General features: G+C 36.7%; 5 protein-coding genes, 1 non-coding gene and 7 pseudogenes across 19 annotated transcripts; 2 read left to right on the top strand and 11 right to left on the bottom strand.

Moving 5' to 3' along the window:
- Positions 1 to 24,141: 24,141 nt before the first annotated feature.
- Positions 24,142 to 37,146, bottom strand: SLC7A13 (solute carrier family 7 member 13). The gene is given in 4 exon segments (XM_032591948.1): positions 24,142 to 24,971; positions 27,265 to 27,641; positions 31,975 to 32,106; positions 36,432 to 37,146. Coding segments are annotated over 4 exon segments (1,449 nt in total). The 5' UTR covers positions 37,114 to 37,146; the 3' UTR covers positions 24,142 to 24,713.
- Positions 37,147 to 96,501: 59,355 nt separating this feature from the next.
- Positions 96,502 to 98,004, bottom strand: LOC115506036 (annotated as a pseudogene).
- A 19,639-nt stretch (positions 98,005 to 117,643) lies between these two features.
- Positions 117,644 to 252,597, top strand: WWP1 (WW domain containing E3 ubiquitin protein ligase 1). Of its 7 annotated transcripts, XM_030303829.1 has the most exons (26): positions 117,644 to 117,843; positions 141,059 to 141,154; positions 142,683 to 142,785; positions 150,879 to 150,969; positions 162,226 to 162,364; positions 162,987 to 163,111; positions 177,341 to 177,478; positions 177,570 to 177,636; positions 183,036 to 183,220; positions 203,634 to 203,970; positions 213,508 to 213,603; positions 215,185 to 215,359; positions 217,607 to 217,661; positions 217,746 to 217,830; positions 217,960 to 218,088; positions 220,943 to 221,018; positions 221,126 to 221,197; positions 223,098 to 223,186; positions 226,648 to 226,807; positions 230,584 to 230,717; positions 230,806 to 230,946; positions 235,543 to 235,663; positions 241,996 to 242,100; positions 244,938 to 245,034; positions 245,468 to 245,540; positions 251,029 to 252,597. In XM_030303829.1, exons 4-26 carry the CDS (start codon positions 150,900 to 150,902, stop codon positions 251,126 to 251,128), a joined length of 2,769 nt encoding a protein of 922 aa, XP_030159689.1. In that variant the 5' UTR covers positions 117,644 to 117,843; positions 141,059 to 141,154; positions 142,683 to 142,785; positions 150,879 to 150,899; the 3' UTR covers positions 251,129 to 252,597. The 7 variants fall into 7 exon arrangements, with proteins under 7 accessions (XP_030159689.1, XP_032447781.1, XP_030159686.1 ...); XM_032591890.1 differs by lacking the exon at positions 142,683 to 142,785 and having other exon boundaries at positions 177,573 to 177,636; XM_030303826.1 differs by lacking the exon at positions 142,683 to 142,785.
- On the bottom strand, positions 145,410 to 147,107 carry LOC115506498 (annotated as a pseudogene).
- Positions 197,913 to 202,075, bottom strand: LOC115506497 (annotated as a pseudogene).
- Positions 211,976 to 212,490, bottom strand: LOC115505989 (annotated as a pseudogene).
- Positions 249,796 to 249,899, bottom strand: LOC115506569. Its single transcript, XR_003966425.1, has one exon. It is a non-coding gene; the product is annotated as a U6 spliceosomal RNA (small nuclear RNA).
- A 4,829-nt stretch (positions 252,598 to 257,426) lies between the features above and the next one.
- On the bottom strand, positions 257,427 to 313,450 carry RMDN1 (regulator of microtubule dynamics 1). Of its 5 annotated transcripts, none has more exons than XM_030304003.1 (10): positions 313,173 to 313,450; positions 294,551 to 294,668; positions 286,807 to 286,903; positions 284,353 to 284,512; positions 266,972 to 267,061; positions 262,585 to 262,640; positions 260,998 to 261,085; positions 259,733 to 259,763; positions 257,973 to 258,106; positions 257,427 to 257,573 (listed from the first exon to the last, which is right to left on the bottom strand). In XM_030304003.1, exons 1-10 carry the CDS (start codon positions 313,299 to 313,301, stop codon positions 257,523 to 257,525), a joined length of 954 nt encoding a protein of 317 aa, XP_030159863.1. In that variant the 5' UTR covers positions 313,302 to 313,450; the 3' UTR covers positions 257,427 to 257,522. The 5 variants fall into 5 exon arrangements, 3 of the variants coding, with proteins under 3 accessions (XP_030159863.1, XP_030159865.1, XP_030159864.1); XM_030304005.1 differs by lacking the exon at positions 313,173 to 313,450 and adding an exon at positions 299,444 to 299,463; XM_030304004.1 differs by lacking the exon at positions 266,972 to 267,061.
- On the bottom strand, positions 291,011 to 292,495 carry LOC115506134 (annotated as a pseudogene).
- On the bottom strand, positions 303,617 to 304,737 carry LOC115506136 (annotated as a pseudogene).
- A 9,739-nt stretch (positions 313,451 to 323,189) lies between the features above and the next one.
- Positions 323,190 to 372,473, top strand: CPNE3 (copine 3). Of its 4 annotated transcripts, none has more exons than XM_030303950.2 (16): positions 323,190 to 323,298; positions 337,731 to 337,870; positions 338,149 to 338,328; positions 340,048 to 340,122; positions 341,420 to 341,491; positions 346,948 to 347,031; positions 349,586 to 349,675; positions 354,302 to 354,400; positions 356,503 to 356,589; positions 357,357 to 357,416; positions 357,902 to 358,035; positions 362,252 to 362,306; positions 362,633 to 362,684; positions 365,849 to 365,982; positions 367,091 to 367,327; positions 369,364 to 372,473. In XM_030303950.2, exons 2-16 carry the CDS (start codon positions 337,739 to 337,741, stop codon positions 369,472 to 369,474), a joined length of 1,602 nt encoding a protein of 533 aa, XP_030159810.1. In that variant the 5' UTR covers positions 323,190 to 323,298; positions 337,731 to 337,738; the 3' UTR covers positions 369,475 to 372,473. The 4 variants fall into 4 exon arrangements, with proteins under 4 accessions (XP_030159810.1, XP_030159813.1, XP_030159812.1 ...); XM_030303952.1 differs by lacking the exon at positions 323,190 to 323,298 and adding an exon at positions 323,826 to 323,844; XM_030303951.1 differs by lacking the exon at positions 323,190 to 323,298 and adding an exon at positions 324,828 to 324,954.
- A 28,081-nt stretch (positions 372,474 to 400,554) lies between these two features.
- CNGB3 (cyclic nucleotide gated channel subunit beta 3) lies at positions 400,555 to 548,771 on the bottom strand. The gene is made up of 18 exons (XM_030304334.1): positions 548,661 to 548,771; positions 545,054 to 545,135; positions 535,912 to 536,038; positions 491,252 to 491,397; positions 489,075 to 489,227; positions 487,867 to 488,075; positions 481,585 to 481,635; positions 478,262 to 478,348; positions 474,721 to 474,785; positions 473,626 to 473,748; positions 460,196 to 460,337; positions 455,567 to 455,726; positions 454,224 to 454,321; positions 439,311 to 439,394; positions 427,646 to 427,764; positions 403,957 to 404,103; positions 403,349 to 403,523; positions 400,555 to 400,815 (listed from the first exon to the last, which is right to left on the bottom strand). The coding sequence occupies exons 1-18, from the start codon at positions 548,769 to 548,771 to the stop codon at positions 400,555 to 400,557; spliced, it is 2,340 nt and encodes a 779-aa protein (XP_030160194.1).
- A 6,580-nt stretch (positions 548,772 to 555,351) lies between these two features.
- LOC115506590 lies at positions 555,352 to 555,526 on the bottom strand (annotated as a pseudogene).
- Positions 555,527 to 570,333: the final 14,807 nt, after the last annotated feature.

The raw sequence follows: 570,333 nt of genomic DNA, 5'->3' as shown, positions 1-570,333 counted from the left end.
CAATATCCTCCCCCTCTGCCCATCCTGAAGCACTATTGCTCTTGGCTTCTGTGATTCTACTCTACTGGCTTTCCTCCTACTCCTCTGGCCATGACTTCTCCCTTGCTGGCTCAGTCTCTTCTGCCTGCCCTTTAAATGCTATAAATCCTCAAGGTTTATTCCTAGGTGTCCTCATTTTTTTCACTCTGTATTTTCTTCCTAGGCAATAATATAAGTGCATGGTGTCAATGATCATTTTATTGAACGCTTAAGTCCCAAAAGGTTATCTTTAGCCTGGACCTCTTCTAATCTCCAAATCTACATATCTCACTACCCACTCAGCATTTTACTTGGAGATCTGAAAGGCAACTCACAATCTACATGTCCAAAACCAATCTCATAATCTTTTTCCTCCAAACCTGCTTTCACCCCAGTGTTTTCTATCTTGACCCACCCACCCATTCAGTTCTGCAAGCCAGAAACCTGTAAGTTACGTTCTCTTCCTTGTGCCCTGGTTCATCACTACGTCCTGTTGATTTTACCATCAAAATATTTCTTGAGTTTTTCTACTTCTCTTACTCCTTGCCATCACCCTTGTCCAAATCATCATCTTTCACAGGACCCTGCAACAGAAGCTATTTCATTACATCCTATCATATTTTTCTCCAATCTTTTCTTCATATTATAGCCAAATATGTATTTTTTTTTCAACGTTTATTTATTTTTGGGACAGAGAGAGACAGAGCATGAATGGGGGAGGGGCAGAGAGAGAGGGAGACACAGAATCGGAAACAGGCTCCAGGCTCTGAGCCATCAGCCCAGAGCCCGAAGCGGGGCTGGAACTCACGGACCGCGAGATCGTGACCTGGCTGAAGTCGGACGCTTAACCGACTGCGCCACCCAGGTGCCCCAAATATGTATTTTTAAGAATACAATCCCTTCAATGACTTTCTGTTGTTCCTTAATATAATAAGCTCCTTATCATGGCATATAAAGCTCTGGATGATCTGGCCCTTGTGTGAGAAAAGGGGTGTGTCTTAGCAGGCTCATGCTGGGTGGCAATGGCATACAGATGGTTAAGTTTTGCGGAATTTTGTAAATTGATTTTTGAATGGTTGGTAGTTTAAAGTTGGATACGGTAGGAGAAATTGGCAAATGTTACAAAACACAGCGTCCCCCCCACCCCCCCGAGAACCAGTTTACCAGCACACCACTGCTTATCTCTCCCCTGCAGCCTCAGACTCCCTTTAGCATTCTGTGCTTTCACCACACCAACTAACTTTAAGTTCCTCTAATATGTCAGACTTCCTCCTATTTAAGAACTATCAAATATACTGGCCTTTCTTCCCCAGGAAACTATAAATTCTAAGAGGTTAGTGACTCTACCTGTTGGCCCAACATTGTATTCTCAGTGCCTACCAGTGCCTGCCACGTGGTGAGATGCTCAATTAATACCCGTTGAATAAATACCTGTTCTCATGTGGATTTTATAAACCTTAAAACAATGTGGTACCAGTGATAATGAGTTGAAAATGATATAATAATATTTAAATATCATTCTGGATGTTTCATTTCTTGAACAAATGTATTCCTATTTTCACTAGCTTTTTTTATTTTCCACTTGATAGTATCACAATTCATCTGTTAAATGATGAATTTTTATTTCTATAAAATAGTCATCGTTGAACCAGGATATTAATGTTTATTTAACTTGAATTAGGATTTTTATTATCATAACAAAATTACATCAGAATAGAGGAGTGTGATATTTTACAATGAATTCTTTGAAATTTCTTCTTTCCTATTTCAAAAGTCAGCTTTCCAGAAACACATATTCTTCCTCTTTATACAATGAGGTAGTTAAAACATAAATGTTAAACTATTTCCTCTCAAAAGAGATTGTTTAAATTATCAGAACTCTCTTGGAAAACATTTCCAGTAACTTCTAATGAAGTGAAAATTGCATCATCATCGTAATTACTAAGATTATATCTACGGGTAGAATTTTCCATTTATATGGAAAAGAAGTATGTTCAGGACTATTTCCCTATCAATACTTTTAACCACTCATGTATTTTCCATGCTACTCTCTTCCTTACAATGAATATTTTTCTTTTGTCCTTAAGGCACTGTATGCAAATCAAAGTTGGAGCACCTTGGTGTCTCAGTTCGCTTAGGTCATGGTCCCAGGGTCATGGGATTGAGCCACACCCTGCATTGGGCTCTGCAACTGAACATAGAGCCTGTTTAAGGTTTTCTCTTTCTCTCTCTGTTCTTCTCCCCAACTCGCATGCTCTCTTTCTAAAATAAAATTAAAAAATGAAAATGAAAAATTTAAATGTAAATTGGATTGATTTTACCATATGAGCTAATTAGCCAAGGCAATACTTTTTTATAAACATCATAGTTTTTTTGGATATATTATTTCTTCCACATAATTGCAACTTAACTTGGGAAGACCATTGATCCATCATAGAATAATATGGGATAACATTGTAAAATGTAAAGTAATATGGAGTAAGTAGCTATTCTTTACCATAATCACTGGTTTTTGTTGTGTTTGGTGTTGGTACCAGATGTGATAAAGTAATTATCTTCTAGATTAATATTGGGGATCTGGTCAATCTTCTCTGGTTCCAAGCTCAAATTATCCCCATGTTAAGCATAACAGAAATAAAGATTCTATATGGAATAATCATCTCAAGTTCACATGGAACATTGAGCAAGATAGAACACATTCTGGGCCATAAAATATATCTTAACAAATTTAAAAGAATAGAAATCATACAGTATCTGCTCTCAAACCACAATGGAATTAAACCAGAATAATCAGATATACTCAACTCGTAATCCATGTGTTGGCCTCTCCCCACTGGTTTTCTTATTCTTGTATCTGGATGTGATCCAACAATGCAGTCTCCCTTGGTTGTAAAATTTCATCTTTGTACGTCACCTTATTAAAGTTGCTTATGTGTATATCATTCAAAAAGTGTCTCCTGTTCTTCATGAAGCATTTTTTAAATTTTATGTTGCCTTTCCTTGTCAGCATACACTATTAGTTGTAATTAGTCTCTAGTTCCAAGTATATGTGAAGTGAACGGATACTTGCAGTCTTTCAGTTATATCTGATCATTGTGGACAACAAGCCAACAATTTAGACCAAAAATAACTTCAATCTTTTCCTTAATAAGAGATATAGTTTGTAGTTTTTGTTTGGATTTTTTAAATATTTCAGCTGTCTTCATATATTTATTTATGTTGAGTTACCTTATAGAAACATTTTCTCTGCTTTTTCATTTTGAGCTGAGTATTATAATTTAAATACTAACAATGTTGTTTTGGTAAGAATTTAAGATGCTTTCCTTTTTATAAGATTCATAGCTTATATAGTTTACTAGACACTACTGTTTGGTACTTCATCCTAATTCAGTGTCTTATGCTAAATATTTTTCAGTTTATTGTATTGCTTCAGTTGATTATTCTATATATACCAACATTTGTAACCGCTCCCTCAATCCCAAGGACCACATCAGGCAGAAAGATTTATACAAAAAAGTATTTAGGTTATGGTCTTCAAAAACCGGCTCATTGTAAAATCAGTTTTGTAAGTTGTCAAATACTGTATCCAACACATCTCTGACGCTCACTCCATTCTTACCCTTTCTAAAATCTTCTCTGACCCCCCAGGACTAAGTCAAATATCCTCATGGTATGCTCTTATAACACCACATTCTTTTCTTACATAACTTTTATCTCAGTTTGTAATTATATATTTATTTTGAGATTAGTTGATTAACATCTAAGTTTCTTTGTAGATTGTAAAATCCATGAAGGCAGGGATTGCATTAATAAAGGCACAGAGCAAAATGCTTTAACAAAGAGAACCTCAAATAATAAAACTTATACCAGTTGCAAGCCTATTTCTCATTCATATAACATTCCGCATTAGGGCAATATGGAGCTTGTGGGATGGCTCAGCTTTCCTCAACACATGGTTTCCATCCCTAAGTCAAAGGAGCTGACAATTTCTTACTATCTCCCTGTCAATTACAAGAGAAAAGGACCAGAGCAGTAGCACAAATTCAATACTTTAAAGGATGAGACTGACCCCTAAAGGAGCATACATTGCTTCTACTAACAACTCACCAACTATAACCTAGTCATATGACCACAACTAATTGCAAAAGAATCTGGGAAATGTAATCTTTAGCGGATAATCACCTATTCCAGGGAAGAAGGAGGGATTAAATCTAGGAGGACAGCTAGCAGTTTGTCACAATGTCTCTGTTATTACTACACATTATATCTCCAGAACTTACTCCAGTGCCTGTTCTATAGCAAGCACTCAGTGAATATTAAAGGATGAATGAATGAATGAATGAATGGATTACACATTTTCATACCATCACTGACCTTTCCCCCAACCTGAGACAGCTGTGGACCCAGAAGAGCAGGAGGCCCAGGGGAGTAACAGTTATGGGAAAGTGACTGTACAAACAGCCCAGGAAGCTAAGGGTGAAGCTGGTGAGATAAACTGAGACCCATGCTGAGATTCACTTAGTGTGAATCACTAATCCCTAAGATAAAATGAAGATATTTCAGAACCTACCCAGGTGGGGGCATCTTCCATTGCAGCATCACCCATCACTCTTATGTTGAAGGTGTGCCAATTTCTTCTTTCAATTGAACACAGAGGATTGTTGAAAGGGACACACACACCTCCAAAAACTAAATATTAATTCTGAGAGATGGCACAGTACAAATACATATGGAAAAGAAACATCTTTCTCCTTCACAACTGAATTTTTACTTCCCGTTATCAATGGAAATAAGTGAGAAATAAGACCATGACTCTCCAAGGAAAATTTAATTGCAACTTTCTCCATGCCCGCCTAGCACCTTCTATAGCACTTTTCACATGCTATTATTGTTAATTACATTGTGAGATATTTGTGGACTGAAAGCATATCTTGTTTATATTTATATATCCCCCAAGTACCAAGCAGCACATAGTAGTACTCAACAAATGTCTTTTAAATGAATCAGTGAATGAATGAGGAATTAATGAATGCATAATAAAGCTCCTGAGCTATTATACTATTGGAATATAAGGTAACTTGAAGAATAAAATCTCCTCTCTCTCCTCAAAAGAAGTTGAAGGAATCTCAGAGCTTTGGTAAGGCCTTTGTGAAGAAAAAGTGTTGGCCATTAAAAAAATATTGGAAACAAGGGAAGAAGGAAAATACTATATTTTTTGCTTAGCTTAAAAAATGTGAACTATTAATTTAATTATGGATGAGAAAAATGTTTCTCTATTATAGAATTGGAATTCACTATCAGAATTATGTGCTTTGGGAGGTCGTGTGTGTGTGTGTCTTTGCATGTTTTAAGTATTTTTCCATGCACAATTGGGTGGAGAAACTGCCATTTTGTAAACTTACATTGCTCTCATGGAAGCTTGTTACCAAGCTACTTAGGGAGTGTCAGCACAGATCATTGACTCCCCACCTCCCACCCACCCACCCACCTGGAATGTTACTTTGAAATGAATGACTCAGATTTGGGAAAATGTACTTTTGTGAAAAGAAGAATGGATTGTGGGAGGAGATCAACCTCTGTAGTTAAGAGGCATGATTTCCCATAAGGAAAGCAAAGATTTGCAGGGCAGAAGTCAGAAAAATAAAGCATGATATTTTAGGAATCAGATTAGAAACATGGATGCGTCCATGAGGGGTTCCCCATGAGTATTTTAGCCTCTTGAGTGCTGTGTCTCTCTGGACTTTGGGAAAAGCCATATTTGGTGCACACTTGGTAACAGCCTTGACTTACACCGAGCTGTGTAATAAAGTTCGAGAAAGCTATTGTGTGTATTATAGTGGTGGTGTCAGTAAAGAAGAGTGGGCCTACACTCAGTTAAGCTTGCCCACCTTGGGCTCATGGACAGAGGGCTACTGCCTTTCCCCAGGCCTGGGGTAGAGCCAGAGGAGGGCAAGGACGATACCGGGGACCACTCCCACACAGAGGGAGGCAAGATTTCACATTACAGAAAGAAGCTCTTCCTTCCCCAAAAAGGCAGATTTTTTTTTCTCTAAAATGCTCCTTGTTTGAATCTCATTTGGGTTAACTTGTCAAAAAGTTTAAACATTTCAGAATTCTGAAAAGACCGTAACTGTAGTTCACTTTGTCTTTAATATTTTCATTTCCAAAGAGTTTGCTTATAGGTAAGAAGCCAGAGAGCCTACAGCTATTAAGCAACTTATGTTTGTCATTGTTTTTGAGTGGTCCCAGAGATTCCTAAGATCATTGGTGGGAGGCAGGGTATCATGATAATGCTCTGCATTTAAAGAACATAGTACTCTAAGGACCTAAAACAGTTTCATGGTGGATTTTTATTAAATGTCATTGATTTCATAAGCTTAATGTCACAGTAATTTGCTCAGGAACTATTTTAAAAGATTATAAAATGCTTTTTAAAAATCACGTTGCTTTCTTTTTTTAATGTTTATTTATTTTGAGAGTGAGAGAGAGAGAGCATGTGGGAGCACAAGAGCAGGGGAGGAATCTGGGAGGAGAGGGGCAGGAACATAGGGAAACAAAGAATCCCAAGCAGGCTCTGCACTGTCAGCACAGAGTCCGATACAGGACTTAATCTCACAAACCGAACCGTGAGATCATGACTTGAGCCAAGGTCAGGAGTCCAACGCTTAACCAACTGAGCCACCCAGAAGCCCCTATATTGCTTTCAGTAAAAACTGATTATCACCTATTCTCAATTTGAATGTATCATCTCCAGTCCAGACACTAATTCAAAGCTGCAATAGCCACTTGGCTATCACTATGCATTCATTTTACATGGCTGTGTATATTTACATACAATTTTTATGTTTAATATGCAACTACTCATTTCTCTGTCAAATCTCCTAGAAAGTCTCCATTGTTTTTCTGTGGTTTATAAAAGCTGCATATTCTCTAGCTAAAGAGCAGAAAACCAGCAGACACTCAATAATTACACATTGATGATCACCATGTTAATGGTAATTTAGGATGTGAGATGAGTTAAATTCAATAATTTCTTCTCATCCAGCAGAGACAGATTTTCTCCTCATGGAAGAATTCCAGTGGCAATGATGAAATCTTAAGGTTTCCGCAGCAGAATTTGCCCTTCATTTGTCTGTACTTCTCTTCCTTTTGCCCCAAGCCTTCTTCCAGGACTTCTTTCAATCAGCTGTGCCTATGGTCCTGCCACAGTTCCTCAACTGCTGTTTGGAAGTGGATTAGCTAGCCATCTGGCCAGAGCCCGCCCCCACCCCCCACCCACCCCCGAACCCTTACTGTCAACATCAACTAGAAACAACTCCCAAGACTATTTGTGAAGGTGACACAAGGTCCCAGCTCCTTGGAAAGTTCCCTGGCTCCCAAAATGCTTAGGTAGATGGATAGATCAGTGCAGTGCCATCACTGATAACATTCAGGGAAATGCAAACCAAGTTGTACAGAGGACTCACCACTTTTGTGTCTGACCAGGTCTACATATCCACCAACAATTTGTCAGGAAGTCAGTTGTGAGAAGTTTCCTGAGTTAATTTTCCTCTTAAGCTTTAAGCCAGTAACCTTACATTCTCTTCTTACAACTTAAGTAATTTTTAGTTGAACTAATTATAGAAGTAAGTTTGGTTCTACAATAAGGCATAAAGCTGACCTGGTGTCTTTGGGAACTCTGTCTTTAATCTCAACTAAAACTGTAACATATACATTCTATGCTGACTTGTGGCATTTTTCCCAGGTACCAGGAAAGCAGCACTGCATAGAGAGGATTCAGTATGTTGGATGGGCCATGATATTGTAGCTTCCTATTTATCAGATTATTTCCCATCTCCACCCCCAGAATACACTTGAAGTCTTAAAAAGGTTTTGCCTGGCAATAGTAGAGCATATAAATATTTCTTAAATGAAAGAATCATCTTTTTTTATATTTTATAGGATAAAATTTTTTTCATTTATTATTTTATACATAGGTTTTCCAAATTGTGTACTATTTTGCTTTAATAAGTAGGACAACTAAAGGGCTTCAAGAAGCTTCAAGTAGGGTAATGTTAGAAAAGTTTATTTATTGAATCATTTGGGAGAACTGGGTTGTTTAATGTTATAATAATCAAAATAAGGTATTTTGCAAATGTCCACGATATGATTTATTTTATTCCCAAAAATTTAGTGTTAATTTTTCATTGACCATCATAATTCAATATGTCCTGGCTAAGCTAATTAAAACCAGATAATCTGGGTTTCCAACTACTAGGTTTCAAACCAAGAGTTTTCAAATATGACTAAAAATCATTCTAAAGTTAAAGACCTGATAAGTTAAACTTTAAATCATTCTAAAATTAAAGGACTGATGAGTTAAAGTAGCCTAGATTTATTAGAAAATATAATAAATGTACCTCTAGGAGTTATCTAATTGTGGGTTTCCTTTTTCCAGATTTCTAATTTGTTTTATATTTTCTACACAGCAGTAATCATATTTATTCAATGATATATTGTTTTCTAGTATGATATTTGCAAGGCGCTGGTTCTTGGTATTTTATAAGAAATGAAGATGGCTAATATGAAGAGAATTTATCAAAGACCTGGAGATGGCCAGGAGGTAGTACTGGTGTCTTTTGAGTGGAGACATTGGTATTAACAGGAAGACTCTCTAGGGATTATCTGATTGTATAGAGGTGTGACCTTTGACTCTGTTTGGTTGACTAATGTTTTGCAACTCTGTGAAGACAGAGTGGAGATGTAGAAAACTGATTACAATGTAAATAATTTATGTTCTTGCCAATGCAAATTAGTTTTGTCCTGTAAAAACGTAAATCTCTGCAAACCAAATTCTTATTTGAAACAGTTTTAACATCTTACTGGTTCATTAATGATTTAAGTAATTTTTGATACATGTTCAGTTTTCATTGGTATAAGGGTCAGTGATTTCACTATTTTAAAAATTATACCTTAACAATTAAATACATCCCTGCCCTTTAGAAGTTTATAATCTGAAGTGAGGAAATATATATATGTATCATATCTATAACATACATGTCAAATATTGGTAAATTCCCTGTAAGAATTGTGTGTTCAGTAGAGAGATTATTTTTACTTGGAGAACAGAGATTTCAAGCAAAGATTCAGGCTGGTGTATTCTGATGACAAAGATAGAAATAGAGGAAAACATTTCAGGTAACAATACTATAAACAAATACACAAAGATAGAGAAAATGAATGTAATGTTGAAGTAACAGTAACCAGGTCAGTTTAATTAGAGCATGACTGTATATAAGGAAGTTGTAAAATTAAAGGCAGTAAAGGGGAGATGGCTACTTATCGGAAGAAGAGGCAGGAGGGAAAGAGCAACTGTTTTGGGGGGACATTCCTCTACAATCATACTATTTTACAGTGTTTAAGGTAACAGGTTCACATGATGACTTTTAAGATTGAGATAAAAATACATTAGAGGGAGAAATGTGAAAGCAGTAGCCGTATGGGACACTTAAAAGTCCAAAGTGTTGCCATTTTTATATACAACCCATCCGCTTACTTGTGCCCTTGACCTGCCCCCCACTGGCAGTGCAGCCTCTTTCTCCTGGCCCAGGCTCTCCCTCTCTGATGTTAGAATGTGGCCATTTCAAGGTAAAAGTAACACTGTGATAGCAAATTCTTGGCGCCCAGGAAAACACAAGCGACAAGCGACAAGCACTCGGGGAATCAGAAAAGACTGTTTATTTCGCACTGGTGCCTGCCCAGTGGAGTCCCCTCCAAAGACTGAGCATCTGACTCAGGCTTTACTGGTCTTTTATACATTTGTGCTTCTGCGATGGGCGGGGCTAGTACAGTCAAGCTTCTGGTTCCTGGCTACAGGCTGATAAAAGAGGCAAGCAAGATTTGAAGAAGCCAAAAGCATGCAAGGGGACTATCTGGCATCGGACATCTGGCTGCCCCTTTTTATCTGCTTTTTTACCAGCTTTCCTTCTCAACACCATGATGGAAATATTATGAGTGTTGACACAGATAGATTTAGGTTCAACTCTTGACTCTGCCACTTAGTAACTCTGGTGTTGAGAGCTTCAGGATCTTCTGTAAAATAGTTGCATTTGAGTCTTAAGGTCAATACCTCTGGCTTTAGGGTGGGAAGTCTGAGGGATAGGGGGGTTAGGGAATGAGAAGATGTAAAGACATTTGGCATTATTTTTCTCCTAGCTCAGCTTTCTCACACAAAAACTGAAAGAGTCTCAGTAACCTGCTATTGAATTGGCCCATAGGTGAGGAGTTTTGTTACCCTACACAGAAAATTCCAAGCCAAGTTCCAGAAGCCCTATCTATGCTCAAGGTTCTAAAGATAAAATCCAAATGATACAGACTTAGGGAGAGGGGTGGCATTTCACACTCTATTCTAGTTATCTAAAGAAATAAGGAGTTGACCAAATGTCCATCCATAAATGAATGGATAAACAAAGCATGGCATATACATACAAGAGAATATTATTCAGTCCTAAAAAGAAAAGAAATTCTAGGGGACCCTGGATGGCTCAGTCAGTTAAGCATCTGATTTGATTTTAGCTCAGGTCGTGATCTCTCGGTTCATGAGATCGAGCCCCATGTTGGGCTCTCTGCTGACAGCATGGAGCCTGCTTGGAATTCTCTCTCTCCCTCTCTCTCTCTCTGCCCCTCCCCTGCTCTACTCTCTCTTTTTCAAAATAAATACATAAGCTTAAAAAAAAAAGAAAAGAAAAAAGAAAGAAATTCTAACATAGGCTACAACATGGATGAACCTTGAAGACGTTATGCTAAGTGAAATAAGCCAGTCACAAAAGGACAAATATTATGTGATTCCACTTACATGAGGTAACTAGAAAAATCTAGAGGTGGATGGTGGTAATAATGGTTGCACAACAATGTGAAATGTACTTAATGCCTCAGAACTATACATTTTTAAAATTGTTAAAATGGTAAATTTTATGTTATGTAGATTTTACCACAGTAAATAGAAAACAGTATAGAGTTGAGCTGCCCAGTTCTTCAGGGTGCCCTCAAATGCATACTTCCTAAGTTAGAGATCATTCTATAGTAACCCTCTCTCTGTTTCTAATGCTCCTGTCATCTCTCCACCAAAGTCTCCAGTTTCTTCATCATGTTGCTCTTCCCCCCTCCCCACTTCCTGGGTACTGCAATTTCCCCAGCAGCTAGCTGTTCATAAGCTTTCTTTAGCACCTGGGAAATTTTGTTTTCTTCCAGCATTAGTTGTGAATCATAGTCATTTCCTTCCTTCCCCCGGTTTTCACTGCCGGGTACTGAAGAAGAGGAAGCTTCAAGCTTCAGGATGGGGGAGGAAAGGAAAATAATCCTCCAGTGTGAACCAGAGTTTGGGTCTTTGGTTTGTTTTTCTTTGGTTGTCCTAAAGAACATGAAACAAGTTAGATAGCCTCCCTGCAGCTACATAAGAGATTCATATCTCTCCTACTAGCACAACTTCAAACCCTTGTGTTAAAAGAAGAGCTTCATCTTTCCTTGGTTGCATTTCAAAAGTCTCTTCCATTGATTCAGCATGGGAGGACTCCATGACCAACTGTACCTTCCCAATAACTATAAAACACTCACCCACCCCACCCAAGTCAAGGGATAGGGGATTTTTGGTAGTGTCTTACCATACTGACCTAAGAATCAGAATAAAAGATAACACAGGTGAAGTCTCCACCTGTTCTTAACATGGAAGCTCAATAAATGATACACATTTTAAAGACCAGAACCATATGTAAGTATCATGGAAGAACTTTAAACATTACCTGAATCTTTTTAGGATCAATGAAGTTGGATGAACAAGGGAATGACATGTTCGTAGCTGTCCTTCAGGAAGATGAAAGTAGCACCAGTGAGGAAGATGGGTTGGAAAAGAATGCAACTAGATGCTGAAAAAGTAATTGGAAGGTAAGGGGTTTTTCATGTAACACTTCTGACACTAATGCTAGAATGTTTTCCAAAACGTGAAGCAGCCAATTCTCAGATTCTCTGGACACCAACTGGATGTTCAACAATTCAATTCAATACTGATGTGTAACCAAAGTTCATGCAGCCTCCACAGGTTAAGGGTTCAGTACCATAAGGCTGTCCCCTACTTCAGATGCTAATCACAAATCCTGAGCCTCCCCCCATACTTGTGACCAACAGGCTACGAAACCATGGTTGCCACTACACCTCTCCAGGTTTGATAATTTGCTAGAACAGCTCACAGAACTCAGGAACACACCTTACTTATATTTACTGGTATATTACAAAGGACGTTTTAAAAGATACAAATGAATAACCAGATAAAGAGGCACATAGGGCAAGATCTGGAAGGGTCCTGCCCAGGAGTTTCTGTCAGCCCTAGAGATGGAGCGTTCCATTCTCCTGGCATGTGGATGTGTTTGGCAACCTAGAAATTCTCTGAACTCCATCATGCAGGGGTTTTTAAGGAGGTTTTATTACATAGATACAGTTTAGTAAATCATTGGCCATTAGTGATTAATTCAATCTCCAGCCCCCCTCCCCTTACCAGATTGGAAAGGTGAGGCTGAAAAGTATAAGCTTCCAAGTAAGGCTTGATGTTTCCAGTGACCAGCCCCCCTCCTAAAGCTACCTAGGGTCTCACCAAGAGTCACCTTGTTAGAACAAAAGAAGCTCCTATCACCTTATCACTCAGGAAATTCCAAGGGTTTAGGAAGAATGCCAAGAATGGGGGAAAAAGACCAAATATCTTTCTATGATACCAAAGGACAGTATTGCAGAAGCTGCTAGGAAAAAAAAAAAGAACTTTGGTTGTTGGTGTTGGAAAATACCCCAGCACTGATGGTTAGAAGTTAAGGACTTGTCCTAAAAAAGTAGATGCAGTAATGGAAAGGAGAAAAGCAATGTGAGAAACACTGTCAAGGTAGCATTAATAGAATGAGATTGCCCATTAAATATGAGGAAGTGGGGGACTCAAAGATGACCCTTAAGTATGAGTCTACATTGCTAGGAAGATATTAATGCTGCCTACTGAGAGATAAAAGTAGAGTAGACTACTCTAAAGATATTCAATTTTATACATGCTGAGTTTGAAATATCAGTAAAAGATTCTAGTGCAACAGCTCAAGTTGGGAAATGAAAATATTAGGGTACAGTTAAGTAACAATTTTATACTGTATTGAAAGAACTGCTTCTTTGAGATTGGATCAACCCACATAAAACTTTGGGACATGTTGATATTTTTTCCTCTCCATGTGATATCCTCTCCATCTTCAACTTTTGAAAGAAACGCACACATTTGGAAATAATTTCCACTACTAAGTTGAGAAACAGGCATACCCCAAATAAGAAGAAAATATAAAATATAAATGAATCCTTAAAACACTTACCTTTAGACACTTTCCAGAGAAATGTCTATCACTGACCTAGGGGCTGGAGAATGCTTTTGTCTGTGCGGTATGCTAATTATAGTCATGTTTCTGAAGATGGGTTCATATTTTCCTTTGCCCTTTCATTTAGTTTTGAGAGGTTTTCTTTTCTTTCTGATTTTCTGTATTCTGAAATGTACCCCTTCAAAACTTGAAAAGAACACGTAGCTTGGCCATGTTCTTTAGTATACTTAACTTTTTGAGTTGTCAACCATTTCTAATAGAAATAGAAAGTTGGCAGTAGAGAGTTGGCAAGATGTAGTGGGAAGGGGGAGAGAGGAGAGGAGAGGTTTTGAGGCACACGAGGCTGGTGGGTAACTTCTGCACAATCTCAGACATACTATTTGGCAACAAGCTCTGGTTCTAGTAATTAGCATTAATGTTTTCAACTTTGCTGAACATTATCTAAGGCTGTTTAAGAAGCCTTGACACTTGTGGAATGAAAGGTAATTCTCTCCTAACATGTCAGAAATTCTTTCATCCATTCTATCTTGTTATAAAAATAAGAATCAGTAGAGCATGGATCCCTGAGATTGAATGGCTGACTTGCTCATTTCATAGTTGCCTGATTTAGAGTAGTGTCCAAAAATAATCTAAATAATTTGCCTCTGTAGAACAGCTATTTTTACTGCACATATATAACAATTGCTGGGTACTTATTCTAGGCTCCACAACTTACATGCACAATTTTGTGTAGGCCTCACAACAATCCTATGAGAATGGAATATTGTCATGCACACCTCCATCGTCAGTATTAACCTGAAAACGAAATCTCCAGAGACTGATAATTGTCACTCTCAAACTTTCTCTATACCCTAATTTAGAAACTCTGGCTGGATATTCTCTCACACTTGAGCTTGAGCCCTCATTTTACTAGTTTTACCACAGTTAAAATCTCCTTGATGTAGTCAGTCCCTAAATCTGCCATTCTGTCCCTCTGTCATTACTGATGCACAAGTTTGTGAATGAACATTTCCCTCATCAGACCAGAGGCTAAGTCTTCCACTGACTGGGGTTTGAAGACTACTAATCCCATGAGACTCAACAAAGGCCATTTTTCAACTCATATATAAGATGAAGAAAGCATATGGCACTGCCCCATTAGTGGCTTTTTTCCCTCAACCACAGATACATGCCCATAATCTTTCAGTGGCTTTCCAGAAGAGCAACCAAAGAAACTACAGCATTGATTCTTCGATGACTTTGGCTTTTCAAAACCGTATGTCTCAGATTCAGCCTTTAGGCTCATAAAATATTTAGACATAAATCATTTACTTGTTTCCAGTGGACTTTACACAAATTTAATCATTGGTTTAAGTCATTTCCTTTATATTGACCTAAAGTAACTTGGATTCTGTTGAACCAGCATCAAAACATCACAAAGTTTTGAGTTCTTATGATTTCTGCAGAACTTGCAATCAGGCTTTTAAAAAATTCCAAAACAAGAATGAGTTTTGAGTTCAGTTGTGACATCAAGAATTATGTGAGCCAGAATTTTTCAGTGAAAAACACAATTCGTGTTTCCTGTAAGCAAAAGAAAATAATATTATCTTTCAATTTTATGTATGTCTTTTAAAAGTACAAACTGCTATGGTAAGATTGAGACCAACAGATGATGAAATTCAAGTAGAAACTCTGGTTGCTGCCCAGAATGAACCCATCAATTCAGAAAGGGAAGAGAATTACAGAGGCCACAGGCTTTTATAAGGAACACCTTGTTCTGTAGAAACCTCTCTGCTGCACTCAATTTGTTTTAATTAGTTCTGTTTATGGCAAAACGCTAAATGCATATTATATAAATTGAAATTTGATACTTCAGGAGCCTGTAAGATTTTCAGATAAAATCCCAGATAGAATGAGAGACAAGGTCTGTCCTTAACACAGTTCAAAGAGATTTCTCATGAGGAACTCCAGGATAATTTCCCATGATGAGATGGGCTACTTTATTAGCGGTAAGTAGCACAACACAATGTTCTATGGAGACTTCATATTTTTCCATGTAACATGTTGTCATAAGTTCTCTAGAGGAACTATATCTACTAAGTTTTTTTTCTACTGAGATTTTTACAGAATTTGTTTAGATACTATTTTACCATTTCTAGCAATTTAGAGTCAACAACAGTCACTAGAAACTCATTTGTACACTTATTTATTCCTCTAATAAAAATTTATTACATACCTACTATGTTTAGTTGTTTTATAAATTTTATGGATTATTTACCATGTGTCACATGTTGAACATAAAATATATATATATGTGTGTGTGTGTGTGTATATATATATATATATATATATATGGCTATATATAAGGCTGTGCCTGCCTCCAATTTACATAGTCTCATTAGGCCAAATCATGAGTGTTATTAAGACAGTTTTTAAAATAAAAGAAGGTAGGAGTGCCTGGGTGGCTCAGTCGGTTAACTGTCTGACTTCGGCTCAGGTCATGATCTCACAGTTTGTGGGTTCAAGCCCTTATCAGGCTCTGTGCTGGCAGCTTAGAGTCTGGACCCTGCTTCGAATTCTGTGTCTCCCTCTCCTTCTGTTCCTCCCCTGCTCATTCTCTGTCTCTCTCTCCTTCAAAAATAAATAAAAACATTAATAAAAAAAATTTTTAATAAAAGAAGGTAGAGGTCTTAATCAATTTAAAATAATGTTAACTACTATTTACTTAGATTTTGTCATATGCCAGTCACTGAGAAAAATATCTTGTTTTTTTTAAAATACAATTTATTGTCAAGTTGGCTAATATATAGCGTATACAAGTGTGCTCTTGGTTTTGGGGGTAAATTCCCATGGTTCATCGCTTATGTACAACACCCAGTGCTCATCCCAACAAGTGCCCTCCTCAGTGCGTTACCCATTTTCCCCTCTTCCCCCACCCCCACCCCTCAGTTTGTTCTCTGTATTTAAGAGCTTATGGTTTGCCTCCCTTCCTCCCTGTTTGTAACTATTTTTCCCCTTCCCCTCCCCCAAGGTCTTCTGTTAATTCTCTCATGTTCCACATATGAGCAAAGCATATGATATCTGTCTTTCTCTCACTGACTTATTTCACTTAGCATAATACCCTCCAGTTCCATCCACATGGCTGCAGATGGCAGGATTTCATTCTTTCTCATTGCCAAGTAGTATTTCATTTTATATATAAACCACAGTATTCATCAGTTGATGGACATTTAGGCTCTTTCCATAATTTGGCTATTGTTGAAAGGGCTGCGATAAACATTGGGGTACATGTGCCCCTATGAATCAGCACTCCTATATCCTTTGTATATAAATTCCTAGTAGTGCTATTGTTGGGTCATAGGATAGTTTTTATTTTTAATTTTTTAAGGAACCTCCTCACTGTTTTCCAGAGCATCTGCACCATTTTAATATGACTTCCATACAAACTTAAGTGGTAAGTTTAACTCTAGTTTATAAATGATAAAACAGATTTAAAGAGATTTATTACCATCTCTCTTCACTTAGTGACCACCACCAAGCACCCTGCATTTTACCACTTTTGCCAGTTAAAATATTTTTAGCTTAAAGTAGAATAACTGGTAAAAGTGTCTTAAATCATAAGCATGTTCAATTAAAGTCTGGAGACAAGCAGTTCCAGGGGAGGTTAAATTTTCAGCCTAACAACATGAGGGTTCTGTCTGTTTCTCCATGGTTCTCCTACCTTTCACCTCAAGCCCACAAGATGGCTGGAACAGCTTCAAGTATCACATCTTTACAGGACAAAATCCATGAAAGGAAAGGATAGAAAACTTTTTCTGGTTTCTGGTTTCGCTTTTTTTTTTTTTTTTTTAATGTTTATTTTTTAGTGTGGGGGAGGGCCAGAGAGAAGGAGTCACAGAATCCCAAGCAGGTTTCGTGCTGTCAGTACAGAGCCAATCTCCAGGTGAGATCATGTGAGATCATGACCTGAGCTGAAATCAAGAGCTCAAACTTATGAACTGTGAGATCATGACCAGAACCCAAATCAAAAGTTGGTCACTTAACCAACTGAGCCACCCCGGCACCCTTGGTTTCTGTCTTTTAACTGGGGAGAACAATCTTTCTTAGAAACTCTACACCAGATTTTCCCTTACATTTTATTGGCAAAAACTGGATCACATGCCCACCCCTAAGTTAATCACAGCCAAGAAGCATGGGATTACAGTGATTAGCTAAGATCAATTATGATTCATCCCCTGAAGTTGGAAATGATTTTGCTTTTTACTTAAAATTGGTTTTTGCTTAGCAAGGGAGAAGGGAACAAGCAATAGGATCTCCCTTGTGCTGAAGTGCCCACAGATTCTATGTAATGAAGACTTTTCTAGCTTGCCACAACACATATCTTCCTCCATAGGACTAACACAGACAGGAATTTTGAATGACCAATTAACCTAAAAATGTAGGACTGGAGAGTAATAAAGATATAGGACATCTTTGTAGATTTTAAGCTGTGAATGAGGTCAGCCATTGAAAAAGAAGATTTTGCATTATACCATGAAACAAAATGAAATATCACATTTTTGTTTTAAAACGATTTGTGTCATTGAGACAAAGATTTATAAGTCAATCTCTTTCCACACCTTTCCTTTAAATTTTTTAAAAGTAAATAGTCTTATGAATTCAGATTTTTTTTCCTTGCCTGCCACCGGCTCCAATTCAGATTTCTTGACTGACATAGTATTTATTTTTAAAAATCTTTGCAACATATATTTTAAAATTCTTAAATGTATTGGGGTGCCTGGGTGGCTCAGTCGATTAAGTATCCAACTTTGGCTCAGGTCATGATTCATGAGTTCGAGCCCCATATCGGGCTCTGTTCTGACAGCTCAGCCTGCTTCAGATTCTGTATCTCCCTCTCTCTCTGCTCCTCCCCTGTTCGTACTCTGTGTCTCTCTCAGAAATAAAAATAAACATTAAAAAATAAAAATAAGTAAAAATAAATTCTTAAATGTATTGAAACTTAAGCTTCTAAGATAAGATGGCAGACTGAACGAAGCCCCTCTATTTAAGCCCCTCTTCTGGAATCCAACTAAAACTATCGCAGAGGAAATTTTTACATAAATAACTCCATAAGGAAGGAGGGAAAGAGGAAAGCAATAAAATATTAGAAACTGGAAAGTGAATTCATGAAAGGTAACTGATTAGCAGACTTAAGAGAGTGGGTCCCTAAACTGAAAGTGGAAAAGCTGAGAAGCAATCTGGCTTCTAACGCAGACTGCTCAGAGCATCACATAAAGTCATGGAATTACACAGGCCTGGAGAAGGGGGCGGAAGTTGCAGCACTTTAATAGGGAGGTTAAGTGAAAATAATGTCTAGCTTCCCCATTCTACTCTTCACCATAGTAACTGCTCCTATCCTACCCTACTACTGATTTCTGGGAGACATCAGCACAGTTGGGATTCTACACACCATGTGAAAATAAGAGATTTAAATGTAATTATATATACCTATTACTAAGTGCTGAGACCGTGCTTTCTAGTCCTTTTCCAGCTCAGCTCCCAGTAACCAGCAGACAGAGCCTTGCCCTGAGAAGGTTAGATTTCCTTGGGGAACCTGACCAGCCCAAGATGACAGATATACAGATTTTAACTTTGGGAAGTCCTCAACAAGTAGCCCACCCATATCACCATATACAGTAATCCCCCCTAATCCATAAGGTATTCATTCCAAGACCCCCACTGGCTGCCTGAAACCACAGATAGTACTAAACCTTACATATACTATTTTTTTCCTATATGTACACACCGATGATAAAGTTTAATTTATAAATAAGACACCTTAAGGTATTAACAACAATATCTAAGAAAATGGAATAATTTTAACAACATACTATAATAAAAGCAATGTGAATGTGGTCTCCCTTTCTCTCTTAAAATCTCTTATTGTACTGTACCCACCCTTCTTCTTGTGATGTGAGATGATAAAATGCCTATGTGATGAGATGAAACTAGGTGAGTGACATAGGCATTGTGACTTAGTGTTAGGCTACTACTGACCTTCTGTCAACATGCAGGAGGTTGCTTCCAGACCGTGGTTGACTGCAGGTAACTGAAAACATAGAAATTGAAACTATAGATAAGAGGGACTACTCTAGTCAGTTTTCAATTTCATAAACCTCATGCACACATTCAGAATTCCGATCAACTTTTTGATTCATTAATTATAAGCAGACAGTGAAGGCTTACAAAACATCTGAGAAAAGCCCTACTTCAACATGGACAACAGAAATACAAGAATAGATATTGAATCTATGAGGCAAAGAATATGTTACTAAAAAGTAATGCAAATAAGACCTATAATAATTAAAATGAAGGAAGAGGGAGGCATGAGGAAATCTCCAGAGTGTAGATTAAAAATAGGGAAGAAAGAAGAGACTCAGAAGACCAGTCCAGGAGGTCCAACACCAAAATAATAAAAACTCTAGAAAAAGAAAACAACAGAGAGTAAGAACTTACCAATGTAATGATCCAGAAAAATTTCCCCAAACCAAAAAAAAATATTTTCTATAGTGAAAAGGCTCATTGAAGGTCCAACACCATAAGTGAAAATAAAGGGAAGCTTAATTTTTTCCCTCATCTTAACGTTTCAGAAGTGCCTTACTTAGAAATATAATGCTGAAGCTTTATTCTCTACAAACTTATTGTGTGACTTTTCTACATTCAAGTAGTTTGTTTCTCATGCTTCTAAATGAGCCCTTAACTATAAGCTGGGAAACATCCCAACATGCCTAAGGCATTGGCATAGAGCTGACACTTAAGCAAAATGACTTTTCTTACCTTCCTACTAACTTCACATACAAGAAATTGAACAAAGCAACTGAGAGGGATATCATCTCCAAAAACCCTGTCTTTTAAGCCTAATGGAAAGACACAAACAGAGCCACTGCAGCACAATTATTTCCTTCACAACCACATCATTAGCCTAGACAACAAAACATGGCATAAATAGCAACATCAAGGCTCTTGCTTGTCCGGACGCCTGGGTGGCTCTCAGGTCATGATCTCACAGTTCGTGAATTTGAGCCCCACATTGGGCTCGCTGCTGTCAGCCTGTCAGCACAGAGCCCACTTTGGATCTTCTGTCCCCCTCTCCCTACCCTTCCTCCTCACGTGCTCTCCCCAAAATAAATAAATATTTAAGGAAAAAAAAAAGATTCTTGCTTGTCAAGAATTCCCAGGGCTTTCTTTGTCTGCTAGGGTCTCTGACATCAGGATCATAATAATCCATCTCTGGAGATTACCTGGCTATGATCCTTACATCTAGTTTATGGTCTCTTGTGAAATACTGATCCTGTCCTTTCAGGACAAGTTGCTAATATGGAGGCTCACAGTATGACATCCTGGGATAGAGTTTGAGATCCTTCCAGATTGCATATTTTAGCTCCAATTCTAGCATGGAGATGAGTTGATACCCACAGAAAGAAGTAAAAAAGGGTGGCCTTCATGAATGAGCCTGCATGGCTTTAAGAGATTACCACACAAACCGGGAATTGAATTTAATAACTAGGAAGACCTAGCTTCGTGGGTTGAATATTAGCTCCCCTAAAGAATATCTACTTGGAACACTAGAATGAGATCTTATTTGGAATAAGGGTCTTTGTGATGTAATTAAGGATCTCAAGATGAAATTGTCCTGGATTTAGGGTGAGTTTCCTTTTAAAAGAGAGGAGGAGATTTGACATACAGAGAGATAAGGGGAAGAAGACAGAGGCCAATACCAGAGTGATGCAGCTACAAGCCAAGCAAAGTCAAGGATTTCAGCCATCACTAGATCACATCCTCCCCAGAAAGAACCAATCTTGCCCATACCTTGATTTCAGACTTCTATCCCCAAAGCTGTGAGAGAATAAATTTCTATTTTTCTTAAGCTACCAAATTTGTGATAATTTGTTATGGCAACCAACCCTAGGAAGCTAATACACCCTCTCAGAGATATTCTGAACCTGCTCTGGCTAGAGAGAAAGTGAAAGTTCCTCAGGTGTCATCTGCTGGGCCGATTTCATGAAACAAGAGTTAATATCTCTAAGGCCCTATTTATACAATAGAGATGGATTACTTTTAAACTTCAAAGTACAGTCATACACAACTAATTAATTTCCATAATTCACTTGGGTCAAATAGGCAGGTGTCATTAACTGCACTTCAGAGTATAGCAAATAAGCCCCTTGCATAACATCATCAAAGGAATTCTTGACAGATGACTTCAAAACAGACACTACTTAAAGTAAATATTATAGGAAAGTAAAGCACTCATGGTCAGGAGTGGTACAAAAAGAATTGAAAAGCAGAAGATTTGCTATACACACATTCTAGAAGGCCTTATTTCCATATAGGTATATGTACATATATACATATATGTGTATGTATATGTAATGTTAATACATATATTATAATAGGAAAAAATATATATCATAGAAAAATATATATATATATATTACAGAAAATTCATGCTGCAATTTTCCCTTGAAAGACAAATGTTAAAATCCTGGCTTTTGCTACCATCAGCCTGTTGTGGAACAAATGTCAAAAGTTTCCCTGAGAAGTTTTATTGACCTGACAGACTTGTAGAGCGGGTATCTATCCCACATTGTCTTAGACATGTCTCAAGCCATAATTTATAGGAAATACTTAGGAGGTTGAATTGTGCTATGGTTCCAAAACAACAAACAAACCTATAATATTTAGAATAAGGGACATGATAGCTGGGTTCTACTCTGCCACAATCAGACCATATCTGGAAAGTCCACATTGCAGCATAAAAATCGGGGGTTTCTTAACATAAAAAAATCCTAGTGAGGGGTTAAGGAATCAAGGTTTTCAAAAGTAGCAACTCCTGAATACTGGGCAGGGCAGCACATGGGGGGTGAGGGCAGCAGTGTGTAAATCTGGAAAAGTGAAGACTCAGAACCATGAGATGGCTATCACCAAAAATCTGAAAGGATGTAATGTGAAGAGAAGTTTACTTGATAGGTAGAAATCACATTTCATCTTCTTGTTAAGAAATGTTTTCGAAAGGCAAAACTCTCCAAAGATAAGACCAATGTCTTTAACGAATAGTGACCCCCTACCCTTGGGACTATACAAGCATAGGCAGGTGAGTTACTTTGTGGGAGTGTTGTAGACATTTAAGCTTTTCTCTAATTCTAATATTAATCAATTCTCTAAATCTAATATTAATCTAAATCTAATATTAATATTAATTCATCTAATATTAATCTAATCTCTAATTCTAATTATTAATCAAATCTGTGGTCTTCTCATCTACAATTTAAATATCTACTAGGTCCCCAGAATCTGAAGTTCTGATGCTGAATCTGAAAAATGTAAATGACTTCTATGGAAATAAATCCAGGAATTACTTTGCCACATACTGTGTTGCTGTACCTATCCTGCTAAGTTGAATATGTTATTGTGTAAGTGTGAATAATGTTTAACAATATGCCAAAATGAGATGGAACATGAAGACCTGGAAGGGGTGGTCCTTAGTTGGCAAGAATAGGGTATATGAGTTGGCTGAGAAAAATCAAGAGTTCTACAGAGAAACAGAACCAATAGGATATATATATATATATATATATATATATATATATACACACACACACATATATATATACACATATATATATATCATATAGGAAGACGAATAGAGGAGAGAGAGATGGGGGCAGGAGAGAGAGAGAGAGAGAGAGAGAGAGAGAGAGAGAGAGAGAGAGAGATTGATTTACTTTAAGGAATTGGCTCACATGATTATGGGGGCTGGTGAGTCCAAATTCTTCCTGTGGACTGGCAGGCTGGAGAGTCACTGTTGCAGTTCAAGTCCAAAGGCCATCTGCTGACAGAATTCCTTCTTGCTCAGAAGAAGTCAGTGTTTCTATTAAAGTCTTCAACTAATTGGATGAGGTCTAAACACATTATGGAAGGGTACGTGCTTTATTCAAAGTCCACTGATTTAAATGTTAATCTCATCCAAGGAACACTTTCACAGAAACTTCCAGAATAATGTTTGGCCAAATATCTGGGCATCATGACCCAGCTAAATTGACACATAAAATTAGTCATCACATCAGGGGATGGATCCTCACAAGTGGGAAGTCCTTTGACGTATATGGGTATCAACTTGGAAGGATGAGGAGAGATGGGGAGAAGAGTTGGCTAACAAATGTCACTAAACACCTTCCCACATTGCCCCTATGCTTTCTGAAAGGACATCTCCAAACCCAGGTCCTTTAAAAGTCTAAGTTAAATAGACATATTTTATATGTTGATTGATAGTGGGTGGGCGCCATAACTGGGATACACTCCACTCTGCCACCTGTTACCCACACTTTATACACATAATTACGTAGTTACAGATAAGTCACATTTTTTAAAGTTTATTTAATTATTTTGAGAGACAGAGAGAGACAGCAGGGAAGGGGCAGAGAGAGAGAGAGGGAGAGAGAGAATACCAAGCAGGCTCCTCGCTGATAGCACAGGGCTCGATCCCACCAACCATGAGATCATGACTCTGTGAGACCATGACCTCAGCTGAAACCAAGATTCAGACGCCTAACCCACTGAGCCACCCAGGTGCCTTGGTAAGTCACATTAAAAAAAAATTTTTTTTAACATTTATTTATTTATTTTTGAGATATATAGCACGAGTTGGGGAAGGGGTGGGGGGGTGGGGCTCTGTCAGTACAAAGCCCGATGTGGGGCTTGAACTCACGAACAGTGTGATCATGACCTGAACCAAAGTTGGATGCTCAACTGACTAAGCCACTCAGGCGTTCCTTGATAAGTCACATTTTAATCAAATGAAAACATAGTAAACTTGTTCTTCTAAAGCATCTCAGAATTTAGAAGAAGGAGTACAAAAGAAAATAACCTAAAAACTCATGCTTCAAATAGCTTTTAGGTTGAAAAAATACAAACAGGGAAAAGCTAATCAGACAAATGGGGTTATTCTTTTATCTTCAGCACCAATGTAAGGACTCAGGAATGAAGAAGAGAATGCTTTTTTATTTTAATTGTTAACTTTTATCACAAAATCACCACAAATTCAGCAGTAAAGGGTGGGTGCAGAAAAAAATAGAAGAAAGGGGGAAATATCATCAATGTATCAAACCATGCAAACCAAAACAAAGCTTTGGCTTTACATAACAATTTTTGTGTGATTTTTAAAACTAGGTACTATCATGGGCACTTCTTTATACACTATCTCATTCAAGAAAGAAAGTTACCATGGGCATTTCATCATTAATGTTCCATAATGTGCTTGATTTTTTTTTTTTTTTTAATTTGGGAGTGCTTTTAAAAGGCTACTTTTTAAAAAGTTTGTACTTCTGACATCTGTTCTTCAGCCACATCAGGGATGCAAATATTAAACAGCAATTGTAAATGACATGTCATTTTCTCAAACCAAACCAACCTCAATTTGAGATATATTAAAGGTATGTAAAATAGAAGTCCACTGAGAACAAAGAGGCACACATAAATATAATGCATATGTGGAGACTTCACCAAAGGGACCAAAACCAAGCATAGGCTGATGGCCATTGTTACCAAAGGTAATGGAAAAAACACCTGAAAAAAAAAATTCAAAAAATAAAATTAGATGTGAAAACCTATATAAAGTACTGCATATTTATATAAACAAAAGTAAGATATAAGTTAATGAAAGAAAATGGGTTAAATTATCTGAGTTTAGAATGTTGAAGACTCTCAATGTCAAGGCAATGGTTGAAGGGAATGAACATCTAGTGTTTGCCTGTTCATGAGTGGAAATAATCATGATCATTGGCTAGTAAGATAACCATCTTCTGATCTAGGCAGCATGAATTCATTAAAAGGGAGTTCCTAAAGCTCAGAAAGTCACAATTTTCCCAAGAAAATATCTCAAGGCAATAAGAAAGTCATATCAAAAACACAGAATATCCCTAGACACTCTGTTATTCAGGCAGATATTAACAGGTAAATATTATGACTTTATAGGCTCAGTACATTAAAAAAAATTCAAAACAAAAACTTTGGCCAAGACAATTCTACTTTTGGTGGGTTTTTGCTTTTGTTTTTGTTTTAGCCAAAAAACTTGAAGCCCTATTCCTGGTACCTGCTTTGCATTAGGATTGTTAAGGGTCCTGCACCAAATATTACCCAACCTAGGGAGAAAATTCAATAGGCAGTCACTTTTGATATATATCTTTAATAAATAGATATGAATCTATATCCCCAAAATATAACATAGCTATATTCATATTTATGAATCCCTTTAATTAAAAGATCATTCCCTTAGGGACTTAATTAAAAATTTCTTCTTGGGGCACCTGGCTGCCTCCGTCAGTAGAGCATGCAACCCTTGATCTCATGGTGGTAAGTTCAAGCCCCAAGTTGGGCATAGAGCTTACATTAAAAAAAAAATAATAAAAAAAAAAGAATCTCCTCCTAATTTGTAAATCACCCCTAGGAAAGATGAAAGATAATTTGTCATCTCACAACTCAGTATCAATTATCAAATAACTGAGGGAAAAGAGCATTCATGTGGCATTCAAGACAAATGTTAATTACTTATACTTGTGGTTGCCCTTGCCTTCTTTTTAATGCAAACATGTATCAAATAATGATATAAACCATAATAACTATCAATGTCAGACTCTGGATTGTTTGCATGTATTAGCTCATTTAATATATTCCACATTCCTAGGAGGTAGGCATTATTTTTTCCCATTTGAGACCTGAAGACACTGAGGATCAGAGATTAAAGAACAAAATGATCCCTCCTTCCCCATGTATTTTTTTTTTGAACACCTTCTGGAGGCCACCATATGGCAATAATCATACTATGAATTTTGGTTCACCTGACTGTTCAGATAGATTATACCCTGCCTAAGGGCAGAAGCCAAGTCTTACTTCTTTTTGCACCCAGAATACTTAGTAAGGTGCTTAAAATATAGTTGCTTTCAATAACTGATACTCAAATACACAACAGTTAGGGGATGGCTGGATGGAAGAAGTAGAAGGGAGGATGGAAAAGGAAGGTTGGTTGTAAGTCATTGGAACATTGCTTTCTTTCTCCCTGTGTTCTTTATTAAATTGTTTATAGTATATATTTCTTATATTTATTTGTACGTTCTAAAAGGCAAACACTCCAAAGGGACTGCCTAGATTTCAATCTTGACTCTACCACGCAGTGTGAGGTTGGGCAAGTAACAACTTTTCTAAACCTGTTTCCTCATCTGTAAAATGGGGATAAGAGTAGTATCTGCCTTTGGTATTACTGAGAGGATTAAATGTGATAATCCAAGAAAAGCTTTTAACATGAAGCCTGGCTCACCAAGACTATTCTGATAATCAGAGCATCAAGGTCACTTTTCTCCAATAGTATTCCTACACTGCCAAGTTTTTGTTTATTTTCTTTCCTACCATTAAAGGGCTCTCCTGTAAAACTCCTCCTCATCCCAAATGAAAGTAAGTTTAAAAGAAGTAAAGTGGAACAGATGGAATTTGTTGGTGATCAAATTAAGTTAGGTCCATGTTTCAGGACAGGAGATGTTATCACTTGCCTCTTCTATTTCCCACCTGCTAAATCTGACCCTGACTGTACAAGATTCCAGTGTGCATAGGTAGCTACATTAGTAAACTAAATAGTCTCTGGTCAAAAGACTCATAATGATCTGCCTCACCACCCAGAGGTTTATCTTTCTCTCTAGTAAACCTAATGGAACCCAAGAGATTTTAAACTGAGTAAAATCTACCCGATAAAAACTAAGACCAGATTACCTTTATGGGCTTCACAATTTGTTACTAATAAAAAGACCTACCCATATATGTTCTGAATATAGTCTTGAAACATGGTTACACCCAGTATATTTTATTTCACATGGAAAAAAATTCCTTTGTAAGGTCTAGGTAGATTTGGCTCCTGGTATCTCAGTTTTAGTATTCCTATCATTGATAATACAGATCAAATAAAAACTACAAAATAAAGATAGTTTATCAGGTCAGTGAGGTTTGTTGAGACAATGGCAATTGATGCCATGGTGACAAGTACTAGCACAGATATAAATGGAGAGGAGTGAATATTAAGCATATTAAATAGCAAAGGCAGTTGGCCCTCTTGGCCAGCCATATATGTTACTCTTGATGATTCAAGTACATTAACCAGAAGGTTGCTAAATATTGAGGCAGAAATACCAAAAGGAATAACCCTTGTTAATGAGGGGATTACTCTATCAGTCCACGTGATAGCCACAGCATCTGCAGAAAAATAAGAACACACAAAAGACAATGTATTAAAAATAAGAAATTAATGATAAACCTTTAAAGATTATCTCTAAATGAAAGCAGGAAATTCAAAAGGGAGTTAAGAAAGTTAAATTTTGTTTAATTTCATTATTTACTTTACATGTACCTAACACCATTTGCATATGTCCATTTTAGCCCTATCACACTGTATCATAAATGGTTACCATCTCATGCATCATCCCCAACAGACCAGAAACTTCACTTCTTGAGGTCAAGTATCATTCATTTCTTTACTATAAAGGCTTGTACTTCAATAAGTCTCAGAAATGTTGTTTAAGTTTTCAATAATAATTGTGAAATGAAAGGTTGAATTGATGATTGCATGTTTATTTTCTAAAACTACAGAGTGCTAAGAGTTGCAATCAGAGTAAAAAGAAAAGCAACATTGCTGACACAGGAAAGAGCCTTACAAAGGCCCCATGTTGTGGTGCAATTTTAAATACTTAATAGGAATTTAAAAATCAACCCTGTAGACAGAGAAAACAAATTACACACAGATTAAAACACTCAAGACATTTGGGTGCTTGTCTAAACTGTAGACCAGTGGTTCTCAATGGGAAGTGATTTTGCTCCTCAGGGATCTTTTGGCAATATCTGGAGGCATATTTTGGTTGTCACAACTGAAGAGGTTGTGAAGAGATCTTCTATTATAAACACTAACTCGTTACAAGTCAATAGATTAAAAACGGTGCCAGTGAAGAAATGCACCCACTGCTTATGAGAAACTGAGTCCAATTCATATTATGTAGACATAAGGTCAGACAGATCATTTAGACACAGAGAACTAAGGTCTCAGTCTTTCAGTGGAATGAGCACACGAAGACCTAGTGTCCTTGGCAGTCATGCTCTGGGGCGTTGCTCTGGGGCAGACGTTGCCTCTATGGCATCAACATAATGGCTTATAACAAATAGTAAAACTTGTTCAATATGACAAAATTAAATTATCATCAATGGTCCTTGTTCTTAAAAATATTTATTTTTGCTTTATTTTTGAACCCATTTTTTTTTTTGAACCCATTTTAAACAGCCTTAAGTGCGTGCCTACTTCGGCAGCACATATATTAAACAGCCTTAAATGCTATTGTCACTTCTCTCTTTAGTGCTATTCTACAATGCTGGGTCTTGTTTTAAAGTATTTCCTGTCTCACGTATTGTTCATTTCAAATAAAGTATTATTAGTTGTTCCTCCTGGACACCCACACCTCCACACATTTTCCATTTTCTTTTTTTTTTTTTTTTTTTTAAATTTTTTTTTTTCAACGTTTATTTATTTTTGGGACAGAGAGAGACAGAGCATGAACGGGGGAGGGGCAGAGAGAGAGGGAGACACAGAATCGGAAGCAGGCTCCAGGCTCTGAGCCATCAGCCCAGAGCCCGATGCGGGGCTCGAACTCACGGACCGCGAGATCGTGACCTGGCTGAAGTCGGACGCTTAACCGACTGCGCCACCCAGGCGCCCCCACATTTTCCATTTTCAAACACATATCAGAAATACTTATTTCTGGTAGTAAAGTCCTCATTTCCTGGTCTTTATTTCCTATCATGCATTCTACAAACCCGGTTATAATTAGAGGAGGTTCTAGTCCATCTCTGCTATATAATCTTAATCTTTATTCCACAACTAATTTTTTTCTTTTTTTATTCTCTTCCTCATGTCATTTATTTTCTTTTATAATTGTATTATATATGCTTTTGGTAAGAAGTAAAATAAATAGCACTGAAGCACATAAAGTAAAAAGTAAATGTCCCTCTCCTCACCAATCCTTCATTCATGCACCCCAGATGTAACTACTGTTAGTATCTTTTTGGATATGCCTTCAGAAATTTTCTATGCCTATATAAGCATTCATGCAAGGTGTGTATGTATGTGTGTGTGTGTGTGTGTGTGTGTGTGTGTGTGTGTATGCAGGCACACTTAGGCTTGATTTTTTTACTTTCCAATATATCTCGATCATATTAGTACATATGCATCCATCTAGTTATTTTAAAGAATGCTCAATATTCTATTATATAACTGTAAGTTAAATTAGTTACCAATTGGTGGATTTTTTAAATTTATTTAACATTTATTTATTTTTGAGAGATAGACAGAGCATGAGTGGGGGATGGGCAGAGATCGAGGGAGACACAGAATCTGAAACAGTCTTCAGGCTCTGAGCTGTCAGCACAGAGCCGGATGCAGGGCTTGAACCCACAAACCACGAGATCATGACCTGAGCCAAAGTCGAACGCGTAACTGACTGAGCCACCCAGGTGCCCCTGCACACACCTCATTCTAGAAACATCCTTCCCACTGTGTTGTAAAACTTATTTAAAATTATGCCCATTTTTTTTCTAAGAGAACAATCAGCAAAGAAGCAGGTCAGAGCTCTAACACTGATCAAACAAAAACAATACATGATAAATAGCACTGGTTCTTTCTCCATATAAACCACAGAATCTAATATGTATCACAGCTTGGTATAATTTTTTTCAGTGTTCATCAAAGAAAATGTAGCATCCAATTCACACCACATCTTAGATACTCTATATTCCTCTGGAACTTTTCATGTCTTTTAAATACACTCATTTGATTGAAAACACTCCTTAATCCTTACATTTCCTTAATTTAGAAATCTATTTCTTTCACTTATAATTTATTTATTTCACTATATAAATTATACAGTTCATTAAAGAAAATTTGGGAAATCCAGGAAAGAACCAAGCAAAAATCACCCACAATATCATTCCAACAGATCTCCACCATTGACTATATACTTTCCGTTTTGTATCATAATATAGATCCTGCTTTTCCATCACTGTTACATTATAAACATTGTCCCTTTACTTTAAGTATTTACAACAATATGGTCTTTGAAAAAACTCAGAATGGGACTATTATTTGGATTTCACTAAATTTTTTATTTATTTCAAATTTATTGGATACTTTGGTGATCTTTAATTTTTTGCCCTCATATGTAATGCTATGATGGTTATTCCTATACATACGTTTTTAATGTATAGCTCTAATTATTTTCTTAACTTAAATTCCTAATACAATAGAAGATAGATATTTGAATTCCAGAAAATTATTACAGGATCTAAACAAGGTCTGAGGATTATACGCCTAGAAGAGTAAGCATTAAAAACCAAATTACAAGCAACTATAGTCAAAACACTTCATGGGTCTTCCTTCATGGGACTTCCACACGTGTGGAACAATTGTGCCACCCATAAAATTGTTGCAACTATTAGGACACCCCAGAGAAGATAATCATAATTTTTTAACAATGAGTGTGACCAGAGAAATGATAGTCATAACCAATGCCAGATTCAATGAACCATAATATCTGGGTCACCTGGGCAACAGCCCTGACCACACCCTAATTAATTTTATAAATTTATTCTCTGCATAATCAAAGTAGTTAATAAATTACTAATTGTTCTTATCTAACTTAGCCTTTGGTTTGTTCCCACAAATACTCAAAATCTTGATCATATCTAGTTTACATGTCCCTAAGACAACTAGAGCATTGTGAATCAATACTGATACCATTCAGGCAGATTCCTGAATGGCAGTAACACAAGAATCAAGGCAAAGTGTGTTAAGACTTTTATATTAAACCTCTCTTAGATTTACCTCCAGTGCCTCAAAGATTTATCAAACAGTAATAGCTACTCAAAAGAGATTATTCCTAAAGGTACTGGATGATAGTTTATATCGGAAGTTTATGTCGTATTTCCAATATGTTCAGGACCCCTTTGCCACCATAAACTTTAGAGTAATTTATAATAAACATTATTATATTACATATTAATACTATTAATTATATCCAGTAATTGACCCTAACTTCTACCCTTTTAACTGCTAATGTCCCACATTTCAAGTTTATCATTCTTTATGTCACCTAGAAGAATATTTAGAAAATAATTGTTGTAAAAGTTACAGGTTTTTTTGTAAAAGTTTTAACAGACCTAAGCACTGATTATATGGTGTCACTCTGGTGAAGAAAGATCATGAAAGGGATACAAATATTTTGAACCTAGTCTGCATCATATGTCAGCATTATGGATATTTTTCCATATCATCAGAAACATGGTTTTCCATAGTATCATGCTTAAATCTAAAACTCTTTCCTAAGCCAAATCATACTCTGGCCCCTTCAATATTTTGAAAATTACAAGGTGACTCTATATAAAATACTGAAAAGCAAACAGTAGTCTGACTGGTAAAGTGATACTTACTTATACTAAATGGACTAGAACTGTCATTATTATTTATTGCCTTAGTCACTTGCATACAAACCTGAAGAAAGAATTTCCCTGGGTGTCAGAACAGTCAGGTAGGAAATGTTAACCAGCAGATAAATGATAGTTACCAGAGGTAACGCAGTAAATATGCATCTTGGGATTGTCTTTCTGGGTTTCTTCAGCTCCCCTATAACATATAAAAGAGAAAAATAACAAGTGGTAAAAAATTATGTCTTAAATTTATCTTTAAAACGGCTTCCTGCATTACCAATGGGGCTGAATTCTTCCTATCCACTCTGGCCACTGTCACACTTATTCATACACATAGGCACAAACACATTGATGAACTGCTACACACCTATCTCCTTTCTTGGATAATCTTGGTGTTAAGTGTAAAAAGGGGGACATTTTCTTCCGTTTCCTTATAGATGATAACATTTCTGAAGAAAGTCACAAGAATGAAAATCAAAGATGAGTCCATAAGACCCTGTATGGTTTGGAGACTACCTGTGTCTTCAGCCTCATCTGTTAGGTACAAGGCACTTAATCTGGGTATTGGAATACGATAGTGAGCAAAAACAAACATAAAGTCTAACCTCAAGAAGAGCTATATACAAATTAAATAATCACATAAATAAAAGTTATAATAGTGACTGTGGTAACTATCCATATGAAAAGAAATACAGGGCTATGAAAATATATAACATGATAATTTGATGGTGCCCTGTGCTATCTGTGTCATAGGCCTACAGGTTTCAGTTTTTCAAAAATGTCATGCCCCCTATACCCATACTCTCATGTGGAATGTTCTTTCCTTTCCTAGTTGCCTGGTTTACCCTTACTCTTATTTTAGATTTCAGCAAAATTATAACTTGGGAGCATAGGAGAGGAAGCTCTCCTCGGCTGGCAAAATTGTCCTATTATACATTCTCGCAGCAGGGCGCCTGGGTGACTCAGTCAGTTAAGCGTCCAACTGTGGCTCAGGTCATGATCTCATGGCTCTTGTGAGTTTGAGCCCTGCATTGGGGTCTCTGCTGTCACCACAGGAGCCTACTTTGGATCCTCTGTCCCCCTCTCTCTCTGTCCCTCCCCTGCTTGCTCTCTCTCTCTCTCAAAAAATAAACATTAAAAAAAAAAGAAAATGAACATTCTCATAGCATATATGTAAAAAGTAAAAGAGTCAATCATAAATTCTCTTTCCCTGTAGGACCTTTGCCTTCCCTTTATGTCAGTATTAAGTGCAAAAAAGAAAAGAGGTCATGATTTAGCATCATAGATAATGGATTTTCTAAGACAATCTTATTCTCAAATATTGTTCCATTTGTCACACTGTTTTCCCAAATTTTGCCATTCTCTGAGAATTATCCCTGACATAAATAATTGAGCATTATAGTTCTGTGTATATAATGTGGCCCTGTGTCCTGGCTGCTGGTGAGAGAACCAAGTAAGACCTCTGACTCACTGGAAGCCAATCGTTGTCACTACACAAGAAGATTTCTCTCAAGAATTTGAGCCAAATGTCGACAAAACTGAGAGAATCAGGAAAAAAAGCATCATAATGGTGGCAAAAAAAGAAAGGTGACTGATAGATCTAGTTTTTAAGTCCTAGAGCTTCCCTATCTCCTGTTGCTCCTGAAGATTGATTACTCAGGTCTTCTTTGAAATACAGCATTATTCTTCCAGCAGGTTCCTCTTCTATTGTTTAAGCCAATGTGTGTGGGTTTCTGTTACTCAAAGCCAAATCCCTCTGGTTAATAACTATCTATCCTTCGATATATGTCAAATCTGTTTCATCTGTATCTGCCCAGGGGTGGAATATAATGCCCATGATATATAATAATATGAACTGCTTAAGCACTTAGAGTAAAGAATTAGAAAGTTCTCATTTAAATGCTGCCTGAACCATTTACTAGGTGCGGCCTTCTGGACAATTTATTGACTGCTAAGTTTTCAATTTCCTGACCGGTATTTTGGGGAGAATGGAAAATATAGAGACAATAAAATTCCAATCAAATGCCTAGCACTCAATAAGTTATTAATGACTATGGTTATTAGTCAAAGATTTTGAACAAGCAAAAAGGCAACTTTTAGGATTAACTATACTTTCCTCTGGGCCTTTTACTCTTTCTTATTGTGTATCAGATTTATAGAGAGAAGGTAAGGAATATAACATAGCATAACATAACATAACATAACATAACATAACATAATTCAAAGTTATTATGGCCAGACAGTGAATATCCTTGGTCTTGAACTTAGAAGGTAGATGTTCCTACAGTGTGCTAAGTCAGCTGTCTACATATCATCTTTTTACAGGTAAAAGAGTTACTTAGAGCTTAGCTGTATTTAAAGTTTATTAAGTGAATTAACATCCCAGCATACACTGAAATTCCTTCACCTTTGTTTACTGCCAGCTGCTTGTGAAGAATTCTATAATAGTTTATAGGTAAGTAAATTTTGTGAATCATTTTCAGCAGAGAAAAATTATCCAGCAGTGAAACATCTCTGGCAATGGAACAAGATGAATAAAATCAAAACCAGAGATATCTCTTCTATCCTTATAAGAGAGAGAAAGATGAAGTGAGACACAAAAAGGGAAAGTTGAGCTAATTATCCTAGTTTTTTCAATTGCAGTGGCACATTTAATCACAAACTGCTTAAGACAGTAATCTCATCCCATAGCTTCCTTTTCTCAATACTTCACATTTTAACTCAATGCAGACTGACTTTCCTCTTGTATCCAAAGTTCACCAATGATTTCTTAGTGAAATGGCTTCTGCTCAATCCTCATACTCCTCAACTTTTGGAAGCACTTCACCATGTTGATTACACCCTCTTCTTGGAACATGTAGTGATTTTCTTTTATAATTCTCTAAACCTCCTCTGACTTCTTCATTGCATCTTCTTTCTCCACCTACCCTCTAAATTTGGACTTCTCCAGTCATCTGTCTCCACTCCTATGCCATTTTGTTCTACTTCTCTTTATATGCTTCCCTTAGTAATCATATCTATTATATCTATCATATCTATATTCCATCAGATGGAAACCATTTTTAAGTCACCCAAAGTTACATGCTGTGTCTTATACGCACCTTCATACTTCTGGTCTCCACAGCCTCACTCATATATTTTTACTGGTGGACTTTCTTGAGTTCAGTGAAAGTTGCCACCTTTTTGATGACACAGCTAAAGGTGATTTCACCATCTACTGAATTCTCATACTAGTCATACTGTTCCCCCTTAAAACCACTTATTAAATACTATCATGCTGTTACTTATAAGCACAAAATCATAGTGATTTTAAGTCATAATGACCATTTTTCAGATGGAGAAAAAAAAAAAGTAAGTCCAGACAGGTAAAGATACCTGCCACAGTTCATAAGTGCTACAGGTCAGACCAAAATCTAGATTTTACCTCTTCCATTAGACTTTAGCCTCTTTAGGATAAAGCGTCCATATTACTCATCTTAAGGCACTACTACAGGGCTTCAAAAATAGTCAGTGTTTAATAAGATATTTGCTGACCAAATTATTTAATGAGTAATGGACACATCAGTGACTCGGGGTCCTAAGATTAAAGGAAATATCACATGTGTTTTAAGAGTAGAACCCACTTCACATTGAAAGGTTAAGGAAAAGAACTGGTAAAAAGGTTGAAGTTGAAAAAAATTAATAAATGGGGAAGATCCCTTAGGAGGTGAGAGGGAAAGGATAGAATTCAAGGGAAGAGACTGATTTTATTTTATTTATTTTTTATTTTACTTATTTTTTATTTTTTAATGTTTATTTATTTTTGAGAGAGAGAGAAACAGTGCAAATACAGAGGGGCAGAGAGAGAGGGAGACACAGATTCTGAAGCAGGCTCCAGGCTCCAAGCGGTCAGCACAGAGCCCAATGCAGGGCTCAAACTCTGAACTGAACTGCGAGATCGTGACCTGAGCCTAAGTCAGACACTCAAACAACCGAGCGACCCAGTCACCCTGAGACTGCATTTTAAAAATGCAGAGAGAAATCTTCTGTCTTCACACTGAAGGAAAGAGCATTAAATCCAGCCTCAGAGTAATTTAGTCCATCTATGATTCTCTTCTCTTTAAAAGTACTTCAGAGCATAAGTATGTCACACCCACTCACAACACAAACACAGTCTGGCATTGGATCATTTCTGGATTCACAGTTTCATGGGAGGGGACTATTTCCACAATCCCAGAATTCATCCATTAACAGAAAGGAAACTAGATTGACATGGAGATCCCATATTTATGGCCCCAGAAAAGAAATTGGAAAAAAAAGAAGTCATTCAATAAAATAAGCACCTTTGAATGAAGGGGGGAAAACATTAAGACTGGGTGATAAGTGCAAGACTGCCATATTCTGATTCAATTTAGTAAGAATAAACATTGAATCATCATGTATTTAAAGTAAAACTCAAAATATACAAAAAGAAAGTACATTTCACATTGCATGCAGTAAGTCATGACTTGAGATTTTCTTTCTCAATGAATTGTTAATTACCTGCTATATATGTAAAACATCCCCCGCCTGAAAACGCAAAATATCCTTGGAAAATGGCTTCTATAAACTCAGAAGCTTCTGGAAAATCAGTATCAAAAGAGTTCTGGAATCTTTCTACATTCTCCTTCCTTCCTCTCACCAGCAGCACGACTCCACTCAGGGAAATAAGGCCGAGTATAGCCATTTTCAGCACTAGGCTCGCTGTCTGAAGCCAAGTCACCTCTTTCACACCATGAGAATTCAGAATTCCCACGGTCCACAATACGGCTAGCGCCAGACATTTCTTTGGCAGCTTTGGAGCAGAGCAGCTGGGATAAAAAGGCTCGATGCTGTACTCGGCGAGGAGTAGGGCTTGGCTGGCAGCTAACCCTGGCCCCAGAAACAAGCTTGTCCAGAAATTCAGGAAAGAGATTAAGTTGCTGAAACATCTTTTGAGAAAATAGTAGTGAGCTCCACTGCGTGGAAAGGTTATACCTATCTCTGCTGAGCAGAGAGTGGTCATCATGGACAACAGGGCACAGACAGTCCAAATACACAGGGAGAGCCCCACATTCATGCAAGAGTATTTCAGTACCCCTTTGGGGGCCACAAAAATTCCTGCCCCAATTACATTAGTGATTAAAAAACTTGTGCCCCAGCAATATCCAAATATTCTCTTGAGTTGTATCTTCTCTTTATCCATTGTAATTGAGGTATTTTTTAATATAAAAATGTATATAAATTATAATTTCTGAATTTTCCTGCCCATCGTGCTGAAAAGGATATTCATGGATTCTCTGAAATAAAACAGTCCTGTCCTTTTTGTTCCACCTTGTTAAATAGAGCCTATTTTCAATCATTAACAAAATATATGCAATGCATCCAAGTAAAATAGTGTGAAGTTACTTGGAAGTGTTTACTTTGACTTCTTTCTTAATTATTATCAAAATAATACATTCAGATGGAAAAAAAGAATTTCAAAAAACAGGGTATTACAAAAACAAAAACAAAAAAAAACAAAACAGGGTTTCTTGCTCTACTTCACTCTTTCCCAAATACATTTCCAGTTCTTCCCTCTGGAAACAATAATTCATGTATGGTTTTAGTTCTTTTTGGTAGTTACATCCATAACTCTAACTAATATGAGAAGACTTTTATTCTTAAATAACTCAACTTTAGAAAGCATCTAATGATTTCCTCTCAGAAACATGGAGGAATTAGCTCACTTACTTTCCTATTACTTAATCTATTTCCTCTTCCTCCCATTTTTAATCATCAGGCTCTCAAGATACAAAGTATTTACCTTTCATCAGGCACATGGAAGCCAATTAACAAGGTGGGAAAGTGAAATACCCTGCAAGACAAGACTGTCCTTTAAACAGCCGTCATTCTGGTAGCCTGGGTCACATTCAGAACAATGTGAACAGGAAATACAGGAGAAAGCCTGACCCCACAAACAGAAGGATGGAAATTTCTGAATATCTGAGCAAGGCCTGGGCCTTAGTAGCTCTTACATATATTGACAATGCAAAGCATTGTTCTGAGTATCTCCAAAGTCTTATGAGCTTGGGGCACACCCCCAGCCTTGGAAGTAAATTATTTCCCAATTATCCTTTAAGAGTAAATGAAAATGAAATTGTTTATGTTTTTGCATTGGTTGTAGCTATTTTCTGGCAGATTGCATCCAAGAAAATCCACTGATAACACTGTATAGATCTCAATAAATATGACCAGGTCCCCTCCCAAATGAAACCATGCCTCTAATCCCATATAAGAGAGCAAAGACCTGGGAGTGAGGGAAGGAGACCAGAAAGCTCACCCTAAGAGAGAAGCAAAGAATGAGAAGTAAACCAGACACAGAGAGACAAGTACTACTACATGATTTCACTTATATAAGCTATCTAAAATAGCCAAATTTGTAAAACCAAAGACTGGAATGTGGTTACCAGAGGCTGACGGAGAAATGCAGAGTTATTAAGCAATAGTCAATGTTTAAGCTAAATAAAATGAATAAACTCTAAAGATCTGCTGTACCACTATGGTCAACAATAATGTACACTGAAAATTTGTTAAGGGGATAGATCCCATATTAATTGCTCTTATCATAATAAAATATTTTTTTAAGTAAAATATAATTTAACTCATGGGGGGAAAAACACAAAGTAGAAATAGGAGGCAGAGTTAGCCAATGTCCTGCCCATCAATATCCCACCTACCTATTGTTTTAAGAAGAGGCAGTGAGGGAATCCATTACCCATGACCTGAATCTCACAGCAGGAAAATAAGATCCGAGGAAGAACCATGGCCTCCAAATAGGAGTGTGGTAGCTCTGCAATGTCACTTTGGCTAACCTGAACTACATTTCCCAAATTTCTCGGTTAGAATAGACCATCAGGACAATTCTTCTATGATATTTGAAGTACACAAGTGTAATAGCAGTTATTTTGAAAGTTCATATTGACAAGGAACCCCTCCTTGACCAAACTTTAATCAGGCTCTGTTGAGCCCTCTTCTCAACTAAGCTGCCTCCCTGGCCTGTTCAGCATAGTTTAGAAGAATGCCCACACCCTTGCTATCTAATCAAGTTCCTCTTAGTTATCTTCCATCCACTGACTCCCTCATTCTGCCCATAGGCAGAATCCTCAGCTGTCTTTGCTATATTTGGAGTTAGGCTCAGTTCTAAACTGAAGTCTCTCTTTTCCCTATATAATCTTGAATATAATCTGTCCTGCCATTTTTTTTTAAATTTTATTTTTAAGTAATCTCTACACTCAGTGTGGGTCTCAAACTCACAACCCTGAGGTCAAGAGTTGCATGTTCCATGGACTGACCCAGCCAGGTGGCCCTGTCCTGCCATTTTTAATAAGCATTTTGTGCAATTTTTCTGTTACCACTTACATTGTCTTCTATACAATGGCCTACCCCTTTACTGTAATTATAATGTAACTGCTGGCTTACTTCATTGGTGAGATGATGACCAAGCCTTCAAGTGCTCCACCTTCACATCTTCTTTCAGCTTCACCACCTTCAGGTGTGTGTTTAGCTCCGTGATGAAGGGCCCCAACTTCTGCAGAATAGCCACACCATCAAGGTTAGTGGTAATGAGAACTGACACAGATTTCAGTTTGTTCTCGTGGGCTCCAACTCATGCCTGTACATTCCCGCCTGTCCTTGTTTTCCTCTACTTTTACACTCATTATTCCTTTTGGATTACTTGAACTTTAACTTTCCCAGCAGCTCCCACAACTGCATAAATTCAGATCTCTATAACAAATAAATCCTTGTAATTGTATGGATATGTGATTAGATAGAGATAGGGATTCAGATATAGGCACAGCTAAAGATATAGAGATAAATAGATACAGATGTACATGTAGATAAACAAAGATATAGATACAGGTGTTCTAGTGATTCTGTTGCTTTGATTGATACAAAGAGCAAAAGCTATGCTATCTCATGCATTCCTGGAGTCCTACAGTATTTGGGTATGTTTGTGATTCTAAAAATGAGGAATGTAAAACAAGAGACTTGGTCTGGGTCTCTTTTGGCTTTCTCAGGACTATCAGAGATTCTCCAAACTCAAGAGAAGCACTCTTTAAACAGTACCCCTGGTCTGGGGGGGTTGGGGGGGGTGGATGCACTTGAAAATTCTATGTGGAGCTACTACATCAAAAGGGAAAATGTGCACATCATCCAATATTAGGCTCACTGACATCACTCTTGCAGTGCCCAAAGGAGTGTCTTACACACACACACACATACACACACACACACACACACACACACATACACACACACACTATATATATATATATATATATATATATATATATATATATATAGGTGAGCTCAGCCATTGAATAGAAACTCTAGAAGGCTAATGAGAAACTGCCATGCTTGTGCCTTCTTACACATAACTTAAGAAACAGGAGACTGAGAACAGCAGAGGAGACATTTTGAAGAACATTCAATTTTACAGTGACATGCCACCCTGAAGAACTTACAGCTTGTCTTTATTGCTCTTTCTCTATAATTGATCCACTAAGAGAAGATCTGTCATATGACAGATCAAAAGGTGTCAGTCTTATTGAGTGTATATCATTAACTCAATTGTACAGATATGCAAAAAAAGACTTATAGAAGTTAAGGAATATGCCCAATTCATGTGCTTCCAGTCCTATCTTATTCCACAGTTCATGATAGTAATGTCTAAAGTATACTTTTTGTAGCCCTGACTTAAATATAAATATGATATTGGGGTGCCTGCATGGCTCAGTCAGTTAAGCTTCCAACTTCGGCTCACATCATAATCTCATGGCTCACGAGTTTGAGTCCCGTGTCTGGCTCCATGCTGACAGGCACACAGCCTGCTTTGGATCTTCTGTCTCCCTCTCACTTCCCTTCCCCACTCATTCTCAATCTCTCTCTCTCTCAAATAAATAAATATGATATAACATATATTTTATATATATAATAAAAAAATATATATATGTATATGTATTTGTCAAAATCAACCGTTTCTTTAGTTTAGAAACTAATCCAAGATTTGTAACAATCTGAGGAGAATTTATTCAGGAAAAACATCTGAACTTTGTGGATTTTTTAACTTGGCCTACTCCCATCCTATGGAGGCCAGAAGCAATGGGATGACATATTTGAAGTACCGGGGGTTTGAGGGGAAGACCATCAACCGAGAATTCTACATCCAGCAAAATATTCTGCAAAATTGTGGGAAAAATTAAGATACTCCACTGTAAACAAAAGCTAAAGGAATTCACAACCATCACTTCTGTACTAATGGGAGTCTTTTCAGTCTAAAATGAAAAAACACTAGAGGGTAACTGAAATCCACATAAAGAAATAGAGTATCAGTAAGGTAACTACATAGATAAATATAAAAAAAAAATACAAATGAAATTTTTGTAGCTTTTTTCTTCTCCTGTCTGATTTAGAAGACACCTGTATAAAGCAATTAATATAAACCTGTGTTGATGGTCCTATAATGTATAAAGATATAATTTGTATAATGATAATATCACATAGAAGGGAGGGAATGGAGCTGTATTAAAGCAAATTTCTGTATACTATTGAAATTAAGTTAATATTAATCTAAGCTAGATTACTTTAAATTGGGAGGCTAGCTATAATGCCCCAGGCAACCACTAAGAAAATAACTTTAAGAAAAGAGTAAAAGAGGCACGGTGTGACCTTGGTATCTGAGCAAGGGTGGAGTAGGGTGAACTGACCTCACAGTTTCCTTCTCTCCTCTTCCTGTGGGGCCAGCTTGAGCTTCATCACTTTCAAAGGTCCAGTGAATGGAGCCTAAATCATGGAGCCCAGGAGAGCAACAATGGAGCAAAGACCATGGGAGAGGTTGTAGGGTAGCAAGTGTTCAGTATCCCCATGTTCAAGCCCACCACAGGTCTTCCAAGCATATAGCTCTGGCTCTTTCCCAGTGCCAGGGACCTTTGCAGGGCACTGACCCAGAGGATGGTTGTGACTCGCCTGATGTGCTACACCCACAGATACCTGGTCAAATATTTTTTTAAAAGGTGGGGGGAGGGAATTTAAATGGTACACTTGAAAATAGCTATTTAACACAACAGAAGGCAGTAATGGAGGAACATAGGGATAAAAAAGACATACAGAAAACAAAACAAGGGGGGCCTGGGTGGCTCAGTCGGTTAAGCATCTGACTTTGGCTCAGGTCATGATCTTACAGTTTGTTAGTTTGAGCCCCGCGTGGGGCTCTGTGTTGACAGCTCAGAGCCTGGAGCCTTCTTCGGATTCTGTGTCTCCTTCTCTCTCTGCCCCTCCACAACTTGTACTCTGTCTCTCTATGTCTCTCAATAAATAAATAAATGTAAGAAAAAAATTTTAAAAAATACAAAACAAAATAGTGAAATAGAAGGCATAGATCCTACATTATGGGTAGTACATTAAATGTAAAGAATTAAATGCCCTGATCCAAAATGCAGAAACAAGTAGAATGGATTAATAATCATGAAAAAAATCCCATGATCCAATTATATATAAAAAACACCTTATATTAAAAAAAAATAGGTTAAAAGTAAAAAGATAGAAAAAAACCATGTAATAGTAACAGTACCCAAAATAAGAGGTGAAGAGCTATAAACAGACGTTAAGAAAAAGTTGTTACTAGACAGAAAAGACATTTTACAATGATAGATGAATCCACTTAGTAGGAACAAATAATAAACTATATACACCTAACAACTAAGTCACAAATATATGAAACTAAAATTGACAGAATTAGAGGTAGAAACAGAAAATTCACTGATAGTTGTAGTGTTCAATACTCTGCTTTCAAAAATTGTTAGAAAAACTAGGAAGAAAATCAGCAAGAATATATACAGCTTAAAAAATATCAACCCACTTGACTTAACACCATTAACAACAGATACAAATTCTTTTCAACCACACTTGGAGCATTCTCTAGAATAAATCATATGTTAAGCAATGAAATAAGTATTAATAAATTTAAAAGGATTTAAGTCATACAAATGGAGTTAAATTAGAAATCAAAAACAGAAGGAAGCTACAGTAATCAAGACTGTGTGGTATTGGCAAAAGAATAGACAAATAGATCAAAGGAGCAGAATAGAGAGTCCAAAAATAGACCCACACAAATATAATCAGCTGATATTTGACAAAGAAACAAAAGCAATTCAATGAAGAAAATAGAATTTTCAACAAATAGTGCTGGAACAACTAGACATCCAAATGCAATAAAATAAAATAAAATAAGCCAAAATATCCAGACAGAGACTATACATCTTTCACAAAAATTGACCTCAGGAGAAAATATTTGTAAATCACATATCTGATAAGGAACTTCTATCTAAAATACACGAAGAACTCTTTAAACTCATCAATAAGAAAACAAACAACCCAATTAAAAAGTGAGAAAAGAAGGGTGCCTGGCTCTCTCCTTTGAGGAGCATGTAAATCTTGATCTCAGGGTTGTGAACTCCAGCCCCATAATGGATGTAGAGATTACTTAAAAATATAAATCTTAAAAGGAAAAAAGTGAAAAAAGAACTGATCAGATACCTTATCAAATAAGATTTACAGGGGCGCCTGGGTGGCGCAGTCGGTTAAGCGTCCGACTTCAGCCAGGTCACGATCTCGCGGTCCGGGAGTTCGAGCCCCGCGTCGGGCTCTGGGCTGATGGCTCAGAGCCTGGAGCCTGTTTCCGATTCTGTGTCTCCCTCTCTCTCTGCCCCTCCCCCGTTCATGCTCTGTCTCTCTCTGTCCCAAAAATAAATAAACGTTGAAAAAAATTAAAAAAAAAAAAAAAAAAAAAAAAATAAGATTTACAGATGGCAAATAAGCATATGAAAAGATGTCCACATCATAAATCATTTGGGAATTGCAAATTAAGGTAATACTACACACTTATTGGAATGGCAAAAATCCAGAGCACTGACAACACCAAATGCTGGTAAGGATATGGTGCAACAGGAACTCTCATTCATTACTGGTGGAAATTAAAAAACTGGTATAGCCACACTGGAGACTGATAGCTTGACAGTTTCTTAAAAAACTAAATATTGGCTTACCATATGATCCAGGAATTGCACTCCTTGATATTTACCCAAATGAGTTGGAATCTTACCTCCACGCAAAAACCTATACATGAAGCTTTATTCATAACTTATATAACTTGGAAGCAACCAAAATACCCTTCAATAGGTGAAAGAATAAACAAACTGTATATATTAATACAATGGAATATTATCCAGTGGTTAAAAGAAATAAGACATGGAGAAACCTTACACGCATAATACTAAGTGAAAGGAGCCAATCTAAAAAGACTGCATACTGCATGATTCCAACCATATGACTGTTGAGAATTTAACTAAGTTATTCCATGGTATTGTGGCTCAGCATCCATTTTGTTTGTCAAGTGACCTTCAGGGGATTTAAACTGACATTAGACCCTCATGCAAGCTCATGCCCCATATAACAATCTGCAAAGTCACAAGTAAATTTAAGTTCCTGATACGATTCCCCAACAGCTCTTGTCATAAAGTCTCCCCTACACCTTGTGCACCCTTTAGATAAGACACTGTGTATCTTATCAAAACCCTGTTGTTTTAGTGTGAATGACCAATCTGGCCATAGCCTAGGAACCCCAAAGTACTCCACCTTTGGACCTTAATAAAGGCATGTGCACCAGATCCTGCCACTCTCTTTCTACACTCTGCCTTGACTACTCCAGGTAGTCCCTCAAGGTATGCTGTGTACTTCCTCCATAGCCTATGAGTAATAAACTTTTCTATTTGTCTTTTTCTTCACACCCAGTGTGGAGCCCAGTGTGGGGCCTGAACTCACGACCTTGAGATCAAGGCCTGAGCTGAGATCATGAGTTGGATACTTAACTGACTGAGTGACCCAGATATCCCTAAACTTCTCAATTTGAATTCTCTCGTGGTCTTTTGTTGAACCAGGTCTCACCATTCAACACCACAAGACTCTATGTAACAAATGCTCATTTTACAAAGCTACAACAAACGTTCCAGAAAAGGCAAAATTACTGAGACAGGAAAAAAGAAAAGTGTCTCAGGACTTTGGAAGGAGAAAGCTGTAGCAGGGGGGATTTTAGAACAGTGAAACTATTTGTATGATACTATAATGGTAACTGTATTTGTAAAAACCCCAAAGATACCTGAAACTAATGTAATATTGTATGTCAATGAAATTAATAAATTAAATTAAAAAAAGGAAGGGGCACCTGGGTGGCTCAGTCGGTTGAGTGACCAACTCTTGATATCAGCTCAGGTCATGATCTTACAGTCATGAGACCAAGCCCTGCATCTAGCTCTGCACTGAGCTTGGAGTCTGCTTGGGATTCTCCCCCTCCCTCTCTCTCTCTGCCCCCCCCCCCGCCCCCTTCTTAGTCCTCAAACTGTCTCTGAAAATAAATAAATAAACTTAAAAAAAAAAACATAGGATGTACAACACAAAGTGAACCCTAATATAAACTATGGACCTTAGTCAATAATAACGCACCGATATTGGCTTATCATATATAACAAATGTATCACACTAATACAAGTTGTTAATAATAGGGAAAACTGTAGGAAGGGTGGGGAGGTGATAGGTAGAGGAGGTACATGGGAACTGTGCTTTCTGCTCAATTTCCTGTAAACCTAAAACTGCTCTAAAAAATAAACTCTATTAATTAAAAATAAAGTACAGCATCAGGCACCTGGGTGGCTCAGTCGGTTAAGCATCTGACTTCAGCTTAGGTCATGATATCACAGTTCATGAGTTCAAGTCCCACATTGGGCTCTGTGTTGACAGCCCAAAGCCTAGAGCCTGCTTCAGATTGTCTCTCTCTCTCTCTCTCTCTCTCTCTCTCTCTCTCCCTCCCTCCCTCCCTCCCTCCTCTGCTCACGCTCTGTCTCAATCTCTCAAAAATAAAAGTAAACTTAAAAAAAATTTTTTTAAAAGTACAGCAAAGTTGCTAGACAGAAGATCAAAATACAAAAATCAATTGTATTCCTAAATATGAACAAAATTAAGAATATAATTTCATTCACAACAGCACTAAAAAGAATAAAATATTTAAGAATAAATTTTACAAAAGAAATTCAAAACATACACTGAAAATTATGAAACTTTGCTAAAGTAAATTTAAGAAGACCTAAATCAATAGAGAGAGGCATTTTGTGTTTATGAATTAGAAGAGTCAATATTGTTAAGATGACAATTCTCTCCCAAATTTATCTATATATTCAACACAATCCCTATCAAAATTCAATAATGTGATAGAGATGCTAATTATGACTACAATTGCAGTCCTATTAAAATATATAAATGAATCAAATTAACATGTGGAACACCTTAAATTTACACAATATTATATGTCAAATATATATCAATAAGAAAAACTTCTGGCAGCCTTTTTTTTTTTTTTTAGAAATTGACAAGCAAATCCTAAAATTTCTATGAAAATGCAAAACACCTAAAATAGACAAAGTAATTTTGAAAAATAAGAACAAATGGGGCGCCTGGGTGGCTGAGTTGATTGAGCATTCATCTCTTGATTTTGGCTCAGGTCATGATCTCATGGTTCGAGAGATTGAGCCCTGCATCAGGCTTCATACTGACACCATGATGCCTGCTTGGGATTCTCTCTCTCCTTCCCTCTCTGCCCCTCCCCTGCTCATGTGCTCATGTGCTCTGCCTCTCTCTCTCTCTCTCTCTCTCTCTCTCCCTCTCTCAAAATAAATTAACTTTTTAACAAAAGGACAAAGTTAAAAACAACAACAAAGTTTGAAGACTTCTACTTTCTAAGTTCAAAACTTATTATAAAAGATAGAATAGGGGTGCCTGGGTGGCTCAATCAGTTAAGTGTCCAACTCTTGATTTCAGCTCAGATCATGATCTCATTGTTCTGTGAGTTCAAGCCCTGCGTAGAGCTCTGCACTAACAGCACAGAGCCTGCTTTGGATTCCCTCTCTCTCTCTCTCTGCCCCCAGGCTGCTTGTGCTTTCTCTCTCTCTCTTTCTCTCTCTCTCTCAAAATAAATAAACTTGAAACAAATAAAAAGATAGTGTAATCAAGACAGTCTGATACTGGTATACAGACATGTAATTATATAGATTTTTAGAATAGAATTGAGGACTGCAAAATAAAGCTTTCTATTTTAGTCAGCGATTTTTTTTTACAAAGATGCCAAAGCAATTCATTTAGTGAAAGGATAGTCTATTCAATGAATGGTGCTGGGACCATTAGATATCCACATATGAAAAGATTGACTTATATCTTCATCTCAGACCATAAACAAAAATTAACTCAAAATGGATCATATACTTGAATGTAGGAGTCAAAATAATAAAACATTTAGAAGAATATGTAGAAGAAAACCTTCAAGAACTTGTGTTAGACAAAGACCAAAAGCATAGGTCATAATAGAAAAAAATTGTTAAAATGGACCTCACCAAAGATTAAACCTTTTGCACTTCAAAGACACCATTAACAAAATGAAAAGACAAGCAATAAATAGGAAGTAAATATTATCAAAACACATACCAAACAAAGGACTTATACCCAGAATTTATAAAGAATGCTTGTAACTCAATAATATGAAGATAGCCCATCAAAAATAGGCAAACATGTGTACAGATATTTAGAAAAGAAGATACATGAATGGTTAATGCAAAAATGGCACAAGAAAAGATACTGAATAATATTGTTAGGGAAATGCAAATTAAAACCAGAATAAGATATCATTTCACACCTACCAGAATGGCTATAAGTCAGGCAGGCAATAACAAGCATTGGCAAGGATGTGGATAAACAGGAACCTTCCTACATTGCTGATGGAAATGTAAAATAATGTAGTCATTTTGGAAAACAGTTCGGTCATTTCTCAAAATATTAAACATTAAACTACCATTTAACCCAGAATTCAACTCCTAAACCCAAGAGAAATGAAAATACCTATCAGCACAAAGACTTGCACAAAAATGCTTATAGCAACATTTATAATAACCAAAACTTGGGATGCCTAGATGGCTCAGTCAGTTGAGCCTCCAACTTCAGCTCAGGTCATGATCTCATGGTTCATGACAACTCAGGTGAGTTCAAGCCCCACATCAGGCTCCCTGCTGTCAACACAGAGCCTGCTTTGGATCCTCTGTACCCCCCACCACCCCTTCCCTGCTTGCACTCTCTCTCTCTCTCTCTCAAAAATAAATAAACATTTAAAAAAATAACCAATCAGTTGCATTTCTATAGGCCAATAATGAAACAGCAGAAAGAGAAATCAAGGAATCGATTCCATTTACAATTGCACCAAAAACCATAAAATACCTAGGTGAAAAATCTATACAATGAAAACCACAGAAAGCTTATGAAAGAAATTGAAGACACAAAGAAATGGAAAAACATTCCATGCTCAGGCGTTGGAAGAAAAAATATTGTTAATATGTCGATACTACCCAAAGCAATCTACATATTTCGTGCAATCCCTGTCAAAATAACACCAGTATTCTTCACAGAGCTATAACAGACAGTCCTAAAATTTGTATGGAACCAGAAAACACCCCAAATAGCCAAAGAAATCTTGAAAAAGAAAACCAAAGCTGGAGGCATCACAATTCCAGACTTCAAGCTATATTACAAAGCTGTAATCATCAAGACAGTATGGTACTGGCACAAAAACAGACACTCACATCAATGGAACAGAATAGAGAATCCAGAAATGGACCCACAGACCTATGGCCAACTAATCTTTGACAAAGCAAGAAAGAATATCCAATGGGAGAAAGACAGTCTCTTCAGCAAATGGTGTTGGGAAAACTGCACAGCAACATGCAGAAGAATGAACCTGGACCACCTTCTTATACCATACACAAAAGTAAATTCAAAATGGATGAAAGATCTATGTAATACAGGAAGCCATCAAAATCCTAAAGGAGAAAACAGGCAAAAACCTCTTTGACCTTGGCTTCAGCAACTTCTTACTTAACATGTCTCCAGAGGCAAGGGAAACAAATGCAAAAAATGAATCATTGGGACCTCATCAAGATAAAAGTCTCTCTACAGCAAAGGAAACAATCAGCAAAACTAAAAGGCAACTGACAGAATGGGAGAAAGATATTTGTAAATGACATATCAGATAAAAGGTTAGTATCCAAAATCTATAAAGAACTTATCAAACTCAACATCCAAAAAACAAATAATCCAATTAAAAATGGGCAGAAGACATGAAAAGACACTTTTCCAAAGAAGACATCCAGATGGCTAACAGACACGTGAAAAGATGCTCAACATCACTCGTCATCAGGGAAATACAAATCAAAACCACAATAAGATACCACCTCACACCTGCCAGAATGGCTAACATTAACAACTCAGGCAACAACCGATGTTGGCGAGGATGTGGAGAAAGAGGATCTCTTTTGCACTGCTGGTGGGAACACAAACTGGTGTGGCCATTCTGGAAAACAGGATGGAGGTTCCTCAAAAAATTAAAAATAAAACTACCCTATGACCCAGCAATTGCACTGCTAGGTATTTGTCCAATGGATACAGGTGTGCTGTTTCAAAGGGGCACATTCACCCCAGTGTTTATAGCAGCACTATCAACAATAGCCAAAGTATTGAAAGAGCCCAAATGTCCATTGATGGATGAATGGATAAAGAAGAGGTGGTATATATATACAATGGACTATTACTCAGCAATCAAAAAGAATGAAATCTTTCCATTGGCAACTATATGGATGGAACTAGAGGGTATTATGCCAAGCGAAATTAGTCAGAGAAACACAAATATCATATGCCTTCACTCATATGAGGACCTTAAGATACAAAACAGATGAGTATAAGGGAAGGGAAGCAAAAATAATATAAAAACAGGGAGGGAGACAAACCATAAGAGACTCTTAAATACAGAGAACAAACTGGGGGCTGCTGGAGAGGTTTTGGGTGGGGGGATTTGCTAAATGGGCAAGGGACATTTAGGAGGGCACTTTTTGGGATAAGCACTGGGTGTTATATGAAAGTGATGAATCACTAAATTCTATTCCTGAAATCATTATTACACTATATGTTAACTAACTTGGATGTAAAGTAAAAACAATAATAGTATAAATAAATAAATAAATAAATAAATAAATAAATAAATAAATAAATAAAAATTAAAAAATAAGTACAATTATCCTATTTGAAAATAAAAATAAAAAATAATAAAAAATAAATAAAATAAAAATTTCAGACAAGCAATAAAAAAGTAACCAAAAGTTGGAAACAACTTAAGTGTCCATCAGCTGGTATGTAGATAGGGAAAAAGGTGGTATATCCATACAATGAAATACTATTCAGCAATAAGGAGGACAACCTACTGATACATGATCTGTCATGCATGAACCTCATACATTATGCTATATGAAAGAAGCTGACCAAAGAGAGCACGTATCATATGATATGAGTGTTTAGAATATCTTTGTTTATATGAAATGTCTAGAAAAGAGAAATTTAAAGAGATAAAGAGTAGATTAGTGGTTTCCTGGGGCTAAGGGTGGGAAAAAGAACAAACTATATATAAGCATGAAGGATCTTATTGGGGAAAAGGAACATGTTCTGTAACTATTTTATGGGAATGGTAACACTACTTGATAAAATTGCTAAAAACCATTGAATTGCACACTTGAAATAGATGAATTTTATGATAAGTAAAACATACCCCAATAAAGTTGAAAAAAAAAAACACAAAGTATGGTAATGTGACATGTGAAGTATTAATTGGTATTTTCCCTTATCCTTCCTGGTTTCCTATTGATCCTTCCAAATATAACTACATGTGGAAAAAAGTGTGTATTTCTTCAAGAGATTTTGGAGGTGAAAGGGAAAAAAAATGGATGTCAAATTCTCATTTCTAAGCTGCAAAGACCATTTCCAGAGAGAAAATATTTTAAAGGAGAAAAAGTGATCTGAACAAGCCCTCATTAGATACAGAATCTTCTGAGCAGGAAGTAGGAGACTTTGGACAGGAAAAAGAGAATTACACTGAGAAAAAGAGAATTACACTGTCTACAGAGTGTCTACAGTGACCATCTCCAGGACTTTCTGTATTTTCAAACTGAAACTCCTGCATCCTGGGAACCCTTTCATTCTCATCCAAATCCGGAGATTTAGTCACGCTACTTTTAGTTCATACCTTCTGAGTCAAGTCCTGGGGGATTGGTGTTGGGGTGTTGGTGGGAAGCCAAGAATGAAAGAAACTTATGTTCTGGTCTCTACTTGGGATCTCTGAAAGTCAGGAGCCTATTACACCTTCAAGGACATAGAAAAAGGATGGGGAACTAGACATGGTAGTGTGGCACACTTAGGCGTGAAAGAGACATACACACCATCCCAAGATACCTATGGCAACTGTGGGGTGCAGAAGGGGTTCCAAAAGTTCCTTTTGGCCCCACACATGGCATGGAAGCTAACTCATTGTTACCCTTGCAGATGTCCTACAACTGGGATGAAGAAGAGGTGTATCCAACGGGGCCTATGGGAGCCACCCTCAAAAGAGAAGTGATAAGAATGGGCTCAGGGTGTCACCAGTGGTATGAAGCAGAGGAGATGCCAGGATAGTGCTGCATTCTACCCAGGTTGCCATTTGAGAAAGGATCATACTTAGCTTTTGCCATGAATCTGATAGGATAAATTATTATGTAGAAAGTAAAGATCCAATTTGGGACTGAGCAAATCAAGACCTCGATGAAATCAATCCTCTCTCACACCACCCAGAATGGCATATGCATAAGCCCTTAAAGTTGAAAAATCCACCCAGGGTAAAGGATAACAAGAAAAAACTGAAGGCAGGGGGAGGGGAACATCCTAAATATAATTAAATTTCAAAATTCAATGACTGAAAAACGTCTGAATTTATTTTTACTTCAAAATGACTAACCTAACATTTCTGCCTCAGGCAAAATAAGGACTTTGAGACAAAAACCGAAGTGAATTATACAGACAATAAAGGAATGGACATTTGAGAAGCTTCTAAAGTAAGAACTCTGCCCTCCACTGAGGTTCTCAAACTTTAACTTTTAGAGAACGTGGCAGAACAGTTGGCTTGTCATTTGCATGAAGACAAGTTCTGGCAGTCATTGAATCCCTGTGTATCCTTTGCAAATAAATCTCAAAGTGCCAGCACCATCGCTAGTAATGAGGTACCAGAGAGTGAGATACACCGGGAAACAGCTCATTGCATGTACGAGAAGATTTAATGAGGAGACCTGGGAACTCATTATATACTCATTTTAATAATTTACAGACTGGGAACAAAGGTTTACTTCTACAAACAGTGATTTTAAAATTAGAGATCTTTCAGCAATCTTGCCCCTGAACTTTGGATTCTGGTTAAATAATGTCTGTTCGGGTTTTCAAATTAATATGAGCAGAGAAACATTGTTTTCATGCATTATTCTAAGCTTTCTTGAATTTAGTGAAAGCTGGAAAATATGTTCTGTTTCTCTTATTAATATACTGTCTAAGTGACTGTTCTTGTGCAGGGAAATGGTATGGGCTTGCTTTCAATATGTTTTATTGAGTATTAAGCATTTTTTTCTGATCCTGTTCAGTTTAAAACATTTAAACATACCAAATTACGTTGCTTAATCCTATCCTGTTTCTCAGACACTGATGGAGTTGTATCTTTTAGCCAGTATGTATAACATTAAAATACATGGTATTTTTGTACATGTGAGTGGAAAAATATTGGCAAATAATCCAATATAATTATCATTTGTGATCTCATATTTTGGCTTGGATCAAAAATCGACAACTGTAATATAATGGTATGTACTTCAAACAAGGATTGTGTTTCTACAGAAAAAAAAAATGGGGGAAATTATTTGAAACTAAAAAATTTTCAAACTTTTCCATTACTGGTTCTTTTGTATAACATGTTGGCAAAATCCCCACAAAATGCATAAGAAAAAATGTCTGCCACAAAGGGACATAAGTACTGAGAAAAATATTGATATTCTTTATGAAAAATATATCACATTACACTGGTAATCAAAGAAAGATAGAAAGGTGGAGAGTGAGAAGATTAAATAAAGAAACCACTGAGAGAGGAAGGAAAAAGTTGAAGAGAAAGAAATTAAAAAGAAAGAATGGGGAAAGGAAGGAGATCTAATTTATCCTTTTGCTATTAATTACATTTTAGTATTCAAATCTCAGGAGTTCTTTCAAAGTTTCTTTCATTTTATATTGATTTATAATAATGTTTTGAGGGAAATGGCCAATTTATAAAAAACCACTGCCTATAAAACAAATACAATTTGCCCAGTTCATATAGGTGGTACTTACAATTAGACTTAAAAAGACAAAAATGGTAAATGAAGGGGTGCCTGAGTGGCTCAGCTGGTTGAGCATCTGACTTTAGCTCAGGTCAGGATTTCACGGTTCATGAATTTGAGCCCTGCATCGGGCTTTCCGTCAGCACAGAGCCTACTTCAGATCATCTGTCCCCCTCTCTCTGCTCCTCCCCCGCTCATGCTCTCTCTTTCTCTCTCTCAAAAATAAACATTTTTGAAAAATAGTAAATAGAAAGGGGAAATGGCAAACTAGTAAATGCACTTTTCAATTTTGACACTGGTCTAGAAATTTTTCATTGCATTGAAAAAAATGGGACAATGTCCAGTCTGGCTTCAATATCATCATGCTTTAAGTCTTCGGTATAGTGATATTTGGTATAATTATATTTTATTGTATGAGTTAGGAGTATATACAAATCAAATTCTAGGAAATCTGAGTGGCTTTTAAAAATATAGTCTTCTTTCTGCTGGCATCAGAGGAAAACTGAGGTAGACATCAATTTAGTGGCTTACCTCCGTCAAGTTTCCTAATGGTCACAAGATGGCTGCTAGAGCTTGGGCGTAGTGCCAGCAACAAGGGCAAGAGGAAGAGGAGAGTAGCAGTGCTCCCTCACATGTTTCTTTCACCAGAGAATCAAGAAAATTCATGAAAATTCTCCAACTCCAGGGGTAGGAAGAACTGTTGGATCAGCCAACCAACAGTTGTCAGCAATAGTTTTTTAAGATCTGTTTTTAATTCTTTGTGCTAAGATCCTAACTGAAGCAAATCAAGTTTAAGAGCTCCACAATAAATTATAAGAAATCTATTTCAAAAGAAGTAAATATTCTAGGAAGTAGGTTAACCTTTAGGTTCCCTAAATGCCAATTATACCTAGTGTTGCAAACCTCTTTCTATGAGAACTCGCTTTCCCTCAACATCTGTGTCTACTAGGAAAATACCTATCAGCAAAATAAACAGTGTTAAATTCCAACCAACTCACCTAGAAAATTACACCAAGTCCCTTGTTGATTAACAATGGTATTAAGAAGATCAAGGCCCAGTATTTCATATGAATATACCAAGTTCTACCAGGTGGGAACTTAAAAAATCCTTTTATGGAAAAGAACATTGAAACGTATTTTTTTCTGGACCAAAGTAGTATTAATTTTTTAAGTAGAGAATAATGCCAAAGTTTGGCTCTCTAAGTATTTTGAATATTTATCCTTAGTTTTATTTCATTTGTTTTTCATGTTTTACAATATTTCCACATGATTAGCATTCTAGAAAATATCTCAGCATTGCAATCATTTTTCTTCTTCTCCACTAGTTTCACATACACATATTGATCAGAACTGTTCTCAGGGGGAAAGTTCATAAAATAGATTTAGAAATGCTGGAACCTATCTTCCAGACCTACCAAGAAGTGAGCAGAGCCATTGGATTGTATTGGTACTTCTTCCAGTAAACTATTAGACAAGTTAGGTAAAACAAGTTAATGAAAAATACCAGAGTTTCTTAAGTTGTCTATAGAGGAATCCTCAGGCCTCCCTCCATGGCTGTCTCTGATTCTGGCTAAATATTCTAATGGAGGCAGGACTTGGCCACTGAGGCCCCGGCCCTATTCCTTATCTTAGAAGTATTTTGTAGAAAGAGTGATTCCACTGAATTTAGGGAAATCCATGGGCCTCACAGGGTTGTATACTAACCCTATGTTATTTAGATTTTTAAAGTGTAGTTCATATTTGAAAAAATCATGAGTTTTGCTCTTGTCTCCAGAGACAGGCAAAGGCAGAATAGTCTTTATGGCTCAGTTTCTGTGGCCAGGGAAGGTCACACACATAAACTAGGAAACTATTTTTGATAACTTGGACTTGGAAAGACCAGCTGAGCTCTCTGCAAGCTATTTAAAACCTGCTCTGGATTCTCAGGCAGCACCAGATCTTCTGATTACATGTTTACAAGCCAGTCCTTAAAGATCTGTGTGGCTCTCCAGTCCACAGCCAGGACACCTAATGCTATTCACCTTTAAAGTGAAATCCAGATACTAATGGAATAATCTCCATAAATATCTATGCATGTAAATGAGTGCAGTATTTTAGAGACCAGCCAATAAGCTCTTCGTCTAGTGTTTCCAGGAGGATCCACATTAAATCTGAGTTCAAATCTTACACTTTTCCAACTTAGTCAAAATGCTCAGCATGAACTTGATGTCCTGGAAATAAAGTATTTGAAGAAATATAAGATAGATCCTGAGGAGCATGAGAAGGTAGTAGTTAAGTTCATAGACTCCAGAATCAGACTGACTATGACCATGGGCAGTTTGCTTGCTCTTCCTTTGACTTAGTTTCCCCATTTTTAAATGGGACAGTTGGTAATAAGCATGCAATAAATTTGTTGTTAGAACAGAATGAGTTTAGTGTTTGTAAAATGGTAAGAACAACTCCATGGAACATTGTGACGTCATCACAAGTATTAGCCATCATTAGCACAAAGCAAGAGATCTTGTTCTCCAAAATTACTTATTTCCCAAAAATAATTTAGTTACATATTCTCTCTGAACAAAGAGAGAATTGCTTTTCTGTGACACCGATGATCTATTTCTTTTATCTTGCTCTGGAATAAAGATGTTCCTATCAATTGTGAAATAGTGGGTGTGAAGATTTGTAACTACAAATATTTCAAAAGTCTATAAATAACATTTATTTCTCCACAACTGAAATTAATTTTACTCTCAAGCCCTAATTTGCATCTGTGGTAGAAAGTTCATTCTTGTCCATTCAAGGTAACTTTAATCACTTTTAGTTTGAAACTCAGTCTCTTATGACTATCTCATCTTTCTCTTCTCCTTTGCCCCCCTTACCCCTGTGTAAAGTTTCAAAGATTTTTTAAGTTCCTGAGATATTTGTCTGCGCTTGTGGGAGAGGAAGGGTGTTCTGAGCTCTCTCTGGTGTGACTTCAGTGAGGGTAAAGCTTGGGCTGCTTTACCTTGGGCATTGCTTTTGTCTCACTTTTTTCCATACTGTCCTCATCTGGTGTAACATGCAGCCCGTTGCCTTGGCACAGCTAGTCCATCCTGCAGACCCTGTTACAGGCTCCATAACTCCAGCCCTGGATTCCTCTCTCAGATCTTAGTGCTTAACCAAAAAGCACTAAAGGGTGGGGATGAACTAGCTCATGCTGTTTTCGCTCAAGCATGCCACATCACCATTTCTGTTGAAGCCATCTCTTGTTGGTGCTACACTACATTAGTCGTCTATGGCTGCATAACTCATTACCCCAACACTTAGTGGTTTCAAACAACAAATACGTATTATCTCACTTTCTGTTGGTCAGGAATTCAAGAGCAACTTAGCTGGGTGGTTGTTGTTCAGGGTCTCTCACGAAGCTGCAGTGAAGAGGTCAGTAGGGCTGCAGTTATCTGAAAGTTTGGCTGAGGTTAGAGGACCCATTTCCAAGGTCACTCATGTCATTGTTGGCAGGAGGCCTCAGTCCTCACTGGCTATTGGCTAAAAACCTCAGTTCCTCTGAAAATTCCCTAGGACATGGCAGTCAGCTTACCCCAGAGCAAGTGATGTGAGAGAGAGAACAACAATCTTAAAAGACTAACATGTTTTACTTGTAAAATAATGTTACACAGGACTCAATGGTTTATGTGGCTTCCAAAGCTTTTAAGGGAAGTTTGATATCTAGAATTAAAGAGATGATAACCCTGCTCTATGATTAGTCTCATTTGTTATTTACTTATTTATTTATTAAAGTTTATTTTGAGAGAAAGAGACAGCACAAGTGGGGGAGGGGCAGAGAGAGAGACTCCCAAGCAGGCTCTGCACTGCCAGCATGGAGCCCAATGGAGGCTCGAACCCACAAAGAAGCGATGAGATCATGACCTAAGCCAAAACCAAGAGTCAGAAGCTCAATCCATTGAGCCACCTAGGCGCCCCTCCATTCATTATTTAAATAACTGCCAGACATTGTGAATTTGAAGCTGTAAGACTGAATCTGCAAAAATGGGGATAATAACGACAAACTTTAAATCACAAAAATCAAATTTTGCCATATAATTATGGTACTTGAGCAGGAAATTGAGATGAGTATTATTTTAAACTGAATACATACACAAAATAACATTGTTTCTATAAGGCATTTGAAATTTTTTTTTTTTAATGCACACACGAAAAAATAGAGATAAATATCCTAACGTATCAGCCTTCTTCCAGGAATGAAATAAGGGAAAAATGTTGATTGGGCAAATGGCATTATCCTCATCCTAGTATCAGCAGAACCATTCAGGAAACCTGAGAGAACATTTCATTTTTTTGTAATTATTTTCTTTTAATCAAGCATAATTGAATTTACAAATTCAACAGAGAAAATACAGGAAGAGAGAGCTGAATATGAGCAACTCTTATTTAACAAAATAATCTTGCAGATCAATATTAAAGAGATACATATTGCTTAAAATAATATGAATCTATAATAGAGGTATGAATTTAGGTCTCATTATACTATTTTCACCATTATTGATTTAGCAGACACTTAATCTTTCTTAGGAATTTGGACCATCCTCACAAAGCTGTGTTGTTGTTTTTTTACAGCTTTCTGTTCTGGTAGCAATTCATCAGCTACATCAGATAAAGAAGCATTTGAAAGCAATTATAAATCAATGGTTTTCATCAAAACAAAATGAAATAGAATTTAAATATACTAAAAGTAAATAAAACATATCCCACCGAGAAAATATTACACATAGATCATCTGGAGACGTGATCATTGGTATCCAAAACAAAATAGGTGAACAGCTTAAATAGGAAAGCCCATAGAAAAATATCTGCATATTTCTCTGATGATACAGAAAACGCCATCTGGGTTGGTGACCTAAAGCAACTGAAGCCATGTCTGAAGTTGTGCAATGAAACTGAATAGAAGGAGATGATTTCAGAGGGCATCTTTGTCAGAATTTTGGTTAAAAGGAAGGAGCACTCCTAAGTCGTTAAACCCCATGCATGTGTCAGGATTATGACCACTTGCTGCCCTCGCCAGCTTGTGCTTAAGGAGATTTTCTTCAAGGCAGCACAAGCAATCAAATCTCATGCTAGAAAAAGTTCAGGTTATAAACCCATAGACATCATCCTGCTGTGTGACAGTCCGGATGTAGCAGGTTATTGGTGTGATTTAAGAGGCATGTGGTGGGAGGTGGAGAATACAAAGAGGTGCTTGGACCAACAATTCCCTGAGTCAGTTCTGAGCTTCATTAATTCCCCTCCCCCAAACACCTCCACTGCTGGTGCCACTGTTTCAGCCGCTAATCTCAAACGACACAATTAAGGATTTATCCTTCTGGTGTTGAGTCATTCTGCATGCAGGCATTTTCTCTTCATTTTGAAATAACAGTGTGAAAGGTAAACCTTTCACCTAATAACTTTTAGGAGAGTCCAAAACTGAGAATAACAAAGAAACAGGAATGGACAGACGATAACTAAATAAGGGTACACAAGACAAAGGTTAGCTAATTTTCTCTTACAACTAAGGCTAGCTTTGCCACTTAAAAAAAATTTTTTTTAATGTTTATTTATTTTGGGGGGCAGAGGGTGGAGAGAGAGGAAGACGCTGAATCTGAAGCAGGCTCCAGGTTCTGAGCTGTCAGCACAGAGCCAGACTTGGGGCTCAAAGCCACGGATTGCGAGATCATGACATGAACCAAAGTTGGATGCTTAACTGACTGAGCTACCTAGGCGCCCTGCTTTGCCACTTGCAAAATGCAAATGTATGTCAGGTAATAATCATAATCATAAAAATTCGTCTTTATTGAATGTATACAATGAGCACTATACCAAGTGCTTTGTTGTTATTTATTTATTTGTTTATTCAATTACTAAGTGCCAAACACTATTCTTCGTACATGGGTTATAGTAATGAAGAAAGCAGATACGATCCCTGTTTTCCCAGAATGTAGAGGAAGACAGACAAGCTGATAAACCATGTATCCATAGGTGGTAAAGGCTATGTTGAAAATAAAGGGAAAGATGGTTACAAAACAATGTCATTATCTCATTTAATATTCACAACAAACCTAAGAAGTACAAATGAGAAAACATGAGGTTCTGAGAGGTTAAGCAACTATACCAAAGTCACACAATATTTTTTTTGACAGTGGTTTAACAAAATTCTTTAATAAAATTTATAAAAATGAATATTTAAGAATTTTCTCAGCTTGAATCATTTTGCTTTCCCACCCCCAAAGAAAATACAAAAGTATTGGCACCCACACACATATACACTCAAAGGACAGTGAGTGACATTCCCTACACAGGAGTCTAAATTGCTGAAAAGCCAAAACAATTCCAAGAAGTGATTAAAGGAATTTTTTTTCTTTGAAAAACAGCTGACAGTAAAGCTATTTACATAAAATTATTTTCTGTGGTTGTCAAAAGTTTCCTAAAGGTTACATTTCAACTAAAATTAAATCCAAATCAAAATTCTCCCTCCCGTCCCCTTGTTAACACCCTTTAGGGCTATATTTTCTTCCTACTTCTAAGGGAAAATAATTGGATTTCCTCATATTTTCAGTTCTCTATGCACATCCGAAATTTGGGGCAGATGTGTCCAGATCAATGTGAACTTGACTCTTAACCATTGTATGGCTTTCATGGTTATTTTTATGTAATTGTGTTCACTATTTGATGAAGGAATGGGACAAAGAATAGCGAAGAAAGGGAGGGACAATACTGTACCTCTTAGAATTTCTAAAGAAGGATAAATGATAGTGTAGTGTCCCCACTGCCAGTGATAAAAACTTCTCCACTGCTAGATGTAGGGTACCTACCACTCTTTGCTTGTCCCTAGATGCTCCTTACCATGCTATATTTTCAATTCTTTATTTTCTAACGGTTCATTGAAGTACTTGATGGAAGGGATTATTTTTCATTCATGTTTATATTCACAATATCTAACCAAGACCAAATTTGGTGGCCAGTAAATAACTGTTGGATGAATAAATTAGCAATTAAGTTAGAATTTGAGAGAAGCCATTTTTGAAGCAGATAATCCACCAAATCTTTGTTCCAGCTCTTCTTTCCTGCAGCCCAGAATACTTACAGAGATTAGGTTAAGAGCTCTGACAACAAAGTCAGAAATCCAAGGTTAGATTCTCAGCCACAGGACTTGTTAGTTGTACGCCCATGGCTCTTTACTCAATTTCTCTAAGCCTCAGTTTCTTTATCTGCAAAATATAGATAATAAAAGCATCTAACTTTTTGCTGATGTATTAGATATAATAGTTCATCTTAAATTCTTAGCAATATATCTGATATTTTGTAATTGCTTCATACATATTGCTTGTTATTTTAGGTACTTGACACAAGCTTATAATTAGAGCATCTTGTTCTAACTAGTTTAAGTCAAGAACTTTTTAAGCAATAATTCTCCATAATAAAACCATTGTTACCCACTCATTCTTTCTGTTGAAATCCTCCTATCTTTGAAGCACTAAAGACCAGATAGTTTTCCAGGCCCTATGGAAGAAGACTAAGATGGAAACTGTAAGTTGGCAGGTTGACATTTTGGGGTAGTTCTCAGAGCACCACTAAGTTCTACTTGCTATATGATGAAGAAGAAACACAGGGTGCTAATTCATGAGTGACCCATTAGTGCTTTTCAAACTTCTATACATGACTAGCTGCATAACTGTTCTTCAGAAGTAGAGTTAGACCCTAGGTTACAGAGTTTCCCCGGGGGTGTTTTGGCTCTGTATGGTCCTCTGAGGAATTCAGAGGCCCTAGTTTGTCTTTGATGGCATCAACATATTGGCCGCTCATAAAAATATAAAAATTTTCAGCATGATGAAATTAAAATGACTTCATATAGCTCAGACACTTTAATAGCTTCATTGAGTTCAATTCTTAAAAGCTTATGAATTATTTTTGTTCTCTTTCTAATGCAGTATACAATAGTCGCATTCTTATGTAGGATTTTCTCCTTTCTCACTTGTTCATGTCCAATAATGATATCAATGCTGGCTGCTCCTGGATATCCTTATTTCTACACTTTGCCCTTCTACACTTTTCTACAAGATCATTGTCTACAAAGAATTTTGAAACAAAACAAAGTGACTTCAAAACTGTGTCTCCACAACATTTAACTACTTGAACCCCCCAAAAAGGAACACAGTTAAACCAGACAATGAAACAGATCCCATCTAATATTGTGTTCTTAACAAAAATGATGAGAAAAAAAAAATCACAAGATACTGAAGCAAAATTGGGCAATGCACTGTGGTAAGCCTCCTAACCCTCCTGTTCTAACCATTTCCTATTCATTTCCTTGGTAAAGGAGGGATCCTTTAACCCAAATAGTATGATATGGGGGTGCATGAGTGGCTCAGTTGGCTAAGCATCCAGTTCTTGGTCTCAACTTGGGTCATGATCTCACAGTTTGTGAGATCAAGCCCCATGTCAGGCTCTGCACTAACAGTGCATAGCCTGCTTGGGATTCTCTCTCTCCCTCTGTCTCTCTACCCCACCCCACTCACTCTTTATCTCTCAAAATGAATACATTTAAAAAAATAATTTAAATAGTATGAGATGGCTGAACACATGACACCTAACACTGGACAGATGTGACTGACAGCAGTTATCAGTCATGTAACTCACACCCCAGGGGAGGGGGACACCATATGCCCTGCAGAGCCACAGGGATTGCACTCAGGAACAGAGTGAACCAACAAGAGCTGTGGGAGTCGGGTTCTATAATAACAAGTGGATGAGGTACCATCTGTTTTCCACTGGAGGATGTGATTGTCTTGTTGGAAAAATTTTGCAGGCTGACATGAAAGTAAAATCATTAAGTTGATGACTAGGTGTGGCACCACTGGTCCAGTTGGAAGGGGGACTAGTCAAGTTGGAAGCCTCTCCTGTTAGATGGGAGGCCTATCTAATGAGAACAGGAGAACTCACAGTAAGGCCTTTGGGGTTCATTGATGTCATGAAAGCACTTGAAATTTTATGTCTTACCCCTCTATACTACTAAGTCAACAAATCCCTTAGAATTCTCTCTAACACTCCAATACTTAACTTATGGAGTAAAACTAAGTGAGTCAGCTTGTTTTGTCATAGAAATGAGTGATGGCAGAAACTGGTTCAGTAAGGGAAACCAACCACGGTGAATCACACTGGATTGAAGAACTGATCAGCAGCCTGATGGTACTCACTCTTCACAATGATTTTGTGATCACCAAAGCAGGGGGTGAACCCGCATTCACCAAACCCATCTAATGCTCCTCTGGAGCACACATTTTCTCTGCATCTTCAAGCCACTCTGCAACTACCTTGGGGTCATGAAACTGAGATTCAGCCAATGGAATGTGGGCAAAAGTTACAAATGCCACTTCCAGACCTGTATTTTCTCTTCCCTTTCCATAATGACCATAAAAGTCACAGGTTGAAGATCACAGTCTCACAAGATAAGAGGAGTTTAGTCCCTGAACGACTATGGTTCTCTTCCCCCACAATATCCTCATTGGACTAGGACATACTGAACTATCATCACAAACTTTTATTGTATTAAATCTTCAAGGTTTGAGAGTTGCTTGTTACAGCAGATAGTTTATCCTAATAGATAAGCCCAGTACAGAACACAAAGAAAACAAAAGATATGAGAGCACAGCCTAGGTATTGTTGCAAATACTGGATACCATTTCCTCTGATACTGATAGCATTTTCTCCCACCATGCTTTGTGCTATACAAAGCATCTCTAACCAGTATCACAGAAAAGAAAGTCAATTCCTCATAGGGAAAGTGGAAAGAGAATCAAGAATTAAATATAATACAGCAAAGATAAGTTCTGAACAATACTACCCAAACAAGAATAAGGTGAAAAGAAATGGGAAGACAGTCTACTATATTAATAAACAAAATAAGAACTAAAAACCAAATGATAGGAAAAGGACCGGAGAATAAAGAAGAGATTATAAGAATTTAATTGAGGGTCAAAATAGTATGATTATAGATAAAGCGAATAAATTAGAAACAGAATAGACAGAGACGAAAATTGAATTACTGAGACAAAAGATTTGAGCAAATCACCAGTAAAATCAATCACCAGATAAAAAAATAAGAGAGGGGAGCTGGGTATTAAAACAGTCAAATGTAAACAAATAGATAAGGAGCATACATATCCACAATTCAACAGAAGGCTCCTGAAAGTAGAGAACTTAACAAACATGACCAAAAAGCCTCCAAAGAAGTATTACCAGCAAATAACCCTCAAAAAAAGAAAGAATGATTCCAGCACACTGAACACACATAGTCAACACTAATCAAGCCATAGCTTAGTACAATCACTATATTTTAAAGATTAAAAACAAAAAAAAACCAAAAAAAAAAAAAAAAAAAAAAAAAAAAAACAGATAAAAAGGCGGGTAGGAAGAGGTAGAGAAAGAGAGGAACAAAGAAAGGAAAATTTTGGAAAAGAAGAAAGTCTTCAGGCATCAGGCAGAAAACAAAAAAAAAAATCTCTGAAAAGAAAAAAACAAAATGAGGGACAGCATGACCCAAGCCAAAATATAGGGGGGAAACATATGAAAACAATTTCTAAAGAAAAAAACAAAACAAAACATATAGCCCAAGGAGATTATACTTAACCAAGATGTCAGAATATCAAACAGACAGTACAAATTTGAAGGAATTCTAGGAATATAGGACTCCCAGGCTCTTACTGGAAGGGAAGAAAAAAGAAAGAAACAGTAAAAAAACAAAATCGAATTACTGAACTCAGAAATGGAAAATCCATATAAAGGGCCGTCGGATGGGATGAAATTCACCTAATCATGGAATAAATACTAAAGTAGTGTGGTCAAAAAACAATGGCATGTAAAACAGTATAAGTAATATACATTCTGACCGTAGGAAACAAAAGAGTTCCACGAACGAGTGGGGATGCAGGCACCAATGTGGAAGGAAGCAGTGGGAGTTAGCACCCAGGGCTCTGGGCCCAGATCTGAATTCTCACCCTGCTGCTTTCTTTGTTGTGTGGCCCAGGTCAATTATGTGAATCTTCCTTACCATAGTTTTCTCATCTAAAAATGAGGATGATATGTCTACCTCATGGGGCTGTTTTAGGGATGACATGATTTAATACACTTAAGGTGTTCAGAATAGTGCTTGGCACATTGTAATCACTCAGTAAGTGTTAGCTATTGTTAGTAATGACCTCATTTCCCATAGCAGGGACTTCAATCGATACTGTTTAAAATGGAAATAAGTAATTTTTAAGAATGACTCTGACTTCTTAATGTGTTTTATTATCTCTTTTGAGCTTAGAGAAATCTTAGAATATAATATTCCAGCAATTTGATTTCTCTTAAACTCAATTTTAAATTTAATATTTTAATTTAGACTATAATCTCATTACAAAATTACTTCCATCAATTTATATACCTATGCCCCCCTCTGTATATATATGTACAAAGACCTCTGGGGTAGTTATTTTTATATAGCAGGATTGGTAGTAATTTTTTTTTCTAATTTTTTTTTTTTTTTTTTTTTTGAGAGAGAGGGAGTGCACTTGTGGGTGCGTGAGTTGGGGAGGGGCAGAGGGAGAGAGAGAATCTTAAGCAGGCTCCATACCTAGTGCAGGGCTCAGTCTCATCACAGTGAAATCCTGACCTGAGCTGAAATCAAGAGTCAGAGGCTTGACCAAATCAGCCACCCAGGTGCCTCAGTAGTAATTTTTTTAAGCTTTTTTCATTATCTAACTTCTTTATATTAACCCCGTGTTATTAAAATAAAAATAATATTACAATGAGAATAAGAAAAGCTGTTTCTTGCACTCCTTAGATTATGTATCTTTGGGTATTATATACCTAGGTATGTTTAGTGTTGAAATATTAAGGGATTTATGCAATCAAACACTATGCCCTTGGCAATATTACATGGTTTATTGTCAATAGATCTTTTGTTCACCTCTTTATCCTAGTAGCTCCTTCCCTTCAGGAGCTTCTTATCACATTTGTTTTTGTCTTTTAAAGAAATCTTTTTAGGGGCGCCTGGGTGGCTCAGTCGGTTAAGCGTCCGACTTCAGCCAGGTCACGATCTCGCGGTCCGTGAGTTCGAGCCCCACGTCGGGCTCTGGGCTGATGGCTCGGAGCCTGGAGCCTGTTTCCGATTCTGTGTCTCCCTCTCTCTCTGCCCCTCCCCCATTCATGCTCTGTCTCTCTCTGTCCCAAAAATAAATAAACGTTGAAAAAAAAAATTAAAAAAAAAAAAAGAAATCTTTTTAAAAGTGCTTTACTAGAAAGTAATGTAAACTCTTAGAAAATTTCAAAGAAAAGAAAACGTATTGAGAAAAGTAAATCCTATCCCTGACAATCCTCTTATTCTCATTTCTATCACAAGTTCTTACTATATCATTTCAGAAGTTTTCTAGGCATGTACAAGTACGCAAATGTGTGTGTAGAAAACATATGTTGGTTCACCACTTTTTACATATATAAGATAAAACTACACATATGGTTTGCTACCTTAAGATCACAGAGGAGTGATCTCAGGAACACCTGTGGGAGGATAATGGAAACAGATTGACCAGAGTGGGGAGTTGAACTCTGATACTGAGAGCATTGGCATACAAGCCACTCTTGGCAACCACAATGATTCTACACAATTTTATTCTGACCTAACCTATACCACCGTTGCTACCAGAATTTACTTGTGTATTAGATTAATATTCGATTCCATTAACGAAGCAATGTGTGAACAGGTCACAGTTCAGATCCTGTGCCATATAAAAATCCACAAGAATGACCTTGTATCTTTTCTTTTCAATCTTGTTTATTTATTATAGCTTTAGATAAGCTGATCAAGAGAAACACACTATGTATTAGTTATTGCTACTATAACAATATATAACAAATCAAACCAAATTCAATGGCTTACAAAAAGAGGCACTTACTCTCATGTCCAAAGATTTACTACAGATCAACTACAATTCATCTGTTTAAACTGGACTCCGCTGGGTGGCTCTACTCCTGGCTTGGGTTCAGGCTGTAGGATAAGTTCAGGTTTGTCCTATATGTTTGTTCTACCTGAGGTGTCCTCCCCTCATGGCATGTAACTGTAGTGTCAGGACAAAGACATTTAAAGCTTTTGCTCACATCATGACTGCTAGCATTCTATTGGCCAAAGCAAATCACAAGGCCGAGCCCAACATCATGAGACGAGTGAAATATACTCCACCCACAGTGTGAGGGGGAGGAGAGTGAACACTTGCTGAACAACCATTAAAATCACCACAGACTATTTCACTCAACATTATAGATGCCAACTCACAGTTGTTTGATGTCATTAGTTGTTTGAAAACATTCACTCCAGCATTTTTTTAAATTTGAGGAAAAACTGGATTGGAAATACCTTTTCCAAAATAAGAAAATAACGTATGAATAATTTAAAATTACAGTATATGGACACCTGGGTGGCTTAGTTGGTTAAGCATCCAACTTTGGGTCATGTCATGAACTTACAGTTCATGGGTTTGAGCCCCGCATCAGGCTCTGTGCTGACAGCTCAGAGTCTGGAGCCTGTTTTACATTCTCCCTCTCTCTCTGCCCCTCCCCTGCTCATGTTCTGTCTCTGTCTCTCTCAAAAATAAATAAACATTAAAAACATTTTTTTAATAAAAATAAAAATACAGCAAAAATAAAAATTGCCCATAATAACATGAACAACAGGTCATTACTCTTAAGTTTGGTACAATTATGTACCCATAAGTAAATCTATTCTATATCTTTGTTTATATATTTTATGGCACATCTCAGTTATCATTATGAGTATTTTATTAGATCATTAAATATTTTTCATTAACATGGGCTCTATAATATTCCATCACATGTTGATCCCTAATGTCTTCAATAATTCCCATTATTGGACATCAATGTGCATAAATTGTGCACCTCTCATTTTTTTTTTTTTTTTTTTTACTACCTATTGCCTTCTCACTCCTTACTCTCTTTCCTCCAGCTATACTTGTCTCCTGGCTTTTCCTCAAAATTCCAGGCACATTCCAGCCTGAAGTACACTGCATTGGCTGTTTTCTATGTCTGGAATACTCTTCCCTGAGATACCTCACATGACTTCATCTCTTCATTAAAGCTTTTTCTCAAATGTCAGCTTCCCTATAAAGCCTCTTGTGACACCCCTTCCATTTGAAACTGTAACCCAAGCTTTGTCATTTTCCCCATTTCTTCTATCTTGCTCTTTTTTAAAAAATAATACTTAATATATCCTAATACCATAAATAATGTATTTATTTGCTATATTGACTATATGTCTCTTTCAGCTAAAATGTAAGTTCCACATGGGGCACATAGGTAGCTCAGTTGGTGGAGTAATCCAACTTCAGCTCAGGTCACGATCTCACAGTTTGTGGGTTTGAGCCCCCCGTTGGGCTCTGTGCTGACAGCTCGGACCTTGAAACCTGCTTCGGATTCTGTGTCTCCCTCTCTCTGACCCTCCCCCACTCATGCTCTGCCTCTCAAAAATAAATTAAAATGTTAAAAAAAATTGTTTTTAATGTAAGTTCCATGAAAACAAATATTTTAATCTATTTTTATCACTTATTGATCCCCAGTGCCTAGGAAAGAGTCTAGCATACAGTAAGCACTCAATAAAGATAATGAATTAATAAACATCCAGAAGTAGAATCAAAGACTATACTTTAAACTTCTAAAAATTTAATTATGGCCAAACTTGGTCATTAGGCATTTTAAATAAAAGTAAGCTAGGTCACGTTTTATTCACTATACTTTATAGTGTTTCTATATCCAAATAAAACTCTTGTACTATATAAAAATTATTTTCTATTCACAATTCATTCTTCTTGAAAGTTAGTTGATCATTATTCATACATAAATTCTTTCAAATATTGTTACTAGAAAAATCAATCCAGCTTTTATCTTGTTGAATATGTTCCTAGCATGGCCAAACTATTAAAATCCAACATCTTCTACTCTTCACATAATTTAAGAACAGAGATAAAACAAAGCCATTATTAAAGTCTCACATAAACTTTCTCAAACCTCTTAAACATTCACTGAAGAAGTAACAGTCATGTATTAAAAGGAATTTGCTTTCACTGTTCATAGCAGATAAGTAAATGAGATTTAGTGTTTTATTTAGGAAATTACTAATTTCCTACTTCCTTAGTTCTCTCTCTTTTCCAAATTTCCTTATCTTCCTTGGATGTGTTACTCCTACTCTTTTTTTTTTTTTTTTTTATGTTTATTTTTGGGAGAGAGGAGACTGAGTATGAGTGGGGGAGGGGCAGACAGAGAGGGCAACACGGATCCCAAAGCAGGTTCTAGGCTCTGAGCTGTCAGCACGGAGCCCCATGTAATGCTCCAACTCGTGAACCACGATCATGACCTGAGACAAAGTCAGATGCTCGCTTAAGCGACTGAGCCACCCAGGCGTCCCACTCTTATTCCTTTTTTTTTTTTTTTTTAATTTTTAAATTTTATTTATTTCGAGGGAGAGATAGAGGGCATGAGCCAGGGAGGGGCAGAGAGAGGGAGAGAGAGAATCCCAAGCAAGTTCCACACTGCTAGCCCAGAGCCCTATTCGGGCCTCAAACTCACGAACTGTGAGATCATGACCTGAGCTGAAATCAAGAGTCAGACGCCTAATTGACTGAGCCATCTAGGTGCCCAACCCCACTCCCATTCTTAATATATGTTCTTACCTTTGAAATTTTTTGTGGTGCACATTCTTATTTTTTGCCCATTTTCTATACTTAACAGGGACTCAAATACTGCTCTGATTGTCCTTATTTTAAAGACTCATTGTCAAACTGACTTTACATTAAATACCCACAAAAATATCAGGAATTATTGATTGTTTACATGTGTTTCTATTAGTCTTCAGTATACACTCTTTCAAAAGCAAACTTTTAAGAAGTAATAACTTAGAACTATTGTTAATAATGGATAATAAAACAGTTTCATATATCCTTGGAGCTTGAACCTAAGGGACAATAGAATAAATGCTTTTTTTTTCTTTTTTCCTTTTTTTTGTATCTCAAAAACTACCTTTAAATTATCTTTGTACAGGAAACATTTTATTTCAAACGAAAAATGCCACCCATGCCAACAGTGAACACAGACATTTTTCCAACTGCAGGTCTCTGACAGGTTCATTCTCACTGAAACAGCAGTAGTGGGGAACAGACTAGAGGAAAACTTGTCTGTTAATAACTTTTCTAAAACGGTCTTTAGGGAAAGTGATGTTGACTTCCATTCTGCCCCATCTAGCAGTGGAACTAGAAGAAATTGGCTCTGATTGCAGCCCAAAAGATTTACTGTTATTATGGAAGTTTTCTTCATTCTGCTCTCCCCTCAAATTACCATCCTATCATGCCTTTCTTTCATCACAAATGTCACAAAAATAACTCCCTCTTTACACCATGTAATCCATGCAATGTGGCTTCCTTCTCCTTCATTCTCAGAGATCACTAGAATCTCAAAACAGTCCCAAATGCCCTCCTCCTATTTCAACCTCTTTAATTTCTCTGTGGCATGTGACTCATTTGACCTTCCTTCATGGAACTAGACTAGTTCTCTCTGAACATAACTGTCTACTGCCTTGACTGGATCTGTGTCTTAAGAGTAGGCATTCCCTAGCCTATGTCATCTTCCCTTTGTCTCCTTCATCACACACTTCCTTCAGGACTTTAGTCATTTCCATGGTATTATAGATACCCTATATTATAGCCAGCTTTGTTATATGACAATTTCAGTACACATCCTGTTGTTGTTTTTTCTTGTTTCCACAGCCTCACTTCTATTGTTTGTTCTGGCTCAAAAGATCTCTTTAAGATTATTTTTCAAAACTCAGCTTAAGTAGGCACCTTCTCCACGAAGCCTTCTCCAAATGAAAGTGAACATTCCTTTCCATGAATGTCCATAGTAATTTCTTCCACTTTTTTTTTTTTTTTTTTTTTTTTTTTAGTGAGAACATGTAAGTTCTGTCTTAAAAACTTTCTATTACAGGGGCCTCTGGGTGACTCAGTCACTCAAGCCTTTGGCTCTTGATTTTGGCTCAGGTCATGATCATGCAGTCACAGGTTCAGACCTCAGGTGAGCTCTGGAACCTGCTTGGGATTCTCTCTTGCCCTCTCTCTCTCTCTCTGCCCCTCTCCTGCATGCACACACACACACACTCTCTCTCAGCATAAATAAACTTTTTAAAAAAAGAAAATTTTCTATTATACAATACAGTATTATCAACTATGTTCACCATATTATATATTAGATCATCAGACCTTATGTGAACCATTACAAATTGGGCATGCTGGGACCTGAACATCATCGCTGCTTGCAAGTTTTTTCTGAACAAGGCTTTCTCAAATCAGGGAATTCCATTATGAGAAAGTGTCCAAAATACAGATGGCAAAGTGAAAATATCACCTGGCTCTCTCCAGAGACTTGGGCAGCCACAGAGGCAAGCAGGAGATGGTGGAGATGGAAAGCTGGGTCTCCCTTTCCACGGTGGGAGCAGGGCAAGAAGGCAAAAAATGTGTGAGGCCCATCTGAGCCCTCAGGGGGTGCAGCCAGGATTTCTTTCTATTTTAAGGTTAAAGAATATTCCATTGCACATATACTACATTTTCTTTATTCATTCATCTGTGAGCGAAAGCTTAAACTGTTCCCCTGGCTATTGTGAAAATGCTACAATGAACATGAGAGTACAGATAACTCTTCAAGATAACAGTTTCATTTCCTTCGGATACATACCCGGAAGTGGAATTGCTGGATCATAATGGCAGTTTTACTTTTGATTTCTTGAAGATCCTTTGCACTGTTTTCCATAGTAGTTGTACCAATTTACATTCTTACCACCAATGTACAAGAGGTGCTTTTTCTTTTTTTTTTTTTTTTTTAATTTTTTTTTTTTTTTTCAACGTTTATTTATTTTTGGGACAGAGAGAGACAGAGCATGAACGGGGGAGGGGCAGAGAGAGAGGGAGACACAGAATCGGAAACAGGCTCCAGGCTCTGAGCCATCAGCCCAGAGCCCGACGCGGGGCTTGAACTCACGGAGCGCGAGATCGTGACCTGGCTGAAGTCGGACGCTTAACCGACTGCGCCACCCAGGCGCCCCAAGAGGTGCTTTTTCTCCACATCCTTGCCAGCATTTGTTATAATTTGTCTTTTTCATACTAGATATCCTAAAAGGTATGATGTGATATCTCACTGTGGTTTTGATTTGCATTCTTCTGAAGATTAATGATGTTGAACACATTTTCATGTACTTTTGGCTAATGGAAAAATGTCCATTCCATTCCTTTGCCCCCCTTTTTAAAATTGGGTTATTTGTTTTTGCTGTTGAATTACATGATTTCCTTATATATTTTGGATATTAACCCCCTTATTAGTGGTTTCTAAATATTTTCTCCCATTACATAAACGTCTTTTCATTTTGTTGCTGGTTTCCTTTTCTGTACAGAAGATATGTAATCTGAGGCAGTCCTATTTGTTTATTTTCATTTTTGTTGCCTTTGTTTTTGGTGTCAAATCCAAAAAAACAAACATTGCCTAGACCAATGTCAAGGATCTGCACCTCTATATTTTCTTCTAAAACTTTTATGGTTTCAGGTCTTACATTGAAGTCTTTAATACATTTTGAGTTAATTTTTGTGTATAAGATAGGAGTCCAATTTCATTATTCTTGCATGTGGCTATCCAGTTTTTCCAACACTATTTATTGAGGACAATCTTTCCCCATTGTGTATGCATGGGTTTATTTCTGGACTCTCTCTTCTGTTCCACTGATTTATATGTCTTTTTTTTTTTTAATGCCAATATCACACTGTTTGATTACTGTAGCTTTGTAGTATAGTTTGAAATCAAGAGATATGCCTCAAGCTTTATTCTTCTTTCTCAGTATTGCTTTGGCTTTTCAGGGTCTTTTTAAGCTGCATACAAATTATAGGGTTATTTGTTCTGTTACTATGAAAAATGTCATTGGAATTTTGATATAGACTGCATTTAATGTAGTACTGACATTTTAACAATCTGTTAGCATGGAATATATTTACATTTAATTGTGTCTTCTTCAGTTTTTTCCATCAACATTTTATAGTTCTCAGGGTAGAGACCTATTACTTCCTTGATTAAATTTATTTCCATTTTCCAGCAGCCCAATCTGTGGTAGTTTGTTATGGCAGACTAGCAAATTAGTACAGTACCATGGTATTAAAATAGAAGGTACCAATATTATTTAATTACAGAAAAAAATGCCTAAATGATAAAAGTTAATTATTTTTTCTTACCCCTTCCTTTTGACTTAGACTAAAAATTTATAATTGTAATAGCCAACATATGCTCCAAAAAAGAATTCATTTTCTCCAGGAGAGATATTCAAAGAAAGTGGGTAGAAGTTGAAAATCTGGAAATTCTTCTGCTATTGCATCTGCTTCATAGTATGCTGGTAAGAGCTCCTAAACCATCAGAGAAATACCTGTCTGATGCAAAGGCAGATGGTGTCAGAGAAAAAAGCTGGGGGAAAACATATATACATATACATATACATATACATATACATATACATATACATGTATACATACATATATATATATATGGAAAATAGTCACAATGTATCATAGAATGAACCAAATAAAAGCAAGACTAAAAGTTGGAGCTTAAGATAGAAGAATAAAGGAAAGAAGGAAGGAAGAAAAGGAAAAAAGAGAGTGAAAGGAAAGGGAAAAAAGAAAAGGGAGAAGAGAGAGAAGAAAAAAAGAAGAAAAGAGCAGGTTAGGAAAGTGAGAGAGAAAAAGTCCATTAAATAATTTTTCTTCTTTATTTAATGTTACTAATAAAATGCCATGGAGTTCTTCCAGAGTGGAAGTGTTTGTATGGGTTGATAACACTGTTTTGGAGAAAGTGGCCAATGTGCAAAAAAATAATTTTGTGAATGTTTATAAAATAACACATCTAGTTTGCTCAGTTTTTTTGCAGAGGTATTCATAACAGCGATAAAGGGTGGGAAAAAATTGTAAATGGAGAAGCAGAAGGTCTCAAATATGATGATTTTCCAAAAAATTATGATGCATAGAAAACCAGAGAGGGGTTTATCCTGTCAATAATTGGTTTCTGCAGTATTGTGCCTTCCAAGCACTTGTTAATACTGTTGCCAATACTGTTTAAATTTTTGTTACTGGATGGTAACAACTCATGGATGTCTCCTTTTCCAGAGTGTTGCCCTCAGCCAAACAAGAGCCACCTTGCCTAGAAAGATATAAAAAAGGAGACATTAATTATAACAGTTTCTGCTCGAGAGCTCCCCTAGGGGAGACTGAAGTTGAGACCATAATTTTGCTTAGCTTTTTATCCTCTGCCCTACCCTGCTTCCTTCCTTCCCCTTATCCTGAGCATATTCCTGCAGTAAATCACTTCAGTAAGATCCTCAGTCTCAGGTTCTGTTTGTGTTTTAAGATATGGTCCTAAGAAGCAGCCTCTAAGGGTGAGATGCTGGAGTTGGACCATTGCTGAAAGGCAATGAGGACACATCATGGGTAAGATGTGAAATATTCATAGTCACGGGCTTGCTATAGCTGTGCCATTGTTACATTTCACCTTTGGTAAACTGTAAATTTTTGTAAGGGCATACAAAAGCTGATGTTATGTTTTGAGCAGTTGAGAAGCATTAGAGAAACAGCAGATGAAAAGACTGGAATGAGTTGCTAAGTGTTATTGATTCATTGAAAAGAAAAACTAACAGTCTTAGATTTATTAATCAACAACTTAAAGCAAACCAAGAAAGTCAAAGGACTTCCTTGGAGGTCTTTAAAGAGAACTTCATTTCCTGTGGCTGAAACACTGAAAATTGGGTACAAGATTTGATTATAAAGTGTCAGGGCTAAAGGGAAGGCTAAATTCTCATTCTGGCAAATCCCCTATGAGCAAGTCTGGGTCTGTTGGGGAAGTAGAATCAAAATTTGGGATGGGTATATCTGGGTAGATGCACTTCAGAACTTTGTGCCTCTAAATTCCCCTGAACCCTTTGGGCGCACAGAATTGACCTATGTTCTCTTATCTGAAAGATAGATCCACCTTCAGTTCCTTATTTGAAGCCTATGTGGAAGACTCATTTGAGGCTGACGACCTCATTGCCCTCCTCAAGATCTGCTTCCACCTCCCTAGCTACAGACACATAATTAGGGTCAAATCTCTATATAACCAGACTGGAGATATAGAGGACCTGCTGAGGGAGGAGAGAGAGTATATGTTGAAGGGGCTCTATAGGACCTGACTAATATGTTCCAGCAGGAACTGAAAAAGTGAGTGTATCTGGAGAGGGTTGAATCAAGAGAGATGGAATATAAAACTGGATATGGGTGTTTGTCAACATGGAGGACATTCTCCTGCAAGGCAGAACTGAATATCTTGGTCAGGGCCATGTGTAAAGGCTCCCCCAATATGCTACTGGGATAGTTCCTGGAAGCTTAGAAAAAATAATGGCCCATATTAAACAAAGTAAAGATGTCAGATCTGCCATGTCATTTTAATAGAGGAAGAGACTGAAAGGCTCAGAGAAGTGGGCACACTAGAATGGGTTCACTATATAAGACTGAAAAACCCACCATGTGACCATGTTCAATTCTAGGTACTTCTGATTTTAAAAGAAGTAAATTCAGAATTTAATCTCAGCCATTGCAAGACTCTCAGTTTCCCTTTGATCTTGCATTGTTCCCAGTAACAGTGTGAGAGAGATGGCAATGCATAAAAGGGGGATCCTTTTTATAGCTTTATATAGAAGGGGCATGAGGAGCAGGTGTCCCATCCCAATGCCTTCTTCTGGTCCTTAAAGGTGTCCACTGCAATGTAGCTTCACTAGATTGCTCTTCAGGTTTTCAGATTACTGTCTGGAAAAAAAAATCTGTTTTTTTTCCCCACAATTAACTGGAAAAGGCTTTAAAAATACTCCTCTAGGGGCGCCTGGGTGGCTCAGTCGGTTGAGCGTCCGACTTCAGCTCAGGTCACGATCTTGCGGTCTGTGAGTTCGAGGCCCATGTCAGGCTCTGCGCTGATGGCTCAGAACCTGGAGCCTGTTTCCGATTCTGTGTCTCCTTCTCTCTCTGCCCCTCCCCCGTTCATGCTCTGTCTCTCTCTGTCTCAAAAATAAACGTTAAAAAAAATTTAAAAAAAATACTCCTCTATTATCTATTTGTATAAAACCAAATTTTCTTTATATACTTCAACTGAAACAATATACTGCAAAAGCTTGAATACAGAATAGATATGAGAATTATCTGTCTTCTATCAATCCAAACATGAAAGATATTTATAAAAATATAAATACTATTATTTTTGTTTGGGATAAAATAGTTGTTTTTCATAAGAGTATGCTATCTATGTTAACATGTAATAAGCCTATTATTGATATTTTAAAATAAATTAATAAACGAATGTTTTTAAATGTGTCACTTTTAGCTTATAATACAGTAAATACAGGAGACTATAGATGCTGGAGAGGATGTGGAGAAACGGGAACCCTCTTGCACTGTTGGTGGGAATGCAAATTGGTGCAGCCGCTCTGGAAAGCAGTGTGGAGGCTCCTCAGAAAATTAAAAATAGACCTACCCTATGACCCAGCAATAGCACTGCTAGGAATTTATCCAAGGGATACAGGAGTACTGATGCATAGGGGCACTTGTACCCCAATGTTCATAGCAGCACTCTCAACAATAGCCAAATTATGGAAAGAGCCTAAATGTCCATCAACTGATGAATGGATAAAGAAATTGTGGTTTATATACACAATGGAATACTATGTGGCAATGAGAAAAAATGAAATATGGCCCTTTGTAGCAACGTGGATGGAACTGGAGAGTGTGATGCTAAGTGAAATAAGCCATACAGAGAAAGACAGATACCATATGGTTTCACTCTTATGTGGATCCTGAGAAACTTAACAGGAACCCATGGGGGAGGGGAAGGGAAAAAAAAAAAAAAGAGGTTAGAGTGGGAGAGAGCCAAAGCATAAGAGACTGTTAAAAACTGAGAACAAACTGAGGGTTGATGGGGGGTGGGAGGGAGGGGAGGGTGGGTGATGGGTATTGAGGAGGGCACCTTTTGGGATGAGCACTGGGTGTTGTATGGAAACCAATTTGTCAATAAATTTCATAAAAAAAAAAAAGGAAAAAAAAATAATACAGTAAATACAAATGGATATAACCCATATTAACAAAAGTTCTTTGGAGTCCTCAATAATCTTTAAGAATGTAAAGAGTTCTTAAGAACAAAAAGCTTGAGAACCATTGATCTATAGGATAGTGATCAGGGTCCTCCTTCTTCCATAAACAAGCTGAACCAAACAGAACCTTGAGCAGAGGATCATAGATTCTGAAAATGAAGAGCATGCATCCCGTTGGATCAATAGCATCCTGACAAGACAATTCCTGCCATGGGCCCATTAACGTGTGGCCTCACTTCTTGCCCATTCTCAAGTCCAGTTATTCAGAATAATGTCCCGTATCTTTCCAAAAAGTTGACTTTGCTTAAGTTAGCAGGGGTTAATTTCTTTTTTTTAATTTTATTTTTTTAATTTACATCCAAATTAGTTAGCATATAGTGCAACAATGATTTCAGGAGATTTCTTAATGCCCCTTACCCATTTAGCCCATCCCCCCCTCCCACAACCCCTCCAGTAACCCTCTGTTTGTTATCCATATTTATGAGTTTCTTATGTTTTGTCCCACTCCCTGCTTTTATATTATTTTTGCTTCCCTTCCCTTACGTTCATCTGTTCTGTGTCTTACGTCCTCGTATGAGTGAAGTCATATGATATTTGTCTTCCTCTCACGACTAATTTCACTTAGCATAATACCCTCTAGTTCCATCCACATAGTCACAAATGGCAAGATTTCATTCTTTTTGATTGCCGAGTAATACTCCGTTACATATATATAACTTCTTCTTCATCCATTCATCCATCAATGGACATTTGGGCTCTTTCAATACTTTGACTATTGTTGATAATGCTGCCATAAATATTGGGGTGCACGTGCCCCTTTGAAACAGCACACCTGTATCTGTTGGACAAATACCTAGTAGTGCAATTGCTGGGTCCTAGGGTACTTCTATTTTTAATTTTTTGAGGAACCTCCATCCTGTTTTCCCGAGTGGCTGCACCAGTTTGCATTCCCACCAGCAGTGCAAAAGAGATCCTCTTTCTCCACATCCTCGCCAACATCTGTTGTTGCCTAAGTTGTTAATGTTAGCCATTCTGACAGGTGTGAGGTGGTATCTCATTGTGGTTTTGATTTGTATTTCCCTGATGAGGAGTGATGTTGAGCATCTTTTCATGTGTCAGTTGGCCATCTGGATGTCTTCTTTGGAAAAGTGTCTATTCATGTCTTTTGCCCATTTCTTCACTGGATTGTTTTTTGGGTGTTGAGTTTGATAAGTTCTTTATAGATTTTGGATACTAACCCTTTATCTGATATGTCATTTGCAAATATCTTCTCCCATTCTGTTGGTTGCCTTTTAGTTTTGCTGATTGTTTCCTTTGCTGTGCAGAAGCTTTTTATTTTGATGAGGTCCCAGTAGTTCATTTTTGCTTTTGTTTCCCTTGCCTCTGGAGTCATGTTGAGTAAGAAGCTGCTGCAGCCAAGATCAAAGAGGTTTTTGCCCGCTTTCTCCTTGAGGATTTTGATGGCTTCCTGTCTTACATTTAGGTCTTTCATCCATTTTGAGTTTATTTTTGTGTTTGGTATAAGAACGTGGTCCAGGTTCACTGTTCTGCATTTTGCTGTCCATTTTTCCCAACACCACTTGCTGAAGAGACTGTCTTTATTCCATTGGATAGTCTTTCCTGCTTTGTTAAGATGAGTTGGCCATAGGTTTGTGGGTCTATTTCTGGGTTCTCTATTCTGTTCCATTGATCTGAGTGTCTGTTTTTGTGCCATAGCAGGGGTTAATTTCTGTTAGCTACAATCAACTCGTGCTAACAGATAAAGTGTCTAATAATACTCCTTTATTAGGTTCTGAGTCTAAAATCTTTCAGTTATAGTTCAAACTCTATTGTGTCAATGAGTTTCTACCTATGGAGGCAAGCATCTGTGACACCAGGGGATCCACAACAACAAATGAGGGATTTAATTGAAAAACTTGGAAAACCCAATTCTGTTCTCCCTGGACTACTTTATTTTTTTAAAAAAATTTTTTTTTTCAACGTTTATTTATTTTTGGGACAGAGAGAGACAGAGCATGAACGGGGGAGGGGCAGAGAGAGAGGGATACACAGAATCGGAAACAGGCTCCAGGCTCTGAGCCATCAGCCCAGAGCCCGACGCGGGGCTCGAACTCGCGGACCGCGAGATCGTGACCTGGCTGAAGTCGGACGCTTAACCGACTGCGCCACCCAGGCGCCCCTCCCTGGACTACTTTAAACCAATAATGAACTGTAAGCTCACAAGACCTTACCTTTTTTTTAATTATTATTTTTACATGTTGACAAACCAGTCATTAAATATCTACTTAGCCCTTTACCCCAGAGTTAGGGTGTCTGTTACATTTTATCTTCAAAGCCTGGTATACACATCAGTGGAATAATCTACACAACAAATATGGGTATTGCTGGAAATGCTATTAGCCCCATTTTGGAAAGTGTAGCAATTAAATCTCTTCCCTCAGGTCCTCAAGAGGATTCATATTTAAAAACTCTGGCTCCAAAGCCCACACCACTCAACATAATCGTGGCTCCCTGAACAAACATGAATGTTCAGTATCTGTACAGAAAGAATTTGAAGACAATTTTTCTGAACAAATTTTCTGTAAGGTCTTATTTTAAAATACAATGGGCAATTCATATTGCAAATTTGCTCCAAGACTAATTTTATATTGCTATTTTCTAACATTGTTATCTAATTTCTATATTTTTCTGAAAGCAGTTGTTTCATGGGAGAACTTATTTACTAATTTTGGCTAACTTAACAATCATGCTATAGATTTGGTAAAAGATTTGTAAAATCTATAAACCTATACATGATCTAAGGATCAAAACACTTAATATAAAGAATTAGCAAAGATATAATCTTGCTGTAACCCCCCTTTGTCAGACTATATATAAAGAAATTGCATTCATTCTTAGGCAAGACACATTTAAAAAGTGTATAAAGAAAATTGAACAGGTTGATAAATCAGACCAAAAGTAGATATTTACAGAGAAATTTGGAATGATTAGCCTAGAGAAATGTGGACTAAGGAGCATGATAATGATTGCCTTAAGCTAATTAAATGAGAGTCATTAGAGCTCACAAATTCATCACCAATTTATGAAAGCTACAAGCTTTCACAATTTCCTGAAAATAGAGAATTCCTCACCACTGGGAATATACAAGCTGGTCATGCTATAGAAATGTAAGAATTCTTCCAATTCTCAGATGCTTTTACTCTAATTCTTCTTGTTTGTTGTTTAAATGCCTTCCACATCTGGGGGTGCCTGGGTAGCTCAGTTGGTTGAGTGCCCAATTCTGGCTCAGGTCCATGATCTCATGGTTCATGAGTTCAAGCCCCACTTCAGGCTCTCTGCTGTCAGCACAGAAGCCTCATCGGATCCTCTATCTCCCTCTCTCTCTGCCCCTCCCCTGCTCTCGCTCTCTTTTTCTCTCTCTCTCTCAAAAATAAAAATAAACATTTAAAACAAATAAATACCTTCCACATCTGAATCCTAAACAAACTGATGTTGAGTTAATGGGAGCAACTATCCAACTTACATTACACAAAATAATTTGAGGCTTAAAGTTAGTAATCTATAAGAATAAAATAGCTCTAAGTATATATTTTATTTGTAATTATATAAAAATATAGTAATGCTTTTCTCAGACATTTAATACAAGGAAATACACCTAGAACAAAATAAATTAAGGTTTAAGATGGTGGTACTAGAAATTTAACAAGCCAACAGAGCAACTGAAGTTGCCCTCTTAACTTGAAATCAGAGCCCAAAATAGGTGTTCAGAAAGAGAAAAAGATTTTATTTTCAGTAATTTTTAGTAAGAGTGTTGTATAGATTTAATAGAGACAGGAAAGAGAAGAGAAGGAACAAATGAGTGGAAGAGGCAGGGTATAATTTATTAAGATATGAAAATGGAAGGTCTGTGCCATTAAAAAAGGCACCCTTTCTGGGCAGGTGCAGCCTCTACTTGTGGTCAACAAAGCAAATGTGCATGCCAACTGTTTGGATTGCTGCCCCCAGTAACCTGCACATCCTTAAGAAGTAGTCCTGTGAATAAAGGCATTTGATTTTCATTTTAACGAAAGAAAGTGCTCTTTAAGTATAGATTCTGTGCAGTGCTTAAAAATATACCTGTTACCATATGCTTGACAGCACATATTGTTAAAACAACAAAAAGAAGGACAACAGGCCCAAAATGGAGTCACTTATACTAAGCCCCATGTCAGCAAACCTTGAATTAATACTTAACTTCATTGAGTTTCAGCCTTTCCCAAGAATGTAACCTTTACCAGTCAGTCTGGAATTACCTGGTTGGTACTAGTGAGGTAATACACTAGATAGTCTGCTCCTGTCGCCAGTAGGAATGTGACTTTGCCTGAAATAATCAATCCACTCTGGGCCAGAAACTCCCTTTTCCCACCCCCTTCTGCCTATAAAAGCCTTCCATCTTGTATAGATCCTTAGATTTCCTTTCTATTTGTTAGATGATATGCTGCCCAACTCATGAATCGTTGAGTTAATTAGATCTTCAAATTTACTCAGTTGAATTTTATTGTTTAACAACATTTAGGTATATAATATACCTAACATAAAATTATAAAATACCTATATATAAAATTACAATATTGAGGTATATATATAATCTCACTCTTTAAAAAAAAAAAATGTATAGAACTTTCACACCAGTGGTTTCACCAAGGATTTATCTTTATGTAGAATTGGAGAATCCATTTCCAGATACTTCAGAGAGGAAAGCATTCACTAGGAATTTTAAATATTAAGTGGATTTTCCAAACTAAGTGGAATAAAATTGAAAACGCTTTAAGTTAATTACAATAAAAATTCTTCTAGGGGCGCCTGGGTGGCTCAGTCGGTTAAGCATCCGACTTCGGCTCAGGTCGTGATCTCGAGGTCTGTGAGTTCAAGCCCTGTGTCAGGCTCTGTGCTGACAGCTCAAAGCCTGGAGCCTGTTTCAGATTCTGTGTGTGTGTGTCTCTCTCTCTCTGACCCTCCCCCGTTCATGCTCTGTCTCTGTCTGAAAAATAAATAAACATTAAAAAAATTTTTTTTAATTCTTCTAGAAAAAGGAGAAAAGCAAAGATTAAAATATGTCTAGGAGACCTGATCATTAGGATCAAAGCCAAGAAGAAATTAAGGCATTCTGGCCAATAGAATAAAAACAGTTTGTTTGGTTTTTTTAAATGCTGTTTATCCAAATCCAGACATCATTTTATGTATCCCCTCCTGAAGATATAGGAAACAGCAAATGATTTAATAGGGGAAAATGAGCTAATATTAAGTTGTCAGCTAAGACTAATTTTCAAAGAGATATTATAGGTTATTTTTTTAAAGAATGTTGGTCCAAACATAACATTTAAGAATCAGATTCATGAAGCAGCATCTCTCTTTTGGAACTAAACATTTTACCGACCAAAGTAGAATGATCATTTATGAGAGTTCCTGTGGAGCCAGTATACTAAGTATCAATATGTTTCATAGGACAAATCTCAAGGCAGGAAAACATCAATGATGAAAAACACAAGTAATATATTTGTGTCTATTATCATTCACAGTTGAAAAAGATCAACAGCAAGTGGTATAATTTCAGGCCTGTGAAAAGATGGACTGTAGAGAGGAAATTTGGAAACCTGGCCAAAATAACTTTCCTTAATACGCTGCCTATAAAAGTCCCTAAAGTCTGTCTGCAGAAGCATAAATCTCCACTATTACTCTCGCCTTTGATTTTGCACTTTGAGAATCTTGCATTAAACTGTGCATCCTGGGAAAAAAACAATGTAGGCAGATACTCCCACATATAATTTGAGAAAAGCAAGCCCTCTCCTCTACCCCAAAATATCTCCACAGTTAGTCTCAGATTTTGTACCCCATAATTAGATGTGCATTCTTTCTGGTCCTGAAGGGCTTTTGTGTTTTGTTGTCTTGTGCAACTGGAAAATATTACTGGGAAGAGTAAATCAATTAACACTTTAGAGAGAATTAGTTACTAAATAAGGGAGTGAGAGGTCTGAAGCAACACAAAAGGAAGGCGCTAAGCAGGAGACACCTGAGCCAGATTTCAAATCCTTCTCAGTTGTTTCCAAGGCTTTGTAAATTTATGTGCATAATATGGTTAGTAACAATAAATAATGCTAATTGAACACATTCTATGTGGCAATGTACCAACCCCTCACTTGGGTAGCAGATTTGAAATTCACCAGTCGCAGTGACCTCAGATGCTCAAAAAATGCTTCATTAATTTTTCTAGAATTAAATACAAACTAGTCCGTAAGTACCTATGTCCACTAATTGAGGAAAAATATAAACATTCCCAATCAAAGTAATTCTAGGCACTTCTAATTTTAAAAGAAGTAAATTCAGAATTTAATCTCAGTTAGTATAAACTTTCATCCTCCCCCTTGATCTCATCTTTTCTCTTAATGGTGTGAGACGAAGATGGGCTCAACCCAATGCTTTGAGCCATATGGGGCTCAAAAGCCTCCACTATGAAAGTACAGTTTCTCTGGCCTAGTTTTCAGGTTCTCAGGTTATTGTCTATTATGGACACTAACTTGCCATTTGGAAACTTGAAGAAAAGCAATACTCTTTAAATCTTGACTGAATCCTCCATCTCTACGACTTCAAGGGCGAAGCCCAGACCAAGTAGGTAAATACCAGGAAATACCAGGAATGCAGAATGTCTCTGTCAGTACTTCACAAGGATTCTTCCATTGCACATGCATTATTTTACTTAAAATTGTCCGTGGCTTGGGGCACCTGGGTGGCTCAGTCAGTTGAATGCCTGACTCTATATTTCATCTCAGGTTGTGATCCCAGGATCATGGAATCCAGCATGGACCCTGCTTGGGACTCTCTCTCTCTCCCTGTCCTTCTCCCCCATTTGTGTGCTCTCCCTCTCTCTGTAAAATAAAATTAAAAAAAATTTTTTTAAATAAATAAATAAAATAAAATTTTCCATGGTCATGGGTAGTGAGTGAAAATCTGGGATTTTCCTCACGTAAGACTGACAGCAAAGTCTGAGCAGTTACCTAGCCCTATTTATATTGTCATTTAGAGGAACAAAAAAACCACCATCCACTATTAACACCTCAATTTTTATTTCACTAAGTTCAATGGCTGGTTAAGTTTGATGATCTAACAAAGGTCTAGGACACAGGAAAGCAAAAAAAAAAAAAGGGGGGGGGAGAAAAATATTATGTGTTACTCTTAAAGAGAGACCCTAGAAATACACTAAAATGGGGGAGCATGAAAACCTTCCTGTCAAGGTTAGGTGCTCTTCAGGGACTGTATCCATTTGGGGAGACAATTCTCTAAGGGTCTCTCATAATTCTGCACTTGTGTACAGAACCACTGATGGCCTTTTTTCTGGTTTGCTTTTCAAGAATTTTGCATAGCAAACAGCCTAGGAAGATAGAAATGGTGTCTTCCTCTACAGAGGGCAGGTTTGTTTGTTGTCAAATACAATGAAGATAATGTCTCCCCTCAGGGTGAAAGTTGGAGAGATTTGCTTGCAGTGCATTAACAAAGTTTTCTTAGCTTGAGTTTCCTTAGCAGTGACACAAACTCATTGTATGTGCAGCATCTACCTGGGCTGTTCCACTTCCCTTGTGACTTTGGGAACAAGGGTAACATATATGAACATGAAGCTTATGCTGCATTTTGTGCTGTGAGTTAGTCCATTGTCTCTGATGCAGGTATCTCATGTCTTCTGCCAACATCCACGAAATTGGCAGGCTAATCTGTTAGCTTGCAAGAAGGGTAAAATCGCAGAACATCCACAGTTCCTGACACCCATAAAATCTTGCTCTTGCCTTAAGGCAGCCTCTACTACAGTGTTATTCTGTTTTAGCCTATTAATATCTACCATGGGTTATAAACTGTTTGAGAATAGTGTATCAGACAGCTTAGGCAAAGTTGTGAAATGGTAACAAACAACCTAAACTCTTAGTGACTTTAAACACTGGAGTATTGGGAAACCTGGGTAACTCAGTCAGTTAAGTGTCCGACTCTTGATTTCAGCTCAGCTCATGATCTCACGATTCATGAGTTTGAGCCCTGAGCCAGGCTCTATGTTGATAGTGCAGAGCCTGCTTGGGATTCTGTCTCCTCTCTCTCTGCCCCTCCCCTGCTTGTTCTCTCTCTATCTCTCTCTCTCAAAATAAATAAATATTTAAAAAAAATAAAAGAAATAAACATTGGAGTATTGATATATATTTAACAATAAGCTCTCCAGGAATAAAGTCTTGATTTGTAGTATTTGGCAATTTCCATAATATAAATACTCCTACCTTGGCCAATTTTAAGCTGATAATATGGCATCCTAATGCAGAATTGTGAGGAGATGAGTACAGTCATTTCCCACAAGCCAGTGCAAGCCAACTCTAGTACACTATTGGCTTTATTAACAAAAGCTTATTTCTTACTCATGGTACATACTTTTTGCAGTTCAGCTTCAATTCTGCCTAAGGTCATTTTCATTCCAAGATATAGGCTGAAAGAGCTGCCTTTATTTGGGATAGGCCAATTAGTGGTAGAGGAAAAAGAGTAAGAGTGGAGCTGTAGGATGACTCAATGAATCTGCTGGGAATTGATGTAAGTCACTGCTACTCACATTTTATTGGCCAAAGCACATCATGAGGTCAGTGGGTTGGGAAGTATACTCTTCCTGTCAAGATAGATCCAGTAAGGAGGGACAGCAAGTACTTTGACACTAATAAAATCAATAATAATATGTATCATATTATATCTTATTTATATTTTATTTCTCTTTAAATTCACACCACATGAGACAATACTTTGCACATAGTTAGTGCTAGGTTAATGATAAGACTAAATAAGCAGTTAGTGATCACTGAGTCTTAATGATAACATTAGAAGGGTAGGCTATGTGGTATATATACACAATGGAATACTATGTGGCAATGAGAAAAAATGAAATATGGCCTTTTGTAGCAACGTGGATGGAACTGGAGAGTGTAATGCTAAGTGAAATAAGCCATACAGAGAAAGACAGATACCATATGGTTTCACTCTTATGTGGATCCTGAGAAACTCAACAGGAACCCATGGGGGAGGGGAAGGAAAAAAAAAAAAAAAAAGAGGTTAGAGTGGGAGAGAGCCAAAGCATAAGAGACTGTTAAAAACTGAGAACAAACTGAGGGTTGATGGGGGGTGGGAGGGAGGGGAGGGTGGGTGATGGGTATTGAGGAGGGCACCTTTTGGGATGAGCACTGGGTGTTGTATGGAAATCAATTTGTCAATAAATTTCATATATATAAAAAGAAAAAAAAGAAAAAAAAAAAGAAGGGTAGGCTAACGTGTTTGCTGTAATACTAGCTAATATTGTGACTTAAACTTTGTTTTCCTTTTCCCAATGTCTTCCCAGAGGACTACACAGTGCTCTCCAAGGAATGCAGTATATCTAGTAGTTCAGGCTGTTAATTGTCTTAGTATTTTACATTAAACAAAAATTTCTTGAACTCATACTTTTGGGACAAGCATTGTTTTGGGCTTGTGAATAGATAGCAATATGAAGAAAAATGAAGACAAAGGCAATATGAAGACAAAATTATTGCTCTCATTGAACTTAAAATCTATCAGGAAACCTATCATAAGCAAATTAATAGACATATAATATGCTATTCCATGATAAGTTCTATGAAGAAAAATAATATTTCATTAACATTTATGAAACCGTTTTTATGAACATTTATGAAACCACAGCAAGAGTACAAAGGGAGACTCACCTATATTGTGTCTTTAATTAGTAATTAAAGCTCCATTTAGCAAAGAATATGACATTGTACAGATTAATGACATGTATAAGTTGTGAATTTGATAAAAATAATGTTCCTACTTGTTTTTATTGTTTTGATCATTAATTACATCTTTATTTAATAAAGAATTTGTAATGTGTTTTCACAAATTTTATGTGGCTTGTACTAGATTCATTGTTTCTAGGTTTTAAAATTTTAAGCAGTCTGCTTTTTTGGAGTTTTGCTATTTCAGTTTTCTTTTACTTTGGAGGATCGGTTTTGTATTTTCAAATTTCTATTATGTTTTAAACCTGTCCTCATCCTTAATGGTCTAAAGAATAAAAATATATAATTGTATTCAATGTAGTCATAATTTGAATTTATATTTTATCTAAAAACATAAAAAATACAAAAATTAAAATTATTTGCATTCATGTTTTCAAAAGTGCCCTAGTTTTTTCTGAAATGTTTAGAATTATCCATTAAAATTAAAGGACAAAATTTTAACTATGGTTAATGAATATAAAATTTTAAATTACACTACATGTAGTGCCCTGTAGGCTTTAGTAAAGAATTTAGAGTTTATTTTAGATGGAAAATCTTTGAAGAGTTTTGAGCAAAAGACTGACCTGATCTTATGTCAATTTTAAAATTATTTTTCTGAATGCAATGTGAAGAATGAATTACAAAACAGCAAAAATAGCTACAAGAAGATCAGTTTAAAAGCTATTGCAAAGGTCAGGTGGAAAATGAAGATGGTTTAGATGGTCTAACCACCATGGTTAGACATGATGGATGTGGTAAAAGTGGTCCAATTCCAGAAATATTTTGAAGACAAAGCCCAAAGGATTGGTGGACTCACACCTCCATATTTCTTTTTTTTTTAATTACAAAAAAATTTTTTTTAAGTTTATTCATTTTTGAGAAACAGAGTGCAAGAGACAGGGAGACACAAAATCTGATGCAGGCTCCAGGCTCTGAGCTGTCAGCACAACATGGTATTGGCACAAAAACAGACACATAGACCAGTGGAATAGAATAGAGACTTTAGAAGTGGACCCACAAATGTATGGTCAACTAATCTTTGACAAAGAGGGAAAGAATATCCAATGGAAAAAAGACAGTCTCTTTAACAAATGGTGCTGGGAGAACTGGACAGCAACATGCAGAAGAATGAAACTAGACCACTTTCTTATACTATTCACAAAAATAAACTCAAAATGGGTGAAGGACCTGAATGTGAGACAGGAAATCATCAAAATCCTAGAGGAGAAAGCAGGAAAAACCCTCTCTGACCTCAGCCGCAGCAATTTCTTGCCTGACACATCTCCAAAGGCAAGGGAATTAAAAGCAAAAAAATGAGCTATTGGGACCTCATCAAGATAAAAGCCTTCTGCACTGCAAAGGAAACAATCAACAAAACTAAAAGGCAACCGACGGAATAGGACAAGGTATTTGCAAATGACATATCAGACAAAGGGCTAGTATCCAAAATCTATAAAGAACTCACCAAACTCCACACCCGAAAAACAAATAACCTAGTGAAGAAATGGGCAGAAAACATGAATAGACACTTCTCTAAAGAAGACATCCAGATGGCCAGCAGGCACATGAAAAGATGCTCAACATCACTCCTCATCAGGGAAATACAAATCAAAACCACATTCAGATATCACCTCACACCAGCCAGAGTGGCTAAAATGAATAAATCAGGAGACTATAGATGCTGGTGAGGATGTGGAGAAATGGGACCCCTCTTACACTGTTGGTGGGGATGCAAACTGGTGCAGCCACTCTAGAAAACAGTGTGGAGGTTCCTCAAAAAATTAAAAATAGATTTACCCTATGACCCAGCAATAGCACCACTAGGAATTTACCCAAGGGATACAGGAGTGCTGATGCATAGGGGCACTTGTACCCCAATGTTTAGAGCAGCACTTTCAACAATAGCCAAATTATGGAAAGAGCCTAAATGTCCATCAACTGATGAATATTGTGGTTTATATATACAATGGAATACTATTTGGCAATGAGAAAGAATGAAATATGGCCTTTTGTAGCAACGTGGATGGAACCTGAGAATGTTATGCTGAGTGAAAGAAGTCATACAGAGAAAGACAGATACCATATGTTTTCACTCTTATGTGGATCCTGAGAAACTTAACAGAAGACCATGGGGGAGGGGAAAGGGGAAAAAAAGTTACAGAGAGGGAAGGAGGCAAACCATAAGAGACTCTTAAAAACTGAGAATAAACTGAGGGTTGATGGGGGGGCGGGAGGAAGGGGAAAGTGGGTGATAGGCATTGAGGAGGGCACCTGTTGGAATGAGCGCTGGATGTTGTATGGAAACCAATTTGACAATAAATTTCATATTAAAAAAAAATAAAGTCACTTTTCTCAAATAATTCTTTTTCACACCTCTAAATTTTTGCACATTTATATTTCTATAATTAAGAACTCATTGATCCTATTATTTTTCTGTCAAATATTCCTATCTATCAAGGCTTTGAATACCAAAAACCTTTCCAGTCTCAATAGAATGAAGATAAAATGCTGAAAATGGTAGGAGGTTAGTTGATGTTTGGGGGACAGGTGATCTTAATCTCCACAAGCAGTTATCTATTCTACTTATTACCTTCTAAATATGAAACTGACTATTGAGTACTACAGAATACATATTCATTAGCAATTCATTAATTTTTTTTCAATCTCACCCTTATGCATGAATAGATCCACAAAAATAAAAACTAATCTTCTTGTCAAGAGAGACTAGTAATGATCTTTGCCTAACTGCTCCAGGAAACATCTCCCCTCTCATGAGAAAATATTTTACAGTGAATTACAGAGAACTTATATTGACTAGGGCTTATATATGCTACACACCAATACACTGGAAAATTATACCTAGACTACATTATCACTATTTGTTTTACAACTGGTAGAGTTGTAAATAATTCTCAATATTGAAGTTCTGAATATATTTTTTAAATATTATAGAACTAAAATTGTCTTTTCAAGCAACTAAAATTGTCTTTTCAAGCAACTAAAATTGTCTTTTTCCACATAAAGCCTATTATGTCCTAAAACTAGTTTCTCAGTTTTAACAGTCCTTTCATTAATTATATAGTCCAAAAGGGATTTGCAAAGTGAAGATAACTTATCAAAGCAAGTAAACTGATATGATAATCAAAATGGTTGCTACAATAGTCATTAGTGATACACTCTTAACTAGGGAAGAAGGAACTTTAAACTTTGTGAATAGTAAAAGCAGCTGGTCCTTTGGGCTAGCAGTTCAATTCAGTTTTGTAAGGAAAATACATGAGTCAGAAAGGCAGTAAATTCTCAGGTGGAAACACCAAAAAGAATGACCCATGTTTTTAAGAGGATAACTCTATTAGCCCATAAGACAGACACAGAATTGCAGAGAAGAAAAAAGATATATTTAAAAAGAATCACCAGTGATGGTTGCTTTGATGTATTTTTAAATGATTGCAGGTAATTCTCCTCTGATGAAGAATACTGACTTCTACTTTCCATGGCATTTAGTTGCATTTAATGCTTCTTCTTAACCATATATCTTGTGCCTAACTCCATTAAAACACTAATATTATGTCATAAATGTTGATTTTTATCTATTTCTTCTACTAGATTGCGAACCACTTATTGAAATAAGGAGCACTAAGAAAGGTCCTAATAAGGATGTGAGTGGTTCAGTTCTGAACATGTTAAGCTTGGGATGCCAGTGAGGTAGCGGCTTATTTTACTAAAAAGATCTTCCAAGTCTAGGATACATTCATGTTTCCTTGTATGTTGATTAGATGTCTCAGATCATATTATATAGTAGATGTTCAATAAATATGTTGATCAATTTAATCACTAATGAAAATTTCATTACTAGGTTTTAAAGCTGATTGTTTCATTCTGCAACTTAATAAAATTCACTCTAACTTCCTACTTTCAAAGAAAGAGATCACATCATCATGATGATCAGATAGAGTAGATCATCTTTTACTGTCTACAAAACGTACTTTTGTTAAGAGAATGCTCTTTTCACTTTGATTACACCATCTAAAGAAAAGTGCTCTTCAAGAGGGCAATGTTCATGCTAACAAATACAGTCATACTACACGTCAAAAAGTGCTAGGCCAAGTTGTAGTCATGCAAACAATTTTCTAAGAAAGGAAAAGGAAATAGGGAGAGGAAGGAGGCTGACTCAGTGGGAGGCTGTTTGTTAATTAGTAAATATGTGCTGTACACATATTGAGCCATGTGGCTGCTTTTCAAAAAAGCAAAGTACATGGAGAAATGTGGCTGTTTCCTGAAAATATGCTCACTTAGACTTCCCCAAAAGAGAGATTGTTTATTGCCTATGAGAACGAGGACTTTGTTTTATTGAGAAGAAAGAAAATGGGGAAGTGAGAAGTAGATACTGTGGAGTCAGCCTGAAAAAGAGAACAGGTTTATGGCTGAGGGCTTGTTCAACAGAAACAAGTAGATACATATTCTTCTTACCAGAATGTCACAGTCACATTTTTTCTTCCTAGAAAATTTGCAAAATAGAGTTGAAGACAGAATTTGGGCGTGGATGGGGTAGGAGGCTGGTGACAGTTGTTGGCACCCAGTTAAGTTTTCTAAGTATGTTTAAAATGTAGACAGTTTAATCAAGGACTCTCAGGATCACTAGGGCTTGGACTGTTGTCCAGGTCCTTGGCCCATGACCATGTCACTGAGTTCATGGACTTTTGTTTATTTATTCAGCAAATATTTACTGAGAACATACTAAGAGCCAAATATTGTTCAAAGTGCTAAGAACATAGCAATGGAAAAAAAACAGATTAATGTCTCTGCTGTAAAGGAATTTACATTCTACTGCAGGAGACAGGACAATAAGCAAATAAATAGGATTTTCAGATGGTGATAAGTGCCATGAAAGAAACTAAACTAGGGTGATGTGATAGGAGTGACCTTGACATTCAGTGGAATAAAATCCTCTCCACAGTGCCAGACTGGCTGTATTGGGGTGTGACCCATTAGAGTCTCTGTAGGGATCATGGACCACTCAAAATCCAAGTCTATGCAGAAGACAGCATATTCACCCATATTGGACAACTGCTCTAAAGGCTCCTGACTGGTCCTAGATCTATGCTGGCTAAAGTCTCTTCATGATCCAGAAGCAATGGCTGTCCAATAGCTCTGAGTTGCTCTGAAATTATAGGCCTCTTTAAGCAGATGCTCTTGACTAAAATAACTGCTCCCTCCAAGCATGCCCTGATTTATGGCCGGCTTAGTTTTCTTGATGGCCTTAATGTTGTTGATATCAAATTCCATTTAACCTTGAACCTCATCTCCTTTCTCTACTGCCATACCTAGACTATCCTGCTTGCTTTCTGTAACAAGACAAGCTTACTTAATCCTATCTAAGGCCTAACTCTGTCTAGTTGTAACTTGGATGAAACATGCTACTGACATGCCCCACAATGATGACATCCTGGCAGAACCTGGTCTTTGCTCTCCCTGTGCCAGCACCAGGACTTTTGCCAACTTGCCTATTCTTACAAATGCTCTAGTAATGCCTCTTAAATCTATATATCTAGGATATTTTGCCAACTGAGGTTAAGATGTTATGCTTTGAACACTTCGTAGTAAAGGGGCCGGAATAAGATATCTAAACCAAGATTGTGAATTGGCAGATAAAAACTCTATGTATTGGGGCGCCTGGGTGGCTCAGTCGGTTGAGCGTCCGACTTCAGCTCAGGTCATGATCTCACGGTCCGTGAGTTCGAGCCCCGCGTCGGGCTCTGGGCTGATGGCTCAGAGCCTGGAGCCTGCTTCCGATTCTGTGTCTCCCTCTCTCTCTGCCCCTCCCCCATTCATGTTCTGTCTCTCTCTGTCTCAAAAATAAAATAAACATAAAAAAAATTAAAAAAAAAACCTCTACGTATCAATACCAAAAATGTCAACTGTCTGAGAGGCATACCTGTGGGCACAAGAATTCAAACTAAGTGACAGAAAAGTCTGACTCAGAAAGCAGTACTTGTTACCAGAGCAGTAGCATCAAGTCTGTGCCAAAATGGCTCCAGAGCAAAGCAGAGGCTCATGTTAAACTGAACTTACTCAGAAACAGAAACTCAGAGCCATTTGAAATGAACCTGGCTGCCTAACAGAGAACAAAATGTAGGTATGGATAGAAAGATGCAGAGAAGAGAAATGGTACAACTTGAGAGAAAAAAAGAAGAAAAGATGCAGAGAAGAGAAATGGTACAACTTGAGAGAAAAAAAGAAGAAAGGGGGCTGGTCTGAAGTTTTGGGTTTTTTTCCTCCAGTATTTATGAAGCCTAGTGGTACTATCTACAGTTGGATTGTGTGAGATTTCCACATAGCCTTCCAATAAACTCCTTTTTACTTGGTCTATTGGAAAGTTTTTCTCAGTACCCTAGGCATGTAACATTGGAGTGAGAAGCTACATAGCTCTTTCAGGGTATCTCAAATTCTTTGGTATAATAATCAGTCTTGGGGAGTTATTCCCATGCTACCTGTACTTCCTCTACCTGTGCCCATAGGTATACCTCTCAGACAGATGACATTTTTGGTACTGAGGATAGGTAGTTTCTCTCCACCAACTAGCAGACCTAGAGTTCACATATGTTATTCAAGACCCTTTACCACCAAGTATTCAAAGCATAACATCTTAACCTCAGAGTCTCAGAAGGAGAATCTGGTTGGCTCAACTGTACTTTTGATTGTTTTCCTATGAGTTATCTGTCCAGTCAGCTGTGGCAAGACCCTAGAGGTGAGGATCTAAAGACTCTGTGCTACAAACGTGGCAACCATGACTGTGGTCAGAGGAGAGATTTTTCTTAGATGGAGGGCAGGGTGAGGTAGGTAATGATTAGCCAACAGGTCCAGTCATCACTCACAACTATCAATAAGGCTATACTTTCCAGGCCAATGGCCATAAAGAATCTGTGTCTCCAACTTATATGAATGCTTAAATTGTCCATTGTTAGTGAGAATGTAGTTCTAAGTTAATCCACTTTCCAAAGACAAATCAGACTGTAGATGCTGAAGATAGACATTTTGTAAACCTTGATCTAACAGAATTAGTCTAGCTAAGCAAGAAGTTGCAAAGTAATGATGAACAAGAATGTGAATAGAAAAGAATTATAAGGTGGAGTGCCGGGTGGCACAGTCAGTTAGGTGTCCGACTTCAGCTCAGGTCATGATTCCGTGGTTTGTGAGTTTGAGCCCCGCGTCAGGCTCTGTGCAGACAGCTTGGAGCCTGGAGCCTGCTTCAGATTCTGTGCTCTGCTCTCTCTCTGCCCCTCCCCGGCTCCTGCTCTGTCTCTCTGTCTCTCAAAAATGAATAAATATTTAAAAAAAAAAAAAAAAGGGAAAGAAAAGAATTATAAGGGGCTAGAAAATGGTGGCAAGCTTCCTTTGCACTTGCATATGTTGTTTCTTCTCCCTAGATTGTCTTTCCTTCCACCGTCTTGGCAAAGTCTTACTCACTCTTCAAGACCTAGATTAACCATCATTTCATCTGGAAAGCTTTACTGACATGGCCCACTTTCTTCTCTTTCAGACAAAGATCATCAGTCTCCCCTTTGATCAATTGCAACGTGCACATCGTGTCAATCTTTATTTCAGCAATTCTCACAATAACTTATATGTATTGCTTTACAACACTGCATCTACAATGCTACTTTAAGTCCCTTGAAGGCAGAAACACCATTTTATTTGACTGTGTATTCCTGTGCACCTGCTGGGTGCCTGAAACAGAGTTGGTATTCAAGAATTGTTGACCGAATGAGGAAGACTAAAAGAAAGTATATTATTGATTTGGCACAAGTGTAGTCTGAGGAATGTTCCAGATAATTGAAGTTTACACTTTCAGCAATCAAAACTTTTAAAATGTTTTATAAAGATGGAAATCTTTCAGATTTTTCTGTCTGATTTAAAAAAAATGAAACAATATCATGAATACTTTCTAATTTATTCAAATTCCTCATTTTGAATCAATTATACTTTAATGTATTCTCAAGAAAGCTTCGTTCAGGCACCACCTCCACTAAGAAGCCTTCTCTAACTCTAATAATATATCATCTTATATTATTCATGGGGCTGCCTTGCATACTCTTACAATACTTTATGGAAACAAAAAAATCCAAACTCATATTTACAGAAAACAGATTGCCAGAGGGGTGAGGGGCTTGAGAGTGGAATTGGTGAAGGGGATTATGAAGAACAAACTTCCAGTTATAAAATGAATAAGTCACAGGGATATAATTTATAGCATGTGGGATATAGTTAATAATATTGTACTAAATTTGTATGATGAAAGATGGTAACTAGACTTATTGTGGTGATCATTTTGTAATGTATAGAAATGCCTAATCACTATTATACACCTGAAATTAATATAATATTGTATGTCAATTATACCTCATAATAAAAAATATTGTAGTTTGCAACTATAAGCATTCTTATAGGTGACATACTTGCATCATTTTTCAGCAACAATATCACATATTAATAAATATATTTTCAAACATTTGTTTTTCAAATACCTTTTCCATAATACTATTTAAAAAAAAATTTTTTTTACTGTTTATTTATTTTTGAGACACAGAGAGAGACAGAGCATGAGCAGGAGAGGGGCAGAGAGAGAGGGAGACACAGAATCCAAAGCAGGCTCCAGGCTCTGAGCTGTCAGCACAGAGCCCGACACTGGGCTAGAACTCACAAACTGCAAGATCAAGACACCAGCCGAAGTCAGACGTTCAACCGATTGAGCCACCCAGGTGCCCCTCCATAATACAATTTTCCCCAAAATTGTTTACTTTCTCATTTTTTTAAATATGAAATTTATTGTCAAATTGGTTTCCATACAACACCCAGTGCTCATCCCAACAGGTGCCCTCCTCAATACCCATCCCCCATCCCCCGCTCCCTCCCACCCCCATCAACCCTCAGTTTATTCTCAGTTTTTAAGAGTCTTTTATGGTTTGGCTCCCTCCCTCTCTAACTTTTTTTTTCCTTCCCCTCCCCCATGGTCTTCTGTTAAGTTTCTCCGGATCCACATAAGAGTGAACACATATGGTATCTGTCTTTCTCTGTATGACTTCTGGAAAGAGCCTAAAAGTCCATCAACTGATGAGTGGATAAAGAAATTGTGGTTTATGTACACAATGGAATACTATGTGGCAATGAGAAAGAATGAAATATGGCTTTTTGCAGCAACATGGATGGAACCAGAGAGTGTTATGCTAAGTAAAATAAGTCATACAGAGAAAGACAGATACTTTCTCATTTACTGTGAAAAAAGTTTTCTTTGCTTTAATGATACCTAAAGGATAAGCAACTTGTTTTTAAATATTTGCTAAGTAGCACTTTATTGATAAGTCTTTTGTCATCAGTGAAAAAAATCAGAAAATTTTAAACACCTTTTTGTAAATAAAATACCCAATTTGTCTCTAAATTCAACAGCAGTTTTAAGTAATTTTCAATGAAGTAACCAGTAAAATTCTCTATGGTGGCAAATATTATCATTGTTATTCTCCATTTCATTACAAAGTCATGTAAATACTTGACAATATTTTAAAGGGTCATGTTTTTATGAAATTAAAAACAGTGTTGATGCACTTCTGATGAAAAGCTTTCCTGTCAATGATGCAGTTAAGAGATTTCCCATATAAAAATATTACCTAGAATATTTTTGAACTTTCAGCTGCAGGCAAAGCATCAAAGCTTCAGTTCCATCATAATATATATTTCCCATAAACATTTTTAAAAGAAAGTCAGTAAGGATTCTCTCTTTGCTGAGAATTTATCTTTTTCAGTAAATTCTTCTTCTCTTTAAAGTTTTTATTTAAATTCCAGTTAATTAACATACAGTGTTCAGGTATATAGTAAATTCTTCCTTTAAAGGCACAAAATTGTGATCAATTTTGAATCTCCTTTTTGAAATACAATCTAGCAAATAGATTGAGACACAGTAGAAATGCCAATATATCCATCCAATTCTATCACTACATAAATTCTAATGCTACATAATTTGTCTTAGCTGTTTCTCAAAGTCTTCAGCAAAGTTTTCTACGTAACTTCCAGCACTAGTGATAAAGTAATGAATATAACTTTGTGGCTTATTACTTCATGAATTATTTCAGTCTTATTCACTCTGGAAGGAAAAACAGTTTTCCAATTGGCCTCTCTCTCTTTTTTATTTTTTATTTTTAGAAATTCTTTATTTTCTGTCAACCTTATTTCCATTTTGTTCGCCTTTGTGGAAGAGCAGCGTAAGACCATTCAGTGGTTGTTCCTACCTATCCAGTGGCCTGAGCAGTGGGAGCTGCAGACCAGTCTTCAGTGGCAGGCTGAGTGCTCTCGTCTTTGGTAGGAGCTGCTAACAGGCACAGAGGACACCTGCATGCCTTCACACCAGTCTGCAACTTCAGGTTGAGTAGTGATGAACTCAGGAGCTACAACAGTCCATTCACCCTGAAATTCTTCCTTGGTTACAGCCTTTTCAGCAGCAGCCCACTTTTTCCTTTCAATATCTTCAGAATCTCTGTAGAAGTAGAGATCAGGCATTGGGTATTGTATGTAAGTGATGAACCACGGGAATCTATCCCAAAAACCAAGAGCACACTTTACACACAGCATGTTAGCCAAGTTGACAATAAATTATATTAAAATAATTTAGAATTAACCAAGAATGGATTCCAGCTTACTTTCAAATACAAATACTTGCAAATAATAGGAGAAATTCACATTTATTAAACAAAACATATATATATATTTATTATATACATTTCCATATATATATTATATATATAATGTATATATAATGTATATATTTATTAATATATTAATATTTATATAATTATATAATGTATATATAATGTATATGTATAATTTGTATATAATGTATATAATGTATATATTTATTATATACATTTCCATATATATGGAAATGTATATAATAAATATATATAATATATATATATGGAAATGCCAATAGTAAGTGTATCTGGGTAATGGGAGGGTGTGTAATTTATAATTATTATAAAACCTGTATTTTCCATTTTTCTAGATGAGTATATGTTACTTGTGTAATTAAAACATTATAAGGACAAAAAAAAAAGTAGAGATAAAGCATGACCTCCCATGGGTGTTCACAGGAAATGGTGCCACACTTGTGCAGAACTTCCTGGGTCTGCATCCACCACATCAGACCCACTGAGTGAGCTCCCTTGTTGTTGCAAGGGATGGCAATGTCCACATAGCACAGAGGACAGTCTGTGTTACACAGAACAATGGTAGGCAAATTAACATAAGATGTCTCTGTGAGAGGCTGGTGGTCAAGTAACCACCTGGGATCAATAACCACCAAAAGTCTCAGCTCCCAGAAGTCTGCCTGGATTTGGTTAGTGAAGGTTCCAGAAGTGAAATGGCCAGCAGTAGTACAAGTGGCTCTGGTAGCAGTAGCAAACTTCAGCACAGTTTACTGACCAGTATTCCTGGGTGATATGACACTGACATGAGCCAGGTTTTCCATGGCAACAATGGCATCAGCTGCCAGCAGAAGCTTCTCCCAGGTTCTCTTCAGATTTATGATGTAGAGGCCATCAATTTTCCTTTTGTAGATGTATGTACTGTTCCATTTGGAAGTCAAGGTTGGTGCCAGCTAAGTGGGTTCCTGCTGCAAGGATTTTGAGGACATCCTCCTCCTCCATTTGCATGACATTGAGGGCTCTGGACATCAGGAAAGTTTCCCTTTAAGTTATGATGGGAACACAGAACAATGTTGTATGGACCCCTGGAAAGTCCAAGTGGTCTTTTTTTATAAGTAAACTTCTAAACATTTGTTATTAAACTAGTGAAATTTCACTAAATGCCAGATTGAGTAACTCTTACCTTTGAAAACTTCTGAAAAATTGCAAAAGACTGTCCTTATGTTTTGGATCCTTAATTGCTTTTTTAAAAATGTTTTTTAATGTTTTTTAATGTTTTCATTTATTTATCTTGAGAGACAGAGAGAGTGCTCACGAGCAGGGGAAGGGCAGAGAGAATCCCAAGCAGGCTCCATGCTGTCAGCTCAGAGTCTGACGCAGGGCTCAGTCTCAAGAACTGAGGGATCATGCCTTGAGCTGAAATCAAGAGTCGAGTGCTTAACTGACTGAGCCACACAGGCGCCCCGGGATGCTTAGTCTTTTAGTCTTGCTAATTTCTCAAGGCCCAATATATGCAGATGAGGTTATTCATTAACAATATAACACACACAAAAACCCTTGGAAAAAAACTTGGAATAGTTTCATCATAAATTTGAACATGAGGACAGGTGACTTTTTGTTATATCTGATTAGATCTTGTTTAATAATGTAGTTGCCAAAAAGCACATTCACAAAGAGAAGCGTCACAGCTAAGATTTTCTTTTTAGTCCAATTGTGCTTGTATTATTAGTTTTATCTGCTATTTCTTTGGAGGACTTTTTAAGTCACTTGTCCATTTCCTGAAGGCTAGTTTAGTAAAAACTTAAAGCAGCCCAGATAGCCCACAATAACTCATGATGAAGAAATGGGAAGAGATGCCACTTTGTTCTGGGGAATGCAATTCCCACTCCTTTGCTTCCATGTGATACCATGTTAAATCCTAACACCAGACATCCATGGGCTACTGACTATGATGGCCCATTGTCAATCCTTTTTATTAAATGTTAGTAAGGACTGATTTCCTTTTATATTTTTAAATAAATAGAAGTTTTAATATTTTCTTCCCACACTACAGTGGATTGCCTGGTGCTCCCTGAAGTATACACACCTCACTTTGGAGTAACTGTTCTAATATTTGCTTGAATGAGAAAAGATGTCAAACCTTTGAAAGATTTCCATGTACTGAAGTCCTGAGATTCTTACTATCTTGAGTACCAGAATGTACCATTTATCGTTTGGTGTTATTTTCATTTTAAATATATTTGTCTTGTCTCCTCAGCTAAATTATAAGCAACATGAAATCATGGCTATACTCTTTTCTTTCATTCTTCATGTTACCTAGCATAGTAATTTGTCTAGAAGATGTATGATTCATATGTTTTCTTGTGCTAAATGTTTAGCTTCTCATATACTCTTATCTTCTGTGCCTGAATTGCAGTTTCTGTAAGGACAGGAAACTTTTTATTCTTCTTTGGATTTCCCACATCTGCCACATAACTTATATGAGCTTTTAATGAATATTTGTTGACTAAAACCAGATAACCAAATAGATTTGACTAATGACCCCATTTTATCCAGAAATTATGCCAATAAACTATGGATCAGGACTCTGATAAAATGAATTTATCCTTTCATTTATTCAATCAAGTAATGTTTACAGTGCATTTTCTATGTGCCACACATTAATTATAACTGTGGTATAGTAAAACAGAAAGTAGAGAATACAAACTAAAAGCATGATAAAGTAAACCTGTTATATAATAATCATATGATAATCAATATTGAATAGAGGATAAAAGACGATGTTACACACTCTTGTAAAACTATTCAATTCCGTATATAACACTCTATGTGCTTGTAAATTAGTTATCCAATATTGGTCTGTTTTCCTCACTGGAAAATAAGTTCCACTGAGGCCCAGACCAGGTCTGACTTGTTACTACTCCACCCCTGGGGTGTAGCACAATGCTGACACATAATCAAGTATTAAATAATCATATGTTGGATGAATACATAGATGAATGTATAGGGAGAAAAACAACACTGACAGTTGCATATATTTTTTAATCCCCAAATAGGGAGAATTATAAAACAGAAGATTAACCTTTGATTGAAGACAATTTGAGAAAGACAAATTATTCAAGTAAATTAGCCTATAAGTAAACTTAAAAGACTAATTTAAAAAATAAGTTTCTATTGGATTTTGGCAGAGGCTGACAAGTTCAAGAATTCAGTAATTTGCTCAACAAATATGTATTGAATTCATATGAAATGTTAGGCACTGTACTGGATGCTGAGATGCAGAAGAGTAAAATAAATGTGTTCTCTGTGCATGTGGAATTTACAGATATGCAGAAGGTACTAAAAAGCACAAAGACTACTTTTCCAATATGTAAAATAAAACAAAAATCTCTATTACCAAAAAGAATTGCATATTTGATAACATAAGCAAATACCTAACAAGTCTTTGATTATACTTTGGCATACATACATATTTTAGTTATATATGTGTAACTTCTGGTCTCACATTATGTTCTGTGGTTTCCTGTATAATTGATGTTATTCCACACTCCAAATCATTGCTCATACTTTGCTCCTTGCTGGAATCCTTTCCCACCTAAGGCCTTCTTTTACTTCTCTACATCTACTTATCCTTTAAATTTCTTGGACAAACGTAGCCCCCCAACCACCACCTGACACTCCTCAACCACATTTGTGTGTGTGGCTCATCATTGTACTTACCATAGTATTTATTTCTCTGTCATGATTTCTTCGGCTCTTTTCTGAACTCTAAATCTCTCTAGGACAGAGGTTAATTTTCACTGATTTTGTATTTATAATGCCTAGTACATAACAGATGATCAATAAATGTTAACTGGAGCTGAAGCTATTTTCTATGTAGAAACCTGTATCTACCTAATATAAGAGTAAGGACTTCACCTGACAGTCTATATTTCCAAGATTTCTTTCAAAGGCATTCTACAATCTACTAGCTATCAGGAAAAATCACAGCTACAAGCATTCACAAACCTGATTACATTCTTATTTCTTCTCACCAACAACTTAAATCCACATGAGAATTTGAGGCAGAGAATATAATGGATCTTTACCATCCTGATCACATAAAATCCATTTATCTTCTTAACACTTCAAGTACCAAAAGACTACGTGATAAGCAAAGTCACATTTCTTCTTTGGCAAGTCTAGTGTCTAAAATGCTGCTAAAATGCTACAGGGGAATATTCTCTGTACCATTATCACTCCTGGGGTAATAAATGAGTTTTTCCAGAGACAGAAGAATACAAAAAAAGCTATCAATATATGAAAATATCTACCATCTGTGAATATTATCTCTGACTTGATACCTCAGATACACAGTGAGGTCCTCTCATCAATTAATTATCATGTTGGTATCTCTGTATTATCTGTTGCCACAATAATGTTTCAAAACAAACCATTGAAACCCAGTGTCTTAAAATAATAAACATTTATTTAGTTCACTGCAGGTTGTCAATATTGAATAGGTTTAGCTGGAAGCATCTTCTGATCTCCTCTAGATTTTCTCACATACCTGAGGGCTGGGTGACAATTGGCTGAACCAGGATCGCCCTAGTTCAGATGTCTGGAACAACTTAGCTTTGTTTTACATGCCTGTCACATCCTCCCTGCAGAACAGCCAGACATGTTCTCATAGCACGGCAGAGGGGAATAGTGAGCAGGCCCAGTCATGCAAAAAGGCAACAAAAAAGTATATGCACCATTCAAGCCTCTGCTTGTGTCATGTTGGCTAACATCCTATTGACAAAAGCACGTCACATGCTCAAGCATAGTCAGAGTAAGAGGAACGTTAAAGTTATAGGACAGAGACGCTTGGGTGGCTCAGTTGGTTTAGCATCTGACTCTTGGTTTCGGCTCAAGTCATGATCTCACAGTTTGTGAGTTCAAGCCCTGCATCGGGCTTTGCACTGATAGCATGGAGCCTGCTTGAGATTCTTTCTCTCCTCTCTCTGCCCCTCTCCCGCTTGTGCTCTCTTTCTCTCTCTCTCTCTCAAAATAAATAAACTTCACAAAAATAAAGTTATGGGACAAACATTGTGGATTCAAAGAAGTCATTAAGTGAGGCCATTAATACAACCCATCTATGGACACCTGGATTCCTGAACCTACAGCAAAATTTTAATGACACAAAAATTTAAAAACCTGTATGAGAGAAATTGCATAACATTTCCATATAATGAATTCAGAATACTTCAGAAAGTAAAGTTCTCTAAGAAATATACTGCAGGGTTTTAAATATACTGCAGGGTGTGTTTGGAATTTGACACTCAGGTTCACAAAAGTATAGATTTTTAAAAATATATTCTCCATCTGACATACTCGCATTAAACATAAGGTAAAGGAAAACTATGCAATAATAGTAATTATAAATTTCAAGTAATTTTGTGAAGTCCAGAAAAGTACAACTGTTAAGACAGATAATATAGAGGGTCCACTAAAGAAAGAAATAGGATGGGGGCACCTGATGGGCTCAGTCAGTTAAGCATTGACTGCAGTTCAGGTAATGATCTCACGGCTTGTTTGTGAGTTCAAGCCCCATATCAGGCTCTCTGCTGTCAGTGTAGAATCCACTCCAAATCCTCTATCCCCCTCTCTCTGCTCCTCCCCCCCTCAAAAATGAATAAAACCGTTTTGCAGAAAAAGAAGAAAATAGGATGTAACAAAAAGACAACATAACCTACAAAGATACATGCACACACACATAAAAAATAGTATAGCCAAATCTTCCAAATGAATACTGAAAAAAAATTGCTTAAACTAGAAAATTGGATCTAGCAATATTTTAAGAAAATAATAGCATTAGTCGGGTTTTTCTGGCAGCAAAAAAGCAACATGTAGGTTAACTTGAGTTGATTTATGGGAACATATGCAAAAACGGTTTCTCAACAGTCATATGGTCAGGCCTCCAGAAAAACTGGAATGTCATTCAAGATGCTTAGGTGCTCTATATCTCTGCAACTACAGTGATCCAGCCAGAGTGTTGTTCACCCTGTTGTCCCTCAGCAGCAAGTATCTGCTGCTTTTTACTCTAGGTTCTCTCCCATATGGCTAAACTTATCTCTGCTTGTGCAATGACTATTTCTATCTCACTGCCACTTCCATCTACCTGTTTTTACTTTTACCTCATTACTTCTGACTACTGCTTTTTTTTATATATATAAAGCCTCTTTGTTTCCATGTCATTCTGTTACCTGTATCTCTCTTGGGGTGTCTAATCCCACCATTATCACGTTTCATCACCTGTTGGCAAAGCCTTTATTCTGGGCCATGTCTGAAGCTACAGGCTAATTTTTAATGTTTATTTATTTTTGAGAGAGAGAGAGAGACAGAGCACTAGCAGGGGAGGGATAGAGACAGAGGGAGACACAGAAACCAAAGCAGGCTCCAGGCTTTGTCAGCACAGAGCCTGATGCAGGGCTTGAACTCACAAACCCTGAGATCATGACCTAAGCCGAAGTCAGATGCTTAACGGACTGAGCCACCCAGGTGCCCCAGGCTAATTTTTAAATGAACGTCTTTGGCTCTAGACCCTATCATTGTTCTGCTCAGCTATTGTTAAGTGTTGGTGTTATTGGACAAAAATGAATCCCTCAGTTAAGACTATTAGTATTCCCTGCACTCTAAGGCCTCTCAGAAGAAGATAGCCTAAAATGTCAAGTGCTTTCAATAGACTGTTTAATATAAAAACACTACAAACAAGAAAAAACGAATCCAGGAATGCGAGGATATATCGCTATAAGGAAATCTACGATACAATTCCAGTGTGTGTTTTATTTTCAACACCAAGCAATTCTCCAATTCTCAGGGGGCACTGACAAGATGTCTGGCAATTTAACTCAATTCTGAAATTATCTTCTTGGAGATAGCATCAGATCCCACAGGTTATGAGGTGAGCCCTATAAGCTGGCCCCTGCTCTTCCACAGATGCCATTTGCAAGTCCAGGTGGTCACCCGTGCTTCTCACCTACTGGCTTTAGACTGGAGGTTCCCATGATCCCCTTTCGGGGTTTGATTAATAGGCAAGAGTGGCTCACAGAACTTAGAGAAACATTTTACTTACTATTTTACCAGTTTATTATAAAATAATATAGCTCCAGAATAGCCAGATGGAAGAGATGCATAGGGCAAGGTATGTAGGAAGTGGTGTGGAGCTTCCATGCCCTCTTCAGGCATGTCACTCTCTCCAAATCTTCATGTGTTCACCAACCAGAATCCCTCCCATCTCTGTCCTTTGGGTTTTTACGGAGGCTTCATTATATAGACACAATTGATTAAATCATTGGTCATTGGCAATTGATTCAACCTCCAGCCCTTCTGCCTTTCTCAGATGTCAGGAGAATGTTTATGGTTTTGGTTTTTTATTTTCTCAAATTAATCTATCGGTTTAGTGCAATCCCAACTGCACTCTTGATGAGTTTTTTTTTAGATAAAAGTACCAATATAGCTGATAATAACAATCATGTGAGAAAAAAAACTAGAAGTTTTGAAAAGGAAGAATAATGAACATTTTCTTTAAAGGTAGCCTGTACATACACCCTATGGTTATACCCTGCGATCTGTGTTCAGCCCTCTGTTATGATTGCTCAGTTCATTTGATTCATGCTTGTGCCTTACCAGTTGTTAAACGTTTGGTACATTAGCGCTGTTTATAGATATTAAACCATATCCTATAGCTATAGTAATTAAAAGTGTGATACCAATGGTTGCAAAAATAGAAAGATAGATAAAAGGAAGAGAGTAGATGCCCAGAAATAGATTATTGTTTAGTGGAATGAAAAAAAAAAAAAAACAACCCTAATTTTAACATTTTCTCTTGGGAAAAAAAATCCTTGTGTTGAGAAAGATATCAATATATTGCAGTAGGGTAAAAGAAGAGACCCTAGGGGCATACGTTGGAAGAAGATAATGTAACAAAGAGATAGAAAAACTACTCTGCCCAAAAAATAAAAAGTGACAAATTTGATGAAAAGAGAGTGAATAGAGGAGAAAATCACCATGCTTGTAGAAAGGTGGTCAATGAGAAACTCCTGGCTATAGATTGGCTGCAGACTTTTTGAGAGCAGAGAGTTTTTAAGATAAATTTTAAATTGTTTTTATTGGTACATGAAAATCCCCTTTGTCTCCCTTTAACTGTCAGTGAAGAATGCTACATGAGTGAGGTTTTCTTTTTCTGAGGGGCGGGATGTTGTATACAGGTGTTTGTATGTGTCTTGAAATTCATGTCTAGTGTGAAGCAGAGAAGAGACCAGCCATGTAGGATGAGATGTGTGTAAAAGCAGAAGTTAATTGGTATCTGATTCATAAAGCAAGAAGAGATCATGTGAAAATATTCCCTTGGGGATTCAGAGAATTTGGGAGTGAGATTGGACTTCTCATAGAATGTTGACTAAGGGGTTGGAAACAATTTTATTTAAACATCAAAGGGTGAGCCAGCCTCAACTGACAACTGGGTTAATTCAGCCTATGATAATAATAATTTTTAAAGGTGGCATTATGAATCAGTGGGAAAAGACAGCATAAATGAAAGAAAGAACACACCTTTCTTTATAGGTTTAGCAAGGGAGGGATAAAGTTTTACCTTAGAGTTTAATCAGATGGTAACTTTGTATAGTCAAAGGATCATCCATTAAGAGTAACATATCTTAGAACTTACTCTATGCTAGGCTCTGTCTTAGGCAATGGGGATATAGTAGTGAACATAGCAGACAAAACATCTGCTCTTAAAAACTTTTCATTCTAGAGGATGGAGACAGCCATTTTTAAAGTGAAGTATATACATCTCAGTGGTGGGTTATTTTTGGTCCACTGAAAAATATACTTTGAAAGCAGAGAAAATGAATGAGAAAATATACATGGTCAGCAAAATGATATGAAAAGCTACCTCAAGGTAGCAAGGGAGATGGCCTTGAAATTATGGAGTAATTAATTTATGTTTTAGAAGAAGGGTCAGCAAACTTATTCTGTAAAGGGCTAGATAATAAATATTTTGGGGTTTGTATATCATACAGTCTACGTTGAAACTACTCACCTCTGCCATTGTAGCTCAAAGGTAGCCATAGACACTACAAAAGTGAATGAGCATATGCCTGTCTTGATATAGAACTTCATTTACAAAAATGCATGTCAGTTTGCAGACCATAGTTTACCAACTCCACCTCTAGAGTTAGGCTGCCTGTAGTCAAGTTTGACTTCATCTGGTACTGGATGTAAGATTTTGTACAAATTACTCAAATTCTCTAAACCTCATACTACATATGAGGAACATGAGATAATGCATATAAGTGGGTTTGTTTTTTTTTTCACTGTTGTTGGCTCACAATAAATTCTCAAAAAGTGTTAGCCACTGTTACTAAATTAATGTTTTAGTTATGTATTTACAGCCCTGATAATAAATTTTGTCCTTGATGAGTGCATGTGTGTATACATGTGTTTATATGTGTATTCATGCATACGTGGAAATGAGTGTTTGTGTGAGACTGATCTAATAACCACTTCCTGGGTTATAAAAAGATTTAAAGTGTGTAAATCACACTGGTGAAATGACCATCCAAAGTGAAGGTATTGGAGTTTTCATGGCCACAGTTGACTGAGTACCAAGCTCATATCACCTTCTGAGACAATTCTACTGGATTTGGAAGACCAAAAACTAACATGGATGGAACTTCAGGAGTGCCAGGACATTACTGTGGACTGAACAATTTATGCTTGGGAATTTTACTGCTTCAGGAGTAGTAGTAGGGAAAGACTGAATGGATACTAAGGTGAAATTAACCCTCTGAGTTGAAGAGATAGAAAATATAGCTCAGAAAGATTACTGGACTTTGTGGAGTAGAGAAGTGGAGAGGAGAAAGCGATATTTCTTTCATGAAGAAAGAGATATTGAATTCTGCATAGCAGCCCCCTTGATACTGCTATTGAATACAATTGACACATGCATAAGGTGAAACTCTCCAAGGCTGGACAAAAGATGGATCAGAGAGCTATAAAGTGAATATTTCTCAAAGCTCACAAACAGCTTGGAGATGTTTGAGTTTTGCCAGCCAGATTGTGTGAGCCTTATTGAATACCCAGAGTACAATCTACTCTAAATTGGCCCATTAAAAAAAGCTTGAAAACAAGATTCAAAAGAATCTAGCTGATTACCAAGTAACTTAGCTAATATATGAAAGTTTCAAAGTTTAGCATTCTTAGAAAACAAGCCAGTACTCAGCAAGCATAACTGACAATGTCCAGCATGCAATAAAAAATTTCCAGACATGCAAAGGAGCATAAACATGTTTCTCACACCAGAAGAATAATCTGTCAATAGAAAAAACATGAAATTATATAAATCATGGAATTAACAGACTAGAATGATAAAAGAGTTACTATAAACCTGTTAAAGTATTTAAAGGAAAAATAAATACAATGAAGAAAGAAGACATTTTTTAAAAGTCAAATGTACTTTCTAGAGTTGAAAAATATAATATCTGAAATAAGAAATTTGCTAAATCGTCTTAATAGTAGATTAGATATTATAAAAGAAAAGTAAAAATCAAGACAGAGCAATGGAAACCATCCAAACTGAAGTATAAACAGAAAAAAGTCTCCAATTAAATTTAATTAAATTAATTAAATTAATTAAAATACCAACAACAAAAAAGCAGTAATTAAACAGTAATTATGTAATATATGTTATATATGTTTAATTACAATATGAGTAATCAGAGTTCTAGAAGGAAGAGAGAGACAGGAGGCAGGAAAAAAGCATTTGAAGAAATAACAACCCAAACTTTTCTAAATATAATAAAGCATATAAACCCACAAATCCAAGAAGCTCAACAAACCTCATGCAGGGTAAATACAGAGCAAATCACATAAAGACACATCACAATTAAATTGCTCAAAACCATTTATAAATAAAAATATTTTTAAAAAAACAATAACAAAAAGGAGCAACCCCCCCAACAACAAAAAGGTGTATTACTACAGAGAAACAAAAAGTTTAAATTATTTCAGATTTTTCATCAGAAACTGAAGGCCAGAGGACAAAGCACATCTTTAAAAAACAGTAGGGGAAAAAAAGCAATCCAAGTAGAATTCTTTACCCAGCCAAAAATCCTTAAAAAATGAAAGTGAAATAAAATTTTTTTCGGCAAATAAAATCTGAGATAATTATTGGCAGAATTTTACTACAAGAAATATTAAAAGAAGACTTTCAGGCTTAAGGAAATTGAAATCAATTTGTAATCCAGATCCACACAAAGAAATGGATATCACTGGAATTATACATATGTGGGTAAATATAAAACTTTTTTATTTTTTAAGAAAAAAGTTTCTTTAAAAATTTTTCAATATTTATTTATTTTTGAGAGAAAGAGAGTGTGAGCACAAGTAGGGGAGGGGCAAAGAGAGAGGGAGACACAGAATCTGAAGGAGGCTCTAGGTTCTGAGCCATCAGCATAGAGTCCAACATGGGGCTCAAACTCATGAATCATGAGATCATGACCTAAGCCAAAGTCAGACACTTCACTGAGCCACCCAGGCACCCCAAGGAAAATGATTCTTTAAAGTAAAAATGCTAATAATGTATTTTAGAGGATATAACATGCAGAGCTTAAACTTATGACAACAATAGCACTTAGAAAAAGAAGGGAGAAATGGAAGTATATTGCCATAAGGTTCTTACATTAAATATGAAGCAGTATAATATTATTTGGACTTAAACTGTGTAAGTTAAAGATGTATTCTATAAGCCTTAAAACAAACACTAAAAAACAACTTAGAGCTATAACTAATAAGTCAGTAGTGGAGATAAAATGAAACATTAAAAAATACTCATCTAATCCAATGTAATGCAGATAAAGAAGGGAAAGAAGCAAGAAGAGATGGTGCAAAAATAAAGAAAATTTAAAAGACAAATAAATGTAAAGCTCATTGTTTCAAAATCATTAAATTTAAATTGTCTAAACACTCCAATTAAAAGGCAGAGATTGTCCCAACTAGATAAAAAAAAAAAAAAATCAAGTTTCAACCTATGCTGTCTACAACAAAACTACTTTGAAATATAAAGATACAGATACATAAAGGTAAAATATGGAAAAAGATACTACACAAACACTCATCATAAAAAAGCTGGAGTGGGTAAATTAATATTATCATTAACTCAAAACAAATAAGACTAACAGATTAAGAGGGAAATTTTGTAATAAAGAAGATAAAACAATCCTAAATGTATACACACCTAATAATAGACCTTCAAAATTCATGAATGAATTGCTGACAGAACACAAAGGCAAAAATGGTACATCTACAATTACAGTTAGGGTCTTCAATATTCCTCTTAGTAATTGATAGAGCAAGTAGATGAAATTCACTAAAGCTACAGAATGCTTGAAAAATACTATCATTCAAATTGACCTAATAACCATCTATAGAACAATTTTCATTCTTCCCCACAACAGCAGAAAATACACTATTCATGTCCAAATGAAAAATTCACCTAGAAGCTGGGGGCTGAAAAAGCATCAATAATTTTAAAAGATAGAAATAATAGAGTATGTTCTCTGACCATAATGGAATTAAATTAGAAAACAATGACAGAAAGATATCTGGTAAGTTCCCAAATATTTAAAAATTATGCAACATACCTTCTAATACCTCATGGGCCAAAGAAAAAATCACATAAAATATCAGAAAATACCTAGGACTAATGAAAATAAACTATATAAAAATGTTGAGGATTAAGCTAAAGCAGTACTCAGAAGGAAATTTATGCTCCTAATGCTTATACTAGAAAAGAAGTAAGGTCCTGTGATGCCTGGCTGGCTCAGGCAGAAGAACATGCAACTCTTGATCTCAGGGTTGTGAGTTTGAGCCCCATGTTGGGGATAGAGATTACTAAAATAATAAATAAATACTTTAAAAAAAAAGGTAAGATCCCAAAGAATAATGTACACTTTCACTTTCAGGAACTAGAAAAGAAAGAGGAAACAAACCCAAAATAAGTCTAAATATGGCAATAATAAAGATGAAAGCTAAAGTAAATGAAACAGAAAATGGACAAATTAATGAAACCAAAGCTTCTGCTTTGAAGAGATGAGTCAAACTGGAGGACATTTATTAAACTGATGAAGTGAAAAAGACAGATAAGACATCACTATAATCCTACAAATATTAAAGAATAATAAGGGAATCTTATGGAAAATTTTAGGCCAATAAATCAGACAATCTAAATGAAATAGAAAAACATTTTGAAAAACACAAATTGCCAAAACCAGCACAAGAAGATATGAAAAATTGAATTGTATTTTATCTACAAACAAAATTAAATTCATAATTTAAACTCTCACAAAAAGAAAACTCCTGCCCTAGATAGCTTCACTGGTAAAATTTTTCAAACATTTAAGAAATAAATAATAAACATCTTATACAACTTTTTAAAAACAATTTTTCAATGTTTATTTATTTTTGAGAGAGAGAGAGAGAGAGAGAGAGAGAGAGAGGGCATGAGCAGGAGAGAGACAAAGAGTGAGGGAGACAAAGAATCTGAAGCAGGCTCCAGGCTGTGAGCTGTCAGCACAGCTCAAACCCACAAACCATGAGATCATTACCTGAACCAAAGTCAGATGCTTAACCAACTAAGCTACCCAGACACCCCTTATACAACTTCTTACAAAAGTAGATAAAGAGGTTACAGTTCCAAGCTTATTTTATTAGGCCAGCCTTACTGTGATAACAAACCCAGACAGAGACATTATAAACAAACAAACAAAACTACACCAATATCCTTAATGAACTTAAGTTCTTTAAAATCTCTTAAAATTAGCAAATAGAACCTAGCAACATATAAGATGTCTAATACACCATGGTAAAAAATGGTTTATTTCAAGAATGTAAGGTTTGTTTAACATTTGAAAATCAATCAGTTTAACCCACTGTATCAGGATGAGTTCATATCAAGATGAACCCATCAAAAGCTCATCTCAATGGATGCTCCCTCCTAAAGCATTTGATAAAATTTAACATTCATTCATGATAAGAACTCTCAGCAAACTAGGAAAGAAGGGAACTTCCTCAACCTGGTAAAGGGCACACACGAAAAAAAAATGTATGTATAACATATTACTTAATGGTAAAACTCTGAATAATTTCCTTAAAATCAGGAGCAAGGCAAGGATGTCCTTTCTTACCACTTCTGTTCAGCACTGTCCTGGATGTGTTAGTGCAATAAAGCAAGAAAAGGAAATAAAAGCATACAGAATGAAAAGGGAAAAAATAAAAGTCTTTATTTGCAAAGGCATGAATGTGTACATGAAAACTCTCAAGAAATCTGTAAAGTATTAGTAGAACCAATAAATTCATTAGCAAAAGTTTCACAGTACAAGGCCAATATTCAAATCAATTTAAAAATACTATCAATGAGCCATTAGAAAATGAAATTTAAAACATCATTTATAATAGCATCAAAAGCATGAAATATTTAAGGATAAGTATATGGATTACCAACACTATAAGAAATACGAAATATTGCTAACAGAATTTACAGGCCATCTAAATAAACTGAAATCTATGCCTGGGATTGGAGGATGAAATACTACCAACAGGTCAATCTTCCTAAATTGATCTACATACTCACTATTCCAAGCAAACCCCTGTAGGTATGTTCTAAAAAAAATAAAAATTAATGAGTTACTTCTCAGATTTATATGGAGATGCAAACAATCTGGAAAAGTCAAACTTATTGTGAGAAAAAAGAACAAACTCAGAATATTTATGTTGCTGATTTTCAAGTCTTTCTAAAGTTACAGTGATCAGTACAGTGTGATACTTTCATAAAGATAGACATATAGTTAAATGAAACAGGAGTCCTGAAATAGACATTGAGTGTTTACTAAAGTTGCCAAAGTAATTCAATGGGGGAAAGAATTGTCTTTTCAACAAATGGTGTTGAAACAACTGCATATATTTGGGAAAAAATTAACATTGACTCTTTCCTCACAACATATCCAAAAATTAATCATAAATGTATTATAGATCAAAATATGAAAGCTAAAAGTATAAACTTTAAGAAGAAAGCATATTAAAAATCTTCATTATCCTAGAGTAGGTAAAATTTCTAAAATATGTCATAGAAAGTGTAAATCACAAAACAAACAATTGATAATTGAACTTCATCAAAAACTGTTCTTTAAAAGACATTGTTAAAAAATTAAAATGCAAGTTTGTCTGTTTTGTAAAAAAATTCTTCAAGACATAGTGGTTGTAAACAAAAATAAACATTCATTATCTCTCACAGTTTTTGTAAATCAAAAATTTGTGACTTGTGTGGCTGACCATATTGCAGTCATCTTAAAGTTTGTCAGAGGCTGGAGGATGCCCTTCTAAGGTACCACCCATGGCTGGCAAGTTGCTGTTACCTGTTTATCGACAGGTCTCAGTTCCACTCTATATGGGTCTTTCTAAGGACTGAGTTTCTCTAGAACAAGCACTATAAGAGGGCAAGTTGGATGCTGCAATCTCTTTTATAACCTAGCCTCAGATGTCACATACCATCATTTCGACAATTTCCTCTTGGTCACACAGGTCAGCTATATAGGGGAAGGGACTCTATAAGAGTGTTGATACAGGGAGGCCAGGATCAATGGGGTCCATCTTGGATGGGCATATAGTTTACAGATGTCTATATATATGGTTTGACCACCACAGTAAGCCACACTCTGTGACAAAAGATTTTATACATATACATATCTCACAATCTAGAACATATATAGAATAGATAAAAACAATTTGAAATGGAGAAAAGATTTGAACAGACACTTCACAAAAGAAAATATACAAATGATCTATAAGCAAATGAAAAGATGCTCAACATCATTAGTTATCAGTGAAATATGAGAGAAAATACAATGACTCACCAATACACATCTACCAGAATGGCTAAGATCAGAAAGGACTGACATTACCAAGTTTTGGAGAGGAAATGGAACAACTGGAACATACATTGCTGGTGAGAACGTAAAATAGTACAACCACTTGGAAAAGCAGGTTGGCAATTTCTTATAAGGTTAAATATAAACTTACCATACAGCTCAGCAATTCCACTCCTAGCCATTATTTACCCAAGAAAAATAAAAACATGTGTCAACACGAAGATTTTTAGCCACATATTCAAGGAATCTTTAGTCATAATAGCCAAACACTGGAAATAAACAAAATATCCATGGTAATAGAACAAAAATTTTAAAAATTTGGCAAATCTATAGAATAGAATAGTAGTGAACAGTAAAGTAGAAGAAACATTGCTACACACAACATGAATGAATCTCTAAAATATTTTGAACTAAAGAAGCCAGACACGAAAAAGTATATAGTGAATGATTCCATATATACCAAATCCTTGAAAAAGTAAAATTATTATCCAGTGACAGAAAGCAGATTGGTGGTTGTTAAGGATCAGGGATAAAATAAGGTGAAGCAGCACCCAAATGAGCAAAGGATATGAAGCAAACCCACCTCTTTCACAAGTACACATGAAAGATGGGAATTTTAAGGGGCAGGGAAAACAAGTTAGTGCAAGGTTTCTCACTTTTGGCACTATATTGTCATTTGACTCATACTTCTTTGTTGCTGCGGTGTGTGTGCGCATATGTATGTGTGTGTGTATGTGTGTGTGAACTGTCTTGTGTGCCAAAAGGTATTTAGCAGTCTCTGGTCTCTCCCCACAAGATGCCAAAAAAATTTCTCACCCTATCCCCTCCACCAGTTGTGATAATCAAAAAGGTCTCATAACATTGCCAAATGAACCTGGGATGCAAAGTTGTCCCCACTTGAAAACCACTGGGTTAGTGTATTTGTTATCTATTGCTGTGTAACAAATTATCCCTCGAATTTGGTGCTTCAGAACAATAAGCATTTATTATCTCACAGTTACTATGGGTTGGGTATTTGAGAGTGACTTAGTTGGGGGATCTGACTCAACTTTTCTAATGAGGTTGAAATCAAGATGTTTGCATCATCTAAATGCCTGACTGCGGCTGGAGAAACTGCTTCCAAGATGATTTAATCACATGGAGATTGGCAGGAGGCTCAGATCCTTGCTGGGTTTTGGCAGGATATTCTATTCCTTGCTGTGTGGGCATCTGATAAGGTTACCTGACATGTCCTCACGACATGGTAAGTGCCTTTCCCAGAGCAAGTGAACTGACAGGGAGTAGGGAGCGGTCATAATACCTTTTTAAGACCTACTCTTGGAACTACCTGTCACTTCTGCTGTATTGTATCCATTAGAAGCAAGTCACTGAGTACAACTCATATTCACTTGGAAGTTAATAGGTCTCTACTTTAAAAATTTTTTTTAATGTTTATTTATTTTGGGGGGGGGTGGGCAGAGAGAGAGGGAGCCACAGAATCCAAAGCAGGCTCCAGGCTCTGAGCTGTCAACACAGAGCCTGACGTGGGGCCTGAACTCACAAGCTGCAAGATCATGACCTGAGCTGAAGTTGGATGCTTAACTGACTGTGCTACCCAGGCGCCCCGAGTCTCTACTTTATAAAGGCAGGCATATCAATAAATTTGTGGGCATATTTTAAAATAATAATGGTTGGAGAAGGATTCTTTAACAAACAAGCTGGGGAAGATCACAGAGAAAATAAAAAATAGATCATCATTCCATAATACATCTGAAAGGATTAAATTATTTAATGAAAAAACTGAAATTATCAAACAAGTAGAAAAATATAAAGATAGATGAATGATATGATCTAAGGATGAGAAAGGACTTGTGAAGCAACAAATAATAGAACAAAACAAATATGGAAAAGGTCAATCGTTTTATCTGGGATCAATATCTGCATACATATAAGTTGCCTTTTTGTGAATACCCCAGTAAGAAAATGAACAATGGACTAACAGTAGGATACATATTTACACATATGAAAATATACTGTCATGACTTTGGCACAGTGAAGGACAATCATATACTCTCAAGCAGTGCTTTGGGAAAATTGATAATAACAATGTAACAACAGTAATTTATTGATTATGTGCCACAAAATTTTAGGTATTTAATTTGTAGCAATTCATTTGTTTTTTACTACATCACATAGCATTATACCAATTTTCTGGTTAAGGCACTGTCAGATGAAGGAATTTGGCCAAATCTCATAGTTTGTAGGTGGCAGCAAAATTGACTTATCCAATTGTCAGTAGGCATGGTGCCTCAGGATTGCCATACTTTAGGGGCCCATAAAAATGTTTTATTTTCTTTTAAAATCAGAAAGGAAAAAAATGAATGGTTAGGTTGAATAAAATGTTTTAATGCATAATATTAATGTTACTAATATGTTTGTCATTATATCAATGTAGTTATGAATGTAATTTTTGATATTGCTTTATGGAGGAAGAGGTCCACAAAGACCCATGGAAGTCTGAATGTGCCTTCCTGGGTGGCAGAAATGCATTTTGATCCCAGGCAATGTGACACCCAAGCCTATGTTCTTTCTGGAAGGCAACTTGCCAATGTGTTTCAAAAGGGCTAAAAGTGTTCACACATCTGATTACTTTTAAGGGTTTAAACTAAGAGTAAGTAAGGACAAAGACAATGATTTATTTAAAAAAATTTTTTAATGTTTATTTTTGAAAGAGAGACAGAACGTGAGTAGGGGAGGGGCAGAAAGACAGGAGACATAGAATCTGAAGCAGACTCCAGGCTCTGAGCTGTCAGCACAGAGCCCTACGTGGGGGTCAAACTCACGAACTGTGAGATCATGACCTGAGCTGAAGTTGGACACTTAATCAACTGAGCCACCCAGGTGCCCTAAAGACAATGATTTATAAAAAGATACTTATTTATAATAGTATTCATTTGAAACCAAAGAAATGTTGAATAATGAAAAGCTGGTTCAATATTGGCTATCAATTTAGGGGCCTAGGTGACTGTTAGGAGCTTCTGAATGGAAGTAAACCAAGGGGAAACTAAGACTCAGGGGAGCTGAACATGAGAGAGTAGAGAAGGAGGTCTATAGGCATCCTGGAGATGGAGTGCAGACCTCTGCTGAGTATGTGTATGTAGTATCAGAGATTGTACTTGTAAGCATGTTCCTGAATTTATTTTTAAAGGGATTAGACAAGCAAAATGGTGAGGAAAAGGTTAGAAGAATCAGTACTCATTACAGCAGAGATCAGTGAACACAATCAGGAAACTCTGAAGATAGAGCTCTGAACCCCAAAGACAGAGGAACCAAGCATGCAAAAGTAAAGAGGCCTTGAAGATCATGTTAATCTTTCTCTTGAAAGCTCTGAAGAGCCAATGAAAGATTTTAAACAGTGAAGTGACATGTTCAGATGTATATTTTAGAATAATCATAGTGGATTATTGTACATTGAACCCTGGTAGGAATTCAGTGTGTAGAAACTGATGGAATGGAGAGGAAGAGAATGTACATTCATTCAATCAAGAGTTATTCAATCCTACAATTGTTCATGGGGTGTTGATGTTGTTCTTGGTATACAATTCTTTTAAAAGCTTAATTAGGATGGAAGAAGAGAGTGAACTAGAAACAGGTTTTAAAGTCAAGGAAAAATTTACAACAGAAAATACTTAAAACATGGTCATGCTGAGGGGGTCACAGAAAGGAGCAGACAGTAAAGAGGTTTGCTTTGGAGAGGAGCAGGGATACCCAGCTTTTTAGACAAGAAGGAAAACTAATAAGCTTTGGTGTGGATGTAGGTAATTTGTGGGGTTTGGGTGAGGAAATCAAGCAAAAATTGTAGAAACCCGTGCTCAAAGGCCTTTATTATTTCTTAAGTAGAAGACCAGGTCATCCGGTGAGTAATGTGGTCACCACTGACTTCTATTTGCAGGGTGGCCTTTCTTCTAAATGCAATACATTGTACCAACATCACTCCTCCGGACTAGTTGATTCGTTTGTATAAATGGGAATAATAGACAATTTTCCATGGTATTGCTGTGTGAATTTGTTGCATTGACACACGCACTTGCTTAGTATTGATTTATCTTTGTACTCATACTGGAGTAGGGGGAGTGAATGTTTTGATTACTCATAAAAATAAAGTAAAAGTCTTCCAGTATGATCATCTAATCTGTTAAATGCAATATTTACTCTTGCAATGGGTTCTAAGTCAGATACTGAGGTCAAGGAGTATAATTGCTGTAAAGCATTCAACAAAAGAACGCCAGTGTCCCGAGGACTTAACTTGAGGTCATTCACGGGTTCTGCCCTGAACCGGAAAGTCAGGTCAGCAGCACCTACCTCTAGTTTAGAACAGGCTCTTCCCAAATCTCAGCGGCAGCCCCGCCCCTTCCACAGGTTCGGGCCCCGCCCCCGTCTCCCATTGGCTGGCCCTCTACCTCTTTTCGACCGCTCCAAAGACCCGGAGGAGCGGAGTTTTCCAAAAGCATCATCAGGGCGCCCTCGCTGCGCATGCTCGCGGGAAGCCGGATTCCGCGTCCGGAGTTGGAGGTTTTAGGCGGCCGCGGCGCAGCGCGCTGTGCGGGGCCGGCGGGGAGGCGCGCGCTCGCGGCGCGGCGCCGGCGACGCGAGCACGCGGCGCGCTCTTGAGGAGGGAGGTGTGGGGTCTGCTGGGGGTGGCGCGTGGCCGGGGTGGGGGTGGGGGGAGGGTCGGGTGTCGGCGAGCACGGCGAGCGGGTTCCCAGTGGCTGCAGGCGGCCTGGGCTGCCGGGGCCGACGCCTGGGTGGCTGTTGCCGCCGCCGCCGCCGCGCCTGCTGCGAGATGGCGATCTTGGGTGCGGAAGGGTGAGGGCGCCCGCCGCTGGAGGAGGCGCCGCTGCTTTGGCCGCCCGACCGCCGGGAGCCGACAGCTTCGCGCCGGGTAAGGACGCTTCGGCAGGGGACTGGGGGTGCGGGCAGGGCGGGGGCGCGGGCCCAGAGCCTTCTCGGCGGTGCCGGTAGCCCGGCACTGGCAGCCCCGGGGCGGGACCCTCTGAGGGGCCGTCGGGGACGGTCCGCGCCGCCCTGGCTGCCTTCTCCAGCCCAGAGGCCGGGAGTTTTCTGGGGTGGGGTCACGGGTCTTGCCCCGAGTTGGCCTTGGCACAGGCCCGAGCTAAAGATACTGGAGCGAAGTGTTTCCGTGACTCTGCAGCCGCGCTTCTCAAGCTTCCTTAGCCTTCTCAGCGTTCTACCTTCTTTTCCTTTGCTTAACACCTCTCCGAAAAACACCAGTGTATGGACTTACTGCCCGTGCCCTGACTTTCACCGCAATTCTGCCGTCCCAAACCAAGGACTCCCAGGCTTCGAACGTCTTCTAATGACGGGTTTTGTTTAGTTTTTTTTTTTTTTTTTTTAAATCACTCCGGGTTCTTCACTGACTCTGCAGTACCCCCCCCCCCCCCACAACACAACCCCCACCTCCACCTTTGTGACCCGGTAGATCCCAGTGACCTTGCAGTTTTTAGTAGTCCTTATCTGTGACTTGGACCGTCTTTCATCTTTAATTTTTTTTTTTTTTTAATTTTGTAGTTTGCCCATTGCTTTTACAGCCCTTAAATGATCAGTCTTCTCTTCATCGTTTGGAGTTGAGCGTCCAATGCTCCCATAATTATATGAAACCTTCCTTACCAAAGACAAGTATCTATTATTTTGACATTTTTACTTTCCAGGTTAAAATATTTTCCAGGGGCTTGATATGGCTTTCTTTTTCTGCTTGGCAAGTTTTTATCTTTTTGTGTAGGCTAATGTGCAAGAAGATTTGAGTTTCTGCTTTAAAAAGCTATTGGTAATAGTGGAAAAGAATAATGTACAAAGTTATCTTTATCCCCCTTTGGTTTTTTACCTGTTTTTTTTACCAGGTTTTTTACCTGAAGTGCCTGGTGTGCAATGTTTGCGGATTTCTGCAAGAATTCATCCTGATGTATAAATCCACTTTACTTGTCTAAGTCTCTGTATTATACAAGCAAAATGCACCTTTTAAAAAACAAAGGCATTCTTTATTTGTGACTTGTTTTAGCCATTAAGTAGGTACGTAGCTGTGATTGGAAATGATCACTTTTCGTAAATAGTTAATATATTTTTTAAGTGAAACCTTAGTGAGCAAGTGTTGGGAGCTACTCAAATTGAGAAGTGTAAAGTATGTGGAATAGTTACTTGATATGTAGCTTATTAATGTTTTCAAGTAGTCCTTTCCGTAAAATGCAAAACTGTTTATAAGATATCCAACACCAGGACTTAAAAAAGGTTATGTTTTTTTGGAAGCCTGGTGTGATAAAGGATGTCGCAAGTAAGTTCTCTGCCTGCAAAGAGATAGTAATTTTTGCTGTTTACCCCATGAAGGCTGAAATTTCTTTTACTTCCTTGCATCTACTGCATGACTGTGTGAGGTATTAGGGGGAATGTAAAGGTTCAAATTATAGCAGTTTCTGCCTTCACAGACTAGTTAGGCAGGTAGGACTATACACAAATGCTCCATGTGTCTTTTAATACATAGCTAAATTTCATATGGAATTCAGATTGGGAGGGGGTAGAGCTCACATCATATTTAGCAAGGTGGGGTGAGAGGCGTTAATTCATAGAGCCTTCAGGCTTCTGAAGTCTTTGTTTTGAAGGATGATTATGACTTTTGATAAGCTGAGAAAGGTAATCCAAGCAGAGAGAAGGACTGAGAGAAAAGAGCACAGAGTTCATATATTTGCGGAGAGGCAAGTAATTCTATTTGGATGGAACATAAAGTATTTGTGCTAATGTAAAGGGTGATAAAAATTGAAGTAAAAGTTTGAACCAGTTTATGATTGCTTTTAATGCAAGGCTAATGACCTTGGATTTAGTAGGCATTGGGGGTTTAACAGATGATTTTTGAGTTGCGAATGAAATGATTAAACTTTTGTTTTTAGAGGATGAATTTGGCAGCAATGTGTAGTGTGAATTGAGGTAGATATCTGGAGGGAGAAAGACCTCTTGATTGCTGTGGTCATAAATAATAGGGGTATGAACTATGGCTGTCATAATAGTAATGGAAAGGAGGAAGGAAGTTGAATGGACAGAATTTGATGATGAGAGAGAAATGAAGAAAGTAAAAATAACTAAGATTCTGATCTAGGTTGGGAAAATACCATTTTGAGCAACATCTTTGGAAGCTTTATCTTTGGCAAACGTATGTTACTTTACAGCAGTTCTCAACCTTTTGATAATTACTAATCCTTGGTTAAACTAAAAAAATCTGGCCTGGAAAACTTCCATATGCACCTGTGCTTTGTGAATGTAATTTTATTTATTTATTTTAAATTATTTATTTATTTTTTTAACATTTATTTATTTTTGAGACACAGAGAGAACATGAACAGGGGAGGGTCAGAGAAAGAGGGAGACACAGAATCTGAAACAGGCTCCAGGCTCCGAGCTGTCAGCACAGAGCCCGACGCAGGGCTCGAACCCACAGACAGCGAGATCATGACCTGAGCCGAAGTCGGACGCTTAACCGACTGAGCCACTCAGGTGCCCCTGTGAATGTAATTTTAGAGAAGTCCATGAACCTGAACTCACCTGAAGCTTATCCATGGAACATGTGGGTCAATGGGTTGGGCTAGGAGCAACTCTCAGAATTAACTGTGGCTTTTAAAACCATTGAATCTTCAAATTCTTTCATTTACTGATAACCCTTACTATAGAGACTTACCTCATATACACTTATGTATATATCTCTTTACATTTGTGTTGTGGTTTATGGCTTACAAAGAATTTTGACTATGCTGTGTTATTTGCTATTATATAACGACAAATTAACCCAAGGGGTTAAATGATTTGCCCTAAGTGTTTCAGTTAGTATAAAGTGGAATCAGCAGCTGATTGACACTGATGGTTTTCTTTCTTGTTAGATGTATGATTTAGCATTAGTTGCATATAGTTACTGCCTTTAAGTGATCTCATCAGTAAGACTAAATGATCCTGGAGGTTCCTTCTGGTTTTTAACCTTCTGTGATTCTCGGGTCTTTGATTTTCATTGAACTGTCTGTACCCTTCTTGTTTTCCATGTTCAGGAGAGCTAGTGAGACAGAATGAATGGGGTGTATGGAGAGCAGCAGATAGCAATATCAGACCAGTCATTTACTTTTTAATTTCCTTTGTATCTCAGTTTGGGTTTGTGGATAGGGGAAGGTAAATGAAATAAGAAACCTTAAGAATTTTTATCTTTATTCTATCTTCTGTATTCAGGTATGCCTTACTTAAGAATACTCATTTTACTTCATTCATGAAGCCTTATCAAGTGAAAATAGAAACTTTACAAGAAGTGTGGGGTCCTAGTCAGTGCATTTTTTCATTTTTTAAGTTGCTAACTCTTCCTAGTATGGTTAAAGCATAATTTGATTAGTAAATAATTGACTTTTCTCCACCTATAAGATTATCTTCCTGGAAGGGAACCTGAACAAGTTATTATTTAGTGTCTTGCATAGCTCTAGAAACTTTGATTCCATAATTATTAGAAAGACTGGGGTCTTTTTTACCATTTCTATAAAAATATGATGTAATAACAAGTAGTGGAAAAAATAAATTGGCCTTTTTAGTGGTGTTGAAGGAAGTAGTTGCTAATACTTAATGAAGGAAAAATGTCTAGCAAAAGCACATACATAGATGATTTTTCTTCTCTGCTGGCATTAAGAAGAGTATCATATCTTACATTTGTATAGCATTTGACATTTTTCCATAATGGCTATATAGACTATCATTTGATTCTCATGACAGCTGAGCAGTAGATGTGTCAGGAGATAATTATTGCTTTTTAGATGAATACATTGATGCTCAAAGAAGTTAAAACATTTTTTCAAGTGTATGACTTGTAGGTAGCTAAAATTAGAACTAGAGCTAAAACTCATATTTTTGTTCCTAGGTCAGCAATTTTTTTTTCTTTTTTTTTTTTTTTTTTGCACTAACTCTTCATCTACAATGAAAATTTAGCTGAAGGCTATATGTGAGGAGTTAGAATTTATCTGTTTGGAATCTGTGTTAAACTTTTGTACTGTGTACATGTGAACTTGTCTACTTCCTTTGTGTTAAAATGGTAAACTCATAGCAGTGGCTGTTGTTGGGTAATTTTGAAATTTGTAAGTATTCATCACAAAATAGTTAACCTGTCAAGAAAAGAGCTAAAGTTGATTTTTTTTTCTGAAAAAGTACATTGGTGAAATATAAATATTAATTTCTTTCTGAAAATTTGATTTTTTCTCTTTCTTTTTTTGTTTTTTTGTTTTTTGTTTTTGTTTTTTTTTTTTTGAGAGAGGGCACAAATGAGTGAGGGGCAGAGAGAGAGAAAATCCCAAGACTGGCAGAGAGAGAGAAGCAGGGCTCACCTGAAGCGGGGCTTGAGCTAACCTGATGTGGGGCTCGAACACATGAACCACAAGATCATGAACTGCAGACCATGACCTGAGCTGAAGTCACATGCTTAGCCAGCTGAGCCACCCAGGCGCCCCTGAAAATTTGATTTTAATTCAGCTGTTTTTACAGATGAAGTTTGTTCTTCCTTTATAAAAGCCCAGTTTCTGAAAATTTGTATTTTTGGAGCATATAAATCAAGACGTGATTTCCAAAAGTGTCATGATGTTTCGTGATTTTTACTATTACATAAAAAGCTTTATCATTAAAAAAAGATTTGCCATTAAAGCTCTTGTATACACTTCAGATTCACATGATTAAGCAACTTTTGGAATATATTATGTGAAACCATATGCCAGATAATTCCTAAGTTAGAAGGAAAACTAACATTTGTCTTGACATTCCCTAAACCTATTGTTTATTCATAATACAGCCTATTATGTAACTATTACATGCCAGGTATTGTGCTGGGTGCTGGGGTACAGTGCTGAGAGGAAAAACATGAAGCCTGTACTCTTGGAACTCAGAGTTTAGTAGACTCACTAACATTAAGAAGGGCATAAGACTTTATCTTACGCGGTTGTGTGGATGTTTGGGACTATAATTAATTTCATCTCTCTCCTTTTCTCTGAGTTTTGAACAAATTAGGTAAAAACACAAGGAACCAGGGGCTCCTGGGTGGCTCAGTCAGTTGAGTGTCTGACTTTGGCTCAGGTCATGATCTCACGGCTCATAAGTTCGAGCCCCACGTCGGGCTCTGTGCTGACAGCTCAGAGCCTGGAGCCTGCTTCATATTCTGGGTCTCTCTCTCTCTCTCTCTTTCTCTCTCTCTCTGCCCCTCTCCCACTCATGCTGTCTCTCAAAAATAAATAAACAGTAAAAAAAAAAAAATTAAAAAAAACACAAGGAACCAGGTCAACATCGTTTTGGTCATTTATTGCTGTGTGACAATCCTAAAACTAAGTGACTTAAAACAACCACCTTTTTTTTTTAATTTTTTTTTTAATGTCTTATTTATTTTTGAGACAGAGACAGAGCATGAGCAGGAGAGGGGCAGAGAGAGAGGGAGACACAGAATCCAAAGCAGGCTCTAGGCTCTGAGCTGTCAGCACAGAGCCCGAACGCGGGGCCCAAACTCACAAACCGCGAGATCATGACCTGACCTGAAATCGGATGCTCAATGGACTGAGCCACCCAGGTGCCCCAGAACAACCGTCTTATTTGCTTACCGTTTTACTATCCTGCACTGGACTTACTTGAGGATTTTGAGTTTTGCTGATGGCTACTCTAAAGGCTGCATTCAGCTGGCAGTTCAGCTGGGAGCTGGTCTTCTCTCTTTTTTTCTCTTACTCTCTTTTTCTTCATGTTTCTCATAGTGTCAACCCCCCCCCCCCCCCCCCCACGGCCTTTGCAGCAGTTTTGCTGGCCTTACATGGTGGCTTAGGACTCACAACAAGTGCAAAAGAAGAAGCAACCAGGCCTTCTTAAGGCATAGGCTTGAGATGAGCATACATCATTTCTGCCACCTCTGTTGATTAAAGCAATTCACGGGTCCAGCCCAGATTCAAGGGAAAGAGATGAGACAAGTATGTGAATCCCAGGATTGTACCAGACAGCTGTATTACACCAAAATGGGGCTTCTGGAAAACTGTTTATGAAACTGAGACTTAGGCTGCCTAGTACTTTCAGTACTAGGCCTGTCAGTGGGAAAATAGAGTCTGAAATGCAAAAACAATAGCATATTTGGCTTATTATACAAATGGAAATAGCTGGCAATATCCTTGGGTAGAAAAGAAAATTTTGGAACTCTGGGGTTTCACCCATAATGGGGCAGAATTGACTTGCTCTACTTGAGGGCAGTGGTGTCTAAAAAAGTGCAGAACCCAGAGCCCAGGCTGCTCCGAAGCAGTGATTTACCCAAGTCTCCCAAATTGGATGAGACAAATGTCCCAGTCAGCACACTGTGCAGAGTGGGCTATGGTGGGCAGAGAGCCCTCCTCTTAGCCCTTGTGATTAGATGTGAGGCTTAACGGTAGCAGAGCTCCTTGGTGAGTCACTCTGGCCTTGACAAACCTTGAGCAACCTGGTGCCTCACAAATACTATTTTCTGTTTGCAGTGTCTTGGGGAAAGGTTAGGATAAGCCACTCTTCCTTGGAGAGGAGTTGTTACAGTGGAGAGTATACACTTATAGAGACTGGGATGGGACTTTTCTCTCATTCGGGAATGGTAAGACAGAAAGTAATGCTTTATCCTTTCTAGGAACAAGTAGACTCTGAGTGCTTAGCTGGGTTTTTCCTCACTTTATCTTCATTGCTTTATCAGTTTATCTTAGTCTCAGTGGTATTTTCTTTTTTTTATAGTTCACGTTATCTACTGTATAACGTTATGGCTAACAGTGGGATGAAGAAGATGAATGTTACATTATTATTACAGTATAGTTTCTGGATGGAATAATGAATCAATGTATTTCATTTAAAGAATTTAGGTAGATTTGAAGCATTTCATGTATACTGAGAAATGAACTCCTGCATCCTAGTGTAAATAAATCTCTGCAAATTTCTGAAAATATTATGTTGGCTGTTGTGGGGAGGAGTTTGGTAACTGAATGTACTGAGAAACAATTTATATAAATAGGAAAGGGTAGAGCACAAAGAAGGGAACAGATAGAATTACCTTAAGGTGTTTCTCTATGACTCTTCAGGGTAGTTCAGAAATGTACTAGCATTAACAGAATTGTAGGTGTGATAGCTTTTTTATTTAACTAATGAAAAAAGTTCTTTTGATAGCTGTTTAGTATACCCATAATTATGATTAAATAGGGTGGGTGGAAGCAAACTGTTGAGTCCTGACTTGAAGTAGGATACTCCAGTCATATGTTAACCCCAGCTTGCCAAGTTGTACTATTTTTTGTGCTTAGTGTGGGAAGGAGAATTAGTTAAATGAACTTGCTCTGTATAAAGTAGGACATACTTTACCAAAGTAATAAACTAGATCGTGGCACTTCTAAAGTTTAAGAATTAAAGGCATTTTGGCATGTGTGTTAAGAACTGTAGCTTTAAAGTCAGGTGTAACTGACTTCTGTCAATGCTTTTTAATAGCATTGTTGCTTCAGTTTCTTCTGTAAAATGTAGTGAATATTTCTGTTACTGGATTTTTGTAAGGATTAATTGAGATAATGTTTGTAAAGCTGAAGGCTGGTCCCTGAGACATAAGCAGCTCTTAAGTCATTTTTATTGCTCTTCACAATTACTAATAAGCAAAATTCAAACAATCCACTTTTCTGTGAACCACTCATTTCAACTCAAAGATAGTTTAGGATTAGTTTTGGCATGAGCAGAGCAGTATGTCTGATCTTACCTTTTAACTTAAAAAAATAAGTTGCTAAAAGGTTAAGAATGAATCTGAGAAGGACACTGACTCAACATGGCTGGCAGTTTCTCAGTGGTGATGGTTTGGCTGCACAGTTTGGGAGCAAGAAATTGTTAATACCATCAATAGATGAATTACAGTATAGAACAGTGTTTATCGGTACGCAGCCCCTTCATCAGAGTCATCTGGGGTATTTGTTAAACAAGATGTCTGAATACTTTTTGAGAACTATGGTATGGTCCTTGACAGTGGAGTTCAAGAAGCTTCATTATTAACAAATGTCTCAGATGATTTTATACATATTAGTTTGAGAACTGCTGGTAGAGACTGAGTCAGTAATTTGGGGGTTCTAGTGTTCTCAGAGACTGTTTTTAAAGCTACAGTGTTCAGTAAACACATGTATAATGTAAACAGAGAGCTTACCATCTGAACCTTTCAGATGTTTAAAGAGGCTTAAGATAATTGCCAATGACTTGATCCAAACAAACTATAGAAACCTGATACAGGGTGATTATGTAAGTAGTAGGCAGGAGAAGTACCTATGCAAGAAGCATCCATTAGGCTTCCTTGTTCAAAAAAACTTCCCCATGCTTCTACAAAAGAAGATACTCTTTTGAGTAAAGGTATTTCTTCTTGGGATGCCTGGGTAGTTCAGTCAGTTAAGAGTCTGACTCTTGATTTCAGCTCAGGTCATGATCTCATGGTTCTTGAGTTCAAGTCCTGCACTGGGCTCTATGCTGATGGTGCAGAGCCTGCTTGGCATTCTGTCTCTCCTTCTCTCTGCCTGTCACCTGCTTGTGCATTCTCTCTCTCTCTCTCTCTCTCTCTCTCTCTCTCTCCCCCCTCCCCCTCTCCCCCTTCCCCTCCCTCCCTTCCTCTCAAAATAAATAAACTTAGAGATATTTCTTCTATAAAAATGCCTATGGAAACAGTTAAATTAGATATTGTAATTTTCAGATAGTCTGATTGCTTTTCATTTAGCGAAAATAACTCAAAATAGAGAGATTGAAGTATGCCTACTTTAGAATTTGGTCATTTGTGTAGAAAGTAGGTTGGATGAAGACCATAATCTATAATCTGTCTCTTGTGGGGAAAGCCATTGCTTAGCTTAAGGGTGTTGACTTGGGAAAAATGTTGTGAGAAAGGATTTAATTTTAAATCGTCAAGAAAAAAAAGTTGATGCTTATTTTCTCTAACTTTTGTTTAAGGCAGTGGTTTGAGACAGCCTGGGTCTATGTCACTTAAACCTTCCTCAGTCCTGTGACCATATCTGATAATGGAAGAGCAGATCTTTAAGTTTGGGCTATTCCTGGAAAAACTTAACCTATGTTTATATTAACCACATTTTTATTGTGTTAGTGCATTTTGTGGTAAAAAAAAAAAAAAACAAACAAACATGCCAGACCCATGATTCTTTCTAAATTTGAGTGGAAAGGATTAGTTGGCATTTGTTTGAGGAACATACTGTTTTTGTGTTTGATTTCACTGACTTTGTGGCCAGTGCTTTGGAGAGAAAAACAACAATAAACTCATTTCTTGTCCTATGAGCTGTGAAATAATATTGTCAATATTTACATGTAAATACCCAGGATGGAAAATGTACATTATACTCCAGAATTTCATTGTTCTAAGTTAAAAGTTTTGGCAATTATAACTTGTTTAAACTTTTGTGTGATTTAATTTTCCTTTAAAGTGTTAGCTATTTAATTGGTTAGGCCTTAAAGTAAGACAAACTTAAATTTGAGTTTTCCAAATTCTTTTTTTTTTTTTTAAGTTTATTTATTTTGAGAGAGGGCACAAGCAGGTGAGGGGCAGAGAAGGAGAGACAGAATGCCAAGCAGGCTCTGTGCCATCAGCGCAGAGCTTGATGAGGGACTTGAACTCAAGAACTGTGAGATTATGACCTGAACCGAGATCTTGAGTCCTATGCTTAACCAACTGAGCCACCCAGGTGCCTCCCCTCTTCTTTTTTTTATTTTATTTTATTTATTTTGAGAGAGAGCTTGTGGTGAAGGGACAGAGAGGGAAACAGAACCTCCAGTGTAGAGCTGACAAAGGGCTCGATTCCATAACCGACCCTGGGATCCAGGACCTGAGCTGAAATCAAGAAGAGTCAGATGCTTAACTTGCGTTTGTTATTGGCTAAGTGATCTTGGTCAAATTAACCTTGGATTAAGCCCTCATATTATCATATGTAAACTAGGTATTCATATGTAAAGTAGTAGTAATAATACCTAATTCATAGTTTTCTTGTGTGACTTAAAACTGGCACTTAGAAACAAGTAAATAGGATGGGTTCATAATACCTTGTTGATGACAGATAGGTTTCAGAATTTATATTTAATTTAGAATGGTAATGGACTCCATACACTATGTTAGGTAAAACCCCAGTGAAATATAGGGCAGTAGCCTCTACTTTCTTCAGCAGTGTTTAAGTATGGATAAAATAATGGATGACCACACATCCAGTCAGATTTTGCTATTAAATGAGTCCAAGTCAGTTTAGTTTTTGACACCAAATGAGTTATGAAGTAGCTTTATGATTTTATAGTTTTCTGGGTTTTGGATTTGTGGATAAAGGACTGTGTCCGTGTATTTCTACTGTATTTTAAACATGAGAAGACTTACATTATTCTAAGAGTAAAGTTTTAGCTGTTTAGTTGATTTTCTCATTTTGGAAAGTTTCTGTGTATTTTAGATTCTGATATTTTTCTCTAAGAGTGAGAATATCTGATGGAAGTTTATACTTAGCAGCCTGCTTTAAAATTCTTAGGAAGAGTAATAGTAAATTAACATTGTGTGTCAGTTACTTGAGTAGCTTTAGAAATCCTGAAATTGTGTATTTATAACAAAAATTTACCATTATTTCTCTTGAGTGGTTAAATGTAATTTTGATCTTTACTGCAGATTCAGGGGGTTTTGCTGTGTATCATTTTGCAGCATGGCCATGTGACTGAAATGCCTTTCTTATCCTCTTATCCTCTACTGTTGTGGAAGTATGGTAGAACAGTATTGGAGTTTCTCTGCCTCAGAATCTTGAGAATATGACCAGAGTGGTGGTGGTGAAGGAATAGGGTTAGGAAATAAATACTCATTGCACATCCTCTGTATTCCAGATTCTAGAAACAGTTCTAGTTTCCTAGAGTTGATGTTAATTAATACTTCCTTTTTCCTTCTTAAAACCATGTTAGTATCCTCATTTTACAGATGAGAAAACTGAGACTCAGAGGGGTTAATTATATACAAATAGAGTTGAAGTTTGACCTTAGGTGTGTCCTACTCTATAAGTAGTTCTTTATATTACATTACCTCAGTGTGCTCTTCTTACACTGGAAATTGGCACTTTGGAATTGAAGCATTAGCACATTTCCATGGCTACTTAAATCCTAGTAAATTAGCATCTTTAATGTATTAAGAAGAATCAGGAACCGTTTTGGTGTGAACTTAACTTTGGGTCATGATATCTTATCAGTGCAATGCAGAAGAGCACTAACCTCATCAGCAGGCCTGGGTTGGGACTGCCATTAAGAAGCTTTGTGTCCCTGAGTAAGTCTGTTAATCACCTCTCAGCTTTAGCTCTAAACTTTCGTGAGATGTAGCAGATACTGTATATTTGAAGAATATCAAACGTTAAAAAATTTTGGATTCAAAGGAAAAAGGTCTGGAAATCAAGTATTATACTATTAAAATACAGTGCTTTGAAACAACCAACCAATTATTTCTGGAAATCTTTTTGGCATTTTGAAATATGAGATTGTACATAATATAATTACATTAAGTTTGATCCTTGCAAAAGTAGGAATGTTATGTTGCCCTGGATGTTTTTCCCAGAATACATGGAAGTGATTTATTAACTGTGATTCCACAGTTTACCTCTTTCATTGTTAGCATGTTTACGCTTTACACGTTATCTTTTTTAGATTACTTGTTCTTTTTCAGTTTTTAGGAAAAGCATTTTTTAATGACTAGCTTAAAAGCCCCAGAAACCACCTACTTGAAGTTGCTTAATCTTTAAGTGATAAAATAAGAAAATAGTACTGTCAGGTTGATATAGCAGAATGCTCAGTTTAAGGCATGGGTTTAGCTCAGCATTTTTTTTTTTTTTTTTAAGGTTTTATTTTTGAGAGAGAGAGAGGGAGATGGTGGGGGCAGGGGGAACAGAGAGAGAGGGAGACACAGAATCTGAAGCAGGCTTTATCCAGGCTCTGAGCTGTCAACACAGAGCCAGATGCAGGACTCCATTTCACAAACTGTGAGATCATGACTTGAGCCGAAGTTGGATGCTTAACCAATTGAGCCACCCAGGCACCCCAACATTCTTTTTTTCTTTAGTTTATTTATTTTGAGAAAGATACAGGGATCAAGCTGGGGAGGAGCAGCGAGAGAAGGAGACAGAATCCCAAGCAGGCCTCACTGTCAGTGCAGATCACTGTGAGATCATGACCTGTGCCGAAATCAAGAGTTGGATGCTTAGCCAGCTGAGCTACCCAGGTGCCCCGGCATTTTGTTTTTTTATATTCTGTTTTTGTAGTGAAACGTAGTAAAAAGAACATTGATTTTGAGCCCAAGAGATCAGAGTTCAAAATCCTGACTTTCACTAGTCTTATAGCCCTGGGCAATAAATTCTTAAAGCCTAATTTTCTTCATTTGTCAGTAGGAATAATTAATGACTCTGAAGGATAATTGAAAACATTAGAGATAGTTTTTTGGTTTTTTTTTGTTTGTTTGTTTTGTTATGTGACTGACAAATAATAGGAGTCCAATAAATGGTCACTGTTATTCTTACTGGTTTTGAAGTCAGAGACCTGATTCAGATCCCGGGTTTAAAACTGGCTGTGTTTCTGTGTCACTTAGACACCCCATGTAAGTGCACATCGTCCCAGGTAGTTACACTGTATCATCTTAGACTTACACTTAGGAAGTATTTACTCAGCTCTTTTTATTCCTGTAAGTTGATGATGTAAGTTTGGAACTCAAGTTTTAAGATGCTCTTTGTTACTTAAATTTTATTTTCTTAATTAATGTAATCCAGCACACGAGTGGGAAATTTGTTTTCTACTGATATTCAGTAAGATGGGGAAAAAATTATCAAATACAAAAATTTTTTGCTTGAAAAGTTTTGGTGTTTTGCCATTGTAAACAATACTGTATATTATGAGAAATTGAGAAATTATAATTAGAAAAGAAGCTATCTCATTCTCATTATTGATATTATTTTGGTGTAGTTTTCCTTTGTTGATGTAAATAAATATTAGTGTCAGTTCTTTTAAAACAAAAATAGGAATCATCTCTCTAAATTAAGAATAACTGAAAAATAAAGTAAAAATGTGTTTCACTTTTTTATGATGACCTGAGGAGGAGGAAGGCAATGGAGCAAGGAGAGAAGGAAAGTTAGTGTGATAAAAGATAGAATAACAGTGCCAAAATCCTGTGTTTTTGTTTTGTTTTTAAGGGCCATCATTGCTTGGCTTAATTAGAATAATTTCTGCTAAATGTCATGTTTTTGTCCTCACTAATGTTTTCTAGTAAATGAAGTACAAGCATTTTTGATATCCCTTGCTTCCAGCAGAATAAACTGTTAATTTCATTTTTGGGGAAGTTTGTATAATGTATTCAATTATATATATTTTTAAAGATGCATTTTATGGAGCAATATCACCATCTTGTGGCCTTCAAGAAAATTGTTGCCAAAGTTATGTTTTTACAACTGTAAGCATAAGTTAGCTTTCTCTGCTGTTTGTCACAGCTCAGTCAAGTTTGTAATAGGCAGTTCTTACTGTAAATGGGGGTGGGGAGTAGAAAACAAAATGACTTGTACACTAGGATTGCAACTTTGTAAAAAAAAAAAAGTGTATTGGAGGAAAATAATACTTTGAAAACAGTTGTGGGTTGGGTTGGTGGGAAGATTATGGATGATTGCTACTCTTATGTTCTCATGAAATATGCAGTGTTTTACAAGCAATTGTGAGCTAGAAAATCTCAGAATGTCCTGTGCTCTTTTAATAGGATTTCCAGGGCCCAGAGAAATTTAGATGTCCTGTCCCACTGTGCCATTTAGTGAGACTGTTGCCTAGAGCAGTGTTTTCTGAGCTAGTGACTCTTGAAGGAATATTTTCTATGGGAACTTTTACACTTTTTCTTTCATTTTGATGATAATTTTAAAAGGGAAAAAGTCAATTTGAGAAGTATGGTGTTTCATTTAAAAGAGCACCTAAAAACTAAATGAGACCATTTGGTTTTAAGTCTGGGTTTATTTAATTGTTTTTGAGATTCGGTTGATACTGATTATCTTTCATTGGCAATAAGTATTAAGCACTCTGTGTGCCAGGCTTTGTGGTAGGCAGAGTAGGTAAGATGGTGAGAATTTGTCCTGTACTCTTGGAATTTACAGTCGCAGATGCAGTGAGAAAAATAAAGCTATTTCGAGAAACACACAAGGTAGAAATCAAGAATTCTGGATAAAAATAGCTATAACTTTTTGAGCATTTACTATGTGTCAGGCACCATGCAAAATGCTCTCGGTACTTTTTCTCTATGTCAGAAATTTATTTTGGAATTTTGCTTTGATTTTTGCAGGAACAATGAGTATACACACAAATAAGTATTTGTGGAAGCTCAGAAACATCTGTGTGGAACAATAGGTTTCCTTATACAGTGCAAGTGGTTCAGCTGTTATGGGTCCAGTAGGCTTTTGTGGCTTGGTTTTGGTATCTTACCACCATTTATAACATTTCTGTGGGAAAATTTGTGCTGTGTTCTAAGCAGCTATCTTTCTCCCAGACTTTTAGAGTCCAATCGATGTGTAATTTGGGGATTAGCATATAACTTGTGAATTATTTTGAATAGTTAGGGCTTGAAGTTTTCAAGTTTAATGAACTTTCATTAAAATTTATATACTTTTGGATGTTGGAGTATTTAATAAATCAAATGAGCATTTTAGTTAACATGTTTTACTTTTGTATTGGGTATTTTTGTATTGAGCTGTTATTGTGGACTGTGGCAATGAAATCACATTGGTAAGGCAAACATGGATTACCAGGGCAAAGATGGGAGAGGATATAGAGGTTTATAGGATCTTATAGGATTTTCTTTATAATATTTTAAAGTTTTAGTTCTGTGCTATATGAGTACTTTTTTTTTTAACCTACCCACACTAGCCGATTCTACAGGGTTAATGTTTTATTAATTGTGAATTTTTATTTAACATGAATTTATTGAGTGTTCGGTAAGGGCTGAGCACTAGGCCACAGGCTGGAATTATAAAGATAAGTTGTAACAAAAAAATTTACTGTGTAATAGGGGAGATAAAGAAATAAACATGGTTCCAGTGCTATGAAACACAAAGCAGCTAACTAGTCCAAAATTGGAGGTATGACACTTGAACCAAATCATGAAGAATGGTTAGAAATTAAGTAGATGAGGGTTTGAGAGTACCCAAATGTTTCTGTGAGAATTACCTTGAGCCCCCAGTGTGCATAGTCAGTCCCCCAGATGATTCTGACATGCAGCCAGGGTACGGGAGACAAGTAGTGAATTAGAAATATTTGTCATTAGGGGTACCTGGGTGGCTCAGGCGATTGAGCATCTGATTTCAGCTAAGGTCATGATCTCACGGTTCGTGAGTTCGAGCCCCAAGCCAGGCTCAGAGCCTGGAGCCTGCTTCTGATTCTGTGCCTCCCTCTCTCTGCCCCTCCCCTACTTGTGTTCTCTCTCTCTCTCTCAAAAATAAATTAGCATTAAAAATTTTTAAAAAAGAAAAATATTTGTCATTAGTGAGGTTTGGGTAAAGAGCTTTTCTTGAGACTACCAATTATCTTGTTTTCTCTAGCTGAATTTTAATAAATAAAGGTGGCAAGAGTATGTATATACATGATACATTTGAATAACCAGAAGTAGTTTGATAGTAGCTAGAGTATATGCCCTTTTCTCTTTTGGAACCTAAACTCTAAACGACTCTAACAATCAGTGTCATCGCTTCTAAGCATGAACTGTTAAAAACGAGTTGGAAAAAAATTCACATGTCTGTGGGGATTGGTGCTACTGCTCCCCTGGGCCTAAGTCTCTGCTCTGTCTTAAATTCCTTACCTAGCTGCATCCCTTTTCAAACAGAAAATGCCTTGTATTCCCAGTGTCTCAAGAAGTGCCTACTTCATTGAGGAAATGGGTTGGCCTTCTCACCTGTTCTTTTCTCTGTCTATCCTCAGTGTGAGCTATGTCTATACCTCTGTGTTAAATCTCAACTAGCCCTGCCTTTCAGAGATCTTGTCTAGTACTCATCATTTCTTCTATGACTTCAGCTTCTTCCTGTCTGAAAATATATTCAAGTCTCTTCCGTCTTGAAAAACAAACCTATGAATACACCCTTTTAAGCCTGTATATGTCTTTTCCTTCACAAACATCTAAACAATGGTTTCTTAAGCTATTAGCTTCTGGTCCTACCACTCTGTTAAAATTATTCTTGCTAAGTGCCTGCTGACATTCATATTGTGCAGTATACAGTTTTCTCTTTTTACCTATCTTACTGTTAACCATTTCTTAGAAGCTTTTCCTGACACCTCTTCTCACCAAATCTAATTTAGGTGCTCCTCTTTTGTACTTCTGTAATACTCTGCAATGAGCTTAAAGCTGCTGATTTCTGTGTCTGTTTCCACTGCTAAATTATAAACTCATTGAGGGCAAAGAGCTTATCTTAGATGATTTAACACACTACTGTTTAACACATTACCTGAAGACACATCTGGGGGTGTGTGTGTGTGTGTGTGTGTGTGTATGCTGAATGACTTAATTCACAAAAATTGTTAAAAGAAATGCCTAACATTTATTGATAGATAGCTCCTTTTTGCCTCATGGTAAGTTGCTTTTCTTATGCTGGAAATATTAAATGAGAGGCTTAGGTCAGGATTTTGTGGGGAGAACATGGAGGCCCAGTCAGTGTTTATTGAATGAACCATTATCTGATGATACAGAGAGGTCCTGGAAGGAATAGGTAGAGGTAGCCACAGTTTGGACATGGAAGATGAGGGGAGATATTTCAGTAGACTGCTGAGGCAGCAACCAAATTGCAAGGGTAGAGAAGTGAGTAGGAGGTGAGAAGGAAGGGTGGCTATTCTTTTGAGAAGACAGGGGTTTTTTTTCCCTCCTTTTTTATTGCCATTCTTTTTTTTTTCTTCTTCTTATTGCACTTGTTTCATCTGGTTTGCTTTTTGTTTTAATAAAACATGAGCCCCATGCTCATGCTAAAGGAGAGTTGGTTATGAATGCGAAGTGGGGGGAAGCCCTATCCTAGGAAGTGAAAGTGGTGTTAAGCACTTAATCACTTTGGAAAGTAAGAGGGTATACTTCATTTTTAAAGACAGAACTTGGACAGGATTGCATGTAGTATAATTTTATAAGAATCTCTGTCAGAAGTTATTTAAAGTAGGTGGGGTAAGGGTCTCAAAAGGCTATAGTATTAAGTTTGAAAAGGGTAATCTCAGTGTTCAGAAAAATTAACTGATAAATTGCAGTAAATATAGTAGGATTATATATATTTTTCTGTAAATGTCTTTTTTTTTTTTTACTGTTTCTCATATTTAATATTGCTTTTTTAAAGTTTATTTTTGAGAGACAGAGAGAGAGAGCGAGTGGGAGAGGGGCAGAGAGAGATGAAGAGGGAGAGAATCCCAAGCAGGCTCTGTACTGTCAGCACAGAGTCTGATGTGGGGCTGCTCCAGCTCATGAACTGTTGAGATCATGACCTGAGCCAAAACCAAGAGTTGGACGTTTAACTGACTGAGCCACCCAGTCCTCCCTCTCATATGTTATATTTTTAATAATTTGGCATTTACACAGCACTTTGTAATTCACAAAATACTTACATGGATCTCACCTAGGCCATTTGCTACTTAGGTTAAATTACTTGTCCAAGGTCTTGTCAGTTTATTTATTAAGCATTTATTGTGTGCTGGGTATTTTTCTTAGTGCTTTGTCAATGTTAACTCGTTAACTCAAGGTAGGTATTGTTACCTTCTTCATTTTATAGACGTAAAAACTGAGGCATTATGAGGTAAAGGAGCTTGCCAAAAGTTGAACATAGTAGTCAAGTGGAGCTAAGATTTGAATCTAGGCAGTCTGGTTGCAGAATTTACACTCTTAACCACTGTTTCACTGCCTCTTAGTAAATGTGGGAGTAGAAATTCAAATCCAAATTCAAACTAGACTTTGGTAAATGATAGTTTCTTATTTTCAGTCTCCCCCTATGTACCCCTTCTTCACCTTATTAGAAATAATTGGACCACCAGGCACACTGAACGCCTTCTATAAGTGACAGTTTAGTTGTTGACAGGACTGGATTTGTGTTTCTTGTAACTTCAAACATTACTAGTTATTTAGAGTTTTATATTAAGTTTGTAGTAAAGGTACTTTTTAAAAAATTTGTTAACCTGTGACTTTGAAAAGAGCAAAATGGTACTTTTATCAGCTCAGGATAGAAATATCTTTGATATTTGATCCTCTGGACTGGGCTTTGCTGTGGTGTGTCATAGCTACTGCTAATTTAACCTCTAGTTTACTGTTTAAATTCTCTTTTTAATTATTTATTACCTTTTTTGGAAGGAATTTGCATTCCATATAGACAAGAAGACCCTGTACATTTTGCTGGCTGGAACTTTATATGAAACACATTTTGTTTGAAAGGATGGGTGGTTAGTTTTGCCTTGGATAGGTAACTATCTTGTAATTATTTCTCAGATTAAGTTACTGTGATCATGGTTGTGCTTTGACTGGAGGCTTGCTACCTGTGATATACAAGGCTGATTTGAAGGCAAGGATGGAATTTGAATTAACCAGAATCCAGAAGGAACTTAATTAGAATGAGAAAGACAATTGAGTCAAATAGTTTAACTAGCTATTGGACCTGAATTTCTGTAAATAGAGTGAATTTTATGTGAAGAGCAATGAGGAAGTAAATTGCAGGAAATTAATGGGCAGCTGTTAGTAAGGGTGTGTGCCATGATAACCTGAGGAGACATAGGTTAAATTCAGCAAGGCTTCTGACTACCTCATAACATTCACATTGTTAACTATGAATGTTTGTTGATCTGAAGAAGGGAAAGAAGTTTGTATTAACTATATAACCATGACTTTAGATTGGTCACAGAGTAATTTTGAGAGCAAGGAATTCACATAGTTTGGAAATGGTTAAATTTGGCGATAAGAGAATCTACAGATAGATCAAGGTTTAGTGCTTAGAAAATTAAAATTATGTGTATAGTACATTTCAATGTAAGATTTTTATTTTGTTTTTGTTTATTAGCTTGAAGTGGCAGCAGAAAATATTAATGAGAGCATTTTGAGAAGTTTATTGTAAAGCAGATTTTCTGTGTAATTGAGAGAAATAACACTTAAAAGGTACAGTTGAATATAAATTCACTGTACACAAGAAAATGAGATAATAAAATAGGGAGAGAATGAATTTATGAAAGGTGAGATGTGAGATATATCTAGGGGGAATAAAGCCAAGAAAAGAGGACTAGATTTGTGTTGGTGGAAAAGTAGAGGTAAAAATGGGAGGAAAAATGAAAACAGAACCAAAAAGTTTGGGGAAAATTAATGTATTTGCCTCCTCTGGTTGAAAATCTGAAATTGAGTGGAGATATCAAATAATGAGCTGGAGATACTGATTGAGGAATTTTGACATTTTGAACATAAATACATTTTTCTCATTAAAAACAACAAAAAACTTCTTGTGCTCCTGTAAAGTTCCATAATACAGTGCACTAAAAGGAACTTTGAAATTGAAAGTACAGAAGGATGGAGGAAAGATGAGTTTATTAGAGCCTGTGATTAGATAGTCATTTTTAGATTAAAATAAACCCCAAACTATAGTCAGAAATTAAAAAGTACATGTAGATGCCCATCTTTATTTGTCCTTTGGCAGATACTGCCAAGTGTTTTTAAAGTCACTGGAATGACACAGTTTAAAAGTGTTAATTCTTTTTTACTCAGTGGCACTTGTAAATTATCAGGAGTGTGTTGTTTTGCATTAAAGAGGATTAGTGAGTGATAGGTCTGTGTGGACAAGTAAACTTATTAAGAAATCAGCTAGCTTTCATGGGGCAACTGGGTGGCTCAATTAGTTAAGCGATTCTTTGTCTCTTTGTGTGGACTCCTGCTTTTGGCTCAGGTCATGATCCCATGGTTCATAAGTTTGAGCCCTATGTTTGGCTCTGTGCTGACAGCATGGAGCCTGCTTTGGATTTTCTCCGCACCACCCCCCCCCACCCCCCCCCCCGCCCCTCTGTGGTGTGCCCACTCTCTCTCTCTCTCAAAATAAATAAATAAGCTTAAAAAAAAAAAATCAGCCAGCTTCCATCCCAAATAGAAATGTTTGTGAAAGTTTGAAACTGTGAAGTGCTATGAAAACATAAAATAGTGATGATACTATTGCAGGATTTTTTTTTTTTTACCTCAATAGCCGAGTTCATTGTCTCACTGCTTTGATGAATGAAGAGGTGGACACAAAATGAGAAGCAGGCAAAATTTTATTAGAGTGTAAGATCAGAAGGAAAGCTCTCTAAGGTTCTAGTTGCCTCCCCGTGTTCCCCCCCCCCCCCTTCCTTCCCCTTTGTTCCTTCTCAGGTTTTACCTTTATGGCTGGATAACTCTAGGTGCTAGGTTGTCCATTCCTGATTGGCTCGATTGCATTGTATGAGGGGTGGTCTATGGCCATACCGTTCCTTGTTGGTCATAGGTTTTATGGTCCACTTATTTTTAGTCAGGTCTTTTGTCAAATTTCTGAGGAAAACCTGAGGGGGAGTAGGTGGTGTCTGTTATATTCTTAAGAAGGACCTTACGCCTGAGGGGGTTTGCTGTAGTCCGACATTACCAGCATTGTTCCAAAAAATGTGTTTTTCCCCACCCAGGGATGTCAGGTCCTCATCTTTCCTTCTCTGCCTATTTTATCCTGTCTTTTCCCTATCATAATATTGCCACTAGGCACTGGTGGGAAGAAGGGGAGCTGGAGGGACTGGAGGCAGATTTTTAAGTGGACAGATTGTAGAGGGAGCATGCAGTGGTACAGCTATGGGGTCAGCCCTGCTGGTCAGTGGAATGAGATCGACTTGTGGGATACAAGGCCAAGGTGTTGTTGGCATAGATGTTGAGACAGGAGTGGGGATGATGGTGTAGTATGGGGAAGAACTGTGGGCCTGAATAGGAACTTGGAAATGCCTTTAAATGCCTTTGGATCCTTACGAGACCACAGGGGTAGTTATTTGGAGTTTAGTGAAACTAAACAATTCTGAGGGCTAAAAGGCACTGGGTATCAAGAAAGCTTTTTGCTCCTTCCTCTACCCTTTGCCCAACATGTAGTCCCAGTGGCATTGAAGCCCACTGATGAGTTGTCCCTGTAAAGTTGATTTTTCCTTTCTAATTATTTAGGTCATACAGAAATATAAAATTTAATGGGATTGTGCTTTATTGTAACAGGATTCTGTAAGAACAATCTCTTTGAGGTACATCAAAAAAGCTGCCTACACAGAACCATTATACTGTTTACTAAGGTTACCAAATACCCACCCCAGTGTGTCCCGAAGCAAGAGGTTTCCCAGGGAGCAGAACTAAACACTGGATGGTCCTGGAAAATCAGTATGAGTCACCTTCTTATTTACTCTCTCCCATTTTATAAATTCATTGAAATGACCAATAATATCTTTTTATGAATGATCCTTATGTAGAAGTAACATTCTTGTATTATTTAAAATTAAATCTTCTATTTTGTAGCTTACGCTTTTATGAAATACTTATTTCTGCTTTAGAGTTGCTAAATCTTGGATATTTTAGGGGCAGGGAAGCTGTTTTTTTCATCTATATCTTTGCCACTTCCAGTGAGTTTTAGATTTTGTGCAGTTGATATGATAGCTTTGCCTGAATACAGGCTTTCTAACCTTCCAAGTTCCACATTCATTAGATGAAACATCTCTGGCATCTGATTATGTACCATCCTATCTTGTTACTGAAGTGTTTACTATGTGTTAATATTGTCTTCAAAACTAGGCTAAGTATTCACTGGAACTTTGTCTTCTACAGTTTTTGTGTTCTTGCCATGCCCACGTTGCAGACTAGGTAGTACGTAAGCGCGTTTATTAATTGATTCAGGTAGATAGATATGTGACAGTTTTCTGGCTTTTCCAAGCCTTGATGCTGTGTGTAGCATGCAAAATGGATCAGATTTGTTGTTCTTTTTTCTTAAAAGTTGCTTTCTAAGTCAGTTGCTTCTGACTTAAGGATGACATCTTGAAGTAAGCAGGCAATTGAGATATATCTTCTAAGTGAGGATTTGATAGACCAATAACCTTGGAGGACTGGAAGCATAGTTCGTTATCTACATTCTGGACTCTTCTTTTCTTTGCAGTCGAATAATAATGAACTCTTCTACAATTCCGTGGCATTTTTAAAGGATTGAGCTGGACATAATCAGCTTCCATATAATTGGCCATATCCTCTGGGTATAAGTTGTAACCTAAATTCATTTGGATGAATAACCAGTTTGCTCAAAAATTTGTTAACAAACTCAAAGTTTTGTTTTTGCCTTTTGCCACAACTGGCCACACAGATGTTAAGTGGTAGAATTGGAAATGAAATCAAAATAGTATGACTGTGGAATTGGCTCTTAAGCTTTGTACTGCATTGTCTCCCACAATTTGTTCTTCTTATCCTTATCCTGGTTATGGCACCCTCATCCACCCAGATAGTGAAATGGGAAGTTTTGGTAGTTCAGAATCCTTTGTAACCCTCAGCTATCCCATAACCATCTGGTTAAAGATCTTATATATAGCCTGAGTCCCCCCCCTCCTCCCACCCCGCCCACCACCACTCCCAGTGCTCTGATTCAGATAAACTCAATATTTTAGATCTAACCCTGCTGCTGCCAGAGTTATTCCCCTCAAATGTGATTCTTGTTATTGAAACCCTTTGGTGTCTTATCAGTTACCTTTATGATAAACTTTAAACTACTACGTTTGGTATATTTTGAATACCATGTAAACTATTCCATAGGATCCTGTGCAGTTTAGATTACTCAGTTTGCCTGTTAACCTTATCACTTGACACTATCCCTACCTTCCATTCTCCAGCCATTCTAATAGTTCTCTGAATGCACCATAATTTCTGTAATTTTCTCTTGGAGAATTATACTTCAAGAAACAGTTCATTCAAAGGAAGACACAGTTCATTCAAAGATACCTTCTCTGTGAACTGTCTCCTGATTCTAATAGTTTGGATTATCCACTTTTTCTTGTGTGCCCCAGATGTTCTACTTTACATTTTGCATCTATTTTAGTAACTGTAACACTGAAAGGTATTTATTTGTTTACAGGTTTGTCTCCTCACTAGACTATGAGCTCCTTGAAAGAAGGAATCCTGTCTTACTCATCTTTATATCCCCAGTGTCTAGCACAGCTCCTGGTACATAGTAAGTGATTAGCAACTTCTTTTTTGAGTAAGACTATATTTTAACACTCTTAACTCCACATATTGACAGTTACTTATACTGATCTAGACCTATATTGTCATAACAAAATATGATTGTAGACTTTTAACACTTTTGAGGCACAATTTCCTCATCCGTAAGATGAGACTAGTACCCCCCCTACTCATACAACGTTATTGTAATACCAGATTAAAGAATATATATAGCAGTGCATTGTATTTTAAGTGTCATACAACTTTATGTTGTTAAGTGTGGGAACTAATCGTATGTTGAAATTGATCATTTTATTTGCTGTGTTCCTTTTAAGGCAAAATGGTACCATTTTTGAACCATTTCTGTCATGTTTTGCAGTTACTGATTACCGGAAGCATGTACTCAAAATAACAAACCCTATGCCTGTTTATCTTTTTTGCTCTGCAGTTACCTTTCTATCTAATTGACTAATAAAGTCCCTCAATTTTCTTTTAATCTGCTTCCAAATGAATTAACATCTTCACCTTTCCTTAGATCCCTCATCCATTGTTCAGAGGAAGAAGTGTCTTTTTCTTGGAAGACTAATCACATCATCTGTGACAGCTATGCCTTTCCCTTTTTTTTCCCTCGCAGGCTATAGACATCATACTTGATGGATTAGTGATCTACACTTTACCTACTTTCTTGCCTTCCATGCATTCTTTAAATTTTTAGAAGTTCTGTAATTTTAACATGCCAGATTATATGTAATATATGGAAGTTAATAATAAAAACAAACATTTGGGAACCAACCACTTAAGAAGTAGGTCAGTACCTACACAGTTAAAGAGCTACCTGTGAGCACGTCTGTAACTGCATGGTCCTGTCTTTCTCCGATCCCTGAAGTAACTGCTGTTCTGAATTTTTTTTTATTCCAATTTTTTTATCTCTTCTTTTCCTTAGTTGCATTACCACAAATGTATTTTTTTTTTGTTTTGAGTATAATAAATGTTCTTTTTATAGCCTTTGTAAACCTTGTACAAAAGGCATTTTAGTATAGAGGAAAACCTAATTTACAAATCTTTATACGTTCCAGAGAAAATATTCAAGTATCATAAAAGAATACATTGAAAAATTTCAGTGTGCACATTCATATTTATAATTAAATAATCATGGAGACTTACTTTTGGGCTGTGCTTATTGCCTCACCATATACAAAATGAAGTGCCTTATCCAGAGGACAGAAATATAGCAGAAGTATTCTCACATATTAGTTTCTTTAGTTTGTGCAGAAATGTTTCCATTAGATTCATAGTGTACTCCTTGGAAGAGTGACAGTTTGTCATTTGATTGCCTTTGGACCTTAGCAGTTCTTTAATGGGCTTCATTCAGTTTGTTGATTGTATAAGCATTTGAGACTCAGAATCCACAATGCCACCATGTTTTTGGATTTCTTTTTCAATCATGGAAGTGTGGCATTTTCAAAGGAATTGCATAGCAAAAGATGAAGTCATGATAGCTGCCAAAAGAATTCATTTCTTTTTTCTTTGTGTTTAAGAGTTGGAAGTATTTCTTGATGACCTCAGTTTAGAATGTTAAATCTTAGACGTGGGACTGAGTAAGAGGAAGATGACCTCAGTGGAGAGTGTTAAATCTTAAAGGTGGGACTGAGTGAGGCTCAGAACTGCATTTGTATTTTTTTTTTTCATTCACTGTTACGTTTCTAAGACCCATTCAATGTTGTTGCCTGCAACTGTAGTTCATTCATTCTCATTGCTGTATAATGTTCCATTATTTGAGTTAGCCTAATTAACTTAACCATTTTTCTACCAGTGGACATTTGAGTATCAGGTTTTTTTGTTGTTATTTTGAAGTATGTTTACACTTGGCACACAGGTAAAAAATTTTCGTATTATATATCTAGAATTGTTCATTGAAGGATATGCAAATGTTCAACTTTATATGATAACGCCAAATTATTTTCCAGTGATTGTACCAATTTTAACACCTACCAGCAGGATTTTACCAATTTAAACACCTAGTCACAGTGGGGTACTTGAGTGGCTCAGTTGGTTAAGCCTTTACTTCTGCTCAGGTCATGATCGCATGGCTGGTAAGTTTGAGCCCCACATCAGGCTCTGTGCTGACAGCTCAGAGCCTGGAGCCTGCTTTGGATTCTGTGTCTCCTTCTCTCTCTACCCCTGTCATGCTCACGCTCTTTCTCTCTCTCAAAAATAAACAAACATTTGAAAAAAAAATGAAACACCTAGCAGCAGTGTATAAGAGCCACCATTGCTTTATTTATTTATTTATTTTTGCCATTATTTGGTACTGTCAGCATTTCTAGTTTTTATCATTCTAGTGAGTTTAAAAATAACATTTCGTGTGGTCTTGAGTTTCTCTGATGAATAATAAGATTCTGCATCTTTTCATGTACAAATTGACCTTACAAGTTTCCTTATTCTATAAAATTCCTGTTCAGGCTTTTTGCCCATTTGACTACTTGTGTTGTTTTATCTTATTTTTTATAGAAGTTCTCATATAGTTTAAATACTAATCTTTAATCAGCTTTATGTTTTATAAATATCTTACAATTTATAGATTGTCTTTAAGTTTGTTTATAATATTTTATGATAAACAGAAGTTCTTGGTTTCTACATAGTAAAACTATTTACACTTTGCTTTTTTGGTTAGTAAGTTTAAGAAATCCTTCTGTTCTGGGAGGGCACAAAACAGTTTTCTGCTCTAATTTCTTCTAAAAATTTTAAAGTTTTCCTTTCGTATGTACATCACTAGTCCATCTTGAATTGATTTTGTATATGATGTAAAGTGAGGATCCAATTTAATTTTTCCATATAGGTAATTTCAGTATTATTTAGTAGTCCCTCTTTTCCACAGATCTGCATTGTTATGTCTGTTACATGAGGATGTCCTTACATACCTTGGTCTATTTTGGGGCTCCCATTTCATTTCATTTATTTTATCTTGTTTATCTTGTTTTATTTACCTTCTATCAGTCTTGGCAGGCGTTTGTTTGTTTTAGTGTTCTTTTATTAAAATAATTTTTTTAATGTTTATTTATTTTTGAGAGAGACAAAGAGAGACAGAGCACAAACAGGGGAGGGGCAGAGAAAGAGGGAGACACAGAATCTGAGGCAGGCTCCAGGCTCTGAGCTGTCAGCACAGAGCCAGACACAGGGCTCGAAATCACGAACTGCAAGATTATGACCTGAGGCGGGGTCAGATACTCAACTGACTGAGCCACCCAGGTGCCCCTGTTTTAGTGTTTTCTAAGAACTCTGACTCTGTTGATTCTTTCTGTCACCTTTTTTCTATTTCATCAGTTTCTGTTCTTTATTATTCCATACTTTTTTGGGTTTTTTTGCTGTTAATTTCTTTCTAACTTAACAGATTGACCTATTATTAATTTTCAACCATTTTTCTTTCCCTAGTATAAGTTTTTAAGGCTATAGATTTGCCTCTAAGTTGACTTTTCTTGTATCCCACAAATTTTTATATAGTATGTTTGTTATCTTCCAGTTCTTGTTGGTTTTTTTTTTTAATTTTTCAGCATGACTTCTTCTAACCTATGAAATATTTAGAAGTGTTTTTTTTCTATATTTGTGTTTTTTAAAATTTTTCTTCCATTATTGATTTTTTAACTTAATTGTATATGATCAAAGCCTGGGAACAATATGATTGATATATATTCTTTGAAATTCAGTGAGATTTTCATTATCTTCCAGTATATGTATTAGTTTTCTGTATGCGTCATATATGCTTGAGAAATGTTTCTTCTTTCTTTCTTTCTTTCTTTCTTTCTTTCTTTCTTTCTTTCTTTCTTTCTCAAGAGTGAGCACGGAGGGGGAGAGAGAGGGAGAGAGAACCTTAAGCAGGCTCTGCGTCCAATATGAAACCTGGGTGGGGCTTGATCTTGCCACCTTGAGGTCATGACCTGAGCCAAAATCGAGTTGGACGCCTAACTGAGCCACCCAGGTGCCCCAAGAATGTTTATTTTCTAATTGTTTGGTATATGATTCTGTTTAAGTTCTGCTTATTCATTTTGTTTTTATTTTTATTTTTGACCTATGAAAAATTGGAGTGTGTTGAAATCACCCATGACAATGCCAATATGTCAGTTTCATATTGTAGTTCTAAAAATCCTTTGAGGCTTTTTTTTCCCTTGCCAAGAGATGGTGAATTTTATTTTGTCTGGATAAATGTTTGATTTGCTTAGGAATGTTTCAGGGCAGTAAGAGTAGGAAAAAGCGCAGGAAGTAGAGGTCTATTCTGAATAATCCTTTCCTCTCATTTTAATCTTATTCATCAGAGAGAGCGGCATATTTTCAGTACTGCACTTACAGGCTGGATTCTTCAGGTCTTTGGCTCAGGTGCAGAGTTGGAATTTTGATCCTTTTAGCATGTTTCCTTTCAGCCTCCTTCCATTTGTCTTTGTTCCCTTCCTATCTTGGGCCATGCTGGAGTTCCCACTTCTACCTTTTTGGACACTCACCCCATCTAGTTTATTTTCATCTTCCCAGGTTCATCCTTCCTGAGATGATAGAGCTGGAGCTACTTTCCCCCCATGCCTTGTAGGAGATTGCTGCTCTGTTTGAGCTCTGAAATCAGCACAAGGATTAGCACTTCACCAAGCTTCCTCTTTTAATGGAGGGGACAGCATTACCTTCAGCAGCTAATCAGGTTTGGGTGGATTAGAAGTTGGAGAGTGGCAGTCTTCTGCCTTACTATTTTATTTTCCAGACATCTCACTTTCTCTCCTTCATGCATCCTGCTCTGACTTCTGACAGATGCAGCTGAAGTCCCAGTTTGAGATGACTCACTTCCTGTCCTTGACCATTCTTGTTCTGGAGTTTCTTTGCCTTGCCAGTTTGAGTGTCTCTCCTAGGGCTGTCATTCTAGTTTGGGTTCATCTAACTGATGCTGCATTGTCTCCTGTTCCTTCTGTAGCTGCTTTTTTACTTCTTATTATTCTGTTATAGCTGGGTCAATAGGCTTTGCTGCTCCAAACATAGAAGCTGCTCCACTAAACTGGGAGGTGCCAGCCAAGGAGTCCTCTTCCTTAGGAATACTCTGCAGCTTTAGATTCAGTTTGGTTCTTTGGGAGAGACCTCTGTCATCATGTCTCTAATCATCCCCAGAATAATTGTCTTTGGAGCTCCTCACTGACCATCATGTCTATCATATTGGTCTTCATGGTGGTCCCACTCCCTCTGTAGTCATCATCCCTTAGTAGCCACTACCACATTCACTTCTGCTGCCGTTTATCCTGGAGCCATAGCTTCAATCATAGTCTCTGCTGTGTTGGTCATTTTAGCAATCCTGGCCTCCATTATGATCATATTTGTCTTCACAGCTGTCATCACCTCTTCTAGGTAGTCATCTAAGCTGTGTGTTTGGATGTTTTCTGAGAATCCTGATTTCGTCCTCAGCCAGAAGAAAAACCATCCTTGTCTTTAACTTGAGCTTGATCAGGAGTATCCATTGGAATTTTGTTAACCAGAAACTCTTCATTGAGGGCATTGAGCAAAGAAGGCAAGTTCTCAAACTCCACATAGTCAAAACCTTTCAATCTCTTTGAGTTGCTGGGTTCACATGGTAAATGCACTGCACTGATAGTTAATCCTCTAAAGAATTCCTTAATGGAGACTTCTGTCACATAACCAGTTGTGTTTCCTAGAAAAGTGGTATAGAGTAGCAATTTGGGAAGATGGCTCTGATCAATAATGGGTTGCCAGGCAGCCTGTAGAGCAGTGGTCAGGATGCAGTGATTAGTTGGAGGTGCCTTATACATGCTGTTATCATTACTGTATCAAGTGGTTGATACATCTTCCAGATCAGTCCCACTTACTGGTTTGGAGACAGGGATGCTTCCCCCACCAGTGCTATCATCCTCAGCCAGAAAGTCTCTTGGGGAAATGGTCTTCCCCTTCTTTTTTGCTGAGGCTGCTATGTTGGGGAGCATTTTCTTTTAAACATGCAAATTAAAAATTTTATGTCTATTTACTGAATTGAACCTCTTGTCATTTTCTTCTCCTTAATAATGCTGTTTGTCTGCTTTTATAACTAATCCCACCTTTCTTTTTGTTTATATTTGTCTCATATGTTATTTTCCATATTTTTAAAAATTCTGTCAGTATCTTTACTTGGTAAGTGTCTTTTTTGAAATTATCCATATATATTTGTTGTGATTATTTCTTTTTTTTTATTTTTTATTTTTTATTTTTTTTTTCAACGTTTATTTATTTTTGGGACAGAGAGATACAGAGCATGAACGGGGGAGGGGCAGAGAGAGAGGGAGACACAGAATCGGAAACAGGCTCCAGGCTCTGAGCCATCAGCCCAGAGCCCGAAGCGGGGCTCGAACTCACGGACCGCGAGATCGTGACCTGGCTGAAGTCGGACGCTTAACCGACTGCGCCACCCAGGCGCCCCTGTTGTGATTATTTCTGTATTTGGATTCTCTTTGTGCTTTCTGATAGTTCTGGTTATTTATGCTTTTAAAAATCTGTCTAGACTTTTTATGGATTAGTTGAATTCTTGGGTTTTTTAAATTCTTTTCTACTCTACTAGCTTGGAAATTATTCTGTCATTTTTATTTTATGATTACCCTTGAAATTCTGCTGCGAGTGCAGTACAGTCTAAAATTAAACCAGATTGTAATCCCTCTGCAAGGGATTTACATAATTAGCTCCTATAATAAAATGTTGTTGTTATTTTACTCAGACAGTATTTATTTAGATTTACTTGTATGGTTACCAATTTCTTTGCCCATCTTTCCCTTGCCTCTTAGAGCATCCTTCTGTGGTAATTTTATTCGTATATGAAACATGTTCTTTAGATTTTCTTAAGGTAAAGGTCTACTGTTGATAAACTCTCTTTTGGTTTTTCTGGCAATGTCTTAATGTCTTCCATATTCTCCAAAGAGAGTTTTAGTGGTTGAATAATTTTTGTCTCAGTTCTTTGTAGATATGCTTGTTGTACCTTCTATGCTTTCATTGTTGTTAAGAATTCTGTCACATTATTCTCTTCCTTCGTAATGTCTTCTCTCTGGCTGCTTTTATTTAACATGGTCCTTTGTTGGTGTCCTGCAGTTTCACTACTGTGTGGCCACATGTGAATGTCTTTATTTTTATCCCACCTCTTTTACATATACATATATGTATACATATACATATGCATATGCACATGCATATGCATATACACATACATATACGTACATATATGCATGCTGTATTTCTTAGAATTGTGGATAAATGTCTTTCATTGTTTCTAGAAAATTAAGTCACTTTCTCTCCTTCATTTTCTGGAATATGAATAGAAATATATGTCAAATTACTTTCATGTCTTTTAGCCTTTCTTTGGTATTTTCCATCTGTTTATTTCAGTACTTACTTGTTAATGACTTTTGCAGATTTATATTCAAATTTACTGATTCTTAAGTTCTATCTGGTCTGAATAAACTATAGAATTTAATAATAATATATTGAGATTGTCTGATTAGTTATGACGAATGTGGCATACTGATGTGAGTTTTTATATACCCCACATGGAAGCTGGGTGTGGGGTATATGAGAGCTCCATTATCTTCTCAACTTGTATAAATCTGAAACCATTCTAAAAGAAAGAGTTTAAGCAAATTCTGTCAGGTTTCTTTTTCAAATATGCAATGCTATTTTTCCAAGTCTTTTTGCTTGACCGTGTTTTATCTTTTATTGTTAAAACTAAATTTTTAAAATTTATACTTAATCTATACTATTAACCATCATAATATGTAAAGTCCATGTAGGCTCAGAGAGTATTACTTTTTGTTTCTACTCATGGTGACTTGTTTTCTTATAAGTTTGATTTTTTTTTTTTAAACCGTAAGCTCATAACTGGTTGCTCTTTATCTTGGGTAATCACAGTGGCTTAAATTGGGGTCCATTCCTGCGAGCATATATATATGTTTCTGCTGTGTTAGAGGTTATAGCAGACTTGGGTCCTTGCTTCTTGTGGGAGTCTCTGCTCCCTTACCTTGCAACAGACCGAGTGCTTTATCTCTTGATCCCAGTGCTGCTATCAGCATGCACATCCAGGGCAATATTCTAGTTAAAAAAAATGTATTTTTTGCTTACTACTCGCTGTTATATTTCAGCTTAGTTAAAAGGTTTTTTTGTTGTTGTTTTTATGGTTTTTGTTTTGTTTGTTTTTTTGCTATTATATTCTTGAAAATATAACAGTGTTTGAAAACTATACTGGTTTTAATTTATCCAGGATCTTTTACACTGAAGCAGGAGGACCTTTCAAAATATTTATTATACCAGCTACTTAAAATTAAAAGCCTTCAGTTTCAAACCTTCACCATTGATTTTCTTCATTGTCCATGGATTATTGAAAGTTTCTATTCCCATTGATTTTCTTCTATGAATATGACACCTGACGTACCTGCAGGTGATGTAATCCTTGAGTTGGTTTTCTCACCTGCAGAATAACAGCATTGGCCTAGATGAGGTTGCAGAATCTGTGAATAAATGTTAACCAAAGTTAATTAATCAAATAGTAAGCAACTGTTTATCTTTTTTTTTTAATTTTTTTTAATGTTTTTATTTTATTTTTGAGAGAAAGACACACACAGTGAGAGTAGGGGAGGGGCAGACAGAGATAGAGACAGAATCTGAAGCAGGCTCCAGGCTCTGAGCTGTCAGCGCAGAGCGCAACATGGGGCTTGAACTCACAGACTGCAAGATCATGACCTGAGTTGAAGTCAGACGCCGAACTGACTGAGCCACCCAGGTGCCCCAACTGTTTATCTTTTTATACACATACACACATATATACAGACACATAATATATGCAACTATAAATAAGTGAAGAGACAGTATGATGATTTTGAGAGTATTAGATTCCTGAATTTGGGGGAATGATCTAAATGGAGCATAAAAAAGACTACAAACAGGGAAAAACAAGATAAACATTATGTTCATTAATTTCTCTTCATCTTGACTAGAATGTTCCATTTTATCCTTCCTTTAGTGGGTTAAAGGTGGATAGAAATTTAGTCTTAAAATATTTGCCATGTAGAAGAAAGGTGAAGTAGCTCAGCTTTGTATTTTACTTAAAAAGTAAAAACTGAGGTGAAGGAATGAAGTAGAACATGGAAAAAATTAACTATATAAAGAAATGTAAGATTTACTGGAGACAGGATAACAAATGCAATATATAAATCTGAACTAGGTCCTATAGTGAAAAAATATGATAATGCCTTGTTTGTGACAGTCGAAATTATAGAATATGGACTGTATAATAGAGAATAGTAATGTACTGGTTAAATCCCTGAATTTGGTCGTTGTTCTTTTGTTATTTAAGAGCTTTGTATTAGGAAATACACATTGAAGTATTAAAAGGTGAAGTGCCAATTTACTTAGGTGGTTCAGATAAGTAAGCAAGTAAATAAATGAAGTATATCTTATATAATAAAAACTATTTGTATGTTTATTTTTTTTATAGACTAACCCTGGATTCTTAGTATCATCATTTATTTTGTCCAAATTGACCTAAATTTGGTTTATTGGCCATATTCTTCTTTAATGCTTATAGTACTAAGTTTTCATTTTAAATGGAAGACAACTGTGAATATGTCATTTGATGAGTTGAAAATATTGTATTAGGTATAGTTTCCTAATTGATTTAAACTGTTTTAATCATATTGAAAGTTACACTCCCTTGTCTAACACCTGAATACACTTTTTAATAGGTTTAAGCTGAATATTGGGACATGGCCACTGCTTCACCACGTTCTGATACTAGTAATAACCACAGTGGGAGGTCACAGTTACAGGTAACTGGTAAGTTATTTTCATAATAACTTAAAATAGCAATTCCCTGCTGAACCTTCCTTTTTAATACGCAATTCAGCAAACTTATTGCATAAGTGTCTTTTCTTTTAGTTTCATACTGTGGTATGTTTGTTGCAATAGGCCTTAAAGGTAGAGACCTTCTAAAGTATTTTATTTATTCAGTAAATATTTATTGACCCTGTGCTGGATGCAGGGAAGATATATCCTCTTTGGTAGTGGCAAAATTTGGGTATTAGAAAAAATATCATTGAAATGGTTCTTAAATGGTTACTAGAGTAGAAAGGATGCTGAAGGCTGTTTTTCATTTATTTAGCCATCCAGTCATTGGCCAGAATTTAATTGGAATTACATATAAGAAAACATAAGGCCCTAGTTCTCCAGGAATTTACTGTGTAGTATTAAGACAGGTTTGTTTTATATGGACAATTATCATACAGAGTGATTATTCACTAGATGCAGTGAGAACTTAGAGGAACGTGTCTTTACTCTGCTTGGGATCGGAGATGGCCTGCAGACACAGGAGAATAGGGTAAGAGAAGGACTCAGAGCATAACACTTTAACTCTTGCAGGAGGAGTCAAAATTCATCTCAAATTAGATTGGAAGCAAAGAGCATTAGAGGGAGAGGGAACAGCATTTGCAGAAGATTAGAGAGTCTTGGTTAGCAGGTGAATTCATTCATTATATATCAACAATATAAATAACTGAAAGATAAAAAATTCCTGGAGGTAAAATATATATTGGGGAGAGGGAGAGGGAGGGAAGAGAGTTTATAACAGCAAGATTGGCAGTGGAATTCTAGTTAGACAATGAAATGAAATAAATACATGTACCCAAAGGAACCAAGTTCTAAAATAATAAGTGAAAGATGTGGAGTAGTATGCATAGTATACAACCATATGGATATAAAAAAGGAGAGATGTGTGTATGCAGCTCTGTGCTTAGAATATCAGAACCAGTATTTGCCTCAGGAGAGGTGGGATTGAGAAGATACTGTAAGAAGATACTGTAATTCCTATGGTACTTATGCATGAGGTCAGTTGTTCCTAGGGTTTTCAGTGACCAGGGCTAGGCAATGTTTATGTCTTAGAAAGCAAAAACCAAATCCTGAGTTCATGCTGATATTTCAAATTCAAAATGGCTGTAGTCTCTACATACCATTTTCCACTAAAAGAAAAATGATATTTTTACTTTGTTTGACTTTATATTTCTATCTCTCTTTCTCTTAACCCAAAAATCTTAATTCCAGATGACATTAACATAATTATGTCTGTTTTATCCTAATGCACACATACAGATTGGCAACATTAAAATTACTAAAAACAATAGACCCAGTTTATGATTTCTTTGTGAGTTTCCCTCCTTAGGGTGTATAGTCAGAATACCATGTTTCAAAGTAACTTAAAATAGTTTCCCATTTGGTTATATCACCAAGTTGATAATCATTTGGGCTTATTGCTTTCAGTTATTTTTATTTTTGTTTATTGCATGTAAAACATTTATATAGTTCTGGAGTTAAAACTGTTAAATCAAGGTATATTTGGAGAGGTCTGGTTACTCCATGCCACTCCTCCCCCTTCTCTCCTTACCTAAAAATGTACATAAACATTTTTATTAGTTTTAGTTTGCTTTTCCATTGCTTCTTTTTGTTTTTTTAATTTTTTTTAATGTTTATTTTTGAGAGAGAGAGAAAGAGAGAGAGCACGAGCAGAGGAGGAGCAGAGAGAGAGGGAGACACAGAATCTGAAAGGTTCCAGGCTCTGAGCTGTCAGCACAGAGCCCGATGTGGGGCTCGAACTCATAAACCGTGAGATCATGACCTGAGCTGAAGCCCAACGCTCAGCCGACTGCGCCACCCAGGCGCCCTGCTTCTTTTTGAAAATTTAAGCAGATATGTATAGTATATGTGTTCATATCTCTCCTCCCAATCCCCACTTCTTAGGCACTTTTCTTCATTTTACAGTATTATCTTGGAGCTTGCTCCATAGCAGGATATATACCTTTCTGTTGTTGCATAGTATGTACTCTGTTGAATAGACCTACCAAAGCTAATTCAACTAGTCTCCTGTTGATGGACATCAGGATTCCATTCTTTTGCTATTACAAATAGTGCTACAATAAAGATTTATGCGAATGTCATTTCTTGTTTTTGCTCATGTGTCTTTAGGATAGAATCCTAGAATGAAATTGCTGAGTCAGGGAGTAGACACATGTAATATTGCCATTTATTGGCAAATTCCTCTCCATACGGTCTGTACCATTTTGTGTTCCCGGATATCTAAGAGAGTGCCTATTTCCCCATAGCTTCATCAAAAGATGTTATCAAGCTCTGGGTTGTTGACAGGGAAGAAGTAGTATCTTGGGAGCGCCTGGGTGGCTCAGTTGGTTAAGTGTCCGACTCGTGGTTTTGGATCAGGTCATGATCTCATAGTTTGTGAGTTCAAACCCTGTATCAGGCTCTGTGCTGAGAGCACAGGCCTGCTTGGGATTATCTCTGCTGCTCCCCCACTCGGGCTCACTCTCTCTCTCAAAATAATTTTATTTTTTAATGTTTATTTATTTAAAAAAAATAGTAGTATCTTGGTGTCATTGTAAATATCATTTCTCTCATTATGAGTGAGGTTGAGCCATGTTTAAGGGGTATTGTATTTCATCTTCTGTGAACCATGGGGGTGTATGTTTTGAAGCAATTCCCTGGATGATTCTGATGTGTACTTCACTTCACAACCACCTAGGTAGGTAATTCCTAATATTTCTTCTTTTGCTCTACATAAGAGGCTTACAGCCACATTTTTCATTTTCAGTGTTATTTGTGCAGGACCTGTGGCTAACATATCTGAGGTGTAACTTTGTTTTTGGTCCTGACCTTTGTGTGAGTTCTTAGTTGAAATAACAAAAACTTGATCTGATTGATTTGAGCCAAAAACTAACTTACTGAACAGCTATCAAGTAGCTCATAGAATCACCATAAGTCTAGAGAACCAATTGGAAAATAGTTGTGGACCAGAGAAGTGCAAGTAGCCAAGATAATGCCACCATGGTATTTATCATTTTGAGTATCAATTACTCTTTTGAAATATAGTGATAGTCTTGGGAAACTGAACTTGGACCTATGCTAAATGGCACCAGATTTTAGTCCTTGCTTTTCTCTTTTCCCCTTTCCTCCCCTCCCCTTTTACCTTTCTTTCATTTTGTTGATCTAATTTTTTAAAAATACGAAGCACCGTAAAATCCACAATCTTAACTAATTTAACAACACCTTTTGGAATAAATATTTACTATTTTACCAGTAAAGACTGAGAATCAGATCAAGTGTCTTCTGTTAGGAAAATCCCAAGGTTTTAGGAGTCTAAGTTGTCTGTCGCTCCTTTTATTAGAGAACAGTGACCTCTGTTGATATTTCTTCTTTTTTTTTTTTGTTTTGTATTGATATTTCTTTTATTTTTAAAATAATCACTACCATGTTTAAGACCCTTCTGCTATTACAGTTTGGCAGGTATGATTTATAAACTGACATATTCTATTAACTGATTTATTTTTATTCCTATTTCTGTTCTTAACACATCTGATTGGCAGTAGCAAATAAGAATATGAACATTGATCATGGAAAGAAGGAAAACTAAAAAAATTAAAAGAAAGTTACCCACCGTAATATGGTGATCTACTAGAGTAAAGCATACACATAAGCATAGTAGCAAACATATGCATACCATCTAAAAATACTTGAGATTTCAGGCTTTCTTTAGGAAAGGATAAGAAACAGAGTGCAAGGCATATAAAAACGTAAGACTTGAGATTGAAAAGCTAATGCACTGTTATGTTCACATTTGTAAATTTTTAGCTATTGTGTCTTCTATTACTTTCACCTTTTAAATTGTGATCATATGTATCATAATTTTGTATGAGTGTTTTAACTTTAACTTTATTTAGCTTTATTCTTTTCAAATGCTTCAACGTTTATGGAATAATCTATCGTTTCCCATTGATTTGAAATGCTACCATGATCATATACAAACATCTTATTCTTTTTTTCATCTCTGCCCCTTACATCATAGATTATTTTAATTTTCTTTTTTTTTTCATTTTTTTTTTAATGTTTATTTTTGAGACTGAGAGAGAGGATGAACGGGAGAGGGTCAGAGAGAGAGAGGGAGACACAGAATCTGAAACAGGCTCCAGGCTCTGAGCTGTCAGCACAGAGCCTGATGCGGGGCTTGAACTCACGAACCGTGAGATCATGACCTGAGCTGAAGTCGGACGCTTAACCAACTGAGCCACCCAGGCGCCCCTTTAATTTTCATTTTGTAGTACTTTACAAAATATATTGGGAGAAGTCTCATTACTTGGTATTTTAAAATATATCTGCACCATTCTCTCTCTCTCTCTTTTTTCTTTTTTTTTTTTTTTTTTACCTTTCATTTGAATTTTTGAGTCGTGCCTTCCCTTTTCCTCTGCTGCCATACCGTCCCAAAACTCCCTCAAAACCAATGTTAATGTTTTCATTTAGATCATTTAAAAATAACGTATTAAGTGTGCCTGGGTGGCTCAGTCAGTTAAGCGTCCATCTTCGGCTCAGGTCACAATCTCACAATTCATGAGTTTGAGCCCTGCATCAGGCTCTGTGCTGACAGCTCAGAACCTGGAGCTTGTTTCAGATTCTGTCTCCCTTCCCTCCCTCCCCCTCCCCTGCTCCCAGTCTGTCTCTCTCTCAAAAATAAATAAACATTAAAAAAAATAATGTATTAAATTAGAGATAATTGAAATCTTTCATTGTTAAAACTGCCAAATCCAGGAATATATCATGTCATTCCCATCAAGTCTTTTATGTCTATCTGTGAGGTTTCATAGTTATCTTCATGCAGATCCTCTACATTTATTAAATTTATTACTAGATTTGGGGGGGTGGGTAGGCGTTATTATTTTTTTCCTGTTTTTATTTAATTTATTTCTTGGGGTATTTTTAATTTATTTTTTTAATATACATCCAAATTAGTTAGCATATAGTGCAACAATGATTTCAGGAGTAGATTCCTTAATGCCCCTTACCCATTTAGCCCATCCCCCCTCCCACCCCCTCCAGTAACCCTCTGTTTGTTCTCCACATTTAAGAGCCTTTTATGTTTTGTTGTCCTCCCTGTTTTTATATTATTTTTGCTTCCCTTTCCTTAGGTTCATCTGTTTTGTATCTTAAAGTACTCACATGAGTGAAGTCATATGATATTTGTCTTTCTCTAATTCGCTTAGCTTAATACCTTCTAGTTCTATCCATGTAGGTGCAAATGGCAAGATTTCATTCATTTTTATTGCTGACTAATACTCCACCATATGTATACATGTGTGTGTGTGTATGTGTGTGTGTGTGTGTATGTGTGTATGTGTGTGTGTATGTATACACACACATGCACACACACACACACACACACACACACCCCGCATCTTCTTTATCCATTCATCCATTGATGGACATTTGGGCTCTTTCCATACTCTGGCTATTGTTGATAGTGCTGCTATAAACACTGGGGTTCATGTGCCCCTTTGAAACAGCATACCTGTATCCCTTGGGTAAATACCTATTGCTGGGTCATAGGGTAGTTCTATTTTGAACTTTTTGAAGAACCTCCATACTGTTTTCCAGAGTGGCTGCATCAGTTTGCATTCCCACCAGCAGTGCAAAAGAGATCCTCTTTCTCCACATCCTCGTCAACATCTGTTGTTGCCTGAGTTGTTAACGTTAGCCATTCTGACAGGTGTAAGGTGGAATCTCATTGTGGTTTTGATTTGTATTCCCCTGATGATGAGTGATGTTGAGCATTTTTTCATGTGTCAGTTATCCATCTGGATGTTGTCTATGGAGAAGTGTCTATTCATGTCTTTTGCCCATCTCTTCACTGGATTATTTATTTTGGGGGTGTTGAGTTTGGTAAGTTCTTTATATATTTTGGTTACTAACTTTATCTGATATGTCGTTTGCAAATATCTTCTCCCATTCTGTTGGTTGCCTTTTAGTTTTGCTGATTGTTTCCTTTGCTGTGCAGAAGCTTTTTATTTTGATGAGGTCCCAGTAGTTCATTTTTGCTTTTGTTTCCCTTGCCTCTGGAGACATGTTGAGTAAGAAGCTGCTGCGGCCAAGATCAAAGAGGTTTTTGCCTGCTTTCTCCTCGAGGATTTTGATGGCTTCCTGTCTTACATTTAGGTCTTTCATCCATTTTGAGTTTAGTTTTTTGTGTATAGTGTAAGAAAGTGGTCCAGGTTCATTTCTCTGCATGTCGCTGTCCAGTTTTCCCAGCACAACTTGCTGAAGAGACTGTCTTTATTTCACTGGATATTCTTTCCCGCTTTGTCAAAGATTAGCTGGCCATAGGTCTGTGGGTCCATTTCTGGGTTCTCTATTCTGTTCCATTGATCTGAGTGTCTGTTCTTGTGCCAGTACCATACTGTCTTGATGATAACAGCTTTGTAGTACATCTTGAAGTCCCGGATTGTGATGCCTCCTGCTTTGGTTTTCTTTTTAAATATTGCTTTGGCTATCCGGGGTCTTTCTGGTTCCATACAAATTTTAGGATTGTTTGTTCTAGCTCCTTAAAGAATGCTGGTGTTATTTTGATAGGTATTACATTGAATTTGTAGATTGCTTTGGGTAGTATTGACATTTTAACAATACTTGTTCTTCCTATCCATGAGCATGGAATGTTTTTCCATTTTTTTGTGTCTTCTTCAATTTCTTTCATAAGCTTTCTGTAGTTTTCAGTGTATAGATTTTTCGCCTCTTTGGTTAGATTTATCCGTATTTTATGGTTTTTGGTGCAAGGAATTGATCCCTTGATATCTCTTTCTGTTGCTTCATTATTGGTGTATAGGAATGCAGCCGATTTCTGTGCACTGATTTTATATTCTGCGACTTTGCTGAATTCATGGATCAGTTCTGGCAGTTTTTTGGTGGAATCTTGGGTTTTCCGTATAGAGTGTCGTGTCATATGCAAAGAGTGAAAGTTTAACCTCCTGCTGGCCGATTTGGATGCCTTTTATTTCTTTGTGTTGTCTGACTGCTGAGGCTAAGACTTCTAATACTGTGTTGAATAACAGTGGCGAGAGTGGACCTCCCTGTCTTGTTCCTGACCTTGTTCTTGAAAAGCTCTCATTTTTTCCCCATTGAGGATGATATTAGCACTGGGTCTTGAGGTGTTATTATTATGAGTGGGTCTCTTAAATGTTGTCTCTTTAGATACACGCATACGGACTCTTTCTGATAGATTTTTCAGTATTTATGTAATCTTAGAAGAGAGGACGTTTTGTGTATAACACCAAAGGAAACTTATTAAATGGGAAAATAAAGTTTATCCTATGTATTCCACTAATTAGAATTTTACTTGAATTAACAAGGTTATCTTTTAGTTACTTAAAATCATAGCATTTTAGTTATTTATATTAAATTTTTGCCCAAATTGTCTTTTAAAAATCACTTTATTTACCTTGCTAGCACCTAGTATTATTGAAGACTTTGCCAATAAAAGGTGTAAAATGGATAGATTTTGAATGTATACTGTATAGAATTAACTCTTCTGAGTTATATACAGTAAATAAGAATAATAATGATAATAATGATAGAGTAATAGTTACCATAAGTGGGTGCCAGGCATGCATTTATAATAATTGTACTTGTAGGCTTTCCTTCACCAATCCTAAGAATCAGATACTATTGTTCCCCTATTTTTCAAATGAGAAAATTGAGGATCAGAGAGGTTAATTGATTTACTTAAGGTCAGATATCTAGTAAGTGGCAGAGTTAAAATATGAACCCAGATGTGTCCACATATGACTTATTTTTTTTAAAAGCAGTTTTAGGTTCACAGCAAAATTGAGAGGAAGTTACAGAGATTTCCCATATACCTCTGATCCTACACATGCACAGCCTCCTCCATTAATAATCATTCACCAGAGTGGGGCATTCATTACAATTGATGAACCTACTTTCACACATCATAGTCACTCAAAGTGCATAGTTTACTTTAAGGCTCATTCTTGGTGTTATACCTTCTGCAGGTTTGGATAATTGTATAATGACCTGTATCCATCTTTATAGTAACATAGAGTTTTCACTGCCCTAAAATTCTTCTGTGCTCCATCTATTCATTCCTCACCCATTCCCCAAGCCCTGGCAACCACTGATCTTTTTACTGTCTTTCCTGGAATGTTGTATAGTTAGAATTATGCAGTATATAGCCTTTTCAGATTGACATTTTTCATTTGCTAAAACTAAATAAAACTTAAATATGCATTTAAGTTTTCTCTAGGTTTTTCTGTGGCTTGATAGCTTATTTCTTTTTAGTGCTGCATAATATTCCATTGTCTGGGTATACTACAGTTTGTTCATTCACCTACTGAAGGACATCTTGGTTGCTTCTAAGTTTTGGCAGTTATGAATAAAACTGCTGTAAATATCCATGTGTGTTTTTTTGTGTAGATACAACTTTTCACCTCCTTTGGATAAATACCAAGGAGTACAATTCCTGGCTCATATGGTAAGCCTGTGTCTAGTTTATAAGAAACCAACAAACTGTTTTTCAAAGTGGCTGTACCATTTTGCGTTCCCACCAGCAATGAGTAAGAGTTCCTGTTCCTCCACATACTCCGCAACATTTAGTGTTGCTGGTGTTCCAGAGTTTGGCTGTTCTAATATGTATGTGTAGTGGTATCTCATGGTTGCTTAAATTTGTTTTTTTCAGATAACATTTTAAACAGCTTTTCATATGCTTACTTGTTGTCCACATACTTATTTGGTAAAGTGCTGTTAAGGTCTTTGGCCCATTTTTTAAAAATAAGGTTGTTTTCTTATTGTTGAGTTTTAAGAGTCCTGTATATATTTTGGACAACAGTTCTTTATCAGATGTGTCTTTTGCATATATTTTCTCTCATTCTGTGGTATGTCTTCTTATTCTCTTGACATTGTACTTCATTAATGTTAAAAACTTCTGCTCTGCAAAAGACAACTTATCAGTTGTTTCTTTCATGGATCATGCCTTTGGTGTTGTGTTTAAGAAAGCATCACTATACCCAAGGTCATGTAGATTTTCTTATCTTCTAAAGAGTTTTATGGTTTTATGTTTTACATTTAGGTCTGTGATACATTTTGAGTTAATTTTTATGAAGGATGTTAGGTTTGTGCTTGCATTAATATTTTTGCATGTGGATGTCCAATTGTGCCAGCACCATTTGTTGAAAAGACACCTTTTGCTTTTAACACCATGCAGTATTGCCTTCCCCTTCTAGTGTATTGATAAGCCCTGCTTATTTTGAGGAAATCACTCTTCAATTTGGAGTGAAGAATCTTGGGTGGGGGACTTTTTGAGAGAGAGATGTCTGTGCCTTCTATGTCGCTACAGTGGTGTTGAACTTAGAGCAATTTGCAACAGAAGGATGGGAATGAGTTTTGCCAAGACCCTGATAATAGCACTTCAGGCATACCATTGAACTCTCTGATTGTTTTATGTTACCAGTACTTAATTATAGTATTTCTTTGAGTCTCTCTTGCTGTACTTCAGATATTAATTAAAGATATACTATATTTCAAATACTTGTGGCAGCATTTATCACTTTGTATTTCAGTGATTTATTTGTGTGACTGTTACTATTTTCTCACAGTAGAATGGAAGGCATTAGCTTATGTTCCTATCCTTAACATGTGATACAGATATGGCATGGAGGAAGTGTTCCACTTTCTCATCTCAGACCCATGTATTCATAGGTAATAGATGATAGAGGTGATCTTGATAAGTTGTTATTACTGCTGGTAGTCGTAGTTTGCGCTGAAAATACATACTCCTTATTTGAATTAGTAGTTGTAAAAATTATTTAAAATTAATTGCTTAGCTTAAATTACATAGGTCTTCCTCCAAATCAGGTCAATTTGATATAAAATTCACTTTCTGTGAAGGGTTATGGTTAATTTCTCAAATGACATTTTGATATTAATGTTTTTATTTGAAAAAGCAAATACTTCCCTTTTTTTGGAAACCAAAAAACCGGATAAAGCATTTTTTTAAATATTGCCCAAGTTCATATAATTTTCAGTAGGCAAGTATGAAACACTACCTGTAGTGCACAGGTTAATAGGTATGTTGAATCTGAAGATACTTACCTTTCTCTTGATGCTTGATGCAGTTAATTATTAAATTCAAATGGTTGGCAAGGATGTGGAGAAATTGGAACCCTTATATCCTGCTGGTGGGGATGTAAAATGTTACAACTACTTTGGAAAACAGTCTGGCATTATTCAACAGAGTTATCATATGACCCAGTAGTTCCACTCCTAGGTGTATGCCAAGAGAAATGAAAACATATGTCCACACAAAAACTTGTGCATGAATGTTTATAGTAGTATTATGCACAATAGACAACAACCCAACAACCCAGTAGAAACAGCCCAGATCTCTATTAACTGATGAATGGGCAGATAAAAAGGATACCTGTACAGTGGAATATTATTTGTCAATAAAAGGAATGAAGTACTGATACATGCTACAACATGGATGAACCTTGAAAGCATGCTAAGTGTGAAAGAAGACAGTCACAAAAAACCATATGTTATATGAATCCATTTCTGTGAAATGTCCAGAATAGGCAAATCTATAGAAATGGAGAGTAATTGGTAGTAGCCTAGGGCCAAGGGGGAGGGACTGGGAGGAAATAGGGTGACTATGTGGGGTTTCTTTTTGGGGTGATGAATATGTTTTTAATTCGCTTATGGTGATGGTTGCACAACTGTGAATATATTAAAACCATTGAATTATAGGGGCGCCTGGGTGGCTCAGTCGGTTAAGCATCTGACTGGCTCAGGTCATGATCTTGCGGTTTGTGAGTTTGAGCCCCGCGTCAGGCTCTGTGCTGACAGTTCGGAGGCTGAAGGTGCTTCAGATTCTGTCTCCCTCTCTCTCTGCCCCTTCCCCTGCTTGTGCTGTCTCTCTCTGTCTCTCAAAAATGAATAAATGTAAAAAAAATAAAAAAAAAATTGAATTATACAGATTAAATGGGTGAATTATATGGTATGTGAATTTTATTTCTGTAAAACTGTCAAGAATTCAAATGATTCTTGGGCATTATCAATAATAGCCCTTTTGTATTGTTTCTTCATTCTCCAAGGAAAAGAGTTTAAGTTGCTTAAGAAGCACAGTTCCGTTTTTATTGATTTATTACTACAAAATACTATTTGTTTACATGTATTCACTCCTGATTATCATGTTTCTGTTAGTTTCTAGTGCCAAACTAAAAAGAAAAAAGAACTGGTTTGGAACAGCAATATATACAGAAGTAGTTGTAGATGGAGAAATTAAGAAAACAGCAAAATCCAGTAGTTCTTCTAATCCAAAATGGGATGAACAACTAACCGTGTAAGTACCTTGCATAGAGAATGCAAAATTTCCAAAAGGGAAAGTATGCTTGAAAATCTTTTGTGACTTTGTTGTTGTAGTTGTAAGATGACTTCAAAGTAGGAGTGCGATTTTCTAGTGTGAATATACAATTTTAAGTATGATGAGACTTTTGGTTAATTTTATTTTCTTTAGAGAGGAAGTATAATAATTCTTGCTTTTTGTTTTATTAACTGCATTATTCCATATACCCATATTTTCTGTTACTGTCTTGTAAAAATAGTGTAAAAAATCAGTTATCCTTAATTTTGTCATTTGAAACATAATGTTGGCATAGTAGAAGTGTTAAAAAAATAATGCCATCAGTTGTCTTAAATCTTTAGGAATTTGTTCAAATAGAAATAGTGTTATTGTGAAATCTCAACAGGACTCGATCTATTGCTGCTATTTTGGTTTGCTAATTATAAAAATTCTTAGTTACTGAAGTCCTAATATACGTGAAAGCAAATCATTATTTTTATTTATAATTCAGATAGTTTACTGTTTCATACAGTATTTTTTCTCAAACTGAATTCATGGCTTTTTAAAAATTATTGAAGTAAATGTATACTCCTGTATTTTTGTTATAATTTTACCCATACAGAAATGTGACCCCACAGACTACATTGGAATTTCGAGTTTGGAGTCATTATACTTTAAAGGCAGATGCTTTATTAGGAAGAGCAACCATAGATCTGAAACAAGCTCTGTTAATACACAATAGAAAATGTAAGTTTTTGTTCTGATCTTTGTTTCTTTAAAAACTTATTTTAGACTCTTTACAAAGTATCCTGAAGTCCAACAGCAAAAAATAGTTTTGTATTTACAAAAGAGAACTTTTAGTTATTGCCTGTGATTGCTTTTAAGTTTGTGGTATTACATGAAATAGGAAGTACTCTGACCTTTCTCCATCTAGCAGATTTACAGGATGATCTTAGTTATCCATGAGTACCCTGTTATCAGTGATCATCAGTGATTTATTATTTTCTTATTACATACTTTAAAACTTGACAAAATGAACATAATTTGAGCCTATTGCTAACTTTGTTAGTAATTTGTATAGGATAAATTCTTACTCACATTTTCTTATTATATAACTAATTCATTATAGAAAATACAGAGAATATACAAAATCATAGAGGAATATAAATTATCTGTAATTCTATCCGAGGATAACCACTCCTAATAACTTGGTCTCTTGTCTTTTTACTGTTCATAGATACATATTTCTTTTTTTGCATCTACTGGTTTATCCCCTGCTTTTTTCATTTAACAATGTAATATGAACATAATGTTTACATGATACTAAATATTTCTAGCCTGGGTAAGATGGTTTAAGCTTCAGTTATTTGTAAATCTCCTTCATTGCATGGAAAATTTTGGGGTATCCTTATGTTCATAATTCTGGGATAAGAGTTCATTTCTTTTAGCAAAATCTCAAAATATTGGGTGGTCCAAAGAGTCTGGTTTATGATTTAACTTATCCCTTATTGTTTAACATTTAGGCAGTTCCTAATAGTTCACTCAAACCAGTGCCCCTGTTCAGATATGTAAATCTTCCTGTGCACTCCTTTATTTCTTTAGAAATTTTCTCATTTCCAAAAGATGTGCTGAGTTACAGGCTAAAATGCTAATGTTTTAAATAATGAATTGATTTTTTAAAGTTTTTTTCTGTTTTTAACAAAAATCCACATACAACCTAAAAATCCGTGTTTGATGTAGTTTTTGGACATAAGGAGTTATGAGTCAAGAAAATGTAAAAGCCTTACCAATTTTTATGTGTACAGATGTTTTTAAAAAATACTCTTGAAGCAATGAAAGTTTAATTCCCTGCTGTGCCATGGCTTTTGGTCATGCAATTCTCTCTTGGTTATAGAAATAAGTAGTAGGTCTTTTAAGCATATAATACCCTGCCTGGTCTGATGGTGGCTGGATTTGTGCTTTTTTCTTGGCTATATGGCATTATTGGTGTAAATATATAATACCTCAGTTAACTTCTGTTATTTCAGAATTATGTTTGGTTTTGCCAATTTATATTAGCGCTTTCTGCATTTGATTAAGTTTTGCATGAGACTTTTATTTTTTTTTTGAGTATACTTGATGTACAATGCTACATTAGTTTCAGATATACAACATAGTGATTTAACAACTCTGTATTTAGGCTGTGCTCACCACAAGTGTAGCCACGGTTACCATACAAAGCCATTATAACACCACTGACTATATTCCCTATGCTGTACCTTGTATGCTTGTGACTTATTCCGTAACTTGGAACCTATGTCTCCCACTTGTTCACCCATTTTTGTCCATCCCCCATCCTTTCCCCTCTGGCCACCATCAGTTTGTTCTCTGTATTTGTGTGTCTATTTCTCCACATGTAAGTGAAATCATATGTTATTTGTCTTTCTCTGACTTGTTTCACTTAGCCTCTAGGTCTGTCCATGTTGTCGCAGATGGCAAGATCTCATTCTTTTTTAGGGTTGAGTAATATCCCTCTGTGTGTGTGTGTGTGTGTGTGTGTGTGTGTGTGTGTGTGCGCACACACGTGTATATAGATACATAGACACACGTATATGTGTATATACGTACATATATACACACATATATACATATATACACACACACACTCCACATCGTTTGATTTTTTTTTTTAACTTTTTTTTTTTTTTAAGTTTTATTTATTTTGGGAGGAAGGACTGAGATAGAGGGAGAGACAGCATTCCAAGCAGTCCCCACACTGTTAGCCTGATGCAGGGTTGAACTCACAAACTGAGATCATGACCTGAGTCCGAATCAAGAGTTGGACACTTAGCTGACTGAGCCACACGGGTGCCCCCACATCTTTTTTATCCATTCATCTATTGATAGACATGGGTTCTTCCATATCTTGGCAGTTGCAAATAATGCTGCAGTAAACAGAGGGATGCATGTATCTCTTCAAGTCAGTGTTTTCGTTTTCTTTGGGTAAATACCCAGTAGTAGAATTACTGGATCATATGGTATTTCTATTTTTAATGTTTTGACAAACCTCCATACTGTTTTCCACAGTGGCTGCATCAATTTATATTCCCACAACAGTGCACATTCCCACAACAATACATTCTCCACATTCTCCCCAATATTTGTTATTTCTTGTTATTTCCACATTCTGACAGGTGTGAGGTGATACCTCATTGTGGTTTTGCTTTGTATTTCCCTGATTAGTGATGTTGAGCATCTTTACATGTCTGTTGGCTATCTGTACATTTTCTTTGGAAAGATGTCTGTTTAGATCCTCTGCCCATTTTAAATGTTTATTTATTTTGAGAGAAATAGAACAGGCCAGGGAGGGGCAGAGAGAAAGAAAATCCGAAGCAGACTTTGCTGTCAGCTCAAAGCCCCGACATGGGGCTCACAAACTGAGATCATGACCTGAGCTGAAACCAAGAGTTGGACACTTAACTAAGCCACCCAGGCTCCCCTCTACCCATTTTAAATCAGATTATTTGGGGTTTTTTGGTGTTGAGTTGTAGAAGTTTTTTGTTTTTGTTTTTATTTGTTTGTTTGTTTGTTTTTTTAATCAGTCCCTTATTGGATAGATCATTTGCAAATATCTCCTCCCATTTACTAGTTCTCTTTTTGTTTTGTTGATGGTTTCCTTTGTTGTGCAAAAGGTTTTTCGTTTGGTGTGGTCCCAATAGTTTACTTTTGCTTTTGCTTCCCTTGCCTGAGGAGACCTTTCTAGAAAAATGTTGCTAAGGCCAGTGTCAAAGAGATTACTCCCTTTATTTTCTTCTGGGAATTTATGATTTCAGATCTCACATTTGGGTCTTTAATTCATTTTGAGTTTATGTGTGTGGTTTAAGAAAGGGGTTCAGTTTCATTTTTTTGCATGTAGTTAGCCAGTTTTTCCAGTACCATTTATTGAACAGACTGTCTTTCCCCCTGTGAATTCTTGCCTCCTTGGTCATAGAATAACCATATAAGTGTGGGTTTATTTCTTGGCTCTGTATTCTGTTCCATTAATCTATGTGTCTATTTTTGTGCCAGAACCATACTGTTTGATTATTATTGCCTTGTAGTATATCTTGGAAGTCTGTCATTATGATACCTCCAAGCTTTGTTCTTTTTCAAGATTGCTTTGGCTGTTTGGGCTCTTTTGTAGTTCCATACAAATTTTAGGACAATTTGTTTTAGTTCTATGGAAAATACTATTGATATTTTGATAGGGATCGCATTAAATCTGCAGATTGCTTTGGGTAGTATGGACATTTTAACAATATTCTTCCAACCGATGAATATGGTATGTCTTTCCATTTCTGTCATCTTCAATTTGCTCATTAGTGTTTTATAATTTTCACAATATCAGTCTTTTACCTCCTTGGTTAAGTTTATTCCTAGATATTTTATTCTTTTGGTATAATTATAAATGGAATTGTTTTCTTTTTTTCTTAATTTTGTAAAAAAATTTTATTTACTTAAAAATTTTTTTAATGTTTATTTATTTTGAGAGAGAGAGCGCACGAGCCGGGAGAGACAGAAAGAGAGAGAGAGACAGACAGAAACCGAAGTAGGCCCCAGGCTCCATGCTGTCAGCACAGAGCCCAACATGGGGCTTGAACCCATGAGCTATGAGATTATGACCTGAGCCAAAGTCAGATGCTTAACCTACTGAGCCACCCTGTTGCCCCAGAATTGTTTTGTTAATGTCTCTTTCCCCTACTTCACTATTAGTGTATAGAAATGTAACGGATTTCTGTATGTTAATTTTGTATCCTGAAAGTTGACTGCATTCATCTATTAGTTCTGATAGATTTTTGGTGGAGTCCTTAGGGTTTTCTGTGTGTGGTATCATGTCACCTCCAAATAGTGACTGTTTGACTTTTTTCTTGCCATTTTGGATATCTTCTCTTCTTTTTCTTGTTTGATTGCTTTACCAAGGATTTTAAATACTATGTTGAATAAAAGTGGCAAGAGTGAACATCCTTATCTTGTTCCTGATCTTAGAGGAAAAGCTCTCAGTTTTTACAGTGAGTATGATATTATTAGGTGTGGGGTTTTCGTATATGGCTTTTATTACATTCCCTGTAAACCCACTTTGTTTAATTTTTATTATGAATGTATGTTGAACGTTGTCATAAGCCTTTTCTGCGTCTATTGAGATGATCATATGGTTTTTATCTTTGATTTTGTTAATGTGGTGTATCACACTGATTTGTGAATATTGAACCATCCCTACATCCCCAGGATAAATCCCACTTGATTGTAGTGAATGATCCTTTAAATGTATTGTTGAATACAGTTTGCTAAAATTTTGTTGAGGCGTTTTGCATTTGTGTTCATCAGGAATATTGGCCTGTAGTTTTCTTTTTTTGTAGTGTCTTTGGTTTTGGTATCAGAGTAATTTTGGCCTTGTTGAATGTATTTGTAAGTTTTCCCTCCTCTTCTATTTTTTGGAATAGTCTGAGGAGAACAGGTATTAACTCTTCTTTAAGTGTTTGGTAGAGTTCTCCTATGAATCCATCTGGTTCTTTGTTTTTTGGGAATTTTTTCCCGAATTTCGTTACTAGTAATTGGTCTGTTCTGATTTTCTGTTTTTTTCCTTATTCACTTTGGAATATCATATATTTCTAGAATTTATCCATTTCTTCTAGGTTATCCAATTTGTTGGCATATAATTTTTATTTTTTATTTTTTAACGTTTATTTATTATTGAGAGACACAGAGAGACAGAGCATGAGCATGGGAGGGGCAGGGAGAGAGGGAGACACAGAATCGGAAGCAGGCTCCAGGCTCTGAGCTGTCAGCACAGAGCCCGATGTAGGGCTCAAAGTTGTGAACCGTGAGATCATGACCTGAGCTGAAATTGGACGCTTAACCAACTAAGCCACCCAGGCACCCCTGATATGTTAATTTTTACGTGTTGTGGCATGGATCCCCTTGGGTCATCTTGTTTAGAACCCTCTGTGCTTCCTGAAACCATGATGTCTATTTCCTTCTCCAGGTTGGGGAAGTTTTCAGCTGTTACTTCTCAAATAACAGGGACAGAAAACTGTCCCTTTGTCTCTTTTCCTTCTGGAACCTATATAATGTAAATGATTGCTTGATTTTGTCCAAGAGATACCATAGCTTATCCTCAATTTTAAAAATTTCAGTTTTCTTTTTGTTGTTCAGTGTGGGTGCTGTTACCCTTCCTTCCAGATCACTGAGTTTTTCTTCATTGTCTAATCTGTTTATTCCCTCTAGTGTAGTTTTCATTTTTGTTTTTGTATTCTTCAACCCAGATTAGTTCTGTTTTATATTTTCTTTTTTGTTGTTGTTGTTTTTAATTTTTTTAAATATTTATTTTTGAGAGAGAGAGAGACAGAGTGAGAGCTGGGGAGGAACAGAGAGAGAGGGAGACACAAATCTGAAGCAGTCTCCAGACGGCTATGAGCCATCAGCATAGAGCCTGACGTGGGGCTCAAACTCACGAACTGCAAGTTCACAACCTGAGCTGAGGTCGGACTCTTAACGGACTAAGCCGCCCAGGTGCCCCAGTTCAGTTTTATATTTTCTATGTCTTTGTTGAAATTGTCACTAAGTTCATCCACTTTGCTCTCCAGTCCAGTGAGCATCTTTATGACCCTTACTTTCAGTTCTTTATCAGGTGGATTGGTTGTCTCTATTTCATTTAGTTTTTTTTCTGAGGTTTTGTCTTGTTCTTGTTTGGAGCATATTGTTCTGTCTCCTCATTGTGCTTGACTTTCTTTTTTTCTGTGAATTAGGCAAAACAGCTCCTCTCCTAAACTTGAAGGAATGATTTTGTGTATGGTCGTGCATGGCACCTCTTTTTTAGTGCACATGATCATTTCTCTTAACCCAGAGATGATAATGACTAAAAATTGGTGAATTTTGTTTGTGTGTGTATAAGAATTGGGATTGTATTCAGTTTTGCATTCTGCGTAGCTCTCTTAATGTTAATGTGTTTTTCCCTGTATCATTCAGTGGTATTCTTTGTAAGCTAATGTAGTAATTCTATATTTTATCACATATTATAATTTATTTAACCACACTTCTATCCTTGCTGTCTAGATACTTTCCAATTTTATTATATTAGACTGTATTGAACCTTCATATAAAGATTATAATTTTCCTCCCCACAAAGATTATCATATATATCTGCCAAAATGACTTTGTAGGAAGGCTGTAATGTTCAACATTCTTTGAAAGGAAACTTTTATAAATGGTATAAATTTGAAGTTATCTCTTGTAATTTAATTGAGCAGAGTATGCTCAGAGGAAAAATAAAATTTTGTAAACATTCATACATTTCTGAAGTTGATGGATTCAGAAATGCTAGTAGCAGCATCCTGTAGATCCTAGGCAATCTATTTTTTTTTTTTTTTAATAACTTAAAGGTGTATTAGTTTACCAGGGCTGCCATACCCAAATAATAAAGACTGGATGTCTTAAAGACCAGAAATGTATTTTCTCTCACAATTCTGGCAGCTAGAAGGCTGAAATCAAGGTGTCAACAAGGTTAGTTTCTTCTGGGGACTCCTCTCTTTTTGGCTTATAGATAACCATCTTTTTATAATCATATGGTCTTCCCTCTGTGCATGTGTCTGTATCCAGGTTTTCTACTTTTACAAAGGCATCAGTCATTATTGGATGAAGAGCACCCTAGTAATATCATTTTAATTGAATTACCTTTATTTAAAGATGCTATTTCCAAATAGAGTCACTTCTGAGGTACCAGGGGTTAGGACTTAAACATTTGAATTTGGGGGCAGGGGGAAATAACTCAGCCTACAACAAAAAGTAAATTAATTTTTAAAATTAAAGCTTGTGAATCATGTTTTAAAGGTAGAAGAAACCTGTGAGTCCTGTAATCCCAATGACTCATTTATTAAATAACTTTTAAGCTAAGTGGCTTGCTCAAGAACAGAAGTAATTGCAGAGTTTTGACTAGAACACAGGTTTTCTGATCATTATTTTTTATTTTTAATTAGAATAATGGAGAGTTAATGTTCTAAAATTAAGATGGCTTTGTAGAATTTAAAAGTACACTCATAATTGATCACATTCTTGAGTGCCCTTGATGTAGCCTGTTGGCTTGGCACTTGGACATTGTCCCTCTTGAAATTTATAAGTCTAATTTCTTCCTGTTCTCAAGGCCTTGACATTTTCTTCTCATAAATTCATGTTTTTACTATCCCTTTTCCTCATATGTTTTAGTTAAGGGTAGAGGCTTCATTCATTTGAATAGGTATTTTTCCCAGTTTTTGAAGGTAATTACTTTTTCAGCCTTCATGGTGTAATATGAGTTGTTATAGCCTTAAATAAAACCCACAACTAACAACATAAAATCATCTCCTCTCCCCCCCCGTCCACAAATCTAACTGTGGCTTACTAGGTAAATTCTTTCACTTCACATTTATATCCCAGTGAGCCTTCCAGTTCTTAACCTTTATTTTTTTCTTGTTGTAAGCTAGTTGGATGGTGTCCAGAGTTTTTGCTCATGTGATCCTCTGAAATATTGTTTCAGCGCTTTTGTGGATTTAAGCCTCATTTGCCCTCCAACCTTTAGTTATGTGTTCAGATCACCAGAATGCCATTCTGAATTTTGGAAATTATTTCGTTGGCTCTGCAGAGATATGTGGTATATTACCAGCCATGGATACTGATACCTGAGATGTATTTCTTTCTATCAATTCCACTATTTCTTAAATCGCAAAGGAAAAATCCCTCTATTATCAAAGATAAACAAGCCTAATGCTAGTTAAAGTGGTAAGGACAGATTTTAATCAGTAAGATGCCATTGCAGTAAGGAAGAAGGTTCAGTTTAATCTGAACTCCTTTTTGTACAGAAGTAACTGGGCATTTCAAATGGAGAATGAGGGAGTAGAGAGGTGGGTGGAAGCTAAGTAGAGTCAGAGAAGTGAAAAATTATGAAGTGTTGATTGGTGTAAATGTGATTAGGCCAGTTTTCTCTACTAGTTAGAATTCTGTTCTCCCACTTGAACTGTGAGTCCTAGGCCCTGTCCTTCCTGATGATTACATTTCATAAGAGTGGCTTTCAGGTCTTTAACAAAGACACTCCTGAGTTATAGGAGATGACATATACAGTTGACCTTTGAACAACACAGATTTGGATGCTGTTTTCTCTTCCTTATGATTTTCTTAGTAATATTTTTCTTTCTTCCTAGCTTACTTTACAGTAAGAATACAGTATATAATACATATATCATTTTAAATATGTGTTAGCTGACTGTTTCTGTTATCAGTAAGGCTTCTGGTTATCAATAGGCTATTAATAGTTAAATTTGGGAAGAGTCAAAAATTCTAGGTGGATTTTCAACCGCACTGGGAGTCAGCACCCTTAAACCCTGCTTTGTTCAAAGGTCAACCCTACATCTCAAAGAGACAGAGGAAGGATTTACCATTGTAAATTGTCTACAGGTGTACTGGAACAAACAGTAAATTCTTTAAGCAGCCCTGAGCTTTCTCAGGCAAACACTTTAAGTGGGGCATGGTCATTCCTGAGTTGTTAGAACCAACATAGTGTGTATTCAAGTTTTTTTAATTTGCAGGAGAGGTGGTGGGTGAGATCATTTGTGCTGTTTGGAGTTTTTATAGGCCAGAGTTGAGCCCTACTTGAGAAGATGGCTCAGAGGAACTTGACTAGAGTTGGTTTAAGGAAAGAATCTTTGTGCACCATGGGTGAAAAGTATATACATCAGAGTGTATATAGACTCTTTGTATAGAGTCTTTGTTTTGTATTTCAGTTTTGAGACTGACAGAGCTACTTTAAACACCCAAAAGAGGAGTGAGATGGCTGCTACTCAAACACTGGGGACCACACTGAGTTTTTTTATGGTATTAATAGAACTAAGAACTTCGCTTTTGTTGAGGAAAGCATTTAGAAATCCATTAAGTTCACTTTAAATTGAATTATGTCACAAATGTTTTACAATAATCAAATAATTTGAAAATTATTTCCTTATATCAAATGGTAGGGAAACACAGTAGAGAAATGTGCCATTTATGATAGAGGACAGAGCATAAGTCAAATATAATATTAGTTAAAAATTTGCTTTAGTCTTATATACTTAGCTAATACTAATTTGTTTAGTTTACTAAGTCTCAAGTTCTCTTCTGTAAAACTCCCTTAGTATCAGTGCAGACTAAGATATATTAAAACAAGGTTATGAACAAATAGTATTCTCATACCTAGTGATATAACCATATTTATATTCTTTTAGAAAGATTTTTATGATTGAAAATACTAGGTGAGAGGGAATGAGCAGTTTGAAGCCTCCAGCTATGCATAGCTGTCTCACTTGCCTTCCTGAAATATTATGCTAATTTGTACACACAACAAAGTATATGAGAGTGCCCATTTGGAAATATTTGCCATACTAATAGATTTAAAAAATGAATGTTACTCTTTTCAAAGCTTTCTTTAATAATTGAAAAACTCACATATTTATTGATCATCCATATTTTATCATTTGTGTCTGATTATCTTATAATCTGTACATTTTTTATTGGTTGTTCCTTGTTTTCTCACTGATTTATAAGAGCTCTTTTTTCTGCTAATAATTTGCCACTTTTTTATTCTTGGTTTTGACTTACAGACATTTAATATTTTTTCTGTCATTAAAGTTTTTCCAACTTCCATTTTTTTGTGTGTGTTCAGAATATTTTCTATACTCTATTATTTCCATTATTTTCTTCTTATACTTTCACTATGTAATTTTTTATTTCTTTTGTAAATTTTGAAATTAATTTTGTTACACCATAGGAGATGGGAACTTTGTGAGTTATTGCACATTGACTCATAGTGTGATATAATGGAAAGACTTGGGATTAAGAACACCTGGTTATTCTTGGGACTGTTACAACTTGTAACCTAATACACTCATTTTGTTTCTAAAATTCTGTTGTAAACATACATAGCTGTATGTTGGCCATCCTCCAGAATGGTCCCAAGCATTCTTACCTTCTGGTGTTTGCACCTTGTGTGGTCCTTCCCACATTGAATCAGAGATGGTCCGTGACAGAATATGGTAGAAATAATGGTACAGGACCTCAAAGACTTGGTCATAAAAGACATTTCAGCTTTTGCTCTTGTCTCTTGGATTATATACTCACAAGTCACTAAGGTGAAGACTGAAGAAGCCCTGTAAAAAACGTAAATGGAGAGGAACTGAGGCCTCTTCTCAGCTCTCGGCACCAGCTTGTTAGCTATGCATATGAGTCATTATTTAGGGGGATTTTCTAGCGCCTCCCAAATTTCTATCCCATAGGAACTGAGCAGTAATATACGGTTATCGTTATTTTAAGTGACTAAACTTTAGGATAATTTGTGGCTTTTTTTAATCTTTATTTTTGAGAGAGAAAGAGAGTATGCATGCTGGGAGGGGCAGAGACAGGGAGATAAAATCCTAAGCGGGCTCCAGGCTCTGAGCTGTCAGCAGAGAGCCCAACGTGGGGCTCGAACCCATGAACTGTGAGATCATGACCTGAGCCAAAGTTGGACGCTTCACCGACTGAGCCACCCAGGCACCTCAGGATAATTTGTTTTTAGCAATAGATAATACAGTGTGCAAGCAATTTTTTTAGTGTTTTATTTATTTTCTTGAGAGAGAGAGACAGAGTACGAGTGGTAGAGGGGCAGAGAGAGATGGAGACACAGAATCTGAGGCAGGTTCTAGGCTCTGAGCTGTCAGCACAGAGCCTGACACAGGGCTTGAACCCAAGAACCACGAAATCATGACCTGAGCTGAAATCAGACACTTAACTGAGCCACCCAGGTGCCCGGCAATTTTTTAAATGGCTTCAATTTGACTCTTGAGTTAAATCTAAATATGTGAAACACCTTAAAAAAGAAGATTTTTGAAGATCTTTATTTTCTGTAGAGATAGAGTGTACTTTTTCAACAAACCTATGATGGATAAATTATATAGTCATATTATCTAGCTTCTCAGAGACTCCGATTGTTCTGTTGCCCTATTAAAACTAAGAAAGAATGTCTAGGATGGGAGAAAAATCAGATTCTGCCTTCTAAGTTTCCTGAGGGCAGTCCTATCATAATAATTTAAACATTTATTAAGTACCTACCTTTTTTCAGATACTGAGGATACATGACTAAATTAGATGTACACAATTTCGGCTCTTTTGGAGACTGAAGTTTTAGGTTGGGGAGGTCAGTCCCACCTCTCACCCGCACCCCCCAAAAAAATTCTGGTGATAAGTCTGTTAAAAGAAATAAGTGGAATAAGTAGGTAGGTTTACTTTAGGCTGGTCAAGGTTTATCCTGCTTTCTCAGTATAATATCTGGCACACATTAGGCATTTACATGTTGAATAAATGAATATGTCTGAGTTGGTTTGTTTATATGTTAACATAATACTCTCATTCCCCCTGCCAACATACATATATGTACATGTAGATGGAAATATTATTATTCCCAGTTTTATGACTCAGATGTTATATCCCAATTTTCCATGTTCAGAATTGTGAAAGACTAGATGCTGTAAACAGCTTCCTGCTGCATAGTTATGTCCCTGATAGAACAAATTTTTGTGGCATTAATGATCTTTGCAAAGAGGCAAAGTGATCTTCAAGGCCTCCCTTCTTCCAAATAAAGAAAGAAAAAGCAAAATCTTACAAATTGGAGTTAGATGATGCTGATAGCAGTTTTCAAGGTACTAAGCTTTTGGCTCACAGCAAGATAGGGGAGCTGTGGTTGGATTCCTGTAGTCTAGACTCTTTGGGGTGCCCTCAAATCACTACCAGCATTAGAAACAGACCTGACCGGGGCGCCTGGGTGGCGCAGTCGGTTAAGCGTCCGACTTCAGCCAGGTCACGATCTCGCGGTCCGTGAGTTCGAGCCCCGCGTCGGGCTCTGGGCTGATGGCTCGGAGCCTGGAGCCTGCTTCCGATTCTGTGTCTCCCTCTCTCTCTGCCCCTCCTCCATTCATGCTCTGTCTCTCTCTGTCTCAAAAATAAATAAACGTTAAAAAAAAAAAATTTAAAAAAAGAAACAGACCTGACTGTACTAACGCCCAAAGACTACCCTTGGTCTAGTATCAGAGAATGAACTCACCATCAAAGATTATAAGTTATAAGAAGCCATCATAAGCAGAGGTTGATAAATGTGTTCTGTAAATGGCCAGATAGTAAATATTCAAGCTCTGCAGTCTCTATTGTGTACCTATTCAGTTCTTCCTTTGTAGTGGGAAAGCAGCTATAGAAGATCTATAAATGAATGAGCATGACCGTTGAAATAAAACAATTTACAAAAAACAGGTAACAGGCCAGATTTGGCCTGCAACCAGTTTGCTAACCCCTGCAATGGAAGGTGGAGTAGAGGAGGTATTTTAAGAGATAATGGCTGTTTGAATACTGATGAAAAATAAATTCTTAGGTCCATAATCTCCCTACTAAGATGATAAAGAGAAAGTCATGTTTTCATCAAGTGAAATGCATGACACCAAAGTCAAAAAAAAAGCAGCTGTAGAGAAAAACAGATCATTTGAATGGAAATTATGAATTAGAATTATAGAATTAACAGTAATAGAAGATAGTAGAAAAATATCTTCAAAGAGTTGAGAGATTATCATCAATATAAAATAGTATGCTCAACAAATCTTTTGAAAATGAGAATCCAGGCATTTACAGATTAAAAAATGAGAGCATTTACCATCAAGAGACCTACATTAAAGGGATTTTGAGAGGTTATTTTTAAGAATCTACTCAAGCTAATGTTAGGAACAAGAGCTAAATCTCCACATTGCATAGTTTCAATGGAGAGTAATGACAAAAATGAAATAGAATGGTAGTCAGTATAGTTTTCCTCAGCTACAGATTGTTAGAATCTAGGTAAAGCTGAAATTCATGCTTTTGTAGGTTTTTCCCCCTATACTGTTGTTTTCCTCCTAGTCTGTATTGTTTTAATTAATATTTTTGTGATGTGGGGTGAGGTTTGTAGTGGTATAATTCTATAAGATCTTTTATTATATAGTTCTTAAATTTTTTGCAAAGAATTTCTGTTGTGATTATAGTGGTCTCAGATATTTTTTTTTGTCTTTTCTGTACTTGGATAATTGGTTATGCTTATGCTGGACATTTGATAAATGGGGAAAAAACACCCAAATTCATTAAATGTAGAAAAGACCAAAATCAAGGATATGATCTAAGAAGAAATATGTTCCATGGTTTCAAAAGCTGCAGAAAGCCAGTGACAGTCAGACTGAAGAATTTGGATAGTAAAGGGATCACTAAAAACTTAATAAACTTCTCTGGGATAGCTGTTGAAGCAAAATGACCTCAAGCTTAAATAAGAACTAGATATCCTAATAACAGGAAGGAAATATTTGGTCTCCTATGAAAAAGAAAAAACTATTGTCATAGTACTTACTATTTATTGAGTACTCAACATGTGTCAAGCGTAGTGCTAAGAACTTTCTATGTGATTTTTGCATTTGGGCCTTATGATAATCCCTTCTAGTTTGATACCTTCATTATCTCCGTTTTATAATGACAGGAACTGAGGCTGTATATAGTTTGACTACTTAAAGTACAGCAGTAAGTTCCAGAGCTGGAATTAGTAACCAGACCACCTGACTCCCATGCAGAAATTATGCCTTAACCACAAACGTTGTGGTCAGTGAAGAGCAAGTTTAGGTAGTTGTTGTGATTATTATCTGTGTTTATTTATATGTTCTCTGTGCTTTTTACTGTGCAAAGGAGCAATTAAAGATGATATTGAAAGCATGTGGTGAGGGGCAAAGAGTTTTTCAACTTGGTGTGATAGGGATTGAGTCTGGTGTAGTATAGAAAGATCTACTGATATAAGTGCAAACAGTTCTTTCCACTTGTAGCTGTGAAGTACTGAGCTAGAGTAATTCTTGATAGGTAGTTTTGATTTCTAGCACATAATTTTGTATGTGGCAAAAGCTTTTAAATTAGAATTTTTTTTTTTCCTAGTGGAAAGAGTGAAAGAACAATTAAAACTTTCTTTGGAAAATAAGAACGGCATTGTGCAAACTGGTGAATTAACAGTTGTGCTGGATGGATTGGCGATTGAGCAAGAAAATCTAACAAACTGCAACTCATCTCCAACCAGTAAGCCAACTTTATGTGTTTTTAAAGTTTGAAGTGGGAAAAAAACCTGAAAGAAGTATATAAAAACCTGCTTTATTTCTTTCTTGTTTAGTAGAAATACAGCAAAATGGTGATGCCTTACATGAAAATGGAGACCCTTCAACAAGACCAACCTCCAGGTAGAATATTTTATTTTAGTATTTGTGGCAAGGTAATGTAACGTTTCCCATATATGAAGTTTTACATTTTAACCTTAGAGTTTGCCATAGAATTTAAAAGCTTGTATCTGTACATATCATTTGTTTAAATTCTTTTAAAAGTAGTTTTTAAAGAGATAAACTACATTCAGATATAATACACATACCAAAAGGGTTACCTTCTATATATTTCAGTAGATTTGGGTATAACAGTCACGACTATCTAATTTCAGAAATTCTCATCACTCTCAAAAAGGGACTGGGGGCACCTCGGTGTCTCAGTCAGTTAAGTGTCCCAACTCTTGATTTTGGCTCAGGTCATGATCTCATGGTTGGTGGGATAGAGACTGCCTTGGGTTCTGCACTGACAGCTCAGGGCCTGCTTGGGATTCTCTTGTCTTCTCTCTCTGCCCCTCCCCTGCTTGTGTGCACGTACTTGCTCTCTCTCTCTCTCTTTCAGAATGAATAAACATTTAAAAAAGTGGGGAGGGGGCGGGGGTGGAAACCTGGGTGGCTCAGTCCGTTAAGGGTTAGACTCTTGGTTTCAGCTAAGGTCATGATCTCATGCTTGGTAGGTTCAAGCTCCACATCAGGCTCTGTGCTGAGCCTGCTTGGGATTCCTCCTCCTCCTCCTCCTCCTCCTCCTCCTTCCTCTCTCTCTCTCTCTCTCTCTCTCTCTGCCTCTCCCATGCATGTGTGCATTCTCTCTCTCTCTCTCTCTCTCTCTCTCTCTCTCTCTCTCTCTCTCTCTCAAAAATAAATAAACATTAAAAGAGAGAGAGAGAGACTCTGTAGCCATGAGCAATCTCTCCCCATTCCTCTCTCCCAGCTCCTGGCAGCCCTAACCTACTTTTTGTCCAGTGGCTTGGCCTGTTCTGGCCTTTTCTTAGAAATGGACATATATGTCACTTTCTATTACTGGCTGTTTTTACTTAGCATGAGATTCATTCATGTTGTAGCGTGTGTCATTAATTCATTCTTTTCTTTGTCACCTTCTATTACTGGCTGTTTTTACCTAGCATGAGATTCATTCGTGTTGTAGCATGTGTCAGTACATCATTCTTTTTTATTGGAAATGGCTTCTTAAAATCTGTATTTAGGCATATTATATCAGTAAATAGATAGGTGCGGATAATGTGGGAAAATTGGCATCTTTTTGCTATCTGAATTGGCAGCTTCCAGTAGATCACTAGAAGGTACATGCTCCAGAGATTCTAGTCTTTCCTCAGAAATCATCCTGCCATCTCAGAAATTCCCTTTGCTTACAGTTTGATGACCATAAAAGCTTTCTCTTTGGAATAGTTTAAATTAGAATAAAAACATATAATAGACTGGTTATAATGAATCCTTCAAAATATAAAAATACATTGCCATAAAAGTGACTTGTTAATGTCTGAAAAATATGCTGGTATATGACAAAGTGTGACTTCTATTAATATATAAAATTACTAACATCATTACTCCTAAATTGTTATTAAATGATTCTCATAGAGCACAGATAAGTATATTTTCTGAATATGTATTTGGCTTAAATAAATCTATTTAGTTTCCATAGGAAAAAACTAAGAGCTAAAAGGGTACAACACTAGGTAGATTAAAATATTTTGTCTGTGTGTATCTAAAATATGTATCTGTTTTTATAATCTTTGTAATACAATCTTAGATGGGTAAAGAAGATTGAGTCATGACCAGTCTGAAAACTAATTTATTGCATAGTAAGACATTGTGAATGAAAGATTAGATCTATAGCACCAGGAGAACTTCACATGAATTCTTCTACTTAGACTCTTGGATCACTGATTTCTTCCTGAGTGGCTGGGGAGGGCTGTGCAATCAGAAGAATCACTTGGGAACTTCCTTTCTTTGTCCAAACTTCCTGAAGACATCTCATTCCAAATACACAGGTAACAAAGGAAAGGAGAGTTTCATTCATTCATTCATCATCAGATACTTATTGAGTGCCTGTTTGGTGCTTGACACTAGTCCAAGCACTAAGAATACTGGCCCTGTTCCTGTGAAATTTCATTCTGGTGGGATAAAGGTAAAGAGTAAATAAGTGAAGAAATGAATTAGCTAATTGGAAATAGTATTAAGAACTGTGAAGTCATTGAAATAGGACAAGGTGACAGGAATGAAAGGGAGTCTGTTTTAAAGAGAGATGTTGGGGGAATTATCTTTGAAAAAGTGTCATTTGAGCTACAATTAAAAAGCCAAAAATGTACTATCCATGCAGAGTTCTGACAGGAGAGCATTATTCTAGGCAGAGGACATAGCAAGTGCAAAGACCGTGAGTTTATTTTTAGTTAATTCATGCTCTACAAATTCTTCCAACTCGAGAATATAATATTTATCCTTTTTTTTTTTTTGGATAATCCTATAGTCATTATAATATTACTGCTTGCGTATGATAATTTGTAATAAACAGGAAGGCTTTACAGCATGTTTTCATGTTCAGTAAAATTGATATATGGTATATATATCAAGGTAAGAAAGGAGGAACTTGGAGACAAAGATAGCTAGACACAATCTGATATATTTTTAAAAACAGTAAGGCTGCTTTGTGGAGAATAGATACACCATGGACTGTGTATTTGGAAAAAACTCTCCTGTTTATTTACATGATATCACCCAACTTCCTATCCATTGCCAATAAGGTTTAAAATATTTGATTTTGTAGTTGTAGATTGATTTATTTATTTGCAGTTCATGTATTTGCTATAAATTCTTCTAACTGTGATATAATATTTAGCTTTTCTGATTATCATGTGCTCATTATTTTAGTACCTAGTACACTGTAATTTGTAATCAATATTTGAAGACCTTTTCAGCTTATTTTCCAGTGTTTAATAAAATTACAGTAGGTTGGCAATCCCTGTCAAACTAACACCAGCATTCTTCACAGAGCTGTAACAAATAATCCTAAAATTTGTTTGGAACCAGAAAAGACCCCGAATAGCGAAAGCAGTCTTGAAAGAGAAAACCAAAGCTGGAGGCATCACAATCCCAGACTTCAAGATGTATTACAAAGCTGTTATCATCAAGACAGTATGGTACTGGCACAAGAACAGACACTCAGATCAGTGGAACAGAATAGAGAACCCAGAAATGGACCCGCAGACCTATGGCCAACTAATCTTTGGCAAAGCAGCAAAGAATATCCAATGGAATAAAGACAGTCTCTTCAGCAAGTTCTGCTGGGAAAACTGGACAGCGACATGCAGAGAAATGAACCTGAACCACTTTCTTACACCATACACAAAAATAAACTCAGAATGGATGAAAGACCTAAACGTAAGACAGGAAGCCATCAAAATCCTCGAGGAGAAAGCAGGCAAAAACCTCTTTTTTTTTTTTTTTAATTTTTTTTTTTTTTCAACGTTTATTTATTTTTGGGACAGAGAGAGACAGAGCATGAATGGGGGAGGGGCAGAGAGAGAGGGAGACACAGAATCGGAAACAGGCTCCAGGCTCTGAGCCATCAGCCCAGAGCCTGACGCGGGGCTCGAACTCACGGACCGCGAGATCGTGACCTGGCTGAAGTCGGACGCTTAACCGACTGCGCCACCCAGGCGCCCCGCAAAAACCTCTTTGACCTAGGCCGTGGCAACTTCTTACTCAACACATCTCCGGAGGCAAGGGAAACAAAAGCAAAAATGAACTACTGGGACCTCATCAAAATAAAAAGCTTCTGCACAGCAAAGGAAACAAATAGCAAAACTAAAAGGTAACCGACGGAATGGGAGAAGATGTTTGCAAACAACATACAAGATAAAGGGTTAGTAACCAAAATCTATAAAGAACTTAACAAACTCAACACGCAAAAAACAGATAATCCAGTGAAGAGATGGGCAAAAGACATGAATAGACACTTTTCCGAAGAAGACATCCAGATGGCCAACTGACACATGAAAAAATGCTCGATGTCACTCATCATCAGGGAAATATAAATAAAAACCGCCATGAGATACCACCTCACACCTGTCAGAATGGCTAACATTAACAACTCAGGCAACAACCGATGTTGGCAAGGATGTGGAGAAAGAGGATCTCTTTTGCACTGCCGGTGGGAACGCAAACTGGTGCAGCCATTCTGGAAAACAGGATGGAGGTTCCTCAACAAATTAAAAATAGAACTACCCTGTGACCCAGCAATTGCGCTACTAGGTATTTATCCAAGGGATACAGGTGTGCTGTTTTGAAGGGGCACACGTACCCCAGTGTTTATAGCAGCACTATCAACGATGGCCAAAGTATGGAATGAGCCCATATGTCCATTGACAGACAAATGGATAAAGAAGATGTGGTCTATATATATACAATGCAGTATTACCCAGCAATCAAAAAGAATGAAATCTTGCCATTTGCAACTACGTGAATGGAACCTAGAGGGTATTATGTTAAGCAAAATTAATCAGTCAGAGAAAAACAAATATCTTTTGACTTCACTCACATGAGGACTTTAAGATACAAAACGGATGACCATAAGGAAAGGGAAGCAAAGATAATATAAAAACAGGGAGGAGGACAAAACATGAGACTCTTAAATTTACAGAACAAACAGAGGGTTACTGGAGGGGTTGTGGGTGGGGGGTGGGCTAAATGGGTAAGGGGCATTAAGGAATCTCCTGAAATCGTTGTTGCACTATATACTAACTAACTTGGAAGTAAGTTAAAAAATAAATAAATTATTTAAAAAATTATAATGGATGGAATTGATTTTTAAAAGTTCCTTGAGCTTTTTGAAAATGCTTTTTAGAAATGCTTTTTAAAGAGCACTTTAAAGATTATTCTTAGATTAAATATTTAAATACATATATACACACACACACACACACACACACACATTTTGTTGTTGTTGTTACGTTTATTTATTTTTGAGAGAGAAGCAGAGATAAAGGGGGACAGAGAATGAGAGGGGGAGGGTCAGAGAAAGAGAGAGATATCAGAATTCAAAGCAGGCGCCAGGCACAGAGCCTGACACGGGGCTCAAGCTCATGAACCATGAGATCATGACTTGAGCCAAAGTTGGACGCTTAACTGACTGAGCCACCAGGAGCCCCTTAGACTTAAATATTTAAAGTGTACAACTTGATCATTACTTTGAGGGACTGAAATTATTTTGATTTAATATATTTATATATCTGAGTATATATATAGTTATCTGCTAGTGTGGATACACTTAGAACTGAAAGTAATTTAAACTTTAATGTAGTAAAAGCATGCTATATCTTGTGTTCATTACTCTTTCTACCTATCACTTTCTACCTATCACTTTGCTTGAGTACTAAGAATTTGGTAAATCTTTCTTATGACAATTCTGATGGAAAGTCACTTAATTGCACTTATTGAAGTAAAGCATCTTTTTTTTTCTTTTTTTTAAGGTTGGTTGTTGAAGGTACCAGTGGAATAGATAATCATACACCTACAAGCACTCTAGTTCAAAACTCATGCTGTTCATATGTAGTTAATGGAGACAACACACCTTCATCTCCATCTCAGGTTGCTGCCAGACCCAAAAATACACCAGCTCCAAAACCACTCACATCTGAGCCTGCCAATGACACTGGTAAGTATGGTGATTTATGACTCATTGTTTAAATGGAAACTAAATTAAACTTTATCTATGCCTACACTTCTCTTACTGTACTATCTTTCTTAATCTTCAGTTATGCGATAGGACTCTAAAGATCTAAATAACTGAAATCTTTCCTAATGTTTTGAATTTTTCTAGATTATTTAGGAGGATATTCCAAATATATATTTAGTTTAGAAATAACAATACATTTCATTGGGGCGCCTGGGCAACTCAGTTAGTTAAGCATCTAAATTTGGCTCAGGTCATGATCTCGCGGTCCATGAGTTTGAGCCCCACATCGGGCTCTGTGATGACAGCTCGGAGCCTGGAGCCTATTTCAGATTCTGTGTCTCCCTCTCTCTCTATGCCCCTGTCCCCACTCATGGTGTGTGTCTCTCTCTCTCTCTCTCTCTCTCTCTCTCTCTCTCTCTCTCTCTCTCTCAAAAATAAACATTAAAAAAATTAAAAAAAATAATACATTTCACTAAGCGTGTACTTATAGATTCTTAGGCTTTATGCCACATGCAAAAAAAGTTCATTATATAATATTTCTAAAAGAACTTTTGTGAGTTTATTAATTTGTTAGTAATAAGTGGTTTCTTTTGGGGGTGGAGAGAGGAAGGGAGTCGGGGGGAGAGACAGAGGGAGAGAGGGAGGGAGGGAGAGAGGGAGAGAGAGAGACAGAATGAGAAAGAGAGAATGAATCCCAAGCAGGCTCCACACTATGAGTGCAGAGCCTGATGCAGGGCTCAAGCTCATGAACCATGAGATCATGACCTGAGCCAAAATCAAGAATCAGACACCTAACTGACTGAGCAACCCAGGTGCCCCAATAAATGGTTTCTTTAACCTGTCTTCAGTACACAAATAATTTATTTCTTTGTATTACAAGTTGTTAGAAAAATGTAGTTTGAGCTGATAGAGCTCTCAGAAAGTTCTATATTTTTCAGGAGTATTATTCCATTACAGAAGGAATGCCTATGGAAGATTTTTTTCTATAATCCTGTATTCCAATGGACTCAGCTGTAAAAATTCATAAGTAATTTTCTTGTTTCATCTTTATATATTCTTTTAGATGAATCTCTTCAAACTCAAACATCTTAAGGTTGATTATGTTTGGGAGCTAGAGTTTTAATACTGGTCTTTTATTTCCAGAGTCTATATTTTTTCCTGTGTTTTGTGTATCTATGGGAAAGTATTCAAAAGTAGAAAAAAGTAAAGAATCAATTCAGGAATTGAATGAAAATACATGGGATTATAGATAAGACAACTGTATATTTATACCCAGGATTGGAGGGAGACTTACTCTGCTCTATCTTGAGAGTTTTTGTAAACATGGGAATTGACCTCTGAATGTATTTTGTTTTTTTTTAAATTTTTGTCTATTTTTGAAAGAGAGAGAGAGAGTGTGAGCACTGGAGGGGCAGAGAGAGAACTTGAAGTAGGCTCCAGGCTCTGAGCTGTCAGCACACTACCCGATGCAGGGTCCAAACTCACAAACTATGAGATAGGACCTGTGCTGAAGTCAGACGCTTGCTGATTAAGCCACCCAGGTGCCCCTCTGAATTTTTTTGTTTAATATAATTTCTTGTCAAATTGGTTTCCATACAACACCCAGTGCTCATCCCAACAAGTGCCCTCCTCCTTGCCATCACCCACTTTCCCCTCTCCCCTACCCCCCATCTATCCTTAGTTTGTTCTCCATCCTTAAGAGTCTCTTATGGTTTGCCTCCCTCCTCTCTGTTACTTTTTCTCCCCCCCTTCCTCTCCCCCATGGTCTTCTGTTAAGTTTCTCAAGATTCACATATGAGTGAAAACGTATGGTATCTGTCTTTCTCTGACCTATTTCACTTAGCATAAATCCTCCAATTCCATCCATGTTGCTGCAAATGGCCAGATTTCATTCTGTCTCATTGCCAAGTAGTATTCCATTGTATATATAAACCACATCTTCTTTATCCATTCGTCAGTTGATGGACATTTAGGCTTTTTCCGTCATTTGGCTATTGTTGAGAGTGCTGCTATAAACATTGGCGTACAAGTGCCCCTATGCATCAGCACTCCTGTATCCCTTGGGTAAATTCCTAGCAGTGTTATTGCTGGGTCTTAGGGTAGATCTATTTTTAATTTTTTGAGGAGCCTCCACAGTTTTCCAGAGTGGCTGCACCAGTTTGCATTCCCACCAGCAGTGCAAAAGGGTTCCCGTTTCTCCACATCCTTGCCAGCATCTGTAGTCTCCTGATTTGTTCATTTTAGCCACTCTGACTGGCATGAGGTGATATCTGAGTGTGGTTGTGATTTGTATTTCCCTAATGAGGAGTGACGTTGAGCATCTTTTCATGTGCCTGTTGGCCATCTGGATGTCTTCTTTAGAGAAGTGTCTATTCATGTCTTCTGCCCATTTCTTCACTGGATTATTTGTTTTTCGGGTGTGGAGTTTGGTGAGTTCTTTATAGATTTTGGATACTAGCCCTTTGTCTGATATGTCATTTGCAAATATCTTTTCCCATTCCGTTGGTTGCCTTTTAGTTTTGTTCATTGTTTCCTTTGCAGTGCAGAAGCTTTTTATCTTGAGGAGGTCCCAGTACTTCATTTTTGCTTTTAATTCTCTTGCCTTTGGAGATGTGTCAAGTAAGAAAGAGGTTTTTTTTCTGCTTTCTCCTCTAGGGTTTTGATGATTTCCTATCTCACATTCAGGTCCTTCATCCATTTTGAGTTTATTTTTGTGTATGGTGTAAGAAAGTGGTCTAGTTTCATTCTTCTGCATGTTGCTGTCCAGTTCTCCCAGCACCATTTGTTAAAGAGACTGTCTTTTTTCCACTGGATACTCTTTCCTGCTTTGTCAAAGGTTAGTTGGCCATACATTTGTGGGTCCAATTCTGCGGTCTCTATTCTATTTCATTGGAATATGTGTCTGTTTCTGTGCCAGTACCATATTGTCCTGATGATTACAGCTTTGTAGCAGAGGCTAAAGTCTGGGATTGTCATGCCTCCCACTTTGGTTTTCTTCTTCAATATTACTTTGGGTATTCGGGGTCTTTTATGGTTCTATACAAATTTTAGGATTATTTGTTCTAGCTTTGAGAAGAATGCTGGTGCAATTTTGATTGGGATTGTGTTGAATGTGTAGATTGCTTTGGGTAGTGTTGACATTTTAACAATATTCTTCCAATCCATGAGCATGGAATATTTTTCCATTTCTTTGTATCTTCTTCAGTTTCCTTCATAAGCTTTCTATAGTTTTCAGCATACAGATTTTTTACATGTTTGGTTAGGTTTATTCCTAGGTATTTTATGGTTCTGTTGAAATTGAGAATGGATCAATTTCTTTATTTGTCTTTCTGTTGCTTCATTATTGGTGTATAAAAATGCAAACGATTTTTGTACATTAATTTTGTACCCTTCAACTTGCTGAATTCATGTATCTGTTCTATCAGACTTTTGGTGGAATCTGTCAGGTTTTCCATGTAGGGTATCATGTCGTCTGCAAAAAGTGAAAGTTTGACTTCATCTTTGCCAGTTTTGATGCCTTTTATTTCGTTTTGTTGTCTGATTGCTGACACTAGGACTTCCAATACTATGTTAAACAACAGTGGTGAGAGTGGACATCCCTGTCGTGTTCTTGATCTCAGGGGGAAAGCTCTCAGTTTTTCCCCATGATATTAGCTGTGGGCTTTTCCTAAATGGCTTCTATGATGTTTAAGCATGCTCTTTCTATCCTGACTTTCTTGAGGGTTTTCATTAAGAAAGGGTGCTGCATTTTGTCAAATGCTTTTTCTGCATCTATTGACAGGACCAGACCATATGGTTCTTACTGTTTATTTTATTAACGTGATGTATCACATTGATTTGCAAATATTGAACCAGCCCTACAGCCCAAGAATGAATCCCACTTGATCATGGTGAATAATACTTTTTATATGCTGTTGAATTCGATTCGCTAGTATCTTGTTGAGATTTTTTTGCATCCATATTCATCAGGGATATTGGCCTGTAGTTCTCTTTTTTTGCTAGGTCTCTGTCTGATTTCGGAATCAAACTAATGCTGGCTTCATAGAATGAGTCTGGAAGTTTTCCTTCCCTTGTATTTTTTTTGGAACAGCTTGAGAAGGATAGGTATTAACTCTGCTTTAAATGTCTGGTAGAATTCCCCAGGGAAGCCATGTGGTCCAGGACTCTTATTTGTTGGGAGATTTTTGATAACTGATTCAATTTCTTCTCTAGTTAGGGTCTGTTAGTTTTGGTAGTGTGTGGGTGGTAGGAATTTGTCCATTTCTTCCATATTGTCCAGTGTGTTGGCATATAATTTTTCACAATATTACCTGATAATTGCTTGTATTTATTAGGGATTGGTTGTAATAATTCCATTTTCATTTGTGATTTTATCTATTTGGGTCCTCTCTCTTTTCTTTTGAGAAGCATTGCTAGACGTTTATCAATTTTGTTTATTTTTTCAAAAAACCAACTCTTGGTTTCATTGATCTGCTCTACTGTTTTTTTAGATTCTATATTGTTTATTTCTGCTCTGATCTTTATTATTTCTCTTCTTCTGCTGGGTTTGGGGTATCTTGCTGTTCTGCTTCTATTTCCTTTAGGTGTACTGTTAGATTTTGTATTTGGGATTTTTCTTGTTTCTTGAGATAGGCCTGGATTGCAGTGTATTTTCCTCTTAGGATTGCCTTTGCTGCATCCTAAAGGGTTTGGATTGTTGTGTTTTCATTTTCATTTGTTTCCATGTATTTTAATTTCTTCTCTAATTGCCTCATTGACCTGTTCATTCTTTTGTAAGGTGTTCTTTAACCTCCATGCTTTTGGAGGTTTTCCAGACTTTTTCATGTGGTTGTTTTCAAGTTTCATAGCATTGTGATCTAAAAGTGTGCATGGTATGATCTCAATTCTTTTATATTTATTGAGGGCTGTTTTGTGATCCAGTATATGATTTATCTTGGAGAATGTTCCATGTGCCCTTGAGAAGAAAGTATGTTCTTCTGCTTTGGGATGTAGAGTTCTAATTATGTGTGTCAAGTCCATCTGGTCCAACGTATCTTTCAGGATCTTTGTTTCTTTACTGGTTCTGTGTCTAGATGATCTGTCCATTGTTGTAAGTGGAGTATTAAGGTCCCCGGCAATTACCACATTCTTATCAATAAGATGCTTATGTTTGTGATTGTTTTAAATATATGGGTGCTTCGAATTCGGTGCATAGACATTTATAATTGTTAGCTCTTCCTGATGAATAGACTATTATATAATGCCCTTCTTCATCTCTTGTTACAGCCTTTAATTTAAAGTCTAGTTTGTCTCATATAAGTATGGCTACTCCAGCTTTCTTTTGACTTCCAGTAGCATGATAGATAGTTCTCCATCCCCTCACTTTCAATCTGAAAGTGTCCTCAGGTCTAAAATGAGTCCCTTGTAGACAGCAAATAGATGGGTCTTGTTTTTTTAATCTATTCTGATACTCTATGTCTTTTGATTGGAGCTTTTAGTACATTTACATTAATGTTATTATTGAAAGGTGTGGGTTTAGAGTCATTGTGTTATCTGTAGGTTTCATGTGTGTAGTGATGTCTCTGGTACTTTGTGGTCCTTGCAACATTTCACTCACAGAATCCCCCTTAGGATCTGTTGTAGTGCTGGTTTAGTGTGATGAATTCCTTCAGCTTTTGTTTGGGAAAATTTTTATCTCTCCTTCTATTCTGAATGACAGGCTTGCTGCATACTTTTCCTGTTCATCACATTGAACATTTCCTGCCATTCCTTTCCGGCCTGCCAAGTTTCAGTAGATATGTCTGCTACTACCCTTATGCTTCTACCTTTGTACGTTAAGGCCCATTTATTCCTACCTGCTTTCTGAATTCTCTCTTCATCCTTGTATTTTGCCAGTTTCACTATGATATGTCATGCAGAAGATCAATTCAGGTTACGTCTGAAGGGAGTTCTCTGTGCCTCTTGGATTTCAGTGTCTGTTTCCTTCCCCGGATTGGAGAAGTTCTCACCTATGATTTGTTCAAGTACACCTTCAGCCCCTTTCTGTCTCTCTTCTTCATCTGGAATTCCTATGATACGTATATTGTTCCATTTGACTGCATCACCTAGTTCTCTAGTTTTCACCTCTTGATCCTGTATTTTTTTCTCTCTTTTTCTCAGCTTCCTCTTTTTCCATAATTTTATCTTCTAATTCACCTATTCTCCCCTCTGCCTTTTCATTCCACACTGTGACTGCCTCCATTTTATTTTACACTTCATTTATAGCATTTTTTAATTCATCATGACTATTTTTTAGTTCCTTGATCTCTGCAGTACTAGATTCTCTGCTGTCTTCTATGCCTTTTTCAAGCCCAGCAATTAATCTTATGACTATTATTTTAAGTTATTGTTCAGTTATATTGCTTATATCTGTTTTGATTAATTCTTTAGTTGTCACTTCTTCCTGGAATTTCTTTTGAGGGGAATCTTTCATTTCATCATTTTGGCTAGTTTTCTGTTCCTTATGAATTTTTTTTTTTTTCAACGTTCTTTATTTATTTTTGGGACAGAGAGAGACAGAGCATGAACGGGGGAGGGGCAGAGAGAGAGGGAGACACAGAATCGGAAACAGGCTCCAGGCTCTGAGCCATCAGCCCAGAGCCTGACGCGGGGCTTGAACTCACAGACCGCAAGATCGTGACCTGGCTGAAGTCGGACGCTTAACCGACTGCGCCACCCAGGCGCCCCTCTGTTCCTTATGAATTTTAAAAGCTCGTTGTGCGCTCGGCACCTGTGAGCACTGCTATATTAAAGGGGGGGTCATACACTGTCCAGGGCCTGGCCCTTCAGGAGGTGTTTTTTTGGAGAGTGTTACTTGCTCTCTGTTGTTGTGACTTTGGTTATTTTATTTCTCTACTGCTAGTGATGTTTTGGACCCTCTACGAGATGTGCTTTGATTTGTTCCTTGAAGTAGTCCTGTAAAGGAAAACAAACAGGAAACAAAGACACATAAACACACATACAGATAAAACAAACAGACAAAAAAACCCCACACAAACAAACATACAAACAAAAACAGTCCAAAAGCAAAAAAACCAGAAACACCAGCTACAAGTAAAGAACAAGGTAGAGGCAGTGCTGATAGAGGAGCACATACAAAGAGAGAAATGACAGGGGCGGGGACAAAGAGAAAATAAACATTGACCGGCAGAGAGACTAAATGACTTAATCCAGAGATAGAGAAAGGAAAATAAAGAAGGAGGTGGCGGGGGTGGGGGGACAAAGATAAAGTGACCCAGGCAGAGAAAGTATATGGCTTGATTATTCCAGAGAGAAAGGAAAGTACAGAAGGAGATGTAGAACATGTATCAAGGGAATGCATTAAATATGTCTGCTTCAACAAACCAACAACCAGAGCAACCAGCCTAGAGGAGGGAAGAGATAGGAAGGGAGAATATATCTAAATAAGAATTGTCCTGGAATTAAAGAATTGTCCTGGAATTAATCCAGGCTATGCAGCATCACTGGTCTGGATTATGGAGCCCTCTGGTTGCACAGCATGTATCTGGCTCCAGCAGATAAGCTGTTACCTGCACGGAGGGGCGTGGTTTGGTGTAGGCTGGTCCTACCTCCACTATCAGTCCCACCCCGGGACTGATCCCTGAGGTCCTGCCTTGGTGGTGATGATGGGGGGGAATGGCAATCCCCCAGTCTCTTCCCCATGACCCAGTGGACTCCATTCCAGTTGTCCTCACTGTGCCACAGGCACAGACTGGGCGGTCCTTCTCGCTCCACCAACTCCCCTGGCCCAATGCTTGGCTAGGGTTCAAAGACCCGCTCCAGGCGCTCTGGCACTGAGGAAGTACCTCTCTGTGCAGCTTGATATGTGGTCCCGCCTGGCTTTGCCTGTGCTGCCGGACTTCAGGGAGGACCGCCTTTTCCTGCTGTGGACTGCGCTGCTGACCTTGCTGAGGTGCATGGGGGTGGTATACGCAGGCAGCAGACAGGCTTTGTTCTCTCCCAGCACACTCCAGGGAGGGGGCCGGTTTCTCCTTCTGCAGACTGCACCCTCGACCTAGCCACTGAGCCCCAGGGGGTGGAGGACGCAGGCAGGCTTTGTTCTATCGCACAGCCCTCCAGGGAGGGGTCCACTTTCTCCTGCGGACTGTGCCCCTGATCTACCACCGAACCCGGGGCTGGCTCCCCTCCTCCCCAGGTGCGTGAACAGGGAGATGGCCCCAGTCTGAAGAAAGCCCCACAGTTAGAGATAGGATCCCTCTCAGTCCCAGTCCTGGGACAAGAGACTGTATCTCTTGTCCAGATACAGTCCTACACTTCCCCAGCCATGCTTTCTCTTCCCTTCGTCTCTCAACAGAAGGGGATCTCTCCCCTCCGTGCCTACTCTGCGGGTTTTATTTCCCCCAGTTCACAATCACCCACCTGTCCTTTCTCAAGTTGCCCCATTTTCTTCCTGGTAGATTTCAGCCTCTTTTCCTCCCAGACTCTTGAGGCTTAAAGTCCTTTGGCTTCAGCACTTCTTTGTTTGAGAGACGCGGGAAGTATGGATCCCCCTACTTCTCTACCATGTTGGCCCATGAATCTGAATGGATTTTTAAATTTTAATTTGTTTATTAATGCCTTTTTTTTTTTTTTTAAGATGGACTTAAAGATCCTGAGTGGTCACAATAAGTAGAACTCTTTGGTCATTAATTTAAGGTGGCTGGAAAATGAAGAGAAGAGAAATACATATAACAAGAGTGACATTAGTGAGGCAAATGCATTTATTTTCTGATTTCTGATCTGCTTTGTAGTAGGAACATTTGTTTCAGAGTTATTAGCAAAGCAGAAAAGGAAACATCACCTTACTTTATTTGGAACTGTGTCTAAATTAAGAACATACCAGTTAAAACAGCTACTGTTTCTGATATTCTATCTTTTATGGATTGTATGAAAAAACAGCATAGTGTGAGCAACATCCTCAATAATTCTAGGAGAGTAAATGTAATAGTGAGTTTCAGGGAACTGTGACTTATGTTATCTATCCTAAATTAAATATTACGATTTTTAAAAATAGTCTGAGTACCTATAGAAAGGACCAACAATTTATTTTTTTAAGGTTTATTTATTTATTTTGAGAGAGAGAGAGAGAGAAAGAATGACCAGGGAAGGGCAGAAAGAGAGGATGTGAAGCAGATTCCATTCCGATAGTGGAGAGCGTGATGCGTGGCCCAAACACAAAAACCGCGAGATCATGACCTGAGCTGAAGTTGGATGCTTAACTGACTGAACCACCCAGGCACCTCAGTAATTTATTTTTTAAAAATGTAAACACATAGAGGTACTTGGGAGGCTCAGTTGGCCTGACATGACTCTTGATTTCCCCTCTCCCTGGCTTGTGTATGCTCACTCTCTCTAAAAAAAAAAAAAAAAAAAAAAAAAATTCAAAAAATACATATCAACACATAGAAAAGTGGTTTATCTGAACCAGAGTTTTTCACAATGAAGCTTAAATCTATTGCTTTTTGGTCATGAATTTTTAAGTTATTAAGTAATTATCCATACCAAAAAATTTCAAGGAAATCCTAATTATTCATAAATTTGCATTATATTTTAATTTTCTTTAACATTTATTTATTTTTGAGAGAGAGAGAGACAGAGCACAAGCAGTGGATGGGCAGAGATTGAGGGTGACAGAATCCAAAGCAGGCTCCAGGCTCCGAGCTGCCAACACAGAGCCTGATGTGGGGCTTGAACTCACGAGCCATGAGATCGTGACCTGAGCCAAAGTCAGATGCTCAACTGAGTCGCCTGGGTGCCCCAAAATTTGCATTTTAAACAATATAACTTCCTTAACAACACTCCAAAGAAGTTGTGAAAAATAAAAATAACACTGTTATATAACCAGGATTGATTTGTTATATGGGATTATCATTACATTCAGAATGTAGTTCCACTTCCATCATTTCTGAAATTAGATAAAAGGCCAATTTTTTTAAAATTTTTTTTTAAAGGCCAATTATTTGTAAAGTTCAGTCCTGATTCATGAAAAGAATAAGAAGGATGAATGATCATTTCAGAAAGGCTTATACCGCCATTCTGTCTCATTCTTGTCATCATCCTCCATTTAAAATCTATGGAATTTGGCGAGTTAACTCTTCTTCCTAAAATATTTAGCTGTTTGAGTAGATTGGTGAAAGTGTCCATGGACCACTGGTTAGTTGCATGTTTTAATGTTTGGGTATATTCAGATGCTGGTGCAAAAGGGAGGAAGACTTACGGAGGCTTTTCAGAAATCTCAGAATCTCTTACACTCCATGGTTTCTCGGGTTCTCTATAGACTCTTCCATTGAGAACAAATACACTTCCCATGTTTTTTTTGTTTTTTGCCTTTTTGATATTTATTTTAGAGAGCATGAGCGGGAGAAGGGCAGAGAGAGCGAGGGAGACAGAGGATACAAAGTGGGCTCTGTGCTGACAGCAGAGAGCCCGATGCAGGGCTTGAACTCACTGTGAGATCATGACCTGAGACAAAGTTGGATGCTTAAACAACTGAGCCACCTAGATGCCCCACTTCCCACGTTCTTATTTATCCTTGCCCAAAATTTCAAGGTGAATACAAAACATATGAGGAACTAGAATTGAAGGCTCCATTGTAAGTAATTCCCATGACATTCACAGTAACTATTAGGAAACCTAGGCTAATCATAATAGCTAACATTTGTGCTATATATGTTGTAAACAGTGTATATCTATTTACTGATTGAACTTTCACCATAACTAATTGAAATAAATACCAATATCTTTCCCTTTTTCCCAAGAGGAACGGAAACACAGAGAGATCACAGCTAGGGAGTAGAAAAGCTGTAATTGACATCCAGTTATATCTCTCTGAGCTCTCTCTGCCTTCTGCTTCTCTGTTCACTTTGATGTGTGTGATTTTTATAGTGTCTCAAAGGTATACTGTTCAGCTTTTATACTTTGATAGACTTCAAATAATATTTCATCATCCAACTTAGCGATTGTGTTTTCACCTCCTCTGATAATTGTTGGCAACATCTGACAAAACAATCTGTCATCATTCTATTGGCCAGTTTAAAAAGGCTTCCAGAACCTACTCTGTTGGTAGTAACCACTCTGCCAGTGCCTTTAGTGTGATCTGTCATCCCTTGGTAGGAGGATGAATTCAGGTACTTTTCAAGGATTGGGATAATCTTTAAGGCCTTAGTACAAAAATGGTATTCTTTTTTCTAATCATGGAGTTTTAAAATCAGTTTTCATGTTACAGAGGGGATAACGGATGGGAGTGTGCATATTCTGTATATAACACATTACATATTTTTAGTCCCTTACCTACAATTCAGAATCCTAAAATCTTTAAAACCAAAGGTTTTTTGGTGAACTCCTTTGATGTCAAAGTGACTAGAACTGACTTAAATGTATTCACAGTTTATCATGCTTAGTGTGAGTATCTCTACATTTTGCCACAGAAATAGTATTGTGTTTAATTACAATGTGTAGCCCTCAAATCTGCTCAGTTATTAGTGTAATATACAGTACACATGCCATATTACTTTTGTAAATTTCGAAAACTAATGGATTCTGGAACATACTTGACCCCAAGGATTTCAGACAAGGGATTATAGCCCTGTGCTAAGGAGTTTAAGACAAATGATTTCATTTCACCAGAGATAGTATCAATACAAGAAGGCTTTTTGGTGGGAATTTTTTTTCTCCCTCCCTTTAGATCAGGAGGCTCCATTTGAAGGGCACCTGGGTAGCTCAGTTGGTTGAGCATCCAATTTTTGATTTCGACTCAGGTCATGATTCCAGGGTTGTTGGGATCAAGCCCCTGGTCGGGCTCTGCACTGAGCATGCTGCCTGGCTGCCTGCTTAAGATATTCATTTTCTCTCTCTCTCTCTCTCTCTCTCTCTCTCCACCTCTCCCTCCAATATGCATTCTTTCTAAAATTAAAAAAAAAAAAGCTCCTTTGATAAGTTTAGTTCCTATAAATATTGATAGTTTTTTAAAGCTAAAATGGGAGGCAATCCTGGCATCTAATAGGACTAGGTTCAAATCCAGCTCTACTGTTTAATGTGTTAACTGTGTGATCTTAGACAAACTTAATATTCTCAAAATTTAGCTCCTCCATTTATAAAAAGAGGATAATCCTCAGTTAACCACCTGATAGGGTTGTTTCAAAGGTTAAATGAGATAATAAAAAACATCTACCATATTCCTTGGACGGTGATAGATACTTAAGAACAATACTATTTTCTTCTCCACTTCCCACTATCTGTAACTTCCAGTGTGAAATGACTTTTTCTAACACATAATTATTCTTTTATTAATAGATCAGAGCTCTGTATGGTTTCAGGCAGAACTGATTTCACAAGTTTATTAGACTTTTGTTTATAGCTTTTTATTTTGGAATAATAGAAAGTTGCCAAGAAATGTATAGGGAGCTCTCCCTGTGTGAACATACAGTGTATAACTGCAGTACAATATAAAAATCAGGAAATTGGCGTTGACAAAATCTCCACTTTGCCTATTGTACCTGCACTGTGTGTGTGGTTTTTTCATGTGTTGCTTCATGTAGCTGCTACTGTGATCAAGATACAGAACTATCCCATCATCAAAGCCTCCCTCGAACACTACCCCCTTTATAGCCACCCACTTACAAGTGTGAATTGACTTTAAAGAAACTTAAGATGCATATACACCAGCAGTTCTTCGTGTCACACCTTTTAATTTTATTTATTTACTTTGAAAGAGAGAGAGAGAGCAGGCTGGGGGAGGGGCAAAGAGGAGAGAGAGAATCCCAAGCAGGCTTTGCTGCCAGCGCAAAGAGCCTGATGTGGGGCTCGAACTCACGAACTGTGAGATCCTGAATGACCAGAGCCGAAATCCAAAGTTGGATGCTTAACCGACTGAGCCACCCAGGTGCCCCCATTCATGTCACACTTTTAAAAAGGAGTAAAAATGATACTCAAATCTTGAGTATTTCTGCCTTTTTCTGCCTTATTTGAACAGTTATAGTAAGGACAAATGTGTGGTGCTTTGAGATGTACATATCGTAAGTACAAGGAAAACTTCTCAAGGATTAAACATGAAAGTAGGGAGGTATGTCCTGTAACTTAAATGTCATAATGGCTGAAAGTAAGGGTTTGGATACATTCATTAAGAAACCAAGTCTGTGGGCGTGGTCTTATATCTGTAGAGAAGAAAAATGCTTTGCATAAACTTCTAATTTCCCACCTGTTACACATTTCAAATACTAGCTTACGTGTAATTCTCCATATTCTTTCACGAGCAAGGAGCCTATGATTCTGACCTCCCTCTCTCTCTGCCTTCCCTCTTTGTCTTTTTTGTTAGTTTGTCCTTTCACTCATCCTTATACCATTTGTTAACAGATGTTTGTATTGCAGCTACTGTAGACAGATGTTTATTTTGCAGGACGCTGCCTGGTGGCTGGGTATGCACACATCAGAGTTTCTCAACTTCACACTGTTGACATGGTGGGCCAGATAATCCTTTGTTGTGGGTGGCTGTCCAGTGTATTGTATATTCCTGACCTGTACCCACTAGATGCCAGTAACATCTCCCTTTCCCCTGGCTGTGACAACCAAACATAGCTCCAGACGTTGCTAACTGTCTTTGAAGTGGGGGGCAAATTTGTGTCCAGTTGAGAACCACTGACGTGTATCAGTAATAATCTCTAATCAAAGATATGCCGTCCTACCCCACTCAGAATTTCCCATTATTAACATCTTGCATTACTGTGTTACATTTGTTAGAATTAATGAACCAGTATAAATACATTATTGTTAACTATAGTCCATAGTTGACATCAAGGCTCACTCTTTGTGTTTTATGGGTCCTGTGAGATTTAAGAAATTCATGTTGTCATGGACCCAACATTACAGTATCCTACAGAATTGTTTTACCACTCTCCAAATCCCCTGTGCTCCATCTATTTATCCTTTACCCCACACTCCTAACAACCACTGATCTTTTTGCTGTCTCTGTAGTTTGGCCTCTATAGTTGGAATCTTCTTTCACTTAGCAATATGCATTTAAGGCTCCTCCATGTCTTTTTATGGCTTGACGTCTCATTTCTGATACTGTCAAATAATATTCCATTGTATGAATGAATGTACCCCAATTTTCTTACCCATCTTGGTTGCTTCCATTTTTGCCATTATGAATACAGCTGATATAAACATTGATGTGCAGGTTTTTGTGTGGACGTAAGATTTCAACTTAACTGGATTGAAAACCAGGACTGCTTTATTATATAATAAGAGTATGGTTATTTTTGTAAGAAACTGTTCAAACTGTCTTCCAAAGTGGCTGGACCCTTTTGTTTTCCCACCAGCAATAATGAGAATTTCTCATGCTCTGCTTCCTTACCAGTATTTTTACCAGTTAATTATTATTACTTTTTTTTGCAGTGCTGAATCTTCCCATCCAGAGATATTTTATGTGTCTCTCCATTCATTCCGTGTTTTAAAATGTCTCTTAAAAATGTTTTTTAGTTTTGTTTAGATAAGTCTTGAGTGTAATTTTGATGTTGAACTTCTATCTGGTCGTTGAGCTAATACATTTTGGTCAAATTAATTGGGTACTAACAGCTTTTCAGTTGATTCTTGTGAGTGTTCTTTTTTTATTATTATTTTTTTTAATGGATCAGTTATTAGGGTCTTTTTAAGAAATTTAGAACACCAAATTGTGAGGGTGAACTCCATTTGTGAGAGAAAACACAGAACGGATATAGCCCCGAAGCTAAGGGACAGCTTTGATTTGTGGGAGCATTTGCGAGTCCGCAGCTTTCTGATCAACTCTGTGCTGTTCTGTAATCTCATATTTCCCTTTCTCCGTGTTGAAGATCTCACCTTCCTGGTGTCTGGGTTTACTCAGCTGCTGCTTCTTGAAGTAAGCATCAGTGAGATGTTTTGGGATTTTCACACTGCTGATACCAGTTTTGGAGGAGGTGGCAATGACAGATTTCTGGTGTGTTCTACGCAGAGGAAGTCGATGGAGGGCCAGAGGTCCGATCACAAGTAGCAAGCCACTGCTCAGTCACTTCAGGAAAACCACCCTCTTGCCTCTGTGGAGCACAGTGAAGGTGATCAAAATGAACCCAGGAGTGATGCTAGCTTGCAGTTTCCTCACATGCTGACTGAAAGGGTTGTTGTTGTTTTTTGCCGTGGCTCAATAGCTTTCCAGGAACATCTTCAGTAGGATAATACCTAGGCACTTTGTGAATTTTAACCACTCGGGTACCACCATTCCTGTTACCACCAACTGGTTTTTTGACAGTAGCAAGAACCTTCTCCTTTTTCTTTTCAACTCTGTATTTAGCTGCTGAATACTTCTTCCTCTTTTACATGGCCTTTCATAGCTGATCAGGTATATCTGCCAATTCCTTTGCCTAGGCCAGGGTTTTGGCTGCAGTGGGGCTTCCTGTTCTTTGGCATTTTAGCCCTGAGGTTACTCTTCTTAACCTTGCACTAGTCTGACCTTCTTGGCTTTGATTTTTTTTCTCCTTAGTATTTGGCTTCTCGGCTTTTTTTGCCTGCCATCTTGCAAGATGGGTCAGAGATCCTGTCGAGTGTTCTAAATAAACTTATCCTCTGTGAGTGAGCATTTTATTTCCAGTATTTTTCACTTCTTGTCTTAATGCATCGTCAAAGTAATCAGCAGTATTGGAGTGGTGGTTGTGATCTTCCTTGTTTTGTTCCTGACTTTAATTTGTTCCTAACCTTAATAGAAATTCTTCTAATATTTTATAGTTAATATACGATGCTTACTGTGGGTTTCTGATAATCTAGACTATTTATTTTTCTTGATTCCTCTTATCAAGTGTTTTATCAAGGTTTTATTGAATTCTTTTTGGTTTGTATTGAAAATAGTCATGGCTTTTATCTTTTAATATGTTAGCATAGTCAATTTCCTAACATAATATCCTAATATTGAACCATCTTAGAATTTATTGAGTTTCAACTTTAGGGTTAACTTACCCTTACAAGAGTAAACTAAGAAACTCCTTTTTACTCCTTGTTACTTTAAATAACATTGAGAGCGATCTGTTCATTGAAGGCTTCATAGGATTTTCTCAGAACACTAAGTGAGCCTTGTGCCCTTTGGTGGAGTGGTATGATCTTTTATCACCTTTTCAATTTCTACTCTGATGAGTCCTTTCTTTCTTATTTTATTTTTAAAGATTTTATTTTTAAGTAATCTCTACATCCAATGTGGGGTTTGAACTCAACCCCAAGATCAAGAGTCACATGCTCCACTGACTGAGCCAACCACGTGCCCCATGATGAGCCTTTTCAATTTTTCTTTCTCTTGACTTGGATTAGTTAATATGGTTCAGACTTACAAAGTTGTATGTAGCATTCCTACTGTTATTCATATTATATATTCTTTATAAAACTTGGAAGGTATATTTCATGGTTTCTCCATCTTATTGGTAAGAATTCATCTGAAGCATTTGTTAAAAATACAGATTCCCAAACCTTCCTTAGAGATTTCCCCTAGAGATTCAGTAAATCTAGAATGGGAACTGAGATCTATACTTCCAACAAGATCCCAACAGGATCCCATTTCTTATCAGTAAGTTTGGAAATTCTGATCAGTTTTATTGGTTTTTAAATTCCTTCTACCATTGCCCCCCACCCCCAATGGACCCTCAGCTCTGGAATTGAGTGCTGAGCTCATTTATTGCCATTCTTTCTTATATTCGTGGATACTTGTCCAGTAGCCTTTGATACAAGTGTTTTCATTGCCATTAATTTCCCTAAAGTCTATAATTTCATTATTTCCTCTTTAACTCAATAATTATTTAGTTTATCTTCTAAGCATATTGATTGTGAATTGGGGGAGAGTACTATCATTTTTATGGACATAAAAGTATCCGTTTTCTGGGGCATCTGGGTGGCTTAGTGAGTTAAGTGTCTGACTCTTGATCTCACCTCAGGTCGTGGTCTCACAATTTGTGAGATTGAGACCCACATTGGGCTCTGTACTGACAGCTTGGAGCTTGCTTAGGATTCTCTCTCTCTCTCTTTCTCTCTCTCTCTCTCTCTCTCTCTCTCTCTCTCTCCCTCTCTCCCTCTCTCCCTCTCTCTGTCCATTCCTAGCTTGCACATGCATGCTTTCTCTCTCTCTCTTTCTCTCTCTCTCTCTCTCAAAATAAATAAACATTTAAAAAGAAAGTTACCAGTTTCCTCACCAGTAAAGTGGAGATAATGCTGGTGTCTGTCTCAGCATAGTTCTGTGAAGATTATTACATAAGATAACCCTTAAAAAGTGTTTAACAGATTCTGCCAGACTTTCAGTAAACATTTTAATAAGTTGTATTTTGTATTGCTTGTTTCTAGTTTTATTGCATTGTAATTAGAATGTGGCCTCCTTATTATATAATTGAAGATTTTCCTTTGGTCTTTTATATTGGTTTTCTAAAAATTCTCAGCGTGTTTGGATGGAATATGTATATAGTAGAAACTCAAAGCTACCTCTCTGTAATTTAAGTCAGATATATTGTGTTATTAAATTTTTCATATAGTTAATATTTCTACTGATGCTCTTTAATCTGCATAGTTTTGGGAGAGGTATGTTCAGTTCATTTCTTCCTCTGTGATTTGTCTTTAATTTATTGATTCAACAAATATTTATTGTGTTCATATGCAAAGCATTTCTAACAGTTGGGAAATGCAAGAGTGACAAAGTTGTTGTACCATTCTGAACTTAAAGAAATGAAAACAAATAAAATGATTTCAGAACATGAGAAATAAAACAGGTTAGGGTGTGGTGGAAACAACAGTAAATAAGGTACTCAAGCACTGCCTCAAGTACATTCTGAAGTTATAATTGGGCATGCACTCTAAATGATAAGAAGCTAGTCATGAGATATTAGGAGGCCACAGGAACAGCAAGTGCACATCCCTTAAGTGGGAAGGAGTTTGCTATTCAGGGAACAGAAGGAAGGCCATCGTGAGAAGTCAGGCATAACTGTGGAGCAGATTAACGTAGTCATTGTCATAGGCTGTGGTAAAAGAGTTTGGAATTTATTCTGGTGGTAATGGGAATCCACTGATGTGTTTAATTAGGGGAATGAAAAAATCTTATATGTTGTGAAAAAGATTACTCTGAGCCGTCATTTGGAGAATAGCTTGTAGCTGGACATGAGAAAAAGCAGCAGACTAAAATTAGGAGGCTGTTGATAGTAGTAAAAGCAAGAAACGATGGACCAGAAGGTAGTGGTACAGATGGAGAGAAGAGCTGAGAGCACTCACCTGCTGTTGAATTATTGTAGGAGAGGAGTTTTTGCCTTGAACAACTGAACAGTGCTCTTTAATATCTCATTTTACTCCTCTCTAACAGTTCGTTTTTGTGTGCTGTGTTTTAGTATGCAAAAGATTTATGACTTTTTTCTTGGACTGGATTATCTTATCTCAGTTATTCCTCTTTTCCCATTTAGTGTTATTTTGCTTTGAAAAGACTGCTGCTAACTAAGCTTTTTTGTTTCTGGAAATTAATTTCTGCACTATTGAAGAGTAAATATTAAATGAGGTAATTATTTAAGTGAGCATTATATAGGAGACACCAGAAGTTAGCCTCTCTATGCACATTCTTTTTTCATTTCACTGTGTTATCTAATAGTATTTAGTACAGGCTAACTGTAAATACTTTATTTCTTTTATGTGTTTTTTTTCCCCAAAGCCATTCTCTTCCTCATATTTAGACAGTACTTGACTCATTCTCTTATTATTTTGTGCTTACCATTCAATTCCTTTTAATAGTACACTTTCCACTATTTAAGTCTTCCCTCTGAAGATGCCATTACCTTTAATTAGGTCTCCCTTCCCCATTTCAATTAGAACGTTATGTGGAATTTTCTAATACGTTTTACTCAATAATCTGTGTCTCTTTCCAGTTTTAATTTGACTTCACTTTAATAGTGACACATAATTGAAATGCTTTGATCACATTTAAAATGAACATTAAGGGGCTCCTTCGTGGCTCAGTCGGTTAAGCATCCGACTTTGGCTCAGGTCATGATCTCATGTTTTGTGGGTTTGACCCCTATGTCAGGCCCTGTGCTGACAGCTCAGAGCCTGGAGCCTGCTTCAAATTCTGTGTCTCCGTGTCTCTCTGTCCCTCCCATGCTTGCATGTGCTCACTCGCTCGCTCTCAAAAATAAATAAAAACATAAAAAAAAAAAATTTTAAATGAACATTAAGAGGGTGCCTGGGTGGCTCAGTTGGTTAAGTGTCTGACTTCAGCTCAGGTCATGATCTCATAGTTCGTGAGTTTGAGCCCTGTGTCGGGCTGTGTGCTGACAGCTCAGAGCCTGGAGCCTGCTTCAAAATCTGTATCTCCCTCTGTCTCTGTTCCTTCCTCACTTGCACTCTGTCTCATTAATGAAACAACCAAAAAATTTTTAAATGAGCATTAAATTGTATTAGTGGATCCCAGTAGTGAGTCATTTCTTTAGAAGGTGTAGAATGAATTTCTGTATCTTCTGGCAGTCCACTGTAGTACTATCTAAATGCCACTATTTCCCCCCATTGATATTTTTGATAGTAGCTACCATTTTGCATAGGAGAAGGAGATTGAAAGGGATCTTTAAAAGTTTTTATATGTAGGGGCACCTGGGTGGCTCAGTCGGTTAAGTTCCGACTCTGGCTCAGGTCATGATCTTGCAGTTTGTGAGTTCGAGCCCCACGTCAGGCTCTGCGCTGTCCGCGCGGAGCCTGGAACCTGCTTCGGATTCTGTGTCTCCTTCTCTCTCTGCCCCTCCCCCACTTGTGCTCTGTCTCTATCAAAAATAAATAAATGTAAAAATTTTTTTTAAAGTTTTTTATATAAACCGTGCAGATTTTCAGAATTGATCACTTGGAAAAAAAAAAAATGTTATCCTCATACTGGTTTTTCTTTTCCTTAAGTTAAAGTTATTAGTGTGTGCGTATACAATTTACCCTTGAACAGTAAGGATTGGAACACCAACATCACCCCCCCACAATTGAATGATTTTGTATAACTTTGGACTCCATCCCCCTCCCTGCCGCCAGGTTTTAACTACTAATTGCCTATTGTTGACTGAAGCCTTACTAGTAACATAGTCAATTAACACATATTTTGTAGATCTGTTATATACTGTCTTCTTACCATACAGTAAGCTAGAGAAAATGTTAAGAAAACCAGAGAAGGAAAAAATACATTTACAGGTTTGTACTGTTTTTATTGGAAAAAATCTACATATAAGTGGACCTGTGAAGTTCAAACCTGTGTTGTTCAAGGGTCAACTGTATTCTTAAATTTTTATTATTTATATATTCATATAATATGTAAATAAATATGTGTAACTGGTGAGTTGTTTGCTTTGTCATTTCCTGATAGTTCGTCTTATTGATTTTCTCTTTTCAGTTAATGGAGAATCATCCTCATCTGCACCAACTGATAACGCTTCCACTATGGATACTGTAATAGTATCTGAAGAAACCGCCTTGTCTTCAAATTGCACTAATACTACTGTTGAAGATCCTCCAGTTCAAGAAATAATGACTTCCTCAGAAAACAATGAATGTATTCTCTCTACTAGTGCAGCATTTGGATCTGAAGCTAGAAGTACTTTAGACCCTGCCACCTCTAATTCTGGAAGTAGTTCTGCTTTTGAGGCAGCCAAATTAAGACAGCCAGATGGCTGTGTGGAACCTGTACGGCAACAGTCTGGAAATGCCAACACAGAAACCTTGCCATCAGGGTATGTTAAATATATTTTGTAGAAGTTTGACTTAATTTGAATAGCAACTTTTTGATAATACGACTCTTCAATGTGTATGTAACATTTTTCAGTTGTTTAGTAATTTGCAATTAAAGCTGGAATCTGATACAATTTGTGTATTTGCCACAAAGTACTTTTTAAAACTAAGAATGCTCACTTATGAAATATGTGCATTATAAAGGGAAAAGAAAAAACCTGGGGTTAGTTTGCAGGACACTCTTGATTTGATTCTTGGTTTATTTTTACTTTTAGATAAGAATGATCATAACACTATGTAATTACCTCAGTTTTCCAGCTTCCTTTATGGTCTGCTCCCCAGGCCCCAACATAGGCCATCCTTTTTCTTCGTATTGAGTGCTGGGGAAAGTCACTTAACCCTGCTGATTAGCTCTGTTACAAACTCAGGTTTTCATTGCTGCTTAATAATTCTTAGTCTCTTTTAAATTTCCCATTGCAATTATTCAGCTTCCCAAGATTTCCTTTAAAGAGTATTCCGTGTGTGTGTTCCATTTGGTCACCTATTCCAGCTTTACTTAACATGTTTTTTTGATTCTTTTCTTGGTTCTGATGATACTAATATTACTGAGTCTTTCTTTGTCTCCGACTTCAAAAAGCTTATTTATAGTGGCTCAGACTTATATATGCAGTACAATTTGACAACACTGTACTAGAAGTATGGACACAGCACTTTCCTACACAGCTTACAGCAGTTAGAATGTCTTCTCTTAGAGATATTGAAACTGCACTTCTAGAAGGTCTTATTGCCCTCATTTCGTCACCAGTCACTGTGTTCACAGCCCTGTCTTATTTTCTGAACTGTTTTTCTCAGTGCTCTCTACTGGCTCATCTGATTTTGGTCACTGCCTAATCGTGGTTTCAGACTTTGGTCTTCTGCCTGTGCTTCTTCCTCTTTTGGATCTCACACTGTCCCAACTTTATTAAATCTGTATGTCCAGGCCAGACCTTGCTCTGAGCTTATTTTCAGCTACTTACTTACAATCCCATCTTGTTTCCTGCCAGCATTTCAGACTGTACAGTATCTTCCTTCTCTCTCAGAAATTTCTCATTGTCCCTTTGTTTTCTACCTTTGGCAGCCTAGTCATTTATCCTCATTTCATATGTCTGCCACTGTGATATATACATGTAAGAAGCTGTTCTATTAACCTCATGGTCTGATAGGAGGATAAAGATAAGTAAACAGCAACTATACAGTACGGTTAAAGCCGGGCTAGAGGTAAGTTTAGCAGGCTGTGGGTGGAAATATATACAGAGAGAGCTTGCAAGGGAGTAGCTTACACTTTTGAGATCAAAGAAAACTTTTAGGAAGAGATGACCCTTAAGTGGATTCCTGAAAGAGGAGTAGGAGTTAGCACAGCAATAATGGAGGCACCGATAATGGAAGGCTGACTGCATGTTCAGATCTCTAGCATTTACAAAAACATGTAAGTGAAGCTCTGGAAGTAGTATTTTGTTACAGTTTGAGTTCAGCATTTGAGGAAGTGACCTATGTAGCACTGAAGAGTAAATAATCCTATGAAGAATTTTGTTTACTTTTCTAAGAGTGTGGGAGTTTTTCCTTGAAAACTGTGGATAACATTAATGAATTTTGAGCAGGGGAGTGGCAGAGTTATGTTTGCATTTTAGTTAGGTTCTTAATTCTAGCAGTGGTATAGATAGATTAGGAGTTAAGGAGACAATTGGGGTGCCTGGGTGGCTCATTCTTTTGAGCATCTGATTCTTGGTTTCAGCTCAGGTCATGATCCCAGGGTCATGGGATTAGCCTCGCATCTGGCTGAGCATGGATTGTGCTTTGGATTCTGTCTCTCTCCTCCTTTCACATGCACTCTATTTCTAAATTAAAAAAAAAAAAAAAAAAAAAGAGTTGAGACAAGTAAGTAAAGATAGCAGCCAGACTGTTTTATAAATGAGAGAAGCAGGGGGGTACCTGGGTGGCTCAGTCGGTTGAGCGTCCGACTTCGGCTCAGGTCATGATCTCACACTCCGTGAGTTCAAGCCCCATGTCAGGATCTGTGCTGACAGCTCAGAGCCTGGAGCCTGCTTCAGATTCTGTGTCTTCCTATCTCTCTGCCCCTCCCCCACTCATGCGCTGTCTCTCTGTCAAAAATAAACAAACATTAAAAAATGTAAAAAAAAATAAATGAGAGAAGCAGGCATTATGATTTAAAGTGATAATAAGTATATATATTTAATTTTGTGGGGGCCAAATAAATGCTTCAGCATGTCTGTAGCTATCATGTGATCTTTGTGGTAACCTATGTGATTTTCAAATTGCAGGTTGCAACCCATTAGATTATGATCAGCATTTGAACACATAATTTAAGTAAATCAATATAGACAAGAACAGAAAATACTGAAAAAGTATTAGGTGTAGTAAGAGTAAACATTTCCAGAAAGTTTATTTTTCTGGTGTGTGTTTGTGTGTATAAAATCTGTAGGGAAATAGCAATCTAGTACACACAGATGTTCATGTAAAACATATTTCTTACTCTGTTAGCTGTCATCAGAAAAGTTTAGAAGTTATTAATCCAGGTGAGAAATTAAAAGAGTCTGCAGTAAGAGATGCTAGTCTCTTAGGGTGATGATAAGATGTGTCCTGGTAATTAGTTGTAAGGAGGTAGAAGAAAAGAAGAGTGGAACCAAGGTTGATTCCTCTGGCTTAGGCAGTATTCTTTGTGTAACTGAGTTAGCAGTTTTCAAAACTACATCGTTTCTCTTTCCTCAGAAATCTTAGTTCCTGTGTTTCCTCTCTTTGGTAACTTGCTCAGTAATTCAGATAACTACCAGTGGAATCAGAGTGCCTGGAATCACGAGTGTTCTCAAGGAACAGTGTTCCATCCTGGAGATGAATTTTGGGTGTTATGCCAAGCATGATCTCACCCAAAGGCCTTTGCATTTGCCCAAACTTTTGTGTGGAGTGTTATACCTCTGATATCTGCACGATTCATCCAGGTCTCTGCTCAAATGTTACCTCATTACAGGGGCCTTTCCTGATTTTCTCTGTTTAAATCAGGTCCCTCTGTACCCATCCCTTTACTTTGCCTTATTTTTTCCTAACCTTTTCTTAGGAAAATTTATAAACATGCAGAAAACTTTAAATAATTTTTCAGTGAACATCCCAATGTCTACCACTGCATTCTGTAATTTACATTTTACCCTATTTGCTTTATCTCCTATCTCTGCCTCTCTCTATCCATCTAATTTTTAAATGTAATTCAATAAGTTGCAGACATCAGTACATTTAGTTCCCTCAGTACTTTAGCTTGTATGTCATTAACTGGAGTTCAATATTTGTGTAAAGTTTTTTAGGTAAAGTTTACATAGAAGGACATGCCCAAGTCTTAACCATACTATTTTGATGGGTTTCAACAAACACATACATCGATTAACCCAAACCCTTACTAAGATTTCAGATATTACCATTATCCCAGAAAGTTCTCTAAAGTACCTTTTTCAGTCGATCACCGTTCTGATTTTTTTTTCCACTATAGGTTTTAGTTTTTCCTGTTACAGAATTAATATAAATGAAACAGCGTGAACGCTTTGGAGTAGGGTTCTTCTAATCAGCATAATTTGTGTTATGTTAATCACCACATGACACATATTTGTTGTCAATTTTCTTTCCACTAGACTAGAAAGGGCTTAAGTTTGTCCGTTTTGGTATTCTTTGTACCCAAAACCATCCCTGCTATGTAGCAGGTACTTGATAAATACTTGTTAAATAAGTGAGTTAGTGCTTGATTAAATGATTTTGAGTGAGTGAACAATTGGGCAAAAGCCCTGGCTTGTAAATGCTTCTGAGGAAATGATTAACAAGGTCAAAAACTCCTGAAAAATTCAAGTAAGATAAGAACTGAAAGTCACCAATTGAATGTAACTACAAAGAGATTATTTATTGTTGATCTTTGACAAGCAGTTTCTGAGAAATAGAGCTGCATTCAGAGTCCTGTGTGATGGAGTGAATGGGAGGGGTAGAAGTGTGTAGTAAACTTTTAAGGAGTAAGAGCTAGTGGACACAGAGAAAGAGGAATGTTTGGGGGAAATTGCAGGAAAAGATACAGAGCTGAGGGTCAGTTTTTCTTTCATAAAAGGAGAGAGACTTTAAAGTAGTGAGCTTCTGATGGGTAGGAGTTTGTGGACATAGGTTAGCAGTAGAGGAGAGAGGTAACCATTCTTCATGGTTTATGAGTAGGCAAGTCTTACTATCTACCCCATTATCCAAGTTTGAAATCAGCAGTTATTCAAGAAGTAACTAAATTCTCTTATTCTTATTGTAATATTTTTCACAAAATTCTTCCATATTTACTTATTGTTTTAAAGCAAGTTCATTGTTCAGTGGTAGGTTTGGAAATTTTATATACAATGTCTTAGTGAGACTATATCTAAATACTAGAAAGGAGAGTATTATGGTTGGGTGAAGTGTGGCATTTATAAATTAGCACCTAAATCTATGAAATTAAAGAATTCTATTGAGATGTCTTATTCGGCCAGGTAATTTGCACTTACTAGGAAGTATTCATGAATTTTCACTACTGGGATGTTCTGATCTCTTGCCAATTCCAGCCCACCACTTGTATATGACCCACAGGCACAGCTCTAGCAGGCTGTCACTGTGAGTCACCCAGACCAATCCAGAATATCACCCTTTGCTCTGTACCATCCTTTCTCCCCACCAGTACCTTCTTCTGTCCTTGCTGCCCAATGCCTTAGTCACCACCTACACATTGGGGACTCACTTGTGACAACTGCCATGCCCCAAGAGGTAGAATCTCACTTTGGGAGTGACAGCTCAGCAAGTTGCCTCCCCTTGGACTGGCTGCTAGGAAAATGAGGTGGGGCCATGACAGGAGTTTTTGCTCTTATTATGTAAGTACTTACAAATATTATTGACTTTGCCTTTTCACCCACAAAGCCTAAAATATTTACTCTCTGGCACTTTACAGAAAAAATTTAAGAAAGGTAAATTCTGTTAAGAGCAAAAACACTGAAATCTGGAAGTGAACTCGTTTTGGAAAAATTAAGAACCAGTGGCTAGCATTATGCTTGGAACGTGAGTGCTTACTGAGTATTTGTTGAGTGTTAAGTTGGGAATATTTGCAGTTTATCTGAGATAAACCTAGAAAAGGACTTTGTAGCCCATTATATAGATGGAATACTTGGTTATGTTTATTTTTTCCCTCAATCTTAAAATTTGTTTCTGATCACAAAGCTAAGACATGACCAAATAAAATACTTAAGTCATACAGAAACACTCAGAGAGTGGTGTCTATATTTTATTCTGGCAGTAAATATTTGAGAGCTTCTCTGTATCAGACTTTATTCCAGGCCTGGGATATTCAGAGGGCCAAGAGAGCCTAAGACTCTGCTGCTGTGAAGGGTGTGTAACAGCAGGCTGAGCAGCTGGGGCCTTGCATACATAACCTACTCAGTAATGTCATATAGTGACAGATTCTATGAGGAAAGATAGAAGTAGGTGAAGAGGTTAGAGAGTAACTGTAAATTACTGTTTTGCATACATTTATAGAATTACTTTAAGAAACTGGTATCACATTCTACATGGTGTTTTTCAGTTGGTTTTTATTTATTTTTTCAAGCTTTCATTTTAATTCCAGTTAGTTAACATATAATATTAGTTTCAGAAAGATTTTTTTTTAAGTCTATTTATTTATTTTAAGAGAGAGTGAGAGCACAGGAAGGGTAATGAGAGACAGAGGGATAGAGAATCCCAAGCAGTCTCCTGTCAGTGTGGGACTCGAACCCATGAACTGTGAAATCATGACCTGAGCTGAAACCAAGAGTCAGATGCTTAACTGACCAAGCCACCCAGGCAGCCACCCTTTTTTAGAAAGATTTTTTTTTTAAGTCTATTTATTTATTTTGAGAGAGGGAGCTAGAGCGCAGGAGTGGGAAGAGAGAGAGGGAGAGATAGAGAATACTAGTTTCAAGTGTAGGATTTAGTGATTTATCACTTACATGTAACACCCAGTGCTCATCACAGTAAGTGCCCTTCTTAGTACCCATCACTCATTTAACCTATCCCCCCACCCACCTCCCCTCCAGCAAACCTTAGTTTTTTCTCTGTAGAGATTTTAAAAAGGGACTGAAAGCACATCTCATACTCATCAGAATGGCATTAGAGTTCTTAGAATCAATGCAAAAAGCTGTTAAGACAACTTAAAATGCTGAGGGAAACTAAATGCAACCTGATTTCTGTAATCAGCCAAACTGTTGAGTGTGTGCACAGAATAAATACATTTTCAGATATCCTCGGTTTCCAAAGTTCATTTCCTGTGTATCCTTTGTTAAGAAGCTACCAGGACTTGTGTTTCTCTAAAATTAGCTACTGAGGGGTGCCTGGGTGGCTTAGTCGATTAAGCCTCCAACTAACTCTTGGTTTCAACTCAGGTCTTGATCTCGCGGTTTCCTGAGTTCGAGCCCCACGTAGGGCTCTTCCCTGGTGGTACAGAGCCTGCTTGAGATTCCCCGTCTCCCTCTCTCTCTGCCCTTCTCTCACTCGTGCTGTTTCTGTCCCTCTTAAAATAAATAAATGAACTTCAAAAAATAAATAAAATTAGCTACTGAATGTGAAAGGCATGGGCTTCAGATCTCAGGTGTCTGATAGAAAGGGAGTGAAAGGAATCACCAGCATGATGGTAAAAGGGGCCCAAGATGGCAGATGTGCCGCAGGCTTCTCAGTTGGCCAGACAGGATCAGCAGCTCATTGTGAGGCAGAGCTGTGATTGGTAAATACCTGATGAGTCTGAATATTTTGAGAGGACATATATACAGGTGGAGAAGTTTTGGGAGTGAAATTAATAAATACATAGAAACTAAGAAAATGGGAAGAAAGGAGACAAAAGAAATATTATGTTCCATGACTCAGCTGTCAGGAGAGTTTTACATCATATAAGGGAAGGACACAGAATATGTGTGTATGTGGAATGGTCGAAGGAGGGTAAGTGTTGCAGTGTATGTGTAGATGGATGCAGGAGAGAGACTTCAGCTGAAACTCTCATAGTGAGAAATCAATATACAATGTATGAGATGAAATCTAAAATAGTAAAATAAGCTTATTAATATAAAAAGAGGTAAATACTAAAAGAATTGGCTGAAACAGTTTAAAATGTTGCTTTTGTGGAATGGAAAATGAAGTTGAGGGGACATTAGGCACTGTTTTTTGTAGTGAGCCCTGTAGACTGTAGGTGTGAAGGTGTATGTATATCATTATACAACTATGAATGTATAAAATTATGTGAAAGTATGTATAATTTTGATAAAAATATTTGTAAAAGATGGAAATCTGTAAGTTTTGCTATAGAATTGCAATAAAAATTCAAGAACTGATTATAGGAATTAATACCTAAAAATAACAAAACTACCATTATCAGGAGGTTCTTGAAATTTCGTATATATATATATATATTTTTTTTAACGTTTATTTATTTTTGAGACAGAGAGAGACAGAGCATGAACAGGGGAGGGTCAGAGAGAGAGGGAGACACAGAATCGGAAATAGGCTCCAGGCTCTGAACTGTCAGCCCAGAGCCTGACGCGGGGCTCGAACTCACGGACCGTGAGATCATGACCTGAGCCGAAGTCGGATGCTTAACCGACTGAGCCACCCAGGCGCCCCGAAATTTCGTATATTTTTAAGACATTTGTTTTTGGCTGTTGAGCTTTGATACAAATCAATAACCCATTGATAGTGTTACAGATATTCCCGAAATGTCTTTAAAATGAAATTCCATATTGGAATCCTGCCTTCCAATGAACTTTTATTATTAAGTGAAAATACATAAAATCTGAAGTTTCAGAGGTTTTTTTTTTTAGTGAAATGTTTTTTTGTAAGAAATATTTGAATTTTTGTAGTATAGGGTAGCATGAATATTCCAAAGTAGGATTTTATACAGCAGAGATTTTTTTTCATTTTAACAGTTTTTTATTTTAAGTTGTATATCAGGTTACTTTATTCTTGCATCTTCTCAATTGCCCTATTTCTCAATTTGCCCTATTCCTTTCCTAACATGGCAAGATTTGGCTTTACGTTCAAGGATCTTTTTGTAGTCTTTGTCCAGTTTTAATCTAGTGATAACCAGCTCGCTTGGGTGAGTGCCCACAAGGACAGTTGTGCCTTTTGCCTTCTCTTGCTGAACTCGTTAAATGTAAATGATGTATTTCTTCTGTAAACCTGGACTACTTTGCCAATTTGCTGACCTTTATAGTGTCCTCGCACAACCTTACTTTATCATCCTTTCGGATGGGCATGGATCGAATGTTGTACTTCTGTCTCAGCTCTTTGGAAAGAGAGGAGGATAAAATCTTCTCCGAATGTGGGGAGGTGCATTGAAATGTCTTTCATGGTTCTTGCTCTGGTTAGAAGTCACAAAGGGATTGAACTTCATTTTGGCCACTGGTGCTTCAGCAATGGCCACAAAAGGGAAGAGAGCAACAGGGATTTTTTAATAGATCGATTTAACAACTTACATGATTCTGAGTCAGTTGTGAAGTTGGGCATTTTTATTATTCATAATTCTGTTGAAACATTTTGTGACTTGTTTGTCGATGAGCTTAATTAAGCAAACTATTAAATTTTTTTGCATGCCTTTTTAAAGTAAATGTGTGTGTATGTGTATACCTTGCTTAGGGAATAGCTTAATATGTATGGTCATTGTGTAAGAAAATAATAATGACCTTTGTAATCTAAAAAGAATCAAATTGGGCCCCTGAGTGTAAGAGAAAACAAAGTTCTTCCATTTAGTCTACTTTCAATTGAAAACAAGAATGTTAAACTCAGAAATATGTTTTATATTTAACATTTTTCTCCTATACCATATTACAGAAAGAACAGAGAAGAAACAGGAATCACAGAGAAGAAAATGAGAGTAGGGAAAATAAGAGATTGAGAGTCTTTGAGATAAAACAGGAAAAGATGAAATTGGAATGTTCATAAACAGAGTTTTACTGAAAACAAGAGGGAGATAGCTGTACACAAAAAGAAGACACTATGCATATAGAAGAATTTTCATGGAGCAGTGTCACCACATACTTCTTTAATGCAATATCTATAAAATCTTACAGATGTGTATTTTTTAAACTGCAGGCAGAAGTGGATATTACCTCATTAACATTTTGTGCCTTGAGTGTGGTAATAGGCTGAAAGTTCCTCTACCTTTAATTAAATTTGTCTTTTCTGATGAATTTCTGATAATTTTCTGGTGATAAATTATATAAATTAGTAACTTTTAAAAACATTAGGTATTTATCCTCCTGTACTGACTATGTATCTACTGAGTTGCCAGTACTGTTAATAAAAAGGTAATAATTAAGAACTGAAAAGACACTAATAATTGGGAAAAGAAATTTTATATGCGTGTGTATATATTATATAACCTTTTAAAGTAAAACTTATTTGTAATTTTCCTGAATATAAGAAGGAATTATTTTTCAGGTTGTCTTATTTTGGTATCTTTTAGTTTCATTTTTGCATTTTTATTAAAGGTGGGAACAGAGAAAAGATCCTCATGGTAGAACCTATTATGTGGATCATAACACTCGAACAACCACATGGGAGAGGCCGCAACCTTTACCTCCAGGGTAATGTGGCATCTTTATTCATCTCCAGTTGTGTTTTATCATACATTTGATTTCTTAAATTTATTACAACATAAAATGATTCTTGTGCATGTTATATTTTCCTTCATTTATTTGTGAATAATGACTGTTCAGTAAATGAGATTTGTTATATTGTATCTCTTTTACTATTAGTCTGAAGGGGCTTCCTCAAGAGGTTATCAAACACTGGCATGTGTTACTGTAGAGTAGCTGTAGAATTTTGGTTCAGTTTTAGTGCTTGTCATTCATTATATTTTAAGGAATGCAAAGCATATTTAGGAAAATTTATGTGTGTGTTCTCCAAAGGTAGTGATCTAAGCTGTATTATTTCATGAGATCTAATGACATAAGAGACGTTAGAGTAGTTCAAAGTTATGATCTAAAAGATTGCTACAAGTAAAATTATATTACGTTATGGCTAAAATTATAGACAGTCTTAAATGAATAAAAATATTTCTATTACACACTATATAAATTCATGCCGTTAGGCTGTATTCACAAAATTGGTCTTCCTTTTCATTTGTGCTCTTATCTTTAATAGCTCTTCATACATATTGTGCTGATAGCTGGTTGAGTTATACTGTTTATATTCTCCTTGAACTCTCTGCCTGGACTGGCAGTATCTCCTTATTGTCTTTGCTTCTTGGAATATGTCCTTCCAGATGCAACTTAAAGTCCACCAATATAAAACACATTCAAAGTCCAGAATATTCACAAAAATACGTTATTTTTATGTGATGGGTTGCTGATAGGATTCCTAAATCATTGTATAAGTTAATGGCTTATAGAAGTGTTTGTGAGAGAGGGGATGGGGGCATAATAGGAGGACCCTAGGCTTGCCTCGTCCCTCGAACATAGCTAGATAACTAAGTTAATGGCATGAATTGGCTTTAGGGTTAACTGAACCCTGGAGGATGGGGAGAACTCTGGTTGGTGGAGAAATAGGGAAGGGCATTTTGTTTTGAGGGAATATTCAGAAAAAAAAGGGATGACAAAATGAAACATATACATTTGAGACCAGCAAGTAGTTGATTTGGCTATTATGTGGGCCTCTTAAAAGATCTTAGGGGAGATGAGGCTGAAATGGTGAATGGGTTCATTTTTATGCTGTGCCGGAGAGCCATGATAGGTGGAATGACATGATTCGATCTGCATTTGTGTTCAGCAGCTGTGTAACAGCAGGATGTTGAAGACCTGTAAGAACTGAGTTACAACCCTGAATGTAGGCAGTGGCTAGAGGGACAGATTACTAGGTATATAGTAAGCGCTCAGCAACTTATCAAGAAAAAGAGGGTGGTCAGATTGATACAGAGACTGTTCAGTCTTTGGCCCCCTTTTTAGAAATCATGTAGTGGTAGAATGGGAAGATAATTTACCTAAAAAGCAAGTTACATGTTTGTAATTTCTCTGAAGAATATCAATGTTCACATTTTTTTGAAGTTGTTTGCTCATGTCTCAGACTTGATTTTTAAATCATGTGAGTTAGGTGTTAACTAATTACTTTCCAGTTTCTTATATTAAGACATTCTTGCTTACTTTTTATTAATGCTTATCCTGTGGTAGTTGGGAAAGAAGAGTTGATGATCGTGGAAGAGTTTATTATGTGGATCACAACACCAGAACAACAACCTGGCAGCGGCCTACCATGGAGTCTGTTCGAAATTTTGAACAGTGGCAGTCTCAGCGGAACCAATTGCAGGGAGCTATGCAACAGTTCAACCAACGATACCTCTATTCGGTAATTAGCACATTGTACGATATCAACACAACTTTTTCCTTCAGGCATTTGCTCTTTTTGACTTTGGTGGTTTTTAAATGTTATAGACTGCATTGCAAGACATTTTTTATTTACTCTTTAATAAGATATAAGTATTTCTGATACACATACACACTTTAAGCTTTTTTTTTTTAATTCTAGTTTACTAACATTAAGTACATACTGTTTTTTATCTTTACTAAATGGTAGTTTTCATAAATGAATTTCTTAATGAAATAATTTGTCTTTACTAACTCCCCAATCCTCCACCTTTAATTAGAACCATTTTGCTTGCTTTAAACCAAACCAGTTACCTCCTGATTTTACTTAAGGCCAGTCTTGCCATTTTCCAGCTGTTCTCATTCCCATCTCAGAATCTCAGAAACAACACTTTCATGTGTTTTGGCCTACCGAAGATATTCCTGGGGTTGGAGATGGTTTTGTCCAAAAAATCTAATGCTGTCTGAAAATTTGACCAATTGATGGTTCATTTATTGCTGTAAACAAACATCTACAAGTAGACTTGGGGTAGCGGGTAATCTCTGTTAAATAGGTTTGATCACAGGAAGTGGAAAATACAAATTTTAAGTACTGGGCATCTCTGGATAGTGTTTTGAGGCAACTTGAAAACCCAAAATGTGGAGGCTAGCAAATAGGAATTAGGGAAGACACAAAAAGAAAACCTAAATAACTTTTTTTCAGAATCCTGCCTCAGGCTGGCTCTTTCAACTCCCATTTTCTTCAGAGGTTAAGTAATAAGTTCTCATTTGCAGTCTGACCCACTCACCTGGTTTTCTGTGGCCAGCAGAGAGGGACAGGGCCAGCCCAGCCTTCATAGCGTCTCCTGCTGCCACCAGTTTCTGGTCCTTCGGTAACTTGTACAGAAATCTGTGCTAAGGTTTCACTGTTCAGCTGTATGTAGTAAACAAGAAATTATGTACTTTGTGCTTTTGTACATTATGTACTGTGTGCTTTTGCTGTCTGTATACATGAAAACCTTAGGGAAACAGGGCAAAATTAGGTCAGAGGGATGTATTAGAAATGTGTTCTCCTGCATAGAACACCTTTAAACAGATTGAGATGTAATTATCTAAGTATATACAAGTCTGGGGTGAAAGTCCAGAGCTAACACTACATTGGCTCAGTAATGCCACCTGGTACCCAGGTTCTTGGTACATCCTTATCATGCTTCATGCTTTACCTTTATCATACAGATCTGTTGCCCTTTGGACTTCATTCTCTGTTGTAGGCAAGAAGAAAGGGAAAGGGGATTGAGAAGGGCAGATGACTTTTATCTAGTAAGCCCTGCCTTTTTGCTTGGAAAGGGATGCCCTTACCAGGGACTTCTGACAGTAGCTCGCTGGCCAGAATTGGTCATTCTACCAACCCAGCTGGGAATGGAATATTAGATGGATACATTTCTGCCTCGAAGAAAACAGTGGTTTGGGTGTCAAGGAGGGAGGAGTGGGAAATTGATACTGGGTAAAATTAACAGTATCTGTTATAAGGTTATAAAATATGTATCATTTTATCATATACTTTATCATTAAGAAATAATTTTTCAGGTGATAGTTTTTATTTGTCATTCTTACAGTATGTAAGCATGAATGTGTTTTGTATATGAATACACAAAAGATGCTAATATTAAAAGTATTTGTATAAAGATGATACTGGATTTTAATATTGGTTTTATTAATAGGCATTTGTTTAAAAAAATTTTTTTAATGTTTGTTTATTTTTGAGAGAGAGAGGCAGAGCACGAGTGGGGGAGGGACAGAGAGAGAGGGAGACACAGAATCCGAAGCAGGCTCCAGGCTCTGAGCTGTCAGCACAGAATTAGGCATTTGTTTTAAAAAGAACTGATTAGTATTGTATTTCTAAACAAGTAGTTTTCATTTAAACACAATTTTCTATATGCTCTTCTCTCATTTCACTCCTGTAGATATTATGGAAGGGCTAAGAAATTAAAATATTGATGTCAGTATTAGTTATTTCTAAGTCATCTTTAAAAAACTAGTAATTTTATCAACTGATTGACTCCTCTTAACTCATGACATGTTTAAATGTACTTTGTGTCTTGAAATGACTGTATTCACATTCCTTTATCATTTTTTAGAAAATTATTATAAAATGTGGTTCTGTCAAGTATTCGGTTTATCTCTGCTTTTATATTAAAGTACTGTTCTTTTTTTTTTTTTTTTTTTCCCCTCGAACCCTTTCTCCAATCAGGCTTCAATGTTAGCTGCAGAAAATGACCCATATGGGCCTTTGCCACCAGGCTGGGGTAAGCTGATATGTTGTTGGTAAAAATATCTGAAGATATATGTAATAAATAGTTATTAAATGCTGTGCTCACTCTATTTTTTAGAAAAAAGAGTGGATTCAACTGACAGGGTTTACTTTGTGAATCATAATACAAAAACAACCCAGTGGGAAGATCCAAGAACTCAAGGGTATGTGTGTACTACAGCCTTACTTAAGTAATATTACATGCATCTGTAGGTATAATCAAGTAAACCTTAATTCAGATGTTTTTAGTACCTAGAAAATGTTCACCCTGTGATTATAACTTTATGTATTAGCTTACAGAATGAAGAACCCCTGCCAGAAGGGTGGGAAATCAGGTATACTCGGGAAGGCGTTAGGTACTTTGTTGATCATAATACAAGAACAACAACATTCAAAGATCCTCGCAATGGGAAGTCATCTGTGTAAGTGAAAACCTAAAGTACTTAAGTGTTGTTTAATGACATAAAAATTTAGCCTCAACTTCAGCAACAGATTGTACTCTGTCAATCAAGAAAACCTATACAAGTAATAGCTCAGTATACGTACATCTTTGCTTTATGTTACTACGGAATGAATTTGTAGTAAATAATGTGTTAATGATGGCAAATATTTATCTAGTGATTACTGTATGTGGGGGATTGTTCTAAGCACTTTGTATAAACTAGCTCATTTTATTTCCCAACAGCCCCTTGAGGTGGATACTATTATTTTCCCTTTTTCAGTGCAGAAACTGAGGCTTAGGGGACATAACTAACTTGTGCAAAATCAGGTGGCAAGTAATGGAGCTAGTTTCAGACCGAGGTAGTCTGTGCACAGATTTAACAGTCACATGGTGCCACTGCAGTGTGAAGGAATGAGATGTCAACAAATTTGAATCTTCCAGATAAAAAGACCTTAAAGTAGAGCTCACCTTCATCCTTACTCTTAAGTGTGGTATCTTTGCATCACTAAGAAAATAGTTTTATGAAAGGTTTTTTTCAAATTTCCTACTGTCATATCTACCCACCTACCAGCATCTGTCTTCCCTCTTAATCCTATAGGTGAACTATCATTGTTCCTATCAAAGGCCAGTGCCTTTACTGGCACACTAGATCTTTCCCCCTCTTCCCATTTAATTGTTGTAGCAATTGTCATCTTTCTATCTTCCATCATCAGTTTTTCTTCCTCTACTGAATTATTCTCATCACCTGTGATTTCTCCTAGATTGAAAACAAATAAACAGGGGTCCCTGGGTGGCACTCAGTTGGTTAAGCAACAGACTCTTGATTCCAGCTCAGGTCATGATCTCACGGTTTGTGGGATCAACCCCTGCATTGGGCTCTGCACTGATAGCACAGAGCCTGCTTATAATTCTCTCTCTCCTCCCTGCCCACCTGCCCCCCCTCCCCACTCTCTGTGCCTCTACTGCATACACGCTGTCTCTCTAAATAAAGAAATAAACCTTTTAAAATAAAATTTAAAAAAACACAACTTTTTACCTTTCAAATTCATTCCGTGAAAATTCATTTTTATTGTTGCCCCTTACAGGAAAAGTACCTGAAAGCGTTGTCTCTATATTGCTGTTTCTAATTACTCTTTCAAACAGATTACAAGGAGTTTTACTGACCCTGAACTTGTTAAGGGCACCAGCAACCTCCACATTGTTAATTGTTAATCCAGGGGTTGGTTGCAGTCCTGTCTCATTTGATTTAGGAGCATTTGACATAATACATTTGACACAATACGTTTTTAGCCATCTCAACTTCAGAGTGTGTCCAGAATCCCGTTATGTCTTACTATGTCCACTGCCACTGCTTTGGTCAACTGGAGTGCACAGTGCCTCTCTGCTTTCTGTCCACACCTCATATAATGTTATTCTCCATAGAGCAGCAAGTAGTAAAAAGTCATTCCTTTGCACAAAACTTTCCAGTGATTTCCATCTCAGTGAAAAGCAGATTCCTCACAATGGCCTCCAAGGCCTTAAAAAATGTGATCCCCGTTACCTCTTCACCTTCATCTCTGTTTTCTCTCCTTATTCACACTGCTTCAGCCTCACTGGCCACGTAGCTCTGCCTCAAGCACCTGGACTTTTACTTCTGGGTCTTAGCTGTTATTCTGCTCTTTCCTCAAATATGTACATGGCTTATGCCCTCCATGTTTTTGTTCAAATATTGATTTGTGAGCCCAACTCTGTTCACCCTTTTCAGGATTAAAACATCTCCCTATACACTCTGTATCCTTTTACATTGCCTTTTCCTCTCTCTCTTTAAAAAAAAAATTTTTAATGTTTATTTTTGAGAGAGAGACAAAGCATGAGTGGGGGAGGGGCAGAGAGAGGGGGAGACACGGAACCTGAGGCAGGCTCCAGGCTCTGAGCTGTCAGCACAGAGCCCGACGTGGGGCTTGAACTCACAGACTGTGAGATAATGACCTGAGCCGAAGTCAGACACTTAACCGACTGAGCCACCCAGGCACCATTCTTGTTTTTTCTTTTTGAGGAGGAGTGGTAAGACATTTATCCCCTTCTAACACACTTCGTATATAATTTACTTATTTATTCTGTTTCTTGTTTTTCCACTTCACTGGAATATAACCTCCACAAAAACACATTATCATTACCTGTTAACACATAACACTCTCATCAACTAGAAGAGTGCCAGGTAGTAGTATGTCTTATGTAAATATTTGTTGAATGAATTCACTTGAACCTGACAACACAAGAGAACATTTTGCATCCATTACAAAATGTTCCCTAAGATCTTGAAAGTTCTTGATGTATGTATCTTAGGCTCTCCCTCAGTAGGCAGAAGACCCAGGCCTTCTCAGTGTGACTCACACCTGTCCCTTACATGCCACCCACTCTGTCTCTTCCGTCATTTACCAGTTGAGCTGTGTGACCTAGATGTCACTCGTTCTTAGAAATTGATTTTGCTTTGCATACTTTCTCACCAATGTTTAGTTTGAATTGGGCTTAAGATGTGGTAGAATTTCCTTCCCTGTCTTTTCTGTCTAGAGCCTCTATCCTCCTTAGATTTAAGTTATTATCAAAGTTTTTTTTTTTAATAGTAACAGACTTTAATATTTCATTTAACTTTGTTACAAAAGATCCACCCATATATATATATAGTCTTACTTTTGTGTGTGTCCTCATTTTTCAGGCCTCTTAGCCCACTAAATTTATCTTCTTTCCCAGCAAATAGCTTTCCTGTGGTCATTTGTAGGACTCTGGTATACTCCACAATATTATATATCCAACTCTATTGTGAATTAACATGTTTTGTTTTGTTTTTCCTTTAGAACTAAAGGTGGTCCACAGATTGCTTATGAACGCAGCTTTAGGTGGAAACTTGCTCACTTCCGTTATTTGTGCCAGGTACTACAGTGGTAAATAAATCTTATGTTCGTAATCATTTAGTCTTATCTTTGTACTATACAAATACTATAACTTACATGATATCACGATACTATTTTTATTTTTAGTCTAACGCACTACCCAGTCACGTAAAGATCAATGTATCCCGGCAGACATTGTTCGAAGATTCCTTCCAACAGGTAAGGAAGATTTTATCAGTATAAATAGTACAGCTTGTCAGATTATATTCTATATATCTGAAGGGAGTTACAGTTTAGAAATTTTAAACCATGAACTGCCACTCACTGAGCGTGCATTATAATAATAATCATAATAAACCCCATCATGTATACAGTGATTACCAGATGCTTGACACTGGCATCTTAGGTTTATCATTTCATTTAATTCATCCTCACAACATCCCTTTGAGATAGCTATTATCATTGTGTCCATTTTAAATAAACAGCTTCTGGAGCAAGTTGACACACTTTGACATTTATTTACTTTTCTAAGACTTTATTAACTCAAACAAGTCTTGGTAAATACTACCAAATTAAAATTAAATCAGTATAGATACTCTCTTTCATTCAAGTTTTCCTTCAGTAACCTTAATGTTTATTCTTATCTCTTGTAGCTTTCTGTTTAAAGGTTATGATCTAAAAGAGACCTCATCTGAGCACACTAGTTTAAAATGGCAGTACCTGCTCTCCTATGAGACTTTATTCTTTTCTGTAACACTTATCTGACCCATTTTATTTGTCTCCCTTGTTAGAATGTAAGCTCCATGGTAGCACAGACTACTTCATTTACTGCTGTTATGCTAGTGCCTTGCACATAGCAGGTATTCAGTAAACATTTGGTGAATGAATGAACGAATGGAATATGTCTACCTTTCCTGAATCATCTGCAGAATATTTAAAGATGATAAATGAGGGGTACTTGGGTAGCTCAGTTGGTTAAGTGCCTGACTCTTGATTTCTGCTCAAGTCATGGTCTCATGATTGTGAGATACAGCCCTGTGTGGAGCTCTGCACTCAGTATGGAGCCTGCTTAAGATTCTCCCTCTCCCTTTCTTTCTGCCCCTCCCCCACTTGAGCATGCTCATACCCTGCCCCCCAGTATTACAATGATAAACTAAAATTCCTTTTGTATACAGGCACACAAGGACTTTTACATAAACAAGCCCAAATAGAATAACAGCATTCCAGACTCAACAATATTCAGATCCTAGCTGAATTTTACTAGCTGTTGGAATTTGGGCATGATATTTAATATAGCTACTATCAAAAAATTTTTTGGTTTGAGTTAAGTTTTTGGTTTGAGTTAATAAATTCTTAGCTTGTTCTAAGCTCTGTTTGAGCTTTATTTTAGTAAGTATACATCCAAGTTCATGGAACATTTACTTTGCTCTGTCCTCTGGTGTGGGGAGAATCATGGTCAATTTGATGTGCATGGTTGCCTACCAAGCGAAGTCCTGCTGGTAAGCTGTGCCATCACCCAGACACGCCAGTCTTGGCTTAGGTTTTATCATATGTGTGGTGGAATAATTCATTTTTATTCAAAAGTAAAGCCTGTTTACTAGTATCGCTAATGTAAGCCATTAAAGACTATGAAAATTGGGTATCTGTAAATAACTCTTTGCTTTAGCTGAGTTCCTTTCCTACTGATAAATGAAATCCGTGGTATAAGCAGGACCTACAACAAGCTCTTCTCATCAAATGTTGCTAGTTACAAAAATTTATAAGTCATCTTTTACAAGATTTTGGTAAAATTTGGAGAGTGACAGGGGACTGAATATTTTCTAAGCTGAAAAACTTTCTGTGTCACTTTTCCTCTTGCCACTAACCCAAAGTAGAACTACCATTTAATACTAGAAGAGGGGAAAGAGATTTTAGAAAGTGAATCACAGGAGGCATAAGAGTAAGGTACATCTCTACTGGTTTGTGGAACAAATCAATAGATCTCTTTAATTAAAGGCATTGTATGAGATAAGGAAATGTATAATTCTGGAAATACAAATGAAATTTAAGTTGAATGATTTTGGAAGAAACTTGCACTGTATATGAGTGTTAAAATATCCATGTTTTTGTTTTTAATTAGATTATGGCATTAAAACCCTATGACTTGAGGAGACGATTATATGTAATATTTAGAGGAGAAGAAGGACTTGATTATGGTGGTCTAGCAAGGTAAAATAAAAACACATATCTGCTTTGCAATAAATATATCTCCATTGTAGTGGATGTATTCTTGAAAAGATACATTTTTTCAGTAGCAATCCAGAGTTATTTTTAGAAACAAAAATTAAAATATTAGCACAGTTCTAGAGGTAACCATTATTATTCCTGTCTTGGTTATCCTTTACATTTTCTCTGCATAGAAATAAATTTGTATGTATGTGTGATATAGTACATATGCTGTTTTTTGGGTTTTTTTTTAACATCTGTTAACAGCTGTTAATATAACAATGTAGTAACTTGATTTTATCATTTTATATCGACATATTTTCCTATCATATATGGAGATAATACTCTCCTTTATTTTAATGGCACTGATACTCTAATTTAATGTCTGCATAATATTACATTGTATGCAGATATCATAATTAATAGATCAACATGCATAAGGTTTTTACTATTCTAACAGTGTATGTTGGTTTTATGTTTGTGTTTTAATCCAGTATGGATCCTTTTGAGAATAGTTTTACATTTATGAAATACATTGTTAACAGAAAATGTGAAGCAATATGATGGGAAATCCTTTTAATTTCAATTTTTTTTAATGAAACCTTAAAAAATGTTTACTTCACCCAAACCTAATTTGAAAGCAATTTATTTTTCAGCAGAACACACCTTCCTTAAATCTTTTAAAAGAATTAAACTTGCTTTTCATAGAAACACATCTTTTAAACCAATATGTCATAGTTGTACAGAATTACAAAATCACAACTTTAGTACAGTGAACAAAAACAGAAGTAGGTGGGAGCTTATATGTGGAGTTACCAGATTTGGTTAGTTAGCATATTTTCTCATCCAGTGAATTATTAAGCTTTTTCAGAAAGGAAACTAAATGTTCATATTACATCTATTTTGATTTATCTCAATTTCAGAAATTTTCAGACATTAAAAAGAAAGGTAGACGTTAGAAATGAAATGTGTTATTTTTAAAATGTCTGACTTTATAATACTCCTATTCTTGTCTGCACTCATACTTACCTCATTGGTTGGGTTTAGTTTTATATTTTGACATTTTAATGCATTTAGCCAGTTACTCCATAGTATGATTTTCTTATTCCCAGGTTCTTAATTTTGATTCATGTATTAGTTTTGGTTTATTCAAGAGTTTACAAGGGTGATATACTCCTTTAGTTTTGCATATTTGAAAATGTGTTTTTGTGCTTTTGTATATAAACAACGTCACTAGATATAAATGTCTTACGCAACACTAGTTTGTCCCCTTCTGTGTAGACCTTGCTTCACTGTCTTCTAGCATCGAATGGTACAGCACTGTGAAGTGGAAAGCCAGCACCTTATAGGAAACTTTTTTCTTTGGATGCCCACACAGTCCTTTTCCTTGAAGTTCATTAATTCATTAATTGTTGATTGTTTTATATCTTTTCTTAGGAACCTATTAAGATCTTTCTTAATTTAAGGGAAATTTTCTTCTATTATGTCTTTGAATATTTTTTCTGTTCCATTTGTTCCATTTTTCTTCAGGAACATCAGTCATGGGTATGTGGAATCTTCTTCGTCAGTCCTACCTGTCTGTCATCTTTTCTCTGATTATTTTTATCTTTGTGCTTTTCTATTTTGTTTTGATTTTCTCAAACCTATCCTCATGTCACTGTTTGCAGTACTGCCCTACATTTTGTTGCTTCTAATGTGATTTTTCTTCATTAGTGGCTTTACTGTTTTCTTCATTTTCTTCTCTAGGCTCTGCTAGCTCATCTGTTGTCTCATAATTTTTTTAACCTCTTGTATCTCTTTAGTTTATTAGAAAGTATAGAAAAGGATATGTTGAAAGTGAACTCTTCCACCTCTTATTAATTAGAATTTTTTTCTTCTTTTAATGTCAGGGTATATAGGTCAGATACCATGTTATACATAAACATTCTTCTTTTAAATGTATTCCGTTTTCTCTGGGCTTCTAGTTTGCTAAAAGTGATCTGCCGCAACTGGAAATTCTATTTCTGGTTTTTCTGTGTCTAAACACGTTCTCACGTTTCCCTGGGGACATGTCTTACCTCAGCCTTGTCACAGTGGGAAGTCACTTAGTTCAACTACTATGTTGGGACTGGATTTAGTTTTGTGGGTTAGTGTTTATCATTTCTTAGTTGATTTTGTTTAGGGAAAGACTGCCTTCTCTACCTGTCAGTTTCTGAGATTGTATTTTTAAAGCTTTAGAACAGTGTTTGTAAAAAGGCTTCCAGGCCAGATCTAGCCTGCCTAGTAATGGCCCCCACTGTGATTTAAAAATTTTTTTTTCAATTATTTGATACATTAAAGAAAATCACTAAATTATGCTTAAGAATCAAGATTTCTGAGTTCTCTTTAAAAACCGTAGACCCATGTTGGCAGCTTCTCACGTGGCATCAATTGGCTGAATCTGACTAGCTGATTCAGTCCTATAGAGTAGTATACACTCTTTTTCACTCTGTGCCCACCATTCCCCTGTCATCTAAGGACAATGATTATATGCCCAGAAATAATTCTTCCTTAAAACTGGTAATAACTTTTATTAGGGATACAGTGAAGAATGGGAGATTGGGGCTAGGTAGAGAATTGGAGGCTGTGTACAGAAGGAAGCCACTTGCTAATCACTGTAAGCATTTGAGTTTGGAACCCTGCTTTAGAAGCAATTACCGTTGAAGAGAATCTTGCAAATTGGGTTTATTTTGATATGTAAATTATTAATCTCTTATCTATTTGGATTTCATATGTATTGGACTTTGCTACATGAGGCAAAATTGATGGTAAAAAGTTAGAGAATGCTTATCACATTTAAAGGTTTCATCTTTTAAATTTTTGTTTCATTTGTAATACATTGACAATAAAAACCGTTCCTTAGCATCAGTGCGGTGTCTGTCAGTATCAACAGCAAATACTTATTAAAGCCCATTGCGTATAGATCCTAAAATGCCTATGAGTTGGTTACAAAAATATATGTAAAGATGTGGCTTTTGCTTTTGAGGAGCTTATAATCTAGTGGATGGGCAGGTCATGTATAGGAAAATGAATAATATTGTGGTTGTTACCACAATACCACAGAGTACTCAGTGATTGATACAAATAAATATGTTGAAAATTGCTTCGAAAAATTGCTTAAATGGGATGGATCTACGTTGTGCTGAAAGAAAAAGTGGGACCTACGTAGGCTGGCTTGACACTGAGGGACATAGCCAGATGAAAGTATGGCATAAAAATAAGCATGTTACCTGTGAGTGGCACTGAGTTTGTAGTCTGGATCATAAGAACTGCAGGTAACTGACTGGAGGACCAGATCATAGGAAGACTTAACTGGAGGGCTGAGGAATTGGGCAACCAAGTTACTACAGGCTGTTGAGCAGAGGTATGATATGTACATGGGTGTATTTAGGTTTGTTTTTAAATTCATGTATGTATGAAAGCTAAAAAATTATCTTTTCTTTTAGAGAATGGTTTTTCTTGCTTTCACATGAAGTTTTGAACCCCATGTATTGCTTATTTGAGTATGCTGGCAAGAACAACTATTGTCTACAAATAAATCCAGCATCAACCATTAATCCAGACCATCTTTCGTACTTCTGTTTTATTGGCCGCTTTATTGCTATGGTGAGTCCTGATTTTCCATTATTTATTTATTCATTTATTTACTTAAACTTGTTTATCTCAAAAGTATTGTAGAGAAGACTAAAAAATGATCCGCATTATCCCTTATATATATTCCCAAACTTTGTTACCAAGGAAGTCTGCCTAGAAAGGAGAATACCAAAATACAATTTATTTTTTGAGTACCTATATGAAATCAAGATTAATTATGAATACGAGGATTATTGATGTAGCCTTTTGGTCTTTAAAAGTCCTTTTAGGGGCGCCTGGGTGGCGCAGTCGGTTGAGCGTCCGACTTCAGCCAGGTCACGATCTCGCGGTCCGTGAGTTCGAGCCCCGCGTCAGGCTCTGGGCTGATGGCTCGGAGCCTGGAGCCTGTTTCCGGTTCTGTTTCTCCCTCTCTCTCTGCCCCTCCCCCGTTCATGCTCTGTCTCTCTCTGTCCCAAAAATAAATAAACGTTGAAAAAAAAATTTAAAAAAATAAAATAAAATAAAAGTCCTTTTATTTTATAAATTAAAGCATAATTATAGTGTGACTACTTTTGTATAAAAGGAAAATCTGAGTTGTATAACATTTGGACTTGACTGATGTGCTGGGAGTTTTCAGAGCTTTACAGAAGCTCTTGTGGTGTGGAACTGTTGTCTTTTCAGAAGTGTTTGTATTTGTACTTTCTTACCTGTTTATTCACTCAGCAAATATTTATTGAGCACCTACTATAGTATGGTAGTATGACAGAGGTGAGACCATGATAAAAAGACATTGTCCCCGTTCTCTCTCTAACCCTTCTGTTAGAAGGGTTAACACGTAACAAATACAGAATAACACATAAGTATGTGCCGAGGAACAAGGAGTGTTGCTTTTTTATATGGCACGATTAGAAGTGGCCTCTCTGAGGGGTCACACATGAACATAAAAGTGAAAGCAAAGAATTGAATGATGTATATATCTTGGAGAATAACATTCTAGACATAAGGAAGAGCAAGAAAAAGTCTCCAAAGTGTAGTTACATTTTTGATTGGGAAATGGCATGCCTGGAGCAGAGTATATGAGAGAGAATGTGGTGGGAGATGGGGTTGAAAGGTACTGTGTGGGACCTCTAGGAAATTCACTTAAGGGTTGTGAGCAGGAAATAACATGATCAAAATAACATGATCTGACTTAGCTTTTATGAAATTTATCTTGCTGCTGTGTAGGAAAGAGACTATAATTGCGTGCAGAGAAGAGCAACAGTAGAAGCAGAGAGACCATTTATGACAATCCACGTGAGAGATGATAGTGGCTTTGGACTTAAGTGGTGTAGCAGTTGAGATCGTCGTGAGAAGTGGTTTGGATTCGGGGATATATTCTGTAGTTAGAGTTAACAGGGTTTTCAGACAGCTTAGATGCATAGTGTGAGAGAGTCAAGTATGGCGTCAAAATGTGTCTGGTTGCAGTGGCTGTCTCCTAAGGTGGCACAGCTGTGGCAAGAGCAAATTTGGGGGATTGGGAAAAATCAAGAAACTGGATTTGGTTTGTTAAGTTTTAGATACCTATAGATCCAAATGGAGATGTAGAGTAGGTGGATATAGAAGTCTGGTGATGAGAGGGTATCTAGATAGATAGGGCTTTGTGATCTTTTAAGGAATAAGTGTGGACAGAGAAGAAGGTTAAGGACATTGCAGGTCAAGGAGATGAGAAGGAACCAGCAAAAGAGCCGAGGCCGTGGAGGAGGTAGGAGACTCAAATAAGAACCTTGCTAGAAGATGAGGGAAGATGATCAGCTGTGTTCGGTTCTGGTAGGCTGAGCAAGATGAGGTATGGGAAGCAACCATTTGATTTGGCCAGGGGAAAGGCATTCCGGAGCAGTACAGAGGAATGGTTGGTGGGGGTGAAATCCAGAGAGAATGGAAGAGGAAATGGAGACAACAAATATAAACCTTTTAAGGAAGTTTGCTTCCTTTTAGGGAAATTGGGCAGTGTCTAGAAATAAATAAGGAATGGGTGGGGAATAAACCATTTATCTGCAGATGATGATGGCCAAGTAAGAGGAAAGAATTTGGTGAGGTCAAAGAGATAGGGACTATGGGAGCAATGACCTTGAGTAGGAGAGATGAAGAGATCTGCGTAGTCCACATAGAAGTAATAGATGACTTAATACAGTAAATAGATTCAGTTGCTTATAGTGAGCAGATCTGATGGAACACACAAAAATTCTCTTCTGATGGCTTTTCCCTCACTGAAATAGACGGCAAAATCATAGGCTCAGTGGGAGTGGGGAAAAGAAGTATTTGAGGAATGAAATAGTCATCTGGGAGAGTGAATGTAGTGGGGCATTAGGATTACCAGGTAGCACTAAGCTCCCACTCGAGGTTGTTGGTCATGAACCAGTCACCATGGTTGTATATGCATTTCTAGCATGCTTCAGCGCCCAGACACAGGCAGCGAGTAGCTTAAGAGTTGTGTTTAGCAGGGTTTTATATTTTGCCAGAAATTCATTGAAGGGAAGCTGGGTTTGGAGGTATACAAGGGAGTAATTTTAATGACTAATGGTGGAATCAAAATTGAATAAGGGGAGAAATAACTTTTTTGAGAAGCTGAGAAACAGTGATAAGTTTCTATGTATTTTTTAGATCCCAGTGGGGTCAAAAGTTGCAGGTATCACTGCAAAAGGCAGTGAGCTGGCAAATTAGGTGGTGGTTGAAATTGAGTTTGTGAAGAAATACAGTGGTTGCTAATAACAGTATCTAAGGTATGATGTCAAGAACGTTTAGCTAAATGAAAAACTAAGATCACTGAAAGGACTAAAAAGTCAGGAAAGTAAGAGAATCATCATTATAGATGTTAGACTGTCCAAAATTATTTATGACGGTAGCACAGAAGAACACAGCATTGATGGAGTAACAAGGAGAAACCCAGAGATCTAGGGATGATAGCAGTGAAATGCGGACAGGGGTGGGGTGGTTAGCCACCAATGACAGTGTGAAGGCATGAGCTTAAAGACAGGCAGATTTAGGGAGGAGGAAATAGTAATGAAGAGCAACATATGCCTTACTTCCAGGCCTGGTGACAGGGGGATGGGAGAGAAACAGCACCCCTTTGGGAGGACGTAGAAGCAGAGTCCTCAGAAAAACACTAGATTTTTGTTAAGCAAGATGCTAAAGGATCTTCAAAGAATGATTTGAGTATATGAGCGATTTTGCTGATGGATCACGAGCCTCACAGGGTAGAGCATAGAGATGGTTTTGGGAGTTAGGGGAGGTGTGAGAAATGGAATTAGATTTTTAGATGGATGGGCAGTTGGTGGCGAGAATTGGGGTGCTGAGGGGATCTGGCGCTTCCTGCTTTGGCTGTTGTGAGCAGGTGTGAAAGCAAATGCTGTTAGTCCTGGAAATCTCTTAGGCAACTGTGGTCAGAAGAGGCGTGAAGAAGAGGTCTTGCCAGGTGCGTGCACGGGAGTGCTGAGGCTCCTTCTGTATTTCTGCATCCAATTAGGTTAATTTAATTTATAAAACACTGGAAAGAGTGGGGGTTTTGGTACTGTTCTTTTATTTTCCTTATAGTTATCAATAGGACATGATATAGTTAAGTGTTATTTAACTCTGTCATTTGTTTTTCATACTTAGCATTTTATATAATTGGTTTTCATGATTTACGCTGGTTACTTATTTAAGTGCTTATTTTGGCCTGTGAAAATCTCATGGCCTGAGAAATCTCATGATTTCTCTGTTATTGTGTGCTTTGAATAAGAAAATTACTGTTTTATAAATTTTTAAGTAAAATTTTTTGTTTTTCTTGGCAGGCACTTTTTCATGGGAAGTTTATTGATACTGGTTTCTCTTTACCATTCTACAAGCGTATGCTAAGCAAAAAACTGACTATTAAGGATTTGGAGTCTATTGATACTGAATTTTATAACTCCCTTATCTGGATAAGGTTTGAAGATTTGTCTTTCAGTAAGGCATTTTCTTGAAGACAATTTAGATATCTGGTTAATTAGTCCATATATGTTTTTATCACCCAGAGACAACAACATTGAAGAATGTGGCTTAGAAATGTACTTTTCTGTTGACATGGAAATTTTGGGAAAGGTTACTTCACATGACCTGAAGTTGGGAGGTTCCAATATCCTCGTGACTGAGGAGAACAAAGATGAATATATTGGGTAAGGTGATATACTTGGTTGGCCTTAATTTCTAGAACTTCTAAAGCATGTCAGAACTAACAACTCTGTCTGTACCCTTCATTTGATTCCATGTTCACTCCTCTGGGAAGCTGTTCCACATTCATTCCCCCTTTCACGTATCCTTTTCTGTCATTTGCTCTCTACTTAATCTTCATCTCAGTTTATAAACATGCTCTCACAGGACTAAAAAATTCAAATGTACTAAAATAACTTCCCTTGCCTCTCATGGCTTAACATTTATTTAAGTTCTTCTCAACAGTACCAATCAGTGTCTAGAAATGAGAATAGTGACCTTCAGTTTCCCACTCCCGCTTGCTATATGCATTCCCATCTTTGTCCAGATCAAAAATTATAGAACATTGGTGCTAAAAAGGACTTTGCAAAGACTGTGCAGTTTCATTATTTCTAGATGAAGAACCTAGGGTGCTCTGTTATAACAGTAGTAGCAAAGCCCAGCCTGTAGCCCAAGCCGTGACCAGTAATCTAATGCTCGATTCCTCTTCCATCTCACGTTTCCTCTTTAACTTTTTTCACAGTGCCCACCACAGCCTCTGTTTTGAAACTGTTCCTTTGAATCCCGTGATCTGCACCTCATGGATTTTCTTTAATTTCTCTTTAACGATGGTTATCTAGAACTCCTTTTCCTAAATGTGGATATTTTTCCAAGGTTCTTTATTCAACCTGCTTCTCTAAATAGACTGGCACCATGGCTTCAGTTTTCTAATAAAGTAATATCTGAACTTTAGAAATAATTTCCAGGTAGATCCATACTTTTCCATGAAAGAACCAGATAATATTTTAGGCTTGTGAGTCGCATACAATCTCTCTTGGAACTATTCCACTCTGCTGTTGCAGCACAAAAGCACATAGACAAAATATGAACAGATACGTGTTCCTATGTTTCCAACAAAATTACTGTGGACTCTGAAATTTGATTTCATATAATTTTCAAGTCAGATAATCTTTGAATATTTTCTCAATCATTTTTAAAAAGTAAAGACTATTCTTAGCTTACATGCTGTACAGAAAACAGGTGATGGGCTGGATTGGGCCCATGGGCCATAGTTTGTCAACTCCTCAACGACTAAATCAAGTTAAAATCAAATTTCTTTCTGTTATTTTTTCTATTGCCTTACTTGGCCTTGTTATCTCTATTAATGGTACTACCCTTGGATTCTTGGTGCCATCATCGTCTCAGACTTTATGTTCTTGATACTTGTTTCAAAAATGGGATCATATCATACTCTCTAGCTTGCTTTTTCCATCCTCTAGGTCAGTAGAGATAGACCTAACACATTTTCTAATAGCTAGATAAATTATGGTATACCCATTCTATAGTAGTCCTTTCTGCTAGTAAGTGTCATTCAGATTGTGTCCAGTTTGGGCCACTACAAACAAAGGCAAAGAAAACTTCCTTAAGTAAAGCTGTGTGTATCTGCTGCTTTTGTCTTTGTGGCATAGATTTCTAAAGTGAGGTAATTTCGTCAAAGACTGTTTAATTGATGTATTGCTTTTGCAAAAGGACATAGCTAACAATCCTTTCTTCCCTTTTTAACCCATAAAATTGCTATGGCCTTTCAATTTCACATCCTTAATGTCTCTTTGCCTATTAAGTTAATGCAGCTATTCCAGTGTGGCATTCTAGGCCTCTTCCTATTTTTCTGCTTAATTAGTTTTCTCTGAGAGGAGAAAACCAGTTTAATAACTGATTTTCTTCTTTATGTATCTTTATATTCTCTGAGGTATTTTTGTTTTGCTTCTTTGTCATATAGTGAGCATTTATTACTCGTATTGTAAATAGCTAAATTGTTTTTTCCATTTTGAAAACAGTATGTTTCCAAAGATAGTTCCATAAGGCGCTGGGCTTTTTGTATTCAAGCCATAAGCTTTCCACAGAAACCAACAATAGCTATTAAATAGCACATCTGAAGCATTTTTAAAATGCTGTCAATGTTTTCAAATATCAAAAGCAGATTAAATAAAATTTCATCATATAAAGGCCATATTTAGTTTGCTACTTTATATTTTATATTTTGTGTTAAGGTGATAACTGGTTTTTAAAGAGTTGCCCATGTAATACCTGTTATATAAGAGTTGATATCTAAAAAAAAAAAAACGTTGAAAAAAAAAAAAAAAAAGGGCGCCTGGGTGGCGCAGTCGGTTAAGCATCCCCACTTCAGCCAGGTCACGATCTCGCGGTCCGTGAGTTCGAGCCCCGCGTCAGGCTCTGGGCTGATGGCTCAGAGCCTGGAGCCTGTTTCCGATTCTGTGTCTCCCTCTCTCTCTGCCCCTCCCCCGTTCATGCTCTGTCTCTCTCTGTCCCAAAAATAAAAAAATAAAAAAATAAAAAAATAAAAAAACGTTGAAAAAAAAAAGAGTTGATATCTAATCTTGAATATAACAATTTTTGCTTAATTGTTTCAGTTTCTGAAACAATAACAGACTTTAATCTTGTTTTTTTTTTAATCTTGCTCTTTAAAATTATGTAAGAATACTATTCTTTTTTAATTGTGATATTTTGGTTTTAGTGTACCGCAGTTAATATCTGAGTAAATGAATGGTAGAGAGATGTATGAAATGCTGTCAGAATCCAAAGTGGGATTGATTCTGCTAGGACTCAGGAAAGTTTTTCCCACGGCATTGCATGTTAGGTCTGAAAAGATGGAGTGCTTTTTGGAGGGAGGGAAATAGCAAAAGCAGAGGAATTGAGGTATTAAAGGGATTAGTTTATCCCAAGAATCTACAGCCACAGAGGAGATATAGTGGCTAGCTAGGAGCCTTGAATGGTAGCCAGATTTGCATTAGTCTAGGGAAACTTTTATGTCTAAGAAACCTGGATTTTTGCTCTAATAGGAGAGTCATCAAAAACAAACGAAAACTAAGATGAAATGATCAGAATTATTTCTGGAAGGCTAATCCTAGCATCTTTGTGGAGGATGAATTGGGAGGGATGGATGGAAGTGGGGGGAGTAGTTAGAGATATGAACATAGTTAAAAGGCTCTTTCAAACTTCTGGTAGTTGGTATTGTAGACCTACCTGAAACAGGTGAGGTAAAAATGAGGGAATGGATTTTTGAGGATATTATAGGAATAGAATAGTTCAGATTCAATGATTGATTACATGTAGTGGGGGAAATACTAGTAAATGAAATATTTGAGGTTTCTGAATTGGTTAACAGTTTAACATGTTAATTATCTTTAAGTAGTAAAGAGCTAGAAAAGGCAGAGAGCTCAGTGATGCCAACATTTATGGACCAGTGAAACCAATGAAAGGAACAAAGTAGCTAAGTCAGTTAAGGAGCGGTGGTATTGTCAGATTAGAGAACTCTCTGAGGGTTGGGAATGCTAACACCCAGTGTTACAGGAAGTTCATGCGACAGGAGTAATTTTGAAGAGGGCATTGGGCTTGGCAATTGAGACTTCTTTGGTGACATATGTGAAGAGATTTGTTTATCCCCCAGAGTGAAATCTTGAAAACCCAGACCATTACAGTGGTTTAAAATTTGGATGAATAGAGCTGAGAAGTGGAGACAGGATAGAGTAATCTTCTAATAGGAGTGGTGGTAAAGAGCAAAGACAGTAGTTAAAAGCAAACACTGAGTTGAAGGGAGGGTTTTGGAAAATAATGGTCTGAGCATCCATGTGGGCAAATGGGAAGTGGGGTAGGAAGGTAGAGTTGAGGGCTTGGGCAAAAGAAGGTGAGTTATTGATGAAGAAAATTGTAGAGGCAGCAAGGATGAAAAGTTTGCCTCAGCAGAGAATAAAATCAGCTTCCTTTGGGACACGGGAAGAGGCGTTTGGAAGGGGAGGAATGTGGATAATCGCCTTTCCCTTTGTCTGCTGTTTCTGGTGTCTTCTCCTCATCAGTAGTCTGTGCTGCTTCCACAGGGACCTCCAGACCCACCTACTTTCAGGGCCCCTTGTATAGATTCTGCGTCACTATATAGATTCTCTTCCTTACTTCTTTTTATTACACTTCCCTCCTGTATGTCTGCATTATATGTGTCCTCGGAATGTTTCTTCTCATCTTTTCTATTCTTTTAGGAAATCTTTGTGTTCTCTCTAATGAATTAACATGTAAAGAACCAGTTCCCCAGCTTTAAGCCTTCTCAGACAGAGGGACCATACCGCATTTAAGCATATGGCCTGCAGACAGACTGTTACCGAGACAGTCCCTTGCTTTCCCCGCTGTGCAAGGCTGAGTCAGAGTTCTCAAGTCTCCCTTGGCAAATGGTTTGCTGGTAGGAGAACCTGTTGAATGACTGTAGCCTTTCCCTTACTGTGTCAGTTAGACAATATCTGGAATTATTTGTTACACATGAACAGGAAATAGTGGCTGTCTTACTGACAAATAAAGAACTTCCTATTTTGAAAAGCATCCTTTCTAGCCACAGATGTGCTAGAACTGATTTCCTCATGGAGAAACATGTTATATACATAAACACACAAACATGTATATGTTACATATGTATGGTATATTTGGAAAAAGAGACGGAATTTTAGAAGTAGTTGGTGTTTCTAAGCTTTTACCTCACATGCAGATTAACTATTTTTAAATATTGTTTTTATTTTCAGTTTAATGACAGAGTGGCGTTTTTCTCGAGGAGTGCAAGAACAGACCAAAGCTTTCCTTGATGGTTTTAATGAAGTTGTTCCTCTTCAGTGGCTCCAGTACTTTGATGAAAAAGAATTGGAGGTTAGGCTTTTTTATTATGCTGTTTAGAAAATGTTAATGGGAGGAGGGACTGTTTTTGTGCTTCTACAGGATGTCCACACATTTTTAAATGATGTGGCACAATCTTGAGTTCTCTTATCCATCTCAGTGTTCAAGATGTATTAAAATCCCAGCATGGGGTGATGGTCTTAAGTTCTCTAAACCATGATGATGTCATGGGCACAAAGTCATTAATCAGTGCCCCCTATCCTGAAGAATGAGTTCAACCTTGTTAATAACTTGGGGAACTTAATAAAATCCTGGGTTAGTAGTGAGTTGCCCCAAAGATCAGTTTTTTAAGTCATGAGTTCTTAGTGGTCTTAACTGTATTCAGACTTATTAGAAGTATATCATCAGAACTTCTTTTTTTGGAGGGATGTGGGAAAGTACACACGACAAAATTTACCATTTTGAATATTTTTAATTGTACAGTTCAGTAATGTTAAGTATATTCCCATTATTGTGCAACCAATCTCCAGCACTTTTTCATTTTGCAAAACTGAAATTCTATACAGGTCCCCATTTCTCCTTCTTGGCCCCGCCATTCTACTTTCTATGAGTTTAACTACTCTTGGTGTCTCCTGTAAGTGAAATAATGCAGTATTTGTCTTACTATGACTGGCTTATTTACTTAACATAATGTTCCTCATAGTTGATTCATATTGTAGCATGTGTAAGAATTCCTTCCCTTTTTAAGGCTGAATAGTATTCCATTGTATGTATATATCTATACATTTTGTTTATTCATCAGTCAATGGATATTTGGGTTGCTACTACCTTTTGGTTTACCGTAAATAAAACTGCCATGAACATGGATCTATAGATATCTCTTAGAGAGTCTGTTTTCAGTTCTTTTAGATGTATACTCAGGAGTGGTATTGGTGAATCATATAGTAAATCTATGTTTAATTATTTGAGGAACTACCACACTTCTATAGTGGCTGTACCATTTTACATTCCCACCAAAAGTGTGCACAGGTTCCAGTTTCTTCACATCTTTGCCCACACTTGGTATTTTCTGTTTTATTTTATTATAGTAATGGGTATAAGGTGATATCCCATTGTGGTTGCGATTTATATTTCTCTAATGATTAGTTATGGTGAATTCTTGAAGTCTTCTTTCCCCATATAGATTAGAACACAAGGCAGGGCTGTAGGGAAAGTCCTTGGTATTTCTTTTCTGCCTCCTTTGGGTATAGTGTTTTAACTTTAGCCATCTTTGGTTCTCTGTTAAGACACCATAATCAAATGTGCATATAAAAAGTTAGCATGATGATTTATATATACAGTAATATTCCCTTATAGAAATTTGCCTTCTGGTAACTGACAAGTATATGAAAATAAGGACTTTGAGCCTGGATGACATGCAGACTCTATAAATCTGGCTAACATCTCTTTCTTAATAGCTTGACTACACAGATTAGCAGAAACACATCAGAAGAATAGAATGGAAGATATCAGTATTTAATCTTTTTTTTAAATCACACACTTCATTAAGAATCTGAAGAAAATTAAATAATTTTGTGTCTTCAAAATGTATACACCTAAAGTATTCCATACCATTAAGAGCTCCTATTTTAACACTTTTCCAAAGAAGACATCCAGATGGCTAACAGACATGTGAAAAGATGCTCAACATCACTCATCATCAGGAAAATACAAATCAAAACCACAATGAGATACCACCTCACACCTGTCAGAATGACTAAAATTAACAACCCAGGCAACAACAGATGTTTGTGAGGATGCAGAGAAAGAGGAAGGAACTCTTTTGTACTGCTGGTGGGAATGCAAACTGGTGCAGCCACTCTGGAAAACAGGATGGAAGTTCCTCAAAAAATTAAAAATAGAGCTACCCCATGACTCAGCAATTGCACTACTAGGTATTTATCCAAAGGATACAGGAGTGCTGATTCAAAAGGGCATATACACCCCAATGTTCATAGCAGCACTGCTGACAATAGCCAAAGTATGGAAAAAGCCCAAATGTCCATCAACTGATGAATGGATAAATAAGATTTGGTATATCTATACAATGGAATATTACTTGGCAATGAAAAAGAATGAAATCTTGCCATTTGCAACAACATGGATGGAACTAGAGTGTATTATGCTAAGCAAAATAAGTCAGAGAAAGACAAATATCATATGATTTCTTCACTCATGTGGAATTTAAGAAGCAAAACAGATGAACATAGGAGAAGGGAAGCAAAAATAAGATAAAAACAGAAAGGGAAACAAACCATAAGAGACTCTTAAATATAGAGAACAAATTGAGGATTGCTGGTGGGGTGTTGGGTCGGGGGGATGGGCTAAATAGGCGATGCGCATTAAGGACGGCATTTGTTGGGATGAGCACTGGGTGTTATATGTAAGTGATGAATCACTAAATTCTGTTCCTGAAATCATTATTATATTATATGTTAACTAACTTGGATTTAAATCTTTTAAAAACTAATAAAAAAGCTCCTACTTTGGAGGCATACCTAGTGAAAGAGGGATATTACAGCCAGAGTCCAACATTAGAGCAGAGATGAAACTAAGACAGTAGATCTGAAAGGGTATGAAGAGACGCATAGTTTCATATAGCCCTTGGTAGATACAGTTGTCTCATGCATAGCCCTGTGAAATAGTTTGACCATGTGTTAGTTTCCTTTTACATATAAGGGGACTAAAGCTCTTATTGTTACTGATTTGCCTTTAGTTCATGGTACAGAACTGTGAGAAAATATAGATCTTTTTTGTTGTTATTTTTGCTTTATCTTGATTTTTATTGTTCTTTTACATCCATTCATCATCTCTCTTAACCATGAATAATACCACAATAATGGGCATGTATACCATTATTGAAAATAATGATTATTGATAATCATGCCCCTTTACAAGTTAAAATGTTTCAACTATGAAGATGTAACAATCATTCTTTATAAAAACTCTCATCACAGTAGGAATAGAAGGCCACTTTCTCAGTTTGTTAAAGAGGATCAACGAATAAGATAAACCCTGACATCATTGTGAATGGTAGTATCTTAAATATTTCATATTGAGATTAGGAACAGGGGCAAAACTCTCATCCTTTATATTACCCACTATACTAGATATTCCCCACTGGCCCAGCCAGTGCAGTAAAGCAAAAGTAGAAACAAAAAGCATAAAGACTGGAAAGAAGTAAAATGGCCTTTATCCATGGATAATAACATATGATAGTCAACTTAGAAACTCCTAAAGAACCTACCAAAGAAAAAAACCACTAGAAATAACAGCAAATTTAACAAGACTGTAGGATAGAAGGTCAGTAATTAAAAAATCAAGTATATATTTTCTATGTACCGGCAACAAATGCTTAGAAATTGAAATTTTAAAGTTTTATTTACTAACGCATCAAAAAAATAAATGTAACCAAAGGCATGGAAGACCTCTGTACTGAAAACACAAGACATTGCTCAGAAAAATTAAAGATGACTTGGAGCGCCTGCATGGTTTCAGTGAGTTAAGTGTCCAACTCCTGATTTCAGCTCAGGTCATGATCTCATGGTTCGTGAGATCAAGCCCTGTATGGGGGTCTGTGCTGATAGTGCAGAGTCTGTTTGGGATTCTCTCTCCCTCCCTCTCTTTCAACATAAATAAACCTTTAAAAAATTATTTTTATTTAAAAAATTTTTTTTAAGTTTGTTTTGACAAAGACAGCACGAGTGGGGGAAGGGCAGCTAGAGAGGGAGAGGGAGAATCCCAAGCAGGCTCTGTGCTACCAGCACTGAGCCCGATGTGGGGCTTGAACCCACAGAGCTGTGATACCATGACCTGAGCTGAAACCAAGAATCTGATCCTTAACCGACTAAGCCACCCAGGCGCCCCAACCTTTAAAAAATTTTTAATGTTTATTTTTGAGAGAGAGAGAGACAGTGTGCGACTGGGAAGAGGGGCATAGAGAGAGGGAGACACAGAATCCATAGCAGGCTCCAGGCTCTGAGCTGTCAGTCCAGAGCCTGATGTGGGGTTCAAACTCAAACTGCAAGATCACGACCTGAGCCAAAGTCAGATGCTTAACCGACTGAGCCACCCAGGTGCCCCAATAAACATTTTTTTTTAAAAGAAAAAGATGACTTAAATAGATGGGAAGATACATCATATTATGTGTTGGAAGACTCTATTATAAATGTCAGTTCTCTCCAAATTGATCTGTATATTCAACACAATCCCAATCAATATCTGGAATAATTTTTTGTAGAAATTGACAAGCTGATTTTAAAAATACAAAGAAATGCAAAGGCTCTAGATAAGCTAAAACAGTTTTGAAAAAGAACAGACTTGGAGGATAGGATGTTCACTGCCTGGTTTCAAAAATTATTATTAAGCCATAGTCATAGCAGTTTGGTGCTTTTGAAAGGATACACAAATAGATCAGTGGAACACTAGAGAGTTCAGAAATAGATCCACACATATATTGTGAATTGATTTTTAACAGAAGTCTACTATTTTTCAGTGAGGAAAGAAAAAGTCTTTTAAAATGATGCTGGATCAACTAGATGTCCATATAGAAGAAAATTAACATTGACTCCTACTTTAGTCTATGAAAAAAGATGAAATCATAAATGTAAATATGAAAGCTATAAAGAAAACATAGAGTAATCTTAGTATGGGCAGAAGTTTCTTAAGAATACAAAACAATAGGGGCGCCTGGGTGGCGCAGTCGGTTAAGCGTCCGACTTCAGCCAGGTCACGATCTCGCGGTCCGTGAGTTCGAGCCCCGCGTCAGGCTCTGGGCTGATGGCTCAGAGCCTGGAGCCTGTTTCCGATTCTGTGTCTCCCTCTCTCTCTGCCCCTCCCCCGTTCATGCTCTGTCTCTCTCTGTCCCAAAAAAATAAATAAAAAACGTTGAAAAAAAAAAATTTAAAAAGAATACAAAACAATAAACCACACATACACAAAAAGGATAAAGACTTCATCAAAAGTAAAACTTCTGCTCTTCAGAAGATACTGTTAAGCAAATGAAAAGGCAGTCTACACACTGGGAGTATGTGTATGTATGTGTATGTGTGTACATACACACACACACACACACACACACACACACACACACGTATTTTAACTCTTAAAACTCCGTAAAAAACAATTTTCTAGAATGGGCAAAGACCCACTTCACAAAAGAAGCTATGATGGCAAGTAAACACATGAACTATAACTCATTGGGAAAATGCAAATTAAAACTAAATGAAATTAAAACTGCAAATTGAAACTGTAAATGAAAACACTTTGGGATCGTGTTGGTAGTTTCTTACAATGTTAAACATATATATCAGCTGCTTATGCCCTGGCAGTTCCACTGTTAGGTATTTATTCAAGTGCAGTAAAATATATATTTATACAAAGATTTTTACATAAATGTTCATCACAACTTTATTCATCAAAGCCAAAAATTTGAAGTAACCTAAATGACCATTAAGAAATGAAAGAATAAGTAAATTGTTGTATAATGAACGCGAATCTCATAGACATGGTGTTGACGGGTGGAGGCAGGGGGTGGAGACAACAGAAGAGTGTTAATTGTGTAGTGCGCGCGCGCATGTGGAATATTCTCAAAAACTTAACCTGTGATGAAATCATTGATTACGTAGAGCCAAAGACAAAGATGGTGTTTTTCTCTGCAAAAAGAGGCATAATGGGAATATTCTACATCTTGATTGTGGTGGCAGTTACATAGGTGTATATATCTGTCAGAACTCATCTAACTATACTTAAAATACATGCATTTTATTGCCTGTACATTATAGCTCAAAGTTAACTTAGGAGAAATGAAGTATTGGACTACCTCATTATGCCAAAAATAGCTTTCATCCCCTATGTAATTCATTGGGCTTATTTGAAAATTTCACATAGAATATTTTATTCCCAAAGCCTGGAAAAATTAATAACAGGAATTAGTATATTTTTAACTTTAAATGGAAGATAGCATAGATGAAGAAGAAAAAAAAAGAACCAGAAATTTACATTTGAAACTTAACAGTTTGGACACCTAATTTGGGATACATTTTTAGTAAGAGATTCTTCTAGCATAGCTAATGTTTTTCTTGAAGAATAAAAATCTAAGTGTTTTCAGTGTGAGTTCAATAAACATGGAAAAGATAAAGTACCAAAGAATCCTTGTTCTAAATTGCTACAAGTTTTCTTGGATTTGCTGTGATCATTAGTTGTCATGCATGCAGCTGTTCACATAATTAGGCCATGTGCACAAGTGTTTGTTAGCAAATTTCAGTCCTATAGTTATTCGCTTCACTAAATCTGTACTGTGACCTGCTACTGTGTTCGTTTCCCAGGTTATGTTGTGTGGCATGCAGGAGGTTGACTTGGCAGATTGGCAGAGAAATACTGTGTATCGTCATTATACAAGAAACAGCAAGCAGATCATTTGGTTTTGGCAGGTATTTGCTTTTATCTTTTTGAAACAAAGTGTTCAAAGAAAATGTTTTACCATGAAACAGTAGTTTAAAAAAAGTTCATTTTTAAAATTGAACCTGCCATTTGAATTCCAAATCAGAAGTGAAGAGTTTATTGTTTTTTTTGTCTTCCTAAATGGGAGAATGAATGACAGGATCTTCTTTAAGTAATAGTTTAATGGTAATACTTGTAGGTGTAGCATTTTTTCCCCCAGTAGTATCATAGCATTCTAAAAATTCTACTTAGTTCTGGAAGTAAATGAGGAAGTATGGGTTTTTTTTTTTAAATGAGAAAGTCAGTGCAGATACATAATTCCTGTGAAGGTGATAATAGGCTAGGGAATGAGAATGATCTGGAGGATAATGTCCAAGAATGACTTCCTTTTCTCTTTCCCTCCCTTGGGTCCCTTTCTTTGTTTTGTTGGTGTTTTAGCTTAAACTACAATAGGGTGGTCTCATCCAAGTGCTGCAATACTAATATTGAAGCAAAGTTTATTTTATTAGATTTTGCATTTTGTGTGTTTGAGAATTTAAAATCTTTAGGCCAGGGATTTTCTTCACATAAATCTAATTGAGACTCATTTGAGCAGTTTAGCGACGGAACTTCTCGTATACCTATGCTTAACTTTCACTTTCAAGTGAAAACTAAGCCTGGGACTTAGATTTACTAGAAGTGGAATCTTTTTGTAAGGATATGTGTCATTTATTTATTAATTAATACTTTAAAGAAGTGTAGACACTTGTAGAAATTTATCTTATGTACTTCAGCATATGCAAAATGGCACTTACTATTTATTGCACCATTATTGGTATACTAACAGAGACCTGAAACACCTAAATGTCTGTTGGGAGGGGACTAAGTAAATAAATTATGATATATCTGCTCTGTAATTCTGTACCTTGTAATCATTCTTTTACTTTTTTTTTTAATTTGCTTATTTTTGAGAGAGAGAGAGAGAGAGAGCAAGCAGGGGAGGGTTAGGGAAAGAGGGAGACACAGAATCCGTAGCAGGCTCCAGGCTCTAAGCTGTCAGCACAGATCCGATGTGGGGCTTGAACCCACAGACTGAGATCATGACCTGAGCTGAAGTCGGATGCCCAACTGACTGAGCCATCCAGGCACCCTAGCATTCTTTCACTTCTTTTAATGCAAATTAATAAAAATATTGGAAAATATGTTTCAGTAGTTTTGAAGGGGAAAGGAACCTGTGTATAATGTGCTATTTGGTTAAAAGGAAAATTTACATTCTGTATATTCAAAGTGTATGTTGGTACAGCTGACCCTTGAACAATAAAGGGTTTGAGTTGTGCTAGTCTGCTTCTGTGCAAATTTTTTATAGCACAGTACTGTAAATGTTTCTGTAGCTTCTTTTATTACAAAAATATAGTATATGATATATATACAAAAATATGTGTTAATTGGTTATCAGTAAGGGTTCTGGTCAACAATAAGCTATTAAGTTTTGAGGTATCAAAATTTGAATGTGGATTTTCCCAAAATTTCAACTACATGGGGTATCCGCACCTCTAACTGCTGCATTGTTCAGTGGTCAACTGTATATGAATATAGCGTCTTTGAAAAAAGGTAGAGAAAACTGGCAGCAAGGTGTGAAAGCTGTTCTTGATGCTGTACCTTTTACTACCTTTCAGTTCTGTACTGGGTGCTGTGTATATCTATTACCATTTATAAAAACTAAACAAGGGCCACCTGGCTCGCTCAGTCATAGAGCATGTGATTCTTGATCCTCAGGGTCAAGAGTTCAAGCCCCATGCTGGGCACAGAGCTTAGAAGAAATAAATAAATGAATAAAAAATCAAAAGGGAATAAACCCATTTTCAAGCCTAAAATATCTGAATTGCATCACATACAGAATGTATGCAGGTGTCTGCAGTCTTCCTTTTTAGGGTCTTTACTAGCTTCCTTACTAGTCAGGGACTACTAAGAACATGAAGTTCCCTGACTTTCCCTTGGACATTTGTATCTGTATACCTGAGAAGCTTCAGCTTGAGGTCCTATAAATCCAAATGAGTAGTTGTGTTTTGCAAATTGAGTTTGTTTTAGGGAAAGGGTTGGTTTATGCCAGACGTGGTAATGAGCAGTTTGTGTCTTGATGAAATGTGTACCTCAACACAGTTTTATGCAGAAGTGTTTTTGGTCATTATTAGCACTTTTTGTCTCATCCTTAGGTAATGTATATTCTTGTTTACTTTTTATAAATTTTATTTTTAGGATACATTTCTACTTTTAGACTGCTCCAAAAGTTGACTTGCCTTCTATTACAAGACAATCAGATCAATTCAAATCAGTATTCCACCACATTACACATTTATGTCTGTCTTTGAAAAGATAGTAAATGAACTAAATATTTTTAACAAAATGCATCCTTGTAGTTTTCAAGTATGAAGAATCCAAAGAGTTGTGTAAATAGTATCTAGTAGGAGAAAACAGATCAAACTATTGAGAATGGCGACTGTTATAAGGGCTAAACACACAAAAAGCATATAGCACAGAGGTAGGCAGGAGCCCTAACTAGGTGCTAGCTGTGATATTGTAGGCAAACAAACAACATCTGTCCTGGTTACCTTTTAGTGGTTTGACATTTATAAGCCTCCTGTTTCCTGTCTGTATGATGGATGTAATAATACTGATGGACAATCAGTGTTGTAATTGTGAGGATTAACTGAAGTAAGATCGCTGGTATATTTAACATGTGCCTAACCTTAATAATTCTTGAAGAAATTTAAGAACAATTTAAGTGTCTACTATTTTAATTACTGAAGATAATTTAGTATTTTAAAGTAAATTTGATTTTGTTACACAGTTTGTGAAAGAGACAGACAATGAAGTAAGGATGCGACTATTACAGTTTGTCACTGGAACCTGCCGTTTGCCTCTAGGAGGATTTGCTGAGCTTATGGGTAAATGCAGTTTTTCTGCAGTTTCTCTGTAGCTAACTTTGTGATGATAATGGCCTTTAGACATACAGTAGACTTGAATCTAAGGATTATTCTTCTGTGCTTTCTGTAGGGTATCTGCCAGAAGACTACTTAATGGTTACTATCAAGTACATTTGTAAGCCAATGAAAGTCTGCTTACATAGTCTGGTTGGCCATTGCTTTGCTCTTTAGGGTGATTGTGAAGGAGCAAAATTCTTTAGAGCTACGTCTCTTTCCACTAATTTAATTCCTGTTGCTGAATTTCTGCAGCAATAAGAAGCTTCTCTAGGCAGAAGCGATTTACATTGTATTCTGTGTCATTCATGATAATGTGGCATGTTCAGTCATTTAACTAGTTGTCAAAACCAAAAAGTTTAAAGGACCAGATAAATTTTGTCTTGTTTTCTTGATTTAGGAAGTAATGGGCCTCAAAAATTTTGTATTGAAAAAGTTGGCAAAGACACCTGGTTACCAAGAAGCCACACGTGGTAAGTTCAAGAATCCTAAATTGAAAGGTGAAAGTCAGAGAATGTTTTGTTTTTTTTTTAAATACATAAGACCCAGTATTAGTGCTTATTCATTAACGTAGCCAGAATTTCAATTTTTAGAACATACTGATTAATACGGCATTCTGTAACTAAACCCTTTGAAATGATTTCTGTTTGGTTAATATACTGAGAAATATATCTAGTGATTCACCAGTTATTTAGAGTAACCACTATGTATAATATACGATTGAAGTGCTTCCTGCCTTTTATGAAGTTTGCACTCCCCTGGGGGAGGGAGCACAAATGACAAGCAAGTAAGCTATTTGAATTCTAGGAAAGTCCTTCAAAGGAAATAAAGAGGGTGCTATAGATAAGAACCAGAGGGAACCTCTTCTAGGTTGTGTGGTCAGGGAGATTCTCAGCATAATGTTTGAGTTGGATAAATAGCATGCTGTGGGAAGAAACGGAAAAAGCACATTCTTTGTACAGGGACATTTCCAAAGACCTTGTAGTAAGAAATAATTTTTCAAGGAAATGAATGATGACTGGTGTCATTGGAACTTAGTGAATGAGGGGAGACTGGGATAAAAAGAATTTGGAAATTTAGGCAGGGCTAAATTATGTAGAACCTTGTAGGCTGTTACAAGTCACTTGGATTTCAATCTAAGGGTAGTGAGAAACCTTTGAAAAGTTTTAAATAGCAGCTAATGAGATTCAGGAAAAATCACTCTGGCAACAGAGGAGGAACTGGATTCAAGACCAAACGCAGGGAGATTAGTTAACAGAACTGTTTTAGTCATCCAGGGAAAAGAGGAGGATAATTTAGGAGGTACATGGTTCTTTTAGGAGGTGAGAACTATTTTCCTACTGAGCAGTTATTTGCCTTTTTATTGTTTTGACACTTGCATTTATGGTGCAGAAGCAATGGTAGATAAAACTAGTGCCTCAGCACAAATCAGGGCCGTGGCACCAAAATGCCGTCTCCATTGTTCAACATCACATACCTGCAGTTTAAAGCAGAAAGCAGAAAGCAAAAAAAAAAAAAAAATCTCTTTCAAGATTGTTCTTTATGAAGCAGTAAAATATACATATATGTGTGTGTATATATATATAGATACACACACACACACACACACATATATGTATACTAAATCTTGATGCTTGAGTATGTATCTCTTTAATATTCTGTATGACAAAATGAGAAGCCTGCATAAAGCACTTCTTATTCACACCAGAGAATTGTGGTTGTCTTGAGGGGAGGCTCTTTGGCAGTTGAGTTGAAAGCTGAACCAGCTTGCTCTTTTTGATGAAACACCGTTTTTATTTGAGAGAGTGACTGACAAACTGTTTATTCAGACGTGTATTTGGCAGACATTTTCTTGAAAAGTAATGAAGGAAGCTTATCACTTCAAGGGAAACAACTGACAGCATTTGTTGGCAATGATAAAAGTTGAGGTTTCAGGCAAAAATTAGAATTTGGGAGAACTTGTTTATACCATCATGAGCTTGAAAGCCTTCCCAAGACTTTCTGATGAGATTGGTGGTATTATTAAAAATGAGATTTTTTTCTATCATGTAATTTAATGTGTCAACATTTAGAAATACTTTATAACTTGGTGAATCACTGTTTCCAAATGACCAATGCATGATGTTATAAAATCATGCATGGGTAAAAAGAGCCATTCAGAGTACAAGATAAACCAATGGGTTTTACATAACAGAGTAGAAAAAGTTCTTTGGTATGATTTCAGAACCCATATTATGTATAATATTGCCAAATTTATTTAGTACAATAGTCAAGAATAATAGCCACAATGACCTGAAAAAACTAGAGTACATCTCTGTTTTCTAACCACATATCTGTGTGGGGGCAAATTTTCATATACTGTACTTAATATAATGCAACAAAATAAATGCACATATAAATATCAGAAACCAGTTGTCTTCTATTAGGCTAGACATCAAGATTTGCAAAAATATATAACAGGATCACTTTTTTTACCTTTTTTTTTTTGAAAATAGTCATTTTTATCAATAAACATAATTCACATAAACAGAGCTCGTGGGAATTTGCAATATTTTAAAGTGTGAAAAGGATCATAACCAAAAAAATTTGAGGACACCAGCCTAGATTAAATTGTTGAATCCAGTAAAGGAGAGATTGTTGAGGTAGATGAGAGAGTTCAGAACCAAAGAAAGATGAAAACAATTGAGATGCTGAGTAAAGGTTAAGGAATTAGCCTTTGATAAAACAGGAATACTTCCTTTGTTGTAATAGGAGAGGAAGAAATGTTGGATGTAAGCTGTAATTATCACTGTTGGTTTCTGTTTATTCAAAGTATGAAGTGAGGTCACTAAGAATGAAGAAAGTAAAAAAACTCTGAGGAGAATGAGAGTTGTCAGAGCAGACAAGTATCTACTAGAGAAATAAGGCTGAGAATGATGTGTGATATTGGATTGCCTACTTGGATCTGAAGTGACACCAATCTGTCTAGTTGTAGGATTCTCCCCTCCAGGAATTTTCAGCTGTTAGGTCCAAGGAGTGAAAACTAGAAGGCTGAATTTATTCAGTTTGAGTTTTGATTAGTTAAGTTCAAAAGGGGGAAGAGACAGGGATTTGAAAGTACTTGCAAGGTAGTGGATATAAGGATGGTCTGTAGCTTAAGTACAAAATAAGGACGGGAAGAGTCTGTGGACAGCTAGGATGGTGACAAAGTAATGGATTAATGGGTTAGCATTTTAATTGAAGGAAGCTGGAAAGACAGAATTGAGTTTTTGAGGGTGCCTGGGTGGCTCGGTTGGTTGAACATCTGACTCGATTTTGGCACAGGTCATGATCTCAGTCATGGGATCAAGCCCTGTGTCAGGCTGTGCTGGGCATGGAGTCCGCTTGAGATTCTCTCCCTCTCCCTCTGCCCCCACACCTTGTGCTTGTGCACTCAAAAAAAAAAAAAAAAAAAGTGGAATTTTTTTAATTAGAAATTTCCTGCTGGTGATGACAAGGTTCAAGGTATATTATCCTAAAGTCAGTAAATGAGAGGAACAGGTCACTGAAGATGAGAACTTGGGAGGTCATGCATGGGTGTTGCGTATCATCAAGTGAATGAGAGGACAACCATGAACCCAGGTGCCAGAACTTTCAGTGAATGAAAGGAATATGACCAAGAGGTCAACAGAGGGTAGCCAAAAGTTCAGAAAAAGGTTGCATAGCTAGATTGTATGTGCCTCACAGGAGGGAAGTTTTACTGCTTGGCTGCAGGGAAATGGTTATGTTTCATACTAGCTGGGTTTTTAGTTAAGGCAAGTTATTAAGACCTTAGAAAACTGCAAATCATAAAACAAGTTCAGAGGAATGGAGATCTGAGGTGGAAGAAAGGGAAAAGGTGAGGATTTAATTCAGATCAGTGGAATACAGTTAACGGTATTGGGATGAGAATTTGTATGAACATAGATCCCGAGACACCAGAGTTTAGTAGTGACAAAGGTAAACACTGCTATGATCTATGGCGGAAGTCTTGATAATTCTCGGAATGAGTTCTGCTGTCCTCTCCAATGCTTTGCTTATTGAGGTGGCCACTTTCAGAGCAGAGGCTGTATACACTGGTATAGAAAACCAACAGTCCATTGCAAAAGTATTGGTAGGGTCTTCCATTTTTATAGGTTAAGTAGAAGTATCAAATTTGACTCAGCTGGAACTAAAACAGTATTCTGATATCTATATAGTAAGTACCCTCTAAGATGAAGAGATTTTGGTGTGTCTCTGTCCTTTGGCTGGTGTCTTAAAATAGAACCCTGTTTCGGATGTTTTCAAGTAATGTACTTTCTTATGTAGTTAACTCAACATTTACTAAATGAAATGGATAAGTGTTAAAAGAGTAGGGATGACTGCCCCTCATGGGTGTTAGAACATAATGGAAGAAACTAGTCAGTCATAATACAGAGCAAAGAAAATGCTAAAAGCAAAATAAAAAGAGCTTATGGAGAGGAGAATTGTTAAGTCTGTATAAGATGCTCAAGGAGAATTCTTGGAGGAAGTTTTAGCATTTGGACTGCTTCTTAGTGAATTAGTATTTTCATACCGGGAAAAAGGTATTCCCGATCGTGAGAGAGCCATAAGAGCATGTCGTGAAACAGAAAAGCATGTGATATTTTGGGAAAACATTAAATTAATTGATGGGGGGCTATACCAAACAGCTTCCTTCCCCCATACCTTCAATCCATAGTAATTAGAAAACTAAGAGGGTTTTTTTTGTTTTTTGTAATGGAAGGCTCCATGAATTTGTGTTGTCATTCTTGTGCAGGAGCCATGCTAACCTCTGTATAGTTCCAATTTTAGAATAGCACAACAAAGGTTTTTTAAACTGGCAAGTCTTTTTTATGAAAGGACCTCTGTCAGTGATGTAATAAGGCTAGATGGGTTGTGGAGAAGTCAGGAAAAAAATGGATGCAAGATCAGTAGACAGGAAATTTTGATGGTCCATATAAGAGATGTTGGGGAAGTAGAGACACACAAGAGTGCAGTTGCCAACACAAACGATCTGGATGGAAGAGATACAGAGATTCAGTAAAGAGAAAGAATTTGGCAAAGGCTATATTTGAAAGATGTAAGAATTAGAAAGTGACTGGTTGTCTTAATATAGGACTGTATTGAAAAATTTTTTATTGACTTCAGCTATCAGTGTGACGGGGGCATGGGGGAGAGAAGGTACATGGTCTGCTTAATTGCTACCGTTAATAGATTTAACTTTTCATACAAAGAGAATAAAATGGTGTTCTCAGGCCATTTTAATTGGCTGCCTTGTTTCAGAAACTCAAAAGGCTCTTGATTATTAAGTTTCCTGACTCTTAAGCAGGAGTGGAGACAAGGGCAGAGGGATAGTAGTAGGAGGGAACCTAGATAATCTATAGAAATCTTCCATGTGAGAAAATGAAAATACAGAATGGTTTTACCTACATTAGAGCTGTTTCACTAGATAGAGGGGAAACTAAAACCCTAGACCCTCCCTCCACCCAAATCTTAATCCAGCTAAACAGAGCAGCGAATTCTTTTAAGTATGGCAGGAATGGAAGCACTAAAGTATGTATTTGTTTACTGGCTTCCCTCCCCCGCCCCGAAATATAAGTTCCACAAGGATAGGAACTTAGTTTTTTATCATTCTATCACCAGCTCCTGGACAAATATCTGATATATAATAGATTCTTAATAACTGGTAAGTGAATGAAATAAATGGACTTAAAAACCGAAGAGAAGTTAGAGGGACTTATGACAACTTGCAATGTCAGTTTTTTCTGGGAAATGTTAAAATATTTTTATGAGTAAAAAATCTGTATGTGTTAATATAATAGTAAATTGTTAGAATACCTCTGGCAAAATTTTTAGATCTCCTCTATCCATTTAGTTTGTCAAATGTGCTTTAAACAATATTGTATTAGAAATCTTTTCAGAGTTTGTTTTATTAAAAACACATCTGTTTTTGTTTTTGTTCAGTTTTAATCGCTTGGATCTACCACCATATAAGAGTTATGAACAACTAAAGGAAAAACTTCTTTTTGCAATAGAAGAGACAGAGGGATTTGGACAAGAATGAATGTGGCTTCTTGTCTTGGAGGAGCTCTTGCATTTAAATACCCCAGCCAAGAAAAATTGCACAGATAGTGTATATAAGCTGTTCATTCTGTACAGTGAATTTTCTGAACCTCTCAAAGTATAAATGTTTTCCGTTCTTCCACAGAAATATGCAAAACAGTTCATCCTTTTCTACTTTATTTATTGTTCCCTTGAAGTGACTGACTAGGAAAAAGATCATCCTTAAATTTTGAAGCAAGCAAGAGACTTTATTAAAAAATAAGTATATATCTATATAAGCATATATGATAATGGCTCTAGTTTTATAGAGCTCTGGGTATATTAAACATGACAGCCGTTCATTCAAAAGTAATCTGGATTTGCTTTACCTTGTTTCTATTATCCAGAGAAAAAAGTACAAATTGCTTCATGATCTTCTCCCTTACTTAACACCTCCTGAGGGTGTTTAGTTGCATGGCTGTTCAGGAAGGTATTAAGGGCTTAGGCCAAATCTTACTTTGAGTATGTTAAAAAAAATGCTGCTGGCTTTTCTGAAGACAGGCATTTGAACCTGTCAATTTGTTTTAAATAAGTACAATAGTTGAAAAATTTCCCTCTTTGCTATATCACTAATACAAAGTAATGAATGAAACCCTAACTTAAATGTAAGGCACATACTAGATCCAAAGCCATTTAGTTTATTCTAGAGATTGGAAAGAATTCATTAGGCAGCAAAGAGGTTTGTTTACATGTTACTTTGGGATGCTAGGTATTTGTGGAGTTAAAAAGAATCAGGTACTTGTGTACTTTGTTTTTAAATCTGTGATGTTCTTTAAATTTAACTCATAATAAATTGATGCAGTTTGATACTTAGGAACATACAATAAGGTAACGTGAACAATTTTGCTTTTGTGTTCAAAGTTTTGGTTTTATAAAACTGGATGGACTGAAGAGTTGTGTAAGCATTTGAACACTCAAATGAGTCTATTTTCTATTAGTGTTCGAATATCTTCATTCCTCTTAAATTCATGAAAATTTTATCTGAATTATATAAGCATATTAAAAAATCTTTTGGTTCCCCACCCCCCTTTTTACACAGATCATTATTTTTGTCCTAATAACTTTTTAATTTTTCATTATCAAGGGCATTTGCTGAACTACAAAGATGTATAACAAATTAAAATCTGATGTGAATGATATTAATGCTATTTTAGCAAACTGGGCTTCCTTACTAATACAGAAATTTTAATTTCCATTTGTATCATTTCAATATGCAGTGTAAATTTCATTCAGTTTTTTATAACGACGGAACGGACATCTTACAATGTTATGTGTAACATATTTAACTGCTAAGTACATACGGAAAATACTATACAATTTAATTTCCCTAAACAGTTTTTGTTTTGCCAAAATTTTATTTTTCTACATATTAGATTGTGTTCTGCACTTCAGAGTTCATAGTAAAGATGAAATAAAGGCAGTGATCCACTATGTTGAATAGACTCCTTTCCCAAATCCTAGTCTGACACTGGCTATTTTGAAGCATAAAGAATTAAAAACAAATGCTAATGTATATGGCATTATGTGACAGAGGGTGACCAATCTTCAAAAGGGCTAAGTTACACCATAGAAAGCACCACTGCTGAATGAATTTTGCCATGACAGAAGTTCTCGAACATCATTCAGTGGAGGTATGTGAGAATACAATTAGCAGATTTGACTGAAGACAGGCTTTCAGGGTGCTGAACCTCTATCCTTTCTTCAGGTAAGAAATTAGATGACGCTACACAGAACCCACAGACCAAACCAGCTTTCTGAAAAAAGCTATTTGGGAGAACTTATTAGGGCCTTCTACCTTTCATACCCAATTGCAGAAATCCAGGCCTACAGGCAGGATTTATTATGTCTTGATTTATATACTCAGTGGCAGTGAGAGAAACCAAAGATGTAGCCATCTCTCACCTTTTCCCCTGTCTTCCCATCCTGGTCCTGTGCTGCACTAGACAGGCTCACTATGCCTGAAATGAAAAAACAGGCAAAAACAATGAGGCTCAGAGACAGATTCATAGTTATTTCGTTTCAGCAAAACTTAACGGCACTACCAAACTGAGCCCAGTGAACGGATCACAGGAACAATAGTTTCATCAATCAGATTAGCTATCTTCCAAGGAGAGCAGCTACAAGGGTATTTTGGTTTTAGTGCTTCCTAGGCAGTTTAAGCTCAGAGAGTTATTAATAAACCTTTTGCGCCTTGCAGCCTTCAGTTAACCACCCACCTTTTCTCTTCAAAACTAGATAGGGTGGTATGTGTCAAAATACCACTAGGCAATTTTGCTTTTGTTAAAAATGACCCCTGACTGGTAAGTTGCATCTGGACTGGGAAATCTCCAGATACTTGATGCTGCTGTAAGGTCATTTTCTGAAATGTAAGGAGTCCTGACATTGACTTTCTGGCTAGCTGTGGTTCCTATCCTTACAGCTTTCTGAGTAAACTGGTGCCACATGAAGCCTTTTGCAGACTTTGAGTCTGAGGGTTTGGTTTAACCTAAGAAGATCCCCTGGTGAACCTGCAGAAGTAAAAAAATCTTCTCGTTGAAATATGTAGTTGAGAGAACAAAGGTCTTATAACACTCCCAGTTTTCTTAATCCATTGATCTTAAAAGCCAAACTTAAGATATTAACTGGGGATTTGGACATCTCAAGGGAAAAGCCCGGACCATATCAGAGCAGCTCACGAAGGCTCCTCTGTACCAAGTGTATTCTCCTCAGTCACAGGATAAAACACACTGTTCACTGCTCTCAGAGGGCAGTGCAATGGACCAGAACAGGGCATTCATTCAAATGGTGTCATGGCCCTTGACAAAGTAATCCACCCCTATTTTTTCTTCCCAACAATGCCCTGGCACATAGTCCAAAATAAATTTTACGGTGAATGTCACATGAAAGCAAAACAATACCCTCCCAAATAATGTAGTACCAAAAACACACATCAAAAAGTGGGATCTCCTGAATTCCAAAATCTCTCTTCCTAATCTCAACCAAGAACTCAGATAATACCATTTAAAAATATTTACTGATTGGGGCGCCTGGGTGGCTCAGTCGGTTAAGCGTCTGACTTCGGCTCAGGTCATGATCTCACCATGGGTTTGAGCCCCGCGTCGGGCTCTGTGCTGACAGCTCAGAGCCTGGAGCCTGTTTCAGATTCTGTGTCTCCCTCTCTGCCCCTCCCCTGTTCACTCTGTCTCAAGAATAAACAAAAAAAATTTTTTTTTTAATATTTACTGATAAATCCTTTACATGTTCTCTTTCATCGTCACAACTCCCTAAGGTTGGTGTGTCTGCTTTTTCTTTGTTGTGGTGATGCTTATAGGTAAGAAAGTGCATCTGAAAGAAGTCATTTTTACAAAGTCCATAGCTAGTTCACAGTCTGTGATTAAACACTCAGGAAAATTTTGCTAACAAGTTAACAGAGCTTTCAGATTTTTTATAGAGTAGCCACTTTTCAAATCCATATTTATTCTCAATCCTCAAAAGAACGAAATTAGGATACCCACAAGAAGAGGTAATTATAATCACCAACAGCCCATGTCTATAATATGTTAAGAATACTGCAAACATCTGTCCACATGCATGTGGGGAAATCAGCATCTCAAACTAGCAATCACGTCTGGAACATACACAAGAACAGTTAAGTGGGGACTGCACAGGAAGAAGAATAAATGGGGTCCTAGGGTTTTTTCCCAAAAGTAGTAGGTCTCACTGTGGGTGAGGAAATGCCAAGAACCACTGTAAAACCTGGTGAATCAAACTCCTGGAAAGTCAAAAAGTAGAGACAAAATGCACATAAATCAGAATCTTAAGAGCCATACCACATCTTGGAGAAGTGAGCTTATCCCTTATTAGAAGGAAGATAATAGCTCTATAAATTAGACCCAGCAACCACACACTCCTGGGTATGGATATAACTTGTACCTAATGTTCATAGGAGCCAAAGATTGGAAACAGCCTAAATACTCTTCAGTGAATGGTTAAACAGGTACACTAAATACAGTGAAAGAGAATCAACAGTGCAAAGGAATCAACCACTGACTAGATTTAGATCTTAAAGGAATTAGGTCAAATGAAAAAAACCAATTCTCAAAAGGTCACATACACTATGATTCCATTTTATGACACTCTTGAAGACAAAATTATAAAGGAGAGATTAGTGGTTACCAGGATTAGGGATGGTGGTAGGGAGGGAAGGTGGATGGGTGTGACCATAAAAGGATAGCACTAGAGTTTTTTGTGACTTGGTGGAACAGTTGTATAGCTTGATTGTAGTGTCAGCTAAAAATCTACATGTGACGTAATTACATAGAACACACACACGTGAGAGCATTTAGAAGTAAAATCTGAATCAGGTCTGTGGGCTATATCCATTTCCTGGTTTTGATATTGTACTATAGTTCTATGTTACCTCTGGGACTGCTGTACCTTTTCCCGCTCAACTCCCTATGAATCTATGATTTCAAAGCAAAAATTTAATAGTGCTAAAAAATATCAGATGACTCCCCCTCCCCCCGCCAAAGGCTCTCTCACTGAATTTCACAAAAACTACTTACCAGAAGTTATCCTTGAACGAATCAAAACCCCTCACTTCCCATTTGATTACTTGGTATGGCTGGTAACCACACACACACACACACACACAAATCACAGCTTCAGAAAATACTGAAAGTCCCTCTAATGAGAAAATTAAAAATGAGAAATTTTTAGATGAAAATGCTGAAAACAATTCTTTAACACACTATACTGATATGAGTTAAATATAAACTGTAGAAACAAAAAAATTCAAATTAGAAATTCAAAAAGAACTGGACAAACTACATGAAAACGTGAAATGCCTGCTGACTGGAATCAGAAAAAAAAAAAAAAAAAAAAAAAAAAACAAGAAAAAGACAAACATCTCGGAAGGAATGTATCAGAGGAAGAAAACGAGACCTGGAAGAAATAAGGAACATGGGAGGAACAAACTCAAACAGACAAGAAAATGAAAGAAATAAAAAAAAAAAAATCAGAGAAGTTTAAAAAATTAGGCAAAGAAGATCTAACATATAATTAAAATCACTGGAAAAAAGATGGAAAAGTGGTTCTCAAAGTGTGGTAAGATAAATCTTGAATAAGGGACAATTGAAGATAACTGGACCGTCCTCTTCAAAAAGTCAATGAATGATGTGAGGAAAAAAAAAAAAAGATGGGAGAACTGTTCTGGATTTTTAAAAGTGTAAGACATTCTGGGACATTTGAGAAAATCTGAAAATAGCTGGATATTAGATGTTAAAAGAATTACTGTTAACTTTTTGTTGTGATAATGGGTTTTTGTTTAAAGGATGTCCTTATTCTAAGAAAACGCATGCTGAAATATCTAGGGATGAAATATGTTATCTACAATTCCAAAACTTTAGAAATATGTATATATAAATATGTGAATATATACACATGTAAGTAAAATATAGCAAAAGATTAGCAACTGGAGATGAAGTTTTCAAGTTCGAACATACATACACATCCTGGTTTTATCGAGGATAACACAGAAACAGCCCCTGCCAATAGAGTTTACTTTAACAATACAATTCCCAAATCCTTTGGGGGAAAACCCACCTCTACACATACTTTGGTTTATCTAAGTTACATTCAAGATTATCCTTTTTATAAAACAGTTCTGCAGTGGGGGCATCCCAGCCTCAAGTAGTACTGTCCTATTTAAAACATCTTCATTTCTATTTCACCCTTGAGTTCTGCGTTCCTTTCACATTAGAAAATAGAATTTGGGTTTTGTCTAGTGACAAAAATCAGTCCTCCACTTGAGGGTCTATGTCACATTAAAAGAAGAAACCACTCCCATTTTCCGTCCTCTCCTGACTTGAGTTTTTTCCTTATGCAGGTTGGTTCCAAGATCCATCACTTAACTACTTTATACCAAGAACCCTCAACATCCTAACCTCCTAATTTTCACTGCACCTTCTCTGCAAGATCTCAACTTTGCATCAGTCCAACTTGACAATGCATTCCCCCAATGCCACCTCTTAAACAAAACTTTCTTTTATTGATGTCCCATTCTGATGTGATCCATCCTCCCTTAGAAGTCTTATACCACTTTGTATTGTTGGTGTCCTAAGTGCACAATATCTCTGCCTCTGAGCCAGGGAGATGTCCTTACCACTCTTATGGCAATTATTTCTTTTGCCTTGTTACCTGTGAAGAAACTTAAGATTTTGTATATTTAAATTTGTTAAATGGTTACATTAAAGAAACTGAGAAAACAGCCATAGAACACATTTATGGTTTATATATTATTTATGTATTATCTTTGTAATGTGATGAAAAGGCAGTGTTTCTTAGATACTTCATGTACTTTCTTCTCTGACAAATTCTCATTTCTGGTCACTGAAACCTGTAAGCAACTGAGCAGCTTCTGTCTGTATCTAAAATGGAAAAATACACGTTATAAATAAACAGCAGAGCATAGATATCAACTTGTGAAATCTAAGTTCATAAAGTGGGCTCTGGTTTGTTTCTAAGAGTTCCCAAAAACCAGGATAGCACATTGTAAACACATCCGTTGCCTTTTGTTTTAGAAATCTTATTTGATCTGTCATGTATGTCAAACAGGAATAAGGCAGCAAGTAACTCATAACATCTGTTAATAGTAACTAAACATTTGCATACAGAAATTAATGGAAATGTTAATGAACTCACATTTGAAATGAATACTCTTGTTTTCAACAATGTGCATTTAGATAGTTTTTAAAGAAGTTCTTACTTCACGTTTAATAGTGCCTCAATAGAAACCTATCTGCCTTAATTTATTGGAGATGTGTTACCTGTTTATCCTCCTCTGTGTGTGCTGGATAGTCCTTGGCTTTCATTAGCCAGAAGGCAGCAAGCTTTTTGTTGTGTAACTTCAAATAGGTCTTTCCTAAAAGAAGCAAGTTTTTGCTGTAGAAGTTTGGATCCACTGTACAGAAGAAAGAAAAATTTATTTCAGATGACATACTTGTAGAGGCTTAATTTTTTCAGTCTAAATTCCAATAATAAATTTATGTGGTCAATAAAAGATTAGGCTAACTCGAATTCTCTTTTGTTCAACTATTCCTATCTCAGAAAAATGCTGGTTAAGTATCATTCATTCAGTGTCTACTATATGATGGGAGAAGTAACAGGTAATGGGAGCCTAGGAGGAGCTTCTAAACCAGATATGGTCCTTTAAAAAAGGTTGCTCAGGAGAACTGACCTGGAGTAAACTGACCTAGAGTAAAACCTGGAGATGACTATAATTATTGAGGATTTTTTTTAGCTCTGTAAGACATGACCATGCTTTTTTCTCAACACCCCAAACCCTTATTCCTTTAAGGCTCTAGGTTTTATTTGGCAATTATGCTTCTAAATCCCTCTGAGGAAATTTTATTCCCAAATTCATATTCATGATCTATAGAACTACCACCATAACAGGTTATCAGTGAAAGACAGTAATAGAGCATATCAGAATATATTACTGACAGTTTAACATGCAGACTCAATTCTTTATAAGAAATGTTTTTTTTTAAATGCTTTGCTATCAGAAAAGCATTTGAACAAGTCCATATAAGTAGGCTCTCTAATACAGTCTTTAATATTCTTCTGATTAATTTTATAGAAATAAAATTACAGTGGTTTCTTGGGTGTATTTGGTAACATATGCTTATGTCCTTTACTTTTCTAGTTTGTGCTATTAAATTTAAAAAGGAAGAACTTAGGATGGGCTGGTGTCAGTTTTGTAGGGCTGGCCATTTCTTCAAAGCAAGAGTGACATGAAACTCTTCACAAAAGAAGACAATATCTGTAACAAAACAAAAACTGGCCTGGTTTAAAAACAAGACGTCTTATTTAAGTGCTATTTGAAAGTTGCTAAAAGAGTAAATCTTAGAAAAAATTTTTTAAAAATGTGGTAGTCATTAACTAGACTTACTGTAATCATTTACAGCATATACAAGTATTGAATCCTTATGCTGTACACCTGAAACTAACATAATGTAGTATGTCAATTATGTCTCAAAAAAATTTTAAACATTTAAATACATAATAAATGTTCCTAATCAGCTGTATAATCTTGAATAAGAGAGTTAACATGTCAAAGCCTCCTGAAAAGGAAGGCTGAATTACATCAAATAAAGGACCATTCCAGAACTGTAGCTCTAAATTCAGCAGCAACCTACTTCTTACTCAGGTGATCTTTACTGAATAAAGACTAACAAATATTTGATAATGTCTACTGCAAAAAGAAGATCAGAATAAGTAATATTTTATTTTAAAAATTTCTATTATAGGGGTGGCTCAGTCAGTTAAGTGTCCAACTTCAGCTCAGGTCACAATCTCATGGTTCATGAGTTTGTGCCCTACAGCGGGCTCTGTGCTGACAGCTCAGAGCCTGGAGCCTGCTTCAGATTCTGTGTCTCCCTCTCTCTGCCCCTCCCTGGCTCGTACTCTCTTTCTCTCTCTCAAAAATAAACATTTAAAAAATGAGGATATTAAATAAAAATTTCTATTCTATATAAAGCATTCATACAATTTTAACTGTATTAGTATGTGAAATTAAAAATGTTACCTTGCTCTGCCCTGTGAAAGTAGCCTAAGGCCTGTTAAAAACACAACCCAAACATAATGAAAAGGGTTATAACAGAATCGATATTAAAAAAAACTTTTGTTCAAAAGTCAGGAAGTAAATTAACATATCTTAAAGTCCAATTCATTGACAGAGTTAACACAGCAAAATTGAACATATTATTAAATCATCGGAGCACAGATTACGGTATATGGACCACTTCAAGTAATAACTTGATTGCTGTTCAGAACTTGTACCAACCAAGCATCAAGTGCAGAGAGGAAAGAACATCATCATATGCAACAGAGCTATTCTGATCTTTCTCTTCTTAAATCATAATAGTCACTACCAGTAAAAACTTGATAAAATCAAAAGCTAAATTTACTCAGTGGTATATAGGTTGTACCAATAAATTTTTAAAACTCCTTTATTACTGAAATTCCAACATAAAATGCTATTGTGAATCTGAAACTCTTAATTCTTTTTGTTCCACTTTGACTGTTTTTATAATGTATTAACTGATTTCTTAGAAACATAACTAACTTGTTATAGTAGAGCTGACAGTATTTTCTTAGAATATATTCTTTTTAATAGCAGTATTTCCCCACTGTGTTCTAATTTTTCAACTAAATACTTTTACATCAAATTCTACAATATTATTTCCCAGAAGAAAAACATAGCTCCTTGTTATGGTATAGGTATTATGGAAGCTTTTTCAATGGCCTTATCTCCTTACTCTGAAAATTTTAGTGATGTTAACTCAAAATATTTGCCCAGAAATCCCTTTCAAATTTTATTTTTAACAAGGAAGCAAAAGGCCTTGAAAATATAAGAGTATGAACCTTTCAACCCCACTTTTTAAAAAAAGTTACAATTACTCTTTATCTATACAAATACACACTTTCTTCTCTAGGTAAATTGTAGTGTGTAGAACACGTACCTAAAACATGCTGAACAGCAGCTGTTGAATTTCTTGTTCTATTTTATGACTTTTATATGGTATATAGGTTTCAAATAGAAAATGATAAATTTTAGCCATGAGCTATTATAGCTAACAACATACCAGAGTCATCAGCCACTCACCTAAAGAAAAAAAACCACTCACCAGTCATAGATTATAAGTATTAAGCCTTTGTGATAAGATAGTTGCATTGGATGGTTAGAAACGTGCTCAAATGCCTCACTGATCAGAGCTCCAGATCTGGACACTGTAGAATGGCACTGCAGTTAGGAAACCAGTACTAACTTAATAAAGGACAGCACACTACCTCCTCATAGGTGGAACTAGGAGGAGTTGCAAACAGCATTTTAGCAATTCTTCTTTGATACCAAGGCATTTCAGCAAATGTATAACACCTATAGAGAAATAAAATAACATCTATATATCTGAAATTCACCTTTTTTTTTCTCTTAAGAAAACTAAGCATCTTAACATATAAAACGTATCTTCTCCTGTTGTACGTTTAAACAATTTGTACTTTACATAATAATATCCAGTAGGTTAATATGCCTACTAAATTACCCAGAGACTGGTTTATATTGATTCATCAATTAAAGTATATTTTGTGATTAATATAAATAGTAAGCGATAGTACTAGTAATGATAACAGCATATATCATTCATCACTAAGTGCTCACTTTGTTTCAGGTGCTAGGTGATTATCTCTCATCCACTCCTTACAAGGACTAAATGAGTTTGGATCATTACCCCTATTTTTTGCATTAGAAAGACTAACTCAGAGAAGTTTTTAAAAAATTGACAAAACCATGGGGTGACTGGGTGGCTCAGTGGCTCAGGTCATGATCTTGCGGTCCGTGGGTTCGAGCCCCACATTGGACACTGTGCTGATGGCTTAGAGCCTGGAGTCAGGTTCAGATTCTCTGTCTCCCTTTCTCTCTGCCCCTCCGCTGCTCACGATCTGTCTCCCTCAAAAATAAACATTAAAAAAATTTTTAATTAAAATAAAATGACAAAACCAAACATGATATGCATAAATAACAATGACAAAACACAACTTAAGCCTACCTATTTGAAAGAGTGAAGCAAATGATTAACATCCAAAGATCTTGACAAATTTCTGATAGAAGTAGGGAAAAAAGTGCTAGATCTCTATGGTCTGAATTCCTTGAGGTAGACTTGTATCTCATTCATGTTTACTCCCTAGCATCTGACTTAGTGACTGTCTCTCCATTATCATTAGTCCTCAGAAAGCGTTTTGTTAGTTTAATATGGCCCTGAAGGATATTTAACTCTTAAAGAGTCTGATACAAGGTTTTTTACACCAAAAAGAAGACAATAAAATATTCAGATCTGCAGACTACACCCAAAAAAAACATGGCAAACCTGTCTCAAGAAAGACTCTTAAATCAGCAAGCATTTAAACAGATTGGTGTATGCTCATACCAGCAAAATAATGTTATACACTGGATAAATGGAAAGATACTAAAAGTCAAAATTATATTGCTGTTCAGATGAATCAGACTGTATTTTATACACTTTGAAGATGCAAAGACTCTCTTAGAGCATCAAACTGTATTGCTACATAACTAGATGAATCCAATTTCATTGGATAAAAATAATCTTTCCCAACAAAAGGAATTTCAAAGTCTAGCAAGAAGTTTTAACGCCTTTTTCATCTTAGTATTTACTTCTAAGTGATCTGAATAACAATGGTTAACACAATTACAATCAAATTTAGTATTTTCTAACAATACATCACAACTGCTAGTTAATATAATGAACTAAATACTCATGAATGTCAAATACTTTTAAATATTTTACATCTTGTTTCATATACTACAAAATAAGATCATACTAAATACGACTGAAATATTTACTTAAGAAATTTTCTTACCAAATACCCATAAGGTGAATGGAGGTAGCATCTTTTGGGTTCAGTTCAATTGCTTTCTAACAAGAAAGGAGAAGGTCAATCATATCTGTGTTCTAAACACAAATAATGCTTGTGTTTCAGCAAGCATAAAGCCATGATGTAAAAAAGTTTTTTGGCAACCCTGCATTTCAATCCTTGTAGGATAACGAATATCAGCTTTTTCCCTCTTGATTCTTTAATTTGGTTAATAAATTCATTTCAATACACTGTTAATGACTTGTATTAAAGGTTCTGTTTTATAAAGTTTGGCAATAAATCCTGATAGGATTTATCAATATGAGAAAAAACATGAAATCTGTAAATCAATCTCATTTTGAAAACTATAGTTCTCAATGTTTCTTCTAGATAAGAAAAGGAAGTTATTTTTGGCAAGTTCTATATGAATATTGCATTAAATAGCATTATTTACTAAAATAAGAAAAAAGTTACATAATAATTTTACAAAGTCTCTTCTTGTATTTAGAATTTATTCAACCTCCCCATTTATCCTTAACAAAGGAAAAATGCTATTTAGTCACAGAATTTATTAGTAAAATAATTATATGCAATGTAAAATACATTGATAAAGTCTCCCTAATTTCTATTTACTATGTGAAAGTCCTATGTGAATTAATGTAAAGCATAAACTACAGATTAGCTTTAACCCAACTATTCCTTTTTTCAATTACTTTGTTGAACGCCACTAAGAATATCTCAGATTAATGTTAATCCTATTAAAAATAAAAGACCCTTGTTGGGGCTCCTGGGTGGCGCAGTTGGTTAAGCGTCCGACTTCAGCCAGGTCACGATCTCGCAGTCCGGGAGTTCGAGCCCCGCGTCAGGCTCTGGGCTGATGGCTCAGAGCCTGGAGCCTGTTTCCGATTCTGTGTCTCCCTCTCTCTCTGCCCCTCCCCCGTTCATGCTCTGTCTCTCTCTGTCCCAAAAATAAATAAACGTTGAAAAAAAATTTTTTTTAAAAATAAAAAATAAAAAAAAAAATAAAAGACCCTTTTTAAAAAATTGAGACCTTCTATTTTATGCTTTTCAGTAAACCCACATTTTCACTTTCAGTTAGTAATTATGAGATACACATTTTAAAATATTTGTAACTGGTTATCAATGTGAGCTCTGAAGCCAAGACTGACAGAATTTAAATCACAGCTCAGTGACTTCTACCTTTTTGACCTTGGCAAGTTCTCTCTTCTTGCCAAGGCCTGAGTTTGCTGTTTTATAGAATTGAGAGAATAATATACCTACTTTATAGTGTTGTGGTAAAAAATTAAATGAGCAAGTAATAGGAGGTACTTAACACAGTAATATCTTCTATCACCAACATCATTATTAATTTTACTTGTCAAAAGTATCAATTTACTACTGACATTGATTAATGGAAGCAGAAGTAATACCTAGAATAAGGCTGAGTAAGACTTAGAAATCTTGCTTCAATAATATGGGTAAGAATCAGCACTGACCTTATTTTACTTTTCCACTAAATATAGTCATATGATTTGTAGCAAAATATGTTTTAAAGTATACACAACTTAGGGGCACCTGGATGGCTCAGTCAGTTAAGTGTCCAACTTTGGCTCAGGTCATGATCTCACAGTTCATGGGTTCGAGCCCTGAGTTAGGCTCTGTGCTGACAGCTTAGAGCCTGGAGCCTGCTTCAGATTCTGTGTCTCACTCTGTCCCTCCCCTGCTCATGCCCTCTCTCACTCTCTCTCAAAATAAATAAATTAAAAAAGAAAAGTATACACAACTTATACACTAACCATCCTTTCCTAACTGGAGTTCCACTAGAAAATTAAGCCCTACAAAAAATTATATGAATAATTAACTTTCTCCAATCTACCAAGAATGGTATAGAGCTAGTACCATTCTAGATGCAAGGGAGAAAAGTTAACTCGTAACATACAATGGATGCCTAGGGGAATTTAATTTTCTTACAGGAGGGGTTGAGAGGGACTACTCTCAAGTAAATCCTTTCTCTTATAATTCTTCCTGCTGTTAGTTGAAGTGTTTTTAAAAAACCATCCAAAGATAGGAGTGCCTGGTTGGCTCAGTCGGTGGAGCATGCAACTCTTGATCTTGGGGGCTGTGAGTGCAAGCCTCATGTTGGGTGTAGAGATTGCTTAAAATAAAATCTTTAAAACAACAACAATCCAAAGACAGTAATTCCTTATGGCTTTGGATATAATAATGGAATTAGAAATAATAGTATAAATGATCTTTTTAGTATGTAAACACTAAAAATTATTATTTAAAAAAAAATTTTTTTTTCAACGTTTATTTATTTTTGGGACAGAGAGAGACAGAGCATGAACGGGGGAGGGGCAGAGAGAGAGGGAGACACAGAATCGGAAACAGGCTCCAGGCTCTGAGCCATCAGCCCAGAGCCTGACACGGGGCTCGAACTCACGGACTGCGAGATTGTGACCTGGCTGAAGTCGGACGCTTAACCGACTGCGCCACCCAGGCGCCCCTAAATATACTTACACACACATGAAACTTGCAATGCATCATTTTTAAAAAATATAGCCTTTTCTGTTTCCATTAATACAATTTTCTGCAATTTTTAATTTTTCACATTGAATTTGTCACATATTTCTTTTTTTTTTTTTTTTAATTTTTTTTTTTTCAACGTTTATTTATTTTTGGGACAGAGAGAGACAGAGCATGAACGGGGGAGGGGCAGAGAGAGAGGGAGACACAGAATCGGAAACAGGCTCCAGGCTCCAAGCCATCAGCCCAGAGCCTGACGCGGGGCTCGAACTCACGGACCGCGAGATCGTGACCTGGCTTAAGTCGGACGCTTAACCGACTGCGCAACCCAGGCGCCCCTGTCACATATTTCTACATCATATAGCACAGAATAATTTAGGCAATTTTTTTTAATGCCACTGAGCAAACTATGGCATTTCACCGAATCTAAGATACTGTGAAAGTTACAATATGTCATTATTATATGTACCACTAAAAAGAAAAAAAAAGCACTGCCAATTATAGGATACCATTGATTATATAATATAATCTGATTTTAAAGTTCTTAAAATGTGAAAAATGTTGCATATTATTAAATGGAAATATATATATATGCATATACACACATACACGTGTGTGTGTATATATATATATATATATATATATATATATATATATATATATACACACATACACACACACCATTGATGTCTGAATAAAAAGCTAGGACTCCTGACTCCTAGCTTTTCTACTACACATTATATAAACTATGAATTGAGACTATAACTATAAAATTCAGAAAGGCTAGTAAAGAGCTTATCTAACATTCTCCCCATGTATGTTTCCGTCATATTCTCTTCCTTTGCATTTTTACAATGGTCTAAAATATCACAAGAGAAATAAATATGTTGGGTTTTTAGTGTCAGTTTTTTGGGAGTTTTTTGTTTAGTTTTGCTTAGGACAATGAAGTAGTGTTTACGCGCATCATAAAAAAATACAAACTCCTAGAAAACATCTGACACCTAACAAAGAGCTTACTATAAAATAAGTAACTGGAAATATTAAAATACAAAATACCCACACAGAGATAATACTGTTAACAGTACTATTACTATTGGATTTGTCAATTGTGTTAGATTGTTAGACTAGACCACACCTCTGGGTATTCAGGACCTTATATAGCACCCTCTCACAAACTCTTGTCTTGGCCACATGACTTGTTTAGGTCCACAGGACTTTACTAAGTGTGATACAAAACAGAAGCCTGATAAAAGTTTCCACACTGGAATTTTACCTTGGAATGCTCATTCTTGGAAGCCACTACCATGCTATAAAGAAACTTGGGCTAGACTACTAAATAATATAAAGAAAAGTGGAGAGAAACAGTCACTTGACAGGATATCGTGCGCATTCCCATCCCAGCTGAAGACAGAGGTGAACACAGCTATCTAAATGATCTCAGTTACACCAAACAGATCAAAGCACCACTACAGACTAAACCCACAAAATTTTGAGAAATAAGCTGTCACTGCTTTAGGTCTCTAAATTTTAGATGGTTTGCTACACAGCAATAAATAAGTGAAACAGAAATCTATTTAAAAAAGTAATGACTGGGGCGCCTGGGTGGCACAGTCGGTTAAGCGTCCGACTTCAGCCAGGTCACGATCTCGCGGTCCGTGAGTTCGAGCCCCGCGTCGGGCTCTGGGCTGATGGCTCGGAGCCTGGAGCCTGTTTCTGATTCTGTGTCTCCCTCTCTCTCTGGCCCTCCCCCGTTCATGCTCTGTCTCTCTCTGTCCCAAAAATGAATAAACGTTGGAAAAAAAAAAAATTAAAAAAAAATAAAAAAATTAAAAAAAAAAAAGTAATGACTTTTAAAATTCATCAGTACCTCAAAATGCTCCTTGATAATGTAAGCATTTGCAATTTTAGCCTTGATGCCTTCATAATCTCCAACATCACTAATACAGATTGCATACCACTAAAAATAGAAGGAAAAAAAAACATATAAGAATAATAATACCCCACTAATACTCCACTCAATACAAGGTAAAACTGAGTATTTATTCCTCAATAGTCATTCTCATTCAACAAAAACTTAGCATAAAAACTGAATAAAATATACTGTCATATACAAAGGAAAGTAGACATGGCCCTTAAGGAACTCAAGGACAGGACGTGTTCTACAGTTCTCTATTGAGAACTATAATACAAGGTAAAGAATACACAATCTCTAAGGAAGTTATCAACACAATGAGGAGACAATGATTCATGTTTATAACCAGAGTATAAATTTTTAAAAATTTGCAATTGAATAACTATCATTTTATTTTCTCATCCTCTTTTCTACAAGCTGCTTCTTCTCCCACATCTGCACGGTTCTAGTAATAAGAGCCACACCTGTCAATTGTGATGTTGTCCCCATAGCCACAGATGGGATAACAGACCCAAACTGAGACAATCTGAGTTTTGTCCCTAAGGACTAAATACCTAATATCCAAGCTTCATAAATTCAAGTGCTGTAGAAAGTCACAAGATGTAGAATGAGAAAAAGAGTCTGCAGAGAAAAAGATGTGCAGGTAACAGCAAAGAGATAATATAAACCTCAGAGCAATCAAACCAGGTTTTCCTGAACCAAAAACACCCTGCCTTTGGGTTTTATTAGAAACAGTAGTTTCTAATAAACCGCCCCTCCATTTTTATTTGAGCTTATTTCTGTGGGGTTTTAAGAATTATAACCACAAAGATTTTAACTAAAACAAACTTCTGTTTAAATCTATTTTCTGCCAAAATCTTGGTAAGTTTATTGAAACTTAAAAAGTATAACTTAAAACATAACATACATTATTTGTGCACGTGTGCACACGCGCGCACACACACACACACACACACACACACACACACACACACACCCTCTATAGGCTATGCTCACTTAATCTCCACTGAGAGTTACCCAGCTGCCTAAATCCAGGGGACTAGGTGGTTACACAGGGTTTCAAATTTGCTGTTCTGATCTTCTCCCACATATCAGGACTCTGGATAAAAACACCTTCTCTTATGTATCTCACCATCTTCTATATGCAAAACAAACATAAGCTTATGGATGAATCCTAAACATTCTTCCCTGATTAGACTGGCAGTATTTTGAGATTTTTGACATATGTTAAAGATATATTACAATAATAGCACAAAGAGCAGTTATTAACATATGAAGTGCTATATCACTTGATGTGGACTGTAAGTTAAAGATGTATGCTATAAACCTTAAAGCAACCACTAAACAACATGACACAGAGTTATAGCCATTAAGTCAATGAAATAAATAAAATGGAATCCAAAAAATTATCAATAAAAAAGGCAGAAAAAGAAGATGAACAGATGGAACAAATAGAAAGATAGGAAATTTAAACCCCAAAATATCATTAATCACATTAAATGTAAATGGTCCAAAACCCCAAATGAAAAGCAGACTGCCAAATTGGATTAAAATTAACAAAAACTAAGAGTGACATAAGTGAAAAAGGCAAAGTAAAGAACTCTGAATTCTGCTTCTCCATAAAAGCACTGAAAAAAAAATGAGCAACAACTATCAAAATCAACTTATTTTTGGAACTCTGAAATTAACCTAAGGCTTGAGGTGACCTGGGAACGCTTATTCAAAGTATCAGATTATTCCTAATGAGAATAGTGAATTCTGTGCTGTTTTATTATCCCACACTCCCAATCTCAGCAAGAGCTATAAAACAGCACCCACCCCCCCATCCCCCGCCATTCCCAATACCTGAGGGTACAGAACAGATCTCACTCATGGAGAATTGTAATCTTTGTTCTGACTTGTTTGGTGGCTCCTTGGAAGACTGGCCTTGTACATATTTCACCTAACTTGAAAAGGCCCTAGTGATAAAACTGTCTCTGGGGTGCCAGGGCGGGGGGGCATTTACTGAAAACATTTATAAACTAATATCTTAGATTGCTGCTGTCTCCAGCAAATAAACTAATGAAAAGCTTGGGAGGAAAGGCTAGGTAAAGAGATGTCCCTAAGGGTGCTGGAAAGGTTCAATAAAGAAAAGCCAAAAGATGGGGCACCTGGGTGGCTCAGTCAGTTAAGCATCCGACTTTGGCTCAGGTCATGATCTCACAGTCTGTGAGTTCAAGCCCGCGTCAAGCTCTGTGCTGACAGCTCAGAGCCTGGAGCCTGCTTCAGATTCTGTGTCTCCCTCTCTCTCTGCCCCTTCCCCGCTCATGCTTTGTCTGTCAAAAATAAATAGGAAGGAAGGAAGGAAGGGAGGGAGGGAGGGAGGGAGGAAGGAAGGGAGGGAGGAAGGAAGGAAGGAAACCCAAAAGAATATTTCATGACATACGAAAATTATATTGAATTCAAATTTCAGTGCTTACAAATAAAGCTTTACTAGAACACAGTCACACTCACCACTTATGAATTGACTGGCTTTGCTCAACAATGGCAGGGTTGAATTGTGATAAGAGATCATATGTAATATTTTAACTGATTCTTACTGCTGCTCCATACACTGTAAATCACAGTGATAGTGTTATAACCTGAAAGCATTTGGAGTGCCACGCATACTCCATACCATGACACTTTATTACCAATGCATAGGTCAAAGGAAGATAAAATGGACTTCAAATGTCATGCTTTGAAAGCATCGTGAAATGTGAATTATTTTGTTATTGAATTAAATGGCAAAGCATTTTGCTAATTATGCAATAACACCATAGCCAAAAACAAAAACAAAAAGCTTAGGAAAGATCTGAGAAGGCCCTGAGCTTAAGGCTCTTCACAAATTGAAAGTGAAAGCCAAGGCACAGTTTAAAACTGCCCAGCTAAGGGCTAATGGTATGTCCCAACACATACAGAGAGCCCCATGACCAAGAATGGAAAACATTTTGGCTCCAAACATTTTATAAAATGTATGCCCAATCATTTGGTGACCACTAAACTAAGAGAACAGAGACTTCTTTGGCTACATATAACAAAGAACACAGACTTTACAGAATCTGGTCAAGAAGTTACAAGAAAAACAGCACAAGCACCTGGCTGGTTCAATCGGTAGAGCATGCAACCCTTGATCTTAGGGTTGTTTGAGCCCCATGTTGCGTGTAGAGATTACTTAAAACAAAATCTTAGAAAAAAGAAAAAAACAACACATACTAAAAGCAGCAACAACAAATTCTGGGAAAGGAGAGAACCTGATTTCCAGATTTACCGTATTATAATAGTTAACATGTCCAGTTTTCAACAAAAAAATTACAGGGCATGCAAAACATAAGAATATATAACCCACATACAGGAGGAAAAAAATCAAAGGAAGCTATGCCTGAAGAAGCCCAGATGTTGGGCTTCCTAGACTTTATGTATGTTCAACAAGGAAATTATGTCTGAAGAACTAAAGTATACTAAGAACAATGTCTCATTAAATAGAGAATTATCAATAAAGAGGCAGAGATTATAAAATGGAACCAAACATATACTTTGAAGGTGGGAAGTACAATAAATGGAATAAAAAATTCACAACATTGAATTAAGGGCTCAACAGTGGATGTGGACAGAAGAAAGAATTAGCTAATTTGAAGGTATCAGGTCAATTAAGATTACACTCTATGAGAAACAGAAAGTAAAAAGAAAGAAGAAAAATGAACACAGACTCAGAGGCCTGTGAGACACCCACATGTCTACCAAAATACACATAAGAGGAGTCCCAGTAGGAGAGAAGAGGAGAGAAAGGGAGTAGAATGAATACTTAAAAACATAAATGCCAAAGACTTCTCTACTTTGATGAAAACAAAGAACCCCAAATAAGATAAATTTAAGAGATCCACAACCAGAAACAGCAGAATCAAACTGTCAAAGATAAAAAAACAAAGAGATGATCTTGAAAATAGGAGAGAAATGACTTGTCATGTACAAAGGGTCCTCAATAAGATTAACAGCCAAATCAGAAACCATGGACACCTGCTTTAGTCTGCTTGTCCTGCTAGAACAAAACACTAGAGTGGTCAGCTAAAATAACAGAAATGTTATTACTCATCATTTCTGGAGACTGGGAAGTCCAAGATCAAAATGCTAGCTGACTGTGTCAGAATAAGGGGATAGGAGCAGAGATATATAAGAGCAAAGTTGGTATACTACTGAAATTAAGTTGATATCCAATATGAACTTGGTAATTACAAATTATGATGGTAATGGTATTACTCAGGATAACCATTAAGAGTATAACTCAAAATATACAGTATAAGAAATAAAAGAATGAAAATGGCAAAACAAAATAAATCTATGGAATACTAAATAAAGGACACTAATGGAGGACTTAAGAAACAAAAGATCGAAAACAAATACCAAAATTGCAAAAGAACTTCTTATTGTCAATTACACTTTAAATGTGAATGGGTTAAACTCTCCAATTAAAAGACAAAGATTAGCAGCAGAATATATTAAAACACATGATTCAACTATATACTGTCTACAATTTAGATTCAGATGTATATATGTATTCAATATACATATATACATATATATATATATATATATATATATATATATAATATATATGTATTCAAATGTATATACATTTAAAGTAAAACACAGGTAAGTTTTAGGGCACCTGACTTTGGCTCAGGTCATGATAGTCTGTGGGTTTGAGCCCTGCATTGGATTCTATGCTGCAGCTCAGAGCCTGCTTCAGATTCTGTGTTTCCCTCTCTTTCTACCCCTCCCCAGCTTGTGTTCTCTCTCCCTCTTTCCAAAATAAATGAACAGTAAAAACAACAAACAAAAAACAGGGAAGTTTAGCACATAAACCGTACTCACAAGAAAGCTGAAGTGATATACTAATTAGAATTAGATAATGATCTAATATCAGACAAAACAGACTTTAGGAACCAAACTGTTACATGAGAGACAAAGAAAAACAGTATCAAGAACATACAACAATTATAAACAAATATATGTAGAAAGAGACAATTCAACTATAATAGTTGGGGACTTCAATACTCCACTTCCAAGACTGGATAGAACTAGTCAAAAATCATCAAATTAGTTCTAGGAAAAAATCATCAAACAGAAGACTCAAACAATACTATATACTAATTAGACCTAGCTAGCATACATGTACAGAACACTCTACCCAACACCGTATTCTTCTCAATTCACATGGAATATTTTTCAGGATAGACAAGATACTAGGCCATAAAAAAGCCTCAAATTTTAAAAGACAGAAACCAAAGTATGTTCTCTGACCACAGTAAAATGAAAATGGAAATTAATAAAAGAAGGAAATTTGGATGATTCACAATTATGTGGAAATTAAAAAAACACATTCCTAAATAACACATTCAAATAAGAAATCACAAGAAAAAATTTTAAATTCCCTAAGAACAAAAACAACACAACATAACAAAATTTGTGGGATTTAGCAAAATTGTATTCAGAGGGAAACTTATAGCTGTAAATGGTTACCTTAAAGAAAGATATCAAGATGTGGCTGGGTGTCTCAGTTGGTTAAGCATCCCACTCTTGATTTTGGCTCAGGTCATGATCCTGTAGTTTGTGGGTTTGGGAGCCTACCTGGGATTCTTTCTCTCCCTGTCTTATACCCCTCCCCTGCTCAATCTCACATGCTCTCTATCAAAATAAACAAACTTAAGAAAAAAAATAAAAAATATATATTTAAAGAAATCAAGTCAATAATCTAACCTTATACCTTAAGAAACTAGAAAAAGAAGGGGCACCTGGGTGGCTCAGTCAGTTGAATTCCCAACTCTTGATTTTGGCTCAGGTCATGATCACAGGATCATGGGCATGAGCCCCATGTCTGGCTCTGCACTTAGCATGGTGCCTGCTTAAGATTCTCTCTCTCTCTTCCCCTGCTCCCCTCCCCTGCTCACACACTCTCTCTCTAAAATTAAAAAAAAAAAAACAAAACCTAGAAAAAGAAGAGCAAATTAACCTAAAGTAAACAGAAGGAAGGGAATAATAAAGATTAGAGTGGAGATAAATAAAATAAAGAATGGGAAAAATGGGGAAGAGCAGCAAAACCAAGTTAATTTTCTGAAAAGATCTACAAAATTTATAAACCTTTAGCTAGACATAATAAGAGAACAAAAGTTAAATTACTAAAATCAGGAGTCAAAGAGGGCATACATTACTACTAACCTCAGTAATAAATCTAGGAATAAAAAAGATTATAAAGGAATAGTAGCAACAATCATATGGCAACAGATTAAGTGACCTAGAAAACCTGCAAAATTCCTAGAAACAACAATCCAACTGATGTAAGAATAAGCAAAAAATCCGAATAAATGAATAATAAGTAATAATAAAGAGTTAGTAATCAAAAGAACTTCCAACAAAGCGAAGGCCAGGACCAGATGGCTTCACTAGTGAATTCTACCAAATGTTTAAAAAGAATTAACACCAAGCTTCTATCAATTCTTCCAAAAAAAAAAAAAAAAAAAAAACCCAGAAAAAGTGAACATGCCTCTAAGTATTCTATGACACCAGTGTTACTTTGATATCAAAACCATCACAAAACATCACAACAAAAGAAACCTAATATAGTTGCAAAAACTGTCAGTAAAATACTAGCAAACCAAATTCAGTAGATCATTAAAAAAATCATTCACCACGATCAAGTGGGATTGATCCCTGGGATGCAAAAACAATTCAACATACACAAATCAATCAAAGTGATGTATCACATTAACAGAAAGAAAAGAATCATATTTAAAAATTTTTTTTCAACGTTTATTTATTTTTGGGACAGAGAGAGACAGAGCATGAACGGGGGAGGGGCAGAGAGAGAGGGAGACACAGAATCGGAAACAGGCTCCAGGCTCTGAGCCATCAGCCCAGAGCCTGACGCAGGGCTCGAACTCACGGACTGCGAGATCGTGACCTGGCTGAAGTCAGACGCTTAACCGACTGCGCCACCCAGGCGCCCCAAGAATCATATTTTAATACATGCAGAAAAAGAATCTGACAAAATTCAACATCCCTTCATGATAAAAAAAAAAAAAAAAAAAAAAAAAAACTCCTAACAAGTTGAATTAGACATAGAAGGAACATATCTCAACATAATAAAGACCATATGGGATAAACCACAGCTAACATCATACTCAATGATGAAAGGCTTAAGATGTCCTCTAAGATCAAGAATAAGACAAGGGTACCCACTTTTACCACTCCTATTCAACACAGTAATTGAAGTCCTACCCAGAGCAATCAGGCAAGAAAAAGAAATAAAAGGTATCAGAATTGGAAAGGAAGAAGTAGAATGTCTCTATTTGTACATGACATGATTCTATATATAGAAAGTTGTAAAGATGCAACCAAATTCAAACAAAAATCTGTTTAATCAACAAATTCAGTAAAGTTGCAAGATATAAAATTAACATGTAAATATCAGTAGCATTTCTATATGCTAGCAACAAATTTTCTGACAAAGAAATAGATCCCATTTACAAGAGCCTCAAAAACAACCAAATAGGATAAATGTGTATAAGAAGGCCAAAGATTTCTACTCTGAAAACTGCAAGACAGTGATGAAAGAAAACAAAGAAGATACAAATAAATTGAAAGGTAATCACTATTTGTGCCCTGGAAGTATTAATATTGTTGAAACGTCAATACCACCAAAATCTGTGTATAGATTCAACACAATCCTCATCAAGATACCAATGGCATTTTTTTACAGATGTAGAAAACAACATACCTAAAATTTATAGGGAATCACAAAGACCCTGAGTAGCCAAAGAAATCCTGAGAAAGGAGAACAAGTATAAAGCTATAGGCATTAAAAGAGCATGGCACTGCATAAAAACAAACAAATGAGACAGAACTGAGAACCCAGAAATAAACCCAAGACTATACAGTCAACTAATATCTGACAAGGGAACCCCGAATATTCAATTGAGAAGGACAGACTACAAAAATGGCACTAGGGTTAATGGATATTCACATGTATAAGGAATAAACGTTACACCACTCAAAATAAGTTAAAGGCTTAAATGTAAAACCTGAAACTATGCAACTCCTAAAGAAAACAGGAATAAAGCCTCTTAACATGAGTCTTGGTAACGATTTTTTGGATATGACACCTAAAGCACAGGCAATGAAATAAAAAATAAACAAGTGGGACTACATCAAACTAAAATGCTTCAGCACAGGAAAATAAACCATCAACAAAATGAAAAGTGTACCTAACGGGAGAAAATATTTGCAAATGATCTATGTAATAAGGGGTTAATATCTGAATTATAATTCATACAATTACATACAATTTAACAGCAGAAGAAAAATCAGTGCAATTAAAAAGTGGGCAGAGGACCTGAATAGACATTTCTTCAAAGATGATATATTGAGGTGCCTGGTTGGCTCAGTGGGTTGAGCGTCCGACTTCAGCTCAGGTCATGATCTCACAGTTTGTGGGTTCCGGCCATGTGTCGGGCTCTGTGCTGACAGCTTGCTCAGAGCCTGGAGCCTGCTTCGGATTCTGTGTTTCCTTCTCTCTCTGCCCCTCCCCTGCTCACACTCTGTTTCTGTATCTCAAAAATAAATAAATGTAAAAAAAATTTTTTAAAAAATTCAAAGATGATATATGAAAGACCAACAGGTGCATGAAAAGATGCTCAACATCACTAGTCATTAAAGAAATGCAAATTAAAATAGCAACGAGGCATCACCTCAAATCTGTTAGAATGGCCATCATCAAAAAGAGATAGAGGCACTTGGGTGGCTCAGATGGTTGAGCATCCTACTCTTGATTTCGGCTCAGGTCATGATCTCACAGTCATGGGATTGAGCCCCACGGAGCCTGCTTGGTATTCTCTCTCTCTCTCTCTCTGCCCCTCTCTCTCTCAAACGTGCGCTCTCTCTCTCTCTCTCAAAATAAACTTAAAAAAAAAAAAGGAAATAAATGCTGGCATGGATGTGGAGAAAAGGGAACCCTTATGCACTGTTGGTGGGATTTTAAATTGTTACAGCCCCTATGGAAAACAGTATGGAAGATCCTCAAAAACAAATTAAAAATAGAATTACCATATGATCCATCATTTCTACTTGGGAATTTATCCCCCCAAAATGAAATTACCTATTTGAAAAGATATCTGTACCTCTATGTTCATAGTAGCGTTTACAATAGCCAAGACATGGAAACAACCTAAGTACAGATCCAATAGAAGATGAATAAAGCAGTTGTGTGTATGTGTATGTGTGTGTGTGTGTGTGTGTGTGTGTGTACACATACACAATGAAATATTATTCAGGTATAAAAAAAAGGAAATTCTGCCATTTGCAACAACATAGACTCTGAAAGCATTATGCTAAGTGAAATAAAAGTACTGTATGATTTCACTTATATGTGGAATCTTAAAAAACAAACAAAAAAAAGGCATAAGACTTGTGGCTACCAGAGGCGGAAGGTAAGAGGAAGGGGAATTGAAGGAAGATGGTCAAAATGTATAAACTTCTAGTTATAAAATAAATAAGTACAGCTGAAAAACACACATTTAAACTGTGTGGATCCACTTATGCATGGATTTCTCTTGAGAAAATACAGTGTGAATTTATTTTCCTTATGATTTTTTTTTAGTAATACTTTCTTTTCTGTAATTTACTTTATAGGAGAATACAGTATATAAGACGTATAATGTACAAAATAATGTATTGATTATTTACGTTATCATTAAGGCTTCCAGTCAACAGGTTATTAGAAGTTAAGTTTTTGGAATGTCAAAAGTTTTATGTGGATTTTCAACTGCATAGGGATTAGCATCCCTTGTTGTTCAAGGGTGAACTATATTAGGGATGTAATGTACAACATGAAGACTATAGCTAAACTTGATGTATCATATATAGAGAAGTTGGTAAGAGAGTAAACCCTAAGAGTTCTCATCACAAGGAAAAAATACTTTTCTTTTTTTCTTCTCTTTCCTTTTTATTGCATCTATATTAGAAGATGGATTATCAGCTGAACCGACTGTAGTAATCACTTCACAGTATATGCAAATCAAACCACCATGCTGTAGACCTTAAACTTACACAGTGATGTATGTCAATTCTTCCTCAATAAAACCAGAGAAAAAGAAAAAACTAAAGACTAGTGTCTCTTATGATATAAAATTCCTCAACAAAATAATGGCAAGCTGATTTCAGCAGCCTATTAAAAGGATTACACAACATGACCAAGTGAGATTTATCCCAAAATACAAGGTTAATTCACCATACAAAAATCAATTGAGGGAAGACACCACATTAACAGAATGAAGGGGGAAGAAATCAACATGATGATCTCAACAGACACAGAAAAAAGCATCTGACAAATTCCAACACCCTTTCATGATAAAAACACTCCACAAACTAGTTGCTGGAAGGAAACATTCTCAATCTGATTAGGAGCATTTATGGAAAGCCCACAGTTAACGTCACAGTGGTGAAAGCCTAGCAGCTTTCCTCCTACAATCAGGAACAAGACAAAGATATCCGCTTTTGTCACTTCTTCTCATCATTGTACTGGAAGTTATAGCCAGGAAAACAAAGCAAGATTAAGAAATAAAAGGTGTCCAGGGCGCCTGGGTGGCACAGTCAGTTAAGCATCTGACTTCAGCTCGGGTCATGATCTTGTGGTTTGGGGGTTCGAGCCCCGCATCAGGCTCTGTGCTGACAGCTCAGAGCCTGGAGCCTGCTTCGGATTCTGTGTCTCCCTCTCCTTCTGCCCCTCCCCTGCTCACACTCTGACTCTGTCTTGCAATAGTAAATAAACGTTAAAAAAATATATATATATAAAAAAAATAAAAGGTGTCCAAATTGTAAAGAAAAAACTAAAACTATGCACAGATAGTTTATTTATATATGACATGGTCATATATAGAAAAATCTTAGGGGTGAGGAAGAGGGGAAAATGGGTGATGGGCATTGTAAGGGCACTTGTTGGGATGAGCACTGCGTGTTGTATGTAAGCAATGGATCACAGGAATCTACCCCCAAAACCAAAAGCATACAGTACACACTGTATGTTAGCCAACTGGACCATAAATTCTATTAAAAAAATAATTAAAAAATTATTTTTATTGATCACAAACTGAATTAATATTTTGGTTTTATTGGATTACATTATTAAAATTTATTTTTCCTCACTTTCACTTTTTAAAAAGAAAAGAAAAAAGAAAAACCCTAAATAGGGGCACCTGGGTGGCTAAGTTAGTTGAGTGTCCAACTCTTGATTTCGGTTCAGGTGATGACCCCATGATCATGGGACGGAGCCCCCTATCAGGCTCCCTGCTGTGCGTGGAGCCTACTTAAGATTCTCTCTTTCCCCCTCTGCCCTCTTGTCCACTCACCTACTCGCTAAAAGAAAAAAAAGAAAAAATAAAAACCCTAAATAATCTACAAAAAAACTAGTAGATAGAACCAATAAATGAGTTTAGCAAAGCTATAGTATATAAGATCAAATGTCAGTTGCACTCCTATACACTAGCAATGAACAATCTGAAAATGAAATTAAGAATTCCAATAGCATTAAAAAGAATAAAATACTTAAAGAATAAATCTAACCAAAGAAGTACAAGACTTGCACAATGAAAATTACAAAACACTGTTGGGAAAAAAAAAAAAAAAAGGATCTAAATAAATGGAAAGACAACACTTGTCTGTGGATTGGAAGATACAATGCTGTCAAAATGGCAAACTACTCCCGAAACTACTCTACAGACTCAATGAAATCCCTATCAAAAACCCAACTGGCTCCTTTGCAGAAATTTATAAGCTGATCCTAAAATATGTATGAAAATTGAAGAAACTCAGAATTCTCAAAATCATCTTAAAAAAGAACAGAGGACTCACAGTTACTTATTTCAAAACTTTTCACAAAGCTATAGTAATGAAGACATCGTGATACTGGCACAAAGACCAACAGGTCTACATGTAGACTGATGAAAGAGAATTGAGAATTCAAAAATAAACTCATACATTTATGTTCAACTGATTCTCATCAAGGATGAAAATGGAGAAAAAAGAGTCAACAAATGGTGCTGGGACAACTGGAAATTTACATGGAAAAGAATGGATTTGAACTCCTACTTCACCATGTGTAAAGGTTAACTTTTTAGGATCAAAGACTAAATGTAAAGGCTAAAAGATATAAAACTCTTAGAAACAAATAGGTGAAAATCTGTGTAATTTTGGACTGGACAAGAGTTTAGATATGACACCAAAAGCACAAGCAATCAAAGAAAACTAAACTGGACTTCTTCAAAATTAAAAACTTATGCATCAAAGAAATCATCAAGAAAGTAAAAAGACAATCCACATAATGGGAGAAAATACTTGCACATTATATATATAACCAGAGACTAATATTCAGAAAACACTCTTAAAACTAAATAAAGGGGACCCTGGGTGTCTCAGTTGTGAGTGTCCAACTTCGTCTCAGGTCATGATTTCATGGTTCGTGAGTTTGAGCCCCACATCAGGCTCGCTGCTGTCAGTGCAGAGCGTGCTTTGGATCCTCTGTCCCCCTCTCTCTTTGCCCCTCTCCACTTGTGCTCTCTCTCTCTCAAAAATAAACAAACAAACAAAACCCTCAACAATAAAAAGACAAACCCAGCTTAAAAATGGGCAAAGAATTTGAATAGATATTTCTCCAAAGAAGATATACAAATGTCAAATAAGCACATGAAAAGATGCTCAACATCATTACTCATTAGAAAATGCAAGTCAAAACTATAAGAAACCACTTCACACCCAGTAATTGTTAATTTTTTTTAATAGATAATTACAAGAGTTAGCAAGGTTGTGAAGCAACTGGAACCCTCTCATACATTGCTGTCAGTAATGTAAAATAGTACAGCTACTTTGAAGAACAATTTGACAGTTCCTCAAAAAGAATTACATAGAATTACATATGACCCAGCAAGTCCATTCCTAGATACTCAAAAGAACTATAAACAGGTATTTAAACAAATATTTGTACATGACTGTTGATAGTTATACTATAAACAATATCCAAAAATGTGGAAATAATCCAAATGTCCATCAACTAATCAATGGGTAAACAAAATGTGGTATATACCCATACAATGGAATATTATTCATCCATAAAAAGGAATAAAGTACTGATACATGTTACAATGTGGATGAGCCTCAAAAACATGATAAGTGAAAGATGTCAGACACAAACGATCCCATTCTGTATGACTCCACTTCTAGGAAATATCCTGAGTAGGTAAAGCCATAGCGACAGAAAGCAGATTAGTGTTTGTCAAGGGCTGGGAATAAGAGTAAATAGAAAGTGACTACTTAATGGGTACAGGGTTTCCTTCCAGGGTGATACAAGTCTTCTGGAACTACATAGAGGTAATGGTTACACCACACTGTAAATGTATTAAATGTCACTATATTGGGCACTTTAAAATGGTTAATTTTATGTTGTGTGAAGTTACCTCAATAAGAAAAAAAAGAAGTGAAAGCAGACGTTCACACAAAAACTTGTACACAATTGTTTACAGTGCTATTATTCATAATAGCAAAAAAGTAGAAACAACCTAAATGTTCACTAGTTGATGGATAAACAAAACTGGTATACCCAAACAATGAAGTATTAGTCATAAAAAAAATGAAGTACTGTCACATACTCAGTATGGATAAACCTTGAAAATATTATGCTAAGGGAAAGAAGCCAAACACACAAAGGACACATATTATATGATTCCATTTATACAAAATGTCTAGAACAGGTAAATTCACAGAGACAGAAACTAGATTAGTGCTTGGCAGGGGACAGAAAGTGGAGAATTGGGATTAACTGGTAATAAATAAGATTTGTTTTGGGAGTAACAAAAATATTCTGGAATTAGACAGTGATGATGACTGCACAACACAGTGAAAATGCTAAAAATCTACTGCAGTGTACGTTATTACAATGATGAATTTTATATGATGCAAAATACAGAAGTAAAAATCAAAGACTTATCACCTGTTTACAAGTATATGTTAAATATAAGGACACAATCAGTTAAAAGTAAAAGGACAGAAAAGGACGTAACATGCTACAAATTCTTTCATTAATCAAAAGAAAATAAGAGTTGCTATGTTAATATCAAAGTAGACTATAAAACCAAAAGAAAAAGAAAAAAACAAAAAAACCCAAGAGTTATTTCAAAGGGGATCATTTTATAATGATAAAGAGGTCAATGCATCAAGAAAATATAATCAATCCTAAATGTTTATATTCCTAATAACAGCACTTTAAAATACATGCTACAAAAATTAATAAATTGCAAAAAGGGGCACCTGGGTGGCTCAGTCAGTGAAGGGTCCTTGATTTCAGCTCAGGTCATGATCCCAGGGTTATGGGATCAAGCCAAGCATCAGGCTGTGTGCTGACCATGGAGCCTGCTTAGGATTCTCTCTGTCTCTCTCTCTTTCTCTCCCTGCCTCTCTTCCCCTGTTAATGCTCTCTCTCTCTAAAAAATTTTTTTAAATTAAAAACAAAAACAAAAACAAAAACGCAATACCTATCAAATTAACCAGGATTCTTCACAGAGCTAGAACAAAAAATCCTAAAATCTATATGGAACCAGAAAAGACACCGATAAGCCAAAGCAATCTTGAAAAAGAAAACCAAAGCAGAAGGCATCACAATCCTAGACTTCAAGATGTATTACAAAGCTGTAATCATCAAGACAGTATGGTACTGGCACAAAAACAGACACTCACATCAATGGAACAGAATAGAGAACCCAGAAATGGACTCACAAACCTATGGCCAACTAATCTTGACAAAGCAGGAAAGACCATCCAATGGAATAAAGACAGTCTCTTCAGCAAGTGGTGCTGGGAAAAATGGACAGCGATATGCAGAGAAATGAACTTGGACCACTTTCTTACACCATACACAAAAATAAACTCAAAATCGATGAAAGACCTAAGTGTAAGACAGAAAGCTATCAGAATCCTTGAGGAGAAAGGCAAAAATCTCTTTGATCTTGGCCACGGCAACTTCTTAACTTCTTTCCTTCCAGAGGCAAGGAAAACAAAAGCAAAAATGAACTACTGGGACCTCATCAAAATAAAAAGCCTTCTGCACAGTGAAGGAAACAATCAGCAAAACTAAAAGGCAACCAACAGAATAGGAGAAGATACTTGCAAACGACATATCAGATAAAGAGTTAGTATCCAAAATCTATAAAGAACTTATCAAACTCAACACCCAAAAAACAAATAATCCAGTGAAGAAATGGGCAAAAGACATGAATAGATACTTCTCCAAAGAAGACATCCAGATGGCCAACTGACACATGAAAAAATGCTCAACATCACTCATTATCAGGGAAATACAAATCAAAACCACAATGAGATACCACCTCACACCTGTCAGAATGGCTAACATTAACAACTCAGGCACAACAGATGTTGGCAAGGATACGGAGAAAGAGGATCTCTCTTGCACTGCTGGTGGGAATGCAAACTGATGCAGCCACTCTGGAAAACACGATGGAGGTTCCTCAAAAAATTACAAAGAGAACTACCCTACAACCCAGCAATTGCACTGCTAGGTATTTATCCAAGGGATACAGTTATACTGTTTTGAGTGGGCACATGCACCCCAATGTTTATAGCAGCACTATCAACAATAACCAAAGTATGGAAAGAGCCCAAATGTCCATCAATGGATGAATGGATAAAGAAGCTGTGGTCTATATACACAATGGAGTATTACCCAGCAATCAAAAAGAATGAAATCTGGCCATTTGCAACTATGTGTATGGAACTAGAAGGTATTATGCTAAGTGAAATTAGTCAAAGGAAGACAAATATCATATGACTTCACTCAGATGAGGACTTTAAGACACAGAACAGATGAACACAAGGGAAGAGAAGCAAAAGTAATATAAACACAGGGAGGGGGGCAAAATATAAGAGACTCTTAAATATGGAGAACAAACAGAAGGTTACTGGAGGGGTTGTGGGAGGGTGGATGGGCTAAATGGGTAAGGAGCATTAAGGAATCTACTCCTGAAATCATTGTTGCACTATATGCTAACTAACTTGGATGTAAATTTTAAAAAGTAAAATAAAATACAAGAGAAAAGAAAGAAAAAAATTTAAAAATACTGCAAAGAAACAAACCTACAACTATACTTGGACATTTCAACATCCTTCTCTCAATAATTTATACAGCAAGCAGACAGAGTATCATTAAGGATACAGAAGACTCAAACAGCACTATGAACCAACTTGACCTGAATGACATTTATAAAATACTCCCAACAAGAAACTGAATAAGCATTCTTTTCATGTGCACAAAGAAAATTTACAAAGGTGGACCATATTCTGGGTTATAAAACAAATCTCAACAAACTTAAAGAATCCTTATTTTTTATTTTTAATATAAACCAGTATTAATCAGGGAGGGGGTGCTGAGGGAGACTGGCCTCTAAGAAGGGAGCATTTAGAAATGGTGGAGACGGAATTTGGCTGTCACAATGACTTTGGGGGTCTGCTGAGGATAGTCCAACATGATAACATGATGTCCTAATCAAAAGACAAATAATGTCCCCATGTCTCCCTACAGTGTCCATTGAAAAACATTATTCTAAACCAATTAGGAAATTCAGAAAGTAGCAGAGTTACATGTGAAAGTTACACTAGGTCTCAGCTGTCCAGCCACTCTACTCTCACCTCTACATAAAACAGAAATATAATGTGAGGAAAATGAGTAAACAATTGTCAAGTGCTTATACTACTAGGAATAAAGGTATAGGTAATTCATGAAACTATTAACTGTTTAAAAATAAGTATACACAGGGGCGCCTGGGTGGCTCAGTCGGTTAAGCGTCCGACTTCGGCTCAGGTCATGATCTCGCAGTTTGTGGGTTCGAGCCCCGCGTCGGGCTCTATGCTGCTAGCTCAGAGCCGGAGCCTGCTTCAGACTCTGTCTTTCTCTCTCTCTGCCCTTCCCATGCTCATGTTCTGTCTCTGTCTCTCAATAATAAATAAATGTTAAAAAATTTTTAAAAATAAAAAAATAAGCATTCACAAAACTAAGTTATCAACACACTAATAAAGTTAGAATAAATGCTCAAGAATGCAAAGAAAAAACTACATCTTTTTTAACAAATGTTATAAAAATAAATCTCTTCCCTACTTCTTTAATACAGACAAATTTTCTTTCCCACGTAAATCAGGAATCATAGGTAGGTATAGACTAATGTACCTCTCAATAGATAGTAACAGTTTCATTATATTAAGGACCTCACCTTATGAGCTGCAAAACTGCGTTCATTTTTTTCTAGTGCTCTTTTTGCATACTCTAGGGCTTCATAGACCAAGAGCTTTTTCTCCTCTTCTGAGGTTCCACTAAGCTGAGCTATATCACGTGATGCCCGTGCCAAACGCCACAGTAACTCTGCGTCTTCACTAATTTGAAATAAATATAAAATAACCAGTTTAGCTCAAATGTAAAAATTGTTAAAGGTCACAGCACTAATGAATACATAATGATGGTCTTACAGGTCAGTGAAGATTTAGCAGTGTCAAAAGTCATTATTCACAATGCTATATTCTTTCACACAAAAACTTTATTTGCTAAAATTTCCTACAAAATACTACACATAAATATTAAACTTTCTTATGATATCTAAAATATTAACTTCCTTAGAAAAGACCTTTGTATTTTAATTCTCCAAACGCACTACAAATTCAACATGTAACTTAAGGCTTCGGCACTTCAGACAACTCACTACCTGGTTCAGATAGTCCCATAAAATAAATAAGTTTTAAAGACAGGATCATGCTTTAAAAAACAAAACTGCTATATCCGTAGACCAAAATACAGTACCTGGCACACAATAGGCATATGATAAATATGTGTTAATAAATGACTGAATATAACAAAATCTCAAGATAAATCCTATGTTTGCGTGTGTCATCCATTCCATGATGCATGAAATATTTCAAGTAAGGGCACTGGACCCCTTGAAGAACTTCCATTTGAAAATATTTTTATAAACTAAGAAATGGTTAATAAATGAAATCGTAACCATAATTAAGAGTTAGAAATATTTTTTAAAACATTAGACTTTTTATCCTTTTTATTAAATGTCTGCCCTTAAGCCCATTATATATTTCTTTTTTTTTTTTTTTTTTTTAATTTTTTTTTTTCAACGTTTATTTATTTTTGGGACAGAGAGAGACAGAGCATGAACGGGGGAGGGGCAGAGAGAGGGAGACACAGAATGGGAAACAGGCTCCAGGCTCTGAGCCATCAGCCCAGAGCCTGATGCGGGTCTCGAACTCACGGACCGCGAGATCGGGACCTGGCTGAAGTCGGACGCTTAACCGACTGCGCCACCCAGGCGCCCCCCATTATATATTTCTTAACAAAAAATGGTATTCACCTGGGGGGCCTGTGTGGCTCAGTCGGTTGAGCATCCGGCTCTTGATTTCAGCTAAGGTCATGATCTCACGGTTACGGGATCAAGCCCCACATGGGGCTCTGCACTGACAGCAGAGCCTGCTTGGGATTCTCTTTTTCCCTCTCTTTCTGCTCCTCCCCTGCTCACGTTCTCTCTCACTTACTCTCTCAAAATAAATAAATAAACTTAAAAAAATGGTAGTCACATAAAATTTTGAAACTAAAGGTATCAACTGTATATCTATAATTAAATATGGGGTAACTATCTTACAGCTTGCTTTTCAAGTAATTACTGAAATGACTATAAAATACCAAACCAGCCCCTACAAGTAACTAAGGGGAACATGGAGAGGAAAAAATGGATCCTATAGACATTTGGGAAGTAAAATTGATGGGTTGTGGTGGAAAACTGGTCTTGGGAATCTAAGAAAGGTAGCTGAAAATGACTCAGTATCTTTAGCTTAGAAGATTAAGTAAATATGTGGTCTGGCAATGCCATTTTAGCCTTATTTAACCTATTTAATAGGGTAGAATCTCCTTCCACTTGAATCCTTCCCAAAACTGACTACATAGTGATACTCTGGACTAAACATGTAATCTAATACTTAAAATGGAAAAAGGAGGCATTTTTAGTTTCTCTAAAAAACTGCTTCTAAATTGATACACAGGGGCACCTGGGTGGCTTAGTCATTAAGCATCCGACTTCAGCTCAGGTCATGATCTCACGGTTCATGAGTTCAAGCCCCACAATGGGCTCTGTGCTGACAACTCAGAGCCTGAAGCCTGCTTCGAATTCTACATCTCCCACTCACTCTGTACCTCCCCTGCTTGCACTCTCTTTCCCTCTCAAAAATAAACATTAAAAAAAAAAATTTGAAGTGATACACAGATACTATTCAGTGGTGGCATATGATCATCCTAATTCATTTATATCCTATGCCAGTAAGAAATTAACTTAAAAAGATGAGAAATATACAACACAGATATATGAGATAACCATATATACAACAACTACCTCATATGATCCAAAGCAAAATAACAAATGTAAAAAAAATACTTCAACATTCTACTAGAATAACTATGGAGAATCACCTTTATTAAATCATTGAGATACATGTAGCACTTGTGAATCATTTACTGAAACATTATACTATAAATTAAACACTAAGAAACATTATTTTGCAGTAAAATTTTTTTAAAAAATTATAAAAATTTCAAGCACCAAGAACCATCTTAATTGTTAAATAACAAAAACTTGGAGGAAACTGCAAACCCAAGCCTATCATATATTGCCTACCTTTCCTTGTATTGAGTCAGCAACTGATAAAGTTTTTCTGTTTCTCCACTCTCATATAGGTAGTCTGCTTGTTCAAGAATTTCTTCAACTCTGAACACTAAAAATGAAAAAGACACAATAAAGTAGGTCTTCCCAAGCCAGATGGCAATAATGCTAAGAAACATAAACACTTTCATATATAAGAAAAAGAAATTAGATATAGAAATCACCTATAAAGAAGTATCAGAAATTCTCAAGAACCTATATTTAAGTGTAGCAGAAAGAAGTAAATGAAGCTATCGCAGTAAGTGTTTACTGAAACCGGAGAAAAGAAAAACATAGAAAACTTATTGTGGAACTAAATATATTTTTTAAAATGCAATTTCCTGCAAGAAAGTTATGGTACCCTTACCCTCCACACACACAAACTCTCTGTTGTTGTTGCTAAATACCATCCATTGTTGAAAATGATGATGTAATATCCACTTCCAGTACTGAAAATTATTAATTTGAATGGACTGCACCACACTGTTTCACTAGACTCTATGATCTAACTTATACAGATGCTGTTACAGAAAGAGTCAAATCTGTCATCAAAAACTTACATGAATTTAACTACACAGAGAATCTGAAACTACCCTCACTGGCACTATACACCAACCAATTCATTAACTAGTTTATACATTACTACAAAACATACAAACCTTATAGACAACATGATGCTCTAAAATAAGTTGATCAGTTCCTGAAAAAAACAGTAAGCTTGAATTTCAGGATATTCCAATTATTACTAAGGAACAACATACTGAATTGTCTTCTATAAGGGTACAGTATTACTTAGTCCTACAGATAAGCCAACATTTCAATATGTTCAATTAAGTTTATTATTTACCTTAGTATGCTTTGATAGGAATGTATTTGAGGTTTAATTTTTTTTAAAAATTAAGCTCTAGACCAGAAAAAAATCTGAATTTGACACTATATGAAGTACTCTTTTACTAAGTTAACATCATGATATACTTATAACTAGCTTAAGAAAAATTAAATGAATTAGCAAATTCTTCTTTAATTCTACCTCAATCTGGTTGGGTGTTAGAATTTAATATTCACATGGCTGGTTAACTTTCTTAAGTTTGCTTCCATTTTATTGTATATTTTTATCAGTGGCTGATTGTCCAAATTTGGGTTACAACAACCCAAAGATTTTTTTTTTTAAGTAATCTCTATACCCAAGCTGGGGCTCAAATTCACAACCCCAAGATCGAGAGTTGTGTGCTCTACCAACTGAGCCTGCCAGGCACTCCCAACAACCCAAAGATTCTTAAAAAGTAGTAATCTTAGCATTCTTAGTCAATATTTGTGGTAGGCAGAATAATGGTCCCCAAAAGGTCTACATCTTAATCACCAGAACCTGTAAAAATGTATAGGTCTCATGGCAAAGGGGAATTAAGTTTGTAACTAGAATTAAGGCTACTAATCAGCTAACCTTAAGATAGGAAATGATCTTGGATTAGCCAGGGGGCCCAATATACTCCCAGGAGTCCTTAAAAGTAGAAGAGGAAGGTGGAAGAAGAGAGTCAGATGAGGTATAACAAAGAAAACAAGGCCAGAGTGAAATGATTGCTGGTTTGTAACATGGAGGAAAGGGGTCTTCAGTAAAGGAATGTGGAAAGCCTTTAGAAGCTGAAAATAAGAATTCTCTCCTAAAGCCTCCAGAAAGAAATACAGCCCTGCCGACTCCTTGATTTTAATCTACCGGGAGCCATTTTGGGGACTTCTGAACTACAGAACTGTAAGATAATAAATCTATGTTGTTTAAGGTTACTAAATTTGTGGTAATTTGTTACAGCTGCTGTCACACAAAACTTACACAATATTAAATATACTGATCTGGCATATTTGAATGTATACATGGTATGTGTAAATAGCAAAGCTATATTTAAATCTATTCACTGATTTTTCTCAGACTTTCCAAGAAGACTGATAGAGATTACTGTCCTTAACGTGATCTAGGAATGCTTCAACTCATCATCCACACAATTAAAAGAAGAATGTAGAAATAAAGTTAATAATTTAAAATGATTTAAATCTTTTGTGCACTATTCTTAACTTCTTAAATCACTTACTTCCTATTTCTTTGTTATACAGTATAGTACCATAAGCTATAATATCCAGGGTTTAAATATGTTTTTCTTAATTCTTAAACAGAAATTTCTAAAATCATACAGTGTCAATTTACAAGAAAAAAACGCACTTACTCTGATACTACAGACTCACATAGGCACTAGGGTGGGAGCATACTGTAGACCACTCATATCTGCAAATCAGCTGTGTTTTGTTTTGGGTTTTTTTTACTTGTTTAATGCTCTGTACTTTTCCTGAAAATATTTAAAAATAAGCTATGTTACTGACATAAAGAGACCATATTCTATAAAATGGACTACACTTTTAAAGTAAATTACTTTTCAACTTAATAATGAATATCCATGGGGCGCCTGGGTGGCGCAGTCGGTTAAGCGTCCGACTTCAGCCAGGTCACGATCTCGCGGTCCGTGAGTTCGAGCCCCGCGTCAGGCTCTGGGCTGATGGCTCGGAGCCTGGAGCCTGTTTCCGATTCTGTGTCTCCCTCTCTCTCTGCCCCTCCCCCGTTCATGCTCTGTCTCTCTCTGTCCCAAAAATAAATAAAAAACGTTGAAAAAAAAATTAAAAAAAAAAATAATGAATATCCAGGATGAACTGAGATATTAATTCAGCTGTACAATGAAATCTTAAATTTAGCCTAAAATGAATATACACAAGATAATTTTTAGAATTTAAAAAAATGTCACTGATGTGACCTAAGTTAGTAAATTTTGGCTTTCTGGTTTTTCTTGGTACGTATACTCTTAACCATGTGAGAGGTATCTGGACAAAAACTCTACTCCTCTAAGCAAGCAAAACAGCTCTATTTCTAGAAGTTTCTCCTTATAGAACTTACAAATGAGTATCTAGATTTTTTCAGATACTCTAGGATTTTTCTAGGGTTAGAAGGCTCTAAGTAGCAACAACATCATCAAAATTTAAGGCAAATTTTTCACATCAACAATACTGTGCCTAAGCAGTACTGGATGCACAGTACCTCTTTATGCCCTGCTGTAGTACAATGAAACACAGATGAAGGAGCACTAGCCCCAGTTCTGTAGATTCATCAAAGAGGAATCAATACAGGTATATGAAGAGAGACAAGTGAAGTGATATGACGAATCTTTATTTATTAATGGGCCAATTATAATTATCTTTTAGGTACTTTACAAGTGAACTTTCACACACACACACACGCACGCGCGCACACACACACACGAGTACTGTGACTGTATTAGCATATCTTTAGGAGTTTTAAATTTTGTCTATTTTAAGGAAATAATGAAAAACTTTCTACTGGAGTTCTTCAATTACGACCAAGTGGGTATTTGCATTATCTTGTGGTAAATATAGACATTACCATTTTAAAAATGAGTCCCAGAATCCCATCCAAATGAAAGGTCAAAAAAATATATATACCCTTAATTTCTAAAAACATCTCGCTTCAGAATAGGATTTTATCCCAGTATATTGATGAGGAAAAAAAATTTTAATTGGCTTCAATGGTGAAGCAGCTCTAAAGAGAAGTTTTGATGAGCAGAATTCTCTAAAGATCATTTCCTAAAAAATACAAAGATCACAGCACACCAAATGGGAGTCAGATATATGACAAACTTGTAAGGAGTGATGGAATTAAGACTTTATAGGAACATGAATCATTTTCCAAGTTAAAAGAAAATCTGATCTCTATATTTTATCAATAATTGATTTTTTTCCCCAAGGGCTATGGCCTAGTCTCACAAATTATAATGAGCATGCCAATCAACTAATTATAAAATGACATTTTATGTAAGAAAACAAAGCTAAAGAAAATCAAAGTAGGCTAGTATCCATACTCCATATTTTGTATCAACGTTCTAAGTGCTCAAAATATGCTTGAAAACACAGGAAGGATTCTAAAATATAAGGCAGCTTTCATTAAAATCTGTAATAAAGACAATACATTTAGATTTCAGAATAAGTTACACCTTAGAATATTAAAAATTGTTTTTCAAGGTCAAATCAAGGTTTTATTTGGTGTTAGAATTGGAATCAACAGAGCTATTTTTGTTTGTAAATACTTTTATTTTTACATTTGTAGAGGAAGTTACAACTTTTTTTTAAAACAGCATATAAATGAATACAAAATCCAGCCAGAATGAAAGAATTGGTATATACTGGATGAAAAGAACCAGAACTTCTATAACACATTAAACACATACATCATACATTTAGACCAAATAGCAACTACTATATATACACATATATGAATTCAAGTTTATTCAAAAGTTTGATATATAATCCTATAACTACTATCTCTCCATCAATAACTTCATAAGGGTGGCTTTAAACAACTTTAAACCTTGATCTCATTTCCCAGAGCTTTTCTGCACTCTTTCAAACAGACCGCCTCTTCAGGGGTCAGGTTTATTTTTAGAACGTTTGCAATACCATCCTCTCTCAGGATACAAAGAACACTAAGGAATACCTTTTCATTTATTCCATAGAGGCCTTTAGTTATGGTGGAAATTGGATGCACTCTCCTAAGATAGTTCAAAACGCTTTCCATTAAATTAACTACAGATAAGCCAACAGCCCAATTAGTATGACATTTCATTTTAACCATCTAGTAACCACAGGTTATCACTTCTTTGGGGACATTTTCCCAGTGCTCAGGATCTTTATCCATTCCTATTTCTGAATTCAGATCCTTCAAGAGGATACCAGCAATGTTAACTCCACTCCACACAGGTACACTTGAGTCTCCATGTTCTCCAAAGATCCATCCATGACAACTTCTGGAGTGGATACCGAGCCTTTTCCCAATAAAGAAACAGAAATGGGCAGTATCCAGATATAGCCACTTCCAATAACAGGGGAAATGCACTCAACTTCCAAGCTACATAAGATATCCACTGGACTGGAAACCACTATCATTTTGCACTGCGGACTATACAGGGTAATATTGGGAATCATTAATTTAAAGAAGGACACATTTCTCTTGACTACATCAAGGCATGTTTGTCCTTTTCCTGGACATGCACCTGCTATGATAATCACTGGGTTGGAGTTTGCACTGACAAGGTAATCTTTGCTGGAAAATATATTTGGCATTTTCATGAAAGAGCTGCCATGTTGAAGATCCACTGTCTCACTCTTCAGTTTGCCTTCATCAACATCCACAAAGGCAACTTCATCACTCAAGCCTTTGAATAAGATGTTGATACCACAGGCCATGCCAACTGATCCAGTTCCTATAATGGAGATCTTATTGTGATGAACTGTCTCCTCTGAAGTGAAATTCTTAGTAAGTTCACACCTGACAGTTATAATCTTGGAGATTGGACTGAAGGACCAGCTGTCCCTAAAGGAGATGCATGCCACCTGGCAGGGACACAGAGCCATCCCTAGGCAAAAGAAATTCACTCCTATGGTGCCTGGTCTCTGGCTTGCCCACAAGATTCCCCCAGCCCAGCTCATGGTGTCTCGTGCAAGTAGAGGAAGAGAATGGGGAAAAAAGCTACATCAGTGTTCTTTGAGGCATAAAGAAACAGGTTTAACACACTAAACCCCTAATTCTCCTCCCCCACCCCACCCTGCCAGCTAGCTACTGTGGCTACGCAAGACCACACCCAGTTTGTGCGACCCTCACAAGCTGTCTAGCACATTAAAATGTTCTTTTTAATCTACTGTATACACAGTAATTTTAAATAAAAACACCTTTGAAAAAAGGGGCTATTACCATTAAAGCTAAAATTAATTTCAGCTTTGCCTCTCAAAGTGCCATATTTTATTGCTCAGCGAAGCACTACAAATTTGCACTAATTTTCTGTAAGGAAATGGTGCTAAAGCACACTGAAACTGTGACAGATGAAAAAAAATTGATTAAAGTTCTCATTTCTGCTCTGACACTTTGACTTTGAAGAAGTTTTAACTTTGAGCTTCTTTTCAAAAGTTAATACTATAATGGGTGGAGCCTGGCTGGCTCAGTCAGTAAAGAATGTGACTCACGATATCTGGGTCCTAAGTTTAAGCCCACCTTGGGCAGAGTTCACTTTGAAAAAAATAGCAGGGGCGCCTGGGTGGTTCAGTCGGCTAAGTGTCCGACTTCAGGTCAGGTCATGATCTCATAGTTCATGGGTTCGAGCCCCACGTCGGGCTCTGCGCTGACAGCTCAGAGCCTGGAGCCTACTTCAGATTCTGGGTCTCCTCTCTCTGCCCCTCCTCCACTCATGCTCTGTCTCATTCTGTCTCTCAAAAATAAATAAATATAAATTAAAAAAAAAATTTTTTTAAATACCATAATGGAATACGAACACACACACACACACACACACACACACACACACACACACAGAAAAATCTTAAAACTGCAACACCTCTCAAGGATAAGTTTTAAAAAACTATCATGTCATAATACACTTTTGTCCTAACTACTTTACAAGGTTTCTATGAGAATTGAGGTTAGGGTGAAAAGTCTACGGAATCAAATCCTCTACTTTATCCTTCATAAAAATTATCCATTAAAAAAGGAAAAGATAAAACAAAAACATAGTAATTCTCAATTATTTGCTCTTTTAAAGATAAGAATAGTCATGGGCGAATGAAATCAATAAATAACTAGTAGTTTTTGGCTAATATTCTCAAATTCTTCATCTATCACAACTTTAAAAAGAACATCTATTCAAAATAAAATCTCTGCTTCCTTCCCCAGTCACTTTCTTGATGATTAAAAGGTGGGGACTATAAAAAATAAAAAGGTTTAACCCATAAATTAAAAGTTTTTTTTCTGGGGCACCTGGGGCAGTCTGTCAGTTAAGTGTCCAACTTTGGCTTAGGTCATGGTTTTGTGGATCGTGAGTTCAAGTCCCACACCAAGCTCTCTGTTGTCAGCCCAGATCCCAATTTGGATCCTGTCTCCCTTTCTCTCTGCCTCTCCTCAACTCCCTCTCTCTCTCTCTCTCAAAAATAAACAAACATTAAAAAAAGGGTTTTTTTTCCTAATATACTGAAATTATGGCTCTCTCTACATACACAACTGGTTTAATTACATTTAATTATTTACATATGGCAAGTCTATGTTTACTTATCTATAGAATGCCAAATAAAAAATTTGATGGAATTTTTTTACTTTTCTATCAGTTACTTGATATTTAGTACAAAATTGCATTGTTGGTAAATAAAATACTTCTACCTCAAAGTAATTGGGCCTTTCCTAACTATACCAAGAAGAGTGTAATACCTTGGAATTAAGGAAACAAACAAATCATTGTGTCATAAGGGCCAGATATAGTCTTTGTGGTATATATATCTCTCCCTGACAAATCCCTCAACCATTTAAAAATGTAAAAAACATTCTTACCCCAAGGGTCCCATAAAACTACAAAGTATTAATAGAGTATTTCTCACTGAAGGAACTCTAATTGCTAGAAGAAATTGTATATATATACAGATATATATACATATTCACACAGATATAACACACACAGATACATACATATATATACATATATATTATCAGACTAACAAGTAGAGAAAAGCAGAAAATAATACAGCCTTTAACAATGTTAGTTTTATTACCTATTCAAAAACAACTCTAAGTCATTAACAAAATATAAAAAACATAAATAACTCTAAGTAGTCCACATGTTTAGCTTAGGCTTACCTTTGGCTATGGCATGAACCACAGCAGCCTGGGAAAATACTTGATATGCTTCAAAACCCAAATAAGATAAGGCTGAGAATAAAAGGCTTCTTTTGAAAGCTCCTAGGTTTCCCATCACCTATGGAAACAATTATGGTCAGAGTTATCAAACACAAAATTTGCAGGAACAGCTACTCCTAGCAAAAATTACATTAATAAAAAAAAAATCACATCAATTTTCTCCCACCCCCAAAGCAATCAATCCTAAGCATATTGGAAGTTCAGGGGTACCTGGATGGCTCAGTCAGTTAAGCGTCCGACTCTTGATTTTGGTTCTGGTCATGGTCTGGCACAGTTCCTAGAGTTTGAGGCGTGCATCAGGTTCTGCACTGACAGTGCAGAGATTGCTTGGATTCTCTCTCTGGCTCCTCCCTGTCCCTCTCTCTCTCCCTCAAAATTAATAAATCAACTTAAAAGAAAAAGAATATTGGAAGCTCAAAATTTATCTCATCAAATTCTTCAGTGAAACTATTTCACAAAGTTACCTTATAGGGAGAGTATATCCTTTTTCAAGAAAAGTTTCTTAACAATGGCTAAGGCTAATGATAGTAACTTATCTAACAATCACAGTTATGCTGGTAAGTGCTGCATTATAAAATCTACATTTCATTTTTAAAATTTTTTTTCAAATGTTTATTTATTTTTGAGAGAGACAGAGACATAGCACAAGCAGGGAGGGGCAGAGAAAGAGGGAGACACAGAATCTGAAGCAGGCCCCAGACTCTGACCGGTCAGCACAGAGCCTGACGCGGGGCTTGAACTCACGATCTGTGAGATCATGACCTAAGCCAAAGTCAGATGCACACCCAAATGAAGCACCCAGGCACCCCAGATCTATATTTCATTTGAGGAGGCATGGATATTGTAACTGCATGAAATAAAACATAAGATTCTAACATATAAGTACCAATCTTAACAGATGAGATGAAAATTATCAAATATGGTGATTACTACACATAAAAAATGTACATGGCTTTTAAAGATATCTTCAAAAGTGATCCACAAAACCCAGTTTTTTAATTAAACAATGAATAAAATAAAGAGCATATTCAAACATATTTATAAATTAATGTTCACAATTATGGCCAGAATTCTCAAAACCAATGGTAAAGAAAGAGTATATATATGGACATCACTCCACCAATTCTTTGCTACAACAGCTCTTCTCTTTCACATAAATAGTATCATTTTTTCCCTTTCTGTTGATTCATTCCCACTGGTATGAGCCAAGCTATACTATCTTTATAAGTTGTGATTTTCTTTTAAAAATTAAAACCTCCTCTTGAATTCACTTCTCTCTTTAGTCTCATTTCTAACTTCTCTTTACAGCAAAAGTTTTAAAAAGTTGTCTCTACTCAGGGCGCCTGGGTGGCTTAGTCAGTTAAGTTTCCAACTCAATTTCGGCTCAGGACATGACCTCATGGTTCATGGGATGGAGCCCCATGTCAGGCACCACACTAACAGTGTGGATGGAGTCTGCTTGGGATTCTTTGTCTGATTCTCTCTGCCCCTCTCCCTGCTTGTATACATCAGTGCACTCTCTCAATATAAATAAATATTAAAAAAAAAAAGTTGCCTGTGCTCTGTCTCCACTTCCTCTCTTCCCATTCACTCTTGAACTCACACAAATCACTTTTATCCCCACAACTCCACTGACAGTGTTCTAGTTAAGGTAACCCAGGATGCAGCTATTTCCTATAGTCAATTCTGAATTCTCAGCTTCCTTGTCCTATCAACAGTATTGGACAGCTGATCATTTCCTTTTTTTTTTTTTTTTTAAGTCATGAACGGCTCTTTAATTTTTTAAAGCAACTTTATTGAGACATAAGTGACATAAAATAAATCGCAAACTTAACATGTACAATTCATTAAAGCATGCATATAAACCCATAAAACCATCACTATGACCACAATCAAGATAATGAAAATATCCACTACCGCCACCACCCTCAATTTCCTCATGCCTCTTTCTAGTCTATCCAGCCCCTTTCTTCAGCACTTGCTGTGTTCTCTCACTCTTGGAACACTTTCCTCTTGGCTTTTGGATACTACTATCATTATCTGCAGTTTCAGCAACTGCTCCTTTGCTTTGGTTGGTTCCTCACTAGCCAGGAATATTCTGGGCTTAGTCCCAGATCATTTCTCTACTTGTTTCATTTTGGTGATCTCATGTCTTTAAATACCATCAATGTGTTAAAAACATACAAACAAAATATGAAGTCTGGATGACTCCTCTGAATTTCAGAATCATGCATCCAGCAGCTTCATCAACATCTACCTCCACATGAAGTACAACAGGTATAAGCTAAAACAGCTACTGCTTCCTTTAACTTTACCCACCTTACAACTTCCCTTTTCAGGGTAAATGGAAACTAGAGTTTCCATTCTTCCAGATGTTTAGGTTAAAAAAAAAAAAAAAAGCCAACAAAAAACCTTGTAGCCATTCTAGAGTCTCTCTCATGACTCACATCTGACCCATATTTTAACTTCTCATAAGGATGTAGGACAGGAATGAGGAATCCAACATACTCCAATTTGCTGAGTGCTTTGTTTACTTTTTTGAGCGTGAATATTCAAGATACTGCACAAAACTGGATTCAAAACAAAACAGCAAAATAGGAAAACTGAATTTGACAAAGTTACAATTTTAACATTTAATTTTCTGAGTTAATTCATATTTACCAAGGAGAAGCAAGATGGGGTTAGGGACACAGGGTATGGGGAGTGAGTGTGTATGGTGGTAGTGATACTTAGAAAAAGAAGGAAAAGACTAAGATTTCATCAGTAAGTCTCCTAGTTCCCTATTTTTACTGCAGATGTATCACAAGGTAGAAACGTTTGCAGAGATTATTATAACTTGAGAAAACTATACATTTACAGTGTTCATCCTCATGCTGATGTCATGCTCAACAAATAATATTCTAGCTTTCTGAGAGGGGAGAAAATGCAGTATTGGGCAGCTGACATTTATATTTCTTACTGTAAATTAATGAAGTGACAGTTTACCAGTTGTACTCTTTTACTAGTTTGGTTAATGTGAAGCAGCTCTCTGCTCATCTGTGAGAAAATAGATAAAAATCATGTTTCTGGAACTAAAAAAAAGTCAATTAAAAGAATCAGAACTCAGTGGCCCCCTAAAGACACTAACAACTTGTGAGACTCTGAGACAGTTAGAATGTGCCATTTTACTTTGCACCTCCAATACTCTGTACAGTGCCTTTCATATAATGAATTCCCAAAAAATATTTATTCAACCAAAGAAGCAGGCTATGTCCTAGATAGATCTTTTCTTCAACATTGATTATACTAAGTTCAAGCTAGAAGGAATTCAAAAATACAAACTCATCACTAGATAGAAAGGAATGTGTGCCTACCATATCTCCTTGTTTTCTTCCTAATTTCCTGTCAGCTCCTCCTCCTCTTAAATGTTGGAATTTCTCCATAGTATGTACTAGGCCTTCTTCTAGTCTTACTAGAAAGTACTTTCAACCTCTACCATGTCATCATTTACAACTATATGCTAAAGACTCCTGAATCTGTATCTCCAGCTCAGACTTCAGAAGGTAAACACCAGACCTATCAAACTACTGTCTATTCTATACGTCAACTTGGCTATCTCATGACAGTCACGTTAATTAGCCCAAAACATAGCCCAAAACATCTCATCTCCCTCTTTACCTCTCCAAATTGCTTCTGTCCTCCTATTCCAGCAAATAGCGTCACCATCTATCTTGCTGTTCTAGCCAGAAACTTGAAAAACTAACTCGACTCCTTCCTTTCAACTTCCACATCAAAGCTATTTTTAGGTCCACTAAGTTCGCACCCTTAATGTACTTTGAATGCATCCACTTATTTCCATTTCCATGGCTACCACTAAAGTTCAAACTACTACATTTCTCACCTGTGCTATAGCAATGATCACTTATCCGGTGTACAGAATACACTCTAACCTATCCATTCTTGGTCCTAGACAAAGTTATTTTTTGCACAAAAATCTGATCAAATAATTTCCCTGTTTAAAACTTTTTCATGGTTTCTTATAACCTTTAGAAAAAATTAGGGGTGCCTGGGTGACTCAGTCGGTTGAGCATCCAACTTTGGCTCAGGTCATGATCTCATGGTTAGTGAATTCGAGCCCCACATTGGGCTCTGTGTTGACAGCTCAGAGCCCAGAGCTTGCTTCGAATTCTGTGTCTCCTCTCTCTGCCTCTCCCCCACTCACATTCTGTATTTCTCTCTCTCTCAAAAAAAAATAAATAAACATTAAAATTTTTTAGAATAAAATCAGAAATACTTAACATCATTAATAAGGTTTTCTGAATCTGGTGTGGTAGGCAGCCTCTAAAGCAGTCCCCAATGGGCCTGGTTCAAGATGGCAATGTAGAAGGATCCTGAACACATGTCCTCTCACAGACACACCAAATCTACAGCTACAAGTCAAACCATTTCCTCTGAAAGAAACCCAAAGATTAGCTGAGTGATTCCTTCACACTACACAAATGGGGAAAAAAATCCACATGAAAATGAGGAGAGGTGAAACAAAATCTTGCTATAAACCCCAACTGTGGTATGCTAACCCACAATCAGAAGGGAACTCACAATCCCAAGCTTCTCCCTGAAGAGAATTTGAAAACCACTTCAGGTACCCCAACTTTTAAGAACTACACCCAAGAGACAAGCCTCCAAACATCTAGCTTAGAAAGTGAATGGAGTTCACATCCATGAGATCTACAAGACTATATATGGGTAACCAAAAACAGTTCTTAAAGGGTTTGTGCAAATTCGCCCACCCCAGAGCCTAGCACAAATGCAACTAATTGAGAAGTACCCACACTTTCTGTGAAAAAGGCTTACTTGTGTATCTTAAAACTTCAGCCTGAAGGACAAGCATCTAATTTAATACATATCTAGAGGCCTTCAACAATTTCCTCCAGAGTCCTCGGAGGAAAGGTGCAATCATCATGCTCTCCCTCTGCTGTGCTCCAGGTCACTGGGATCAACTGAAAAAGATATGTACACTTCTAGTACCCCAGCTTCTTTTGCAACTTCCACTTAGGGGATGCCACTTGATTGCCTGGCTCTGGCGGCCAACGGGGCTTACATTTGCGGGCATAATAGGATTTCAACAAATACTAAAACAGTTCTTAACAGGCTTTCCCCAAAGCCGCCGCCGCCCCCCACCCCCAAACCAGGGCACAGCAGACCAAAACACATCCCCAGTTATTCTGTTAAAAGAGGCCTATTGGCTTATCTTTATAGCTATGGACTGAGTTACAGGCTTCTACTTAAAAACACATCTTGGGGCCAACCACAGAGACTAAGGAGGCTGGTTGGTAGGCAGCATTTTCACACTCTCTCTCTGTCCCATCCCACACTGTCAATGTCTTGAAGAAAACAGCTTGTGTAGGCATCTGGCTCACAGGGTTTTGCAGCTGCAACACAGAGGAAACGGAAATATAGCCCACCAGGCCCCCCACCCACTCTAACAGCCTGGTTCTGAGGGTCACCAAGGCTTGTGCTCAGGGGTTCAATGGAATGGTAGCAAACAAAGAAACAGTTATTAACTAGCTATCACCCCAGAGCTCAATACAAAGGGAGCAGACAGAAAGCCCAACTCCCAGTCTTCCCCCTGAAAAAGGGATACTGGCATACTTTAAAAGCTACTGCCTTAGGGTCTGGCTTCCAATCAGTTTGACTCTAGGTACTGACTGAGATCCTCCCTCTTAGGACACTGACAGGTCTTGGCACAACCTCAACTACTAGGAGCCACTAAGAATAAAGCTGCCTGGATAATCACAAAGGTTTGTGGGACAGCTAAGAACTAGGGCAGGATTAAATAAAGCTACAATGGCTTCTCCTACAGAAGCCATTCCTTCAAGAATGGAAGAGATAGCTGTTTTCAGAGTCAAGGGGGAAAAAACAGAAGAATTATGCTACAAACAAAAAACAAAGTAAAACCTCAGAAAAAGACCTTAATGAAACAGAAGTAAGTGAATTACCTGATAAAGAGTCCAAAATAATGGTCATAAAGGTGCTTACCAAGGTTATTAGCTTACCAAGCTAATAAGAATGAAAAAAGTGATAATTTTGAAAATACAGGAAAGTACCAAAGAGAAGTCACAGAGCTGAAGACAATAACTACACTGAAAAGTAACTAAGAGGGGCGCCTGGGTGGCTTGGTCGGTTAAGCGTCTGACTTCAGCTCAGGTCATGATCTCATGGCCCGTGAGTTTGAGCCCCGCGTCAGGCTCTGTGCTGACCGCTCAGAGCCTGCAGCCTGTTTCAGATTAAGTGTCTCCCTCTCTCTCTGACCCTCCCCTGTTCATGCTCTGTCTCTGTCTCAAAAATAAATAAACGTTAAAAAAAAAAATTAAAAAAAAAAAAAAGAAAAGTAACTAAGAGATTCAACAGCAGACTAGATGGAATGGAAGAAAGTATGCATGAACTCTAAGACAAGGCAGTGGAACTCATCTAATCAGTGCAGCAAAAAGGAATGAAAAAGAGTGAAGACAGCTTAAGGGACCTACAAGGCAATATCAAGCAGACCGACATTCATATTATAGGTGTCCCAGAAGGAGAAGAGTAAGAGAAAGGGGCAGAAAACTTATTTCAAGAAAGAAAAGGCTAAAAATTTCACTAACCTGGGGAATAAAACAGATATCCAGATAAAGAAAGCAGAGTTACAAATAAGATGAGCCCAAAGACACCCACACCAAGACATATTACTACTAAAGAATCTTAAAAGTGGCAAAAGAAAAGCAACTTGTTATATACAAAGGAAACCCTTCACACAAGAATGAACATATATTTCAGAAGAAACTGCAAATCTGAAGAAAGTGGCACATATCCAAAGTGGTAGAAGAAAAAAAAAATGCCAATCAAGAATAGTCTACCAAACAAAGTTGTCCTTTGGAATTGAAGGAAAAATAGAGAGTTTTTCAGATAAGCAAAACCAAAGTAAGTTCATCACCACAAGACCAGCTTTACAGGTAATCTTAAGGAGTCTTCTTTAAAGAATCTGAAACAAAAGTGCTAATTGGTAACAGGAAAACATGAGAATGCAATGAGCTCTTTTAATTTTTTTTAATCTGTATTTTTGAGAGAGACAGACAGACAGACAGAGTGCAAGCAGGGGAGGGGCACAGAAAAGGGAGGCACAGATTCCAAAGCAGGCTCCAGGCTCTGAGCTGTCAGTACAGAGCCCGATGCAAGGCTCGAACTCACAAACCGTGAGATCATGACCTGAGCCTCAGACGCTCAACCGACTGAGCCACCCAGGCATCCTAAGAATTAACTCTTGAACAACATAGTTTGAACAAAAAGGTTTTAATTTTATGGGTCCACCTATACCCAGATTTTTTATAGTATGGTACTGTAAATGTATTTTCTCTTCTTTATAATTTCCTGGATAATATTCTCTTTTATCCAGCTTACTTTATTATAAAGATATAAGAATATTATAAAAATTATAAGAACATATAATATTTAAAATGTGTTAATTCCTTATGTTATTAAGGCTTCCTAGTAAGCTGGTAGTAATTAAGTTTTTGTACAGTCAAAAGTTATACACAGATTTCATCTGCATGGAGGGGGAGGGTTTGCTGCCCCTAACCCCTGTGTTGTTCAAAGATCAACTGTACAGGGGCGCCTGGGTGGCTCGGTCGGTTAAGCGTCCGACTTCGGCTCAGGTCATGATCTCACGGTCCGTGAGTTCGAGCCCCGCGTCAGGCTCTGTGCTGACAGCTCAGAGCCTGGAGCCTGTTTCCGATTCTGTGTCTCCCTCTCTCTCTGCCCCTCCCCTGTTCATGCTCTGTCTCTCTCCGTCTCAAAAATAAATAAACGTTAAAAAAAAATTTTTTTAAAAATAAAAAAAAAGATCAACTGTACAAATCTCATAAGTAAAGGCAAATATAGTAAAATACAGAATAATCAAATGTCGCAAAGGTTCTGGGTTAATCACTTACAAAGCTAGTAAGATTAAAGTATGAAAGTAAAAATAATTGTAAATTCAATAATCTGTTGAGGAATACACAAAATGAAAAGAAATAAATCATGACATCATGACACTGAAAACACAAAATGTGGAGGAAGTGTAAAAATATAAAACTTTAGAATACATTCTACGGGTACCTGGCTGGCTCAATCAGAGGAGCATGTGACTTTTGATATCAGGGTCATGAGTTTGGGCCCCATGTTGGGTTTAGAGACTACTTAAATAAATAAATAAACTTTAAAAAGCCTTTTAGAAAACATTTTGACTAAGTGGCTCTCGACTTCAAATAGACTGTTGTAATTTTTTTTTTTTTTTTTTTTTAGGCAAATACTTCATTTTGTCATGGAAAAAGGCATCAATCAAGATTCATGCTTGAGAAAAAAACTGAAAATTTATTAATTAGTATGTGGGCATCCTGTTCCACATGAAAATGAGAAGATACTATAGTTTCTCTAAGTATTGCAGTCTGGGAAAAAAATAAAAAGGGAAGGGAGGAGAGAGAGAAAAATAAAATCACGTGATTTGGATAACCATCTTACATTATGAATAACCTACCAAGAAATATTTTTTTAAAAATCCTTTGTGTCTACAGTAGCTTTGAGTTTAGAGTTCTTGGATTAATTGTATTTCATTGAAGACAGCTCAGTAACAAAAAGCTTCATTTCAGCAATCCCATGTCAAATATTAGTTAAAAAAATATATGAAATAGGGACACTTGGGTGCTTCAGTTGGTTAAGTGTCTGACTCTTGATTTCGGTTCAGGTCATGATCTCATGGTTCCTGAGACTGAGCCCTGCATCAGGCTCTGTGCTGACAGTGCAGATCCTGCTTGGGAGACTTTCTTTCTCTCTGTTCTTCCCTCACTTGCAGGCATGCACGAGTGCTCTCTCTCTCTAAAAATAAACTAGAATACACATATACATATATATGTTTGTGCGTGCGTATGTGTGTGTGTTGTAAAATAATGCGATTTATTTTTTCCCATCAACCCGGAAATCATAACATTTGTGAAAACTGTTTCGTTTGAAAAAGGGTTAAGCTGTAAATTTTGCCTGAAGCACCATATTTGCAGCCCAATTGAATGCAACATCCACTAGAAGCTGAAATCCACTAAAATCCTAGTTGAGGTTCAGTGCAGTAGGGGAGGAGTGTTGAAAAGACCACTCTGTATATTTGTACTTTGTCTGGATTTACATGTGTCCTTTCAGCAAATGAGGGAGGTTGTCTGTAAAGCTGCTTGCTGTATTTTCCTGTATAACTGTGTTTTGTTCCATAGCAACTGGCTGGCAGAGACAGAAAGGTATGTTTTTCAATGCAGTCACAATCATATGACAAATCATTGATGGACGGGCCAATATTGATCCTGGGGATGACGGCTTGGGGACAGTGGCCTCCCTGGGGATGGGTTTGGTCCAGCTGTACAGGAATGCAATGAGCTCTCTGCTAGAGATGGTATAAAGTTTTTGACGTACATTGCTGACTCCACAGAGCTCACTTCAGAAATCCTGGCCCCACGGCAGGAAACTGTGAACTGATTTGGATCTTTGCCATCTTTTCTCAGCATATCAGTGAAGTGTCTGCAGCAAGTGATGATAAATCAGTTACAAACATGTAGTGTAGATAGGCATGTTTGTTGGAACAGTAATGCTTTTTCTTGCTTTGAAGGATAGGCATTGTATCAGTGCTCATACAGCCAATCACAGAGAATCTGAACAGATTCCTTGAGCAGGTTGCCCTTCTGCCTTCTCTTGCTGCACCAGCAGAGGAAAGGTCCAGGGGGACATACATGTTGTCATGATCCTCCATCTCACTGTTCGACGCTGAAACAACACCTTTCTTGCTTTTCATTCTGGAATTCCCTCCTCCCTCCCCCCAGTTCCAGCATAGGGCAATGTGAGGGTCTCCAAGGGCCAGGAGTGGGGACAGAGTGGGGATGTGACTGTTGTCCTTTCTGGCCAACTCTCCTGTAACTTATAACTTGTAAGATGAGCTCCAGCCATTATTGTTAATCAAGGTGCTCAGTTCCCAGGCACCTGCTCCTTGAATTGAACTGAAGTGACACTTGGACTTCCTCCTGCTACAATGTTCTGGCAGCCAGCCAGGGGCTCTCCCCTGCCCAACTCACCATCCTCCCCACTTCTCTCCTTTGTTCCCGCTCCTGCTTGGTGTATCTCAGCACTGTCAGAATAAGACAGCTATTATAACTCTTAAAATGTTTTGTGTAAGGCTTATGGTAACTGCAAAGCAAAAACCAATAAACACACACAAAAGAAAGTATTCTAAGCATACCACTACAAAAAAATCATCAATCACAAAGGCTGAGAGCAAGAGAAGAAAGCAACAAAGGAGTAACAAAACAGCCAGAAAACTATAAACAAAATAGCAATAGTAAATTCATACTTAACAATTATTTTAAATGTTAATAGACCAAATTCTCCAATCAAAAGACAGTAGATGAATGGATTAAAAAAACAAAACAAAACAAGGGGCATCTGGGTGGCTCAGTGGGTTAAGCATCTGACTTCGGCTCAGGTTATGATCTCTCAGTTCGTGAGTTCAAGTCCTGCATCGGGCTCTGTGCTGACAGCTCAAAGCCTGGAGTCTGCTTTGGATTCTGTGTCTCCCTCTCTCTCTGCCCCTCCCCCACTCACACTGTCTCTGTCTTGCTCCCTCAAAAACAAATGTTAAAAAATAAAAATTAAAAAAAACACAACAATCAGACTCTACTATATGCTGCTGCCTACAAGAGACATACTTTGGCTTTAAGGACACAAACTGAAAGTGAAGGGTGCAAAAAGATATCTGATGCAAATGTGAACTACAGAAAGGTATACTTACATGAAATAAAGTAGACATTAAGGCAAAGATTATAATGAGACAAAGTCATTACATAATGATAAAGGGCTCAATCCAACAAGATATTATACTTGTGAATATTTATGCACCTAAGTATATAAAACAAGTATTAACAGACCTAAAGGCAGAAATAGCAATATGGTAATAGTAGGGGACTTCAAGCTTCACTTTCATAAGTGGCTAGATCACAAAGACAGAAAAGCAATTAAAAAATATAAGCCTTAAGCAACATATTAGACCAGATGTACTTAACATATACAGAACACTCCATCTCAAAGCAAGAGAATACATATTCTTCTCAATGGAACATTATTGGGGACAGATCATATATTAGCCAGATCATAAGATCATATATTAAGTCTTAATAAACTTAAGAAAACTGAAATCATATCAGGTGGTTTTCCAAACATAATGGTATAAAACTAGAAATAAATTACAAGAAGAAAACTGGAAAATTCATATATGTGGAGATTAAACATCATGCTACTGAACAACCAATAGGCCAAAGAAGACATCAAAAGAAAAATTTAAAAATACTTTGAAGCAAGTGTAAGTGGAGATACAACATATCAAAACTTATGGGATGCAGCAAAAGCAGGTCTAAGAGAAAAGCTCAGAGCAATCTATTCCTACATTTAAATAAACAAAAATAAACCTCCTAATATAAAACCTAATTTTACATCTCAAGGATCAAAACAAAAACAAAAAAACAAAAAACAAACAAAAACACCCTGAAAGCTAGTAAAAGAAATAACAAAGATCAGAGGAGAAATAAATGAAATAGAGACTAATAAGATAACAGGAGACTCACTGAAGTAAGTAGCTGGCATTTTGTAAAGATAAAACAGGGTCACCTGGGTGGCTCAGTCGGTTGTCTTCAGCTGAAGTCATGATCTCACGGTTCGTGAATTCAAGCCCCACATTGGGCTCTGTGCTGACAGCTCAGAGCCTGGAGCCTGCTTCGAATTCTGTCTCCCACTCTCTCTGCCCCTCCCCCACTGCGCTGTGTGCGTGTGTGTGTGTGTGTGTGTGTGTGTCTCAAAAATAAACATTAAAAAAAAATTTTTTTTTAATCAGAAGTGAAAGAGAACAAACTGACACCTTAGAAATACAAAGGACTTTAAGAGAATATTAAGAAAAATCATATACCCACAAACTAGACAACCCAGAAGAAGTGAATATAATCTCCCCAAATTCAATAAACAGAAAATCTGAACAGACCAATTATCAGCAAATTGAATCACTAATCAAAAAATGCCAAACAAACAAAAGCCCAAGACCAGATGGCTTCATAGGTGAATTCTACTCAACATTTAGAAAGAGTTAATATCTATTCTTCTCAAACTTTTCCAAAAACTACAAAAGAAAAACTTCCAAATTCATTCTGTGAGGCCAGCATTATTACCCAGATACCAAAACCAGACACAACAAAAGAAAACCCTAGGCTAATATCTCTGGTGAACACAGATGCAAATATCCTCAACAAAACATTAGCATTCTGAATCCAAAAATACATGAAAAAAACAACAACAACAAAAAACAAAAACCCTCACCACAATCAAGTGAAATTTAATTCCCAAGATGCAAGGGTGGTTCAATATCTGCAAATCATCCAATCTGATACATCACATCAGTAAGGAAAGGATGAAAACTGTGGGGAATAAGCTTAGAAATTCCCTGGGCTTGCACCAATGGGTTAGCAAGGCATAAAGAATTGTAAAGCCATAGGGTGCTCTCACCCAAGTTTGGGTAAACAAGGTAAGACCCCTAGAATAAAGAAGGGAGGGGCAAAGGCCCCAGAATAAAGTAGGGAGGGGCCAGGGCCCCCAGAATAGAGAGGGCGGCAAAGGTCCCCAATACAAAGGTATATGAGGCAAGCAAGATTAGGCATTCATGGCAAAAATGCCCCCCAATTTAGTACTATAGTAGAAAGATGCTTTCACAGGAGGAAAGGACCAAGTTTGGTAAACAGGTAAATAGGGCTACAGACCTCAGCGCTGTGGGTATTGATGCCCAGAGCAGAGCTGATTGGCAAAAGAAAAGGTGCCTTGTTAACCCTGAGGTTATTTGCCCAGTTTTATCCCCCAGGCTAGCTAAGATAAACAGACATGGCGCCTCCTGTCTGCTGTTAACAACCATCTGCCCATCTGCTCGGTGCCAGGATTTTGTTTTATATTGACCCAAACCCCAAACACCATATATATTCAAAACCCCTTTCCCTTCATGCCCCTGAGTTAATGTTCACAGATTCATTGTCTCTTTGTGCACGCCCATTATGTTTGTTAGCCCTCTGATCTTAATAAATACGGAACAAGGACCCTTATTCGAGGCTCTTGTCTTTTCCCGGACATTTTCGCTTTTCATTCTGTGTCCCACTCTCTCATTGACCAAGAGAGAACTTTAGACTTAGAGTCTACAACAGAAAACCAAATGATCATTTCAATGGATGCAGAAAAAACATTTCACAATATACAATATCCATTCATGGATAAAGCGGTTTAGTGGGAACTTGCCTTAATATAATAAAGTCCATATATGAAAAACTCACAGCTAACATCATTACTCAATGGGGAAAAACTGAGAGCTTTTCCACTAAGGTCAGAAACAAGACAAGGATGTCCACTCTTACCACTTTTATTCAACATAGTACTGGAAGTCCTAGCCACAGCAGCAATCAGACAAGAGAAAGGAATAAAGGACATCCAGGCTGGTAAGGAAGAAGTGAAACTTTCACCATTTGCAGAGGACATGATACTATATACAGAAAACCCTAAAGTTGCCAACGAAAAGCTACCAGACTGATAAATGGATTCAGTTATTACAGTATTGCAGTATACAAAACTGCAGTATACAAAATCAACGTACAGAAATCCACTGTATTTCTATACACTAATAATGAACCAGCAGAAAGAGAAATTAAGAAAACAACCCCATTTACAATTGCACCAAAAAGAAGAAAATACCTAGAAATAAATTTAACCAAGGAGGTAAAAGACCTGTACTCTGAAAACTATAAAACATTGATGAAAGAAACTGAAGACAACACGAACAAATGGAAAGATATTCCATGCTCATGGGATTAGAAAAAGATATTGTTAAAATGTCCATACTACCCCAAGAAAGCTACAGATTTAATGCAATCCCTAACAAAAATGTCAACAGGATTTTTCCCAAAACTGGAACAAACAATCCTAAAATTTGTATGGAACCATAAAAGACCTAGGAGAGACAAAGCAATCTTGAAAAAGAAAATCAAAACTGGAGGTATCACAATTCCAGATTTCAAGTTATATTACAAAGCTGTAGTAATCAAGACAGTAGAGTAATTGCAGATAAACAGATCAATGGAACAGAATAGAGAGACCAGACGGAAATCCACAATTATATGGTCAATTCATCTTTGACAAAGGAGGCAAGAATATGCAATGGGAAAAAGACCGTCTCTTCAACAATGGCGTTGTGAAAACTGGACAACAGGCAAAAGAATGAAACTAGACCACTTTTTTACACCATACACAAAAATAAACTCAAAATGAATGGATCAAGGTCCTAAATGTGAGACCTGAAACCATAAAATTCCTAGAAGAGAACACAGGCAGTAATTTCTCTAACAACAGCTGTAACAATATTTTTCTTTCTTTTTTTTTTTAATACTGTATTTATTTATTTTTAAGCAAACTCCATGCCCAATGTGGGGATTGAACTCACGATCCTGAGATCAAGAGTTGAAGGTCTACAGACTGAGCCAGGCAGAGCCCCCCACATCATTTTTCTTAATGTCTCCTGAGGCAAGGGAAACAAGCAAAAATAAGCTATTGGGACTGCAGTAAAATAAAAAACTTCTGCACAGGAAAGGAAACCAACAAAACTAGACAAGCTACTGAGTGGAAGAAGATATTTACAAATGACATATCTGATAAAAAGAGTTAGTATCCAAAATATATAAAGAACTGTCTACAACTCAACACCCAAACAACAAATAATCCAATTTAGAAATGGGCAGAAGCCATGAAAAGACATTTCTCCAAAGAAGACATACAGAACCCAACAGACACATGAAAGGAAAATCAACATCACTCAGCATCAGGGAAATCAAAATCAAAATCACAATAAGGTATCACCTCATGCTTGTCAGAATGGCTAAAATAAAAAACGCAAGAAACAACAATGTTGGCAAATGTGTGGAGAAAAAGGGACTCTCATGCACTGTTGGTGGGTATGCAGTGGTGCAGCCACTGTGAAAAACAGTATGGAGGTTCCTCAAAAATTTTAAGCAGGCTTCACGCCCAGCACAGAGCCCAATATGGGGCCTGAAGTCACAACCTGAGATCAAGACCTGAGCTGAGATCAGGAGTTGTATGCTTAACCAACTGAGCCACCCAGGAGCTGTGGTTCCTCAAAAAAAAATTTTTAAATAGAATTATCCTATGATCCCACAATTGCACTACTGGGTATTTACCTAAAGAATATGAAAGCACTAATTCAAAAGGATAAATGTACATCTATGCTTACTGCAGCATTATTTACAAGAGCCAAACTAAGGAAGCAGCCTAAGTGCCCATTGCTAGATGAATGGATAAAGATGTGGTGTAGATGCAACGGAATATTATTCAGGCATAAAAAAAATGAAATCTTGCAATTTACAACATGGATGGATCTAGAGACTATAATGGTAAGCAAAATAAGTCAAAGAACACAAATACCTATGATTTCACACATATGTGGAATTTAAGCAACAGTACAAATGAACCAAAGAGAGAGGAGAGAAAACAAAACAAAATAAAACAGACACTTAACTATAGAGAACAAACAGATAGTTACCAGAAGGGAGGTAGGTGGAGGGATGGGTCAAACAGGTGAAGGGGATTAAGAGTACACTTAATCTCTATGAGGACTGAATAATTTATGGAATTGCTGAATCACTATACTGTACACCTGAAATGAATATAACATTGTATGTTAAGTATTAAATTTAAAAAAAAAATCCATTGAGGGGCACCTAGGTAGCTCAGTTGGTTAAGCGTCCAACTCTTGATTTTGCTCAGGCCATGATCTTGTGATCTAAATCTCATGATCTAACAGCACAGAGCCTGCTTGGGATTCTCTCTCTCCCTCTCTTTCTGCCCCACCCCTGCATGCGTGCATGCATGATGTGTGCTCTCTCACTCTTTCTCCAAATAAATAAATATATTTTAAAAATTCATTGAAAAGATAATACATCATAATTAAGTGGGTTTTAATCTAGGGATGCAAGATGATTCAACATCTGCAAATCAATCAGGGTGACACAACAAAATGAAGGCCCCAAATCCATGATTAATTCAACAGATACACAAAAAGCATCTGACAAAAATTCAACATTTATTCACAATAAAATTCTTAATAATGTGGGTACAGAGGGAACATATCTCAACATAATAAAGGCAATAAATGACAAGTCCACAGATAATATCATAATCAATGGTGAAAAGACAAGTTTTTTTCTCTAAAATGAGAATCAAGATAAGAATGCCCATTCTCACCACTTTTATTCAACACAGTACTATAAACCCTAGCTAGAGCAATGGGGGGTGGGGAGAAAAGAAAAGAAAAAGGAAGGAAAGAAGTAAATTTGCAATAACATGGTATTAGATACAGAAAACTCCAAAGACCTCATCAAAAAAAAACTGTTGGAAATAATAAACAAATTCAGTAAAAGAATTTACTTTCTTCAGAAAAAGAAATTAAGAAAACAATCCTATTTATAGTTATATCAAAAAGAATAAAATACCTAGGAATAAATTTAACCAAGGAAGTAAAAGCCTGTACACTAAAAACTATAAGACACTGATGAAGACACAAATAAATGGAAAGATATTCTGTGCTGATGGGTTGGAGTATTGTAAAACTATACATACTACATGAAGCAATCTGCAGATTCAATGGCATTTTCAAATTCCAATCGCAATTTTCACAGAAACAGAACAATCAATCCTAAAATCTGTATGGAACCACAAAAGACCCCAAATAGCCAGAGCAACCTTGAGAACGCAGAACAAAGCAGGAGGCATTGTGCTTCCTGATTTAAAAATATATTACAAAGCTACAGTAATCAAAGCAGTATAGTATTCACACATTTATAGACACATAGATAAATGGAACAAAATAGTTCAGAAATAAACCTATGCATATGCAGGCCAACAGATTTAAAATATAGGAGTCAAGAATATACAACGAGGAAGAGCAGTTTCTTGAATAAGTGGTGTTCAGAAAACTGGACAACCACAAGAAAAAGAATAAAACTGGCCCACCCTATTATAGCATACACAAAAATTAACTCAAATGCACTAAAAACTTGAACATCAGATCTAAAACCATAAACTTCTAGAAGAAAACATAGGGGGGTAAGCTCCTTGACACTGGACTTGGCAATGACTTTTTAGACTTGACACCAAAAGAAAGGCAACAAAAGCAAAAACAAACAAGTGAGACTTCAATTAAAAACTTTGTGCACAGGAAACTATCAGCAAAATGTAAAGTCAACCTAATAAAAAAAATCCCACATCATATATCTGATAAAGGGTTAACATCCAAAATATATAAAGTCTCACAATTCAACAGCCAAAACAATTTTAAAAACTGGGCAGAGTACCAGAAGAGACATTTTTTCAAAGACATACAGATAGCCAACAGGTACATGAAAAGGTACTCGTTTGGGAAATGCAAATCAAAACCACAATCAGATACCACCTCACACCTGTTAGAATGGTACTGTCAAAGAAGACCAGAAATAACAAGTGTCGGTAAGGATGTGGAGAAAAGGGAACACTTGTGTGCACTGTTGATGGGAATGTAAATTGGCGCAGCCGCTATAGAAAACAGCATGGAGGTTAATAAAAAAATTGAAAATAGAGGGGCACCTGGCTGGCTCAGTCGGTTAAGCATCTGGCTCTTGGTTTCAGCTGGGTCATGATCTCACGGTTTCTGAGATTGAGCCCCACATTGGGCTCTGCACTGAAAGTGCAGAGCCTGTTTGGGGTTCTCTCTCTGTCCTTCCCCTGCTCCTGCTCTCACTCTCTCAAATAAATATATAAACTTTTTTGAAAAGATGTATTTTAGAATTCAAAATAATTAAACACCTAGTTCAAATAATACGTATCGTATGCACTATTGCCCTTCCAGTCCCCTGTCAGAGACAAACGAATAGTCTTAACAATAGAAAAGCCAAAACTGGGACGACAATCCAACAGCCTTCCTGAATATTATGCAAATAAAACAAAGGACTCAAATAAAAAAACTTTAAACCTTAAATAGTACAAAATCTCTTCTTCTGAGTCATAGTAATTTTTTAAAATCACACCACAAACTTTTCAAAGTCTGGGAAACTTTAGCGCCTCAGGAGCTGTACTGAATCTCCAAAAGTAAATATTTTCACAGCGGTCAAGTTTTTTTCCCCCTAAAGTTCTCTGCTTTCATACAGGAAACTCGGGTAGAAGACAGAGTCTCGGGAGAAGGGGAAAGGAGGTCTCATACCTCCTCCCACCCCGGACTGAGAGAGAAAAGTAGGCTTGCGAAAAAGAGAGGACGGGTCTGTCGGTCCTGGAGTCACCTGGAGAGCTCCGGGAACACCTGGCCCTGAGTTGCTACCGCAGTTCACTACAGTTCCCCAAGGTGGTGCGGGGCCGCCCGTCTGAAGAAGGGGCTCCTGCAGCCCAGCAAGTAGTGAGGGGAGCGGGAGTCGGGGCAGTGGGGTACCTCAGAGCCGCGGAGTCGCCAAGTACAGCACCGTCCCCAGCTGCCAGCAACACCCGTTAACAGCCAAGGTTTCCGGACAGTACCGTGTGCCAAAGGGAGAAAGCGCCAGAGTCGCGCGGTCAGCGCCATGACCTACAACTCTCTGGCCTGACCCCTCACCCTTTTGGGTCACTACGGAGCGCGTCAGAGCTAAAAGAGACCAAGTCCTTCCCGGGAAAACCGTGTCTTGCCGCTTCCTGGCCGGCGCCTCTTCCACCACACGACTTCCGGCCGGCAGTTTCTAGGGGGAGGGAAATACTCGGTTGGGTGGGACTTAGTGGCCCTTACGCGCCTGCGCACGAGTGGACTTGGGGGCGGGAGATTGTTCCCTTCTGGGTACTGTCTCCTTTCTGTCCTTTCCCTGAGGGTGCGGGGTGGGGGGAAGGGTCTGTCAACGCTTCAGCACAGGATTAATCACCAGAACAAAACTGAAAGTTCTCAGACCCGAGAATTTAAGTAAGCAAGAAGGAAATATTTATTTATAATTCTCTGCAGCCTTCAAAGATAGGGAGAATCCTAGTAATCGTGGTATTTCCTTTTTGGAAATAAATGCTTGGGAGAATTAATCTGTACCACATAAAGAAGGGAAAGGAAGAGATTCAGAGATTGGAGGGGGAGTTCTGGGGGGAAAGAGAGAAGCCATAAAAGACAAAGAATGAGAAGCCCAAGCTGGTCTTAGTAGAAAAGACAAGTGAGAAGAGGCCTCCTGACAAAAAGGTGATGCCCTTGTTTGCTGTGGGATGTGTGGTACAAAACCCCTGGGTTCCCCTCAAAATATTTGGTAAGATGGATACCTCTCACCAGAATGGAATACTTTTGGAAGCAATGAAGAGGTTTTGAATTCTAGTTTGGGAATGGATGTGGGTGAAAACACAAGCTGCAAATGGATTACATGCACATTTTTGATGGGCAATAAGGGAAGATAGTCACAGGTTTTTTTTGTTTTGTTTTTTTTTTTAAATTAGGTTGCAAACAGGGCTCCTGGGTAGCTCAGTCATTTGAGCATCCTACTCTTGATTTCTGCTCTGCTCATGATCTCACAGTTGGGGAGATCAACCCCCGCTCCCCGCGCCCCCACCGTGGGGCCCTCCGAGGGCTGACAGCACAGAAGCTGTTTGGGATTTTTCTCTCTTGCTCTCTCTGCCTCTCTCTCAAAATAAATAAACTTAAAAAAAACAAAAATAAATAAAATTAGGTTGAATTGATATAGTACCTATACAGTATTACACACTGAAATAACACATACTTAGTTAACTTGGTCTTCCCAACTACCTTGTGAAATAATGGGTATGCCAAATTAACAAGTGAACTATAGCTCAAAGAGATTTATTAATCAAGGATACATAGCTAGTAGGTATTGTTGGAAGACTGGAATCCATGTTTTTAAACTCCAAGCCCAATCCTCCATATATATGATTTCTGCCTCCACCACTTCCCATTAAATCAGTCACATTTCTTTAGGATTGCATCAGTAATATTTTTATTTTCTTTGTTTTTAAAGTATATATTAAAAAAATATAGACAGCCTCTTCTTAACTTTTTTTGAATGCGAGTCTTTTTTTTTTCCAGAGGGAAACATGTTTACATATTTCTACTGGTAGCTACCTCAGTATTCCTGGATAATATATTCATATAACTGGATGCCATGATAATCCTGAAATTGAGTTTCTGGTATCTTAGCCAGAGTGAAGTTTTGTTTAAAGATTTTATTTTAGGGGTGCCTGGGTTGCTCAGTTGGTTGAGCATCTGACTTCTGCTCAGGTCATGATCTCACAGTTCGTGAGTTCTAGCCCTGCATCAGGATCTCTGCTGTCAGCGCTGAGCCTGCTTCAGATCCTCTGTCCTCCTCTCTCTCTCTGCCCCTCCCCCACTCGCACTCTCTCTCTCAAAAAAAAATAAACATTAAAAAAAAAAAGATTTTATTTTAAAATAATCTCTACACCCAATGTGGGGCTCAGACTTACAACCCTGAGTGTCATATACTCTACTGACTGAGCTAGCCAGGCACCCCAGCCGGAGTGAAATTTTATTTTATTTTATTTTATTTTATTTTATTTTATTTTATTTTATTTTATTTTATGTTTTAATGTTTATTCAATTCTGAGAGAGACACAGAGACAGAGATGAGTGGGGAGAGTCAGAGAGAGAGGGGAAGACACAGAATCCCAAGCAGGCTTCAGGCCCCAAGCTGTCAGCACAGAGCCTGACACAGGGCTCAAACCCATGAACTATGAGATCATGACCTGAGCCAAAGTCTGACGCTTAACCTACTGAGCCACCCAGGTGCTCCCAGCGTGAAATTTTAATTATTTTTTTGAAAAAATTTAGATCCTTAGAAATGTTGCAGGAACTCCCATTTCTTTTTTCACTTAGATTCAGCCATTGTTAATATTTTTTCACATTTGCTTTATCTTTCTTTACATATATTATATATAATATACGTATTATATTCCTATTATTATTTTCTGTTGTTAAATCTTTTGAGAGTAGATTGCAGATAATCATGACTCTTCATGCTTAGAAACAAAGACATTCTCTTATTTAGTCCCAGTACAATTATCAAATTGAGGAAATTGAAATTGACGGAGTACTATTATTTAATATATAAATTTTGCTTATTGCCTCAATGCTGTCTTTGATAGCAACCATTTTTTCCCCAAATCAGGAAATGTTTATGTGTTGCATTTAACTATTATGTTTCTTTAGTTTCCTTAAGTCTGTAATATTTCTCTCTTGGCTCCAGGCACACTATCTTTTCTTTCTTACAGTGAGCCTCAGATCTCCCTACATGATATTCTCTCTGTCAGGATTCCTTCCCATTCCACTACTTTGGTACCCTCCCCCTTGCTCCAACCCCACTCCATTGTTTTTTACCTAGTTGATTTTTATTCATCTTTCTTGTTTAAAAAAGATTTTATTTTTAAGTAATCTCTACACTCAACATGGAGCTCAAACTCACAACTCTGAGATCAAGAGTCACAAGTCTACCATCTGAGCCAGCCAGGCAACCCTCTATTCATCTTTCAGCACTCAGCCCAAATGTACCTTCCTTAGAAAAACTTTTCTTGATTCCCCCTACTATACTTTCATTCCCTTCATGGCTCTAAGCTCATTTTATAATTTCACATGTATATTTGTGATTATTTGTTAATCTGGAGTATATTTTGGAGGTAGAGTTGATAAGAATTGGTAATGTGTACCTTCACTATACTGTAAACTCAGTGACATCTCTGATTTTTGCCTATTTCAGGACCTGGCACAGTTTCTTCACTCAGTCAACAAGTATGTGTTGCATATCTGTAATATACCTTGTACTCTTCTAGATGTCAATGAACAGTTCCTAGTGGAGTATATATTTTAGTTAGGGAAATACAGTAAGCAAAATAAGTAAAAGATGTACTAGATGATGATAAATGCTAACGAGGAAGATAAAACATGAAGGGGCATAGGGCATATTTCTGTGTAGACATTGCAGTTTTACGCAGGGTGGTGGCCACAGAAGACCTCACTGAAGGAGACATTTGAATAAAGATCCAAGGAAGAAGGAGTAATCCATGAAGATATCTGGGGGCACAGCATTTCATGTAGAGAAAAAGGAAAGTGCAAAGGCCTGAACTAGGAAGGCAGGTAACATTTTCCATGAACACTAAGTTCACTATGGTTAGAATAGAGTGAGCAAGGAGGTGTATATTAAGAGATAAGGTCAGAAAGGAGATGGAGACCAAGTATCATAATCTAATTTACATTTTAATTAGATCCTTCTGTTTTGAAAATAGACTAAAGGGAGCAAGTAGGGAAAGAGTTACTAGGGTATTACAATAATCTGGAAAGAAATAGTGGCGGCTTGGATTAGACTAGAGATATGAGTGGTTAGAATCTGGATATATTTTGAAGGTAGAATTAGTTGACAGGAGTAGCCGACAGACCAGACCAGATATCAATGGGGTATGAGAGGAGAGAGTCAAAGATGACTTCAAGTGTTTTGGCCCAAACAACTGGAAGAATGTTTTGCCATTATGCAAGATAGAGAAGACTGTGGAAAGACAGCTTAGAGGAGGAATATCAGTAAGTTTTATTTGTACATTAAGATCAGAAAAACTTATTAGACATCTGTGTTGGCCAACCTCCAGTGTGGTCCTCGATGATCCTTACCTCCTAGATTTATCCCTTTGTGGAATCCCCTCCCACATTAAATCGAGGCTGGTGTGTCTGACCAATAGAATACTGCAAAAGTGATGGTGTGCGACTCCTGAGGCTAAGTCATGAAAGTCATTGAGTTTCTGCATTGATTTCTTGGATTGTTTGCCCTGGGAGAAGCCAGCAGCCACGCCATTAGGGTACTCAGGCAACCCTCTTAGGCGGCCCACATGGAGAGGAACTAAGGTCCCCCATCAACAAAGAGCATCATTGCTCATGTGAGTAAGCCACCTTGGAAGTGGATCCTCCATCCCTGTAAGATGACTGCAGCCCTGCCTAATACCTGACTGCAGCATCATGAGAGCTAACGGACTAGAACTGCTCAGCTAAGTCACTCCTCACTTCCTGAACCACAAACTATGACAGATAATAAATGACTATTTAGTTTTAAGCCACTGAATTTGGTATAACTGTTAGTTATAGAGCAGTAGATAACTAATATGACATCCAAGTGTAGAGTAGGGAATTGGAATATGGAATTTCAGGGTTTGGAAGTTTGGTATCCTTCAGAATATAGATGGATTTCAAAGCTGTAATACTAGATGAGGTGACTAAGGATGCAAGTAAAGATAGAAAAAAAGGAAAGTTCAAGAACTTAGCCCTAGGGCACTCCAGGGTAAAAACTAGAATATGAGGATTAAAAAGCAAAAGAGATAAGGAGAACAGCCAGTGATGTAGAAGAACATGTAGGAGAGTATTTTATAAATATTCATTTAACATCCTTTAAATAGTATCTATCTGGTGTTGGGTCCCATACTTATTTGTTCTTTGTTTCTAGAATCTTGTTATTGCTGATACATAAATACACATTCAATACAGTAAGAGCAAAAGTAGAAAAGAATTCAGACTATAGTTGGGGAGAATGAATAAACACATCAAATAGCTATAGCACTATGTATTTAAATGAGAGATTGCATATTGAGTACTGAAAGTACAAAACTATTTCCTTGTCTCTACCCTTTCCTTGTTTTAATGGAGCCAAAAGTAAGGAAGGCTAGGTATGCACAGTATGTATTTTTGAAATTTTGAAACTTGCAATTAAATTAGTGGTGTCTGAGGACCTTCACTTAAGTGTAAAATCAGAATCAAAAATAAAACAAAACGTTGTTTTTACAATTTCAATAAAAACAAGATTAAGTACTTCTCTTTCTTTTCCCCACTGTCCAACCACAAAGGCCTTGTTACTGTCCCTGTAATTTGCTGTCTCTTTCTGTCTCTGCCCATCGTTTACCTGATTTCAGACCTTTGCACGATTGGTTCTTTCTTATTTTTCAGGTCTCAATTAAATATCACTACCTTAGAGAGACTTTCCCTGAGCCCCAGTCTAAAGCAACTCCCATTATGGGGACCTAGCTGGCTCTGTCAGTAGAGCATGTGACTCTTGATCTCAGTGCTGTGAATTTGATTCCTATGTTGGGTGTAGATATTACTTAAAAATAAAGTCTTGGGGGAAAAAGCTCCAATTATCTCCCTATCACATGAACCTGTATTACTTTCCTCATGCTACTTATGGCTATCTGAAATTATCTCTCATTTGTTTTTAGTAACTTATTTGTTATCCCTCCAGGATAGAAGCTTCTGTCTGTCACTATTTTATCACAAGTCTAGAACAATGCTTGGCACATAGTAGGCATTCAGACGGTATTCAATAAATAAATGAATGAATCTTTACTTGCACTGATATAATTATTTTAGAAGTGTTCTGTTTGCATTTTTGGATTAAAAGTAGTTTTTGTTTTTGTTTTTACTTAGGAAAGTCTATATTTCTTCATTTGTATCATTTTCCATGTCCTCCACAATTTAAAATATTGAAACTTTTGCCAATTTTCTATTTTTTAAAAGTCAATTTATACTTAAGATACTAAATCTTCCTTTGGCTGTCAGATTTGTTGTATTTTTTCAGATGTATTTGCCTATTGATTTTGTCCCTGTTTTCCTTGTGCAGAAGTTCTAAATTTCAAGTAGTCACATGTAGCAATATTTTCCATTGTAGTTTGTTTACCTGTAGGAAGCATCAAGTAGTGGTCAAGCAGGACATTTTGAAGTTAGTTTACTCAGAATCTGTGATTTTAGGCAAGTGAGCCAATTACTAAGCTACCAATGTCAAGTTACTCAATCACATTTTTCTCATTTGTGAAATGGGGTTAATGGTACTAAACACGTCACAGAATTGTGAGAATTAAATGAAATTTGGATGTAAAATGACTCAGGGTAGTGTGCACATTTAAAGCTCTCTAAATAAGAATGGTTAGGAGCTTCCATTTCACTACTTTCATGCTGATTTTCCTGGTCAGATAGTGGTATGAATTTTCTCAAATAGTTTAATTCTTTTATACTTCTGAAGTTGACTTTGGTGCACCAAGCAACTCATTTTAATGCCTCAGGTTGGGTTTTTTTGGTGAATAAGTTACTTACACTGATAAACAATATGTTTACACCTAGACATACAAATACATTCACTAAGTGTATGTTATACCAACCTCTAAACAATGTCCTATAATATATAACAGTTTAGGTCAATAGCATAATGATTTGAAAAATACATGGAGTCTTTCTAGTTTCGAGAAGAATGCTGGTGCAATTTTGATTGGGATTGCATTGAATGTGTAGATAGCTTTGGGTAGTATTGACATTTTGACAATATTTATTCTTCCAACCCATGAGCACGGAATGTTTTTCCATTTCTTTATATCTTCTTCAATTTCCTTCATAAGCTTTCTATACTTTTCAGCATACAGATCTTGTACATCTTTAGTTAGATTTATCCCTAGGTATTTTATGCTTCGTGGTGCAATTGTGAATGGGATCAGTTTCTTTATTTGTCTTTCTGTTGCTTCATTGTTAGTGTATAAGAATGCAACTGATTTCTGGACATTGATTTTGTATCCTGCAACTTTGCTGAATTCATGTATCAGTTCTAGCAGACTTTTGGTGGAGTCTATCGGATTTTCCATGTATAATATCATGTCATCTGCAAAAAGCGAAAGCTTGACTTCATCTTTGCCAATTTTGATGCCTTTGATTTCCTTTTGTTGTCTGATTGCTGATGCTAGAACTTCCAGCACTATGTTAAACAACAGCGGTGAGAGTGGGCATCCCTGTCGTGTTCCTGATCTCAGGGAAAAAGCTCTCAGTTTTTCCCCGTTGAGGATGATGTTAGCTGTGGGCTTTTCATAAATGGCTTTTATGATCTTTAAGTATGTTCCTTCTATCCCGACTTTCTCAAGGGTTTTTATTAAGAAAGGGTGCTGGATTTTGTCAAAGGCCTTTTCTGCATCGATGGACAGGATCATATGGTTCTTCTCTTTTTTTTTGTTAATGTGATGTATCACGTTGATTGATTTGCGAATGTTGAACCAGCCCTGCATCCCAGGAGTGAATCCCACTTGATCATGGTGAATAATTCTTTTTATATGCTGTTGAATTCGATTTGCTAGTATCTTATTGAGAATTTTTGCATCCATATTCATCAGGGATATTGGCCTGTAGTTCTCTTTTTTTACTGGGTCTCTGTCTGGTTTAGGAATCAAAGTAATACTGGCCTCATAGAATGAGTCTGGAAGTTTTCCTTCCCTTTCTATTTCTTGGAATAGCTTGAGAAGGATAGGTATTATCTCTGCTTTAAACGTCTGGTAGAACTCCCCTGGGAAGCCATCTGGTCCTGGACTCTTATTTGTTGGGAGATTTTTGATAACCGATTCAATTTCTTCGCTGGTTATAGGTCTGTTCAAGCTTTCTATTTCCTCCTGATTGAGTTTTGGAAGAGTGTGGGTGTTCAGGAATTTGTCCATTTCTTCCAGGTTGTCCAATTTGTTGGCATATAATTTTTCATAGTATTCCCTGATAATTGTTTGTATCTCTGAGGGATTGGTTGTAATAATTCCATTTTCATTCATGATTTTATCTATTTGGGTCATCTCCCTTTTCTTTTGGAGAAGCCTGGCTAGAGGTTTGTCAATTTTGTTTATTTTTTCAAAAAACCAACTCTTGGTTTCGTTGATCTGCTCTACAGTTTTTTTAGATTCTATATTGTTTATTTCTGCTCTGATCTTTATTATTTCTCTTCTTCTGCTGGGCTTAGGCTGCCTTTGCTGTTCTGCTTCTATTTCCTTTAGGTGTGCTGTTAGATTTTGTATTTGGGATTTTTCTTGTTTCTTGAGATAGGCCTGGATTGCAATGTATTTTCCTCTCAGGACTGCCTTCGCTGCGTCCCAAAGCGTTTGGATTGTTGTATTTTCATTTTCGTTAGTTTCCATATATTTTTTGATTTCTTCTCTAATTGCCTGGTTGACCCACTCATTCGTTAGTAGGGTGTTCTTTAACCTCCATGCTTTTGGAGGTTTTCCAGACTTTTTCCTGTGGTTGATTTCAAGCTTCATAGCATTGTGGTCTGAAAGTATGCATGGTATAATTTCAATTCTTATAAACTTATGAAGGGCTGTTTTGTGACCCAGTATATGATCTATCTTGGAGAATGTTCCATGTGCACTCGAGAAGAAAGTATATTCTGTTGCTTTGGGATGCAGAGTTCTAAATATATCTGTCAAGTCCATCTGATCCAATGTCTCATTCAGGGCCCTTGTTTCTTTATTGACCATGTGTCTAGATGATCTATCCATTTCTGTAAGTGGGGTGTTAAAGTCCCCAGCAATTACCACATTCTTATCAATAAGGTTGCTTATGTTTATGAGTAATTATTTTATATATTTGGGGGCTCCGGTATTCGGTGCATAGACATTTATAATTGTTAGCTCTTCCTGATGGATAGACCCTGTAACTATTATATAATGTCCTTCTTCATTTCTTGTTACAGCCTTTAATTTAAAGTCTAGTTTGTCTGATATAAGTATGGCTACTCCAGCTTTCTTTTGGCTTCCAGTAGCATGATAAATAGTTCTCCATCCCCTCACTCTGAATCTAAAGGTGTCCTCAGGTCTAAAATGAGTCTCTTGTAGACAGCAAATAGATGGGTCTTGTTTTTTTATCCATTCTGATACCCTATGTCTTTTGGTTGGCGCATTTAATCCATTTACATTCAGTGTTATTATAGAAAGATACGGGTTTGGAGTCATTGTGATGTGAAAAATACATGGAGTCTTTGATCTCAAGAGCATCTCTGTGACCTTTCAAGGAAGTCAGCCTCTACTCAAAGGCCCAGGAAGCTTGAATGTCAAACAGTAGGTACCATTTAGCCTCCTTTGCACCTTAGGTTTAGTTTCAGCTTTGTCAAGGCCTTGCCACATAGACATATGTGTATTATGTACCTGCTTTTCCTTTTTTTCCCAAAGGAATCAAGATGGCTAATTTAATTCATCCTCCAGGCAGGAGATCCTTGTAGAAACACCCAGGAATCAGATTAGAGCCCAGGTGGGCACAAGAAGAAAAAGAAGAAACAGTGCAGAAAATGTGTCAGAATTTATCACATGGATCCTCCAGAGTGTCTCTTCACTTGCTCTCACTGGCATAAAACCTTCTCATGAAGTTCTGAACCACCTTACTGCATAGTGACACCACTGAGTAGCAAGACAGTGGAAAAAATAAGAACATAGGATACTTACACTTTCTGTAGAATACACTTTCTGATAATCTTAGTTTTCTAATTAAATTAGTTACAATAAAATTTTCAAGATTCTCTAATGAATTATAAATGGAAAGAAAAAGAGCCTTTAAGCATCAGCCTACCCACTGGGTGCAGATCTGGTCTGCAAGTAGTGGGCGGTAGGTGGCCGTGGTGGGCGGGGCCGCGTCTTAGCTCCACCCCAACCCGCTCCGTCCCGCCCCTCGGCCCAGTGGGCCCCAGGTTCCTGTGAATCCCCGCGCCCCGGCTGCCCTGTGGACTCTGGCTGCCTGGTCTCCACCCCTACCTGATTTCAACTACTGAGAGCGGGATGTGAGTGCGGGCCTCTCTCCGCTTCGGGGCCGGTGTAGCGGGGCCCCAGCAATTCACAGATCCCCTGGGGGAGGAAGAGAGCCTGGGCGTGGAGAAACGGGGCCCGCAGGCTCCGCGCGGCAGGGCCCGCACGGCCCTAGCGCTGGAAGTGCACCCTGGGCTCAGCGCGGCCGGGGATGGGCCGCGGCGCTCGGGGGACTCTTGCGCCTTAGCATGCAAAGTCCGCGGCCTGGGGAGGCCCGGCGCTGGCCAGCGCCTACCGGAGAACCCGGTGTTCGGGGTTCAGCTCTGGGCCGCGAGGAGCCTCCTGGGCCTGGCGGTCGCGCACCTGGGTAGGCGGTGCCCAGGATCGCCAACCTCACGCAGCGGGGAGTGTCGGGCCTTCGGCCCAGGGGAGGGTGACACGCTTAGAAAAATCTGCAGCGCCCAGTGGGGGAGAGGGACCGAGTCACGGTTCCGCGCTCTGAATCGAATGCCCAGAGGAAAAGGGCACGCTTCAGGGCCGCTGAGGATTCAAGGAGAAGCTGCTAGGTCGGGTGGGAAAAGGTAACTTGATTTCCGAGTAAAGCAGGAGGTTGTGAGAAGGGGTACCTAATAGCTCCTGTTCCGGCTCTGGCTGCTCCGTTCTTGTCTTGTGTTTTGGGCTCACTATAACCGGGGGCGTGGAGGAAGTGCAGTTGTATTCGTTTTGCAGTGCCAGATCCTCAGGGAGACCTAGCATACCGACCATTAATGTTGCGCTTGGATGATGATCCACAATTTTTGCTTACCCTTGGTGTTTTTGTGTCTGCCTCTATAAACCAAAGAGAGAATCAAATAGAAGAAATGCGGGATTAAAATATAGCGATTTTTGGTTACAGTGTCCAACAAACAATTTGCTAGACAATTTTTTATATATGTTTATTGATTTAATGCTCACAACCACAAACTTAAGTGGAATTGTCATTCTGTTTCACACTCGGAACTCAGATTAAATCATTTGCCAAATTACATGCTAAATGGTGGCATGGGAGTTGGAATTCAGGTCTGTGTATGATTTCAGAGCACAGGTTTATGGCTTAATGTAAAGAACATTACTTCTTGGGATAAGACAAATACCTAGGTTTCAAATCTGTGTTTTGTGTTAGCTCTCTGACCTTGGGCAGATTACTTAACCTTTTAAGTCCTGTTTCTGCATTTGTAAGATAGAAAATACATCCTGTCGTAGGGTTTTTATGTGGATTAAATAAGATCATATTTGTAATACACTTAACAAAGTGCCTGGCACATAGTTAGTGGTAAACATAGCTACACATATCTTCCTGTTGTCATTAATTGGGGTCAGCAAACTTCAGTTACCCGCCAGAGCCAAACAAAACTGTAGGCCTAGAGCATAGGTAGAGAGAAGCAAGAAAGGATAAGGAGAACTGAGAACAGATGACATATATGGTGGCAATCATCGTGAAACCCATAGATTAATCTGTGGTATCTTTTTTGCCCACTTTTTTGCCTATCTGATATTTTCTTCAAAGGCGGTTCCTTCTGGCTGATGTTTTGGAAAAATGCATCCCACTCTGGGCTGAAAAAATTCAAAGAGGCAAGTTTTGGGGACTGGACTATGTGGAGACTCTCTGGATGTGAGGGCGAGCTGAATTTTAGCACTCCTCAAACTGAAAGGTGCTTGTCACAAACCTTCCAATGAAGTGTGCAGTTCTCTCGTAGGATTTCTTCTTTTAGATCTAGCCCCTGAAGAATGGAGCAGGAGAGGTGTTTTCAGGATGGGAGAAACCAAAGGATTCTTTGTATTTTAAGGTTTGCTTAATGACTGGACACCTCTTTTACTTTCACCTATAACTGTATACACTTTATAGACAACGGTCTTGATTTCCACATAAATTTAAGGCAATTTAAGTATTACACATTTTCAAATTTTTTTTTAATATATCCTTTCCAATGCTATCACTGAGGTCCTGAATATTTCCTTTGCATATCTGTTCAGATAACCTGTTCATACTGTATCCTAGCTCCTATCAATGCTTGGTATGGCTTTAGACATAGTTTTCCTTGCCCTCCTTCTTTTTTGGTACTATTGCTATGTTTTGGGTTTTTTTTTTTTTCCTACTATAGAGTTCTTTTTCCTCCTTTTTCAAAATTTGCTTTAGTCAGTGATTTATTACGCTAGAAACCTGTAGCAAAACTGAGAAGGTTAGTGTTGGATATGAAATATGACTAAGTAACATTTTGACCTTCAAAGATCTATAATGAACCACCACTGATCATCAAAAGCATAGTCTCTGAGGTGGATCTTTTAGCAAGGATGAATGACCTATCATTGGTGGTACTCAACAAGTTTGAGGAGTCCAAACTTGGACATTCCTTTAATGTACCCACTATTACCTTTATGCTATAGGTTAGCTTCCTTCTCACCAATGTTTTCCCTTCATGTTCACTTATGTTATAAGGATTGCTAGTCAGGTTAAAGTCCAACAAACAATTAAGGAGGATATTTGGTAGAAGATTTGTTGAAAGATTGGCTAAGAAGGAGGTTTAAATGAACACCTAAAGCTATCATAGATTTTATTTAACTACGTTATTTAAGTTTCTGATATGATAATCAAAACCAGATGTTATATATACATTTGGTAAGGTTATGATAACTATATTTAAGTTGATTATGCTGGCTTAAATTTGAAGAAGCTCGTGGAGGAGTATTGAGATTCTTTTGGAGATGCTGTTTATTCTTTTAGTATGTAACAGCTTATCAGTGTGCAATCATTTTTTTTTGCAATCATATTTAAAAAAACATTAAAATCAGTGTAATGGTCAAATTTACCAATATAAATTAGATGGGTAGATATTAATAGAGTTTCCCAATGAAAAATAGAAGGAAATACTACATATTCATTTTAGCAAATCATTTTGAAATATCCTCTTACCAAGTGAATGTATTCTGTCTGGTTCCTGTGAAAATTACCAAAGCACAGCATAGTTGTAATATGCATTGCCATTAGGCTACTTCAGTTTTCTGAGCCTTAGTTTACCATGCCTCTAGACTCTATGGTGATAGTACATGTTAAAATAGATATCTGCAACTGTAAAGAGAAACTTATTGGTCACATTTTCATCTGTTTAGGGGTCAGGATATTTTAAAAAGAAGTGAAAATCAAAGTATTTACTGATTGTGTTGTTAAATGCTTCTTTCTCCCCTTCCCTGCTTAATTTTTCTTTAGCACTTACTACCATCTAGCATACTATATATTTTACTTATTTTTTTTTACTTTAGTGATATATTTTATTTAACCAAATATATTTAAACCATCATTTTAATATGTGATCAATCTAAAAAGTTATTGAGAGATCTCACATATCTTTTTCATACCAATCTTTGGAATCTAGTGTGTATTTTATTCACTTGATCTCAGAGGCACCACATTTCAAATGCTCAGTAGCCTACCATACTGGTCAAACCAAATTCCTTCATTAATGTCCAGACCATCTATAAAATTCTAACATCTAACAAGTGCAGCTCTATACTTCTAACACTCTGAGGTTCTAGTGTGACATTCTAGAATCTTGTGTTTCAAATAGTCTGTGCCTAATACTGTAGGATCCCTTGAGTCAAATAGCCTATGATTCCAATGTTCTAAGAGTCTGTGATTCCAGCACTTCATATTCTTTGACCTAGATCAAGGGTCAGCAAACTCCAGCCTGTGGGCCAGATCCAGCCCACTGCTTGTTTTATAAAGTTTTATTGGAACACAGCTATGCCCATTTAATTTGTGGACACTTTCATTTTCCCAGGGCAGAGTGAGTAGTTGTAACAGAGACCATGAATGACCCCTTGACCAGCCAAAACTAACATATTATTCTTTGTTCCTTTACTGGAAAAGTTTACTGACCCTTGATGTAGATATTCAAAGATTCTAAGTTAAATGGTGGTTTTACAGATGTTTATTTGATTGTTATACTTTATAACTCACACATATGTTACACACAGTCTTTTCTGATATGATATACGTTGTTCAAAGGAGACTGGTTTCCTCATCTTAGGCATTTACCATTTCAGGCTTCTATAATTCCATTAGGTTGATTACTTATTTATTTTATTTATTTATTTTTTTTAAAGTAGGTTCCATGCCCAACATGGGGCTTGAACTCGTGACCCTGAGGTCAAGAGTCCCATGCTCTACCGATTCATCCAGCCAGGCTCCCTCCCCGTTTACTTATCTTTTTTATTGTCTGTCTTCCTATAGTGTAACCTCATCAATGCAGGGTATTTGTTTTGTTCATTGTTCTCCCAACACCTTAGAACAGTACCTGACACACAGTAAATGCTCTATAAATATGTGTTTAGTGAGTGAATAATGTTTTTAACTGTTCTTGGTTGGGAAATAGAAAGGGGCTTGCCGGAAAGTTAAAACCAAGCTGCAGTGTATGTGCTAAGTAACCAGAAACGAATATTCTTGTAATCAGGAAATGTATAAACATTTCAACAATCCTTGCTCAACATAAAAATTTTTACTTTTTTTTAAATGTTTATTTACATTGAGAGAGAGAGAGAGAAAGAGAGAGAGAGAGAGAGAGAGGCAGAGCATGAGAGGCAGAGGGGCAGAGAGAGGGAGATACAGAATCCAAAGCAGGCTCCAGGTTCTGAGCTGTCAGCACAGAGCCCATGACCTGAGCCGAAGTCAGACGCTTAATTGCTTAATCTACTGAGCCACCCAGACACCACCTCTCTCCATTTTTGTTTTTGTTTTTTTTTTTTTTTAAGATTTTATTTTTAAGTAATCTCTATACCCAACGTGGGGCTCGAACTCACAGCTCTGAGATCAAGAGTCACATGCGGGGCGCCTGGGCGGCGCAGTCGGTTAAGCGTCCGACTTCAGCCAGGTCACGATCTCGCGGTCCGTGAGTTCGAGCCCCGCGTCAGGCTCTGGGCTGATGGCTCGGAGGCCTGGAGCCTGTTTCCGATTCTGTGTCTCCCTCTCTCTCTCTCCCCCTCCCCCGTTCATGCTCTGTCTCTCTCTGTCCCAAAAATAAATAAAAAAACGTTGAAAAAAAAAGAAAAAAAAAAAAAGAAAAAAAAAAAGTCACATGCTCTAGTGACTGAGCCAGCCAATTGCCCCTGCTCGACATACAAACTTAAATCTTGAGAAGGAAGTAGTTGTAGTTGTTCCAGCTTTAAACTGAAAGAATTGTTGTGTCATTGGGGCTCCTGGTGGCTCAGTTGGTTGAGCATCCGACTTTGGCTAAGGTCATGATCTCACAGTTCGTGGGTTTGAGCCCCACATGGGGCTGTGGGCTGATAGCTCTGAGCCTGGAGCCTGCTTTGGATTTTGTGTCTCCCTCTCTCTCTCTGTCCCTAGCTCCTCCCCCTCTCAATAATGAACATTAAAAAAAAAAAAAAAAGTTATGGGCTGATTGGATTTAAAAAAAAAAAAGAAAGAAAGAATTGTCATGTCATTGTTCACTATGAACTAGAAAAGAGCACATAAGTGACAAAATGTGAAATGCCTGTCTTGCTCAATTAAATGTTGTATGTGCCCAGCTAAGAAGAGTAGGAAGGGAGCCGAGTTTTAGAAAGCCTGCTTTTAGAGTTGGGCATCATAGTTGGATAGTAGGGACAGGTGAGAAGTTCTGATGGCCAGCCCAACATCTAGGAGATTCCATTAGGTGGGGAGTTCTTCAAGCTCTCTGAACACCAAGGGGCATCAGTCTCAGCAGGTCAATGTGCCTTTATATAAAATCCAAACTGCCTGCTTCACAGCTGGCCAGAGGTTTCACTGAACCCTTATAATTTTAACATTTTCAACTGAGCATCCTGGAATTTTCTGCTAGGGAATGTAGTTCTGATTTTTATCAATACAAGTTTTGGTAAAAGGTGATTCACTTAGTAGATATTTACTTTGTAACTAACTTTGCCAAGATGCGTGTTTCATAAAGTGAGGCAATATTGAGATGTTGTAACTGCTTCTGACTTTTATTAACACCTCACTCAGTGCACCTACTATGAACTGTTCATTTGACAGGCTTGACAATATAATCAGTGACATTTACAAAATGTATCTAAAGTAGCCAAGGGATTGGTAAAGCAGTATAACCTGAAACACATGTGAAGTAAACTCTGTAGCCTGCTGTGAATCATAAAACAGATCAATATAATCTTAGGAATTTTCTAGAGAAATCAAGGAAGGGGCCTTAATCGCTCACTTTTTAGCAATAAGGACAGGGTTAAAACAGCATATACTTTCTGTGTTTAAAGTAAGAGTGATCAAGTGTGAACACTTTTATATTTTATATCTTTCTGCACTTCTGCATCTTCAGGTATCAGCAATAGTATTGCTATCTGGATTTTATTTAGGATAATTCAAGAATCTGGAAATTCACTAAAAAAAATGGTGGTCAAAAGCTGATTGCTTTTGCTGCTGTGATATGAGCTGGGAGTGAGATTCCATGGATGGTAGTAAAACTCACTTCCTTATTATCTTGCATGTACCTAATAGGTTGGGCCCTGTGTTTTGTTGATGTGCATTACTTTTTCAAGTCACTCAGGGACAGGAAATTTAATAACAGTTCCAAGCAAAGGTACCTAACTGGTGGGAAAGTATTTACCTAACTGTGTAAATCCTAGACAGATACAGCTTTTTTGGTAGTGGGAGATGGAAGTTGAATTTGGAAAATTTTGTTCTTTTCCTTCCGTTTCCCTTTTTGGTTCTGATCATTTTTCTGCTATTTTCTACTTTTTTATTTTTCTATGCCTTTAATACGACTTCCTCAACAAGTTCTGTATTCACTATAATTAAATTAGTCATAGAACATTAACTAGAAGAGGCTTTAGAAGTTACCGAAAGTGACTGGCTCAACTCTTAGAATTAACACTTGAAAAATCCAAGCCTAGAGAAGTTATAGCGCTTGCACACAGAGGTATGACTGACAAAAAACTACTTCCGCCTTCTCCAACTCCCAATCCAGTGACCCTCCTGTTGGTCCTTTTTTCACATTGAAAAGAAAACATGCACTTTTCTCTGTTTATGTGCTTTAGTGCTTGACCTAATTCTAATTCTCTATCCCCATTTCTAGTGTTCCATTGCAGGGTTTAAAAACAAATGTGGGCATCACTTTCTTAATAAATACAGGGCAAGCTTACTGTACAGTTCCTTTAATGTAAGTTTTTCACTTGATATTCAATATGGTATATTCCTGAGAATTAATGTTGCTGCATTAATTCAGAAAGCACTGAGATCCTGTGTCCCCCATGTAGATCTGTGTGTGTGGAGACTTTAGCAAGAAGAAAATGCTTTCTTCACCTTAAGTAATTCACAACGTAATGGGCTGTCTGGAAAAGGACCTGCTGTGATGTAAACACAAACCATTCCGGTTCTTCCACTATTTGGCCGTTACTGTTTATTCTGGTTGTCTTTGTTTAAGAAAGATAATCATAGTTGTAGGCTAAATATTAATCTTCTAATTTTAAGATTGTGCTCATTAATTTGTGTCAGACTGAATATTTACATTTCATATACTAACTAAAAAGCTATTGGGAAATTAATTAGAGACTATTGCTGTTATACTAAGTAATGATTAATTGCAGGCTTTAGTGCTCCCAGGGCATCTGGCACGAGAGTAGACAGATCTGGGATCTTATGCTGGCCTTGTTACTTATCAGCTTGTTTATCTTGGGCAAGTAATTTAAACTTTTGGGGAATTTTTTTTTCTGATACACACTATGTGTTGTTTGGAAGTTAACAATGTGCTGAATATTGTTAACATATTCTGGGGCAATCCAGATATTATAGTCCTAGTTAGGATGTATTGACCTCTTGCCATATAGTAGTAATCCTTGTCCTGTCCAATTTACCAGGGTTTTTTCGTAAAATTGAGAATATATTATTTGGAAGCATTTTGAAAAATTTGTAGAAAGCAAAAACCAGAATTTATCCAACTGTATGTACTTATTAACTCTCTCTCCTCTCCCACTCTCTATCCAAAATCCAGTAGCAAGTGGCAACATGAATACACATTCTTTTGTAACAGAATATAGTTTTAAGCCTTGGTAAAAGTAGAAATCTATAGATTTCTTCTCCAGCTCTGAGGGCACTTTGACTGCTTCCTGTCTGCACCATGCGGGTTTATCATGTTGTGTATTTCTGTGTATACATAGATAGCTAGGCATTCTGCTTTTGCATTGCATTCTTCCCTTACCCCATTTAGAACACATAGAAGATATTCAGTGAATAATTGTTGAATGAATGGATCTCCCCAGTATGATTATAATGAGCTCCAAGGTCTTCTTTTGCTGTATCAAGTCCCCGCTGTCCTTAACATGAGAGTGGGTGCACGATAACCTCTTAATGTAAACACTTGTTGATTTGACCTGGGATCTCCAAGAGGTGTAGCAGCTCTTAGACTTATTGCCATATTACCCTTCTCCCACTTTTGGGGGGTGTGGGTTGAGAGGGACACTTATAACTGTTCTGAGCCACACAATTGGAAAAACACTGCATGGGCTGTGTACTGCTGATGTTGCTGGGCCCCATTCCAGCTGCCCCAAGGTTACCCTGCTTGCTTTCATTGTAGGTCATCCAGGATGCAATATGTATACCATTTAGTGAATCATCGTATTAGAACCAGAAGGAACCTTTGAGAACTTTGTAATGTTGCCAGCCTTCTCTTTTGGTAGCTAAAGAGTGAAGTGTACTAAAGACATTGGTGGGTGGGCATTGACTTCTCCCTCCCCATTGTTACAGGACAAATAATGAATCACTGCCACTGGCTCTGTCCCCTCTCCCCCATACACCAACTAGGCAGTTATTCAGGTAAACAAACTCTTCTGAGAGGATTTAGGAAAATTAACACTTATCTATAATAAAGCCTGATTGCTTGGCAAATTAATTTTGTGTAAATCCTAGACATTCTTTTATTATTCTTCTAAGAAATTCTTTATTTTTTTAAGCTTTATTTTAAAAAATATTTATTTATTTTGAGTGGGAGGGAGGAGACAATCCCAAGCATGCTGACAGCACAGAGACCGATGCAGGGCTCAAACCCACAAACTGTGAGATCATGACCTGAGCCAAAATCAAGAGTCTGATGCTTAACTGACTGAATCACCTAGGAGCCCTTAAGAAGTTCTTTATAAACAAGGATGAGAAAGGTGTTTTATGTCTTAATATTGAATAATAAGCCATTGATGCTTAGACAGTCAATTAAAATATTTGAGTAGTCAATAAAATAATTGCTACCATTCATAGAATATTTCAAAATGCTGAGTGTCCTACAAACCAAAATTGTCTGGTAATTTTTTATCCCCACTTTATAGATGAAGGAATTGAGGTTCAGACATAATTTGGTAAAGCTGACACACCCAAATTAACAAGAGGAAGCAAATTTGAACCAAGCATACTGACTCCAAAGCTACAGCTATTTCTGCCATGAAAAACCTGTGCCAGATATCCTGCTTCAGGATGAAGAGGAAGCAGTAAAACATGGGTGTCTGTCTTCAGCTCACAGTAGATAAAAAGGGTGATGAGCCATGCATACAAGTAACAATAGTGAAAGAAAAAAGTGTCAGTACATAACTACTTTAGTGGGTAGTTATGTACTTCAGGTGGGTATCAGCAACAGCTTTATGGAGAAAGTGTCATTTGAAATGGATCTTGAAGAACTTAGATGGGCAGGCTGGGGGCAGATGTAGACAAAGCCATGAATTCCAGGTGTAGCTAATTGGACTAGGCCCTGGATAGTCAGTAATGATTTTTTTTAAAAATGTCAGAAGTGAGGAGCGCCTGGGTGGTTAAGTCAGCTAAGCATCTGACTCTTGGTTTCAGCTCAGGTCATGATCCCACGGTTCATGGGACTGAGCCCCATGTCAGGCTCCATGCTGACAGCGTGGAACCTGCTTGGGATTCTCTGTCTCCCCCTCTCTCTGTCCCTCCCCCACTTGCACTCTCTTTCTCTCTTTCAAAATAAATAATTGATTCAGGAAAGTTAGGGTGACCAGGAGAATGGTTGATAGGTTTAGTGTTTTGGGGGGTTATTTGCATTTTAGAAACCAAACGATTCTCTGGTAAAGAATCTGTATAATAGAGACGCTATTGTCCACTCCTAGGGGCTGTTTCTGTCTTTTCTATCATCCTACTTTTTGGGTAGTAAAATACAAAAATGACTCGTTAGTTGTACACACACATTCTTCTGCCTGGTCACTTATCCCAGCCAAATCTCCTATTTCCCATCCTCAAAGGGTACAAAACATTTACTTTATTTTCTTCCATCATAAAAGAATATCTTATTGCTCTTTTTAAAATTGTGTATCATGTGCTGGATAATGACATAGAAAGGAAATGAAAAGAGCATCTTCATGAATGTTGCTATTAACAAGGTTCCAGACCTGATTGTTTATGTAGTTTCTTCCATTTGTCATTCAGTCATAATGAGTTTCTAGATAAAAATGAGGCTGCATTCAGAGTCATTTTCATGGGGGAATGCTGCTAATAGAGGAAATTTGTGTCCCAACAGCAATTAAGTTATGTAACTGTCAACAATTTACTACATAATCAGGTGTGTCTGGTATGTTGGTTTTGTAGCTCTTGTATGAGCATTGTTAGGGAAAAAAATAATGCTCCTCTGTTGTGTTGTGTCTCTTTGCTGTGAGACTAACTTCACACACAGATAAGGTCTGTATTTTCTGTGTCCCCATCCTTGGAAATTTGAGGGCTTTCTGGTTACACTACATGTTCTTCAGAAGCTTTAGAAATCCTTGTTCATTCTAAGTCTGTCCACAGCGTACTGCATTATCCTGGGTACTGCTGACGTACAATTTACAAGACTCTAAACTACCTTATGCAAAAGGAAAAATTATATAAGTAATATTTATTCCATAGATTCTAGGTTAGATATGAAGAGCAAGATGGCTGGCACATTCCAGATTTGTAAGTTTCCTTGGGGTATCTCCATTTTCACTAATGAGGAAATCTAGGCTCAAAACATTTAAGTAATTTATATGCGGTCATGCAGCTATCACCAGATGCAGGATTCAACCCAGGTATGCATTCCTTCAAATTTGATCTTGTTCCTATACTGTAGTTATCTGTTACTATTAGTGCAGCAGGAATTCAAATGAGGGACTTGGTGTAGGTTGGAATAATTAGGGAAATCATCTCAGAATAGAATAGTAAAAAAATATAAAACATGGGATACACTGGAGGAGATCAGAATCTGGGGGCAGGTAGTTCTAAAATTAATGATAATAATAATAATAATAATAATAATAATAAAAGCAACTTTTGAACACTTATTATGTACTAGGCACTGTTTAAATATATTCATTCATTCAGTCCCCACAACAACTATATGAGGAAGGGACAGTTATTATTTTCATTTTGTAGATGAAGAAACTGAGAAGTTATATGCAGGTTAAGGCTCTTGTCTGAGATCACAGATAAAGTCACTGGTGGGATCCAGATGAGAACTCAGCTGTCTGATTCCAGAGCCTGTCCTATGGGGGAATGAAGAGGAAGGGACAAGTCAAGGGTCTTCAGGGCCGAATACAGTAGATGTAGAATAGGGAAAAGGTAATTGTGTATAGGGACAAGGCTGAAGGATGTAGGTTTGGGGAGTACTGTATGCCAAGTGGATGCCTGAAGCCTTGAGAGGGAAAAGAAGTAAAGGTAGACATGACATCAGGAGGTGACAGAGCCTGAAGGGATGCTCACAGTTTCTTGGAGGGGAGGAGGATGAAGGGTTGGAATAGGAGATGAAGAAAAGTCAAGGATGGAGAATCCAAGGAAGAGACTGAGGATGAGGCCCCAGTGTCAATATGCCAGAGACTTCATGGATTTGGATAAGTTCAAAGTAACTGGACCATTGTCTCTGTGCTTTTGTGTTTGGTGGTATCTCTTTTTTCCTACCAGTTTCTTCTTGCCTCTTACTATATTTTTAGCACTTTTTCTTTTTTCACAAATCAAACTGTAAAGGAATGATGATTGTATTCATGCTATCATTGCAAATGCTCTTTAACATTGTGCGTATTTCCAAAAGGAAATAGCTAATCTTCTGAATTAGATGGTGTGGAGACATGCTAATTTTCGTGAATTCTGTATCCATGGATTGCTAGATATAAAGACCTTATGGGTATCATGTTCTAAATTCTAAGATACTGTAGAATTAGAAGAGATTTGACACAAGTGACATTTTAAAAGAAGCCATTTCATCCTGCCATCCCTAGTTTGAGAACTATCAGTAGCACCTTCTTGCCCACCCCCCCAAATCCTTCAGCTGGCTCTCAGGTGACCCTAAACTCACCCCTCCTACCTGTCCAGCCTGGTTTCCCCCAATGTAGATGCTCACTTCTGTGACACACAGTGAGGCATCCTCACTGTGTCTTCTAATGTCTTGGTTCTTTTCTACTTCTATGCTGTCTCCCTCTTCACCTAATGGAGTCCTTCAAAGCCTGGAGAATGAAGTCTCATCCACACTCTTGATACTGTTAATTCTCTGTCTGCTTCAGTGATTTCTCCTTTATCTTGATATCTTTGGCACATATTGTCAGCACTGTGTATTTTGGCACTTAATAATTTAGACACAGGTAACCTGGCAAAAAAAAAAAAAAGAAATATGACTTTATAGTAGTTTTATTTTACAAAATAGGATACTTAGTAGGTGAATTGGGAATATGTGAATTTTGTTTCTTATTAAGGAATAATTCTCTTCCAAGTGAAGGTACACACATACAGCATCGCTTTTAAAAGGAATTCCTAGCTACCAAGAGTATGAAACCTACCTCATTCTCATTCTTCTTTAATTTAGGAATATTAAATGCTGATATTGATTTTTGGCACACATTGAGGATCCCTACAATTTTGAGAGCGTCCATTAGAGCAATTAATGAGTTTCCATGAGACATAAGTTGTTTTTGACATTGCCAAAGGGCTCTTCTCATAGTAATCCTTATCATTTTAGACCTGATTAAGCATTTTGTACAGCACAGATATCCTGTTTAAGTATAACAGATGAGTGGATTTGTCCCTGTTGTCCCAGAATGTCAGCTCATCTCAAAGTGGAGGTCAAGGGCATTAAATACTACATCTTACTATCCTACCTCCAGAACCTGTCCTACCACCATCAACCTGCACTGTACTCTTAGACAGCTGGCTAAGTGAACTTTCAACCAAGGAATGCAATGCCTGTTTCTTTTTCTTGGTGAAACCTACAGTTTCTTTCTTTCCCTGGGTTCAGGGAAGAAGGCAGCTTACCCTCAACATATCATCACCTCTCAAGGCCAGTTCCCAAGTATTCCACTCTGTCCCCAGTCATCTTCATATATTGATTGGAGGTTGGAGTGGGAAGGGGAGTGTGAAAGCTAGGTTAACTGTGGTATTCCTCAGCAAGTCTTGAGGAAACTTAGGCCATGCCTGTTTGCTGGATGCTGTCTGTGGAAGAGTGGGTTTGCCAACCTTGCCTACATGTTAGAGTCATCCAAGAAGCTGATGCCCAGGTTGCACCCTTATCTCTTTCGGTGGGACTCTAGCATCAGTCGCTTTGAAACTTCCCAGGTTATTCCAATAAGCAGCCAAGATTGAGAACCACTGCTGTAAAATGTATGGGGATGGGATAGGGAGTGGAGGGGGTACTTGGGGTCTTTTATTCTCCAGGTTTGACTTTTAGATAGAATTATTTTTTTAAAAAAAGATTTTATTTTATTTATCCTTGAGACAGAGACAGAGCACGAGCAGGGTAGGACAGAGAGAGAGAGAGAGACACAGAATCTGAAGTGGGCTCCAGGCTCCGAGCTGTCAGCATAGCGCCTGACATGGGGCTCGAACTCACGGACTGCAAGATCATGACCTGAGCTGACGTCAGATGCTGAACTGACTGAGCCACCCAGGCGCCCCCCAAAAAGATTTTATTTTTAAGCAATCTCTACACCCAGCATGGGGCTTGAACCCACACCCCTGAGATCAAGAGTTGCACGTTCTACCAACTGCGCCGGCCGGGTGCTCCTGAAATTCTTTGAAAATAAAATACCTCACTCAGTATCTTGTTAAATAAATAAAGATAAAGGTTGTAGTTTAATCTATCTTGTGTTTCAGCTGAATACCATGTTTAACTGAAGGATCAAGATTATACTTGCTTGGACTTTTTCTGAATGGTAAAACTTTTAATAAAGTGAAAAGATGAGTATGTTTTATTGGCCATCTTAAAAGCTGCATCTTATTGTCATACAGTAAATTAGTTTCATCCCAGCAAGAGAATCTGACTAAAGCAACATCACTGGGATGAGCTAATAGCCATCTGAATTGGCAAGGAGCATATATTAACAGTCATATTCTAGCAAGTTTATTCTGTGATCCTATTCTGACAATTTGTCCTAAGAATTCCACTATTTCATTGAGCGTGCATGTACTTCTTAAAGGCACCATTTCATTGGCTTTCTCATTTCCTTGGTTTTCTCACAGCTCGAGAGATGGCTGCCCAATGCGTTACAAAGGTGCAACTGAGCATTTCCTGTGACAATCTTTTGGATATGGATGTAGGGTCAAAGTCGGACCCCTTATGTGTGTTATTTTTGAATACGAGTGGTCAACAGTGGTATGAGGTAATGTTAAATTCTGTAGATGAAAAGCAATCTGAATTGCTCTTTTGATAATGTGAAGTGCTTATTTGAATTGTTAAAATAATAACAATTTAAAATTAATCTCTTAATGCAGTTTTTTTAGGCAAGTTTGTCCTTGATTGCGGAATTTTACATCTATGTATAGAAACTTCCTTTACCTATCCAGTATGCCTATATCCAGTTACCTGTAGGACAGCAAGATGCTAAAATGTGAGTGCATTTTGATCTGAAGAAACTTTTTGTCTTGGGGGGGAGTATAGGTTGATCGCACAGAAAGGATTAAGAATTGCTTGAATCCCACATTTTCCAAGACATTTATTATTGATTACTACTTTGAAGTCGTTCAGAAATTGAAATTTGGGATTTATGACATTGACAACAAAACCGTCGTGCTGAGTGATGATGACTTCTTAGGAGAATTTGAATGTACCCTTGGACAAGTGAGTATAATTAGCTGTTGTACTATCTTGCGTCTAAATTTTAACCAGAGAATTGGGCATTTTTGATAAGTGCTCATTAGTTTAATTTTTAGAGTTGAAAAACATGTAATCACTTTAAAGCCCTGGTTCATATATATATATATATATATATATATATATATGTTTGGTTTGAACATTATATAATTTATCTTATTTTTCATAAGGGCAGGAACTGTGTGTTTTTGGCAGAGCCCATTAATTCTTTTTCGTTGGGGTGTTTCTTTTCCTTTTTTTTTTTTTAGACATGTTTCATTTGTCATTTCAGCATTTCAGTAAGTAATACCATTGCTCTAGCTGCTTTGTGTACTATTTACAGGTTTCTTATTTACATATTTCAGTACAGTTTTTTATGTTTAAGTCATAAACGCTTTCAAAGTAACATCAACTTCTCTGATGTTCTAACTAATGTGACTAGTCCCACTAGATCCCCGATGGCCCAACACCATCCCTCTACCTGGCTTGCTCTTCCTAAACATTAGGTACATCAGTGTAAGCCTTCCTCCCCTAGTAAGCATCCTCTGAACACCTTGAGTAGTTTGGAGCACAACCCTAATCTCAGCTGGTACTCTCTACTGCTCCTGTCTTAACATCCACCACATTGTATTATAGTTGCTTAATTATCCATCTTTCCAGTATATGACAGATTTTATCAGGGTACAGGTATGTCTGTAGGCTCACCATTTAGATCCTAGCTCAGAGTCTGACTTCTAAGGAGAGATCATGACCATTGCAAAACAGCTGGAAAGATCTCAGGAGGGAGCAGCCATTGTTTTTCAGTGGGTGACATTTATTGCTTAGATTTATTTATTTTTCAGTGTTGAATTGTTTGTGGATCTTGGTATTTCCTATTCTCAAGGACAAAAGCTGGTTGGTTTTCTAAAACTTTAATGAATAGTATCAAAGAGGAAATTAAAGTAGTATTTATTTTTTGGAAAAAAAATCACATTGTAGCTAAAACTATGATGAATTTCAGAGATGTTCTGTTTGAGAGTACCTCTCTGTTTGAGAGTACTATATTGTTTTAATCAAAATGATATATTTTTTCCAGTTTTAATTTCCTTTTTTTTTTTTTAAATTTATATTCAAGTTAGTTAACATACAGTGTAGTCTTGGCTTCAGGAGTAGAACCCAGTGATTCATCTCTTACATATCACACCCAGTGCTCATCCCAAAAAGAGCCCTCCTTAATGCCTGTCACCCCTTCAACCCTAAGGTTGTTCCTGTATTTAAGAGTCTTTTATGGTTTGCTTATCAAAATGATATTTTGTGGGGGTTATATCAAAGTTATGTGTCAGTTGAAAAATTGAATCCCATTTTTGAGTGTTCTGAGGCCCACCTCTTACCTACAGGGTTTTCAGGTCAGTGATTAGTGTATGTGAAGAGAATCTGGCCCTCTTTTTCCATTACAGGGAAGCAGTTAAACTTTGAAGTAGTTGATAAAGAAACTAGTGGTTGGGAAGATTGTATCTGTCAGGATTGGCTCCATGGAAATCTTTTCCAGTGGGTTTTAAATAAATAGATGTGTTTTATAATCTCTCAGTCTTTAAGGAATTGACTTAATGTTTCCATATGTAATGACTTAAGTCTACTTTATACTCAACTCTTTTTTCAAACCATTCAGCTTAAAAATTTACATGTTGAAGTGAAATAGCTCTTTGTATCACTTTCCAATTTTAACAGATTGTGTCCAGTAAGAGGCTAACTCGACCACTGGTGCTTAAAAATGGCAAACCTGCGGGGAAAGGGACCATTACGGTAACAATAAGATATGTGTCTTTTGCCTGAAAACATTTAGCATGATAGGACATGCTGAAACTATACATACCAGACAAATATACTCTGTAGCCGTGCTTTTATCATTTGATCTTGAATATTGCCCTTCATTGGCACTTGCCTTATAATGATCACAAAATGGGAAATGTATTGGGTCAAAAAAGAAGGAGAAAAATGCAGTGTGGGAATTCCTTCTTTGAGTCTTTTAAGTTGCCCATGGAATCAGGTGCACCTTGGTGATGCTTGCCTCTCCCCCATGGAAGTGTAAATTCCCAAGCTAGAGAGAAACAACTTAATCATCTGAATGGACCAGTTTGACCCTCTACAAGCAAACATAGTTCCCTTAATAGGACAGAAACTTTGCATAATGGATTTTATTCCAAACGGTTCTATATCATGCCATGCCCATTGAGCCTCTCAACTCTTAACCATCTTTTTTGTGCTTGCACTCTGCAACCGATCCGTCCACTCAGATTTTTCCATTGCTGATTATTGGTCCTAGGCAAATGAGTATATGGTTTATACTGTTTTAGATTTCAAATTATATAATGCTACACTTTAAATAAGTACCTCTAGGGGAGCCTGGGTGGCGCAGTCGGTTAAGCGTCCGACTTCAGCCAGGTCACGATCTCGCGGTCCGTGAGTTCGAGCCCCGCGTCGGGCTCTGGGCTGATGGCTCAGAGCCTGGAGCCTATTTCCGATTCTGTGTCTCCCTCTCTCTCTGCCCCTCCCCCGTTCATGCTCTGTCTCTCTCTGTCCCAAAAATAAATAAACGTTGAAAAAAAATTTTAAATAAGTACCTCTAAATAATAGAATAAGATAATTATCTTCCAGAATTTCTGTCCAGGTTATCACTGCCTGGAGCAGTAGTTTTGAACTTTATCCAAGAATAGAAGGCTGGCTCCCTGAGAGGCCATGTTTGAGGGTTATTGTCCTTGTCAAGTACATTTCACCACACAACTGTTGCTCTGGTTTAAATTTCCTGAGACAGAAGAATGTTAAGTGTCTTTGGGGTGTTGACTTCTGTGGGACAGAGAGCATTACAGTAGTTAGCTTTATTGCCCTTGGGGTCATGATAGCCTGGAATTTGTTTTTAAGTAGAACAGTTTTTCAGTTACATTGGATGAAAATTATTGATCTGATAGTTCAGTTTAAAGTTCAATTTAAAGTGTTCTCTAGGTATGATTTACTCACAATAACAATCAATCAGTACTTCCTAAGTTTATCAGAACCCCTAAAACATATTGTCTTTCACTTACCTTATGAAATCCACTTATAGATTTCAGCTGAAGAAATAAAGGATAACAGAGTGGTCTTATTTGAAATGGAGGCAAGAAAACTGGACAATAAGGTGAGTAGTTGATGCACATTTCCACAAGGATGCCATGTTTTGCCTCACATTGATTCCTTTTTGAAAAAAATAATAATGCAATTAGCATTATGAAGTCCATCATCTGAACATCACTTAGTATTTAGTTACTTCCAAATTCTGCTTTTCAGTCTATTTTTAAGCAGAATCTATTTTCTTTAACCTCTTTCCTCTAGATGTTATCAAAGGATTTGTCTATCTTAAAAGAAGAGTTAATAAAAGCATTAATGTTATTGTAAAAGATATTTGAGAGAGTGTTGTTGGATTACTTTAGGGAAAGAAGGAAAAATTTTATGTTCTGTTAATTATGGATTTTCCTCTTTGCCTCCAAAAGTCAATGTTTTTTTTTTTTTTTTTTTTTTTTTTTTAAATGAAGGAGGAGTACCAGTACATAATAACACAACAACTTAGTCTATGGCATGAATTAGTATAATTCTTTGAGTGATTTTTATACCTAATTACATAATCCAATCAAATTTTTATCATTTGCATTTACCTTACAATTCACTTTGTAAACATCTTAGACTAGTAGCCAGGAACTATTTTTATTTTGGAGAAAATTAAACATACAAAGAATAGCATTTAAAAAACATCTGCATGTCCCCATAACCCATCTTCAGCACTTCTAACTCAGGGCCAATTTTGTTTTATCTCCACCCCTATCTACCTTCTCTCCTCCCAGACATCATATCATTTCATCTGTAAATATCCTGTTGTATCTCCAAAGACTCTTTTAACATTATAATTGGTTGGTATGTTTTAAGTCTTTTTTTAATCCATAAATTCCCCCTTTCTTTTATTTCCTTCCTCCCTCTTTCCATTATTCCCCCTCATTTTCTCCCTCATCCCATCCATCCATCCATCCATCCATCATGCAATTTATTCAATAAAGAAACTGACTCCTTTGTCCTAAGGATGTTTTAATATTCTGCATATAGCTGATTAAATACTTGTGGTATCATTTAACATGTTTATCTCTCCACCTTTATTTCCTGATTTATATAAGCTGGTGATTGAATCTAGAGGAATGATCTGATGATATTTTGATGGTATTTTGTTACGGCAGTTTCATAGGTGGTGGCATTACATCAGGAGGCTCACATTGTTGAGTTCTGTCTTTTTGGGATGTTAGTGAACATTGATGATAACTGTACTACCTAGATATATTATTTTATTCAGAGTCCTTTAAATAGTGAGATTCTCACTCTATCATTGCTTCTTTATTTATTAATGAGGATAGTTCCATAAAGAGAAGTATTCTTACCCACGTTGGGTATTTATTTATTCTGAGATATTATTGTACAGGAAGCAAATTAAAATGTTTGATTTTTTCCCCCCAATATATACAATTTCTCAGAATAAGTTGGTTCCCTATTATCCTCTAAATGTGACAATGAGGATTTGTTTGTTGTTTTTTATTTTTAGTATTATATGAGCTCTTTATCAGTGAACTTTTATTGATGCTTAAATTATCTTAACTTTGGCCTTTGGGAATCTCTTTAAATTTGTTCCTGAAGTCAACTGGCATATCTCCAGGAATCTTTGGATAGCTTCATTGTTCTGTGGCATGACAAGATGTTCCAGGATTATTTTATCTAATTTCTTCCCCAGACTGGCAGATTAAAAGAAGCCTTATTATGTTTTAGTGGAAATTGTTGTTTAGAGACCAGTCTGGTGCTAGGGGTGCTTATTGTTGATTATTGCCACTTATTGTTTCTAAGGCTTTTTAGTAGACAGAGGAAAGACTGTTTTGTTTTTGTTTTTAAAAGAAAAACTAAATCACAAATTTATACAGGTATTTCCAGTTCAGATACAGAATTACAAGGCTTTACTTCTTTAATTCTATATTTACACCTCCTGTCTCTTACGCTGAAAATCTCATTTCGTAAGGATGTTAACATAACTGTCTATCTGTTGTGCCTTTTATAATATCTAATAGTTTCAGAATAAAATTATCCACATTATCTTTAACAATATTTTTACTGGAAACAGTTTGAGCTTTCTTTGAAATTCTTTAAAATTTTTTTTTTTAATTTTTTTTTTCAACGTTTATTTATTTTTGGGACAGAGAGAGACAGAGCATGAACGGGGGAGGGGCAGAGAGAGAGGGAGACACAGAATCGGAAACAGGCTCCAGGCTCTGAGCCGACAGCCCAGAGCCCGACGCGGGGCTCGAACTCCCGGACCGCGAGATTGTGACCTGGCTGAAGTCGGACGCTTAACCGACTGCGCCACCCAGGCGCCCCCCCAAAATTTTTTTTTAATGTTTATTTATTTTTGAGAGAGAGAGAGAGACACACACACACACACACAGAACATGAGTGGGGGAGGAGCAGGCTCCAGGCTCTGAGATGTTAGCACAGAACCTGATGCGGGGCTTGAACCCACGAACCATGAGATCACGACCTGAGCCAAAGTTGGACGCTTAACCAACCGAGCCACCCAGGCGCCCCTTGAAATTCTTTTTTAAAATTTTATTGATTGATTAATCGATTGATATATATAATCTCTACACCCAATGTGAAGCTTGAACTCATGACCCTGAGATCAAGAACTGCATGCTCTACTAACTGAGCCAGCCAGGCACCCCTCTTTGAAGTTGTTTTTGTTTTTAGGGTTATATATTCTACGTGGGTTGTATATTCAAATTCTTTTGGTTTAAAGAAATCTTTTCGTTATTATTCTATCACAATGACACATAATTGAATTTTGCTTTTGAAATTTAGGGATTGTTTTCAATTTTTAAAAATTTAACTCGGGGCGCCTGGGTGGCTCAGTCAGTTAAGCGGCCGACTTCAGCTCAGGTCATGATCTCGCGGTCCGTGAGTTCGAGCCCCGCGTCAGGCTCTGTGCTGACAGCTCAGAGCCTGGAGCCTGTTTCAGATTCTGTGTCTCCCTCTCTCTGACCCTCCCCGTTCATGCCCTGTCTCTCTCTGTCTCAAAAATAAATAAACGTTAAAAAAAAAAAATTTAACTTTCTTTTATAATTATGTAAAAGATTTATATGGTTGCAAAGCCAAATCTATATTATTAGATATATTCAAGAAATTTAGCATCTTTCCCCATCCACTCTTTTTTGTTTTTTCGTCTTGGTAGGTAGTAATTTTTTTAAATTTGTTCTATGGTTTAATTGTTTAATTTTATAAAAAATCTAAGATTTTTGTGTGTGTGTATGTTTATGTAATTTATGTGTCTCTGTGTATACATATATGTATATGTGTGTGTATATTGATATGTCCATATAGATAGATATGTATGTGTGTATGTATGTATGTATTTGTATTTATATTCTCTACCCCCAGGCCTTGGATAACTGTAACATACATACATATATACCTTCATACATATATGTGTGTGTATATATATGTGTGTGTGTGTATATATATATATATGTATATATATATATATATATAATGTACATATACACACTTCCTCCACCTTGCTTTCATCACTTAACATGTTATGGAGGTCTGAGTCAGGAACTTATAATTCTTATTTTAATTCTACTACTGACAACTTCATGAACTTTTAAACAACGTTTGTTGTCTAACCTTCAGAATGATAATGATGATATTCTGCCCTTCTCATAGGTATATTTCTAAGATAGGCCAGACAGGGTACATTAATGTGTTTTTAGAAAGTTAACTTTTCTAAAGTGCTATTATAAAATGGTTCACAGAGAGACTTATTACACTGATTCTTTTTTAGAGTTTATTTATTTATTTTGAGAGAGGGAGAGTATGCGCATATGGGCAAGCAGGGGAGGGGGAGAGAGAGAGCATCCCAAGCAGGTTCCATGCTGTCAGCACAGACCCCGATGCAGGGCTCCATCCCACGAACCTTGAGATCATGACCTGAGCCAAAACCAAGAGCTGGATGCTTAAACAACTGAGCCACGCAGTCGCCCCTGATTCTTAAGACTCTTCTTAGCGATAAGGTTAAATTTTAAAAGTTCTGCATAGCCTTTGTGTTTATATACCCATATATATATTAAAAGTTTGTTTATTTAAGTATTCTCACTCAACATGGGGCTCAAACTCATGACCCCAAGGTCAAGAGTCACATGCTCTTTAGACTAAGCCAGCCAGGCACCCTTGTGTTTATATTTTTGACTGTACCAAATATGTTACTTGCTTGACATTGAACTGCTGAGGAGGGAAGTAACATTATCTTAGTTCTTAATTTAATACTGAGGTTAATTTAGGACTCAGAAAATCTTCAGTTCAAGGACATTAACTGCATACATTACTGTGGAGTTAACAGGTGTCTTTTTGGGGCTCCTGGGTGGCTCAGTCGGTTAGGTGTCCAGCTTTGGCTCAGGTCATGATCTCACTGTTTGTGAGTTCAAGCCCAGCATTGGGCTCTGTGCTGACTGCTCAGAGCCTGGAGCCTGCTTCAGATTCTCTGTCTCCCTCTCTCTCTTCCCCTCCCCCACTCATGCTGTGTCTCTCTCTCTCTCTCTCAAAAATAAATAAACATTAAAAAAGTTTAAAAAAGTAAAGAGATCCTGATGTAACAGGTGTCTTTTCATTTTGACAAATAATAAGTAATATATTCTAAGGAGTATGGAAATTTCAAAATGAAAACAAACAAAAATGAGAAAACAAAATCATTTATAATCTCTGCTTAAGTTTGACCTCTGTGAGTGATTTGGTCATTCTTCCAGAATTTTATCTGTGTGTGTGTGTGTGTGTGTGTGTGTGTGTGTGTGTGTGTTTATGTTGAGGATAGTGATAAGGGTATTTTTGAACACTCAGTGTGCTTCAGCATTATACAGGTGCTGTGGTGAATTACAGAGGAAAAAGAAGATGTATTTTGTACCCTTGAAATAATTCTATTATGCACTCTACATATTTACCTCTACTCCCTTATGTATGTAAAGAAATGTGTGGAATTGGGAAAAGAGTGTTGGACATAGAAGGATAAGATATAAAGTCAAGACTCAGATCCATCAATTAAATTAGATGTGTGATCTTGGCAAAGTTATTTAACCTCTCTGAATCCATTTTATTGCTGATAACTGCTCTGTCCTTCATATAGTATGACTAATGTTTGGGATGGCATTTATATCAAACTATTCAGTGCTATGCAAATGAATACTGTTAATAATGAAAACAAGCCCAAAACATATTTTATTGATTATGGGTCCTATTGTTCATTATATTTTATAGCAATGTTCTCATGTTTTTTGAGAAGTGAAGTTGTGATACATAGGATTATGAGCATTTATCACAAATGCCTTAATAGTTCCCCTTGTAGACATCAGCAAGTTTATAAGTTCATGAGGAAGGTGATGGGATTTGTATTTACTACTGTACTGTGCTGTATATATCTGTACTATGGGGTTAGACTTTTGATATTGCTAACACGTAACATGTATAAAGTATGGTTTTACATGGTTTCAAAGGAGAAGAATTGATTTCTTTTTTTTAATGTAGGATCTATTTGGAAAGTCAGATCCATACCTGGAATTCCACAAGCAGACATCTGATGGAAACTGGCTAATGGTTCATCGAACAGAGGTGAATATCTGAATTTGAAAAAGTAGAGTTGAGGTTTCTGTTGGAATTCTAGTAATCTAAATTTTAAAAAATTTTATATTTATAAAAATATCAATCTGAGTTCAGACATATGTAGCCAGAGATGCAAGATCAACATACTCATTATTTTCTTCTTTTCATGAGGAAGTGCTACTATGCTGAATTATTAGCAAAATTTTTATTTTGAAATATTTAAGACCCTGTAAAAAGCACTAAAATGTATACCTGTGTATCCTTCACCTAGACTTACCAACTGTTCATATCTGTATGTGTGTTCTTTCTCTCTCTCTCTCTCACACACACACACACACACACATGCATGCACCCATGCACACATATAGTTCCCATTTGCAAAACTGTCCTAATGTACGCTTCAGATATCAATTCCCTTCACCTTAATACTACAACAGGTATTTCTCAAGAACAAGGACATTCTCCTACACAACTACACTTGAGAGAATTAATATGGATTTATAATATCACCCAGTATATCCTTTAACTTCAGATTTCCCCAGTTGTCTCACACATTACACACACACACACACGTGTGTGTGTGTGTGTGTGTGTGTGTGTGTGTGTGTATATAGTTTTGTCCAGGATCAATTCAAGGTTCACATTTTGCATTGGGTTCTTATGTTCCCAGTATATACGATTCTTCTCCCTATCTGCCTTATATCTTTCTTCATGCCATTGAATCTCCTGAATAATCAAGGCTAGTATGTCCAACATTCTGAGTCTTCTGTTTCCTTACGATTGTATCCAAATCAAACATTTCCATCAAGAACATTATGTGTGCATCTTGCTTTGCATCATCAAGGGACCCATAGTATCAGGTTGTCCAGTATTGATGTTGCCAACCTTGTTCTACTTGGTTAAGCTGGTGACCACCAGATCTTACTATGATAAAGTCCCATTTTTTAAACTTTGTAATTAATAAGTGATCTGTGGTGTGATACTTTGAGACTGAACGAATAAATTGTTCTTTAGCATATCACCTGTCCAGTGATGATCCATCCTGAATCAATTTTTATATTAGGGGTTATAAAATAGTGATTTTTTTCTAAATTTTTTATCCCTTTACATATAATAGCAGATACTCTTCTTTCATCTCTCCTCTCCCACATCCTTTTTTTATTTTTAGTGTCATCATAGACTCATGACTTTTATAGCACCGTATTTGTGTCACAAATCATTATGGTCATTATTTTTGCAGTTCAAATTAATCCAAGTTTGACCAGGGAGAGTGATGTCAAAAGGCTCCTGGGTTCTTTTAACATGACCCCATTAGTCTTTAAGCATTACTTTATTTATTTATTTATTTATTTATTTATTTATTTATTTTTACTGTTTTTAATTTTTAAAAATTTTTTAATGTTTATTTTTGAGAGAGAGAGAGAAAGAGAGAGAGAATGAACAGGGGAGGGGCAGAGAGTGAGGGAGACATAGAATCTGAAGCAGGCGACTCTGTCTTGTCAGCACAGCCTGAGCGGGGCTTGAACTCAAGAACCACGAGATCATGACCTAAGCCAAAGTTGGATGCTTAACCAACTGAGCCACGCAGGTGCCCCATATTTATGTTTTTTTAAGTTTGTTTGTTTGTTTATTTATTTATTTTTTAGTAGTGTCTACACCAATGTGGGGCTCAAACTCATTACCCCCAGATCAGGAGTCATATGCTCTTCAGACTGAGCCAGCCAGGCACCCTTCATTCTCTTACTTTATATTAAAGTATATTCTCAGGTCGCCTTGTGCTCACCCTATCCCAGGTCCAGAATGAGCCATTTCTCTTGAGGAACCCAGTTCCTTTAAGACAGTAGTGCTATTAAGGAATCTACTCCTGAAATCATTGTTGCACCATATACTAACTTGGATGTAAATTAAAAATAAATAAATTATTTTTTTTCAATATATGAAATTTATTGTCAAATTGGTTTCCATACAACACCCAGTGCTCATCCCAAAAGGTGCCCTCCTCAATACCCATCACCCACCCTCCCCTCCCTCCCACCCCCCATCAACCCTTAAGAGAGTAGTGCTAGATGTACTCATTGTTACCCAGATGTCATTGCATTTAGGTCTTTTCAATGGACAGATCTAGGAAATGTGTATTTGTGTATATCTGTTTATTATGTGTATGTATATTTATAACAATTTCAAATCATCAATTTAGACTATTTTTTCAATTCAAGTCCAACCCAGATTCTTTCTCATCCTTTTTTTATTCCAAACTGGAATCTTCTATGTCCTGCAATGAAAACCCTGGTTTCCAACAGAATCAACAATCAGTAGTTTCTAAATGTACCTTGTGATGGGTAAAATAAATTTTCCAAGTAGTTTTTTTTCATTTCTCAGACTGTATCTGTCACATTTTTCTTATAACAATTGTATAATATTGTCCTACCTAGTTTCTCATTGAAAAAGTTGACTGGGTGAAGAGGTGAAGGATGATTGTGAGAGTATAGCAAGAATCTAGGAAAAGGAAGGGAAAATGTTAATGAACTGAATATTTTTCTAACTAGTCTTGGAATCTTTACAGGTTATTAAAAATAACTTGAATCCTGTTTGGAGGCCTTTTAAAATCTCTCTTAACTCACTGTGCTATGGAGATATGGACAAAACTATCAAGGTAATTTGAATTTATGTGGATGTTATTTATACACACATACGTCTTTCATAAAAATAATAGATTAGATAGTATTTAATAAAAGTTAATGATGTAATAGATACCTGTAAGGGTTGAATTGTATTTTTATTTAGGAATACTAAAATAGAAATGTCTCTGGTAAGTAAATAGTTCAAAGGAGTAGATATGTTTGACTGATATGTTGACCTAATGCTTAATCAAACATTGTGATTTTTATTTTACTCTTCATTTTAAAAAATAGAATGTCCAATTTAAATCTTTCCTCCTTTTAATAAGGTTCATTTGCTCTGCAAATAGAAACCTTTAACTGCAATCTTTGACTTTGGTATGGCCCTTGTGGATAAAAGCAGATGTTACTTTAAAAACCCAAAGCTTCCCCCTACAGCAGAGAGGAGCAGCAAAAGAGAATAGTGGTGGCATTTTCCATCGCTTATTTTCAGAGCAAGATATTATTCATTGAAAACTTTCAGATAGCTTTAGTATAAAGTGTTAGGAGAGCAGGGTGGGTACAGGGAGTAGCAGCCGGTGACTAAGAATTTTTTTTATTGGTTTAATTTATAGCTATTTAACAGAAAATATTTGTTATTTTTAAGACATATTTTACTAGAGTCTCTTGTTTTTTTTAATGTTTTATTTATTTTTGAGAGACAGAGACTGACTGTGAGGGGGTAGAGGAGGGGCAGAGAGAGAGGGAGACACAGAATCCAAAGCAGGCTCCAGGCTCTGAGCTGTCAGCACAGAGCCTGACGTGGGGCTCAAACTCACAAACCGTGTGATCATGACCTGAGCCAAAGTTGGACACTTAACCTACTGAGCAAATGAGACACCCCTAGAGTCTCTTTACATAAGATTCCAGATAGAAGTCTCTTGTGTTTAGAGTCAGCAAACTGAAGTGGGTGTTTTGTTTTCTTTTTCCTTTGGTAATGAATATGGTAAAAACAGGAAAGGTGATGGCATGGAACACTGGATTTTGTGTCAGGCTATAGTTCAAGTCTTGACTTAGGCTTTCAACCAGATAAGGGATCTTGGGGAGGTCGTCTGACTTCTTCATTTATATAATAGAGAAAATAATGTCTATGTTACAAAAAAAAGGAAGGATTAAATTAATGAAAGTAGAAGTTTTATAAACCATTATACATAGAATACTGTTACATTGAAAACGGTTTCATTCCTTAGCTCTGTAAAAATTTGTCCTCAGTTGACAGAGAACTTCAGAAATCAATATAGAGGCGCTTGGGTGGCTCAATTGGTTAAGCACCGACTCTTTATTTCACCTCAGGTCATGATCTCATGGATCGTGAGTTCCCCACATTGGACTCTGTGCTGATAGGGTAGAGCCTGCTTGGGATTCTCTTTTCCTCTCTCTGTGCCCCTCCACCTTCAAAATAAATAAATAAACATTGAAAATCAATATAAGTATGATTTATGTTGTATTTCAAACAGCAGTGAAAATTTAGGTAACAAATAAATAGAACAGTAGTTTTAAAAATTACTTTCTATTGTCATATTAAACTTTTGCATTTCACATTAAAAATAGTAAGTTGAGGGGCACCCACCTGGGTGGCTTAGTCGATTGAGTGTCCAACTTCGGCTCAGGTCATGATCTTGTGGTCCGTGAGTTCGAGCCCTGCGTCTGGATCTGTGCTGACAGCTCAGAGCCTGGAGCCTACCTCGGATTCTGTATCTCCCTTTCTCTCTCTGCCCCTCCCCTGCTTATAGTCTCTCTCTCTGTCTCTCTCAAAAATAAATAAAGATTAAAAAAAATAGTAAGTTGATACTTTATTAGCTCTGAGAAACAGGAAAGGCTGGGGGAAAAAATGCCTAAAACATAACCGGTTGCTTATAATAATATGTTAACAATGAAACAATGTTTTTTAAACTTTCTTTTGCACACAGTGGCATGCTTACAGGGCTATTTTATTATAGTAAGTAAACTGATTTTATGAGCTTTCTCTGATGAATGTCTTCCGTTCTTAAAAGTTTCTCAGTTTGTTTTAACTGTACACAATTTGGTTTGCCATATCATGACTGTCTTTCTTTAGTTCTCTATTTCTTTGCAATATCACAAAGTCATACATCTGTGATTCTTGTGGTGTTTGGAAACTGTTTAGAGGTGTAGCAAAGAACATTAGAGCACAGAATAGAGTCAGAATAATTGGTAATTTGCTGTGTGAACGTGCCAGTGTTATCACTCCAGCATGTATTATTATTTTCATAATATCAAATGAATAAAAGAAATAATCATGCATGCTACCACCTTGCCTAAAATGGGAATGCCTTAGTGAATGTAGTATTGTGTGGTGTGTACATTCTTTTACATATATACATATGTGCATATGTATATATGCATATATTTCAATTTCATAAGCACTGCTGATACTGTTGTTTAAAACAGCCAATAGTACTAGTTTTTGTATTTTTGAGAAGAGAAATTAAATGGCACAAATTATTATATCGTTTACCTCAAACTATATCTGACCATATGCCAGTATTATAAATGTTACATCTTTCTTTAGCGCCAAACATTTGCCTTCAGTGGGGCAACAGTGAGGTTTTCCTGTATATTTATTATAGTGTGCTATCAGAAATTACAGTTTAAAAATATTTTAACATTCCCTGAAGTCTCAGTCAGTCTAAACATATGAAGAGTTTTAGATGTTCATAAGCTTCTTAAAAATAAAATTGGCCTTATCAAAGCTTGATCTTATATATAAATTGGAGTTTGCTGAATGCAAATCTAAAATGCAAAATTTGGGGGCACCTGGCTGGCTCAGTCCATAGAGCATGCTACTCTTGATCATGGGGTGGTGAGTTCAAGCCCCACATTGGGTATAGAGCTTGCCTAAAAAAAAAAGGTCCAGTTCTATTTTCCATAATTTAAAGAAATGCATTAAAAATGCATGAAAATATTAAGAGTGTTTTGGCTTTATCTTGATTTTATTTCCCTATTAAAAAATAGTAAGATCATTAATTTTCTTTTCTCCTGATACTTTGAAGAGTCAGATAAAGGGCTTTGGTTTAAAAATTAAATACCAGATACATAAGGCAAGAATCAAACTGTCATAATTGGTGCATGACCAAAGTGTTTCTAAAAATAAAAACCCTTTACTGTTACTCAAAATTGCAATTCTCGGCCTTGTTTTTACTGATTGGTTTTTAGTCTTCCTGAATACTAATGAAAATATTAGTAAGGAATGAAAAACTCCTTGTTATAGGCGCTTAGTTTACTTCTCATAGAACTGAGAAGAAGGTAAATCATTTTGCTGGCTGAACATATAGAATCCCTAAGCATTTTAGCTTGGCAATTAATATAACTTTGTAAAGAATGCTTTCTTGGCAAATCACTTCTTATAGGCTTTTATTTTAAATCATAGGCTCTTGAAGAATTCAAAAGTGCCCTCAGCATAGCTTTACCTATATTGGTTACCAAATAAAACATACCATCTTCTACGACTATTTAATTCCTTTGCCTACTTCACAAGCCTAAGTAGAGAATGTGTGCAGTGCACATAAAAATGTTTGCAGAAATGAGATAATCTGTTCTGAAATTATAAAGCACTCTAAAAATGTTAGTTATCCAGTGATCACAATGGACACCTCTCCTTGCTAACAGTTCACACCACATTAATTTTTTCATTACAATGAATAATCAGGTATTCTTGTGAATATTTACCCTCTGGTTACTCTGTCAACTTGGCACAAAATTACATGCAGCTCTTGGGGTGCCTTGATGGCTCATTCAGTTGAGCATCAGACTCTTGATCTCAGCTCAGGTCTTAATCTCAGCATTGTGGGTTCAAGCCCCACATCGGGCTCCATGCTGGGGGTGGAGCCTACTTAAAAATAAAAACAAAAACAAAAATATAAACAAATATACTCTCAGCTCTCTTCTGCCTGCTGTAAGAAAGAGCAAACATTTGGCCAGAGGCATAGGTAAGACTAGAATTCACCCTGTCTTACATGGAAATAGAGTCAATATGACCTAGAATAGATAGTTCCTCAATGGATCAAGTACTCTTTCCCTTGAATTTTCTTTTTTATTGTAAGACTTTTGATTCTCAGAAGGATGCAGATATGACTTCATCATATCTAACTCTGAATACAAACCTAGCCTTACCAGATTGCAGCTGATGAAATACATATTCCATATTTCTAAATCATCTAGGATTTAATTATACAATTTTTAGCTGTCTAGGATCTGACTTCCTTTCTTCCTGCAGATGATGGCTTTTAGTCGTTGTATAGTGATAACAAAGTAAAGAAGTGGATGAGAAAGAAGACATAATTTCATTTTGATTTTATCAGCTCTTATAAAGAGCATGATGGTGAACTGGGAACTGCTTAATATGGAATTTAAACAATATTTGTACTTTTTGTCTGCCTATGATCTATCCTAGAGCCCCATTCCAAGGATAGCTGGGGTTTGAAGTGTTTCAGTATTACTCCTCCAGGAAGTTACTTCCTACTTCTCTAAGTAGAGCTGCATAATAAACATTTTCACTTATTTTAATTGAAAGGGCACTTCCTGGTAAGTCTCAATTATTACAGCCAATCCTTTTAAACAAAATTTTGTTGATTTTTATATATTCTTATTATACTTAATTCTAGGTAGAGTGCTATGATTATGATAATGATGGGTCACATGATCTCATTGGAACATTTCAAACCACCATGACAAAACTGAAAGAAGCCTCCAGAAACTCACCTGTAAGTTACATCTTTGTCATTTGAATGTACTTTATGGTTGGCCATGTATTTATTATTTCATTTTTTTCCCCTTGGTATAGCAAACAGTTTGCCATGGTTTTACTCTGTATTATAAAATGCTATGAAATCTGTGGATTTTATTTATGTAGTAATTGGATGATCCAAAATTCATCTTGGAGTATAAGTTTACATTTGTATTTAGAGGTTTGGTTTCCTTTGGCTTCAGACAACATATGTGGTTTGATTGGAAAACCCTAGTTTTAAAGCATTTGGTATTTCATTGGTCATAATAATTAAGTTCTACAACACTAGATAAATACCTGGGCTTGATCTGTGTACATTTATATTCCTTTTGGACCCACTTTTACAATATGCCTCTCATTCTTCTCTCCGACTTTTCTTCACTGAAGGAAAGGATAAAAGGATAATTATGGTATTTCAAATTATGTAATATTAAGCCTCCATCTAATGCCACTAATTTTGTCAAGATCATTAATGTGCTTTAACTACATTCAGTTTATTATTTAGCATCCCAACATATTGCTAAAAGTGCTTCTGAAACTTTCCTGTCTCTAAAACCAAGGTGCCTAAAAATTATTCCAGAGCATTTTATAAGTAAAATTTATCAACTGCTCCCATCTTATTTCCTTTCTAGTTTGAATGAGATAAGCTATTAATTCTCTTTATAGCTTACTTAAAATAGAATAATATGAATTATTACCTGCATAATGTTCATGCATATAGCCTTTGACTTTGAAAACATAAGAGGTTATGGTTAGATGAGGTCTTTTTTACCTAGTCATGTAAGTGAGGTGATCTAAAAGATACCGATAGTTTTAGATCAAAACGTAACTACAAAATAAATAAATAACACTTATGAGCCATTTGGTTTAAGTAATAGGGAGAAATCAGTTTTAAACAAACATAATGAGACTAGAATTTTTAGTAGGTCACATAGAGATCTATAGCCCTGTCCCTACTCCCTGGTCACAAAGGCCAGGTACTAGAAGTAGACTATACAAAAATGTTTGTGTGAAGTATGAAAGGCTTTTTTATTTTAACGTTTATTTATTTTTGGGACAGAGAGAGACAGAGCATGAACGGGGGAGGGGCAGAGAGAGAGGGAGACACAGAATCGGAAACAAGTTCCAGGCTCTGAGCCATCAGCCCAGAGCCTGACGCGGGGCTCGAACTCACGGACCGCGAGATCGTGACCTGGCTGAAGTCAGACGCTTAACCGACTGCGCCACCCAGGCGCCCCATGAAAGGCTTTTAAAATCATTCCTAATGGTTTAGGGGCATCTGGGTTGCTCAGTTAGGCATACAACTCTTGATTTCAGCTCAGGTCATGATCTCATGGTTCATGAGATTGAGCCCCAAGCACAGAGCCTGCTAGGGGTTCTCTCTCTCTGTCCCTCCCCCTCACTCGCATGCTCTCATGCTCTCTCTCTCAAAATACATAAATAAACTTTAAAAAATCATACCTAGTAGTTTAATTAAAACAGCAAAATTCAGCTGTAAATATCCTAAAGAATTTTTTTTAAAGCAGAACTAATGGCAAATGCTAAAAATCTGAACAATTCAAAAACAAGCTACCTAAAAGAACTAAATATGAAGAGTGATCTGGATTGTTGTCACTATCCTTCAGAATCAGTAAATGAACTACTTTTAGAAGATATTGAATGAACAACCAACTCTGTAATACTTTATGGATCATGTAGAGTTTTCCTAAATCCAACTATCTTGATCCTTCCCTCCTCCATGACAGAATGAGGCTTTTAATGTTACTGCCATGGCAAGGTTTACCTACTCTTATTCTTCAAAGGCAAGGCCATATCTTACCATCTCTGTTTTCAGTGCCTGGAATAGTGTCTGCCACTTGGTAGACACTTTGCAGAGAGAGAGGGAGACAGAAAATCCCAAACAGGCTTTGCACTGTCAGCACAGAGCCCGTTGTGGGGCTTGAACTCAAGCACTGTGAGATTATGACCTGAGCCGAAACCAAGAGTCGAATGCTTAACCAACTGAGCTACCCAGGCGGCCCACATTGGCATTTTTAGTATTGCTAGAAAGAATTAACATTTTGTCTTTTCTTCCTATAGGTGGAATTTGAATGCATAAATGAAAAAAAGAGGCAAAAGAAGAAAAGCTACAAGAATTCAGGTGTTATCAGTGTGAAACATTGTGAGGTTAGTTGATATTGACCATTTATAGTAAGTGTAATGAGATCCCATTTCAAGTTCTTTTTTCAATATGGTACATATTAAGCAAACAGACAAAGAATATTAAAGTTTTTTCTTAAGAAATGTGAATTGAATTTTGGGCAATTGAAAATCACATGAGCATCTGGATACCCTTAAGGAAAAGAAGAGAGTAGGAAATAGTAAAGAAATCTTTCAAGTAAATTTGGTTCCAAGGTTTGACAACTTTTTAGCAAAAGAAAAGATTATTAAAGTTTTTTCCTTATTGTAAGAAATATGAAGCATCATGGTATTTTCCCAGAGCATTAGCAGAAACGACCTGACCCAGTGCATCTATCCTGGTCATAATTTCGAGTTGAGATATTGTAAACAGAGGGGAAAATTCAAGAGATTTCTTACAACAAACAAATGAGGTTTCTCTGGTTTTGTTTTTTATTAAAAAAATTCAATTATTATGCTTATTAAAGGTCTCAACATATTAGATTCATTGCCAGTTTCTTAAAACCTAAAGTGATTTCATCTTTGGCCATTAATATTCTAATCTTAACATTGATTTAATTATCTCAAATTAAAATCATACAAATTCATGACAAGTAGGGGCAGCGGTACCTTAAACTCAAATGCTGGGGTGGTTTCCACATGCTTATATCATGTTTTGTTCAGTTTCTAAACTGTTAAAAACGTATGCCAGAGAGCTCTTTGTATCTCTTGTATAGTAAAAGAGTTTTAATTTTAACAGTGCTGTCTGTTTTTAGATTACAGTAGAATGCACATTCCTTGACTATATCATGGGAGGATGTCAGCTGAATTTTACTGTAAGTAACACTGACTTTTTCAAAAGTCGTGTAACATATTACTTTTTCCTACCATTTTGCAGTGTTCTATCCTTCCCTGTAAAACTGACTTAGTGATGAGATTTATACAAGCTGTTTAGTATGATCTCCTCAGACAGGTTGTCTAATAAGCTCATCCACAAGCTTTCAACTTTGTTGGTCAGATCTGTTTCTTCTGATGGAAAGCAAATATGTCCTATAGCAATTTAAAATTATAGAAGCATTAGTCAAACAACATACAAAAATAAGCCCTACATCTAAAGTCATGGATTTGAGGCATCTAGAAAAAATAGGAATAACAGATTGTTTCATGCTGAAGCGTTAATTGTTTGTCTGTGGAAAAACTGGTAGGCCCAGGCATTTGTTAGAAAATGGTAGCAGCAGGCTCTGGGATGAATATTTGTTTCATCTCCTGGACATCGAGTGTAGGCTTTTCCTTATTAAGGGCTGCGATTATTATTTGGCAGGTGGGAGTGGACTTCACTGGCTCGAATGGCGACCCAAGGTCTCCTGATTCCCTTCATTACATCAGCCCCAATGGTGTTAATGAGTATTTGACTGCTATCTGGTCTGTGGGACTGGTCATTCAAGATTATGATGCGTGAGTATGACTAAAATATTTGTTTTTATAATTCCCTAGAAGGGGCAGTTTCTGTTTCATCTGCTAGTACTTGGATATAGTTGTTGGTGATAAGACTGCTGGGGTTGACAGGGGGGAGGGGAAGGGGCATGGTAGGGGTAGCTTTATCCCTAAAATTTCTTTCCTGTTGTCTTTTCTAGTTTTCTCTTGCTGACAGTCTTAGTGTTTACTTTTGACCTCTAATCTCTGGCTGTGATCAGTTATAAAGAGCTCACAAGCTTGTTTCTTTGATCTGGTTTCCTTGGGGTTTACTCATTAGGAATAAGTTACCTGTGTGATTGAAGTTCAGATGACACATTCTATAAACATTCACAGACACTATTTACTAACATGTCTGTTTCTTGCCAGTGGCCGTGAAATTATTTTCTTAATGGCAACCTTGAACAAGTGCCAAGAGATAACTTGACTTAACTGTTATAAAATATTTTGAATAGATTCTCAATATATAGATTTCAAACAATAGAAAGCAATCTACATTAATACATTTTTGTTCTGGATCTCTTAGAGCACAGTATAAATTTTCACTTGCCTTTGCCTATTATTTTATGATAAAAGCCCTTACACAAATTGATGGAGCTTTTTATTAATCTGTTACAACATTTAAAGAGGTAATCTTTTCAGGCAAATGAAAACTAATCTAAAGCAAAGGTGGCAATTCCAATATCAACCTAGTATGATTTAAGTCAAAACTCATTAAATGTAATAAAAAATTACTTTATAGAATACTTTGTTATATAATCCAAAATGGAAATATAACCATGGACATATTTGATAAAAGAGTATGAAAGCATTTCAACTGAAAATAGCTAGAAATAATTTAAAAAATTGTTTTTAAGTATTTATTTATTTATTTTGAGAGAGAGAGAGCACAAATGGGGAAGGGACAGAGAGAGAGGGGGAGAGAGAGAATCCCAAGCATGCTCCACACTTTCAGCATGGAGCCCCTCAGCACTGTCAGCATGGAACCTCATGTGAGGCTTGAACTCACGAACCACAAGATCACAGCTAAAGCCGAAATCAAGAGTTGGACACTTAACTGACTGAGGCACCCAGGCTCTCCTATAATAAAACTTTTAAAGCAACACAATTAAAATGGAGTTTATATAAAGAATAAAAAATTTATAAGGTTTCTTTCTCAGACTGCCACCTGGAAGTTAATACAAAAGGATAACTAAAAAGAATTTACCATATGGAAATTTAAAAAAACCTTAAGTAGTTGTTAGATGAAAGAGGAAATCAAACTATAATAACAGACTATCTAGAAATAGAAGGAAACAAGAAGACTATACATGGTCCTATCTTTAATAGAGGAAAATTTCTGGCTTTACGTGCTTTTATTTTTTAAAGAAGAAAAATCAAATATAAATGAAATAGAGTTTCAACAAAATAAAATTAAAGAATAGGAAGAAAAAATAAAGATATGATGATAATAGCAGATTCTATCTGTGTATGAGCCATCATGTGTCAGGCACAATTTAATGTAGTTTCTATGTGATGCTCATCTAATCTTTATAATTTGCTGTGACATATGTACTATTATCATCCATTATCATCTGCATTGTGTAGATGAGAAAATTGAGGCATAGGGAGTTAAGTAGCTTGTCCAGAGTGACTCAATTGGTAACTGGCAGAAACAGAATTGTGCCTGGGCTGTCTGCTCCAGAGACATGCTCTCCAGGCTATATTGTGTACTTTGCTGTATGTCCTCTAAGCACCAAAAGTAAGGGACTTGGAAAGTTTTAAAACCACCATTAAATGAATAAATTAAATGACAAGATGATTATTTGCAAGTGCAACAAAACACAGGCAAATCTTGCCAACAACATGCATAGAATATTAGTAATGAGACAGAGATTATAAGCATAGATCCAAAAAAAATTAACAATTGTAAGTTAATACTCAATAAAACTTATTACGCTGGAACATCTGGATTAAAGGAAGATTTTGGGGGGAAGCTTTAAATTAGCAAAGTTGACTCAAAGAGGCAGGAAGCCTGAAGAGACTAGAACCATGGAAGGAATGGTATAGTCCAAAGAGCCACTCCTCACAGGAGAACCAGGCCAAGACAGTTTCATACATAAATTCTACCAAACCTGTAAGGAATAAATTTAAACCTAAGAGAATCAAGTAAAAAAATATTAGAAATCAGTGAGAGTTCAGAAAGGTGGTCAGATACAACATAAAATTAAAAAAATCAGTAACTTCTCAGTAGCCAGCAATAACCAATTGAAGAAATTATAGCAGATACAAGATCACAGTTCATGATGCAATAAAAAATAAGCATGAATTTAGAGAGTTCTAGGATCTTTAGTGAGGGAAAACTACAAAATTGTACTGAGAGACAAAGAAGGAAACTTGTTTAAATGGAGAGCTATACCATGATTCTAGATAGGCAGATGTCATAATGATGTAATATATAAAAATTATCCCAGAATTAAGCAATTCTAATCAAAATTGCAATAGAACCCTGATAAAATGATTTTTAAAATTTCCTAGTGGGAAAAATGAATCCAAGAAATTTTTGAGGGGGGAAAAAAAAAGAAATGAAGGGGAGTTTTGTTTTAGCAGATATTAAAACTTATTTTAATGCTGTATTAATTAGAGGCACCTGGGTCACTCAGTTAAGCATCTGACTTCTGCTCAGGTCATGATCTCATGGTTCGTGGGCTCTCATCGGGCTCTGTGCAGACAGCCTGAACCCTGCTTGAAATTCTCTCTCCTTCTCTCTCTGCCCCTCCCCACCACATGCTTGATCTCTTTCTCTCAAAATAAATAAACTGTAAAAAAAGGTGTATTAATTAATATTACAGAACTAGTACATGACAGTGGAACAAAACAAGTCTTGAAATAGAGCCTAGGGTGTACTTGAACTTAATATAGAGATGTGATAGAGATGACATTTTAGGGAAAGGGGTTGTTACAGCTGCTAAACTAGAGAAGAACTGAATTTGTATTCCTAAAATCATACCTATATATGTTAGGACACTATTTTTTTTTAAGATTTGATTTGATTTATTTTAATATTTATTTGATTTTGAAAGAGAGAGACAGAGTAGGGGAGGGGCAGAGAGAGAGGGAGACAGAGAATCTGAAGCAGGCTCCAGGCTCTGAGCTGTGAACACAGAGCCTGACACGGGGCTTGAACCCACGAACCGTGGGATCATGACCTGAGCCGAAGTCAGATGCTTAACCAACTGAGCCACCCAGGTGGATTTTTAAGTAATCTCTACACCCAACATGGGGCTTGAACTCACAATCCTGAGATCAAGAGTCACATGCTCCACCAACTGAGGCAGCCAGGTGCCCCTGTTAGCATACTATTTTGTATAGAATATAGACAAACTGCTGAAATAGACACCCCCCAAAAAACGTACATTTACCAAAATAGGTGTTTACTTCTTTTTCATGTTGCAAGTGTAGAATGTGTCTACCTTAGGTTCTATCCTAAACGCAAAAAGAACAATTAAGAATTAATATAAAAAGAATATCCCAGCAGAAAAATTAGTATGTTCATTACAGTGTTTTATAAGAGCAAAGCATTGGATGTTTATTGGTTGTGGGAGAATATCCATACAGTGGAATATTTAGCCATTCACATGATGTTATATATTCAGGTCCATAATCCCTTATCCCTATACCACTGGGGCCAAATATTCATACATTTTGCTACAGAAATGTGAGAATTTTATATGTGACTTTGCACCATGTTTCTGTGGCCAAATGTTTGAATATTCATATTCAGTAGTATGAATAAAAGCTATAAATAACCTCATATCAGTTGAGGTCAGGTTTTGCTGCCAAATGAGTTTGCTATAAGCGAATGAACTTTTGTTTTTTAGGGCTTTATGGATTTATCTACATATTTATTCAGCAAAATGATATACAGTATTTAAGTAGAAAAGAGTATGTTATAAAATATGAATATAAACTCCAGTTTTATAAATATATATATAGACAGAGACATTTTTCACCCTTGTTACACAGAAAAATACTTAGAGTGATTGTTGCCAAATATTAACATTGGTTCTCTAGTGGTTATTATGGGTTTAATCTTTGTATTTGCCTTAGATTTTGAATTTTTTTAAAACAAGCTCTATTGGTTTTATTATGAACAAAGATAAAATTTTCTATTTTGAGAAAAAAGTTACCTTTCAGTTTTTTCAAATTTTCTTTTTAGTGATAAAATGTTTCCAGCATTTGGTTTTGGAGCTCAGATACCTCCTCAGTGGCAGGTGAGAGGAAATCCTATTTTATTTTTTTTTTTTATTTATTTTTTTTTTCAACGTTTATTTATTTTTGGGACAGAGAGAGACAGAGCATGAACGGGGGAGGGGCAGAGAGAGAGGGAGACACAGAATGGGAAACAGGCTCCAGGCTCTGAGCCATCAGCCCAGAGCCTGACGCGGGGCTCGAACTCACGGACCGCGAGATCGTGACCTGGCTGAAGTCGGACGCTTAACCGACTGCGCCACCCAGGCGCCCCAGGAAATCCTATTTTAAATATTTCCCTCCAACAAAAGCAAAACAGGGTCTAATGAGTCCTTTCATCTTTTGACAGGTTTCACATGAATTTCCAATGAACTTTAATCCATCCAATCCCTACTGCAACGGTAAGCTAAAAAGTTAACAGGAAGATTTTACACAGAAAGCCTCACTAGTGTTTGTTACTTGTTGTTTTCTTGTGATTCAATACTACTCAAATTCCCTTCCTCGTTTTCTTTTTGTGACATATTTAACATTCTGTTGTATAAAGTGGAAGAATTACACTAGGTTGTTGGTTCAAGTGGTAAAGATAATAATGGTGCAAATCTATTATGAAGATGATTGTTGGCTAAGCTCTACCTTGAGAGGTTCAATAGAAAAACAAGATTCTCAGTCTTGAGAACAGATCAATACTCGTAATCATATTATTTTCACATACAGGTTGGTTTTAAAACAAACCTTTAATAAAACAAGTAATTGAATATATACAGATTTGTGAAGCTTTTCTCAGAGTAGCAGCCACTCTCTACAAGGAAAACATGTCCAGCATCAAATTACTTGTTACTCAGATTACATCTGAGTGGGCTAACAACGGAACAAAGAATTAAGCTCCCACAGTGGCTCTCCTCTACATAGACAGCAGAAAACCAACATCTGTTTCATTTCATTTTCTTCTTTATACCTCACATATCCAAGTGTTTCCTCCTTTTTACCCCAGTGAACAATCCACCTAAAATGCCAAATGTCCCACAATATGATACAAGTCTGAACTGTTTGTAGGAGGAAAAGGAGGTAGGGAAAGAAGCATAAAATTGTAGCCAATAAGCTAATTTTCTGCAAAGGGTCCTTTTGACAATTACAGAATATTTAGATTTCTAACAGAAGAGGGCGTTCTTTCCTTATCTTCAGTTTTCATGAACAGTATTCATAGAGCAGAAGAGCATGAACATTTTGTTGGGAACAGTTTGTATTAGGGTTTTCTTGTTTTTTTCTAGGACACATTTTCCATACTAATTCAGTGTTCCTTTGATGTACTTTCAGTGGCTGGTTGTGACCTTTTTATCCCTAGTCATTTGAAATCGGGAATAGCAATTCTTGTCAAGAACTGTGTTTCATGCTTATGATGAAATTGGAACAATTTTTGGAATTTGGTGTTAATTAGGTTTTATTTATTGCCAATAAATATGGATGACTTACGTCATGTGAAGGTTCATTTTAGAAGTTCATTTACTCTGAGTAAAATGAGCCCATCTTTGGGCTGTCACCAAGCATAGCTTTTCTATTTTTGGTTTATAGTCTGAAAAAAATAATCCATTTGGTTTTAGACAGAGGACATACTGTACTGAAAAAAAAAATACGCCTTATTTTAAAGCAAGGGAGTTGAATTCCCTTTTCTTGATTAATCATTGAACTTAGGTGCCCAGAAATAATATGTCTTGCTTGTTCCTTTAATGCAAAGGAAGGATTTTGGCATAATTTAATTTTAGTGGAGGAACTGAAGGCAATGGATATTTGTGAAGAAATTTAATTAACAGCTTATATATCTTCAGATTGAAAAGCAAACTGAAATGATAAAAATGAAAAAGAATATTATTGCTGTGAGGACTCAAATTTTCTATAGCATGTATCATTGCAGTAAGATCCTGCTGCTGGCCTATGTTAATATTATTTTTGTTAGCACTGAACTGACTGACCACTAGTTACAGCTTCACCTTGTGCATGTAAAATCACCTGTACATATGAATTAGTCACTTTCTCAAAGGATGTTCATGAGACTTATTCCTAACTTCAAAGTGACTAATAGGAGCTAATTAGAACTCTTAAATGTTAAGAGGAGAGCACCGGTCTTGTGAAGCTTTTAAATCAAGTATATACTTCTTTTCCTTGTTGATCTCTGTTCTGTTGGACATTTTTAATAGAACTTTTAAAAATTATTTATTATTTTTTTGACAGAGAGGGAGAGAGACAGAGTGCGAGCAGGGGAGGGGCAGAGAAAGAGGGAGACACAGAATCTGAAGCAGGCTCCAGGCTCTGAGCTGTCAGCACAGACCCCAATGCAGAGCTTGAACTCATGAGCCATGAGATCATGACCTGAGCCAACGTCGGAGGTTTAACTGACTGAGCCACCCAGGCACCCCCTGTTGGACATGTTTAAAGCAAGACACCTGTTTTAGTTTACATGTAAAATTTTTTCAGGCAGATTTCCTTAATGATCTCAACAAGTATAGTGGGGGAATTTCTTGAGGATTTCTAGTATCTTACCTGCATCCTTGACACTGTAATGTTAGGGGTAGATTCAACAGGCATGTATGTCACATTAAAACTTCATCAGGAGTGTTTTTACCAGGAATGCCATTCAAATTCCACTAAGTTGTGCTGTTATAATAACCAATCTCTCAGTAATTTATAATAACAATAGTTTATTTCTTGCTCACTTTATATATCCCTTTACATGTGGCTAGTCTGCTCGTTATTTCTTCTCTTTCTGGGACTCAGAATCTTGACTGAGATGTTCTGCTCTCTTTGCAGAAGGAAAAAGCAAGATTGCTGGTGAAAATAGGCAGTGGTTCTTAAAATATCTACTTAGACATGAATGTCATGTCCATCTACATGCGTGGTCAAAGCTAGTCAAATGGCCCTGCCCCGTCTTCTACTATGCAACATCTCGGCAGGCCTGGGCGGTACTGCATCAACAAACACATTAGTATTTCTGCAGCAAAATGTAATACACAAGCTGGAAATGAGTTTTTAGAACTATACAGTTTATCATACCATGCTTAATCTTTAAGTTACTGAATAAACCCTTGACTAGAATTAACATTAGGATTATAGCCGTCTGAGTCCAGAGAATCTTTGGCCATCTATGCAAAAGTTTTTCCATTTTAATCAATAACTTTTACTTACGCCTTATCGTCAGTTGTATGATACAGCACCTTTTTCATTCTTTTTTCATTAGAGTCTTAGTCATAAAACAACAAAAATTAAGCAATATAACAGTCCTACTATAGATTAATGAATAATTTGGCTGAGATGAAAATAAATGCCTTTGGTTGGAGGAGGGAGGCATTCAGGTTTTTGCAATAGAGCATAACTATAAAGTTTTGTAATATATGGCTGAAGAGAAACTCTTGAATATAGAATTTTTAACTATTTAAAGCAATATAGTGTGTGTGTATATATATATATATACATATATAATTATACGTGTATATTAATTAAATTAACAGGTGTAGTGAACAATGAACAATTAAATTGTGCTTGACAATTTTTAATACTGCTTTTCTTGGCCTAGGAATCCAAGGCATTGTAGAGGCATATCGGGCCTGCCTTCCTCAGATAAAACTCTATGGACCAACTAATTTTTCTCCAATCATAAATCATGTGGCCAGGTTTGCTGCTGCAGCAACACAACAACAGACAGCTTCTGTAAGTATCGTAGTGCCAGGGGACAGGGAGAATATGGGTTGGTAGTTGCCTTTGGTGCCGAGATCCATCAAGATACAAAGAGCATGAAATAGTAAGATAGCTGTCCTTGGTTTCGGAGTAACATCTGTTATTTTTAAATTAGTGATCATTAAAAGCAGGACAACAAAAAAATAACCCTTATACTCATGAGTCTTTTCTATTCCATTTGAATTAATTTTCTTAGATAGGTTCTACTAAAAAGAAATGGCTAATACCTATCTTTTCAAAGGTAGACTTAACAAATTAAGGCTTGAGGAAATTTACTGTTTCAGTTAGTGATGAAAAATTACTTACTGTCCTAAAAGGGTCTGAATTAGACAACCATTATCTGTTGGATTTTGATACCAAATCTCTCTTAGTTTCATAGTTTTTTATACCCAAAAGTAAGGCAGGGATAACTACCTCATACAACTGCTGAAAAGTGAAATAATATACTTCATATAAAGTGCACAGTGCCTGGGGCAGAGTGAACACTTAGCACGTGATTGCTCTGTTATAAAACTTATTTCCATTCTAGACTTAAATGATCCAAAAGATGGGGTAACAACTTTATGTAACATTTTACCATTCTCTAAAAATGTTTATCAGAGATGACAGTATTGAGAGAAAGATTCCTCCCAAACCGTATCCATTTTTCAAAAAGTGCACTTTAGTTTGATAAACAATTCTGCTTCTTTCATATTTGACCTTTTAGAAACAGAGTTGCCACTTACTCTCTTGATCGATACTTTAACATATTTAATACTTATGTTACATCAAAGTGTTTATTCCAATGCTCACTAAAAGTTTAATGTCTGACATTTAGATGTCTTGCTTCTGTATATTTATACCAACTGTATTTTGTGGTCTGTTGCATTTTTAATGAACCTGCAATTTTTGTATAAATAAATTTCCTTGTCATTAGAGAGTCTTAGAATATTTTATGTAGATGGTATCCTAGGTAGAGACTGGAAAGGAAAATGAATAAGAAAGAGACTGAAAGACTCATCAAGCTGGAGATGTTTTTAACTGTTGCTTTTATTGTTTGGGAGCTCCTGTGCTCAGTGGATATAATTTTCTTTTTTGGCAGCAATATTTTGTGCTCTTGATCATTACTGATGGTGTGATAACAGACCTTGATGAGACCAGACAAGCTATAGTTAATGCTGCCAAGCTTCCTATGTCCATCATCATTGTTGGAGTGGGAGGTGCTGACTTCAGTGCCATGGAGTTTCTGGATGGTGACGGTGGAAGTCTGCGGTCCCCATCAGGCGAGGTAGCCATCCGAGATATCGTCCAGTTTGTGCCTTTCAGACAGTTCCAGAATGTGAGTACCACTCCTCCTTATTCTTCATATACACTAAGGAGTTTGACCACAGACCTTCACCAATCCATAACCAAGTGGTTGAGTGGGAGTCTGGGGTTAGAGGATGTGTGGATTTTTGGTTTGAAGAGTGCTGATTAGATTCAGCAGTTTTGCTTCAAGTTGTGTACTTGTGTGTTTCTTGCAGTCTATATGATAAATTGTTATAAGTGGTGTTGCTGTGAATGTTTTAAGATCTATTTTATCTTGGGGCGCCTGGGTGGCGCAGTCGGTTAAGCGTCCGACTTCAGCCAGGTCACGATCTCGCGGTCCGTGAGTTTGAGCCCCGCGTCGGGCTCTGGGCTGATGGCTCAGAGCCTGGAGCCTGTTTCCGATTCTGTGTCTCCCTCTCTCTCTGCCCCTCCCCCGTTCATGCTCTGTCTCTCTCTGTCCCAAAAATAAATAAATGTTGAAAAAAAAATTTAAAAAAAAAAAAAAAAGATCTATTTTATCTTTACCTATGTATGTAGCAACAGAAAAATTCTGTACAAGTATATGATGAATTTGTCAAACTGGAAGTTGACTTGATGAAAATCTCTCAGGACCCTGTTTTACCCAGTTTACTCCAGTGGTAACGTCTTGTAAAACTGCAGCACAGAATCATAGCTGGGATGTAGACATTGATGTAAACAAGGCCCATCACCTGTGGGACCCCTCTTGTGGCCCTTTTAGAGCCACACCCACTTCCCTTGCACCTCCACCTTGCCTTAACCCCTGGCAACCACTAATATGTTCTCCGTTTCTATAATTTTGTCATTTCAAGAATGTTATAGAAATGTTGGGATTGGCTTTTTCTCACTCAGCATAGTATTCTGCATTGTTGTTGCTTGTGTTTATTTTGATTGGTGAGGTGTATTCCATGGTATAGGTATACTGGTTTATTTAACCATTCACTCATTGAAGGACATCTTTAATTGTTTCCAAATTTTGTCTATTATATGCCAACATGCTATAAGCATTCATGTACAGGTGTTTGTGTGAACATGAGTTTTTATTTCTCTGGGATAAATACCCAGAAGTGCAGTTCCTGGGTTGTATGATTACTGCATGTTTAATTTTGAAAGAAACTATGCTCTTTTACATTCCCACCAGCCAGTGTGTCAGTGTAGGGGGAAGTGATTAAAAGCAGTAATGTTAGGGATCCTTGTGGTGATGAAACTGTTGTGTATCTTTTTTTTTGTTGTTTTGTTTTTTTTATAGAGAGAGGGTGCAAGTGAACGAGGGGCGAGAGAGAAGGAGAGAGAGAATACTACCGGGGGAGGGGGGAGAGAGAGAGAGAGAGAGAAAGAAAGATGGAGAGAAGTGGGATTCACCTGAAGCTGGACAGGAGCTCACCCCAAGCAGGGCTCGATTTCACCAGATGTAGGATTTGAACTCACGATCCATGAGATCATGACCTGAGCCCCCGAGGCACCCAAAACCATTGTGTATCTCTATTGTGGTTATGGTTATACAGATCTACCCAGATGATAAAATTACACAGAATAATGCAAACACACATGCAAATGAACACATGTAAAATAAAACTGGTAAAATCTGAGTAAGGTCTGTGAAATGTACCATTACTAGTTTCCTGGTTTTGATATTACACTATAGTTATATAAGATATTACCTTTGGAAGAAGCTGGGTGAACACTCTCTGTATTATTTTTGCAACTTCCTATGAATCTGTATTTCAAAATATAAAGTTAAAAAAATTAACACTAAGTAAATGAAAGACCCACATTTAAAAGCTAAGGAACAAAAAAATTGTCAAATGCCAAAATGTTGGCACCAGAAAAGGACTTGATAAATGTTAGTGGGGGTAATAAAACACTCTTAAGTAACATTAGTTACTTAGCTTATTCCATGCTTCATAGACCATTCCTAAAACAAGATACAGGCCTAGGAATTGGGAATTACTGTTTCTTACTGACTGGTGAGGTATTCCTAGTCTGTTATCAAAATGCCAGTATAAATTTGGTTACTAATAAAGTCACTTTGATTTTGTTTTTCATAAGGCTCCAAAAGAAGCGCTTGCTCAGTGTGTCTTGGCAGAGATCCCCCAGCAGGTGGTGGGCTACTTCAACACATACAAACTCCTTCCTCCCAAGAACCCAGCTAAGAAATGAAAGGAGCCATGGCCACAGGAGCAGAATTCTTTTGTGCTGTATGGAGCAATGGATTCCTCTCCCACCCCAAATCATGAATCTGTTATTTTACATGCTTTTCATCCCTAGCATTTATGATGTAAACCTAGTCTCTATGGATTATATCTATTTAAAGCATTCTTTTTATACTTTTTTTGGAGGAAAGTGCTAAGTTCATCTCTGCTCAATCAGTGCTGTGATTGCTAGTGACTTGCAGTGACACTATCAGGATTAGAAACTCGCGTGAGAAGAGCTGATTTGGTGGTTGTGGTTGTTTATTTACATATTGTGAAAATGCTGTTTTTTGAATGTTTGTCCCTAGAAAGAATGGAAAATTGCTAGGATGTGACTTACAGGTTGCTGTACTTTGTTCTAGGCAATATATGTTTTATAAACCAATGTCCATACCTGATGACAAGAACTTCTTATATTACATGATATTGAATTTGTTCCTATAACTGTATTCAATGCTTTTCCATGGGATAAAACTTCATTCACTTTTGCCTCAAAATTGCTGCAGTTTAGACATTGCAGTTTACAAAACAGTATGCATTCACTTAGGACTTCATAAATAATACTGAATCATTCGAAGGGAAGGTACATATTCAATTCTTAAAATGTACAATCAGTAGGTAAAAGGAACCTCATGTAAGTAAGCCATTTTTATTTGCCCTTCTGGATCTTTTATTTCTATTGTGGAATACTGTAAACATGGTCAGATTCGACCTTTTCATTTACTATGTGGGACATTCAGGATTCTGTATCTGCATAGATGATAGTTTATCCTAGATTCAACATTATTAGAGTATTTTAATTGGAATTTGCTAAAATGGTTAGGACTGCTTTGTCCATGGAAGCTATGAAGACCAAACATAAAAGAGGAAATTCAGAATTCCATTCCCTTTTAACTAATGAAATACTTTAGTTATTAAAAAAAGACAATTTTTATATTTTCCTTGCTAAGATCTCATACATTGATTTGTACATTTGTACAGATTCATTTAGACATTTGCTCCGTTTTTTTAGTAACATTTTAGTCTGATTTTTAAACTCATGATAGTGGTCATGTATTAATCAAAATCAAATTTTGCATTTTAATAATGTGTTATTTCCTAAGTCCAGAATGTATGTATTCAGCATAAAACCTGTTGTAACTTAAAAAAAAAATTTCCCACGGCTGCTGCATTAGGATAGGGTGGACTTTACGTGCTTTTTTTTTTTTAGAGTAGAATTATTTTTTTCTCTGTTTTTTACCCTTTAGAACATATTCAGACATTTTCAGAATAGATTCAGTAACATTTTATTAAAGGACCTGTGTGCCAAGTACTATGCATATTCATATGTTGGCCAATCATCTCTAACAATTTAATGTTAAAAATTGTTTATCATATGTCCTTAAGTGGATGCACCCGGTGCCTTGCTGACATGCCTTTCCTTCTTATTGAAACTTGCATCGCAGCTCATATCTCTCGTTCTCTGAAATGTCGAAGGGAGATGAGCTCTCAGCCATGAAGAACTTTGGCTTCTCAGAAGTCGCATGTTGTCAAGGTCAGGCTAAGAGGAGACCTGCTTGTGCTTGTGGTTGCCTAACTCACGCGAGCAGTTCCTGCCTTCCCACTTAGCTAGCTAGCGTCTGCATACGTGCTGTTAACTTGAAGGTGCCTAACTAATAGGCTGTTACTCTATGGCATATCTCAGTTGACAAATCATTTTAGCATTAGTTAAGTGAGAAAAAAACTGATAATTCTTCCAGTACTTTGGAGCCTTTGTTGTCTCAGATGTCCTGATTTCAGTTCTCTTTGTGTGCTTGGAAACAGCATATATATATTGCTGTGGTTTTCAGGATTTTTTTTTGAAGCCTTAAAAAAAAATGATATACACACATCCTCAATGTATGGTGAAACAGATAGAAGTGGAGCTTCTCTACGCTGGAGCAGGGTCCAGAGTCCCTCTCACTGGTCCTCCTCCTCCCTCCCCTTAACCAGCTGCTGGCAGCCCTGAGTCACCAGCACTGGGCACCTGGGAACCACTGGTCGTGAGCATTCATTGTTTTCATTAGCCAAATACTGGTACTTCTGTCACTACTGTCTGATTTGGTCTTCATAATTTTATATGCTGGTTTTAACCAGAATCATTCCAATTTTTAAATTACTTTTTAAAAATTCATTCTTGATCAGGTTCATCAGTAGATGCTATTATTCATAGGAACTATGATTCCAGCAAATGAGGATAATTGATGCCTTTTTGCGGTTCTGAATAAAAGCATTTACAGTTTCTAAATTATGATTTGGTAAAATTCTTACTATTTCACCATTTCACCTCATCACATACTGTTTTGTATAAAATATTGTTTTGTATAAAAATAGTCCTTTTCCCTATTGTGCCACCATGCACTGCACTGTCACCAGTTCTTAAAATGCATTAAAAAAAATAACCAAGTTGACTTTCCCGTCTCATATGATCATCTGTCTTACAAACACGTATTGGGGTGACAGTGCCCTGGGCAAACGTAATATTTCTCACATATGCCTGCACTGAGAAAATAATATATACCAATTAGCATGGTTATGTCACCTTGTGCTTTGAATTGAAATTTTTAAGATCATAAAATTTCAAAGTCAGATCAGGAATTTACAGCTGTTCATTTTGGTAGTGCCTTAGGCACCCTTTCCAGAAAAAGTTCTGGGCCCCATTGCTGTTTATGCTTTATTTGACATATTTTGCCTTTTTCATTTTATAAATTTCCAGGAAAACCATCTTCAATAAATTTCTTCTAGTCTCTTTCTGTGTGCAGTTGATAGTCATGGGAGTGACACATAAGGGAAGCCAGAGGTTTGGTTATGATTGGCAAGAGACTATCTTGTGCTTTAATGATGTTGTACTTGATAACAAGTGTATAAGTTACTAATGTATGAATTCATGTTAAATATATCTTCCATTTGAATTCCCTTTGGATAAAGTTATTTCTTGATGTGATTCAATAATGGTGCCTTGTTTTCATTTATTCTTTCTCTAAATTGTTATCAAAACCAGTAGAAAAATTAGAAATAAAGTGAATATAGTATTTAGGGTGGCCTGTATTCATGTATTGCTGCACTGAGCAGTTTGGGGCTTTTTATTATTTTATAGGAGTTATTCATTTAAAATATAATGAATGCATTGAAGATACATTTCTGGGTGCAAGGGATAGGTTCTCAGCTTATAGCTGGATGGCCTAAACAATATGGTGCTCACATTGAATCAGTTGTGTTAAGCAGGGCAGTATACCCACCTTACTTTTTCGTTTTTTGTTTTTTGTTTTAATTGCTTCTGTTATGTTGCAGTCATCGGGCAGGGCCTTGGGGATACAGTGGTGACCTAGGGGCTGCAGCTGCTGCCTTCATAGAAATAATGGACTGGTGGAGAGAGAAAACATTAAATGAGTAATTACAGAAACATGAGATCAGTGTATGATGTAACATATTGTAGCAGGAGACTTGACCCGTCCATCTGGCAAAGAGCAGTTCCCTGAGGATGTGCCGTTTAAGCTAAGACCAGCTAACGTTAGCTGGGTGAAGAGGGTTAAAAGCATTTATATGGGGTTAGGTCAACAGCAAGTTTAGACTTTTAGGAATGGAAAGAACTTAAGGTGTGCTGAAATATAAAGTGTGGGTGGGAAAGTGGTAGGAGGGAGGAGAGATAAAATGGAGTGGTTGGTGTTGTTTACATCCTGTGAGACCTCAGGGGCATGCAAGAGAGTTCGGGCTTAGACTAAAGTTACTGGGATGCCACTGAATCAACTTACACAAAAGAATGATGTGATCAGGCTCATGTTTTTGAAAAACTGGAGGGCTTCAGATTTTAGGTTAGATGATGGATGCCTATTGCCAATGGCTTTGCCTTCCTGAGGCCTTGAGGAGGGAGTCAGTGGTGGTTACCTTCTGGTAGAAACTCAGCTGTCTGGTCACTTGCTAAGTGCTTGATTTTAGGTTAGTTTCTGAATTCTGTGCTTTTCCTGCCACAACCCTGACTCCACATCAAATCATCTGTTAGGCCCATATCTTATCAATTCCATAGTGGTCCAGAGGCTGGCTCACACCTGATGGCAACACAGATCCCCAGGATTGTCAAATCCTTGCTTGTAGCAAGATCATGACCTTTGTCACTTGTCACCAAGCATGGCCATATTCAGCCACATTCCCCAGAAAACTCACAGCAAGTTGCAGTGTCCTTGGAGAATTTTATTCTGGCTTGGCTATTGATTCTCTCCTCCCCAAGAAGACGTGATGAGTGAGACAAATATTATCAGCAGAATTTTTACTTCTTACAATAGAAAGGGAGGCCATGATATCTTTGGCCTTTTCACAAGCAGATTCAACATACCAGGTTTTCTAATAGCACCTGGTCTTCTAGGACCAGACTCAGAAGAATATCAGGAATTGGGAGCTCAAGAGAGTTCTCAGAAAGATGATTGAAGAGGAAATAAATTTCTCTTTTCAACCAGTTATTCTATCCAGTAAGAGGTATTCACTTTGAGCATATATTTATTGAGTAGCTTAGTATTGGCAATCAACAGGCAATGTCAAAATGAGTAAAATTTCTTCAAAGAGCTTATAATCTAATATGGAAAAGAAGATAGTGTATGATGCTAAAATAAAAAAATAAAGTGAATGAAATAATAAAAAAAAAGAACTAGTAAGCCCTTCGTGCTTAAGTACGACTATCCCTTCTTACGCCTTCAGGCATCTGTAGTCCCGAGTACAGAAGGAACCCGTGAACACTGCTGGCAAGATGTTCCTTTCTCCCCTCTTTCCAGCACTCCTTTCTCCCCACCACTGTCCTAAGATTGTCAGGACTGATCCTGCCAGTTCTCACAAGAAGTTCAGATCATGAACTTCCTCATTCAAACCCACCTCTGGCTCTGTACAATCCATATCCTGACCACACCCCATTTCTCTGCCACTGCCCAAACCCTCCCACTCCGCCCTTAGGAACTGGGTCATTCATTAGCGTAATCCCTTATATCAGTACTTTTTTTGAACAAACCCTTCCTCTGTAGTCCTCTCTAGTTATTTTCTCTTCCTGATCTACCATTGGGATTGGAGGATGGGTTAAGTGTCCTTGGTCCTCCCTTCTACCTTAGATAACCTTTGTCTCCTCTTTAAAACCTTTGGCTTTTGATCTCTTTGAATCTCTTATCATTAGATTATACCACTTTCTATTCCTCTTTGTAATAATCTTGTTCTCGACCTTACCTCAGCCCTCACTCTTAAGGTCATTTTCTGGACCTTCTTTCTACCCATAGCAAACCCTTTCCTAATCTCAAGGATCCCATTTTCCAATAACAACCCACTTTATAGCTCATTTTCTCTAGTACCACAACTTCAACAAATTATTCTCCATCACTACCTTCAAGTTACTAATCCTGCCAACTCTTCAAAGACTGCTTCTCCTTCTCTAGAATTCTTTTCTACTGATCTTTGCCTTGGCCACTCTGCTCCAACCATATGGGCTTTCTCACTCTTATGTCAATGTGCCTGGCATACACCTGGCTGTTGCGCCTTCTTGAAGAACTCTCTCCCTCTTCCTGAAGAACAAAGCACTTGTGAGCTTTGTTCCATTGCCTCCTTCAGGTCTTCTTTCAAGTATCACCCAGTGAGGTATATGCTGATCACTCTGTTTAAAATTGTACCTGTTTGAAACCCATGGGGGAGGGGAAGGAAAAAAAAAAAGAGGTTAGAGTGGGAGAGAGCCAAAGCGTAAGAGACTCTTAAAAACTGAGAACAAACTGAAGGTTGATGGGGGGTGGGAGGGAGGGGAGGGTGGGTGATGGGTATTGAGGAGGGCACCTTTTGGGATGAGCACTGGGTGTTGTATGGAAACCAATTTGACAATAAATTTCATATATTGGGGAAAAAAAATTGTACCTGTTTCCCCAGTACCGTCTATCCTTCTTCCCTGCTTAAGTTTTAGTTATCTTGTTTCCTGTCCCCTTTACTCACTGTCATGTCTGTTCCAAGAAATCGGGGGTTTTTGTTTATTATGATTTTATCCATTGCTTTATCCTGAGCCCAGATGAGAGCTAGGCATTTAGTAGGTGCTCCCTAATAGACGTGGGAAAAAACTGAATGAATAAGATATGTGCTAGAGCATATGTAAGGAAAGAAATTAGTTTATATGAGAAAATGTTGAAGTTTAGAGTGGGGAGCAGTCAGAACACTGGGGAGATATTGGAGAGCTTCACAGGTGGTTTAGTATTTCATCTGAGATTTGCAGGTTAAAGTTTTATAATATAGAGAAAGCAGCAGAGCCTGCAGATATAGAAATTGACACTGTCTATGGATTGAAGTCAGAAAGTAGGGTGGGTTGGGAACATTGTTGGTACAGGGAGAAGAATATGTGTTTGTAATAATCCTTGCATTTCATAACCGCTTCTCTTTACTCACTTTTACAAATGGGAATTCAAAATTCCAACTCTGTATTCACATTCATATTTTAGTGAAATCTGTGGTTAGTCCCTTCTGAAGTACAGGCTAAGTATGAAAATTTCCTCTCAGATTTGGAATATAAATATGGTCCTTTCATGGCAGACTTTATTATCATTTTGCCTCATGACATTTTGGGAAATATATTTGTTTATCTGAAAAAGTCCTTCTTCAGGTGGATGCTACTTTTATCAAGTTAGTCTATAATCTTCATGTTTGAAAAACAATGTGGTATCTTTGTCCTTGGATTCTGTGGTGTGATCCTGGACAAAGGATTTTGTTTTAGTGTTGTATAATGGGGCCTTGGAGTAATAATCTCTAAATTCCCTTTTAAGTCTAAGATTCTGGCATAAACAACAGAGCTTGATTTATTTAAAGCTGGATGCAAGAAACTGCATCACAAGCCTGCTTAATAACCCTTAGCATGCACTGTGTGATGAATTTCATATTAGTTAGAGTTTCCAGCAGATAGGGTCCTCGTAAATTTGTAGCAAAGTCATTGTGTGCAGTTGGCAGAGATTACTAGGGCTGCAAAGGGACAGTAAGAAGGGCTGTGACCTTTCAGGTAGGCTTCCCTTTCCTCATCTGAAGGAGTTATTGTCTAGAAATGTCAGGTTGTATTGCTTAATGATGCACATTTATTTGACCTTTGCACTGTCATTTCTAGTCACAAAAGTTATAGTAGGAGAAATACAGCCAGTCATAAAAACTCATGGAGGAAAACATCAAATTTTACTACAGTGTATGGATAAGGTACTTAAAATGTGAATTTCAAGTATCTTTGCTTTGATTAGATACAATGAATTCCAGAACAGCACGATGATTAATATCTTCCAAAGATTTATAAAATTCCTTATAGGAAGGTAAAAGCATTATTATAAGTATAGAATAGGCCAGAATTACAGAAAGTACAGATTCTTTCTTCTCTTGTTGGTGTTCTATGTAGCAATTTATCATCTAATGCATAGCTGAAATGAAACAGTTTGTTATATATTATTTTAGGGGTTTTTATTAGCAGTGTTTCACCAAAGATGGTTTCCAGAATATGGGGAAGGGGCAAATTACTCCTTTCCTTCTAATACAACATTTGTTATAGTTGTACACTTTAACAGTAATTTCAAGTTCTCTCTCTCTTTCTCTCTCTTTTAAGTAGACTCCATACCCAACATGAAGCTTGAATTTATGGTCCTGAGATTAAGAGTCACATGCTGTACCATATGAGCCAGCCAGGCACACCAAAGTTCTTTCTTTTAGATAAATAAAGGTTTTGTTTATTTCTGACATGGTCTGTGTGTAGGATTGCCAGATTTAGCGAACAGAAATACAGGCATCAAATTAAATTTGAATTTCATACAAATAATAAATAAAATTTTAGTATAGATAGGTCCTAAATATGGCATGGGACATACCTATACTAAAATATTACTCATTGATTGAATGTCCTGTATTTTATCTGGCAATGTCCTGTCTGGGTGATTGCAAAAATGGCCATAATCCTTCCCCTCTCTGTACCTACCTCTTTTGCAAGGTTACTTTGCAGTCCTCCCAAGAGGTACACTTTTCTATTTTTTTCTATTTTTCTCAGATTTTATTTCTCTGCCCTTTTCACCTAGTCTGGTCTTGTGACTTAGCTAATAGAGTGTAGGAGAAGTGCCAATTCTAAGCCTAGACCTCAAGAACTGTGCTCACTTCTGCCTTCTTTCTCTTGGAACTCTGTGCAGCTTCCAAGTCCAGACTGGACTTTTGGAGGATAGGAGACTACATGGATGACAAAATCCAGTCCGTCTGAGACTTCTAGAACAGCAGCCTCCAGCCAATTCAGCAGATGACTATAGAGCATGGACTAGCCCAGCTAAGACCAGAAGAACCCACTGGTTGAACCCAGCCCAAATTGGCAACCTACATGATTATTATTTTAGGTCACTTAGTTTTAGTTAGCAAAAGCAAGTTGATATAGTCTAACAATTTAAAGCAGAGCTGGGCATTTTTCAAGACTAGTCAACAGCTTACAGATTGTGCAAAGTTTTGAGGACCACAGATGAAAGTAATATAACAGGTAATTTGTGTAATCAGCCTTGAGCAAATAATACTTGAAGATGGCTTCAGGGAACCAGAGGAAATTGTTTCTTGAATAAACACTTGGGCCCATAGAAAAAAATCTCTTTGTATAGAGATGTTGCTTTACTTCTATAACAATGTAATGTTTATAAAGTGTAGAATTTCTTCTGAGTGACTCCTTGCTTTCTTCTTTCTCTGGGAATCTTTTCAGGATACATCCCTTTTAACCAGTCCACTCTGCACTATATCTTTGGCAATTGATAGATCAGACCCACATGAGACTCGGTGAAGAATTTTCATGTATCTATGCACCATCAATTAGCCAGTTAGTCAATAGACTACTTGTCGACTAGTCAAATGACTAATTAACATGATTCTATCAGGGATCCAGAGAAGAGAGATATGTGGGTTAGTAGTGGTAGGGGAAGAAAGAAAAAGTCGTAGGGGAAAACTCAGTCCTTATCTCTGGAGATCCTTGGATGTCTGGGTTTTGACTTTTGGCTAAGATAAAGGTGGGATCTACAAAGTGGTATTTCAAGTGCTAAACTCTGGTGACTCACCAGTGGAGTTAGTCTTTGCTGAAGGTTTTCTAGTGGCCTGATTAGTCTGCCTTCATTATGCAGCTAGAAGGGTTTATGACCCTGACTGTGAAATACAGTTTTGAGCTCTCTTGTAACCTAGATTCTTTGCATAGATATTGATGGTTCAATCCTGAAACAGAAAGAGGCCAGATCCTTGTGTGACTAAGGATGCTGGGAGTTTATTTATAGGATGTCAACCAGACCTCTCAATGCTTGCCTGGGTAGGCTCTTTCTCTTGCTGCATCGTATCCCTTGCCTTTAAATAAAAACAGTGAGTATGAGTGTGAATATGAATATGAATATGTGAGTATGAATAGGCTCTCTGGAATGTGGTGATTCCTTTTCAATAGCCTATTAGTATTTTGGGCCTATCTGAAACCTCAGCACAGGGGGAAATTTGCTCAACTTCTTGTGTTTTTTTTTTGGGCGGGAGGTATGTTTATGTATGATAATTGTTTCTTGTTCACTCACCTATTATTAAGAAAAATACCTTGTTTTAAAATAATTGGTTTCTAACTTTTCATATTAAATAAGTCACCCTATGGTGGGGCACATAAAATTAAAAAGTATCTATTGTTTGTAATTCAACATTTGAATTTTTATTGGGGGACATTCAAATGCCCTCGTGTGTGTTCAGAAAATAGTAGCAGGGCATCTGTTTTGTGTTCTTAATGATGTTTGGTTTAAGCTAATGCTGGATTTAGTTTGCATTTGTTGGAGAGCATACTGTATAGGAGAGGGTATGGGTGGGGAAGAGAGGTCCTCCAGGGAAGGATGTCAATGCTAACCCACATCATGGCAAGTGGAAACTGGGCTGTGTTACGAATGCAGATAGCTTGAGGGAGACAGCATGCCCTTGGAGAGATCAAGGATGAGGTTGAGTGGTTGTTCTGCACCAATAACATTTGGAAGATTTTGTCAATAGCAGTGAGACTTAATGTGACTTGAAATTGAGTATAGAAAAATGGAGAATAAACCCTGATATCTTGAGGGGATCTGGATGCGAAAAAAACCCTGAATGAGCGCTTCCTGGGAATTTATAAATCCTCTGCTGAGACAAGTGAAAAGAATATAGAAGACCTGAAGGTCCAGGAGGCAGGAAGATGGTGGAGTAGGACCCTAAGCTCATCCTGTCCCATGGGTACAACTAGATAGCACTCAGATTAGCATAAACAACTCAGAAAATGATACAAAGACTGGCAAGAACAAACTCCACAGCTAAAGGTAGAAAAGAGGCTATGTTGAAGAAGGTAGGAAGGACTGGGCATGTTTTGGGAACAAAGTGGACTGTGGCCATCCATGGTTGTGAGGGAGGTGGTGGCACAGAGGAGGGCAAGGAAAACACTGTCACATCAGGGAGCCTGCACAGGGAAGACAAACCCCTGTAACACTGGCTTTGAAAGCAAGAGGGGCCAAATTTCATGACTTCTTACAACCTATGGGACTTAAAGCCTGGAATTAAAAAAAAAATCAATGGGCTCAGCTCTGAGAGAACCTGGAGGGTGTTAGAAAGTGGAGGTTCTGCCCTTAAAGGGACAGCCCAGGGGTGCCTGGGTGGCTCAGTCAGTTAAGCATCTGACTTCAGCTCAGATAATGATCTTGCAGTTCATGAATTTGAGTCCCGCATTGAGCTCTCTGCTGGCAGCACAGAACCCGCTTTGGATCCTCTGTCCCCCACCCCTGCTCCTCCCCCCACTTGTTTCCTGTCTCTTCAAAAATAAATAAACATTAATTTTTTTTTTAAGAAACAGTACAAAAAGCAGCCCACAGGGATATAGCATAGAAGCAGCAAGATAAAATATGTCTGGGGCATGCAGGAAGGAGAGTTACTTACTCATCTCAAAGCATGCCCTAAAGAGACAGAGATCACAGGGAGACAGACAGCAGGCACAATTCCCTCCCTCACCCCCTAATATAAACACAGAGCCACCTGCAGGAATCAGCACAGTGCCAATATTTGTTACTGAAGTTGCTTACACCAAGCCCTGAATCCCAATCATGTTTACCTCATTCCCTGTATTGCTGGTCCACTCCCCCAGAAGATGGACACAAACCCTGCCACACCATGTCTCTGACCCATGCATTTTGTGGGGTCTTGGTTCAGGTGACAGTGGCAGCAGGCCTCATTTTCCAAGCAGACCAGTGGGAACCTTGTTAATATGTGCCCCACTCCAGCCGGAACCAAACACTGCCCACAATGGGCAAAGAGAACCTCTGAAGACAACTGGACTGAAGGAAAAAGTTGCCAATATACAACAAAAGAGCCTAGGCAACACACATAGGAGACGTACCCTGAAGTGTCAGGCCCTGGGGAACAAGAAACACTGCACTACAGGACATTTAGGACCTCTTTTTCATAAGGCCATTACCTTCAAGAGCAGGAGATGTAGTTGACTTTCCTAACACAGAGAAACAGACACAGAAAGTTAGACAAAGTGAGGAGACAGAGGAATATGTCCCAAGTGAAAGAACAGGACAAAACCACAACAAGAGACCTAAGTGAAACTGATATAAGTAATATACTTGATAGAGAAAGTAACAATCATAATGATACTCACAGGACTTGAGAAAAGAGTGGAGCACATCAATGAGACTGTAACAAAGAGATAAAAAAGAACAAATCAGGGATGAAGAACACAATAAGTGAAATTAAAAATACACTTGAAGGAATAACTAGCAGGCTAGATGAGGCAGAGGAATGAATTAATGACCTGGAAGACACAGTGATGGGAAGCAATGAAATTGAGCAAGTGAGAAAAAATTATGCAAACTAAGAGTAGACTTAGGGAACTCAGTGACTCCATCAGGCATAATAGCATTTGCATTATAGGGATCCCAGAAGAAGAAGAGAGAATAAAGGGTGCATAAAATTTATTTGAAGAAATAATAGTTGAAAACTTGCCTATTCCCTATTCTGAAGAAGAAAACAGATATCCAGATCCAGGAGGCACAGAGATGTCCCCACAAACTCAACTTAAGGAGGTCCACACTAAGACACAAAAAATTAACAAGTAGTGATAAAGAAAAAATTAAAGTAGCAAGAGAAAAGGAAGACAGTTACATATAAGGGAAACCCCCTAAGGCTATCAGGGGATTTTTCAGCAGAAATTTTGCAGGCCAGAAGGGAGTGGCATGATATATTAAAAGTGCTGAGAGGAAAAACAATCTGCAGCCAAGAATACTCTATCCATCAAGACTATCATTCAGAATAAAAGTAGAGATAAGGGGCTTCTCAGACAAACACTGAAGGAATTCATGACCACTAAGCCAGCCTTACAAGAAGTATTAAAGTGGACTCCTTGAGTGGAAAGGAAAGATAATAAATGAGAGTATGAAAAATAGGAATCACAAAAGCAGCAAAAATAAGTATATCTGTAAAAACTAACCAAGGGATTCACAAAATAAAATAATGCCAAATATGACACCATATACCTAAAACATGAGGGAAAGAGGAGTAAAGAATAGGTTCACACTTGAGTGATTATCAACTTCATATAGACTGCTATATGCTGAAGATGTTATACACAAACATAGTAGTAATCACAAATCAAAAGCCAGTAACTGCTATGTAAAAAATAAAAAGTATAAAGTATATGTAAAATATATCACTAAAGAAAGCCAGCAAACCATAAAAGAGAGGAAGAGAAGAAAGGATCAGAGAAAAATTACAAAAAACAACCACAAAACAAGTATCAAAAGGGCAATAAATACATAGCTATTAATAATTACTTTGAATGTAAAGGCCTGGATGCTCCAATTGAAAGACATGAGGGTGACAGAGGGGGAACAAAACAAAACAAAACAAAAAACAGACCCATCTACATGCTGCTTAGAAGGGATTCATTTCAGACCTAAAGACAAATGCAGATTGAAAGTGAGGGGATGGGGGGGCGGCTGGGTGGGCTCAGTCAGTTAAGCATCCAACTCTTGGGTTTCCACTCAGGTCATGATCTCACAGTTCATGAGATTGAACCTTGCATCAGGATCTGTGCTGACAATGCAGAGCTTGCTTGGGATTCTCTTTTCCTCTCTCTCTGTCCCTCCCCTGCTCACATGCATGCACACACTCTCTCTAAAAATAAATAAGTAAACATTAAAAAAAAAAGAAAAGAAAGTGAGGGGATGGAGAAACACTAATAATGAAAATGGATGTCAAAAGAAAGCTAGGGTAGCAATACTTATGTTGGACAAAATAGAGTTTAAAACAAAGACTATGATAAGAGATAAAAAAGGACACTATATAATACTAAAGGAGACAATCCAACAATAAAAAAATAACAACAATTGTAAATATTTGTGCACTAAAAATGGGAGCATTCAAATACACAAAACAGTTAATAACAAATCCAAAGGACCTAATCAATAGTAATACAATAATAGTAGGGGTCTTTAACACTCCACTTACATCAATGGACAGATCATCCTAACAGAAAGGAAACAAGGAAACAGGGAAATAATGACTTTGAATGAAACAGTGGACACATAGATTTAACAGATATATTCAGAACATTCCATCCTAAAACAGCAGAATACACATTCTTTTTAAGTGCACATGGGACATTATCCAGAATAGATCAAATATTAGGTCACAAAACAAGTCTCAATAAGTTCAAAAAGATTGAAGTCATGACATGCATCTTTTCTGACCACAATGTTATGAAAGTAGAAATCAACCACAAGAAAAAAATCTGGAAAGAACACAAATACATGAAGGTTAAATAAGATGCTACTAAACAATGAATGGGTCAAGCAGGAAATCAATGAAGAGATAAAAATTACATAGAAACAAATGAAAATAAAAACACAACAGTCCAAAATCTTTGGGATGCAGCAAAAGTGGTTCTAAGAGAAAAGTTTACCCTAAAACATGCCTACCTCAAGAAGCAAGAAAAATCTTAAATAAACAACCTAACCTCACACCCAAAGGAAATAGAAAAAGAAAAAACAAAACCTAACAACAGCAGAAGAAAGGAAATAATAATTAGACCAGAAATAAATTACATAGAAACTAAAAACAATAGAACAGATCTATGTATCTCGGAGTTGATTCCTTGAAAACATCAACAAAATTGATAAACCTCCAGCCAGCCTCGTCAAAAATAAAAGAGAGAGAGAGAGAGAGAGAGAAGACTCAAATAAGCAAAATTACTAATGCAACAGGAGAAATAAAAACCAACCAACACCACAGAAACACAATTGATTGTAAGAGAATATTATGAAAAATAATATGCCAGTAAATTGGACAACCTAGAAGAAATGGATAAATTCCTAGAAACATATGACCTACCAAAACCGAAGCAGGAAGAAATAGAAAATTTGAGCAGACCAATTACCAGCAATGAAACTGAACAACAACAACAACAACAACAACTCCTAACAAACAAAAGTCCAAGACCAGATGGCTTCACAGGCAAATTCTACCAAACATTTAAAGAAGAATTAATACCTATTCTTCTCAATTATTCCAAAAAATAGAAGAGAAAGGAAAACTTTCAAATACCCAAATATCCTGATACCAAAACCAGATAAAAACAACACAAAAAGAGGACTACAGGCCAATATTTCTGATGAACATAGATGCAAAAATCCTCAACAAAATACGAACAAACCCAAATCCAACAATACATTAAAAAATTATTCACCATGAAAAAAAAATTTAAAAAAGGAGGGTGACTGTGTGGCTCAGTTAGTTAAGTGTCTGACTTTGGCTCAGGTCATGATCTTGTGGTTCATGAGTTCGAGCCCATTGAGCTCTGTGCCGACAGCTCAGAGCCTGGAGCCTGCTTCGAATTCTGTGTCTCCCTCTCTCTCTGCCCCCCTCCTGCTTGCACTCTCACCCTGTCTCTCTCAAAAATAACAATAAACATTAAAAAAATGAAAAAAAAAATTATTCACCATGATTAATTAGTGAAATTTATTTCCAGGACACAAGGGTGGTTCAATATTTGCAAATCAAAGTGATACATCACATCAAGAAATGAAAGGATAAAAACCATATGATCATTTCAACAGATGCAGAAAAACATTTGACAAAGTACATTATTCTGATAAAAGCCCTAAACAAATTAAGATTTAGAGGGAACATACCTCAACATAATAAAGACCATATATGAAGAATCCACAGTGAACATCATACTCAATGGGGAAAAACTGAGAACTTTCCCTCTAGATCAGGTATAAGACAAGGACATCACTCATTATTACAGTAGTAATAAGCCGGAGAAAGAGAAATGAAGAAAACAATCCCATTTAAAACTACCAAATATAATAAAATAGCTAGGAATAAACTTAACCAAGGAAAGACCTGCAGTCTGAAAAACCATAAAATATTGATGAAAGAAATTGATGATGACACAAAGAAATGGAAAGACATTTCATGCTCATGGATTGGAAGAATAAACATTGTTAAAATGTCTATATTACCCAGGGCACCTGGGTGACTCAGTTGGTTAAGCGTCCAACTCTTTATATTGACTCAGGTCATGATCTCATGGTTGGTAAGATTGAGCCCCATATCAGGCTCTGAGCTAACAGTGTAGAGCCTCCCTGGGATTCTCTCTCTACCTGTCTCTCTTCCCTTCCCAACACCCCCCCCCATCTCTCAAAATAAAAAATAAACATTAAAAAAAATGTCTATACTACCCAAGGTAATCTATAGATTTAATGCAATCCTTAACAAAATATCAACAACATTTTCCCCAGAACTAGAACAAACAATCCTAAAATTTGTATGGAACCAAAAAGACCTCAAATAGCCAAAGGAAACTTGAAAAAAAAAAATCAAAACTGGAAGTACCAAAATTCCAGACTTCAAATTATATTACAAAGCCGTAGTAATCAAAACAGTATGGTACTGCCACAAAAATAGGCACACAGATCAATGGAACAGAATAGAGAGCCCAGAAATAAAGACACAATTGTACAGTCAATTAATCTCTGGCAAAGGAAGAAAGAATATACAGTGGTAAAAGGACAGTCTCTTCAACAAATGGTGTTGGGAAAGCTGGACAGCTACATGCAAAAGAATGAAACTGCACCACTTTCTTACACCATACACAAAAATAAACTCAAAATGGATCAATGACCTAAATGTGAGACCTGAAGCTATAAAAATTCTAGAAGAGAGCATAGTCAGTAATATCTCTGACATTGGCTTTAGCAACATTTATCTAGATACATCTCTTGAAGCAAGGGAAATAAAAGCAAAAATAAACTACTAGGACTTCATCAAATTAAAAAGCTCTGCACAGCAAAGGAAACAATCAACAAAACTAAAAGGCAACCTATGGAATGGGAGAAGATATTTTCAAATGATATATCTGATAAAAGTTTAGTATCCAAAATATATAAAGAACTGATACAACCCAACAACAACAACAAAAAAATAAGCCAATTAAAAATTGTACAGAAGACATGAACAGACATTTCTCCAAAGACACACAGATGGCCAACAGACATGTGAAAACATGCACAACATTACTCAGCATCAGGGAAATGCAAATCAAAACTACAATGAGATATCACCTCGCACTCATAAAATGACCTAAATCAATAACCAAGAAACAACAAGAGTTGGTGAAGATGTGGAGGAAAAAAGGAACTCTCTGCACTGTTGCAGTCACTCTGGAAAACAGTATGGAGTTCCCTCAAAAAGTTAAAATAGAATTACATTACGATGCGCATTCACATTATTATTTACCAAAAAAATACAAAAATGCAAATTCAAAGGGATACTTGCACCCTATGTTTATTGCAGATTATTTGTAATAGCCAAATTATGGAAGCATCCCAAGAGTCCATCAATAGATGTGTAGATAAAGATTTGGAATATATATATATGAAAATTACACAGTCATAAAAAAGAATGAAAGTTGCCATTTGCAACAACATGATTGGAACTAGATAGTATTATGCTAAGCAAATTAAGTCAGTCAGAGAAAGACAAATAACCATATGATTTCACTCATACGTGGAACTTAAGAAACAACACAAATGAACAAAGGAAAAAAAGAAAAGAGAGAAAGAGACAAACCAAAAAAACAGACTTTTAACTATGGATAACAAGCTGATGGTTACCAGAGGGGAGTTGGGGGGGAGGGGCGGAATGAGAGACATCATCAGATGGTGGGGATTCAGGAATGTACTTTTTGTGATGAGCTCAAGTGGTGTATGGAAGTGCTGAATCACCATACTATACACCTGGAACTAACAGAACACAGTATGTTAACAATACTGGAATAGTAATAATAATAAAAAACTAGGGGCACCTAGGTGGTTCAGTCAGTTAAGTGTCCAACTCTTGATCTCAGCTTAGGTCTTGATCTTGGGGTTGTGAGTTCAAGCCCTGCATTGGACTCCATGCTGGGCATGAAACTACTTAAAAAAAACAAACAAAAAAAAAATACAAAAAGAAAAGAAAAAGAAAAAGACCTGAAGGGCTTTATGCATTGCCAAAGCCAGACTATTTCAGCAAAAATCTCAGCAGTAACTCTGAGGTCTGTCAGAGTGATAAAAGTAGGCTCAATAAGGCTGGGTCTTGCTCCAGCATGGACAGAGGGAATCTCACATTTAATTTGGAGATTCCATCACTAAGCTACTCTTCATTGAACATGTTCTGTTAGTTTTGCTAACCTGCAAAAGAAAAACACCTTTAAAATTTTTTTAAACTAAAAATGTTTTTGAAATTTCATAGGAAAAAATGTCTCCTGCATCCATGTTTTACCATGTCTACCTTCTCCCTCACATATTTCACATATTTCAACCAAGGTATGGAATTTATATATCAAAAGTTCTGGGCCTGGGTTCTCTGAGGTACTAGATGATAATACTCTGGGGTTTCATGAAGAAAAATGAATTCATTAAGACTTGTCAAGAGAAGTGTTGTCAACATCTATGGAGGTTATAAATCCAGATTTCAACTATTGTTCTTCCCCATGCTAGGAAACTCCTTGTTTGTGATGTGCCTAAAAAATTAGCTGATAAATTTAAGGCTGGACTTAGTGTGTTTCCCTTACAGTTGTTCCCTACGTACCCATTATGTACGCTTCAATGTACACTTCATCTCTGTTTCACTGTCCTTTTCAACTTCTCAACAGCTATTTCCCACCATAGTTCATGAAACTAGTGTACAGTATTAGTATGCTAGAGTTGCCATAACAAAATACTACAGAATGGGTATTTAGCAACCGAAATGGTTTTCTCACAGGTCTGGAGCCTGGAAGTCAAGATCAAAGATGTCTGAAGGGTTGGTTTCTCCTGAGGCTTCTCTCATTGGTTTGTAGATAGCTATCTTCTCACTGTGTCCTCACAGGGCCTTTTCTCTGTGCATGGATATCTCTGGTATCTCTCCCTTTTCTTCTAAGTAGTCTCTGCAGTAGTCAGTGGGACCTGCTACATGCAGGAGAAAGCTCATTGGTAGGTCAACGCACTAGTTAAGCAAATGAAGTAGTGGCTGTGTCTACAGCAGCTACCTGTGTGCTCAAGAATGACCAAAGCTAAAGGAAGATCCTGGTGTTGATGGGGTCTCACTTCTCTGCTAGCTTGTTACTAGACACAACACTGAAACTTACGTGCATAGAATTGAGTACTCATCATCTCAGTTCACTGTACACTACCCTTATTAGTTGATACTCTAATTATTATTTTTGACATCTTTTATTCCTATCCTCAATAGTTACTATCTTTAATGAATTTAACATGGTTCTTTAGATATGTTATACTTTGGAAGACCTATAGTGTTTGTGTAGTTTTTAAAATTGGATCCTGTGACCACTGCTTTTTTTAATCAACCAAAGGACATGGTGTTGAGAACGCTGTTCTCCAAATCAAAGATTGACAGAAACCTGTTGTTTGAAATCTTATCAATAAGACTGAAACTTCTACTTTTGCCTGAAGGATCTCGTAATTCCAATGCAGAGAAGCAGCTAGGCATATAACTTCAGATAAGAGTTTTCTGGAAACAACGTACTATATTTATTTTAACTGAGTAGTAGTAGTTTCCAAGGAAAACAGGGACCGTGAGTCTACTTGTTGGCCCAGGCCTGATGTTAACCCCTTACATACAGTTTTGTTTTAATTTGAGCCTCTTGGAAACATTGTTTCATTAAACTTTACATAACCTCTACTTTTTCCCCACCATCTTATAATAATCCTGTCCTTTCCTGTGTTTGGAGGGACACCCATGTTTCCTCTGGTCAATGGTTCCCTTGTTGCAGCATGTTGATTTGGCTTTATTGGCTATGGGTTTTGTCCCTGACAGGTTTTAACAGATAGACTTTATAAAAATACACATGCACAGTATTATTGACAATCTCATTCTTTTAAAAAACAATTGTTTTTAAAGAAAAGATCTATCCATGTTGTTATGTGTAAGTCTAATTCATTACTTCTAATAGCTGGATAGAATTTCATCTTAAAAACACATCCACACTCTCACATGCCATATTTATTTTATCTATTTCCCAATTTAGACACCAGTCCTTTTGTACTACACACAAGGCATTTCCTCTTGAATTTTCTCTGATGAAACTGCCTGAGAATTTTTTGGGATATATTTTCTGAAGCAGTATTGCTGAGCTCTAAGGTGTACTGCCAGAATAGTAGATCCAATTTATTTATGTATTTATGTATAAAAAATTTGTTTTTTTAATGTTTACTTATTTTTCAGAGAGGCAGAGCATGAGCAGAGGAGGTGCAGAGAGGGAGTGAGACACAGAATCCGCAGCAGGCTCCAGACTCTGAGCTATCAGCACAGAGCCTGACATGGGGCTCAAACTCATGGACTGTAAGATCATGACCTGAGCTGAAGTCAGATGGTTTTAATGGATTGAGCCACCCAGGTGCCTCAGTAGCTCCAGTTTATATATTTGCCAGCACTTGGCATTATTATCTGCTTTCAAATACTTTCCAATTGATGGGTATAAAAGTGATTACTCCATTTTTGTTCTGATTTGGATTTCTTTGGGCCAAGCAAGGCAAGCATCTTTTCTATGTTGATTACCTAATTATTTTGCTTCCATGATTCTATTATATTTCTCTCTCCCTTTAAAAAAACTGAGCTTTCTGTCTTTATACAAATAAAAACATAAGAGCTATGTCTTTAACTTGTTATACTTTACAGGTAAGCAGAAATAACTTATATTAAGCAGAAATAGAGAATAATGGAGTGCTGTACTATGTGGTACTTCCTGAAAATGCAAAAGATCATCCCCTTGAGACTAGAACCATCATGGGGTGTTTCTAGAGGCAACTGGGAGCCATTTGGAAGTACAGTAAAACCTTGTTTGTGAGGCATAATTCTTTCTGGAAACATGCTTGTAATCTAAAGCACTTGTATATCAAAGCAAATTTCCCCATAAGAAATAATGGAAACTCAGATGATTTGTTCCACAACCAAAAATATTCATATAAAATGATTACAATAGGAGGAACCAAGATAGCGGAACAGCATGGAAGGTTTTTTTTGCATCTCATGTCCATGAAATACAGCCAGATCAACACTAAACCATCCTGCACACCTAGAAAACTGATTTGAGGATAAACAAAACAATCTGCTCAAACTGAACAACAGAACTCAGCAGGTACACAGTGTGAAGTGAACTGGGATAGAGAGAAGCCATGGAGGGCAGGGAGCAGTTTTTGCTTGCAGGGAAAGGATGGAAACTTGGGGAGTGAGAACGGGAAAACACCCCCCGCACAAAGCAAGCTGGAGAGAAAGTGGAAGAGTGGAATCAGCTGCAGGGACTGAACTAAGAAGAGAGAGAGAAGAAAGGAGAGGGGTTTAAATTCCATTAAGACTCTATAAACAGGGGGAGCACAGAATCTGAAACTCCATAGTCAATACCTGGTGATGCTATGCTGGGAAGGGTGAATCTCAGGAGCAGAGGAGTGACAGTCTGGGGGGTCTCAGGCCCAATGGGAGAGGCAGTTCCCCTTTTGGGAAGACATTGGTAGAGGTGGTGTGGCCTCCCCACGGGCAAAGGTGCCAACAGACCCCAGAGAACAGCCACATCCACTGGTGTTGGAGCGAGGATGTTAAGGGTGAAGCCTGGCACCAAATGTGTGTTGTGATTTGCCATAATCCCTGAAATGCTACTGCTACACAATCGGGTGAACTTTTTATGGGGCGGGCTGGCACCCAGCTGCAGTCTCTGCGCATTGGCAGCAGCGCGGTCATGCAATGTTTCGCTGCGGTTGGGCTGGCACCCGGCCATTGCTCAGGAGACACTCCCACAGAGAGTCAGAAGTGGTTTAAAGCCAAAGTGCTCCGAAGTGAGGGGTCAGGAAATACAGCGGCATCTGAGATTAAAACTCCAGGAGGGAAGAGCTGCCTGTAAACCTGACAGCTTGGTCAATGGACAGTGTAAAAGTGGGGAGTGGAGGAAGCTGGAGACAAAGGACAGGTGCACAATTGCTGATCAGGGAGGAATAGAGTTCCGCTACTACAGCCTGGGTAGCTGGGTGCTGCCATTTTCACCCCTCCCACGCATGTGCATACCCACCGACAAGCCCCACATGCAATCCACCCAATAAGCTAAGCAGTGCCATCTAGTGGAGAACGGAGCTGTTACACTAAGACCCTCCCAAATGGGCCAACCTGGCACTTCAGGAACACCAACAGCCTCTCCACCTGCTTAGCTTATGAACTATAATGTTCACAGTTTGACTTTTAGAGGAAAACCGATGTAATTTCAACCATATTTTCGTCTGTTTGCTGGTCTATCTATTCCATTTTATTTTTTATTTCTTTCTTTTTCTTGAATACAGAAAAAGAAAAAAATTGGTTTTGTTTTTTAATTTGTATTAAAAATATTTTAAATTTTTTTCTACTATATTTTTACTTGTGTGTAATTTTTTCAGCTTCTATTTTATTTCCATCATTTCATTTTATTCTATTCACTGTATTCATTTTCAAATTTTCAATGTTTTTCTTTATCCTTTTTTTTCCTTTTTTAAAATTCTCTTTGTTCTCTAATCTATTCAAGCTCCTTCAACACCCAGGACCAAAACACAATCTAGGATCTAGCCGCATTTATTTGATTTTTTTTTGGGGGTGTGTGTTTTTAATTTTTTAATTTTAATTTTTTACCTTATTAATTCCCTTTCTTCCTTCAAAATGACAAAATGAAGGAATTCACCCCACAAAAAAGAGAAGGAAGAAAGGAGAACCAGGGACTTAATCAACACAGATACAAGAAGATGTCTGAACCATAATTTGAATCATGATAATAGAATACTAGCTGGGGTCGAAATAGATTAGAATACCTTTCTGTGGAGATAAAAGAAGTAAAAGGTAGTAGGATGAATAAAAAAATGCTATAAATGAGCTGCAATCTCTAATGGATGCCACAGTGGCAAGGAGGGATGAATCAGAGCAACAAATCGGTGATATAGAGGACAAACTTATGGAGACAAATGGAAACAGGAAAAAAAGGGAGACTAAGGCCAAAAGAGCACAATTAAGAATTAAAGAAATCAGTGACCTATTAAAAGGAACAAAATTCAGAATCATAGGGGTCCCAGAAGACCAGAGAAAAAGGGTAGAAGGGTTAGGTGAGCAAATCATAGCAGGAAACTTTCTTAACCTGGGGAAAGACAAAGATATCAAAATCCAGGAAGCACAGAGGACTCCATAGATTCAACAAAAACTGACCATCGACAAGGCATATTATAATCAATTCACAAATTCAGGCAAGGAAAAATCATGAAAGCAGCAAGGGAGAAAAGTCCTTAACCTACAAGGGAAAGAACAGATCAGGTTTGCAGCAGACCTATCTGCAGAAACTTGGCAGGTCAGAAAGGAGTGGCAGGATATATTCAATGTGTTGAAGCAGAAAAATATGCAGCCAAGAATTCTTTATCCAGTAAGGCTGTCATTCAAATAGAAGGAGAGATTAAAAGTTTCCAAACAAAAATTAAAGGAGTTCATGACCATTTAAACCAGCCCTGCAAGAAATTTTAAGGGGGACTCTCTGAGGGAAGAAAAGATGGCAAAAAAAAGACCAAAAGAAACAAAGACTAGAAAGGACCAGAGAACACCCACCAGAAACTCCAACTCTACAAGCAACTAATGGCAATAAATTCATACCTGTCAGTAACTCACTCTAAATGTCAAAGGACTAACTGCTCCAATCAAAAGAGATAGGGTAACAGAATGGATAAGAAAGCAAGAATCCATCTATATGCTGTTTACAAGAGACCCATTTTAGACCGAAAGACACCTTCAGATTGAAAGTAAGTGGATGGAGAGCCATATATCCTAATGGTCAACAAAGAAAGCCAGAGTAGCCATACTTATATCAGAGAATCTAGACTTTAAAATAAAGACTGTAACAAGAGATGAAGAAGGGCATTATATCTAATTAAGGGGTCTATCCACCAAGATGACCCAACAATTGTAAACATTTATGCTCCAAATGTGGAGCACCCAAATATATTAACGATTCATCACAACATAAAGAAACTCATGATAATAATACATAATAGTAGGGGACTCAACAACCCACTTACAGCAATAGACAGATCATCTAAACAGAAAATAAACAAGGGAACAATGGCTTTGAATGACCACACTGGACCAAATGGACTTAACAGATATATTCAGAACATTTCTTCCTAAAGCAGCGGAATATACATTCTTTCCAGGGCACATGAACGTTCTCCAGAGTAGATCACACAGTGGGACACATATCAACCTCAACAAGTACAAAAAGACAAGATCATCCATGCATATTTTCAGATGACACGGTATGAAACACGAAATCAACCACAAGAAAAATTTGGAAAGGTAAAAATATTTAGAGAGTAAAGAACATCCTACTAAAAAAATGACTGGGTTAACCAAGAAGTTAAAGAGGAAATTAAAAGTACATGGAAGCCAATGAAAATGATATACCACAGCCCAAAACTCTGGGACACAGCAAAGGCATAATATATATATATATATATATATTCTATATAATATACATATATATATATAATATACATATATATACATATTATATGCATATGTATATATGCTATGCATATATATAAATATATAATATATATTTATATATATAAATATATAATATATATATTTATAATATATAAATATATAGGCCTATAGTATATAGCAATCCAGGCCTTCCTAAAGACGAAAAAAAGGTCTCAGATACACAACCCAATCTTACATGTTAAAGAGCTAGAAAAAGAACAGCAAATAAAACCCCATCCAGCAGAAGACAGGAAATAACAAAGGTCAGAGCAGAAATTAATGAATTGAACCAAACAAAACAAACAACAACAACAAAAACAACAATTAAAAAACAAGTAGAACAGATCAATGAAACCAGACGTGGTTCTTGAAAGAATTAACAAAATGATAAACCCTAGCAGTTTGATCAAAAGAAAAAGGAAAGGACCCAAATAAATGAAATCAAGAATGAAAAGAGGAGAGATCACAACCAACACAGCAGAAATACAAAACAATAATAAGAGAATATTATGAGCAATTATATGCCAATAAAATGGGCAATCTGGAAGAAATGGACAAATCTAGAAACATATACACTACCAAAACTGAATAGGAAGAAATAGAAAATTTGAACAGACCCCTAACCAGTAAGAAACCGAATTAGTAATCAAAATCTCCCAAAAAACAAGAGTCTAGGGCCAGATGGATTTCCAAGGGAATTCTACCAAACATTTAAGGAAGAGTAACAACCTATTCTCTTGAAGCTGTTCCAAAAAATAGAAAATGTAAGGAAAGCTTCCAAACTTTCTATGAAGCCAACATTACCTTGATTATAAACCCAGACAAAGACCCACTAAAAAGGAGAACTATAGACCTATTTCTCTGATGAACATAGATGTGAAAGTCCTCAACAAGATATAGCCAACCATATCCAGCAATACATTAAAAAATTATTCACCACGACCAAGTGGGATTTATACCTGGGAGGCAGGGCTGGTTCAGTATCAGCCAAAACAATTAATGTGATTCATCATATCAATAAAAGAAAGGACAAGAACCACATTGATCCTCTCAATAGGTGCAGAGAGAGCATTTGACAAAGTACAGCATCCTTTCTTTATAAAAACCTTCAAGAAAGTAGGGATAGAAGGATCATACCTCCAGATCATAAAAGCCTATATAAAGACCCAATACTAATATCATCCTCAATGGGGAAAAACTGAGAGCTTTCCCCCTAAGGTCAGGAACAAGACAGGGAGGTCCACTCCCACCACTGTTATTCAACATATTATTGGAAGCCTTAGCATCAGCAATCAGACAACACAAAGAAATAAAAGGCATCCAAACTGGCCAGGAGGAGGTCAAACTTTCACTCTTCGCAGATGACATGATACTCCATATGGAAAACCCAAAAGATTCCACCAAAAACTGCGAGAACTGATCCATGAATTCAGCAAAGTCACAAGATTTAAAATTAGTGCACAGAAATCGGTTGCATTCCTATACACCAATATTGAAGCAACAGAAAGAGCTTTCAAGGAATTAATCCCATTTATAATTGAACCAAAAACCATAAAGTACCTAGGAATAAATATTAACAAAAAACCTCCCAAAATCTAAACAAAAACAACCTATACACTGAAAACTATAGAAAGCTTATGAAAGAAATTGAAGAGGACACAAAAAAATGGAAAAAGATTCCATGCTCCTGGATAGGAAGAACAAATATTGTTAAAATGTCAATACTACCCAAAGTAATCTACATATTCAATGCAATACCTATCAAAATAATGTCAGCATTCTTCACAGAGCTAGAACAAAAAATCCTAAAATTTGTATGGAACTAGAAAAGACCCCAAATAGCCAAAGCAATCTTTAAAAAGAAAACCAAAGCAGAAGACATCACAATACCAGACTTCAAGATGTATTACAAAGCCATAATTATCAAGACAGTATGTTACTGGCACAAGAACAGACACTCAGATCAATGGAACAGAATAGAGAACCCAGAAATGGACCCACAAACATATGGCCAACTAATCTTTGACAAAGCAGATAAGAATATCCAATGGAATAAAGACAGTCTCTTCAGCAAGTGGTACTGGGAAAACTGGACAGCGACATTCAGAAAAATAAACCTGAACCACTTTGTTACACCATACACAAAAATAAACTCAAAATGGGGTGAAAGGACCTAAATGTAAGACAGGAAGCCATGAAAATCCTTGTGGAGCAAGCAGGCAAAAGCCTTTTTGACCTGTGCTGCAGCAACTTCTTACTCAACACGTCTCCAGAGGCAAGGGAAACAAAAGCAAAAATGAACTACTGGGACCTCATCAAAATAAAAAGCTTCTGCACAGCGAAGGACACAATCAGCAAAACTAAAACGTGACCAACAGAATAGGAGAAGATATTTGCAATGACATATCACATAAAGGGTTAGTATCCAAAATCTATAAAGAACTTACCAACTCAGCACCCAAAAAATAAATAATCCAGTGAAGAAGAATGGGCAAAAGACATGAATAGACACTTCTCCAAAGAAGACATCCGATGGCCAACCTACACATGAAAAAATGCTCAATATCACTCATCATCAGGAAAGTACAAATCAAAACCACAATGAGATACCACATCACACCTGTCAGAATGGCTAACATTAACCACTCAGGCAACAATAGGTGTTGGCAAGGATGCAGAGGAAGAGGATCTCTTTACACTGCTGGTGGGAATGCAAACTGGTACAGCCACTCTGGAAAACAGCATGGAGGTTCCTCAAAAATTAAAAATAGAACTACCCTACGACCAGGCAATTGCACTACTAGGTATTTATCCAAGGGATACAGGTGTGCTGTTTTGAATGGACCCATGAACCCCAATGTTTATAGCAGCACTATCAACAATAGCCAAAGTATGGAACGAGCCCAAATGTCCATCGATGGATGAATGGATGAAGAAGATTTGGGGCATATATATATATATATATATATATATATACACACACACACACACATACATACATACATGGAGTATTTGGGGGATATATATATATGGAGTATTACTCAGCAATCAAAAAGAATGAAATCTTGCCATTTGCAACTACATGGATGGAACTAGAGGATATTATGCTAAGTGAAATTAGTCAGAGGAAGACAAATATCACATGATTTCACTCATATGCGGACTTTAAGATACAAAACAGATGAACATAAGGGCAAGGAAGCAAAAATAATATAAAAACAGGGAGGAGGACAAAACATAAGAGACTCATAAATATGGAGAACAAACAGAGGGTTACTGGAGGGGTTGTGGGGGGGGGATGGGCTAAATGGGTAAGGGGCGTTAAGGAATTTATTCCTGAAATCATTGTTGCACTATATGATAACTGATTTGGATGTAAATTTAAAAAATAAATTAAATACAATGGTAAAAAAATGATTACAATACTGTAATATAATACAAAGTAGTAATGAAAATACAAAATATAAAAAAAACTAAACTAATAACCTGCACTTTCTTTTGAAAACTTTCATGGCTGGTGTGATGGAGACAAGAGAGAGGAACATTATTGTGTAGGATGACTTCCACTATCATAATGGAATCACTGCTATCTATTGGCTTAATGGAATCTTTTTTTTTTTTCCATGAAACTTTAACGGATCCTATGCAATGATCTAGATTGAAGCAAGGCATTCCTAAGTTTACTCCTGTATGGAAAAGCAAAGTACTGTCCACACGTGCTTTGAAGTGACAAAAAATATGCTAGTGGCAGTTGTGGGGACTTTCAAACATCCCAAAAATCACTTTCTGCCAAACGCCATGGTCTGAGAGCAAACAGTGAGCTTGGGAGACTATCACCCCACAATCCTGCAGCATGTGCATGCATGCCAGACAGAACAATTGGTTCAGTTGTGATCATGTGATGTTTGGCGTCATGTACTACTTTTATTGTAAGACATCACTTGTTTTTTAAGTTAAAATTTATTAGAAATGTTTGCTTGTCTTGCGGAACACTCGCAGAACAAGTTATTCGCAATCCAAGGTTTTGCTGTATAGGGAAGAGGAAAGCGATGGAGAGACAACATCCTGTACTGTGGCAGGCAGCATGGACAAATGCCAGAGGAAGAAAGGTAGGTCATAGCCCAGAAAAAGCAGGAAGATGAGTGTCAGTGAGGGGTGTGTTTGGGGAAGTGGTAATTAAATTTGGATAAGTAAGATTTAGGACGGACTAGTAGGTTCCTGAGCAGGGAAATAACATAGTCAAAAGGGGTTGCTACGATTTGAACGTGGTGTCCCCCGCCTGCAAAACTGACATGTTGAAATTCTAACCTCAAAGGTGAAATATTAGGAGGTTGGGCCTTTGGGAGGTGCTTTTTCCTCATGAATAGGATCAGTGGCCTGGTAAAAGAAGCTCCAGAAGCATCCCTTGCCTCTTCCACCTTGTGAAGACCCGGTGAGAAGGAGTCTGCTATGAACCAGTAAGAGGGCCCTCACTTTACAATGCTGTGCCATGGTCCTGGACTTCCAAGCCTCCAGAACTATGAGACACAAATTTCTGTTGTGTATAAACTACCCAAACTGTGGTATTTTGCTATAATAGCCTGAATGGACTGACAGTAGTATTTTAGAAAGATCTGATTTTTCCCTTTAAAGGGCTGAGAAGGTAGATCAGTGATTAGAAGAGATTGTAAGTAAAAGTGTATGTTATTTGAATTGAGCAGAAAAATATGTACTGAGATGTTAGCACTGGAACTTAAAAAGAGGATAATTAGAAATATTTAAGAAAGAAAAAAGATTTGGTGATACTATATAAACAATAGAAGGGCTACTGATTACTCTTATATTTTAGTTTGAGGGATAGGAAAAATGAAGATGATATTATCTAAAATAGGATAGTTTGGGGGTGCCTGGGTGGATTAGTCAGTTAAGTGTCTGACTTTGGTTCAGGTCATGATCTCATGGTTCATGTGTTCGAGCCCCATGTTGGGCTCTGTGCTGATAGCTCTGAGCCTGGAGCCTCCTGCAGATTCTATGTCTCCCTCTCTCTCTGCCTCTCCCCCACTCACTCTCTGTCTCTGTCTGTCTCTCTAAAAAATAAATAAATAAAAAATTTTAAATGGGATAGTTTGTGAGGGAAAATAAGCAGCAGGGAAGAACATAAATTGAAAAGGTGTTATATATTTTAATTTATTTATAGGATGTAAGGGGAGAACATATTATTCACAAATTCAGAATTTTTTCCCTATTACTAGACTTTTTTTCAAGCTCTATTTCCACATTTTGTTTCTTCCTTTTCTAATCATTCTTTCTACACGTGAACTTCCATTAATCAAGCAAGTGCTATTTAACAATTTCTCTCCATTCCCTCAACTCCTGAAAAACATCAACCAACCTTTTGTAAAGCTTGCCATGTGTTTATGATACTCAAACACTGTGTTCAAAAATGGTGACTCAACCAAATGGTACATTTTATTATACTGATCGATTTATACATGGTTTGCTGAATGTATCGATGTTGTAGGCATTTTGGCCAACATGATTTGTTAAAATCCTCTCAGCAAAGTGCTGTTACAATGACCATCCTCTGGGACTTGGGAATAGCCTTATTATACAGAACTTAATGTTATACACTAATGGCATTTATTAGAATGGAATTCTATATATATTATTACTTCCGACATCAGCCTGGCTTTTTTAGTCTCCTCACAGCATGAGACTTTAGTAATTATGCTAATGTTAGCTGATTCATGAGGACAACTTCCTAAAGTGCACTTAATTAACTTGGAGATTTTGTAAACAGCTGTACATGTAGGTTCTGCAAATTGTAGGGATATGTCAATCTGACATGTGTACAGTCTGCCTTCCTAACCTCATCACTTTTTACTAAAGCTGAAAACAATGAGAAGCTGAGATCTGGAAACTTTATTTTTTTTTAAATTTTTTTAATGCTTATTTTTGAGACAGAGAGAGACAAAGCATGAACGGGGGAGGGTCAGAGAGAGAGGGAGACACAGAATCTGAAGCAGGCTCCAGGCTCTGAGCTGTCAGCACAGAGCCCGATGCGGGGCTCAAACTCACAGACCATAAGATCATGACCTGAGCCGAAGTCAGACGCTCAACCGACTGAGCCACCCAGGCGCCTCGAGATCTGGCTCCTTTAGAAGCAAACGCTTGAGGAAGATTCTGAGAAACATCACTTTAGCCTACCTGAAGATGGGGATGATTGGATTCCTCCAGTCTGAGTCTGTGGAGCCAGATGAGTTAGGCAGACTGTTGCCTTTTAAGTTGGTATGAGGGAAAATATTCAAGTTTGTTTCTTTAGCAAAGGGAATGAGTTTTCCAACATGTCGCTACAATATGATATTTCCCCGTGGGTTTGTTAGTACTACTGACCAATATTGCTCCTCAGGGGACTTTTCTGCAAGTCAGATTTCACATCCACAGACTCCGTTATCTCTGCTTCCCTTCAATTCCAACTGCTGGATTGACATGATATTTGAATGACTCATCATCCTTGCTTGAATGGAAATCACCTGATGTTTTATTTTCGACATTTTATTGAAATCTCATAATCCCCTACAAGTGAGAAATAACAGTACCATGCAAGACTTTCACACACACACACACACACACACACACACACACACACACTGAAGAGAAAAGGTAAGTGAATCACTTCAGGGCCAATCCCAAGCTAATCAAAATGGAGGAAGAAACATCATCAAGAAAGAATGGAAGAGAAAAAAACCTTACTACATAAAATTAGGAGAAATACCAATTGCACAAAGCTAATGACAATGGAGAATAGGGATGGTTTTGAAATAATCTTCTTATTACTACTGCATAAGATCACACTCTCACATAAGTTCTAGAAACTAAGCCAGGGATTTGTCTATGGATTCTCAGGGGTCCTGGCAAGGTCTTTTCCCCTCATTAATTTAAGCTACAATCCTGGGTACCATCTCTTTGGGAATTAGCTAGATTACATCTAAAGATAATCAAACACTTATTGTTTAGCCTTTTCTTTAACTTCAATCATCAGAACTTCTTCCCCAGCCTCTGTAGAAGGAGCCATACTGATGATGAGTGATTGACGAGTAGTTCCTCTGGGTAAAGCTGCCCTTCTAATTGACTGGGGCATTTCTTCTGCTGTAACAGAATTTGCTCTACATTCGGAGCTGTCCTGTGTTTTCTCTACTGGTTCTCTTCCTTTATCTTCATATTCTCTTCCTTTACCCTCTCCTTCTTTGGAGTTTTCACTTTTTTCCTGGAAGAAGTAGTTACAAAAAGTTGGTTTTGAAATCATAATCAAGGACATTGGAGTCTTATGATTAATATTCAATGGCTAAGGATCACCACCAAGACAAAGACTGTCTGAATTAAGTTAATGTGGGAATCATGTCTGCCTTGCATTCTACTATCATTTGACAGCTTTGTGATGTGCTGAAGAAGGAGGCTGAGCTGTCACATTTGATAGTGTAATTCTGGAGTGCATTTTTGTCCCTGACAAGGAATTCTCTTCCTATTGGTCCTCATGCTCACTGAACTATTAGACTTAGTGCTTAGGACTCTTTGCTTTAAAAATATGTACTTATTTATTTTATGAAGATGAAATTTTAAATATTTATTTTCTAATAAAAAAGTATTAACCAAATGCCATAAAAATACTACAGAAAGTATGGTTTTCCTGTTGCATAAGCTCATGGGAGAACCTCAGGGAGAAACTCATATCTCTTTCCTCATACAGTCTTATTCGTCCCACGGGTGGTTGAGCTATATGGTTTTAGAAACTATTATGCTTAGTATCATCTGTAGAAGTTTCATAGTAAAAAAACATACTATGCTCTGTGCTGATATTTGGGGTCAGTTTAAGAGAGGCTCTTACTAGGTATGAATGGCACATATACAGTTGAGAAACTTACTTAACATGTTGACACATATTTCTTTACCATGTAAGTCTTTTACCCAGATTATTATGTTTTTTAATTTTTTAAAAAGTTTTATTTAGGGGCGCCTGGGTGGCGCAGTCGGTTAAGCGTCCGACTTCAGCCAGGTCACGATCTCGCGGTCCGTGAGTTCGAGCCCCGCGTCGGGCTCTGGGCTGATGGCTCAGAGCCTGGAGCCTGTTTCCGATTCTGTGTCTCCCTCTCTCTCTGTCCCTCCCCCGTTCATGCTCTGTCTCTCTCTGTCCCAAAAATAAATAAACGTTGAAAAAAAAATTAAAAAAAAAAGTTTTATTTATTTTGAGAGAGAGAGTGAGAGCACAAGCACATGAGCAGGGTAAGGGCAAAGAGAGGGACAGAGAGAGAGGGAGAGAGAGAGAATCTCAAGAGGCTCTGCACTGTCAGTGCAGAGCCAGATACGGGGTTGGAACTCATGAACCTTTACAGAGATTATTATTTCTATGCTGATTTGGCTTACACTGTATCCCTAATTTTCACCATAGTGCTTCTCTGTGAAAAGGAAGAGGCAAGTTTTAGTCTCTTGAGTGTGACTGGTTTATAATATTTGCTTTACCAATTTTCTGCAAGATCCAGTCAGCCATTTCTTACAGTTTAAGAGATAACATGACTAGATTCAGAAAACCTGCATCCCTGCTCTGTTTTTCAATAGCTGCCCCATAGACTTATTATAAGAATCAAAGAAATATGAAAATAAAGACAGAAAAACTGTAACATTTGAGTATCTTGACATTTCTAGGAATTGGGAGGCAGATCAGTATAGGACTACAAGTGTGAATACCTGAGTAATAGTTTTCACTCTGTCACTTTTTGTGAACTTATCCAAATAAATTGAGCTGTTTCTTCATCTATAACATGAAGGGTTTGGGTAAAATCTGTGAAATTATTTCTGGGTTTAAACATTTGTGATATATAAGTGATTGAATATTTGTGAAAGTGGCTCATTGGTAAAATGTGCTATATATTTATAGGTGTATATGTATGTTTATACATAAACAATTGATTCTCATTATTCCTGGTAGTTTTGTTCTATACAGCTGCCACAAACACAGAATTAGCAAATACTGAACCATTGCTCCTAGGGGTAATGCAGGATTTGGTTCGTATGAGGCTCTGGCCACATTTTTGTCAAAAAATCAATACGTAACCTTGTTTTATGAGTATTTCTGTTTAGGGACATTTATTTAATATATATTGTTGATTCATTTTATTGAACTCATGCCCAACAGCACTATAACTCATGCTTGAATGAAGCTTATCTAACACATGTCTTTTGTCTGTAAGGCATATCAGAAATTTTTGTGCTTAGGATCACTAGACAGAGCTTCAGCACTATGCACCGCAAAAATGAGGAAAACATAGCACTTAAATAGATCATGAAAATCACTTGTTTACAGTGTGAGAACTGAAATAAGAAGGTAGAGTTGTCTTCTTGCTCAACTTCAGCTGGGGACATGTGCATTGGGCAACTTAAATTTTTCACTACTCTGCACATATGTATGTTTGCAAATGACCACATGGAGTATTGATTTTGGGATTACAAAGAAATTTCAGCAAATAAGCAGATTTGTGAATATATAGAATATATAGATAATGAGAGTTGAATGTTTGTATATACATATATATTAAAACCATCTGTAATAAACTGTGAGGATTAAATGTAATGAAATATGAGGATATAGTTTAGACAATAATAAGTGCTATAAATAAAGTAGTAATTATTCACATTAGATGCATCCAAACTGTCCCAGTATTTGAAATGGAATTAGAGTAGGAGCTTGTCTGGGTATACTTAGTTCAATGATCTGTTACAGCCCTCAATTCACTCTGCCTCATTACCTGGATGGTTTGTTCCCTCTTCATTTTGAGTAGTCTTGTAAGACCTGCTTTTCCTGTGCCTCCCAGGAGAGCTTTAAACATTTTGGGTGTCTTTTGTTTTGGTTGGAAGAGAAAAGCAAGTCCTTTTCTTGGAGGGGATTCCTCTGTGCCTGGAGCCTTCTTCTTTAGAAGCACACTGTGGATGGAAGAGAAAGGCTATTTTAGATAGTACCGTAAAAGTTCTGGAAAAACCTACCAGATACTGTCTTGTCTCCTAATCTGTGAAGTTTTCAATGGATATCTGCATAAACAATTGTTTGTTGAATGTTTCTTATGGAGAAAGTTGATCACTGCCATCATAATATAGTTCTCCTCTTAGATATTACAGTGTAAAACCAACTCTAATTTTTTTTAAGCTTATTTATTTTGAATGGGGGGGACGGGCAAGGGAGAGAGAGAGAGAGAGAGAGAGAGAGAGACTCTTAAGCAGGCCCTGTGCTGTCAGTGCAGAGCCCAACATGGGGCTCAATCCCATGAACCTGTGAGACTGTGAACTGAGCTGAAATCAAGAGATGCTAGACCTACTGAACCACCCAGGTGCCCTTCTAATGAGGTTTTAAAGGTTGTACCTGGCTTTCTTCATGAGGAGCTTTTCAGAATCTGGATAATGCACTAGAATTTCTTGGAGGGTCTTTTTGTCCAGAGTTAAAAGATTGGCAAATCCATGGGCTATCACATTGGCAGTTCGACGGTTTCCTCCTCTTGCTGCTAGAAGGCTGTAGATAGAAAGGTGAATGTTTGCCACCAGTTTCACTCTCCTTTCATCAAGATCTTTTAAAAAATGGATTTACACTGCTTCAGAGAGGTGAAGGTGAGAGTTCAGGTGTTTGTGTGGAAGAAGTAAGGTGTGGTGGTGATGGAAGTGGCAACAGTTTTCAACATGTTTTGTCTATACCTCCCACTTCAAATGAAGGATTTGTAGCCATCAGTGCCCCATGAGATTCTCCCTCCCAGATTCCAGAGGCACAAACTCCTGTTGAACTGGGTATCTTCTGTTTGCTCCTCCAGATTCACTTTTCATCCTTCCCAATCCTCTCTGCTCCCCAGAAAGCTGACCTCTGGAGGTCTGCCCTCTGACTTGCATCTGAGTTCAGCCAATGGGAAATAGCAGTAGGAAGTTGGAAAACAGGAGGAGTGTGGTGTTGGAGCATTTATTCCACTGTTCATTCCTTGCCAGAGCTTATGTTAGCAGTAACTATAGTTCTCCACCAACATCCACAGCTCCTGACATGTGGCCATCTTCTAGAAGTATGATTCTCTATAGCTCTGTCTTGGTTCTGGTAATGTACCCTCCTCTTGCCCCCTTCAGGCCTAGCTGCAGAAAAACTTCTTTGCTGTTGCTAGCTCCAGGATGCAACACCATCCCTTGTTGGATATACTGATGTTTCTCCCAATTTCCTTCTATTGACTTTTGTCAATAGTTCCTTTTTAAAGTCTTCTTCATTACCTTGTTTGAGTGTACTTTCTGTTTTCTGCCTGGGTTCTGTCTGATATAGATCTGACATCAAATCTTAATGGTGCCCTGGTTATATCTGGTAAATCCAATCTCTTCTCCTAGTTAACATTCAAATCGTCTTGGTTCTCAGTATTGTAACCTCTCTGTAGTATAGTCCTTCACATATAACTTCCCGTTAGGAGTGTCAGTGAATTCTGGGCTTTATATCTCTCAGAGACATAGCTGGGCATTTTGTATTTGAGAAGTGATGAACAAATAGTTGGTGAATAAAAGAATACATGAATGAATAAAAAAATGGGTAAAATTATATCATTCACCAATAATCTGGAAAATAAGGGTTGGTATTTAAAACAAGACAGGAAAAACACATTTAAATGCTTTAAAAACACTACAGGCTTTGCACTGCAAAGATAACACAATAGATTTAATCTCTTGGAGTCAATCAGTTAGGAAAAAATAGTTGTGGTTTTATCATTTGTGTGTGTGTGTGAGAGAGAGACAGAGAGAGAAGGCTCACATTAATAAAAACACAATCTTTAGGGGTAGAAAGGACAGAGAAAGCAACTTGGCAATAAAAATATTCATATTTCCACAGCCCTGCCTTTGGGGGCAATAATGCATGAGAACTTGCATGGGTCCTATGTCTGAAGATTTGTATTAGATAATGTGTGATTCTCTGACAATTGCAGAAAAAGGAACGTTCCACTGCCTGTTAATAAGATAAAAAACTAACATAGGTTTCAGAAGTTGTCACTTTTATTCTTAGTATAAAAAAAAGCTGAAGAAATTGGAAACCAATAACATTTCTTGGATCTATCAGAGAACTGAGGTTGCAGGGTAAATTCTCCTCCAAATCTGGAGAGATAGGTGAATCCAGACAGCCACAGCCAGATCTACTTACCTGGAACAGAAGTCCTGGAGCTGAAACTGCTACAAAAATTTAAATGGTACTTTTTATAAACTACTAGGTTGACAGTGGATAATCAAGAAACTCTTGGGGGGTCACAATTATGGGGACTAATACCTGGGTTTAATCCTTGAGGAACCCCACCATGTTCTCATGGTTAAGAGCCAAGAAAGATCTGCTTGTGGCTCTGGCAGTAGAAGAGGATGATTAATCATCTTAAAATATACCCAGAGCTCATTTGTTCTCTACAACAAAGGGCTGCTATCTAGGGGAAAAGACTACCAGAGCCTTATCCCACCCAAAGGAAAAGTGTTTCTCCCACCCCAGACCCCTCTAGCCTTCCTGTCTTATTACCTAAGGTGGGTAGCAAGCTAAGAAACACTTGTAAAGGTCACATCCTGGGAACATAGATCCACTACAAGACTGAGATTTAATTATAAGATTATAGATTCCCCCCATATCTTATCATTGTACTAATGGGGCTCTTGTATATTAACAGTGGATTATAGCTGCAGGATGCAGACTTTCTCTGAGGAGGTGTACTTAGGGAAAGCCAAAGTCAAAAGGTGGGGATGGAAACAAGGGCATTTTAGAAAAATTTGGTAGCTCTGGCACTTAGAGCTACAGCAAATATTAAATACAGTCCAACTCCTAGTCAGATTAACATAAAACATCATGCTAAAGACATATCTACCTCAGTTCCAGTTACTAATTACATCATGTACAGCTTCCAACAAAAAATTATGAACCACACTAAGAACACAAGAAAACCACAGCCTAAAGAGACAAAGAAAGCATGAGGACCAGAGTGGGATATGACAAAGATACTGGAATTCTCAGAGAATTTAAAATGACTATGATTAATATGTTAAGGGATCTAATGGAAAAATTAGACATCATTTAAGAATAGATGGGAAATGTAAGCAGAGAGATGGAAATTCTAAGATAAATTCAAAGGAAATATTAGAAATCAAAAACACTGTAACATAAATGAAGAATGACTTTGATGGGCTCATTAGTGGACTGCATGGGGCCAAGAAAATAACAGGTAAGTTTGAAGATAGGTCAGTAGAAAGTTCCCAAACAAAAATGCAAAGAGAAAAAAAAAAAAGAAAAAAAACAAGCTCCCCTCCTGCCCTGAACATCAAAAACTGTAGGATAATTTCAAAAAGTATAAATATATATGTATCTTTTGTGTATACATATACATAAGATATATACAAAAGCATGCACCATCCTCTAATATTAGAAAAAATATTTGAAGTAACTATGGCCAAGAAGTTTCCAAAATTAAGTACAGACACCAAAATGCAGATCCAGAAAGCTCAGAGAATAACAAGCATGATAAATACCACCCTCCTTACATCCTACACATATCAAATTCAAATTGTGATAAACCAAAGATAAAGAGAAAATCTTGAAAAGAGACAGAGGGGGAAAACATCCTGCCTATTGTAGTATAAACCCTGATAGTTGTGTTTTATTCCTTATTTTGTAATGCAAGTGCTTGACCTAAGCTTGATTGCTATTTCAATGATGATCTCAAACACATTGCCAGCCACCCAACGATATAGAGTCAGACTGCCTTCCCTTACTGAGGTTCCTTTGTTTTAGAGATCTTGGTGAATTTTGATAACTGACAATTGGGCCACTTGTTTCTTTCTCTTCCCACACTTTAAATTCCTGGTCTTGTGTATGTATGTATGTATGTATGTATGTATGTATTTATTATTTCTTTTTATACTTCATTTCTTTTTTTTTAAATTTACATCCAAGTTAGTTATCATATAGTGCAACAATGATTTCAGGAGTAGATTCCTTAATGTCCCTTACCCATTGAGCCCATCCCCCCTCCCACACCCCTCTAGCAACCCTCTGTTTGTTCTTTATATTTAAGACTCTCTTATGTTTTGTCCTCCTCCCTGTTTTTATATTTATTTTTTCTTCCCTTCCTTTATGTTCATCTGTTTTGTCTCTTAAAGTCCTCATTTGAGTGAAGTCATATGATATTTATTTTTCTCTGACTAATTTCGTTTAGCATAATACCCTCTAGTTCCATCCACGTAGTTGCAAATGGCAAGATTTCATTCTTTTTGATTGCTGAGTAATACTCCATTGTATATATATACCACATCTTTTTTATCCATTCATCCGTTGTTGGACATTTGGGCTCTTTCCTTACTTGGGCTATGGTCGATAGTGTTGCTATAAACATTGGGGTGCATGTGCCTGTTCAAAACAGCATACCTGTATCCCCTGGATAAATACCAGGTAGTACAATGTGGGGTAGTTCTATTTCAAATTTTTTGAGGAACCTCCATGCTGTTTTCCAGAGTGGCTGTACCAGTTTGCATTCCCACCAGCAGTGCAAAAGAGATCCTCTTTCTCTGCATCCTCGCCAACACCTGTTGTTGCCTGAGTTGTTAATGTTAGCCATTCTGACAGGTGTGAGGTGGTATCTCATTGTGGTTTTGATATGTATTTCCCTGATGATGAGTGATGCTGAGCATTTTTTCATGTGTCGGTTGGCCATTGGATGTCTTCTTTGGAGAAGTGTCTATTCATGTCTTTTGCCCATTTCTTCACTGGATTATTTGTTTTTTGGGTGTTGAGTTTGGTAAGTTCTTTATAGATTTTGGATACTAACCCTTTATGTGATATGTCATTGCAAATATCTTCTCCTATTCTGTTGGTCACGTTTTAGTTTTGCTGATTGTGTCCTTCGCTGTGCAGAAGCTTTTTATTTTGATGAGGTCCCAGTAGTTCATTTTTGCTTTTGTTTCCCTTGCCTCTGGAGACGTGTTGAGTAAGAAGTTGCTGCAGCACAGGTCAAAAAGGCTTTTGCCTGCTTGCTCCACGAGGATTTTCATGGCTTCCTGTTTTATATTTACGTCTTTCATCCATTTTGAGTTTATTTTCCTGCTCTTATGTCTTAAATTCACCATTAGTGAGCTCACAAAATCCTAGGCCTCCATTCTCAACCCCAATAAAAGTAGAACCCCAGGCCCATACACTCTCCCTCTCTCTATCTGCAACCTCACTGTGTGGCCCCAGGTGTGCTGTGTAATTTTCCAGGTCTTGTAAGTAATAAATCTTATTTTTTCAAAGTTTCCTCTGGTTGTTGTTGAAGAGCATTTACAGTCTTTTTTTTTAATGTTTATTTATTTTTGAGAGAGAGAGAGAGAGAGACTGAGAGCACTCAAGTGGGGGAGGGGCAGAGAGAGACAGAAACACAGAATCCGAAGCAGGTTCCAGGCTCTAAACTGGTATCTCTAAGCCCACGTGGGGCCCAAACCCATGTACCATGAGATCATGACCTGAGCCAAAGGTGGATGCCTATCCAACTGAGCCACTCAGGAGCCACTCACAGTATTTAAAAAAAAAAAATGTTTATTTATTTTTGGAGATGGACCGAGACAGAGAGTGGGGGAGAGGTAGAGAGAGGGAGACATAAAATCTGAAGCAGGCACCAGGCTTTGAGGTGTCAGCACAAAGCCCCATGTGGGGCTCGAACTCATGAACTGTGATATCATGACCTTAGCCGAAGTTGGATGCTTTAACCAATTGAACCACCCAGGCTCCCCTGGGGAGCTTTTTAAAAAGTTTTAAAAGTTTTTATTTATTTATTTATTTTGAGAGAGACAGAGCACTGTGAAATCATGACTTGAGCCAAAATCAAGAGTCAGGTGCTTAACTGACTGAACCACCCAGATGCCCTGCATCTTACAATCTTAATAAAAACTACAAGGGCCAGTCCAGCCACATTGGTTATTCATAGGTTTAGACAGGCACAAAACACCTATAAGAGGAACAAGGATAAGAACCAGCAGACTTTTCATGAGAAGCCACACAAATAAAAAGAGAGTGAAATACAGTGTTGAAGTTCCTAACAGATTAGATCATAATTGTTTTTACCACAAAGAAGAAATTATAATTATGTGACATGATATAGGTTAGCTAATGCAATAGTGGTTATCATATCGCAACATAAATGAATTTTTAAAACCAACATGTTTTATCCCTAAAACTTACACAATATTAAATGCCAATTATATCTCAATAAAAATAAAAACAGTAATAAAAAAGAAAGAAGCAAAAGCAGCAACTTAGAATTCTATGTACATGGAAATTATCCTTCCAAAGTGAAAAAGAGACAAAGATTTTCTTAGAAAATCAAAAGCAGAGGGGCTTCAACATTAGTTCACCTACTCTGCAAAAAACGTTAAAAAGAAGTTCTGCAGGAAGAAAGAAAATGATATCGTTAGAAACTCAGGTCTACATCAAAACTGGAAGGACACTGGGAAAAGAATAGAGGTAAAATCAAACTAAAATCTTAGTTTTTCTTATTATTAATTGATCTAAAAGATAACTTTAAATAATGAAATAATGATGCATTAGGTGATTATAGTATATGGATAAGTGAAATGAATGACATTAATGCCTTAAGGACTGGTAGGGAAGAATTGGGGATATTGTGTAAGGTTCCTGCTCTGCAGTTAGTGTTCTGTGAAGGGAGACTTAGATTAGTTTAAATTGTATATTGCAAGCTGTATATTGAAAAGAAGTATAATTGATATGCTAAGAAAGGAGAGAAAATCAAATCATGGAAAAAGCTCACTTAAACCCAGAGAAGACAATCTCAAGCTATTCCAAAAAATAGAAAGGGAAGGAAAACTTCCAGACTCATTCTATGAAGCCAGTATTACTTTGATTCCTTACTTTGCTAAGATACTAGCAAATCGAATTCAACAGCTTATAAAAAGAATTATTCACCATGATCAAGGGGATTCATTCCTGGGATGCAGGGCTGGTTCAACATTCGCAAATCAATCAACGTGATACATCACATTAATAAAAGAAAAGATAAGAACCATATGATCCTGTCAATCGATGCAGAAAAAGCATTTGACAAAATTCAGCATCCTTTCTTTTTTATTTAAATTTTTTTTTCAACGTTTTTTTATTTTTGGGACAGAGAGAGACAGAGCATGAATGGGGGAGGGGCAGAGAGAGAGGGAGACACAGAACCGGAAACAGGCTCCAGGCTCTGAGCCATCAGCCCAGAGCCCGACGCGGGGCTCGAACTCACGGACCGCGAGATCGTGACCTGGCTGAAGTCGGACGCTTAACCGACTGCGCCACCCAGGCGCCCCTAGCATCCTTTCTTAATAAAAACCCTCGAGAAAGTCGGGATAGAAGGAACATAGTTAAACATCATAAAAGCCATTTATGAAAATCCCACAGCTAACATCATCCTCAATGGGGAAAAACTGAGAGCTTTTTCCCTGAGATCAGGAACACTGTCCACTCTCACTGCTGTTGTTTAACATAATGTTGGAAGTTCTAGCATCAGCAATCAGACAACAAAAGGAAATCAAAGGCATCAAAATTGGCACAGATGAAGTTAAGCTTTCACTTTTTGCAGATGACATGACATTATGCATGGAAAATCCAATAGACTCCACCAAAAGTCTGCTAGAACTTATACATGAATTCAGCAAAGTCACAGGATACAAAATCAATGTACAGAAATCAGTTGCATTCTTATACACTAATAATGAAGCAACAGAAAGACAAATAAAGAAACTGATCCCATTCACAATTGCACCACGAAGCATAAAATACCTAGGGATAAATCTAACTAAAGATGTACAAGATCTGTATGCTGAAAAGTATAGAAAGCTTATGAAGGAAATTGAAGAAGATATAAAGAAATGGAAAAACATTCCGTGCTCATGGGTTGGAAGAATAAATATTGTCAAAATGTCAATACTACCCAAAGCTATCTACACATTCAATGCAATCCCAATCAAAATTGCACCAGCATTCTTCTCGAAGCTAGAACAAGCCATCCTAAAATTCATATGGAACCACAAAAAGCCCCGAATAGCCAAAGTAATTTTGAAGAAGAAGACCAAAGCAGGAGGCATCACAATTCCAGACTTTAGCCTCTACTACAAAGCTGTCATCATCAAGACAGCATGGTATTGGCACAAAAACAGACACATAGACCAATGGATTAGAATAGAAACCCCAGAACCAAACCCACAAAAGTATGGCCAACTCATCTTTGACAAAGCAGGAAAGAATATCCAATGGAAAAAAGACAGTCTCTTTAACAAATGGTGCTGGGAGAACTGGACAGCAACATGCAGAAGATTGAAACTAGACCACTTTCTCACACCATTCACAAAAATAAACTCAAAATGGATAAAGGACCTGAATGTGAGACAGGAAACCATCAAAACCCTAGAGGAGAAAGCAGGAAAAGACCTCTCTGACCTCAGCCGTAGCAATTTCTTACTTGACACATCCCCAAAGGCAAGGGAATTAAAAGCAAAAATGAACTCTTGGGACCTCATGAAGATGAAAAGCTTCTGCACAGCAAAGGAAACAATCAATAAAACTAAAAGGCAACCAACGGAATGGGAAAAGATATTTGCAAATGACATATTGGACAAAGGGCTAGTATCCAAAATCTATAAAGAGCTCACCAAACTCCACACCCGAAAAACAAATAATCCAGTGAAGAAATGGGGAGAAAACATGAATAGACACTTCTCTAAAGAAGACATCCGGATGGCCAACAATCACATGAAAAGATGCTCAACATCTCTCCTCATCAGGGAAATACAAATCAAACCACACTCAGATATCACCTCATGCCAGTCAGAGTGGCCAAAATGAACAAATCAGGAGACTATAGATGCTGGCGAGGATGTGGAGAAACGGGAACCCTCTTGCACTGTTGGTGGGAATGCAAACTGGTGCAGCCGCTCTGGAAAACTGTGGAGGTTCCTCAAAAAATTAAAAATAGACCTCCCCTATGACCCAGCAGTAGCACTGCTAGGAATTTACCCAAGGGATCCAGGAGTGCTGATGCATAGGGGCACTTGTACCCCAATGTTTATAGCAGCACTCTCAACAATAGCCAAATTATGGAAAGAGCCTAAATGTCCATCAACTGATGAATGGATAAAGAAAATGTGGTTTATATACACAATGGAATACTACGTGGCAATGAGAAAAAATGAAATATGGCCTTTTGTAGCAACGTGGATGGAACTGGAGAGTGTAATGCTAAGTGAAATAAGCCATACAGAGAAAGACAGATACCATATGGTTTCACTCTTATGTGGATCCTGAGAAACTTAACAGAAACCCATGGGGGAGGGGAAGGAAAAAAAAGAGGTTAGAGTGGAAGAGAGCCAAAGAATAAAAGACTCTTAAAAACTGACAACAAACTGAGGGTTGATGGGGGGTGGGCGGGAGGGGAGGGTGGGTGATGGGTATTGAAGACAGCACCTTTTGGGATGAGCACTGGGTGTTGTATGGAAGCCAATTTGACAATAAATTTCATATATTAAAAAGAAATAAATGAAGTCAGACAAAAACAAAACAAAAAAAATAAAACAAAAAATAAAACCAGAGAAGGCAGAAAAAGAAGAGGAAGAAAACCTAATGCTAGGCCACCTTAAGGCATCAAACAGGGTCTGTTACCTGAACTTATTAAACTTAGATCCAGAACTGGAATCATTCCCCCAAGACCCAAAGTATATATTTGGAATCCATAAATGTTGCCTATGTTAATGCCTACTTACTTTGTCCAATTTTTAAAAAATTTCTTGTTCCACGGCAAAAAAACACTTTCTTTAGTCCTTTCCTGAGGCTCTCCCCAAGACAAACTCCGCCTTCATCTTTTTTTTTTTTTTTAAGGAAGAGAGATGAATTTTACCTTTGTCTGTCTATCTATCTATCTATCTATCTATTCATCCAATTTCATATCTTATCTTCTTACCTGTCTCTCTACGAAATGGATGTTGGTATTTGAAGGACAATGAGAGAATGAGCCTGTTTCATTCATGTTCCTGTCTCCTTGTGCACAGGGTAATCCAGTAGTTAGGCAGGGCGAGATGGCACTGGGGAGCTTAATTTGGTTCTGAGAATGGCTCTGTGTGTGTCAGACAATGAGAGCAGAATGGAAATAACATATTTAAATGTCAGGTTATTTTGAGATTTCTCAAGCTTTAATTAAACTTGCCTACAGGTTACACGTTTAGAGTGCTTGATGAGTTTTTGAACGGAAGAAATAGTCTGTTTGCCAGATGGATTTTGCCCAAACTCTCTCAGCAACGTTTAAAATAGCATCTTTTTTTTTTTCCTCTTCTGTCCACAAAATGCTTCTCTAGCATTCCACCAATGGAAAGTTTCATGCATTAAATAGCTTAGTAAGAAGATACCTAAATATTCCTGACCCCATACAGAGTTTCTGGAAGCATGTGCTATAGGACAAATAGTTGAGGTTAATGGTAGATGTCCACAGGTAAAAAAAAATAGCGAACAGAGCAATGGCTCAGGAAAGAAAGAAATGGATTCTAATTCTAGATCCACCTCTGTGTGCTGTGACCTTAGACAATAACTTAAGGACCTTTTTGATTTTTACTCCAATAAATGTAACTATTAAGCATGTACCACGTATTCAGTACAGTGAGATAAAGTAGAGCAAAGAAGAATTATTAAAACCTGGTATTTGTGGAAAGAATATAGACTTTGGAACCAGATAATGTTAGCATTTATTGCATGTATTTCTAAGCAGTTTACTTAATCACTCTTTTAGGAAACAAGGCCATCTTTTATTACCCAGTATAGGTATATAATTATTTTCAAGGAGAAATAGGTGCTTATAGACTCCTGATATTTAATTATAAGAAGCTGCTATTAGGTAAAATTCCTGGCTGAGAAATTTTAAACCCTGATTTGTGGTATGTAACTGTAAAAAGTAATAATAACATTTTATTACTTGGAGTTCTCCAGAAAAAAACACAGAACAAATAGAATATTTATAGATATATATAAAAGGATATTTATTATAGGAATTGTTAATGAAGGCTGACAAGTCCTACAATCTGCCATCTGCAAGCTGGAGAACAAGGAAAGTTGGTGGTGTAATTCCATCCGAGTCCAATGGACTGAGAAGGGGAGAAGGGAGAAGGAAGCCTATTGCGTAAATCCAGGTCTGGATCTGAAAGCCCAAGAACCAAGGGTGTTGATAGCTGATGTCTAGGGCAGGAGAAGATGGATGTGTCAGCTCAAGCAGAGAGTGCAAATTAGCCTTTTATTCATCTTTTTGTTCTATTTAGTACCTCAACTGATGGGATGATCCCACCTGCATTGGTGAGGCTGACCTTCTTTACTCAGTCTATTCAATGCTAATCTCTTTCCCAAATACCTTCAGAAGTAATGTTTTATGAGCTATCTGGGCATCCCTTAGTCCGGTCAAGTTGATACATAAAATTAACCACCACAGTACTAGAAGTACTATATATAGTTCTAGTGTGCGGATAAGTGAGTGAAATCAGTTGTGTGAATGTCAGAGAGACAATGTATATTCAGGATGAGAGGACCTATATGTGCAAAACCCTTAAATGTCAGGAATAAATAGCAACATGGAGATAATATATGTGTGTACATATGTGTGTACATATGCATATACATATATGCATATTATGCACATATAATATACATATATGTAATGCATATATATGTGATATGTATAAATCACAAAGAGCTAGAATATTCATATGGTCCCTAGTCAGTCAATCATTCTCAGTTGTTTTCCAGGGTTGCCACATATGGCATCATAAATTGTGCTCTGCATACATAGACTATGTGACTGGAACTCCCTGGAGTTGTGTAGTGCACAGCCTGCACAGCCCTTTTTAGCAGAGTTAGCGTATCAAGAAAGCCCTCACACAGATAAGGAGAACACATAAATTGAGCATAAATTGAATGGAAGAACAAAAGAAAAACAAGAATGGAGACATAAAATGGGATTCATAGAAAAATGTAAACTTTGCTGTAACAGTGCTTCAAACTTGACTTTAAGTCTTTTATGCCATAAAAGTGGATTAATTTTTAGCTTTAGGACAGATAAAAATATCTCCTGAAGGGCTTAGTAGAGAGACCACTTGAAAATGGTGGACACCAGTCCCAAAAATAAATAAAAACGTTGAAAAAAAAATTTAAGAAAAAAAAAAAAAAAACTCTGTCCCAAAAATAAATAAAAACGTTGAAAAAAAAATTAAAAAATTAAAAAAAAAAAAAGAAAATGGTGGACACCATCTTCATTTTCTTAATGATAGATGCAAATACAAGTTTGTTAAACTGTGATACAGTCCTCAATAAGGCCATGTCACTCCAAAGTCCAGTTCAGTAAGAATAATTCTGTAGCAGGGAAAGGGGCATGCAGATACCCTGCTTTCTCTTTGTTGTACCTACGATATCCAGAGAACAAATAATCCCTCTTAAACATTGCCTTTCTCAGCTGGGCTTTTGATAAATAGTGTTTTTGTATGAGCTTGGGAGGCCAATCATGCAGGAGAATGTAAGGAATCATTGTATAAATTGAAAAGAAAAAAAAAGAAATTAGAGATAAATTAGGAGTGTGTAAAAATAGTATACTCCATAATGAGCTGGATACTAAACTAAGTTCGGGGGCTATAAAGATGATTAACATCTGCCCATAAAATGTTTATAATCTAGAAGTGGGATAAGTATGAGTGAGGGTTGTCAGACTAGCAAATATTAATAATAATATTACTAGCTAATGTTTTTGAGTGCTTACTATGAGTCAGGTATTTTTCTAAGTTCTTTTTTTATGTATTAATGCATATAATGCTTTCCAATGTAATGGATAGTTATATATCATTATTAATCTGTTTTGACTGATGAAGAAATGAAATCTCAGCTGAGTACCTTCCTCAGAGTCACACAGCTCATAAGTTGTGGAGTTGGGATGCAAACCCAGACATATTTCTTTTTTTTTCCCAATGTTTATGTATTTTGAGAGAGAGTGAGGGAGAGCACATGTGTGAGTGGGGGAGGGGCAGAGAATGAGGAGAGAGAGAATCCCAAGCAGACTCCATGCTGACAGTGAGCGCAGAGCTTGATCCCATAGTGAGATCATGACCTGAGCCAAAATCAAGAGCTGGACACTTAACTAAGCCACCCAGGCATCCCCCACACAGATTTTTTTTAAACAGATATATGCAATTCAAAATGACAAATGCTTTAAATGTAAAAAATGAGAATGATTCCTAAAATAAAAATATTTCTAGTTTAAGAGCATTTTTTCCCATATATAATAATTTCATAGAATAGAAATAAAACTAACTCTGACTACTGTCAATGGAAAGAGTACCACATCCAATGCTGAGTAAGAGATTAAAATTTCAAATATCTGTTCTCATTAAGCAAATTTCCAAGTGGATTATATTTAGAGGGTAGGAGGTTAGATCACCCATGTAGCCTTTTTCTGAGATACTCTTTTATCCTTTTCAGTGTCATTGGAAAACACTTTGTTGCTTGAACATTTTTATGACTTCACTAAAAATAAATTCTAACAAAACTTTTGTAGGTGAGCAAATATCAGAAGATGTTCTAGTATCACCTCTGCCCAGGCTGCTTGCTCTTTGTGGCTACTTTGATCTTCATAAAACTACTGCAAGGCAAACACATGTTAACCTAGAATTTTTTTTTCTTTTGTAAAATACTTTGAGAAAAATCTGTATGTGTGGATTTTCATCAGAGTTAGAGAGTTTAGATTTCACAGATAGAAAACAGGTAGTCTCTTCTACCCCAGAAGGTGTTGATAATAGAGTTGAACTGGCCTCAGAGGAAGTGGATGAACAATGAAGAATCTAGGTAAAAATCCTAAGGATGTGGGGAGGAAAGAAAGAATAACATGTACATTTTATTCCATACCCTGTTTACTTTCATATCTGTTCAAGTGCCTAGGGTAATACTCTGCATTGATACTCTAACTCAAAAACGCCCTATCAAGCAAACTAGAAAGTAGCTTGTTTAAGGGTTTCTTTGAAGTCAAAATAGCTAACAATGACATATATTGATGACCATGTCAATCTGGTGAAGCACATTCTTACTTCTACTTCCTGACATAGAAACTTAGGTCCAGAATCAGTGAAGTGACTTATTCAAAAACAAATATGAGTTTCATTATTGAAACTCAAATGTAAGACTAGAGCTGACTTTAATCAAGAGACCTTTTCTTTATACATGAACTCTAGTGCTGCTAATGAAGTCTTCATTATTTTAATGACACATATTTTCCCATGGACATTAGGAAAAATAAGAGAAGAAGCCAATCAGGCTGGCATTATAAGCTATGTGCCAAAGTCTGACTATCAGAATCTTTATTCTTTTCCTACTGTTCCAAATGGTGGTAAGGAACCTCGATTTTCATAGAATTAAAGACATGGGACAAAGTTTCTTTAAGAGGCATCCTTATGATATTTGAATACATTTTTAAATAATGGTACTGATAATATAGTTGTTCACAGGAATATTGTGAAACTTACATGAGGTTTTCTTTTTGCTATAAGCAAAAAGGTATTACACAATCAAAAGAGATGATCTACAAAAGGATATAATGAAAATGCAAATATGTATTTAAAAATTTTTTTAATGCTTATTTATTTTTGAGAGAGAGAGAGAGAGCAGGAGAGGGGAGGAGAGAGAAGGAGACACAGAATCTGAAGCAGGCTCCAGGATCTGAGCTGTCAGCACAAAGCCAGACTCAGGGCTTGAACTCATGAGTCGTGAGATCATGACCTGAGTCAAAGTCAGATGCTTGACTGACAGCCACCCAGGTGCCCCACAAATATGTATTTTTAACACAGGTTGTGTTTACAAGTTTGAGATAGGAAAAATATAGAAATGAAGAATTTTTTTTCTCAATTAATCAAGATTTCTTACCCTTGCTCATAAGTCTAATGTAACTAACTCTTTCTGTCTTTAGGAAAGGGGTTGAGGGAGGGGGAAGGCATAACAGAATTATTCTCATGAAAAGTAAGAATATGGAATTAACATAGTCCAAAAGAACTAGGAGTCTCCCTTGGTATTCCCATTTAAAAAACTGAGTGTTCAGGGGCACCTGAGTGGCCCAGTCGGTTGTGTCCAACTTCAGCTCAGGTCATGATCTTGTGGTTTGTGAATTCGAGCCCCACATCAGGCTCTGTACTGACAGTGTGAAGCCTGCTTGGGATTCTCTCTCTCTCCCTCTCTCTCTCTGCCCCTCCCCCACTTGCATGCCGTCTCTCTCTCTCAAAATAAATAAATAGATTTAAAAACCGAGTGTTCAGGAGAAAGAAGCAAACATGGTTTACAGGGAAAAAGAGGCTTAAAATTATTTTTCAAATTTTTTGGCTTTTTCACAATGATATAAATATCAAAAAGGAGTCCTCAGAATGGGTGATTTGACTAATAAAACTAGTGAAACATCAGAATTTACATATTTTAAATGAAAACCACACTATCTAAAATGTATAAGAATGTATCAATGCCTAAATTCTACTCAATAACTCAATGATGGAAAAAGGATAGTGAAGAAAAAAAGAAATATGGAAGGTAAATAAATGACTATATTTATGAAAATAAATAGGTCCATAGAAAATTAATTCATTTAGAAAATATTTCTTATGGACCTATTATTTTCCAGGCACTATTTAGAGAAATGCAAATTAAAACAACCTATTAAAATGCCAAACCAATGAGAATAATAAAGTAACGTCAGGGATGCTACGGAAAAATAGCTATACATTTCATGTTGAATTGTAAATTGATTCAATTTTTCTGGAAAATAATCTGCTCATATATTAGAAGAGTTATAGAAATGTTTCTACGTTTTGACCTAGTTATCTCACTTTTGGGAATAAACCTCAAAGAAATAAAAGCAAAGTAATTTTATAAAGATAAACATAGCAGTGCTATTCTTAATAATAAAAACTGACTAAAAGGGTACAAGGCTGAATATGCATATTCATGACAAAAATGGATGTGTATTAGTACATTTGCAAAGATAGATAATTACATTCACTTATTTATTGAATAACTATTTATTAGGTACTATGTGGGCCAGGAACTGCCCTAAAGGCTGGGAATTGAGTACAGAGCAAAACAAATGTGGTGTATACTATTATTCCTGGGATATCCCTATGCCTTTGTGCAATTTAGAAAAATGTAGCTTCTCTGGGAACATGAAGTCCTATGGGTGCAAAGCTTTGCCAGAAAAATGCCCCCATTTGCAAAGTAACGGGTATCCATGCATGCGGAAGAGCACAATAGCAGGGATCATGAGTTGGGAGTGGACTATGGTCCCTCACTGGACATCTTGATGCAGAGCACAACAGGCATAGCCGTGCATAGCAGTCCTGGTGCTTACAAGTCAGTGAGGAAGAAAGACATCAAAGAAATAAATGCACCAATGAGGACATAATTACAAAGATAACTTCTCAGAAGAGAGGAATATAGCCTGACCAGAGCATATAGCAAGGAGAACTGGAAAGTCTCTATTATGGAGAATCTAGGAAGTTTGGAAAGAAGTTGAGACTAAGTAAAGGAGGTGGGAAAAGTGTCCAGACAAAGGTAACAGGATGTGCATAAAACTCCCCATGGCTGTACAGCATGTGGCATATTCAGGGAACTGAAGTTTGAATTAAAGAGGGCCCAGGGGGTGGGGTGCAAGGTGAAGCAGAGAGGTGGGCAGGGGCTATGCTCTGTAGGACCTTGTAGGTCAGGGTAGAAATTTGTTCTTATTCCTAAAAACAGTATAAAAGCACTAAATTGTTTTAATAAGAAGAGCAGGGGTATGATCATATCTGTGTTTCTAAAAGATCTCTCTGGCTACAAAGTGGATGATGGACTGTAGAGGATGATGGTATTCGAGTGAAAGATGCAGAGTAAGCCATTGCAGTTGTCCAGGAGAGGTGGAGGTTGTTGGACCAAGGTGCCATCAGTGGAGATGGTAAAATGCAAATTATTGGAGACATACTGAGGAGATGAGATCGACAGGTCTTGGAGGTACACTGGCCATGTAGGGTGAGTAGAGGGAGGTGACAAGCATGCCCTTTTTTTTTCCAGTAAAATATTTTAAAGTTAACAATTTAGAGAGTTTAGTATTTGTTTCCTAGGGCTACTTTAACAAACTGCCACAAAACCAGTGACTTACCACAATAGAAATGCATTCTCTTACAATTCTGGAGGCCTGAAGTCCAAAATCAAGGTGTTGTCAAGGCTGGTCTCCCTCCAAAGACTCTAGGGAGGAATCCTTTCTTGCCTCTCAGCTTCTGGTAGTTCTAGGATTTCCTTGGTTGTGGCTGCATTAACTCCAACTTCCACCTCAGTCTTCAGATGGCCTTCCCCTCTTCCTCCTGTGTCTATATGTCTTCTCCTCTTCTGTCTCATGTGAGGACACTTGTCATTGGACTTAGAGCCCATCCAGATAATTGAGAATGATCCTATATTGAGATCCTTAACTTAATTATATCTGCAAAGAGCTACCCCCCCCCTTTTTTTTTTCCAAGTAAGGTCACATTCATAGGTTCCAGGGTTTAGGGCATGGATGCATCTTTGTGTGGGCCACCATGCAACCCACTACAGGCATTATGTGAATAATCCTTTATGTATCCTACAGCAGGGACTACCAGGATTGACCTTTGTACACGCATTATTGTCTGTATTTGCCATTTGAGGAGCACTGAAATGTTCTCTTTAAGTTCTCAAATAAACTCAAGTAATTGCCAAATCCAAGGGATACATTAGTCCTTGTGGAGCCTTTGTACTCCATAACGTCCTGTGTATATTTCATCATTGGATGCAATCCATACATTTTATCACCTGGTATTGGAATCTTTTATTGCCCTGTCTCATTGGTTTGTAAAGCTCTTCAAGGAAGCAATTTGTTTCTTGTTTGCCACTCTTGTTTACCATGTCATGCATGGCCTTCTTTCAGGTACTTCACATTATGCTGTAGGGGGGTCCTGGGTGTAATTTTCTGTTGTTTTTAAACATCATAATTAATTAACTAAAAATTACTGAATACACCTAAAATTATTTTTTAATATTTCAGGATATCAATGAAAATCAATAATTATTGTATAGTTTTTAAAATTCCAGTTTAATTGAGAAACAATTGACATGCATCACTGTATAAATTTAAGGCATACAGCATGATGATTTGATTTACATATATCATAAAATGATTACCGCATTAGGTTTAACTAACATTCATCTGCTCATATAGGTTCAATAAAAAGAAACAAAAAAAATGAAAAATTTTTCTTGTGATGGGAACTCTTAAGATTTACTCTCTTAACAACTTTCCTATCTATCATACAGCAGTGTCAACTATAGTCATCATTTTGTACATTACAACCCTAGTACCTATTTGTAACTGGAAGTTTGTACCTTTTGACCACCTTTTTCCAAATCCCCCTCCCCTCTGCTTCTGGTAATCACAGGTCTTTTCTTTTCTTTCTTTCTTTTTTTAAATGTTTTATTTTTGAGAGAGACAGAGAGAGAGAGAGAGAGGATGAATGTGTTGGGGAGGGCCAGAGAGAGGGAGACAGAGGATCCAAAGCAGGCTCCATGCTGACAGCAGAGAGCCCAATGCGGGGCTTGAACTCATGAACCACGTGATCATGACCAGAGACCAAGTAGGACGCGTAATTGAGCCACTCAGGCACCCTTCACAAGTCTTTTCTATGAATATTTTCTTTCTTTCCTTCTTTCTTTCTCTTACTGAGATCATACACTATTTTTCTTTTTGTCTGACCTACTTGGCTTCGCATAATGCCCCCAGGGTCCAACCTTGTTGTTGCAAAGAGTAGAATTTCTTATGGCTGAATAACATTCATATATATACGAACAAAACTTCTTTATCGATTCATCCATTGATAGATACTTAGGTTATTTGCATGTCTTGGGTATGGTAAATAATGCTGCAATGAACATGGGGTTGCAGATATCTTTTTGAGTTAGTGTAGCTATATTTGTATCAGACAAAACAGACTTTAAGCTAAAAATGGTAAGAGACAAAGAAGGTCATTATATAATGATAAAGGGTTAAAGCATCAAAACATCATTACGTTCCATAATTCCTGTAGGCCTTTTTTACTTTTTTCATTTTCCTTTTTGCTTCTCTGACTTGGTAATTTCCAAAGTCGTATCCTACAGATCGTGAATTCTTCTGTTGTGGTTGGATCTACTTTTGAAACCATTTTTGAATTCTTCAGTTCAATTGTTGCATTTTTCAACTCTTGTATATTTGTTTGCTTTTTTGTTTGATCATTCTGTTTCTTTACTGAACTTCTCATTTTGTTTATGCATTGTTTTCTGTCTGCCTGTGTTTCCTTGTAGTTCACTGAACTTCCTTAGGTGGATTATTCTGAATTCTTTGTCTAACAGCTCATGGATCTCTATTTCCTTAGGGTCAGTTAGTTTTATTAGTTTCCTTTGGTGGTGTCATATTTACCTTATTTTTCCTGATCCTTGATTTTTTATATTATTGTCTGCACATCTGAATAATTGGGCTCCACTTTCAGACTTCACAGTTTGGTTTGGCAGAGAGAGTTCTTCACCAGCCAATTCAGTTTGGGTTTCTGGGTGTCTGCTGGTTATGTCCTTGGGCAAGTGAGTCATGTTATTACAGTCAATTTTTGTGTGATGCAACCGTTCAAACTGTAAGGATAGAGATGAGGGACTCTGCCATTGGCTGAGAACAGTTGGATACGACTCCTATCCAAGTGAGGCTGTAGGGTGGGTTCCATGATTGCCTGGATTCTCTGTTCAGGCTTACTAGATGGTCTGGAGTAGGTACTATATTCAGTAGTAGGTGGGACTATAAATTAGCTTCTCTGATGTAGCAGGGCAGTGGGATGGGACCCAGTCATTGTTTGTGTACCTGAATCAGACCAGAGTGTGTACTGAATTCCTTGGTTAGGTGAAGCCTCTGGTTTTTCTCTGTAGATGGGGGAAGTTGTAGGCTCTACTCTCTGTTCATGTGCTACTGTACATAGGACAGTTGAATGGGCTATGGAGCTTCCTGTGTGCTCTGGTTAGGTTCCCTAATTGGACAGGCTGAAGGCTGTAGTCACCAATATTAGGGATGTGTACCCAATCTGGGTACAGCAGGAAAAGCAGCTTTAGAAGCAGGTAGGGTTCATTGTTTGTTAACTCAAGCCAACCTGAACCCCAAATTCCCTGATCAAACAGGACCACTGGCTTTGCTTTGTAAACTGTCAGCAATACCTGTTCTCCTTGACTGAGTGACTTGAATATAGTTTCCGGGAGTTGTCTCCAGCCCATAATGGTCAGATGGGGCCAGATGACACTCTCCACAGCAGCTGGGGCTATGTCTTAGCTCCCTTGCCTGAGTGGGAGGAGAAGGGACTGCTCTAAGCTACTCAAAATTTCCCAAACAGGTTCTGTACTTGAGGGGGGCTACCCTTAGCCTTGGCTAAGAATCAATCCCTCTGCCTGTGCATATCATGAGAATGCTCCACGCCTGGTACTGGCTTTTCTGCAGGCATTCAGTTCTGCCTGCCCGACTCTGCCTGCCACTGGCCCACACTGCTTCCAGGAGTTGTCACTAGCCCTTCTGGCCAGATGGGGCCAGAAGACTCTCCACACTGGGTGGGACTGTGAATAAGCTCCTTGCCCGGGCAAAGGCAAATGGGGCTCTAGGGTCTGCAACTTCCTTGTTTGGGGATCTGAATCAGACAGATCTGTACTTCATTGAGTTCCCTGGTCAGAATGCATTCCTGATTTGTTTCTGCAGAAGAGTAAACCCACTGGTTGGGATTACTACTTGAGCACGGGAGGTATGAACTTAGTCTGCCAAGATCCACTTACTGGCTATTGCAAACCTCCCCCATCTTCTCCATCACAGTCAGATTCCTAGTGGTTGAGACCCACAGATTCTCACGGATTCTCCTGCAATCCCCATGTTAAAAGATCAGAGTATGGGCTCCCACAATGCTTGGGGGCTGGGGATGGTTGTCCTCCTTGGGTTCTCTTTTCACAATGGAGGAACTGGAGGCTCAGGGGAGACCACTTTGCTTGGTGCTATGCTAGCCTCAGGTAGGGGCAATGTGGTCACTGTGTAGTCATTTCTCTTACCTTTCTAATTCAGGATCTTGTTCTCTGTGTTGCAGACTTACCCTTGTGTTCTAGGATTCTCTCAGTATTTTTTTTAATTTATTAAATTAAAAAAAATATTTATTCATTTTTGAGAGACAGAGACAGACCATGAGCGGGGAAGGGCAGAGAGAGGGAGACACAGAATCCAAGGCAGGCTCCAGGCTCTGAGCCGTCAGCACAGAGCCCAACGTGGGGCTTGAACTCACAAACTGCAAGATCATGACCTGAGCCGAAGTTGGTCGCTCAAATGACTGAGCCACCCAGGCGCCCCAGTGATGTTTTGTTTTTAAATAGTTGTTAGTTGTTCTTGTGAGGGGAAGCAAATCAGGAAGAACTTATGTTGCCATCTTGGTGATGTCATTGGCTTATTGAATTAAAAAAATTTTTTTAATGTTTATTTATTTTTGAAAGAGAGAGGAGAGACAGAGTGTGAGCAGGGGAGGGGCAGAGAGAGATGGAGACAGAATCCAAAGAAGGCTCCAGACTCTGAGCTGTCAGCACAGAGCCTGATGTGAGGCTTGAACTCATGAACTGCGATATCATGACCTGGGCCCAAGTCGGATACTTTAACCAACTGAGCCAGCCAAGAGCCCCTGTATTTTTTTTTAAGTTTGTTTATTTTGAGAGAGAGAGAGACAGACAGAGAGAGAGAGAGAGAGAGAGAGACAGAGAGAGAGAGAGAGAGCACATGCACATGGGGAAGGGGCACGAATTGAGTCTTGAAGAGTGAATGGGTATTTTTCAGAAGGTGGACATTACAAAGAGATATGAAACCAGTAGGGAATTCTACTGAAATCACAATAGCAATACCAATGGTAAAAGTCCAGATGTGTTTCAAGAATGGTGAGATATAGAGGGAGGATAGGAAGTGGTTAAATACATTTGGTGAATAAGACTTGGCACTTAGCGTATATGTAAGGAAAACAATGGAGTCAGAACTAATACAAGACCATCCATTGGCAGACCCTACGTCTCTCTATTAAAATTGGGGTGTCTTCACTCTTCAGATATTAATTGGAAGTGTGGCCTGCATTTTTTCCATGACAGGCTGTAAATCTACATTTTAGTCAGGGCTTTCCTCTTTTAGATTAATATATAATGTCCTTGAAAGCCCTCAATTCTTTTCTTTCTTATTTTTTTCCTCAGAAAAAAGAACCATCTTTAAATAGCTACATGATAGTGTTGGATGTAGCTCATTTTAACAAAGGTCACAGCATTTTTGAGTAGTAAACACGATTACCAGATCTTTCCAGTATATAGATGTTTGGCAGGCATGCCTCCATCACTGGAATAAATAACTAGAGTTCCAGGGGCATATGACAGCTGTGGGCCTGTGAAGCCTGTGGGTATCTGGAAAGAGCCAGATGCATCCTGTTTCTCCTCAACTATAGCCAAGAGGAGAATCAAGGCAAAAAAGCTCCCTTTTGCTTGAATCAACCAGACTATTGAACAAGTTTAGAGCTTGTCTGTTCTACTGGTTTCAAGTTGGCCTTAGAAACCAAATGGGTAATAGGAGCTGTATTTGAGAAGCTCCTGTCAAGAATCTAAGATTCTTTTCAATTGTAGCTCAGCAGCACCTGGATTCTATTCCTAGAGTATTTCTTCCTGTGATGATAATATCAGCAATTAACATACTTTTATTTATAAGATTTTATTCTTTAGGGAGTACTCAACCTTTGGGAGGGGTCAGCTAATTAATTTTTGCAGTGTTTCAGATTAGACTGCTGCATGTTTTATGACCCTGAAGATTACAGTGGTTATTAAGTCACTAAAATATTAAATCACTTTTGCAAGGATTCACAGTAAGGAAGAAATAGGAAACATGCAAAGAACTCAAATCCTGGATATTCTGAGAAGTATGTTCATCACTGCCCTAAAACAGGACCCTCACAGAAGTGTTCACTCTGTTTTAAGCAAGGAGAAAAAATAAAAAAAGAGAAGCCACATTATCAACAGAGAAATAACATACTTCAACATTCCAAGGTAACCCCACATAACATGAAGTCATCTGAAATTATCCACATCTCTGGAACCCTGAATATGTAACTTCTTAGTAGGTATGAAATCAGAGTTTGGATGAACATCTTTCTTATGTAGTGTGGTGGGACGATCACTGGACCCTAAGCCATAAAGCTCAGTTTGGAATAGTGTCCCTTTCACTTCTTAGCTATGTTATCCTGGACAAGATAATTGACACCTTGCAACTGCCATTTTCTCACGTCTGAAATTGATATATCATTACCTGCCTGACAGTGCACTCTTCTCTTCACCTTAAGAGCCAGAATCCTAGTTTAAGACTCCATCATCTTTCACTTGAACCACCATAACTGACTTTCAATTGGTTTCCTCTATTTTATTCTTGCTCCTCTACTGTCACTCCTCCACATAGCTGTTGGAATGGTCATTTAAAATCAGATTTCAAACTGTATGATTCTTTTGCCTAAAATCCTCCACTGGTATCCATTTATATTCAGAATAAAATACAAATTACTTATCATTGCCTAAAAGATCGGTAAAATCTGGTTGTTGTTCACTTCCTTGGCCTACTCAAAACTGCTATCTTAGCCTGACATTTAAGTTTTCCAACAATTTGACAACTAACTCTACCAACCTCTTCTTCCATAATTCATTTATTCACATATTCATTCAACACATACTGAGCATCTATTCTAGGTCAGGCACTCACTGACCTAGGTCCTGGGACTAAAGAGCTGAATGAGCTAGGTCTTTAGGGGAAGAAGGGATAAATAGAAATGTGAAAATCCTTATTTTACCAATGCTCTCAGAACAATCAAACCTTTGCCGAATTTGAGCAGGAACCTTAGTTATTTTATGACCTAAGATTTTTCTTTTATGACAGATGGTAGACTTCGATATTTATGATCTGTCTTAAAAATACCTGATTTCTCCAAACACTGCTCCAGCTTTCAGAGTAACCAGAACTTGAGCACCATCAGAGCCTCCAAGAACTTGGACTTCTCCTTGCTTGATGATATACATTTCCTTGCCAATTTCTCCCTGCATGCCAAATATAAACAGGAAATGGTAGTAATTTTATTCTTGACAAGTATGCCCCAAATTAAGAAACAAACTCTTCTAGAGGAATAATTATAAATAAAGCAAGAAATATCAATGTAAAAGTAATTGTCTTAAGACCTGAGGTAGTTATAGACATTGGTTCGACAGACATGAAAGGAAATTATTAGGAAAGTTCTGGTTCCCAACATGTGAGCACTGTATGCCACCACTGGGCAGGTATCACTCAGCACATTGTTTTAGGAATGGGTATGGGTAGAGGAAATAGCGGGTTGTAAGCATAATCATCCTGACTTTGGTGACCACTGCTATGCTTTGAAGAAGGTGCTTGGTCTATCAAAAGAGCATGGGCTACAGCCATGCAAAAGTCAACTCTGTTCTTCTGCCTATATCACTGATGTCTGAGTTTAGTAATTGGAGCACAGGAGACCTTTAAGGTATTATTCTTGTTTCATATTGAAAGGAAAGTGTTAATGCAACAGGTTGTTTTACTCAGTCTTGCTTATCTCTGAGGACTGTTGGAGCCAGGCAATGACCCTTGTTCAAAGCACTGAAAACTAAACTCCTGCAATGTTCACATAGTTACTGGTTAATAATTTTATTCTGTATTTCTGGGGCAGTGTGGCAGGATGTACCAGGATTTCAGCACTGTTTAATGTAAGCACAAAGCTTTAGGATGTATATTTGGTATCTAGTTTGGAGTCTGAACCATGGCTAGTCATGTAGCTACGTGACCAGCCCCATTTAAGAACTTCTGACCCCAAGACTCTGATGGGTGTCCCAGTGGAGACATTTTGTTCTTGTCTCTCCAGGTCCACAGCTGAGGAGAAAGTACTCTTACGACCATTTCAGAAGTAGGACTTAGGAAACCTGCACCTGATTTTTCTGGTCTTTGCCTATGTATAAATTTCCCTTCCTGTTCCTGCACTGTATTCTTTGCTGTAATAAATCTTAAGCCATGAATATAACTTTATGTTGAATCATGCAAATCACCAAACTAATGGGTGGTTATGGGATCCTTGGAACATCTCTTCTCACTCCAAAATGCAAAAAGAATAAATATGTTTTACATGAGATCTAAATTGCAATTGGGTCAAGAAAAGCTGTTCTATTCTAAATAAGCCAGTTTGCCTATTACCAGGCAAACTATTTGGATAATAGCACCTATAAGTCTTAGTGAATTGGGTCTTGATCATGCTGAGCTATAAAATAATAGCATGAAAACAACAAATTTACTTACTTGGTTCAGGAAGGGACTGGGTTATTTGAATTCATTAAATATTCTTGTTGCCATATTTTCAAAAGATTAGGATACATTAAAATTAACTCAGGATTAAACAATGTTGATTATAGTTCATGCTCTGTGATGGCTGAGACAATGTTTACTTTGTTCCAGTGCTGAGCATAGGGCTTATGATATAAGCACTCATTTATGAATGAGGGAAATATAGTTTAACCATTTTCTAGGGAGTTTTGAAGTCTTTTAATACCAAGAGTTTTTGTATTATAATCATTAAGTAGAATTTAAAGTTTTCAGATTCTGTCTTTCAGTTAATATCTGTGACATTGAAATTCTCATTTTATCTCCCCATTATTTTTATGAGGAAGGTAGAGTAAGCACTATTACTTCCACTGTACAGAAAGAAAAATAAAGGCACAGATTGGCCCACTTGACTAGCCAAAGTTCCATGACAGTAATTAGAAGCAAAAGGAAGCCTAGAACATGGATCTCCTAACTGAGCAATGCAAGAAATATTTTTAAATTTTGCATTGTGTGGAATATTAAGCATGTATTTATTCTCAAACATAGATAAAAGAAGAAATTACAATACAGATGGATCTTATTACAGTTATTTCCATAATATCAATGCTAATAACAACATGTTGCATTTGCATAGTACTTTTAAAAACCATAATATCTGATATTTACATTGCTCCTTATTTTAATACCTATATTTGTTATATCAGAACATACTACTTTGTAATTCCAAAGCATTTTCATCGATAGTAACTCATTCAATTCTTGCAAAAATCTCAGTGAGGTTAAAGATATTTACAAATTGATAGTAGAGGCTTGAAAAGTTAAGTGTCTTGAGCAAATTTACAAGGCTGGCCAATAATAGCAGAACTAGCAGCACCTATGTCACCTGACTGTAGAATATATACAGTTAGATCATTGATAAATCCAGTATCAACACCAATCTCTTACAAACCAATAAAATAGCTATGAATTATTTTTTAAAAAGGAAAAGTGTCTGCATATTACTATTCCACAAAATACTCTAGGAAGTAATGATTATGATGGGGTCATATTCCTTATTCTTTGCATGAAGTAATTCTCAAGGAACTGGAATGATTTTTCAAAGGCAGTTATTACAACTGACTGGAGGTAGAAGTACATAATGGGCACTTAAATATAGCTCAGCACTTTTAATTATTTTTTAATGATCATTTCAATAATTTTCCAAGGAGATCTGGCATAATCAACGAACCAAAACTTCCACGATTTCTTGCATATTTCTAGACTAATTTAAGCTTTTCGTGCAAGTTTAATTAGCATTCAAATGAAGTAGACTTTCCTCAGAGAACAAGGTCTGACAGCATGTGCAAAATAAGATCAAACCAAGCTTTTGTGGTTGGTTTATGTGCTAATTTGGAGGAAGTGTAGAAATGCAAGAGCTTCATGTAGAGTAAGGTAACCCTTAGTGAGACAGCACTTCAAATTTTCAGAGTTCTTGTGTAGAAGAATATATCCAAGGCTATTAGAGACATTCTGACACTCAAATTAATTCTTACAATTAATTCTGGGAAAATTCCCAAATAATCTTTGAAACAGTTCAAGCTACCCACTCAATATGTTTAGGAGTCATCTTGAGGATTAGGCAGGTCAACAAACTTAGTCCCAAACCCTGACATTTCTTCAATTGTTAAGGCAACTGACAATTGAATGAGTTTTTTTTCCTTCCTGTTTCCTACAATGATGTGTGAAAATGATAAGCAAAAACAAAGCTGAATTCAACAACTTTTCATCTCTGTCAATATCTACTATGATTAAATCCTCCTCTCTTAAAAACAAGAACAAAGAAATGTGGCAGGTAGTCTCATTTCTGTCTTCTCGTTTCTGCCATTTCCCCTATTTATTCCTTTCTTTCCCTCATTTGTGTTCACTGATCTGTTTTTATTATTGAGTGATGAATGTATGTGAGGAAGGAATTAGAAATGAGAAAGAGTATGAGAAATACTCTGCACTTCACACTTTGTTAAGCAAATTTGCACTGCTTAGGGGCATGGGTACTAAAGTTTCTATGAGTTATCTCAATTTCCAGTCCCTGGTGCTATTGGAACAAATTGAAAGGCCATTTTGGTGCATTAAGGCCATGTCATTCCAAATGTACCACTGCCCTAAAGGGGTCCTTAAACTGAGCTGTGGTTTGTATTTCCCATTTCAATAAAAATGATTTCATATCACCAGGGTACCTACTTTTAACTTGGACTAATTTGTGTGGGATTGCACACACACACACATAGATACACACACACACACACACACACACACACACACATACACATACACCACATCTTTATCCATTCATTAGTCGATGGACATGTGGGCTCACTGGCTATTGTTGATAATGCTACTATAAACACAGGGGTGCATGTGCCTTTTTTGAGTCAGTATTTTTTATCCTTTGGGTAAATACCTGATAGTGTAATTGTTGGATTTTAGGGTAGTTCTATTTCAAACTTTTTGAGGAACCTCCATACTGTTTTTCCCCAGTGGCTGTACCAGTTGGCTTTCCCACCAACAGTGGAAGAGGGCTCCCTTTCTCTACATCCTTGCCAACATCTTTTGTTTCCTGAGTTGTTAATTTTAGCCATTCTGACAGGTGTGAGGTGGTATCTCATTGTAGTTTTGATTTGTATTTCCCTGATGATGAGTGATGTTGAACATCTGTTTTTGTGTCTGTTGGCCATCTGTATGTCTTCTTTGGAAAAATGTCTATTCATGTCTTTTGCCCATTTCTTAACTGGATTATTTATTTTTTGGGTGTTGAGTTTGATAAGTTCTTTATAGATTTTGGAACTAACCCTTTATCAGATATGTCATTTGCAAACATCTTCTCCCATTCTATAGGCTGCCTTTTAGTTTTGTGGATTGTTTTCTTCACTGTGCTGTTATTTATCTTGATGAAATCCCAATGGTTCATTTTGGCTTTCTTTTCTTGCCTCCATATATGTGTCTAGTAAGAAGTTGCTATAGCTGATGACAAAGAGGTTGCTACCTGCGTTGTCCTTTAGGATTTTGATGGTTTCCTGCCTCACATTTAGGTCTTTTATCCATTTTGAGTTTATTTTTGTGTATGGTGTAAGAAATTGATCTAGTTTCAGTCTTCTGTATATTGCTGTCCAATTTTCCCAACACTATTTGTTGAAGAGACTGTCTTTTTTTCATTGGATATTCTTTTCTGTTTTGTCAAATACTAGTTGACCATGTAGTCGAGGGTACATTTCTGGGTTTTCTATTCTGTTCCATGGATTTATGTGTCTGTTTTTGTGCCAGTACCATACTGTCTTGATGACTACAGTTTTGTAACATAGCCTGAAGTCTGAACTTGTGATGCCTTCAGCTTTGTTTTTCAAAATTGCTTTGGCTGTTCAGGGTCTTTTGTGGTTCCATACAAATTTTAGGATTGTTTGTTCTAGCTCTGTGAGAAATGCTGGTGGTATTTGTACAGGGATTGCATTAAATATGTAGATTGCTTTGGGTAGTATCGATATTTTAACAACATTTGTTCTTCTGACCCATGAGCATGGAATGTTTTTCCATTTCTTTGTGTCATCTTCAATTTCTTTTATAAGTGTTCTCTAATTTTCAGAGTACATATCTTTTACCTCTTTGGTGAGGTTTATTCCTAGGTAACTTATGGTTTTTGTGTAGTTGTAAATGGGGTTGATGGCTTGATTTCTCTTTCTGCTTCTTCATTATTGGTGTATAGAAAAGCAACAGATTTCTGTATATTGATTTTGTATCCTGCGACTTTTCTGAATTCGTGTATTGGTTCTAGAAATTTTTTGGTGGAGTCTTTTTGGGTTTTCCACATGGAGTATCATATCATCTGTGAATAGTGAAAGTGTGATTTCTTCCTTGCTGATGTGGACGCATCTTATTTCCATTTGTTATCTGATTGCTGAAGCTGGGACTTCCAGTACTATGTTTAACAACAGTGGTAAGAGTGGACATCCTTGTCTTGTTCCTGACAGTAGAGGAAAAGCTCTCAGTTTTTCCATTGAGGATGATATTAGCTATAGGTCTTTCATATATAACCTTTATGATCTTGAGGTATGTTCCCTGTAACCCTATTTGGTGGAGGGTTTCTATCAAGAATGGATGGTGTATTTTGTCAAATGCTTTTTCTGTATCTATTGAGAGAATCATATGGTTCTTATCCTTTTTAAAAAAAAATATTATTAGTGTAGTATATCACATTGATCTATTTGCAACGTTCAACCACACCTGCAGCCCAGGAGCAAATCCCACTTGGTTGTGGTGAATAGTTAATTCCTCTAATGTACTGTTGGATTCAACTTGCTAGTATCTTGTTGACAATTTTTGCATCATCATGGATCAATAAAATTTATTGATTTATCATCATGGATGCAAAAGGAGAAAGGAAATTCTCCTTTTTAGTGGGGACTTTGGTTTTGGAATGAAGGTAATGTTGGCTTTGTAGAATGAGTTTGGGAGTTTTCATTCATTTCTATTTTCTTGAGAAGAATAGGTATTAAATTTGAGAAGTTTGAGAATAATAGGTATTAAATCTTTAAATGTTTGGTAGAATTCCCTTGGGAAGCCATCTGGCTTTGGATTTTTGTTTGTTGGGAGATTTTTGAGTACTGATTTTTGAGTACAATTTCTTTGCTGGTTGTTGGTCTGTTCACATTTTCTATTTCTCCCTGTTTCAGTTTTGGTAATTTGTATGTTTCTAGGAATTTATCAATTTATTCCAGATTACCCAAATTATTGTCATATGATTTTTCATGATAATCTCTTGTAACTGTTTGTATTTCTGTGGTGTTGGTTGTGATCACTCCTTTTTCATTTGTGATTTTATTTATTTTGGTTTTTTTTCTTTTTGATAAGTCTGGCTAGGGGTTTATCAATTTTAATAATTCTTTCAAAGAACCAGCTCTTAATTTCATTGATCTGTTCCACTGTTTTTTTGTTTGCCGGTTTGTTTCTATATCATTTATTTCTGCTCTAACCTTTATTATTTCCCTTCTGCTGGCGTTAGGCTTTATTTGGTGTTCCTTTTCTGTCTCCTTTAGGTGTAAGGTTAGGTTGTGTATTTGAGACATTTCTTGCTTTTGAGGTAGGCCTATATTGCAATATACTTCTCTCTTAGCTGTGCCTTTGCTCCATCCTGAAGGTTTTAGATTGTCATGGTTTCATTTTCAGTTGCTTCCATGTATTTTTTATTTCTTCTTTAGTTTCCCGGTTAACCCATTCATTCTTTAGTAGGATGTTCTTTAACCTCCATGTATTTGTGGTCTTTCCAAATTTTTCTTGTGATTGCCTTCTAGTTTCAGTGTTGTGGTCTGAAAATATGCATGGTATGATCCTGATATTTTTGTACTTGCTGAAGCCTGATTTGTGATCCAGTATGTGACCTATTCTGGAGAATGTTCCATGTGCACACAAGAAGAATGTGTATTCTGCTATTTTAGTATTCTGAATATATCTGCTAAATCCATCTGGTCCAGTGTGTCATTCAAATCCATTGTTCCTTGTTGATTTTCTGCTTAGATGATCTGTCCGTTGCTGAAAGGGCGGGTGTTAAAGTCCCCCACTATTATTGTATTATTTTCAGTAAGTTTCTTTATGTTTGTTATTTATTGATTGATTTATTTTGGTTCTTTCCAGTAGGGGGCATAAATATTTACAATTGTTATGTCTTCTTGTTGGATTGTCCCCTTTATTATGGTATAGTGCCATTCTTCATCTCTTGTTACAATCTTTGTCTTGATGTCTAATTCACTCCATATAATTATTGATAAATATGAATGTAACCTGTAAAGTCATTATTTCTGGAGATTTTCTCTGTTCCTTTCTAGTCTTTGTAGCTTTTGTTCTTTCCCATTCAAAGAGTCCCCTTTAATATTTCTTGCAGGGCTGGTTTAGTGGTCATGAACTCCTTTAGTTTTTGTCTAGGAAACTCTTTATCTCTCCTTCTATTCTGAATGACAGTCTTGCTGGATAAAGTATTCTTGGCTGCATATTTTTCCCATTCAGCATGTCGAATATATCATGTTGCTCTCTTCTGGCCTGCCAGGTTTCTGTGAAGAGATCTAGTGTGGACCTGATCTGTCTTCCCTCGTAGGTTTGGAATTTCTATTCCCTTATTGCTCTCAGGATTCTTTCCTTATCTCTGTATTTTGCAAATTTTACTATGATATATCTTGGTGTTGGTCAGCTTTTGTTGATTTTTATGGGAGTTCTCTGGGCCTCCTGGATTTGAATGTCTATTTCTTTCCCCATATTAGGGAATTTTTCAGCTATAATTTGCTCAAATAAACCTTTCTGCCCCCCTTCCCTCTCTTCTTTTTCTGGGACTCCTATGGTGAGAATGTTACTATGCTTAATGAAGTTGCTGAGTTCTCTAAGACTACATTTATGATCTAATATTTTTCTTTCCCTCTTCTTTTCAGGTACATTATTTTCCATAATTTTACAGAAATCACTTATTCATTCCTCTACTTCTTCCATCCTTGTCATTACCTCCAGTCAGTTTTGCATCTTGGTTATAACATTTTTCCTTTTGACCTGATTAGTTTTTAGGTCTTTTATCTCTGCAGTAAGGGTCTCTCTGATTTATTCTATCCTTTTCTCAAGCCAAGCTAGTATCCTTATGATTGTTGTTTAAATTCTTGTTCAGGCATATTACTTATTATGTCTATTTTGATTAGCTCCCTGGCTTTGACTCTTTTTGTTCCTTCTTTCGGGATGAATTCCTCCATCTTGGCATTTTGTCTACATCTCCATGTTTTGTGTATTAGAAAAGCCTTTTTCTGGTCCTATTTCCACTACAGCTGAAGCTGTGCAGCACTGTATGATCAATAGAGCTAGTGCATGCATGGAGGAGGATAATGGGGGATGGAGGTTGTGTTTTCTTTGCTATTGTTCCTTCCTTGACTGATTAGAAAAGCCACCTGCATTTGGCTCAGGTCATGATTTCATGGTTGATGAGTTCAAGCCCTGAGTCCAGCTTGTCATTGACAGTGGGGAGACTGCTGAGATTCTCTCTCTTCCTCTCTTTGTCCCTCCCTCGCTTGCTCTCTCTCTCTATAAAAATAAGTAAATAAAGTTAAAAATAAAGCAGTTACAGAGCACAGGGGGACAGAGCTTGGTGTAAGAGGTTCAAGCCTCTGTTGTGTGCTCTGTGATGATAGGAGGTGTGAAAAATGGCATCAGCCCACTCTTTTCCCCAGAGAGCAGAGTTTGTGCCCATTGCTCCTCAGACAACCCTCACAGAAGAGTGAACAATCTCCCTTCTTGAGTCTGAGGCTTCTGTCTGATCCCTGTCTTTATCCTGTCTGTGTCTGTGACTTCTGCCTGCCTGGTAGTGCAATGCTCCTGTGTTTTATCTCAGGTGCGTGGCTGAGTTTCAAAACACCATTTTAGGGACCCAGTGCAGCATGGGCCTGCACTGATCCCTTGGGGGATGGTCTCACCATGCTTTGGCTGGTGCAGTTTGTCCCAGAAAAGCAGTCGCATGACTGTGCAGGGGTTTGGATTTTATGGTAAAGTATAAAACTGGCATCCGGGTTAGCTGTCAACAGAGGAGTCTCTGCTTGTATGCTAATGAATGGAATAACTCAATGGCACCCACCAGCTCTTTTGTCCCCTGAGAGGCAGTACCGCCTGTCCCAAATGCATTCCAGGGAGGGGAACTGTCTATTCCAGTGTGACGCAGGGGATCCTCAGAGCATGCTGTCCACTCCCAGGACTCTTCTCTCCTTGTCCACAGGAGCACCACTACACCTGCCAGGCTTGACCCTAGCAATGGTGCAGATTTCTAAAACTTTAGACTTTCAGGTCTACTGCTTATAAAAACTTGTGATAATCAGCCTAGTCAGTGGTTTTGGGGAAGTTTTTTTTTTTCTGTGCAATCCCCTGTGTGCTGCTTTCTCTTCCTCTCTCTCTCTCTCTCCTCTCTCTGTGATCAGGGCTGTTTTCCCTCTGCACATCTGCAATTGTTTTCTCTTCCAAATCACATCACTGCACCTCCTACCTTCCACGATGTGGCCTCTTTTCTCTTTCTAGTTGTGCAGTTTGTTCTCAGTCCTCAGATCAATTTCCTCGGTGTTCAGAATGATTTGATAATTAAGTAGCTGTGTTTGAGGGATGAGGCAGGCATAAGGTCCTCCTACTGCTCTGCCATCTTAACTTCTCCACTGAAGTGAGCACATTTTACTGTTATACATTTAATTTTATTTCACTTGTTCATTGTTTATATCTTCCATCAGGCCAGTGATTCTCAACTTTGGCTGCATTTTAGAATCATCTGGGAGCTTTTAAAAAATACTGATATGTGGGTTCCATTCTGATACACTGAATTGTTTGGTATAGAGCCCAGACTTCTAATTTCAGTAAATTCTGATGTATACTGAATTGAAAAGCCCTGCACTAGACTCTAAGCCCCTGGAGAACAAGAACCATCTTTCTTGCTGTTGATTATACCCAGTACTCAGCATGGTGCCTGGCTCATAGTGCTAAAAAACAGTTTCTGAGTTTTTTGAATAAATGATACTAATGTGTTCTAACTTTTGACTTATTGTAGTTCTCTGCACTTCCTCGGTAGAGAGGTTTTTTTCTTTCTGCCTTAGCTCATGATAATTCTTTCCTTTATCTGGAATGCTTATTTCTTCTTTCTCTTGGTTTATGTAAATTCATTTTGTTAGGAATTGGCTTAAATACCATCTTCTCCAGGAAATGTTGTCAGTATCTTAGTGGGACCAGTGTCCCTACTCTGTGTCCTATAACACTTTGTGCTTATGTCTACTATAGCACTTAATAAATTATTTTAGAATGACATAAATGCTTCTCACTCTCACTTGCTTGTGAACTGTCCAGGGTTTTGGATCATTTCTCATTTCTTTAAACTGCTCATCCTTCTCTACTTTTTATATTTATTATTGATTTCACCACTGATTTAGTCTCTCAAGATATAAAATCCAAAGCCAGCATTCCTTCTCTTCTCCCTTAAGTTAGAAATCAGGGACATGCAAAAATGTTCACTGTAGAGTTATTTATAATAGCAAACATTTGAAAGTTGATTAGAATATATTCATAGAGGGGCGCCTGGGTGGCGCAGTCGGTTAAGCGTCCGACTTCAGCCAGGTCACGATCTCGCGGTCCGTGAGTTCGAGCCCCGCGTCGGGCTCTGGGCTGATGGCTCGGAGCCTGGAGCCTGTTTCCGATTCTGTGTCTCCCTCTCTCTCTGCCCCTCCCCTGTTCATGCTCTGTCTCTCTCTGTCCCAAAAATAAATAAACGTTGAAAAAAAAATTAAAAAAAAAAGAATATATTCATAGAGTATAATATTATGTAGCTTTAAAAATGAGGTTGTAGAAGATTACTGAATAGTAAATAAAATGTTCATATGATATACAATTACATGACAAAACATAAATGCAGCATGATGTCAATTAAAGAAGATCTTTAAAAAAATTTTTTTTAACAATTATTCATTTTTTGATAGAGACAGCATGAGTGGGGGATGGGCAGAGAGAGAGGGAGACACAAAATATGAAGCAAGCTCCAGGCTCTGAACTGACAGCACAGAGCCTGACGTGGGGCTGGAACCCATGGACCTGACCGTGAGATCATGACCTGAGCTGAAGTCGGACGCTTAACCAACTGAGCCACCCAGGCGCCCCTGTATGATGTCAATTTTATAACAGAATATTTATCTACATCAATCAGTATAAAAAGATAGGTTGGAATATATGAATAGTGGTTATTTCTGGGTGGTGGAATTTTTGTCTTTATGTTTTTATGTGTTTTCCATTTTAAAAATAATGAGCACGTATTACTTTTGCAATCATAAAAATCATAGTAAAATTGAAAAGAATGTGGCATTAATTATCCATTAATTGGGTGAGTGAAATGGAGTTAACTGATATCTTGCTGAAGACATAAAAAAGGCAGAATCACCTTTCACTTCTATAGCTTTTTTCTCCACTTTAAATATTTGGCATTAACGGGGTGTGGCTATTGATTTACATTTATACAAAGCAACTTTTCACACTACCCGCACTTATACCCTATAAGTAATGAAATCCATATTGTCTTGTTCCATTTTGAACTCTGAGAGAACATTCTTCTTTTATAAAACTGTGTATCATAATTGTTCCTATACTATGGAATTCAGCCTGGAAATTCTGTTTAAACTAAGTTCTTGACCTATGTCTGAACCCCTTAAATGCACTTATTTACTATTTGTGCATTTGAAAGATAGCATGCGCTCACCTTTTTGCAGACAAAGTCACCAGGTAAATAAACAGTGGATTTCAATCTTAGCAACATGTCATATATCATTTGTGTATCACAACCCTAAAGAAAAAAATAACAAAAAGAAAAATAATTTTTACAGACACAGCTACAAAGACAACATTCCAAATAACTTTAAAAGGATATGAAAATACATAGTAATAAAGATTGTCTGTGTTAACACTAAAACATTAATTGCCAATGAATATGTATTTGTTTTGACCTAAAATTTAGAAAAAAAACCAACCCAATAGTTTGAATGCAAGACTTTGGATCCCTGGTCAGATAGATTTGGGTTCTAATCCTGTCTCCACTACCTATTGCTATGGAATCTCTAATGTCCGCAGTTTCCTAACCTGTTAAATGGGTACTAATTCACAATGATAAAATTTTAGTCATGTAAAACTTAACATAATGATTAACTAATGATGGATATTAATGATTAAGATAATATAAGCGATAATTATTGGTTAATATTAAGATTGACAGATAAAAATCAAAATCTGAATATTTTTATTTTTTATAACATCTTTAATACTTTTGTTAAGTATTATTATTTAACTGTCAAGGCTTCTATGTCTGTCTTTACCAACTTATTTATCTTCTTAAAGGCAGAGTATCTGTATATAATAGATACAAAAGCAGTACCTGTTGAGTGAATGATGTTCATATCCACTTTAATAGTGTAAGAGACGAATTTGATTTGTTAGGATATGTGTCTAGATTTGTGGTGTGCCCAAAGAATTATAATTTATTGGGACACTTGGGTGGCTCAATCGGTTTAAGCATCTGACTCTTGATATCAGCTCAGGTCATGATTGCACAGTTTGTGAGACTGAGCCCCACAACCAGGCTGTGCATTAACAATGAGGAGCCTGCTTAGGATTCTCTCTCCCTCTCTGCCACTTGTGCTTTTTCTCAAAATAAATAAACATTAAAAAAAGAATTATAATTTATCTATTATGATACGGCAAAGAAGAATTGACAGATGCTTCAAAAATGTTTTTACATAGTGATTTTGAATCTTTTGCTTTCGCCAAATATTGTTACTTATTTTTCTCTCATAGCTGCTTTCCTTTTGTGATTGGTCCTGCCCATCCCTTAGGGAAACTATTATTTTGCAGAAAACTAGTCTTAGTCAGTAGCAGAGGAATGAGGAGGAGACACAAAGGGTGTACTCCCAATTTGTGGATTGGATGATCATTCTTTTAGCAATCACGAGTTTTCCATAATGACACGAGTCTTTTAGCAAACACTTGACCTAGATCCATCTGAAATTTAGACATCGGGTTTGCTGAATGATAAGGAAAGTTAATAATTTATGATTGAAGTATCTTCACGTAGCCATTGGTGAGGAGCATTCAAATGAATGTGAAGTTAGAATTTTAAAAACTTATGTGAGAAAGTATAGCTTTTGGTTATCCAGGATAGAAAAAAAGGCCAAGGCCGACAAGAATACCTTAATACAGCCCAACAAAAATTGATGAAAAGCTGCTATGAGCAAGCTTTTTTACATGTCCTTGGAGCTATGAAAGATGAAAGAGAGTAAGCTAGTTGGGATGATGTTTTAAGTAAACAGAAAAGCTGTTATTGATGATCGAAGTGAATCATGTTATAAGACATTCCAGTTAAATATCTATAAAACTTTTAAAAGGAGGGGAGTGGGGATAAGAGGGTAGGGAAGCATCAAGAAGTCGCTCATATGGATAGCACAATTTGAGTCAGTTGAAGAGGAGTATAATTTGTATTTGCAAAAACACAGAAAGGTTTTTATATGTAAAGGAAAATTTGCCTTTTCTTACCATGTTATGTATTTTTTTGTGCAACATATATGATTTTTATTTATATTTGTTTTATTCCTACCATGTCTCATAGGTTATCATATTTACTAAAGCAAATGACAAACATTAATTTCTTTCTAAATATTGTGCTTATTTTGTTTTTAGTAAAAATTATCTAAATATATGGCTCATATACCTGATTTCTTTTAAAGCTGTCATTGGTTCAGAGTAATTTCATTTTGTAAACTGGTGTTCTGATCACTCAGAACTCTTAAAAACACATACAAACTTTGGATTCATCTTAGGATCTCTCCCACTAAAGAAAGTTCATGTTCTTGATGTTTTAGAGAAAATTCATTAGAAATATATTTCAAAGTTCTTAAGCTTAAACATGTTTGGAGTATCATTGCAATGGAGCTAACTCTCAATTATTCATATTCATGGATAAGAATAACACTATAAATAATCAGAAATAGAAGATCTAAACAAATCCACTTACATTTATTTTCATATGTGCAATTTGAATATTTTGGCATTAAGTTTTACAATCCTAATTATAATTTTAGGCCAAAATTAAATTTTCATTCCTTGAGAAATTCCTACTGGAATGAACTTTGATGAAAATTCCCAGCTGTACTAAATAATATTCATAGGAGTTATTAATGATTTTAAATGTTTTCCTATAACCATAATTCTTGTTCTATAAAGCACAGAGATGTGTGTGCAGTATTTTTTTCAGTACTGGAAAAATTGGAAACAATATAATGCCAATCTGTGGACAGATAAAAATGTTGAAGATTTGTAAGTTGGATTACCATACAGTGGTTAAAATAAATAATTCAGATCTCTGTATATACAGATATGATTGAACTCGACAAAAAATGTGAGCTGCACACAAAAGTAAGGTGTAGAATATATTCAATATAACTCCAGCTATGAGAAAGTTACACAAAATAGACCTTGATGTTTATATAAAGTAAAATTATAAAAATGAGGATTAGATGGATACCCTTGAAATCATCCGAATGGCCACCTCTGGGAAGCGGAGGAGAATGGAATTGGGGAGAAGAATGGATGAGATGTCAGCTTGACTTTTATTAATTTTAATGAAAATAAAGTAAAACACACATCCTGAGATCGTTTGTAGGAACAGAATGTCCTTTGAGGAGGAATACGTTTCATCTTTTCTTTCTATCCTTCAGGTTAGCTCACAGGCAGAAAGCACTAATAAAGGAAACCCAATCCATGAAAGTGTTAGACCAAACTAGGAGATAAGCTCTAAAATAGATAAGCAAACAATTATTGTTTTCCTCAGTCGAAATGTGTAAGTGCTTACAAGAATAACTTTTAGCTTATAGTTTCGATTTCCTCAAAGAAAAACATCTGAACTGTTATAAATATGAATTTTTATTAACACATTTGCATAGAATATGTATCAATTTATGTAAACGGAACATAGCAGCTGTATGTAATAAAAACTTACAGTTTACATTTTATCAATGAAGTGATTCTGTTTCCTAAATGCTTCATGGACAGGTGCCACTGGCCTTGGGGCCGCTGTGATCTAGAACTAGGTCCTTCTCATCTGTACTTAGACGTAGCTAATGAAATTTGCATTATGAAGTTGTTATAGTTTATGTATATGAGAACAATTATCCCCACCCTTTGAAAATGATTATATTCTTGGGATACACTTTGCTCCACTATTGTGTATAAAAAGAGTTACATCCCAGGGCTACTGTTTTCTTTCTTTGTAATGGCAGCTCCATTTCTTTTATAGAAGCCATTAGGAAATTTTCTGATTTACTGGAAGTGAGAGCACAGTCATTGTTTCATAAATGTACTTTTTTCTATAAAGTAAGAGTACCTGTGTAAGTATCAACATTAACATTATATTAATAACGTTTGTATTAAATTTTACTATTTTCTTATCTTTACTGGTTTTATTCTTTCAACCTTCCTGTGATGCCTGGCATTAATTAATTTGTTATTACTCCTGATTATTGATGAAGGGACGGAGGCTCAGGAAGTCTATTGACTATTTCCCTAAGGTCACACATGCAATAGATGTCAGAGAAAGAGAATCACCAGTGTGTGTGTATGTTGTTGTTGTTGTTGTTGTTGTCTTTTAAATCTATCTTCTGAGCAACTGAGGACTGGGTATGTGTATTATTCACTTTTGTACCCCCAATGTCTCACCAGTATTTGGGGCATGCTAAGCACTAAATAAACATGGGCTGATGTATAAAATGAAGTTGTTAGAGATTATTCCATTTGAAACAATGGGAAATTCAGTGCTATATGAATATGTGCCACAGATTTGAATAAAGATTCTGGAGATCTGGACAGAGTTAGGAGAAATTCTATTTTTATTTTATTCAAAATATAACATATAGATTAGATGGTGGTTCCTGTACCCAGAAAGTTCTTTTAATAATGGTAAGCTCTGAACACAACTGAAAAGCTGGTAACATTTATTTTTGGAATGACTACTTTCTCAGTCCTGTAGGATGCTTCCAGTTCTGGGCTTATTCCTGCTTAAGTTCTTTGAAACAGAACTTAAGATGTTATCAGTAATTTATAACTCACTGTGACTTTAAGTCATCCTTAAGTATAAACAATAGTCTTCCTTGGGCTTTTCTCAGCTCAGACTTATTTATTATAAAAGGAAATGCTTTGTCCCATCTTAAACTCCATTCCTATTAAGCAAGTGATGGGTGATATGTGTAGAACAGGGAGTTCTAAATCCAGTTGCCCATGCTATTGACTATGCCAGTCATATACTTATTGGCAGCTGTTGGAAGCAATGAAGTCAAATGTGATAATAATTTGCAAGTTACTATGTCATAACTTTTTGAGTTCTAAGTCATGTTGGACCCAACCCTATGCTCAATATTTGCAAACACTTGTAAAGGTCACGTCCATCAAGTGTTCCTTGAGAACTGACAATAATTATATTTTTTCTGAGCTTCAGTATCACATAGTCAAAGTGGGAAAGTCACAAGTTGAGTGAAACCCTGTGGATAAATCCAATCCATCTTCCTATGTTCAACCAGGGCCACATGAAGAAGATGATTTTACCAGTGTAGAAACTCATGTGTGATTGAATCAGTTTTATTTTTCAATTAGTAAAATGGTAATAATAACAACAGAATTTACTATGTGGCAGGAATTGATATAAGCATTTCATGTTTTGAGTCACTTCATCATTGCACAACCAAGGGCATTATTATTTAGAATTTCCCCACCTTATTGAGAGTCACTGGAGACTAAGGAATATAGGGGTATAATATCTGGAGTGCCCCACTAATGCTTTAGACAGAGTAACTGTTCAGGGTGTATAGTTGAATGGAATTTATCTGGGTCATAATCTCATTGTTGAAAATACTTTAAAAAGTCTAGCAACAATACCTTATTACTGATACCACCAGGGTAAGAATATAGCTAAAAAAAATGAAATGTAGTAAGTCTAATTGTAATGCTCTGATTTGAAACCCTTCAGAAAAAATATGTGGTGGCGTAACTGCTTAGGATGTTACTACTGTGGGGTCCGTGTGATTGGTAGAAATAATGGTGTCATTTCCATTCTGTTCCTGACTCAGTCTGTCACTCTCATAGAAAATTCTTCCCCTGCATCTTTCCTACCCCTGAAGCCAAAGCCTTTCCAGACCTCGCTTGCCTCATAATCACAATGAGTCATGGGTCCCAGTGAGGTGTCCTGTTTGGGATCAGTTCTGCAGTTTTACTTTAGCAGCAAATAGTGAGAAATGGTGTGCTCTCCTTGACAGACTGGTGGTGCCTACATTCTCATTTTGGTATCTCTGGATCCCTGATTTCTTACTGTTAAGCTCTGTTTCGAAGAGATAAGATTTAAATTCTGACCACTAGGTGGAGCAATAGAACTTTTATTAAATTCTCTCTGATTGATGGTAATTTAGAGTTAGAGGCAAAATGTGATTTCCCTAGCATTTTATTTGATAAAAGATATTTAAAAATCGTAATCAAAATAATAGATCATAAGAAAGTAGAGAAAACTGCCCAACCTTATAGAAATGATGTGTTCCTTATTAGCTTAATACTTGAGCTTGGGCTGTAATAACATGCAATCTGCAGGGAAGAGAGCCATTTTTGTGAAAAAATTAAAAAAAATATTATGACTATTCATCTCTAAGCTCTTTAGAAACTCTTAAAACACCATGTAGAAGAAGCAAATCTTACTAATTAGCCACAACTGATTGAAGCAAAGTTTTAGTAAAATCCTGTTACTCTCATTCTATTTGCCTTGACTGAGAGAAAAAAGAACCACATGAGATTCAGGGTTTTTTCTTAGGAGGATAGGAAAGTGTGTGTGAATTTAGGTATCTGGGTGTGAAATTGATGTGCTAATACTAATTCTGTGAAATTGCTGAAGAATTGCCATGAGCTAGCATTGTTTTTTGCCCCTAGGAAAAATTTCTCTGGTTCCTCAGCATCTTATCACTTATCCAACTAAGGTTGCTGGGGAATTGAAAACCAGCATCATAAATGGGTTAAGTTCATAGACTGTGGGGTAAGAAAAATCTGTGTTCAAACCCTCTCTCATTGTTTTGAGATCTATGGCCTCAGTCAGGTAAGTAATTTGCACTTTCTGTAAAATGGAGATACTAATAAAACATTTGTTAGAGGTATGTTGTGAGAATTAATTGACAGAAGCAGATAATACAGTGTAGTACACAGTCAGAACTCCATAAACAGCAGCTATTATTATTTTTGAGAAGACACATGTATCAATTTTCAAATTTGGCATTAGCAATAGCTTGGTTTCTTATCTTTGACTTGATTATATTACATATAGTTCTGACAGTGCTTGGGGACCCTGATGGTTAATTTTATGTGTCAATTTGGCTAGGCCATGGACTTCTCAGATATATAGTCAAACACCAAATGTTACTGTGAAGATATTTTTTGGATGAGATTAATATTTAAATCATTAGGTTATGAGTAAAGTGTGGTATACTCCATTATATGGGTGTGACTTATCCAATCAGTTGAAGGCGTTAAGAGAAAAAAAAGACTGAAGTCTTCTGAGGAAGACAGAATTGTGTTTCCAGACTATTTTTGGACTTGAGCTGCAACATTAACTCTTCTCATGGTCTCCAGCCTGCTAGCTTGCCCTGCAGGTTTTGAAGTTACCAACCCTGATGATTATATTAGCCAGTTTCTTACAATAAATCTGTCTCTCTCTCTCTCCCTCTCTCTCTCTCTCTGCATATCTTATTGGTTCTATTTCTCTGGAATATCCTGACTAATGTAGAGGCCATGAAAGATTGGGTATAGCAAGGTTTATGGTAACAGTAATGAGATTGAAGGATCAAAAACAGTATGGACAATTTTCATGTAATGTTGTTCATATTATGATTTATAATACTCCATTATTATATTACTTTTGCTAAAGCATTACAACACTCACTGTTCCACTAATATGTAAACAAATTTCACAAGGCTAAAAGGAAAGGAATATAAGCACATTTGTGCTTTTTGCAGTTTTAAAGAAATTTGAATATAACATAAAATTAAAGCAACAGATATATGTCTTTTGAAAAAACTCGAAGCAAGGTTATTTAGCATAGAATCATTCCCTGCAAACAAATTCTACTAGATCTGTATCCATTGTCAAATGTACAAAATGGAGAAAAGTCCATATGAAAATTTTGACTGAAGGCCCAAGAAACAAACTTAAAATATCCCTGAAGGCATCTTAAAATAAATCTTCGTAAGTTAAATGATTTTCAAATACTTTTTATTTCCCCTAATCTGGAAGATTGAAAAGACACAAAACATGCCTGCTAGCCTCCAATCTTGGTGCCAGATCTCTCTCTCTCTTTTTTCTCTGTCTCTTTTTCTCTCTCTTTCTGTTGGCCTGCCTTTTAAAGATATGGAAAATTCACTTTCAGGAAGAATTCAAGGTATGGAGGTTTTCAACAGTTGACAGTCATCTTTCTTTGTTACTCTTGGATATCCTGGTCTATTCAGTGTAGTTCCATTTCTTGTCTTTGTAAAACTGAAATCTACACTGTCAGTTTCCTGCTTTCTAGCTTTCTTTCCTTATAGGATTGGGCCCATACTATCTACAGGCTTCACTGACCTTTCCAGATTCATCTTTCGTTATCATACTATGCACTGGCCGTAACTTCTTATTCTGTAAACAGGTTATAATTTCCCATGCTTGTGATAATAAGAAGGCTCCTGCCCAGGAGCTTCCACTTCCTCACCCTGTAGATTTGCACACACATACTTTTGCACACACATACTTCAAATGTTCTCTCCATTGTGCACTCAGCCAGAGAGCATAGGTGATACTCTGCGAATGTATGTAACTGATAGAAGCAACACCAGAGTCAGTTGGGTATAACTTATGAGATAAGGGTGTAAGATTACCATTCAGCCTATTTTCGCCTTAAGAAAAATAACAAATTTGTATAAACTACTAAGACTGCCTTCACGAAAATAAATTTAGAAAAATCCCATACCTATTCATTTTCTACTTCATTTAGCTTTAGAAAAAAATAACCTTTTTTACTTAACAGAAATATAAGTGGAAATGGGTTCTTTCAGGAAGAAAATGAATTTTTAATGGAAATGTCAGGAAAGAATGAATCTAAGTTTATATACAACATTAGTAAGATGTGAAGATTTAACATTTTTTTCTCGATCAGATTTTGCTGATTTTATGGATTAAAAAAAATATATGTTAGCCTCAGAAAAAACTCTGAGGCTAAAAACTGATAATTTTCCAAATTAGAGATAATCCCATAAAAGTCATTGGTACATAATTTAAAGGTTTTGTTTTGTTTTTAAAAGAGAGACAATTATGTTACTTATTCTCAATTAAGCTAGTCATTAAGGTATAGAGAATTTTATAACATTTAAGAAATGTTTATTTATTTTTTGGAGAGGAGGGGCAGAGAGAGAGGGAGACAGAAGATCTAAAGTGAGCTTTGCGCTGACAGTAGAAAGCCCGATGTGGGGCTTGAACTCATGAACTGTGAGATTATGACCTGAGCTGAAGTGAGAGGCTTATCCAACTGAGCCACCCAGGTGCCCTGAGAGTTTTATAACATTTTAAAATGCTATTAAAATAATTTAGCTTCATGGCTTTCATATCTTTTTTGACCATACCCTACAGTAACACAGATATTTATGTTGAGCTCAGTATACACATATTTATATGTGCTTTAATTTAATTTACTTTAATTTATTTTATTAAAAAAAGTTTATTTGTTTTAAGAGAGAGAGAGCATGAGCAGGGGAGGCGCAGAGAGAGGGAGAGAGAGAATCTTAAGCAGGCTGCATGCTGCCAGTGAGGGGCCCGATGCAGGTCTTGATTCCATGAACCATGAGATCATGACTTGAGCTGAAACTAAGACACTTAACTGACTGAGCCACCCAGGTCCCTATTTTCTTTTATTTTTAAAGTAGGCATCATGTCCAGCACAGGTGTGGGGTTTGAACTCACAACCCTCAGATCAAGACCTGAGCTGATATTAAGAGTTGGATGCTTAACTGACTGAACCACCCAGGACCCCATATATATGTGCATTTAAAGCTAAATAAAAGAAACAAACATTTCATAATATAATACCTACCCTTACTTATGTGTGAAGTACTCTGATATTTTCTCTTCTATTTTACATGCTTCTTGTGACCCCCTTAACTGAATTCATGATCCCCCCAGTGGATTGTAATCTGCAGCTTGAAAACCATTTATTTAGTTGAACCTGCTAACCAATGGAGGGATCTCTCTCCCAGTTTCCCTGATAGAAGATCAGAAAACTCTGTACACATTCCATGATGCTTCTACTTCACTGGAGCTTCCACTGTGGGAGTCTCACTAGAAATTAGAAATTACTTTCCAACTAGAAAACTACTTTCATATAATCTCAGTAGTTGGCCCCAGTGCTTCTTCTCCTCCCCACACCCCTTCTCTCTCCCCACTGCCCCTCCCTCCCTTCCTTGCTAAGTAGCTATTCTCTGTCTAAAACTGTGCTGTGTCCAGTGAGTATCAAGACTATTAGGACCAAGCTTGCTCTCCAAGAGGTTTTACTTCTCTGTACAGGGCCTGTTGCTCAGAAATGGAGTTTACAGTTGAGTGTTATTTTGCTAAACAATATAGAGTAAGTCTCATTCCTTATCCATATAAGTGACTTTAATATATGTAACCTCTGCTCCTCTTGAATTTATTTTTTTCCCATAACTAAACATCCCATAACTAAACATTTTTGTTTGAGGCCATTCTTCTTTTTTTAATGGAAGCATATGTATAAGAAGTAAAATATACAAATTTTAAGAGACAGTTGAATCAGTTTTGACAAATGAACACACTGTAGCTTCCATAGCAAGACAAAAAATTTCACCCCACAAGGTCCCCTTATGCCTCTTCCTAGTCAGTATCTTCACCCGTGCTCCCCACTAGAAGCAACTGTTGATTTGATTTGTATTATCATAAAATAATATTATTTTTAAGATCATCTTCTCACTATTTCCTTGGTTCACTATTCAACTCCTACCTCTTACCAGTAACTCTTAGCTTATCTACCTTGTGAAAGTTCTTAAAACGGGTTATTTGCAATGTGATAGGTTAATCCAGATGTAGTTAAAATAATCAAGAAAACCAAATTCTGTTTGGTATAGCATTATACCAAATACAAACATGTATTATAACATTATAATACATAACTCTGTTGATTTATACAGAGTTTGAGGTCAGCAAAAATGCCCAGGTGTAAAAAAAATGTTGTGAAACTAGCTATGGCTCTTTTATATGTGTAATATTTCAATTTTCAGTCTAAATTTGGAACTTTACTTTTATGCTGTTGAAGTTAATCTTGGTTTTGCTCATTGTTTGAAAGTATTCAGTTAATTTTTAGTTTTTTAATATAACACATTTTATTTTATTTTATTAAAGTTTATTTATTTATTTTGAGAGAGAGAGAGAGAGAGAGCTGAAGGGGCAGAGAGAGGGAGAGAAAAAGAATCTGAAGCAGGCTCTGCATTATCAGTGTAAAGCCTGATGTGGGGCTCAAACCCACGAACTGCAAGATCATGACCTGTGCTGAAGCAGGATGCTTAACTGATGGAGCCACACAGACGCCCCTATAATCTAACACATTTTAAACTGTTCCTTCTTACTTTGTGTCATCTGCCAATTTTAAAATCACATGGTTTATATCTTCACCAAAATCTGGATGGAAATCTAGAAGGATATACCAAGAAAAGAGTCCTAGGATACAGACTTAACTCTAGTATCCTATGGAGCCGAGGTGAGCCTAACACTGGGAGTGACTCTGCCCAACCATTTTACCATACAGCTTCTGCTTCTTCATTTTGTCCCCAATGGTGTTGATTATGTATTTTCAAGGCATATGTTTCTGTCTGGATTACATCTTCTTTTCTGTCTACACTTTTCAACCTAGGGGATCACATCCAGTCCCATGGCTTGAAATACATCAATATGTTAATATGCACAAATTTATTACTTCAGCTTGGATATCTCCCCTGAACTCAGATTTATTTATCAAACTGCCTACATGATATTTCATCTGGAGGTCTAACTCCCACCTCAAACAAACACTTCCCAAAACAGAGGCCATTTCTAACCCCCTCACCCTTCAATTACTCCAAAATTTCTTATTTTGCAAATGATATATTTGTTCTTCATGTTCCTCAGGCTTAAATCCATGGAGTCAGCTTTGCTTCCTTTCTCTCCCGGTCTCTGTCTCTCTGTCCCTTCACACAATCAACAGCAAAAACTTGGGCCTCTTCCTTTGAATATATCCAATATTTGGCCACTTCCTAACAATTCTACTCCTACTACTCTGGATCTGGTGTCTATCCTGTCTTCTATGGATGGTTGCAGTAAACCCTATGTGGCCTCCCTGCTTCCACATTTGCTTCCATGGTCTATCTATTATCCACATTATAGGAGAGACGATCCCTTCAAACTGATCTTAAATAGGTCACTTTCTGCCTAAGGTCTTCAGTGGTTTTTGCATCTCACAGTACAATCCAAGGTCTATTCTACAGCTTCCAAGATCCTCTATTAACTTACCGTCCCCCTTGACCTCCCTTTCTTTTATTCTCTTTGGACTATTCTTGCTTTCTATCACTGTGCCCTTGCTTCAGCTACCCTGGCCCCCTTTCAGGATGTTGCTGGCTCAGGGCTTCATCTTGTCTATTCTCCTGTAATATTGCCTTTCTGCCCATCCCTCCTTTCCCTCCTCCAATATCTGCATGGCTCATTTCCTTGCCTCCTGTAGTCCTTTGCTTAAATACTCCATTGTACTTTATCAGAGCAGCCTTTATTGACCAGTACCCTCCTCATCCGCCTTAGTCTGCTTAATTTTGTTCATAGAATTATCACCTCAAAACATATTTCATATTTATTTTTTATTTTCCTCTTTGGGATTTAGGCTCCATGTAGCAAGTATTTATTTTCAACAAAGTGGCTAAAATGATGCCTGGAACATGGTAGGAACTTAACAAATATCTGCTGAATGAACAGATAATCAAATAGATAAATCAGTGCCATGCCACACACAGAATTAAATGTTAATGAGAAAAGTTTACATGCAGTACATTGCATTAAGAAGAGGAGAAAGTAGTAAAATTAAAGATGCTCAAAAAGTTAAAAATTTCTTTGTTATTCATTCCCCCCCCCCAAAAGCTTCTAAATTTGAATTTGGCCATCTAAAAACTCTAAATCCAAAGCATTTGTGACAGAAGACATGGTTAGGCACAATTCTCTGATTGTCAGACCAATCCAGAGCTAATTTGGGTCTTGTCTGTCACTCATTGCCAAGGTACATTCATAAATGGGAAACTGTGTGCATAGTAGCAAAGACATAAAGCTATAGAGCTTAATTACATTTAAATTAATTCAAGAAGAGCCTGAAAAACTCTTTTCCCTCCGCAATTAAGAGAGAGTGGCTTCTAAAGAAGAAGTCATCTCATGATACTCTATATGGAAAACCCAAAAGATTCCACCAAAAAACTGCTAGAATTGATTCATGAACTCAGCAAAGTGGCAGGATATAAAATCAATGCACAGAAATCGGTTGCATTCCTATACACCAACAATGAAGTGACAGAAAGAGAAATCAAGGAATCGATCCCATTTACAGTTGCACCAAAAACCATAAAATACCTAGGAATAAATCTAACCAAAGAGGTGAAAAATCTATACCCTGAAAATTATAGAAAACTTATGAAAGAAATTGAGGAAGACACAAAAAAATGGGAAAAGATTCCATGCTCCTGTATAGGAAGAACAAATATTGTTAAAATGTCAATACTACCCAAAGCAATCTACATATTCAATGCAATACCTATCAAAATAATGCCAGCATTCTTCACAGAGCTAGAACAAATAATCCTAATATTTGTATGGAACCACAAAAGACCCCGAATAGTCAAAGCAATCTTGAAAAAGAAAACCAAAGCAGGAGGCATCACAATCCCAGATTTCAAGCTATACTACAAAGCTGTAATCATCAAGACAGTATGGTACTGGCACAAGAACAGACACTCAGAACAGAATAGAGAACCCAGTAATGGACCCACAAACATATGGCCAATTAATCTTTGACAAAGCAGGAAAGAATATCCAATGGAATAAAGACAGTCTCTTCAGCAAGTGGTGCTGGGAAAACTGGACAGCAACATGAAAAAGAATGAACCTGGACCACTTTCTTACACCATACACAAAAATAAACTCAAAATGGGTGAAAGACCTCAATGTAAGACAGGAAGCCATAAAAATCCTCGAGGAGCAAGCAGGCAAAAACCTCTCTGATCTTGCCCGCAGCAACTTCTTACTCAACACATCTCTGGAGGCAAGGGAAACAAAAGCAAGAATGAACTACTGGGACCTCATCAAAATAAAAAGCTTCTGCACAGCAAAGGAAACAAGCAGCAAAACTAAAAGGCAACCGACAGAATGGGAGAAGATATTTGCAAATGACATATCACATAAAGGGTTAGTATCCAAAATCTATAAAGAACTCATCAAACTCAACACCCAAAAAACAAATAATCCAGTGAAGAAATGGGCAAAAGACATGAATAGACACTTCTGCAAAGAAGACATTCAGATGGCAAACACATGAAAAAATGCTCAACATCACTCATCATCAGGGAAATACAAATCAAAACTACAATGAGATACCACCTTACACCTGTCAGAATGGCTAACACTACCAACTCAGGCAACAACAGATATTGGCGAGGATGTGGAGAAAGAGGATCTCTTTTGCATTGTTGGTGGGAATGCAAGCTGGTGCAGCCACTCTGGAAAACACTATGGAGGTTCCTCAAAAAAAACTAAAAATAGAACTACCCTATGACCCAGCATTGCACTACTAGGCATTTATCCAAGGGATACAGGTGTGCTGTTTCGAAGGGACACATGCACCCCCATGTTTATAGCAGCACTATCAACAACAGCCAAAGTATGGAAAGAGACCAAATGTCCATCGATGGATGACTGGATAAAGAAGATGTGGTATATATAGACAATGGAGTCTTACTCAGCAATCAAAAAGAATGAAATCTTGCCATTTGCAACTACATGGATGGAACTGGAACGTATTATGCTAAGTGAAATTAGTCAGAGAAAGCAAATATCATATGACTTTACTCATATGAGGACTTTAAGAGACAAAACAGATGAACATAAGGGAAGGGAAACAAAAATAATATAAAAACGGGGAGGGGGACAAAACATAAGAGACTCATAAATATGGAGAACAAACTGAGGGTTACTGGAGGGGTTGTGTGAGAGGGGATGGGCTAAATGGGTAAGGGGCACTAAGGAATCTACTCCTGAAATCATTGTTGCACTGTATGCTAATTTGGATATAAATTTTAAAAAATAAAAAATAAAATAAAAAAAATAAAGAAGTCATCTGTCAAAGACAGACCCAATTTATTTGACTCTAACTTCACGTAAATTCTCCAGATTGCTGATTTTGTTAAAACATAAGGCAATAAAAATAATAAATCTGTATACAGTAAGAGCTTAGACTTTACAGAGAAATTGATATGGTGTTTTTCTCTTAATTATAAAAGCACTTGCCTTGAACAAGTCGACTTTGCTGATGATGCTGAGGTTCATATCCACGGTGAGGGCTAACTGCATGGTGACAGGCAGTGTACTGATCAGATCTGACTCATCTTTGCAAAGACAAAAACATAAACCCACAAGCAGAATAATTAAAAAAAGTCACCAAAGTATAAGAAAAATTTTTTAAATTAAGGAAACAAAATGCCAACTCTTTTTATAAACAGCTGCATCAAATTCTATATTTTTATTACTTCTATTGGACATACATACATATCACAATAGCACTATCACTTTAATGAGAGAAAAGAAGTATAGTATTTTAACTACAGATGACATAATAGTTCTGAATAGTTTCAGAACATTGTGTTTATTGAAACTTTAGATATAAAGTTTAGTGATCATGGGACAATGGCTAGTGAACTACCTGGATGGAAAAAGGATCCAGTTCTTGTCTTTTGATCTACACATTCCAGCCCTAACATCCTGGGAATGACAAGTAATAATGAGTACCACCATGTGGCATTTGAAAGCTTACTGAGCTCTGTCACTATCTTAGGTGACCTTTGTGACAACCCTAAGGTAAGTGTTCTCATTCCTGCTTTGCAGAAAGAAGAAACAGAAAAACTGAAGCTCAGACAGGCTGTAAGTGACTTGTTCAATTGTGAATAATTGGTAGGTGGCTCAGCTTGGAATGGAATCTAAAAGAGAAATTGCTGAGTAAATTCAAATTATTGTTATTTACTTGCTTATTAACTCAACGAAGAATGTGAATACATTAAAGATTTGTCTGTATGTGAATGAAATGATAGGCCTTCAGGCTGATAAAATGTTCCATAAATAAATCTGCCCATTCTTAGTCTCTAGTATAGGACAAATTTCTGAGAGTTGATTATTTTTATGTTTTCTTACATCCATTTAGAAAAAAAGAATTGATACATTATATCCTTATTTTGATTCCAATATTCATTCTAAATCTGAAAATCCTTACTATAAAAACATAACTCCTTGTTTCCAAGGGTTATTTGTCCTTAGTTCCCTCCTAAACCAAGGTGATGGAGTAGTATTTATAGTTGGAGAGAAAGAAGGAACCTGTTACTGCTCCTTTTGCTGCCCTTCCTCACTTGTCATGTCCTCAGGAGTAGCTGTGGATGATCTTCCAGGATCTGCATAACCAGTAAGTTATGTCTGGGCATTTAAGGAAAAAAAATCTCATTGTATTAAATTAATACTTTGAAGAACATTTAGTTGTTTTCCAGTCTTTTGTTCAAGTCCAATTAGTGTCTGCTTCTAACTTACAGAACTTCCATTATATGACATGCTATACAGGGATTTAATCAGTAATCTGCCTTACTTACCTAGCATTCTTTGAGAATCCCATGTATATTCATACCAAGTCCGAACCCGCTTCTGCACACTCTTAGGAATGGAATAAGTATTCATGTAGGAAATGGTATGATCCATGCTGTTTCGGAAGTTGCTCTGATTGGCTGTAGCTGCTCCAATTACATCTTGCATCTGAAACCACAAATATGGTCACTCCACACCTGGCAGAGGAACTGAAAGAGTTTTTTACAAACCCAGGTGAATTAAGAGTTTGTATGAGGTACATTCCATTCTAATGAACTAACTACTAGATTTTTAACACACTGATATTGGGTCTTAATTTCAATCATTCACATAAAACAATGGGTAAATCATATCCTCCTTTTGACCCCATACATACAACAATAGGACCCGTCTTACCATGTGAAGTTTTGGGGAGGATTCAGTCACATAATGCATGCATCTGCACACAATCGTCTTGGCAAACTTGTATATTACTGAAAAGATGTTAGTTGATATTTTTAAAATTATACAGCTTATGCTTATTCAAGGGAAGTTGAGCAATTACCTGGCAAAATGTTTAGTCCATTTTGGTGAGTCTCACTTTGAAAGAATCTTTCAAGACTATCCAGTGTGGCTGGCTATATAGACTCAATTCATCATGAAATTGCAACCTCTGTACTTCCCTTTGTGTTGTTTAGACAGATAAAATCAAATCTCATCATGCTTAAGGCACAGTATTCAGCAGAAGTTGAAATGTGCTGAAATTACTGAAGCATCATCTACTGCTGTGACAATACTTAAGGAACTGTCAGGTTTTAGTTCTTGGATGTTTATAACTCAGCCATAAAAACCCACTCTAGGTTAAAAGCTGATCTTTAAGGTCTCAGCACAAAAAAGATATATAGCTTGACTCTTCCTCTCACATAGAGGGAAGCAAGTGGTTGTAAATTTGCTTTGACTGTAGGTTTATAATACGGAGGAAAACCAGAGTCTTGCTTTTATATTCTCAAGACTTTGCTCATTCATTCTAGTAGCTGAGCCTTTTCTGCTTATGGAAAAACTACTCATTCTTTGAAGTCTACCTCAAATGGCTCTTTTATTGTGGTGCCTTCCTCAGTTTCCATTTTTAGAGTCAACAAGTTCTTCTTATCAAAAGTATCTGCTGAGGAGCTATGCAGATAGTCAAACTAGATACATCTATTTCAGTCTCTGAATTCCTCCTTGGGGGCTATTCCAAATGTTCTTCTGCAACCTCAGTTACTAGATCTCCTTTTTACAAGCCATTCTTGACAGATGGAGAACATTACCAACTCACCTAAGGCCGTGAGAATTGGGACGTTAGGGGTTGGGTTGGGAAATTTAATAAAGTTTAAATTGGGAGCCGAGGATAATTAAAAGCATTATTAATCAATGTTGAAGGCCCAGAATTTATAGTGACAGGAATCTGAATGGTTTTATGTGCTATCCTTCAGCAATGATGGTTTTGGTAGTGAGGTGAAGAATACATGTATTTCATGATGTGTTCCACATTAGGTGAAGAAAATGCCAGTCTTTATTAATTGTATCAGAGACTAGAGTATTGTAGTTAAAATGTGATGATCACATCCAGGGTGTAGTTCTTGGTGTGGTTATATATGGGAATTTTGAATAAATGGGGATTTTGTCCCAGTCTCTCTTTTGTTTTTAACTGTTTTCCTCAGCATTTTTTAGTCACTGTGAAAGTTTAACCACAAATCTGTACCTCCTGTCTCAATCTTTTTTTTTGTGACAGGAGGGGGTGGCAGGCTCTAGTATTACATTTTCAGTGGCTTGATATTTCTTCCTGTTCCTGTTGGAACCTCGAATTCAGTGTAAAGGCAGATGTGGTGTGGTGTGGTGTGTAAAGCAACACTTCTCAAACTTTCATGTGCATATAAATCACCTGAAAATATTGTTAAACTGTAGATTCTGATTCCTTAGTTCTGGGGTAAGGTCTGAAATCTGAATTTCCCAAGTGATGCTTCTGCTGCTAGTCCAAAGACCACATACTATATAGCAAAAGAACTGAACTCAAACTAGATATAATTTTTTAATCTTGTAGACATTGACTTGGACACAGTAAGTGCTAAATACGTGTTAGATTTTACTATTACTATCAACATTTCATGGCTGTATCATTTCACTGTGTGAATTACATGTATGAATTAGGTATGCCTCTTAATCTCTTTACACTGGAGTTGCCTCATCTATAAAAGTGAGATAGCAATGAAGGGGATGTGGCTACCTCACACAGAATTTTATGAGAAATTATGAAATAATTTTATTTTTGCTATTTAAGTTCAAATTAATTGCATTAACCAGCTTTCCATTTTCAGTCATTGATGCAGTGACTAAGCCACTACGATTATGATATTTTATACTTACAGTTTTTTTTTAAGCAGGCTTCATGCCAAGTGTGGAGCCCAATGTAGGGTTTGAACTCATGACTCTGAGATCAAGACCTGTGCTGAGATCAGGATTTGGACGCTTAACTGACTGAGCCACCCAGGTGCCCCTATACTTATAATTTTTAACTGTTTGTGTATTCTTCCCAAACCTGAATATTTTCTAGAGTTTCCTTTACAGTCTCTCTCTCCATGATGTTACCATATTCAGGCTGGAGTTGCCATATCCCTATATATCCCTATATATCATGGTATTAACCATGTTTTTTTATTTTCTGTACTTTGATGCTTTGATATCTGGTACTACCCTGTCCAGAGTTAGCTGATTCCGAGAGATCGCAAACAACTCCACTGTGAGTGGGCTTTTATAGGCAAAGTAATCAATGTAGAGGCCATCCTCCCAACAGCCTTCTTTATTGGGCTCTCATATTCCAGGCTACTATCCACCTGATCCACCGACACTCCAGAGCCAAGTACCAGACAGAGACAGTTCCTAAATCCCAGAACCTGCTAAAATTATCCAAACTAGCCAATCCTAAATCTGTTACCCTGCTTCACCTGCTCCTTCCCTGGTGCTTCCCATGTGTCTCCCTTGGCATATTGTGACCCTTCCTTTTGAGTCTGTTTGTCTAACAAACTATCTTATCAATGCCAATTGCCTCTTGATTTGTTGGCTTCACCATACCTAAATAATAATAAAACCTCCTTTTTATTTTTTATTACTTTTTAAAGTGTTTACTTATTTATTTTGAGAGAGTGAGCAAGTGCATGCAAGTAGGGGAAGGGCAGAGAGAAAGGGAGAGACAGAATGCCAAGTAGACTTTGTGCTTTCAGTGCAGAGTCTGACACGGGGCATGATCTCAAGAACGCATGAGATCATGACCTGAGCTGAAATTAAGAGTCCAACACTTAACTGACTAAGCCACCCAGGTGCCCCAATAAAATCTACTTTTAAAGACAGTATCACCTCCTCCAATTCATATTATATTTTGATAATCTTCCTGAATTTCTCCTTTGTTCAAAATTCCCCCTTGGCTGACTTCCCACTGCCTTTTAAGATAAAGTTCAACATCTTTAACACTCAGAGCCCTAAAATATTTTGTCTTTATGTACATCTCTAACCTTATTTACAAGCATCCTTCACTCCAGTCATGCTGGCACTCCTTCTATTTCCTCAAACATACTTGTTTTATATTGTTGCTATCTTTCACACACTATTTCTGATTGACTGGACTATCTGTCTATAATGACTGAATCCTATCTGTTTTATTAAGATGTTGCAAATACATTCTTCTTCAGAAAAACTCCTGGAAAACTTCCCTTTTCTTAACTAATATAATACAGCTTTCAAACTTTCCTCTGGTACTTACCATGGATAGCAGGTCCTGATATTCACTGATGTAGGATTTGAGTTTTGACTACTTGTGGTCAGCTTCAAATGTTATTAAAATAGCTTTTATTGCAAAATATTGTTAAAGCATGCAATTTATTCATACCACTGTGAGTGTGGTGAATGAGAAAGAATAGTTTATCTAGTGGGAATAGTCAAATAGTCATTTTGTGAATTTGTCTAACTCTACCCAGCATACAAATCTCAACATGGGGCTTTTTTGTTCTCAAACATATGGCATATGAAGTACCTTCCAAGGAAGTATAACTTCTAAAAAGCTATGTTGTCCAGCTTTTTTTTCTTATGAATCTGGGAATGCACAAAGATACTGGGTTCTATGCCTTGCAAATGCCAACTACCTTGCGGTAGTTACTTTTGTTTGTTTAACTTTCTTACTAGACTGTGATTCCTTGAGAATAAGGACAAAGAGATGCCATAGTAAACATTTATGAACCAATGACTTATTAATTAAATTTATTTAAATGCCATTTGGGAGCCTATGGTTTAAATGACCTCTGAAGTTGATTTTAATCCAGGGATTTTATGAAAATGTTTGAAGTTTAATTAAAGAAGGGAGATTTTAAAGGTTTTTCAGGAAATTCCAAGTTAATAAGTCAATTTAGAAACTTGACTTTCTCTGGGAGTCTAACCTGACATTGTGGACAGGTCTTCTGATAGATTTAATGGTTTAAAAATTCAAAGGCAATGTTGGCTCATTCACATCCTCCTCCAATTCATTAAAATAGATGAAAGATTGATTTTTTTTCTTCTGTAAATTTATAAAGACTTATTAGCCTTTCAAAAATAGCAGTATTATGTATTTAGAGATTCATATCTCCATTTACCTGACCAATTAAGCTGGAGAACACAAAAACTCCAGAAAAAAAATTCACCAGTTGAAAAACAATTTCAAATGATGTTTGTGGTTCTGGAAGGCCCCCAATAGTAATTAAAGTTCGAACGGCCCAGTAATAGCATCTCAGGTACCTGTGAAAAGAAAATATATCCATTTTGCCTTTTATTAGCACATTAAAATAGCACTATGCTTGGGAGTACAGATCACTACTAAATTATAACACATTTCCTCCTAATCAAGATTTTCTTTCTATAGGAAACATTAGCAAATACCATGTGTACCAACATAAACTTCTCAATAAACATGGTGAAATGACTAAATAATTAGTTCTAAGGAGGGTGTTTACTAGGTGTTCTGCTTATCTCTTGCTGCAAAACAGATAACCTCAAAATTTAGTGGTATAAAACAACTATTTCATTAGGGCTCATAAACCTTTGGGTTGGGTATTTGTGTAAAGCCCAGCAGAGATGGCCCAGCAAGATGAGTGGACCCTCAGCTGGGGTGACTTGAATGACTGGTGGTCACTGGGCAGACTTATTGAGGCCAAATGTCTGGGAACTTGAATCTGTTGTCTGGGTTTCTCTGTTATCCACATTATATCTTCTTGGAATGCCCAAGATGTCTTCTCTCATGTGTCTGAACCTGGGCTGGCATAGTTGGAATAGCTGGGGCTGGCTGGGTATCCTTTTTTCAAGCAGCTTCTCAATATGACAAGCTTGAGCTTCCTCATACCATGGCAGTGTCAGAGTAGATGGGCTTCTTACCTGGTGCCTGGTTTCCCCCAGAGCCATAGTAGTCCTGACAGTTAGCTATACAGTTTCTTATAACTCAGAAGTTGAGGAAAGGGATATTTGGGTCCACCTTACAATGAGAGGAGTAGCAAAGAATTTGAGGGCATCTTTAAAGTACCACACTAGTGATTTGTGAGATCGAGGATATTTATAAAGATTGGAGAGCCTTTTATAGTGTAGATACAGTTATTTTTACTTATAGAAAATATAGCAGATATGTTCCTCCTCTCTCTTCTCTACTTACATCTTATTACAATATTCATTATATAAACCATGACAGGGACAGAGACGTACGGACCTCAATCTTAAAAGGGAAATTTCTCTTGGGTATAACAGGTAATTTATCTAGAAATTTAGTATTGAAGAAAATCAAGTATAATAATATACTTGATTAATATAATAGTCAAGTTTAGAAATATAGTTGATAAAGATTCTGTACTTAACTTGAACAATTGAAAGTGGAGAGACTGGTATCCTAAGAGCCCATATAGGAAGAAAATCAGGAATCAAAGCGACAGAAAAGAATATAATAAAGATTAGGACAGAACATATAAGATTCACTTAACTACAAATGTCTATGCACTGAATACGGGAGCCCCCAAATATATAAAACAATTACTCACAAACATAAGCAACCTTATTGATAAGAATGTGGTAATTGCAGGGGACTTTAATAACCCACTTACAACAATGGATAGATCATCTAGACACATGGTCAATAAAGAAACAAGGGCCCTGAATGAGACATTGGATCAGATGGACTTGACAGATATATTTAGGACTCTGCATCCCAAAGCAACAGAATATACTTTCTCCTCGAGTGCATGTGGAACATTCTTCAAGATAGATCACATACTGGGTCACAAAACAGCCCTTCATAAGTATACAAGAATTGAGATCATACCATGCATACTTTCAGACCACAATGCAATGAAGCTTGAAATCAACCACAGGAAAAAGTCTGGAAAACCTCCAAAAGCATGGAGGTTAAAGAACACCCTACTAAAGAATATGTGGGTCAACCAGGCAATTAGAGAAGAAATTAAAAAATATATGGAAACAAACAAAAATGAAAATACAACAATCCAAACGCTTTGGGATGCAGCGAAGGCAGTCCTGAGAGGAAAATACATTGTAATCCAGGCCTATCTCAAGAAACAAGAAAAATCCCAAACACAAAATCTAACAGCACACCTAAAGGAAATAGAAGCAGAACAGCAAAGGCAGCCTAAACCCAGCAGAAGAAGAGAAATAATAAAGATCAGAGCAGAAATAAACAATTTAGAATCTAAAAAAACTGTAGAGCAGATCAATGAAACCAGGAGTTGGTTTTTTGAAAAAATAAACAAGATTGATAAACCTCTAGCCAGGTTTCTCAAAAAGAAAAGGGAGATGATCCAAATAGATAACATCATGAATGAAAATGGAATTATTACAACCAATCCCTCAGAAATACAAGCAATTATCAGGGAATACTATGAAAAATTATATGCCAACAAACTGGACAACCTGGAAGAAATGGACAAATTCCTAAACACCCACATACTTCCAAAACTCAATCAGGAGGAAATAGAAAGCTTGAACAGACCCATAACCAGCGAAGAAATTGGATCAGTTATCAAAAATCTCCCAATAAATAAGAGTCCAGGACCAGATGGCTTCCCAGGGGAGTTCTACCAGACGTTTAAAGCAGAGATAATACCTATCCTTCTCAAGCTATTCCAAAAAATAGAAAGGGAAGGAAAACTTCCAGACTCATTCTATGAAGCCAGTATTACTTTGATTCCTAAACCAGACAGAGATCCAGTAAAAAAAGAGAACTACAGGCCAATATCCCTGATGAATATGGATGCAAAAATTCTCAATAAGATACTAGCAAATCGAATTCAACAGTATATAAAAAGAATTATTCACCATGATCAAGTGGGATTCATTCCTGGGATGCAGGGCTGGTTCAACATTCACAAATCAATCAATGTGATACATCACATTAATAAAAGAAAAGATAAGAACCATATGATCCTGTCAGTCGATGCAGAAAAAGCATTTGACAAAATTCAGCATCCTTTCTTTTTTTAAAAATTTTTTTTTTAACTTTTATTTATTTTTGAGACAGAGAGAGACAGAGCATGAACTGGGAAGGAGCAGAGAGAGAGGGAGACACAGAATCTGAAACAGGCTCCAGGCTCTGAGCTGTCAGCACAGAGCCCGACGCGGGGCTCAAACTCACGGACCGTGAGATCATGACCTGAGCCGAAGTTGGATGCCCATCCGACCGAGCCACCCAGGCGCCCCTCAGCATCCTTTCTTAATAAAAACCCTCGAGAAAGTCGGGATAGAAGGAACATACTTACACATCATAAAAGCCATTTATGAAAAGCCCACAGCTAACATCATCCTCAATGGGGAAAAACTGAGAGCTTTTCCCCTGAGATCAGGAACACAACAGGGATGTCCACTCTCACTGCTGTTGTTTAACATAGTGTTGGAAGTTCTAGCATCAGCATTCAGACAACAAAAGGAAATCAAAGGCATCAAAATTGGCAAAGATGAAGTTAAGCTTTCACTTTTTGCAGATGACATGATTTTATACATGGAAAATCCAATAGACTCCACCAAAAGTCTGCTAGAACTGATACATGAATTCAGCAAAGTCGCAGGATACAAAATCAATGTACAGAAATCGGTTGCATTCTTATACACTAATAATGAAGCAACAGAAAGACAAATAAAGAAACGGATCCCATTCACAATTGCACCACGAAGCATAAAATACTTAGGGATAAATCTAACCAAAGATGTAAAAGATCTGTATGCTGAAAAGTATAGAAAGCTAATGAAGGAAATTGAAGAAGATACAAAGAAATGGAAAAACATTCTGTGCTCATGGGTTGGAAGAATAAATATTGTCAAAATGTCAATACTACCCAAAGCTATCTACACATTCAAAATTGCACCAGCAATCTTTTTGAAACTAGAACAAGCAATCCTAAAATTCATATGGAACCACCAACGGCCCCGAATAGCGCAAGTAATTTTGAAGAAGAAGACCAAAGCAGGAGACATCACAATCCCAGACTTTAGCCTCTACTACAAAGCTGTAATCATCGAGACAGCATGGTATTGGCACAAAAACAGACACATAGACCAATGGAATAGAATAGAAACCCCAGAACTAGACCCACAAACATATGGCCAACTGATCTTTGACAAAGCAGGAAAGAATATCCAATGGAAAAAAGACAGTCTCTTTAACAAATGGTGCTGGGAGAACTGGACAGCAACATGCAGAAGAATGAAACTAGACCACTTTCTCACACCATTCACAAAAATAAACTCAAAATGGATAAAGGACCTGAATGTGAGACAGGAAACCATCAAAACCTTAGAGGAGAAAGCAGGAAATGACCTCTCTGACCTCAGCCGTAGCAATTTCTTACTTGACACATCCCCAAAGGCAAGGGAATTAAAAGCAAAAATGAACTCTTGGGACCTCATGAAGATGAAAAGCTTCTGCACAGCAAAGGAAACAATCAACAAAAGTAAAAGGCAACCTACAGAATGGGAAAAGATATTTGCAAATGACATATTGGACAAAGGGCTAGTATCCAAAATCTATAAAGAGCTCACCAAACTCCACACCCGAAAAACAAATAATCCAGTGAGGAAATGGGCAGAAAACATGAATAGACACTTCTCTAAAGAAGGCATCTAGATGGCCAACAGGCACATGAAAAGATGCTCAACGTTGCTCCTCATCATGGAAATACAAATCACAACCACACTCAGATATCACCTCATGCCAGTCAGAGTGGCCAAAATGAACAAATCAGGAGACTATAGATGCTGGCGAGGATGTGGAGAAACGGGAACCCTCTTGCACTGTTGGTGGGAATGCAAACTGGTGCAGCCACTCTGGAAAACAGTGTGGAGGTTCCTCAAAAAATTAAAAATAGACCTCCCCTATGACCCAGCAGTAGCACTGCTAGGAATTTACTCAAGGGATACAGGAGTGCTGATGCATAGGGGCACTTGTACCCCAATGTTTATAGCAGCACTCTCAACAATAGCCAAATTATGGAAAGAGCCTAAATGTCCATTAACTGATGAATGGATGAAGAAATTGTGGTTTATATACACAATGAAATACTACATGCCAGTGAGAAAGAATGAAATATGGCCTTTTGTAGCAACGTGGATGGAACTGGAGAGTGTGATGCTAAGTGAAATAAGCCATACAGAGAAAGACAGATACCATATGGTTTCACTCTTATGTGGATCCTGAGAAACTTAACAGAAACCCATGGGGGAGGGGAAGGTAAAAAAAAAAGAGGTTACAGTGGGAGAGAGCCAAAGCATAAGAGACTCTTAAAAACTGAGAACAAACTGAGGGTTGATGGGGGGTGGGAGGGGTGGGAGGGTGGGTGATGGGTATTGAAGAGGGCATCTTTTGGGATGAGCACTGAGTGTTGTATGGAAACCAATTTGACAATAAATTTCATATATTGAAAAAAAAGATTCACTTAATTACATTTGGCTAAGGGTTTCATGGAGTCTATAGTGAAGTGGGAATGAAAGTTGGTATTAGTCTCATTGTATATTTATTGTAATCTTTGTGCATGATTAGATATACTACTTGGTATATTCCACATACCACTGAATTCCTAAAGAAAAATGTGCTGTATATATACAACATCTCCATATATTATTGCAGAAAGGCACTGGATTTAGTGGGTCCCATCTAGCAATTCTAGTTTCTAGGGTAGACACAGAAAGGCAGTACTGTTTACAGAATCCTAGACCTAGTTGGCTTTTTTTTTTGTCTAGGTGTGCCACATAAATATTTGTACTTCAGGTAATCGTGTTTCAGTCTTTGAGCAAGGGTGGTCATTTTCTTGTGAAAAAGTTTACAGTTTTCAGATCTTCAAGCAGCAGGGAGTTGGAGGTTTACAAAGAATCAAACTGCAGTTAAAGTCAATATTCAAAAACAGATCTAGAAAGAAATCATTCATTTTGAAATTCAATACCTTTTGAAGGATATGAGTTTGTATTTTTTTTAAAACCTGGTGGAACAGAAAAATAATTAACTCTTTGGAGGGTATGAAACCAGTGTGCCAAGAGAATAAAAATATTACCACTTTGCAATTTTTTCTAGCAAGTTTCTTTGGACTTACTAATATTACAGTGAACTGGATGTCAAAGAGAGCCACCTTGAAGAAGTACAGAATTAATTTTATGGATTGCATTTTAACTTTTCAAATTCCAATTTATAATTTCCTATTACCTGATTTAGTTTGGTCACCGACCTAGGACCTGTGGGTCTTTTTAAATTAAGGAAATATATTGAACCCAATACTATCCAGAATGGGACAGGGACTAGATTCTCTCCCTACACGGCCATCTCCCTTACAAGTGTTGGGATTACTGTCTTCTTCAAAGTCACTGCAATGTTAGCAGGAACAAATACATGAATTACTTTCTCTAATTTTCTTATTTGTGAATGCCAGGAGATAACAATCAAATGTGAAACTTAGGCATTGATTTTCCAAATCTGAAGAGTTAGCCTTGAACTATTTTTTGTTGTTTACGAATTAGTCTGCTATGTTAATTGGAAGTTTTCTGCCTTAATGCTTTGAAGTTTATTTTTGGATTCTTTTCTCAGTCATGTCTCATGCACTCAGACATGCACAACCAAAGGTAAGATTTGTAATTTAATTAGATGGCATCTTATTGATTTTTCTAGGATTAGCTTAATTAGTCAAGTGTGTCCACGTCTAATATTAACATGCCAGGCAGATAGATCTTTTCAAGGAGATTCTATCTGGCTGATTTAATACATGAACTATCTAACAGGCTGTATATATAGCGTTCCAAGTTAGAACACTAAGGCAGAATTTGACATAAAACCATAAAAAAACATTTAGTGTTGAAAACAGAAATTCTTCTGTGAAACAAACATGATATGAAACTTTCCCCCCAAGATTTCATTATAAAAAATTTCAAAAAAACAGAAGAATCACAAGAATTTTACAGTGAGCACCCACTTTTTATAGTGAACACCTAGATTCTGCTATGAACATTTTATTCTACCTGCTTTGTCACATATCCTTCCACTTTTTCATTCAGGAATCCATCTTACTTTTTGGATGCATTTCAAAGTAATTTGCCAACCATAGACACTTCCTTCTAAATACTGTGCTTTAGAATATATATATTAACCAGAGTTTGATATTTATGTAGAGTCATTTTAAAATTTTGAAAATACAATACATCTTAAGTATATTATTTGATGAATTTTGACAAATGTATACACTTGTGTAACCCAAACACCGATCAAGACCTAGAACATTCTATCTCTCCAGAAAGCTCCCTCATTCCTTTTCCCAGAGGCAACCAGTCTTCTAATGTTTTCTACCAGAGATGAAGTTTTGCCTGTTTTAGAATTTCACACAAATGAAATCACATCACATGTACACTTTTCTGTAAGATGTCTTTCACTCAGAATAATGATTTTGAAATTTATTCATGTTGTGTGTATCAATAGTTTATGCTTTTTAATTGCTGAGTATTATGCATTGCACGAACATAGCACAGTTTGTTTATTCTCCTGTGTATGAACACCTAGGCTGTCTCCAGTTTTTGGTTGTTATGAATAAACATTCTTGAATGTACTTATATGAGTTTTTAATAGACATATATTTTTATTTATTTTGCGTATTTATGTTTGAATTTTTGTTTGTAAGGTATATATTTTTTCCCCGTTTTTATTTAAACTCCAGTTAGTTAACATACTGTGTAACATTAATTTCAGTGTAGAATCTAGTGATTCATCACTTACATACATGTAAGGTGTATGTTGAATTGTAAAAGAAATCGTCAAATCTTTTCCCAAAGTGGTTGCCATTTTGCGTTCCCTTCAACAATGTATGAGGGTTCATTTGCTTCACGTTCTTAACCTATCACTTGGTATTTACAGTCTTTTTATTTTTGGCTATTGTGGTGGATGTGTAGTGGGACATGTAACTTTTTTTTTTTAAGTAGGTTTCACGCCCAGCACAAGCCTAGTGTGGGGCCTGAACTGATGACCTTGAGATCAAGACTTGAGCTGATATCAAGAGTCTGACACTTAACTGACTGAGCCACCCAGGCACCCTGGGTAAATGCAATTTTTAACAGGATCTAATTTAATACTTTATGTGTGTATTTTCTTAACTGCTGCTATCCATCTTAGTCCCAAATTTCTGTAAATTTATCACTGGAGGCACTGAGTATGAGGGAACATGTTCACATTAGAAGGTAAGTTCCAAAAAGACAGCTATTTATGGACTTAGCACAATAAGAGTTTAATAATATTTGTTGAATCATATGAAAGAATAAGTGAATGGTTATGCACACCTAGACTTATTGAAATAAAAGCATGGGAAGACTACATCTGTGAGCACATCTGTGAAATCTCCTTCCAGACTCCTCCCTGTCATGCTGCCAGCTGCCTTTCCTCTCCTTTCTGGTCCACTAAACTCGTTGCTGTTCTGGTATGTTTCTGTTACATCCGAAGGGTGTGTAGTGTCTAGTGTGAAGACTTTTCTTTTTTCTTTTCTCTTCTTTCCTTTTTCCTTTTCCCTCCCCTCCCCTCCCCCCTCCCCTCCTTCCCTCCCTTCCCTTCCTTCCTTCCTTCCTTCCTTCCTTCCTTCCTTCCTTCCTTCTCTGTCAGTTTCTGAACTGAAGTATAGGAGATCCTGAATAATTACCTTCATCTATCTCAGTCTCATCATCTTTATGTGTAGAATGAAGGGTGGTAAGTTGTCCTAAATTTCCCTAGCACTATGGTATAGTAAATTCATTCCTTCCTTACCCTGTCGAAAATCATGATTCCCATGACAGCTTTGCATGGTTTCTACTCTTGCATTTGAAGGTATATATTTTAAGGATTGGGGCTAGGCATTTAAGACATTTGTGGACACTGGGAAATTTATGCCAGTAAATGACTAAACTGTGGTATACATGGACAAAGGACAAAGGTACATTGGGGATATTTCTGTGTTCCAAATAACCTTAACTACTTATGTCTTCTTTTTGAGCTAAGCCTTTTCCTTTGTCAAATTTCACAGTTGACTGAAGGATGCCTTCTATTCAATATGAATGAAAATGACTCCTTGTCTTCTATTGAAATGAACAGACATTATTATTCTGGTAAGGATTAATGGAATAGAATTAAACTTGACTCTTCTTTTAATTGTTCACAATGTTCTACTTATGATCCACAATTTGCTGCCTAATTCTAATGAGGGCAAAGGATATGAGTCCAGTGGCCTCATAAACAACCTTCACTTTATAAGTCATCAGAAACTATCACAAGGGTTAAGTAAGAAATGTTTTGGGCTTACAAAGCCAAGAGTATTATGAAGAGATAGAAGGGGCATAGTAGTGGATGGTGATGTTTAAAAACTTCAAGGAAAATGTAAGTATGTTAATAACTACCATATGCAATCTTACAATATATAAAAATGCAGCAGCATTTATATATTATAAATACATATAAAACATACACAAAATACATGTGCCCCTGACAGCTGGTAATAGGATTATTAGAGCTTAGGTTTTGAGTAAGAACCCTTCAATGAGCAGAGCAGAGCCTATGAAGTAATTCTTATCTTGATAATCAGAGAATGTGGGCTGTATGATACCAATGCTGTGAAATGTAGTGAAAATTGCCTATTGGCAAGAAAACTGCCACTTTTTGTAATTTTCCATGAATGATTAAAAAGAATGGGTGGTTTCTAATTCTTGGGTGCAAAGAGCTATTTTTATCTGTTAAATTAAGCTTGTTTTAAAAAGCTTCTGCACAGGGTGAAGAAAACAATCAACAAAACTAAAAGGCAATCTTTGGAACAGGAAGAGATATTTGCAAGTGACATATCTGATAAAGGGTTAGTATCCAAAACCTATAAAGAACTTATAAAACTCAACACCCAAAACCCAAAAAAATCCAGTGAAGAAATGGGTAGAAGACACGAACAGACACTTTTCCAAAAGAAGACATCCAGATGGTTAACAGACACATGAAAAGATGCTCAACACCACTCATCATAGGGAAATACAAATCAAAATCACAATGAGATGCCACCTCACACCTGTCAGGATGGGTAGAATTAACAACTCAGGAAACAACAGATGTTGGCAAGGATGTGGAGAAAGGAGACCCCTTTTACACTGTTGGTGGGAATGCAAATTGGTTCAGCCACACTGGAAAACAGTATGGAAGTTCCTCAAAAATTTAAAAATAGAACTACCCTATGACTGAGCAATTGCACTACTAGGTATTTATACAAAAGGATACAAAAGTGCTGATTTGAAGGGGCACATGCACTCTGATGTTTATATAGCAGCATTATCAATAATAGCCAAAAATATGGAAAGAGCGCAAATGTCCATTGACTGATGAATGGATAAAGAAGTTGTGACTGATGAATGGATAAAGATGTAATATATATATGTATAATGTAATATTATTCAGCCATGAAAAAGAATGAAATCTTGCCATTTGCAGTGAAGTGGATGGAGCTGGAGTGTATTATGCTAAACAAAATAAGTTAGTCAGAGAAAGACCAATACCATATGATTTCACTCACGTGGAATTTAAGAAACAAAATAGATGAACATTAGGGGAAAGAAAAAAAGAGGGAGGCAAACCATAAAAGAGACTCTTAACTATAGAGAAAAAACTGAGGGTTGCTGGAAGGGAGGTGGGTGGGGGGAAGGGTTAAATGAGTGATGGATATTAAGGAAGGCATTTGTTGTGATGAGCACTGAATGTTGTATATAAGTGATGAATCACTAAATTCTACTCCTGAAACTAATGTTACATTATATGTTAAGTAACCAGAATTTAAGTAAAACTAGAAGCATAAAAAAAATCAAGCTTGGTAAGTGGGTTCTCAAATCTTTTATATCTTTACTAATTGTTTTGGTTGCTTGGTCAATAAATAGTTGTGTGTTGATACCGCACACTTTGATGGCACATTTGCCAATTTCTCTTCCTTCTATTAATTTTTGCTCTATGACTTTCTTTGATTTATTGTAAGTATTTTATTAGCATATACACATTTAGAATTGGGATATACTGATGGTGAATTGAAATTTATACCATTTTATGGTAATCTTTTTATATATAATAATTAAAAAAATTTTTTTAACATTTATTTATTTTTTGAGAGACAGAGACAGAGCATGAACGGATAGGGGACAGAGAGAGAGGGAGTCACAGATTCCGAAGTAGGCTCCAGGCTCTGAGCTGTCAGCACAGAGCCTGACGCGGGGCTCAAACTCACAAACCGCGAGATCATGACCTTGAGCCGAAGTCGGACTCTTAACCGACTAAGCCACCCAGGCGCCCCTAGAATCATTTTTGTTTTAAAGTCTATTCTGACTATTATTAATTGGCAATCTCTTTAAGTTAGTGAGTTTAGTCCATATTAATTTACTGTGCTTATTGGTATATTTTAAGTTGTTTCTACTATCTTATTTTGTGTTGTTTCGCCTTTCTGCTTTTCTATTTTCTATATTTCTCCCCAGAACTTCCTTACTTTGTTTTTGCCTTTTTTTTATTTTTTGGACTTGTTGAAATTTTTTTTTTTTTTAGTTTTTTCATTCCTTTTTCCCCCTTCTACTGAGTAAGAAGTTATGTTCTTTATTTCTGTTCCACAGTGGCTATCTCACCATTCTGCTCCAAGTTATTATACACATTTATTTTTTTAGACTTTGGAGACTCTTTTTACTTTGTAGAGAATTCAATAATTATTGAAAACTACTTTATTGTAATTTATTTAGAAATGTATATTATAACAAGTAATTTTATGACAAAAATTATAAATAATATATTTTGTCTTTTACTTTTTTTTTTTAATTTTTTTTAACGTTTTTTATTTATTTTTGGGACAGAGAGAGACAGAGCATGAACGGGGGAGGGGCAGAGAGAGAGGGAGACACAGAATCGGAAACAGGCTCCAGGCTCCGAGCCATCAGCCCAGAGCCTGACGCGGGGCTCGAACTCACAGACCGTGAGATCGTGACCTGGCTGAAGTCGGACGCTCAAACGACTGCGCCACCCAGGCGCCCCAATATATTTTGTCTTTTAGAGAAGAGGTGCTTTGGATATCTGGTCTGCACTAGAGTGGGAATTATAAGTCTAAAATGTTAGCAAACATTAGCTTAAATTTCTTATGGGTTGAAGCTAGTTTCTTTTTTCTTGTTATAACACAGATCTGATCATTACCTCTTTTTGCTTACTTCCTTTCTTCTTCCCTGCCTTCTTTAAGTACTTAAAATATAGTAAGTGTTTTAATATACTTAACAGTGTTCTAGGCCTGGGAACAAGATATAGTCTCTAGAAATGCTGCAGAGAGACATCCAGGTGTGAAAAGAGAATTAGTTCCACTTTTTCTGGAAGGCATTTTGATGCATCTCTATTATCTTGCTGATTTGATAAGAAGCGTTATCAGACTGAGGCTGCTAATAATGTTAGATTACACACTCACTTTTAGGCATTATTTAATACAGTTGGTGCCTTACTCATTTTTCTATATAAATTCATCATTTATATTAAACTAAATATATACTTAATCCACATTCTAAAGGAAATTACTTGTAGATTTGGTTATAAACTTTCCAGGAATAGATATTCTGTGTGTGTGTGTGTGTGTGTGTGTGTGTGTGTGATATGTTTTCCCAGTCAGTGAGCCTTCTGACTTTAGATTTCTAACATCAGTTCTGGTTAAAAGTTCAAAAAAATGTTGTTTTAATCCCTCACACATATTCCGCTCACTCTAGGTAGTGTGTAATTTTGTGAGGTATCTTCACTCCTATAATTGCTTTCTTTCCCAAGGCTGCTGTGAGTTGCTCTTCAAAGTCATGCTGGGACCTGACCTTTTCCATTAAGGACATTGCCTTATAATATGCTCAATGTCACTTCATTGGAGCAGAAAGTTAGGGGAGTCTACTTTATGCCAGGTTCTTGTATCTACCAAAAGGAAATCTCACTATTAAATAACCTAGTTGCCATTCCTGAGTCCTGATTCTACTGCCCTAAATTTTTCAAATGATCTCTTTTATTCCTGTGATACTTGCATATCTAATTGTCAAGTTTAATTTACGGTCCTTGTTACTCTGTAAGTATTTAATTGAGTTAGTTGTTATAGCTGACTCATAAACCCATAAAACCCTTCAGTGGTAAACTAATTAGCTACCTCACCTGACCTCCAAATAATTAACATTGTTCATTACTAACAATCAGCACTGGAGTTATTAAAAGTTATCCTATCACTCAGTTGTCTAAAGCAGAGGCTTTCAAACTTTTCTGATCATAATCCGGAGCAAGAAATGCATTTCCCAGGTCAACCCAGGATGCACGCACACACACACACACACACACACACACACACACACACACATCTACTAGGTATGACAGACTGATATTTTCTATTTTATTCTCCTCTGCTTTATTTTCTTTCACTTAGAAACATACTGCCTATTAATGGATTGTGACTTACAGTTTCAAAAACACTAGCTTAAGGAAACATGTACACTGAAACAGAAAGTTAAGAATCCATGTTTCCTTCAAATTAAAACTTACTTGTTTCCTTCACCATCATACACCCATTTAGTAGTTCCAATTCCTTCATAGTCTGAAGCCCAGTAATAAATACAGGCATTAATGTGCAGAGTAAACAGCAAGTATCCAGTTGTTCGAATGACTCTGCCAAGGAGAATAAATGCAAAGAGACGCTCATGTTGTTTCTGGAATACAGCCTATTTTAACATTTTCTTTTTCTTAAAGTCTCCACTGAATCTCCTTGCTTTAAATTTGTGAACTGTTAACTCTCGTTAGTACAGTATAAAATGATGGTGCCATTGCATGTTTTCTAACTGCAATGTCTTCACTGGGACTAACAGAGTGTAAAAAAAAAAAAAAAACACCCTTCCTCTCTTTTCACAGATGGTATGAATCAACTCCCTGAAAGACATGCCTCGAGGGTCACCTCTCCACTTTGAGTCCCATAAAATACGCCACGCTGATTTAACTGGATATCTCTGAAAAGCTCGTGGGACTTTACGCTACGATTAATAGTGACTAGAAGTCTTCTGTGCAAGTGAATTCAGGACAGCAAATGAATGAAATTCAGATTAAAATGAATTGTCATGTTGGGGTGCCTGGGTGGCCCATGTCCAGCTTCTGCTCAGGTCATGATCTCAGGGTTCATGGGTTTGAGCCCCACGTGGGGCTCTGTGCTGACAGCTCAGAGCTCTGAGCTTGGAGCCTGCTTCAGATTCTGTCTCCCTCTCTCTCTGCCCCTCCCTGCTCACACTCTGTCTTTCTCTCTCTCTGTGTTTCAAAAATAAACATTTAAAAAAGATGAATTGTCATGAGAAAGATGCAGAATCAATTTGTAAAGGAACACATTTATCTGTACTTGTTATGACTGAAGCAGGTAATACATTCTATTTTTAGTCCTATATTCTTATAAAATCTAATATGATTTTCATGCTTTTATCTCACTTCAAAATATTCAAGTCTGTTTTAGAACATAACCCTATATTTTATATAACCAAAAATTTGAGATTATTCTGTTTCTTCCACAGGGATATCATATTCTTTCCAAATGCTGGCTAAACTGTTGTGCCATTGCTTTCTCTGCCACCCCTGGAAGTATACTGAGTCATACTTTACCTGTAGATATATGCCTTGTCCATTATAGACTCTAGGTGATGATTAAACTCGAAAAATGAAGTGTACTATGTAGAAAACGAACAAAAGAAATCCCAAAGTGTGTTAGTCTTAAATACATATATTTAAATCAAACTATGTAAAATAAATTTTATTTGTTACTTAAAATAATTCCATTCATAAGTCTTCAAAACAAACAAACAAACAAACAACAAGGGTCTATTTACTTGTATCTTCCTGTGGTCAGTACATTTTAGAATGGTGCAAACTCCCAGTGCTTCTTGCTTTATTTTATTTCTACTCTCTAGTTACAGTCTTGTTTGTAATGTCTTTGAAAATCAAGCTTAAAAACATTTCTTTCCCTTTTCTTTTTAAAGCATCTAACAGAACTCTATTTTACAATAATTAAAATCACACTCACCCTCAGACATAACTAAAATAGGAAAAGTATAATATAATATATTGAAGTCATAAATAGATGTTAAGTCCAGTTCCTTAACACTAGCATTATTTTTAAGCAAGTTGCATTAAATGAGCATTTACTTCAACAAAATTTAAAGTCCAGTAACAGTAGCATTGGTTAGCTATTCTTGACATTGTTCAAAGAGGTACAGTGAGTTTACATGCATGTAATCCAGAGTTGCTATTTCCCTCAAGGTCTCTTCCTGCTTACATCTTCTATCTTAACTCATACACCCTACATGAACTCCTCTTTCATTACTATATGCAGTATAAAGCAAGAGGAAGAGCATGAAATCCAGAGCCAAACTCCAATCTCACCTCTGCCATTTACCAACTATGCAACATTGGAAAAGTCACTAAATATTTCTGTATCTTGGTTTCCTCATCTGTAAAATGGGAACAGTAAGACAACATATCTCCTGAAGCAGTTGCATCCATACAAGAGTTAGTGTATTTAATTATTTAATTATTAATTTAAGACTCACAGAATCTTACAGATATAAGGGATTATTGAATATTACTTAGTTCATGGTTTATTTAGTTCAAAATTGATCTGATGTAAATATGACTGCAATAGAACATTTAAAATTACAAAACAGATATAATAGGAATCACTGTTTACCTAGAAATACACACAAATGACTTGTTTTTCCAGAATCCTAAGTAGGAAAAATCCCTCATTCAGTTGAGATAATTTCAATTTGTGGTAACTTGTTTATTGTGCTCTTAATAGAAATTTGCACAAAGGTGTTTTTAAGTTTAGCTTCAGTGTTCACTGTAGAGAAAATTTATATTTTTAATTTGTATTCTCATATATAATTTGGAGACGGAGAAATGAAATTTTTCCTAGGGAATTGTGCATTAAAATGACACACTTATTTGTGAAATGACTAGACTATTGGGCTATGAAAACAAGATCAATGTTGACTTTCAGGGTATTCTATATTTAAAAAGTCTATTGAATATAGAGAGTCTTCGGACACTTCAGAGATAGATGAGGTGTAAAGAGTTGGCTTTTTATAAGTTTTTATTATAATGCCAGACAAACTCCCAAATCCATAGGAACCTGAGTCTTCCTGGAAAGTTGGTTATCTCTGAGCAGGAATCTCTGGCAACTTTCATGTGTGATTAGACATTTGATGAGGGATGGCCTGCCTGCTAAGTTGTTTGGAAAGGTTAAGTTTTGCTCCAATCTAGACCTACATTCCAAGGTGAAACCAGAAATCTCTAGAGTTGTCTTAAATGTGTTAAAATATAAAGGAAAGTCCCTTTCAACTTGAAAAAAATTATGGGTGGGGTGCCTGGGTGGCTCATCGGTTAAGCATCTGACTTGGCTAAGGTCATGATCTCTTAGTTTGTGAGTTAGGCCCTGCATTGGGTTCTGTGCTGACAGCTCAGGGCCTGGAGCCTGCTTCAGATTCTGGGTCTTCCTCTCTCTCTGCCCCTTCCTGGCTCTCTCTCTCTCTCTCAAAAATAAATAAACATTGAAAAAAATTAAAAAAAAAACCCAAAAATTATAGGCATGGAAGGAAAGCCCTTTCAGGTTGAGGTTTATTTGCCAATTTGATTACAGTAAAAAATTTGGAGTCAAAAACATGTGATAGAATCTACTTTTCACCCTGCTAATCCTCATCTCTAAAATGAAGTTATTCGAGGAATAAATGGTGTCACGAATATTAAGTTTGACAAAGTTTGCAGCCCCAAGCATGTATTCAACAAAGAGCAGCTGCTTTTTTTTTTTTTTTTTTTTTTTTTTTTTTCTGCTATTGCTGCTGTTGTCAGGCTCTACTATGTCCCCAGGTTATGCTGTATTGTCTTCCCAAGATGTGAGAGAGATAACCACTTAAAATTTATAAAATCTTTGGTGTTCCTTTTATAAAGGTTGTTTTTGGGAATACATTATTGTTGCTATTTTTTTTTTTAATTTTTTTTTTTTTCAACGTTTATTTATTTTTGGGACAGAGAGAGACAGAGCATGAACGGGGGAGGGGCAGAGAGAGAGGGAGACACAGAATCGGAAACAGGCTCCAGGCTCCGAGCCATCAGCCCAGAGCCCGACGCGGGGCTCGAACTCACGGACCGCAAGATCGTGACCTGGCTGAAGTCGGACGCTTAACCGACTGCGCCACCCAGGCGCCCGCTATTTTTAAAGATTTACATGAAATTTCACGTCCTGACTCTCCTCAGATTTGTTTTAGGTGCCTGATGAAGCTGAGTTATAAAATGTTTATATCTTAGAATCTTTTTGAATAGGTAATGCATTCCCACAGTTTAAAAACAATAGGAAACATATGCCTTTCAAAGTCTTGCTCCCATTCCTGTCCCTATTCATTCTAATTTTCCCTCCTGCCTTCCATCCCCACCCCAGCTAACCATTTTTATTAAATTCATTTGGTAGTTTTTCACTGTTTATATAAATACAAAGAAATGGAATATTTTCCTCTTTCTGTTATAGAAAAGTTAGTAATATTCTATAAACTATTCCGTAACTAGCTTTTAAAAAAATTATCCTTAAGGTCTTCCTGTGTAAGTTCATACAAAACTTTCTTTTTATTTCTTTCTTTCTTGTGTTACAAAGTATTCTGTTATATAGGTGTCCTACAACGTATTTAACTAGTTCCCTGTTGGTGGATATTTGAGTTATATCTAAATATGTAAACAATTCTGTTATGCAAAAAGCATTTGCAGTTTTCTTCTAGAATTACAGATGAGTAACATAACTTAAAGGTAATCTAATCTATCATTTTACTGCCTGTGTTCCTGGTATTCAGTGACCATCTAATGAAAAAGGACAAATGGGAAAGAATATAATTATGAAAGATTCATTTGTAGTTATAGTTGTATGTAGAAGTACAAAGGCATTCCTATCTTAGATTATAAAAATACCTCTTGTGAGACATAGAATAATCAAAAACAACTTCCATTAGTAGAAACAATGATGTTTTTCCTTCATTCAGTTTTAAAATTCATAGCATTGATAAGGGCAGAAAAATGGACAGTTTGGGAAAAATTAAAAATATACTTTTAGGACATTTTAAATCATTTCAAGATTATAAAAAGAAATTAAATATAGTTATCTTACCTTTAATATCCTATTTGCCCTAAATATTGGATTAAACCCAAAGAAGACGTAGAAAACATCAAATGGCATTATTGATGCAACATCCAGCTGTTGGAAAAACATGTTCACAATCATTGTATTTATGTGCTTTTTTGGACATGGATTGATTTATACCAATATGTAAGAGCTGACTGGGTGCCATGAATTATTTGTTGTTTAATACAAAACTGCCTTCAGTTAAGTATGCCTGGTGTCACTGAAAGGTATATTAGCACCATGAAAATAACAACACTATTTTGTAGTCTACTTCCAATGTTTTTCATTTCCACTTTCATGCATCTGAGCTCTCCTTAGGCTCTGCATTTTCTGTAATTTCTGTTGAGCTGTCACATATACTTCAGAGATGGCATGGTTGCTAATGTTAAAATACATTTTAATAGTGTTTTAAACATGGGGATTTGGACTGAAAGTCAAGTCAATTCTTGATTTTATTAGAAACCATTGGACATTAGGGGTGCCTGGGTGGCGCAGTCGGTTAAGCGTCCGACTTCAGCCAGGTCACGATCTTGCGGTCCGTGAGTTCGAGCCCCGCGTCGGGCTCTGGGCTGATGGCTCAGAGCCTGGAGCCTGTTTCCGGTTCTGTGTCTCCCTCTCTCTCTGCCCCTCCCCCGTTCATGCTCTGTCTCTCTCTGTCCCAAAAATAAATAAACGTTGAAAAAAAAAATTAAAAAAAAAAAAGAAACCATTGGACATTAAACGCAGTTGCATATTTTTATGTTTCAGCCAATACTCCAGTATTCAGGCCTGATTATACTGTTGGTGGTTCTTCCAGATACCTCAGTTCTCTCTACTGCTCTCTCTTCGGGATGGTATTGCTAACAATAAACTGCTATGAAATCTATCTCTTAGACACTGTGCAGGCTGAGATAGAGGAAAGGAACCAGTCCCATTTACAATTAATCAGTAACTCCAATAGGAGTTGAAAGTATTAAAAGTATTATTATAGCTAAAAATATATATATATTAAAATCTGTCATGTATTTAATTATTCTTGTCTTCTATTATCCTGGCAGTTGCAAAATGGCAACATCACTTGCATACTTTCCTGATTGCAATGATAACAATAAGAAATTCTTTTAGTAAGATATATTCATTTTCATTAATTTTTATACAGTTTTGAAAAATAGAGTAATTTAAAAAACATTTAATTTATTTAAAACATTTAAGAGCAGTTAAGGGCTTTTTGTAAGGCATATGAAATGGAAAGTTGAGGTAATTAATTGCATACCAGAATTTCACAATAACTTAGTGTTACTAAAGAGAAATGAAACTTTTAGTTTAAATTAATCAGACTGGCTATTACAAACAAATTCTTTACAGATAGTATTGGTTTATAAATTATATCATATCCTCAAACCTCATTAATTTTACCCTACAGATATTGAGCCTTGTAGCAAGTTGAGACGAATACAGAACAGCTATTAAAATAATGTCATATAAGTATAAAAGCAGGAGCATAGAATTGTTAACTTGTCTAGTGTTATTGCAGCACTCATGTTTTCTGGCTCAAATCATAATAATCTTTTTAAATTCTTTAAAATAAATTTATTAGAACTAATATGTCAGAATTATGGTCTTTTTACTTGCTGTCTATCCAATTGCTCAACTGCCCACTTTAATTCTCTATGTAGTCATTAGCTGTGTTTGATATTGACACGCTAGTGTTAGATAAAGATGATTTATTTCTCATTGAATTGTAGAAAATTGAATAGAGTAAGAATTGACCAATACTGAACTCTGTACAAGGCACTTTACAAAACATGTTGGGATTGAAATAGGAGTAAAATATTGTTTCTGTCCACAAGAAATTAACAATCTAATAGTGGAATAATGAATCACAAAAATAACTAGACAAGCAGGATGTGCTAAGAGAATTCAAAATGAGTGACCACAATTGAATAAATGTAAAATTTTACATTTGTAAACCCACATTAAATGTATGAGTTAATTTGCCTTTATTCAAATTCAAGACAGTGATTAAGAGTTTAGAATAAGTTTTGTGACACTTAAAAAGAATATACATCCTTTTGTGGAGTTCATCAAAGTAGCATAGATTATGAATATGTCTAAGTATGTGGCAATTTTTTATGAAGAAAATTAGTTGGAGATAAAAACAAATTGAAAGAGATTTTAATCACCATAGACTGCCAATGGGGACAATAGGGTTCCTAAACCCAGATTTGTATTTTTATACAAAATTCGAGGCCACAGAAGTGTTCTTGAAATGGGAGGTTGGACTTACACAAGTTAGGTAAGCTTGGATATCTCCCAAATCTATATTTCTCAAAGGTAGGAGGGACAAATAAAAGATAACAAAGTATTTGGGTGTAAATAATCATGAGTGGAAAAACATACAATTATATTGTTATTTGAGGAAAGAGGGTGCCATATTATATAAATAATTGCTTCTTTTCTTTCTTTTTTTTTTTTTTTACCGTTTATTTTTGAGACAGAGAGAGACAGAGCATGAACGGGGGAGGGGCAGAGAGAGAGGGAGACACAGAATCAGAAACAGGCTCCAGGCTCTGAGCCATCAGCCCAGAGCCTGACGCGGGGCTCGAACTCGCGTACCGCGAGATCGTGACCTGAGCTGAAGTCGGACGCTTAACCGACTGTGCCACCCAGGCGCCCCGTATTTTGTTTATATGAACAACAAAGAAATAGGAGTAGAACAATTTGATAGACTTTTACAACATGGTATGTGAATTGGAGGCTAGCATTCTATATGAATAAGACAAAGTACAGTATAACCTTGGTTTGTGAGCACAATTCATTCTGGAAACACGCTTGCAATCCCAAGCACTTGTATATCAAAGTGAATTTCAAGAACCATTGGCTCAGTTGTGATCATGTGACATTTGGATCATGTACTACTCATATTGCAAGATACTGCCCGTTTATCAAGTTAAAATTTATTAGAAATGTTTGCTCATCTTGCGGAACACTCACAGAACAAGTTACTCATGATCCAAAATTTTACTGTACACTCCATACTTCTTTACTGATATTTTATTCAGAATTTAAATGTGAGCACTAACATTTTGTTGTGCTTGATAAAGATGCATATAAAGAACTGCACATTCAAGGAAGTATACCATGTAATTATTGAGAAGTAAAAACTTCAGGTTTGCCTTTGCTTAATAGAACTTCATCTGTATAAACTTTGTTACAAAAGCTACAATTCAAAAAAGAAGCAGATTTTGAAAAAAGAAATTTGTAGATGGGACTTAAAATCAAAATGGCAATGGATAACTTGCACAATTTTGAAATTGTAAGTCACCTACCTGAAATTTTGTAGAACTCCTGTAGTGTGTCTTTAACTCATTTGAATCCACCTGAAATGTGATATTTTGAATTAATTTTACCCAATTTCATCAATTATTTATCTCACTGTGATAAATATATATACCTATTTCTCTTTCCTGGTTCCTTGTAACTTTAGCCCATAAATATGCTCTATCCTCTTATCTCTTAAAACAGAATAAAAATCTTCTTTGGTGTTTGTTTTGTTTTTGCTATTGATCTATTATTTGTCACACTCAAGCTTCTAAAGAAGTTGCCTACATTGCTTTATTTTGCATCCTTCCCTCAAATTTCCTCCTTGATCCATGGCAATTCGGTGACAATTTGACTTGCTCTCATTTTTCTCATCCCATTAAGACGACCAATATGAATGCCACCAACAACGTCCTAATGATCACACCAAGGGAATCCTTGTATTCTTCTATGGCATTCACCATGTTTTGAAATCACACATATTTCTTGGCTCATTTATTTAAAATCAGTGTATTCCATCAAATGATAATCTATCTTAGGACAGGGTTGACTTTGTTTAGCAACTGTATATAGTTAGTGACTAGAATATACTAGGAATCCAATAAATACGTATTGAATGGATAAACAGATCAAGGAATGAAGAGATGACTAAAAAATTTGATATTTGTCTTTGAAACTTTTTCTTTCCAAAGAATCTGTAATGCCATTTTTCATTTACGTCTTCAGTTCTAACTATTTGGTGACTTTTTTTTCCCTTTAATTCCAGGGCTAGCCATTTAAATGGTAACATTCCCCAGGACTTAGCTCTCTTCTCCTCCTCTTTATACCTGCTTCCTAGAAAACTTCACCCACTTAAATGGTTTCAAATATACCCATGTACATTGATGCTAACAAAGATCTACTGCCATCTAATATCACTTTCTGGAGCTATTGACCCACACAAACAACTGCCTATTGTCTTCTTCACTTAGCAATTCTGCTTATCTCAAATTTAATTTATATCAGACCTGAATTCATCATGATTCTTCATTCCCCTCAAGCCTAATCATCCTCCCACCTCCTCCTCTTGAGTATCCTATGAGCATCCTCATCTATATTGGTCAGTGATCCTAGACCACTCATTTCCCCTCAGTCCTCATCCAACCAGAAACCAATTCTATGATTCTTCTTCCTACACTTTTCTGATGTCCATTCTCTTCTTTTGGCATGGGTCTCTTTGCCATAGTCTTGTTCCCCTTGATCCATTCTATAATTGCAGCTAGATGATCTCAGTAAATCAGATTACTTAACAATCACCATTTATGTGAAATCCTCTGTTTCTACATGACTTAAAAAAAACAAACTCCCTTTCATAGTCTATAAAGCTCTACTTTGTCTCACTCACCTCCTGCAGCATCTCATATCCACTTTATTCAGCAGTTCCTCAGATGCATCAGTTTGTCACTTTCGTGACTTTGCCTATGCTATTCTCAGAGCTTGGAACTTATTTTTTTCCCTTTTTTTGTGGGATGGATATGTGCAGATAATGGAAATTCATTCATCAAGATTTGGACCAGGTGTCCTCTCCTTCACATGGTTTTCTCTGTACCTCATAACCCCTAGGGCTCACCTCTGTCATGACTCACATTACAAAACCTCACCATTTTCCTTTTGTCTGTCCTTCATAGGGTGAGTTACTTAAGGGGGTCCATATCTTTGTCTTCTTTTTCCAGTTTCTAATGCAATATTTAGCACATAGTAGGTGCCCAATAAATATATGATAAGCGATAGATGAAGAAGCATTTGTCACTCTTCAGATCTAAAAGAATTAATGCTAATACTGGATTTATACTCTTATATTTTAGTTATAGGTAGGGAGGAATTGTCTATGTATTACTAATGATCTGACCAAAGTATTGTAATTTGGACACATGGAAGCAGTGTCTTCTAACAGTTATCATCCAGACTGTCCAAGCTCAGAAGTTTTAAACTACTGCCAAGCAATGTAAAATACTGGTTAGCCAACTCACCAATTCCTGTTCCCCTCACATTTTTTGGCTATAATTTTTACCCATGCACATATACTGTATCTTACAGAAATATATTAGAAAAAATATAAGACACGCTCATCTAATGATTTGACTGTGAAACACAATGACTTATTTAGCCACTGGTAAGACCTAGACAGTAGTTTAAAGTTGAATCATGTACTGAGCTTGAGTAAAATCAGTCAGCTCTTTCAAAGCTCATCTGGGACTGACGGATAAATTTCAAGTGCTATGAGGATAAAATACCACCCTCTCCTCCAACCTTGGAAGAATGATTTTAGCACTTTTATCCCTTTACTTTTAGGCTTGTTTATGATCCTATAATTGAATAAATGTAAATGAAACTAAAACTTGTTATAGTAGAGGAAATGCCATCTAGTGATTCTAAAATTTTCTTTGGAGCACTAAATAAATTAGGTATTATTAGTTGTATGAGGATCTGCATGCTTACTGCTAACAATTAGGCACTTATTTAAAAAATGTTGCCCTATTTAATTCTCTTTCTCTCTTTTAAGCCTTGTCATTATGCTGGCAACATTTTTTTCAGGGGAGGCTTACTTTATGAAGGATAGATATGCTGACTGCACCTGAATCCTCTTCCAACAGATAGTTTGTGAAGAAGCTTTACCCAGGTATGATTATATTTACTTCTTCTGATAAATAATTCACAGAAACTCCATAATTTCATATAGAACAGATAGAAATGTTTCAAAAAATAGTAATATCATCTGAAACAACTACAATGCAGATTAAATAATTATTCAAGGAAAGAAGATTCTTGAACCAAGTTTGCCATTCATTCACTCCTTCAAACATTTCTTGGATATACTCTCTGAGTTCCTAAAATAGGCAAATGAATTGAATACTGTCCTTATTCTCAAGAAACTTATTATCAGGTAAGAAAGAGAGCTACATATAAAAATAGGAGACAATAAGGGAAGTTAAATGTGTGGATATTCATTCATTTGATTCATTCAACAACTTACTGTATATCTTTTAGACTCCAGAGTCTGGCCTCAGTGTACACATTGTCTTATTCTTCACAATAGGTTTATGAGGTGGGTATTATAATTCCCATTTTATGGATGAAAGGTAAATGCATTTTCTTTAAATAATGCTATTACTAAATTTCCGAGATGGAATTTGACTCTGGTCTGCTTGTTTCTACTATATCATAATTAACCCAATTTTTACTTAACAATTAAATAACAGAATTATGAATAAAGTGTACAGAGCGCAGAGAAGGGAGTGATTAATTTTCTTTAGGTCAGTTTATAAAGAGTAACTGAGAAGATGAAGTGCCAAAAGTGGTTGACAATAATGGCAGGCCTGATTGGCATTGTCACTAGATGGCGCTGAGCATTTCCATGGATTGTTGTGATTGGTAGGTTTGGCATTGTTGTGTGTATGAGAGTCTCCTATCTCAGTAATCCTCATTGCCATTTCCAGCTCTATTTCTGCAGTCTATAAAGGAAAGTGACAGCAAGAGAGTTGGTCTTTGATACAAAATTTTGTTCTCTATTTGAATAGCACAATTTTCAGAATGAAGATATTGCAAATAAATGCTGTGAAAAACTTGTAAACCCTTCCAATTCCCTATATTGTGGCCTTTAGCACTTCAATCTGTTCGTTACCTACTTTTCAAGGCCTTGGGGAACTAATATTCCCATTCTCCAGCCCTGAAATACCTGGAAACTGTAAGTATTTAATAAATGTTTGTTGAATGAATGAATGAGTGAATGAATAATTTGTCTCTGTACACCAAAGGTAGCAGAGATAGCTAAATGTAGTTAGATCTTTAGTTTGGGTTCTCAACTTGCATAGTCTTCTTACCAAAATGTAATCAAGTTTCAAAGGCTAACACTACCTATCCTAAATTAAAGAAACCATTAAACTTCTTTTGAACAAACAAAGCAATTAGTTCCTGCTCTGTATTTGTAGTCTGTGATAATGCATTTTAAATAGAGTCCGTTGAGTGTGTTTTTATTGGTTATTTTTCTTGTTTTTAACACTCCATTGTGTGTAAAGCCCTTTTAGAAAATTGAAAATAAGTCTCCCCTTACTGATTTTGTCATTTTCCATTTGTCAAACATTGATTTTCTCCCCCCTTGTGCATCTAATGGAGGTTGAAATTAGCACTCTTTTTTTGTGTGTTGTTTACTTCTTATTTGTACACCATCATCATCATTCATCAAACTGCCAGTGAGCTCTGGGGATAGTGCTGGTGAGCTGACTAGTGCTCTGAAGTCCACACAAGGAATATTTTGAATAGATTTTTGTTACAGCTTTAGCTCTTGCCTTCGGAATTTCTTTCTATGAAAACTTTCAAATAATAGGAGGATTTCCTCAGCAAATAAATTTTTTTCTAAAATAAAACAACAATAACCAAAATTACTCCTTTTAGCTTTTTGATAATTTAAGATTGTCTGAAGATTCAAAAGAAAATATTTGGGAGATGAAGGAACCCACCTCTGTTCTTTAAAAATATGTTTCAACCACGGTGCCATATATTCCACTGGTCTGCTCTTCCTACTGTGACAGATCCACTGGAGGATCTGTTCTGTGCCACCCTCACAGAGATTGTGACATGGACACCAGTTGGAAAGGAGGCATCCTTCTAGTTAGTTGAGGAAGGGGCTGGAGAGTAGAGGCTTTAAGATTTGGGTATGTGCTTGTGAAAACATATTCTTCTGTTTCTGTCTTAGACTGACAGGATTGCTTATGAAATTCCCTCAATACTGAGGATAAATCTAGGAGAAGATAATTTCTCCTAAGGGTAAGAATGCTAGTTTCTGAGGTAAGCACTGCATTTGATGATGAGAACTGGGATGTGATGAGTCTGGAAAGTGGAAGAGTGAAAAGAGTATAAGCCAGTAGATGCCATATTAATTAAAAAAAAATCACAAAACAACTGGTGTGTTTTTTGTGCTTGTGATTTGTACCTGTCTGCAGGCTGTGTGGCTTCCTACTTACAGTCTGGCTCTTTTGATGAAGAACTTGATGGCTTATTGTTATAGTACCATCTAATAGCACATTCTGCAATGGTGGGAATATTCTGTGTTCTCGGATATGATAGCCTCTAGCCAAATGAAAATTGGGCACTGAAAATATGGATAGTGTGGCTAGGATAAATGAATTTTTAATGTTATTTAATCTTAATTAATTGAAATTGAAATTTGAACAGACACATCTGGCTAGTGGCCACTATATTGGACATTGCAGTGAATCTACACTGATTTAAAGGGTCATGACAGCTTTTCTCTTCTTTTTAAGTTAGGTTTTCCCAAAGTGTCAAGGCCTAACACTTTAGATTTGTTTTTTTGTACTATGTACAGGTGCTGTGCTCAGTGCTGACTATACAGTTATAAAAACAAGATACAGTCTGTGTCCTAAAAATCTTATAGACTAGAGCTTTCGAACAACATCAGGCTACCTCCTGAGGAGGTTGAGTAGACTTTTATGTGTGAAATAATACCTGCCTTATTTAAAATAATATTGAGGTGAATGGTAGATTCCAATGTGGTAGAAACTACCTGCCTCGTGGACTATATGAAGCTTGATTACTAGAGAAATATATATTAAATTACTTCTTTTTGCATTGGTAATTCATACTTTTTTTTTACATTATTTAGGTAAAGTACGTGTATGTTTTTGACATTTCAGACCTGGTATTATCTTTCTATCGTCACATATTATCAAAGTCTGAAAAACTTACCAACATGAACCAACATGGTGCAGTTGTAATGAACATGGGTTTTGGAGTAAAGGTCTAGGTTCGAATCTTGTCTCAACTACTTTCTTAGCTTTGTGCCTTGAGCAATCATCTACCCTCTCCAAACCTCAGTTTCATCTCCTGTATATGGGGTTGACAATAACATCTTCTTTATAGGGTGACTGGAAGGATTAGGTGAGGCAGCGTAAATAAATGCACTCATGAGGCATCAGACATAGCTCGAGGCACTTTACATGCATCATTTCATTTAGTCTTTCCATCAACATTGTGAAGGTACTATTGTTATTACTATTTTTAAGATGAGGAAACTAAAGCACAGGGAGATGCATGGTCCCCAGAACACAGTGAATCCTCAAGGGTTGTGTTGTTGTTGTTGTTGTTGTTGTTGTTATACTGGTGGTTTTTAGTGGTTAAAGACTCATACAGACAGAAACAGTCAGATATTAAATAAACAATGTTGTTAATTTATTTTTTTGTTGTCCAGTCTGATATTCATTTGTCAGTTTCTGCTTCTCCCCAGCCCCACTTACTATTATGTTTCCTCCTTTTATAAACTGGAGTCTGGGCTGGATTAATAGCATATCACAAAGGTAGATGATATCACATATGATGTCTGTAATAAACCAGTAGCGTGTGTTGTCTGGTGTTTGATACGGAAAGACAAGGCGCAGTGGTATAAGCCAGCAGTTCCAGTTATAGGCAATGGTGACAAGCAAGAGCCACAGGAGATAGAGTCGATCTAGAAAAATCCAAATGGCATGTAATAAGCATTAAAAAAGACTCTCTTGTAATGGTAATGTTGGAGCAATGTCCTCTGGAGATAAGAAAATTACTGTAAAAGGTTCTATTAACATTCAGTACAATTCTGCCTTTAGAGTCGAAAGCACTGGGTTTTACAAGGGATATTGAGTGATCTTATCAGTTCTTCTAACATTGGAGAAAGGCCTTCTTCTTTGCCAAGAAGTGGCCATGCTAAGTCTGTCCCCACAGGTAAGTGTGCTATATGGATCAAGGAAGAGGAGACTCAGGGGAAGTCAGAGGTGCCCTGTTTGGATAACTGCGGCAGTAAGCCTTTTCTGCATCAGGAGTTAAACTTCAGGATCACCCAGGGCAGGTAGACAAAAAGGCCACATCTTGCCTGAATGAGTATGGCTGATGTGAGAGGGCAGAGAATCGGTCCATTAACACAGTCCATGTCCTTTCACAATTGCTTTCTTCTGCTGGAGGGAGGCCACAGGAAGGGATTTGTTCAGTTAGAATAATTAACAATGTGAAAGGATGGAAGAAGATAGATACTTTATAATTACTTTTTTAGGGAGGGGTGTGGGTGTACATATAGCTGAATACTTTGGAGCTTTCTTTTCAGAAGTAATTACTGGCAGAATAGACCCTGGACTGCTTTTTATATCTATCTATCTATCTATCTATCTATCTATGTATCTATCTATGTATCTATCTATCTATCTATCTATCATCTATTTATTTTGGTGGTTATACATTTACTTTACTTCACATTATTCTGGCATACATTTTAAAAATAGGCAGGAATATTTTATCTCTTGCTTTCGCCAGAGAGGCGCAAACAGTCCATTGCATATTTGATATAGTTTATGTTCTGCTTTCTAGACAGATTTAGAATGTGGGCTAGGGAAAAAAAGAAGTCATTGGTGACTTTGGGTTACATGAGTTCTTGATAATAGCCAGCCCTCCCACTGAGAATTTCACCCTTTGATGGTACCTGTGTATGAATCTATGCTTCTTGGAAGTCTAATTTGCTTTAGATACTCTGTCAGAGGCATCTTCTGGAATTTAAAACACAATATGTGATAGTAATGTTCTTCTTTTAGCTTAGCACTGCTTTCTTGTGTTGATGGTACAGCTGTGGGCTTTGCTTTATAGGGGAAAAAAGAGATAAACACATTTTTAAGAAGTCAGGTTAGCTAAATGAGAAAAAGCTTGGGTTTCTCAAAGTCAGAACATTTCAGAATCTTTCCTTCTCAATATAGGCAGACAAAGCATGTTTTGACATTGAAAACAGTGACATTAATGACAATATCCATGTAAGGAAAACACTGGAATTTGGAAATAAACAGATTTAAAGCTTACTAGTAAATTATCCTACAGGTGTTACAAATGGGATATATTATTTTATTTATTTACCGTAATCTCCACACACAATGTGGGACTCAAACTCACAACCTTGAGATCAAGAGTCACATGATCTACTGACTGAGCCAGCCAGGCACACCACAAATAGGATATTTTAAGTACAAGCTTAATTCTTACATATTTTGTAGCATAAAGTCAGTCGTTAGGTTTACATTGAAAAGAAAATTAAAAATTTACATCATTCTAAAGGTTTTAGTTTCATGCTTCTTGGGTTTTGCATATATCTTTCAAGTTATGAATAAATAAAGCTCAAAATATTTTTTCAACATATGTTTATCAAAATACAATGACTGCCTTTTCTTTTCAAAAAGAAATTACTATACAATATGTAGTTTATTTTTTACTTATTTAACAAATGTTAATTTGTTTATTTTGAGACAGAGAGAGAACATGTATGAGCAGAGAAGGGGCAGAGAGAGAATCCAAAGCAGGCTCTGCATTCAGTGCAGAGCCCAATGTGGGGCTCGGTCTCCTGACCCTGAGATCATGACCAGAGCTGAAATCAAGAGTGAGACACTTAGCTGACTGAGCCATCCAGGATCCCCTGTAGTTTATTTTAAAAATCCAATTTACCTTATACAGAATTTTCCTTATAAAGGAAACCCTTAACTCTATATGTTAACAGTTTAACTTTTATTTAACTGTTATTAAACAATCTTTCTTCTATTTTTGTCTCTCTCTCTATATATATACATAAATATTTTTATAAAGATGTATTCATAATATATATCACTTTTGTGCTCTACTTTATTGTATTTATTAATTTTTCATAAACACATTTCTGAAATTATTAGGGAAGCTGATGATTGCCCCCCATGTGATTAGTTTATTGATGTTCTCTACTATGTTGTATATTCAGATAGTGTTCTTATATTTTTATAATAAATGCTTTGTGTATAAAGGGTATTCTTAATTAATATTTACAATAAAACTTGCTATCGTGGATATTGCTGTTGGCTTGTTCATATACAGTGGGTCCAGAGGTCATGTGCAGAGGGCTCCCTGTGTCTCTCTTCTTCAGGGTTTTCTCTGAGCTGGCTTACTTAAAGTGTTGGAGACTTAGCAACATGCCCCAGCAACAACCTTCAGCCAATGTAAAACAGTTGGTGGATTGATACCCCAGATTCTTTCTCCAAAATATATAAAGTACTTATACAACTCAACACCAAAAAACCTTCCACACAATCTGATTAAAAAATGGGCAGAGGACCTGAATAGACATTTTTTCCCAAAGAAGACATACAGATGGCCAACAGACACATGAAAAGATGCTTAACATCACTCAGCATCATGCCAATGCAATTCTAAACCACAATGAGATATCACCTCACACCAGTCAGAATAGCTAGTATCAAAAGGACAAGAAATAACAAGTGTTTGTGAGGATGTGGAGAAGGGGGGATCCTGCGCATTGTTGGTGGGAATATATGTATTGATGCAACCACTGGAAAACAGTGTGGAGGTTTCTCAGGAGAATTCTTAAGTGTGATCCACATAGTTTTTCAGCTGGATCAAGTCCTAGGGCCTACAGAAGAAGCCATCTCATCAATATATCTTTATTGTCTTAACTCCTATCTCCATCTCTCTTATCTGCTCTCACCTTCCTGGATCACCTTCAATACAAACTATCTGTACTTAAATCATTGTCGCAGGGTCTGCTTTTGGGGGAACCCAAGCTAAGATATTTGAAAATACATGCCCCTTCATAATTTTTTTCTTTCCAGTACTTTGAGTAACAATGCTTACCAGTTTGGGGGCTGGCTTCAGGTGAGGATATATCTCCTTCTGCCAACTTTTTCTTGTAGAGGATTGTTCTTTGACGCATCCTTCTCACCAAGTTGTGTAGCTGGGCATCAGCATACTCATTTATAACAGGGGCTTCATGTGGTTTGCTTTTTGGACAAAATGAGGAAAAAAATGGTGATAGAGATGGATCCATGAAGAAGTACATACAAGGGAGAAATTAAGTTTTTTCACACTCCTTATAGATCTCAGACAATTATTTGCTCCTTTCTACAAGTGAATAGAACAATTTAAAACTTAAGTTTGATGGGGGCGCCTGGGTGGCTCAGTGGGTTGAGCGTCCAGCTTTGGCTCAGGTCATGATCTCACAGCTCGTGAGTTCGAGCCCCGTGTCGGGCTCTGTGCTGATAGCTCAGAGCCTGGAGCCTGCTTTTGCTTCTGTGTCTCCCTCTCTCTCTGCCCCTCACTCACTCACATTCTGTCTCTGTCTCTCTCAAAAATAAATAAATATTTAAAAAAATTAAGTTTGATGGAACAGTGCTGGTGGAATACAGATTTACCAATGAAATATTAGAATCCACAAATAACAAATGTCCATTCTTGACTCTATTAGATCTTGAGGACTGTGATTCTGACATTTAATTGCATCATTAGAAGAAAAAAAAAAAAAGAAACATTACCTGGCATTGTAGGTAGAATTCTATTTTTTTTGAAGGTTTATTTATTTATTTTGAGAGCAAGAGTGAGAGAGAGAGAGAGAGAGAGAGAGAGAGAGAAGGGCAGAGAAAGAGAGAGAGAAGGAGAGAGAGGGTCAGGCCTGATAGCATGGAGCCTGAAGCAGGCTTGATCTCACAAACTGTGAGATCATGATGTAGGCAGAATTCTAAGGTGGCCCCCTGGTGTACTTGTCCTGGATAATCCTGGAGACAATAAATATGGTGGATTTTGCTCTCATAATTAGTGTGTGCTATATAGCTTAGTTGACTTAAAGGTAAGAAATTTATACAAATGGGCCTGATATAATCAAATAAGCCCTTTAAAAGCAGAGAGTTTCTGTAGCTGGTGATAGAGCAGAAAGTTACAGGTTTGAAGCATAAGGGCAATTCTACTTGAGAGAAATTATCAATTTTTGGCTTTGAAGAATAAAGGGGCCCCCTCATGAGAATTACGTGAAGCTTCTAGGAGCAGAGACTGTCTCAGGCTAGCTGATAACAAGAAAACAAGGACCTCAGTCCTACAACCGCATGGAGCTGAATTCTGCCAATAATTTGAATGAGCTTGGAAGTAGATTCTTCTCTGGTGCCTCCAGGTAAGAGACTAGCCAAGCCTCGCTGACACCTTCATTTCAGCTTTGAGAGACCTTAAACAGAGAACCTAGCCTCACCCAGATTTTTGACTTATGGCAGTGTGAGCTATTAAATGGTATTGTTTTAAGTTACCTAGTTTGTAATAATTTCTTATGCAGCAGTAGAAAATGAATATATCTAGTGTGCGTTAATGCACTTCCCTTCTAAGAAAACAAACAAAAAAAAATAAGTACAGGGTATAAGATATGAATTAGTATACTTCATAAAGATCTGAGTTCCTTGACAGATTTTCCTTAGACTTCTAACTCGTTCTCTCTACCTTCCTTCTGAAGTCTGACACTGTGTCTACGCAGACCCATATAGGTTCTATCCATTCTCACCTCCTCACATCCATATCTCCCCTTTCCATCTCACTTCCAAACTGGAACTGATGGGGTTCACATTGGAGCTGGGTAATCTGTGGATTCTATTTAAAACAATTAATCTTTATTTATTCTTGAGAGAGGGAGAGGGAGAGAGAGAGAGAGAGAGAGAGGCAGTATGAGTGGAGGAGGGAAAGAGACAGAGGGAGACACAGAATCCTAAACAGCCTCCAGGCTCCCAGCTATCAGCACAGAGCCTGCAGGGCTCAAACTCACAAAGCATGAGATCATGACCTGACTGAGCCACCAGGCACCACCCACTGTGGATTCTATTTAAAAAGAACCCTAGTATGAGCCCCTCTCTACTAATCTCCATTCTCTATCATGAACAGAAATATATCATATCTATAATTGTTTACAGATTCCCAGACCATCGGTGTGTCTTTCTTTCTTATTATCATATATAATTTATGCCTCTTTTATATGTCAAAAGTCCTGCCTCAGCATCAACATTCTTTTAAAAAATTTTTTTTAAATGTTTATTTATTTTTGAGACAGAGACAGAGCATAAACAGGGGAGGGGCAGAGAGAGAGAGGGAGACACAGAATCTGAAATAGGCTCCAGGCTGTCAGCACAGAGCCCGACACGGGGCTCGAACCCACGAACTGTGAGCTCATGACCTGATTCGAAGTCAGACGCTTAACCAACTGAACCACCCAGGCACCCCTCAGCATCAAAATTCTTTAAGTGTGTCACACTAAAAGCTTTAAAAGCCTTCTCAAGAATGGCGAAGACTGAGATGCAGTGGAAGACTGGTACATCTTAGACAATATAGAAGTAGGGGATATTAGGTCTACAAAACTAGAATTTTTTTTTCTGATTAAGAAGTGTTATATATATCATTTCACAGATTTCTTCTTAGTATGCCTAGGAGTTTATTCATCCATCAGACTGTTGAGTTTCTACTTTATGTAATGGAATAAAAAGATGAATTAGACTGTAACCCTACGGATGTTCATAGTTTAATGGAGGAAGTAAGGATGTAAATGAGTACCTAATAAATAACAAAGATATGTACAAAGTGCTATGTTCATACTAAACTTGGCCTGGGGAATCAAGGAAGGGTTTCACAGAGAAAGCATCTTAAGTCTGAAATGTTTAGAAGGCCTTTGACAGAGAAATGAAAGAAGGACCTTCGAGGCATTGAGAATAATACGTTCAGAAACGTGAAAAAACATAACACATTCAGCAAGTATTGTGGGGGTGACTGGAACAGAGTAAGTATATGGAGGAGGCCAGGTGGCAGGGGTGGTAGGAGTGGTGGTGGTTAGGTCCTGAAAGGTGAGTGGGGTCAGATTATGATGGTTCCTACATGATTTATTAGGAGTTTGGACATTAATCTATAGGTTAATGGGAGCCAGTGTAGAGTATTAAGCAAATGAGGTGTATGAGCAGATAGAAGTTTTAGAGACCCAGAAATAGTGGCAGAGTTGAAGAGGAGCAGTGTAAATGGATGGACGCAAGGAAACAAGTGAATGGGTTAGGTTAGAACTGTTACGGGAAAAGAGAAGGATTAAAGAAATAATTTAGAGCCAGAAAGAAAAGGATTTGATCTTTCTGGATCTTCTGAATAATCCAAATAAGAAATCAAGAATAACTTCTAAGTTTGTATTACAAGAGTCTAGCTTCATGAAGATGCCATTAATATAATGAGGAACTCAGAAAGATGTTTGTATATAGAGGGTGTGTGGAAAAATGAGTTTTTGTGTGTGTGTGTGCATGTTCAATTTAAGATGTTTGTAGGACCTTGTGTGATAGGATTTTGTGCCTCCCAGAAGACATTTTCTGGGGATAAGACCTTGGTGGTCATCAGTGTATATGGGATGTGTGAAGAGATGTATGTAGATGATATCATTATAGACTGAAGTTCTCAAGGTCAGAAACCATGTTTTCTTTATATTCCACAAGACCTAGGACAAGGTAAGTTTTCAATAAATGCTTATTGAATAAATAAACTCACTACTTCCAACCTTTTGTTTGACCTTATGTGATGTGCCTCAGTGCACTAAAAAAAATCTATAAAAAGTGAAGTTGAGACTTGCTGGATCATTAACTATAAAGGCAGGTATTCGAACTGTCAAAATATCTAATCCAAACCTTAAGACCTAAGGAGAGTGTTTTTTCTCTTTTCCTGAATCATCGATAAGCCCTAATTGACCATATAATTGCCACTTAATCACACTGGTTTTTATTGTGCAAACCTACCTCATGATTAAAGTGCTGAAAATTATATTAGAAAGCATGTCAGCATTTCAAATGCATGTCTATATTTCAACTACGATATATTTTTCTCATATAAAACTCATGTTTTATGTCCATTTATTTCATCTTTTCTTTTTTCCCCAGCTCTCTTAAAGAGTAATCCTTGTTCATCTTCTCCCTTACTGACATATATGCAGAAGCTATGAATGTATTTTTCTTTAGGTAATTTTGTGACTGAATAAAAAGTCATGTATTTTCATGAGATAAACACAAAATCAAACGGGTGTAGAGAGAGAAGCAATGGATATGCCTTATGTAACTATGCTTCATTTGAGTGATATTTGATATTTCTTGTTCATATTACTAAATGTATATTTTTAAAAGAATTATTCCTCATAATTCCTTGATGAACCATATCTTACATAAATATGTAAACATTTTACAAATTTTAGTAAAGAAATAGAAGGAAAGTCTTATTAAAACTCTTATTGAGATGAGTGAGGCTGTTAAAATTTGTATATGTATCTATGGGAGAATAAAAAATTAGTTGTTAGAGTGACATTTATTCCTGTTTTAATTTTTTTGATAAGGGTATAGAGAACACTCATTTAAAATAAAAGCTGATGAAAAAATTGAATTATAGTGGTAGTCTTCATTTCTTTAAATTCAATCAGAGATATAAGCAAAAAAAAAATCATATATTTGACAACTGTTCTTGCATTTGGGGTTGCAGAAGCTTTCTCACTCCAGGGTGAATGCATCATAGTAATAACAAGATGGGTTAGAAGTAGGCCTTTCTTTTGCAAAGGGAGAAAAAAGCCATCGTGAAAGGGGAGGCAGAAAAGAGAAACTTGTGGTCTGTGGGAGTATTCAGGATATCATTTTTATTTATTTATATTTGTTTATTTATTGTTATTTTTGAGAGCAAGAGAGCACGTGCGTGTGCACATGAGTTGGGGAGCTGCAGAGAGAGAAGGGGACAGAGGATCTAAAGCGGACTCTGTGCTGACATCAGAGACCCTGAAGGGGGCTTGAACTCATGAACCATGAGATTATGACCTGAGCTGAAGTCTGATACCTGATCCACTGAGGTACCCTAGGATATCAATTTTAAGAAAGAGTACATACGTAAGATGTGGATCTTGAAACTGATTCTTTCAAAACTATTTGTGTTTACTGAGACTCTTGGAAAGTTTTTATGTACACCCAGTGATACCCATTCTCCATTCTCCCATTAAGGTTGTTGCTTTAGTATAATGCAAAGGGGTGACTACTTTTGACGAGGTGAAATGGATGGTGGCAGTCAAGAATGAGTTTGCAGTGAAGGATGAATGGCACTTTGATTGATAACGTAGAGGGAAAATATTCAAGGCAAAGGATACAGCCTGAGAAAAAGTGTATCAGTTGCTGCTCTGTGGAGAATAATAAAAACTCAAACATTTAATGTAAAATCCCAAATCACGTATGATTTGGTTTGAAAGGTCAGTCGAGACCAATGGGGAAGCATAGCAGGATTCTAAGCAGAAGAGGGACATTATTAGCTATATTTTGGAAAAATAATTGAGAAAAATAAAGATAATTAGTTGTGGTGTGGAAGAAGTATAACTGGAAGAAGGGAGAAAGTTGAGTTAAAATATGTGGGTTAATGTAACAGTGAAATTTCAAGTTTGGTCGGTGTACTACATTGAACAGTGTTCTGCCAAAATTCATGTCCAACTGGAACCTCAGAATGTGACCTTACTTGAAAATAAGATCTTTATAAATGTAAGTAGCTAAGTGAAGATGAAGTCATACTGGAGTTGGGTGGGCCTTTAATCTAATGACTGGTGTCTTTATTGGAAGGCCAAGTGAAGACAGGGAGGAGACACAGAGGGAGAACACCATGTGACAATGGAGGTAGAAATTGGAGTGATGTATCCACAAGTCAAGAAACACCACAGACTGCTGGCAACCAGCAGAGGCTGGGATAGGGATGTGGACCAGATTCTCCCTCGGGCTTTCAGAAGGACCAAACTTGCAGGCACCTTGATTTCAGGCTTCTAGCCTCTAGAACTGTGAGAGGATAAATTTCTGTTGTTTGAAGCCACTCAGTTTATGGTAATTTGTTGTGACAAATTTGTTGTGACAAATGTGACAAAGTTAGTTAGCAAACTGGATGACTGTGATGCCATGTAACTCAGATGGAGGCATAAGTTGTAAGATAACTGTAAATGCACTCAATTCAGTATACGTTAAACTTGAAGTGTGAATGAAGAATCAAGGTCTTTTTAAAATATATGTATAGCAGGCAGTTGAGAATTTGTGTCTGGAATTCAAACAGGGAGGACTGAGCTGGATGGAGATGTTGAACTAAGATCACCTTTCTAGAGGCTATGGTGGGAATTATATAGTGGATGAGATTGCTGGTAAGAGCCTGCATAGAACAAGAAAAGATTGGGAGGTCAAACCTTGTAATTTGCTGACATTTAAGGAGTAGCGTAAGATAAGGAATTGAGAAGTAGCAATTAGAGAGGTAGATCTGAGACAGAAAAATGTCACAAAAATCAGGAAACTAAGAGTTTGGAAAAGAAGATCAGTCATGTCTCATGCTGCACACAAACTGTGCAAATTTTGTCATTTTTGTCTTGACAAGTATTTTGTAAAAAAGTACAAAGACTCTGTTCTCGAAGTGATATTTTGAATTTCCATTCATTATTTCCTGAACTCAGTTAAAAGTGGTATTTATTCCCTTTAGTAAAATCTTGAATAAACTTTGGCTTTTGCAAACTTTATCTGATTCTTATTAATGCTTAAGTAAGAATTAAATTCCTTTTTTCGTTAAAGACTTAATGCTTTTTAAAAATTCAAGTTGATCAAAGTCCTTTAAAATCTCCTATTCAAGATATGTTGAATAACAGACAGGGATTGGACAAAGAATATTATATTCCTATTTGGGAAAACTTTGAGGGGAGAGAGGAGCAGGTCTTTTTTGTTTGTTGTGTTTTCTCAATAATTAATGATAAATTCAGACAGTTGTTCTCAAAGGTTACATTTAAAGAAAAGAAACCTGCTTTGAATAAGTGGAAATTTTTGTAGGCATAAATTTCTGAAAGAAAATACTTGAAATTAGTACAAAATTCTGATTCTTACCAATGTATCTGGTGGTTGACCATAAAACCTACAAATTTTAAGGAAATATGGACTAGTGTAGTTGTAACTCAACCAAGCCTCACTTGGTTTCCCTCTCATATTCACCTCTAAATGCTGTGAAGATTTTGAGTTGTTTATCACATTTTGCTTGTGCATATGGTATAGTTTGTACACATTAGTTTGTACAAATGGAAATGTACATATGGATATTATGATGCAGTTTCCTAACCTAAATTCTTGATCTGTCTAGAATGTGCTACAATGCATTTGTGATTCCAGAACTTGTTTCTGAACTCTGGCCAGCAGTTCACTCTCTAGATTTTTCCTTCTGTTAATCTATAAGTGTTGGAGGTTGTGTCCAAGATATTTATTGCTATTGTTATTGAATCACATTGTAATGGCCTACAAATGTAGCGGTGCCTAACTTTGTTAATAGTTAAACAACATTTTAAGACTAAAGGAACAAAAAAGTTATAAAAATAGTGTCACATAGGTTACAAATTTATAACCTAAGACCCATATGTACACATCAACATACATACACACCTACTAATAGCAATCCTTCCCAAATCTTAGCCCAATTGGAAAGAGAATGAATATACATATAAATATACAAATATAAAATAATCATAATACTAATATGTTTCATGTCAATAGACATTAAATTCTCTAATGATGTCAGGTATTTTTTGAGATTAAGGTGAACAACAGCTATGTTTTTTATCATTTTTTTCCATATAGTAGCAGCCTGCAAGAGTCAAACTATCTGCTCACAAAATGTTCCTGTAAATTGGTGCATTTTGAGTGTCTCGTTCATTTATTTAACAGATATTTATAGCACTTACTTTGCATGAGGAAAGATAACATGTTCTATATTGACTTTGAAGAATCTTAAAAAACATTTTTTTAAAGTTATATCTTGCCCAATGTGGGGCTCAGACTCATGACCCTGAGATCAAGAGTCACATGCTCTACTGACTGAACCAGCCAGGCTCCCTGACTTTGAAGATTTCTTAGTTAATAGTCCTTTCTTTCATTTTACATATGTCATTATGTTTATTCTTACTTATTAGGCTCTTCTGAGTAAATTTCTGGGGTTTTTAAATTTAAAAACTGACTGATTAGAATGCACCATGGACTGAAACATGTATCCCACCCCCCGTAATTTATACATTGATGCCCTATCCCCACTGTGACTGTATTTGGAGATAGGGTCCTTAGGAAGGTAATTAAGGTAGAATGGAGTCATAAGGTTTAGTCCTTAATCCAATAGGATTGGTGTCCTTAGAAGAAGAGGAAGGGACACCATAGGGTTCTCTCTGTGTGCATGCACAGAAGAAAGGCATCTAATGTTAGAACATAGCAAGAAGGCAGCCATCTTTAAGCCAGGAAGAGAGGTTTAACCAGAAACCCTGACAGCACTTTGATGTGGATTTCCAGTTTCTACAACTGAGAGAAAACAAATTTCTGTTGTTTAAGCCACTCAGTTTGTGGTATTTTGTTATGGCAGCCTGAGCAGACTATTACAGAATGTATACAGGTCTAGAAAAAAAAGGGTAAAGCTATTTTAAGAAGCAGATGAAAAAGTAAATCAAGATAATAGGCTGAATGCCATAAATCTCTAAAAACGACAAAAGAAAAGATTTAAAAAATGTATAGTACCAGAAAACAAATAGGAAACTTCTAGTCAGAAAACAAGGAATTTGAGAAATTTCTTAAAGACAGAAAGCTCATATGTTAACTTGTTTAATTCTCCCAAATTATGACATGCTTAGAACAGCGCTGCTCTTGTTATTACTAATGAAGAAAAACACTGCCAAAAACACTCACAGAAGATATTGTTGCAAAATGAGAGAGGGTTTTGGGGGGATCTGGGTGGCTCAGTTGGTTAAGCATCTGACTTTTGATCTCAGCTATGGTCATGATCTCACAGTTTGTGAGATGGAGCCCTATGTTGGGTTCTGTGCTGGCAGAATGGAGCCTGCTTGGAATTCTCTCTCTCCATCTTTCTCTGCCCTTCCTCCCCTCTCAAAATAAATAAACTAAAAAAAAAGTGACAGAGGTTCTGGAAGTGTTTTACCTTTTTTGGGGGGAGTGGACGTCAGGGGGCCTTAAGGGGGCCATGGCCAATCGTTGGGATGATTACACAGAGTAGTGAAGTAGGTTACTTTCTTTCTCACTTAACCTTCACTGAGTGGATAGAAGCAGGAGCCATTGCCTCCAGGATGTTGCAGTGAGATGGGTTTTGGGCTGGAAAAGCAGGGCTGTCTCCTAGGTGACTGGTAAGAATCAGAATAAATGGGGGGCCCTATGACCAGACGATGAGTTAGTGTTACACTTATTGGCAATGTGTTCTTTCCCACAATCACCATACAAAGAATATAATAAATGGAACAGAATCTACAGCAATGGTTTACCACATGGTGGGGTGAGGTGAGGAGGTGGAATAAGAGGGAGTTCAGTGGAAATGATTTTCCCCACGTGCAGGCAGTAAAGGGAGGCATTGTCTGTAGCCAGTTTAATAAAAGCTATAAATAACTGAAAGTTGGTCTCTTTTTTAATCATCACTGTGTGCTGATAATTCTGAACAATGTTGATAATAAAATACTTCTACAGCCTCAAGGTAGACCACTCAGTGCTCCTTTTTAAATGTTTACTTATTTTGAGAGAGAGTGTGTGAGCATGAGTGGAGGAGGGATGGAGAGAGAGGGAGAGAGAATCCCAAGCAGGCTCCACACTCAGTGCAGAGCCCAATGAGGGGCTCCATTTCACCACCAGGAAATCACAACCTGAGCCGATATCAAGAGTCAGATGCTCAACCGACTGAGCTACCCAGACTCCCTATTGTTCCCGTTTTGTACACCACTGATCTACACAAGTTATGGGGAATTTCAAGTACAAAGACGATCACATAAGCCAAGAATTACCAAACAATCGTGCAACATCAACATTATCAGAAACACTAATGTAAACAAACAGAAAAACTAATACCCGAGGAAATGAACAAAACAGACAATAATTAAAAATAGAGTTACAAGAGGATATCTATTTTATATTAATCAGAATAGGTTATTGTGAAAGAGAATCAATTCGAAACTTGGAGATAAAAAGTTTGATCATTTGAAAAACAAAAATAAAAACAACAATAAAAATGAAGAAAGATACTATAGAGAAATCTTATTTCACAATTGAAGAAATATGCAAGCCTTCAGATTCAAAAAGGCCACCAAATGCAAGTGAGATGAATACTAGAAAACTCAAACTTAGCACACCAATATAAATCTCAGAACACTAAAATTAAAGAGAAACGTGTTAAGAGCTTCTAGAGGTGGAAAAAAAAATCCCTATAAATAAAGGAGCATTAGATCGGCACCAGATTTCTCACTGACACTACTGGATACTAGAAACTAATAAAGCAGCATCTCAAAATTTCTAAGGGAAAATGAATTTTCCTTGAACCCCACCTGCCAAACCCTATATAAAATCAGCTCTTCACTTTGTTCAGGGAGACTTTACCTTCCAAGTACAGCTCTGCCTGGCTTAGCAAGCAACAAATTCAATTTTTGTGTCAGGTGTTACATGGTGGCCTCTTCCTTTGACACTAGGAATATAATTTAAAAGGTAAAAGGGTTTAAAAAGACGAAACAGATGAAGGAGTTGGGATTTTAGTTAGCAGAGAATGTAGAGCTCTGGCAAAATCTATATTGAGAAATTCAGTTTAGGCCTTGAAGCTAAAGTAGATTCTACAATCTTTTCCTGAATCTAAATTTGGGAACCACATGCTGAAGAGAAATATGCTATTTCTGTAGGTCAGATTGTGGGTCTACTTATCCACCTACCCACCTTGAGTGGAAATATTCCCTAAGAAGAAATCCATGCCCAGATGGGTTTACTGCCTAGGAGAGGGAAAAACCCTAGAGAAAGGGTGAGGGCCTGGTTTCTTGCCTTCAAGGCACAGGAATCCCAATCACTACTAAAACACAGCAGATCAATGTTTTGGGTTCTAACTACATTAGCAATTTCTCTGGCTATGAGTAAACTGGGAATGAGACAGTGAACAGCAAGAAGCAGATGTGACAAAGGGAATGTGGAACTATTTTAACTCCCCTAAACAAATGCCAATTACCCTGAGGCAGATTTGTCATTGCCTTGGCAGCAGTATGTGTGGCTGTGGCCTGGAGACAGAAACAGAATCTTATGATTCAGAGCAGAGATTGGCTTCTTTCAAACAGATGCCAATGGAAATAAATGTATGTGGAAAACTCTTCACAGGAAGGGGTTCCATTTGGATTAATTCAATAATTTAAATGTGAAGAGAGGCAATCTGTAGAAAAGGGAAACCAAGACTGTCTGAGTTGATGAAGCAAAATCACAGGAGATCCTTACAGAAACCAGATATAGCACGTAAGGAAATTACACTAGGAAAGGGAGGAGAAGTCAGTGCTTATGATAAGCACTTAGAGTCAGATCACAGTTCTGCACAATGGGAACAGGACTGCTGAATAGAAGTCTAAACTCCGATGGCCTGTATGTGATTGTGGTCAGCTTCTAGAGTCCTAGAGAACCAAGCTCCCAGTCCCTGCCCATCTAGAAATTAGGAGTTTCAGTTTCTGATGGGGCAAAATTCTTGAGTAGATTCTTCCTTAAGAGTGAGTGCATAGTAAATGGTTAGCAGGGATACATTTCCTTGACTGGAAAATATTTGCACAGATTCTTTTCTGTGAAAGCCTAGAGAGACATCATGTATATTCCAGCTAGATAATTAACAGTGTCTAATAAAGAAATAATGGCAAATGAATATTCAGTTTGATGTTGAGATAAAGGAGAGGGCAATGCATATATTTAAGGGATACTCTGAGTGCCAAATTCATGGCTTCTTTTCCTTCTTCTAAATGTTGGGAAGAGAGAGAAAAATGATCTGAAGCACTGAAGAGTCAAATTAAACCTATTAAAGAAGTTGGCTAGGCACGTGGGTAAAATTTAAATAATTCTGGCTTTTAAACTACTAAAAGGAAGGATGAAGTGTCTGTTAGAAGTAGGTTAGTAAAAAGCAAGATGAGTGGCACCTGGGTGGCTCGGTTGGCTGAGCGTCAGACTTTGGCTCAGGTCATGGTCTCACAGTTTGTGCGCTGGAGCCCCAGGTTGGGCTCTGCGCTGATAGCACGGAGCCTGCTTGGATCCTGTCTCCCTCTCTCTCTGCCCTTCACCTGCTCTTGTGTGCATGCACGCTCTGTCTCAAAAATAAATAAACGTTAAAAAAAAGCAAGATGAAATTACAAGTTGCCGATAACTGCTGAAATTCGGTGAGAGAATAGTGCTAGTAGCTTGGCTCTGCACTGAAACTTTCCTTAAGATAGAAGCAGACCATAATAGCTTTCCTTCTCTGTTAGTAATTATATTTTCATAAAGAAATCTGTGCTGACTGGGACACTCCCATAGTTTTGATTGCTGTCAGTTATCTACTTCTGGGGACAGACTGTAGGACATTTATGCCATTATGAAAAACACACCAACTGACTTTTGACAAAACAGCAAAAGCAATTCTAAGGAGGAAGGATAGCCGCTTTGACACATATGGTGCTAGAGTAACTGGACATCTAAGGCAAAAAAGTGAACTTTAACCTAAACCTCATACTTCATACAAAAATTAACTCAAAATGGATCATAAGTTTAAGTGTAAAACAAAATAGTATAAAATTTTTTAGAAAGAGTGAAAGAAAATCTTCTGGGTCTGGGGCTAAGCAAAGAGTTCTTAAATTTGATACCAAAAGCATAATCTACAAAAGGAAAAACTGAAAAATTATACCTAATCAAAATTAAAAACATTTGCTCTATTAAAAGATCCTATTAGGAGGATGAAAAGATACGCAACACCACGGGAGAAAATATTTTCAAACAACATATCCAACAAAGATCTAGTACCTAGAATATATAAACAACACTACAGCTTAGCGGCAAAAATTTAAAACAATTTGATTATAAAGGGAGCAAAAGACATGAACAGTCATTTCATGGATGAGGATATGCAAATGGCAAATGAGCTCATGAAAAGATGTATAGTGTCACTGGCCATTAGGAAATGCTAATTAAAAGCATAATAAAATATTACTGCATCAATCAGAATGGCTAAAATAAAAAATGGTGACACCACCAAATGCTGGCAAAGATATGAAGAAACTGGATCACTCATACTTTGCTGGTTAGGATGCAAAATGGTACAGACACTCTGGAAAACAGTTTGGCAGTTTCTTATAAAACTAAACATGTAATTATTGTATGATCCAATTATCACATGATATGTTGGACATTTATCCCAGAGAACTAAGAAGCTGTGTTCACACAAAAACCTGTTCACAGATGTTCATAGGAGCTTTGTTATTAATAACCCAATATTGGAACCAACTCAGATGTCCTTCAGTGACTAAACTGTAGTTCAGCCATATAATGGAATACTACTCAGAAAAAATTTTAAAAAAGGAATGATTAATGATGCACACAACTAGAATGAATCTCTAGGAAATTATATGACTTAAAAGTCAATAGCCAGAGGTTAAATACCATTTGTGATTCCATTTATATGATATTCTTAAAATGACAAAATTGTAGAGATGGAGAACACATTAGTGATTGTCAGGAAGCAGGGAGGGGCTAAAGAATGGGATAGGGAGTGAGATGCATGTGGTTATAAAAGGGCAATAGGAAAGATCCTTGATGGAACTATTTTGTATTTTGACGGTGGTAATATGAATTTACACACACAATAAAATTACATAAAACACACACACACACACAAATACACAAATGAATACAAATAAAACTGGGGAAATCTGAATAAGATCAGTGGATTATAACTCAATATCCTGGTTGTAGCACTGTACTATATATACCCTTGTAAGATATTACCATTGGTTAAAGGATATGTGGGAGCTTTCTATATAATTTCTTACAATTGAATATAAACCTATGAGTATCCCAAATTAAAAAAAAAAAAACCCTACCATCATTAACCTGAAAAACACCATTATACCTATTAAGTTCAGCATACTGAGGTAGAAATATGGCATCCTACAACCTTGCTATTCAAAAGACTGGTCTGCAGACCTGTAGTATCAGCATCCCTGAGAGCTTGTCAGAAATGCAGAGTATCAGGCCTTGCCCTATATCTTTTAAAACAGAATTTGCATTTTGACAAGCTCTTCAGATCATTTGTATGGGCATTAAAATTTGAGAAACACTGTTCCATTAAAATTGAACTTGCAAGCTTAAATCTGTAAAATGTTGGTAGGAACTACACTTTTTCCTTGGCTTAAGTCCCTTTTTTCTCTTCTTGAAGGAAGGGTAGAAAGTTCTCATTTTTCTTGAATGCTAGCTGTGTCAATATCACACATGATTCTTACAAAACTCAATGAGGTGGGCTTTATTATATCTCTTTCAGATGAACTGAAAACCTGTCTGATTGAAAAGTCATGCATGAAAATAGGTGATGGAAGGTTATAAACAAATTATGACAAAGCTATACAAGAGGAAACTGGAACTAATTAGAACTCAATGTTTTCTGATCTTTAAAAGGTGAGTATTTTGATTTTAAAAAAGCCAAACTAGTCTGACAGTGCATATCTTCTCTTAAGAAGTAGAGAATATCAGAGTACATGTAGCACAACTGAGTGAGAATCTAGTCATTTGGGTCCTACTTTAGTAATATGTGTTGGAAGGTGAATTTGTTAAAATTGAATGACATTAACTTAAACTCAGTTTGCTCACATGCAAGGTAAAGCTAATATTTTGTACAGGATAAAATTATAATAAAAGATGGAAAAACACTTGAATCTTCAAGAGGAAAATGGGGAAAGCCAAGAACACCATATGGCACTATAACATAAATTTTCAAGCCTTTTCGGAGAGGCAGGCCACTCTCCTGATGAACATTATCATCAAATTTTATGGTCAAAAGTACTTACCATGTCTTGTGCAAATAATTTGTATAGTCTGTCACATACTGTATTACACTGAATATTCAATTTGAAGAACCTAGTTTCTGAAGGGCATAACAGCACATAGTGGTAAAACTTACTCATAAATCATATGGGCATGGTTGAGGGAGCTCACTATTTGATCTGTCTATAGTCAGTACAGATCTTGAATGTGCATCACAGATTTTTATGTAAATCAGAGACATCAATAGTCACATAAATTTGCATTTACAACTTGATTTCTGTTAGTGAATGTGACAGAATCATCCTATCTGCTACAAGCAAACTGAAAAAGTAAAGTAAAAGACATTATTACTTTAAAATATTGCAGAGACCCTATGGCTCTGTTCTCTGTTCTTTTTAATTTGATATTTGAGAAGGAGAGGTAATAATTAGAAGAATTATGAATGTATCCTTATGGAAACAGAAATTTATGTTTGGCTTTCTAGAAATAACCTGGACACAGACGATTCTGCAATTAATAAGTGGCTGGGATTATTAAGGTTCCTGCTACCTGGAATACCTTAAATTTGTTACTCAGGTGACATTTGTCATAAAGCCTTTAAGTATGGTGATGTTGGAAGCAAAAGAATACACCACCATAGCTGGGGATAGGTATATTTCTGTTATGAACAGTAAATATTTACTTGCATGTAGGGGAAATTCAAGTTTTGTGGGGCTGGAAGCTTTTATAATTTATAGGGATCTTTTAAAGAAAAAAGAATAAAAAATATGACTTCTAATTTCAACACAGAGTCTTTAATTGAAGGACTCTGAAACAGGCTTCTTAGCTCCACAGTAAATTCACCTCTTTACATATTACAGATGTGCACAAAACAGTCCAATGTTTTAAAAGTCACCATCCAGAGGTACCACTTACTACCCAGTTGGATGTACATAATAAAAAAAAGTAGAAAATAAGTGTTGGCAAGGTTGTGGAGAAATAGAACCCTTATGCTTTGTACGTTATTGGGAATATAAGGTGGTTCAGGGGTTTGGAAAACACTCTGGCAGTTCCCCAAAAAGTTAACTACAGAATTATTATATGATCCTACAGTTCCACTCTTAGGTATATACCTGAAATAATGGAAAGCAGGTATTTAAACAAGTTCATGTATAAGCTATTTACAATAGTCCAAAGGTGTAAACAGCCAAAATGTCCATCAGTGGATGAATGGATAAACAAATATAGTATATACATACAACAGAATATTATTCACCCATAAAAAAGGAAGTACTGATACATGCCACAACATGGGTGAACCTTGAAAATATTATGCTAAGTGAAAGAAGCCAGTCACAAAAAGTCACATATTGCATGATTTCATTTAGATGAAATATCCAGAATAGATGAAGTTACAGAGACAGAACACTGATTGGTGGATGCTAGGAGCTTGTAAAAGGAGTGAATGGGGAGAAACTGTTTAATGGGTAAAAGATTTTACTTCAGTGATAGAAATGTTTTGGGAGTAGATAGAGACAGCAGTTGAATAACATTGCAAATGTACTAAATGCTTCTAAGTTGTTCACTTTAAAATGGTTAATTTTATGTTATGTGGATTAATTTCACTTTAATCAATTATTTTTTTAAAAAACCCCACCATCTATTCATTTACTCAATTAGTAATTAATTATTACTAACATTACAATATTAAATTATAGTGTGCCAAATTCCAAGGAGAAGTTTTTATGGAGTACCTGTTATGAGACAGGTACCTGAATGTACTAAGAAAGTAAGTCATATTACTTGTTCTTAATAATTTATTATCAAAATTTAAAAAACCTTATGAATGTTAATGCATTTACAGAATTGTGTGATATTCACAGTGAGTGATAAGGAAGGACTTGTCAGATAAGGCTTCAAAAAGCAAATAGGTTTGAGATTATGGTGATGGGTGTGTGGGTTTAAATAATGGAGGAAAGTATGGCAGTAAAAAAGGGAGCAGGGACATGGGGATAGGAATGAGTATGTGTCTCATGGGAGTTAAAGAGAGGACCAGTAGAGAAATGTTTTGGTTGATATTTGGATATAAAGTTGGGAAGTTATAATGAGGTCAGATAGTAGACTTGGTGGCCCAAAAGAAGGCAGGTGAAAGGGCATATTAGTAGAAGAAACAGTGTGAGCAAAGGTATAGAGGTGGGAACTATCAAGTTATGTGTTGAATATGCTCCCGTAGGGGTTTCTTGACTTAAGGTTCATGGACTACCTAACAGTTCTTATACTTGTTTCAGAAATTCCATGAACCTCTGAAATTGCTGCATTTTTTAAAATGTGCATACACATTTTTTTCAAGAAAATGTCTGTATATGTTTAGCAGATTTTCAAAGGGTAACACCTCACCTGTTAAGATATAGCAAAGTTCACATATTGCTGGGAGAACATAGCTAGAAAATACTATTATTATTTTTGCATCTTAGGAACTCTTGCTCTTCATAGAACCAGATGCTTAGCTTTGGGTATGAAATATGAAAGGAAATGTCTTATTTACGAATCAATATTTAAGGTAATTTTTATCTAAAAAAAAAAAGAAAGCATGGTATCCTAACCAAATAGAGCAATTCCACTAGAATATGAGTGATTTGTACTTGTGGCTAAAAACAAGGCAGTTTGTGGTGTGCCTGGAAGGGGAGCATGGTTTTGCTTCAACAAATACACAAACAACTCTTCCTTTTTACCACTGTTAGAATTATGAATGAGAGACTGTGGTGGAAATACAGGCATTCCTGATGGCCTTAGAAGCAGTAAGAAGCAAAATGAAGTAATTTGATTAGAGCAGCACCTTGACCATTTCTAATGGATTAAAGAGGTATAACAGATCTTTTAGGGGTCATGCTGTATAACATTCCACTCTAAGAAAGAAGTCTCTACATCTACCTCATCCAGAAAGGATGGTCATTTGATCTCTCTTTGAACTTCCTCAAGTATAGTAATTCTCATCGCAAGCAGCCCATTTCACATATGAATTGTTTTCATAATTAGGATTTAAGTAAAAAATGTATAAATTTTATTAATTTTTCCAAATGACTTTATTTTTTAGAGGAGCTCTAGGTTTAGAGGCAAACTGAACAGAAAGAACAGAGAGCTTCTCCCATATATCTACACCGACCCCACCAAAGATTCCTTTATTAGTGTGCATTAACATTCGTGTGGTACATTTGCTACAATTGATAAATGAATAGTTATTATTAACTGAAGTCCACAGTTCACATTAGGATTTTCTTTTTGTGTTATACAGTTCTGTGGGTTTTGACAAATGTATAATGACATGAAACCACCATTATAGTATCAAACAGAATAGGTTCATTGTCTTCCATGTGCCACCTATTCATCCCTCCCTTCTTCTCCCGAACATTTGGCGACCACTGATCTTTTTTAAGATATCTATAGTTTGCTTTCTAGAATGTTATATAGTTGGAATTATACAGTCTGTAGTGGTTTTCAGACTGGCTTCTTTTACTTAGCGATACGCATTAAAGTTTTCTCTATGTTTTTTTGTGGCTTGATATCTTCTTCCAATCACGGAATAATATTCAATTGTGTAGATACACATAGTTTATTTTTCCATTCATCTGTTGAAAGACATTTTCGTTGCTTCCAATTTTTGGCAGTTATGAATAAAGCTACCACAAATATCTGTGTGCAGGATTTTGTGTGGATGTAAGGTTTCAACTCATTTGAGTAAATACTTAGGAGTGTGCTTGCTGGATTATACGGTCAGAGTATGATTAGCTTCGTAAGAAACTTCCGTACGTTCTTCCATAGTGCCTGTACCATTTTGTAGTCCTGTCAGCAGTGATTGAGAGTTCCTGTTGCTTTACATCCTTGCAAGCACTGGTGTTGTCAGTATCTTGAATTCTAGCCATTCAAAAGATGTATAGTGGTATCTCTTTGTTGTTTTTGTTTCCATTTCCCAATGACAGATGATGTTAGGCATATGCTTACTTTCCATCTGTATATCTTATTTGGTGAGGTGTCTGCTCAGATCTTTTATTTCCCCCCTTTTTTGTTTTAGATAATGGGGTTGTTTGTTTTGTTGTTATTGAGGTTTAGGAGTTCTTTCTATATTTTGCATCATATTTTTTATCAGATATGTGTCTGGAAATATTTTCTTCCAGATGTGTCTTGTCTTTTCATTCTCTTAACTGGGAAAATTTTATTGTGAACTAAAGTAAGGCAAATTTCATACACTGACCCTCAATTTATTTTCTGAAACTACACAGACACATATAACCCCTCTTCCATACAGTAGACAAATATATCTGAAGACAATAATAATTTACTTCCCATTAGGAGTCTTAATTTGCTGGGATACCATGTTATTGAGGATTTTTTTATGTGGCATGATATTGAGACCCCGTCATCATCATTGTAGGTGCCTTTCTTGGGAAGCACTCCATTTTGTCATAATTCCTTTTAAGAAGTGATGCCAAGAAGCAAACAGAATAGATATGTTTTGATTAACACAGATAGAGTGGTACTACACATTCTGTTATTATGTTACTGTTATTATTGCTTTTGTTTTAAAATAGTTACATCCCAATATTGACTCATATTGAGTCTTTTTCCTCAACTGAGTCTCCCAGAAATTTCTATGTGGCTCTCTCTCAATCTGTATTCCAGTGATTTAATATTTTAACCTTGTATTTGGAACTCTACATCTCTTTCTGGCACATTTAAAAATATCTGATTGCACTTCATAATTTAAAAAGTTTTCACCATTTTTTTGGTTATTGAAGAATAGTTGACATAAAATGTTATACTAGTTTCAGGTGTACAACATAGTGATTTGACAATTCTCTATAGTACTCAGTGCTCACCACAATTAGTGTAGTCACCATCTGTCATCATACAATATTATTGACTATATTCCCTATGCTGTAATTTTCTCATCCCATTTGCCTCCTACAACCCCATGAATAAGGCTGCTCAAATGTAATTATCCTCCTTTTCAGTGAGGACATTGAGGTTCTAGCAAATTAAGAGATTTGTCCAAGTCTAAAAGAACAGTAAGTGGAAGAATTAAGAATAGAATCAGGTTCTTTTAGTGTCATTTGTTAGTGCCATTAATCTATTATTCCAATCTATTATTCTTTTTACCCCATCACAAATATATTAGCTTTCTTATCTTGTTTTATTTATAGATATGGGACTTCTATCATCTATGGCTTTATCCTAGTAACTCAAAAAAACGTTGAGTTGCACAATATAAAATATAGAGTCTGTAGTTATCTCAATAGTGATCAAGTTCACACTGGTTTGTTTATTACATTTTGGTAGGTATTTTTTTCAGCTTTGAATTCACTGAGCACATCTTTACATCTTATTTAAAAAGATACAATAAGAGATAGTCAAATTATTTTCTAAAATGTGGTTAACTGGACTTCTTTATTACACTCCTCATTTGCTGTGTAGAGTCCACCATTTTATTTTCTAAGTGCTCAAAAATCATGTTTAACAATTCACTTGGGAGTTCTGCCAGAGATTAACATAAAACTACAGTTTCCAAATTCTACACCATACGCCTCTTTGAAGATTAATAATTTTCTCATTTTTATATAGTACACCCAAAAAATTTGCAAATGAAGATTGTTCTAAATGTTATTTGTTATTTAGATGTTCCTGGGAAACTAAATATAAATATCATTTTCATCAGGGAAAAGTGACACTTCTGAATCTACCTGGATGTGAGTATTATTATGACCTTATAATCAAGGATAAGTAATTCTTTTTAATGTGTAGAATAGGGAGCATATTTCAAACTTGTACTGGGTGACACCTTTGGGGCACAGACATCTTTACACAAAGAGAGAAAACAATTGCCTATTGTTTGTTTCCTTTGCTCCATTCCCTCCCACACACTTCCCCCTATGCTTGATGACAGTCAAAATTTCTTAATAGGGGAAAAACTTTCCACTCCACAATTAGAATTAGGCTTGACTTGCTTTTTGGAGAGGTGCTGCATAAAGTTAGATATAAATTACCAAGCAAATTCATAGAAAAAGATCAGACTTATGGTTACCAGAGGCAGGGGGGTAGAGCATGAGGGAGGGGGAGTTGGAGTTAGGTAGTCAAAAAGTACAAACTTCCAGTTATGAGATAAATAATTACTAAGGATGAAATATACAACATGATGACTATAGCTAATACTGATGTATAATATATAGGAAATTTGTTGGGGCACCTGGGTGGCTGAGTCAGTTAAGCATTGGACTCCTGATTTCAGCTCAGGTCATGATCTCATGTTTTAGATCATGAGTTTGAGTCCTGCATCAGCTCTACACTGAGCCTGCTTGGGATTCTCTCTCCTTCTCTCTCTGCCCCTCGGCCTTGTGCTCTGTCTCTCCAAACAAATAAATAAACTTAAAAAAATATATAGGAAAGTTGTTAAGAGAATAGATCCTGAGTTCTCATCACAAGGGGACATTTTTTTCTATTCTTTTTATTGTATCTGTATGAGATGATGGATGTTAATTAAACCTATTGTAATCATTTCACAATGTATGCAAATCAGACCACCATACTGTACACTTTAGACTTATATAGTGATATATGTCAACTATTTCTCAATAAAACTGGAAAAAACTACAAAGCTTGTTTTATTTCCTCAAGTAGATTTAGATGATGGAGTAGGGATGTAGATGATGGAGGGGGTTGAAGGTTAGTGGAGAGGGGTAGGGTTTTAGAGAAGGAGGACTAAGAGCTTGGGATTTTCAATGTGGGACAGATGAAGAGGGTGAAAATAATTTAGAAAGCACTAAAAGAGCAATCCCTATTAAAATAACACCAGCATTCTTCACAGAGCTGGAACAAACAATCCTAAAATTTGTATGGAACCAGAAAATACCCCGAATAGCCAAAGCAATCTTGAAAAACAAAACCAAAGCTGGAGGCATCATAATCCCAGACTTCAAGTTGTATTACAAAGCTGTAATCATCAAGACAGTATGGTATTAGCACAAAAACACTCAGATCAATGGAACAGAATAGAGAACCCAGAAATGAACCCACAAACGTATGGCCAACTAATCTTTGACAAAGCAGGAAAGAATATCCAATAGAATAAATGCACCCCAATGTTTATAGCAGTGCTATTGACAATAGTCAAAGTATGGAAAGAGCCCAAATATGCATCAATGGCTGACAATTCATATTGTTGACACATATTGTATATGGCTGAAAGCCATATATATACAATATATACATTGTATATATGTAAATAAGATGTGGTACATATATACAATGGAGTATTACTTGGTAATCAAAAAAATGAAATCTTGCCATTTGCAACTATGTGGATGGAACTAGAGGGTATTATGCTAAGTGAAATTAGTCAGTCAGAGAAAGACAAATATCATATGACTTCACTCATATGAGGAATTTAAGATACAAAATAGATGAACATAAGGGAATGGAAGCAAAAATAATATAAAAACAGGGAGAGGGACAAAACATAAGAGACTCTTAAATATGGAGAACAAACAGAGGGTTGCTGGAGGGGTGTGGGCGGGGGAATGGGCTAAATGGTTAAGGGGCATAGAGGAATCTATCCTGAAATCATTGTTGCACTAATGCTAATTAACTTGGATGTAAATTTAAAAATAAATTAATTAAAAAAAACAAAAAAGGATGGCTACCAACAACAGAAAAGAAATAAAGTCATTTTCAATTACAAAAAAAAAAAAAAGAAAAAAAGGAAAGCCCTAAAAAAGTGAAGTCAAGGCCCTCTGTGGGCTATGATGCTACATGTTAACTACTTCACAGTTTAACACTGGATCAATCTAGACCACAGCAAGTGTACAATTAAGGCAATGAAAATAGTTTGTCATTGGAAATACTGCCCTCTTCTCTCCTTTTCTTCTCTGGAACTTTCTCATTCTGGACTCCCCTTGTCCCACTCTCCTACCCTGCTAAATGGTCCTTATTTACTGGCCCCTCATCTACTTGGGCATATAATTTACTGTCCTAGGTGCTGGTTTTATTTTACTCAGCTAGTACTGGTTTTCTTAAAATTAGTAATAAATGACAAGGGAGGTGATCATTTGGCTACACCTTTACTTTTGAAGGTTAGTGAAGCAGAATGCCTTCCCAATTTATTTTTCTTCTGAAAGCATAAGTTTTAACTTACTCTCAATTTGAATATCTTTCCTACTCCATCTATTGCACCTTAGTATCATATTAGAAGTTATAACAGATTTAAAAAATCATCTTATATTGGTGTGATGATTAATGATTTACTTGTAAGTTAATTGGCTCTTATTTTACAAGTAAACAACAGAATTAAGACTACTAGATGTCAAAATATTACATATGAGTACCATTTTTGATGGACCATTTATTAATATTTATGGATTCTTGTTGAATATTATATATGATGCTGACAGGAAACATAATGCCCTCACTTCCATAATAATCAATAAAAGGAAAAACTACTAAGAGCTTTCAAGTCTTTTCATTGTTTGAAAACTGCAGTGAGTTTGGATACAAGTTTAATTTCCCATATTTTCAAATCTCATTGTGTTAAATCTCTTTTGCTAAATTTGTAAGGTTGTTCGAGTTTTTCTGTTTCTTGGGTTTTTTGTACAATGCCTTTCCTCCCTCACTTCCTTTCTTCCTCCCTCCCTCCCTCGTTCCTTCTGTCATTCCTCCCTTCCCTTTTCCTTTCAATCCCCCCAAAAAAGCCCAATAAAATAGCAAGACATTCACACACAAAATTTTTTGACATGTTCAAATTTCTTGTTTTTGTGATACATTAGTTATAAATTTTTATTTTAACTTCAAAAAAAGGAGGCCTAAGCATTTCCATAACTAATTACTACATAATAAGAGCAATATTCTATTTTTAGATGTTCATTTATTGAAAGAGAGAGAGAGAGAGAGAGAGAGAGAGTGAGAGTGGTAGAGGCAGAGAGAGAGATAATCCCAAGCAGGCTCCATGCTCAGCACAGAGCATGATGCCGGGCTTGTTTCCACGACCATGAGATCATGACCTGAACTGAAATCAAGAGTCAAACGCTTAAGTGGCTGCACCAGGCACCCCAAGAGCAATATTCTATATATTCTATGAGAATCAATCAATCAATCAATCAATCTAAAGATATATATCATCTTGGAAATTATTAAAGTATGTTGTTTGCCACTTTCAAACACTTATATACTCAGCACCATTTAATTGACCATATGGAAATTTACCACTAGGGAATTTCCTTGAATAAGTATTTTTAGCTAGTTGTATTTAAAAGCTAAGCATAGTAAAAATTCTGGAAATTTTTCTTAATGTAGGACTTATGATCTTATGCTATTTTCTATTTACAAAAAAAAATCTCCCCACTACAATTAACAAGATTAAGTTGTTTACATTCTAATTCATTTAAATTTTGGGATGAGCACTAGGTGTTGTATGGAAACCAATTTGTCAATAAATTTCATATATATATAAAAAAAATTTTTTTTAACATTTATTTATTTTTGAGACAGAAAGAGAGCGTGAGCAGGGAAGGGGCAGAGAGAGAGGGACACACAGAATCTGAAGCAGGCTCCAGGCTCTGAGCGGTCAGCACAGAGGCTGACACGGGGCTCAAACTCACAAACTGTGAGATCATGACCTGAGCCAAAGTCGAATGCCCAACTGACTGAGCCACCCAGGTGTCCCTCTAATTCTTTTTCTCTCCCCACCTCCAATACCTTCAGTAGAGCCTCAAAGTAGATGGACTGGTAGCCTAAAAGTAAAGGAGTGTTTTGGGATATTTCCAAATCTGGATTATTAGCTTCTGTCATTTTCAGTGTAATTTAAAATATAAAAAAATATTGCAAATATTGAATCCTAGGCTCTACTAAAATCCATACCTCTTCAGCCTGGAAGGAATGCTTCATTTTTTTTATACTTTGAAAATCTATGAAAATGATTTTTTCCCCTATTTTACTAGCTATGAACTAGAGATTATCTAAATCAAAGTTTATGTACAGAGTATTTATTCCTTTTATATTTTAGATTCAGATGTTCATTGGATATAGAAAAATCTCTGGCAAGCATAAGGAAACAGAGTACAGATTGGAACTTCAAATTTTCAAGTTAAAATATGTCAACATTGGTAATATTACAGAATCCACGAGATTTCATTGCTTTCAATGTTGAAGCATTTCCTGAAATACGCATAGGGCTCTAACACTAAGAATAATCCATAATTTTTATGAATTGGGGTGCAGAAAGCAAGCTTTGAAGGACATCTCAGAAGTCTCCTAATCCAATTCTACTTAAACAAGAATTCTATCTACATTGTGTCTAGACATACAATTTTTCAGTCTTTCAGGATAGATCCTCTGTGGAGTTCTTGAGTAATTTAAAAGATTGGAAAAATAAGACCACAGTGTAATAGTGTATTATCTAAAATATCTCTCTTACTGGCCAAACACAGTCATGCCATTTCATGGTAGATTAAAAAAAAATTCAATAGATTATTAGCTGGGAATGGTCACTCTTTTGTTATATATTTTGCAGTTCAAGACTTTAAATTATTTTTTAATTATTAAAAATGACTATAGTCATCATTGAGGACTCAGAAAACAGAAAAATGAAGAAAGAAAACAACTGGCATTTTAGGTATACTAGGCAAAGAAAATCATTAACATTTTGGTGTATTCTTTAAGTTTTTGTTCTATATACGTGTTGAAAATATATTTAAGATTAGGTGATATGCACAAATCTCTATTCTCCTTTTTCTTATTAATAATGAAACATTTTTAAAATTAGAATTTCCTTGTAAACATTTTACTGGTTATATAATAACCACATTTAATGTATATACTGTAAAATGCTTCCTAATCTTTTTTCATATCATGGCATACTAGAACATGAATATTTTTAAGATACTCTGAGGTGACCAGATGAAGCTTGAGGCCAGTGGCAACTGCCCTGGGGGTCTGGCCATGTAGACAGACCCTGTTACCTTTGAGGATTGAGAAAATCACTGATTCTGTAATCCCGTCTGCAGTGTGGTAGAAGTCATCAGTGGTGCAATTGGTAAGGCTCTTCTGTATTGTTCTATCATTGAACATTTAAGATGCTTATACATTTTGTATTATTACAGATAATCTTGCAATATGATCTTTGACCATGAAGCAGTTTTACCCATTTAAGGATATTTCCTTAAAGTAAATTCTCAAAAATGGCAGCACTGAATATTTTTGGGTATGGCTATTTCTAAGAATTCTGATACATGTCGATTGTTTTTCTAAAGATGCACCATAAAACTTTGAGAATGTCTATTTTATCCTCTCGTTTCCACATTGGAAATTCATTTAAAAACATTTATGCTAATTTGGTAATGTTTTATATACATATACATATATATATGTATTTTTTGTTTATTTAACATAAGGAAGTTTTAATTTTGGTTTAGTTGAATTACCACAGTTTCCTTTGTCATTTTCCAGCTTAGAGAGTTTTCCATATATTTAATAAAGATTAACTTGAATTTTTGAAAATTAATTTTGTTTGAAGTTTCATTTGTCTGAAATCTATTTAGCTCCTTGGTCTGATAGGAGGATCTAAACACACCTCCCTTTTCTCCAAATAGTTCACCACCTAACACAATTCTTTGAATGATCTTTCATTTTCTTGTGATTTATGATATCATTTTCATTTTCCTTTTACTATATTATTCTTTTTCTATTAATCAGATTCCAGGGTGCTTGGGTGGCTCAGTCCGTTAAGCGTCCAACTTTGGCTCAGGTCATGATCTCACGGTATGTGAGTTTAAGCCCCATGTCAGGCTCTGTGACAACAGCTCAGAGCCTGGATCCTGCTTCAGATTCTGTGTCTCCCTCTTTCTGCCCCATCCCCGCTGTGCTCTTTCTCTATCAAAAATTAAAAAAATAAAAATAAAAAAACCCATCAGATTCCTATTTCAAACAAGGCTAATTAATCTGTCACATATATCCCATTATTTATAAATAACATATAATTATTAATTCATAGCTGTATTACAGGGATTCTTTCCTTTCCACTTACAGGCATGGTCAGAATGGAAAATGTGTGTTGGGGCGCCTGGGTGGCTCAGTCGTTTAAGCGTCCAACTTCAGCTCAGGTCATAATCTAACGGTTTGTGAGTTTGAGCCCTGAGTTGGGCTATGTGCTGACAGCTCAGAGCCTGGAGCCTGCTTCAGATTCTGTGTCTCCCTCTCTCTGCCCCTCCGCCGCTCACACTCTGTCTGTCTGTCTCTCAAAAATAAATAAAACATTTAAAAAATTTTTAAAAAAGAATGAAAAATGTGTGCATTGTATTGATAGAGAGATGGGGATGGGCTGCGAAGGAGAAGAAAATAAGAGCTTTCTAATAGTTTATTTTTCTATAATTGGCATTAATTGAGTGTACACAACTGAATTTCTTTTCTAATAATTTCTTCTACTCCTTGGTCATTGTTTTCCTTTGATCTCTTTTTGGCTTTGCAATTATTTGTATAATGTATGCTGCTGCATTACATCTAGTGGATGGACACTAGAGGGCAGTGCAAGTGCATGTTTATGGGTGCAAAACTTGACACGCTGAAAGGTAGTTCTAAATCAAGTTCAAGCTTTGTTGTGACTGATTGCTGCTGTGCCTCTTTTTCTTAACTTAATCCATGCTTTGGTTCAGCAGTGTACTGCACAGTAGGAGCCAGTGCTAAGTAGACTATTGCATACTGCTGGGGAGCTTGTATGACCAAGTAAGGCCTTGTTTTGGTCTTAGCCTAAGAAGTTGTTCATTCATTCATTCATTCACTCATATTTTTCAACGAAGAGTGAGTAGCTATGAGTGTTGAGAGTATGAGTGATTTTTACTTTCCTTTTGTGCTCTTTGCTCAAATTTTCTAACAATGGATGTGTGTAAAATATACTATAAAATACAAAAAAATGCTATAAAATATTATTTTTTGTTATTTCTAGCAGTCAAAAGCTATTGAAAATTATTAACAAATTGTGCTTATGATAGGGACAGAAGAGGAGGAAAAATCTATTAGACTGTATTTTTCTATACTGTTAGCAAGGGATGCTGAAAACTTAGCTATAAGGCATTGCTGGAGCCAGTGGAAAGTGCTGGTTGAGAAGAAAAGAAAGATGTGAATCACTGGGGACTAGGCTGCCTATGTGACAAGTTCTGCCTCATGCAGCTCCTCATCTCCAAAGCCTTGTAGCTTTTGCCACTTCCTTGCAGGCATTGTTCTGAAAGACTTTGTGGCCAGGCTTTGGAAACCACATCAAGGACTTGGAGGTTTCTCTCTAGCAGACTGATCTCTAGCTGATTTGAACCACTGTGGGAGCTGACAAAGCGAACTCCACGTCAGAAGCACTACAGCAGTGATGTGTTCCAAACTGGAACTGGGAACACAATTTTTCATAGATTAGTTCTATAGTTCTTTTTGCGCAGCTCTAGTCTTAAGTAAATTATAATCTAAATTGTATTCCATAGGCCTACCTCAGCATCTAATTGCTATATTTAATATTGTTCCAATGGAAAAATGCATTAGGAGTTTCAAAGCATCAGTGACTTTCAAAACACCATCTATTTTATTTGTTAATATGGGGGAGTCATCTGTATGAGAGAATGACAGAGTGGTAGTAGGTCTCCTTCATTCAGGGGTCACTAGCAGCTCTGGAACCAGAATGTGGTGTTAGCAGCTACATTTAAGGACAGATTAGAGTTAAAAATTATTTTTGGAATTAATTAAACTAGCCCATGTCCAAGCATTTAAAGCTATTCACAGGCAATAAACCCCTCCCCACACCTTTCAAAAAGCATCTTGGACAGAGCAAATTGCCTAAGAATTCTAATTATCTGCTGAAGCCCTTTGCCAATATTTCACTTTGAGTAGAATTCTTATATGTATTTATGTCAGTGAGTAGGCAGCTTTTCCCTTTGGCCAATTAAAACTCAAGTCTTGGGAAGTTTTTATTTTCATTGTTTAAGTTTCATTCAGTCTTTGGCTATATTTATTTGCCAAAATTATACTATGGGTCAGTAAACTATTTAAAATTTTCAGATTGAATAAATTTCAGGTACAAATAAAAGTAAAAGGTGGCCCCTCCAAAGATGTTCACACTCTTATCCTTGGAACCTGTGAATATGTTATGTTAATGACAAAAAGAACTTTGTAGGTTACAGACTTTAAAATGGGGTGGTTATCCTAGTGGGGCCCATCATGTAAGCCCTTTAAAGCAGAAAACCTCTGGTCACAAGCAGAAGAGGTGCTGCATACACAAAATAGTCCAATCCAAATCCCAAGGAAAGACTGGATATCAGGGACACACCCAGTGTGAATATATGAGGACTCAGAGAAGAGTTATACCTTCAGTTTCTACAGTGTAGTCACGTATGGTTTACATATGGCACCAGAGGCTTTGGCCTCAGGTGGGCAATGAGAAGGTCAGTTGCTGGGGCTGCTAAGTTTGTATTTGCCCCTATGCATAGAGTTGATCCAAATGGTATGGACACAGTGAGACAGGGAATAGGAATAGTGGCTGATGCAGAACCAGATGCTGATCACAGAAACCAAGACAGACTTGCTGTTACACTTGGCTACATTTTCACCAAGTCACTGATGTAGAAGATTGTTAACTTGAGCATTTTCTTTATTGAGATCCTACACTAATAGTGAGCTAAGTTTGTTAATTTAATTGTAGTTCCTTGTAAAATTAGTTGTTAATAGAATATGAAGTTCTTTTCATGTTGCAGTTTAGATTCCTCAATGAATTTATTTTAAATTGTCTTCATAAAGCAGGGAGTGAAGTCCTTTTTTAGGTCTCACGAAAACCAAATATGTGATCTAAGGAGATGAGATTGGTGATTGAGTAAAGACCCCTGTGCCTAAGGAGGCCGACTAGGCAAACAGCCCCTCTTCTCAGATTAATGTCTGAACAGGCCTATTTAAGTCTACATGAACCATATGTTACATTTCCAGTTCCTTTCAAAACACATGTTGGTATGGTTTAAGCAAAACATTCATTACTTTAAAAAATACCTCTGATTCTAATTTTAAAAGCATGTGAGTAAATGCATTGCTCATTAGTGTGAGAAAAGCCCTGCGCGGAGTTCCAAGTAGGTAAAAGTGCAACAGCCTTGAGAGCCCTTTCATGTGGCCAACATTTGTATCTTAATTTTGGGGGGAAGCAAAACCTTTCTTCAGTTAGCTTTGCCCTGAATAGAAGGCTTACTGTGTCCCACAGTCTGGTGCTTTTGTTATGTGGACTGATGCCTACTGAAGTCTAGATTTCAACCATCGTTTTCCTTTCATTTGAGTCTTAAATCATGTCCTAGAGTCTGAGGTAAATACCTACTGCAATCACTTCCTGATTACAGTGATTTCTCCAAATCTGGTTATCGCATGAGTCATTAGAATGATTGCAACTGGAACCAACAATTGTAGAGAGGAAATCAAATGAGAAACTTCTACTTCTTACACTTATACTTGTGGAATTAAAGGATGAGGGTTCAATTTTCTTATTGGCCCCAAAGAGCTTAAAAGCACATTAAATTTTGACTTTGCTATGAGCCACTGGAAAAGACTTGGTCGTATTTTGTGATAAAAATGTGAAGTAAAACATGGAATTTAATCAAATATATTCATAGAAAAAGATGTGCAGTTGCTTAAAAGAAATTAACTTTATAATATTTTAAATTTATGAACTTAAGAATGAAGTCACAAATTTATAGGAAAAACCTTAGCTTCCCTTCAAAATTATATAATTTGGAGATTCCATTAATTCATTCAGCATTTATTTATAAATTTAGAAGTAAACATAATGAAGCCCTTCCCTCAAGTACCTTACAACCTTCTAGTAGGGAGAGATAAAAATATATACATTTTAGAAACACAAACTTTGTCAGATGATGATAAATGCTACAAAGAAAGACAAATCAGGGTAAGGGAGATGGAGAGTGACAGACACTACTATTTTCTATAGAGTGGCTAGGGGTGACTCCTCTAGTAAAATGATACTCAAGTAGAGACACTCAAGTAGAGATACTCAAGTAGAGATACTCAAGTAGAGAAAAGAGTGAGGAGGAAGTTATGTAGATAACTGAGGGAAGATTGCTTCTGGTGTGGCTGGGTCACAGTGAGAGGGTAAAATGGTGGGAGCTAGGGTCAGAGAAGCAGAGGCAGAGTGGGGGCAGATACTGTTGAGCCCTGTGGGCCATTGTGGGAACTTCGGCTTTTACTCAACATGGGATGGGAAATCATTAGAGGATCTGGTAGAAAGGGATAATTTACATTTCATCATGATCACCTGGACTACTGTGTTGAATATTAACCATAGAGGGGCAAAGAATGGAAGCTGGGTGAATTACTAGGAAGATGTTGTAATAGCTGAGAAATGATGGACTAGGGTAATAGCAGTGGAGGTGCTGAGATGTGATACAATTCTGATTATATCCCAAAGGAATAGCTAATACAATTTGTTACTGAATTGGCTATACTGTATGAGAGAAAGAACAGGTGAATTTTTGGTCTGAGCAAATGGAAGAATGAAGATGTCTTATACTTAGATGGTGAAGCCTGCATGAGGAACACGTTCGGAGGAGGTGAAAGAAATTAAGAGTGGATTTTGGATGTGTACATTTTGACATGTCTAAATAGACACCAACATAGAGATATTAAGTAAACAACTGGTAATTCAAACTGGGCTTGTGTAGAGAGAATTTGGGAGTCATTAGGGTGTCAATAATGCTTAAAGCCATTGGACCAGATAAAATCACATACGAAGAGGACACAGGTAGAACAGAGTAGGGGCTTGAAGAGTGGGGTTGTGCTCTTCAAAGTTTAGAGGTTGAGAGATGAGAAAAGAAGCCAGTGAAGTAGGGCATCAGTCAGAGTAGTGGTATCTGAGAAGCCAAATGAATAAGTGTTTCAAGGAGGGAGTGAGGGATTAACTGTGAATTACTGCTGATGGTTGGAAAAAAGTAGAACTAACAACTGGCCATTGGCAGTTGGCAGTGTAAATGTCATTGTTGACTTTGGTAAGGGTGGACAAAACCAATAACAACTTTTATAGAAGTAGATAAAAGCTATTGGAATGAAGGAATCAAATTCTGATTACGGGTTCAGGAGAACATGAGAGGGCAGGAAGTACAAAAAAATTGAATAGGGATAACTGAGGTTTGTTGTAAAGGAGAGAAGAGAAATAGAACAATAGCTGGCCACTCATGCGTAGCTAAGGGAAGCATTTTTATTGCTATTGTTTAAATGTGATAAATGCTACAACATGTTCATATGCTTGTAGAAAAATCCATCAGGAAGAGAAAAAATTAGATGTTGCAGAAGAGAAAGAAAATAATTGTCAGAGAAATGTCAGTGAGTAGAGGACAAGGGGATGAGTACAAAGTGGAGGAGTTGGCCTTAGATACAAATATGTTCAGCTCATCTGTTGTGATAAGAGTAAAGGCTGATTAAATGGCTACAGATACAAAAACTGACACGTGTTATACTTGGTGGTGGAAGGATATGGAATTTCTCTTCTGATTGCTCTTGTTTTGTCAACTTATCCCCTTGCTGCTTTTTCCTATCAAACGTAGTAGGTACTCTATTGTCTGCCAATATCTTACAATAACAAGGACTTGGCTGTGCTCAAACAGCCCTGTTTCTGTGAGCTGGATGCCCAAATAAAGGCACTGGTGAACAGTTGCATATGAACAACTACAATGAAATGAATCATTAGGCTGGGTAGAACCAATTTACCTAGCTGACTGCTGGCACACAAACTAGTTGCTAGACTATTATTTGCCTCAGCAGAATTAGAGTGAACATTTATTGCTATAGAATTATTAGACATTTAAGTTCTCAGTTGCATGTTTTACTACATTTTATAACAAACTGTCCAGGTACTATGGGATGCTAGAAGAAGATAACAATAAATAAAAACATCACTTTCCATATAAAGGAAAAACTTCTTTTTCCCCAAGCATTTCATGTCTAGTAAAGAGAGACCTATTTGAAAAGATTCCTATATTTAAAATGAGGACAATATTCAATGCCAAAACTATACTCATAAAAGTTCTATCAGAATTAAAAAGTACGTATGTATTTTACTTTGTGATTCCCCTTTTAGAAATCTACTTGGAGTAGAGTAAAACACACAACGTTTTATTCAGAAAGTGCTTATATTTGACTGCACAGAGTAGGTGCCAGACCCTGAGCTAAACATTTGAGATAAAATTTTGAGATAAAATTGTCCCTCTGGCAATTGCCTCACTCTAGCAAATGAATAATACCCCATTACCTTTGTTTGCAGACTTGGGGAAACATTCAAGTCTCTTCCTTGCTCACAGAGGGAGGAGAGAATATGGGAGTGTCTGATAAGCTTCCCCATCCTGACCCCTACAAGCTAGCTTACTTTTAGGTTGCTTATGGGGTTGCTTCTCTTTACTTAGCTGCAGAGCATTTTTGCTGCTTCTTGAAAATCTATGTGCTGCAAATCAGTGTGCCAGTTTTGCCATTTACCATGCTTGAAATGGTCTTTCACTAGGTGAAAATCTCTTTTCTTTCTTAAATGACTTAACATTTTTGCCTGCTGCTATCTATCACCTGGTAGGGAGGTGTCCTCCCCCACCCCCCAGTCTCTACTTCTTTCCCTTGTTTTGTTCTTGTCTCCTGCTAATGCCAGTCCCAGGCAGACCAGTCATTTTCTTCTTCCCAAGGAGGTAAAGATTTTAAGAAACATAGTGAATCTTCCATCTATCCTCTCATGACAGGGAGCTTCCATTTTACCTATTTTAAGCAGACCTTCCAATCTCCATCAGTCAATTAACAATGAATGTTTTTCTTGTAGGGTACACCTCTAATTCTATAATGGAATTGTATTTTTTGACAATGAACTTGTTTAGAACCTATCTATTATTTCAAGGCAGAGATGGTAAACTGATGACCTATTGCTGTATTTTTATGGCTTGTAATTTAAAATAATTTCAATTTATCTTGGCAATATTCAAAATATGGACTTATAGAATTTGGGGTTTTCCTGGAAAAAAATCAGATGATACTGGCATCATTGGATCCACTTTTCCATACAGCAACTCTCTGACTGGCTCTTTGCCGTAAGAAAGGAACTCAAGTTCTTTCCTTAGGTGTACTCAAGTTCACCTCACTAGCCCCTTCTGTCCTCTCTTCTCATTAGGCTTGTTCTGTTGTTCCCATATCCCCAGTATACTTTATTCATGAGTCTTGCCTGCTTCATAATAATCAGAATTATTCCACTTGCAAATTTTCAAATTTTTCAACCCATCAATCATCTTATGGTTCCCTTCATTTTGCTAGGTAAACATGAAGACCCATTTTTTAAAACTAATTTTTTAAAATGTTTATTCCTTTTGAGAGACAGAGAGAGAGAGAGAGAGAGAGAGAGAGAGAGAGACAGCAGGACAGGGACAGAGAGAGAGAGAAGGAGAGAGAGAATTCCAAGCAGGCTGTGCACTGTTAGCACAGAAACGTACATGGGGCTCAATCCCTCGAACCAAGAGATCATGACGTGAGCTGAAATCAGGAGTCTGACACTCAACTGACTGAACCACCCAGGTGCCCCAGAAGACCCATTTTTAAAAAGTCAGACTTAGGTGTCATAAAAAATATAAAAAGTGTCTAATTTCCTTCTTTCTATGCTAAGAGAAACAAAGTAGATACAAGTTTTATCTGCTCAGTATTTTTATGGCAAAAGGCAACTGATTCATTGCCTCTCCATAATCAATAGTGAAATGATTTAAAATGGGACAACAAACTGTCTGTAGCCTTGTTCCTCTCTCAAGGCTACATACTATGCATACTCACAAAATTTTTGTCTTTTGTTGCTGACTCATGTCTAATCACCTACTAGTAAACTACTCTTGTTGTTTCTGATACTAGCTTATTTTATCTTTCTGTACATTTCATTCCTGGCAGCATTATTAATGACTTTAGAGTAGAAAGCTCAGGGGCGCCTGGGTGGCGCAGTCGGTTAAGCGTCCGACTTCAGCCAGGTCACAATCTCCCGGTCCGTGAGTTCGAGCCCGGCGTCAGGCTCTGGGCTGATGGCTCAGAGCCTGGAGCCTGTTTCCGATTCTGTGTCTCCCTCTCTCTGCCCCTCCCCCGTTCATGCTCTGTCTCTCTCTGTCCCAAAAATAAATAAACGTTGAAAAAAAAAATTTAGAGTAGAAAGCTCAGATGGAAGCTCTAGCAAGTAATTTGCCATCAGATATACACTTATATGTATATGGATAATATATTCATAATATATGAATATTATTTATAATATATGCTTATATATTCACTACTGATAGTTACTTTTATTTTTGAGGGAAAGATGGACCTTCATATTGCACTGTATTGAGAATCTGGATCATTGTTTTACTCCTGGGATTAAATTATATATTGGTTTACTCTGTTATTAATTAAGTACATTGTGCTTCTGGTATTAAATTTTGAAAAGAAGAAAATGAAATTGTGGTAGTGACATATCACAAAGATATCAAGTTGATTGAGTCATTAACAATTTTCAAGTATCTTAATGCAAAACAAAATTTAAATGCCGGCCATCAGCCTTAAAATAAAATGATTAATTCTCCAAGAAAGTAGCAACGAGAATTTTCATATTTGGGTATTTTGATTTTTTCTTTTGTTTATGATTTTTTAAATGCAGTTTTTAATATGGTAAAATGATTAAGCACTTCTATTGTTTTTGAATTTTTAATCTTAGAACTTAATGTATGTTTCCACAGTATACAGAAATTTGTAACTTTTTTGCCTAGTACTTGTATAGTTTATTTCACATTTAAATATCTGATTTATTGGGTATTTATCCTCATGTAGAACATGAGGAACAGATCCAATGTTAGTTTTTTCTTTTTTTTCTGTAAGGCTATCCAGTTACTCTAATAACCCTTATTTAAATCTACAGTTTTTGTATTGATTTTAGATGCCGACTTTATCATACACTAGATTTTTACATGCAGTTAGAGCTATTTCTATATACTCTATTCTATTCTATTGGTTTATATATTCATGTGGCAATACCACACTTTTTTCTTTAATTGCAGAGATTTCAAATAGGTTTTAATATCTGGTAGGACTACCATCACCTCTACTATTATTTTTTGGGGTTTTCCTGGCCATTTTTGCTTATTCTTCCAAGCAAACTTTATAATCAAATTTTAGAATTAAAAAAAAAAAGAAAAGGAAAAAAAACCCAAAACAGAAAAGCAAAACAAAAATACCTGACGGATTATTATTCTATAAATTTGATATGCAGTACTTTCATCGTTGTTCCTGAGTATTTTCTTATTTTATTGTTGACTTATTTGTTGACCCAAAGGTCACTTGAAAGTGTATTTTAAATCTTAATTATGTGAAAAATTTCTCCAAATTTTAGGTTTTTTAAAAAAATTAACTTCTAATTTTATTGCATAGTGGTTGCATATACTTAATATGACATAAAATCCTTAAAATTTGTTGACACTTACTTTATAGTCTATGAAATTTTTCTCCCTCCTGGATGTACATAAGAATCACCTGAGGAGGTTTTCAGACATACTAATGCCTGGGATGCACTCCAGACCAATGAAATCAGAATTACTGAGGGTAGAATACAAACATTTGTATTTTTAAAGAGCTCCTGGGAGTTTTGACAGTGTTCTTTGGCACAGTATATCATGGGTTTTTATAATGTTCTACATAAGCTTGAAGCAACTGTATATTCTTCAGTTACTGAAGAAATAGCATTAGTGAAGAATGGACATAAGGGTTCTCCAAGTGTCCTATTTTATTTTATTTTATTTTATTTTATTTTATTTTAATTTTATTGTATTTTGTTTTATTTTTTTAAATGTTTATTTTTGAGAGAGAGAGAGAGAAAGAGAGAGACAGAGAGTGGGGGAGGGGGAGAGACAGAGGGAGACACAGAAACTGAAGCAGGCTCCAGGCTCTGAGCTGTCAGCACAGAGCCTGATGTGGGGCTCAAACCCACAAACCATGGGTCATGACCTGAGCTGAAGTCAGATGCTCAACCGACTGAGTCACCCAGGCACCCCTCCAAATGTCCTTTAGATTTACTTTGTTAATTGTGTTGTTCAAAGATAGTATATCTTTAATGACTTTTAAAATATTTGCTTTATTAATAAACAGAAGTATTTTCAAATCACTCTCTTTAGGAGTATGGAATTACCAATTTCATTTTGTAATTGGCAGAATTGCTTATATGCTTTCTCTCTCTGTCATCTACTGTCTTGTGGTACTAAAACCATTAAGTTTAGCAGATGGAGATTAAATACTTTGCTTTAATTAATTTAGTGTTTTTCAAATATATTTTAACATGTACGTTTAAAATTTTTTTAATGTTTATTTATTTTTGAGAGAGAGAGAATGCAAGCTGGGGAGGGGCAGAAAGAGAGAGTGAGACAGAGGATCTGAAGCAAGTTCTGTGCTGTCAGTGCAGGGCCCGATGCAGGATTTGAACTCATGAATCGTGAGATCACGACCTGATCCAAAGTCAGATGCTTAACCAACTGAGCCATCCAGGCACCCCTAACATGTATGTTTAATTAAGAAGTTCTAAAATTAATCAAACTCTTAATTCTTTTGTATGCCAATCACTTTGCTGTAGAGAGGATAGTTAATTCTATCTCAAATTTTTATCCCCACTTTGGACATTATTGTTATTGCTTTATGGTGTCAATGTAATTATTATTATTATCATTTTTCTATTTATCCACATGCTTGCATTTTCTTTGTTCACTTCTTGAAGTTTCTTTGCTCACTTCTCTGTATGCTGGATTGTCTATTTGTGATCAAGAGCCTTTCTGTTCCTTTTTACACTCTCCCATGTTATTATAGTGGCCAAAAGCCTGAAAACTTTCTTTTTGAGAATATCTTGCCAGGAGGGTTCTGATGTAGATTCCACCAATGAAAGACATTTGTAGGAGATTTGGAAGTTGAAAGGAAGGCACAATTCAGTTTTCACCTGGCAGAAAACCACAGCATACTTCCTCAGAAGCAGCAGCTGCTTCTTGAACACTCTTCAGACTCCATATTCTATTACCAGGCTCCAGTTTTGGAGTTAAGGGATAGATGTGGCTTTGGTAGCTATTTTCTGAGCTCACCTAATTTCTGGGTTGCAATCTCTATCCCTGAACTTTGCTCTCTCATCCCTTACTTACAACAATTTTTATACTACCATATTCCTTGTATTTAATTACTTTCTTTTGAAATATTTAGAACAAATCATTTTTCCTGACTGATCCTTGACTAACCCAATTTAAGTCTTTCATTCTCAGATCATTTTTATTTCTCTGCAGTATGTATTAAGATTTGTCTAAACTCCCTTCATTTTTGTTGGACTGCAAATGTCTATATTTTGCCCTTAGTTTTGAATAGTTTGCCAGGTATAGAATTCTAGATTGACTATTACTTTTAGAATCTTGGTAAAGCAATTCTACTATCTACTGGTTTCCATTGTTACTGTTAGTCACATATTGGTTCATTTCTCTTATATTAGGTAGTCTGTATTTTCTTTCCAGATAATTTAAAGATCTTTGGGTTTTATTTTGTCCTTTGCACTTTTAAACTTTATTAGAATATATTTAGGACTAATTCATTTTGTATTCATTTGGCTTACTGAATTTGAGCATTACTATTTTTCATCAATTATATTCTCTTCTTGAATACTGATTCTCCACCATTCTATTTAATATCTCCTTCTAGAATTCTGATTATACGCATTTTGTGCTTTTCATACTCTCCTCCCAGCTTCTGAATCTCGTATTTTTCCCATTATTTTTCTCCATGGTAGAATTCTGGGTGGTTTCTTAAGATCTGTCATTCACTTTACTGACTCTTCAACTCTATCTAATCTTCTGTCTAGCTCACTGACTTCCTAATTTTAGGGATTATAGTTTTCTTTTTAAAAAATGTTTATTCTTGGAGACAGCGCAAGAATGGAGGAGGGGCAGAGATAGAGGGAAACACAGAATCTGAAGCAGGCTCCAAGCTCTAAGCTGTCAGCACAGAGCACAACGTGGGGCTTGAACTCATGAACGCGTGATCATGACCTGAGCCGAAGTCAGACGCTTAATTGACCAAGCCTCCCAGGAGCCCCAGGGATTATATTTTTCATTTCTAGATGTTCTAATTAGTTCAACTGCAAAAATGCCTTGTCTTTTCTGACAACTTCTTGTTCCCTTGGCTTATTTTAAATCTTTTCTTTCATTTCTTTACATATACTTAATATACTTATTTGATGTTCTGTTTTTGATAATTTTACCATTGAGAGTCTGATGCTGTGGTTTATTGTTTCCTCATGTGTATAGTCATTTTTTTTAGTTTATTTATTTATTTTTATTGGGAGGGGCAGAGAGAGAGGGAGAGAGAGAGTCCCAAGCAGGCTCCACACTGTCAGTGCAGAGCCCGACATGGGGCTCAATCTTACTAACCACAAAATCATGACCTGAGCTAAAATCAAGAGTTAGATGCTTACTTGACTGAGCCACCCAGGTGCCCCAGTGTTTAGTAATTTTTGATTGTGAGTTCATGTTTATTAGAACTTTATCTATGGGGATACTTTGAGACATGGTTTTAAAAGACTGTTTCCTTCCAAATTTTGTTGTTTTGGGCAGATGTCTGAGTTTTTAAACTTAACCATTTTAAATATTTTATTTTAGCCTCATTCTTTTTTTCTAGGATACAGATGTCATAGGAATTCTGGTTCCAGATCTCTTTGAATAATGCTTATGATAAGAATTCTTTTTCTTTCCTTACCTTCCTTTCTCTTCCTTTCCTTCCTGTGTGTCCTCATCCCTCCCTCCCCTCCTCTCCTCTTCTTTTCTCTTTTCTTCCCTTTCCCCCATTTCAAATTTCTTTCTTTCTTTTTTTTCCGCTGAAGGCCAGACAGAGACATATTATTTTGACTATTTCTCTCTGGAAGACAGTTTACTTTCCAGTGAGTTACCCTTCAGAATCCTAGTTTTATGGAGGAGTCCCCAACCTGTCCTAATATGCAGTTTAACCCCAGGTTTTTTCTCATTGATGACACATTTTAACTCAAATCTAGGCCATAAAGTTTGGAATAAATTCTCAGAGTAAACACCAATTCATGACACTTTCTAACAACAGATTTTATTTTCTACCAGCTCAGGCATGCATTCAAATGTAGGTTTCATATTTTATCTAGTATTTTAATTACATTCTCCTCAAATAATTTTCTATAAACCTTTAGTCTGCCATATTATTAGAAATAGCACTTAGCAGTCATTATTAAAAATGATGCCATTATTAAAAACAGATGCCAATTTGTTGTTAAAGTGTTTGCAATGCCTGATTATAAAGATATCGCTTACCACAGAGGAAAATTTAAATTTGGGGCTAAAAGTAATAGTGCATAGTTTTCTTATGCATTACATAAAATTGGTAAATATGTAACTGATTTTCATTTTTTTTACAAGCTTTTAAATCATTCAAGTATAAATTGTATTTTATTTGGAAAACTTGATAGCTAACATTCCTTTTCTATTTCAACTATAAAATCACATATGGATTTTTAAGCATCTTTACTGCAGTGACTCTTGCTTTTTCTAGCTACAAGACAATAAACGGCAGTGTTTATGAGTGCTGATAAGATTCTGAATTCTATTCTGTTCTCATTGTTCCTGCTGTGAAATGATTGCCTATTTTAAAACCACCCAAATAGAGACTGATTGCTATTATGAACAAAGAAGACTATTCATAGAAATAACCTTCCTTCTTGGCATTATGGGTAGTGATGGTGATGGAAAGTCATATACTATACTGTAAAAGTCAGTCTTGCAGTGCACCCCAGTCACGGGCACTGAACGTTTCACTCACTTGCTTGTTCATCATTTAACCACTTAACCTATCAACCATTCAACTCTGTCTCCTTTTCCAGACATAGCTATTTGATGTATCCAGGCAAAACACATCTTATGCTTGCTATTCATTAGTGTCCATCAAAATATAGTTTTTTATATTAAAAAATAAGAATGTGCTGAGATGGAATGCCAGAAACAGGCCGTTTTCCTTGGTAATGGACAAATGGCATCAATGGGACTTTCCAGGGGTGAACTCCATGTCTTTCAGAAGCTAAATGATTCATCTGACAAGATAATGAATTGGTTGCTTTTTTCAGGGAAGATTTGCAAAGAATTTCTTTTCCCTGGTTAGACAATTTAGAAAATGTTGTGAAAGGATATAAAAAGAAAGAATAAAGAAAGAAAGCTGGTTTAATACAAATGGATTCCAGTCAGAACTGTGGACATGTAATACTTGGATATCTTGAAAAATATCTCCTTCTGGGCTGACATGTATTTGTGATAAATATTATTACTGTGGCTATAAAATTAGTTTTAGGCTTTATTTAGAATCTTATTGAAGGCTGGATGAAAAAAATCACAGAAGTGATTTTTATTTTAGGAATTTACATCATTATAATAATAATATAAATTTTACTCACTTTTTTGTGTTTATATACATAGGTAAATAGACACAATATCCAAATTTAGCTTAAACATGTATCTATACTGTTTTATCCTTACAAAACAATATTTGAGACCCTTGTCATACGGAAACATTACAAAGGCTCTATGTTAAAGAGTTCAGGGCTGGGTTGGGTGATGTCTTTCTTAGTTCAGGCTACTGTAACAAAGTACTATGGACTGGGTGGTGTATAAACAACAGAAACTTATTTCTTGCAGATCTAAAGACTGGAAGTCCAAGAACAGCTTGCTAGAATAGTTGGGTTCTGGTTAGAACTTTCTTCCAGTTTGCAGGCTGGGACATAACTTCTTGCCCTCAGACTCAAACTGCAACACTGGTTCTTCCTGGGTCTTAAGTCTGCCAGTTTTTGGACTGGGACTACACCAGTAGTTCTGGTTCTTAAGCCTTCATACTTAGACTGGAACTACACCATTGTCTCTCCTGGTCCTCTAGCTTGCTGACTGAAGATATTGGGACTACTCAGCCTCCATAATCATGTGATCCAATTCCTTATATCTGTTAAATAATATATATATACAGACTATACAGTGTATAGTGTATATATATATATATATATAGTGTATATATACAGACTATATAGTGTATATAGGTACTATATCTATAGTTAGTTAGTTAGTTAGTTAGTTAGTTAGTTCTCTTGTTATCCAGCTCTGTGCATCTTCTGAGTGTGACAGAAATTAAGAGTGTAACCAATAATATCAAACTGCACTTCACACACAGAGACAGGGAAATCCATAACATGCATTCTCCTTAATATTTATTGATCAGCCTAGACACACAATCCCTATTCAATCCAGGACCTAAACCAGAAGGTAATGAAACACACTTAGAATAAAAAATATGCTTTTAAACTTTATTTATTAATATAACTTTTTGCAGATTCAAAAAATTGAGGTGGGAATCAGTCACTCACAAGCATGTATTGCCTTCAATCAATCAAATCTTTAGTGTTTTTCTAGGAAAAAAAACTTTTTAAAACCTGGCATTGCTCAAGGTTAAAGTTGTTGATTTTTAATAACTGCAATGCCAAAATGATCTTTAATCACTTAAAGTACTGTAAAATAACACTTCCAATTTGAAGTTATTTTATCATTGATATTTCCTAATGATGTATAAAAGCTCTGCTAGTTAGGATTCTAGATATGGTACCATTGATGCCTATGAAATTAAAACAGGAAGGTTTTGGTTAAGTTGTACATGGTACTGGAACATTAGGATTCCTGTAATATTAGTCAAAAGTGACACCAGAACTTCTAGTGACCTTTAAAGTTATTCCTTCAGTGAGGGTGGTTTTCACTCAATCCTGAGGAAAAGTGTGACTGGACATCTCACAATAAAAAGTAAGAGTTTTAAGCTAACTTGGATTTACTCAGTTTGTCAATAATTTTCAAGCTACTTTGCTGCCTAAATTGCAGAAGGAATAATAAATTATTCCAGAGAATAATCAATTCACAAGTACAAGAGACTGAAATAGGAACAATGTGGCTGGAGTAGAGGGATAGGAAAGTAGGGGAAGAGATGAACCAGGCATGGTCTTAGAGGTCATGTCAAGGAGTTTTATGGTTTTGAGATATGCTGATTGACCCAATTTATGGGTAACTGAAAGTTTTCCATTTTCATATCTCAGAAGAGTAAAAGTACAATACTGGCAATGGATTTGGGTTAAAAGGAATATATCCCTAAAAACATTAGTTATGGCTTCTACTTCAGTCCTTTGAAAACCTACCTATGACCACTGGTTATTACAAAAAACTAAATATACTAAAAGAAACAGTAGAAGGAGACATTGGTTCAGAGGTTAAGCTGTTGATTAAAGTAAGTGTATTGGTGAGAGGGAGGAACAAGTTCCACTCAGGAATTTGAGTCCTGTGCAGTCTAATCTTGGCTGAGCTGACCCTATTACTATAGGCAAACTAATTAACCTCCTTGTGCCTTGGCAGCTTATCTGTAGAGTGAAGATAACAATGACCCACTAAAAGACTGCAAATCATTCTGTAAATACCAATGTTATAAAAATAATATAAATAATTACCCCAATTATAAGATTTTAGTCTTTACCCAGAGTTTAAACATCTCTCTGCCTAAATAATATGCCAGGTTTAATTTTTGTCATACAGTGTGTGTGTGTGTGTGTGTGTGTGTGTGTGCGCGCGCGCACGTGGTAGAGTGAACTTGTGTTTAATCTCATCTACAGCGAAATTTGTATTTATTGAAAATGCACTTTCTCTTTCTGATGCCTATTGTTCAGTCTGCAACACACTGGGTCCTAGATTATCACTGTAACTCCTATTGGCAGCACAAGGTTTAACACAGTGGAAGAGCTGCTGGGACAGAGGTAGGGAGGGGGAGCTGGGGCAGGAATAGATACTCCTAATTTCTTTTTAAATGACAACTCTTCTTGCCTATTAAATAAGAAGAGTATGCTTTATTGTTTCATAAGCCTATTGCAATTATATTAACTATAATTAAGCAATTCAAATTGGATCAGCAGGCACATAATAGCATGCCAAGAAGTGGCAAAATGAAGGGGCTCCTAGTTGTGTTTTATTGTGGATTCACTGATTCACATTGAAATTGTCATCTCTTTTGGGATATTTCCAATAATTCTGTAGGAAGTATTTATAAAATTGTATTCCTTCATTGGCATAAAGATTACCTGTTTCTGTAATTATTCTTGGTTATCATGCCACACTTTCTTTAGCTGATAAACGGAAATAATAATCAAACAATAAAATATTTACAAAATGAAATAGTTATTTCTTTGGGAACTCAAAGAAGAATCGTACAATCTCTTCAATTCCTTCTTTTTAAAATTCATGCCTAGTAAATATGTAGGCTGTTTCCATGATGATATTAATGACTCAGTCATGTGACTGCAATGTTTTTGTTGGTGTGATTTGGCCTATAGCCACATGGTTGCCTAGGAATCGTCTGGTTAGTGGCCAGGACTAGCTAGTAAGGGACAATGAACTAGACAGAAACAATCTTTTAGTTTTAACCAGTTCCCCTGTGTTATGTGACTATTGTTGCCCTGGCCTTTGCTCAGCTAAAGTGGGGAACAGGTGTTTGAATTTTTCAGTGAAGGCTGAGCAATATCTCTAACAGGTATTATGTATTTTATTGACTTCTTACCTGACTAGACCTTCTTTCCCAGTTTCCATTTCCTTTTGCTCTGGCATCGTTCCCTTTGATTCTGTTGGATTTTGATGGTCAGGGGTTGTGGTCAGATCTTTGAGTGAATTTTTCTCAGAGATTTTATCTATGGAAAGGAAACAACATATAGACAGAAGAATATATGCCACTGTTGCTAAATTATATTGGACAGTGTAAGTTACAGGGATGTTTTTTTCTCCAAAACAGTCTTAGGAATGCCTCCCCTAGGATTCCTGCTAAACAAAGTAGGATCTTATGCAAGAGAAGTTAGCTTGTAGACACGTTCAGGCTGATGAAAAGTATATTTAAGTTGTATTATGAAACAAAAAGTTCATAGTATATTACTTTTTGAAACTAGCAAAGATGAGATTAGTAAGGAGTAATCCATTCAAAAGGTATTTCGGTTCTGCTAAAGTATTATTCATAATTTGTGGCTGAAATTGAAGCCTCATAAAATTCAGAAAAATAAAATAGACAGAAGTGATGTCACTGACATTATTTCAGAATTTTGCATTCTAACTTTTTTTAATTAAATAAAATCTTTGTTTTTGGTTTGATCATCTTTAGTTATGATACCTTTTTCTGAATAAGCAGTGCAAACTAGTATGTACTAGCTTCATTTTCAGTCCAAAAATTAAAATTTTCCCTTCAAGCTTATAAAAACAATTTACAATTAATATAGTTTAAATTGTAGTGTACCAAGAGAATAATCAATTCATTGATAAATATGTGGATTATAGAGAAAATTTAAGTAAATTGCTTAATGTAAAAAGAAAATATAGAAGGAGCAAAGAAATAGAATGAACACAATTTAATGGTTATTCATTGTCCACAGTTTCTAACTTATTTTTAAATGGATGTACTGTGCTTAGAAAATTAGAATCAATGCCCAAATGATAACTCTTATTTTTTTGTAATAAATTATAATTGAAAAAACTTAAGCCAATCCAGTATTGAAAATCTGAATTCACAAAAATGATAAATCATGGGGTGATCATTTACTTTCACAAAAGCTCTTATCATACAAGCCCTTTAATATGAAAATTCCTGTGATCCGCCTAAAACCTGCCAATATATGAAATTTTTCAGGAACATGTTTTCGGAATAAAGGCAATCATAAAATTGACTCAGTACTTAGAGTTTTGAAAGGTTTATGACTAAGAAAGCTTAAACCCCTGGATTTCCCCAAACAGATTTCTTCATTATGTATCTCCTACCTACATTTATTTTGGAATTCTAGTAATTTTGGCTAGAAGATGGAAACCACAGCATAATGTTTAAATGAAAACCCTCTGAATTCCTGACTTTACTTAGGATACAAAGGATCGTTACTATAATCATGTCCTTGGAGTCTCTGTCTAAAGACTATATTCCAGATGAAATGTTTCCACGTGTATGGAATCTTACTGAGAGTGCAGGATAGGGTCCTTTTTATACAAGCACATGTGGTACACTAGTGAGCTTATCAGTATTGAACAGATTTCAGAGTTAAAAAAAATTGCACTTTCAATATGTCATTTTGTACTAAGAGGCTTTTGGTAGAAATAAGAGAGAAAGATCTATTTTCCCTATGTATTTGGGTCAAGCCATATTTTCCCATTTCTCTTTATCCAACCAAAAAATAAATCATTTTTCAGATCTCTAACATTATGCTACATATTTCTGCCTAGGAAAATGACAGCAAAATCTTTTTCCTATATCCACAAACACTTGGGTTAATTATGGTAAGATATTTGAGAGCAAAGTTCTTAACCTCTGGCCACAGAGATCTAGTGAACTCATGGATTGGAACTTTTGAGACTCTGTGTTACCTATGCAAATTTTACATGGAGAGGATTTAAGATTAACATGAGCTCTTCCAAGAAGTCTGGGCCAAAAAAAGAGTTATGAACCATTGTGTCCATATATTTTTCTGGGAGTGCCCACATCCCTGCCCCCAAATTAGGAGTGAAAATAGAGCATGAAATGTGAGTAAAATAATCATAAAAACCCCTCCTGAATATATAACAAGTAGGATATGTAAAACAGTCTTTCTTAAGGGGCTTTTATTGACTATTTCTTAGAAAGGCATGTGAATATAAGCTGCATCACATACTTCCATCAGTCATTCAGGTTACAGCATATGCATTACATTTACACTATTACTTTTCTGCTAGCACCAATTAATGACTGACTGTTCTGCAACAGTTCTTTTCTCCTCTTCTGATAAGGAATTTTTGTTTATCATAATAACATTTGGATTAAAGTAACTCTAAGTAGATCGTTGTACCTTACCAGGTCTCCTCTAGACATTACCAACCCCTTCTAAAATGACGCTGCCTCTACTACAAGTCTAGGTTATTCAGAAATTTATTACAACCTAATTTGCTTTGTGGATAAGCATTTTAATTACAAAAGAAGTCCTTAATCACAGTTTGTCGACGAAGATGAGAAACCAGTTATTGCCCGTTCTTGGATTCAAAGCAGAACAACTTTAAACATACTCATGAGGACTTAAAACAAAAGAATCCCTGTCAACTATACTCAGTGTGGGTGTCTTTTTATCCATGCAGCATGTTATTTGTTTGTGGGAACAGATGGTCAGATTGCTCGCATCATCCTCATCATGGAAGAAATCTAAAATACACGGCAAATCTTGCTCTGGCATCTGGGTGAAGTTTTGTCAACCCCACATTGTAGTTTTACCCAGCTTCACACATGGAAAGCAGGATCCCCTCGTTTGTAGCTGCCCAAATGAATAGTGTAAGTCTTTCTGCCAACTGTGCTCTGAAATTGCCAGATTGCATCAGTACACTTGGTCAAGTTCTGCCCTGGAATGTGTGCCCATGGCAGATAGTAAAATCTGGAGTCAAAGTGTTCTGATATGGTTGCTTTTATTGAATGTGCAAGAATGAGTAGAGTTTGCCCTCCACACACCTGGCTGATTTTGTCTTCGGCCTGGCAGCATCTCACACTGGGCCTCTGTAATACACTTCCAAACTGCTTTGTCCCCTTGTAGTAGCACATTGTGGAGAGCATTGTGGAGAGCTGTGCAGGTGTGAAACAGCTGCTTCTGTCTTCAAGTGAGGAAATAAGTGATGCAGAAAGCCATTAACCTTACACATTTTATCAGTGGCACTAAATAATTGCTGGAAAAGGAGGAATCCAAAGAAAGAAACTGATTTGGGAATAAGGTTGTGAATTAGACAGGTGTTGATTCAATTGGTTTTTTTTTTATGGATGTAAAAAGGGGAAGACTTGAAAATGCTCTCATTGGTTGGAATATTTGATGTGGGTGAGATATCACTTGGTTGAATTTCTAACTCTTATAACACCAAATACATTGTGAGTTCTATCTCAAAAACAAATTTCCTTTTATTGGACACCAACAATATCTGAGTAATTAGATGGAAGGTGAATTAACAAAAACTAAGCCTGAGTACCTTGATTAGATGCATAAATGATACTATCAATTTCATCTTAATGAATGAACGTTTGGAATAAAATAATAACACAGTTTTAAGAAATGTATAATTAATGATTATCTTCTGGCATCTAAGATGGTATTTTTGACTCAGCTTGTGTTTTATAGTTGCCAGAATATATAGTGCTCTTAGAATAATTTTAATTACAACATGTTGATCATACTTGAAATTTTATTATATCTTTGTGGATTGTCAAATGACATGGAGGAAGCTGATAAACATTATAGCAATGAGTATAGAATAGAACCTGAAGGAGAGTCCTAAAATGTAACAGATTTGAAAAATGTAATACTTTACCTTAGAAATGTTGAAGAAATCTATAAAAAATCCAGAGGAGAAGGAGTCAGAGTAACTGAGAGTTCTGGAAACCATCTCATATGAAGAACTGTGGAGAAACTTTGGGTCTAAAATAGCTAAAGACTAACTAGTGACCTAGCAGTTATTTCAAATTCTTTGAAGGGCTGCTGTATAGAAAAGACTTATTTAGTGTATACCAGAAGGCAGAAGAAATATCCATCATTGGGATTTCCAAAACAAATAAAATCCCAAACATTCTAACAATTAAACTTGTCTAATAGTGAAACATATGGCTTTGTGAGGCAATGAAAGCCCTGTTGCTGGAGGTATACAGGCAGAAGCTGGAGCCCATATGAAGGACCCAGATGGGGTCCTTGCATTGGGTCAGAGGTTAGAAGTCTTCTAGTCAGCCTTAATGTGCCAAAAAGTCCTGAAAGGATTTTTATATTTAGGCAGTTTTTTTTTAACTTTAAGATACATCATCACAAGTGAATAAATGAACAAATCAACAAACAAAAAAGAATACAGATCCATCTAAGGTAGCTTTGGTACTGTGTCAGGATGAGAGATCCTGTCCTCTCTCAATGTCATGCTTTGTTTCAGGGACTTTTGTACTGGGATTAATTCATCTAGGAAATACATTTTATGTGCAGGTTTAAGGAGTGTGGTGAGTTACCGGTGCCGGGTACGAAACACAGAGCTGTAATCCTTACATCACTAATTCTCTGGGTGACTCTGGATAAGTTACTTTTCTATAACAGTTTCCTCATCCATAAAATGAGAAATACTTTTGTCATGGGGATTTCTGTGAGGATTAGATAAAGACTCCATTCAAGAAAAATGCAGGATAAACACAAAGTGTTCCACCGGCTTGACTAGGGTAAATTATCTTCTTTAAAAAAAAATATTAACTATTTCAGGTATGCATAACATTGATATATATGAGGCATGCTGAAGCTTTTATTTACTTAAGAGTGTTTCAGAAATCAGGAAAGCAGAATTAGCTATATTCTTTAGCAGAGAAAAAAGCTAAAAACATAGTTTGATTTAACTGAATTATACAAATATATTTAAATCATGCAAACTATAAAATATATGGTATTTTATAAAAAAAAATTCATCCCATCCACATTGGTTAGTGTCTCTTAAGTTTTTAGCTTATTAATCAGGTGGAAACTAAGGAATTTTATCAGAGTTTGGCCTTCTATTTGATATTTAAAACAAAGTATAATTTCTATGCCTAACTTTTCCTTCTAGCTGATCAGCTCTCGTTACCTCTCCATCTTCAGCAAGGCAGCTCTGTTCTGTATAATACACAGGAATGGTTATTGGTTGTGCACATAGCTGGGCACCTGACCTGAAGAATATGGCCAGATCACAGCTGGCTGGTGATCCGGGTGGAGAACCGGGTGGTTCCCATGGACTCTGCCCAGTGGGAACAATGATTGCTATCTAAATCAGTCAGCCTGCTCTCTCTGGAATTTAGACTGCGAAATGATAGGATGGGAGTAAGAGCAGCCCAAAGTAGACATGCAGAGAGAAATGCAAAGCTTTGTTGACTATGAGTGAAAGGCAGAGAAAGCAATCAGCTCCCAGGGCTGGCTCTGTCCCTTAAATGGTTTTCCAGTTCCAGTTATCCAGAGGTTTCCTTAGCCTTGAGCCCTTGCCACTGAAGGTGTCCTGATTATGTCTCTGCCTTGCCAAATCAGCACTCATTTCTCATTTCTTTTGTTCATATCAGATATCATTTTGAAGGAATGTTTAAGTTCAATAGCTGTAATTATTTACTATATAAGGTGTTTTTTTCCCTTTTTCTTTTGGATGAAGCAGAAAAACATGCTTTAATAGTTTTTGAAAAGTTTCTCTCATTTTGTTGTCATTGTTTCTATATTCCTACCTTATCCTTTGTCTGATGAATAGTGTTGACAGTTACAGAAAGTGAACTATACTACTAAAATTAACCATAGTACCTCCCATGCATGGTAATCAAACTCATTGATCTTATATAGGGAAGCCTTTATTGATTTAGACATTAAATTTCTGTATATAGTCTGGCTATTTTCCTATTCCATACAAGAAAAATTAAATTTGTATAAGTCCTGCCAAGGACTAAAGAGTGGTTTTCTGCTTAAATGAGTTAGGATTTTCCCTCTTTCTTTTTCCTGTAATATTTAGAAAATTAGTATACTTTATGTCTTATAGTAGTTTTAAGTTCTAGAGTAGTTTTTAGCTTTCCTTATTTCTGTCCAAACTGAGTTGGCTGAGATGCAGGCTAGGTCAGTTTGGATAGTGGTGGGAGACTGGCAAGGCCTGGGACACCTCTGAAGACCTGGAAATGTGTTAGACTTGGAACCTAGGTCTTGGTTATAGAGAGCTATTTGGCACAGGAGGCCCAGGGAGGACATGACATTTGCAGTTGGTTTGCAACACAAACCTGGGATGGAGGGCACAAAGGAAGAGAAAGGGAAGAGGAAGAGGATAAATAAAAACATTGCTGGATTCAGAATCTTGTCCAGGTTGTCATTGTTCATAGGCATGAGCAACATAGAGTACGTACCATGTGGTTGGTTAGAGGTCACAAAATGATCACATTTTGTTTTTTAAAAATGTTTTATTTATTTTTGACAGAGAGAGAGAGGACCTGAGTAGGGGAGGGGCAGAGAGAGAGGGAGACACAGAATTTGAAGCAGGCTCCAGGCTCTGAGTTGTCAGCACAGAGCCCAGCACAGAGCCCAGCACTCAGGAACTATGAGATCATGACCTGAACTGAAGTCCGACACCTAACCAACTGAGCCACACAGGAGCCCCAAGATTTCAGTTTTTATTTCAATGATTTAAAAAGAGAATATTTAAACATTTTAAAAAGTTGACATTTAAAAATTGAGAGAATTAAAATTAAAATTTGTATTTACAGTCTCTCTAGACTGAAGATGGACTATCTGGCAGCACTTGCCTCTCATCTCCACATGACAGTGACTGGTTGGAGCTGAGTGGCCTCTGGCCTCTTTAGACAGGACATGCATGATCCTCATTTATGCTACCTGACCCCCATCAACATTGGAATTTATCAATCTCAATGCTAAATGCTTTATATATATTAACTAGTTTAATCTGTATCTACAACTTAGAAGATTAATGACAGTATTATCCTTATTTTGTACATGAGCAAACTGATACTTAGAGATGTCAACTATCTTGACTAAAGCCAGACAAAGTTATTAAGTAGTAGAGTTACAATTTGAATTGAGACATGCCAAACTCCAAAGCAGTGCTCTTTATAGTATAATATACTGCCAATATACTGAATTTATGTTATTGATTAGAGCAAAACTCAATTTCTTGTTTCTTTTTTTGTTACTTAAGTAGGGAGTATTTTAAAGTCATACACATTAGTTTTCTATTGTTGTAGGAAACAAGCTTAAATGCCTAGAATAACACAGGTTTATTCTTTCCTAGCCTGTAGAGGTTGCCTGTGTTCCTTGGTTTGTGGTCCCTTCTTCCATTTTCAGATTGCATCAATGTGACCTCTGCTTCTATCATCCCATCTTCTTTTATCTTTGACCCTTCTGCCTTCTTCTTATGAGAATCCCTTAATTACATTGAGGCCTTCTGGATAATCTTCCCATCTCAAGATCCTTAACTTAGTAACATCAGCATTTTGTTCCCCTTCATGTAAAAATTCATAGTTTTTAGGGAGCAGGGTGTGGATGTTTTTGAGAGGCCATTATTCAACCCACCATACCATACTAGCTACCCATGGGCACCTAACTTTGATCCATTTCCACACAAAGTCACCTTATATCATGATAAACTATTAGGGAAGTCATTTAAATATCCTCTACTGGTAGCAAAACATTTTTTACAGAAGGATTTAATGTACTATAAGTGAAGTGGAAGCCTATGAAAGATGATTGTAATCAAAAGAGAACCTTAGAAAGTTATCTTTATTTGAATCCAAAATGTATTACATTCTTCATTTCCATGGCAGATAAAAATTAAACCATGCTCTGCAGAAGATAAGAGTTCTATAATCAGAAATCAACATCTGCAGATATTGTGACATTGCACCTGCATGTTTTGAAGGGAAGAATATAAAAATACCAAGCACATATAAGAGGCTATCTTTAAACACTAATAATTTTGCTTTTTCAAAACAAAATATCTTAAATATAACTGCTTTTCCTATTAAAGCCTTTGAAGACATGCTAAGTCTGCAAATTTAAATGAAACTATTTTTTTCCTTTCCACTCAAACAGCTTCTATGTTAAATGAAACTTCCACAAGAGTTTTTATTACCAGCTATGAAAAATTAAGCTTACAAATATACTTTGAAAAAAGTACAACAAGAGTAGGACAAAACTTGTCATCCCAAAGATGTGATCCTTGGTTTCGTACCATTAAGGTTTCGTACCATAAGGTTTTTATGGGGCGCGTGGGTAGCTCAGTTGGTTAAATGTCCGATTTTGGTTCATGTCATGAGCTCATGGTTCGTGAGTTCGAGCCCCGCTCTCTCTCTCTCAAAATAAATAAACTTAAAAAAAAGAGAAAAAATACTTTAAAAAAGGTTGCATTTTTATGTCAGAAGAACTGCAAATTGGAAACTATCACTATTATAAAATGACTCATAGTAAAACAGAATGGCAGCAGAACATACAGGTGTATATGTCCAGTGGTTACTTCGAAAATATTGCAAAAGGGAGGACACTTGTTGGGATGAACACTGGGTGTTATATGTAAGTGATGAATCACTAAATTCTATTCCTGAAATCATTATTACACTATATGTTAACTAGCTGGGATTCAAATTAAAAGAATAAAAAAATTATTAAAAAAAGAATCTTTCTGGCAGAATATACCTGAAAAGAAGAGACAAAAAAAGAAAATATTGGACAGGGTCTTAAAAAAGGAATTGGATCTGCTATGGAATCACTGATATAGAAATGAGTTATGGTAACCTTAGGAGTAGATGAGATTTCTAATGGAGAGAATTTAAAGAAAGAAGAGCAGAGGTATGAGTGTTGAACCTTTAAATATGTACAATCCACATCTATTTTATCATTTTATAACCCTTACTTAAAATTATATTGTTCATTATATGCATATATTAACACAGACTTGGCCATATTGTTCACCACTGCATTTCTAGCCCATAGACCTGGCACATAGCAGGTAATAAAAAAGCATCTATTGAATAAGTGACTGAATGAAGAAATTATGTTTTTATAAACACTCAGATCTTTAAAGTGTCTCAAGTGTGATTTACCCTAGATGATTTACCTAGTCAAGGTCAAGTGTTTCATCAGGTAACACATTTCAGAGAGATATGCATTTTATTTTTTCCTACAGATTTGAGTTCTGACCTTGTATTTTGGTGTGTGACTCTTCAAATGTGACTGGAGTCATCTTGGTTTGGAGAGATTTCTTTTCATTTTTGTTTTGTCCCTTTGAGAAACAAAGATTGTACACAATTAATTTACACAAAAAATAAAGTTAAATGTAAAATATAATATGGAGTTTTTCATTCAATGAGTAAGCCAATCATTAAAGCTTATCATTTGTTTATGATATACTACAAATGATAATTCTTTCACTTAAATGGATATTCTCGGCTCTACTATTGAATAATCAGCTTTGACTTTCACAGCTTGTTGGCTTTTGGCACTCTCTTTTTGTCACTGTGGTTGCTACATCTACCTGGCACATGTTCCTCCCAATTCCAGTCCTCATTCCCCACAGTCCTAGTATTGGTCCTGGTCTAGGTCTTTTGTAGTAGAACTTAAAGTGATAGAAAAAAGTAGTCTAGTTTCTTAATTCAGAGCTCTCTTCTCTTTGTGATTTCATTTGCCTCTACCTTGTCATTTGTCTGAGAATCTAAGCTTTCCTTTGAAATGTAGGTATGTCTCAATGGATGTGGCCAGTGTGTGTCTGAGGATGGTCCTATGGGAACAAAGTGAAACAAGATATAAGGTTAGAACACAGAAATGTTGGCTCCCAAGCTATTTACAGAGTGGTAGGGGAAACATACACACACAAATGTAAGTGCAAGGAAATGTTATAAGTAATGAGTGTCTGTAGAGGATAGAGATAGGGCATAAATGTGGGATGGTCAATTCTACTGCAGTAGAAGGAAAGGGAGGAGACTATCAAAAAGGAAGTAACTCTGAATTTTACAAATCAAGATGAATTTTTTTTCCAGATGAACAAGGCATGGAAAATATTCCAGGTAGTGGATACCTGTTCAGCAAAAGTCTAAGGTGTGATTGTATACAGGCTGTGGGAAACTAAAGTAGAAGTGGTTGGATGGGAAAGAGTGTGAGAAAGTAAGCCTAGCTAAATAGGCAAGGACAAGGGCCTTGAGAGTCCCATTAGCCTTGATGTGGAGTTTGACATTATTTAACAGCACTGTATGTCAGAAACATTTTAAGCTGGGAAGTAAATTAATCAGATGCTTTAATTTAAGTCTCACAGTAACCATATGTATTAGGCAAGACAGCTATTATTATTCTTACGTTATTGAGTAGGAAATTGATAAGGTGGCTAAAAATGTATGGATCTCTGGATATATTATGAAGTAGTGGTAAAGCCTTCTGATTTCAATCAAGTACTTTTACATGTTATGATGCTATTCATAAACATTTTAATCATAGTCTTTTCATGTATACAAGTGTACATTTATGTGAATGATGTCTTATTCTGTAGCATGAAAGTCTGGATTAGCCTGAATTTGCAGATCTTGATTTATTGGTTATTGACAAATGGAAGTCACCTAAGTTATTTTGGTTTGAGAACTAAGTATTTTTTTTAATATTTTTATTTTTATTTTTTGAGAACTCTTTATTTAAAAGAAGAATGTAAATTGATTTTTTATTTCTAAATATCTTCTTATAGGCCTCAAATAATCTATTTGTACTTCAGAACGTTACTGTTTAAATGCCATTTTAAAAGGTTATATTCTATGGATAAAAACATGGTTTTAACTTTCTGTCATTTTTAACATTTAGTGTATTTGAAACTGGAGAAGAACTATTGCCTCTGCCAACATGTTATGATCTCTAAAGAGTAGATGCAAATAATTTCCTTAAGTATGACTTTTAAGATATAATGTGATGTCAGCAGACTTCATGATCAACATCCCTAAGTGTTATGTCATGGGAATGTCATGGGATATACACCAGAGTTGTTCTACCTGTGTCTAATCTAAGTACTTCTCCAGTATTACTGTTTCTGAAGGAAAGGCAATTCCTTTAGAGTTTCTGTTCTTTTTGCCTTCTCTCTAACATCCTTTTATCTTGTGAGTAGAATATTTAGAAAGTTGATTAAACTAATATTCATCCTTCATCATTCATACTTCTTATTGATTAGTTGATTCAACTAATATTCATCATTCATTCATACTTCTTCAGAAGCATAGCCTAGATATTTAGCTCTCAGGTGCTGAAGTCAGATGGAACAGGGCTCCAATCCAAGCTTTGCCATTATCAGTTGTGTGCAAGCAGCAAATTGTAACAGGACTCATGGTTATTCTGAAGATTTAATATAATAGTTCTTGGAAGAGGATAGCACCTTGCCTGGCACATAGTAATTATTGTTAGCTATTATGTTCTCCAAGAGAATACTATATTAGTTATTTTTATGTGTTCTATGGAAAAAGAATCATGATAGACAAAGGTTAAATATCATTGTAGTGATTTTCCTAGGGAGAAACACAACAAGACTACCTGAAGGAAAGTACCCAGCTCAACATTTGTGATATTCCACGAGCTTTTAAACATATAAATAATTTTAAAAGTGTGGAATTATTTACTTTAACATAAGAATTAGAAAGAAGTCAAGGGCACTCTCATGAAGCAATGCTAAGCACATCCTCCTTCATATCTGCTTTCCATTGCAAACATAGTCAATGTTAATCAGAAATGAAAGGCAAATTTTCCAGGGCCAATGCTAAGTCATCTCGGTATTTTCTGTACTCTAGGCTCATTTAAACCTGAATCACTGGACCATGCTATTTGAGTCCCTGAGGTACACTCCTGCTTGTACTTGACATCTTTCATCCAATTCTTTCGATGGGAAAATAATTATTGCTCTAAAAACCTTACATAGCACTTTTAGATAAATTTAGTCAGTAATTTATGAAAATGGTTCTTTGGACAGTTGTAAGTGAATACTGATTATATAATTATCCCTTTGGACTTTATTGTGTCATATAAGCATAAATTACTCATAATAATGATAATAAAAATTGCCATTTGGTAAGTCCCTACTATGTGCTTTATATACACTCTCTAGTTTATACAATAAGGCTACAAAGCATTTTCATTTTACAGGTGTGTAGGCCTATAACTTATGAAAAATATTTCTCTAGAACAGGGTTCCTCCACTTAGGTGGTATTGAAATTCTGAATTGGATAATTCTATGTTGTGAAGGGCTGTCCTGTGGATTCTACAATGTCTAGCAGCATTTTTGGTCTTTACTCCCTAGATGCAAGTACCATCTCTACCCCTGAGATATGACAACCAAAAATAACTCCATACATTGCCAGTTGTCCTGAGCGGCAAAACTGTTTCCTATAAAGAGGTCCTGGTCCAGATCAATTACTGTTAAATTGTAGTTTACCATGGCCACGATCTTCGACATTCTTTGTTGAAACTAATTCATATAGTCCATTTAATATTTGAGAAATGATTTCATTTGGGATTATGGTAGAAATATAAATCTGCAATGAGAAGTCTTATTTAGCTTCTTCCAACTCCTAATGTAGTCTTCTAAACATTTATCAATCTGTTTTAAAGCAAATATAAATAGTATATATAAAACCCCAAAGAAAAACAAGTGCATGACCCAAATGGTAGAGGTGAAACAGCAAAGCAACCTTACACATCACAGTATATTAAAACACTGGACAAATATCCATCACTAGACAAAAAATGATGACAATCAAAATTGATTTAGGTATGTAAGTAGCATACCTGTCTTGTGGATTGTTGAGGCTGATTGCTTGGATCAGGACCTTGTTTACTCTCATTGTTCTCCTCTTTAGGCTTCACCTTGTTGGATTTTATCATCAGAGATTTAAACATCTTCTCTGAGATGGTTCTGAAAGCTTCTGTTTTTATGACTCTGTCTTGAGGTAGAGAAATGCACTTTGTTTTTCCTTTCATTAGTAGACAAGCCAATTAGTTGTTTAATCGGGATTTTGTTCTGGCTAATTCCTAGAGGCAACTCTGTAGCTAGTAAGGGCTTAAAAGCAGCAAATTATTTCTGCTTGGGTGATCTGAATTCTGTTTATGAACTTCAAAGAGCCAAAATGCCTTTGAGAGTAGTTTACAGGTGGAGAAGTAAACAAAATTTCATTGTTGATTTGAATTGTTCAGATGTGATCACATTGCCCATTGTTTTGTTTATTTTCCTTTTCTAATTACCCACCTACCTATCTTCATCCATCTAATTTAATCAAAGTAACATAAACATTATTAAAAAATAATATGTGCATAAGGGCTTATAATAAAAACAACAGATCATTCCTCCATCTCTAGTTCTACACCATGAGATAACTACTATTTCCTTTTTCTGTTCTTCGGGTGTCTTTTTTTTAATGAGTATTTTATTAATTGATCAGATTAGTGGAACTCTTAGAAACTATAGTGGAAAACGAGACATATTGCTTTGCATTCCCAATAGCCTAAATGTTCTCAGATTCATAACGATGATTATATTAGAATTAAGCAAAGAGTATGTTAGTTTGCTAGGGCTACCACAGCCAGTACCACAGACTGGGTGACTTAAGTAACAGAAGTTTATTTATTTATTTTATTATTTGTTTTTCAGAAACATATTTATCACAGTTTTGGAAGCTAGATATCCTAGGTCAAAGTGTCAGTGAGGTTGGTTTCTTCTGGGGACTAAAAGGGAGGGAAGTATTCTAGGTCTCTCTCTTTGGCATTTGGATAACTATCTTTTCCCTGTGTCTTCATATTGTTTTCACCCTGTTCATGTTTGATTCCCAATTCCCTCTTCAAGGATGCCAGTCATTGGATTAAGGCCCACTCAAGTAATCTCATTATAACTTAATTACCTGTTTAAAGACCCCAACTCAAATACAGTCACATTCTGAGGTCCTGGGGATTAGGACTTCAACATGAATTTTTGAGAAAATATAATTCAGACTGTAACACAGAGAGAGTATACTTGATAAATACCAGTTTAGAGGATATGTATTTCATTGCTCTGAAACAATTGGTTCCAAAACTTCTTACAAGTTTACAATTTTGTTACAAATCTTTGGAATATCATAAAAGCAATATAAGTGATTCCTAGCTTTAGAAGCCTAGAGAATTCTGTTGGATTATTAATTTCATAAATTATAAAAAATATGTATTTTACCACAGCATGGATTTTTTTCCCTGATTCATCATTTAACCAATAAAGTTAGATTTTTTGAAGGAGGACACTTATTTTATCCCCAAAATACCTTTATATAGAATAGAAACTCAAGATGTGTACACTACATCTTCTTTATCCATTCATCAGTTGATGGATATTTAGGCTATTTCAATAATTTGTCTATTGTAGATAATGCTGCTATAAACATCAGGATGCATGTATCCCTCTGAATTAGAATTTTTGTATTCTGGGATATATACCTAGGAGTGCAATTGCTGGATCATAGGGTAGTTCCATTTTTAACTTTTTGAAGAACCTCCATACTGTTTTCCAGAGTGGCTGCAGCAGTTTGCATTCCCACCACAGTGCAAGAGAGTTCCCTTTTCTCCACATTCTCACCAACATCTGTGATTTCTTGTGTTATTAATTTTAGCCATTTTGACAAGGGTGAGGTCAAAATGTAGTTTTCATTTGCATTTCCCTGATGATGAATGATGAATAATGTCTTTTGGTCATCTGGATGTCTTCTTTGGAAAAATGTCTGTTCATGTCTTATGCCCATTTTTTAACTGGATTATTCAGTTTTTGGGGTGCTGAGTTTTATTAGCTCTTTATATACCTTAGATGCTAACCCTTTAACAGATATGTCATTTGCAAATATCTTCTCCCATTCCATAGGTTGCCTTTTAGTTTGTTGATGGTTTCCTTAACTGTGTGCTTTTTATTTTCATGTAGCCCCAATAGTTATTTTTGCTTTTATTTCTATTGCCTAAGGAGACATATCTAGAAAAATGTTGCTACAGCCAACATCAAAGTAGTTACTGTCTCTGCTCTCTTGTAGGATTTTTATGGTTTCAGTTCTCACAATTAGTCTTTAATCCACTTTGAATTTATTTTTGTGTATAGTGTAAGAAAGTGGTCCAGTTTCATTCTTTTGCATGTTGCTGTCCAGTTTTCCCAATACCATTTGCTCAAGAGACATTCTTTTTCCCATTGGATATTCTTTCTTGATTTTTTGAAGATTAACTGACCATATAGTTATGGATACATTTCTGGGTTTTCTATTATGTTCTATTGATCTATGTGTCTATTTTTGTGCTAGTCTCATGCTGTTTTGATGATTACAGTTTGTAATATCACTTGAAGTCCAGAACTGTGATGCCTCCTCTGCTGAATAAAATTTAAAAAAAAATTTTATTTAAATCCAAGTGAGTTAACATACAGCATAATAATGGTTTCAGGAATATCTACTGAATAGTATTTACTTGAAAGCCATTTAAGATATCTGACAGTTTAGTCCTCACTCATATCCGTTTTAAGTCAGAACTAGTTAAATATATTATACTTGCAGTATATAAATTTACACAATTTCCTCAATACCTACCATAACAATATGCTGTTTTATTCACTAATGTTTTCCTGCATCTGTTTTTTTCCCCTGAATTGATGGAAAGGCCTCTACCATCAGAATCCTCTGTTGTGACTTCTGATATCACCTTGTCACCTAATGTGATCTTTTCACTGCATCTATTGCATTTTAACCAAATATGTAGAATATCTTACTGTTTCTTTCACAATTTGTTGTTAACCAAAATCACTTTCTGAAAAACTCAAAATTTGTTTAAGGGCCACTTCACCAATGCCTACATTGGAGGTCTATGAAATTCCACTGAAGATCTCATCTTTTCCTGTTTGGAAGTCTAAGATCAAAGCAGGGAACAGAACTCATTCTATGAAGCCAGCATTACTTTGATTCCCAAACCACACAGAGACCCAGCAAAAAAAGAGAACTACAGGCCAATATCCCTGATGAATATGGATGCAAAAATTCTCAATAAGATACTAGCAAATAGAATTCAACAGTATATAAAAAGTATTATTCACCATGATCAAGTGGGATTCATTCCTGGGATGCAGGGCTGGTTCAATATTTGCAAATCAATAAATGTGATACATCACATTAATAAAAGAAAAGAACCATATGATCCTGTCAATTATTGCAGAAAAAGCACTTGACAAAATACAGCATCCTTTCTTAATAAAGACCCTCTAGAAAGTCGGGATAGAAGGAACATAGTTAAACATCATAAAAGCCATTTATGAGAAGCCCACAGCTAATATCATCCTCAATGGGGAAAAACCGAGAGCTTTCCCCCTGAGATCAGGAACATGACAGGGGATGTCCACTCTCACCGCTGTTGTTTAACATAGTGTTGGAAGTTCTAGCATCAGCAATCAGACAACAAAATAAAATCAAAGGCATCAAAATTGGCAAAGATGAAGTCAAGATTTCATTTTTTGCAGATGACATGATACTATACACGGAAAACCCAACAGACTCCACCAAGAGTCTGCTAGAACTGATACATGAATTCAGCAAAGTTGCAGGATACAAAATTAATGTACAGAAATGAGTTGCATTTTTATACACCAATAATGAAGTAACAGAAAGACAAATAAAGAAACTGATCCCATTCACAATTGCACCAAGAATCATAAAATACCTACGAATAAACCTAACCAAAGATGTAAAAGATCTGTATGTTGAAAACTATAGAAAGCTTATGAAGGAAATTGAAGAAGATATAAAGAAATGGAAAAATATTCTGTGCTCATGGATGGGAAGAATAGATATTGTTAAAATGTCAATACTACCCAAAGCAATCTACACATTCAATGAAATCCCAATCAAAATTGCACCAGCATTCTTCTCGAAGCTAGAACAAGCAATCCTAAAATTTGTATGGAACCACAAAAGACCCCAAACAGCCAAAGTAATACTGAAGAAGACCAAAGCAGGAGGCATCACAATCGCAGACTTTAGCCTCTACTACAAAGCTGTAATCATCAAGACAGCATGGTATTGGCACAAAAACAGACACACAGACCCATGGAATAGAATAGCGACTCCAGAATTGGACCCACAAATGTATGGCCAACTGATCTTTGACAAAGCAGGAAAGACTATCCAATGAAAAAAAAGACAGTCTCTTTAACAAATGGTGCTGGGAGAACTGGACAGCAACATGCAGAAGAATGAAACTAGACCACTTTCTTACACCGTTCACAAAAATAAACTCAAGATGGATGAAGGATCTGAATGTGAGACAGGAAACCATCAAAACCCTAGAGGAGAAAGCAAGGAAAAACCTCTCTGACCTCAGCTGCAGCAATTTCTTACTGGACACATCTCCAAAGGCAAGGGAATTAAAAGCAAAAATGAACTATTAGGACTACATCAAGATAAAAAGCTTCTGCACTGCAAAGGAAACAATCAACAAAACTAAAAGGCAACCAACAGAATGGGAAAAGATCTTTGCAAATTACATATCGGTCAAAGGGCTAGTATCCAAAACCGATAAAGAACTCACCAAACTTCACACCCAAAAAAACACAAATAATCCAGTGAAGAAATGGGCAGAAAACATGAATAGCCACTTTTTTTTTTTAAATTTTTTTTTCAACATTTATTTATTTTTGGGACAGAGAGAGACAGAGCATGAACGGGGGAGGGGCAGAGAGAGAGGGAGACACAGAATCGGAAACAGGCTCCAGGCTCTGAGCCATCAGCCCAGAGCCCGACGCGGGGCTCGAACTCACGGACCGCGAGATCGTGACCTGGCTGAAGTCGGATGCTTAACCGACTGCGCCACCCAGGCGCCCCGCTGAATAGCCACTTTTTTAAAGAAGACATCCAGATGGCCAATAGGCACATGAAAAGATGCTCAACGTCACTCCTCATCAAGGAAATACAAATCAAAACCACACCGAGATACCACCTCACACCAGTCAGAGTGGCTAAAATGAACAAATTAGGAGACTATAGATGCTGGAGAGGATGTGGAGAAATGGGAATCCTCTTGCACTGTTGGTGGGAATGCAAACTGGTGTAGCCACTCTTGAAAACAGTGTGGAGGTTCCTCAAAAAATTAAAAATAGATCTACCCTATGACCCAGCAATAGCACTGCTAGGAATTTACCCAAGTGATACAGGAGTGCTGATGCATAGGGGCACTTGTACCCCAATGTTTAGAGCAGCACTTTCAACAATAGACAAATTATGGAAAGAACCTAAATGTCCATCAACTGACAGATGTATAAAGAAGATGTGGTTGATAAATACAATGGAATACTACTTGACAATGAGAAAGAATGAAATCTGGCCATTTGTAGCAATGTGGATGGAACTGGATAGTATTATGCTAAGTGAAATAAGTCAGGCACAGAAAGACAGATACTATATGTTTTCACTCTTATGTGGATCCTGAGAAACGTAACAGAAGATCAGCAGGGAGGGGAAGGGGGGAAGAAAAAAAAGTTACAGAGAGGGAAGAAGGCAAGCCATATGATACTCTTAACTACTGAGAACAAACTGAGGGTTGATGGGGGTGGGGGAGAGGGGAAATTGCATGATGGGCATTGAGGAGGGCACCTGTTGGGGTGAGCACTGGGTGTTGTATGGAAACCAACCTGACAATAAATTATATATATAAAAATAAAATAATAATAATAATAATAATAATAATAATAATAAAGTACATATGGAGATTTAAAAAAAGCAGGGAATAGAAGAGGAAGGTAGGAATCATAGTCCCTAGGATAGTCATGGAACTCTCATTTCCATCTTGGTACTGACATATCTACTAGATGCATGGATACCCCAATGTAAGCCCTTTACAGCATTTTGACTATTATGATATTGAGAGTTATCCCATTTGGGGGATGAAGAACTGAGATAACTACTGGTGGTCTGCACACTTTTATTCTATATGCCATCCAACAATAGCAATAAGATCATTGAAATGACTACTTTTCATCATAAACTAAGTTTTTCTTCAAATTAATCTCCTGGTATACTAGGTTCAAACATACAAATATCTATGAATGACCAATATTTTTTAAGTTATTTTATTTATTCTGAGAGAGAGAGAGCGGGGGAGTGGGGAGGGGAGGAATTCCAAGCAGGCTCCGGAATAACAGTGCGGAACCCGATGTGGGGTTAGATCTCAGGAATTGTGAGACCGTGACCTGAGCAGAAACCAAGAGTTGGATGCTTAACTGACTGAGCCACCCAGAGGCCCCATGAACAACCAATTCTTTGTGTCAATAGGTTCTTCTTTACCAATATCTCAAAGACCCAGTTGGACAGTCAGTATTCAATGTCCTCTTACAATACACAATGTTGTCATGAGTATTACACTCCTTGTCTATTTACTTCAACTGGGTATTTCCTTCTCCTGCCTTTTTTCTCCTCCTCTCAAAAGGTATATATAATATATAATAAATAATATATAATATTACATATGTATGTATATATATACATATGTATAGTGATGTTGAGCATCCTTTCATGTGTATATTGGCCATCTGTATATCTTCTTTGGTTTTCAATTAGCAATAATCGCGCCTCGGATAAACCTCATTGGCTACGATACTGCCACTGCGCAAAGCTTGTATATCTTCTTTGGAGAAATATCTGTTCATGTCTTCTGCTCTTTTTTCAATTGGATTATTTATTTCTTTGGTGTGAAGTTGTATAAGGTCTTTATATATTTTGGACACTCTTTATTGGATATTTGCAAATATCTTCTCCCTTCTTTTTTGCTTCTGTTATACCTTGTGTCATACACACATCTCCATTTTATTATTTCTCATTTTACAACCATTTTTAGATCTGTTTTTCCTTTCAGAGTGTAAGAAGCTCCACCAAGCAGAGACTATCCTCTGGACACTTTCATATCCCTTGTGTCTGAATCAGTGCTCGGTATATTCTAGTTACTCCATGAATGTTTGCTGAATGAATTACGAGAGGATGATGGTTTAGACCATCATCCTGGATTAGCTCTGGATTAAGAGTAAAGAGGTCCTCTGTGGTAGAGGCAGAACGTAAGAAGTGGAGAAAACCTCCTTGAAGGAACAGAAATGTTATGGCTTCATTACTTTTTTTTTTTTTTATCAGTATTCATTGTATGCATCACTTTGTTTTAGGCTGGGAGTGAGGTAGACTAGGAGAAATATGCATAAAATACTGTAATGGTGTATTTCACAACAATTGGTGTTTTGAGTCAGTGAATATGGTTTAGAAATGGCACAGAGTAATATTACATACATGTTATTATACACATGCAGATGGTCATAAGAAAAAAAATCATGATTAGCAAATCGTATCAAATTCCTACTGGGACTAGTAATTTAGTTTCAGCATAGTATTATCCATCATATCAATGTTGTTTGCTTTAATCTTATTGAGTTTTAAGTTTTATTTTAAGTTTACAAATAGGTTTTAGTTTTATAGTTATATAAAAGATATAAGCAACAAAGTTTATATATCTAGTCTCAGGCTTGAACATATTTCTACATCATTCCTATAAAATCACTCAAATCACTGCTGAAGGATCTATAATAAAGTTTCTACTTAATAGAAATTAAGTTTAAGAAATGCTAACTTCCTTTGAAGGAACTTTATTGATGGGATTTCAGACACTGCCTTTGGAAGATGATTTTGGATACGGAAGACTTTCTAGCAGTTCTCAAATTACAGTCTTCTCTGCCTCTGGGAGGGGGCATCAGTTGAAACTGTCTTTTTGTCTGACGGACTACTGGAAACAAACTAAAGCTATATTTCTTCCTACATCTGCTAAAGAAAGTAACATTTAAATAATTCTCTGAGATCCCTCTGAATTAAATGCAGTCTATTACATTATTTCAATAAGAGAAACTACTAAGTTATAAAAAGAACAATTAGTTTGTAGTAGATAACCTCAAACAATAAGATGAAACAACCAGAAGTTGTTTTTTTCCCCCCAGGGTTTGTGGGGGGAGTTCTATTTTTGGAGAAGATAATAAACTGATAATAAGCCTGAACATTGGCCAATTCCTGAAGAATTCACTATACTGAACACATATTCAGTAAGGCAGGAAAGCAGATAATTTAGGAGCGTTTTTTTCAACTGTAAGACTTCAGAGGAAAAAGCACTGGGCATGTTGTCAGGTTACCCGTGAACCCAGTTTTGGTTCTCATCTATAAAATGGAAGCTAGAGTAACAGGCTCTTAAGGATTTGGGGACAACTCACAAGCAATGGAACATGACGACATATAAAAAGTATTTGTGTAAATTAAGTGCTCCACAAATATTTGTTAATTAATCGAATAAAATAAGTTGCGTTTCTGGAGAGCACTAAAATTTAAAATACTCTGCTAACTAACGTGCATAATTTTATGCAGCAGTAAACATTTGATCTCTTCCTGTGTTTCAGGTGCTTGTCTTGCTGCTATGGGGTATGCAGAGATGACCAACACATGGTGACTACTCGGGACACATTCACATTCTTGAGAGAGAGAAGATGTATAAACAATTACAGTTCAACTTCTGAAATGGAAGTGAGTAACATTATATTAGCACCAGAGAGCAGGTGACTGAGTATCTAGGTGTGGGTGGACAGTAAATAGAGAGGAGTTAATGCTCATGATAGGACAAGGAATTCACTGAGCAGACATAAAAAGGTAGGGCATTCTAGACACAGAAATGGCATCCAATTAATTAAGGTATTATAGTAAGTTACAGTTAATATGGCCAGCACAGTGCCCTTAGTAGCCATGTAACAAAGATTTCTTAAACTGTTTAATATTAACAATAAATATGAAGTATATAAACAATTTTCTTTATACTAAGTATGTCATAGTCCATATATCATTTACAAAAGGGACCAAAGAGAGTGATTTTATATTCTTTCATTTATGAAGGGTTATCAAAACCTAAGTTCAAAAAAAATTAAAAGAAACTTCCAAATATATTCATTTTTTCTTGAGTTGATGACATTGAATATTTAATGATCTTATAAAGTAGATCTATAGCAATGTATACTTAGAGGAAATTTTCCATCATACAATATGTATAACACACTAGAAATATTTGCCAACGTGATTTTATGTGATGACAAATTTAGAGTATTTAGATTTTTTTCAGTCACCTGCAGGTGTAACGTGACTAGATGTAATGCAGCTCAGGTAATACGAAGAATTTCTAAAACTAAAGTGATTTTAAGTATAGTGTTTCATTTAGAAATATTCTATGTTTCTCTGATTATAACATTTGCATTGCTTTTAATTTATAATTAAAATGCATGAACAGCAAATGTAACAGATATTAAGGGTAAAAATGCCTTCAGGAAATTGTTAATAACTAGTGGCATCTGTGACTAATGAATGCTATATTGGTTTAGACTGTGACTAATAGAATAAATGTTTTAAAAAAAATCCTTATGTTAGTATTTTATAAACAGTAATCAGGTCGTGATGGATCTGTTATGTGAATACGGACGGGGTAACTATGTGAAGTTTCCTCATTCTTATTTACATTATTTTGAAAAGTTGATTAGTCTGCTGCGGTATTTGTTTCCAATTATGGACTATCATTGTTCATTTATTTTTATCATCTAGTGAGCTAACTGAAAGCACTTCAGTTAATTAAACATCATGATCTACTGTTATATAAGGAGATTAACAGTATGATTCGTAAAGAAGATTGTCTATATACAATCAGGTCTCTAGTTAAGCCACTTTTAACTTTTTTTTCTATATTCTAAATTTATTGATAATCTGAACCTAATGTTCTGGGAATTTTTGAGCTATTATAGGATGTTCTTATTTCTAATAAAAAAGTACATCCAACTAGTGAAAGTGGTTTTTGGTTTATGAATAACAGCTGTTGGTTACCTCAGTAATAAAAACCAACGCATGTACAAGGCAAATATATTAATCTTTGACCCAACATGAGAACATTATTACTTTTTAACACTCAAATTTACCAATGGTGAAAACTTTGTTGATCTTGCAGGTTGAGAGATGAATGTAATATATAGCAGTTGAAAATCTTAGGAGAAATATCATTAGTTCTTTATTTAGAAGACAGAATCCATTTCATCCTTGGGTTTTAGCCTCATGGTTCCTACAGTCTGCTGGATGTTTAATTTGGAATGTCTTGTAATTGCTTTATGATCAACCTGCTTAAAAACAAATTTATCTTCTTTAGTATCAATCTAGTAGTTCCTTCTGACTTGCTGTTTTTGCTGGAGTAATTAGCATTCCTTTAATTCCTCCCTTATACTTATTATATGAATTAGTTGCTTGTTTCTTGGATTCATTCTTTAAAATATCTGCTCCTTATTCTTTTGTTCAATCTCATTTCACCACCATATCTAAATACTTAGAGAATGCTTTACTATTGTAATAACTTCTGGGTTGGCCTGAAGAAGCTGTGAGCAAGGCATTTGGAGTCCAGATGCCTAGCTTGCATGTGGGAGATAGAAACCAACCCCTGAAAGGAGTTCAGCAGAGCAGTTGTTTTGAGTAATGTTGTCCATATTTTTCTGTAATATCAAAGAGGTCCTGGTTTCATTGAATGTAAGTTCTGAGATTGATTTATAAATATCTCTAATGTTGAATTTCCCAATGTACTTGTTGGAAAATTTTTTAAAAAGTGACTTATTTTGAAACAATTTAAAATTCACAGAAAAGTTACAAAAACTCTGTAAAGAAATCAGTGTCTGCTTCATGAAGATTCCACAGTAGGATCACATTTCATATTTTACCACATTTGTTCCCTCTCTCACTGTCTCTCTGTACATACACTAATTATCATTAGTCATTTCCTGAACTATTTGAGAGCAAGCTGCAAACATGATGTGCCATCATTCTTAAGTATTCCAATGTGCGTTTCTCAAACAAGGACACTCTCTGATATGACCGCCATTCAAACCTCCAAGTCAGGGACTCAACATTGATATAACACTACCATTCAATCCACAGTCTCTTTAAATTTTCTCAGCCACATCACTTTTCCCTTTCTGATCCAGGATTCAATACAGAATCACGTATTGCATTTAATTGTCATGACTCTTTCAGTGTCTTTTAGTCTGGAATGAGTCCTCTGTCTTTTCCTGTCTTTCATAACCTTGACAGTTTAAAAAAGTACCAGCCTATCTTTCCATAAGATGACATTGTCTATTTTATACATCCTTGTCAAATTAATATTTCTGAAAAGTTTAATCAAATCTCTCAGATAGTACAAGTCTAACTCCTTATGGTTACTGGTGAGTTTGGAGGTCAAGAAGTTTCCAAATATTGTTTTGTCACTCCTATATCATTTATTAGATATTGCCACATACTATGCTTGTGATCATTTATTTGTTGATTCATGGGTTCATTTATTCAGTAATTAGATAATTTATTAAGCATAATACAGACATTAAAGGCCAGTCACATTATATGCATTATTTCTCTTAATGCTCACAATTCCTTATGAGACAGGTTTCATTACTGGTCTCAATATTAAGATAAAAAATCTGAAACTTATTAAAGGAGTCAAGTAATTTGCCCAAAGTTGCAGTTAATAAACTGTAAAGGTAGGACTCTAGTACCAAAGCTATAATGTTTTGTGAACTTATCTACTGAGCACTGGAGATATAGAAATTGAGACTTCTTATTCTATAAAAACTCACAGCTTTGTGGAGAATATGGGCATGCAGATGAATAGTATTAAGTATCTAGATGTAGGGAATATAATTCACTGATTTTGAGTCCTGGCAGTGCTTTGTAATACATAGGCATCCAATATGTCCTGTTAAACAAATAAATGTATTAATGCATAAGGGTTAAAAAACACCCTGATTAATGAATTATACCTAAGATTTGCAAATGTATTTTATCTTTAAGTCTATTTTAATTTGAATATTCAGTGAAAATAGCCTACATTGAAAACTGTATGTAATTTTAAAACAATTGATACTTTTACAAGTGGTTGCAAACTCTGTATAGTCAAATATAGAAAATTTTGATAGTTACTGGTAAATGTGTATGATAAATTATTAAATGAATCTTCTTGTGGGGCCTATATTACCTGAGTTAAATTAATGCACTTAATTCATAACACACTTTCTAAATTCTCCACCTCACTCTATTTCTATAATGTACTACCAGCTATGTAATTTCACTTATGTAAAGTTTCTGTTATTCCCATTCCTGATTTCACAGAATAATTGTAACTAAAGTATTTACAAATGTGAACTAGTCCATTTCTCTGTACCTAAGTGGTGTCCCAGAAAGGAACTGACTTGGATTATTATGGAAATCTGTAAAATGAGCTCACTTTGTCTTCTTAACATTTTGATATTTAATATATTTATTATTTGAATAAAGTTAAAATGTCAACATGAGTCATTAGAAAGAGGCATAGTTACTTACCAGGGAAAATGGAGTATTTGAAATTAGAGAATGTGAACTGAAGATTCAATTCCAGCATTTAACTGTGTGGATTTTAGCAACTCACAACTTACATGTTAAAAAGAGATAAGCATGACTCCTTTATAGTATCCCCTTCCATAAAAATCTTTCTATATTTAATTAAAAGATTAAATGATCTATAACTTGTGATAATGATCTATAGCTTTGAAAAGTATTTGACAACAGAACTTTTAATGATAATTATAAATAATAGGATAAAAATAAATATTAGCACATTCTGAGCACCTTACAACAGGAATGTTAAAAATAGTTTATGTTGAGATAGATACACATATATATGTGTATCTAACTCACATTAACCCTTGTTATAATACAACAGGATAACTATTTTAACATTATTTTCATCAAGATTTATTTAGTATTTATTATAGAGGACCAGTAACTTATTCTGTAAACACATATTGAGACCACAATGAAATAGCACTGCCTACTCACCAGAATTGTTATGGAACAATGGACACTCTTACACATTACTGATTGAGGTATAAATATTACACCAACTTTAGAAAACTGTTTGTCAGTTTCTAACATAGCTAAACACGTATCTACTCTGTGGCTCCACAGTTCCACTCTAGAAACAGACCCAAGAGAAATGAATGCTTATGTCCACATAAAGACTTGTATGGTAATGTTTATATCAGCTTTATTCATAATTAGCTCAAAACTGGAAACAACGCAAATGTTGATTATCAAGAAGATAGTTAAAATTATACAACTTAAAACAATCTACCCATTTAATGTAATTCCTATCAAAATATTGACAGCATTTTTCACAGAGCTAGAATAAACAATCCTAAAATTTGTATGGAATCATAAAAGACCCCAAAATATCCAAAGCAACCTTGAAAAAGAATAGAGGGACGCCTGGGTGGCGCAGTCGGTTAAGCGTCCGACTTCAGCCAGGTCGCGATCTCGCGGTCCGTGAGTTCGAGCCCCGCGTCGGGCTCTGGGCTGATGGCTCAGAGCCTGGAGCCTGTTTCCCATTCTGTGTCTCCCTCTCTCTCTGCCCCTCCCCCGTTCATGCTCTGTCTCTCTCTGTCCCAAAAATAAATAAACGTTGAAAAAAAAAATTAAAAAAAAAAAAAAGAATAGAAAAACTGGAGGCATCACATTTCCAGATTTCAAGTGATATTACAGAGCCGTAGTCATCAAAACATATCATACTGGTAGAAAAATAGACACATAGATCAATAGAACAAGATAGAAAACCCAGAAATAAACCCATAACTATATGGACAATTAATCTTCCATAAAGCAGAAAAGAATATCCAATGAGAAAAAGAGTGTCTCTTGAACAAATGGTGCTGGGAAAACTAGACAGCAGCATGCAAAAGAATGAAACTGGACCACTTTTCTTATACCATGCACAAAAATAAATTCAAAGTGGATTAAAGACCTGATTGTGAGACCTGAAACCATAAAAGATCTTACAAGAGAGCACAGGCAGTAACTTCTTTAACATTGGCTGTATCAATATTTTTTCTAGATGTATCTCCATAGGCAAGGCAAATAAAAGCAAAAATAAACTACTGGAATTACACCAAAATAAAAAGTTGCTGCAAAGTTAAGGAAACAATCAACACAACTAACAGGCAACCTATGGGATGGGAAAATGTATTTATAAATGACATATCTGGTAAAGGGTTAGCATCTAAAATAAAGAACTAATAAAACTCAACATCCTAAAAACCAAATAATTCAGTTAAAAAATGGGCAGAAGACATGAATAGACATTTTTCCAAAGAAGACATCCAGATGGCCAAAAGACACATGAAAAGATACTCAACATCATTTATCATCAGGGAAATGCATATCAAAACTACAAGGAGATAGCACCTTGCCCCTGTCAGAATGGCTAAAATTAACAACACAAGAAATCACAGGTGTTGTGAGAATGTGGAGAAAAGGGAACCCTCTTGCACCGTTGGAGGGAATGCAAACTGGTGTAGCAACTCTGGAAAACACTATGGAGGTTCCTCAAAAAGTTAAAAATGGAACTACCCTATGATCCAGCAATTGCACTACTAGGTATATACCCAAAGAATACAAAAATTCTAATTCCAAGGGATACATGCACTCCAATGTTTATAGCAGCGAGATTATGGAAACATCCCAAAAGTCCTTCTAGTGATGAATGTATAAAGAAGATGTGATATATATATATATATATATATATATATATATCTATCTCCAGACATATAATAGAATATTACTCAGAAATAAAAAACAATGAAATCTTGCCATTTGCCATAACATGGATGGAGCTAGAGAGTAAATGCTAAGTGAAATAAGTCAGGCAGAGAAAAATAAATACCATGTGGTTTCACTCATGTGGAATTTAAGAAACAAAACAAATGATCATAGGGAAAAAGAGAGAGACAGAGGGAAACCAAGAAACAGACTCTTAACTACAGAGAACACACTGATCATTACCAGACTGCAGGTTGGTGGGAGGATGGGTTATACAGGTGATGGGAACAAAGGAGTACGCTTGTGATGAGCACCAGGTATTGTATGGAAGTGTTGGATCACTATATTGTAAACTTGAAACTAATACTACACTGTACATTAACTAACTGGAATTTAAATAAAAACTTAAAAAATAGTTAAAATGGTGTCATATTCATACAAAGGAACACCTGGAAGCAGTCAAAAGGAACAGATAACTGACACATGAAAAATTGTATTGCGGTGCACCTGGGTGGCTCGGTTGGTTGAGTGTCTGACTTTTCATTTTGGCTCAGGTCAAGATCCCAAAGTCATAGGATTGAGCCCCCCATAGGGCTCTGTGATGAGTGTGGTGCCTGCTTAAGACTCTCTCTCCCTTTCCTCCTCTCCCCTGCTTGTGCATTCTCTCTCTCTAAAACAAAAACAAAAGCATTGTATTGAGAGAAAGAAGCCAGACACAAAAATTTTATATGTATGAAGTGATAAAACAGAAAAAACTAATCTATGCTGATAAAAATTGGAATACCTTTTGAGGAACGTCCACACTGTTTTCCAGAGTGGCTACACCAGTTTGAATTCCCACCAACAGTGCAAGAGGGTTCCCGTTTCTCCACATCCTCTCCAACATCTATAATCTCCTGATTTGTTCATTTTAGCCACTCTGACTGGCATGAGGTGGTATCTCAGTGTGGTTTTGATTTGTATTTCCTTGATGAGGAGTGACGTTGAGCATCTTTTCATGTGCCTATTGGCCATCTGGATGTCTTCTTTAAAAAAGTGGCTATTCATGTTTTCTGCCCATTTCTTCACTGGATTATTTGTGTTTTTTTGGGTGTGAAGTTTGGTGAGTTCTTTATTGGTTTTGGATACTAGCCCTTTGTTCGATATGTAATTTGCAAAGATCTTTTCCCATTCTGTTGGTTGCCTTTTAGTTTTGTTGATTGTTTCCTTTGCAGTGCAGAAGCTTTTTATCTTGATGTAGTCCTAATAGTTCATTTTTGCTTTTAATTCCCTTGCCTTTGGAGATGTGTCCAGTAAGAAATTGCTGCAGCTGAGGTCAGAGAGGTTTTTCCTTGCTTTCTCCTCTAGGGTTTTGATGGTTTCCTGTCTCACATTCAGATCCTTCATCCATCTTGAGTTTATTTTTGTGAACGGTGTAAGAAAGTGGTCTAGTTTCATTCTTCTGCATGTTGCTGTCCAGTTCTCCCAGCACCATTTGTTAAAGAGACTGTCTTTTTTTTTCATTGGATAGTCTTTCCTGCTTTGTCAAAGATCAGTTGGCCATACATTTGTGGGTCCAATTCTGGAGTCGCTATTCTATTCCATGGGTCTGTGTGTCTGTTTTTGTGCCAATACCATGCTGTCTTGATGATTACAGCTTTGTAGTAGAGGCTAAAGTCTGCGATTGTGATGCCTCCTGCTTTGGTCTTCTTCAATATTACTTTGGCTGTTTGGGGTCTTTTGTGGTTCCATACAAATTTTAGGATTGCTTGTTCTAGCTTCGAGAAGAATGCTGGTGTAATTTTGATTGGGATTTCATTGAATGTGTAGATTGCTTTGGGTAGTATTGCCATTTAACAATATTTATTTTTCCCATCCATGAGCAAACAGATCTACCCTATGTTCCAGCAACAGCACTGCTAGGAATTTACCCAAGGGATACAGGAGTGCTGATGCATAGGGGAACCTGTACCCCAATGTTTATAGCAGCACTTTCAACAATAGCCAAATTATGGAAAGAGCCTAAATGTCTATCAATTGATGAATGGATAAAGAAGTTGTGGTTTATATATACAATGGAATACTACTTGGCAATGAGAAAGAATGAAATATGGCCTTTTGTAGCAATGTGGATGGAACTGGAGAGTGTTATGCTAAGTGAAATAAGTCATAAAGAGAAAGACAGATACTGTATGTTTTCACTCTTATGTGGATGTTTAGAAACTTAACAGAAGACCATGGGGGAGGGAGAAGGGAGGGGGAAAAAGTTATAGAGAGGGAAGGAGGCAAACCATAAGAGACTCTTAAAAACTGAGAATAAACTGAGGATTGATGGGGGGTGGGAGGGAGGGGATAGTGGGTGATGGGCATTGAGGAGGGCGCCTGTTGGGATGAGCACTGGGTGTTGTATGGAAACCAATTTGACAATAAATTTCATATTAAAAAAACATAAATAAACATTAAAAATTAAAAAAAAATGGAATATCATTGCCTCTAGGTGGTGGGGTGGGTTTGAAAGTATGGGAAGAGTTGACTGCAAAGGATCAGGAGGGAGCTTTCTGAAATGATGGAAATACTCTACGTACTATATCTTGATCTTAGTGATGCTTCCGTGTCTGTATTATATTTATTAAAATTTAATGCAGTTAACATTACTTTATGTATTTTATTGTATATTAATTATAATTCAATAAAGTACTGTGAGCCATATGTATCTTGAGTGCTTTCTACTTTAAGGCATCATTCTATATCTGGATTAATCAGATAAGTCCTGGACTTGACAGGATCACATCCTAATGGAGGTGAAGAGTAAGAAAGTTGGAATAGATAGACAATTACACTAATACTATGATAGAGGTATGTACACTGTAAAGGAATAGCACAAGGGATGGAAAAATTTATTTATTTGTTGCATGATGTTTTCAGAAGTCTTCCCAGAAGCTGATTTTTGAAGGCTAAGTAGACACTTATGGGGAAATCAAATACAAACGATGGAGGGGCTCATGTGCATGAGGGTGTTCAGCAGGAGCATTCTAGGCAGTGGAAAGATGATTGTAAATTTTAAGAGACTGAGCTGAATTTATTTATTTATTTATTTTATTTATTTAAAAAAAATTTTTAACGTTTATTCATTTTTGAGACAGAGAGAGACAGAGCATGAACAGGGGAGGGTCAGAGAGAGGGAGACACAGAATCCGAAACAGGCTCCAGGCTCCGAGCTGTCAGCACAGAGACCTACACGGGGCACGAACTCACGGACCTCGAGATCATGACCCGAGCCAAAGTCGGCCGCTTAACTGGCTGAGCCACCCAGGCGCCCCCCGAGACTGAGCTGAATTTAAATGAAGCTTGGTTTATCCTTTAGAATTTGCTCTTTTGCACTGTTTTATGTTTGTTTTTTGGTCAAATTAAAGAAAACAGCTCTCTCTCCCTCTGCCCCTCTTCCCCACTTGCACTCTCTGTCTAAAATAATAATAATTAATGCAGCTTAAATCTCTGCATTAGTTATCTATTCCTGCATTAAAAAATTACCTTAACAGTTAGTGCCTTAAAACCACACCCACTTAATTTATCTCACAATTCTGTGGAGCAGGTTGGCTGATCTCTGGGCTCTCTCATGATCCGTTGTCAGCAGGCCCGGCAGCTAATACTAGTAGCCAGTCAATTCTGAATGCCCCCACTCAGTCTTGTTGTTGGTAGGATGTTGATCTAGCTTTCCTGATTTTCTTTCATTTGGCCTCTCATTCTCCACCTTGTTTAGGGTCTTTTACATGATGGTCTCAGGATACCAAGTGCAGCAAGAAATCAAGCCTCTATATGCAAGCTTTTCTCTGTCTTTTGCAACACTTTTGGTAATATTGCATTGTGCAAGTCATATGTTCAACCCAGTTTCAATAGTTGTAAAGATAGGTCAGTTTGGGGCTACAATTAAATTAAACTAATTAATTAAATTTTCTTTAATGAAATGCTGAGGAATAATGAGGAAGGTCTCAAGTTTTGTCTAACATATGCTCTATCATATGAAAATGATGATTAGTTATCTATCTTGATACTTTAAAAAATACATTTAAAATAAGCAAAATATAGATCACATTTTATTCTAAATTTAGGAGGAAAGAGGGAGTAAAGAAAGGTTCCTATCTCAATCTAGGTAAACTGCGTGTGTGTGTGTGTGTGTGTGTGTGTGTGTGTGTACTTTGTTGAGGTTTAAACTTACCTAATAATGTAACATGAAAACTATACAATGATGAGAAATATTATAGCTGTGTCCCAATCATTTGGAGCTATATTTTATTATGGTTGAATCAGTATTTGAAAATTCTGTATGGACAGTTAATAAGCATTTCACATTTTTAAAGTTTTAATATTATACTGTTTTTTTCATTTCGGATAGAAATTAAGAGCTGGAAAATTCAAACAATATATAAATTATAGATATTCAGAGCTTTCTAAGTTCTCTTCCTCCCCATCTTCATCCTCACCCTATCAACAGTTTGGTACCCTTTCCCTCAATTATTTTACATAGTTTGTTTTGGAGGGGAGGGAAGAATAATAGCAACTGTGGTGTCAGAAAAATAAAAGCCATCATTCCATTTTGATCAATTTTGAGGCAATTTCCATATATTAGCATTGATTCTTAAAAAAAAAAAAACTCATCAAGGCAGTTATTATTTCTGTTTTTGCCTGAGGAAATAAACAGGCTAAGAGTAAATAATTTATCTAAAGTCACAGTAAAGGAGGAGTCAGAATTTGAATTTAAGTCTGCCTGATTCAAAACCTGTGCTCTTTTCACTATAAGACTTAATAGTCACCATGTGAAGGACCCCTATTACGTGTCTGCACTTAAAAATTATTACTGAGTCACCTGAGTGGCTCATTTGGTTAAGCGACCGACTTTTGACTTCAGCTCAGGTCATGATCTCACGGCACAGATCCCTGTGTCAAGCTCTGTGCCGACAGTGTGGATTCTGCTTGGGATTCTCTCTCTCCCTCTCTCTCTGCCCCTTCCCTGTTTGCACTCTCTATCAAAATGAATAAATAAACTTAAAGTTTCTCTACAAACAAATAAAAATTATTTCTATTTTTTTTTTTTTACAAAGACAGTGATCACTACTTTTTTGAAAAGGAGGTGTGGTTTGCCAAAGCCACAGGGTAAATTAAAGACAGAGCCAGGATTCACATCCAGGGCTCTTAGACTCCGAAGCCCCTTCTTTTTCTTCTATACCCTTATACTATATTTTAATAAAGTCGTATCCTGTATCTCCACACATTATTGTGCACGGCATGTTCTTTAAGAAACAGTTTGAATAGTTGTTCAATAGATTTTAACTCTTGTGCCAACTCCAATAGATGGATGGTGGCTGCTCAGAGTACTTGTTTGAGGATTCTGGCGCAGATGAGTGACGTATGTCTTGTGTTTGGAAAGAGAGGGGTTGTAGCTTCAGTGCCCAGAATTTGCCATCCCTGGCATGATTATTTTAAGAAACATAAGATTACTACCAATTAATTACAGTTCTACAATGAGCAGTGGTTCTCTATACCCCTAAATGGTCTATTAAAAAAACAACAACAACTTCTAATTATAATAAGAGAAAGAACCATCTACAAGGGGGTATATACACCTATATAATAATTCTCAGATAAAATGCTCTATATATAGATGAGCTATTTTTAATATGTACCAACATCAAAATTATTCAATACAATTTGACCAGCAACCTTATTCACTCAGCCTCTTTATTTCATCATAGTCTTATGCTCCATAGAAAGAGAAAATTTTAATTTGCTACAATGATCTTCTGCCCCTCAGTCTAATTTTATGCTGGCAGATTATTTTAACCCTTTGTACATCTAAAACATAGTCACTAATCTGTCGCAAAAAGAACAACTTTAATCACTTTTCCAACTGGGTAGAATATTCGATCTTGTTTTAATATGGTACTTTGACTTTGTGAGTGCAGGTGGGTCTGAGAAATAGAAGGAATTTGGAATCTATATGGGAGAGGGGACTCTGTATGTTGACAAATGGTAACTACACTTATTGAGGTGAGCATTTTGTAATGTATATAACTGTCCACTGACTGTGCTGTACACATGAAACTAATATAATATGTCAACTATACTTCATTTAAAAACAAAGACTAAAGAAATATACAGGAGAAGGGAGACAATTGCCTTTGCACAGTCTGCCCCTTGGTGTCTAGAGAGAAGTTGCTTTAGTTGTGCTTTGAATTTCATTAATTGCTTCAAGCCAAACAAGGAGAAGGCAGGCACGTTTTCATATGGCTACTTTGGGCAAAATGACTGGCAGAGACTGTTAAAAAAAAGTTTGGCCCTACGGGAAATATTTTTATGGTTTTACTTCAGGAAAAAGTGTAAAAAAAGGAGTTTGAGAATGAGAATGTCTAGGTTAAAATCCTAATTCAATAAGCGTTGGTCTTTAGCAAATTACTTTTATTTTCTTGGCCTCCATATTTCCTTGTCTTCTTTAATGTAAATCACACATATATGTGAAATATATATAAAATGCATAAAAAATCTGACACATAATTATAAACATCTATGAAAACCACTACCAAGATCAACATCGACAATGTTATGAATACAATACTGCAGAACCCAGATCTCACCCATTTGTCCCTTCTAGATACCCCTCTACTCCTCCACCATTTTACCTGACTTCTGTCACAATCCTTTTCTAATTTTTTTCACAGTTTTCCCACATTTGTATGAATTTCTAAATCATAATTTTGCTATATTTGAACATTATATAAACAAAATGGTATGTT

Source organism: Lynx canadensis, chromosome F2 (genome assembly GCF_007474595.2).
Source record: "Lynx canadensis isolate LIC74 chromosome F2, mLynCan4.pri.v2, whole genome shotgun sequence".
Taxonomy (NCBI): domain Eukaryota; kingdom Metazoa; phylum Chordata; class Mammalia; order Carnivora; family Felidae; genus Lynx; species Lynx canadensis.
The sequence above is the reverse complement of the archived record's forward strand: the minus strand, read 5'-3'. Positions and strand labels throughout refer to the sequence as shown.

Bases quoted from the DNA above. Each gene is read 5' to 3' on its own strand.
- WWP1 (XM_030303831.1), top strand. From the start codon at position 150,900: ATGGCCACTGCTTCACCACGTTCTGATACTAGTAATAACCACAGTGGG. The intron at 215,360-217,606 runs GTAATTAGCACA...TTCTCCAATCAG, and splicing joins ACCAACGATACCTCTATTCG to GCTTCAATGTTAGCTGCAGA. The intron at 230,718-230,805 runs GTTTGAAGATTT...TTTATCACCCAG, and splicing joins AACTCCCTTATCTGGATAAG to AGACAACAACATTGAAGAAT.
- RMDN1 (XM_030304003.1), bottom strand. From the start codon at position 313,301: ATGGCGCTGACCGCGCGACTCTGGCGCTTTCTCCCTTTGGCACACGGT. The intron at 262,641-266,971 runs GTACTGATGAAT...CTTTCTTGTTAG, and splicing joins TTATCAAGGAGCATTTTGAG to AAAGCAATTGAACTGAACCC. The intron at 258,107-259,732 runs GTAACATTTTTA...TCTTCTGTACAG, and splicing joins CTTTCACAGGGCAGAGCAAG to TGGATCCAAACTTCTACAGC.
- CPNE3 (XM_030303950.2), top strand. From the start codon at position 337,739: ATGGCTGCCCAATGCGTTACAAAGGTGCAACTGAGCATTTCCTGTGAC. The intron at 358,036-362,251 runs GTGAGTATGACT...TTTTCTTTTTAG, and splicing joins GTCATTCAAGATTATGATGC to TGATAAAATGTTTCCAGCAT. The intron at 367,328-369,363 runs GTGAGTACCACT...GTTTTTCATAAG, and splicing joins CTTTCAGACAGTTCCAGAAT to GCTCCAAAAGAAGCGCTTGC.
- CNGB3 (XM_030304334.1), bottom strand. From the start codon at position 548,771: ATGTTTAAATCTCTGATGATAAAATCCAACAAGGTGAAGCCTAAAGAG. The intron at 536,039-545,053 runs GTCAGAACTCAA...TCCTTTCCATAG, and splicing joins GTCACACACCAAAATACAAG to ATAAAATCTCTGAGAAAAAT. The intron at 474,786-478,261 runs GTAAGATAACTA...TTTTCTACATAG, and splicing joins GGGCAAATAGGATATTAAAG to TACACTTCATTTTTCGAGTT.